This window comes from Oryctolagus cuniculus, chromosome 2 (genome assembly GCF_051225735.1).
Source record: "Oryctolagus cuniculus isolate XC-2025 breed Fujian yellow rabbit chromosome 2, ASM5122573v1, whole genome shotgun sequence".
Taxonomy (NCBI): Eukaryota; Metazoa; Chordata; class Mammalia; order Lagomorpha; family Leporidae; genus Oryctolagus; species Oryctolagus cuniculus.
The window spans coordinates 136,356,464-136,854,685 of NC_142868.1; the positions used below are offsets into that span (position 1 = coordinate 136,356,464).

The 498,222-nt window shown below is 47.6% G+C and overlaps 4 protein-coding genes, 1 long non-coding RNA gene and 3 pseudogenes across 73 annotated transcripts; 3 read left to right on the forward strand and 5 right to left on the reverse strand.

Moving 5' to 3' along the window:
- Positions 1 to 460: 460 nt before the first annotated feature.
- On the reverse strand, positions 461 to 190,207 carry DYSF (dysferlin). Of its 27 annotated transcripts, XM_089327561.1 has the most exons (59): positions 189,979 to 190,117; positions 189,672 to 189,803; positions 166,998 to 167,053; positions 165,595 to 165,686; positions 154,575 to 154,680; positions 147,079 to 147,193; positions 145,974 to 146,066; positions 145,403 to 145,614; positions 142,933 to 143,061; positions 142,531 to 142,593; positions 141,856 to 141,906; positions 141,431 to 141,461; positions 140,806 to 140,921; positions 136,101 to 136,227; positions 134,128 to 134,231; positions 124,458 to 124,526; positions 124,234 to 124,277; positions 120,808 to 120,890; positions 113,231 to 113,272; positions 111,443 to 111,558; positions 110,964 to 111,077; positions 109,691 to 109,868; positions 109,161 to 109,285; positions 107,372 to 107,478; positions 102,403 to 102,595; positions 100,453 to 100,608; positions 97,824 to 97,955; positions 97,571 to 97,737; positions 97,142 to 97,186; positions 96,685 to 96,799; positions 96,347 to 96,452; positions 96,046 to 96,188; positions 94,452 to 94,625; positions 82,306 to 82,399; positions 81,766 to 81,843; positions 74,536 to 74,717; positions 72,109 to 72,249; positions 71,444 to 71,473; positions 70,357 to 70,386; positions 62,279 to 62,380; positions 62,010 to 62,171; positions 60,929 to 61,094; positions 60,664 to 60,740; positions 54,511 to 54,573; positions 34,235 to 34,333; positions 27,846 to 27,974; positions 27,412 to 27,567; positions 25,930 to 26,021; positions 23,467 to 23,637; positions 22,723 to 22,865; positions 20,745 to 20,884; positions 19,723 to 19,811; positions 19,397 to 19,492; positions 18,944 to 19,085; positions 14,917 to 15,016; positions 7,037 to 7,215; positions 5,356 to 5,465; positions 4,021 to 4,168; positions 461 to 710 (listed from the first exon to the last, which is right to left on the reverse strand). In XM_089327561.1, the coding sequence occupies exons 2-59, from the start codon at positions 189,757 to 189,759 to the stop codon at positions 672 to 674; spliced, it is 6,450 nt and encodes a 2,149-aa protein (XP_089183687.1). In that variant the 5' UTR covers positions 189,760 to 189,803; positions 189,979 to 190,117; the 3' UTR covers positions 461 to 671. The 27 variants fall into 27 exon arrangements, with proteins under 27 accessions (XP_089183687.1, XP_051698729.2, XP_089183686.1 ...); XM_051842769.3 differs by lacking the exon at positions 97,142 to 97,186 and adding an exon at positions 64,675 to 64,716 and having other exon boundaries at positions 189,672 to 190,207; XM_089327560.1 differs by having other exon boundaries at positions 189,672 to 190,207.
- Positions 189,230 to 199,967, forward strand: LOC149128065 (uncharacterized). 3 transcript variants are annotated; one of them, XR_016230296.1, is made up of 4 exons: positions 189,230 to 189,365; positions 190,230 to 190,428; positions 196,899 to 196,996; positions 197,589 to 199,967. It is a non-coding gene; the product is annotated as an uncharacterized LOC149128065 (long non-coding RNA). The 3 variants fall into 3 exon arrangements; XR_016230297.1 differs by lacking the exon at positions 196,899 to 196,996; XR_016230295.1 differs by lacking the exons at positions 196,899 to 196,996; positions 197,589 to 199,967 and adding an exon at positions 192,134 to 192,367.
- Positions 199,968 to 202,828: 2,861 nt separating this feature from the next.
- On the reverse strand, positions 202,829 to 203,810 carry LOC103347658 (nucleophosmin pseudogene; annotated as a pseudogene). The gene has a single exon (XR_016229847.1). The product of XR_016229847.1 is annotated as a nucleophosmin pseudogene (transcript).
- An 8,080-nt stretch (positions 203,811 to 211,890) lies between these two features.
- ZNF638 (zinc finger protein 638) lies at positions 211,891 to 378,109 on the reverse strand. Of its 30 annotated transcripts, none has more exons than XM_051842789.3 (29): positions 326,778 to 326,912; positions 302,794 to 302,892; positions 301,046 to 302,564; positions 296,065 to 296,126; positions 287,053 to 287,091; positions 285,619 to 285,917; positions 282,880 to 283,154; positions 279,913 to 280,059; positions 277,825 to 277,950; positions 271,152 to 271,210; positions 270,700 to 270,752; positions 258,900 to 258,950; positions 254,025 to 254,093; positions 253,180 to 253,266; positions 252,883 to 252,951; positions 252,157 to 252,197; positions 250,704 to 250,835; positions 247,945 to 248,073; positions 246,732 to 246,773; positions 245,404 to 245,538; positions 242,802 to 242,927; positions 229,503 to 229,540; positions 223,386 to 224,604; positions 222,712 to 222,777; positions 220,646 to 221,597; positions 218,506 to 218,610; positions 214,620 to 214,721; positions 213,621 to 213,739; positions 211,891 to 212,209 (listed from the first exon to the last, which is right to left on the reverse strand). In XM_051842789.3, exons 3-29 carry the CDS (start codon positions 302,360 to 302,362, stop codon positions 212,144 to 212,146), a joined length of 5,925 nt encoding a protein of 1,974 aa, XP_051698749.3. In that variant the 5' UTR covers positions 302,363 to 302,564; positions 302,794 to 302,892; positions 326,778 to 326,912; the 3' UTR covers positions 211,891 to 212,143. The 30 variants fall into 30 exon arrangements, 27 of the variants coding, with proteins under 27 accessions (XP_051698749.3, XP_069925049.2, XP_051698743.3 ...); XM_070068948.2 differs by having other exon boundaries at positions 326,788 to 326,901; XM_051842783.3 differs by lacking the exons at positions 302,794 to 302,892; positions 326,778 to 326,912 and adding an exon at positions 377,911 to 378,109 and having other exon boundaries at positions 252,157 to 252,194.
- Positions 378,110 to 378,213: 104 nt separating this feature from the next.
- On the forward strand, positions 378,214 to 465,157 carry PAIP2B (poly(A) binding protein interacting protein 2B). 5 transcript variants are annotated; one of them, XM_051842796.3, is made up of 6 exons: positions 378,214 to 378,419; positions 417,839 to 418,659; positions 419,273 to 419,349; positions 453,205 to 453,328; positions 458,079 to 458,255; positions 459,753 to 465,157. In XM_051842796.3, the coding sequence occupies exons 4-6, from the start codon at positions 453,206 to 453,208 to the stop codon at positions 459,807 to 459,809; spliced, it is 357 nt and encodes a 118-aa protein (XP_051698756.1). In that variant the 5' UTR covers positions 378,214 to 378,419; positions 417,839 to 418,659; positions 419,273 to 419,349; position 453,205; the 3' UTR covers positions 459,810 to 465,157. The 5 variants fall into 5 exon arrangements, with proteins under 5 accessions (XP_051698756.1, XP_069925124.1, XP_089183702.1 ...); XM_070069023.2 differs by lacking the exon at positions 378,214 to 378,419 and having other exon boundaries at positions 418,477 to 418,659; positions 419,273 to 419,372; XM_089327576.1 differs by lacking the exon at positions 378,214 to 378,419 and having other exon boundaries at positions 418,477 to 418,649; positions 419,273 to 419,372.
- Positions 407,913 to 409,556, reverse strand: LOC138848736 (large ribosomal subunit protein uL23 pseudogene; annotated as a pseudogene). The gene has a single exon (XR_016230294.1). The product of XR_016230294.1 is annotated as a large ribosomal subunit protein uL23 pseudogene (transcript).
- Positions 410,997 to 411,733, forward strand: LOC149128066 (iron-sulfur cluster co-chaperone protein HscB pseudogene; annotated as a pseudogene).
- Positions 465,158 to 468,051: 2,894 nt separating the features above from the next.
- NAGK (N-acetylglucosamine kinase) lies at positions 468,052 to 477,045 on the reverse strand. 6 transcript variants are annotated; one of them, XM_070068988.2, is made up of 11 exons: positions 476,611 to 476,678; positions 476,226 to 476,316; positions 474,778 to 474,862; positions 474,529 to 474,627; positions 473,598 to 473,739; positions 472,742 to 472,852; positions 471,964 to 472,076; positions 470,447 to 470,534; positions 469,511 to 469,608; positions 468,972 to 469,050; positions 468,052 to 468,364 (listed from the first exon to the last, which is right to left on the reverse strand). In XM_070068988.2, exons 4-11 carry the CDS (start codon positions 474,586 to 474,588, stop codon positions 468,174 to 468,176), a joined length of 882 nt encoding a protein of 293 aa, XP_069925089.1. In that variant the 5' UTR covers positions 474,589 to 474,627; positions 474,778 to 474,862; positions 476,226 to 476,316; positions 476,611 to 476,678; the 3' UTR covers positions 468,052 to 468,173. The 6 variants fall into 6 exon arrangements, with proteins under 6 accessions (XP_069925089.1, XP_017196171.1, XP_002709838.1 ...); XM_017340682.4 differs by lacking the exons at positions 476,226 to 476,316; positions 476,611 to 476,678 and adding an exon at positions 476,894 to 477,041; XM_002709792.6 differs by lacking the exon at positions 476,226 to 476,316.
- Between the last annotated feature and the right edge of the window lie 21,177 nt (positions 477,046 to 498,222).

A 498,222-nucleotide genomic window follows, 5' to 3' on the forward strand; every position in this document is an offset into this window, starting at 1 on the left:
GCAGCAGCGAAGGCTAAGCTCAGGCCACAAGAGGAAAAGGTGGCTTTGTCCGGACCAGCTCTTTAAAGCAGAGGGAAGGAATCCTAAGAGGCCCCAGGAGCGTGGGGGACAAGGTCGAAGCCAGGGTCCAGCAGCCCTCCCTGCCTGGGAGTTTCTGGCCTGACCCCTTCCCCACAGGGCAAAGGAACCTGGAGGCAGAGGCGAGTGCCTCCTGAGAAGGGCAGCTGGGGAGGAAGGGGAGACGCCCGAGTGAGGAGGGGACAGAGGGGACAAGGGAAAAGCCCTGGGGAAAGGGCAGACACTCCTGGCCACCAGGCAGGCCACGCACTGAGCCCCGCCCGCTCCCCAATTCACCTTACTGTCAAGGAAACACCCCGTCAGGCCCTGACACACTGTCCCCAGAGGACAGGCCTACAGTCGCCCCAACTCAGGCACAGGAGAGACACACAGCCACAGCACATCGAGGTTCTGTCTGTTTTATACTGAAATGTGTGCGAGCCGATCCAAAGGAGGGGAGGGCCGGAGGAGACAGCGATGATGAAAGGCGGTGACCCCAGGGCTCGACGCCTGCCGCTCTGGGAGCACTCGTCAGTCCTTCCGCGCATCCGCCCACCCTGGCAGGACGGTCCGGCCTCAGAGGTCTGCAGGAGCTGGATGGGGTGGGGGCGCCCTCAGCTGAAGGGCTTCACCAGCTTCATGGCAGCGTAGTTCTGCAGGGAAGGAGGCAGGACACGTGGTGACCCCGAGGGGCAGGCACAGAGCTGGCCTGACAGGGGCCGGGAAGGGAGGCCACGGCTCCTCATTCAGACACTTGCATGCACCTGGCCCTCACCACCCACCTTCCCACGCTGACGCTCAGCTCAACACCTGACCCCACCTGGGGCTGTCGCCAATCAAGCCAACCCACACCCACACCCACCAGAGACTCCCTCAGCCCTCCTGCCTGGGGGCCCAGACTGCATGATGGGCACTCCTCTCTCCCACCAGCCCAAGGCCTGCTCCAGCCCAGGTTCCCGTGGTGGTCCAGGGGAGGCCTGCCCTGGCCTTTCCCACCTGACAGATGCTGAAGCAGGGCTATGGTCCCCACCCTGCCCCTACTACACCTTCACTCACTCACTCACTCGCCCACATGGGAACCCAGAGCTCATCCGTCGCCGCACTCCTGCCCAGAAAGCAGGGAGAGAGGGGGAGAGTTGGGGTGTGAGGTGTTTGGGGGTGATCTACCACTCAGGCTAGCGCCAGGACCCTGCCTGCTGCAGGACTGACAAGGGCCTCCCCACCCAGTCCTCCGTGAGCACACGCAGCACAGGGCTCTAATTGGGACAGCATGTTCCCCAGGGCCGCCCAGGAAAGCCGGCACTGGAAACAAAAGGCCGTCCTCGGTCCCCGCCAGACCGCCTCCCCACACTGGCCCCGCTCCCAGCTCGCTCCCATCAGACAGACTGGCCCCCATGGCCTCCTCCCCGGGGAATTTCCAAGGGGCGGGGGGATTGGGTCATCGGCAGAAGGACAGCCTTGACCTTCTCCCGGGACCCTGGGCAGCTGAGAGCCAGGTGAGGGTCACCAGGACACAGCCCTCATAGGGGTGGGACTGGCCAGGTGATTAAGGGATTTGGGTGAAGACAAGCAGGTAGCCCGGCTTGCAGTAAAGGCCTACAGGCAAAACCAGCCTTTAGCCCAGTCCTGGACACAGACTCCCCCAGGCCCCCACCCCTGCCCCCAGGCCAGCCTTGTAAAGAGGACAACTCCGGGCTTAGGGAGACAGGGCAGGGGCTCTGACCAGGAAGGACCATGGGCTGCATGACAGGAGAGCTTCCCTTTCTCTCCTAGCTCGGCAGCAGGGTCTCCTGCCCCAGGCTTCCAGGGGCCACGGGTGGGGCAGACAGGACGTGGGGCATGGTCCACCCAGACTCTGCAGGACAAGTCACAGGGAAGGGGAAGGACCCGCCCCGACAGTCACAGAGGTCAGAGCTGTAACGGGGATGGGCCAAGGTCTCACAGGCAGAGCTAGTCCTCCAGACTCCGAGTGCAGAGCCCTGTCCTGCACGACAGCAGTTCTCCAACCTCAGTGTGCCCAGGGGCAGCTTGGCCCTCAGCAGAACCAGGGCCGGCCCAGGACTCTGCCTGTCTGGCCCACACCCCAGCCTGTTGAGGCCACTGGCCACTGACCATATGTGGAGATACGAGGGTCCGCACCAGCTCCCCAATTCGCTGGAACACCCTCCGGCCTGGGCCCCACGCTGGAACATCTGACTACACACCATGGCTCTCCCCCGTGGTCCGGACCTCCTCACCTCCTCCCTTAGGCCCACAGCAGCCCCTCACCACCCTGACACAGCTGAGTGGCAGCCAAGGACACTCCCAGTCAGAGGAGATACACTGAGGCAGGCCAGGAGAGGGGCCCACGCCCCCCCAGGCTCAGCAGCCTGGGCCTGCAGAAGTCCCGGCTGTCCCCAGATTCCAGGTGGCCCTGGCAGCAGCAAAAGCGCTGACACCACACCTGCACGTGCCCTTCCGTGCTGTCTCTAATCTTGCTTTTGTGGTCTCACCTGCCTCTGCTTAATGAGGCCTCCTGGAATTGTACAGACCTCAGGCACCCACCACTCAGATCCACCCTCGACCCCCGTCATGCTTTGCTAATCAACTGTTAACTCTTCTTGCGGGGTCTCAGGAAATGCCTCCCCCATGTGGCGCCGTGGGCAGCCAAGGCCAGCCTAGGGGGCCTGGCCTGCAGCTGCACCCACAGGCCCTCCTGCTTCCAGACCCTCCTTTGTTACTAAAGGGTAGTCACAGCCTGGCCATGAACACCAGATGTCCCCTCTGCCACTCCTCCTGGCGGATGACGCCGGGGACTGCAGGGGGTGGTTTCCGGTTTAACCTCTCCCTTCCAGGAGCTGCACTCTGTGGACACCAGACCCGGCCAGCTGACAGCTCTCAGAGAGAGAGAGAGAGAGAGAGAGAGAATCTCCATCACTCTACACCTCCTGGAGGGTCTACAAGCCAGGAGCTCACCTAGGAGTGATTCCTGAGAAGCCTGCCTGCTGTGGGGACGGCGCCCTGGGCTGCTGGCCTGGTGCTGCCCAGTATTGAGGCCTTCAGTGGGAACCACAGCGAGCCCTGTGCTAGGAACTATGCACGTGTTGCGTGTTGCTGCACACCCCCGGCCAGTCCCTTCTCTGTGGAAGTTTGTGTCTCTGCCATGAAAATCTGGCCATGGAGAGAGAAAGAGAGGAGAGACACCTCTCTACTTCTACGAGTTTGGAATTTCCACATTAAAAAGTTTTTAAGAACGTTTTAAAAAATCAGGTGTCTGCCTGAGAACACTGCAATCCCTCAAGGTTTGGAGCATCTTTGGGGGTCCCTGAGGAGCTGTGAGAGCCAGCAAAGGACAGGCTGAGAACACAGCCCTGGAGCCTCCCCCTGGGCGGGGCGCTGCGGAGCTGGGGGCACAGCCGCTGTCTCTAGGTCACGCCGGTGAGCTTTTTGCCAGGTGCCAGCTGGCTTCTTAGAAGGGCGCCGCAAGCGTGCTTCATGCTAAGTGAGGGCTCCTGGGCCAGCCCCCTTCCCCATGCCCACCAGACAGCAGCGGGCAGGACCCCTCCTGGCCCTAGTGCCTCCTCTCCCAGGATTTAGCCTCAAGCCTGAGGGCTTTCTCCACCCTGCCACCCACACCTCACCCTCTCTTCCCCACTTGACCCGGATCCATACCCATTCTGGCAGGTTCTCCCGCCCACCAGCCCAAGGGGCCTCATCTTCTCCAAATCTCCTGATTGACAGCCATGTCTCCCCACCAAGCACATGAACTCAATTTACCCCCACTGGGCTAAGAGCTCCCGACAGGTAGGACTGGGCCTCCCCCACCTGACTGGGGACTCCCTGGGTGGGGACAGTGTCTCCTTTATCAGGCCAGGAGTCCCACCCCTGCCAGGACACGGGGGAGCTCTCACACAGATGGACACCCCCGTTAGACCCGAAGCTTCTCCAACACGGCGTGTGTGCCTCCCCCATCAGGCCGCTCACCGGGAAGGCATAGACGAAGATGCCCAAGAACAGCAGGAGGATGAAGAGGATGATGAAGAGGATGATGGCACACCGGAAGCGCCGCCACAGGATGAATTTCATCGTCTTGTACGGGGAGGTGAACCACAGGAAGGAGGTGTCCGGGCGCCTGGAAGGTGGGTCCCAGAGCTCAGCAAGGCGTCCTCTCCCTGGAGTGCTCTCTCCAAACCCTGCTCTCAGCTGGTGACATCCCAGCCAACACCCCGGCCCCCGTAGACCCCAGCCTTGCTCCTAAACTCAGCCCTTCACACCTGCAGTCCCTCTCCCCCCACATCCTGTGGGCCTCCAGCTCCTGGCTCTGAGGTCCAGTTCCTGGCCATCCTCTCCGCCCCACCCACTTCTCTCCCGACCAGGACTTGATCGTGGACCACAGATGCGGGAGCTGGGCAGTCTTGAGAGGCTGCTGCCCGAAGTGAGTGTGGGCCCAGCGAGCCCCAGGTAACCGAGCCACATGCCCAGCAAGCAGCACGTGGTTGGTGCGTGCTCAGGGGAGGCCGGCAGGAAGAGCACCCAGAACGCTGATCTTCTCTTCCTTGCATCCAAGGCCCTCAGAACCCTCCCCAGTCAGCCCCAGGACTCAGAGAAGATGCAGGATTCCGTCTGCTGCTGTGGCTCTGTTCATCTGACTGCACAGCCTGGCTCTCTCTTGTCTCTCTACCCAGCTCCCAGCATCCTGGGGAGCTCTGCCAGTCCCATGGCACCTGGAGAGCACCACGATAAAGTGAGCTGCCCACGCCAGGTCCACCCTGGACCAGGCAGGCAGCGGGGAGGGACCCAGCAAACAGCCGGAACCCTCACCACCATCTCGTGTGGTGTCTGTCCAAGAGGCCTGCGGCCGAGGGAAGACGGGCTGGTCTCCCTGACTCACAGATGGGAAAAGCAAGGTGAGAAGACCCTCCGAAAGCTGCCCTAACCCCGCGGGAGAGCTGTGGGAGGCGGCTTGGCAAGGGGAAAGACCTGACGGGGCTGCGGTGGAGCCGGCGAGCCTCCGCTCCACTGCTTTCTTGGACGGAATGACCCCGTGGAACCGTGCTGGGGCGGTTTGCTCAGCCGTGAGACGAAGATGAAACCGCCGCACGGCAGCAAGGTCCGCAGCCCGATGTGGACACGCGCGAGGCCGGCGTGCCTGCTCACCACAGACAGGCGCCCAGAGTGCCTGCTTCCTGAGTCAGCCCGGCGCCCTCGGCAGCAGCTAGGTCACCTGCCCCTCACTCACGGCGCGGCCTCTCTCTGGGCCGGTGGGCCTGTGACTTCCTGCGACCCTTGGGCATCAGGAGTTGGGGGCTGGGCACTAACCTCGGGTCTTCCAGTTTGGGGTTCATGTTGGGCTCATCTCGACCCTGGCCAGCGGGCCGCTCCTCATGCTCACTCTCTGCTACAATCTCCAGGGTCATTTCCAGCTTGCCCTAAGGGGACAGAGAGACCCTGGTCAGGGGCACAGAGACTCTGCTCAGTGGTTGGAGAGCAGCCAGCCAGGACAAACAAAATACACATCATTGTCATCATCATTATTATTATTCAGACGAAGAGTTGTTTTGTTCCTCGTAGAACATTTAGAAAGCTCAGAAATGTACAAAGAACATCACCATACCTCCAGTGTGCATCACTGCTGTTTTTCTCTGGAGGTTTAGGAGAAACCACAGTGTGTGTGTGTGTGTGTGTGTGTGTGTGATATTCTACAGCTTTTTTCACTTCAGAATATATTTCACTATATAATTGTACATCCATTAAAGTTTGGCTTTTAATGACTGTAAAATATTCTATAGATGTTTAACCATAATTTATGTAGTAAACTACTTATTTTGGTTCATGTAAGTTATTTCCAGCTCTTTGACATTGTAAATAATGCTGCAACAAACACCCCAGAGCCAAATGTCTAATTTTATCTGATCATTTCTTACGGAGAGAGTCTTAGAAGTGGGATGACAGAGTTGGAGGCATAAATACTGTTAAATTTCTGCCCATACATTACCAACTTGCAGCCCCACACACTAAAACCAACAGCAAAAAGTTGGTTCTGTCTCTCCGGATCCTCACCACCAGGGAGCATTTCTGCTTTTTAAACTGTTAGTAGACACAGATATTGGGGCCAGCGCTATGGTGTAGTAGGCTAAGCCTCAGCCTGTGGCACCGGCATCCCATATGGGTGCCAGTTCGTGTCCCCACTGCTCCTCTTCTAATATAGCTCTCTGCTAGTGCCCAGGAAAGCAGTAGAGGATGGCCTAGATGCTTGGGCCCCTGCACCCATGTGGGAGACCCAGAAGCAGCTCCTGGCTCCAGGCCTCAGATAGGCCCAGCTTCAGGCCTTGTGGCCATTTGTGGAGTGAACCAGCAGATAGAAGACCTTTCTTTCAATCTCTCCCTCTCTGTAATGCTGACTCTCAAATAAATAAAATTGTTAAAAAAAAAAAAAAATAGACACAAGCATCACATTTAAAATATTATCTGATTTAATCACTAGAGGGGATAAATTGCTTTCCTGTTTAATGGACACTTGTATGTCATTCGTGAGTTATCTTGTGTGTCCCTTGCTCATTCTTCCTTTAGAGTATTAGCATGCCTCACTAATGGCTACAGTTCTTTATATAACAAGGGTATTGTATTTCAAGGGCCACTTCAGCAGCTGGCCAGCTGCCTGCTGCTACTAAGTGAAACATCAGGGCTGCTCTGGGCACAGGGGAAGGGTGACTCCCCTTGGCCTTCCAGCATCCCGAGCAGGCCTTCCGGCAAGGTGCACACAACCAGAATAGTCCCATGCAGGGTCCTGCTCACAGGGAGGCCACAGGGCCAGGATAAACAGGTGACACTGCACCTCAAAGAGGCTTCCCCCCGGGACGTGAGCCTCGAGGGAGAGGAGAGCTGGGAACTGGGAGGGAAGAAGCGGGCTGCTTTGTTAAACAGAGGGGGCAGGCCAGGAAGCCTGCGTGTGCTCCCTAACCATGGAAGCATCCTCAGCCAAAAGAGGAAGTAGACTCACCGCCAGGATCTTCTTTTCGCCCTCATCTGCCACACAGGGCCACCAGCCCTTCACCGTCTTCTGCTCAAAGAGGGACACAAACCGTTCTGGGTGGAAGACTTCATCCAGCTGCTCCAGGGAGCACTTCTCAGCTGTCTTAGCTGGCTTGGGCATGTGGTTGAGATCCAGCTGCAGGGCGCCTGTGACACAGAGGTGGTCTTTGGCTGAGGGGTTCTCCATCACTGCCAGCCAAGGCTACCCTGGTACAGGGCAGGTCAAGAAAGCAGTCACCTCCTCAGCTCCTATCCAGGGTTCTCCATGGGTCAAAGTCCCAAACTCTCGAAACACACACACACACACACACACACGCACAACCTCTCTGCCCATCTACACCACAGCTTCCTACCCATTCACTCACGCTCCCACCCACTCGTACCCAGTCACCCTTAACAAAGCTACCTACTTCTCCCATAATGCATCTTGCTATGGACAAATCCATTGTATACCATTACCTACATCCATCCATCCACCAATTGTTTACAAGCTTTTTTATTGTAGTAAAGTACATACAGCCTCACATCCGTCATGCTGCTTTTTTAGTGAATTACAGTCACAAAACTTTTTCGCTCCCTAGACAGAAAACTCTGTACCCATTAGGCAGTGACGCCCCATTCCCTCAGCCCCCAGCAGCCTCTACTCACTGCCTCTACAGATTTGCCTGCTCAGGATATCTAAGTGGAATCGTGTGTGTGCTTTCTGTCTGGCTGATTCTGCTTAGCATCATGTTTTCAAGGTTCATCCACACTGTAGTTTACGTAGGCACGCCAACCTTCCCTGTGGTGGAATACTACTCCACTACCTGCCTACGCTAGCTTGTATTTACCCATCCACCTGTTGACAGAAACTTCAGCAGTTTCCACCTCTTGGGTACCGTGAACAATGCTTCATGAACACTGAAGTACCAGTGCCTGCATGCCTACTTTCAGTTCTCCTGGGCACACATCATGGAGTAGCATTGCTGGGTTTTATGGCGATTCTGTGTTCAACTTTTCAGGGAATCACCAAATTGGTTTCCACCATGGGTGCTTTGCTTAATATTCACGCCAGCATCACACAAGGGCTCCGGTTTTCCACATCCTCACCAACACTTCTTTTCTGTTACTGCTGCTGCTGCTGTTAGTGCCCCCAGTAGGTGGGAAGCGGTATCTTACTGTGAGCATCCATCACCCCTTTCCATCCTGGCTACCCAGCTAGCCATGTTTCCGTACTGGTTCATCTACTCATCTATTTTATCCACCATCTTCCTGTGTAGCTCCATCAATTAGGCTGAATCCCATGAAAATGTTCATATTCAACTCTCTTTGACCTAAAAATAAAAAGGTAATTTCTTGTGCTTTCACCTGCTCTAATCACAGAGTCAAGAAACTGTTTCCTGAAGCCAAATGAAAGAAGTTCTTGAATGCCATGCCAGAGATTAGACAATTCAGCATGGGGTGCTTACACAGCTAAACACCAGATCTAGTTTTCCAGTTTTCCTTTCCACTCGTTCACTTTTCCATCTGTCCTTCCATCCATACTAGCTATAGCCCTCCATAGCTACCACTTGTTGAGTGCCGTACCTACCCTCACTAGCTATAGCCCTCCATAGCTACCACTTGTTGAGTGCCGTACCTACCCCCCTGTCTACCCATCTACCTACTCATCCAGCTCCAGATCAGCATTCCTCTGCCCAGTCCCCCGTCCACACAGCTCTCTACCCCTCAATGCAGATGAGTGCTCATTTCCACTTTAAAATACAGTCCTAATGGAATATTTTTTTTTTGATAGGCAGAGTGGACATGAGAGACAGAGACAGAGAGAAAGGTCTTCCTTTTTGCCATTGGTTCATCCTTCAATGGCCGCCACAGCCGGCGCACTGCGCTGATCTGAAGCCAGGAGCCAGGTGCTTCTCCTGGTCTCCCATGCGGGTGCAGGGCCCAAGCACTTGGACCATCCTCCACTGCACTCCCTGGCCACAGCAGAGAGCTGGCCTGGAAGAGGGGCAACCAGGACAGAATCCGGCACCCCCACCAGGACTAGAACCCGGTGTGCCGGCGCCGCAAGGCAGAGGATTAGTCTAGTGAGCCGCGGCACCGGCCGCCTAATGGAATATTAATATCAGAATATTGAACCCCCATACACACACACACATCCCAACATTATCTACACCAAAGACTGTAAGGAAACATAGGATTACCTCGGGATAATAAGATTATAGGCACTTAACTATTACCTTTAAAATTAAAAAATATTCGAAAGACATAAAATATGTAATTATAAACTACAGTATGATGGTAGAGAAGAGAGAGCTCATGGAGTTAAAAGGTACTATTTGTTTTTAAGTTTTAGTTTTAGGAACAAAAGATGAGCCTGATTACTTTGCACACTGTTTTTTCTGTTAATTTGTAAAATTTGAGAAAGAATGCATTCCATCTACTGGTCTACCCCCTCCAATGCCAGCAACAGAAAGCCAGGAGCCAGAAACTCAGTCCAGGTCTCCCAGGTGGGTGGCAGGCCCAGCTAGCTGAGCCATCACGGCTGCCTCAGAGTCTGCAGTAGCAGGGAACTGGAATCAGGAGTGGAGCCAGGTATCCAATCCCTGTACTCTGGTAACGTGGGCATCTCAAACAGCACCTTAACCACTAGGCCAAAGCCTGCCCCCTTTGTGTTTTTTTTTTAACTTTTATTTAATGAATATAAATTTCCAAAGTACAGTTTATGGATTACAATGGCTTTTCCCCCCCATAACTTCCCTCCCACCCGCAACTCTCCCATCTCCGGCTCCCTCTCCCATTCCATTCGCATCAAGATTCATTTTCAATTCTCTTTATATACAGAAGATCAATTTAGTATATATTAAGTAAAGATTTCAACAGTTTGCACCCACACAGAAACACAAAGTGTAAAATACTGTTTGAGTATTAGTTATAGCATTAAATCACAATGTACAGCACATTAAGGACAGAGATCCTACATGGGGAGTAAGTGCCCAGTGACTCCTGTTGTTGACTCAACAAATTGACACTCTTGTTTATGACGTCAGTAATCACCCTAGGCTCTTGTCATGAGTTGCCAAGGCTATGGAAGCATTTTGAGTTCGCCAGCTCCGATCTTATTTAGACAAGGTCATAGTCAAAGTGGAAGTTCTCTCCTCCCTTCAGAGAAAAGTACCTCCTTCTTTGATGGCCCATTCTTTCTACTGGGATCTCACTCGCAGAGATCTTTCATTTAGGTTTTTTGTTTTTTTGTTTGTTTGTTTGTTTTTGCCAGAGTGTCTTGGCTTTCCATGCCTAAAATACTCTCATGGGCTCTTCAGCCAGGTCCGAATGCCTTAAGGGCTAATTCTGAGGCCAGAGTGCTGTTTAGGACATCTGCCATTCTATGAGTCTGCTGTGTATCCTGCTTCCCATGTCAGATCATTCTCTCCTTCTTAATTATATCAGTATTCTTGTTTATGTGATCTATTTGACTCTTAGACCCATCATTATGATCAATTGTAAACTGAAATTGATCACTTGGACTAGTGAGATGGCATTGGTACATGCCATGCCACCTTGATGGGACTGAATTGGAATCCCCTGGCACGTTTCTAACTCTACCATTTGACTGCCCCTTTGTTTTTAAAATTCGTTTTCTAAAGCCTCACCCGATAAGGGAAAGATTGACAGATAACATTAAAAAAGATTTCAAGTCTGTAAGCAAAAAGACTATGAAAATATTAACAAGAAAAATTTTTAAATAAGAAACTTGAAATAATTCCTTAATATATTAAAATCCTCTGGAAACAAAAAAAAATGAACAGCCCAAAACTATGAAAAAGAAAATACCACCAATAATATGGACAACAAACATTTTTAAAATTCTCCCTTACAATTTAAAATGCAAATAAAACTATTATATTGGAAAATTTTTTTTAAATGTAACAGTCATAGCAGAAGTTTACGGAAAATGGCATCCTGCAAAAAAGGACACAGGTGGAAGTGCAAATAAGGAAAAACTTCTCTAGATGGCAACCAAATAAAATATTCCCAAAAGCACTGAGCTGCACAAAGTTGCCAACAAATTGTTTCTTAGAGTTAGGGAAACAGACTCTCAAAGGCCCCTAAGATGCATGCCTGGGCTGTCACTCACACTAGAAAGCCTGAAGATGGCCAGATCCCTACTAGAGGGGACAACTTCAACAAACCACACACCATCAGACAGGCACCAAGTGCGACAGCACAGATACAAACACAGACACCTGGGGACCAGCAAGAATGTTCTGGAAACATTAAGTTTCCCAAGGATCAAGACATAAAATGGTATCTGCAATATTAATTCATTCATAAGGGGGATTAAAAGACAAGCTTATTAAATTTTGACATGCAAGTATACCAGGAGTCTTCAAAAAGTTCATGCAAAACATGTATTTGGGAAAAACTGTAAGAATTTATCTTTTGAACTAAAATAAACTTGTCTTTCAATTCTACCACAAACTTTCTGAAGTAATTTGATACACGTACATGGGTGTACACACACACACACACACAGATGTCACACGTGTATTTATGAGGTGATCTCAAAAAGTTCACGGGAAATGTGCATTAGGAAAACACGCATGGATTTCACAACTTGCTGCAACAAAATAAACTCATACTAACTTGGAACTCATCTGGCTCAGATCCAATTTGAGGCACTAAGAAGGGTTAGTAGTGAGTTTGCAGAGCCCCTGTGAGAGCAACATGAATTCTGCTACAGCTGAAGAAGCGACACTGCACTGAGCGTAAAAAGCTCGGGTGACGAACAGCGAAGTCGTCGGTGCTTCCCGAGAACTCTGAGGACAGTGCCCCAGAGAAATCAGCAGCTTGCAAGTGCACAGCTCATGTTAAGAAAGGATCAGACCACGTGGAGGGTGGAGGATGCAGCCTGCAGCAGCGGCCCATCCACGTCAACTTATGAGGAAAAAAATGAATCTTCTGGGCGCCCTCGTGGAGGACCCACAGTTCACAGCAAGGAACGACGGCCAACCACACAGACGTCCGACTGGACGGGAAAATCACAGCCGAGGCAACGTTCTGCTCAGGGGGCCACAGCCGAGTGACACCTGGACAACAGCAGAGTCGCCCGTGGAAGTTCTCCGCAAGTGGGATCAAGAACTTGAAGCAGGTCTTGGAAGGACTGTACCGAGATCCCACGCGGCTTTCCCAGGACAGCTGTGGGCAAAGCACACTCAAAGCAGTGGCACCCAAGAGGTCACGGCAAGAGCAGGGCAGTCCGGAGCGGAGGTCACAGCTCCGGTGTTTCCGGCCGTTCGAGGCATTTTGCTCGCTGACTCCCTGGGGCTCCAGCGACAGCATCCGCTTGTGGGGAGAGTGTTCCGAAGAAGTTAGCCGCAGGATTGGAAGAAACACCTGGGAAAGCTTCGCAGATGAGCTCCTGCTCACCCCACTCACCAGGCAAGGGCAATTTTGTGGGGATTTAAATGGGAAGTCACTGAGTGGGCACCCCCCTTACAGTCCTGATTGGGCTCCATGTCACTTCTTTTCATCCTCTGGTCTTAAAAACTCCTTAGAGGGCACCCACCTTTCTTCCGTTGACGACATAAGGAAGACCGCACCGGCATGTTAGCGTCCCAGGACCGGCAGTCCTTAGGGATGGCCTACATGGCTGCCGTCACCACTTACAAAAGGGTCCTGACCTTGAAGGAGCTCACATTCAGAAACAACGTCTGTAGTTTTTATTTTTATATTTTAACTAATTCCATGTCTCGATGAACTTGTTGAGGTCTCCTCGTGCATACAGATGGTCCCCAACTTAGGAGGGTTAACAATGATTTTTCGACTTTATAATGGTGTGAGAGTGACCAGCATTCAGTCAGGACTATACTGCAAACTTTGAATACTGCTGTATTTCTGGGCTAGCAATACAAGGCACAAAACTCTCGCAGTGCTAGGCAGCAGCAGTGACCCTCAGCTCCCAGTCAGGCACACAACCACAAAAGCACACACACAAAGCTCTGCTGTGTACCGTGTGGCCAGAGTCTTCTGGATGAGGGTATTCAATAAATTGCATGAACTCTTTAATACATTATATACACACACTAGGCTTTGTGCTGGGTGATTGTGCCCAACTGTAGACTACTGTAGGTGTTCTGAGCAGTGTAAGGGAGGCCAGGCTAAGGTAAAATGCTCAGTATGCTAGTTAAATGCATTTTGCACTTAACGATAGGTTTATCAGGCTATGATCCCATTGTAAGTCAAGGAGCACCTGTGTATATGAAATTCACATATGACATACATTTGCATATCTGAAACAGTATGTGATATAATAATATAAGCCAAAATGAGACTAAGCAAGGGAAGAGGTACTGTTCATTTGTGTTTCCTAATTTTTCTGCAGGAATTATATGGAGATTAAGTAAGCAGCTCTTGGGGCTCTGTGTACAAATGGCCAGGGGTGCGGGGCTTGGGGACAGGAAGAGCAGCAGATGGCCAGGCAGCCCTCCCCCTGCTATAGGCTGCTCATCAGAACTTCACCTGGGGAAAGCAGCCAAAACCAGCCCCCGTGGCAGGCCTGGATGGGGTTCCTGGCTCCTGGCTTCAGCTAGCCTCAGCCATTGGATTGCAGCATTTGGGAAATGGACCAGCAGACAGAAGATACTACCCACCCACCCACCATCAGTCTGCCTTTCAAATAACTAATCTTAAAGAAAATCCACTGCAGGGCCTAGGGCTCAGCCAAGACCAACTCACCTCCCTGCAGTCAGGGGCCACCCAAGGAGGTGTTCAGTGCTCTGTCCAGGGCCACCCTGTCCCCAAGGAGCAGAACAGAACTAGCAGCAGGGGCTCCTGACCTCCCAGCTGCCTTTGTCATGGCTTTCCTTTTTTGTATTAATTGAAGTAAATTTACTTCAATTAAAAATCCACCACTTTAACTCTTTTAAAGTATACCAACCAGTGGCTTTTAATATATTTGGAGGTTTGCAACTGTCACTACCACCTAATTCCAGAGCACTCTCATTACCCCAGAAAGAAACCCCACACCCATCAGCGGTCACTGGCCATTCCGCCCTCCCAGTGCTGGCCACCATGAGCGTCCTCTCTGCCCCTGTGGGTTTGTCTCTTGTGGCCGTTTCACATACACGGAGACACTCACTGTCTGCCTTCCCGGGCTTGGCACGTTGTCCAGGTTCCTCTGTGCTGCAGGATGGATCAGTTCGCTTCCCTTTACGGCTGAGGCATACCCCACTGTGCGGACAGGCTGCATCTTCCAGGGTTAGCCTTTACAGCCATGACCAGGCTCAGACTCATTCATCTCATGGCTCAGCCCACTGGCTTTCCCGCCACGTCTTCCTCCTCCTCTCCACATTCCACCCTGCAGGGGCATTGTCTCCACCCACCCTCCAGCTCAGTGCCTCCAGCTCCCCGGCTCGACCTCAGCACAGCCCTTCCCACCAGAACCCTGTCTTGGGGGCTGGAGTTGGAGCCCACAGTTGCTCATTGAGTCTGTCCCTTGCACATAGAGATGGAGAGTGACTTGCCCCCCACCTCGCCACCCCTGGCTCACTGACAGGGTGAGGGCAACAGCCCCAACACACTTGCACCAGCTTCAGCCTGCACTCCCTTCTCTTCCTTACCATCTGAGCTGCCATCCAACACAGCCCCATGTTCACTGCCACCTCCGTGGAAAGCCCACCTGCAGCCGCTCTCAGTCACAGACCTCACTCAGTGCTGGGGACCCAGTGGCCCCAGGCTCCCTGAGGGCAGAGAGTAGGACTGCTTCCCCTGCCAGCTTCCCATGGGTGCCAGAGTGCTCCCTCCACACACACACACACAGGACGGCCCCCGACGTGAAGCATGGGGCTGACCAGAGACGAGGCTTACCCAGGAAGTCATCAAAGGAGAACTTGTCGTTGTCCCAGATCTGGAAGACCACTCGCGCTGGGATTTTGCTCTCGGTCTTATCCAGGCTCCAGAAGGCGTCCTGACCCAGAGGGAGAGCAGAGAAGGAAGCAGCCGAGCAAGGTCAGAGCGAGGCAGGGTTCCCTTCCACCAGCAGTGGGGTGGGGTGTCCCTGAGGGCCTTGCCAGAGGCAGGTCCAGGTGGGACCACTTGGGAAGGCAGACCCCAGAAGGCCATATACGGGGTCTGAAAGGTGCCAGACAGGCCCACTTCACACAAGAGGGCTCCTCAGTCCTCCCAATCCTGTAAGTCCAGGTTATCGTGCCCGTCTCACAGAGGATGAAACAGAGGCCTGGAGGAATCTGCCAGACATAGGACAGCGCACGCTGATGCTGCTGAACCTCACCCTTTGTGTGCATCAGCCCCCCTCTGTGATGGCCTCATCTCACCTCCCAACAACCTATGAAGGAGACAGTCTTTACAGCTGAGAAAACCAAAGCCAGTAACTTGTCTGACCCAAGTGGCCAGCTGGGATTCTAACCCAGTAAGTCGGGCTCCAGGGTCCTGCTCTCAACCCTAAACCCTGTTCTGCACATGTGATCTTGGGGTCAGGGTGGGCTTGCTGAGAAACTGAAGGTCCCTCCTACCCTGGATATCAGTAGAAGGCTCCTCCAGCTGTAGGAGCTGGCACTGGAACCAAGAATCCAGGTCCCCCTTCCTACCCCCATCCCACCCTACACTCACGTCCAGGAGGTTGCCTAGGCAAAGTCAAGGCTAAGGAAGTTCCCAGTCCCCCATGGGAAGGAGAAGGGGGCCCTCCCTTGCCAGCCCCAGCCCCTCACCCCAGCTCTGCCTGGGGACAGGGTCTGCTTGGGTTTCTTCCCAAGAGGCCTCAGGGAGCCTCAGGTGTGGGCCTGAGCCTGTCCTGGGTACAGCCACACTCAACCCACAGGATCATCTCGAGCTTTCCCACAGAGGTTCTCTATTGTCTCCCCTGCTTGACCTGAGCAGGGAGTGGGGGCCAGGTCACAGCAGGGGCCTTGGGAGGAAGGCTCTGTGAGGAATGGGGGGACCCCACTGCTGACCACAGCAGGGTTAGTCTGGCCCTGTGCTGCCCAGCCCAGGCCTTAGCGGCCAGTCACACAGAACCCGCCAAGGCCCCTAATCAAAGACGTGACCCCTGCCCTCTGGGGAATGTCACTGTGCAAAGCACCCAGCCATGGCCTGGACTGCTGCCTCAGGTCCCCAGCTGGCCCCTTGGCCCCAGCCTCCGTCTGGTGCCTCCCCCCTTTCGGGGCCCCAGCTCTCCTGCAGGTGCCTGCCTCCTCTGGCGAGCTTTTATGGGCAGCTCCACAGACTCGCCTGCACGGGCCGCCAGCATCCTCCACTCCTCTGGCCAGCCTGGTTTATGGGCTCAGTAATGAGCCAGAGGTTCAAACAGCCCCTGGTGGGAGCAGCTGGGCCAGGGCTCCAGCCTGGGGAACGAGCCCCCAGGTCCCAGGCGCTCATTACACTCCCTGCCTGGGCCCTTTTACTAGCTGTTTATTTGCAGGGTGGGTGCCTGACGCGCAGGCAGGCCCTGGTGGGTGTGCTGGGCTCCAGGTGGGGAGCCGGCCGGGACAACCAGCGATGGTTCAAAGCAGCCGGATGAAAGGAGACCTTGTGTTTTACGACAGTCTCGTCTGGTTAATGGGGTCCCTGGAGGGCCTGCCTGCCAGAGGCCCTGAACCCCACAGCAGAGGACTGGCTCTGTGGCAGGCGCAGGGAGCCCAGAGGTGGTGCGCTGACCTCCCCACCCCACCCCCATCTGGGTCCTGTAGCCCAGGCCAGATAACTGGTGCCCCGCTATGCACACACATGGCTCCACCTGCGTCCCAGGGTCCCTTCCCCACAGAGCACCCTCCTGGTTCACTTCAGAACCACCTGGGCTCTTACTGTTTCTCCACCGCCTGGCTAGTCTTCATAGCTCTACCCTCACCACACTCTCCCCAGAGCCTGGAACAGTGAGGAACTTCCTGTCCCTTCCTGCCCACCCCTGCAGTGTGCCTCTCCTCCCCTCCCTCACTGCCCTCCTTCCCCCAGGCCCAGTCAGGCCAACTAGCTCCTTCCAGAGCCCTTTGGCCCACTGCAAGTCCCCAAGCCCTCACCCCCAGGTCAGCCCAGCTCTCCTCTCTGCCTCATGCAGAGATGAAACCTCCCAATGCCAGAATGGAATGACCCCAAATGCTTAGCCGGGGACCCCAGCCGGCCTCCAGAAGCACTGGGTAGCATTTCTCTGAGCCACCATTGGCTCTTCCTCCTCTGCCCTCTGTCTCTCCATCCTCCCACCCTCTCTCCAAATAACTGCTATTCCCAGCCATTTCACTGATCTCAAATCACCTGCCATAGCTCCAGATTCTCTCCTCTTACCTACACACCCTCCTCCCGCGGCTCCTTGCCACAGCCCACCTGAACAGCCAGACCCGCATCTCGGCCTGGCTTCCCCACCCACGATGAGCTCCCCACAGGGTGATAACACACAGGAAGCCTCACCCTCCCTCCTCCATCCCCGGCCCCACCCTCTCCAGGCACAGCAAAGGCAGCGAGGGGTGCCCGTACGACATGCAGCTCCCCGACAGGTGCAGCGCTGGCTCTGTCATGGCAACAGGCTTGCGGCACACAGACACGGTTGACGCTACGAATGGGCTGGCTCTGCTCAGCATCGCAGGACACCTTGCTCAGTTCTGCCATCTGGGAGGTCCCCGGCAGCAATCCCCGGGTGAAAGAATCAGGTTAGCCTTGTTTAATCCACGCGTTCTTTCATCTCACAGCTTCTGAAGGTTCTGTAGAGCCTTCTGGGTTCTCCAAGTGCACACAATCCTGTGTGTGTGTAGGGTGGGGGGTGGGCTGGGAAGATCAGGCAGAGAGGATGTGCTGGGGGAAGGGCAGCCATGGAAAGTGAGGCAGCCCAAGGACATTGTGTATTTCCCAGCTGGAGCCACTCCGCCAGCCAGGAGCGAGGGAGGAGTCGTAGATAGAAACTTGCATATCTGAACCCGTGAGCTGCCTTTGGAGGGAGCAGCAGGAGCTAACTATCAGAGAGCCACATGCCCTCTTGAGTAGGGGAGCCCCACAAGGTGGGCATACCAGGGCCAAAGGGGCTGCGAAGTTCCAGCAAGGCCTCTGCCTGCAGTCAGCTTGGCCGGCCTCCCAGCCCCGGGATCTTTTCCCAAACGGCAGGCCCTATACCATCAGCTCTGCCCTCACGGAGAGGGTCTACAGCCCAGGAAAGAGCTGCCCCAGGAGATACTGCCACCACAGACCCCAGTCCCCAAATCCACCTCACCCCGACACTACCAGGTCTCCCCAGGCGCCTTCAGCCTGGGCAGAGAGAAGAGGGCAATTGATGGCTTCAGGCCTCATGGGGCAGGGTCACTCCCAGTGACTTCCAGCTTGCATGGCAAACACAGGCACCAAAGAATCAGGAAACATGGCAGAGGAGGGCCTCAGCCACCCGACCCCCAATCTGTGGACAGCCTAATCTGCGCACCAGGCCCATCCTCCTGGGAAGCTCCCCCAGCCCCGGTGTTGGCCAGGCTGGGTTCCCATTCTGCCCGATGGGACTACAAGCCCCGCCCTGCTGTTTGTCTTGAACAGAAAAGCAACGGACTCAGTGGCTTACGATGGTTGTGGCCCTGGTGGGTCTGGCACAGCCACAGTGCAGCTGGTGGCAAAGACGGGGGAAGAGGCGAGAAGAGTGTGCGTACAGAGATGGTGGTGGCAGCAGGGATGGGAGTGTGAGCACATCGAGAAAGATGGGGCAGTGTGGTGGTGACGGTGGCAGTGATGGGACAGCATGGTGGTGGCAGCAGCAGTGTGGTGATGACAGCGGTACTGGCATGATGCTGCATGGCAGCGGGGTACCAGTGAATTGTGACAGTGGCCAGGCGGTGACTGTGGGGGTGGGACCACGTTGGCTGATGTCAGAGATCCTCGGGGCAGGTGACCTCAGAGGCAGGACGCCACTCACCTTCTTGGTGACGGTGCAGACCTGCTCAGCCGGCAGGTAGTCGAAGGGGAAGACGAACCTCCAATTGAAGTTGCCCTCTCCGCCCAGCGAGCGGTAGTGCACGTCCGTCTTCTGCCTGTGCTCCTCCAGGCCCACCATCCAGCTGCAGACAGGGGTGCAGAGGCCGTAGCTCAGAACCGATCCCACCCCACGCGCACCCTCAGGTCAGGGTGGTGGGAATGCAGAAGGCAAACAAACGCAGTGAGTAATGTCACCAGTCTTGCCCCTAGGGGACCTCCCCAGGATACAAAAGGCACCATGAACATGACAATATTCTAACTTCTCAGCCACGCCTGGGGGCTTCCTCCCAGCCAGTCAGGATAAGAAGGCAGAAGAAATCCATCAGTAGGAGTCATCCCCCAAGCGAAGACCACCCTCTAGGCCTCCTCTGGGGCGCAGGACGACTCCCCCTACCCTTTCACGTAAATGTCGCTCATCTTCTCCCCCGTGATGCTGAGGTCGTCCAGGATCACATCTTTGGTGTTCCAGATAATGCAGCGCAGGAAAAACCTGCAGAGCACAAGAAGCACCCACACTGCTCAGATCTGGCAGAAGGCACAAAGGCCTTGGCCAGCTCGTCCAAGATGGCTGGACGCTCGGCCAGGCCCAGCCCAGAGCTGTGTGGACTCTCAGGCCATGGCGGCCCAAAGCCCCACCCCACCCAGAGCTGGCTGCAGCGGCCCCCACACCCCCCCCTCCGCCCCACCCCGGCTCAGCTTGGCGCCTGTGGCTGAGGTCACCTCCTGGCTCTCCGTGGGGTGATGTTGAAGGGGGGTCCAGGTCGCCCCAAGGCCTTCGGGAACAGGTCTATCCACATCTGCAGCTTCCCCTGGGGAAACACGCACCATTCCCTCGTACCCATTCCACCCGTCCGGCCGTCACCAAGGGCCTTCTCTGGGCCAGAGGCTTGGGGTGTGGGACAGAGACCAGGCCCCACAGCCCCAGGCAGGGAGTCACAGGGCTGGTGTGGAGGTGAGTCCCACTGTCCTAGGGGAGCCCACCCCACTGCAAGCCAAGTGCAGTTCTTGTGCCTATCTTAGAGAAGGAGCAGCGGTCGAAGTGACTCCTGCACGGTCACAGACACAGAGGACAAAAGAGATGAAGTTGCAAAGCCGTGCAACAGTGGGGTGGCTGGAAGTCAGACCCTGAGGGCCAGGGCACACTTAGCTCCAAACAACCGGGCTGACGTCCCCTGACCATTCAGAGAGACGGCTCTCCTGGGCCTTCTCTTGGCCTGTAACCTCTGTTCTCCTCCTCCTCCAAAAACCCAGCTCTGTGCTCCCTCCTCCACGAGGCCTCCCGAGCTGCTGTCTGCACTCGCCTACCCTACACAGGAGGATTCTCTTGCTCCCTCCCGACAGCCGCTCTCTGTGGTTCCCCGGCCATTTCCTCCCAGCCACCCTATCTGAACACCTCGCCATGGACCAGTACAGGCCTGGCCCACTGAGGCTGACTGGTGGCAGTGGGACAGGGAGCCCCTGGGTCCAGGGTGGAACAGCAAGGCCTCATGTGATGGCGGAGGGGGCTGGAGGCCCCTACAAGGGGATGAAGACAGCTCATAGACTTGGTCGCGGGTCCTGGAAGCAGCCAGGGAGACCAGGCCCTGGAGACCTCTCCCGGGTACACAGTGACCACCCAGACTGAAACAACAGGCCACGGGGGGCATGGCCGGACCCTAAGCTCCCCGCTGGCTTCCATGCTGTCCTCAGGGTGGGGCTCACTGGGGTTCAAGGACTATGGGGTCATGGGGTCGAGATCCGACCTGCTCGATGTTGGGCTGCAGGGGGCTGTAGAGGGGCCGCGACTCCACGTGCTCTGGAACCAGGCCCTGCTGCTGGAGGACGTGCAGAGCCAGGCGCTCCTGCACTGGACCCAGGTGGGGGTTCGGGATTCTGCCAGCCTCTGCCCAAGGAGAAAACAAAAGGTTGCAGGAGCCGAAGGGTAAGAGACAGTGGGGCTGCCTGGGGGCCACAGGAAGCCCTCGCTCCCCAGCCTGGCCACACCCATTTGCTCTTCATGTCTAGCTTTCCATAGGGAGCCTTGTTGTCCGTGGGCTCCTGGCTTAAGATCAGAGACTCCCTACTGCAATCACTTCCACCAAGCCTCTTCTGGAAAGTTCTTCCTTGTTTCCACCAATACCAATCCTTCCTGTCCCACGAGGCCCACCCATCCCGATTGCTTGCAGCCGGAAGCCTCAGCGACCTCTGCCCCAGGCTGGCATCTCAGAGGGGTCACGCCTGTAAGTTGCTCTGTTGGCAGCAGCAGCAGCAGCGACAGCAGCAGCAGCGACAGCACACACTTCTAGAGCAGGGCTGTGTGTGTACAGGCACTGCTCCACATCGACACCTGCCACTCCCGTTAGGCCCCGGAAGCTAAGGGAGGGCTCTCACCATCCCCATCTTACATGCTGGGAACTCTGGAGCATAGCAGCGCCTCCCAGCCCGCCACGGGCCCCCACTGCTCTCTTAGGAAAGGCGACACATGGCACGGCTGCCCCTTTCTCTTTTGTTTCCCAACACAGCACCTGGATCGAGGATGGGGCCCTCAGGTGGGGAGAGGACCCGGGGTGCTCCTCACCCTGAGAAGCCTGGATGGCTGTTTAGCAACATGAACTCAGAGCGCCCTGTGACAGAAGACCTGATGGCGGTGGGGGTTCACGTGCAGCTACACACACACACACACAGGCACGCATACCTCAGCTGTGCCCTTGTGCACCAGCATCCACACCCGTCCCCCAGCATGCCTGCTCTGCCACCTGAACAGGGGCCCCAGAGGGAGAGGCATGGCTGCCTGAGCAGTCCGGCCCTGCTCGTAGCTAGCTGGCTGACTCTGGACAGGCTGTGAATCACTGGTAGCCTTCAGGGACTCACCTGCCCGGGCAGACAGACGTGGGACTGCTCTGCCCTTAGCTCTCTGTTTCCTATGGATTCACGATCCTGAGCCCTGGCCCCTGTGCTAAAGCTGCCCACAGAAGGAAATGAAACTACTCCCCCAAAACAGACACACACCGTGTGGGAGAGAACGGCTGTGAGTCAGGTGGAGGGAAGGGATGCTAATGGCCAAGTCTGGCTCAGCCGTGACCTGGAAGGATTAGGAAAACAGAAGGGGGTGGGAGGAACCTGGGGTTGGGGGCATCAAAGCCATCGTTTCCCCTTCATAACCTCGGCTCCAGCTCCAACATCAAACATCTTTGAAACAGGAGGCGAGGGGCCACCTGGGCCTGTAAACACCTGCAGGGAGTCTGGGCAGCTCTGGGTGGGCGAGGCCAGCCTGTGGCACCCCCGGCACTCAGAGAACATGTGGCAGGACCCACAGCACTGCGTAGCCGGGGGCCCCACAGGCCTGCTTAGGTGCGTGGCTGTGCACCCGAGGAGCCCAGAAGGTGCATCAGTGACAAGCTGGTGCCCTGGGGCGGACAGAAAACTGTTCCTCAGAGGTAGCCCACACCCCGGCTCCAGCTAGGAGGAGACAGATCCTAGCTCTGGCCCTGACAGCCCTTTACTTGCCCAGATGGTCCTGAACCTGGCCTTGGACTGACCCCTGAGCCTGACCCTTCAGACTCCTGATTTCCACAGCAGCATCCCAGGGGAGCGAGCTTAGCCCATGCATGCTGCCCCAGAAAGATCCAGGGCAACCCTGCTGACGTGGAGTGTGTCCGTGTGGCCCTCTGTGACGTGGGCAGGCCTGCAAGAGAAGAGGAGGGAGAGCCCTCCATGGCACGGGGCCGTGTGCCAGCTCACCTATGTCCTCAATGGTGTACTCTTTACCCTGGAAGGTCACATGGTCTGTCCAGTACACGGGGGCCTTGACTCGGTGCTGCTGGCAGAAGAGGTGGAGGAGCTGGGAGGGGCGGAGCTGGTCCCTCCACTGGTTTGGTCCAGAGCTGAAGTCCAAGCACACAACAAAGATGAAGCACTCCAAGGGTGCTGAGCAGGGCAGAGGGGCGCACAGTGACCTGGACCCCCCACACCCCCGCCCCATGCACAGCCTCACCCACCCTTCACAACGCCAACAGTCACGTGCCATGACTGGGTATTCCCATTTCACGGATGAAGAAACTGAGGCCCAGAGAGCTAAGGACTGGTCTGCATGCATACAGGATTGGAAGTTAAATGTTTCCAATTTCCAAAGCAGAGACTTAGACCCAAACAGACCCCAGATGGCAGAAGGGGGCACTGTCCACACCTCTTCCTCCAACAGACTGTCACGCATCTCCCCTTACAGCCCCGTCAGCACCCATGTGTCCCACTGTGTGTCTCCCTTCCTCCTTTCCCTCCCTCTCCAGGCCTCAGTGATACATGAAGGGAAGCTAAATTATAACCTGAGGGGAAGCCAGGTTCTTAGAGTCACAGCTTCCTCATCTGTGGAGTGGGGACAAAACCCTCAACGGGCTGAGTGCAAGAACGCCCGAGAAGGGCTAAGCCCTGGGAATGGCCCACGGCAAGCGCTCAGGGTGCATGGGAGAAGTCAGCTCACACACGTACATGCAATAGGTCTGTGGGAGGCCACAGCGAGCCCCAAACTTGGACAGCAGCCTGTTCTCCAGGTCGATGACCGTCTCCCCGATTTTCTCATCCTTGGAGAGGAGGTCATAGTCATAGAGAGCGACCCTCAGGTCCTTCTCCAGGGGCAGGGTGCAGGTGAGCTCGAACATCCTGCAGGAGGAGCCACGGTCAGCACGCCCCCAGCTCCCGCACGTCCTCAGACACGGCGGGAACTCAAGCAAGTGGCGGGGCCAGGACAGGCCCCAAGAGCCATCCCAGCAGGTCCACTTCCTCAGCCGTCCTGCGGCCCTCAGAGCAACCACCCTGGGCTTTGCTGAGTGTGTGCGAGGTTTCCCGTACACCGGGCTGATGCCTGACGGGCCACAGCAGGAAAGCAGGAGTTGGAGCAGAACCTTAAAGCCGAAGTGCTCCCCGTGTCACCGGGAGACACGAGATGTGACACTGCAGAGCCATGCATCAGAGCTCTGGAACTCACACCAAGGGAGTGGCCTGGAACCCACTTTCTGGACTCTTGGGGCTTCACGTCTGCTTCCAGGGTGGGGTGTGAAAAAGATGTCTTTGAAGAGAGCCCCCCTGCTGCGTCTGAGACCCTCACCTTCCATGGGGGCAGAAGTAGGGGCATTATTTCCTCTCTCCTTGAGATGAGCTGCCTGTAGGTGGGAGACCCAAGGCCGGTGCCTGACTCCCACTCAAGACAGCTAACGTGGTTTGTGGCAAAGAGGAGGAAGGAGGGGCCCAGTTCATGGCTGGGCAAGGACACGGGCTTCACATGCAGGAGAAAGGCCACCGTGAGGCCAGACTCGAGCTGTTCTGGCTTCTGGCCAGAGGGAGCTCCACGAGTTCCAACAGCCAGAGACTCTGAAGTAGACCACCCAACGGCCAGGAGCTGTGGGGCGTCCAGCTAAGGGCAGGCGGCATCCACCATAGCCCAGGAGGTGCAGAGGGAGGGCTCCGAGGGGCTCTGAGCGGAAGCTCCAGAAAGCACCCACAAGATGATGAATCAGCTTGAAGCACCCGACATCCAGAGTGCACAGACAACAGGGCAGTCGGCAGACGAAATGCGCCCCTTCCTCAGGGTGAGCTTCCTGGCCCAGGCCGCACAGCAGTCACAGATGTCGGCGGCTGGCTCAGTCTCCTTCCGTCCACGCACTCACCCCTTGACAAAGGACCTGGCTAGGGAAGGGGAAAGGGAAAATTCTCTCCTGCAAAGTCACCTGGGTGCTTGCGGATGCACGTGAATGGGCACTGGCTTCAGCCCTGAGAAGGTGGGTCTGTGACTCAAAGTGGCTGAGGGGCAAGAGAGAACAGCTGCCCACTGGCCCCAGCATCCCCTTGGGCAGAAGGGCAGGTCACCCGCCACCCCACCCCCCGCCAGGAGTGAATGTTTACAGGGTCCTGGCAAAGTGACCACAAAGTCGGGTTTTGATTCTGTCTCATGAGCTGTGTTTGTTCAACCCAGGGACTGGAGAATGAGCCTCCGCTGTGAGGGGAGGGAGGCTCAAGCATGGCCACGCTTCGGGGTGATGGGAAACAGGCACGAGAGGGGCTTTTCTGCACGCACGCCCTCACCTGCCCAGCCCTGACATCATGCAACAGCCTGCCTTCCACCCCTCCCCAGTGCACTGCCCCATTTCCATGAGCCCTTGGTGCTCACTGAACAGAGTTCCTGTCTCCCACCTGCTGAATTCCCTCCAGCTCCAGGGCGGTGGTGGCCCATCACCGGCCAGGATTGGTGCCCCTTCAAGAATGACATTTCTCCAGGCTGACAGGCCCTGGGTGCAGGGCTGAGTGACCACAAGGAAGTCCACAGACACTGGCCGTGAATTCTCTATGTTACTTCATGATACGGCAAAGCCAGGTGCGGTCTCCCACTACTCTCCCTGGGAGCCTACCCTGCCCTGTTCTGAGCTTGCAGAATCATCGTACTATCCTGGCTCCACATGCTTCCTTAGCTCTCCACTATGGACACACAAGGAACTCTAAAAGAAATACTGACTAAATGCAATGTGGTACCCTGGGTGGCATCCTGGAACAATAAAAAGACATACGTTGGATCCTGATAAAAGCCTGCAGTTTGGTTAGCGGTAATGCACCAATGTCATTTTCTTCATGTTGACAAATGTGCCATGGTTAGGCAAGATACTAATGGTGGAGGAAATGGGGCAAAGGCTGTGCCATCTCTGTAACTTTTCTGTAAATGTAAAATAATTCCAAAGAAAAAGTTCATCCAAAAAACAAGGCAGAATTAGCAAATGCCTCCTCTGAGCGTCCATGGAGACTCCTGACTTAGACGTAACCTTGTGTGCTTACCTAGGAGCTTCCGCCAGAACTCGAGCCTTTAGCACAAGGAGAAGTGGCTGAGGCGGCCACATCTCCCCCACTCGACTGTGGCCTGTCCGCATAGGATCCTCCCTCCCAAGACCCAAGCTGTCCCCAAATTACTTTCCAAACACAGGCTCCAGGGTGCAGGGGATGTAGTTGTCCTGGTCGCTCACTGATTCCTTCCCTACGGAGATCTTGATGTAAGGATCACACTGGGGGAGGAGACAGAAAACGTGTAAGTGAAACCCCTCTCCCAACACATCCCTAGGACTTCTGAAGGCCATCGGGAAGCTGCCACGTGCACTGTGTCCTGCCAGCCAGGAGCCTTGCCCTGCATACCACACCACATGGCCCTGGCGTGGGCTTCTAAGCTCAGCCGCAACAGTGGGAATGGGGTGCCTAAGGGTGGGTGGGACAGGCTCCACCCTCAGAAGCACCAGTCTGTATGATTTACATGGGCAGGCCAGACTGGGCCCTCTCTGACGCTGCTGCTTAAGCAGGTAGAGAGGGAGAGAGCTGGTCAGACTGTGCCCACCTAGGCCAGCCCAGAATGTTCTCCCTGGAAGCTTTCAGCCAGCTTCCAGGAGCAGCTGAGATGGGAAAGGAAGAAGGGCTGGCCCAGCATTGAAAAGACCAAATGGTTACAAACCAACTCGTTGGTCTGAAATGTGAACCAACATACTGGCCACAAATTCTTCCCAGAAGCTATCGGTGGGCCGGGGCTGAGGATTGCTCTATTTAACTTTGAAATTCAGCACTATAGATGCATCGCCAGCCTCTATCCATCACCTCAAGGACACATACTGTGTCTAAAATGTTAAGATATGTACCCTAGTTTTGTGCCTCCAAATTCCAGTGGTCCACACCCCTGCCTTTCCTCTCTCTCTCTCTTCCCCCTGCCCTCTCTCCCTCTCCCCTTCCATTCTATCCCTGCCACTCCCTATGCCTCCAGACTCCTTCCCTCCTTCAATCCTTCTCTCCCATACTGGGCCAGAACTAGGGAAACAAGAGCTGAGGCCCAAGCCTCAGGCACAAAATTTGAGAGCCAAAAAACTCAGCAATCAAGACAATGTTTCAATGAAATATTTTAAAAATGTAAACCAATGCTAATAGTCTGTGATGAACTAAATATCAGAACTGTGAATAAAGACAGAGTGAGTAATACTGGACTTTCCTCTTGCCTCTGGCTTAGGAGTTTCTAATCCTGCTCCCTCCCTTCTGTGCATCTGTGCCAGTGAAAGCCCTCCACAATCCAGTCCCAACCTGAACCTTCAGCCTGACTTACGCCCCATCCTTGTTCTACATACACAGGACACAATCTTCCAAATCTTTGCCTATGCTTCGACTCTTCTGAAAATGATAATTTTTTTTAATCCTTAAGAGTTATTTGGGAAACCTCCTGCATCTGTCCAAAGTCCTTCAGCCTTCTCCAAACTCCTAGAGAACTTGGTCCTTGATGGAACTCCGTCCTGCCCCATCTGGTTTGTCTGGTTTCCCCAGTTTGCTGTGAACTCACTGGGGTGGAGACTGTGGCCAGATGCCACAGGCCATCTGTTCCTACACCCCCTATTCTGGTGAAGGTAAGGGTTCTAGACATGTTACCTTCCCGTTGGGGTCCTTGGGCTGCAGGCCAAAGGCACGGACGATGTAGATACGGACCAAGCACTCCTGTGGCCCCTGGGCAGCCAGCTGGTGGAACTGTCTGGGGGGCATGGGGATAGCTGGGTCTTCTGGGAGTGGATAAATTTTGAAGAGGCCCTGAAAACAATGAGGGGTTCACTTTTTATTTTGCCATCACTGTCACCGACACAATCACCGTTATGACCATCACACTCATCTCTATGAGAGTCATTGCTACAGCGATCACCCAGCCCATCGCCGCTCCACCACCGTCAGATTCTGCAGCAGCGGCAGCACTGCCGCCAGCATCAGCACCACGTGACCAGTGTCGTTGCCACGCCTCTCCCTTCCCCACCTAGTGCTGTAACAACAGTCCCAGGGCTGCCTGGGTTAGGGATGCTTCCTCGAGGACTTACCTTGAATTCCCCAATGACAGACGGATCTTCCACCTCTTCCTGAGTCTTGCCCCGGTAGAGCTTGAAGGTGTTACAAAAGTCAGACAGGCCCTCGAAGGCCTCCACATTCTCCAGCTGGGTGTCATAGACCTGCCACATGGTGGGGATGAGGGATGAGGACAGGAGAGGAAGTAGAGAGGCAGCAGAGGAAGAGGGAATGGTAAAGGAGGTGAAGGGTGACAGCATGAGAGGGAAGGAGAGGACACAAAACAGAGGAGGAGAAAATGAGGAAAGAAAACAAAGCACAAAGGAATGGAGGCCAGGAGCATGGGGTTGGGGAGGTCAAGAGGTGAGAGAGAAAGTCAAATAAGGAGCAGTGGCACCAGTCAAAGACAGGCTTCTCTGGTCAATCAAATACCCTGGATATGGGAGAGCTGTCGCATCCATGCGTGTTACAGTTTTAGGGGACCAAGATCCCAAACAAATGAAAAGTTGACTGTATTTTAATTTGAAGACAGAGATACAGCTCTGAAAAATTAACAGGTCAGCATTTCAAGCAAAAATGCTCACTGTTCAGTATGTCCAATGACAATGGTATCAAATATCAGGTCTGGTATATGTTCTGAGAAATACTTTATAGCCAGTCATTTTTATTTATTAGGGCAGTGTTTTGGAATTGCTTAGGCTTAAGTGAATCCAGTTTTTTTTTTTATTTTAGATAATATAATGTACCCAATAAATATTAATATTAAATTGGTTAATATACACGCTGACTCTCTCACCTTTATAATATTATTTCTCATTTAGACCCGGTTTAAGTTCTACCTCTCCTGTGAGGCCCAAGGTCCACCTCTTTTAAGAAATATTTTATTGTGCAAGTGATATAGGATATCAAAAATTAGAAAATCTAATCAAATATAAAGAAAGAATGAATGCTGACAAATTCTGATTCCACAAAATAACTAGTTATTTAGCATTTGGTAAGTGTCCCTTTGAACAGTGTACACAGACACACACACACACACACACACACACAAGGACTTCAAAAATTTCATGGAAAATGGAATTCAAAGTAGCATTTTTGATGCAAAAAAGTTCAAATTCACATATTGCTTTTAGAGTATAAATTTTCTATGAACTTGCTGGAGACCCTTCATATATATAATTTCAAAGTTTTTTGCACCAAAATAAGCTTATCCTTTAATTCCATTTTTCCGTGAACTTTTAAAGTATCAGACTTCAGGCCGGCGCCGCGGCTCACTAGGCTAATCCTCCGCCTAGCGGCGCCGGCACACCGGGTTCTAGTCCCGGTTGGGGCACCGGATTCTGTCCCGGTTGCCCCTCTTCCAGGCCAGCCCTCTGCTGTGGCCCGGGAGTGCAGTGGAGGATGGCCCAGGTGCTTGGGCCCTGCACCCCATGGGAGACCAGGAAAAGCACCTGGCTCCTGGCTCCTGCCATCGGATCAGCGCGGTGCGCCGGCCGCGGCGGCCATTGGAGGGTGAACCAACGGCAAAGGAAGACCTTTCTCTCTGTCTCTCTCTCTCACTGTCCACTCTGCCTGTCAAAAAAAAATAAAAATAAAAAAAAATAAATAAATAAAGTATCAGACTTCAAAACATTCATAGAAAAATGTAATTAAAAGATGGGAATTTAAAAAAATAAGCTCCCTTTCTCAACAGAAGCTCCATCAAGTTCAAGACACTTTTGTAAGGCAGGATACAAGCCATTCAGGGCACTGCTGAAGAGGTGAGGGTCCTGGGCGTTTAACCAAGTTCTGCAGTACTTTTCACAAGTCTGCCTATTTAAGTAGCCATTCATCTATGTTCAGTAAGCCCGTGTATGTTTATCTGCTTTATCTCACTTTTTAGTTGTCTTCGCAGAGACTCCAATTGTGCAGATGTTGGGTCTCCTCCCCGCTGACTTTCCCATAGATCATTTACTCTTCACTCCTCTACAACTTCCCCTTTGCTTCCATCTCATGTTGCTTTCTACTTTCTGTCCTCCAGGCCCCTCCTTATACTTCCTACATGGCCACTCTGCCCAGAAATGCTTCCAGTTTCACATCTGCTTCTCTTTCCCAAGTCCCACACTTCATACTTCTTGTGGCCACTCATCTAATCATTCTGTAAGCATTCTTTTATTTCTGCTTGCCTTCTGACTGCCCAGTTTTAAAAAGTTCACAGCTAAACATTTTCCCTCTTCTGTTCTTTGGTAATTTTTTTCTGGTGCATATATATCTTTTTTCTAGTAAATTTTCACTTGTACTTTGTGTGTGTGCATGTGCAGGATGTTTAAATTACCACTGTGCCGTTTCTGACTTCTTGTCACAATTCCCTCTATTCCCACCACGAAGACAGACTGCTTCCTTCAAACATGGCTCATCTGTGTGATGCTTGTGTAGCTCCACCATCTCTGCTTCTCTGGGTCAACCTAGGTCTAGGAGATGTCTGTCGTCTCCTGAACCTGCTCCAAAGTTCTCAGATCCACTGTTCTAAATAAGGAAGCTAATACCAATGTTTCATGGTGAAACCTCAATTTTGGGAGCTATATTTTAAAATCTTATTATGAATATTCTCAGGCACTCACAAAAGAAAAGAGAACAAGAAAATAAACCCCCATGGGCTCCTCATCTGTATGAAAGAACCATCGATATTCTTCTATCAGGAAGCCTAGCGTTTGTGGGGCTTTCTGAAACCAGCTGCCTCAAGGGCCTTCCATCATTCTCATGCATCTTCTCTCCGTTTACTGTTGAGTGGCCTCTACCCAATCCCGCCTGTCTTTGGGCAGCCCTTACATATATTTTGGAGTCTGTGGCTTTCATTTGTTTCCAACTTTTCTGAAAAATGAATTTTGTGGGTTTGAATGATTTCCAACAGAAAAGGGGAAAAATGCTGACTTATGCAGCCATGTTCATACTGGAAGTCCCAATAAAATACTTTATAATTTCCAAGTGGTTGGACTTTTTGTTTAAACTTTGATTATTAATTTCTCATTTTATTGCATTTTAATCTGTCTTGTATGATTTCTGATTTTGGTAACATTACTAAACTAATATGTGATCAAATTTTGAAAGTGTTCTCTGAGCATTAGGAAAAAATGTACTCTATTTTTTATTTTCTCAATTTCAAAGCTAGAATTTTAGCTTCATGTAAAGTGACAATTTTAACTTGACATAGCTTACAAAAACATTTACCTTGTTATTCAGATCTTCTATTTCTTTATTTATTTATTGCCTGCTTACTTGGTCAAGGAGGAATGTGCATCAAAATCACCCCTGCAACTTTCATTTCTGTCATGATGTTCTTTTAATTCTGTGAGCTACTGGTTTATATATTTCTCTCTAATTTTGGTGTTAGAATTTCTAAGCTTTGGGGGACTTTTCATTGATATGGATATCTTTCATTTAAATCAAATGCTATTTTGTTTCCTTTGCTTTAAGTTAAATTCTATCCACTTCCCTTTTGTTTGCCCAAGTATTTATTTTTCAGCCATCCTATGCTGTGTTGTTCTAGATGTGCCTTTTAAGGACAACATGACTCTGGCTCTTGATGTAATCTGAGAGTTCTTATCACTTAATGGAGAAGGTTAACCTACTTTCATCTATTAAGAAAGCAAGGGTTTTGTTCCTTTTCTATTGCGTTTGTGCATGCGTCCTTGCTACCTCTTGTATCTCCAACACTTTGCCGTTTGGATTATGAGTTGTTCTTTCTCACACTTGTAACTTCTAAACTGTGTTCTCTCCTCCACCCACCACGTGCCTGATTCTCTCCATCATGCTGCTGGCTGTTTCTCAAAGACCTGTGCTGGTGGTGGTGGTGTTCTCCCACTTCCTTGTCCTTAAAGAACCAACGTCCCTTCTAGGCCTAGTTTCGCCCCAGCACCATCTGAATGCATTTTGCTCTCTTGAGCCTATTCTCACTTGGATGCTGTCAGAGGCCACCTCAGAGAGGTCAGGCCGGAGGGCCGGGTGCCAGCTACACATCCGGTATCTGGGGAGGAGAGAGAGAGGCCAGGGCCAGGGCCATGGGGCCACCATGGCAGGAATCATCATTCTTGCTTGTTTTTTTTCATATTTTTGGCAAGGCCACAGTACCACATGCCAGACCTAATGTGTCGGACCTTCTTCCTGGTACACAAATAGTTCTGTCTCTGTGCCCGACCTCACATGCCCAACTCCCGAGGCAATGAAGAACATGTTGCTTGAGGCTTGCCCTTGCTGCCTGTGGCCTAGTCTCTGAGCAGCCAGGTGTCCAGCAACAACTCACCAGACAGCCTCCAGCGCAGGAGAGCCAACAATGCCCACCCAGGGAGATCGCCCGGTACAGTCCCCGAGGGCTCTCGGCCAGCAGCATCAGCGAGAGCCCAGGCCCAGCTCGCCTCACCTCTCACTCATCCAGTCCCCTACGGGGCTCCAGGGGGCTTCCCAAGGGTCTAACATCCTGGGCTCACCACCCGTTCTCTCTTCCCCATGCCTGGGCAGTAACCGTGGGGTTCAGAGTCTCCCCCACTTGTGTTTCCAGAAACACCAAGTGAAAATACAGAGCATCCAGTTATACAAGGGACTCTTCAGAGAAATTTCATAGAAAATGCCCGTTAGGAGTTCTGTGCATAGAGTTCAAAAAACCTTTGCACCCAAATAAACAGCTTCCAATTTCATTTTTCTACAAAGCTTTTTAAATACCCTCATATTTGAATTTCACCTAAAATTATGAGGAATAATTTTAGATAAGTATGTCCTACCTAATGTTTGAAGCACATTTATACCAAAAATGTATTCATTATTTACCTGAAACTCAGTGTAACTGGGCATTCTAAATTTTGTCTGGCAACCCTATTCTGGAGATTATACAACTCTTTGGGAAGAATTTTTGAGTCACTTCTGGCTATCTTTTTAAAAACTAGTTCACTTTCAAAATATTGAATTGTACTGTAGAATTTCCTTAAAATATTAGAATTTGGGTGGTTCAATTCTGATTCTTTTTACAGAAACAGAGTTTATCATAGTTTTATATTTGCTAGGTAAGTTCTGCCCCAATTTTAGGGGCTGGGCGGGAGAAGGGGGAGGTCAGAGGTACAGTCTCAACTGACTTTCCTTTTCAATATAAATTTCCCATTATAGCAAATTTCAAATAATATTGAAAGAGAACAGTGAGGGGCCGGTGCTGTGGCGTAGCAGGTAAAGCTGCCGCCTGCAGTGCCAGCATCCCACATGGTCACCAGTTTGAGTCCTGGCTGCTCCACTTCCCATCCAGCTCTCTTGCTGTGGCCTGGGAAAGCAGTAAAAACTGGCCCAAGTCCTTGGGCCCCTGCACCTACGTGGGAGACCCGGAGGAAGCTCCTGGCTCCTGGCTTTGGGTCAGCGCAGCTCTGGCCGTTGTGGCCAATTGAGGAGTGAACCATCGGATGGAAGACCTCTCTCTCTTTCTTTGCCTCTCCTGTCTCTGTGTAACTCTTTAAAATAAATAAATAAATAAATCTTTAAAAAATAAAAAAAGAAAGAGAACAGTGAAACAAATCTCCAAGCTTTATCAATTTCCACTGTTTTGCAACTTTAAACCTTTCAATCATTTGAAAATCTGTCAGTGGGTTGCTCACACCAATCTGTCTTCCTAGTTCCTTGTTCAGGGGACAGTGAGTGCTTCTTAGGGGGCAGGGAGGATTTTGATCCCAGGTATAATTTCAGATTTTTTTTAGCACTTTCCAGAAATACTTTCTTGGTTATCACAACCCACACCAACTTCTTGCTCTAAATTGATGGCGTAGCCTTTCTCACCCCAATTAGATCATCAGAACTCGTCACCCTTGGGCACCAAATGACATCGATATATGTATGGGTATGTTTACATATATGTGTAAATTTGTACGCACAAACATGAGTATACCACAAATACACATATGTGTTATGTGTGTATATATGAATATACCATATACATGAGTGTATCACACAGGCCTATGCATATACATGCAATACAAGCATATATCATACATACATGAGTATCAGACAGAGACAAACATGATTATACTATACATATACGTGAGTATACTACATTTACATACATACATGAGTATCTTACATACATATATACATGAGTATACGATGTATATCCATGAGTATACTAAATACCTACACATACATGAGGATATGCATAAAAACAACACACGAGCATATCACATTTATACTATATACACATGTACATGGAGAATAGCATGTATTCACACAAGCACACCGTATTTGTACGTGAGCACACACAAGAGTACAGCATTATCCACATGGAACACATGAGCACACAACAGTTATATACGCCCATACCATATACATACATACACAGGAGTCTAGCACGTGTTTACCTGGAACACACAAGCGCACACAGTTGCACATACGGACACATTCCCCTCCTGTGGGGCCTCACCTTTAGTGTGTCAAAATCCTTCTCCAAGTAGGAGCCACACTTCTCCCTCTCCCCTGTGGAGGCAAAGAATTTGCTCCACCAATCGATGAACTCTTCTTCCTGAGTGCAGAGACAGAGATGGCTTAGGAGACAACCTGCAAGTAGGGCCCTTCTGAGTAAGAGTCCCCAGAACCACTGGCCGGCCTGCACTCCAATGCCGGCCTGCTGGGGGAGCTCTGGGGCAGGGAGCAGACTCCTCAGGGGAGGTTTTAACACCCAGTGGGCCTGGGAGGCATGGGCTCTGCCCCCATTTGCTGTGTGCTTCTGTTAAGCTCTCAGGCCTCCTTCTTCTGTTCCGTGAAGTGGGCATCACCATCACGGTACCCCCTATATCCCAGGGACACGCTGAAGCTAAAACCAGAGGATACGCAGGGTAACTCTAGGGGAAGAACCGATCATGTGGCTTTTAATGAATAAAATGCAGCAGATCCAGCGATGCCCAGACCCAAACGAGCCATCTAGACCTGCTGCCCTGGCAAGAAAGGAAGCCCTGGGAATCAGAACTCAGCTTCCCGCAAGGCCAGTCCAGGCAGAGACCCTGAAAATCCACAAATACCAACTGCCCTTTATTCAAAGCCGCTGCCAGATGGGGGGAATTCGGAGAGATGAAAGGGCGTCTGTGACAGCACGCTCTGCCCCTGCCTTCCTCCAGTCACTCGTATCTGCAGGAAGATGTGGCCAGGCCCATCGTGGCAAACACTGGCTCCCCACCTCTCAGCTCCTGCTCATGGTATTTCCGTGGGTCTTCTCAGTTTTGGGGCCTACACCCTCCTTCAGCCGTGTCCTGTCATCCGGACATTCAGCAAGCTCCCTGAAGGTGGGATGCTCACTCCTCCCACAGCTGCCCTGGAACCGCCCCCACCACGCCCCCCGGTAAGGCTGGGCACTGGCTCTGTGTCCACACCACTGCAGCTGCTCTGGTTCAGTGGGAAGGCACAGGGTGTCAGGAGAGCCCCTCTGAACTCGCTTTCCTCCTCTGTGAGAGGCTGGGCTACCGCATCCCCCAGGAGTCTGCTCTAATTCTGTGAAATGAGCTGGATGCCTGCTGCTGCATTTCTGAAAATGCTGGCGGCCCCCTTTGAGCCAAGGTGAGTCCTAGTTCCCACAGATGAAGGACAGGCACAAGCTGGAGCCAGGCCCAGGGCACTGGAACAGGCACCAGGGAGAGGGCAGGATGAGGATCCCAACATCCTTGTGTGGTCCCAACATCCTCATGTGGCCACCAGACGCAGAGCAGCACGGGAGCACCAGATTGGGGCAGTCACCCTCTGACCACTTACCAGGAAGGTCTTCTGCAGCAGAGCAGGGAGGAGCGGGGAGGAGCGGAGAGGAGAGGGTTAGAGGGGTTAAGATGCAGGCAAACAGAGCTTCCCGATTCCTACACTCCCGAAAGAGCCAGCTTAGAGCAAGGCAGCTCCAGGCCCTGACATCAGAAGTTCAATTTCAAGGAAAAGATGCTAGGGATGAACACACATGTACAGACACACATACCAGACTCACATAATGACCAGCACACAGAGGAAGACACATATACAGTCACGCCCAAGGGAGGTGAGTTTGCTGAAACTCTCTCTCTCTCTCTCTCTCTCTCTCTCTCACACACACACACACACACACACAGGCTAGATGTGCACCTGGGTAGACATGGAATTCAGTTTAGCTGTTAGGTTCCTCCTAAACATTTATTTTCCTTAAGCTGCGTAAAGATTTGAGTTTGTAACTTAGGCTCAGAGGCAGACACAAACACAACCACTGTATTCTGTGAAAAGGACAGACACACACGCAACAATTGCTGAAAGGTATTATACTCCTCTCAGTCTTGAAAAACCAAGTAACTTTTTAAAAAGCAGTAGGTGACGGAGGATGTAAATAATACCATTAACAGTAACAACTAAGTAGACAAAGATGAGAGAAACTAAAAACAGAAAATATACCTTCTTTTCCAGTACCCTTGGAGAACTGAGAAGAAAATAAAAAGCCACAAAGCAAATCTCAGTAAAGTTCCAGAAATAAAATCCCTATCAGTCACATTCTCTGACTGTACTGCAATACAACTAGAAATCAATGAGAAATGTTAAAAATTAAAATCTGTACCTTTTGGAAATTTAAAAGCACACTCTTACTACTCTTCTAGAACAAGGTGAAAACCAAAACCAAGATCACAGGTACCAAGAAAATACCAACCATGAGAGGCAGAGGCCCCAAAACATACGAGCTGTAGCCGTATCTACACCAGCAGAATATTCAGCCTTAAGTGTTCTCACTTTTGTATACAAAGAATGAAAATAAGTAACCTGATAATTCAAGACACTGGAAAGAGCAGAAAGATCAAAGAAGGCTGTAAGAAACTAACATTTTATAAAGGAGAAGAATATAGCAATGATAATTAAATCCCAGAGCAAGCTTTCAAAGACCACTAAAATAAACACTCATCAAAACTAATTTTTAAAAATAGGTATAATATTAGGAATGTGACAGATCAAAAACAAAATATGCTATGGTGAGAATAAAAATACTCATAAATGCATAATGTATAATATTAGTATTCTATATTAATATTTACTGGGGGAAATCAATAACAAAATCATGTAAACTCTAGATGAGGTGATTTTCTAGAAAAATATAAATTGATAACAGTGATTCAAAAGGAGCCAATTTTGAAATGATTTATAAACCTGATAAAAAGTGGAAGAGATCCCAAAGAAAGACTTCCAAGAAAGATATCGGGTCGAGCTAAGGGAAAGTTCTATCAGTGTTTTCAAAGACGAAGTCACTCTGTTCTACAACATCGACAAAGAAGAAAATGTTCCCCACTCATTTTATGAGACAACACCTGAAAAAGAATGACACACACACACGATTTATCTCTTTCCTGGGTAGAGATATAAAGACCCTAAATAAAATATTAAACAGATTGCACAGTAGACCTGGCATGATCGCGCTGACTTATTCCTGAATGCAAAAGTGGCTCAATATTGATGAGCAACGACAGAAACCCCACAAGATCATGGTCAACAGAGGTTGGAAAACTCCAGCCCACTGGCTGGCCATGTAGCTTTACAATTTAAACACCAGTGCCGTCCGTGGCTGCTTTTCAGGGATGAGATCAGAGTGGAATGATGGCAACAGAGACCTGTGTCCTCCAAGCCTAAAATATTTACTATCTGGCCTGTAAGAGAGAGTTTGCCAACCCCAGGTTTATAAGATGCAAAACAAAAATAAAAACAAAAGCAAAAATTAGCGGAGGGAGGGGTAGAATGTCTGGTTTATTCCTAAAGGAAACTCTCCGTGGATTGAGAGGAATAGGAAGCGGTCCTAGCTCTGAGAGCCCACGCCAGCACTGTCCTGCATAACACCAGGCTTCCTCCCTTCCTGGACTCTGTGCCTTTGGCGGCCTCTCCTGATCATCTGCACATGACCCAGAGAAACCACCAAAGCGGAGCTGTCAGGAGCCTGACTGCCAGAGTTCAAATCTCACCACTCCAGCCACGTGATCTTGGACAACTACCTAACTTCTCTATTCTGCAATTAGCGAATCTGTAAAATAGAAAAATAACAGTTCCAATCTGATAGAGTTATTCAGAGGAATAAATGTATAATGTGCTCAAAACGGCACCCAGCACATAAAAGCAACCTAAGTGTTATTACTATTACTGATAAATGTGCTGCTGCTGCTGTCATGCAGATCACGTTAGCTTCTTGGCCAAGGACTCACATTCCCACAAACTGCCGGCAGGAGCAATGCTGGCCACACATTTTCCAGAAAGTCAATCAGCTGCATGTTTCCATAGCCTTAAAAATGTGCCTACACTTTGACCCAGCAAATCTATTCTAGAAATCTACCCAAAGAAAGTACATGGATATGCTTAAATATTTAAGTTCATTTAAAACACTGAAAAACTGGAAACTGAAGTGCCCAACTGTGAGGAGCTGTCTGGGAAAACCATACATTCATGATTAAAGTGACGCTATAGAAATGCATTTACTGACATGGGAAGTCATGCAGAGCTGGTGATACTTATAAAGGGTTAAATTCTGTATCTCACTTTAATAAAAGGCCTAAACCCCAATGTTCACAGTGATTACATCTAAATAGTGATGTTACTAATGTTTTATTTATTCCTTTTATCAAAAATTTAGACTTTTCATTGTGTACAAGTATTCCCTGTAAGGTTTAAAGCTTTTTAAAAAGTTTTTAATTTCTATTTTTTATTTACTTGAAAAGCAGAGTTACAGAGAGAGGAGGAGAGATGGGGAGGCGGTGAGAGGGGGAGAGAGAGAGAGAGATCTTCAATCCACTGGTTCACTTGCCAAATGGCTGCAATAGCCAGGCTGCGCCAGGCAGAAGCTAGGAGCCCAGAGCTTCTTCTGGGTCTCCCATGTGGATGCAGGGTCCCAAGCACTTGGACCATCTTTCACTGCTTTTCCCAGGCACATTAGCAGGATAGAAGTGGAACAGCCAGGTCTTGAACAGGTACACATATGGGACACTGGCGTCTCAAATGGAGGCTTAACCTGCTATGGTACAACACCTACCCCAGAAATTAAAAACTTTGAAAATAAAGAAGAGTAGCAGGATGCCTCAAAAGACAACACACAGAATCAAAGGCATTTTAAATCATACATCTAACAAGGGATTTTTATCTAGAATATACAGAGAACTCACACAATTCAGTAACAACAACAAAACTCTGATCTCAAAATAGGCAATGAATTTAAAAAGACCTTCCTCCAAAGAAGAAACACAAGTGGCCAATAAGCACATGGGAAGATGCTCAACATCACTGGCCATGAGAGAAATGCAAAGCAAAGCCACGATTAAAAAAAAAATAAAGTCACTCATGAGGACAGCTATACTGAAGAAGTCAGATGACAGTGAGTGTACTGTCGCACGTTTTGGTGTAAAGCTGTGCAGGTGCTCTGGACAACAGTCTGGCCGTACCTCCAATGGTCAGTTTCCTAATAACCCGGCAATTCCACTCCTGGATATACGTCTAGCACAAAAACATGTGCACAACTGTTCAAAGCAGAATTATTCATAATAGCCCAAAAGTCTAAAGGATTCAAATGTCCATCAACTGATGAATGGATAAAGGCATAGTATTTGGTAACAAAAAAGAATGCAGAACATATTACAAAAGAGAATGACACATATTACAACATGAGTGGAACTTGAAAACATTATGCCTAGTGGAAAAAGCTCATCAGCAAAGAGCACATGTTATATGGGTCCATTAACATGAAATGTTCAGGACAGGCCAATCAAGAGAAACAAAAAGTAGAGTGGAGGTTGCCGTGGGGCAGGGTTGGGAAGAAATGAGAGATGACTGCTATTGAGTAGAGGGTCTCTTTGTGGAGAGATTAAAATATCCTAAAATTGGTTACAGTGATGGTTGCACAACTCTGTTAAATACTAAAAAACACTGCATTACATACTTTACATGGGGGCTTAAGTAGATTATCTCAATAAAACTATTAAAGTAAAAATGATCAAATGCAAACATGTAACTTCAAACAAAAGAACAGAAGGAGCAATCCCAAGTGTTTATTCTATAGGAAGAGTCAAACAGGTATTTTGACAGAATAAGCAACAGGCCACCGCAGAATCTATACCTTACCATGCTCAGTTTTCACGGAGGACCCACCCTGCCTATACCTTCCTCACCCCTCAAAGCTCCAGGGCAGACACAGAGCTGGCAAGGAGACTTCATAACTTCTGGTCACACCAGCTGGTCTACTGCTCAGTGACTTTGGTCCCCATTTTGATCCTGAGTCCTACAGGTAAACTTCCCTCTAATCGTTCGCCATCATCTTTGACAGGAATCATGCAGGTGGCGAAAATCATAACTCTCATATGAATTAATTTGTTTTCAGCCCTGCAATCTTTTATTTGTCCCCTTGGTCCTCCTCAGCTTCTGAACTCCCCTCCCTCTCTCTTGCTTCATTGTGCTTCTGCCCAACCCGCCCTTGGTTTAAAACCTGCTCTTCCCTCTCCGTCCATCAGCCCCCACAACTAAATGTGGCTGGAAGGGGCATCAAACCAGCTGCCTGGTCCCACTCTGAGTTCATGTCACAGCTTCAAGGGGGCCCAGTGCCATCCACTTTCCTGATCTACTTTTCCTGGCCCTTGGAGAATTCAGTTAATGTTTGATGGATACATGAATGCCTAAGTGGGGGAGAGGGGCAGCCATAGGGAAATGGTTGTTTATCAAGTTTACAATTCTGCGACGTTAATAAGATAGGCTTAAATGAATGCTTTGTCCAGCCAGATTCCCCCATCATGGACAGAGGGGAAGGGGAGAAAAGAGTGAGAAGTGGACACTTGTGGTTTCTGATAAGGCATCCCACTTCTCGCCCCTGGATGCACACTTGTGGGGATCAGAAAGCAGCGCCACCCAGAGGTCGCCAGGGGAACTGGGGCATTGGACACCTGACAGAAGGTGGCTGCGCTGGTATCACAGCAAGCGCGCCACAGAGAAGACATTTCCTGTGAACCCCAGTTGTCACAGGAGAGCTGCCCACCTCTTCCACTCCCAGAAAGGGCTTGCAAAGCTAACAGAGAGGGAAAGAGGAAGGAGACCTTGAAGGACCTTGGGGCTATGATGAGATGGTGAGCAGACGCAACACAGATGTCAGAGTGGACGCACGACCAAGGATCCCCTTCCATGGAGCTCATGACATTATGGAAGCCCAGCCCAGAGTCTGGATGAGGGGAGGAGGGGAGGGTGAGGGAGATAAAAGAAAGCCCAAACTGATGAAATTTAACCCTAAAATGCTGAAGATTACCAGGACTTTCCTGTCATCAGGAAAAAATGTGGGCTCCAAGGAGAGATCAAGTTGACTTACTGAAAAAAAATAGTTCTATCTTTAACACACTTAAGGATGAAAATATTATTCCTGCTAATACACTAATCTGACTTCTGATGGAGTTGTTTCGAGTCTACTTCTTCCTTCTCTCCACCAGAAAGTCCAAGAATAAGTTAGCATACCCACAAGCACAGCCCCCCAACCCCGAGAAACAGGGCTGCTCTTCCATATCCTAACCCAGATGTGTCAAAGCCAACTACCCTTCTGACATGAGTGGAGTCTCATACTCCACAGCTCCGAAAGGCAAATGGCCTATGTTCTCCAATTCCGAGTTTGTTCTTGACCTCATTCTGCAAGAGCTAGGCATCTAGTCTTTGAACATGGCAAGGAGGGGAAGAAATGCAAAAGGCTTGATTTTTGACGTGTCATCCCAGGCTTCAATAAGAAGGCTGGCCATTACAACATTATCCTCCTATGCCCATGCTCCAAGACCCTTCATCACCCAGTCAGCCAACCAAGCCAACCAAGCCAGACTGGAAGCCTCTGCAATTTCAGCTAATAGCCAACATTCAGTTCCTCAGCAACCAGGGCCAGGTAACAAAGACTTGTTTCTCTCAGCTTGATCCAGGCTAATGGGCACCCTAATCCCTCCAAAGACTCAAATCAGCAGGGCACATTCCAAACATTTACTCTCCCATCATCATTCAGTGGGCCTAACACATTTCAGGAACAGGGAGAGCAACATTGTCAGCAACAATCCTAACTCTGAAGTCAAGACGGGGGCAGGAGCAGGGGCAGAATTGATATCCTCTCCCAGGATGACCACTTGAATCAAAGAGAAAAGTTTCTGGTCAAATTCATTGATGCCTATGCTTATGTTGTTAAACTCTGGGTCACTACATGGAACTCTACAGCTGCGTATAAAGCAGGAGTCTCTGGTTATTTTTTTTTTTTTTTTATGATTTTAAGCAGGCCTTCATTGCCTATGTCAATCGAGAAGTAAATATTCCAGACAGGGTTGAAAGTAAAGTAATTTCTCTCTTAGTATAAATCATGATCATCAAGATAATAATAACGATCCAACACTGGAATTATTGTGAAGCTCTGAGTTGGTATCTGTGAGGGTATTCTATGACCTGTCAAGCTGTCATGATAAATGTTCTTGTTGATGCTGCTAGCATCATCAGTTTGAGTCCCAATACTTCCACTCCAAGCACAACAGCTGTGTTGACTGGAATAACAATAGGATTATTCCTCAAATTCTTTAATAGCCCAAGGTTTGAGAAACAGACTATCTGCTCACACATACATAAGTACAAACACATATGTAATGTCCAAGTACTCATGCCTACACGTAGATCAAACCCTCAGATATGCAAGTACCCTGACTTCAGACCTACCCCACCCCAAGCCTACAAACCGCTTGCGCCCCCTGAAACCACACAGACATATGCCCACGGTCAGCTACCATGTTGATTCAGCAGAACTCTACACACTCATAACAGAAAGTGCTTAATTACTTCCACAAGTGGAACACTGGGCTTTCACCCTCTTGTTGACACTCGCTGTTGTCCAGCCTTGTTGTCTGTTGAGGGTATTATAACTCTGCAGGCTCTGGCTCCAAGCTTGATCGGCAGAGACGGGAAGGGAAGATCTTTAACCAAGGCGCCCCACTGCTTCCACAGGCCTGGCGAGTGTGCCCAACCCAGCAGTCAAGCAGATGCTGAGAGTCCTGATCCTCTCACTCGGCCCATCCCAGGGGGAGGATTCACATGGGGTGGGGGCCCTGTGGGGAGTCCTGGCTCACTAACTTTTCCCAGAATCAGGAGCCCAAGATAGACACTTGGCCCCTGACTTGATCCTCATGAGGGCCGCATGACCACATACACCCACGCAGAAAGCCTGGAGGATCAGATTCTATTCAAGAGGTTGAGTGAAAGAAGATCCCATCAGATCCTTCAAATCTATGGAGAAAGCAATGAAACACCACTCATTCAGAATCTGTGATGATTCCAGTCGGGCCTGGGCGAAAGCTTACCCTGCCTTCATTCTGCTTGCGCAGACAGTTTCGCTTCACAAGAGTTCCAACAAACTACTTAAGAGAAAAACTATTTTTGAAGGACGTCCCAGGACTGCAGAAACATTCATCAAACTACAGACACTAATATTAGCGATCTTAAATTCAATTTTGAAAGGATTTGGGGGGAGCCCACCATGTGCCAAAGTCAATTGCCTTTCTAGTTACTACATGCATTTTCATACGCAAAATCACATTGCTTTTCAAATATTTGCTATGTTGAACTGGCTACTAATTCACCCTGATTTCCTCTGCCTCAGTTAGTGTCGAGGGGTGTTGAAGACACGGGCTAGGTTCATAATCTTCCTCGAGTCCCCTCAGAATAGGCTGCACTCAGCAGTGAGCTCACCAGCTTCCAAGTGCTGGCTGGACCCAGTCTAGAGGGGAGACAGGACCAATGGCAATAGGAAGGCATCACCATAGACCCTGGAGAGGACTTCCTGTCCAGAGACTATCAAAGAAATTGGAGAATGTCCCTGTAGGAAGATGAACCTTTGCTCTCTAAAGCCACTTGGGGAAGGGGTCCTGGCAGGATTGGGGTAGAGGTGGAGGCGGAGGCAGGGAGGGCTGCTCGGAGGGAGCTGGGGCCTCCTCCTCCCTGATGGGGCCCTGGAGTTTGCCAGACAAGTTTCACCCCGGGCTGTCCCCCCTGCAGTGAGCATGGGGGGGAGGGGAGGGGTGCACCCCCAAGGAGACCACAGGAATGCCAAGCAGGGGAAAGGCGCCCGGAGCCAAGGGCTCCAGCAACAAGGATCCAATATCGGCGGGTGACTCCAGCCCCCGTAACAGGAGAGACCGTAAAGTATGTGCTCTGCTTCCCAACCAGCAAACACAGCAAATAACCAATTACTCCAAATAGCTAACAGATTGCAGCTCTGATTTCCCTCCCTCGCCTCCCCTGTGCCTTCACTTGTCATTTGATGGGCGATTTGTATTTGCTCTGAGAAAATGAGAGAAAGAATGAGTCACAAAGGAAGGTCCAGATTCCACCGGTGACGGGCATCAAACCTCCCTCATCAGAACTAGCGGGCCTGGGGGTAGGCGGGCTTCACCGGCAACACATCTAAACCAGAGACGTTCGTAAGGGAGCAGAGGTCTGGGACGCTCGAGCACATACCGTCATTCCCACTCACCCAACGTGGCCCAATACACGTCCCCAGGAAACCCACAGGAGGAGAACCCGAGCATCTTCCCAATTAGCACACTTGACACGTGCACAAGTGCAGGTAACAGCATGAATGCTGAGAGACTCCTCCAGAGGTGCAACCATGAAGTTCAGAGCCAGCTGCCCCGGATGCCTTCTGGAAACGCTTCCTCACTTGGGAGCCACACCCTGTAATTGATGCCTTGGCTCAGAAAAGCTCTGCTTCAAAGTCTTGGGGTAAATTGTCAGTACTCAGGAGTCGCAATGAGGCATTTCCCCCTACCCACCCAAAAAAAGACTTGGCATTAAGGGCAATGGGGCTGCCCTTGGAGAATCTGACCATGAAATAAATGCAGAGCAGGTCAGAGCAAGGAGAGACGACATCATCTCAACAGGGAAAAATGCCTTCTCCACTAAGCCTTAACCGGAAGTGGGACGAGTGCCTGCCTACATCTAGAGAAAGAACAGGTCAGTGAGGAAGGAACAGACAGGTCCAGAAAGAGCAGTGAGGGTTGAACGAGGACAGTTGTCCAGAGCAGCGCCTCGGCGGACAGGAAGCCTAGGCCAGGGACCAACACTGCCTCTGGAAACGGATGATCAGTCACAGAGACTCTTCGGCTCACTCTGGCTTCTGTCTGGTCTCCAGCAATCCGTCTTCCCAATTGCGGAGCCCATAGAGAAAGCAAGGGCTGGCCAGCGTCCAGGGTCACATGCCCCGGGCAGACCTCCTGCTTACTGTGAACTCGTAAACTCGTAGCCTCGGCTGAGAAGTTTAAACAACGTGCCTCCAACCCTGAAAAAAACCCGCCCAGCAAGTGTCTGAACCCACCAGGTTAAGAATGCGCTCAGCCAAGACTACAGAAATTTCCCGAAAGGGACACTGCTGGGCCGTGGGTCTGCTGGGAGCGACTCTCCTTACTTTTAAACTCCCACAGAGGCGCCCACAGCACTCTGGATAACACCTGACCACCACCACAAATGCAGCAAACAAACTGCAGCCCAGGGGGAAAGCCCCAGGGGAGGGTCCGACTCCTCTTCCCTCTCCCACCCTCCTGGACTTCTGACTGGCAAAGAAACACTACAGCAAATCTAAACTATTTCCTTCTCCCTTTTATCTGAGTGTGGCATTAGAAGGGGCCATGTGTTAACGGACAGAATCTAGCTATTGTCCCAGCACTTGACAAGCAAGGACTTCCCTCCCCGAGGCCAACCAAAACACAGAGAGAACATCTTCTGGTGCAAAATAAAAGCATAAGCTGAGAAACAAGACAAATGCTATGCTGAAGAGCTGAATGAGAACCAGAAGCAAACAAGCTGTTGATTTCTGTTCACAAATGCGGCCCTGAAGGACAGAAAACCTGCTTGATGAGCAACACGACTGTCCAACTTAAAACTACAGCAAAGGCTTTGATTTCCAGCAAAATGACAACCCAGACAACCAGAGAAACCCTCCAAGAAAGAAGACCTAAATTAACATATATCTTTAAAATCCACTTTAAATGCATGACTGAGTTAATGGGAATGTAAAGAAAATCCTTAAGGGCAGATGAGAAAGGAAAAATCCCAAAGAACTAAGGAGCCAGAATGCATACTAAGGGACCCAAAAGCCACAAGCTGAACATTTAGTTGTAAGTGAATCTGGGTTTGTAGTGTCTCCAGGCATGTGGTGAAAGTAAACACACACACTCTTTGGAAGAATGTGACTTCCATCCAGGCCTCAAGGAATTCTGAGACAAAGTTCCAAGGAACATGAGTTCACAATCAAAAAATAGAAAAACACATAAGGAGCGAGACACCATGAGCAAGAGCCAGCTCGAGCCAACCGAGGCAAAACTCAAACCTGCCAGGACGACAGGGATCAGAATGGTCAGAAGTGGGGCTTTGGGGGTGGGAGAGGGGAATATTTAAAGAAATAAAAGGCATTAAAAATACAGAAAAAGGGACAAGGGACCTTTGAAGAGAAACAAGAAGATGGGGGGAGGTGGACTTTGAGAAATAAAAATAGTTGAAACCAAAAGATGGAGTTAAATAGAACACTAGAAATAGCTAAAAATACTTGTTGAACTAGAAGATATATCTTCAGAAATTAGCCACAGTGCAACAAAAAGAAGCAGGTAATATGAAAGAAAGCTTAACTGACTTGGAGAATAGAGATGGTCATGCAGAGAGAATGGGGGATCTGTAATATCTGAAGAGAGAATGATTGAGAACTCCCCAGAAGTCATGCATTAACAAAAAGTCCTCAGATTTAGGAAGAGAATAGCACCATGACAGCCAGAAGACAGAGGTGACAGAAAGTAACTGACAGTGAAACTAGCGTCTTCCAGAGTAAGAGTGAGACAAAAACATCTCCAGGCAATTAAAAAGTGAAAGCATGTGTAACGGAGGGGCCTCACTGCAGGAAGCTAAACGGGCTCTGCTTCAGGAAGACGGAAATGGTCCCAGGAGGAGGAAGGCTGACACACACACACAAACAGTAAACACGGCACAGCTAAAAGTAGATTCCTTTAAAAGTAATTTGAGGGTGGCGGTCGTGGTGCAGGTTAAACTGCTACCTGGGAGACCTGCATCCCGTATCAGAGTGCCCAGGGTACAGTCCCACCTCCATTTCCAATCCAGCTTCCTGCTAGTGTGCACCCCCGGAGGCAGCAGACGATGGTTCAACTACTTGGGCCCCTGCCACCCACATAGGAGTTCCAGGTTCCTGGCTTCAACCTGGCCCAGCTACAGCTATAGCAGGCATTTGGGGAGCGAACCAGCAGATGAAAGATCTCTCTCTCCTTCCCTCCCTCTCTCCGTCCCCTGTCACTCTTTCAAATAAATGAAAATTTGAAAAATGATAATTTTAATATGAATAGGGTTATGTAGAAGAACCTATTGAGGATAATTAGAATATATTTTGGCATATTTTAATAAGTTTGCACTGTATGCATGTGTTGAAATCACCCACTATATCCCATGAAGATGTATTACATATGAATCAAAAATGCCTAATTAAAAATATTTCCAGCTGAATATTTTTTAAAAGTAATAATGCTTTTAAAATTTAGCTTTTGAATTTGGAATGAAAATATCAAGCACATGTTTGTACATTGGTAGGTGATTAGAGGGCAAGCAGTCTAAGTTCCTTGTAACAGTCTAGAAACAGCTACAAGCACCAATTAAAACTAGGCTTTTCTACATCAAACATGCATGTTAAAATGTCTGTACTATCACCAAGGGAATAGGAACAAGGTAAGTTCTGAAGCTAAAAACGGAAGGGGGAATGAAAAAAGAGAAAGGGATTTTTCAATCCAAAAAGGAAGAAAAAATGAAGGGAGAAAAAAAGGAAAGGGCTGATACAAAATAAGGCAGCAGAAATAAACCCACACAAGTCAGCAATGATTTTCAGAAAGTACTTCTAAAAAGCGGACTTCATGTACTTGCTGTCAGAGGAGACAACATCGAAAACAAACTCACGGAAAAGCTGAAGGCACGAAGATCAACTAGAAAACCAGGACTACTGCTGGGACCCATGTGGGAAACAGCAGGTTATGCCACGCCTACAATGCTGGCATCCCCACGTCCATGCCAGTTAGTCTTGGCTGCTGCACTTCTGGTCCAGCACCCTGCTAATGCACCTAGGAAAAGAGTGGAAGATGGCCCAAGTACTTGGACTCCTGTCACTCACATGGGAGACCTGGGTGGAGTTCCAGACTGCTGGCTTTAGCCAGGACCAGCCTCAGCCACTGTAGCCATCTGGGGAGTAAACCAGCAGATAGAAAAACTCTAACTCTGCCTTTCAAATAAACAAACATGTCCTTTAAAGACAGAGAGCATCCTGGTGCAACACATTAATGTGAGTGAAACATAACTTTAAGAAAAACTTTCTAGCACAGATTTTAAAAGGAAGCAGGGCAAAGCTACTACACGTTATTAAAAGATCCAATGATCCAGGAAACTAAGGATTCTAACTTGTTTGTGCCCAATAACCAATCACAAACTAGATAAAAGAAAAGTAGACAGCATTACAAGGAAAAACTGACAAATGTCACATCAAAGCAGGATGTTTTAATACACCTCTCTCAGAAACTGATAAATCACATGTACATAAAAATCAAAAGGAGCATAGATTTGAACAACACAATTAGGAGCCTTCATTGTGGCACTGCCACTTGCAATCTCAGCATCCCATATGAGCGTGGGTTCAAGTCCCAGTTGCTCCATATCCAATCCAGCTCCCTGCTAATGTACTTGGGAAAGCAGAAGATGGACCAAGTGCTTGGGTTCCTACCACTCACATGGGAGACCCAGAGAGAGTCCCAGGCTCCTGGCTTCGGCCTGGTCCCAGCCCTGGTCATTGCAGCCATTTGGGAAGTGACCAGAAGATGGAAGATCTTTCTCTCCCCCTCTCTGTCACTCTTCCAAATAAGTAAAATAAACATTTTTTTTAAAAGATAACACAACTGGGGCTGACACTGTGGCGCAGTGGGTTAAAGCCCCAGCCTGCAGAGCCAGCATCCCATATGGGTGCCAGTTCGAGCACCGGCTGCTCCTCTTCCAATCCAGCTCTCTGCTATGACCTGGGATAGCAGCAGAAGATGGCCCAAGTCCTTGGGCCCCTGCACCCAAGTGGGAGACCTGGAAGAAGCTACTGGCTCCTGGCTTCGGGTCAGCTCAGCTCTGGCCATTGTGGTCATTTTTAGTGAACCAGTGGAATGGAAGACCTCTCTCTCTCTGGCTCTACCTCTCTCTGTAGCTGTCTTTCAAATAAATAAAATAATTCTCTTTAAAAAAAAGAAAGATAACACAACTAATAAGTCCCATTATAAATGAACACATTCTATGTATTTGGAGAATACACATTCTTTCCAAGCATAAACAGGACAGTAATAAAAGTTGACCAATTATTAGGCCATAAAGCAGGTATCATGTCATTTCTAAGTATCACTATACTAGGACTATATACTCTGGACCACAGTACACATTAGCAAGAAAACATCAAAAAGATAACTTAAATAAAAGGACTTCCAAAATGTATTTTGAGACAACTCAGGTGTCAAAATGAAATAACAGAAATTGGGGGGGGGGGGACAAAATAGAAAATAAAATAGTATTTGTCAAAAATTGTGGGACAGCAGTACTTAGAGGGAATTTTATAGCCCTAAATGTTTACACAGAGTTTAAAAGAAAAAGGATGGAAATGAAAAGAAATTAGGAAAGTAGAAAGTTAGGAAACAATAAAGAAAAACTAAAAATTGAGTTCTTGAAAAGAATCTGATGGGGCCGCTGCCTTGGCTCATTTGGTTGATTCTCCGCCTGCAGCACCGGCATCCCATATGGGCACCAGGTTCTAGTCCCGGTTGCTCCTCTTCCAGTCCAGCTCTCTGTTGTGGCCCAGGAAGGCAATGGAGATGGCCCAGGTACTTGGGCTGCTGCACCCGCATGGGAGACCAGAAGGAGGCACCTGGCTCCTGGCTTCGGATCAGCATAGTGCCAGCCGTAGCAGCCATTTAGGGGGTGAACCAATGGAAGGAAGACCTTTCTCTCTCTCTCTCTCTCACTTCTAACTCTATCTGTCAAATAAAAAAAAAAACCAACTTATTAAAAAAAAAAAAAAGAATCTGACAAAGTCTGACCAGAGTAAAAATAAAATCTTAGGAATGAAAAGAGGTATAACTAGATGGAGAATAATTTTTTTGAAATTTAAGAGGTTATTATGAAAAATTTTATGCCAATATTTTAGAATGAAATGGATAAACATCTATAAAATATAAATCACCCAAAGTAAATCACACAGTAACAGAAAATCTCAAGGGTCCTCTAAATATTGATAAAATGACATTAGCAGTTTAAAGTATCCCCAAGAAGATTATTGAGTCTAGACAGTTTTACAAGTGAAATCCACAAACATTTAAACACAGATAATGGCCATCTTATGTCATTCTTTGAGAGACTAGAAAAAGCATATGTACCCCAAATCACTTTATAGGATTACTATTACCTAGATACCAAAACCTGAAGAAACAGTATGAAAAAGAGAAATTTCAAGCCATTCTCATCCATAAAAATTGATGCAGAAAAAATCTTATTTATTTGCAAACTAAACCCAGCAATGCAGAAAGGTCATACTTTATGACCAAATTAGGTTGTTCTAGAAATGCAAAGTAGTTTAGGCACTTAAAAAAAAAAACTATTAATTAATCACATTAACAGCTCAAAGAAAGAAGGAGGTCATGTAATTACTCAATAGAAACATTTAACAAAATCAATGGAATTTTACAATATTCATTATAACGATTCACCAGATAAATTTCACATTCAGTGGCGAAACACAAAAACTTACTCACTTTCAAGTTGGGGCAGAAAAGAATGTGCTCTATAATTAGCTACATGAAACATCCAACTAGAAGTCCTATCCAGTGCAATAAGACAAGAACAGGATACAACAAAAAGGAAAAAGAACTAACACGTACACAGAAGAATCAAAATTGTGATTAATCACAAATTACCACTGGTTACACAGAAAAGCCAAGATAAGCCACAAATTAACAGAATTAATAAGAATTCAGCAAAGTTTCTGGATATAAGATCAGCATATGAGAATCAATTTCATTTATACATGAGCAAAAGCTAATTGAAAATCCTAAAGTTTTGCTTTTCACATTTCAGTACTTATTTCATGTGGAACTGATGTGTGGGGGTGTGTGTACACATGTGTACTGTGAGGTAGAGCTTAGATTTTACTTTTTCCCACATAGGTAACCATTGAATTCCCATCATCGTAAACTGGCCCGTCCTTTCTTGTTGACCTAAAAATGTAGACAAATATTTTGTCTAAACGAGAGGGTTGAAGTGATAACCCAAGATATCTAAAATCTATGTGACAGGAATTTCAGAGCAAGAGAGTTCAAAACCCAGTCTAGAAATTAAAGAAACTGGGACTGGCGTTGTGGCGTGTGGGGGAGTGAACCAACGGACGGAAGACCTTTCTCTCTCTCTCTCTCTCTCTCTCTCTCTCTCACTGTCTAACACTATCTCTCAAATAAATAAATAAAAATCTTTTTAAAAAAATTTTTTAAAAGTTATATAAGATATGCATTCCTAACAATTGTATATGATTCAAACCTCACACAATATAAAATCAGTCAAGAAAATATGATGGGGATTCCATTAATCAGCTAAACCACATATATAATTCACTTGATCACTACCTTTTAGGCTACATTTTTAATTTGTGTAGATTCATACTATTCCACATCTTGTATGTAAAGCAAGACTATTAAAATGTTTATAGCATGCAACTTCCTACTACAGAAGTCAGACTCCTAAAGAGCGGCTCTGGTGCAGATTTAAGACTTCAAGAAACCATCCTTTTCATGCCATAGTGACTGTTCAAGAGCACAGAGTCACCTGAAAAATAATTCATGGAACTGAAACGTTGAGACCAACGGGTAACAGACAGCTTGAAAGGAATTCTTATTAATAGGAATGCAAAAACCTAAGTAACAGCAAGCATGGCTCAGTCATATATAGTAGCTGTCCTTTCAAACTTCCCTGTAACTGGGATTAATAAACGCTTTCCTTACATTGTGTCTGGCAGCAATGTGACCACAGTTAGGAGCCCAGCGTGTCCACTGCAGCCCCAGCAGGTGAGTTGTGGTTTGCCAACGCTCAAAAGTGTTTGTTCCCAAACATGTTCAGACCAGATATACTAACAAGGTAACTAGATAAATAAGTTACATACTGCAAAAAACTAAATCTGAATTTAAGTAGAAAAGAGATTTTATAGATACTCATTTCATACTTTTTCAAGAGATGAAAGTGCCAGGGGTATCAAACTTTAAGAGGATTCTACACTTGGGCTTTGTTTGTTTGTTTGGCACATATCACTAAGTTCCCATCAAACTTTAATAAACCTAAAGCGGGGCTGGTGCTGTGGTGTAGTGGGTAAAGCCACCATCTACAGTGCTGTCATCCCATATGGGGGCCAGTTCGAGTCCTGGATGCTGCACTTCCAATCCTGCTTTCTGGATTGGAAAGTATATAGAAGCTGGCCCAAGTGCTTGGGCCTCTGCACCCATGTGGGACACCCAGAAGAAGTTCCTGGCTCCTGCCTTCAGACTGGCCCAGCTCTAGCCTGTGTAGAGACCCAGAAGAAGCTCCTGGCTTCAGATCAGCTCAGCTCTGGTCATTGCAGCCATTTGCAGAGTGAACCAGTGGATGGAAGACCTCTCTCTCTCTCTCTCGTTCTACTTCTCTGCAACTCTTTCAAATAAATAAGTAAAATCTTAAATAAATAAGTAAACCTAAAGCTACAAATCACAGTCATGCATTTTAGGTGTGGTTTATTCCCCAAGGATAACATGACAAATCAACATACCAAATTAAAAAAAAAGGGGGGGGGGGCTTAAAACATGCTTGTGGTATGGATATGTGACTTTTAATGGGTCCCTGCTTAAGTTTTTCAACCAGCCAATAAACTACCTGTCTTGATTGCATTAAGTAACAGATTTTCCTTCACAGTGAACTGTAATCCATGACCAAGCGACCAACTGGGTTTACTCCAGGAATACAAGACAACTACACATTATATTAACAGGGCAAGAGAAGACAAAATGATCATCTTAATAAATACCAAACCACATTTGATAAAAACAAACTCCTCATACGTATTTTAAAGCTATGTTTAAACCAACAATACAGGACACAACCTCAACAAAATAAAAAACATCTATCTCACGTTATCATTCATTACCATGATCAATGGGAAAATGGTAGAGATATTCTCTAGAATCATGACTCAATAAGTTTGCTCACTAACATCTCAATTATCAAACTGGAAATTATTCTGGAATATTTTCAGCTATTCTGGAAAAAGGGATAAGGTATAAATATTAGAGAGAAAGTGACATTTATTATTATTTGGAAAAAAAATCTTACCTACCTGGAAAACCCAACAGAATCAATTAACAACTCTCAGAATGAAGGAAGGAATTTAATTTTTCAAAGTAAATAAACAGAAATTTGTTTTCTTATATTCCTAGCAGTAGTCAGAGTCATAAGGGGGGAAAAAGAGATTCTATTTAGAATAGCAGCAAAAGCTATAAAATCCCTAGGAATAAATTTTAACAAGAAATGGGCTGAGCCTATAAAAAGGAAACTGAAATAGTTCCTCCAAGGAACATAAGACAATAGTGGAAATTAACAAATTAAATGTCCAATGATAGGGAGTAGTTAAAATTTTATGAACGTCCATATGACATGCAGTCCTATTTTTAAAAGAACATAAAAATACAGAAAAACATTCACAATATACTTTTAAGTTAAAATGCTGATTATAAAAAGTACAATATGATTCCAATTTTGCAAAAGAAAAAGGTATGCACACGTGCACAAAATAATTTAAAATGTAGGTACATCAAAATCTTAACAGTGCTTATCTTTTAACTTTCTGCCTTACACATTTTTGTGTTTTTCCATGTTTCCTATGATAAACCAGAAAAATTATATGTAAAATTATACATATATGTAATATATATATATCTCCTCCTGCTAGCAACCTGTGTGATACCCACTCCAGCAATGCCACTCCTGGGCACCACAAGTGGGATTTAATTCACCGCCTTTTGTCAGATCCTATCACTGTGCCTCCCCACCCCCAGCAGGTCAGGGACTCCCCCCGCCATGAGCGTGGGATTCCATGAGTGTACACCGAGAACTAGACACCCTAGGCCCAGGGAGGACCTACAACCCACACAGATGACACCTGGGAAATCAGCTTGGGTAGGCTGGGAAATGCAGGAGCTGATCATGGCTCAACCAGCCCTCTCCGAGTCTGCCTGGAGCCAGCTGGAGCCCCTCAGTCACACCTACCCTTCATTGCAGCTGGAAGGAACAGAAAAAATCAGCCTGCCTTGCCCACCCAGGTCCCAGGAGTCAGAAGCAACTTGGATACTCTCTGCTTCCACTGGTCCATGCTGCCCCACCTAGCACCTTCCCAGGACTGGGGCAAATCTCGGATGCACCAGGAGACAACACAGGGCTGTCCTTTGTGGAGACCTACCCACCGTTCCGTTACTACACAGGGCAAAGGGAGCTATTTGCTGCTAGAGCTCAGAAAATACCACCTTGATTCCCCCTCCCCTGTCCCCCTGCAGGCCGACCCCTCCCCCGACCCAGCCCCCCAAGGGAAATTAAGGAGCCCGAAGAGCGGCACCTGATACATACATGAGGACTGGATGGAGAAGACGCCGTGTTAGTGGGGACCAAGCTCGACAGCCCATCTGCAAGCTACAAATTAAACACGCTGGTTAGCAGCAGCAGGTTTGGGGAATCCACGCCAGGGACAGCTCCTAGGACACAGAACTCTCCCGTGCAGGCATCCTCGACTCCTTCTCCAGGAAGACAGCACACGGCGTGGAAGAACACATACTTCCAAATGGAACAAGCCCAGCTCATCCCAGCACCAGCTGGATGACCCTGGGTAAGCCCCCAACCTCTCTGAATTGGCATCCTCATCTGGGAAATGGGCACAATACCCACCTCCCAGGGCCACAGTGCATATGAATGCAATGAAGACCAGGCAAGCCCATTACCAGGTGAAGCCCACGGAACAGCCTCAGCCAGTGCCGGGCTCCGGCCCGCTTCCTCACTGTCCTCGGACCATTGGCTTGGCCGCCTCACCACAGAGCCCTCCCTGCCTTTCCAGTCTGTCTCAGGGAGGCTCCCATTCCCTATCCTGCCTGGCACTTTCCTCTAAGAGCTGAGCCACACCACCCCTGCTTGTGCAAGTACCTGTTTCTGTCTCCTGGAGGACAAGAGCCGGGGCATCCCATGCTGCCCCCAAAGCCTTGGTCTTTGGACTTTAGGAGCTGTGTAAGTGCAGTGAGCCACGCTTTACTGCAAGTAAGCTTCGGCACCAGTTCCTGGCCTGCACGCAGTCTTCCTGCACTGCTAATCATCGTTTTATGGGCCGAGGGCCGAGCGCACCTCCGGGGCTCAGGACTGGAGGCTGGGGACTTTTCAGAGGCCACGACACTAGTCCAGGGGATGGGGAGGCGCGCCAGGTGGAGGAGGACCAGTCTCACAGGTGGACAGGCAAGGAGATGCACGCTGGGCAGAGTGCCAGCAGCTGCTGGTGTAGAGGGAGGGAGAAGCATGGGACAAATGGGCCAGAAGGCAGGCGCGGGAGCAGCCACCAGCAGGGCCCGAGCTGCCAGGGCAAGATGCTGAGTTCTCGGCCTGGAGCAGGAAGCCCAGCGAGGGATCCCTAAGAGCCAAACCCCAGGCTGTCCTCCCGCCACTGGCAGTGAAACCCTAGGGCCCCTCCTGAGGGTGGGGGATGGAGCTCTGCAAGGGGACTTGAGACCCACAGGCCAGACCCATCCTGTGCTGAGGAGGGGCATCACCGAGTGCTCCCTCGGGGCCACTCAGAGCCAGGAGCATGGGCCACAGGGAGGAACGGCCCACAGTACTCAACCAGGGCCTTTGGAAGATCCCAGCAGGCAAAACCCACGCTGGGCATCGTGGGACCCCCAGAAGAGACCGGCCCCACCAGGCAGCAGCACTGCCCCTCCCATCCCCATCCTGAACCCCGCGGAAGCCTTACTGTTATTTTTAATGTGGTTCTTTTTTAGAAAGGTGAGAGAGAAGCCAGCAGTTCACCAGAGCACAGGGGAGAAAATATAAAGCTAAACATAGCGCGGCAAAGATCGGGTCCGGCTGCAGAAATTACACGTTCCCCTTTGGGACTCGGCCATAATTGGCCACTCTGCTGCTGGGGCGCGTTCCCACCTTCACGGTGTCCCAGAGACTATAACTGGAGCAGCAGGCTCAAAATTAGCTTGAGCCCGGGGGCACGGGAGCACGCCAGCCCCACAGCACCCAGGCCGCAGGGTGCAGAACAGGTCTGCACCACCCTTGGATGCCTCCTCCACACAAGTCTGCCAGGCCTGGCTCCTCCTCAACCCCCCTCCCCCGGCCCCTACCTCCACACACGCCGCTACCATATACCCACACACACACCCCCAATCATACCACATACGGGCTATGGGCTCAGACACATACATCTACTACACACACACACACACACACACAAACACATACACACACCCGTCTCTACCACATACACAGATATGTTTCCTACCTATATCCACCAAACACACAGTCCCACTTCCAAGTCCCTGCTCAGGCTCTCTTGGCTGCCAGGCGAGCCCTCCTCCCTCCGCAGCTCTGAGCCCCTGGGCCCAGAGGATGTCCCCAGGCACCCCTCCCTGACGCTCAGCACACGCTGACCCATGGACCGGAGCAGTCCAGGATGCTGGCAGCTGCATCAGTGAGGCACCTCAGCGGTGCCGTGCAATCGCCTGCGTGTGAGACCTGCCACACCCCTCTCGGCTCCCAGCCCGTGCCTTCCCTTTACCCCTGCACAGTACACTGGGTCCAGAAATCCAGGAGACCCCTGTCCCACAGCGGCCTCCGAGAGACCCTAGGGTCTCACTGCCAATGAAGACAGGATGGTCTGGGGCTTGCTCCTCGGGACGCCATCCCAGGCTCTCTGCTCCAGGCTCAGACGAGCAGCCTTGCCCTGGCAGCCCCCGTCCCGCTGGCCCCTCAGCTCTCCAGCGCCCCGCTCTAGCACCCACTTCCTGGCCCTTCGCCCTTTCTCCAGCGTGCCGTGCTTCTTCCCTCCACCTTCGCAGCTGCTGGGGCCCCGCCCAGAGCATGTCACCTGGCTTTGTCCACCTGTGAGCCTGGTCCTCCTTCACCCGCAGCCCTGCAAGCTTTCTTAGCACCAAAGGTGAACGATATGGGGGCAAGAGAGGACACAGAGGTCATCATCTCTCCTCTGGGCCCCAGACCTTCTGGGGGTAGGGAGGGGTGGGTGACGGGCTCTGTTCTCCTTTACGGTTCTCTTCCCATCTTCCTAATCACAGCATCAAGAATGAGTTTAATGAGACAGACAGGTTACTAAGCAAAGGCCTCAGATTTGTTTTAAAGATGGCCATGGAGTCCAAATCAGAGAGACTGAGGGAGCCGGAAAGGGGAGCCCAGAGGCGAGATGCTGGTGGCACTCACAGTGCACGTCTGGTTGGACGCAATGCCCATTTGTTTATTCTCGATATTTTCTGAACTCATGCATAATGAGTGTGTATCATATTTATTTATCAGGAGAAAAAAAGAGAATGTATTCTTTGTTTAAACCAGAGAACCACATGGGCTGAAGTACTTCCGAGGACACACTCATGCCTGCCCCTAGAAAGCTAAAAGTCAAGGCCAGGATTCCTGCCACGCCACCACCAAGCTAGGGACGTTTTGCTGGTAGCCTCAGAAGCATGCACACACCTGCCCCCTTCCTCTCCCACCTCTCACGCAGAGGCAGAGCTCTGTGTGTGCACTCCACACACACTCGTCCCAGCCCACCCCTGGGCTGCCAACCTGAAGTGTATAGGTGGGACAGCAGCCGGACCAAGGGCAAACAGTGGAGTTCAAGTGCATGCGCAGAGGCATCTCTCAGTCAGTCTCAGCAGCACGGAGCTCAGAGGCCAGCCTCCCACACAGCACCCTCTCCATCCCCAGAAGCGCTCCTGACCCACAAGCCATGGGAGGCCAAGGGGACAGATCTACATTCTGCACATACTGTGAGTTGGCCCCGGCACAGGCCATCTTGACACGGACCAAAACATGTCCCAGGTCCTCAGGAGCACTCTGTCCTGAGGGCCAGCTGGGGACCTGAGCACCAGGGAAGGTTGGCAGGAGGCATTCTCCGAGTGTGGTGGGCTTATCCCAGGACCTAGGCAGATGACAGCGAGGGGCATCAAGAGCCGAGAGAAGGGAGTAAGTGGGGGGGGATGACAGCCAGGGCCCAAGACAGACGCCCGACCTGGCAAGAGCAGGTGTGAGCTGGAGGAGGAGCCCCTGGCTGGGTGGACAGCCAGGACTGGGTGAGCCAGCAAAGGGGCTGCATCGGCTGTGAGGTTGAAATAGGCTGCAAGAAGCACAGTGGGAAAAACAGTAGCCAGGCCAAACCAACTCCTGCCAGACTTTCTGTCCTTCCAGTCTCTAGAAGTCCAGGGCCTCTCTATCTGCACTAGGGGCAGGAAGAGAGCAGGAGAACACGGCCAAAATGAACTGACAAACCCCAGGAACCAGACCCCAGCAGCTCCAGGGTCAACCTGGGAGCGCCTTGGCCTCCCAGTGTCAGTGGCTGTGGATGAGAGCAGTCTGTGCAAACGCCCTGCATCAGCCAGGTTGGACAAACAGATCTTAGAGCCAAAACACAACACAAAGTCAGACCCTGAGCTAGGGGCTCCTCCAGGGCCAGGGCTCCCTCTGGACTCGGGGCTCATCTCCTCCATCAGACAGGGGGCTCAGTGAGGGCAGAGTCCCAGTCTCCTCCATCAGAACAGTCTGGTCTTCCTTCCTCCTCCTTCCTGCCCTCCACGTTCAGGTGAGGGGAGGCCCCGCCGCTCCCCATGTGGACAGACCTCTAGGAGCCCATATTCTGGTGCCCCATTCCTCTGCCTGGCCAGCAGCTCCCGCCAGAGTGGCCAGGGGCCTCCCACAAGGAGCACAGGCCTGGCTCTGGCTCAGACGCCATCTCCAGTTCCCTCATGTCAACACTGGGAGGACGGCCAGACGGGGCCTCCTCCTCCTCGGCCTCTGGCTGTGCTTGTAGCCAGCAGGGCCCAAAATAATCCCCTCCCCATCCAAATCTGTAGACATTTTGAGGGCAGCACATGCAGAACGGAAATCCTGCTGGGCAAGCCCCTGATTTTTCCTGCACAGTCCCAGACAGAGCCATTGAGGAGGCCAGAAAACAGGGGCCAGGATCAGGAAAGCCCAGAGTTAGGGGGCAAATTATCTGCCTGCTTCAGCCACAAACACTCAACCAGGCACCAGTGTGGAGTTCAGATCAGTTTCACGAAGGGCTCTTTGAAATGTCCGTAGGGGTTTCCCCAGTCCTGCAGACAGTGGGCAGGTAATCAGTCCGGCCCCTAGTCGCTGCCTGCCCATGGACTTCCACGGAAACCTCTGCAGAGGCAGATCTGTGGATGCTGGGCATTTGAGAGAGGAGCCCCAACTGCCAGCCTCAGTCTACCGTGGAGAAGATGCTGACACATACAGAGACAGGCAGGACCTGGGACAGTGCTACAACCGAGACACAGACCAGCCTGGCAGGAGAAGTGAGGGAGCCAGGGAAGACACCTTGAAAGAGGTGACCGCATCCAAGCTGAGGCTTTGAGAGTGACAAAGAGCTGGCTAAGTGAGCCAGGACAGAAGGTCTCCCAGCAGACAGGACGATGGGACAGAGCCCTGGGGGGCTGGAAAGGAGGAGAGCTCAGGGCTTCAGGAGACTTCTTAGCACAGAGCAAGACCTCCCGTGTCAGCAGCAGCAACAAGGCCCAGAGCCAGACACCACGGTGGGGGCGGAAAGATGAACGTGGGAGAAAGCAGCAGCAAGCAGTGCTCGGTGCAGAGGGAAGAGTGGCAAACACAGCTGCAGGGCGGCTTCAAGGCAGGGGCTGCCGGACTGCCGAGCTCGGCACCCAGGCTGACATGTGATCACCAGTTTAAGGAATGGGAGCCATCTTCAAGTGCCACCCTGTCCCTGCATACATACGCAGGCTGTGGGCCCGAGACACAGGCGTCGTCTACAGTATGGGCACAAAGGCTCAAGGCAGCCTGGCAGTTCGGGGAGCCCCAGCATGCCAGGGGCCTGGCCCACGTCACAGGAAGCCTGGAGAGGAAGGTGACCACTTGGAGCAGACCTCAAGTTCAAGGCCAGGTGCTCACAGTGAGGTCTTTCTCCATCTCCACCTTAGGAGGGACTGGATTGCAGCCCTCCAGGATCCGGGGCCCAAGGTGGAGTGAGTGCTTCCAAGAGGCCATAGGCATCCAGCCATGCTCTTTGCATAGGCTCTGGGCCACTAGCTGGCCCTACTGGGCTGAGTACACAGCAAAAGGATGACTCCTTCCCCCCATGAGATCGGAGATCCTCAGAGTACTGTCCCAGTCCTGCCCCTCTTCCCCTCCTTTCCTGGAGGCAGGGACACAGGGCCATCGGTAGGGACACAGCCTCCTGTTTCTGAGCTGCCCCAAGCACAGATGTGGAAGAACCCGCCCTCGAAGAAGGGGCCTGCCAGGGCTCCAGAGACTGCCCCACCCACCTTGATTGCCTGGCTGGGGATCTCCAGGAGGAAGCCCCAGTGCAGCCCCCAAGGTCAGGGGTAGCTGTTTTTCTCACATGCTTCCAGGAACAAATCAATTGGGTGTCACAGGGAAGACCACATCCCACCCCCTGGACCAGATAGGAAGCTTCCACCTCCATTCCTCCCTCAGTGACAGGGCAAGGGGAGGGGGCCTTGGGGCCGCCCCTACCTGGGTGGGGATGAGCGGCTCCTTGTCATCGATGTCAATGAGCACGTCCTCCCCAGGGCTGAGCAGGCTCACGTCATCTGCATGGGGGCGGAGGAGGAGGCTTGTCTCTCAGCCACAAGGAGCAGAGGCAAGACCCCTCGTTCTCCATGCCAGGACCCATCTCTTCTTCCCACCCAACTCTCCCCTCTCCCAGGTCTCCTCCACCTTCAGGTGCAGCCGAGCCTCCCCTGGGAACTTCCGTCCAGCTCCAGGGGCCCTCCCCTACCTGGGCCTCCCTGTGGCGATGGACTCTCAGCTGAGTAGGGGTCACACAGGAAGCTCTCCAGGGAGCGGATGGTGCACTGGCCCACCACAGGCCGGCGGCCAAACTGGCGGTTATCAATGACCTTGACCACAATGGGCGGGCAGTAGAGCTCCTCCCGGGGCAGCATCTGGGGGAGGAGAAGTGAGGCTCCAGATGCCAGCCTGAGCCCACGTCTGGAACACCCAGGAGAGGCTGGGGAAGCAGAGTACGGCTGTAACCGCAGGGAATCCCCAAGAGCCAGACCCAGAAGCCACTCACCTGCTCTGCCCACTTTTTGGGTGTTGTCCAAATGCCAGCCTTTCCCCCGCTTCCCTACCTTCCAGAGCCACCGGCTTCGCAGCAAGCGAACGCCCAGTCTCCCTTCCCTGAGCCCTCACCAGCCAGGGAGCAGCGAGGGCGGCTGGGCCGGGGCTCAACACCTCTTGCAGACAGTGCCCCCCAAGTGGATACTCAAGAGTCGGCTTCCAGATCCAGCTGCTCCCCCCACTGCCGCCGCCCCGAACACACTTTGAACACAACTTGAAATAATTTATGTGCTCTCCTCCAGTGGCGGCTCTGGCCCAGCCAAGAGGAGGCTCCTGTTGACAGCCACTGGGCCTGGAGTTTCTACAGCGCTTTCATCTCGCAAACCTCTTTCCTTTCCTCAGACTTGCCTTTCTGCAGCCACGAGGCGAGGCCCAGCAGCCCCGGGGAGCTGGAGAGTGCTGGGCTCCCGGGGCCGGGGGACCGGGCTGGGGAGGCCCCGGGTGGACAGAGCCTGAAGGCATCTCTGGAAGTCAGAGCCATGGCGGGCGCCTGTAACAACTCAAAGAGGCTATAACCAAGCTCTCTCCTGGGACTGCTGACCCTGGTGGGGTGGGCAAGAGCAAGTCGGCCGGCCAGTGCTGCTCACAGCACCGGATGCTTTTCCTCCCCATTTCCACTTCAGAGGGAGAGTTTCTGAGAGAGAGCTCCCTGGGATCCCACAGGGAGCCAGAGCCACAACCCCAGGTAGCCTGAGGCCATGAGGGCAGCGCAGGTGGCGGCAGGGAGAGGGGCTCACCACTTCCATGAAAAGAGTGCAGACGTCAAAGTTGGGGTTCTTGCGGAGGTTCCTGATGACGCAGGACTGCACAGCCTGGCCCCCGCACTCCACCACGAGGCTGGGGGAGGAGATGCTGGCCAGCTGGTAGCTCTTCATGTTGCGCAGGCCCCAGGCCAGGATCTGGGGAGCCCAGGAGGAGGATGGTGTCTGGAAAGGTTCCGAGCACTAGGAGAGGCCAGGGCCAGGATGGGAGAAGGGCCAGGCTGCTGCGCCCAGGTGGGCCTCACCTCTATGGCTGTCCGCTGCAGAACAGGCTTGATGTTCTGGGGAACCATGTAGACGTTGGCCTCCCTCTGGGGTGGTGGGTAGGGCAGGTCCGTGTCATCCGACTGCAGGGGGCACCAGGCAGGATGGATGGAGACCAAGGTGGGAGTGAGACCAAGCAAAGAAACAAGAAAGGAGAGACAGGACAGAAAGAAATGACAGGCAGACACACACAGATGCAGACACAGGTGGGCAGATGGTCAGCGGCTCGGGCAGCTCATACCAGGCACCGTCCTCTCGTAGGTCACAGGTCAAGCACCTGCAGCAGGGTAGAGGCTGCCCCTTTTCCCACAGCGCAGGCTCCAGCACACCACTGAGCTGCTCAGGGTCTCCCCCTCCCTGACGGTGCTCACACTGTTCACCCGTCCTGGCACAGCCATGCCAATCTCCCCCTAGAGCCTGGTTCTCCTGCTCCTTCCCAGGGACCACCTGCCCTGGTGCTCCACACCTCCATGTCCCACACCTGCTCCCTGCAAGGACAGAACACCTGTACTGCAAACCACAAACAACATAGCAAATGCCCAGCGGGAGAAGGGATGTGAATGCCCGCAGGCACTGCTGGGGTGGCTTCCTCACTCCTGCAGGCCAGAGAACAGCCAGGCCTGTGTCTCCCTGGGCCTCCTAGAAGTTTGCTAAAGAGACTGGGTCAGGGATCCCCAGCGATCTCTAAGAACTATGGGAGAGGCAGGGTTGGGCCAGGGAGACCTCCCACCTTAGACTAGTTGACTACTAGCTAACTACTAGTTAATGTGTTTGACCACTTATGAAGCTAATGAGCTATTTCACTTTGCTTATAGCTCAACTTTTTCATCTACAAAGTGGTTAGTGGACATTATCAATCTCTAAAGGTTAGTGCAAGGGTACAGGAAATGAATACCTGTCCAACACTCAGAAGAGTGCCTGGTTCGCTAAACTCTCACTAGGACTCCTGACCTACCTAGCACCTTTGTGACCACGAGAGAAAGATGTCCCTTTCTTAAAACTCTACTTCCCATATCAGAAAACAGGCATGGTCTTCATTATTAGTACAAGACACTTTACTGCCACCTACTGGAAACTGTTCTAACAAATACAAATAGATGAGGTCTGTGCCAGAAATTATCCCTCCCTTGACACAGTGCCCTTGTGCAGTGCCTAACCTGCACATCCATACGTGGAGGACCTCCCATTTAGGAAATACTGGTTATACTTTAAAGGGCTGTGCTGGATACTTTATGGAGCTTGCCTCATGTAATCTTCATTTAGTAAACAAAGGAGTCACTGGATACATTCTCCAAGTGACCTGGTTTCTTCTGAAAAGGTCGTACACCTATCCACAGATGCTCTGATGTAGATGGTGGGAGATCTGAGGCGGAGAAAATGCCAGCTTCCTCCTGCCTCCCTGAATCGCTTCACAGCCCAGCCGCCCATCACTCTTGCCCAGCGACACCTTGACCTGCAGTGGGAAGCAGCTCAGTTCTGGAGTCAGACGGGCCTGGCCCCTACTTTCAGCTGTGCCCCTCCCCTGTGTGCCCAGGGACAACAGCCCCTTCTGAAGCTGCTCTGAGAACAGCAGGACAGCACAGCTACACAGAGCATCTGTCATACACGATGCGCTCTCCACGTGGCTGTGACCACAGCAACGGCTCCAACTGTGGCTGGGACCATTGTCTGCACCAACGGTGCTGGTGTTGATCTTCCAGGGATGACTTGAGGACAGCTCGGTCCCTGGGAGCACCTCTGAGTGAGACATTGGCCTCGCCACGTCCCCATGTCACCATAGCACAGTGCCGGAACCCTGTAGTCCCCTCCATGCCCGACACTCCACATGGGAAGCTCCTACTCTTTTTTGATTGAGAGGGAGGGTGTCAGACAGGGCTGGCCCAGCACACACCTCCAGGGGGTGCTGTGCATGTCATATTCCACACAGAAGGGATCCCTGGAAAATGGAGTTGGGGCCTCCACAGCCGCAGCGGTGGCCTGGCTGCTGAGAGGACCCCAAGTTTGGTGTGTACCCAGGGCACCCTGAGGCCACCACCAGCAGGTGGCTATGCAGAAGTGACCTGCTCGTGGCCCACTCATGGTCTCTCCTGGCTAGTGTCCAGCCCTATATGGGCCCAGGGCCAAAAGCCCAAGACAAAAGGGGGCAAAAAGAAGGGGCCAGGGAGGGCTCAGCCTCAAGCTCTCCTGAGAGGGGAAGCAGAAAGATCAGTCTTCCTCACACAGCTGCGAGGTTCTCCCAAAATCCCCCTGGGGAAGCACTTCCTATGTGGCCCCAAATCCTGGGCAGCCTTTCCCGGAGCCCCCCTTCCTCGCCCGGCACCAAGGAGCGTCCCCATCTGCAGGCCCCCATGCCCCTGGAGAAGGCTGGGCACTATACCGTTTGCAGAAGGCCCTGCAGGAGGAGGGCGGGTGCACACAGCTGTGGAGCGCCAGGCCCAGCGCAGGCAGGAGGAGAGACAAGCACAGACAGAGGTTAGAGGAGGGCTCAGGCAGCTTCCTCAGCACGGGGCTGCCAGCCCTGTCCACCCTGCCATCGGCTGCAGCCTCTCACGGATCCCTGCCTCTGTGGCTCTGCCCAGCCTGCACGCTGCCGCCACAGCCCTTGGTGCCGTGTGCCCGTCTCGGTGCCCACGGCGCTGCTACTGCGTGGCTGCTCTTAAATGCTCTCCGCCTTCTCACCCCGTCCTTCCCAGCTGCTCATGCTCTCTCCTGGGTCTTTTCCTTCCCCAGTTAAAGACACTCCATGTCCAAACCCCTCCCACGCCCTCCTCTATGCCCCCTCCAGCCCTCTTCCCTCTTCTCTTCCCATTTCCTCCCTGGTGTCCAGTGCTCTCTGCATCCCTCATTCTCCAAGGTCAACAGTCACCTGCCAGCACCCAACCCAAGGCACACACATGGCCGTTGTCTTCCTCATCACGCCTCGGCAGCCTCTGGGCGGCGGACCCCAGCTCCTTCTCTGGGCCCCGCGGCCTGCTCACTGCCGTCTGCTGCAGTCGGCTCAGCAGTGCCTCCTTCGTCCACCAGGAGCTTTCTGCTCCCAGCGTCTCTCCTAACCCCGGCCCCTCATGTGCCCCCAGCCTCTCTCACTGAACTTTTCTACAACTAGATTCTCCATCTTCCACCTCAACACATGCTCCCTGCAGCAGGCAGGGGGCTCCTTGCTTGGCAGGCCATCATCCCACATGGTTTGCATCCAGGCCCCTCTGCTTCTGAGGCAGCTCCCTGCTAACACACCCGGGAGGCAGTAGGTGATGCCCACAAGGGAGACCCAGATGCATTCCTGGCTCCTGGCTGCTCTCTGGCCCAGCCCTGGCTGTTGAGGGCATTTGAGGAGTGAACCAGAAGAAGGAAGCCATCTCCCTGTCTCTGTCACTCTGCCTTCCAAATAGATAAAAACAAACATTTAAAAATATCTGCTCCCTTCCAATGCCCTCTCAGAAAGTGGCCCCACCTACCCCCAGGTGTCTCTGGCTCCTTTACCTCCATATTACCCTGCCTGGTGAGCCACCAGGCACGGATGATTCTGTCTTCCAGGAACTCCTCACGCCCTCCTGACTCCTTTTCCTGGTTCAGGCCATCACCCTTCTCCCTGGATTCACCAGCATCCCTGCCCGGTCTCCTCACATGCAGTTTTGCACACTCCCTCCTAACAACCAGCAGGTGCTGCCCTCTGCAGCCAGGGCGAGCCTTCCAACAACTCCCTCACTGCTCAGTGTCCTGCAGGAGGCAGTGCAAGCTCTCTGAGGCGGCCCCCAGGACCCCTCGTCACCTAGCTCCTGCTGACTTCTCCGGGCACATCTCTTACCAGGTAACTCTCTCCACCCCGACCGCCCAGAGCTCCAAATAGCAAGGAGCAACCTCCCAGACACGGTCAACTCCTGCCCTTCAAACCCTAGCAGGTTGCAAGAGGTGCTGTGGTCTCTGTAGCCTTGAGGCTTGGAGCTCATGGGTCCCTCTAATTGAAATGCACTCTGTCCCCACTTCCTCTGGCCACCTCTGCTGGGACTTTAGATATCCACTGAAATCTTCCCTGGCGCCCTGGGCCTAGGCACTTCCGTGGCTTCCCTAGCAACTCAGCCCCACTGACAGACGCTGTCTCTCACCCTGCACTGTCTCTGTGTGCACTGGACTTTGTTCCCAGAGACGCCAGCAATCCTATACACCCACAGCACAGCCGGATCCCCATCCAGTAAGTAAACCATCCTAATCGGACAGTTGGAGGGAGAAAGAGAAGGTGGACAGGCAGATGAACAGGTGGGTGAACAGGTGGATCAAGGAATGACTCCAACATGTGCTCTCTCTCTAATGCCCTTGTCTGCCCCAGCCTGTTCCTGGGCCCTCACCACACCCAACCCCATGCCTGCTCATTGCTCCCTCTGTCTGAATGGGTTTCCTTGGCTGCCTTCCTGGACGGAGCACATCTCTCTGGGTCCACTTCAAGCTCTCTATCCTCCAGAAAACTCCCCCAGAAGCCTCTCATAACCCTAGTCCCTGACTTCCCATAATCCTCTGCGACCCTACATCCACTGCAGCCTCTGCACCACCCCCAGAATCCTAGCAGCTTCTAACCACCGCACACGTGGAAGCCCTGAGGCCTCAGGATCAGCTCCTGCGCCTGTTTCTCAACTTCTTTCTGGTCCAGGCCACCTGAGGGCTATATGACCTCCTCCCCTCAGGGACAGCAGCTGTCAGCGTGAGAGCCAGGACCCTCATTAGAACTAGGAGTACAGGTCGGCGTTGCCAGGCAGGGGGCGGAGGTGGAATGGAAGTGCACTGGACACTCGGATTCACCATCCCATGAGTGACAGCCCTCGAGGGAAGCCAGAACGAGGCTGGGTGAGGAAGCCACATGGGAGCTGCCCCTCCCTTGCCCAGCAGTGAGTGGAGAGCCGCCCTAGGTGGCCACACGTCTACAGGTATGCATGGTGTTCATCAAGCCCACTCACACAAAAAGGACCCTGAGGACAAGCAAGGACCCCATCAGAGCAGAAGCCACTTTTGGGTGTCCTCCAGTATGTGTGTCCTGCCAACCGGTCCAACACAGGTGGCTGAGCCCTGAGTCATGGCGGCGGGAGGGGAGGGTCTCCCAACCCAAGCCCTAGGAGACACCGCACTAGACAGATGCTCACTCCCAGGCCAGAGGAAGTGTCCACATACCTCTCTAGCCACCTAAGCCCGCAGACCCCCTTCTCACCCAGCCAGGGACAGTCAGGGGACCCTCACAGAAACTCTCACGCTGGTTCCTCGGGGAGTCCCAGGCAGGGGGCAGCCAGGCAGGCTGGGAGGGCTCCACTGTGTGCTGGCCCCACCCAGCTCGTTAGGAACAACATGCTGCTCTAATTACACTTCCCAGGAAAAACAGTGTTTTACATTAAAGCCTTGGGGGAGGACGAGGGGGATGGGAGACCACTGGGTTTATTTTCCTGATTGCAAAACACCAAATTTTTCCTTCCAGCGGGTTTGGGGGCAGAGGCGAGTACCTCGGTACCTCTGCATGAAGCCTGTGGCCGGGGTTCGGAAGGGAAGGGTGGGTGAAGTGACATCTGGCCCAGCCTGGAGCCCGCCATGAGAACAGCCATGGAACAGGCATCTTCTCTTATGAGGGCGGAGCAGGAGAGACGAAGCCGAACCAGGCGGCACTCCTGAGACAGTCAGGACCGCACACCCCATGGGGCCGTCCTCCATGCGCGGTGCAGGGCCCCTGTTCTGAAGGCAGGCGCTCACATGCCTTCTGCTACGTGTGCGCACGAGCGTGTGAGTTCCCGGGTGTGCACACTCACACACGTGCACGCACCACTCTCCAGTTCTCAGGAAATCTAAAATTGCCGTTGCTTTGAACTCATTCCCCCTGGCAGCGTGGCCCGCCTTTGTTCTCCAGACAAAAAAGGAAAAGAAACGAGACGGAGGGCTCAGAAAAGGCGGGAGAAGGGGGGAGATGGGGCCAAGGAGCAGGCAAAGGAAGGAGAAACACAGAGGGAGAGTGGGGAAGAGGCAGAGAGAGAGAGAGAGAGGAGAATGCAAAGGACCCCTCTCTGCCTGCGCCTGTCATCCGTCCACTGCCAGTGTGCCGCCAGCATGAGTGACAATGGTCCCGCCTCCCCACTACCACCGCGCAGGGACCTTCAGACAGGCACAGAGCCTGCACTAGGGAGATCTTGTTGCCCACCATACTGGCCCCAGGCACTGCTCCTGTAGCACCCTCCTTCACCGTTTCTGCCAATCCCTGTCTGCCCTGGGAGCCCTCAGCCCAGGCAGACAGTCTCATCACATTCACAGCATGCTGGCTTCCACACGGGAGTCTCCGTGCCCAGCTGGACTGGCCAATGGCACTCCCCAGGGGACAGGCCACCCTTTAGCCATGCTTCGGGGTCAGCAGCCCCACCTTGTCCAGGTCCCCATTATCCCGACAGTCTCCAAAGCCTCCTGGTTGGTGTTCCCCTAGTTCCCTCCCTGCAGGAAGACTTTCAAAGCCCTCCCATAGCCAGTGGTCCAGGAGCTGAGCCCTTAGTGTGCCTTCCACAGCCCTGCAGGAAGACTGGCCCACAGCTCAGGCTGGGAGCCCGGGAGGGACTGCACGGAGGACACCAGGCAGGGGCTGGGCCACAGGAAGAAGACAGAAAATCCTGCTGAGGCATCAGGTTTCCTGCAGGACCAACCTGCTTGCAATCAGCTCCTGGGGACTCTTAAGACCAAGTGGGACCCAGCATCTTGGCACGAGGCTTCCCCTTCAAGTGGGCTGAGCTACGTCCCCCAGCGCCAGGCACAAGGTCATCCTCCAGAGTGGTTCCCCAGACCAGCTGATACTGCACACACCCAGCTGGGTCTCAGAGGCCGAGCCGCTGGCTCAGCCCAGCCCGACGGCCGGCAGACCCCCAGGACGCACTGGCCCCTGGCCCTGCTGACCCACACGCGGCCTCAGCCTGTGGCCTGGCCGGCCCTGCAGCAGGACACTTGGCCCTCGTCAGGGTCTGGCCCAAAAGCTGCCGTTTTGATTCGTTTCCTGACAAGGCGACCACAGCCAGATCCCTGCTGTCGGAATCTGAGCCCTCGCTGTTACACATGACAAATCCAGTTATTAGGGACCTAAACTTTTTTTTTTTAATAACTCATCCCTGGGCTGGGTCCTCTTCAGCGCAGGCTGTGGGTTTTGGCCACAGAATGCTCTCAATCAAGAGCGAGGGCTCCGTGCTGCCTCCCTGGACGGGGCCCTGCCTCCCGTTCCAAACCGGCAGTCTTTCGCAACTGCAGCCAGGAGCAGGAGGCGGCCTGTCGGGCGCGATCACGGCCAGCTCCCTTGGCGGACCCCACCTCGGTCTGGGAGCGACAGGAAGTGAGGTAAGGGGCGCGGGACCTGCGGATCCCACATCCTGACCCTGCACTTTGAGTCCAAGTTACACCGAAAATGTCAAACGGTGGCCGCTCCCAGCCTGGGGATTCCCTGATGGCAGGAAGCAGCCGCTCTCTTCCCCGGAGCCTCAGCCCCAGGCTCACTCTCGGCCACCGGTTCACCGGCATCCAGGAGGCCGTTAAGAGTGTGCTTCTCACCACCCTCCCCCAAGGACATGTCCTGGCTTCTTCTAGATGCAAACCCCAAACGCCTGCCAGTCCCCACAAATCCCCAGTCCACCCCATTTCTGAAGCCAGCCCTGGAGCCAAAGGTGTGTTCCCTCCTTTCTCCTAAGCCTGCAACTTCTGGCTGCCTCCCGCACAAAGTCGTCTTTGGCTGCTCTGGTCCCCTCTTAACATTGTATTCTTGAAAATGTGCCACTTGATAAGACTGGGCATTGCTGTCCGTATAGTCATCTGGCCTCCAAACAGGACAGCTGGCCCTCCTTCTGAGGCTAGACTCACCCCCAGGACACAGCCTCGGCAACCCTGATCCACACAGAGCATGAGAATAAAATCCAGACAGACCTCTAGGCGACAGGTGACCACAGGGAGCCAGGAACCTGGATGGCTCTGAAGCAAGTGCTTAGAGGCCGCTGGCCTTCCCTCCTCCCCCCACCCCATCCCCGCCCCTGGCCCTGCCACCAGCCACAGCCTCGAGGGTCCAGCTCACCTCATCCAGTATGCCTGAGCTGTCCGGCACCTGCACCACACCCGTGGGATGTTCCATATCCAGGAGATGGGTGGGGGGAGAGGGGAAGAGACAAGTTCTCCATTAGTAACAGGAGCACTAGGCTGGGCCACAGAGGAGCACAGCAGAAACCTGCTCATCTGATCCAGAATGGCCGCTTCCTGATCACACCCCCGGCCCAGGATGGCCACCTGAGAAGGAAGAGGTGGACATGGATGCAGAGGGAGAGGTGAGAAGGGCTGAAGCCTAGTCGCAGACAGAGTCCAGGCAGCTCTGGGAAGGGAGCCTGTGCAGCAGCCCCAAGGAGATGACAGGTGCAGCCTGCCAGGGCACAGGGACGTGGGGAGCTGGGAACAAACCTGGCATCCCCCAGGGCTGTAAGAACCAAGAGCTGCAGCTTGGATAGGACAGGGAGAGAAGAGGAGGAGGAGGAGGAGGGGAGAACAGCAAGGGTGGGTGGCATGGGGGTGGCTGAGTGGGGCTTGTAGGGTAAGAACTGTCTGGAAATGCCGGGGCTTCCTGTGAAGGGGAGATAAGCACTCTAACAGCTGCTGCTGTGTCTGGCCTGCACTGGCACAGTGAATCCAATCAGCCTGGGCCCCAGGCCGAGGTTTACATTGTCTGCTCTGACCCCAGGAGGAAGAAAGCAGGAGGCAAGAAGGGAGGAAAGCACCCATGGCAGATAAGAGGACATGGCATTAGGGTGGGAACAGGGGTCAGCAAAGACCGTCTCAGCCATAGCTTCTGCATGTCACTCGTGCACGGGCAGTCCCTGCCCAGAGTCTACATAAGGGGACCCCAGGAACTAGCTGAGGTGCTGCGGAGCCCTAGCCCAGGCCACACCTCCAGAGGTAGTGTTTGTGGTGGGGGTGGGGCGAGGACACGACAGACTTCCCCAGGAAGAAGGCCAGGCAAGGCCAGGGCTGGGTGGCGAACCCCTCCCACCCCGCCCTGGGGCTCCACACACAAGGTGGGCTGTGTCTGCCCATCTGCCTGTGTTGCCCCGAGGAGCTGCCAGTGCAGGGGCAGGCAGTCAGCTTCAAGAAGGAACGGCAAGGGCGAGACTCACCTCGAAACCGGGGATGTGGTGGACGGCCGGCTAGGGTGAAGAAAAAGCATGGTGGTCACGTGGCTGTCACCCCAGGCCCCCAGCCCCTCACTTCTGCCCTGGCCAGGCAATCACATCTTCAGCCCCCAGCGACACCCGCGGAAAAGGTCGGTGACCAGAGAGGCAAGGGCGCGCTAACCCCATCCCTTGGGAAGAAGGGGAAGCTGAGGACCGTGGTCCCCTCCAGACACTTCATTCAGGGCAGCCTCCCCTATCCGGGGCACATTTTTGGGCTCACACGTACCAAGAGCAGAGCTCTAACCCAAACCTCTTGTTTCACAGTGGGGACATGGCTGACCTAGGGCCATGCATCTGGGCCATGGCAGAGCCGCCGTGGAATGGGGATGCTGCCTTGCCATGGCCCAGCCGCCCCCATCACTGCTGTCCAGACCCCTCCCCCAGCCAGACCACAGAGGTCTTCATCCCAGAGCCACATCGGGAGATGACCAGGCGAGAACTGGGGGGAGGGGGCAGGGCACAAGGACACTGCAGAACCTAACACTGTGCCATGCTCAATCGTGTCCTAATTAGGGGTTCAGGAAAGATGGGAGAAGAGGGCCTCAGAAGGAGGAGGAGTGGGAAGGGTCCCAGCAGCCCTCCCAGGTCTGGACATGGACCAGCCTCACCTTCTCTCTCTGGATGAGCTCAAAGGAGGCCAGCAGCTCGCCGGCCGGCTGGCTGCCCCTCAGCAGTGGGAACCAGGCCAGCCGGGGCATCCGCTCCAGACTCGGCTGACAGATGCAGCGGCCCATAAACTCGTCGGCACCCTGCACAGGGCATGGAGGATAAGGAGCCTCAGAGAGAGGAGCAGACCCACACCCGGGACCAGACAGGGCCTCGGAGTCAGGGCAGCCTCTGTGGAGGATGGTAGCCCTGCTCTCCTCAGAGGGAGGCACGGACCAGGAGGGACGCAGCCGGGCTCTGACCACCAACACCTGGCCTGCATTGCTGGCTCAGTCAGAAGTCCTTCTGCAGGTCTAACTCTGTTGACCCTGCTTTTACTTAACCCAGCTCTGTGTCCTTTGGAGACCATAGAACCAACGCCCTCAGCAGCAGAGGGGCTGTTCTGCATTCATTTCACTCTTCAACACCCCTCTTTGCAAATGGGGAAATGGTGATCGCACACATCAAGTAAGCCTTGTGAAAATGCTGTTTTCACCTCACACTGCTTTGCCAGGCACCTTCCTTGGCTCCTACTGTCGAGAGGACAGGGGCCAAGTCCCGGGCTGGCACCACAAGCCCTCCCCATAGCCCTGTTCCCCCCCTCCCCATGCTCACTCCAGCCCACAGCCTCAGCCGGCCTCTCCCTCCTCGAGCCAGCATGGCATGGTCAGTGCTGCTGTCCCCCCTCCCTCACAGCCCTGCCAAGATGAGCCCTCTGTATCTTGGCCTGCCTATGGCCTCCAGGCATGTGGATGGCTTCTCCAAGGGCAGGGGCATGGAGCCAGATGGTGCAGCGGCCCACACAAGCCAGCATCTGGAGAGCCCCCAAGCAGAAGGTCGTGCACTGCAGGGGGCCATCCTGGGGTAGCCAGCAGCCCCTGCAGCAATGCCCACCACGGCGGGAGACAGCCTGGCTCCAACCACTCAGAGTGGGCCTCCTCCCCCGGCTGCTTGTTGCCCTGTGGCATCGGTCTTTCCTTTGGAGAGCACCCAGGAGGGCTCCCCAGCCCAGGCCTGTGTTGTCCACCACTGGCTGGCCCCCATCCAAACAGCATAGTCCTCCCACACCCCCTGGGCGGCTCAACCTCCCAGGGCACCCAACATTTGGTCATGGCAACTCTGGAAACATCTTCCAAATCCTGCCTCCTCCCTTCTCATCCCCCTAGGACCTACAAAACCCTAGCCAGGCCTCTCTGCCACGTGCCTGGTGGGCCAACACAGCCGTGCTCTTCCAGTACTACCCAACCCTGTGTTCTTCAAACAGCTGACTCTGTCAATCCTGTGCTCTCCTCCTTCCCGGGCTGCCTTCCCCTGACATCATAGTCTCCCACTCACAGCTCTGCCCCAACACCCCAATCCCACATTTCCCCGCCATCCTGCCACAGTTCACTGTCCCTCCAGGAAACTTCAAGACCTGCGCTGTCCAATGCAGGAGCACTGGCCACTGGTGCCTACTTAAACCTACATTGTAGTGCATTAAAACTAAAGAGGGGGCACCTGGCTCAATGGCCAAGCCACCGCTTGGGATGTCCACATCCCACACCATAATCCTCTAGGTTCAAGTCCCCACTCCACTTCCAATTCAGCTTCCTGCTAATGCACACCCTGGGTACTTGGGTCCCTGCCACCATGCAGGAGACTTGAATTGAGTTCTGGGTTCCTAGCTTCAAGCTTGCCCAGCCCCAGCTACTGAAGGCATTTGGGGAAGTGAATGGAAGAGACCGGTTTCTCCCTCTCAAATAAAATGAAAAATTTAAAAATGTTTTAAACTAAAGAAGGCTTGAAATTCCACTTCTCAGGCTAGCCCCATTGCCAATACTCCTATGCTGGTGATAGCACAACCATGGGTCATTTCCACCAACTCGGGAAGTCCCAGTGGATAGCTCTGCCTGTGCCACAGAGTTTGGGGGGACCTGGGGACACACCTTCTCCTGCAGGGGAGTCTCTGCTCTACTGGTGAGTCTTAGCTCCCAGCTACAGGGGGGATGCCAGGCAAGGGGCCCCTCCTCCCAGGAAAGCCAGCGCCTGAGAAATGTTTGTGCAATCCGCAGAGCTCGGTGATGGCAGCAGGGACCACACAGGATCTCCTAAGCGAGAAGGAGGAGCCCAGCCTCTGCTCCACCGCGGCCACCTCTGCGGCGCTTCACTAGCCGTGTCTGCCCTGGCACACGTGTGCTAACCAGCCAGTCTCAATTACTCTCAAAAAGCTTTAACTGCTGCATAGCCTGCAGGGTGCAGGGAGAAGCCACCAGTCCCAGCCGCGGGGAGCACCCATCTGGTGGGAAACCAAGAGTCCACGGAGACTCAAACTTCAACCTCACCGGCCGTCTCTCCCTGGAGCCTCCAGGGGGTGGGCAGTGAGGGGCAGGGGAGGGAGGCGGGTGACTCACGTAGGTGTCATGATCGTACAGCTCCACCACGATGCTGGGCGGCTGCTCGGCAATGCTGGCTGGCTCGCCGAAGATCTCGATCTCATAGAAGATGAGCGTCTGGTCCCAGGTGGGGTTCAAGGTATTCTTCGCCACCACGGTCTTCTGGCTCTGGTGCAGGAAGGACACGATGGCGTAGGGGTCTGCATGGGCGGGGGAGAGGGAGACAGGACACAGAGCAGGCTCGGTGACAGCCACCTGCTTGGGGACAGCAACGCCCAGGCTGGAACCCACTGTCCCAGGGGCAATTCCCGGCTCGTCTGGGAGGAGGGCTGGGAGCCAGGTCCTGACAACGAACATGAGATGCACGGAACCTCCCCCTCTGGAAGGCCACAGGAATGAAGTCCAGCTGGAAGAAGTAAGTCCCTGAACGGTCTGCTCATTCATTCACTAATCCGATAAGCAATTGTTAAGTGCCTCTGTATGTCAGGATAGGAGCTAGGTGCTGGGGGCTGAGACTACAATTTGAAGGAAAATGTAAAATACACAAATGCAAAATGACAATTTGGATCAGACAACCACACAGCACAGCAAAGTGTGTCAGGGAAACACTTGCTCCCAAGGAAGGAAGGACAACGCAGCGAGGTTGGTCCCTGAGCTCCAGGACGCCAACAGGCTCACGTGGCCAGGTCTGCGCTTCCAGCTCACTCTGGCTGCCCCAGGGAGAACAAACTGGAGGGGGCGGAGGGCTTTGCAGGAAGCCAGTTAGAGGCTACTACAAAGGTCTCGGCAGAGATGGTGAGGGCTTAGCTGGGAGTGGGTTGCTAGAGAGCACACAGACCCAAGAGCTGTTTGGCTATTGGGGGGTAGGAGAGGAATCAGAAGGCCCCCACTGATCCCCGCTGTCACCAAATCCCTTTCCAGCCTGCCAGCCCCAGCCACAAGTCATTCTGCCTAGTAACAAAGACAGGCTGTGCCACTGGAGCAGAGTTTAGGGAAGTGGGGCACACAGATGCAGATTCAGCAGACGGCCTGAGAACCTGCCTTTCTAACAAGCTCCCAGGTGATGCTGGGGCTGCCCTCTAAGGCCACACAGTGGAAACCAGTGTAACACAAAGTCTAAGGGGACCCAGCTGGGAGAGGAGCTGAGGGCTTGGAGGGGAGGGCCCTCCAAACAGGAGTTCAGCTTAGGGCCAGGGTTCCATTTGTCACCATCTTGTAAGACTAGAAGTGGCAGAGGTGGAGGGCACTTGGACAGGAAAGTCTGGGCACGCAGGAGGCTGGATGTGTAAGAGGGCCAAGTCCATGCAGCTGGCATCCTGCTCCCTCCTGCCCTGCCCCGGCACTGCCGCTAACTCCCCATATGACCTCAAGAGGCCTCAGTGACCTGACAGGCAACCACCTCCAACTCAGAAGCCTCAGAAGGAGTGGGGATGGGCTGGGATGAGGAGAGAACAAGCCAGGCTGATGGCCACAAGGACGCCAAGGGACAAGCAACGGCCATTGCACAGGAGGTGCAGAGGGAGGGGCTGCAGGGAGTGACCAAGGAAGAGGTAGGAAGAGTGGGTGGGCAGTGGCAGGACTCCCATTAAGGGATGCAGGAAGCAGGATCCAAATGGTGGCTGTCACCCACAGGGCAGATTTTAAGGGTGAAGGGCATCTACATTAAAAGACAGAAGCTATGGGCAGCCACAGGCTGAACAATGCTGGATTTGGCTAATAAGATGCAGCCGCCAACCTGGACCCATCAGGCACAAAACACAGCAGGGGCAATCCCAGAGGGCTTCCTGCAGGAAGTTGGTATGAACCTGATTCTGGGAGAAGGGGGCAACGGGAGGCCCTTGGCACAGGAAGGGTAGATGAGAGATGCCCAGCATGTCTCACCCCCTCCACACACACCTGGCGGGAGCACCCCTGGCATGGGGCTCCCTGCTCCCTGCACAGGCCCTGGCAGGGCTGGCCACGAGCCCTTTGCCTGCTGCCCCTGGCAGGGCCCAGCGGCGTCTGTGCATTTAATGAAACCGTCTGGCTGTGATACCATCAGCTGCAGGCTCGGCAGAGAACCTCTCCCAGTTCCAGTAAGGGAAGTAGGGCGCGTTCCGATAAATAAAACCGTATTAGAGGCCGCGACAAAGCCCCTTTCGTTCCCGCCCCCCGTGCTTCCCAGCGCTTTATTTTTATAAGCGTGCGGGCCCCAGCCGGCCGCGTTTACACAGCCATCACAATTGGGCATTGTAGCGCCATGCACGCTGTATTGGTGTTGGCAGCACCCCCACGCTGGCCCCTGAGCGGGTCGACTCCCTCCAGCAGCCTTCCCTCCACCCCCCAGCTCAGGCAATGAGCTCAGCCCCCGGGGCTGGGGCTGGGGGTGGGGGTGGGCTTTCAAACAAAACTCACCCAGACCCACACTTGTGCCCCACCCGCCCACGGGAGGAAAACACACAACAAAGGCATTGTAAAGAGCAGGCCTGGAGGCCTGGGGCCTCAGACACTGCGCTACTGTGTGCCGGGCCTGGCCTCTCCCCTACGGGGCCCAGCCCCTCCCTGCCAAGCTGAAGGGGATGGGGGTGTTTGCTACAGCAAGGTGTGCAGATGAAGGAAAGCCAGATGGACCTGCAGAACCTGCCCCTCCTGGTGGGACTGGGGCTCACCAGTTCCAGCTGAGCACCCCCCAAGGCGGGGGCAAGAACCTCTGCATGAGCAGTCTCCCAGGACCCCAAGCTACAGGGAGAGGCTCCAGCCACAGACACGCGGGGATTCTGCTGGACACCGCCGTTGCCACCAGCGAGCAAGGGAGTGGGCAGCACGTCCCAGGCAGGCGGCTCTAAGCTGGGTCCAGAGCCCAGCACCGGGCTGTGGGGGCTGGGCGCTGCTGCTCAGCCCTTCCTGGAGCTCCAGGGAGGGACCTCTGCATTCCCAGTACACCAGGCTTTCCTGGAGGGCCTCCTGCCACACAGCTTCCAACCCCAGGGCTGGGGACAGGGCAGATGGTGTCACCTCATTTGTCAGCCTGGCCCCAGAAGACGAACTGGCTGGCCCAGGGCCAGACCCCCCAACTCCTAGTCCAGTGTTCCTCCTGCCACGTCGCCCTCATAGAAGGTACCCGCAAGGGAGGGTGGGGCGGAGCGCCAGGAATCAAGGAAATTCACATTAAAACTATACTAGAGCAATATTTTCCCTATAAAATTAAGAACAATCACTTAAAGTTATAAAACCCAGCGCTAGCAAAACCTAGACAAAGGGTGCGCTCCTTCACCGCCGGCAGCATGTCAGTAGCTTTCAAAAGAGCAACCTGGCAGCGCGCCCTGAAGAACGTGAACCTGATCCTGTCCCTTTCCTTGCATTCCCGAGAACCATCCCAACAACCCCAAAAGCTGCATGTGCAAAGATGCTCGCTCTGGCACTAATGACACCGCATCATTCATTCACCAGAGTGGCCACCACGGGGTAGGGTTGCATGGTGCTAGCAGCATGAAGAAGACCCGGACCCAGCCCAAGCTCTCAGGCACGTGACGACAAGCAGGAGGTGAGATGCAGCTTCCTAGTGGTGGGTTCGGGTGCCAGGGACGGGGAGTGCCCAACTGCAGCCTGGTCGCATCGAGTCTCCAGGACAAGTCTCCTCCCTGGAGTCTCAGAAAGCAGGCGGCAGCCAGCGCGGACCAAGCCAAAGGGGACCTTGCAGGCAGCCAGCATGGTGCAGCCAGGGACCCCAAGAACAGCACAGGCACTGGGGGCACAGCAAGACCTTGTCCTGGCACAGGGGAGAAAGGGCGCACCCGGGGCAGGTCATGGACGGCCCTGGACCCGTGCTGAGCAGCTTGGGCTGTATCCTGCAGATCAACGTTTCCCAAAACATGTGTTCAAGTGGCGCGCTCTCTAGGGAGCTACCGAACGCTTCAACTGGTTAAACAGGCTCCTGCCTGCCCAGGCCTCAGAGCTTCTCTGTGCTCCTGTGCCCCATAAATCTCCAGGCGCACAGGGCTTCCCAGCCTCTCCCACTAAGGAACCCTTTGCAAGTGAAGCATTTCACAAGCCTCCAATGCACTTTGGAAAACACCTTCCTGAGCTCCTTGCGCGGATTGCCCAGGCCAGCGCCAACCTTAACAAAAGGCTCTGCTTAGAGGAGGAGAGGGAGGGTGCGGGACCAGAGCACAGATGGGGAAGGAAGCCCCAAAGCAATCTCCACCGCCAGCCAGGACAGAGCCCAGATTGGGGCCAAACGCAGGCACTGGTCACCACGAGGTGGCCCCAGCTGTGTGGCTGCCACATCCCATCAGAAGCACTGCGGTCCAGTCTGTTGGGAACACCCCCAGGACCATCCAACTGGAGCACAGGTGTCATGAGGGGCCACAAGGCTGGCAAAGGGAGCACAGAGCTTTAGCTTCCCGGACAGGCCGTCCGGCCCCTATTGAGAGATGAATAACAGCACCTGACCAGCTCACCATCTCCCACACTTGGTTGGCCAAATCAGGCCCCCATGTCCACTGCCCAGCAACGCTCAAGGAATGCAAGTGCTGGAAGGTCCCCCGTCGGGGGCGGGGGCAGCTCTGTGAGCAGAGCCGAGGCTCCCTGCAAGCATGCGGCAGTTTCAGCTGGGGAGGGGCAAAGCAGACAGCTGCCCCCATACCCACTTGTCTTTGAGGAACAGCAATCTAGGGCAGTCACCCCTTCCAACCCACAGGGGTGGCAGGATGGAGGGAGGCAGGATGGAGGCAGAGCACCACATCCTTTCGAGCCCAGCTTCTCAGTTCCCAGGAAAGCCAGCGCATGCAGCAGACACTCACAAGGCAGGGACAGCCCTGGGCCAGCAACACAGAGTAGCTGGCTGTGTCGCACAGTGTCCTCCACGTTTTCACTTCATCGAAATGCTATGGTGGCCACATTCTCTCTCTCTCCCTCCCTTCCCCCCCCCCCACACACACACACAGGCACGTGCCATGAACATCTTCCCTTTGGTTCAGGGGACTGAAGCAGATGGCCCCACCCAGATGCAAGCCTCAGGTCACCCGCACAGCAACATCGGTACAAGCACCTTCCTCTCCCAAGTTCAGTGTTACTCAACAGGTGCTGCTGCGACGCTCCCAGCATCCACTCCAATCCTTAGCCAACGAGAAGGCACAGACACAGCCTGGCCTCCAGGCAGCCCCGAGGCCTGCCAAACAGGGGACCACAGGACAGCTCCATCCCATCCCGAGGCGGCCAGCGGCTAGAAGGTGCCACCAGCAACACACTGTGCCCAACCCTCCTGGCTCAGACATTCCAAGTCGCACACAAGCTTCCTCCGAGAGGCCAGCCGGTGGCCCTGCACAGCCGCCGGCCGCCAGCCGCCCCAGGTCAGTTCCCAGGGAGAAATTGCTTTGGTTTAGGGTTGGGAGGGAAAATAAACACTCTGGGTTTTACAGGTTCCCCACGCGGCTGCTGTTTTCCTTTGCAGCAGCTGCTCAATCGGCCCTTTCATTCAGAAACCAGTGCCTCCGCGGAAGCCCGAGGCAGTGCCCTCAAAGCTCAAGGGAGGTTTATCTGGGGGAGGGGTGGGGCCGGGATGGAAAGAGTGATGTGGCCCACGGGCCTGCCCCAGACGTGAGCACCGGCTCCTCTCACTGGTTCCCTGCAGGAGTTCCCTCCCCGTGGGGTCCTCGGCCAGCTGGACCACAGAAGACAAGGAGCCTGGGCCCCATCTGGCTGCCCGCCCTGCACGACCCTGCCACCTACACCCTCACCTCTCACGCCGTCCCTGGAAGGGCGAGGAAGAGAGCTAGCTTGTGAATTTTGCCCATATCTTTTTTTCCTCTGGGTACGTTCCGATCGTCAGAATCCTGGGTAAGTTTCCCAGGACGTTGTCACCACACGCACGTAGCTATCTGTCCCTGGCCTCCAATTCTAACTTGCTGGTTTTGAATACGCTTTAGGGACAGGCACGCTCAGGATGAGAAATGAATGCAGCCACCATGAGCCTGGCTGCATGGGGCAACAGGGGAGGTAAGGGACCTGGGAACCACAGCTGCTGGGGAGGGCGAGCATGCGCAGTCCCCACATCGGGGTGAAAAACACAGGCCAGGCAGGAGGACAGGCAGATCGGGGGAAGCTGTAGGGTGTTCCATGATGAGGATGTCACTCTCTCAGCACTGAGTCCTGCCCCAGCAAACAGCAGGCCTCTGGAGGCTGACTGCCCTGGGTCACTTGTCTGTTACTTTTTAGCCTCCACCCCCATCTTTTAAGACAGGGCTGCAGCAAGGGTTACACTGTCAGTAAGCACCTGGCCCACCCTGAGCTCTTGGGGCTGCTTGCAAGGTCAATTCCAGCACTCCAGGTTCAAGGACCCCTTCCTGCGGGAACTCATGCTCAACGTGGGAAGGTAGTGGCAAAGGATTGCAATCAGTCTGTGCAGTAAGCATGAGGGCTCCCAGCAAGGCGCTGGCCTAGGGCTGAGAAAGGAGCAACCAAGTCGGCTCCGAGAAGAGTTGCAAGGCATCTGAGCAGGGTCCTGAAGCATGGCGAGGAGTTCTCTGGGCTACGAGGAGGGGAATGCATTCTTGGCAGAGAACAGTCACGCACGTGGAGAAGCTTGGCAAACACAAGGACTGGTGGCATGGAGCTGGCAGAGGCAGAGGAACAAGCCAAATTTGAAATAGGCAAGGTCCACAGAGCTGGCCTCCCAGGACCTGGCTGCTGTGCTGAGGAGCTGGGGGCTTGTCCATCAGCATCTGTTCATGAAAGCAGTGAGCAGCTGCCCAGGTGTGTCAGGGGTAGCGTGGAAGGCAGCAGGGAAGCCAGGGAAGAAACAAATGGCCTAGAGAAGGGGCGAGGCCAGTGAGAGATGGCAGCATGAGACTGAAGAGGGGGGAACAGATAGGAGGGCAATTCCAGGGCCAGTATCCACAGGACTGGGTCAGAAATGGCTGCCGGCCCCAGGATCAAGGCAAGAGGTGCAAAAGAGGCAGGGTGGCCAGGAGTCAGCTTTGGACAGAGCAGATGCATCGATCAATTGCAGTCTGTGCAATGGAGCAGGTGGGGGTGGCAGAAGCAGCAGGAGACCTGGGGCAGAGTGGCAGCCTGGGAGCCACGGCCAGAGGGGCTCTCAGGGAGGAGGGGCAGTCGGCCACACAGAACCCTGCAGGGGAATTGAGCAGGCCATGGACGGGTGACTGCTACACCAGCTGATCCAGGCGACAGTACTGGGCACAGCCAGGCCCCCACTGGCAAGAAGTCCCCTGAGGCCACAGTCCCTGGTGCCCCCCCTCCCCCACCTACCAGAAAATGAGTCCTTGTCCATCGCAGGCAGGTCCCGGGCCTGGTACATGTAGCAGCGTAGGTGGTAGCGGTTCCCATCTTCCCAAGGAAGAAACAGAGACAGCAGCGTGAAGGGCTGGGTGACTAAGAGCTGGAGCTGGAGGGGAGGTGGGGTCTCTCCACGGTAAGGGCAGCAGACTGGGGGGCTGAACAACAGAAATGACTCGGGCACCAGGTTGGGACGAACAGACCACCACTCAAAGGCAGACAGGGGCTTGATGCGTCCTTGGCCCAGGCTAGAGCTGATGGGGAGAGGGAAGGGGGAAGAGCCAAATACACAACAGGGCAGCCAGAGCTTTGGATGTCCGAGCTCAAACTTGAGACTGTGTGCACATGCGCACATCAACACACATCTAGACACGCACGTAAACCCCAAGACACTGAGCCATGAAAAAGCAGACTGCATTCTCCAATGACCCCGCATACGAGCCTGCCCACAGAACCCCACACAGACAGAAGTGTAAGGTCACACCCCCATCGGCACCCCCAGGCAACACTTACAGTCAAAGATGCAGGAAATCGTGGGTCTGTTCACGCCAAAGCTCAAGGTGGAGACCGACATGGAATCCTCACTCCTGTCATCCACCACGCCGCCCTGGGGACAAAGCCAGTCATGGGGGATGCTGACCCCAGTGTTAGGTCCCCAGGGCCAAGAGGCCTCAAGATCACTCTGGGCCCTCAGGACTCCAATCTCACCCTGGGGTGCGCCCCCTCTAAAGCATCAAACTCCAATGTCATGTCCACAAACGGCTATGGGGAATCCTCCCTTCCCCATGGAGACTACACAGCCTTCCTTGTGCAATCTGGGGGTGTTCCAGCCACAGAAGCCAGAATATGGTGGAAGGAAGGATCCTAGAGGGCCTTCCAGGGGACACCCACCAGGGGACCTGCCCCCGAGGGACAGGTCTAGCGGGTCCCCAGCCCAGGGTGTTTAGAGGCAGTGCCAGCACAGCAGGTCCAAGCTCCGGGGAGGGGCTCTACTGCACCCCCCATCTCTCACCAGTTCTCATAGCACTGAGGGTGAGGAGGACCAAGGCTGAGGCAGGATGGGAGGCAGGGTGGGTCTACAGCAGACTCAGAAGCCAATCTGTCAGTCTGCTGCGCATGAAACCAAGCTGGTCAGCCCTGTCACCATGTCCTCATAGCTCTGGGCCCCAACCCACTGAGCCATGAGTGGCTTTTGAGGACAATGAGAGCAGACCCCTCCCGAAGAGACCATGCTGGCCAGGACGTCACAGGCGGAGCTCAGTGGCAGGCCCACTGCAGGCACTGGCCTTGAGGGTGACTTCCTTCAGGGAGAGGAGCCACTGCAAGGGCCCCCATGCTGCCCGGGCTCTGGGCCTGTGCTGCCTCTGCCCAGCCTCCACCCGACCTGCCATCCACAGGTAAGGACCTGCCTCCTGCCGTCAGCTCACAGCGACAGTGATTGTTGGGAAGACGTGTATCTGGGCAGGCAGGGCAACTACACAGCTACAGCCGAGCTAAGGGACAGCTGCCAATTTAGGACCCTTCCAGCTGCCCTAGTTCCTACCCGTGCAGCTGTCGACATCTGTATAGCTCTGGCCCTCCTGACCTTCCTGGAGGACCTGGGCTCTCCACACAGCCCCATTAGGCCCAGGAGAGACCCTTGCCAGCCCCTAACCTCTGAAATGCATCTTCAGCAGCCTGGACGCACCCGGCCACCTCTCCATGCTCAAACCAGGGAACGTGCCTTTCCCGGACTCACACACGCCATCACACGTACACACTCAACACGTCTCCACGTACCTCCCACATGCTCACACAGCCTCACACAATCCTCAGTCACGCCACACAGCCTCATACACACCTTGCACCCCCACGCAGCGCTCCCAACCCTGCCCCGCGGCTCCGCCCTTCCTCACAGCCTGGGCTGCCGCAGACGCTGGGTGCGCCCACCTTCTCCCTCACGTGGCATGGGCTCCCAGCACGAAGAGGCCCTGGTTGAGACTGGTCAGTGAGCACAACCCAAGGGGAGCCCCGCCCCCTCACCGCCCCGCTCCTCGCGTGGCCAGCCTTGACAAGGAAGGAAAGGAACCTTCCTGGAGCACAGCCTGACTGGAAGGAAGAGCCGCTGGAGCAGCAACCTGGAGCACGGCAGGACGGACACGGGCTCGCCCCACACTGCCCATCGCCTCAGCTACACGGTACTCAGCGCCGTCACGGAGCGACCACTCCCGCCTTTGTTTCAGAGCCGGACAACGGTGTGCGAACTCACCACGGCACCACAGCGCACCTGCTCTGCCCGCCAGCATCTGTGCACAGAGTAGAAAACCCAGGCGCTAAGAGCATGGCACACGGCCTGGGGCTCTGCCGAGGAGCACCACCCGGCACGCAGCTCAGGGACTCCACAGCAAGTACTCAGACGGCAGGAACAAGAGGCAGTAGCCTGGGGGTCCCAGTGTGGGTCTCAGGGAGGGGCGGCTGCCATCACAGCCACACCGAGTTACAGCCACCAAAGATGCTTCCAGGCAGTGGCACAGTGAAATGACACACCCACCGCCCTCGGCAGGCACCTGGTACTCAGCAGCAGGTCTAGTGGCATCAGTTTATCTCTCTCATCACTCCAGGCTCACACTAAACAATGCTGTCACGCTCCTCTCTCACCTTCTTTACATTTCTTGAGCTCATCTTCTTCCCTCTGCCACAGGGCCTTTGCACAGGGACTCCTCCTCTCCATCAAACTAACCTGAGCTCTTCCTTCAGCTCCATCATCGCTGGGACCTGGACACCCTGACTGTCTGGCTTGAATCAGCAGCGCCTTTCCAGCCTCTCCTAGTCTTTCTCCTGCACTCATGCTCTGTGCGTGAAATCAAGGAGATCTGGTCCTTTATCACCAGCACCCAGCCCAGCAAGTGGCACCTCAGAGTCACCCCGTGAAGACTCATCACCTGCCGCGTGTCACCAGCATGGCTTTGCCCTCTGCCACACGTGTGGCACACAGGCCCAAGGACCCATGGCGAGGGACAGGAAAGGGTGCACCACACAGCAGTCTCCCCCTTTAGGAAGCTCTGGGCACGAAGCTGTTACTACAAAAAAGACCCACCAGCAGCGACTCACACCCCAGGATGGCACCATCTGTGGGGTGCGATGCAACCGGAGGGCTTAGAAGGTTCCATCCAGGAAGACTTCCTGAAGGAAGAGGAGAGGCGGGGTGGCAGCTAAGGAGAGCAGGGAGTGCCCACACCAGAGCCCTGTGAGCCCAGTGCAGGGCCTGCCTGCAGGAAAGGCTGCTACTCTGGTTTCTGCCTACCCACCCCTCATCCCGCTTACACACACACACACACACACACACACACACACTCCTGCCCAGCCCCAGGCCAGACCCAGGGCATTGAGTTTCCCACAATCACATTCCTACCTCCATAGCTCATGCAACTCCCAGGCCGAGCCTGGCAGCCACCCGGGCTGCGGCCACGCACTCCATGCCGGGGCCGGCTGTGTAAGGGATCCCACTGCCCGCCCAGGGGACTGGGCCCCCTCCAACCCACCGCTGCCCAGCTGGAGCCACAGCTCCCCAAGGGGCTTGAGCAATGCTCTGCCTCCGGAATGCCGCAGGGCTCCCCTGGGGAGGGCCCAGAGCCAGCAGCCAAATCACCTGAGTCTGCTGAGGGCTGACATCCAGAGACCCCCAAAGCCTACAAGAACGCCTCCACCCACCTGACTGGGTCAAGGCCAAGATGGAGACCATCGAGACTCCTTCTGTGCCATGCACAATCTCCCTGTAGCAACGGTGCCATGCCCGAAACGGGACCTAGGGCTCCGGTTGAGCACCTACAGAGTGGAGGCTGGAGGGCAGAGGTGGACGTATGCAAACGGCACAAGCTGAGCACTCAGAGGACAGCGCCACAGCAGCTGCACCCACAGAGGCATCTCAGGGTCGTAGCGTCCTTCCCTGTCTCGGTTGGATCTAACAGACCAGCATGGGTGGCTGCCTCTCACTCACTTTAGAGAACACTAGCTCTGCTACTGCACAGCAGGGGCCCCGAGAGCACTGGCCACAGGCCTGGCAGAAAGGCCGCTGCAGCTAGGGGCCACAGCCTCCTCTTTACTCCATGCAGACAGGACCCATGGAGCCCTGAGGGCAGCAGGTGCTAGAGCCGGCTCACAGGGCTTGGGGCAGCAGATGAGATCAAGCGTTTTGCCACACAGCCATCAGGGAGAACTAAATCATACGAACCCACAACCAAAGTGACGGTATGAAAAAATAAAAATTGGCAAATACTCACACTCACCCCAATTCTCTTCCTACTGTTCACTACTACCTGTGATCTAGGGGTTACCTGCATCTAACGTCCCCGGGATGGCAGTACATCAACCAGGGCGCCACCGCCTGCCCCTTCCCGGCTCCACATGCAGAGGCACCACGTCCCTAGCTTGAGATCAGCCATGGTGGGGGTATTTATGCCACAGAAATCAGCACATGCTACGACCCAGGGTTGGCGCCACCATTTTGGCTTGGTTCACTTTTCTTTTTTTTTTTTTTATTTTTTTTATTTTTTGACAGGCAGAGTGGACAGTGAGAGAGAGAGACAGAGAGAAAGGTCTTCCTTTGCCGTTGGTTCACCCTCAAATGGCCGCCGCGTCCGGCGCGCTGCGTCCGGCGTACCGCGCTGATCCGGTGGCAGGAGCCAGGAGCCAGGTGCTTTTCCTGGTCTCCCATGGGGTGCAGGGCCCAAGCACCTGGGCCATCCTCCACTGCACTCCCTGGCCACAGCAGAGGGCTGGCCTTGAAGAAGGGCAACCGGGACAGAATCCGGCGCCCCGACCGGGACTAGAACCCGGTGTGCCGACGCCGCTAGGCGGAGGATTAGCCTAGTGAGCCGCGGCGCCGGCCTTGGTTCACTTTTCTTATAGAGCTGATTATAAAACACCGACCGGCACAGCCCTGGGGCAACCCTGCAGGTCCTCACTTCTTATCTTTTCAACATCAACTTTGCCGGGCCATCCAAAGAACTCGACAACATAGCACAGATCACCTTTGGTCTGACACCACCTGGCCATCACCTGCAAGATTTGTGACAATGCCTCGATTATCACTTCTCCGTGCCTCAGTTTGCTTACCCATAAAGTAAGAATATTAGAACTGATCCCCTAGTACCATGAGAACAGTTAAATGAGATGATAGGCAAACAGAGCAGAGGTAACATATAATATGAGAGGGCTTCAAGGCATTCATGGAAATCTTGTATTATTTTTAATTCTGGTTTTCCGTGGTTGTTTGTTTGTTTGTTTGTTTTTTACGGGCAGAGTGGACAGTGAGAGAGAGAGAGAGACAGAGAGAAAGGTCTTCCTTTGCTGTTGGTTCACCCTCCAATGGCCGCTGCGGCTGGCGCGCTGCGGCCGGCGCACCACGCTGATCTGATGGCAGGAGCCAGGTACTTCTCCTGGTCTCCCATGGAGTGCAGGGCCCAAGCACTTGGGCCATCCTCCACTGCACTCCCTGGCCACAGCAGAGAGCTGGCCTGGAAGAGGGGCAACCGGGACAGAATCCGGCGCCCCAACCAGGACTAGAACCCGGTGTGCCAGCGCCGCAAGGCGGAGGATTAGCCTAGTGAGCCGCGGCACCGGCCCCGTGTGTTTTTTTTTTAAAGGTTTATTTGAAAAAGTTGGACAGAGAATCATCCATCCACTGGTTCACTCCCCAAATGGCCACAATGGCCAGGCCAAAGCCAGGAGGTTCATCTGGGTCTCCAACATGAGTGCAAGAGCCAAAGCATTTAGGCCCTCTTCTTCTGCTGCTTTCCCAGGCACATTGGCAGGGAGCTGGATCAGAAGTGGAACAGCTAGGACTTGAACCAGTGCCCATACAGGTTTCCAGCACCACAGTGCCAGCCCCTCCACAAATTTTTTGAATGCACCTCTTTCATCTGTGCCCTAGATTGGGGCTGAACAAATTTTGTGTATAACTTACCAAGCAGTAAACACTTTCACCTTTCTGGCCCTTATGGTCTCTGTTGCAACTATGCAGCTGCTGTTACGCACAGAAGCAGCCAGAGACAACACAGATGAATAAGCATTGGCTGTGTCAATAAAGCTTTATTTACAAAAACAAGGGGTGGGGGCAGCACTGTGGCATAGCAGGTAAAGCTGCCACCTGCAGTGCCAGCATCCCATATGGCGCCAGTTCAAGACCCAGCTGCTCCACTTCCAATCCAGCTCTTTGCTATGGCCTTGGAAAGCAGTAGGAGATGGCCCAAGTGCTTGGACCCCTGCACCCATGTGGAAGACCTGGAGAAAACCCCTAGCTTTGGATCTGCCCAACACCAACCATTTGGGTAGTGAACCAGAGGATGGAAAACTTCTGTTTCTGCCTCTCTGTAACTCTGCCTTTCAAATAAATAAAAAGAAAAATGGAATTTAAAAAAAGTATTTTTTGAACAAAACAAAACAAAAAAAAAACAGGTGGGGGGCCAGATTTGCTGAGCCCAGCTCCCCTTCAAAGGGAGGTTATCACTCTTGCTAGGGTCTTCTCACCCCATCTGATTGAGAACACCAGGGCTCAGAGTGACTAACTTCCTCCCCAGGGGAATGTGGAGTTCCCCGCCCACCTGCAGGACTTCCCAGACACCTGCTTCCTCGGTGCCTGAGCAGGGCTCTGGAGCTACAGCGGGGGTCAGGGCTGTGGGGAGCCTGGGCCCACTTCAAGCCCCTAGCTGCCACAGCTTTTGCTTGCAGAAAAGTCCTACACAGACCAGCAGACCAGCCCAGGAGACGAGAACCCTTTAAAAGGGGATGGAACACAGAAATTCACAGCCTAATCAGGGCCGGTTGCAACGTTAAGCGGAATTGCAGGCGAGGGTGCAACCCCATTTAATTTACAGCTGGAGCCAGGGCTTGGAAGCAGCTGTTAAACTCCTTGCAAAACTACTGGCTGGCCCCTGGGGATCTGGGAGTGGAATCAGGAAACCTGGAGAATCCCCAATGCCACGTGTGGGCTGGCGCGGGTGTGTGTGCGTGTGTCTCTCTAGGGTTTCCACATCTCCACATGCCGAGGCTGCAAAGATGGCTCGAGCAGGTCTGATGGCATGCCAGAGTGCCGCCGTAATTAGGACAACGCTATGTCCCGGCTCGCCTGGCACAGTCCTACAGGGGCCTGCTTTCCCAGCAAGATTATCACTCGCAGCGCAGACCAGCGATAGACTGTGCACTCTGGCGAAGGTGGACGAGCACCCTCGTGGATGCATGATCACACACACATCCCTGGACTGAAAGCATGCTGGCATTTTGTCTGAGGCGCACAGGTGCCCTAAATTTCAGCACCCAAATCCTGAGCCAGACAGACCGAGGGTGTGTTCATTGAGAGGAGTTCCCCAAGCTGTCCTTGCACGTGGGTGAGCAGGTTGAGCCAGGAGGCCCCTGAGAGGGGGGCCAGCCTCCAGCTGCCCCAGAATGCCAGGCACAGAACAGGTACTATACACTCAAGCAGCAAGTCTGGGCCCAGCCTCGGCCCCAGCCATGGGCCTCGGTTACCAGCAAGGCAAACTCCTCACACCTCCCAGGCGCTGCCCTCGTTCAAAGTGCCAGCTCCGGGAACCATGCCCGGGTGCCCTGCACACAGCCAGCTTCATCCAGGCCCTCACCGTCCCACCCACATCTGAACTCCTTCTCAGCCAGCTCAAATGCCAGATCACTCCCGTCTGGCACCAGCCTCTCCCTGACCCCCTTCCCAGCACTTCCGACTCCCAGCTGCCCTGCCCTGCCTGCGATCCAGGCCTGGCGGTGCCTCTCTGTCCAATCCTTCTGGACCTCAGCTGAGGACTAGAGGCCTCCACCAGTCAACTGCAGGCTCCTGGGGTCAGGGCCTGGCTGCCCACATCGGACCCTCCCTTCCGGGGAACCCCACCCCCAAAGGTCCTCTCTATGGGAAGAGGGACATCCTGCCCCAACCCAAGTGGGGAAGGAAAGACCCAGAGGTCTGGCCCCTGGCCGGGAGTCACGTGGAGGGGAGCGAGGAGTTGTGCGGGTCCTGGGTGTAGGGCCACCTCAGTCCCCGTGTCTCCTGGGGTCACGTTAGGGACTCAGGGTTGTTCTAGCACAGTGCTGTCCGGCAGAACTTTCTGCGGTAAACAGACTATTCTGGAGCTGCACTGGCCAGTGCGGGAGCCAGCCACTGGCCAGGCGAGCCCTGTTGGGCAGCAGCTCCATTTTCTTACTCTATTTTCAATAGCCATGTGTGTCTTGTACTGAATAAAGGCAGTTCCAGTGTCTCAATCTCCTCGACTGTAAAATGGGGTTAATCACAGAATCCGCTTCCCGAGGTCAGCGCGAGGATAAAATGAGATGACGTGAAGCTCTCAGGCTGAGACGGCTGAGAAAATGGGAAAATCAACTTCCGCCATTCCTATGCTCTTGGTGGAGCTGGGTAAAGCCACGGCATCACACACATGCACTCAGACTACACACGCATGCATACACGCGTGTTCACTCAGACCACTTACATATGCACACACCTGCATTCAGACCACTGAGTGTGTTCAGACCACACACGTGCATGCCTCATACTCACAGACCACATATGCACATGCACACACTCATACACTCACAGATCATACATGTACATGTACACACACACACACACACACACACACTCTATCCATTTCAAGCGGCTCCCACACCCAAGGCAGGTTAGCAAGCACTTAGGACATCAAAGTTCCCTCCAGCCCTTCAACTCCCCCAGGCTGCAAGCACACATGGCTCCCTCCCCGCCAGGTTCAGGCATCTCAGAACACCCTCCTGGACATCCTGAGCCAAGCAGAGGGGCGGGGCTTGGAAAAATCCTCGCCACGAAGGGCAGGCCCAGGGCAGGGGCGACAGGATGGATTCCGTGAGCTCATCCCGGCCGCCGTCACCCGAGTTCCCAGAGAGCCCGGTGGCGTCGGGAGGGAATCGCTGGGTGGGGGCCGGCAGTGGTGGCTGTGGCGGCAGCGAGGGGTGTGGGGCGAGGAGAGGGAGGCGGATGGAACACGCTATAATAGCGGCTTTGTGCTCCGCTTCCCAGCTCCCTGGGAACGCCAGGAAGATTATGAAAGCCGGTGTCTCTGGGAATGCCAGGATATTAGCTGGAAAAAGAATAATACGAAAATAAAATAATGCTCGGGATGGAGACAGCAGACGATTAGCAGACGGAGCCAGGGCCTCCCGCTCCGTGGAGGGAGCCAGGCTTGGCCCCTGCAGAAGGCTTCAGGGAAAGGCTAATGAGCAGACGGGGCCTGCCTTCCAAGGAGACGTCTTCCAGAGCAGAGCTGGCATCAGGGCCCGCCGGCGGACCGCGGGCCAGGGAAGGGGTGGCAGGAGGCAAGGGGCTCCCTGGGCCTGGTCCTTGGGCCCAGGCACCCGAGGTTGTCCAGTTGTCAGGAAGGCCACCTGGCTGCCATCCCAGTCCTTCCTGGTCTGCCTCCCAATGTCCTCCAAGATCGCCCCCTCCTCCCCCCACCGGGTACTGTCACTGAGGAACGACACGTGTCCCACCTCCCACACATGTAACACACAAGTGCTCTTGGGAGTCTCTGCACTCACGTGTGGACATACTCTTCCTTATCACACCAAGTTGCCGTTAGATCACTCCTCTTCCACCAAGAAGCAGGGAAACACATCCTCCTCTCTGGGATTCTGGCCTCACACCTTTCGCCAGGTACAGGTGCACCCTGCCCTTCACGGTCCACAATGTGCTGTGCATTTCACATCCTCACTGCACCACCTGTCGGCTACGACTCCCAGGCGAGAGTCTGCAGCACAAGGGCCATGGGCAGTGTCCACACTCATTAAGCCTAAGAAGCGCGTGTTTGCGTGTGTCATCCTCACACCGTACACTGATCCTAGGCCCTGGCGACTTCCAGGAGGGAGGGAACAGAACCCCTGTAGGCATGACTGATCCATCTACAGCTGGTGGGCAGAGGAAGCACTAGCCAAACCACACCTGCACCACCCAGAAGCTCACTCATCCCACCTGCCCTCCTCAAGTCAGCCACGGGCAGGTATGGACGGGCACTGGGTCCTGGCACCCAGGAAACACGGCCATGTCTCCACAAGGGAGCACAGTGCATGTGAGTCCAGAGCCTTGCTGGGGCCTCAGGACATCCTGGAGGAGGACTATGGACTTGGGACGCGGGCTCAGACTCCCCTCTGCCCTGGTGGGAAGGACACGGAGGCGACCACGGGAGCAACGTGTGGGAGTGTGGGGTGGGAGCTGACGGAGCCTCAATTCCCACAGGCACGGAGCAGGCACGGAGCAAGCCAGACAGCTGCCGTCAAATGTGCCTGCGGCTCTGTCCAAATGCAGAAGACACCTGAAGGCTTTCCAAAGTCCTGTGGTCCTCCGACTCCAGGTTTGTGGGATCCACCCTCCCAAACCACTGTCTCCCTCCGGCTCTCGCGTCAGCCAAGTCCTCCTGGGACTCAGAGGGCCACGCTGTGCTGCTCTCTCCTGCCAATCACATCTGAATCACAAGCAGTCACCGACTCCACACTCGGCTCCAGCGATCCCCCCCCACACACACACACCCTCTCCTGAAGGACCAACCGCTGGTGCCTGCTTCTGGGAAGGGCTGCCCCCACCCTCCAGGCCCCTGGAAGCCTGGCTGTGGCTCGCAGCCCTGCTCACCTGCCTGCAGGTCCCAAGCCAGCCACAGCACCCGTGCACACTCCTGTCCGTGCGTCTCCGGGCACCTCTGGTCCCCAGGCCTCCCAGACTCCCTGCCCCAGGCCCCCTGACAGGCAGCCGCCAGCTCCATCCTCCACTGTGTGTGTGTGTGTGTGTTGCTTGCCAGGGCCGGCGGTGAACTCATCGCAGCCCTGAGCCTGCCCACCTCCCCTCCACCAGTCAAGTCCCTGAGGCCCCTGTGACCCTTCCCTCTCCAAATCCCAAATCCTACCACTCCTCTTCCCCTCCAGCCCCGACTCCCTCCCCCCAGGCATGATCCACAAGGATTTGATTGATGATCCTGAAGCCCAGCTCCGACCAGCGTGCTGCTCTGCTCCACAACCTACGCTGGCTCCCTGCTGCCCACCGGGCAGAGTCCTGCTGTCGCCATCTGGAGCTCTGCCCAGCACTGTGTCCGCTGATTTGTTTGCTCGGCTCCCTTTTCGGAAGCTGTTCTCCCCAACCTGGTGGTGCCATCAGTCACAGGGATTGATTGGTCCAGGGTAGCCAATCAGAGGCCTCTCCATCCCTCGCCCCCAAGCTCCCGCACAAGGTCAGGTGGAGTCAAATCACTGGGACAGGAGACTTCTGGTGTGCATGAGGAAGTAGCGCCCTGGGGTCTCCAGCTGCGGGGGGACCGAGCGCAGCTGGTGGGCTGTGCCAGTTCACCTAGCGGCTGCTGCTGGCTGTCAGGAAGCCATCGGCCTTTCATCACCAGCACCATCTTTGCTGCCATGGAGCAGGCCAGAGTGCTATGAGGCCAAGTCAGGGGCTGGGCCTGGGACGCATGTGAATCTCTTTTCCTGCCAGAGACTAATTCCCCACGAGCCTCGTGGGCTCAGCCCAGGCCCCTTATTCTCTTGAATATTCTCTTGGGTTTCTCTCCCTGGCTGCTCCTGCCCCGACCACCAGGCTCTATCTTCCCAGCCTCCCACCAGATGGCTCCAGGGCAGAGGGGCTCCTGGGACAGTCCCAGCCTCCTAAGGGTTTCCTCTCCTGTGTCACACAGTGGGCCCAGCCACCTGGAGGCCAACAGAACCTCCCGGCCCTCCCATGACCTCCAAGAGCCACAGCTGGTTTCGATGCCCTTCACTGTTCGCCCCATCAGACCCAGAGCCCACCCTGTACACCCCCAACCCCAGCCCTTGCAGCTGGGCTGCCCCACAAGTCTATACCCAGCCTTGGCCCCAACCCAATACACAAATGTGCATACTCAGCCAGCCACTCACGGGCAGCCTCAGACCCCCTCAGCACCCCTCAGCCATGGAACCTGCTCCCCAGGGTCACGGTCAAGGTCCCCATGGCAGGGGGCAGGGAATAAAGCCCTGGCTGGATCTCAGAGCGGTATCCCATGCAGGGCCACTCGCATCCCAGAGACGCCCAGACTACAGGGAGACAGTCTGCACGTGAGCCCAAGTGTCCCCACCTGTTCAGCCCTTTGTGGAGCCAGCTCACCGGCTACACCCTAGGGCACGAAGCCCTCTGGGGCTCAGCTTCTAAGGCACCTCTAGGGACATCCACGAGGTGGCCCCTGTCTCAGGAGCATGCCTGACCAACCAAGGATACTGTAGGGTCACCAGACCTCTCTGGGTATTACAGGGGTGAGGTCAAAGCCTTGCCACCCATCCCCATGCCATTCAGCCTCTTCCACAAGACCTGGGCCCTGAGCTCCAGCCCCGATCACAGGGGAGAAGGCCAAGGTCAGCTCCTTCTCTGTGCCCAACTTGGCTGCTCAAAGCAGCAGCAGCGGCGGTGATGGCAGCGGGTCGTCCAGTGCCAAGAAAGCCGCTGTTTTGTTTTCAGAGGACACCCAGCCTGGTGCTCACTGTCCCCATACACAACCCCGCAGGAGCCGAAGCCAGGCTGGCCAGCCAACGCTCCACCCAAAGCCCCAGCGCGGGCTTCCTGCGCCTCTCCCATGTCCGCCGGGCACAGCTCCGGGAGACAAGCACCCCACCCGGCCCACAACAGGCGCACACCCACGTACCAGGGCCCCCTCGAGGGCAAACACAGCCGCAGGCCCCGTCTTCTCCAGTGGCTCCATGCGGCGGCGCCAGCGCCGGCGGCGAAAGGCGTCAGTCTTGCGGTACTCGAGGTGGAACTTCCAGCCAAAGAGCGAGGCATACTCCCAGCCCTCGCCCTCCGCCTCCGCCTGCCTGTGCTGCACAGGGAGAGAGGGGCAGACTCAGAGGCTGGCTGGCAGGCCCGTGGGGACGCCTGGGCTCACCTCCAGCTGTGCCCGCCTGCCCTCCCCGTGAGGAAACCTGGGAGGGCCACCTGGAGGAGGTGCCTCTAAGCAGCTTCTGCAAGACCCCAGGTCAGAAGATGGAGAGGGGAGAGGAGTCTCCATGGGCTGTGGGGAAAAAGGACGAGCCAGGAAGGGAAGGCCGCCTGGAGCAGTGATGAACACACTGGGCTTCGGTTTGCTTGTTTATTTGAATTATGGGTAGACTGCATGAATCCAAGGTTCTCTTCTTCACATCCCAGCCCATAAAAATGGAAGAGTGCCCACAGTTCAGAGGCCAAATGAAGATCCCGTTTCCCAGCACCAGGAGGCTGGACCTGGGTCAGCCGTGGAAGGATCCCCTGCAGTATCTACAAGGGGACCCTGCTTGGAGCCTGGAAGCTCTTGTCCCCCAGCTCCTGGGGCAGACAGCCTGGGACTGTCCCTCCACACCTCCTCACCTGGGCCACACCCACAGCGACAAGAGCTGGTCCTGGAGCCCAGCCACACCCCCTCCAGGAAGGCCCTCGTGCCTGCCTGGGCTTCCCCTCCTGCCGAGTGCCCGTTAGCCTGTCTGGTGCGAGGCACCTGGAATGGCTGGTTGTCCATAACCCCCGCCTCTCCCAGACCCAGAAATGCTCCGCTCCAGCAGCTCTGTGCTGAGAGAAGGAACCCAGGGCTGGCCAGGGCTGGCCGTGGAGCCAAAATTCCAACATGCTCTTGGTAAAGAAGGACACTGGGCAAGAGAGTCCAAGGGAGGCTGGATCTGAGGCTGCGCGTAGCGTGGGCATCCGTGTGACCCCGGGGCAGAACGTGACACACGCATACCGTGGGCTGACGGTTCCTGGCGGGACCAGCACATGACCATGGCTGTGTGTCCTCAAGGAAACCCTGCGGAGCCCAGCCCAGGCCCTGCACACCACACTGCACGCAGCGGCCGTGTGACCCAGGGAACTGCCGGCTGCCAAGGGGAACACTTCACTGGGAGGCGTGGACCCCAGCAGCTCTCGGCCAATGGCAGCCAACAGGCCACACGCCCCAGGGTGCTCCCCACCCAGGTGGCGTTTCTTTTGTGGCTCTCCAGGGCCCCGCCCTCTGCAGGCCACACCCACGCTGCGAACCCTCAGGAACAGGTCCTCAGAAACTCTCCCGCCTCTGCAGCTAGGAAAGCGGGCCTCCGCACACCTGCCGTGCTCGCGAGCGCTCTCGGGCAGTCTCGGGCATCTGGGTGTGTTGTCCCTGTGTGTGCTGGGTGTGGCCAGGCGCCCATGCACGGCACGCGCACACACACACACACACACCCGTGCCCAGCAGTCTCCTCTCCACCCTCCCCCACCCCCACCCCCCGCCTGCTCACCTTCTTCAGGGCTTCCATCTGGCTGAGGTCCCTCCTGCGCAGGCGCACCCAGCGCCGCCTGCGGTGTGTGTAGTACATCTTCTCTGCCGGCACCCAGTGCCGGGGCTTCCGGTCGGCGGGGAGGGTGATGCTGTACTCCCAGCCTGGGGGAGGGGCACCTGTCACTCACCGCTCAGCTGCGTCCCTCTCCCCTGGGGCCCCGCTCATGAACTCTGGCGAGGCCAGGGACTCTCAGCCCTCCAAGGAGTCCTGGCACTCGGATGCCCCCCCACCCCCGCCCCCGCCAAGCCCTGCCGCCCACCTTGCTCATCAACAGCCCTGTTGAGGTCGGTGGACCACTCTTCATCTTCCCACTTCCAACCCAGGGGGCACTCGATGTCGTCCTTGGGAAGCACCTTCTCCCCATTCTAGGGACAAAACAAGACAGGCGAGAGTGAGGAGACACAGATGCACCTTAGCAGGGAAGCAGGAAAACCACCCGCCCCCCGCCGAGGGAAGGGCAGAACCGCTGGGGACCTGTGTGACTCAGGGTCCATATCCTGCTCCCACCGGCTCCCACAGTAGTCCTGAAGCGGGGATCCCCTGCCTCTGAGCCACAGCTCCCGCGGGACCGCCCGACCGCCTGGACTGCTGCCTTACCACGTCCGTGTAGTTGTCACTCATGTAAATCCACTGGCCTCCAGGGAGCCGGGTCTGGTTCTCAAACACCTCCTCCACGAAGCTCAAGTGGCCAGCATCCGTGTCATGGAGCAGACTTTGGGGTAGGGGGAGCACTCGGTATCTCTGCAGGAGAGACCCCCCACCCTCTCACCCCCTCCGGGACAGCACTCAGGCTCTGGCCAACCCACACACGTCAGCCTTGCTACAAGAGGGATGGAGGTGAGGGTGCAGAAAAACCGGGTCAGAGCATGAAAAGGAGAGCCAGGGACACCTCGAGATAGAGGCGAAAGACCACATCACCCCAATCAAACAGAGGGAGCAAGGCCAGTCAAGGGCACCGCTGGGCAGTGAGTGACAGGAGCCCCTCCCCCAGGCCAGGAGTACAGCATCTCTCAATAGAGAGCCGTGGAAACAGGGAACCCATGAGGCTGCACACCTAAGACTTGAGTCCTTGGCTGTGTAACATACGCTGCGCTTTGATCTTAAGTAAAAATAAAAGAACGCTCTGTCAATCAAACAAGAAAGGGAAGAGGAGAAAGAGGCAGAGATGGTCACACAGACACTGAAGGACAAAAAGAGAAAGGACGGGTGAGCAGCCCCAGACATGAGAGGGGCTCACGTACAGAGGCACCAAGGGGCTCGCAATAGGACAGGGTCATGCCAATGGGTGCGAAGCTGAACCGAGGCCGAATCCAAAGGCCCATTCTGATTGTCAGAGCCCTCCACAAAGGAATCCTGCCCCTGTGCTGGGAGAGGCTCGGGTGGCAGGAGCAGGTGCACTGGCCAACAGGGCCGTGGCTGGGCAGATGGAGTGGTCGCAGTGGGCAGTGTGGCCTTCCCCAAGCCTTCCCTGCCTAGGACTCACGTCTTCTCCGGACACACGAACCAGTCTCCAGCCCAGGCCCAGCCAGTGGAGGGGCGGAAGCTGTCCTTGGGTAGCTTGATCTTGCCCGTCACGTCGGAAAACTTGGGGTAGGTGAGGCCCGTGGTACCCCAGTTCCCGACTAGAGCCAGCTTGGTCTGGTTCTCGTACTGGAGGGTGAGGGAGGAGGAGGAGTGAGCAGGGGGAGGTGGGCGGCAGCTCGGAGAGAGGCAGGGCCAAGCCGGTTGGCACTCACGGTTTCAGCGAAGACGGACAGCTTCCCCTCAGCGAACTGGTTGAACTCTTTCTCATCCACAGACAGCCCGAACCAGAGCTTGACCCGAATCTGCACTGGCATCCGGGCTCCAGGCACCCTCTCCATGGGATACTGAGAACCAGAGGACAGGACCCTACAGGTTGGTCTGGAGGTGGAGGGTGTCCTCTAGCTCTGGGATTTCAGCCTGGCACAGCCCCCACCCCTACCCCATTAGCTGTGTGCCCTGTAGGAGGAGGCACTAGAATTCCTTGGAAGAAGAGTACATAATTAAGAACTTTCTCTACTTCCCGCAAGAAGTCCCTCCCATCAAAGAGAACCGTAGCACCCCCAACCCCAGGAGCCCTCTGCAGAGAGAAGCCACACCCAGGCCAGGATCCAGAGGTCTCCCCTGCTCCCTCCACATTCCCCCCACCTCGCTCCCTTACTCCTCTAGATTGGCACTGTGCAGTGAATCCCCTCCTAAGAGGGAACTGGTTTATATCTACACCATCCAGTATGGTAGCCACCACCCCATGTGCTGATGAGCCTGTGAAACATGGTTAGTGCGGCTGAGGAACCGAGCGTTGGGTCCCATTTCCCTTTAATTCACTCAACATCCATATGCGGCTGTCACGGAGGACAGCAGCGGTTTAGACTCCATCTCCAGAGGCGACACAGCGATAGAGATCTGCGAGGGGAAGTGATCCAAACCTCCCTGTTTGTTTTCAGGATTAGGGGTGGGCGCTGGACATTAGCATCACCAATACCCTTACGCTTCCAAGAGCTTATCAGCCTGCTAACCACAACTTGCTGCTCTTCTACTGCTTTTTATCCCAAAGCTTTCAGAAGCACTGCCAAAATGGAATAACCACAACATCCCAATGCTAAAAAAAAAAAGTATTCTCCACAATTACTTCATCATTTGGTTGAAACCAAAGGTCAGCTATGGCCCAAGGAGCAGAAATTCCTCTCTTAAAATAACACGTGGTCCCCTAGACAAGGCGACACGCTGAGCCCCCTGGGCCTCGTGTGCACCGGCTCAGAGGGAGTCACTTCTCCAGGACAGGGAGCCGAGCAACAGGGCAGGCAGGGCTGGGGTGGGTTCTCAGGAGGAGAGGGAGACCGAGGCAAGAGCACGCGAGCTGGTGCAGGAGCAGCCTGGGGCAGGTGGACAGCTTGGGCAGGGCACTGGACATGCCGAGGCAATGACCATCTCATGCCGCCCAGCCCCTCCGTTTGGTTCATGCTCGGCGAAGCCCCTGATCCCACGTGTCACCCCCTCCCTGACACTTCCCCAGGGCTGTTGGCTTCAGCTATCCTCTCCCCAGGGGTGGTTAGCGGCCTGCTCCCCTCCAAACCACCAGCCCCTGGGAGAGGGCAGGAATGCCTGACCCCCCCTTCCCCCATCCACCCCCAGCTCTCTCCCCTGCCCTCCCCCAGACAGGGCCAGCCTGCTGGACCCAAAATAGCAACAGCAAATAAAGAAATGTCTAGTTTGGGGCTCCTCTCCTCTCTGCTGGTGCTCATTTTTTCCAACTTTGGTTTAAGTTAAGAAACACCAATGTTTTCTTGGTCTCTGCTCACTGCCAACATTTTTGTAGAGCTTGCTCAGGAGCTACTGGCGGGCTCATAAACTCAGCAGGGAAGACTTCGAGAAAAATTCTACGTCTTTTTTTTTCCTTTCCTTGGAATCAGGGAAAATTTTCAGTTTGTGTTTCCCTAAGGCTACGGGGCCAAAAGGTCAGAACCCAGAGCCCACCCTGCTCCAGCAAGCAAGCCCATCAGGTGCACGCAGAGCCCTCCACAGCCAGCCCCACGTGGGCAGGGCTGCTCCCCTCCTGCCCTACGGGGTGAAGAGCTGGCTTAGAAGGGCGGTTCTCGGGGGTTGGGGTCAATCACTTGAGGAATGTGCCCGAGGTGGAGTGGCAGCCCTCTCTCTCTCTCTCTCTCTCTCTCTCTCACACACACACACACACACACACACACACACCCCTGCTTCCTTCCCCGCTGCACAGGGCTGGCCTCCCCTCTGAGGCACCAGTGCCCACTCCTGGCTTTGGCGTGCATCCAGTCATGGTGCTTGTGAAGCTAAGGTGCTCCCCAAAGGAAAAGGGGAGAGGAGGGGAGAGAAGCCAGCATCCACGAGCCCCCGTTCCAGCAAGACCCAGTATCTGTGCTGCCTAGTTGGCCCCTTACAACCTGTGAAGTGGGCAGCCCTTGTCCTCCTCTGACAGGCAAGAAGACAGCCGGCAGTCAGAGAGGACAGGCAAGCTGCCCGAGGCCATGGGGAGTTCCAGGCCTGGAAAGCTGTCCACATGCCCTGTGCTGCTCTGAGGCTGTCCTTTCTACCTGCCCTCAGGGATCAGCGTCCCATGCAGCCTGAGGCCTCGCACGCCGCCTCCCCACGTCCAGTCCATCCCGCAAGCCCTCTAGACTACATGCACAGCGCCTCATGAGGGACAGAGGGAAGGGAGCATTGTTTTACACAAAGACCACCGCTTCTGAGACCACAGCCCAAGGACGCCAACATGGATCCAGAATACAAGCGGGAAACGGAAGGGGCGGGAGAAAGGCCTTGCATGGAGAAGGCACCATCAGGACCACCGAGACTGAGAAAAGGAGAACTCACTTTCAGAAAGATGGTCTGCAGCTTCCCGCAGTTCTTGCCGCAGAAGCTGGCCCCCCGCCGGGAGAAGAGGACCTGGTGGGCGGGCACCCGCTGGTAGGCCACACGCTTGTCTCCCTGCAGCATCCAGATGATGATGTCCGGCAGGCTGTTCTGGGGCTGCGGGGCAGGAGGGTAGTGAGACACCAGGGCCTGCACCCCACGGCTACCGCGAGAGTTAACCTCCACCTCAGAAGCCCCTCCCCAGCTGCTGTCCACACGCTGCCCCCCTAGCCTTCCCAGGCTGGCCAGGCACCTGCCTGCAGTGGCTGTGAGCCCCCAGATAGCAGCCCTGCTCCTGGCTTGCACAGGAGCCTGCTGAAAATCCCCCCAAGTGAACACCCCTGTCTGGCAGGAGAGGCCCTTGCCGGAGCTCAGCAATGTTGTCCTTAGGGCCCTCTGAGGCTGGGGACTCCCGGGGGTACATACGCGTTGCAGGATCAGGCTGGGTCAGAGCTGACCTCGCACTTCAGACAGCAGCCTCCTTCCTGGCCCTGAGAGCATCCCAAGTGCACAGAAGGTGCCCCCAGAGGGCACTGGCTGCTCTGCCCTCTCACAGAAGCCTGGCCCAGAACAGAACTGCAAGGCTACTACTTCCTGCTGCTCGGAGAAGTGTCCTTCGGCTTCCAGAACGGTAAGCCAAGAGGGGGGTGGGGGGACCCACTGGGCAGTGCTCCTGGGGTGCTCACTGAGCGTGTCACAAGGACTGCTTCCCTTAATCCCTCCAGCGGGCCCAGGAGGCAGGCCAGGCACCTCCACCTGACACACGAGGAAATGCAGCCTGAGGGATTAGGGCTCCAGATCCGTGTCCCTGACCCCTGACTGGCACGGCGCTCCCACGCTGGGACCCCTGAAGCCACAGCAGCAGCTCCTTGCAACAACTTGTCAGAAATGCAGACTCTCAGACTTTACCTGGACCTGGGGCCAGGACCCCTGCAGGTGGGCTTCAACACCTGTTTGCACAAGCCCCTGGGGGATTCCAACGTGTGTGTACAAACACACACACACACACACACACACAGATTCTAGCCCTCACTTAGCATTACCCAACTGCAGGCTTATTGCCATCCGTATTCAGGCTATGGAGTCAGAGGTAGCTGGTGTCCACCTGAGGGGCTGGTCCTCACTGGGCAGCGCAGCATGCCCCAGGGAGCTGCCGCACTCCCTGCCTGTACTCCTTGCCCTGAGAAATATCCAGGGACCCTCGTGCCCTCCCGAGCAGCATCTCTACCTGCTCCTCCAAAAGTCCCTCTCAGCACCCTTCTCCCCAGACTGCTTCCAAGAGCCCCTCCCTAAGCACCCTACCTCTTCCCTTAGGATCCGTGTGGCCCTGGGCAGAGTGGGCAGCAGCTGCATCTGCCCATGGTTTGGGAGGAGACTTTTCTCATTCTGAACAAACCCAGAATGAGTTGCCTGTGTGCCAGGACTTGTGTGGGTGCTTGTGGCCTCACAGACCTGGGCTGGGGTTATAAAGGTAGGGAAAGGGACCCCCAAAGGCACGCTGGAGCCAGTTCTCTCTGGTTAGGTCCAACCCAACATGGAGGCATGGTGGAGGCACCCAGGAGGGCTCCAGACACAATGCCCAGGAGAGGCACATTTGAGGCCAGATACAGACCAAGCACAGGCTGGCAGGAAGCAGCCCCCAGCGCTGGCCCTACAGCCAGTCTGGTCTCGGCTCTGTCTCCGACATACTTTGGGAGGCAGAGAGCATTTATTAATCACCTACAGTGTTCCAGGCTCCACGCTGGCCCCCAATACCTGTTATATCTTCCCTCCTGTCATAAACGGGGACACGAGACTAGGGAAAGGTAAGCCACCTGACCAAGGTCACCCAGCACCAGTCCACACAGTCCCCATGTCCCTCCCCTTCCTGGGGTTCCAGGCAGAGGGAGGAAGGCACCCTGGGGTCTGTACCTCCTCAGCCAGGGCACGGAGACGCAGCAGCCAGTCCTCCGCCTGCTCCAGGACAGCAGGGAGCTCGCTGTGGCCGAGCTTCAGCGCCAGGGCAGCCTCTGCAATCTGGCTCAGGTGGCGGCTGCGCAGCTGGTACAGGTACTGGTCCAGGTGGGTGGCAGAGGGCGTCTCACGGACATCGTGCAGGGGCTGACTGTGAGGATAGGTGTGACATCACGTGACCAGCAGGAGAAGCAGGCACTTCTCCAGGTACAGGTGAACACAGGCGTGCATACATACACACATGCACAGGCTAACAGGCCCTATACCCTCAGCCTACCTGCCAGGTGCCTTCTCCAACCTGATCCACTCATCACCACATTTAAAGGGCTCCATCCTCACCACCTCCAGGAAGCCTTCCCAACCACATCGGCTCACTCACCTCCCACAACAAAGCTCCCTGACCTTTACTCTGGGGCAGGCTGTTTAGAAGTCACCCCCCTACCTCCAGCCTGGTGAGTTCTTTCACACAGGAGCGCCCCTCCCCACAACTTATGTGGCCATCCCTTCTGGGCGAGGTGTACTTTAAAAAAGGAAATGCAGGGAGCCCTGAGGGCCTCCACAGACAGCAGGGAGGCCAGCGGCTGGGGGCAGCCCCACAACACCCACCCAGACCCCCCCCCCCCCCCGGCCTGGGGAAACCTCTGGACAGGACTGGGTCTCACACAGTCTCAGAAACACAGCCCTGAGCACAAAGGTCGAGTTTAAGCCCAATGCTGTTGGGAGGCAAAGACCTCCGCCCACCTCCCAGCCTCCCACGGGGGCACCTCCCGGCCCTTGGGCGAGCCTGTGGGGTCCTGTACTCCCGCACAGGACATTAGTCAACCCCGCCAGCTCCGCTCCCACCGCCCTCTCCCCTCCCCGCCGCGTCTGGGCTCCCGGCTCCCGGCTGATTTATTTTTCTGCCAATTTCCCCGAGCTATGCAGAACCAATTACCGGCGGAGCGCAGCGGCACCGCCGCGCCAGATCCACCACTCTGGCAGGCCCTCGGCGTGCTGCATTTTTCCTGTTATTTTTTTTAATTGAATTTTTAGGGTGGGGGGAGCAGCACGCAAACTCCATCTCGGGAAACTTAAGCCCCGGGGCCTGTCTCAGGTCACGTACTGCACACCCTGTAGTAATATAATATTTACTGCCCGAGGGTGCCGTGGCTGGGACTGCCCCAGCCGGTGGCTGCAGCGCAGGGGCACGCTCCGGGTGCAGGGGGCCCTGACCAAGCTGGGCCTGGGCACAGGAGTTTGCCCAGCCTGTGTCGGCAGCCAGGAGGGACAGCAACCCCGACCACCAAAGGGACATTTCCATGGAGGCCAGGAGCCCAGCCAGGACCAGGCCACTAACAGCGTATCTCAGCTCTCTGCTGCGCAGGAGAGCCCAAGGCAGCAGGCATAGAGAGGGGTCACAGAAGACAACACCGGTGGCCCTGCACCCCCAACCCTAGCGTAGTCAGCCCTCCTGACTCAGGGAGTACGGGCAGTTGCAGAGCCGGCTGCTCACAAAGTCACTGCCACAGCTGGCCTGCTGTCACTCCTCAGAAGCCACAGCTCCCTTGGGCCCAGGCTGGACCAGAATCAGACCTAGCCCTGCTCTCTGAGAGCCCCCCAAGAATGGAGAGGCAAGCCATCCACAATTCCTATTCCTGCAGCCTCAAAGTCAGGAGTCCTTCCTGGAAGAAGTGGCCCAAAGCTAGTCAGGCCCAGGAAAGCAGGAAGAGCAGTGTGACCGGTAGAACAGCACACACATGAGCAAAGGCACAGGGGCAAGGGAGTGCACGGTACGGTGGGGAGGGGTGGGGAGGGCTGCACAGACCAGCAGAGAGGCTCACAGGGCCTGAGGTCCCGCTGTGGTGGCAGGTGGTGGGGGCAGAGTCCTGCTCACCAGGACAAGAGCTGGACTCTGTCCTGTGGGGCTGAAGTCTGCTGTGTCACCATTTTAGGAAGATCATGGGGACGCTGACGCAAGGAGGGCTGGTGAAGATGGCTGTGCGACAGGGGCACCCGCAGGGCAGGAGAGGTAGGGAAGACAACGCCAGCTCTGGGGACGATGGATCCAGGAGAAGACACAGCGGGGAAAGGTGACAGAATCGTCTGGGGTACCTGTGGCCCCAGACATGGCGTGGTGCACAGCAGGACACCCCACTGGGAGGCCAGCACACAGGTCAACCTATGGCTACAGGAACAGAGTGGACAGCGTTGGCCCAGCAGGGTGAGTGGCGTTCCCTGGGAGATGGACCGAGAAAAGGGCACCATGTGGATGAGCGGCACTGACACTGTCAACGTGGCCAGAGGCGATCTGGGGACCCCACGGGCCACAGGGGCATCAGCCGTCATGGAGGAGACCCTCCTGCCCTGGCCGGGGGCTGCTCACAGCCTCAGGTGGTACCTGGAAGTCCACCTGAGAGCCACCGTACGTCCTACAGAGGAAGGAGCTCGGCTCCCTTCCCAAGCTCCCCAGGACACCCAGACACCCTCCGACTCACGAGGGCAGGCTGGAAGTACTTCTGTGGGGAGGACGTGGAGGGCAGCACAGGTCACAGGTCCTCCTGGCTCAGGGTGCCAGCACCTCAGCCCCATGAGGCATGAGCGAGACTACTTACAGAAGCAGAGCCTTGGCCCCTGACCCGACCCCAAGGCTGTGCCACTCGGGCAGTGCCTGCCACTCTGCAGGGATGGCGCAGGGTACTTGAGAATGCCCTGGTGAGCCCCCCATGAGCCCCACATGGGCTGACCACGCCCCTGTGTGTCCCTCCAGCCCCAATCCATTCTCCCATGTCCAGACCACAGCACCAGCTTGCCTCCAGTCACCATCCCTGTCCTAAATGCCTCATCCAACTCACACTGCTGCCGACCCCACAGAGAGCGGCCGCAGCCAGGAGGTCACTCTGGGCCTGCCTTTGGCCAAGCCCCCTTCATGACCCATCCACGACAGAAGAGACAGGGCAGGTTAGTCAGCCTGTGCCTCAGTTTCCTGGTCTGTCACTTTGATGGGACATTCATACATGTGCGATTCTTAGGGCAGCACCTGGCACAGTAGGTGGCTGTCACCGCAACACCTCTGGAAGAGCCCAGGCTGACCTCTTCCTCCCTCAGCAGCCTTTCCTCCTGGTGTCCCTGCCTCTGCTAAGGCTTTGTCACAACGCAGCCATAGCCGCCCCCCCACCGGTCCACCCCTCACACTGCAGCCCCAGTAGGCAGCTGAGCCACAGGGGGTCCCCTTGTCTTCTGTGGCTCCCAGGACTGATCTCTCCTTACCAGACCCCTGAGGCCAAAACCCCCCTTATGCCTACCCCCAGATCCCTGAGGCCAAACCCCCCCTTACCCCTACCCTGAGCAGCAGGAAGTCCCCTTTTCAGAGGCCAACTATTACCCTTCCCTACCAAGTCCACAGGTATTCCTCTTCCAGGAAGCTCCCCCTAGTTGGACTTGTTGGACCTAGGTGTACCTGATCTAAGCTCTATAGCCCCAACACTGGTTCCTTCATTAGCTTAGTTTTATGTCGTCACCCCCAGAGGACAGAAGGTGCACCCTCATCAGTACATTCTGGAAGCCTGGTCCTGAGCCTGCCAGGCTGTAGGAAGGTTTGGGGGACTGGTCTGGAATTCTACCACTGGGGGAGGGCATTTCTTTGGGGGTAACATTTTTCCAAAGGATATTTATTTGAAAGGCAGAATTACAGCAAGAGAGGGAAAGAGAAAATGAGAATATGAATCTCTTCTATCCACTGGTTCACTCCCCAAAAGGCTGCAACAGTCAGAGCTGGACCAAGCTGAAGCCAAGAGCCCGAAGCTCCATCCAGGTCTCCTAAGTGGGCGTACAGGCCCAAGCACTTGGGCCATCCTCTGCTGCTTTCCCAGCCTCATGAGCAGGGAGCTGGATCAGAAGGGAGCAGCCAGGACTTGAACGGAATATGGGATGCTGGTACTGCAGGCAGCAGCTTAACCCTCCCCAAGCCACAGCGCCGGCCCCTGGGAAAGATCTTGATAGATACACTTCCTTCCTAGGAAACAAAGGACTGGAACAGGCACCGCAGCAGGTGGCCGTGGGGACCCATTTCTCAGCATGAAGGCACTAAGACATTTTTCACAGGGGCTCCACAGCCAGGCGAGGTGATGAGACGCTGAGGGGCACACTGTCATACACTCACACTCAGCCCCAAACAGCAGAGGAGAACAACCATTCGTTATAAGTCCATCGGACCCACTGAGAAAACTGAGCCCAGTGAGGTGAAGCTGCCCAAAGCCAGTGAACAGACAAGTGCCCGAGTCTCCCGACATTTTCTTCTTAATGACTAGAGCCACCGGTTCTTAAGTCCTTCTGCTCCAGGCACTTTGTTTATGAAATATCATAAAGGAGCTATTCTTCATAACAGCTTGAAGTTCAAGGCTGTCTTAGCCACGGTTCCTCAAAACCAGAAGGGGAGATGCAGAGCCCCTTCTGGACGGCCGCTGCACCCCCATTCTCCATCACCCCAATCTCCCTCTTCCTGAAGCTGACAGTCGGCCGTGTCAACAGAAGGCTAACCAGAAACCATGCTCCCGCCACGGCCCTGGGAGAGGAGCCGCGTCTCACACACACGCACACACACACACACACACACACACGCACATGCACACACATGGCCAGCTTCTCCTGGAGATTCCATCAGGGAAATAAGGGGTCGGGGATCAGAGACACAATGCTCTCCATTCAGGTGGCCGGGCCGCCCTGGGCCCACAGCTGCCGCCGCTGCAGGGAGATTTATGGCCTGCTCTAAATGTCACCTTTTCAACTCCCTGCGCTGGCTCCTCCACCTTTGCACTCAGCACGGGCCGGACTGCTGGCCAAGCGTGGCTGGGAGACGCGCCCTGCTCACCGCCACACACGAACACTCTCAGGGAAACGGGCCTAACCCAGCCAGCGGAGGAGGGTGCTGGGGGCGCCAGGTACCTCCTACCTGCAGTCTGCAATGAGCTCATCCATCAGCTGAGCCCCCAGGGTGTCGGCGTCCTCGGCAGAGCACTGCGCCTTCAGGGCCAGGTGGACCTGCGCCAGACCAGCTTCCTGTAGAACAGGCAGGCCGGGGTCAGGATGCCACCAGGGTGCATAACGTCCAGACGGGACCCAACCCCCTGGCCCTGTCACAGCTCAGCCCCTAAACCAAGAATGGGTGAACGTGTAGGACAGGGAAGGCAGAGCCCAGACCCAACTATTCAGGATCTGCTCCAGCTCCAGAACATTCCAGGGGTCCCCATGCTCAGTCACACCCAAATCCCTAAGCCCGGATGCCAACCTCACAGGTGGTCTCCAGGAGTTCAGATGCTACCTACAGACTTTCACAGCATCTGAATGCATCCCACGCCTCACCCGCCGCTTCAAGCCAAGTCTGACTCCCCATGACTCCCCACAGCTAAGCAGCCCATTCTGAGCCTGCTCCAGGCCCCTGCCTGGAACCCCCTCTCTCCTTTCCAGATGTTACCACCTGGCTAGGTTCACACCAAGCTTGCCTTCCTCAGGGGGCAGCCCACCTCCAGGCACAGTGAGTTCCCGCTTCAACCTCCCTGGCCTGACGCTGCCTCCCGGGCTAAGCTCCCTTCCAAGCCTCCCTGTGGGCCGCAGCCCTGAGATGGGGGCAGAGACCCTTCTTGGAATGAATGGGTCTATCGGTCCCCCATGCACCTTGCTCCCCACTCATCAGCCATCTCAAGCACGGGACATGTGCTCCAGGCTGCCACCACCAGTCCAGGACAGATCCCGGAACGAGATAGTGGCTGATCCAAAGGCAGTACAGACTCGCCATTCTCCCCATCTCAGTGTTTGCTGGTTTCTTCCTTCCTCTAGAGTTGCCGGCCTCCAGGGAGGTGTGGCCCACCATGCCCCACTAACCCTGGTCCAGTCTGGACGCCCCAGATCCACTGCCTCCCTTCACCCTCCATCTTTTGAACTGTGCTCACCTCCTCACCCCAGGTCCCTCCACCTGCCACTCCTCTCTTGTTCCAACAACATGGCTGCACCTGCCTCTCCCACCTTTCCACAGGTTACACACCTCACCTGTGAGTCCCACACTCCAGCCACACCCTTCCTGCCCTGCCTTCTTCCTTCCCTCATCCTCTCCACCTCTGTCCACATTTGGATCTCTACCGCCCTGGCCAAGCTCCCAGCAGTTGTCCATAACTCCCTAAAAGGCCCCTTCCCCACCTCCAAACCAGAACTCACCACCCACTCTCTTTCTCTGCTCCCTGCCTGCCCAGTCCTAGGCCCCAGGATCACTTCTCATAGTCCTTCCTCACCCCCAAATCCAACAGGCCACCCAGGCCTTGTAGCTAACACCCCACAGCTTCCCCCAGAAGTCACCTCCTCCCCTGGGCCCCCCCATCTTCACAGCTGAGCTGAGCTCCTGCCCCACAACCCATCTCCCTCCAAGGAGTCCATTCTCTGTCACTAAACTGATTCTCTGAAGGCAGGGGTAGCTCCTGGTTTGCTCCTGGCTTCTGGTTTGTAGCTAGAAGTTGCCTACAGGAGTCCTTGTGTGTGGGGAGAGCCCAAGGGCACCCAAGGCGGGGAGTGAACAGTTCAGACTAAGACCGTTGCCCCCTGCCTGGTGTCATCCCCTATATCAGACAGTCCCCGGGACTGTCCCCCCTGCCAAGTCTCTTCCCAACCTGCAGGGCAGGACTGCAAACCCCCAGGCCAAGAGGGTCTGAAGACACTCCAACCCCCTCAGGTCTGGGGTGGCTTCTGCTCACCAGCCGGTCGGCGATCCCAAGCAGGTGATTCTGTGTCTCGACCCTGTGGCTGATGTCCTCCCAGTAGGAGGACAGCACCACCACAGGCTTCACGTTGCCCCAGGGCAGGTAGTAGTAGTGGCAGCCTGGGAGAGGAGAAGGACCTGAGGCCTGCGCCAGAGGCAGAGGCCAGGGCTCAGACCTCCTCCTGGACAGAGGACCCACCCCCTTCCCACCTCAGATGTCCCTTGGACACATGCGGACAACCTGTACTCCCCGGCGCGTGCAAACAAGCTGCCTGTTACACAGCCAGCCGCTGCTCTCATCAGAGCCCCTTAGCATCTGGGTCAAGATCCACCCCGGCCACAGATGGTGTTTCAGGGGTCCCAGCTGCAGGCTCCACGCGGAGGAGCATGGGGCAGTGGCACGGGGCGCAGAGCCAAGGGCAGACCCCTCAGCAGCTGCCTTCCCTGGGAGGTAACAGCTAGGGTTTGGCCCCCGCCCTGTGGTTTGTGCACCCCCAGGAGCGCGAGCGCGGGTGCAGGCCTCACCGTCAAAGACAGCCCTGCTGTACTGCGTGGTGGAGGCCAGCGGCAGGCAGGTGGTGTCGAATTTGTTCCCATAGTTCCCGATGCTGACTTCGAACTGGATGGCATCGTCCACGTCCTGCAGCATGGAGGCCGAGTAGAAGGCAGCAAACAGGGAGTACTTGCGCCTCCGCAGGTACTTCTGAGGGCAGAGTAGCAGCCACAGGTCACCGCAAGGAGCAGAGGAAGGCGTGGCGGGGAGGGCTCAGGGGCCCAGCGGCCCTGGCCATGACCACACCCCCAAGGCCCCCGGCTGGACCGACGGGCAGCACACAGAGCCCAGGTCAGCAGACGGCGCAGATGTAGTAACGGAGCCGAAGGTTCCAGGGCTGCGCGCCTGGCCGCACCTCCCCAGCAAGATCTGCTCTTCCAGGGCCAGGCTGCTCGGAAATCCACGCCGCCGGCACCACCACGCCAGCGGAGCAGGGTCCCCCACGGTGCCCTACAGGCTCGAGTTTGCACTCAGAGGGGGACTGCAAAGCTCCAACCACCACAGCCCCCACCCCAAGCCTCCAGGCACCCCTGAGACAAGCACCAGCGCCACCGCATGGGCTGGGGGTGGGGGCACAAGGCTGAGTACGCAGGAGGCAGCCAGCCTTGGTCCCGGTGTTTTCCACAGTGAGGGCAGAGGGCAGAGGGTCAGAAGAGTTGGGCATGAGGATGTAAACAATGAGAGTTGATGCTTCCTGAGTGCCTCGTGCGTACACATATTCGTTCACTTAACTCTCCTCACCGTCCCAGGAGGGAAGGGTAATTGTCACCCTGACAGTGCAGACTGGGAGCGGGAGAGCCAGGCTCCGCCCAGGGCCATCTGACCACAGAGTCTGCAGGTCGAGACCTCCTGGCCCAAGGTCTGAGCTCTGCTGTCTGTTGAGCCTCCGCTTCCACATCTGTGAGATGGGGTGATCGCCGCTGGGAAGATCGGATGGCTGCAGGGGCACCCCAGCAGCGTCTGCCGCACGGCGAGAGTCAACCTGACTTCCGGGTTAGCGGTTCTGACAGCACTATGATAAAACAGCGTCGGGTTCTGCTGTGCGCTCCAGACTTCTAGAATCCTCTCTCTTCTCTGGGCATCCCTCAGGAGGCAGGACGGGTGCTGATCACACCCGTTCTGCAGCCGAGACGCTGAGGCCAGGGAGGTGAAGGCAGAGCGAGTGTGGGGCCGAGCCCTCCCTCCTCCTGACTATGTGGCCGCACCCAGCGGGGATCCAGCTCTGGCCCAGGAGGTGCCCCTCACCTCCACCCGCAGGATGTCGTCCGCAGGGAGGTCCTCCACCTTCTGCTCGCTGTGCTCCACCAGCTTGGTCTCTAGAGAGAGCAGGAGCCGGCCTCGGTAGGCCACACCTTCCCCCTGCCGGGAGGGAAGGCACAAGGTGGCCCTGAGGCCGCACATCTTCAGGGAACCCAGGAGGTGCCTGCACCAACCCTCTCATCCGGAGCTGAGTGAGGCATGGCCCAGCAGAGCCTGAGCAAGGAGAAGCCACACTGGCCCTGCAGAAGAAGGAGGGTCAAGGGGAACAGGAGGGGCAGAGGAGGGGCAGGGGCTGGGCCGGGCTGGGCCGGGCAGGAGGAGGATGCTCTGGGGGGGTGGCTGCCTGGCCCCGGGCCAGCCCCATCGGGTCCCTGGAACATATGCCAGGCCCAGGTGCTGCCCAGACCATTCAGGGACGGGCCCACGTGCAGGCCCCAGGCACCCGGCATCCCACCCTGGCTCACCTTGCCCATGTTGAGCTCCACGAAGGGGTCTGGGAAGCCCGTGAACTCCCTGGGGCTGCCATAGAGATTGACATAGCAGGGCCCAAAAGTGGGGAGGAAGCCCAGATGGTCATCCACTGCAAGACACAAGCAGGGATCAGAGGGGTGGGCTCAACCCCGCCCCCTGTTCCTCCAGCATGTGCCAGAGGCAGCCCTTGTAAGCATATGCACGACCATGACCTCAGCGAGCGTTCTCACCCTCTCCCCTAAGTCCCTCAGATCCTTATCCTGAGACACGGGGGTATTTGTATTGCTGAGGCTCAGAGATGCAAAGGAACATACAGCTGCAAAGTAGCAGGACCCTAAACGGTGCAGCCTCAAGCACACGCACTCAGCCAGCAGCAAAGCTAGGGCTCAGGCCCCCGGGATCCTACAACCATCTCCATCCTCACTTCCTCAGCACCCAGCCCCTCCAGCCAGTGGAGAGGCACAAAGGAGGTCCCCAGGCCCAGTGACCAGAGTGTCCACCTGCCAGGGGATATGAGAGGGGTCTGGCTGGACGTCCCTTCCAAACAGTACAACCCCCCGCTCAGGCCCCTACGTCCACTGGCCCGACTTAGCCTCAGATCCCTTACTTACACACACACACACACACACACACAGCCAAGTTTCCCGGGATGGGATTTGACTGGGCATACTCAGAAAACCCCACAAAGCTAGGTGTCCGTCTCGGAGGAAAGGGGAAGAGAACATTTCAAGGGGGCCAGCGTTGTGGGGCAGTGGATTAAGCTGCTGTTTGCAACGCTAACTTATCAGAGAGCTGATTCAAGTCCTGGCTGCTCTGCTTCTGATTCAGCCTAAGAAGGCAGCAGAAGACTCCTCCCCAAGTACTTGAGTCCCTGTCACCCACGTGGGAGATTGATGTGGGAGTTCCTGACTCCCAGCTTCAGCCTGGCCCAGCCCCTGCCATTGCAGCCACTGGGGGAGTGAACCAGTGGATGGAGGATCTCTGTCCCTCCTTCTGTCGCTCTGCCTTGCAAATAAACTTTGAGAGAGAGAGAGAGAGAGAGAGAGAGAGAGAGAGAGAGAGAGAATGTTTCCAGAAGGATGCCAAAGGTAGGAAGTAGGGCCAGGTGCAAGAGCCACCTGGGTGACCCAACCTACCCAAGGACACACCAAGGGAAGGCCAAGTTCAGTGGCCTCAGCCAAAAGTGCTTGGGCCAGAGCTATGGTCATGCAACGAATGCCTCATCCCTGCTGAAAACCTGGGGGTGAGGGAGGGACAGAAGGGACCAGAAGGCCAGAACTGTGCCTGTCCCATTGCCAGGGGTCACCCTGCATTGTTCACACTCTCCCTCTTCCAAACGCCAGCACAGACAGGGCTCTGGTTCTGCGGACAGAGGGAGGAACGGCCAAGCGAAGCGCACGCTGATCACCATTTGTGTGGATCACCTTGGTCATGACTCATCCTGTTTATCTCAACCTCCAGAATTTTCAATCCCATCCTCCTCTGCCCTTGCTGGCTCCTGACTTCCTCCTGGTCTCTCAGACACCTTGCATCGCCACTCCCACCCCGCCCTCCCGACAAGAGCATCAGCCGAAGCCCAGCAGGTTGAAAGGGGTCAGGGAAGGTGGGAAGAAACTGCCCTCAAAGCCTTCCGAGTGGTTTGCACCCGTGACAGCACAGGTTGGTAAGCTCAGAGGCTGCCGGCAAACCTCAATCCCAACTCAAGCACAAAACTCCCCCGGCTCCAGCACCCTCTCCCCACCAAGCAAACACCCACAGCTCCAAAGGTAACGGCAACGTACGGTCTGTGGCTGGTGGAGGCTTGACCACACCTGCGGGCTCCTCTGAAGCGTAAAGAAATGGGAATGGGTTAGGATGGGAGGAATGGTTACGTGAACAGCGCGTGTGGATGCAGACAGACGGCTGGAGAGACAGCTCCCCGCTGGGAAACAGATGTGGCCTGGGCCCCACCCCCAGCCCAGCTGAGATCTTATCACAAGCTCAGTCCCAGCCAGGTGCAGCCTGCAGCCCCACGAGGAGCCCCGGGGGCCCTTCCCGACCATCCACCTGTACATCGCAACATGTTCGGCCTGCCAGAGTGGACGGAACGGGATTCGATATATTCAGGAGTGACACAAAAATGGGCTCTTCCTTCCTGGAGCCAGGTACATGAGAAGACAACACACAGACACAAAGAAAGGACAGGGAAGACACAGAGCAGCCAGGCACACCCCATGCTCCAACCCCAGTGGGCCCCTTGGACACTTGGACCAAGAACTCTAACAGCACTTCCAGGCACAACATCTCCACCTAGTGCTCATTTGCAGTACTGCCAGTGGAGGCACCAGGTTGCGTTTTCACAACAGGCGCTGCGACCCTGCTTCTAACACCTGCTGCTTCCAGTGAAGCAGTGATGGGCACTGTCCATTAGCTGAAGTCTCTAAATGACAGCCATGTCCTTAAATACGGTACTGGGTATCTACAAATAAGGACGGAAGGGAGGAAGTGCTGCGGCGTGCTCTGGGCTCCTGGAATCATTCTTCAGTTCTGGGCAGGAACAAGGTGGTCCGAGGGGCAGGCACTCTCCTTCTCCCTCCACTGGCTGCCTCCTCCACACTCTGACCTTCCCTCCCTCCTCCAATCATCAAAGGGTAACCAAGTTCAAGACCATGACCAAGCCTGCAGACATGGTTGGTGAACTTGCTATTTTATTCATTGTTCACCTTTACCTACTACCTTTCTCCAAAAGAAAAAAATCCCTGTTGCTCTTTTCCATAGCTGTATAACTGCAGTTGGGAGCCAAGAGTTGAGCAGAACCGCTGTGAAGGAAGAATGAACAGAGCCACCGAGAGAGGGTGGAGATGAGAGAACAAGGGGATGCGGAAGATTGGAGACGAGAATGGGGCCGGGCGAATGAGGGCAGAGGCAGCAAGGAGGGTGCAGCCCCAGGCCAGCTCTCGGCTCTCTACAGCCAGCCTCGGCAGCCACTGCTGGCCAGCGGAAGTCAGGGCTGCAGAAATCATAGTTCACGGCCATTCTCACATCCATGGGGATAGATTTTCACAAGTGAGGGAACCAGGCATCTGGCTATCAGGTTGCTTCTGGCAAAAGCCAGAGGACCCACATGGGCACAGCTGCCACCCCCAAGGAAAGGAATGGCCGGGGACCACAAGAAGGACAAAAACTCTGCTTCCAGCTCTCTCCAAAGGATTACTAACAGGCCCGACCAGCTTCCTCAGGCTGATGAGGCCAAGGTCACAATTCTAAGCCCAGTGAGCTTCTCAGAGAGGCAACCTTGGTTCCCACCCACAGCCCGACTCCAAAGCCTGGCTGCAGACGGGCCCAGCCCAGACTGAGTGCCACCCCAGTCCCACCAGCATCTGACCAGCATCCAGCCCGGAGGGGTCTGGCAGTAGGGTGGTATAGCAGCCTGTCTCCCAACCACGCCTTTTCATTTGCTCTTGTTTGTTCATTTGTTCATTCAACAAGCTTAACTGGGCATGGGGACTGGAGTCACACACGTGGCCCAGGTGTCATCTTAGGCCAGGGGGTTCCAACGTGGGGCAGGTTACGGGTCTCTGGGTGCCGAGGCCCAGCCCAGGTTCTCTCCCCTGTGTCTGCAGACAGCTCGTAAAGTAAAGGGCAGAGTGACCAGCACAGCCACCCAAGACAAAGCCTCTATTTAGTCCTCATCACCCTTCTGCCAAGCACAAGTGTTTTGGTGTGTTTTCCCCAAGCCCAGGAAACCAGGGTTGTGGAAGTCCCAAAACGCAGACAAATCCTCCCAGTTTTGTGGCCTGAGCAGCCCCCTCACCTGGGGGAAGCTGAAGGAGACAGGGCAGAGGCTCCCAGCCCAGTCAGCCACAGGTCACAGCCCTGCAGACAGTCCCCGGGGACACACGTGTCTCCTGGAGAAGCCAAGGCCATTACCTGCGGCCAGCTCGCTCCTCTCGGCACGCCCCCAAGCCCATGGCATTTGGCCGTCCGAAGCCAGCCCGCGCCAGACAGGAGGAGTCACAGAGCCCTGCTGGGAAACGGTCATCATCTGCCTTCCAAAGACAAAAAGAAACCAACTCTGGAGCTCTTAGCCATGGAAAAAACTGTAAGGGAATGAGCGCTCCTTGTGAGCGAGAGTTTCATGAGTACACAGTTATCCAAGAATCTGCTCAGGTTTCACAGGTCTCCTGTGCCCACTACCTTTGGAAAGGAGGACAGCTTCTAAGGAAAGCACTCCTTTAAAGAAAAAAAAAAAAAAGGCAAGCCAATCTTGGTCCTCGGGTGCACAGGGTCCCAGGAACCCTGCACTGTGCCCAGGCAGACCTGAGGGCAGGAGTGCGCCTGGATTGGTATCAGCTCTTCTCCTTGCTGGAAACACACAAAGCAAAAATGGCAGGTGGGGCCCAAAAACCCGGGAGGTGGGAGACTGCAGAGAAAGCCCTGGTTTGTTCAAGTTCAGTTTCACTTGAGTTTTGAGGACAATGAGGAAAGAGGCTGTTGTAGGTCCCCACACACCCCAGCATGGGGACAAAACACGGCAGAGCCCAGGGGCGAGTGGGAGCGGCAGGTTCCGAGGGGGCCTCGGCAGTGGGAGCAGCATGGGGGGGAGCAAGGCCAGTGCCTGCCACTGGGGCCGGAGAAAGGCTCAGGCCCCCTCTGCAGACAGACACCGGAGAGTCTGGGTGGCCGCTTGACCTATGAACTTGACTCTTCTTGCTCAAGCTATTTAACTTGGACAAAACCAGTTAACCGATTGTGAGAAGATTCTGATTTCCAGAACAATCTGCGGGAAATGTGGTCCTGCCTCTGACTGCCTCCAGGACACACACGGGAATGCCCGTGACCTGAGCGCCATCTAGTGGCCAGTAACCATCTTCATCCCTCCCCCCAACCACTTCCAGTGACACAAAGAGAAAAGGCTAACCTGACCACCAGGGAAGCCTGATGAGGAGGGGTTCTTGGGGGGTCCACACTCCCTATCAGGGGGCTATGGGCAGGCACAGTGGGAGCCTCGTGAAACAGCAGGTGTCGGAAAACATAAACGTCCCATTCGGCCCCTCAATTCTGAGATGGGGACCAGTCAGTTCCTTCCTTACCAAGAACTGTGATGGTGAGGTGGCCACCACGCCCTCTGTATTCCCCCCCGCCCTGTCCCCTACATCCTACCACCACACAGGACAGCCTTGTCGGAAACCCTAGGAAGAGCATCCCCACAGGCACTGCAAGCTGGAACGGCAGTTCCCAGGTGGGAGGGGCGGAGCAGGGGCGCCCCAAGGGCAGTGCCGTCTGGAAGGCCATTTCTGCGTATGGCACCAGTGCAAAGTCTCAGCAATGGAATCAGAATGGCAGAGGGCAGCTAGGTGTGGTAGTTTGAGTTGAGGGTACTTGGGAATTCACTGGAAAACTCTCCACCTCACTGGATTTGGAGTTTCCTAAATTAAAAGGGTGGGCTTTTTTGTTTGTTTGTTTGTTTGTTTCAGAGAACCTGAAAGAAGGGATTGGAGAAGATACTAATTTCAAGAGCACCAGGTGGAGTCTGCCAGGAGCACGCCCCTGTGCCCCTGCTGCAGACCTAAGGAGCTGCGAGGACAGAGACCCGGCCAACACCCAACAGATCTCCTGGAGGGGGCCGCAGAGCACCCTCCACGATGCAGAGGCAGCATCCGCGCCATTCAGGAGGGCACCCATGTGAATTTTTCAGGAACCGATTTGGAAGCCTCGAGGGAGTGAAGAGAAGGCCTTGGTGGACCCAGGCCCCCTTCTGGGAGGGAGCAGACATGGCAGGAGGAGCAACAGAGGGGAGCGAAGCCTTGAGAAGAAACTAACAAGCAATCACCAATTTTCAACCACACGGTACAGGGGGAAAAAATCAAATTCATGATGCAGCAAGCTAGTTACCGAGCTAACACATAGGAAGCGTGACTTGGGGGTGAGTGAATTTATCATCTCATTCCATCCCCACAACCACCTCACGGGGTCGGGACGCCCCAGAGCCTCACTGGACACAAGGGGACTGGGGCAAACCACTGGTTACAAAGCAGCAGAGCCAATGGGGCCGCAGGCTGGCCGGCCGGGACTACAGCACGTCCTGCCACTGCTGCCCAGCCGGCCTTCAGCCGGTCACAGCAACACATTCGAATTTCTCTTTAATTATTCTTCAATTCGGATTTAAGAACTCACCGTGCCTCACACATAGCTCAGTGAAAGAGAGCCCTGTGAGCGATGGATAGAGTCATTTTCTCAGCTAGAAGGAAAAGGACAAATTCCTACAAGCAGCATCTAGTCAGAAGAAAAACATAGGCTACCTACAAAAAATAAAAATCAAACCGCACTCAGAAAACACACCAATAAATTCAAAACAGGGTAAACAGTCAAATGTGAAAACAAAAATGAAAAATAGTGTTGAATATAACCTTGGTTAGCTGAAGACCTTTTAAGCATGACATATGAAGCAGAACCCTTATGGTATCATTTAAATAAGACATTCTGAAAGTAAACGCAAGGTGTTGGAAAGTTTAGAAAGGAAGGAAGTCCGTGAGTGGATGCTTAGGCAGGATGCCTGCAGCCCTGAGCAGAGCACAGAGGTTCAAGCCCCGGCTCCATCTTAGTTCCAGCTTCCTGCTAACGCACGCCCTGGCAGGCAACAGGTGCTGCCTCAAGGAGTCGAGTTCCTTGCACCAGTGGAGACCTGCGTCGAGTTCCCGGCTCCCGGTTCAGCCTCAGCCAAGGGCCCTTGCAGGCTTCTGGGGGAGCGACCCAACAGTTACACCAGCAGATCTCTCTCTCCCCTGCTTCTCCCTCTTCCTCTAATGAGTTAACTTTTAAAATAAAGAGTTAAAACATACAATGAAAAGTCAAATAAGTTTTTTTTTTAAATTAGCAAGCTTAAGAAAAAAGAAAACATAATAGAACTAAGAATTAGGAAAACATGGCAGATAGAAAGAATTGTTTAACTCCTAAAAGGAAGCTTTGCAGGACACTATATAAATAAAAAGACCTCAATGTAATGGATGCTAGGAAAATTCAAATTAACAAAATTGACTAGAACAAAAGTAACAAACTAAAACTAACAAGGAGCACCGAAGAAACTGGAAGGTTTCTGAGGCACTATTACTACACCCACTGAAGAAGGGCACCCAGCCCAGTTGGTTTTATGGGTGAATTATTTCAAACCCTCACAAGACTATATTCTTATGCTATATAAACTGTTCCAGATGTTAGCGAAGACTTTAAATCTTTCCAATTAATTTTACAGAGCCAGCATAACCCAGATACCAAAACCAGAGAAATAATAAGCACACATACCAATTGAAAATAATAGGAAAAAAATTTCAAGAAAACAGACCCAAGAACACATTGAGAAACTTGGTGGGTGATAAAGGTGGCATTTCAAAACATAGGGAAAAGATTACTCAAAACATAGCATTGTTTATACCAAAGAACAATGCTTCAGAGTGAAGTTAAATCCCTGCCTTATTCACCAAACAAAAGATTGAGAGACTTGTCTGTGTACAAATGTTAAATATCTGTAAGTCAAAAACTACTGTTTGGTAAGATAAAACTGGCAAAAATGATTTACCACACATATGACAGGGCAAAGGTTAATAGCCATATACATACAGAACTCTCACAAAACAATGACAGACAGACATACCAGAAGAAATTTGGACCAAGAGCACAACTGGGAATTTATAATATATAGTATATGATTTTACAGAATGTATGTACCATAGCATATATGCTTATTAATGAATATGAAACTATTTATTTGTGATTTTTCATGATTAAAGTATTTTCAAATTTGCATTGGTCAACTTCACAAGGTATCAATGAAGTGAAAATTAAGGCAATAGGAGGTACTATCTTCACTCAAATTAACATTTTTTCAATATTATTATTTTACCCTGTGTTTAAAAAGATGCAGCAAAATAAGCTCATGAACGATTAGGGATTGGAGATTAGTCTAGCCTTTTCAAGGGTAGTTTCAATGTAGACTGTAAGCTTTAAAAATGTTAAAGTCCTTTGACATGATAATTTCAAATATTTATCCCTGAATTGCACAAAGAACTAGCTACAAAAACATTCATTGCAAAGTAAGTTGTTCATGATGTAGAAAAATTAGAATATATGCAGGGGCCTGAGCTGTGGTGCAGCAGGTTAACGCCCTGGCCTGAAGCACCAGCATCCCATATGGGTGCTGATTCTAGTCCCAGCTGCTCCTCTTCCGATCCAGCTCTCTGCTGTGGCCTGGGAAAGCAGTAGAAGATGGCCCAAGTCCTTGGGCCCCTGCACCCGCATGGGAGACCCAGAAGAAGCTCCTGGCTTCGGATCTGTGCAGCTCTGGCTGATGTGGCCAACTGGGGAGTGAACCAGAGGATGGAAGACCTCTCTCTTTCTCTGCCTCTCCTCTCTCTGTGTAATTCTGACTTTCAAATAAATAAATAAATCTTTTTAAAAAAAAAGAAATACGTACATTTTCACCATTAACTAGTTGTATAGAAGAAGCATATTTAATAACGTGAAATTATATCTATGTTACATTGTCAAGGGGCAGAAAGCAACTTTCAGAATAATTTTTTTTTTTTGACAGGCAGAGTTAGACAGTGAGAGAGAGAGAGAGAAAGGTCTTCCTTTCCGTTGGTTCACCCCCCAAATGGCCACAACAGCCGGCGTGCTGCAGCCGGAGCACTGCGCTGATCTGAAGCCAGGAGCCAGGTGCTTCCTCCTGGTCTCCCATGCGGGTGCAGGGCCCAAGCACTTGGGCCATCCTCCACTGCACTCCCGGGTCACAGCAGAGAGCTGGACTGGAAGAGGAGCAACCGGGACAGAATCCGGCGCCCCAACCGGGACTAGAACCCAGGGTGCCGGCACTGCAGGCAGAGGATTAGCCAAGTGAGCTGCGGCGTCAGCCTGAATAATTTGTTTTTAACGTATATGTGTGTACATAGCCCCACATGTGCACATGCGTGCCTGTATATACACACACGTACACATGTGTATAAAGAAAGGGCTCATGTACATTCTTGTCTGAAGGAATGGGCATGGGGTAACTTCATGAGTAAATTACGTATTCTATTTTCACATTATTGAAAATTTTATAAAACAGCAATGGATTACTTTTTAATAGGCCAACAAAGTCAGTTTCAAAATAAAAACTTCTAGAGCTTGGTCGCTGAACATGAAACTCAGGGGACGGCGTGGCCATGGCCACCAGCGTTACCCAAAGGAGAGAATTAAGCTCTTACAGCCGCTCAACGGGTATCCCGCCTCCCGAGGGAGGGCCTTTACCCATGGAAATGGTCTCCCCTCTTCAGAGGGGCGAGGCAGATGGAGGCTGGACAAAAGACAGCACAGGGCTCGGGGGTGGAACCGTGGAACATACCTTCAATTTCTCCTCCAGGCGCAGAGACCTTCGACATACTCAGGTAGGTGGTGGCCACGATGTCATTGTGAGTGAGGCGGTCCCTAGAGCAAGGGGGCAGAGGGGGCCTGAACACGGACAGGAACCACAGGCCACAGCCCACCCAGGAAGGAAGTGGCCTCGGCATCACACTTCGGGTGCACTACCAAGGCCTGCTAACCCCAGAGATGAGAGAGACCGGCAGAAAGCTTGCTCACGACCCCCTGTTGCCTCTCACCAACCCCGAGCATCCCACCAGCCAACCAGCAGTGGGCCACTGACGCAGGCCTGTGAGCACAGCTGCAGGAGGTCGGGCAGGCACCCAGAGGCAGGCGGCAAGGGCAGGGGAGCCAGATTCCCAGTCCTGGGGAGAACCAAGGCCAGGAGCTGAAGCCATACCCACATCAAGGGGAAAACCTCACAACCAAGGAGAAACCACCTCCAAGGCCAAGGTCTTCAACTGAGCAAACGCACACTCGCTTTCTGTGTCTGGCTTGACCGTGACAAAGTACTCTTCACCTACTTTTACCTAGAAAAGGCTCTCATGCTGCCTTAAGAAAAAAGCACTTTTCTCTCCCCATCGTCTCTGTTGAGGACACTGAGGCTCCAAGCTGTTAAGGTCCCTGCCCGGGCCCAGCCACCGGGGGAGGTGCAGAGCTGGGGCCTGAAGCCCTGGTGTGCGGAATCCCACACTTGCACCACAGCCCCAGGGCACAACACGGCCTATCTTGCTTCCCCTCCCTAACCAGCCCAGAGGACGATGGGCAGGAGCCCAAGGAGACCAACTGCCAGGTTAACCCACCGGCCAGCAGCGTCTCAGGCAGAACCCCCCACACCCACACAGCTGCCTCCTCCAACAACGGCAACAGTGACTATTCACCGAGTGCCTACTAAGAGCCAAGCAGGACCCTGAAATCAAGTGACAGCTGGCTTAATCCTCACATCAGCTCCATCAGGTAGGAACTGCAGTGAGCCCCGATTTCAGACGGGGAAGGTTCTCGGGTGCCTTTCCCTCTGCTCAACTCCCGTGAGGCCCTCTCCCTACTCTCCCCCTGCTCGGAACACCTGGCCACAGGCAGCCTCAGGTACTAGTGCACTCAGCCCCCCGGAAACATCACGCCTGGGCATGGGGACTTGATTCTTCTAAATCCTAACCCAAGAGTTACCCTAACCTGTTCTGCTCCCTCACTTCCTCTTTTCTCAGAGACTCAGAGAAGTGATTAAGCTTAGATTTTAAAGCTTTCCTTCAGGGGCTCCGTGCTGTGGTGTAGCAGGTAACACCACTGCCTGTCATGCAAGCACCCCATATGGACATCGGTTCGAGTCCTGGCTGCTCCGGTTCCCATCCAGCTCCCTGCTAATGGCCTAGGAAAAGGAGCGGAAAATGGCCCAAGTGTTTGGGCCCCTGCACCCACGTGGGAGACCTACATGAAGTTCCTGGCTTCAGCCTGGTCTAGGGCTGGCCACTGTGGCCACCTGGTGAGTGAACCAGCAGACGGGAAGCTCACTCTGTTGCTGTAACTCTTTTAATATAAATAAGTCTTTTTTTAAAAAAAAGTTTTCTTTTAGGACAGGGGCTACAAAAAGTGAATCGTCAGCTCAGATCTTCATCTTGTGTCCTAGGGAACAATGTTAGTTAAGAACTGGAAAGTAAAAATTCCCAGGAACATCTCACAATGAGGTGATCAACCCCAGACACCAGATAGATGCTGGCATGTTCACCCTGCCTTCACGTCCAATCCATAGGGGAAAAACCACGGCTGGTTCTGACCTCTGACCTTCTCTGAATCAGAGGGAAGCCGGGAGAACGGGAAGGCAGAGGTTTTGTTTCTGTGGGGGGAGGGATGGTTTGGGGATTCTGTCTGTCTGTCTTCCAGGGAAAGAGGAATTTTGCTAAAGAATTAAGCGGAGATGAAGTTACAGGGAAAGGCCCTGTGGATCAGATGGCATCCAGTGGCGTCCCGGGGGCCCAGGTGACAACACGAGTGCACCTGGGCTTTTTGGAGAGAGGGCTCCTCTGCACAGGAGCACACGATGACAGCATGCTCTCTAGCCACAAGCTGGGTTTTTGGGGCTTGGGGTTGCTTTTGGAAAATACAGCAAGTCTGAAAATAGACTCACAATAAAAACACCACTTCAACCCAAACCCCAGACGCAGCCCCCAGATTCCGTAATGTGTTTGGATTGTACAGTATGCCCGTGCCTCTGCCACGGCTCACAGAGACTTGCGCCAGGCACAACCGCAACACACAGGCCAATCGTACCCACACGCGTCCACGTGCACAGGCACGCATGGCCGAGCGCCCCCAGGCCACACCACACGCACGCCACAAGCTGCCACGAGGAGATCGTCCCAGGGACAGCAAGTCCATCCTGCCCCCCCTTCCCCCCAAAACCGCTTCCCCGCGGCACAGAGCCGTGGTCATGGCCCTCGAGCCTCCCCCGCGCTGGCCTCCTGGCTGCGCCCTTCCCTCCTAATTCTCACAAGCTGTTTGCTTTAGGCCTGGGGAACTGGCACACACTTTGCTGGCTCTGTGGTCTGGGGGTTTTTCCCTCGTCTCTCATTATCCTCCTGGCTGGGGGTGCCACGGGCCTGGGCCCAAAGGAGAACACGCTGGGGAACTGCACGGCCAAGACTCTTCGGGGGCAGAGAAAGGACAGCGTCGCTTTCTGGAATGCCTGGTGCCTGAGGATCGCACTGTGGACCCCTAACACCCCCCAACACCAAGGGTGGCAGAGAGACACCCCACGCAGCAGATATGAGCACAGCTTTCAGAGCCATAGGCCTGGGTTCAAGTCTGGTCTGGAAAGCCCTTCAGCCACCACCCAGTCACTTCCTCTCTCCTGAGCCACTTCCACCTCCGTGGAGCAGTAGCATCAGGCCCCCGCGTCTCGGGTCAGATGTGTTCGTACTCGTAAAGAGCTTGCTGTACACGGGGCCTGGCACGCAGTGCTGCTCGGCAGGTGTTAGCTACCATTATGTTTCTAATAGGCCATCTTCCTCACCTGCTGTCCCCTACTTGGGCAGGCTGGTAGATCTCCCCAGACTGGGGACCCGTATGTCCCCTTACCAGCCCCAGGGCAAGCATAGCCACACTCCCAGAAGCTCTGCTCCTTGCAGCCTCCTTCCATGGGCCTCCAATCCTCTACTCGCCCCAACCTCCTCCAGGAAGCCTGCCCAGCCCCTCCCAGCTTCAGAGATGGATTCCTCACGAGCCCACCGGACCACGCACTCCCCACCTGCCTTTAGCACAGACCCTACCTCCTAGCGCAGGGCAGTGAGCAAGCCTCCTAGGAACCATCTCCTCAGCCCCACCTCCTCTGAAGCCTCCTCTCACCACCAGCAGACTGAGAAGAACCACACTGAGCAAGCCAGCCCCTCGGAAGACCCCTGGACACATGACTCACCAGTCCATGACGCGAATCCTCATTTTCTCACACATGGAGGGAAACTGAGGGAAGAGAAGCGAGTTACAGCAGAGCCCTTTCAACAAAGGCAGCACCCCCTCCTCTAAGCAGGAGTCCAGGACATAGGTGGGGTGCTGGGGAGCCAGGCAACCCTAAACCTTGCAAAGCCCAGCGCCTCAGGGCCTCCTGGGGTGGGGGCAGGGCAGGGGCAGGGCAAGGCTCACCATGGCAGGCAGCGTGATGCTCTGGTTCCACTGAGGGTTGGCTGTCTTCTCCAGGATCTTGCTGCAGAGCTAGGAGGCGCAGAGGACGGGGGATGGAGGCTCTTGGGGGTCTCTGGGCTCCCTCAGGAACATCCAAACCAGCCAGTGGCCACTCTGCCATGCTGGTTGCCCTTACAGCTAGGGCCTGGGAGCCCCATGCAGTAGGCTGGGGCACAGCAGAGACAACGCTCAATGGAAGGTCGGACCCAGGGCCAAGGGGCGAGCAGGGCTGGGGAGAGTTGTCCAAACACCTGAGGCCTTCTGCCCTGAAAGCACAGCTCTGGCTGGATGTTCCTGGCTCCAACCCCCACTGTGGCTGTGACCCTAAGCAGCGGCCTGGGGCCTGACTGGCTTTCCCAAAGGCCCAGACCTCAGACCTCAGGAGATCAGAGACAGGGAAGGGGAGAACAGAGGGCCAGGCCACACACCTGCATCTGAGAGTCAAAGAGAATTCAGTGAAGATGCAAACCCCATAAGCACAGACTGTCTCAGACCAGCACTGCCCTAAACACTGGGCTTCTCACAAACAAATGACCCAGCAGGAGTGGAAACCAGACCTAAGGCAGTGACTCATGGGCCAACACTGCCCTTGGAGTTGGGGGGAGGGGGCCCCAGGATCCACACATGGGGTGGCAGGGAAAGGCCACGTTTCAGATATATGGATCCTGGTGGGTTTCATGTTCCTCACAAAACAGTAACAGCTTTTTCAGAGCATTTGCTGTGGACCTCGCACCATGCTAAGTACTTCATGTGTGTTAAACGACTTACTTCAGGAATCTCAGGCCCATCCCCACCCACCCAGTGCTGGCCCCTGCCCCCACTGCTGTAGAAAAGGAGCACAGGCAAAAGTGCATGTACCTGGGGCCAGGGCCAGGTGCCAGGATTTGGCTCTTGTGCTCGCAACGTGAAGAGGAAAGGAGAGAAAGATCAATCACCCCTTGGAGCAATGGCAAAGACTAGAACAGAGTATTCATGGGATGGAGACACGACAGGGTGTGAAGCATATAAAATGATGCTCAACCTCAGTCAATAAATGAAACACAAGTAAAACTAATGGGAGACCATTCCTTATAAAGTAGATTCATAAAATTCTCTAAAGTCCGACAACTCATTGTCAGCGAGGCCATTGGAAGTAGGAACTTTGGTATTTCACTAGTAGGAAAAATAGTTTGACCCTCCAGGAGACAAACAACCACTAGTCATTGACAATGCACATTCCCTTAGACCTACTGCTTCTCTCTAGACACTTCGCCTGCAGAAATACCTATACGTGCGCAGGATGGCCTACATGTGAGGTTATTCAGTGCAGCATGGCTTGAACTAGCAAGGATCCAACAATAGAGAAAGAGCCACCAGGGGTCCAACAATAGAGAAAAGTTAGACAAATGGTGATCCAGTCACACAGTGGAATTCTCTGCAGCTTTAAAGAAGAATGAGGATCACTCTGCACACAGATATGAAGCAATCTCTAAGTTCTATTATCAAGTAGAAATAATAAGATACAGAGTGAGTATACTATGCAACCATTTGTGTTAAAAGGGTAAAAGAGAATCTATAGCCATAATTGCTTGCATGTGTGTAGTGAAAAATGATACACATTAACTGCAGTGGTCTTCTTTGCAAAGGAGGAAGTGATTCTGGCCACTCCACTTCCAATCCAGCTTTTCTGGTAGCAACATGCATTTCTGCCACCCTCATGTCACCCATGGACATGAACCCTGGACTGAGTTCCAATCTCCCTGCTTTGGCCTGTCCCAGGCTTGGTTGTTACAGGCATCTGGGAAGTGAATTCCAAGTGGAAAAAAATCAATCTCTTATTTTCATCGAATATGTATGTGTATATATATAATATGTATATATATGTGTGTGTGTGTGTGTTTGTACACACACACACATGCTGGGGAACACCAGAGCTCAGCAGGGAACCTGCTGGGACTGCAGCAGACAGGGAGGAACAAAGCCAGCCAACAGCTGAGATGTAGGCCCAGTGACTGGGTGCAGGGGCGATCTGCACTGCAGGGGAAAGGGGGGCACACGGGCACGCCTCTGCAGAGCCCATCTGTGCGGGTGCCCAATGAGAGCAGTCCTTGCTACAGGAGAAGTCCATACTCCTGTAAGGAGAGCTCCCTGGGGAGCTTGCAGACAGTGGCAGTGATTCAGAGAAGGAACCCACAGCAAGTTCCCCCAGAGCACAGACCCCAGAGCACAGGCTGCGGCAGGTGGCACCATCCTGAAAAAGGACTTGCTGCCCCAGAGGACAGGGGCCCCTGAATAGACCCACCCACTTCCACTACACTAGACAAAAAAGTAAGCAAGACAACTGTAACTTCACAGATCCAGCTAGACCTAGCTAGCCACGGAGCTCACAAGGGACAGGTTGTCATCCTCCCCCAGCCACCCTGGAAGTCCCTGGCTGTCCCTGGGACCATGCACACCAGGACTCCCAGCCAGGGTTCCTGTGATCCCAGTACAGTCTGCCCACTGCTCCTGGAAGCTGTGCAAGCCGTCGGGACCATCCTCAGTATTGTGTGAGAATCTGCCTGCCGGCAGCCCCGGTGCTACCTAGGTGATGTCAGGCAGCAACCTGGAGCCTGCATGCCCCACGTACCTTGGCACCAGCCCAGGTTCGCAGCCCTCACACACAGTCCAAGGGTTTGCACAAAACTGGGAAATTAATGCATGATATGGATGAGAATTTCAGCAAAGAAGGATCTTGAAAAGAACCAAACCAAACTGGATCAAGCAAAAGAAAGAACATCTGAACTTCAAGCAGTCAGACAAAAGAGGGGGAAAAAAGAATAAGAGAATGAAGACAGCAACTGTGATCTGTGGGGCACATGGAAATTCCTGAGGGAAAGAGGAATAAAGGCAAAAACAAAAACAAAACAAAAAGAAACCCATTCAATGAAATAGTTGGAAACTTCACATATGGAGAAAAATGTGGACATTAGCACCCCAAATGACCAGAAGAGATCATGGCATCAGGCATGACTAGTAAAGATCTCCACCATTCTCAGAAGCACAGCACAGAGAATTCTAAAATCTGTAAGAGAAACGCACCCTTGGGGCTGGCACTGTGCCATAGTGGGTAAATCCTCCATCTGCAGTGCTGGCATCCCTTATGGGCACTGGTTTGAATGCTGGCTGCTCCACTTCCGATCCAGCTCCCTACTATGGCCTGGAAAATCAGTGGAAGATGGCCCAAGTCCTTGGATCCCTATACCTGTATGGGAGACCTGGAAGAAGCTCCTGGCTTCAGATCAGCCCAGCTCCAGTGGTTGCAGCCATTTGGGGAGTGAGCCAGCAGACAGATCTCTTTCTCTGCCTCTCCCTCTCTGTGACTCTGCCTTTCAATTAAACAGATAAATCTTTAGAGAGAGAAAGAGAGAAGCACTCAGTAACTTTTAAGGAAACTCCCATTAGATTAACAAATTTTTCTTCAGAAATCTTACAGGCCAGGAGGAAATGGAATAATACATTCCAAGTTCTGAAAGAAAACCATGAAGTTATCACTCAGAAATTAAGGAGAAATAAAGTCCTTACAAGACATGAAAAACACTCAAGGAATCAATACCAGACAAGACTTTAAAAAGATGCCTAAGTGTGTCCTACATAAACAAAGAAAAAGAGTTATACCATGAAAATGTATGAAACTATAAAGCCCACTACAAAAAATGATATTCAAAACAAACTAAAGGGGGCCAGCATTGTAGCACAGTCAGTCAAGCTGTCTGTGTCCGAGTGCCAGTCCAAGTCCCATCTGCCCCACTTCTGATCCAGCTCCCTGCTGACATGCCTCGGAAAGCAGTGGATGCTGGGCCAAGGATTTGGGTCCCTGCCACCCATGTGGGAGACCTTGATTGGAATTCCCAGCTCCTGGCTTCAGCCTGGCCCAGCTCAAGCTGTTACAGCAGTTGGAAGATCTGTCTCTCTGCCTTTCAAATCAATACATCTTTAAAAAGGGCAAGGGGGGATTAAAAAGTTCCTTGGAACTAACAACAATGGAAACATAACATAGCAAAATTTATGGGATATAGAAAAAACAGTGCTAAGAGGGAAATTTATGACAATAAGAATCCACATCAAAAAAGTTAGGTATCAAATAAACAATCTAACAATGTATCTCAAGCACATAGGAAAAACAAGAACAAACTAAACCCATAGTCAGAAGGAAATAAAAATCAGAACTAAATTGAAACTAAGAAAAGCCAAGGGTTAATAAAATATTTTTAAGAATTAACAAAATGTATAAGGCTTCAGCTAGACTGAAAGAGAGTGAGAGACCAAATTAATAAAATAAGAGAGGAGAGGCTGGCATCACAGCACAGCATTGTAAGCTACTTCTTGGGACGTCCACACCCCATACTGAGTTCTGGCTCTTCCATTTCCTATCTAACTCCCTACAAATATGCCTGGAAGGGGGCTGGCACTGTGGCACAGTGGGTTAAGCCACCACCTGCAGACTGGCATCCCATACGGGTTCCAGTTCGAGTCTGGGCTGCTCCGCTTCTGATCCAGCTCTCTGCTAGTGACCTGGGAAAGCAGATGGCCCAAGTACTTGGGCCCCTGCACCCATGTGGGAGACCTAGAAGAAACTCCTGGCTCCAGCCTGGCCCAGCCCCAGCCATTGCAGCCATTTGGGGAGTGAACCAGTAAATTGAAAAATCTGTGCCTCTCCAACTCTGCCTCTCATATAAACAAATCTATTTCTTAAAAAAAAGAAAAAAATACAAATGGCCAACCAATCTATGAAAAAGTGCCAAATATCATTAGCCATCAGGGAAATGCAAATCAAAACCACAATGAAGTATCATCTTACTCCAATGGAATGGCTATTCTCAGACAAAATAAAGAGAAAAAAGCTGGTCAGGATACGGACAAAGGGACTCTTGGCAGGAATGCAAATTAGTACAGTCATTGAGGAGAATATGGGAGTTCCTCAACCAAACCAACCAGGGGAAGGTGTTCAGTGCAGCAGTTACAAGGCCCACATCCCATATCAGAGTGCTCCTCCACTTCTGACCCAGCTTCCTGCTAACGGCTACTCTGGGAGGCCCCAGGGGATGGCTCAGGTGGTTAAGTCAACCACCTGGAAGAAACCTGGATGGGGTTCCAGGCTCCTGGCTTTGGCCTGGGCCAGCCCTGGCTCCTACAGGCATCTAGGGGAGTGAACCAGCAGATGGAAGCTCCGCCTTTCAAATAAAATGATAAATATTCTGTAAAACACAAAGAACAGACATACCATATGACCCAGCTATCCCACTGCTGGGTACCTATCCAAAGAAAATGAGCTCAGCAGAAGGAAGAGATCCCTGTACTCCCATGTTCTTTGCAGCATTGTCCCCAACATCCAAGAGACAGTCAGCCTATGTATCCATCAATGAACAGATAAAAAGAAAATGCAGTGTATACAGACGATGGAACATTATCCAAACAATAAAAAAGGAAGTCCTGCCATTTGCAGCAAAGCGGATGGAACTAGAGAAGATTTTATTAAGAGAAATGAGCCAGCAGATGGCTCATAGACCACACGTTCTCTCTCGTGTGGAAGTGAAGTCTTGAACACACATACACATTTATGTGGTAGAGACTTGCACATTCCAGCATTTGGCAGCACAGGGGGTGCCTATGGCTCCAATTGATGTATTACATTCTATATAACAAACTAGAACAGAAGAGCAGGTTGGCTCCAAACACAAAGAAAAGATAAGGAAACAGAAAGGCTGGTAGAGTTGACCTATGCTGTGAATATATAAAAATATCCCATAATACCCCTCAAAATGTGCAAGTATTACATTTTAATCCAAATTTTAAAAACAACCTCTAAATAACCTAAGAAAATACTAGACAACAGAGGCATTTACCAAACGGCACAGAGTCGATTCCCACTACTCATGGGAGCTGTGATCTATAGTTACTGTGAGGGCTGACTTAGTGGATGCCAAGTCACTGTGCCTGCAAAACAAAGGGCTGAATTCCTGCCAGCCTCCGCCACGACACTTTTGCCAACTTATCAATGCCCAGCCTCACTCTATCGGCTTCTGTCGAGGGGCAGCTTGATTACGTAGAGTTGTCCATGAACCCGGGACCTGCCAGCAGCACTGTGACTCACACCCGGACCACACACACACACACACACACCTGTTCTCTCCCCACGGTGCCTACAAACATCAGACACCTCAGCACTATGCCTGCGATACATTTTAAGCAGAGAAGTCACCACAAAGAGGCACAAACATTAGAAAAATGAGGCACTAAATAGACAGAGAAAAGGACACTTACTCGCAGCACAAGATCTGAGGCAAGGAGGCAGGGTATCATCTCGCCAGGCAACACGCCCGGCAGGGCACTCAGCTCACCCCCCACTCTGCATGTGCCCACAGACGACCAGGAGAGTGACGCCAGTGCAGACTCACAAAATACAAACAAATCTGACCAAGCAGGCACACTCCAAACACCAAGTCTGGGGATAACGAAGATCAACTGTATTCGGAATCCAATTTTTTTTTTCAGGGGATGGGGAAAGGAGAGCTGGGGGAATGTCAGGGATAGAGAAGACATTCTTGAAGCAAATATACATGAGTGTTAATAACTGTTCACAGTTGTCTCCGAGATGGTGTGGGATACAGAAATATCATGAGGCTTTTTCCTTTTGTTCAAAGAAAAAGAATTTTTTTTACAGTCAATGGGTTTTTTATAGAACTCTGAAAAAGTGTGCATACCTCCTGCCCTGTTCAACAAGAACCTTCCCTTATCTTCCCCAATAACTTGAAGTTTGTGCACGTGCACCCATACACCCTCCCAGTTCCTTAGGAGCTCAGCCACACCAAGTACAGTTGACATCTAGGATAACAGCACCACCAAGTGTCCACAAGAGGAAAGGCAGACGATCAGGCTGGGGTGGATGCAGATGAGGTGGCGCAGGGAGGTGGCTCAGGGCAGGGCCCACACACCAATAGAGGAAGCTGACCAGGCTGAAGCCACCAGGGGGGAGGGTTCAGCTGCGCCTTCACTACCAACTCATTCTTCAACTACCCTCCACCACCTTGGAGAGGGACCACGGGGGGGTGGGGCTTCTGGCTTGATGTCAGCTGCCAGTCAGCTATGTCCAATCCTTTTACTCTCCTAGGTCCCTCCCTAAACAGCTTCCTGGGAAAACACCTGGGGCCAGCCCAGAGCACCGAGAGGACCCAGGGATCCCAAAGGTGCTGGCCAGAGCCCCGGGGGAGCAGCAGGGCCCCCATGGCTCTGAGACTTCCCACCAAGGAAGCAGTGACCGTGAAGGAAGTCGGCCTGCGGTCCAGCCACCATCAGAGCGTCCTGACGGGCTGGGAATGAGGAATGAGACCAACCTCAGGACCTGGCTTCCCCTACCTGCCCACTGGGAACATCGACCTCTGTCCTCAGACCAGGAACTGCCCAACCCACTGCTTCGTGTCCACATGCATCCTGCCTGGCCCCTCCCGAGGCCAGGAACAGGGCATCGACCCTGACCCAACCCAAACGTACACTTGGGTGAGGGTCTGCCAGGAGCATTTACACCTAGCAGGAGTGAGCTTCAACTCCCGCACTAGACCATGTGCTCAGGACAGAGGAGCCGGTCAGCTACAAGACGATCCTGACATCACACACACAATGACCGATCTTGATGCACTACACTGATAGAAACTGAGGTCCCGAGGACTACTCAGAGGGGGACCAAGCTCTTAAGAAAAATGCCAGCTACTCAAGAGAGAAGGAATGATGGTGAGGAAAAAAAAAATCACCATTTTGTATCTCCAAGTAAATGACTGATTCGGGCGAGGAGGGCTGACTAGGCAAGAGGTTCCTGAGAAGCAGGGTATCTACACTGTGCCAGGCGTCTCCCACAGGTTTCCTGCTCGTTACAACGGGGTGGACGCTCCCCGGGCAGGGATCTGGGGACAGCGCCTTGGCCAGCTGCGCAGATGACTGTCGCCAGTGACGGGACCGCCTGGCGCCTGACTGGAGTGCTTCCTGTCAGCTGCAGTATCACACGCAGAACCTCGCCTGTGCTGCGTCCTTGTAACTCTGCCTTTCCTTTTTGTTTTGAGAGAGGAGACAGAGAAGGGAGACAGATAAACCGACACAGAGACAGATCCATCTGCTGGTTCACTCCCTAAATGGCTCCGACAGCCAGGAGCCTGGAACTCCATCTGGGTCTCCTACATGGGTTCAGGGACTCAAGCACTTGGGCCACCTTCCACTGCCTTCGCAGTCACACCAACAGGGAGCCAAACTGGAAGTGGAGCAGCCAGGACTTGAACCTGGCTCATATAGGATGCTGGTGTCACAGGCAGCTGCTTAACCAGCCACGCCACAACACCAGCTGCACATGTGTTATACATTCTTACCCAAATCCTTCACCTGAATCTAATCAAGTCTCTAGCCCTGAATTCCAGAGTATAAGAAATACAGAAGCCTGAGGAAAAAAAAAAAAACACACCACCAGAAGGAAACACTCAGAAAAGAGCAGCACTTGGACAAGCAGGCTGAACTCTTCAAAAGCGTGATGCCAAGGAGAGAGAAAAATGGAGGCTGGGGGAGGGGCGGGTGTTGCGTGGGCTCAGAGGGGAGGCATGGGCCTTCGAACGTTTGATGTGGGGAGGGAGAGAGGGAGGGGTCAAGGCAGCCTCTGATGGGGACTCCTGGGGAAGAAGGGCAGCTGAGGCAGGGAAAAGGACTCCTTCAGAGGCAGAGAGGCCGTAGGTGGGGCTGCTCAGAGGGCTGGGGTCAAAGGGAGGGGTCAAGGCTAAGGTGAGCTGCGGGGAGTCCTTGGCAGAGAGGCGATGGCCACAGCCTGGGAGAGCCCATGGGGCAGACACAGATGCTGGGGGCTCCCGCCTGCATGCAGAGGGGCTGGGGCAGAAGCTGGGCTCTCAGGAAGAGGGGGCTGTCCCAGTGAGCGACCCCGAGGGGGCCTGCTAGAACGGTCCTTCTCGGCCCAACTCCTGCCACAGCTTCTCAAAACCCCATCACTGTGGGACAGGCATTTGGCACAGTGGTGAAGATGCCACTTGGGACACCCGCATATTGCAGTGCTTGGGTTTAAGTCCTGGCACTGCTTCCGATTCCAGCTTCACTTCAATGCACACCCTGGGAGGCAGCAGGTACTGGGGTCCCTGACACCCACATGGGAAACCTGGATCAAGTTCCAGGCTCCGGGCCTTAGGCCTGGCCAAGTCCTGGCCATTGCAGACATTTGGGGAATGAACCAGTGGATGAACAACCTTTCTTTTGCCTTTGAAATAAACAATAAATGTTTAAAATCATCATCATCATGTGTTTAATCATACTATGTGAGGGGAGTGTTCCTTTCTTTATGCCTTCACAACTGGCTTCCATGCGACTCCTCAGTTTTCCCTGAATATCCCTCCATCTGCTCACTGTGGGTGTCTGTCCCCTCCGAGTCACTGCATGGCCGTGTCAGGGCACCTCAGGCTGATCTACCCACGCTCATGTGCATGGCAGCCCCAGAGCACAGGCCTGATGGCGTATCCCATGCATGTACACGGATCAGCGTGGGCACATGTGTCCCTGCCGGGGGTGGGGGCGAGCCTGACACCCGTCCCTGGGGGCCCCCGGCCATCCCCTCCCACCCCTCACTCCTTACCATTTTCCCTGCAAAGCTGATCTCCATGAAGGGGTCCACCAAGTTCTTCTTGTTACTGTCAAAGCCGAAGATCTGCTTCACGTTGTCCAGCACGGCGTCGTCCACTGGGGAGGAGACGCCAGTCACTGCCTGCCTGCTGTGCCATCTCCGAACCCCAGCCGTGCCCTCAGCGGCTCCCCTCCTATGCGGGCTCAGCCCAGCAGCCCGAGCACCGCACCGGCAGCTTCCTTCCCCGGCCCGCAGGCGGCTTGCTCTTCCGTTCACTCTGCTCGGAGCCTCTCAGAAAGGCCCTCCGGTTGACCGACTGGAAGCCTGCACTGCTGAGCGCAGGGAACGACCCAGGCAGGGCCAGAGGTTGTGATAATGCCTCATTACTGAGGCCTGGCCCACAGGTTCCTCTGTAGCCATGAGCTCAGTGGCTTCCTTAAGATTAACCAACAAGTCAATTCTGTTTTGTAAACAAAGTTTCTAGTCTGTGCTGCTCCAGACCAATTACTTTACTGAATCAGCCCATTATTTACATATAACTGCATAGGGACAGGTGTTTGTAGGCGCCCTTGTGTTATGTTTACACAGATGCGAGACAGGAGGGGGACAGTTAAGGATTCTGTGCCCGCTGATGTTGACATGAACATAATAGCTAACAAGTGGCAAATACTTCAGTTCTGTTCACCCAACTATTTTGTTTTTATTTATATTTAAATAATATTGCAGAGAATAAAACGCAAAGTTCCTTCTCCTAAGGAGGAGCTGGTACTTGTATCTCCCCACGGCCCTCTGGGAGAGCGCCAGCCTCTCTTCTACACAGTTGTAATCAATAAACACAGGGCATTTTCAAGCACAAACTTGAATAGCTGTTTACTACCCAATCCGTGTGTGAAGGTTCCCCCCGACCCCACCCCGATTTTGGTCCAAGTAAGCTTGTAAGAAAGAGCCCACCTCACTGTGGACAGCAGCGCCACTGCGGACGCCCTCAAGTGACCAGCTTCCTGAAAAGCTAGACAGGGACACTGTCACAAGCGTTCTGGCAAGGACGTGGACAGTGGCGGGCTTGTTTATGCTAAGAAGGGTTTTAAAACAGCAGCTCAGGAGGGGCCCTCACAGAATCACCTGGAGGCTTTAACATTCAGGCTGAGCCCTACCCACCCAAGTCAATCTGAAAGGCTGGAGGCGGGGCCTAGGGGACTGCAATGTGTGGCCTGACAGCCGGCCACCTAGAATATTTAGTAAACCCCCGACCCCAGTCCAGGATTCACTAAGCACAAGGGTCTCGTTTGGCTAGTCACGATGCAAAACCAGGCAGTGGCCACTGCGGCCTTCTTGGGAGGGGTGGGGGTGGGGATGTCACCAGTAGGGTGACCCACTGTCCTAGTCTACAGGGACAAAAGGTTTCCTGGAACAGGGTCTTCTCAGTCCCAGGCACACGGCAGGTGCATCACCTGTTGGATGGGTGTTGACCTGTGCAGAAAAGGAGCCCCAGGAGCCCTTCAGGCAGGCCCTTCCAACATCAGAGCCGCTGCTCCCCAGCCTCCAGGGCTTGCTCGCAGAGGGAAGAAAGCAGCGAGACGCAGCCCTGGGAGCTGAGCACCTCCAGTGCTGCAGGCTCCCTGTGAGAGCGGGAAAGCGGGTCCACACAGCGGCTGAAGAGGCCCAGGCAACACTGGAGAGTTCCTGCATCCTGCGGACTCCACTAGCATCGACTTTCCGTTAAATTCTGGTTGCTTTTCAGCTATTAAGAGCAGAAGCAGCCCAGGGGAAACCCAGAGACGGCTTGGGGCATGCCCACGCTGTGTGGTCGGTCCCAGCCTCCAACAGACCCTCAGGTGAGGAAGCCAGGCCAAAGGCAGAACGGATGGAGGGTCAGGGGAGAGGGAGGCTGAGCAAGGACCCAGGGTCCCACAAACTGGAGGCCTCGGTGCTGCCCGTGGTCCACCCTCGCAGGGGCGGGCCTCTGCCCAGGGTGTCACACTCACTCTGCGGCAGGTCCTCGGCCCGGAAGACCTTCAGGCAGAAGTGGGCTCCTCGCAGGGCCACGCCTGTGGGCCGCAGCAGGTTGCCTTCAATGTCCTCCTTGTCTTCAGAGGGGTCTTTTCTCTCCAGCTACAAAGTAAACCAAATGGGATTCCTTAATGTGCTGTTGGACACAGCGTGCTCTCCCCTGGCTGCCACTTGACCTCAGGCAAGGTACTCGGCCAAGAACTTGCTTCCTTGTGGAGACAGTAATAATACCAATCTCTGTCCCCGACTGCTGGGGAGGCGTCTTTAACAGCCACGTAACTGCACGTGGCCCACGCAGGCCTCCAGCCCACCTCAGTCTCCCTCCTACTACTGCCAGTCAAAAACACATCATGGCTGCACCTACTTTTACCTGGCTCCACTTACTGTGCCTCACACATGTTGTCTGTTTTACAAATTGAAGGCTAAGGTCAACCCTGCACAGAGCAAGTCTATTTTCCCAACTGCTCAGATGACCACTGGCATTTTGTAGCAATCAAGTCTTTTTAAGAAGGTGTGTGTTTTTGGACACAGCACTTCACAGGCCACAGTAGATGGTGAGCAAAACATGACATGCACTGGTAAACTGAAAGCAATTCCTGCACCTCGCTTCCCCGCCATGGTCTGGGACGAAACCCACGATATCTCGGAGATCTGAGCTGGCCACTCTGTCTTCAGCAACATCTGCCCATTCACTCAACAAGTATTTGCCAAGTCGTGACCGTGGCCCTGAAGGGCAAGGGTCGCTGGGATGAATAAGGCACGGGGGGTGGGAGGGCCTGCCCACAGTGGAACTCACCATCTTGCAAGGAAAACAGGACCTTTTGAGCAAACGAAGGCAAGAGCGTGAGCTGCCTATGATGACGAGGACAGGGATAACACAACCCAGCAGTCACCCAGTGTCCTGCACGGTCTCATGCAATTCTCCAGCTTCCCCCGGAACAGCTGGCTGCACATCAGCAACACCTGGGGAGCCCGGGCCACAGCAGAATTCTGGGGGAGAAGAGCTACACCTCCGTGGCTTTAAGGCTTCCTAGGTGATGCCAATGTGCAACATGGGGCGAGAGTCTGTGTCTTCCAGACCATCCGTACATGCCAATTCAAACGGAGGTTCGAGTTCAGCAGTTCTGAGGTAGGGCCTCCAAGGGATGCCCATGCTGCTGGTCCCCAGGTTACACTCCGGGTGCAAGGCCCTAGCATGTTCCCATTTTAGGGATGAGAAGGATGAGGCTTCGCTCAGGTTAGAAGCACAACCTACATGCTGGGAGAGCACGGGGCAGAGGACTTGTTATTAGGTCTCTCGGGAGGACGGAAGGGGGCACTGGTGCTCAGAAAGGCCTTCCGGCTTCAGGCCTGGGTGGCGAGCACCAAGCAGGGGAGGCAGCTCAGGCAGAGGCCCTTGCAGAAGACAGCAGATCTGGAGAACAGCGCCTGGGCGGGCAGGCAGGCGTGGAAGGGCCAGTAGAGTGTAAGCCAGCATATGCCTCGCAGCCCAGCCTTGCCACACTAGACAACAAGCACTGATTGAGCACCTACTGTGTATAAAACCTGCCCGAGGCAAGAGGGGAGACAGAAGAGGTCATAGTTGCTGTATTGTCCGCACCATGAAGAAACTGAATCTCGGGTGTGGAGTTAGACTTATCACCTAATGAGACCAACAGAGGGCTGAGTGTGGCCCCAAGGGGAGACCCTGGAGGACAGGGCAGGCTTCCTGGAGGAAGCAGCATCTGAGCTGGGCCTAGGCAAGAGAGGGAAAGCCTTCCAATGGATGAAAGGGCAGGGGGGGTCCCGGGAGGGTCACAGCACCTGGTGTGGCAGCACAGGGTCTGTGGGGGACATCGTGGGCAGAGAGACTGGGGAAGCAGATGGAGACGGAATTGTCAAGGGCCTGCAGTGCCACACTAAGGACTCTGCACTTGATCCTGAAGGCAAAGGGGCTGTCCCTGGAGGCTGCTAAAGAGGAGACGCGTGTGACTCTATCTGGGTTCAAACAAGATGGCCTTGGTGCTGCCGTGGGACTGGCTAAAGAGGCACACGGGACAGAAGAGGTAGCTCGGAGGACTCGGAGGACATGGAGGAGGAAGTGGCAGGATTGGTTCGTTCTGCCGCCAAATCCATTATGGCTTGTTTCCTCTGAAGAACCTCCCACTCTTAGCGGGGCAGGCTGCTGTTAGGATGCACCTGATTTCCCAGGCCCTCCAGCAGTCGGGTGCGGCCACGTGACTAAGCCTGGCCAGTGGAGCCTGCGCACAGACATGGACAGCTCCGGGGTGGTGCCTTACAAGGAAGACATGGGCCTCCTTCCTCTTCTCCCTCTCCACTGGCTGGAGTGCAGGCGCAAGCAGGGGAAGTGCATGACCTTGCTGGCCACGAGACAGGAGCTGCATGATGAAGATGGTGGCACAAAGACCAGGAGCCTGGGTCTCCAGGCACTGCAGAAGCACCAGGCCAAGGCTGGCCCACCTGCCCAGGCACTTCCGAGACACAGAAAGCCAAGTCTCTCTCCCGTAACGCCTAAGACTTGAGGCATCTTTCTTTTGAAGACAGGCAACGAACTGGGGACCAGGGGCGCTTCAGGACCTCACTGTGGTGCAGCTGTGTCCCTCCCAGGGCAGCTGCACCTGGGGCTCAGGAGAGGAGACAGCCAGGCGGACAGTAGGATAAGGGGAGGATGCTGACAGCATCCGGGGCCCTGCTGAGGTCGGGAAACAGACCCCCAGACCCACCTCCAGGTGACTTTTGCCACCAAAATGGACCAAGGACACCGTGTGGTAAGAAGAATGGGGACAGGAGGTATGGGGGGACCCAGGGCACACAACAAGAATCACAATCAAGGATGGGGTCCAGCTGGGCCATCAGGTGGCAGAAAGGAAGAGAAAGCCCGGGGGGCCAGGGGCTATAACCTGGGGAGGAAGTCATTCAGCAAGGGCCGGGGGCCGGGTAGGAGGGAGCCATTTCCCACCTCAGGTTCTTAGAAGAAATCAGGACAGCTGTCGAGGACCTTCCTGGACCTCAGGACGCAGAAGAACGGCCAAGATCGGGGAGGAGACGCAGAATGTGCAGGCGAGGCCCCTCCTGAGTCTGCCTGCGCCCAGGTGGGTACCGGCCCAGGGGAGTGGAAGCGTAAAGCAGTCTCCAGAGGAGGAGGTGGCGCGGCCGTCGGGAGGGGCTGCAGTGCCCCACAGCTGCGGAGGAAACCCAGGGCGGCTGCGCCTCCTGGCTCGGCCCCCAGTGGAGGCAGGCACAGAAAATAGGGGCTCCCCCTGGGCCGCTTCAAGGGAAATGGCTCCGTGCAGGAAACGCAAGGATGCAAGAAAGAGGAAGCAGTGTTTTAGAAAAATGGGCTCAGAGATGCCACATGAAATCAACAAGCAGGGGAGCCGTCTGGAGAGACGGGCTACAGAGGGACAGGGCTGGACTCTGCGGGTGAGAGGCAGGGACAGGCGCCCCGGGCCCCTGCACAGCCCCGGGCACCCCCGCCCCGCACCCTTTCCACTGCGGCTTCCTACGTGGCCGTCCCCCTTGACTTGCCCTTGGAACTTGGCTTCCCCCGGGACAATCCACCCTTGCAATCCGCTCCCTAGTGTCCCATGCTGCCCCCTGATTCTCCTCCTCCTCCTGACCATCACAGCGAGAGGAGAACCCAGCCCCTAGCTCTCTCCCAGCTGCCCCCATGCTCCACCAGCACTCCGCCATCTTTCCTCTCTGAAGCCCACATGCTCACACACACATACACCACTCTCCTCCATCCCCTTGCTAGCACCCACCAAGCCTCGACACCTGCTCACCTTCCCTTCCCTTCGGACACCTGTTTCATAATTCGCCTGTTTGATTTCCAATTCTCTCGTAAAACACAGCATCCCTGCCAACACCCATGTAGATGATCCGCTAACCAACACATCTCCTCATTCTCGCTAGAGCCACAGCCACATCTCAAGCCTCCAGCCACTCAGAACCAATCCTCTAGCAACCCTGGACAGCTGAGTCTCCTTCTCGGGGACAGCTTCCCACCCATTCACCCCCCAGCACCCTCCTGCCTCTCCTAGAGCCAGGGACACCGCAGGCGCTCACTACACACGCATTCCCCAGCCCTTTCCCAGTCTTTGTCTCCCTCTTCCACTGCATCACACGGGGTTCTCCCTCCCCCAGCCCATCCTCCTGCGCCCCTCTCACCTCTGCCCTGGACCCCACCTGCCTCCAGCAGCCCCCAGCCTCTCTCTGCCTTCTGCTGCTGAGCCTTCTAAGGCAAGGGCCTCTACCACAAACGAAATCTCCAACCCAGAGAGGGCGCTCTGCGTCTGCTCAGAAACCCTTCATTTAGCTCTGAGTGTCCTACACACCTCCGCCTTTCCTCCTCTTGGCAAACATGCAGAGACACTTTTCTCATTCTGGCCATGGCCAGCTGACAGCTGTCCTTACTGACATGTGAGAGGAGCCGCATACAATCTTGGGCAACTGACACAGACCACCTCACTTTGGCAAAACGGAAAACTACACGTGGATTCCTTCTGGAAGGGTATGCAGTAGGATGTTAATAATGGCTCCCTCCACCTGGGAGGATTACGAGTGATTCATTTGTTACTTATACTTTCCCACATGCTCTGTATGTCTCATGATTACCCTGTGTTCTTTTAAATCGGGGAAGTATCGAGTTTGGGCCTGCATCCTGGGGAATGCACTCACGGGCGCTTCGTCTCCTGGTCCCAGCACACACATGCTGGCTTTCAGGTAGCCCCTGGCGCCAGCAGAGAAGTCGTCAGGGTCGGAGAGCAGCAGCCACTTCCTGAGATAGGCGTGCCCTAAAAGAGACAGTGTCCACTGGTGACCCCAAGGCCGCAGCCACACTCAGGAGCCCAGAGGGACCACACGGGGCGGGGGTGGGGGGAACTCATCTACCAGGCATGGGCGGGGCAGAGCTTAGGCTTGGGGAGCTATATCTGTGTGGGTGTCACACCTGTTAGAGGTGCGAAAGCCAAGCCCGAAGCCCCTCCCCACCACCCAGGAAGTGCCCAGACTGGAGTGGGAACCTGAACTCATCACCCAAATGACCCATCCCTGCCTCAGCAACGCTTGCTGGAACCTTCTAGATTATCACCCCTGAATGGGCCGAGACGCAGATGAGGGGCTGATCTTCCCGAGGGCCTGTTTTAGGGGGAGGATGAAAACCTGCTTTCTCTTCCAAAATCAAACTCCACCTCCAACTCCTAAATCCCACCCCAGGGAGCAAGAACGAGGGTCCCAAATGGATGTCCTCAAGCAGCCTCCAGGATCAAAATGCAAGGATAGGGCCAGGGCGGTGAGAACTCACGGGGCTCTCTGTAAACGGTGCCCACGTCCATCTGAAAGCAAAGAGAGGAAACAAAGGTTCGACCCCTGGCACTGAGGGGCTGAGCACACAGGGCAAAAGGTGAGAGTCCCTGAAAGAACACTCGGAGACAGAGGGCAGCGGGGTCATCTGGCTCCCTGTGCAAAGTCAGCACAACACTTTCTGGCCGTGGTCCGGGGACATCTCTGTGTCCTCGCCCACCCTGCCCCTGAGTGTTACTGCTCCACCCCCTGGCGCCCAGGCTCTTTGGGCTGGGAGGAGACTGGGCGGGGCGGGGGGGTTGTTGCAAGGACACTCCCAGCACAGACAAGATACTGCTGTTCTGAGAGCCGCTTCCTGCCACCGCCCCAGAGTGGCAGCTAACACAGGGAGGTGAGAAGGGCCCGCATCGCAGCGGAGAAACTCACCCGGAACTCTCCGATGAGCGCATCTGTCCTGAGGGAGCGGGAGTCCACCACCTGCACGGACAGATCAGTCACAGGCCCAGACAGGGCCGCCCCCAGATCTTCCCTCCCGAGTCACAGCGGCCGACCTCAGGGCTCGCTCAGCCAGGTTTGACCCTCCCAGGAACGTCGGGCTCACCCCCACTTGACAGGTGCAGAAGTAGAGGCAGAGAGCGACTGCCGGACTTGTACAGAATCGCACAGTCCCCACTTGGCACAGGCAACACAGGAGTCCAGACTGGCCAGCTCCAGAGCCCACACACTAACTAGGTGGCACTGCCTTTTGGGGCCAGGAGCAGGAATGGCTGAGGCCCAGAGAAAGAAAACCTTGGCCAGAGACAGGCAGGTGGACAAACGGAAAAAAAAAAATGAAAACCGAAGCAGCTGCTGCAGGACCCTGAGCCGAGGCACGTGCGAATGCTGAGCAGTGGGGGGTCTCCCAGGGGAGCTGCCAGACAGGCTGTGACCCACAGAGCCTACCGGGGTTTGCTCCACACCCACCAGGCACAGGGCTGCAGCCCCGGTCTTTCACACACACACACTCACATGGACATGCACTCACACACGCGTAAAGCCCTGCATGTGCCCATGTGTACACGGACACGTATGTGCCTGCACATGGCCGGCAGAAGGACTTACTGTGATGAAGATGGGCTCATTGAACAGCTCTGCGGGAGAGTCAAACACGTTGAAGAAAAGAGTCTGTGGGACGAGAGCCAGAGTGGGGGTAAACTCAGCGCTTGCAGCCCATGGGTCAGAGAGATGGGGGTCAACCACCACCACCCAGGAGCTGCCAGGACGGCAGTCAGGCCAACGCTGAGCTCAGAAAATCTGCCCAGTTCCAGGCTGTCCAGCCCTGACCTCACAGAGGTTGTCACCTCAGGGCCAGGTGCCTGGGGACGTGGAGCAGCAGGAGCCCAGGGCAGGAATCGGGGCTGCAGCCCTGTCTCCGTGCCTAGATAACCAACTTAAGACCAGGCACATCTCAAGCCACCAGTAGCTGGAGGGCCCACCCAGCCCCCAACGCCCCGCGGCTCCCACCTCATTAAAGAGAGGACTGTTGCCCTTGTGAATCCGCGTCCGCTTGGTCTGCCCGGCAGCCGTGACCTTGACCACCGGCTTGATGTTCACCCCCGGCAGCTGGCGTCCTTCGATCACCTGGACCCTGATCTGAAAGCCAGGAGGGACATGAGCAAAAGGAAGGTCAGGGGTTGGGCGGGCAGGGAGGAAGGGACCACCCACCACTCCCTCACGGGAGTGAGGGCACAGTCTCACTGCTGGCTTCGAAAGGGATTAGGAAAAGCGTGAAAGGGCCAATCACGTTTCCCGCCAGGGTCCTTTCTGTCTGTGTGTTCTGTAGTTCCAGCGAAAGGCTGCCAGACTGCTCCAGGGAAGTGACTCGCAGAGAAGCCCAGGGCGGCTGGGTCCCTCCCTCCCGCGCTCAGTTCCTGCAGCCACTGGCATAAGCCCCACATGACAAGCCACTGACACGGACACGTGCAGTGGCTTGGACATTCTTTTTTTTTTTTTTTTTTTTTGGACAGGCAAAGTGGACAGTGAGAGAGAGAGACAGAGAGAAAGAAGGTCTTTCTTTTCCGTTGGTTCACCCTCCAATGGCCACTGCGGCCAGCGCACCGCACTGATCCGAAGCCAGAAGCCAGGTGCTTCTCCTGGTCTCCCATGACGGTGCAGGGCCCAAGCACTTAGGCCATCCTCCACTGCACTCCCTGGCCACAGCAGAGAGCTGACCTGGAAGAGGGGCAACCAGGACAGAATCCGGCACCCTGACCGGGACTAGAGCACGGTGTGCCAGCGCTGCAGGCAGAGGATTAGCCTAGTGAGCCGCAGGCGGTGCCAGCCTTGGGCATTCTTAAGGACAACCCCCTCAGAGGGCAGCCGCGAAGCTAGAGGGCCCATCTTTAGGAGATGCAATACTTTCTCACACGCTGAGAGGGAAGGAGGGCGCATTTTCATAACTGAACTTCCAGTCAATGAAGACGTCAAGGTCTGTGCTTCCTGTTACTAGGTGACGAATTTTAAAACACGAAACCCAAAACCATCCCAGCAATTCTCACAGGAAAATAACACCATTACTGTTCTCCTCATCAGTGAATGCATTCATTAACCAACTATTGCTTCAAAGACAGCAGGCTATGAGGAACAACGCTGCGAAGGGGACGACTGATTTCTATTCTCTTCATTTTGCCGTGCAAAATATTAAAAATGCATTACAAAGGGCCGGCGCCGCGGCTCACTAGGCTAATTAATCCTCCACCTAGCGGCGCCGGCACACCGGGTTCTAGTCCCGGTCGGGGCGCCGGATTCTGTCCCGGTTGCCTCTCTTCCAGGCCAGCTCTCTGCTATGGCCCAGGAGTGCAGAGAGGATGGCCCATGTGCTTGGGCCCTGCACCCCATGGGAGACCAGGAGAAGCACCTGGCTCCTGGCTCCTGCCTTCGTATAGGCACAATGCGCCGGCCACAGCGCTCCGGCCGCGGCAGCCATTGGAGGGTGAACCAACGGCAAAGGAAGACCTTTCTCTCTCTCTCTCTCTCTCTCTCTCTCTCTCACTGTCCACTCTGCCTGTTAAAAAAAAAAATGCATTACAAAAATAAATATATATTACTTTTAAAGAAAACAACCTGTGTGGGAAATGATGGTGTGGAAAATAAAATTCAGTCTCCTGGGGCAGCTATAACAGGTACAGCTAGGACTTCCGCTTAAAATACCTTAATCTAGAACAGAGATATATTTTTCTGATTTGCTGCACTTAATGAATAGGGACTTAAGTTTCCCGTGTTTAACATTAAAAGGAATTCTAACGAGTTAAATATCAGGCAGGCGTTGGGCACAGTGGTTGTCGCTGCTGGGACACCCATGCCCCACATTGAGGTGCCTGGCTTGAGTCCCAACTACTCCACTTCCTATTCAGCTTTCTGCTAATGGCTGAAGTAGTTAGATCCCTGCCAGTCACATGGAGACCCGGATGGACTTCCAGGTTCCTGACTTAGGCCAGACCCAGACATGGCTGTTGCAAGCATTTGAGCATTTGGGGAGTAAACAAGCAGTTGGAAGCACTCTTGCTTTCTCTCTCAGTCTCAGTCTTTGTCGCTCTGCCTTTCAAATAAATAAAAATAAACAGATTGTTTTCAATTGTGGATCCTGATACAGCAGGTCTGGATGGGGCCAGAAAGTCTACATTTCTCAGGAGGCCGCGACCACACTTTGTGTAGCCAGGGAGATTCACCCCGGACAGGAAAGCAGAGGACAGAAGGCCAGAATCTCTGCTGGGACTTTTCTTTTTTTGTGAAAAGCAAACCCTTGGGGCTGGGTGGAGGTTTGTCCTGAGACGACAGTGCCAGCTCAGCCCTGCCGGGGCTGCAGGGAAGCACAGTGCCTCAGGGTCGCAGGCCCGTCCTTCCGAGCGGTGGGCAGGTCAGGGGGCGGCCGGCACTGGCAGCCGCTGCTGGGCTGCAGGAGGGGCCGGGATCAGGGCAGCACCCTGGTCATCACCTGGAAGTCCTGCGGTTTGTCCGACAGCAGCTTTCTGGGGGCCGGCGCGCTTCTTGGTCTCCTGCTCCCAGGGTGGTAGGGCGGAGGGTGGGATGGCGGCTTCTTTGGGGTGGGGGGTGCCCCAGGGCCCGGAGCACCGCTCGGGTCTAGGAATGGCTCTGCCTCATCGCCCGTGAGCCCCTGGTCTTCCGTGTCTTCCTCTCCTCCTGTGTCTGGGAGGACAGGACACAATGAGCCCCAGGGCCCGTGGGACCCAGCCCAGTGCACCGCGATCCACAGGGCACGGGCACTAACCCAGCACCCATCTCCCTCGTCCCCACCCTTCTCCATCAGGGGCCAGGATGGATGAGGCAGAAATACAGGGAGCTTCCAGCTGCTGAAACTTGAGGGCAGTCAGTCCGTTAGTGAACAGGAAGAAGAGAGAATGGCCCCAGCCCTCCCCAGCCCCTGCGTCCTGCGGGGTGAGCCCTCTGGCCCCCTCACCCCACCCCCGTGAACTGGCGGTGACAGCAAGTAAGACAGTTACAGGTGGCAAGATGTGGGGCTGGGACCACCCCAGCCCGTGTCTCACCCGCGGGGGCCAGCCACTTCTTTCCAGAGTATCTCGTGTCCACGGTGCTGTCACTGAGCAGGGACCAAGTCTCGGCCCGGCTCTGTCCCCCACCTGCCACGTGGTTAGGGCACAGCCCCAGGAGGGACGGGAAGAACTGGGGTGAGGGCGCCAACCTGGGTACTCCAAACCCATCCCGGCTCTCACCACCCTTGGCAGCTGGGCACAAAGCTCAGACAGGGCTGCCAGGTCTCGGGGGACTGTCCCTTCTCGCCACCTCGCAGGCAGGGCTGGGAGTCCCCAGACTGGCCTGCCAGACCCACCTCCGTATGTTCCCAGAGCACTGGGGACTCCGCCCTCCCCACCCTCAATCCCCAGGATCCAGCCCAGCTCTTGTGCAGCCTGCGGTCGTGTAGGTTCCCGAGTGCTCAGCAAACTCAGGTCTCTACGCTGGGACGGTGCTGGGCCCCAAGACGGTGCTCTCCGCCCCTCTCGCCACTGAGCCCCCACACAGGGCTGGGTCCCAGGGGACGGGCTCAGGGCATGGCCAGACATCTGCCGTGATTGTGCCCGGCTGCCTTGACCACCAGAGAAACTCCAGAATCTCTGCCACAGGCAGGTGTCCAGGAGCCAACCCGTGAGGCATTGCACCCTCCCAGGGGCCACTGCTGCAGGCCAGCCACCCTCGCTGGGGTCCTCGCTCAACAGGCCAGGCAGAGGCAAAGAAAGAGAGCTGAGGCGTGCACAGGACTCGGCGAACTCCGTCTGCTCACTCACAGATGATGGAGCCTTTACGGGCCCAGAGAGGGAGAGTGACTGGCTCCAGGTCACACAGTGACTACTTAGTGTCAACTAAGACAAGAGCTCATGTCCCCTAACTTCAACCCAGGGCTCGCTCTCTCGCTCTCTCTCTCTCCCTCTCTCTCGGAACACTAACTCTTGCGTCACTAAGGCCCTGCTGGGCGTGGGGACAGAGAAGCACTGGACTCTGGGGCGAGGCCTCGGCGATGGCGTGGGGCAGACCCTGCACAGCACAGCCGGGAGCCACGCAGGGCAGGGCGTCCGGCCCGGCATCCTCACTCCCCCCCAGAGCGCCCTCCTGCGTGGCCAGGGCTGGGCCCCTCACCAGCCAGTGCATCCGAGTCCAGCAGGATTGGGGTGGGGTCCAGCGGCGTGGCGGGCGGGTACAGGGGCACAGCTCCAGGCAGCGGCGTGTAGGATACCTGCAGGACCAGCGAGGCCTGGAAGACACAGAGGTGGGCAGCAGGTGAGCACACTGGCTCTGGCCACTGCCACCCCGCAGCCTTCCTGTCCGCGAGGACTGTGCCTCTGACAAGGCTTGGGTTTGTAGAAGGCTGTGGCAAAGCCCTTTCTCCCCCACCAGGGGCCCATGAGCACTGCCGGCTGGTAAAGAGCACAGAATCTGGGATGGGGCTCCACCACCAGGAGCCTTGTGATCTGGGCAAGAGCGGTACCGCCCTATACCTCAGTGTCCTTGCCTGTAAAATGGGCACAGCAGTGGCCATGGCCCCTTCCTCACAGGGCCGGGTGAGAACTAAGTCAGCTGGTGGAGCACATCCTATAAACAAAGCAGGGATCCACTCCCTCCTGCAAGATTCTTCGCTCCCAGCCTAGGCCCGACTCCAGCACAAAGGCCAGTGGCCCCTCTGCCTAGCCCGAGCTCTTCCTCCCCTGCCTGTCTGCAGACAGCTTCTTTGCTCTGCTCTGCACGGGGCCAAGCAGCACTGAGGAGGCCTTGACATCCCTCACCCTGCTGAGTCCCCTTGCTGAATAGCAGCATCCCCAGCCAAGAGGTCCGTGCCAGGTCACCCCCTTCAGGTGCAGGGGGAAGGTGCCCAGCTTTCACCCCACCCCCACCCTGAGCCCCAGGGAGAAGGCGCAGGCCAGCAGCTCCCTAGCCTGGCCTTCCTGGGCCAGCAGGCCTGCTGCAACCCCGCAAGCCTCCTGTGAGAGCCATTTTGTCTTTCTTTTAAATATAAGTAATACGTACTTAAGAAAGCTTGGGGAGTCCAAAAACCTTGTTAAAGAAAAATAATTCAAAATCAAGCAAAATGGCCCAGAATTCCCTCACTCTTCACACTTTAGGGTCATGCTTACCAATCTTTTTTTTTTTTTTTTAAGATTTATTTACTTGAAAGTCATAGTTACACAGAGAGAGGAGAGGCAGAGGGAAAGAAAGAGGTCTTTCATCGCTGGTTCCCTCCCCCAGATGGCCACAACAGCCAGAGCTGCGCTTATCCGAAGCCAGGAGCTTCTTCTGGGTCTCCCACGTGGGTGCAGGGGCCCAAGGACCTGGGCCATCTTCTACTGCTTTCCCAGGCCATAGCAGAGAGCTGGATCGGAAAAGGAGCAGCTGGGACTAGAACCGGTGCCCATATAGGATGCCGGTGCTTCAGGCCAGGGCTTTCACCCGCTGCGCCTCAGCACCGGCCCCTGCGCTTACCAATCTTTTTAAAGAAACAGCGCCCAGCTGTGCTGCCTGTTTGTCTTTTGCTTCATGCTTGAAGGTCAGGCCACCCTCCCCGCGGGTCTGGGCAACCAACAGTCAAGCACGCATCATCTTCCACCCTGTGCTCCAGCAATGCGCACCGGGCGTCGCCACCGAGACCCTGGAGCAAACCCTGTCCCTGCACTGCAGAACCTGCGGGCCTTGGAAGCATCCAGCTCTCAGGCTCCAGCCCTCCCGATCTGTGCCTGGACGGGGGCAGCCTGCTAAGCGAGGGCAGAGCCAGGACAACAGGGCTCAGAACCCTGAGAAAGGACCGGAAGCAACCAGGATCCAGTAAGCCCCAGATCCAAGCCAGGGCCACAACCAGCCCTGTAGGGTTCTCAGCCACCACCAGGTGTCGCCACTCGTGCAGCAAACCCAGGCGGGAAATGCCCAGCCTCCGCAGAACCCCCAAGGGGCTGCCCCTGCTCCTGCAGACGCCGGCTCAGGGAGCCTGGGTAGGTCTCTCCACTCCAAGGCAAGTTAGGCTCTCTGGAGAAATAACTAAATCCAGGGCTAGGGCAGGGGAAATACAAGATGAGCCTGAGCTATTTCTTTGGGACAGAAAGCAAAGAAGTGCTTAATGAAAAGAACATACACATCAGCTCTCAGGGGCTCCACCGGCCAAATCAGGAAATGTTGAGCACAAGACGAATAACAAAATAACAATAGTAACAGGTTAATCACTGAATAAAACAGAAATGCATGATCCATATTGAGACGGATGATAGGTAGATGGTAGACGGAGAGATATATGATTGATAGATGAGAGACAGATGAATAATAAATTAATGGATAGATAATTGGTAGATGGAAAAATGAGATATATGATAGATGGTAGATGGAGAGAAATGTGATTGATAATGAATAATAAATTAATGGGCAAGTATATAGGTAGATGATTTGTAGATGGATTAAGTGATAGATTAGATATAAATAGATGGCTGATAGATGGATAGATAGATATGAAGGAGACAAGAAGAGACAGTTTCTCTTTGGGGTGGAATGCAAACTGATTAGTGTGAAAAATAACTCATTTATAATATCACCAATTAGCAGCTGTCAAAATAATCAATTTGGGGCTGGCACTGTAGCAGAGCGGGTAAAGTAGTCACCTGCAGTGCCAGCATCCCATATGGGCGCCAGGTCAAGTCCCGGCTGCTCCACTTCCAATCCAGCTCTCTGTTGTGGCCTGGGAAAGCAGTGGAAGATGACCCAAGTCCTTGGGTCCCTGCACCCATGTGGGAGACCAGGAAGAAGCTCCTGGCTCCTGGCTTCGGATCAGCACAGCTCTGGCCATTGCAGCCAACTGGAGAGTGAACCAGCGGATGGAAGACCTCTCTCTCTCTCTCTCTCTGCCTTTCCTTCTCTCTGTATGCTCACTCTTTCAATTAAATAGATAAATCTTTTAAAAATAATCAATTTAACCATAAAAAAAAATAGATGTTACAACTCCTAGTCAACAGTGGGTTAGGAACAGGATCTTTCAGATGTGAAGAATTCCCATGGAATTTCTCCTTGCTGGAAAGGGGAGCAGAGGAATGATTGGTGCACATCCAGTAAGTGCTAGTTCAATCAAATGATGAGGGTGACAGTGAAGCAAGGAAGCCACTCCAAGTCTCACCACTGGACAGGGTACACAGATGTCATCACCTGTGTCACATTCTCACCAACAATGCACAGCCTACATCTAGTTCCAAGGAAACACCAGACAACCCATGTTGAGGGCCATTCTACAAAATAACTGGTCTGTGCTTCCAGAAGCACCACGGCCACAAGGCCATAAAAGTCAAGGGAAGACTGGGAAATTAGCCCAGGCACAGGAACATTAAAGAGCCAAAGCAGCTAAACACAACACACGATCCTTTGCTGGCTCCTTTCGCTGCAAAGACATTGTTGAAACAGCAGACAGCCAGGAGAGGTCCCTGGCTCAGATGAATATACTGCATCCCAGATGTAGTGGGCTAAGCCTCCGCCTGTGGCACTGGCATCCCACGTGGGCACCGGTTCATGTCCTGATTGCTCCTCTTCCAATCCAGCTCTCAGCTATGGCCTGGGAAAGCAGTAGAAGACGGCCCAAGTGCTTGGGTTCCTGTACCTGCGTGGGAGACTCAGAAGAAGCTCCTGGTTCCTGGCTTTGGATCAACCAAGCTCCAGCCATTGCAGTCATTTGAGGAGTGAATCAGCAGATGGAAGACCTCTCTCTCTCTCTCTCTCTCTCTCTCTCCCCCTCTCTCTGTCTATAACTCTACCTTTCAAATAAATAAATAAAATGTTTTTAAAAAAAAAAAAAGATACTGCATCAGTGGCCATCTCCTCGTTTGGAGGACTGTGCATCTGTAAGGGGATGTCCTTACTCAGAGAAATACACCCAACACCTGGGAAGATGGACCAGGGGGTTGGCAACTTGGTCCCAATGGTATAGGACAGAATACTCTTCATACCATTCTTGGCGAATTTTCTCTAAATCTTAAATTACACATATAAAAGGTTTTTTTTTTAAGATTTTATTTTTACTTATTTGAAGTTACAGAGAGGGGTAGAGCCAGAGAGAGAGAGAAAAGTCTTCCATCTGCTGGTTCACTCCCCAAATGGCTGCAACAGCCAGAGCTAAACTGATCCAAAACCAGGAGCCAGGAACTTCTTCCAGGTCTCCCACACAGGTGCAGGGGCCCAAGGACTTGGGCCATCTTCTGCTGCTTTCCCAGGCCATAGCAGAGAGCTGGATCAGAAGTGGAGTAGCCGGGACTCAAACCAGTGCCCACATGGGATGCTGACACTGTGGGCATGGGCTTTAACCCACTGCACCACAGCACCAGCCCCAACAAAAGGTTTTAAAAATCTGAGAAACCTGCTTCTGCTGTAACCGTAAGAATCTTGCCTAGTGGAGACAAACGAAGCCCTCACGCAGGGTCCAGGAGCTGGACACAGTTAGGACCCACTATGAAACTCACAGCCCAGTGCCAAAAAGAAAATAGGAGTCCCTTATTCAGAAACTGTTAAGTTCAAGATGGCAACAGCAGAGGATAAAGCCGAGCGTGGCGACAGCCCAAGGGCCAGCCTGTGGGGGTCCTGGTTTTGCGGGCAGGTGACAGTGAAGGACTGGGAGCCTGCCAGATGTGTCTGGCCTCACACACACACACACACACACACACACACCGCTCCTGAGCCCTTCACAATCACATTTACACATCCGGCACCTGCTAGGGCCAACTACCGTTCATGACACTGGGGATAATTCTATGAACAAAACAAAGGCCGTGTTCCCGTGACGCTAATGTCTTGGCAGAAGAGACTGACCAAAAATAACAAGCAAAATAAATAAGTAAAAATAAAATACAGGGGCCAGCGTTGTGGTACAGTGGGTTAAGCCACCGCCTGTGACACCACATCCCATATGAGTGCTGCTTCCAGTCCTGGCTGCAGCTCTTCTGATCCAGCTCCCTGCTAATGTGCCTAGGAAAGCAGTGGAGGATGGCCCGAGTGCTTGGGCCCTTGCCACTTGTGTGGGAGACCTGCATGAAGTTCCAGGCTCCTGGCTTTGGCCTGGTCCAGCCCTGGGCTATTGAGGCCATTTGGGGAGTGAACCAGTAGAAGGAAGATCTCTCTCTCTCTCTCCCTCTCTCCCTCCCTCCCTCCCTCCCTCCCTCTCTAACTCTGCCTTTCAAGTAAATAAATGAATCTTTGTTATAGATCCTCACCAAGGATCTATAGGGATACGGGACTTGCCCATGGTTCCCACCAGGGTCGGGATGCCCTAGCTTCACCATGACAGCAAAACTCAGCCCCTCAGGGCCGGCGCTGTGGCCGAGCAAGTAAAGCTGCCACTTGTGCTGGTGGCATCCCATATGGGCGCTGGTTTGAGTCCCAGTTCCTCCATTTCCAATCCAACTCCCTGCTAATGCACCTGGGAAAGCAGCAGGGGATGGCCCAAGTGCTTGGGCCCCTGCACCCACATGGGAGATCCAGATGAAGTTCTTGGCTCCTGGCTTCAGCCTGGCTCAGCCCCAGCCATTGTGGCCATCTGGGGAGTGAACCAGTGGAGGGAAGATCTCTCTGTCTCTGTAACTCTGCTTTTCAAATAAATAAATGTTTAAATACACACACACACACACACACACACACACACACACAACCCCAGTCCCCTTCTCCTGACAACTAGAATTGAGGTTCCCCTCCTACAGCATGAGTGTGAGCCCTGTGCATTCCCAGACCACACACTCTCTGGCTCAGGCCCCTAATGGGACCCTCCACAGCAAGGGCCCCACCCGAGAGCCCACTCCCCGGGTCTTGAGCCATAGCATCACTGTAGGTTACCACACCACACGGCCACATCAATCACATGTCCAAAACATGGCACCCCCGGATGGTGTAGCCTCCGCCACCCATATATGTCAGCTTGGGGTCCACCGTCAACAAGATCCACAGAACCCGGGCTCCTGCCTGCCCTCCACACTCAGAGGGCTCAGGAAACCACAGGCCACCAGGCAGACTCTCCCAGGCCGGGTGCTGGGGTCCTCTGCCCAGCTCCTTTTTCTCACAGGCTGTCTGCATGGAGATGTCCATCTCTGAGCTCTGCAAGACCAAGCCCTAGACCAGCTCCTGCCCCTCCCTCTGACACACACTGAGCAGTGGGCAGGCAAGGCCTGGTGTGCCTGGGCCTGCCTTGCTCTTCCCACAGGCCCCGCAGAAGCTGGGGCGCGGCTGGCTGTGGACGTTCGCGACGCCAGAAGAAAGCCCAGGGACTCATCAGAGTGTGGCCCTAGCTCACTGCCAGTCTCTGCTCCCAGTGGTTGGACACTCTGGGCCTAGTGCACAGTGAAGTAGGCGGCCCCCTCCTGAGATGCAGGGGAGAGCACCAGCAGAACGGCCGACCCAGAGTGCCTCCCTCACCAGCTGCCTTGAGGTCTAGAATTGCTCCATGAGTGCTCCGCGCCTGTCCGGCTGGGTTTGGACCTGGCCGGGATCCCGGGAGGGGTAGCTCCAGAGGCCCAGGAAGTCCTTGGCTCTGGGCAGTGTGAGCAGATGGAAGGGCTCCAAGGGAGGACAGGCTCAGTGGACACGGCACTGAACCAGAATGTTCTACCAGCAGGCCTGGTCTGAAAGGGGGAGGGGGGGGAGGGTTCTCCTAGGAAGTGGCCTCTCCCCATCCAGGAAGCAACGCAGCATCACAGGCCTCAGTGACCTTGGGAGCAAGTCAGACCGGAGTGCAGCGAGCCAGGAGTCCGTTCCAGTCCCTTCCGCCACGGGCAGTTCAGGAGATGCGCTCTGGGGCACGTCCCTGTTCACCAAGTCACTGTGCAGTCCTCTTTTCCCTGGGTCTCAATGCTCAGTGAGGTTCCATTGAGCTTGGTCCAGACTGGTCACTTCCTCACTCGCCCACCCAGGCCACCAAGGGCCCCAGTGTCCACACACACACACACACACACACACCATAGGACTCTGCAGCTCCATCCTATTACAGATGACTCAGGATCCAGAACCCCCAGGTCTCGTCAGCAGGAAGTGACTTCCAGATCAATGGTTCCCGGGGCATCCTGGGAGGTGGGGCTGACCCAGAGGGAAGGTCACGAATCTCAGGGACCAGGAAGAATGAGCCCTGAGGGCTATATTTAGCTCACTAAAAATAACAGGAGCCAGAGATGAGGCCGGGAATTGTCTGCCTGACCTGGGAGAGCCCTGGGAAGCTGGGGGCTGGGGCAGGCAGGACAATGCAGGAAACGGAAGGGGGTCCAGCAGGTCCTGGGAGCAGGGGAGTGGGCTGTCTGTCCCCCTTTCCTTGTGATCTGTGACCCAGGTGACTCAGAGAGTGTACTGTCCGGTGAGGACAGAGTTCTGCCAGGGAGCCTGGGGAAGCCACCGAGCGACTGTGTAGCTTGGCCTAGGCAGGTGAGCGAGACCCGGGGCAGGCCGAGCTGATATGAGGCCAGGGCTTCCCTCGCCCCTCCCACCTCTCCCAGTCCAGTGTCCCTCCTGGCCCCCCGAGCTCTGTCAGGGAAGGAGAGGCCTGGCCCCTGAGAGCTGGAGTCTGACACAGCTCTGGCATCCAAAAGGCCAGGCGTTGAGAGGGAGCCACCAGGCCAGGCCACAGAGCAGGGCCACCAGGCACTTACCCCCGTGGGCTGCTGCTTGGCGTCCAAGAGCGGGGCATTGAAGCTGGCGGACAGGCTGGGTGTGGCGAGGACCTCCCGCAGCGGGACCTTGGCCTCCCCCAGGAACCTGACGAGAGACAGAAGTTGAATGGAGAAACTTCACCCAGTGCACCCTGGCTCTTCCCTGGAACCTTCGCCACCACCATGCCAGGTGGAGCTGCCTGGCCCAGTAGGACGTGCACCCCCTGACCCTGACCCTGCACTCCTACTGCCAGTCACTGCCAGTCAAGCCCCTGGGGAGACATCTAGACATGTCCCCTTCCCAGGGTCGGGCTTGACCCCTTTCTGACCCTCCCTGGGGCCCAGCCACGCCCCTCCCCAACCCAGCTGAGGACTGGCTCCACATCAGACCCCACAGTCCTCCTGGAACACCTCACCTGCGCTGCTTCTGCCCTGCAGCAGCCCCCATGGCCCACGTCTACAGGGCACCTCTCCTGGTTTCCCAGGACCTGACCCACAGTGATTCCAAAAGAAACGTTTGCATCTTCGGGACAGGGCCATGGGAGACAGGCACCCACAGACACCTGAGGGGAGGGAGCCCGCTCCTGGGCAGGCTCTCAGCATGAGGGTGAAGGGAGTCTCAAAAGGGCCCTGGGTGGGGCTGGCGTGTGGCACAGTGGGCTAAGCCTCCACCTGTGGCACCAGCATCCCATATGGGTGCTGGTTCGAGTCCCAGCTGCTCCTCTTCCAATCCAGTTCTCCGCTATGGCCTGGGAAGGCAGTAGAAGATGCCCCAAGTGCTTGGGTCCCTGCACTCATGTGGGAGACCCAGAAGAAGCTCCTGGCTCCTGGCTTCAGATCAGCTAGCAGCCCACTGGGCCTCTCCCTCTCTCTGTGGCCCTACCTTGAAACTGTTAGGTAGGGAATTAGAAATTAGCCTGTGAATGTGAGAGAGAGGCCTGAGGAAAACAAAGCCTCTGCAGTATCTCACCGTGAAGCAGCCTGGGATTTTACACTACAAAGTCCTGCCCAGACCCCTATAACTTCACGGTGGTCTCAGCCTTGCCCCCCAGAAGAATCCTCTCTCCTTGCACCAAATGGGTTACCTGCCCTGAGGACATTGACGATAAAACCTTCACACCTTCCTCCAGGGCAGGCTCCACTGCCCAGGGCCAGGTGGGCTCCACAGTCTGACAGCACTGAGTAGTGAAACCTTGGGAGGAATTTCACCTAATGCACACTCAGCAAGCCCTTTGTTCTGGAGGAGGAGGAGGAGGAGGAGGAGGAGGAGGAGGAGAAGGAAAAACTGGACCCCTCTCCCTTATAAGCCCCAGGTGCATTCTCTCCATTGACCGTGTAAGCTTGCTTTCCCGGTGTGAGTGACTGGGCGCTCTCTCTCGGATTCTGTCGCATCCATTCTGACGGACGTCCCACCCCATTAAACCTTGCTACCTTGCTTACCACTACTCTCCGTCTCACGTCTGAATTCTTTCTTTCACGAAGACAGGAAACTATCCCACTAGTCATTGCTAACAAAATAAATAAAATATTTAAAAAGAAAAAAAGAAAAAGAAAGGGGCCCGAGGGAAAGGGGCTGTTCCTTCGCCAAGAGTCGAGCATGCTGCGCGCTCTGCACCTCGTTGGCGGCAGCGCCAACAGAGCAAAGCCTGTCCCCCTGGGGTCTGCTCCCTGGGCGTGAGGCCCGCCCCACCCCACACTGCGAGGCAGGAAGCCCCGCCGGGCCAATGAGCAGCCGCAGCTGCACTCCTGGATGCATAAGGAGTACATGATTTGTTCCCTGGGATCAGCAATTTGAACATGGGGTCTTCACCACCCCATGAGATAAACCTGCACCCTTGGTTACAATGAGGTACCTGTCCCATGCAGTAGGATGACATTTATAAACACACACACACCAGAAAATAAGAAGAGCTGGCCAGGATGCGGGAAAACTGGAAGTCTTGTGCACTGCTGGTAGGGACGGGGAAGGGTGCAGTCACCATGGGAAATAGCATGGCAGGGTGCCAGTTCAAGTCCCGGCTGCTCCACTTCTGATCCAGCTCTCTGCTATGGTCTGGTAAAGCAGTAGAAGATGGCCCAAGTCCTTGAGCCCCTGCACCCACATGGGAGACCCGGAAGAAGCTCCTGGCTCCTGGCTTTGGATTGACCCAGCTCTGGCCATTGCGGCCATCTGGGGAGAAAACCAGTGGATGGAAGATCTCTTTCTCTCTCTCTCTCTCTCTCTCTCTCTTTCTCTGCCTCTGCCTCTCTTTAACGCTGCCTTTCAAATAAATAAATAAGTCTTAAAAAAAAGAGCACGGCAGGTCTTCAGAGGGTTCAACAGGGAGTTACCGTGGGACCTCTCACCCCACTACTGAGCATGTGCTGGAAAGAGCCGAAGTCAGCGAGTGGAGCAGACGTCTGCACACCCGCTTTCCTAACAGCACCACTCACATCATTCACAGAGCAACCAAGTCTCTAGGGAGGACGAATGGCCCAGCAAAGCGTGATAAATACAGACTATGGAAGATCATTCAGTCTTAAAGAGGAAGGGAATTCTGACACACGCTACGACATTGATGAACCTTGTGGACATTATACTGAGTGAAATGGGCCTGGAGGAAAAGGGGAGATGCTGTTTGATAGTACTTACGCGAGGTAGTGACCGAATGTATAAGGCAGGATGCAGAACGTGGCCGCCAGGGCTGGGCAGGGGGCAGCAGGGGATGTGACTGCTCAGGGGGCGCAGCCATTCAGTTTGGGAAGAGGAAAGTTGGGAGATGGAGGGTGGTGATGGCTGCACAACACTCTGAACACACCTAAAGCTACTGAGCTGTACCAGGGGTCTTCAAAAATCCATGGAAAACACAGATTATGGGGAAAAAAAAAAAAGGCATGGGTTTCAAAATCTTTGGCCAAAAGTGAACTTCTCGTTCGATGTTTCCATGAATTTTTGAAGTACACTTAAAAAAAATTGTTTAAAATGAGTGGGCACTGGGTGCAGTGGATAAAAATCTCTGGGCTTGAGGGTCAGCTCTTCTGAGCCTGCTTTTCTGCTGAGGCACACCCCAGGAGGCAGTGGGTGACGGCCCTACTACTTGGGTCCCTGCCACCCACAGGGGAGACCCAGAGTGCGTTCCAAGCTCCCGGCTTCAGCCCGGTCCAGCCCTGGAGGTTTCGGGCATTTGAGGAGTGAACTAACAGTTGGAAGATCTCTATATATCTGTCTCTATCTCTCTCTCCCTCGGGCATTTGAGGAGTGAACTAACAGTTGGAAGATCTCTATATATCTGTCTCTATCTCTCTCTCCCTCTGTTTCTGTGCCTCTCAAATAAATAATAAACAAAAATGTAAATACCCAATAACTGCAGAATACATATTCTTTCAAAAAAAAAAAAACTGGCTAAGACGGCAGATTCTGCTGCGGATATTTTACCACGCACACAAAATATTGCGCTGGCTGCTTATACGGGTTTCTCGCCAAGAAGATCCGCCTCTCGTGGACCAGCAGCCTGTCACCTTACAGGTGCCCTTGCAAGCAAGACAACTTTTCTGATGTTCTTTATAGGAGGCCGTTCAGTGCTACCTATTCGGGGGTCTAAAACCCCTCGTTTTCTAAAACGTGAGCTGCTTGGATTGAGATGCCTTTGAAGACGTAGATTCCGTGCATCACAGTTCACTGAGCTCTGGCTCCTGAAGCACGCCGTGCCAGAGGCCTCTGCTGCCAGAACGTGTCCAAGATCAAAAAGCCCAGCCTGCAGGTGGAGGGGACCCATGAGTTCACAGGACACCAGCAGGCAGAGTCGCCCCATCCTCCAGGGGAAAACTGGGGCGCACAAGGGGACCTTGCGGCCTGGCCCTAGGCCTCGCGTCTGCAGATTCGCTGGGCAGCGTGGAGCTTTCTGGCCTGGGAGGTGGGTGGGGATGGAGGCTGGAGCTTCAGCTGGGGAGCCCTGGAGACTGCAGGCAGAGTGGAGCACCGACCAGGGCAGGCCTCCCCTACCGCCTGGGCCGGGAGAATTCCCGGAAGTGGGGCGCCGAACAATGGGAGGAAATGCAGAAGGCCATGCTGGCCCCACCCCTGCCAGCCAGGGCACCTCCGGGCTGCGGCCAGCAGTAACCCTTGTTATTTCCTCCTTGTATCTCTCCCTCACCAGAGGTCCTGGGGCCAGCCCCTCCCCCAAGGGAAAGCAAAGGCTTGGGGCTGGCTGCCAGAGGCTCCATAAGAGACAGTCTGTGGGATGGAATTCGGATAAGACAGGAGGCCAAGGGCAGCACAGAGCCTTCAGTGCAGAGGTGCGAAGGCCCTGGGGCTCCTCCGCAGTGGTCTGCCCACTTCACAGAGGATGGAGGAGATGCCCTCTAGAAATGATGGGCACCACCCAGTGGCTGGCCACAGGATTCAATGGGGGCCAAATAAGAGGAGGGGAGGCCTGGGGGCCCCACACAGGGCCCTAGCTACCAAGAGCCTGGCCAGGGGGAAGGAAACCCAGGGTGGACCCTGGCCCCCAGCCTCCCCAGACCTGGCCGTCTCTTGGTTCTCTTTTGTGCTGGAGTCACTGGGATCTGGGGGCTGAGAGTCGCTGCCACACAGAGGAAAGAGAGGTCAGCAGTGGGCACAGGGGAGGGGAGCAGCTGGTGTGGGCTGTTTTTAAAGTTTACTCTTTTTAAAGTCTATTACTAGGGCCGGCGCTGTGGCGTAGCAGGTAAAGCTTTGCCTGCCACACAGGCATCCCATATGGGCACCAGTTTGAATCCCAGCTGCTCCACTTCTGATCCAGCTCCCTGCTAATGCACTTGGGAAGACAGCAGAAGATGGCCCAAGTGCTTGAACCCCTGCACCCATGTAGGAGACCTGGAAGAAGATCCTGGCTCCTGGTTTTAGACTGGCTCAGCTCTGGGGGTTGCTGCCGTTTGGGGAATGAACCAGCGGATGGAAGATTCATTCTCTCTCCTTTCTCTCTGTAACTCTGCCTTTCAAATAAATAAATAAATCTTTTTAAAAAAATAAGCATTTTGCACAGCAGTTTAAAACACCAGTTGGGGTGCCCACATCCCATATCCGAGTGCCTGGTTTGAGTCCTGGCTCCTCTGCTTCCAATCCAGTTTCCCACTAATGCGCACCCTGGGAGGCAGCAGGTGACGGCTCAGGTTGTTGGATCTCTGCCAGTCACATGGGAGACCTGGCTTCTGGCTCCTGGCATGGAGCTAGTGCAGCCCTGGCTGTTACGGACATTTGAGGAGTGAAACAGAAGATGGGAGATCTCTGTCTCTCTCATCTTTCTTTCAAATAAATAAGAAATAAATTAATTTTTCAATGTAAGGTTATTAAATTATTCAAAAATGTAAACTGTCATACAAGACAGACTATGGAAATGTTCCACATTAAAGGAGGCCATGGAAGTCTGAGGACTAAATTCAATGTGGGACCCTACAGGTATGCTGAGGGCAGAGGGAAGGGGGGAATATTATAAAAAAAAATGATTGGGTCCATTGACGGGACTGGAACACAAACCATAGATTTAAAGTATGAAAGCCGCTTAAATTTACTCAAGTTAATAACTGTACTGTGGTCATGTGAAAGAATATTCCTATTCTTAAGAAAGACACTCTGAGTATTTAGGGGTAAGAGGCCATGATGAATAGAACTTATCCTCAAATTGGGGGGCAGAGAGACAAAGAAGAAGAGAGGAGGAGGAAGAAGGGAAGGGAGAGGAAAGAGGGGAAGAAGAATAATAAAACAAATGGAGTAAAATGTTAGCGACAAGTGTATCTCAGGGAAGGGTCCATGGAGGTTTTTTGAACTATTTTTGCAACTTTCTATAAGTCTGAAATTATTCCTTAAATGCTGCAGTAGGGGCACCATGTGTCAGTTGCTCATTCTTTATCTTTGAAACCAAGAGAGCAATGTGTGGACTAGAACTCTGAGAGTGCGTGCTACAGCTCAGCTCAGCGCAGCTCAGGGCAGGGCCCCTCCTTAGATTCCCTGGGTCAGGAAATGAGCACACACACAGGGGAGCCCCGCCTGCCCCAGCTGTGCGTGCCTGGCACTGAGGGCCAGGAAGTGAGGGACACCAGCACATTCCATCCCCTGAGCCCTCCGGCCTCTGGCAGCCTTCCTGCCAGGATCTCATTCCCCAGGGGGCTGCCCAGGGGGACTCAAAATAGTTTTCCACTTCAGTCCTGAGGAAGACAAAAGAAAAATCCCTCTGAAATCCAGGGATGTCCTGGATAGAATCCAGGGCAAAATATAGTTATTAAAAAAAAATCCTTGAAAATAAGGATATGGCTGATGCTTTTGAGCCTGCTGAGAACAATGGGATGGAGAACTGAAAATATTCTCATCCACAACAGTCTGCTAGGGCTCCAGAAAGGGGGCGGCAACTCAGCCATGCCTACTTGACCAACTTTAACAATGGCAAATCATGGCTCTGCCTTTGTGACTGTGTGCCCATTCACACACTGGGTGCTCATGCCCCTGGGAGGGTGCACTGGGACAGAGCAACTGACAGGTGATAGGAAGAAAAATATTCCCCGGATATAAAGCAGACCAAGGGTTAATATTCCTCATAGGCCAACGCCGCAGCTCACTAGTCTAATCCTCCACCTTGCGGCGCCAGCACACCGGGTTCTAGTCCCAGTCGGGGCGCCGGATTCTGTCCCAGTTGCCCCTCTTCCAGGCCAGCTTTCTGCTGTGGCCAGGGAGTGCAGTGGAGGATGGCCCAGGTGCTTGGGCCCTGCACCCCATGGGAGACCAGGATAAGTACCTGGCTCCTGCCATCGGATCAGCGCGGTGCACCGGCCGCAGCGCGCCAGCTGTGGCGGCCATTGGAAGGTGAACCAACGGCAAAGGAAGACCTTTCTCTCTGTCTCTCTCTCTCACTGTCCACTCTGCCTGTCAAAAAAAAAAAAATATTCCTCATAAAGTCCCAAATATGCTCAGATTCCTCTAACTGACAAGAAAAAGATGAACAACTCAAACATAAGGATGAGTTGTTAGCAGAGAGAGCACACATGGGCCACAAGCGTGAGGAAAGATGCCCACCTCAGGGAAACACAAAGTGCAGGAAACCTTTCTGTTGTTTTTGACACTGATGGGTAGCTTAAACCAGGACATTTTTAAAAAGCAACTTGGCAGAACCAACCAAGAGTTTATAGGCTTACACCCAGTAACCCCGTTCCTAAGGCTGCATCTGAAAGCCAGCACAGCATAAGGGACCAGCGTTGTGGCACAGCAGGTGAAGCCCTGATTAGGAAATAGGTTCAGAGAGACCCAGGTCACAGGCAGTGGCAGGATAGGACCCTCAATCGCATGCCACTGTCCAGCCCCAGCCCAGCACTGGTAGACGCCTCGGGGGGACTTAGAGCACCTGCCCCTCCCAGGACAGAACCCCCCAAGTCGCATCAGCACACTCTAGGTGTGGGTGATGGGCACCAACCAGCCAGCTCCCCACGCCCCCCACAGCACCCCTCCAGGTAGCGCTGCTGCCCTGCAGGACTGGAGGCAGGCTCCTCCTCCCAGGAAAGCGCCACCTGCCCTCAACAGATGAGGCTCACCACCATGGCAGGCACCAGGCCACCCTCACTTCCACCCTGAGGCACCAAAGCCTATCCAGGAGGCAGCCCCTAAGTCAGAGGCTCCCCTCCTCACGGTGTCCCCGGCAGCCTGTGTGGCTGCCCTTGTCTTCTCAGCAGAGTCTGGGCCATCCAGCAGCATCCACTAAGCCATAGGCTGCCCGTAGTAACTGAGGTCTCACCCCTTTTCAAGCCTTAGCTGGTGAGAGGGTCAGCAGGACTGGAAGTGCCTGGGCAGCACAGGGGGACAAGGGAAAGGGACAGGGCAGGCAGAACTCGCATGAGCACCGTGCTGTGGCAAGTTCCTTCCATGTGCTTTTGCACTTGACTTAATACTCCCTAAGAATGGAAGAAACAGAGGCTGGGGATGCTGGGGAACCGCCCACAGCTACACGCCTGTTGTGCCTACACCCAGCTCTTCTCGAGGTCCACACTCATAACACTGGACCAGCCCATCACTCAGTGCGGGATGGGAGCGGGAGCCACTGAAGGAAGGAGGAGAAGGTGTGTTGGCGCTCAGGGAGCTCCTGAGCTGCCGCCTGGGCCCCCCGCCAGGTGCAGGTGCCACGACTGACCCTGAGACCATGCGAAAGATGAAGGCAGGCAAGTGTCTGTGTGTAGGTGAGAGGCCCCTTCATGCCCCACTGGATAAAGTCAACAGGTTGCTAAAAGGGAGTGAGTGGATCCCACTATGTCAAAGCAAAGGCTACTGCCAATACCTAGAGAGAAGCTCTCTTAAAAGTAACCATGTGCCTCCTAGTGAGGCTAGGGATATCCCAGGTGTCCTTATACTGCTTGATTAAAGCAAGGGGGCGAGGGGTGGGCCATTGTTACAGCACAGCTGGTTAACATCCCGCCTGCAGTGCCGGCATCCCATATTAGATCACTGGTTTGAATCCCAGATGCTCCACTTCTGATCCAGCTCCCTGCTAATGCATCTGAGAAAACAGCAGAAGATGATCCAAGGGCTTGGGCTCATGCACCCACGTGGGAGACCTAGAAGAAGCTCCTGGCTCCTGGCTTCAACAGTTGTAACCATTTGGAGAGTGAATCAGCTGATAGAAAAGTCTCTCCTCTCTCTCTCTGCTGTTTGTTTCATTGGTTAGGTTGACAGCATTATCAGAGATTCCATTTAAAACTGCCACGGAACTGAATTCATTTAATGCTTTTCCTTTTCTTTCAAAATTTAAAATGTCACGTAGTCACTCTTGTCACCCCGGGTATGATTCCAATGTTCACGGTTTTAGGGTTTTAATGTTTCTAGTCTCTGGTGCTTTTTCTCCCTTTTCGTGCATAGAGAGGAAGCAGTGGGAGTTCTGGGGTGGAGCCCTTACAGAATTGCCTTGCAGGGCCCCTGCCCCACCTCTGCATCTTCCAACAGGCTGCTGTCCAGGCTGCAGCCTCATCCGCTGCTGGAGCCACACCCTGGTCCTGTCACTTCCTCACCTGCTGGTGCTGCCTTGACTGCCTCTCATATTCTTTTTTTTTTTTTTTTTTTTTTTTTTTTTTTGACAGGCAGAGTGGATAGTGAGAGAGAGAGAGAGACAGAGAGAAAGGTCTTCCTTTTTGCCGTTGGTTCACCCTCCAATGGCCACCACGGCTGGCGCGCTGTGGCCAGCGCACCACGCTGATCCAAAGCCAGGAGCCAGGTGCTTCTCCTGGTCTCCCATGGGGTGCAGGGCCCAAGCACTTGGGCCATCCTCCACTGCCTTCCCGGGCCACAGCAGAAAGCTGGCCTGGAAGAGGAGCAACCAGGACAGAATCCAGCGCCCCGACCGGGACTAGAACCTGGTGTGCCGGCGCCGCTAGGTGGAGGATTAGCCTAGTGAGCCGCGGCGCCGGCCTGCCTCTCATATTCTTCAGATACAGATCTAAGTTTAAATTTCAATTCAGTTTAATCACAATCTAATTTTTTATTTTATTTTAAAGATTTATTTATTTACTTGAGAGGCAGAGTTACAAAACAGAGACAGAGGGAGAGACAGAGAGAGCGGTCTTCCTTCTGCTGATTCACTCCCCAAATGGCCCCAGTGGCCAGAGCTGGGCCGATCTGAAGCCAGGAAGGAGTCAGGGGCTTCCTTCGGGTCTTGTGGGTGCAGGGGCCCAAGGACTTGGGCCATCTTCTACTGCTTTCTACTGCAGGCCATAGCAGAGAGCTGGATGGGAAGAGGAGCAGCCGGGACTAGGTCAGTGCCCATATGGGATGCTGGCACCACAGGCGGTGGATTAACCCATTGCACCAGTGAGCCAGCCCCCACAATTTAATTTTTAATCAGTAGAAATGCAAAACTGCAAAAGTGTTTGAGAAAATAAAAAGAAATTACACTGAGGAGCAGGCATCTGGCACAGCAGCTAAGACACTGCTGGGAACACATCCAGTCCATATAGCAGTGCCTGCGTTTGAGTCCCAGCTCCGCTGCTGACTCCAGCTTCCTGCTAATGTGCACTTTGGGAGGCAGCAGGCAAAGGAGCAAGAACTTGGCTTCCTGTCACCCACATGAGGGGCCAGGATTGAGTCCTAAGCTCCTGGCTTCAGCCTGACCCAGCCTGGCTACTTCAGGTATTTGAGAGTAAGCCAATGGATGAGATTCTTTCTCTCCCCTCCCCGCCTCTCAAATAAATAATTTTTTAAAAACCCGAAATGCATACCTTGTTGAAAACATTACTCTGAGGTAGTTATAAAACAGAAATTTCTGGTAAATTGGAAAGATCCGTGAATTAGCTTTTCTGCAAATTGACGTTTGAAGAACTGACATGTAGCCCACTGGCTGTGCAACGAACTAGTCATGCTGGGAACTGGTTCTCAGGTAGCTGGCTGCCTGCAGGAGCTGCAGGGCACCCTCAGAGGCCAACAGGAGGGCCCCAAAGTTCAACGCACACACACACACACACACACACCAGCCTCCAGCCCCTGGGCGGCCCTGCCCTAGCATCCCCCCGAGGCCGGTGGGCTGTGAATGATTAATGTGCCCCAGCCTCTGCTCTCACGCGATCTGTGCATGGGGCTGCACCACTGCTGAGTGCGGTCCAGGAAGTGAACATGCGTGTCCTCTTCCAGGTGCCCTGCAGTGGCCAGACTCACCTGCTCTGCTCCTTCGGTTCTCTCAAAGGCCGCAGCAGCAGGAGAGCTGAACTCTGCAGGACTCAGTACCCCTGGGACTCCCAGGGGGCTCGGGGACATCAAGCAGGACACCGGGACCTGCCCTCCAATCACAGCTGCGCCATCGCTTACTTGAGGAAGCTGCTCAGTCCCCTGGAGCCCCAGATTCCCCGTGAGCGCAACAGCAGCCCATCCCCTCTTCCTGCAGCACAGGCAGCGCTCAGCTTTACCCATGGCCAAGGTCCTGAGGCCACAGCCAGGCTTTCCCTCAGCACCGCCTGGGCCAGGCCCAGATTCTGGAACCCACACCCACCACAACCCTACCTGCACCTTCGAGCCATGGAGTCGCCCTCTGGCCCCCCTCACCTGTTCCTCCCCATCTTCTCATGGTCTTTGACCACCACATGAAGCTCAGAGGTCTGGTCCAGGGGAGTGCCCTTGAGGTCCCACTCGAAGCCCTTGAAAGAAAACAGAAAAAGCATCTTAACCTGTGGCCCTCGAGGAGAAGAGACCGTGTTTCGGCCACTCTCATGCCTCTAGGCCTCAGAGCAAACCCTGGGTGCATGAGAGAGATTAGTGAATACTAATCATTCACCCCTGTCCATGAAAGAGTCTAATGGGGGGGGGCCGACACTGTGGCGCAATAGGTTAATCCTCCACCTGTGGCGCGGGCATCCCATATGGACACCAGCTCGAGTCCTGACTGCTCCTCTTCCAATCCAGCTCTCTGCTGTGGCCTGGGAAAGCAGCAGAAGATGGCCCAAGTACTTGGGTCCCTGCACCTGCATAGGAGACCCGGAAGAAGCTCCTGGCTTCAGATTGGCACAGCTCTGGCTGTTGCAGCCATCTGGGAAGTGATCCAGTGGATAGAAGACTCTCTCTCTCTCTCTCTCTCTTTCTCTCTCTCTGTCTCTTCCTCTCAATGTCTGTAACTCTACCCCTCAAATAAATAAATAAATCTTTTTTTTTTAAAGAGTCTGTTGGATGGATGGATGGATAAATGGATGGATGTAAGGGAGGGAGGGAGAGAGGGATAGAGAGAAGGGAAGGAGCAAGGGAGGGATGGATGGGATAGGATGGAAAGGCAGAAGAGAGGGAGGGGGGCAGGGAGGGAGGAGGGGATGGAGGGAGGATGGATTGGAGTTCCAGAGCTTTAGGGGAGATGATGAGAGATGACAGCAGAGGAAGACAGAAGAAGGCAAAATTTTCACTGCCCCCTCTCTCAAGTCAATTCTAATCCATCCCCAAGAAGCCAGGCCAGGTGAGTCTTCAGGGTCCTCAGGGACCAAGTCACCGCGTTCTTCCTGAAGTCAAGGCTCTGGCGGGCAGCACGGGTTAGGCCCAGCCCGAGGCCCCACGACACTCGTCAGAGCGAGGCTCCTGTGCATCCCCCAACCCCACGTGAGGCAGCCAGGGCTTCCGAAGGACCCCACAGGAGCCACGTGTGCAAGCTGATGAAGGGTACAGAGAGCCCTTGGCAGCCAGGGAGGGCTTCAGGAGGAGGTGGACTTTGGACAGGGAGAAGGGGCTGTGTGAGGGAAAGGGACAAGAGAGCCCAAACACCCTCTGCCTGGCCGGCCAGAGCCAAGGGAAACAGACAAAGGTTCCCCGCTCCACTCCCGGTCACACCCACACACACAGGACATGTCCCCATTGTCCCTGTGGCCCAGGCCCCAGTGCAGGGGGATTGGGGGGCACTGGGCACTGAGAAAGCCAACTGCTCTGAGAGCCCCCAGCCTGTCCTGCAGGGGGCAGGGTGGCTCCCATACCTCATTCCACACAGGGTTCACGCTGTTCTTGATGACCTTGGTTCTCTTCTTCACCCCTACGAGAGAGACACAGGGAAGTGAGGACACGCGGCCCACCCAGTACCTCCCACCAGGCAGCTTCCATCTGAGATCTGTACTTTTGCTCAGCGGGTTTGCCTGAGAATCCCATCAGTCTACGACTAAGGCCCAGTGCCCAGCACACGGCTCCTCCCTTCCTCTCCCTCACCTGCATCTCCCTCCCCCTCTCTCTCCCTCCTCCTTCTCCCTCTCCCTCTCTCCCTCTCCCTCTACCTCCCTCCCTCCCTCAGCCCTAGGACCACAGAACAGCAGCTTCATCAGAAGCATTCATTGAAAAGGAAACCCGTCGTTTGCATCTTCTTAATGAGCTTGCTATTGCCATTTTTGACCTTCTAGAAAAAGGGTTTTTCTGCTAAGTGTTCTGATTCTAAAAATGAAGTCTTCTGAGAAAATACTTCTTTTATTTTTTAAAAAATATTCACCAGCTCAAGTAGCTGGGTTCCTGTCACCCACGCAGGAGATGCAGATTGGGTTCCAGGGCCCTGGCTTGTGCCTGGCCCCAGCGATTGTGGGCATTTGCAGAATAAACCAGTGGATAGAAGATCTCTCTCTCTCTCTCTCTCTCTCTCTCTCTCTCTCTCTCTCTCTTTCTCTCTCTCTCAAAAGAAATGTAAAAAGGAAACAACCATCTCCATAAATTGTCTGGTTCCACTTGTACAAAATGCCCAGAGTGTGGCCCCTGGTGACAGAAAGCAGAACAGTGGTTTCCTGGGGTTGGAGGACCACAGGGAAGCACAGGGATGGGAGTGAGTAAGGAGTGGGTGAAGGGTTCTGTCTGGGGAGATGACAATGCCCCAGAACTAGAGTGGTGATGGGCACACAGCACTGCCACCTGAAGCCACCTACACTGTACACTGCTAGTTAGAACAGTGAGCTCCCTGTGAATTGCACTTGCACTCAAACAAACCCTGCCCCACCCTGGGGCTGGTGTTGTCACACAGCGGGTTAGGCCATCGCCAGAATCTCAGCTGTAGGCCATAGCCAGAATCTCAGCTGCTCCACTTCTGATCCAGCTCCCTGCTAATGCACCTGGGAAAGCAGCAGGGGATGGCCCAAGTGCTTGGGGCCCTGCACCCACGTGAGGACACCCAGAGAGAGTTCCAGGCTCCTGGCTGCAGCCTGGCCAAGCTCTAGCCATTGAGGCCATATGGGGAGTAAATCAGTGGATGGAAGATCTCTCTCTCTCTCTCTCTCTCTCCCCCCCCCTCTCTTTCTCTCTGTCTCCTCCCCTCTCTCTAACTCTGCTTTCAAATAAAATGAATAAATATTTTTGGTTAATAGAATTTTTTAAACTTTTTTTTAATAAATATAAATTTTGAAAGTACAACTTTTGGATTATAGCGGTTTTTCCCCCCATAACCACCCTCCCACCCACAAACCATCCCATCTCCTACTCCCTTTCCCATCCCATTCTTCATTAAGATTCATTTTTAATTATCTTTATATACAGAAGATCAACTTAGTATATACTAAGTAAAGATTTCAACAGTTTGCACCCACACAGACACAAAAGTATAAAGAAATGTTTGAATACTAGTTTTACCACTAATTCTCATAGTACAACACATTAAGGACAGAGATCCTACTTGGGGAGTAAGTGCACAGTGACTCCCATTGTTGATTTAACAACTGACACTCTTATTTATGACGTCAGTAATCACCCGAGGCTCTTGTCATGAACTGCCAAGGCTATGGAAGTCCACAAAATCCGACATTATTTAGACAAGGCCATAATCAAAGTGGAAGTTCTCTCCTCCCTTCAGAGAAAGGTACTTCCTTCTTTGATGGCCCGTTAAAAATAAATAAATTTTTAAAAACAAAACAAAACCCCCTCTCTGCCCAAGGCCTTGAAGAGGCTCTGAGAGGTACAAACTCCTGTGGGAGGGTGGGAGGGGCAGGTCAAGGGGGCAGGCAAGGGGTGTGGATGCATTTGGAGGAGAGAAACAGCAGAGAGAGCACAGAGGAAAATCCTGGGAAAGGAACGTTTGAGGGAGCGAGACAGAGAGGACTCGGTAGATTCCGTGGCAGCCACTTGAAAACAGGTGTTCAGCCTACTCCAGTCTCCCCAGACATGTTAAGGCAGGGCCAAAGAGAGATCTTCTACCTGCTACTTCACTCCTCAAATGCCTGCAACAGCCAAGGCTGGGCCAGGCCAAAGGCAGGTGCTCTGAACTCAGTCCAGGTCTCCCACATGGGTGGCAGGGACCCAAGTACTTGAGCCATCACCTGCTGCTTCCCAGGGTGCATATGAGCAGGAAGCAGGATTGGAAGCAGGAGTAGGACTGAAACGCAGGCATTCCAACATGGGGCGTGGGTGTCCCAGGCAGCGGGCTAACCACAGTGCCAAACCCCTGCCCTTACCCAAGACCCTCCTGGGAGCAGGGGAACTCGCTCCCATGCCCCTCCCTCTTGTGGTTACAAACCACTGATACAGAGACCGTGGCTTTGGGGATGACACTGACCCCGTGGACACTCAGGGCCACAGTTCTCAAACTTCTCAGTCACAGGGCTGCAGTCTCAAAAGGCACCCCCAGGAGCCTGTATTGGGGAGGCTGTGTCTTTTGATCTTGACCGCATGCAAAATGAAAATGGAGGCATTTTAAAGTATTTAGTCATTAGTTTAAATAATAAGCCTGACATATGTTAACATGAATGATATATTTCTATAAAAAGTAAAGAGTTTCCAAAACAAAGGGAAACAAGAGGAGGCACTGCCTTGCATTTTTGTGACACTCTCTACTGCCTGGCTGGGTTCTGATGTCTACCTCTGCATTCAGTCCACTGCGATGTCTCACTCTGGTTGTCTCTGAGGAAAACCCAGCCAGATCTAGAGCTGGAAGTGGAGGCGTATTTTAATGCACTTTCAAATCATTGCAAAGATCTGTGGCACTATGTCTAAATTCAACATGTAGTAGTCCTCATCTTCCTTAGAGGTAAATCACAATGTAAAATCTGAAACTAAGCCCATAAATACGCCGTGGCCTGTGACATTAAAACCCATCACTGTCCTACTTGTACTTTGGACAGATTTTCATCCATGTGTGATTCTGCGTCACCTACAATCGGGCATTTGGATCATTTTTGTGCAGTGAGTTATGAGGATCTCCCAAGAGTTCACACATTTATTTTACAATACCAAAAACTCAGCTTCACTAATCTCACCATTAATCTTATCACAAAATATCTTTAATTGCTGGGAAGCTGGAAGCTGGTGTTGTGGTGAGTGGGTTAAGCCACCACCTGTGACTCAGGCATCCCACCCTGGAGCACCAGTTCGAGTCCCAGCTACTGTACTTCGGATCAAGCTCCCTGCTCACATGCCTGGGAAAGCAGTGGGAGATGGCCCCAGTGCTCAGAAGCCTGCCTCCTACCTGGGAAACCCTGATGGAGTTTCAGGCTCCCGACTGGACCAGCCCTAGTTGTTGCCACCATTTGGACAGTGAACCACTGAACAGAAGATATCTCTCTGTCTCTGTCTCCTCCCCCACTCCCCACCCCCAATCACTCCACCTTTCAAATAAATCTTTGAAAAAGTACTGGGAAGGTAGAAGACACAAACTTTCTAAAATTCCAGTTTTGCTTGAAAGTTCAAATTTTATCATTGGCAACCAGTGGTGGATGGCAGCTATATTCTTTGGAGTGACAGACTCCCTTATTCATGTGCACGAAAATACCTGCTACATGCCCAGTGAATAGTCAAAAATACTCATTCTTGCAAGCAAAAAGAGCAGCCCATGCCCTCCCCAGGCACGCGGCCAGTTCAGCTTGTGACTCAAGCAGCCACACATGTGCTTCTCCTAGCAGCACGGTCCTCAGAGTCGTTACAGGTAGAACTCTGCAGGCGGAAGACATGAAAGGAGATGGCCTGGAAGGGCACCAGCTCCACGCCTGCCTGGCTAAGCTGCGCGGACGCCTCCCGCAACCTCGGGGAAAGCTTATCCCCCTCCCGTGCCTCTGCTCCCTCGGCAGCAAACTGATGAGAAGCGCCCACTGCATAGGTTTCAGGGACACATCTAGGCTCCCCTCCCCTGCCAGGAGTCACATGGAAAATTCCATCTGCAGCCTCTGTTGAGGTGTCCACGAGGAAACTCATTTCCTAGTGCTCCCAGCTAGCATTCCCAGAGCAGGATCTGGGTGTCAACTCCAGGTCCAGTGTCCACCTCCTGCCTTCCCAAGTCCTGCTTAGAGGGGCCCACTCTGGCACGCCCTGGATGCCCTTAAGGGAGGTGTCACCAAGGGGCTCGCCTGCCCCACAGAGGAACAGGAGTAAAAGCAAACAGAACCCAGCACAACCAAACGATTTACAGACGCCATGGAAAGGGAAGACATAATCGTTAATCAGGAAACAGTTTCTTTGTATCCTGGATTTAGACCTGTCCTGACCCTGAGGACTAAGTGGTCTTGAGAGAGGGGGCTTCACTGGTGTTGTGTAACAAATACCACAGTTCCAGGTGGAGGGGAGCCCGAGGCTCACATTAGGGGGAGGGAGAGGACCGTGTCCTCCCTCTAGCCCTCTCAGCAGAACTGGGGACCCACAGGCATCCTTGAGAACCATGCGGAAGCCCTGGGGTGCTCCTCCAGGCTGAACGCACATCTTAAGCAGATGGGCGATTTTCCCATGATATGGATTTCAGCAGAAAGGTTAAAAGGCCTGGGGGGGGGGGGAGATTGTGAGGACACAGGTGGCGGTGCTGAAGTCTACTGGCCAGTGTGGGGGTGGGGTGTGCAGAAGGGGAAGGGGCAGGGAGGTCTCCCAGGTCCTGGCCCAGTGCCCCAGTGCCTGCTTGATACCATCCACCTGGAGAGGGAGCAGAGCCAGAGTGTTTCAGACTCCCAAGAAAGAGAGAGGAAGGGAGGGAGGGAGGGAGGGAGAGAGAGAGAGAGAGAGCGCGCGCCCTGCTTCTGCCCTGAGTCAGGAGACAGGATTTAGGCTCAGATGCTGCAGGGTGGGGGGGCTTGTGCAGCTTTGCATTTCTGCCACAAGTGTATACTGAAGGTTTGCTGTGCACAGAGCTAAGCCCCACTGGAATACTCATAGGAGAAAGACAGTGATAGGAACCCACAGGCTCAGCAGACAACCCAAGGGCAGCAGCAACTGAAAGGAAAAAAGGACAGCCTGGCTTCTGCTGCACTGCTCGGCACAGAGAGGCTCCCGGCAAGAAGGGCAGGCAACGCTGCTCATCCTGGTACCTGCCCCACCATCCGCGGGCGCAAGCTGCTGCATTAGTCAGTTTTCCGGACCTGAACATCACTTGGGAGAAGCTACTTAAGAAGGAAGGATGTTTATTTCAGCCCACAGCTCAAGGATTCCCAGTCTAAGACTGGGCAGCCCCTCCGGTTCAGGGGTGCTGAGGGTGAGGGTGGACGGTCACATGGCGAGCCCGGAAGCAGACACAGGGAGGTGCACTTCCTCCACATCCACGAATCTCCCTCCATAGAGTCACAATGATTCAAGCACAGGGATGCCACCCCGACCACCTAACCCAACCTGATCACCTCCCAAGGCCTCGGCTTCAGACACCATAATCTGATTCAGTTCCATCCCTAATCCATTATCCTAAGACTGGAGAGCAAGACTTTAACACATGGGACTCTGGAAGATGCCCAAATTACTTTGAAAGTCGTGCACCTGTGCTCCCCAAGACCTGGGCAGCCTCGCTGCCCTCCTCATTCTCAAGTACCTCACCCATCCCCATCTTCCTTTTGTTGTTGTTGTTGTTGTTGTTGTTTGGCAGGCAGAGTGGATAGTATGAGAGAGAGAGACAGAGAGAAAGGTCTTCCTTTTGCCGTTGGTTCACCCTCCGATGGCTGTTGCTGCCGGCGCGCTGATCCGAAGGCAGGAGCCAGGTGCTTCTCCTGGTCTCCCATGGGGTGCAGGGCCCAAGCACTTTGGCCATCCTCCACTGCACTCCCTGGCCACAGCAGAGAGCTGGCCTGGAAGAGGGGCAACCGGGACAGAATCCAGCGCCCTGACTGGGACTAGAACCCGGTGTGCCGGCGCCGCAAGGCGGAGGATTAGCCTAGTGAGCCGCGGCGCCAGCCCATCCCCATGTTCCTAAACCCTGCAGCAGCCAGGGAGGGTTACCCTGCCCTCATGGGATCCACCATGAGATGGGCAGCCTCTAAATTCAGCAGGCCAATTGGCACTGGGGAAGGTATTTATCTACAACTTGTATTTGTCAATTAAAAACCAAACAAGCAAAAAGAAAACCTAGGGAAGATGTTGGAAACACCTATGGCAAAATGTTAATATTATTTTTTATGATTTAAAATGTTCATTTTATCTTACTAGAGAGGCAAGAAGACACAGAGGGAGAGATCTTCCATCTGTGGGTTCATTCTCCAAATGGCCTCAATGGCAGGGCTGGGCCAGGCTGTCAGGAGCCTGGAACTCCACCTCCCACATGGAGGCAGGGGCCCAAGCACGTGGGCCATCTTCCACTGGCGCCTTAGTGGTGCCTTAGTAGGAAGCCAGATGGGAAGTGGAGCAGCCAGGGCTTGAACTGGTGCTCCAGTGTGGGATCCCAGCTTCCCAAGGGGTGGCTTGACCCACTGTACCACAACACTACCCCCCCCCCCCCCGTTTAAAATTAATTCCAGGCCAGCGCCACGGCTCACTAGGCTAATCCTCCGCCTTGTGGCGCTGCACACCGGGTTCTAGTCCCGGTCGGGGCACCAGATTCTGTCCCGGTTGCCCCTCTTCCAGGCCAGCTCTCTGCTGTGTCCCAGGAGTGCAGTGGAGGATGGCCCAAGTGCTTGGGCCCTGCACCCCATGGGAGACCAGGAGAAGCACCTGGCTCCTGGCTTCGGATCTGCGCGGTGCGCCGGCCGCAGCGCGCCGGTAGCAGTGGCCATTGGAGGGTGAACCAACGGCAAAAAGGAAGACCTTTCTCTCTGTCTCTCTCTCTCACTGTCCACTCTGCCTGTCAAAAAAAAAAAAAAAAATTAATTCCAGAAGCAGAATTGCTGTCAGAGGTTGTAGATATACTGTGGGCTCTGCTGCATTTCCCAAATTGGAAATGGCCTCTTCTGGCCTCCTAGCAGCCAAGAAAGAGGGCATATTTTCTTATCATCCTGCTAAAACAAAGCATTATTATGCAAACTTTTGACATTTCCTGTGGCTTAAGCAGTATTTGTAATATTTCAATGCTATTTTCTACTCACTTATTTCTTAATGAATGAGTTTGAAATTTTTCCAATGTTTTAGGGGGCAGTGTTTGTCCTTTTATTAATGTAATCATCCCTCAATATTAATGGGGAATGGTTCCAGGACCTGCCCACCCACCCCAAAATGTTCAAATCCCTTATACAAGGTAACTTCAAAAGCTGTGTGGGCCGGCGCCGCGGCTCACTAGGCTAATCCTCTGCCTGCAGCACCGGCACCCTGGGTCCTAGTCCCGGTTGGGGCGCCGGTTCTGTCCCGGTTGCTCCTCTTCCAGTCCAGCTCTCTGCTGTGGCCCAGGAAGGCAGTGGAGGATGGCCCAAGTGCTTAGGCCCTGCACTCGCATGGGAGACCAGGAAGAAACACCTGGCTCCTGGCTTCAGATCAGCGCAGCGCGCCGGCCATAGCAGCCATTTGGGGAGTGAACCAAAGGAAGGAAGACCTTTCTCTCTGTCTCTCTCACTGTCTAACTCTGCCTATCAAAAAAAAAAAAAAAAGCTGTGTGGAAAATGGAATTAAAAGGTAAGTTTCTTTTGATGCAAACAATGTTGAAATCCATAATACCCATTTCCCATGCACTTTTTTTTTAAGATTCATGCATTTATTTGAAAGTCAATTGCAGAGAGAGAGGAAACAAGAGAGTGTCCCTCTGCAGGTTCACTCTCCAAAAGGCTACAACAGCCAGGTTGGGCCAGGTCAAAGCCAGGAGTGTGGAACTCCAAGTTTCCCATGTGGGTGCAGGGGTTCAAGTACTTGGGCATCTTTTGCTTTCCTAGATGTATTAGCAGGGACCTGGATGGGAAGTGGAGCAGATGGGACTTGAACCAGTGGCCATACAGGATGTCAGTGTCACAGGCAGTGGCTTAACCTACTACACAACAATGCTGGCCCCTACTTGCACTTTTTGAAATATCATCATATAAAATGATGTCATCTTTTCATATAACCCAAGTGTATCCTCCTGCATTCTCTAAGTATCCTAAGTAATGTAAAGATTTAATACAAAGTAAATGGTATGCACACATTTTTTATAATGTATTATTCTGGGAATAATAACAATAAAAACATTCCTGTATGTGTTTACTACAGGTGTGTTTCCCCCTAATATTTTCCATCAGATACGGAGGCATCTGAAGGGGCAAGTATGCATTAAGACTACTCTGGGGTGGAGCCGGCACTGTAGGTTAAGCATCTGCCTGTGGCACTGGCTTCCCACATGAGTGCTGGTTTGTGTCCCAGCTGCTCCACTTTCAAACTAGCTCCCTGCCAATGGCCTAGGAAAGCAGTAGAAGATGGCCTAAGTGCTTGTGCCCCTGCACCCACGTGGGACACCCAGAAGAAGCTCCTGGCTCCTGCCTTCAGATCAGCCCAGCTCTAGCCTTTGTGGCCATTTGGGGAGTGAACCAGCAGATGGAAGACCTCTCTCTCTCTCTATCTCTCTCTCTATCTCTATCTGTAACTCTGCCTCTCAAAAGAAAATCTTAAAAAAAAAAAAAAAGACTATTAATGGGGCTGACATTGTGGTATATTGGGTAAAGCTGCTACCTGCAATCCTAGCAACCCATATGGGTATCAGTTAAAGTCCTGGCTGCCCTGCTTCCAATCCAGCTCCCTACTGATGTGCCTAGGAAAAATAGTAGAAGATGGTCCAAGTACTTGGGTCCCTGCCACCCATCTGGGAGACCTGGAAGAAGCTCCTGGCTTCTGGATTTGGACTAGCGCAGTCCCAGCCATTGTGGCCATCCAAGGAGTGAACCAGCAGATGGAAGATCTCTCTCTGTCTCTCCCTCTCTCTGTATAACTCTGATTTTTAAGTAAATAAATAAATCTACAAAATAATTTAAAAACTCTACCCAGGTGGGTGTATGGTTTATTGTATAAGACCCTGCTTAGGGTACCTTCATCCAATATCAGAGCATCTTCGAGTCCCAGTTCTGCTCCCAATTCCACTTCCTGCCTGGGAGGCAGCAGGTAATGGCTCAAGTAGTTAAGTTCCTGCCACTCACCCACATGGGAGACCTGCAGTCTGTTCCTCCCTCTCTGTTGCTATACCTTTTGAATAAATAAATAAATAATAAATACTTCTTTAAAAATTACACATGGGGAGGCAAAAAATTTGGTCTCCAAGACATTCCTCTAAGTGACAATATGTATTTTTAAGATGTGATCTAACCTAAGTATTCATCAACAGGGGGTTGAGTAATTTAATTATGGTGTACCCACATAATAAAATAATATGCAGACATTTTAAGAAAGGTGATGTAGAAGAATATTTACTGAAACCTGTCCCTAGTGCTTTTCAGCAAATATGCAAACATTTAGGGCAGGGGACCTGGGATGAGGTTACCTCTGCGGAGAGCGGCAGGGGTGTGGAGAGCTGGCAATTCTGCCCCCTGACCTGGGTGACATCACAGGCATGTTCTCTTCAGCATTAATCTACGAATGCATGCCTTCCCAAGCCCAGAGCCAAATTCGCCTGCATTGTGGGTATCGTGGGGCCTGCTCTGAGCATTTCAGGCTGTTGACAGCATCTCTGGCTGCTACCCACAAGCGGCCAGCGGCACCCACCTCTCCCTATACTGCCCTAAGTTCCCACAGGAATGAAACCGCTCCCAGCTGAGAGCCACCCCATTAAATCATACATTCATATGTTATGTATTTTTCCTCTGGTTAAATTTCATAACTAAAGCTGCTTTTTAAAAATAGGGTATGGGGCCGGCGCTCTCTGCTATGGCCTGGGAAAGCAGTAGAGGATGGCCTAAATCTTTGGGCCCCTGCACCCGCGTGGGAGACCCAGAAGAAGCTCCTGGCTCCTGGCTTCAGATCAGCTCAGCTCTGGCCATTGCAGCCATTTGGGGAGCGAACCAGCAGAATGGAAGACCTCTCTCTCTCTCTCTGGCTCTACCTCTCTCTGTAATTCTCTTTCAAAGAAATAAGAAATAATTCTTTAAAAAAAATAAAAATAGGGGAAAGGAATCTAGGAGGAGACAGTCAAATGCTAACAAGTGCATTCCCATTGGTGGGATTCAAGCCCATTCTTAAATTTTGTTTTATGTCTTCCCAAAATTTGTCATTTTCTATAATGAGTACCTACACCGTTTATAAAATGGACACAGAAAGTTATTTTCTGTTCTGAATCACTTTTAATGTTTAAAAGGCCAGGTTCAGAGTCCAGGGTCCCATGGTCCACCCTCCTTATACACAGACGAGCAGGGAGCTTTTCCTAAGGACAGGAAACCACCTTAATATGGTTCTGCAAGACGCCCTCCCCCTCCCCAGGCTCTAGGGGACAGGATGAGGCTGGAGAGCCCTGGGGAGAAGGAACGACCTGACACTGGCCACTGCTGGCCGGTGGAGGGAGAAGCAAGGTGAGAGAGGACTCCTGGCTTCCTGGTTGGTGAGCAGGGCAGAAATTTACATCCAGCCTTCAAGGAAATGAAGACATCCGAGCTCCAAAGCAACGAAGGTCCGTTCTTGCTCTTGGATGCATCCCCGGCACTGGGATGTTCAATAGATAAATGTGTTCAAAGGATAAATGCTTAGTGACTAACTGCACGAACAAAGGGATAAAAATAATCACATTCAAAGATGGAAAATGGGCGGGGAAGCAAAGTATTAGCGATTACTAAATGTTACAGGGAAGGAAGCTGCTTATCTCCACCAATGATGGACTGAGAATGTCTACAATGGCCCAGGTCCTCGTGATGCTTTTAGCTAACTCACAAATTAATCAATCAATACAAGGATGAAAGCATGACCAGTATTCACAACAGCCTCTGCCCCCTCAGACGGGAGCCAAAACAGCGCCCTCAGAGTCCAATCTCTGAGAGCTCACACTCTATTTTGGGAAGCAGGTCCTGAAATTACATCCGAGGCTGGAATGCCCAGGGCACAACTGCAAGGAACAGGGGGCCAGTGCCGGCCCATATGTTACAGGCTGCATGGTGGAGGCGGCACAGGGGCAGCTAGGCGCCTCCTGAGCAGCGCCACCGTCCCCTCTGCCATGACAAGGCCGGGTCCTAGGGCTTCCTGACCATGGGCATGCAAAACCCTTGGGGATTTGTCAGCAGCACCCATGCCCAGGCACCACTGGGCATGTAATTTCTCAAGAGAAGGGGACAAGTGGCAAGCCAGGGCCAGTTCTAAACCTTGGCAGGCAGTTCTGTGTGCAGCCAGGCTGGCATGCCACAGGCCTGGACGCTCTGTAAGTGTTGGGGCTGGTTCCACAGGCTTCCCTCCCTACGCTTTAGCTCAGTCCTGCCCTGCATTGGGAATGCCCCCCCCGGGGGGGGGGGGGCCGGGCAAAGGAATTCCACCCACATACCTTCCATCCCCGATGGATGAAAATCTCCATGCAGGAGACCCAGGAATCTGTTCTCAAACACCCTCTCCAGGTAAGGACCCCACCCTAGACTCGGTGAGGCTGCCAGACACATCCAGAAGGTGGCTGGAGGCAGGGCCAAAGACACAGACTTTACAGAGCTCCTGCATCTGCCCCATGCTGGGACATGCCAGAGAATAAGCAGACCAGGTGGCCGTTCCCAAGGAGGCCTGATGTCCTGGGTATGGGGCTGAGTACTAAGCACGCACTGGCTGGGGTGAGCACACCAGCAGACTTCACAAAATGCCATTCTACCTGGAGAGGAGACACCTGTGACAGGGCAGCCCTGGGGGCCTTCCTGGTGAAGGCAACATTGCAGCTGGACTTTGAAAGACGCATAGACTTGGAACAGCTGGAGCGGTTACATTCTACTACATTCCAATTTGCCCAGGGGCCCCTCAGTGCACACAAATAGGAAGGATGGATAAAGGGTAGGGCGTACAGAGGTGAGGAGAGCACAGCAGCCATCCACGCTCGGGCTATCAGGGCCAGCGCGGTAGCCAGGAGGGACCTCTGACCCAAGGGCAGTGCCACCATTGACCTGAACACATCATTGAACTTCCCTGGGTTTCCACATCCTTATTCCCAGAACAGGGATGTTAGCAGGCACAATGGGGCTGTTACAGAACCAGGGAAGGCGCAATGGGCTTCTGTGTGCCCCGGAGCTCAGTGTCCCCAGCGGGATTTCTCTCCCCACAATTTCTACATAGCCAAGGCTCCCACAGCACAAGGGCAACAGGGAGAACTGAGGACCTTGCCTTGAAGTTGCTCTGGCAGACTGAACACGCAGGTATGTCACCAGTACATGAAAATCACAAAACTGTCCAAAATGACATAAATCACACTATATGTAGGTCTCCCTCGGCCACACTGTGTGTGTCTCTGCCCTGTTGCTATTATGTGGAGGGTGCCGAGGGACATGATGGGGCTTATGGTCAGAGCTAAAGAACTGCTTGGGAGCCCCCCTTTCAAATCTCATGCAAACCCCTGTCTCTTTCCCTCCCCATCTGACCACACTTGTGAGCCACGCACACATTTCTAACTACACAAAGGCGCGGAGCAGGAGTCCTGGCAAAGAGGAAGCCCTCTCTCGTCTCCTCACTTCTGCTTCCCTGCCACACTGAGTGTCTGACTCATAACTATTGTTCTTCCTCTTCATTTTGACAGATCTTTCCTCTTCCCTTCCCCTTCTGAGACTCCCCCTCCCGTGGGAACCTCTGCCCTGGAGTGAGAGCTGGGGATGCCTGGTGAGAGGGTGGGGGGGCACTCTGCTTCCTCCCAACAGAGCAGACCTCTCTGGGGATGCCTGGTGGGGGTGGGACTCTGCTTCCCCCCAACACAGCAGACCCTCTCTGGTCTAGCACCACCCATAGGGGCTGAAGCTTCTTGACTCTGGAAAAAACATTCTGAATTTCTTGTCTTAAGGCCGTACCCATCCTATTCTGCTCCCAGTTCTTTCCCGAGAGACACCACAGATTCAACCTGGCCAGCATTCAACAAAGATGGGGGGCGGGGGCAGCGGCGAATGAATGAATGAAACAAAGACACAACAGCAAACCGCACCATCTGCTGCTCAGTTTTCGATGGGTCCCATACCCATCTGCCAACCCACCCCCATCCCCACTACCCGGTTAGGGCTGGGACTCATTCGTGTCCCTTCGGGGGCAGCTCTTGGAAGAGCGATGGCCCAGGACAAAGCGTGGCACTCGGGTTTCCAAAGCCCCACAGCCCGAAGGCATCTCCTGTGCTATTTCTTCCCCATCGCTGGCAGCACAAGTCAGGGCTGAGGTCTCTGTCCTCACTGGCAGAGGAATAACTGGCGCGGACTGGGGTCAGGGCGGGGGTCAGAGCCGCGGACCCGGGGCTCTCACCTCGGAAAGTCAGGCTGGCCACAGGGTCGCTGCGCCGGTCCTTCTTCACGCTGGGGAGGTTGCTGGCCCTCACCAGCAGGCAGCACAGCATGGCTCGGCGGTCCTGGGCGCCCAGAGGAGCGCCGGCAGCTCTGGAGTGCGAGCACCGGGCCCAGGCACCCACCTCCCAGGCTCCCGCGCCAAAAGGGAGCCGTCACCTTCACTGTGCTTCCACAGAGAAGTGGCCGATGCCTGGGGGAGGCCCCTGGGATGACACCGGACACCCGTGGGGCGGACCCTCCCTCTGGTCCCTACCCAGATCCGCCCTGCCTGAGGCGGGCGGGGAGGAGCAGAGGTTGGACCGGAGCCCTGCGGGTGCTGGTCCTGGGCTTCGCGGGTCCCCGCCTCCAGCCGGGAATGGAAGCGCAGCTGACGCGGGCCACCGTGTGTTCTCCTACCGCGGACGCGGAGCCGCCGAGCCTGCCCCACGCGGGACCCTCTAGTGACCCCAGCTCACGCTGCGGGCCGCCGTGCGCCCATAGCGAATGGGGAGTAGGGGGCAGAGGAGAGCGAGTCCCTGGCCACTTAGAGCTCTGAGGAGTGTGCGGGGGACAGGAACGCCCAGTTCGGACCAAGCCCCGCCTCTGAGCGGTACCTGCACTGGAGAGCCAGGCCCCTCAGCTCGCGCTGGCTGCCCAGATCAGAAACCAGAGTCAGGAAGACACCGAAGTCCCGGTGCCCGAGACCCCGCCTCTGCGCCTTCTCTAGGGCTGTCTAGGGTCTCTGGTCTCCAGAGGCAGAGGTCTGTGTTCATACTGCCTTCTTTGTAGCTCCGGGGGTCCAGCCGCTGCTTATTCCATCTCCTACACGGTCCCTCCAACCCAGGGATCCCTACACACCTGATTCCCATCCCCCTACTGTGGGGACAGCTGCTTGTGGCTGAGCCCATGTCTGGTCCTTTCCAGCTTAGGAACCCCTTGACCACCGGAGCCATGGATTGTCACTTCTGTAACTCCAACAGTCCAGCACCTGGCAACAGCCAGGGCACTGTCCCTCCCTTCCTCCCACTACCACCAGGCGTACTCAGCCTAAATTCAGTGCCCGGTTACTCTCACCATTCTGCACAAACCTCAACTCCCTTCCCCCTCTCTCCCTCTGGGGCTGAACCGGCTGCTCTGCCTCCTAGACACCCAGTCACCACCCTAGGTGCTACAGAAGGGTCATCCAGCCCACCTGACCAGGGTCACATGACAGTTCTGACGCCCAACCCGAGCAGCCCCTTACTAACTCTCCTGGTTAATGATTTCATACTGTTCCCCATCCCCAAACCTCCAGCACCCCCCACCCACCCGCCCTCCATTTATGTCCCATTTACAGAGCAGAGAGCATCCCAGGCTCCCGGGCTCCTGCTGATCCCCTTGCATCTGTGCTGCCCTCCTCTGCCTTCCCTCCTGTGCTCATGGAGGAATCATCGCGCTCCTAAAACCAACAGGACACTGGGGCATAAGGCTCACCCCCCCTTTCCTCTCCTTGACAAGGTCCCAGTAACCCACCCCCCTCCACACACACACACACAATGCCGTGTTTCCCTGTCTCCTGGATTATTCCATCTGCACACTACTGTCTGGCCATAAACAGCCTCTGCACCCCTCACCCCTCCAGCCACCACTCAGTTCTCTTCACAGCATTACTCTTTGAAAGCACTGTCCCTACTTTCTGTCTCCAATCTCTCCCTTCCATTCTCTCTTGAACCCACCTATGTCGCCAAGCCTGCAAATCCTATCAGTTCTCCTTCAAAATATGTTCAGGGGCCGGTGCTATGGCGTAGCTGGTAAAGCGGTGCTAGCATCAGTCTGGGCACTGGTTCTGGTTCTGGCTGCTCCACTTCCGATCCTGGGAAGACAGCAGGAGATGGCCCAGGTGCAGGTCCTTGGGCCCCTGCACCCATATGAGAGACCCGGAAGAAGCTCCTGGCTCCTGGCTTCAGTCTGGCTCAGCTCCGGCCATTGCAGCCATTTAGGGAGTGAACCAATGGATGGAAGATCTCTCTCTGTGTCTCTCCCTCTCTCTCTAATTCTGCCTTTACATAAATAAATATTTTCAAAAAATATCCAGAATCCCACCATTCCCCACTACCTCCATGGTAACCCTGGCTGAAGCCACCGTCAGCACTTGCCTGTGTGGTGGCCACAGACGCCCCAGCGGCTCCTGCTCCTACCCGTCAGTGTGACCCGCTGGCATCCTGTACTCTAGCCCCTTGAAAGGCTCCCACTTCACTAAACTCCAAGTCCCTGTGTGACCTCCTTGACCTTCTCTCCTGCCCCTCCCTGGGGGAGGTGGGAGTGGCGGGGGTGGGGAGATAACATCCTTCTTCAAGTATGTGAGCCTTCCAGCTGTCTCAGGCAGGTCAGGCCGGCACCCTCAGGGCCTTTGCTTGCTGCTTCCCCTGACTGTATGTTCATCAACCTTCCTTCAGCCCTCCTCTCAAAGGGGACTACCTCTGGGCACCCCATTTAAAGCCGCATCCCCTTCCCCCCGCCTTCTATGCCCAGGCTCCAGCAGGGATCACCTGTGTCTTTTTCCTCTTCCCTATGAGAATATCTCCTCCAAGAAGGCAGGGCACTGCCCCCTAGGGGAAAGTTCAGATATTATGAGGCTCCGTTTTCCTCTGTGCTGCAGTACTTCCTGGCTTTTTGCTTTCTCCCAGCCACATGCATCCTTCCCTACCCCTGTGCCAATCTGTCAGAGTCGGTACAGGAAATCTGTTGTGGGAATATCTAAGCTTTCCACAAGAACATAGCTTTTACAAACCCTCGGCTTGTGTCCAAGGAACCGGGGCTCCACACACCTGTTCTGCAAACCAGAAAAGCAATAGCCAGTGCCCTGAGCCCTGCACACATCCTCTCTCCCACCTTACCTTCCAACTTCCTGCCCAGAGCCTCTGTTCACTGTTCGGGACATCTCCCCAAAGAGAGCTGTTTCCTTGCACACTTCCTATGGGGGTGCCATGAACGGCGTTTCCTTCCGAGCAGACACCCATCAGGAATGAAGCCCTAACAGACAGCGTGGCTGAAACCTCACCTCCCCCCAACACACATATGTCCCCCTTTTCCGTAGACAGAGTTTTTCCAGACCACATGCCACCCAAATAGGAAGATTACATTTCCCAGCCCACCCTGCAGCTAGATGTGGCCATGAAAGAGCGCTGGCCAATGGGATCTGAGCAGATGTGGCTCTGTCATTGGGGGAAGGAAGGCACTGGCACCTGCTCTCTGGAGAGCCCAGGCCCTCAGCCTCCAGGATGAGACAAAACCCTGTGTATCAGAGGCTGTCACTAGTGTCCCCTGGGACACATCCAACCTACACACAGAGGTACTGCCTTTGACGATACAATGTCTTATAACAAAATTAGGCCTTAATTAAGCATTAGGTTTTCCATACCAATCTTGATTTACAGCTTCTCTTTAAAAATCAGAGAAACTGGGGCCGGCACTGTAACATAGAGGGTTAAGCCACCACCTGTGACGCCAGCATCCCATATGGGTGCCACTTTGAGTCCCGGCTGCTACACTTCTGATCCAGCTCTCTGCTAATGTGCCTAGGAAGCAGCAGAAGATTCCCCCAACTGCTTGGGCCCCTGCCATTCATGTGAGAGGCCAATATGGAGTTCCAGACTCCTAGCATTGGCCTGGTCCAGTCCCACCTGTTGCAGTCATTTGGGGAGTGAACCAGCAGATGGAAGAGCTCTCTCTGTCTCTCTCTCTCTTTTTTTTTTCTCTGAAACTCTGCCTTTCAAATAAATCTTTAAAAAAAAAAAATCAGAGAAACTGAGCCGGCACCGTGGCTCACTTGGTTAATCCTCTGCCTGCTGCACCGGCATCCCATATGGGCGCTGGGTTCTAGTCCCGGTTGCTATCTTCCAGTCCAGCTCTCTGCTGTGGCCTGGGAAGGCAGTGGAGGATGGCCCAAGTGCTTGGGGCCTGCACCTGCATGGAAGACCAGGAAGAAGCACCTGGCTCCTGGCTTCAGGTCGGCACAGCGGCCGTAGTGGCCATTTAGGGGGTGAACCAACAGAAGGAAGACCTTTCTCTCTGTCACTCTCTCTCACTGTCTGACTCTATCTATCAAATAAAAAAAAAAGTTAAAACAATCAGAGAAACTGGTACCTGGACCCCCCCAATTCTCCACCCAAAACTGACATCTGGGCCCTGAAGAAAGGGACTTGGGGAAGGGGGCTGCTCACTTGCCACCAGTGGCCTAATCTTGGGTCACCTGCCAGCCTCCCTCCACAGGCACGCGTCTGTGAGTTCTCCTGTCACCTATCTGCGGTCCATGTCCCTGATCATCAAGGCAGTTTCCTCAAAGCACGCCCCTCCTTGCTCTGGGAGTTTTCCTGGTGTTGTCCAGGGCTTTGTTTTTCCCCAGGGCCTGAACATGAGGTATCCAGGAAGCAAAAAGGCCCGGGAATTGGCACTGAGAGCAACACTGCACATGAGTTCATGCACACGAGTCCTGCAGGGCACATTTGTCAATGTCCAAAACCTTCCGGAAGCGTGGATGAGCCAACCCATCCTTCCCCCCCTCACCCCTTGCATTCATTTAAGAATCTGTGCCCCATGGATCTTGCCATCCAATCAGCCAGGCTTGACAGCACCTGTGTGTTCCCAGAGTGTAGAATGCAGGTGCAGTCCTGATACTGGCTGCAGCCTCTGTCACGTGACTGCCATGGAAGCACCCACCCACAGTGGGAACAAGCAGATGGTCCTGGGCTTGTGTCCCAGGCCACGTTTTCTTCTTGCCAGGTGACCTGAGGCCTGGGGACCTCTCAGAGTCCTTCACAGAGGTGTTGAGAGGACTAAACCAAACAGCAGTGCCTCCAGCACAGCACGTGGCCCAAGGTAGCCCTTCACACGCCCCTTGCTGACATCCCACGCTAATGAACACATGTGGAAAGAATGCAGATTGTAGAGAAATGAGTGTGGCCTGGGGAGAGGGGTGGGAGCACAGTCAGTCATCAGGCAGGCAAATCAATACCCTCAGCTAAGAAGGGCAGCTCTAGGAAGGACATCCAGAGGAGATAGGACCAGAGTCCCTGGGGGCATACGGGATGGTCACCGGCCACCTTGTGCCTAGCCTGGCAGGACAGTGGCTGAACAAACAGCTGATTACAGAATTTACCATGCCAAAAAGATATAAAAAGTCTTCTTAGATGTGCATGACCAAGTATCTGCCACACCCACCACAGGCTGCCCGCCTCCATCGCTCTGGCCTCAGCTCATCCCAAGCAGAGGAGCCAGGACTTGAACAGGCATTCATATGGGATGTAGGCATCCCAAGTAGCAGCATGATCTACTTCTTACTAATGCACCTGGGAGACAGCAGATGATGGCTCAAGTGCTTGGGCCCCTGCCACCCATATGGGTAACCAGATGGAATCCCTGGCTTCTGGCTTGGCCTGGCTCTGCCCTAGCTGTTTGCAGAGTTTCTGGCTCCTACCTTTGGCCTGGCCCAGACCTGGCTGTTGCAGCCATTTGTGGAGTGAACTAGCAGGTGGAAAATTCTCTCTCTCTCTCTCCTTCTCTCTCTTTCAGCCTTTCAAATAAAGAAATAATAATAATAATAATAATAAAGACATGGGTTCAAACCCCGTTCCCTGGTAAATCAGATCTTTTTAAAATATTTATTTATTTAGTATTGAAAGGCAGAGTGACAGAGAGAGCCAGATCTTCAACCTTCCATTCACTGGTTCACTCCTCAAATGGCCACAACAGCCAAGGCTTACCCAGGCTGTGGCCAGGAGACAGCAATTCCATCACGTCTCCCAGTGTGGGTGGCAGGAACTCAAGTACCTGAGCCATCATCTGCTGCTGCCCAGGCACATTAGCAGAAAGCTGGATTAGCCAGGACTTGAACCTGGGATGCTAGTTCCAGAAGGGTAGGGGAGAGGGCCTTACCTGCTATGTCAGTCCTGGTCCCCATAAAACAGAGGTAGGTACCAGAGTGGCTGAAGACAAGGTGGGAGCAGGAGGACTCTGCAACCAGACTGCTTGAATCCCAACTCCACCAAAATCTTAGGCAAGTCACTTACCCTCTTTGTGCCTCAGTCTCCTCCTCTGTAAAAGGGGGTGGTGATAGTTGCTAACATATCTGCTTCTAGGAAGATTAATTGAGGCCTACGTGTGTAAAGTGCCTGATATCAATTACAACTGGGCCAGCGTGTAGCTCATCTTAAATGTTCTCTGAAAAAGGTGGGGTACATAACAAGCACTGTGTCTGTTAAATAGCTCTCTTTATAACACTGTGGCAGGGTTTTAAAGAGACAGCATCTCAAAATGGCACATTATTTGTGCTGAACGAGCTGCCGTTCCCTAACTGTGAGATAAATACACATTTGACAAATAGGAATCTTCCATCATTTGGTCATCTGCCTCACCGTGCGCTGCCTGAGGCCTGTCGCTCCCCTACTTTAATCCAGCCCCCTGCAGGGTACCCCCCCCATACACACACACACACCTCCCTGTTCCCACTCAGGCCTTGCCCTGGGTGTGCTGAGTGTGGGCAGCGCGGGGTACGCGTCCCAGAGCACTTTCCTCTTCAGGAGCCCAGGATGCTGATAATAACAGAGAGCACAGACGATGGGGGAGGGGTGTGCTGTGGCCAGTGTGTGACTGTGGCCAGGCCCTGGCCTCCTCTGGGCCCACAGCCTCATCTGTCAAGAGGGGATAATATTAATGTTCTTGCCCTTCGGCCTGGCAGAGCTGCTGTGAGCACGAGGTTAATCTACACCTGCACAGAGGAACTGCAGGTGTCCTTATGGGGTATATAATCAGATAGCCAAAGGAGGGGCTTCAGGGGAAAAACCAGAGGCCTGGAAGTCAGCTCCAGGCCAGACAGGGAGGGGGAGTCTTCCCAGAAGGGTGTTTTGCCCTGAGCCCAGAGCCTTCCGTGTAACCGTTCACCAGCTGGGCCTGGACTGGGAGAAGGGGAGTGAGTAGGGCTGAAAGCCGCGGGGAGGCCAAATTTGGACATGGCCTAGGAGCCTGGCAAATGCAGGGGGTGGAATGTGGCCAGTGGCTGGGGGAGGGGGGACTGCATTCCCCTTGACTGCCTGGTAGTGACAGTGAAGACTGAGAGTGGGGGTTCCAGCCGGCCTCCTCCCCCGGCTCAGAGGCTCTTGATCGGAGCAAACAATATATTTTCTTTCTCTGCAGCCAGGCCTGAGAGCCAGGAAGGGGGAGCCCGGCCAGAGAAGCCTGGCAGTGGGCAAAGGGCAGGCCTGGGGCCCGACACCTGGCAGGTGCAGACCAAGGGAGAGGCTGGGGACAGAGGAGGGGGAGCCTGCCCCACAGACAGGCCCTGGGGGCCAAAATAAAGACAGAGTAGAAGCCACACCAGGACCACTTCCTGTTGGGGAAAGCTCTTCTGGGTTAGAAAGTGCTTGCCATTCATTATTCATTATTTCCTTTCTGCACTGCTGCTCTGAGTCTGCCGGGGTGGAAGTAGGTACTCCACTGCCTGAGGCAGAAGGCAAGTGTGGCCCAGGCATCCGGGAGGGGGTGTGATGGGGAAGGTGGAGGAAAATGTGGCTCCAGGCAGGCAGACAGCAGAGACAAGCCCCCCTCCCCCAGAACAGGAGCTGCGGCCCACCTTGGGGGGGGGTGTGCATTTGTACCACTGCAGGGGGCACCACTCACAAAGCCAACTCAGTGCTCAGGGGAGAGACTGAGAAGGCAGCTGGAGGCAGAGGCACTGCTGCAAGGGGGCTGCTTAATGCACAAGTGCCTGTGCTCCCCGCCCCCACCAAGGGGCATTTACAGTGCAAATGGTGAACGCTGCCCCCTGCAGTTGTGCTACAAGGAACCCAGGGCCCTCAGCCAGGCCCTGCCTGCCCTGCCCAGAGCTGAGGATGCAGAAAGGAAACACGAGAGACCCTCACTGACCCCTGTGTCCTCCCTGCTGGAAACACCTTGAGAGAGCTCATTTCCGGAGGCCCCATGGAAACTGGTGGAGAACAGGCCAAGGCAGCACGTGAGGACAAACACACAGCTGCAGCATCGCCATCACCCGCATCACAGCTCCCGCTTCACCTGCACCAAAGCCCTGCTCTCGCTTCCAGTCAGTGCGCTAAGGCCCCAAACCTCACACCCCTAGTGGGTGCGGTGGGCGTGCACCAGGACATCGGCTCTAGGGAGCATGCGAGGGAGCCCACGGTGCTCCAAACTGTGCTCGCGCCTGTGAACAAGTGGATCCCGGAGCTCAGGAAAGGGAAAGGAACTTTTCCATGCTGGATGGCCAGGAGCCAACCAATGCTGTGCTTTCTCGAGGCCTGGGGGTGCGGATGGGGAAGATAGGTAGATCAGGAGTCCGCTCTGTCAGATAACAGGGGCTGAGTGCACAGAGCTCAAACAACGTGCTGTCCTTCTCCCCCGTGATGACTTCAAACCCAAAGACCCAGCTGCTGGAGACCCCAGCTCTGGCTTGGCCCTCACTGAGGAAAAGTGCAGGCCTAACCCTGAAAAGATCTTCCTGCTCAGGGAGACCCCATCTGATGATGGAAACCAGAAACCACGTGCGTGCACCAGTCTGGTGGGGTGAGAGAGAGGACAAAGCCCCTGAGGTTTGTTGCTGGTGACCGCTGTGTCCCAGCTGCTAACCTCCCCAGGGCCGTGCCCAGGGCAAACTCAGGATTGTTGGAGGGGTGGGCGAGCCTCCGCCCCCAGTGGCCTGCCAGCCCAGCCTCTGAGGGCGAGCAAAGGCCAGGGAGAGCCGCCAGGCGCTGGCAGGAGGGGAGAGCGGGTTATAAATAGGATGGGACCAGGCCTTTGGGGAGAGGAGCCCTGCAGTTCGGCGCTTTGCTGCCCAGCGCGGAAAAGACCTCTTCTCAGAGAAAGGGAGAGGTGAGAGCAGAGATGCGGATCCTGCCTTCCTGGCCTCCCTCGGGCCGACGCGGGCTCAGCTTCCAGCCCTAGAAGCGCCATTCTGCGCTCGCTCTCGCTCGCTCGCTCTGTCTCGCTCTCCGGCGCGCGCTCTCTCGCTCTCTACCTCAGTTTCCCTCTGAGTCGCTCCAACCGAGGACGCGTATCTTTGCAACACTCAGGCTCGGTCGAAGCGGAGCTGGGGAGCCTTGTCTCCCACCTCGGGGCGCTCTCAGGGGTGGAGAGCCCGGGTGTTCCCTCCCTGACCCTTCCGCGAGCCCCTCCTACCTGCGAACACCGCGGAGCAGTAGGCATCGCTGATGTCGGAGTCCGGGGTGTGGACGTTCTCCGCGTAGAGGAAGAAGACCCTCAGCATGTCTGGCGCGAGCAGAGCTCCGTGCGCCCAGGGCGCCTGGAGGGCTGGGGAAGGTCGCAGACGGCAGAGGGGCAGCTAGTGGGTCCTCTCCCGGGGAGGGCAGGCTCGGCTTTCGGCTCCGAGCTTCTTCTCTTAAAAGCGAACAGACCCCACCCCCGGGCTGCTCCACTGGGCAAGGCTCGGACCCTGCCTCGGCTGCGCTGCCCGGGCTGTGCTCACCTGGCCGCTCAGCGGGCCTTCCGAGAACAGGGGCTTCTGCTCTGCTTCCGCGCCCGCCGCCCTAGCGGGGCTCCATTGAGCTGTAATTCAATGCTCCGGCCGCGGGCTCTCCAGATGACAAGGCATTTTGCACCTGGCCATGGAACAGCGGGCTGGGCGGTGGCCGCGAGGGCCGGGGGCTGGACCAGGGTTTCAGGCACCCAGCCTAGCACAGAGCTCGCTCAGCCCCTCCCCTGCCTTTCCACCCCCAGCGGAGCGCCACGCCAAGCCGGTCGGTCGTCTCCTCCTCCTCCTCCGGCTGCGGGGATTCCAGCACTCTCCAGAAACCTGGGACGAGAGATTCTCCCGGAAGGGCTGCTCAGCGGCCTCTTTCCCTGTGAGAAACCCGGAGCTAAGAATTCCATGGACCGGCAGTACCGACTCCGCACACAACGTTGCCGGTCTTTTCAGGTTGTAAAAGCAACACACACTAATTTCAACACAAGAAGCATAAAGAAAGAAAAATCTCTGGTTCTAAAAATAAATAAATAACAGTACTAACATATGGGCATTTACCAATTCAGATTTTCCCTGTCAATATGAATATGCATGTAAATGACCGTATTTATAATACACCTGAGATCGGAGTGTATATTCAATCTGTTATTTTGCAACATAACGTTTTCCTGCATTGTTAAAAACTCTTCATAGAATTCTTCTCAATGATTGCTACCTAACTGCCTACCATAGGAATGGACCAGATTTACCAAAGCACGACTATCATAGTGAGAAATATTTTAAAGAGTTAAAACTGGGTTGGTTATAAGTGTGTCTTGAGCCCATCCCCACCCACACCCCACCAGTTGCCTCAGGCTCTAACCTTAGAATTAGAAAGTTGCAAGACACCACTGTTTTTAGGTTCCCGTACCTATGGCTAAACTGCATTCCCAGAGCTACGCAGGTCCACACTCCCAGCAGCCCATGACTCACCTTCTAAAGAGGGACAGTTGCCTGGGTGTGCAGCTGTTAGCAAAACTTACCGGCTGCAGCCCATGGGGGCAGCAGACACACCCAGGGCAGCAAGGGTCAGCTGCTGAAGGGGCTGGTTTTGTCCTGTCCTGAGGTGGGAGGAGGGAGCCACACTTCCCTAAAAGTCTGTAATTTCAAAATCAGCATCACAAACACTTCTTGTGGTCACGTTTGATCCTTATGCAGCAATTGTGGCCTCTCTTCCTTTTCGTGGGGGAGGGATGGAGCTGAAATCCAGTCATTACAGGTGCTGATCAAGTCCTACAAAAACCCAGGCACTGTCTGTCCAGATTCCGGTGAGAGGGACACAATGGTGAGCCAGAAGGGAAGTGCCGGTTAGGGGCTGAATTCTGTGCCTCTGAAATTCACTCACTGAAGCCCTGGAATGTGACTATGGAGACAGCTGTGAGAAAGTGGCGATGAAGTTAAAATGAGGCCAATAGTGGCCCCAGGGAGGGCTGCTTGAGGGAAGATCTGAAGGCCATTTAGTAGTTTTTGCACAAGACTGAGGTGTAGATGAGGCAGAGCGTTCCAGAGAGGAGGAAGGGAGTGGGGCAAGGCCGTGGGGGAGAAGGGAGAGAAGAGAACACCTTGTCTGGAGTGGAGATAAGGGGGGAGGCCAGTCTGGAGAGGCTGCCCCAAATCCAGGGAAGCTGCAGGATCTGATCGGCTTCTCACAAGCTCCCTCTGGCTGCTCTTTGGAGAATGGGGTCCAAGCAGCCAGTGTAACAAGACGCAGCAGAGGGTTGCGCCAGGAGATGATGGTGAGGAGGAACAAGGCTGTGGAAATGGAGAGCATGAAATAAGGCAACACTGAGAGGAAGGAGGACACCCTGCAGTGCAGGTGAAGTAATCAAGTCTCTTACTGCAGAACCCGGCCCTCATGTGTTGCTGAAGAAAGCCCCTTTGGCTCCGGTGAAGTGACTCGCTGACTGGTAGATCCAGTGGCTCAGTTAACCACATTTACAGGTGCTTTGTATGTGGCAGGCATTTGCCAGATGCAGGTTTTAGAGACGGGAGCAAAATAGGGAGCTGAAATATAATTGCAGGGGCTGGCATTGTGGCGTAGCGGGTAAAGCCACTGCCTGCAGTGCCAGCATCCCATGTGGTGCTGGTTTGAGTCCCGGGTGCTCCATTTCCAATCCAGCTCTCTGCTGATGGCCTGGGAAAGCAGTGGAAGATGGCCCAAGTCCTTGGGCCCCTGCACCTGCATGGGAGACTGGAAGAAGCTCCTGGCTCCTGGCTTCTGATCAGTGCAGCTCCTGCCATTGTGGCCATCTGGGGAGTGAACCAGTGGATGGAAGACCCCTCCCACACCCTGCACCTCTCCATTCTCTCTGTATAACTCTAACTTTCAAATAAATAAATATTTTTACAAAAATATATAATTTCACTGGGACATGGAATAAGAGTCCCTGCTGGTACAGGGAAACCCAAATTATCATCTATTTTTAAAGAAGTTACAGTCTGGCTCTATCCAAATGCAGAGTAACATGAACCTGTGGCATGGCAGAGCAAAAATAGGATCTAAGGAAGCACCCAGCTGCTGGTAGAGATGCCGTGACTGCAGTTATTTGAAAAGAACTGGGCTTTTTTGTTATTTCCTTTGTTGGAGAGAAGGGGTCTTCACGTTCCTTCTGCACAGCCCAGTCTCAGCACATACACACCCACATTTTATTCTTCAACAGAGTGAGTAGGACATGTTTAGGGTACCGGCTCCATTTAAAAGAACCATAGTCACTGAACCCACACAAGCTGAACTAATCAGATTGTGTCCCCAAGAACTGGAATTGGGATGGCAAGAGACTGGCCTGTGTGTGTGGTTGAAGCTGAGATGAGTAGAATGAGAGGCCCAGGGACAGGCATCCGGCCAAGGGGTTAAGACACCGTCAAGCTACCTGGGTCCCACATTGGAGTCCTGAGTTTGATCTCCCCACTCCAGCTCCTGACTCTAGCTTCCTGCCAGTGGAGACCTTGGGAGGCAGCAGGTGATGGCTTAGGTGGCTGGGTCCTTCCCACCCACGTGGATGACCTGGACTGAATTTCCAGCTCCTGGCTTTAGCTTGACCCAGTCTTGATTGTTGTGGCTTTGGGCGAGGGGGAACCAGCAAAGGGGAGCTCCTATGTATGTCTCTGTCTCTTTACCTCTTGAAAAAAATTTTTTAAAAAAAGGAGGCTCATGCCTACAGTGAGAGGAACAGAGCTAGAGATCAGAATAAGGTGGGATGGGGGAACAGGAGGCAGAGACCCTCCTGGGGGCAGTTGTAGCTGGGTCCCACTGCTCAGACGCCTCCGTGCCCAAGGCTGCCGAGATAGCCCTTACGGTGGAATTTTGCCATCTGTGGCTCTCAGTTTTGAAGCTGCCCTACCTAAAACAGGCTCTCCCCACTCACTGGGTGCTCCAGGGAGATGAAAACGCTGCCTCTCTTCTGGAAACTCCAGAGCCAGGGCCTCCCTCTCCCTGTCACCGCACAGGGTGGCCTAAGGCTCAGCCATGCCATGCTGTGTCCCAGCACTGAGGTCATTCCTGCAGGAGCTCCAGGAAGCCGGATGTGGCAGCTGCAGTGACGGCAGGTCAGCACCCTTGTCCTGCTCTCGGTTGGAGGATCACAGCTGTGGCACCTGCTGCCTCAGTCCTGTCCATCTGCCAAGCCATGGCCTCCAACTTGCCTCTGTTCTGGGAACTCCCACAGCTCTCCCAGGATGCCCATGCTTGGCTGCTCAGTGCAGCCAGCAATGCTGGCTGACATACCCTGTGTCTTGGTGGTGAGTCCCTCCATGTTTGACCCAGGGTAACTTGAAGCACAGTTTCGCTTCTTGCTACAAAAGAACCCTGGCTATGGTAGCCAAGGCATATAAAGCACCCCCAGTGTCTTGTATTTCTACCTTCTCTTCTCCTCTGGAATTAAGATAGGAGAGTGGAGAACATGAGAAATTAGAGCATTGATGTATTCCAGAACACTGCTCAGAGGACAAGGTGAGGCCTAGGGGTATGTGTGTGTGTGTGTGTGTGTGTGTATGTGTGTGTGTATTATCATCAAGGGCTTTTTTGTGGGGCATCACGAGTAAATCACCATCCTGAGTAGGACAAGGTTGGGTATCATCTCTAATCAAAAGAACTATTTTCTCTGAGGCCACCCAAGCTGAACTAATCAGATTGTTCTCTTCCAAGAACTGGAGCTGGGACTGAGAGAGGCTGGCCTGTGTGTGTGGCTGGAGCTGAGATGAACACAATGGGAGGCTTAGGGCTTCCTGTACTGCTGCAGAGGTGATGCATCAATCACACTCTGTGGCTCTCCCAGGCCGAGCACTGTGAAGCTAGGCAAGACGGTGATCCTTCCCGCGCATCGTAAAGTCACGACCAACGCCTCTCCACCAAAAGACAGGCTAACAAGAACAACACAAATGTATTTGGTCACAGTTTTACATGACATGGGAGCCTTCAGCTTGAAGACCCATGGAGCTATCCGTTCATGCCTAGGTCTGATGAAGCGTGGATGGTCCTGTACACACGGGACTGCACATGACCCGATGTTAATAAACTGGGTGGGGAAACTCAGCAAGGCCCGTCTGTGCAGATTCTTCTCAGCCTGCTTGGCCAGCCTTCCTGCCTCCTGCCTCTTCTGAAATGGGGGTCTTATGATTGACTGTGGGATATAGAAGATCCTTAAGATCCACTAAGACAGAAAGAAAAAGGGGAGTTAGGGGAATACATTTTAAAAGATTTATTTATTAGTTGAAAGGCAGAGTGAGAGAGAGAGAGAGAAAGAAAGAGAGAGACCTTCCATCTGCTGATTTACTCCCCAAATGGCTGCAATGGCCAGGCCAAAGCCAGGAACCTGGAACTCCAAATGGGTCTCCCATGTGGGTGGCAGGCATCCAATTACTTGGGCCATCATCCACTGCTCTCTCAGGCATGTTAGCAGGGAGCTGAATCAGAAGCAGAGCAGCCTGGACTCAAACAATTACTCTGATACGGGATGCCAGTGTTATAGGCAACAGTTTAACCCACTGCACCCACCGCCAGCCCCTAGAGTAACATTTTTAGGTCTTATGGATGTCTTTGGGGAAATAGGATCCTGGTTTCTAGGGGGCCAGGAATTCTCATTTCTATGATTGCTCTGGGGAAGAATAAGGGGTAAGGGACAGGGGTAGGAGAAGGTGAGAAGGCTGCTAAGTCCCCTGCCTGCCCGCTGCAGTGAAACGAATTCTACCCTGTAGCCAGCCTGGCTAAGCAGCAGAAGTCACACATATTTACACTTTTTAAAAAATTGTTCAATATTTCTTTCTGCACAGAAAGAATGTGTGGAGTTTATGGGGGTGGGAGGCTACTTTTTTTTTTTTTTTGACAGGCAGAGTTAGACAGTGAGAGAGAGAGAGAGACAGAGAGAAAGGTCTTCCTTTTTCCGTTGGCTCACCCCTCAAGTGGCCACTACGGCCAGTGCATTGCACCCAGCCACTGCGCCAATCCGAAGCCAGGAGCCAGGTGCTTCTTCCTGGTCTCCCATTCGGGTGCAGGGCCCAAGGACCTGGGCCATCCTCCACTGCACTCCTGGGCCACAGCAGTGAGCTGGACTGGAAGAGGAGCAACTGGGACAAAATCTGGCACCCCAACCGGGACTAGAACCCGGGGTGCTGGCGCTGCAGGCAGAGGATTAGCTTAGTGAGCCATGGCGCCAGTCTTTTTTTTTTTTTTTAAGATTTTTTTATTTGTTTCACTTGAGTCAGTTACACAGAGAAAGGAGAGGCAGAGAGAGGGAGAGGTCTTCCATCCGCTGGCTCACTCTCCAGATGGCTGCAATGGCCGGAGCTGCGTCGATCCAAAGCCAGGAGCCAGGAGCTTCTTCCGGGTCTCTCACACGGGTACAGGAGCCCAAGGACTTGGGCCATCTTCCGCTGCTTTCCCAGGCCATAGCAGAGAGCTGGATCGAAAGTGGAGCAGCCAGGTCTAGAACCAGCGCCCATATGGGATGCCAGAGCTTCAGGCCAGGGAGTTAACCCGCTGCACCACAGTGCTGGCCCCACATATTTACACTGAAGTTTATCAATTCTTTCCCTTGTGACTTCTACCTTTATTGTTTCAATAAGTAAACTCTGCTCAACTTGAGGTTATATAAGGATTTATGTGTATTTGCCCAGATGCAGCTATATTTACCAGTTGGATCTGTTCAATTCTTAAAATTCTCCCTGGAGTTACAGTTTGGTTTCTCCTCTGGGAAAGAATTAACAAGCAGAGCCCTTCCCAACTTGAGCAGTTCAGGGAAAAATTATTTGAAACCTCGAGGTCAGCGCAGTTTTGCTACAGGTCTTCTGGGATCACATGCCGTGATGGAGACAGTGAATCTGGTCGGTCAGGGGAAGTGGCAATGGAGGGCTAGAGCCCAGGGACCTCACAGCCACTGCCAGATCTGCTTTCCTTGAGTCTTAGTTTCCTCATCTGTAAGGTGGGTATAATCATATTTTGTGGTGAAGGTAATGGGAATAAAAGGTGTGGAAAGCATACTTTAGGTCTTCCAAAATTTGAGGTGTCTCTCTTTTTAACCTAGATGGGGATTTTTATTATTTTTTATCTTAGTAGGTAAGAAGTTACCTGAAACACTGAGGTTGGTCAAAAAGATTTCCTTTATCCTCTATATCCTATCAAATGCAAACATGTCCTGTGTGTTTCTGCCCTTTTCTTCCAAGGGGGTGGGTTTAATTTGCCTCCTCTCTGGGGGCTGACCACAGAGGATGCCTACGTGCCACAGCCAAGCATGGCAGGCAGTAACAACGCCTGGGCAAAGCTACATTCACTTCCTAATCCCAGAACCTGTAAATGTTGCTTTACCTGCAAAAGATGTAATCAAATTAAGGCTAGGGAGTCAATCTTGAGTTACCCCAGTGGGCCCTAAAACACATGTGCCTTTTTATAGGAAAGGTAAGAGGAGACCAGCCAAGTGCACACAGAGAAGGTGATGTGAAGATGGAGGCAGAGTGGAGTAAGACGGCCGCAAGCCAAGGAATACATGGGGTGGGTGCTTGGTGCAGCAGCTTGGGTCACTGCTTGGATGCTTATGTCCCTCTGTCAAAGGCCTAGCTGCGCTTCCAGTCCAGCTTCCTGCCAATGCACATCCTCAGAGGCAGTGGATGATGGCTTGGGAGCTTGGATCCCAGCCACTCACATGGGGGACCTGGATGGAGTCCTAGCTCCCGGTTTCAGCTTGGCCCAGCCCTGGCTGTTGCAGTCATTTGGGGAGTGAACCAGAGGATGGAAGGACTTTCTCTGTCTCTCTGCCTTTGAAGTAATAACAATAATAATAATACACAGTCCGAGCAGCCAGATGAGGCAAGGAATCCAGTCTCCTGCAAGTCCTGATGACACTTCAACCTTGGACTTTTGGTCCCCAGAATTCAGAGAGTTAAGTGTGCTGCTTTAAGCCTCCATGGTTTGCGCAGCCACAGGAAGCACTGAGCCTTTGACAACCAGGCTATTGTTGGAAAGGGCTGGGGCTCAGAAGCCTCCACTCCTGGCTGCTTCAGAGCGGAGGTGGGGGTGGGGAGGAGGCCGGCTCTCCCATCTCGCGGAGAAACTAAGGGACACTTTTGATACTATTTTCTACTAGAAAGACAAAAAGAAGAAGAGGAAGTGTGAAAACGCTGTCTCCCGAGGCCACGCGGCTGCCCCTGGCGGAGGGTTTCCATTTCCCACGAAATGGGCTCTGCTGAGAATCTGCCGACAGAAACACGAGGAGGCACTCAGGACACAGAACTGACTTTCTCCGGTGTGTTCAGGCATGGCTGCGACGGTGCAAGGGAGCGCAGCGCAGGGCCGGGGGAGGCGCAGGCCTCTGGTCTGAAACGCCAGGAACGCCCAGGCCCGCGGCCCGCCCGAGGGGCAAGTCCGCCCGGCCTTCCTTCCGAAGGCGTTCCGGAGGGTGAGGCGGCTCCAGGCAGGACGGAGGGCAAACAGCACGCGCTGGGACGGGCAGGCTCCGCGTCAGTTTGGGGTCAAGGAGGCAGAGAGAGCTGGCGAGCGTGACTGCTCCGTGTCTCCGTGAGGGCATTTCAGGAAAGGGTTGGTGCGGAGATCCGGAGGCTCAGGAAAGAGCTGCCCTCCCCGGCGTGGGCCGCAGCAGCCAATCTGTCGAGGCCGGGACGCTCAAGTCTCAGTTCCCTCGCACTTAGGAGCCGAGCTGCTGGTTCCAGGCCCCTCTGTGGCTCCTCCTCAGGCCTTCAGACTCCGCGGGCTTGCCCGGGTCTCCGGTTCGCACATGCGCAGTGTGGAGCCTCTTGGCCTCCGTTACCGCATGAACCCACCCTGTACTCTGATTCACCGGGAGATTGTACCAGCGGGCAGCACACTGGTGACTCTGTCATTGTCTCTCCCTGAAGGCCAGGACTTTGGAAAGGAAAGAAGAATGAGCATTTGATTTACCAGTGCCTCGCAAAGTGTGGTGGGGAAGAAGGCCTCCCTCATCAGGCTCCTCCTACGAACAATGGACACAGCTGGGGCCCTTCCACTCCCAGACCATGGGAACCGACATTTCTGAGAATGGCCTAGGAATCTGGCTCGCAGAATGTCTCATTTGTTCTCATGCAGAAAACAAAGCGGGCACCACTGACGTGGGTGGTGTCAAAGAATGGGCTTTGGCTACTTGGACCATAACCGAAACACCAGATCAATGTGCTCTTTGCGCATGAGGACAGAGCAGACGGCTACAGGTGACTTTTAGTGGTGGGGGTGGGGGGCAAAAAGCTGAGGTAGATAAGATTCAGCCAAAAACTGTAAAACCAGTAGGACAAGAAAAGAACAATGATAGCAGTGTAAAAGGATGAAGCTGAAGCCACACTGCCTGGATTCAAAATTTAGATCTACTCACCGTATTGCCTTGGGCAAGTTATCTTCCTAAGCATCAGTTTCCTTGTCTGTAAAACTGAGAATATAAGAATACCTGTCCCATAGGATAACATTATAGCGCACAGTGAGCATCTGATAAATATTAGCTGTTATTATTGAGACTTGTATTTCATGGGATTAAAACTTTAGATGAGTCTAGAAATAATGTTTATGAAGATGACTCTAGTGCTTGGGCCTCTGCCACCCACATAGGAGGCCCAGATAAAAAGCCTGGCTTCAGCCTGGTCCAGCCTTGGCCCTTGTGGCCATTTTGGGAATGAACCAACAGATGGAAGATCTTTCTCTCCTTCCTTCCCTCTTATTTATTTACAAACAAATAAATCTTAAAAAAAAAAGCTGGAAGTATTTTTTTTACCAATAGAGGTATTTATAGAAACCAACAGGAGTGAGACCTACACCTTGTTCAGAGTCAGTCTTGCAGATCAAGACAGTGTATCCTTGCACAGAAACTCTCACACTCGCAGAAGGCACTAGGTGAGTGTGAGAGAAGGGAAACTGGAGACCAGAATGAACAGACATGATTCTAGTCCAAGGGCAAGCCAGGCAGGTGACAGAGACTGCTACTCTGTGGGCATTTGGGCAAGTCACAGTGGCTCAAAGTATCTGGTCATGTCTTATCTTAGGGACAACTCTATCTCTACAAGATGAACCGATGAGAGAAGGGACCTGCTGCATGCAACCTAATGGAGACCAACAAGAGGTGTTGTGCTGCAGCAGGTTAAGCTGTCCCTTGGGATGCTTGCATCCCATATTGGGGTGCCTGTTCTGAGTCCTGGCTACTCTGCTTCTGATCCAGTGCCCAGCTAATGCACCTGGGAAGCTGTAAATGATGGCTCAAGTACTTGAGTCCCTGCCACCCACATGGGACACCCAGATGGAGTTCCTAGCTCCTGGCTTCAGCCTGGTTCAGCCCTGACCACTGTGGCCATTTGGGGAGTGACCCAGCAGATGAATCTGCTGTGCTATTCACTATTCCCTTCCTAATATTTGTGGCTTATGTCTGTCTTACCTTGGTCAACTTTTTTTTGAAGAACCAGATTTCTGTTACATAAATTTTTATGTTGTTCACCTGTTTTCAAATTCACTCGTGTTTGCTCTTTTATCGTTTCCTTCATTCTTCCTGCTTTGAGTTTCGTTTGCTAAATTTTTTCCAGTTTCTTGTGTTAGGAACTTACTGATTCGATATTTTTTCGTTTGTGATTTTAGCATAATGCTATAAATCTCCCTCTCAGCACTTCATTAACTGTATCCCAAGATACTGATTTTTGTTTAAAAAATCTTTGAAACTTTATGATCCATGGATTCTAAGTGTGCTGTCTGCTTTATTTCCACACATTTGGTGATTTTATTAAATTTCTAATGTGATTCCATTATGCCCACAGGGCATATTCTGTATTATTTGAGTTATTCTGAGTTTGTTAAAGAGTTTCTTTTATAGTCCAGCATATGGTTTATTTTGGTGTATATTCCATGGACACTTGAAGAGAACATGTATTTTGTTATTGGGTAGTGTTCTATAAATGAGTTAAATATGTTGACTGATGATCAAGTTCAGTCTTTCCATACCCTTACTAATTTTCTCTACAAGTTTTATCAATTGTTGAGAGTGGGTACTGAAGTTCCCAACTATAATTGGATTTGTCTATTCCTCTTCTTAGCTGTTTTTACTTCACTGATTTCAAACTTGGTTTGAAATCGCTGTATTGTTCTTATTGCTGTATCTTTTTGATGGATCTTTGTCTCTCATCGTCTCTAGTTATACCCTTTACTCTGAAGTCCAATTTATCTGTTATTAATATAACTAGTCATTTTTGTTTGCCCAGAATCCAGTTTTGAGGGTCAGTTTCCTACAGCCAGCTTCCCATTAACAATTATTTGATCAGTCTGGGTCCAACTAGAAATACAAGGGTACTTCCAAAAGTTCATGAAAATTTTGAATTAAAAGACAAGTTATTTTGGTACTTTATCATATGCATTTTTCTTGAACTTCAGAAGACCCCTCATAGATGGATACTGACATTCCGTTAAACTGAGTAAAAGCCAATAATAAAGAAATGACTTACAAAAGTGTGGACAGGCTATTAAGGAAGCACAAAGGCCTGTAGGGTGCCCTAAAACTAACCATAGTAGTTACTTGTTATTGGAAGCAGGAGAGTCCTATAAATAATGCTATATTAAGAGGTACAGTGATTTCTGGTTGAATGACACAGCCAGAAAGAGGTGATCTTGAAGGGAGAGAGCTGAGAGAAAAAAATACAATAGTGCTTCCTCTGTCCAATCCCCTGCCATTGTTCCTCACTGGTTGAAAGCCACCAAAAAAAGTAGGAGCCTATGTGTCAGCCTCCTGGAGCAGAACACAGGGTAAAGAAGGGTGGTGAGAGATCGGTGGGACAAGTGGAAAAACACTCAAAGTTCCTGATCAGCAGTGTTGAGCTAGTAACTTTTCTCTTGGATTACAGGTTTTTAAGATCTGAATTCTAGGGGGAAGATAAGAATTAGAACTACCTAAAAATAAAACTGGCCATAGCATGAGAAGTCAGGACTTAGAAAAACTCCATCTACCAGCAGCCAATGATAGGAATGCCATGGAGAATCTTCAAGTGTCTGAAGTTCCTAGCCTGAAATGAGATTCTGCTGAGTAGTTAACAAAGCAGCCTAAACATTCTGGAAACCCTAAGTCATATGGAGGTTCTAACCACTGGCACTGGGAGTCCAGTGGGGGTGCAGAGGGAGATTGCTGTTCTCTATGGGTCAGGACAGAGGCACACCGAGTGTGGATGTCAGGGGCAAGGTTGGGAAATAAACAAGAACAGGAGCCTACTGGACATCACTCATACAAACAAGAAAAGCAACAATATTACATAAGACAAAGGATGAGATTAAACAGGGTTCTTTTACATCACTGAAGTAGAGGACATTTAAATGTGATTGTTAAATGTGGGACACTTTGATCTCAAAAGGCTCTGAAAAAATTCTGACAATTGGATAAAGGTCGAACTCTCTTACTCAAAGAGGAACCCAGAAAAAAATGACTTGTAACATTTATAAGGTAACATTAGCTCTAAGGACTTAAGTCCAGAGATAGGGTAGATTGCATGCTGTTTGATGCAGTAGCTCAAGGATGTAATCCTGGGACCAAGTGTTTACTATTTCTCTGCTTCACTGGCTTCAGCACAGGTTTCTTCCAAAGCCTGGAGACCCCTGTGGTTATAGGCTGGCAGCCAGAAGCGCTCAGGGTTTGCCAAGTTAGAGGCACAATTTCTACTGCACTTTTCCAAAGGAGCTCCCTTCTTTGTCAGCAGGACTGGGCAAACTTCCCCTTAGGTTTCATTGGCTCAAACTGGAAATTCACCAGGGCAAAGTGCATTGGATTCCTCTGACTAGCTCAAACTAGGGCAGTCGCCTTGTCAGTGACTCCCAGGCACACAAGGAGAGAGGTGAATACTTGAAAGCAAGTCACAGCACCCGCATGTAGAGGCCTGCTGGGGCACCTGTCTGCATTTTCCAACCTCTTCTCCACAACCTTAACACGAGACTTAACACAGGCCCTGAAGCTGCATTAGATGCCTATTTAATTAGCATGCTTGGCAGTAAGAGATCAGAAGACACAGATGTTTAGGAACTAAGCTATTCCACTCGATAAGGCCTGGGGTGAACATAAGAAAGGGGACGTGATTTCGCCTTCCTTCTAGCAGTTCTCAAGTTGCAAGTGACCTTTTAGCACATGCAGCCTTCCCTACTGTGACTTGAAGTTTAAGGTCAAAGAATGCATTTCTTAAGTGAGGACTGAAACACAAGTCAATTACTCAATCTGGAGTTTATATGAGAAAAAGGATAGTGACGACTCAACACTGTTCTGTTTAGTTTCCTTATGGTTTAAGTGTTTGTCAAATTTCTCATCTGAAACAGAGCTTTAAACATTTACTTAGGAAAACTCTAACTGGGTTTGTTTTTTTTTTTTTTTTACTTTATTAAAATACTGAGTTTATTTCACATGTATATTTGTCTCCCCACCATTTCCACATCTGACCACTGCTACTACTGTGTCCTATCATAACATTCCATACATACTTAAAACCAAGCAAAACCTTTTTTTAAAAACTAAACAGGCATTTTGGACAACACATTCTTGGCAATGGAACCTGGACAACATTTATCAAACACGGTAAGGAAAGTCCTCACTCTGCATTATAAAAAGGACAGCTAGATATCAACTGTTACAGAAATGAAATAAGACGCAAAATTTTAACAAACTGTTTAAACTATTTTCTTAAAGAGACTTCCTCCACTGCCATAGATCTTGAATAGCCTCCTGGCCAGTCATCCGGAAGCAATTCTTCACATAATTGATGAATTTGGCTTCCACTTTGGGAAGAGAACCACCTTTTTCTATACTTGCTTGCATTTTTGCTTTAATGTCTTCTACGGAAGTAGGTCCTTTTGGTGTTTTAGGAGTTTTTTCCTGTTTTTTGAAGGATTCTTGACCTTTTGATCTTGGTGTTGATGGTTTTGAGTCTTTCCCATTCTGGTTTGATATCTGTGCATTTTTGGCTAGGGTATCTCATATAGATTTCTTCACTGGAGCTTTTTCTTCAGTTTCCTCATCATCAAAATCATCATCATCGTCGTCATCTTCATCTTCTTCAGCAGCAAGCTTTACTTTTTTCTGTGGCACCTTGCTGCCACCTCCAGGGGCAGATCGTTTTCCAGATATTCTTAATAGCTTCACATCCTCTTCCTCTTCGTCTTCTGACTCTGCATCTTCCTCCACAGCTACTAAGTGCTGTCCGCTACTATGCACAGGCCCTGAACCACACTTCCACCTTAAGACCGCAGGTGGTGTTATTTCAGAGCCCCCAAGGGAAACCGTTGGCTGTACAGACATTTTCAACGTTGCCAGTGTGACTGTAATCGGGCTAACTGGGTTTTAATAAGAGCTCACAGCAATGTGTGGGGCCACTTCAATAACTGCAGGATAAATGTACATCAGTGTGGAAGTTAAAACCTTATCTTTACAACTTCCCTGAGGCCTTTTGGCCAACTCTGCTCCCTGGTTGGGAAAGCACCCACAGGGAAAGGAAGTGGCAGCAGGCCTCTTGGGAGTTGGGAAGGCTGAACACGAGGAAGTTTCTAGCCAGTCACTGCAATCCCTGTAAATGGCTATGTGAAACCAGGAGCCATTTCTCTGGCCTGTGACACTTTAGTAGCCTTAGCTCGGGGGCCTACAAAAAGCAGGGACATGTTGGCTTCACCCAAGCTCAACAAGCAGTGGTGCCTTAGTTATACTTCCACCCAACCCTCTGGTGAGCCTTCATAAAAGGAGCCAGCAAGCTCCTGCCCACCCATGAGTTTTTTCTGCTATGTCAGGAAAAGTTTAGAAGGCTCTGGTTGTTCCGCAGGGCTGAAGGAAATGCTCCAATATGGGGCAGGACTGCCCAACTCCCACTGCCAGGGATGTAATAAAATGCAGGACAACAGGTACAGCCCACTCCAAGGTGGCACACAGCGAGTGCAGTATAGAACCTAAAAACAAAACTGACATTTTCTTTGTTACTGCCACATGCCATAGTAATCCCTATTTTAAAAGATGGGGCTTATCAAGTAAAGAGGCTGCCTGCAATGCCCACATCCCATATGGGCGCTGGTTTGAGTCCTGGCTGCTCCACTTCTGATCCAGCTCCCTGCTAATGTGCCTGGGAAAGCAGCAGGAAGATGGTTTAAATGCTTGGGCCCCTGCACCCATGTGGGAGAGCTGGATGAAGCTCCAGGCTCCTGGCTTCAGTCCGGCCCCGCCCAGTCATTGCAGCCAATTAAACAGTGAATCAGTGGATTGAGGAACTCTCTCTCAGTCTCTCCGTCTAACTATGTCTTTCAAGTGAATAAAATAAATCTTTTAAAAAAAGTTAATTTAAAGGGCAGAGGGTCACACACACACACACACACAGATAGAGAACCTTCCATTCACTGGTTCACTCCACAAATGCTCACCAACAACTGGGACTGGATCACGCTGAAGCCAAGAACCCAGAATTCAATCCAAGTCTCCTACGTGGGTGGCAGGGACCCAAGTACTCAAGCCATTACCTACTGCCTCCCAGGGTGTACATTTACAGGATGCTAGGATCAGGAACCAAACTGGGACTCAAACTCAGACACTGTGGTAAGGGATGTTCTCAAGTGGCATCTTAACAGCTGTGACACGCACCATGTCCACAGGTAATTCTAAACAAATATTAGTGACAAAATACCCCATTTAACCAATGACTCAAGAGCATTCCTATCAATGAGTTAAGTTTTCCACTTTATCCGTGACCACTTCAGTAGGTAGGTAAAGCACTCCACACTGATACAAAGAAGGCCAACCTTCCTTCCTGGGATTCCCAGTCCTGCCAATGCAGTGATACTGCTGTGTTACTCATGGACTTTTCTTCCTGACCAGCTGAGACAAAAACAACTGGGTTTCTAGTCCCAATTCTATCATTTACTGCTGTGTAACCATGGGCAAGTAACCATCCTATGCTGCCTCTTAAGTAAAAAGAGAATCAGAATATTATCTTTCCCCTAGGATTATTTTGAAGATTGAGGATGCTATAAAATGTTTATCACACTGGCAAACATAGGAGTCATATTTTCACTATTATGTTCTGAGAATTAGCACCTATTAGCACACAGGCTACCAACAGTTTATTTTTGCTCCTAATCTGTGTGTCTAGTTTGAGAACTGAGCTCATCCTATATAAATGAGAATGTCTGTTACACAAATCATTTGCATAAGCTGTGACCATTTTTTAAATAGGATTACCTGCATTACTTTTTCTGTAAGACTTAAAATTTGAAAAAGCAAAACATTTATTCCCAGGATTTAGGGTCCTCTTAGAATACAAAGAATACACTACGCCAATTAACTCCAGTTCATGCCTGAAGTACTCAGAACACCTTAATTGAAATGTATGTAGTCTAGCCACATGTAATATAATTAGCTATACAGTTAAGTCTCCAAAGTTTTCTTTTTGTCTACTTTATTCTTTATTTTTTAAGTATTTCTTTGCTAGTATTTAAGTATTTATTTGCCAGCTACACGGGAAGCCCAGATTGAGTTCAGAGCTCCTGGCCATGGCCTTGCCCTATCCTTGCCATTGTGGTCATCTGGGGAGTAAACCAGCAAATGGAAGATCTCTTTGTGCCTTTCAAAAAAAAAAAAAAAAATCCAACAATATAATTCCATTTTACTCTCTAAGCCTCTCCCTACTTCCTTGCACGCTGACCTCTCATATCTCAGTGAGATAGTTAGCACAGGCTGCACTATCAAATATCCTCTCGTGCTCATGTTCTCATGTACACCTTGAGGAGGACAGGAACATGATTAATATACCTTTGTTCACATACACTTTTAAGTTCAGCACCTTACCTCAGAAGCCTATATCCATTGATGTGAAAAATTATAAATATCAGAATAAAGTGGTAAAGAGTCAGTCATAGCACATCATTTTCATGGACTCTCAAGACATTTTTAAAAAAAATATTTATTTATTTGAAAGAGTTACACAGAGACAGAAGAGGCAGAGAGAGAGAAAAAGAGGTTTTCCATCCTATGGTTCACTCCCCAAATGGCCGCAACAGCTGGAGCTGCGCTGACCCGAAGCCAGGAGCTTCTTCTGGGTCTCCCATACGAGTGCAGGGGCCCAAGAACCTGGGCCATCTCTACTGCTTTCCCAGGCCATAGCAGAGAGATGGATTGGAAGTGGAGAAGCCGGCAGAAGTGGGATTTCGACACTTCAGGCTAGGGTGTTAGCCCATTGCACCACAGCACCGGCCCCAAAACATTGTTTTTCTCATCTTTTTCAATATTTTAAAAACGTATTCTTAGAAAAACCAACCTTTTTAAAAACTAAAATTTTAGCAAAAAGTAGATTTCCTTTCACCTCATAGAACTTAATTTCTGCACACTGAAAGGTTCAGCATCTGGTGATTTCCAACCTCTTAGGTTACACAGAATTCAAGTATTCTCTGGCTCTCTTCTAGCTTCAACTTCTGTTCTTGCTGGTCTCACTTTTTTTTTTTTTTTTAGGTAAGTGATCATTAGAAGGCACTAGATATTAAAATTGATAACCCCATGTATACAAATGTTTATGACTTGATTTTTTAAAAAAATAATACATCACAAAATTAGCATAAAGTTAGTTACCTGTATCCGGAAGGGAAGGAATATAGAATGGAATGAGACAAAGGCTAGATTTTTTTGAATACATCTTGTTTTATGACCCTGAATTCAGAACACATTTCAAGTCCTTGTAACATGAAGTATCAAAGCTAAAAAATATGTAATCCATAAAACTCATAAAGCAACAGCCAGCGCTGGGATAGGCAGAAGCCAGGAGCTTCATCTGGGTCTCACCTGTGGGTGGTAAGGACAAAACATTTGGGTTGTTCTATGCTGCTTTTCCCAGGCCACTAGCAGGGAGCTGGTCAAAAGCGGAGCAGCCAGAACATGAACTGGCACCCAAATGGGATTATCAGTGTCGCCTAGTGGCAGCTTCACCTGCTACACCATAACATCAGCCCCCAAAACATGTATTTCTAAGTTCCATCCACTGAAAAGCAAACCCAGAAGCCATGACCATGAGAAATAACTGACCTTGGGTCTAAGGCAGGAAGTACACAAAGGATCTTCTGCATATATATTTCAATTTTTTTGCACCAAAATGAATTGATCATTTAACCTCATTTTCCAATGAACTTTATGGAGTACTATTCTACAAGATAAGCCTGGAACATCTTAACATATACATAAAGTTAAGAAGAGTTGAAAAAAATAAAAAATGAAGGGGGGGGACAATTTGAGCAACAAGGCTAATACTGCAAGGACTGAAACACATGTATGTTAAAATTCACATTAATATTTTTAAAAGGAATTTATCACAGTTGGCAGATGCCAATGAAATGACTTATTCTGAAAAACAAAGAAAACCTGGTAAATTAAGGAAAAGCATCAAACATTTATCATGTGCTTCGTGTACAAATTATACCAGTGAGCAGCAAAAGAGCAGATAAATTTCTCTCTTCAGGGAAGTATTTCAGCTTTCAAGCAAAGAAGGAATACAGAATTAAAATGTCACAATTTTGCAACCCCTATTTAATAAATGGATCAAAATCAACCAGTAACAGCTAGTAAAATCCCACCAGAACATATTCGCCTCCAGATTAGAATGACCACTGCTGCCTTAACTAGTCTTGCCAAAAAGCAAAAAAAGAACCCAACTCTAATAAAGTGTTCACATTCAACTACAGATTATAAGTTATACAGAAGACAAAAAACTACAACGTTGCAATAAAAAAAAACATCCAGCCTGTGGGAAACCTGTAAGCACTGCTTCTCAAACTATGTGCTGGATCAATTTTTTTCCCCCTAGTTTAATTCACTGAAGACTAATACTTTTATAAAAGCCAAAGTTAAAAAAAAATCCCATTTTTTTATTGTTACATCTAACAGACATAGAATCACAGTCAAAAACGTTTCTAAACACTCAATTTCCATACTTATGTCATCACAAACTGATACCAAACACTTTATGGATCAATATTGGATCCAATTCTTTATCAAATAAATTATGAGAGGGGGCCGATGCTGTGACACAGGTTAATCCTCCACCTGCGGTGCCAGCAACCTATATGGGCATCGGTTCTAGTCCTGGCTGCTCCTCTTCCCATGCAGCTCTCCGTGACGGCCTGGGAAAGCAAAGGAAGATGGCCCAAGTGCTTGGGCTCCTGTAACCACATGAGAGACCAGGAGGAAGCTCCTGGCTTTGATTGGCCCAGCTCCAGCTGTTTTGGCCATCTGGGGAGTGAACCAGTAGATGGAAGACTTTTCTGTCTCACCTCTAACTGTCTGTAACTCCACCTCTCACATAAATAAACAAAAATCTTTAAAACAAATTGAGAGACAACAACCTGTATTTTAAAAAATATAAAGATTGGGGGCCAGCGCTGTGGCATAGCGGGTAAAGCTGCTGCCTGCTAGTGCCGGCATCCCGTATGGGCACTAGTTCAAGTCCTGGTTGCTCCACTTCCAATCCAGCTCTCTGCTATGACCTGGGAAGGCAGTAGAAGATGGCCCGAGTCCTAGGGTCCCTGCACCCAAGTGGGAGACCTGGAAGAAGCTCCTGGCTCCTGCCTTTGGATCAGCACAAGTTCTGGCCATTATGGCCAACTGGAGAGTGAACCAGCAGATGGAAGCTCGCTCTCTCTTTGCCTCTCCTTCTCTCTCTGTAACTCTTTCAAGTAAATAAATAAATCTTTAAAAATATATAAAGATCTATCACAGAATCACAAAGTATAGACTTTACTTAGATCTGGATTCAGACATGATAAAATTTTAAAAATTATGATACAGTTGAAAAGCTCACCTGGGCTTTTATAAGTAGATGATTTAAAATAATATTGGTTATGTTAAAAAGAATCTGTATCTTTTAGATAATATGAAATGAAACATGGGTAAAATAACATACAGAGATTTACTTTTCTTTTTTTAAGATTTATTTTATTTATTTGAAAGACAGAGTTAGAGAGAGAGAGGCAGAGCCAGAGAGAAAGAGAGAGTCTTCCATTCTGCTGGTTCACACCCCAACTGGCCGTAATGGCTGGATCTGCGCCAATTCGAAGCCAGGAGCCAGGAGCTTCCTCCAGGTTTCCTACACTGGTGCAAGGGCCCAACAACTTGTGTCATCTTCCACTGCTTTCCCAGGCCATAGCAGAGGGCTGGATCAGAAGAGAAGCAGTTGGTACTCGAACCAGTCCCCATATGGGATGCCAGTGCTGCAGGCTGGGGCTTTAACCGGCTGCACCAGAGCGTCGGCCCCCAGAGATTTACTTTTGAAAAAACAAATTCACTTATTTATTTGAAAGGCAGAGTGTCAGAAAGACACGAGGGGAGTTAGAGAGGTCTTCCATCTGCTGCTTTGCTCCCCAAATGGTTGCAACAGCCTGGGCTGGACCAGGCTGAAGCCAGGAGCCAGGAACTCCATCCTGATCTCCCACATGGGTAGCAGGGGCTCAAGAACTTGGGACAGCTGTCACTGCTTCCCTAGACACACTACCAAAAAGCTGGATCAGAAGCAAAGTAGCCAGGACTCAACCAGTGCTCCAATATGGCATGCTGGCACTGCAAGAGGAGGTTTAACAAGCTGTGTGAAAACACCAGCCCCTGAGATTTCCTTTAAAGTAAGAGGGTTAGTAGTGGAAATATATGTATTTCAATCATAGGTATATGACTGCCCTTGAGTTCATTAACTGTTGAAAACTAGGAATCAGTGTATGAGGGTGTATTATCCTAGTTTGATATTCTAGTATGCTTGACATGCTCCATAATCAAACATCAAAACAAAACTTGTAAGCTTTAAAAAAAACTGTCCCATATATTAAAGGGGAAAAAAATCCCAAAAGACCAGTTTTAGAGAGGCAAATTTCCACAGCATTCTGTGTCAAAAGGTTAATAAAATCTAAGAATTTTTATAGAAGTTGTATTGAATGCAGTCTATTTTTGCTTTGGCATCTAGGTGATGAAATGACAGAAACTTAACATAAGCTGCAATTCAAATTATATTCCTCAACCAACAAATGTTACATTGTGTAGCTGACTAAAGGAGGGAGATTACTTCAAGATTTTTTAAGAACATCTAACATTACACACAAAGAACACATTCATTTTTAGAAAACCTCACAAAAATCTTTTGTATTTAGAGCCCTGTGACAAAAATTACTAGTGTTAAGTGCAAAAAGCACCAGAAAGAAACATTATTTAGGATGTAGTTACCTGTCAACATTGATTACTGGATAAAACACAATAATCACCCTTCCAATTTCATGCTTTCATAGTTTATTCCCTTGGATCCCAATTCTAAAAGTAAAATAGTGGTTTTCTGGATAATTAGAAATAAGTTTCACACTTAGATCCTAAAGACTTCAAGGCTGATTGAAACAAGTTTCAGAATTTATAATTTCCCTGGTCATAAATGTCCCAGAAGCAAGCTCATTAGTAAAAGAAGATTCTTAAAAAAAAAAGAGGACTCTTATTTACTCTGACCGTGTTGCTTCAGCTTCCTGGCACCTGATTCTGACCTTGGAATAGCTCTTATCCCTCTCATTACCTCATTCACCCATATGGTTTTAATTCCAGGACTTTTGGCACCCAAAAGCCACTTACCTCCCCACTCCACTCCCTAATAATGTGTGGCATGTAGCATTCTGTCATTGTGCTTAGGTTGTGGCTAAGTCTAAACTGAGTGTGTGGTGAGTTTGTGACAAGGAAGTACTGACTTTTTTTTTTCCTATTTCTTGTCAACTATGAAGTAACCTGTGCTTGTAAGCTAAGAAATACTCACAAAGCTGGGTTTTTTGTTGCTGTTGTTTCCCCTTCATTCACCTTCTATTACCAACTGGTACACTCTACTCTTAGAAGAGACTGCGGAATCAAATACTAAAACAATTCAAAGTCAACAGACTTTCATTTGAAGTATAGTCCTATAGGGCTATGTTCTACTAACAGTTCACTGAATTACTTTTTTGTATATTTACAAATTACATAAGAATTCAAATGGTTTAAAAAGTAACATTTGATGGTCCCCTGAAAGTAAAGGTTGCTCTGTAGATTCAAACTAATACTAAATGACTTGTTAGAAGCTATTTTAAATAGGTTCTGGCAGAAATAACAGGTGTTATCAGAAACAGAAGACATTATCTCCCCACAACACTTAAAAGATCAAGCAATGCTGTACTCAAATCTATTTCATCAAAAATGATGTAATATAATGTTATCCTGAAAAACTTGAGTTTTAGGAAACCTCTGATCTGTACATAAACGGTCAAAGCAAATTAAAACACTGTTATGCTATATGACTTCTAGTAATACATGAAAAACCCCTGTATGTCCCAAATCACAGGGGTTGTAGAGAACCTTGTCTGCAATCAGAGACAAGCAAGTCTTCAATAAATCAGTCACAAACAAGACGATATTTTAAATATACAGTAGGAACATTTATTTTAACACTTCTAAAAGATATTTCTCCATGCCTGATGATTTGATATAAAAATCAAACCCATCATACTTTCCCCATCAGTCTCTCTACATCAAGGGTAATCAGAAATTTGTACAACATGAATATTTGTTTCTTAAACAAAAATTACAAATTAAGTGATAACAAAAATACACAAATCAACTGTACCCTAAACAAATTTCTAATGAATATTTTCCCTTTTCTGCCTCCATCACCTAGAGCTTCTTTCTTCAGCCTCATTCTGCTCCTTTTCCTTTCTTTGCTTGGCCATGAATTTCTGTTAAAAGCAATTTACAATATAAAATACTTATTAGATGTTTTCCTGTGTGTGCAAACCTATCTTATGTACTTCCATATATTTACCATTTAAAGGGTAATCCCACAAAATAAAAATTAGAAACATAGTATATTAAGTAATTGCTTCCTTTAATTCATCAATCATCTAATATTTATGATATACCAAGCATTACACCTGGTCCTTGAGGATGTAGCTGGTCAGCAAGATAAGGTAAGGCCCTTTATACCACGGAGCTTATATTCTATTTGGGAAGAAAAAACAAACAAGATAATTCTGGGTGGTAGTAAGCACTCTAAAATTATAAGGTAATTGATCAAGCATGATCTCCTCATAGGGTAGGAGGGGGTGTTCCACTCTAGCTACGTCTTTTGAGCATAGGCCTTTCTAAGGAGCTGACATTTGCGTTGAAATCAAAGAGAAGAATTGGCCATGCAAGTGGGACTGGGAGAGGGCAAAGGAATAGCAATATAAAGTTAGCAAGAGGCCTTTCATGTATGAAAAAATGAACAAAGAGAACCTGAAAAGCTAGAATGTAGTGAGAAACAAAAAACTGAGTTCAGAGAAGTAGGAAAATAATCAATTAGATCATGCAGAGATTTACAGATCCAAAATGAAAAGACTGGATACTAGTCTAAGTGCAGTATGAAGGTGCTGAAGATTTTAAATGGAAAAATGGTAAGATATATTAATTACATATATATACATATACATATATATATTAAAGAGTACAGGTAGCATAGCAAAGTGTGTGAGGGTTTGAGCCTAGAATAAAAGAGTTGGGTTCAAACACCAGGTTTAATGCTAACTAGGAATGTGACCTTGTGTTTAGATAGTCGACCATCTTAAGTCTGTTCCTTCATCTTTAATCAGAAGACAGCATCTACCTCCTAAAGTTGATGAGGACATTAAATAAGCTTCCAGCAAACAACAGCTCAGTTACTGTTATATGACTGGCTAAGGATGAGCCTCCAGAGTAGCACTTTCTAAAGACATGTACAGGAATTTTTGGTGGTTTTGGAAAGTGGGCTAAATATAAACAACCAGAAAACTAGACAATTTCCAAACTTTACTACGGTAATATGTACATGACTTCATAAGAGGGCATCAGAATACAGTTTCTCACACTTTAACAGAGTGTCATTTGAGATCACCAATCTGCTGAATCCACTCTGGCAAATGTTATCCAAGGAAAAGGAACAAGGACTAGAAATTACTGGCAAGGTACAGTTAAAGGAAAAAATAGGATTTTGGACTTGAGAAAAAAACTGGCATAAATATTCAAAAATTCTCCCAATGGGTAAAAAGGTATCTTTTGGGTAGACACTTAAACAGTTAAATTACAAGACAACAGAACCTGAAAATTTTATATATTAAGAATAAAAAAAATTACCTCTGTATTTTGCTTATGACGTGTACTCTTGCAGTGATTTGTCATTGCTTTTTCACCTGAGTAGAAAAGAGAACAAATTGGACAGAAGAATCCAGCCTTCGGTACAAGAAAGTCTAAATCTAGAAGACAGAAATTGAGATGGAAGAAAAAGGAGAAAAAATGGTTAACTGTTGTTAATCAATTTGTCCAAACATGAAAAACCTGCTAACTATAGTGTATGCTTACATACAAGCATAATATAACTGCTATGCATTTAGAGATCAAAAGCAGTATCACAAAACACAGGTCATTATATTTTAACAAACTCTACAATATTCCAGAACCTCCAGGGAATTCCAGAATGCCAGTACAATGACATATTGCAAGTTAACTAGATTAGATAACACAGAACTCCTCAGTTATGCTTCAGAACAATTCACTGGATAAGAATGTGGCAGTCTGAAATAAACCTCTTGGGAACCCCAGCTGAAATAAAACAGGGAGAAGCAGCATTATGATGGGCAGCTGTCTACTTGAGGAGTATGCAAATAAACAAATAAGGTCCTGGGCCAGTGCTGTGGCTCACTTGGTTAATCCTCTGCCTGTGGTGCCAGCATCCCACATGGGCACCGGGTTCTAATCCCGGTTGCTCCTCTTCCAGTTTAGCTTTCTGCTGTGGATGGCCCAAGTGCTTGGGCCCCTGCACCTGCATGGGAGACTAGGAAGAAGCATCTGGCTCCTGGCTTCGGATCAGCGCAGTGCCCGCCATAGGGGCCATTTGGGGAGTGAACGAACAGAAGCAAAACCTTTCTTTCTGTCTCTGTGTCTGCAATACAAATACCCTTGACCGAAAAATCAACCTAATAAAATGTCCTCATAACCACCGATGTGTAAAACTTGCTAGTTTCCACTTTAGAGCAGCACTTTAAGTGTCAATTATTTAATCAACAAAAACATTAACTATGATCTGGAATTTTTATTTCATAGGAGTAAGGAAAAAAAAATGTCATTTTACTTTACCTTCAGGAGTATCAGGTGCCCCCAGTTTGCCTAAAGAAGAGTCTTCAGTTTTCTTGCGTTTTCGCTCTGGTTCTGAATCCTTTAATCCAGGGTCTTCATCAACTAAAGCCATTACATTTTTTAAGGAGGGGGAAAAAAGCTATTATAGACTTTGTGAAGTTAACATTGGATATTCCCTACTTTCAAAGACTAACTTAAAATTCAAAGGAAACATTTTCCTTGGTTAATCCCACCTGACCACTCATCAATATTCTCTAAGATTCTCTGATGTAAGAAATAAATGAGTAAATTCAGAATTATTAAATGGATCTGGGGTGTAGGATGAAGGCTAATATAAATTTTAATTTATATATTGTTCCAGAAATAATTTAGAGGGATAAGGGAAGAAGTCCAATTTCTATAGTTACTGGCAAGAGTTAACTTATGTATGCAAGATGCTGAGTTGAGAAGAGAGTGAAGATTAGGAGAAAAGGATACCAGCAGAGATAATTTTGATGCCTTGTATTGTGGTGCTTCAAACCTAAACAACTTAACATAAACTGACAGCTTAAGATCCTTGTTAAGCAGAATCACCAGTGAAATGACATACATTCAAGCCTACTCTGTGCTAGCAGATCCCGCATTAACATGGTCTTGGGGCAGACATAAAAATGGAAACTGGTTTCAAGAGATTCTAGTTACCTTCAGTAACTGAAACACCCTACTGTTGCACAGTACTAAACAAACTCCTTTTACATTATTCATTTAGCTTTCATCCCACATGAGATAAGATTAATTATTAAATATTTCTTCATAGATGGAGAAAACAAGATTAAAAGAGGTAATAATCTATTATGATTCCAGTGCATAGCCAGCAGGTGACAGAAGCTAAACCAAGACTTGTGACTTTAAGTTCAGTGCTCCTCACTCCACACATTTGGGCTACACTTTACCAAATCTGAGGGTACAGCTACAAATTTTGAAATCAATACTCCTTCTTCTCTTAATCTTCATATTTTACTGGTTAGGAAGTCCTAGTCTATTTAAAAGTAGGGGAGAAAAAAAAGCTATCTTCTTTGCTTGAGTTGATGGTTAAAACAGCTTAATCTCCCTGCCTCTAATCTCTTCCTAAAATACTTTAACTCCTTACCCAGCTAAGGAACTTTCTCAAAACACATCTGGCTCCTGCCACTCTGAAGGCACACTTCATTTACGTTTAAAATGTTTGGGGTAATGTCTTTCTAAAGTTAGGTCCTTTTGTCAAACATACTGTCCATTAACTGAAATACACTATTACTAAGTAGTAAATAAGATAATTCTTTCTATATTATTCAAGAAATCCTAAAGGGGAAAACTACTAATCAGATTATTAAGCTACTACCTAAAGCTTGACATCATGGATTGTTTATGGAAGAGACCAGACAAGGAAGGAGGAATACCTATTGACCATGAGAAAGATCTTCAAAAAAGAGGTAGTGATCAATAGCAACAATGATGGAGAAAACTAAAATGAGACTAAATTAAGAGGAAACACAATTAAAAAATCATGTTTGACAACCCAATGGGGTTTATCAACATCAGTTTATAGAAGGTGGTAGAGAATGAAGCCAAAGAAAAAGTAAATGGGTGATTCGGGGCCGGTGCCGCGGCTCAACAGGCTAATCCTCCACCTTGCGGCGCCGGCACACCGGGTTCTAGTCCCGGTTGGGGCGCCGGATTCTGTCCCGGTTGCCCCTCTTCCAGGCCAGCTCTCTGCTGTGGCCAGGGAGTGCAGTGGAGGATGGCCCAAGTGCTTGGGCCCTGCACCCCATGGGAGACCAGGAGAAGCACTTGGCTACTGCCTTCGGATCGGCGCGGTGTGCCGGCCGCAGCGGCCATTGGAGAGTGAACCAACGGCAAAGGAAGACCTTTCTCTCTGTTTCTCTCTCTCCCTGTCCACTCTGCCTGTCAAAAAAAAAAAAAAAAAAAAAAAAAAAGGGTGATTCTGGGGTCAGTGTTGTGGCACAGCAGGTAAAGCCAGTACCTACAATGCTGGCATCCCATATGGTTTGGATTCCGACTGCTCTGTTTCCAATCCAGCTCTCTGCTAATGGCTTAGGAAAAGGAGAAGACGGCCTAAGTAACTGACCCCTGTCACCCACCTGGGTGACCTGAATGAAGCTCCTGGCTCAGCCCTGGATGTTGCAGCCATTTGGGGAGTGAACCAGTGGATGGAAGTGCTAACTCTTAGCTTTCAAATAAACAAGGAAATCTTTTTTTTTTTTTTCAAAAAGGGTGATTGCTTTTAGGTGCTTTGTTCTGAAAGGAAGGAGAAAGGAGCCACAGGGATCCCAAGCTTAAAAAGAGTTTTTAAAAAATGATTTGAAATATATAGTGAGTGTCTGTGTTGGGGGCAAGGGGAACAGAGACAGCACACATGCACACACTTCCATCCACTGATTCACTCCCCAAATAGCCACAATGGCCTAAGCTGGGGTAGGCAGAAGCCAGGAACCAACAACTCCATCTGGGTCTCCCATCTGGGTGGCAGGGACTCATGCATCTGGGCTATCTTCTACTGCCTTCCCAAGTGCATTAGAAGAAGGCTGGATGGGAAGTGGACAGTTGGCACTTGAACCAATGCTCCAATATGGGACGCTGGCACTGAAAATGGTATTCTAACCTCCAGCACCACAATGCTAGCCCTGGGGGAAAAAAAATTTGGTAGGACTTGATCATATAAAGCAGCCAACATAAGTAAAATTCAATTTGACAGACAAGAGAGATTCTGCATTTGCTCTGGCAGGTCATCCAGTAAGGAATGGGCTAGATGACGCAAATGGGGTAAAAAGTTATTTATACTGATCAGGAAACTGGAAAGGCAGGAGATCTCTGATAGATTGTGGAGCAGCACTGAGGGCCCAGCTGAGATTTCCAGTCCCAGCTGCTCCACTTCCAATCCAGCTCCCTGCTATGGCCTGGGCAAGCAGTGGAAGATGGCCTAAGTCCTGGGCTCATGCATCCACGTGGGAGACCCAAAATAGCTCATGGTTCCTGGCTTCAGATTGGTCCAGTTACGGCAGTTGCAGCCATTTGGAGTGGACCAATGGATGGAAGAACTCTCTCTCTGCCTCTGACTCGCTGTAACTCTGCCTTTCAAATAAATAAATAAATCTCTTAAAAAAACCAACCAAACAAAAAAAAAAAGACAACAGAAGGGGTTGGTGTACATCATAGCAGATGAAGCTGCCACCTGCAATGCCAGCCAAAATATGGGCACCAGTTCATATCCCAGCTGCTCCACTTCTGATTCAGCTCCCTGCTAATGGCTTTGGAAAAGCAGCAGAGTATGAGCCAGATACTGGGGCCCCTGCCATCCACATGGGAGACCGTAATGAAGCTCTTGGCTTTGGCTTGGCCCAGCCCTGGCCATTGTGACCATCTGAAGAGTAAATTAGCAGATGGAAAACCTCTCTGTCTCTCCTCTCTCTATAATTCTGACCTTCAAATGGGTAAAGCTTAAAAAAAAAAATGACAGGAAAGGTGCTTCAAAGAGAATGATAAGAGAGATACTCTTCGAGTGTTTTGAGGCACGCTAGTGGTTAATTTTTGCTTTACCTTTGTCTCACCCTGTCTCACCTTGTCTGTAACACCCTCAAATAAAAAAATAAAATATTAAAAAAAAACCTTTCATACATCATGTCCACAAATATGTCACATTCCAAATACTGATGCTTCATTATCTAAATACAGTTTTATTCATGTGAGACATCTGGAGAGAAAGACAGAAGATCTCTTTCAAATAAAACTAAAAAAAAATTAATTATTGCCTTTTTCCATTCCTGCTCTATTTCACCATTCTTCTATTTTTCTTCTCAGATGGCAGATCTTTGAATCGTTTCCCCCAACACTCCCAGTCTTGGTTTACCTTCCTCAATGTGGAAGGCCTCTTCACCTCTGCCTGCTTCTGTTCCAGCAGCTTTGTCTGATGGTGGTACTTTCCCAATTCTAGTTCTTTTGGTTGGTGTCTTAGCTTTAAAAACAAAGTCTCCTTTAGTGCTACAGTAGCCATATTTAAACTGCTTTAAACACATTAAATTATCTGAATATTAACACCTTACATTTTTGCAAATACTACCCAAGAGGCAGGTGTCTGGCACAGAGGTTAAGCTTGAGATGCTGACATCCCAAATTAGAGTGCTGGGCTTGAGTCCCAGCTCTGCTTCAGATCCAGCTTCCAGATAATGCACAACCTCGGAAGCAGCAGGTGATGGCTGAAGTTCTTGGGTCCCTGCCAAGAACATGGGCGACCCAGATGGGAGTTCCAGGTTAATGGCTTCGGTCTGGCCCAGCCCCAGCTGTTGGGGGCATTTCGGGAGTAAACCAACAGATGGAAGATCTTTCTTTCAAATAAATTAAATAAAAAATTTTAAAAATATCACTTTAGGGCAGCATTTGGCCTACTGTTTTAAGATGCCCACATCAGAGTACTTGGGTGGTTACTTAGCCCAGTGTCAGTTGTTGTGGACATTTGGGGGTATGAACCAGAAGATGAGTGCTCTCTCCATCTGGCACCGTCTCTCAAGTAAAATAAATGAAGGAAAATATATTTTTTATGAATTACGCTAAATCTTAAATGTAAACAAAAACTGGAAGACAATCTGGTGTGAACATCCTTTTGCTTATTAAAAAAAAAAAAAAAACACGTTTGAAGCTGGCGCCGCGGCTCACTAGGCTAATCCTCCGCCTTGCGGCACCAGCACACCGGGTTCTAGTCCCGGTGGGGGCGCCGGATTCTGTCTCGGTTGCCCCTCTTCCAGGCCAGCTCTCTGCTGTGGCCAGGGAATGCAGTGGAGGATGGCCCATGTGCTTGAGCCCTACACCCCATGGGAGACCAGGATAAGTACCTGGCTCCTGCCATTGGATCAGCGCGGTGCGCCGGCCACAGCGCACCAATCGTGGCGGCCATTGGAGGGTGAACCAACGGCAAAAGGAAGACCTTTCTGTCTCTCTCTCTCACTGTCCACTCTGCCTGTCAAAGAAAAAAAAAGTATGAAATCCATGCGGTTTTCTCTAATACATATTTTCTATGATTTTTTTGAAAATTCCTTATATGTATGGATTTTAAAAATCTTCTGCAATAAAATCAACTTATAATTCAATTTTTCATGAACTTCCTAAAGTTCTCACTTTTTTAAAGATTTATTTATTTGAAAGTCAGAGTTACACAGAGAGAGCAGGGGGAGGGGAGGGGAGGGGAGGGGAGGGGGAAAGTGTGTCTTCCATCCAATGGTTCACTCCCCAGATGGCTACAATGGCCAGAGCTGTGCCAATCCGAAGCCAGGAGCTTCTTCCAGGTCTCCCAAGCAGTGCAGGGGCCCAAGGACTCGGGCCATCTTCTACTGCTTTCCCAGGCCATAGCAGAGAGCTGGATCGGAAGTAGAGCAGCTGAATCTCGAACCGGCTCCCATACAGGATGCCGGCACTTCAGGCCAGGGCATTAACCTGCTGCACCACAGCACCGCCCCCCCCCCCTTTTTTTTTTTTTGAAGTTCTCTTTTATTAATGGTTAGTATAATCTTTTGGCTTGGAACATTAATAAAGGGTGAATTAATGGTAATGCCACAATATAAATTTATTTTTAAAACACTCATTTGTTTTCATCTACTTAAAATGCAGAATGACAGAGTGACAGGGAAGGAGAAAGAGACACAGAGAGAGAAACAGATCAATCTTTCATCCACTGATTCACCACCCTAAATGCCTGTAAATACCTAGGCTGGGCCAGGTCAAAGCCAGGAGCCAAGAACAACATCTGGGTCTCCCAAATGCGTGTCAGGGATGCAGGCACTTGAGTTGTTATCTGCTGCCCAGGCACATTATCAGGAAGCTGGATATGAGGTGGAGGAGCTGGGACTTGAACTGACACTCTAATACAGGATGTGGGGATCCTAACCAGTGGCTTAATGTGCTGTGCCAAACACCTACCTCTACAACATATATTTTTAAATTAATTTTAAATGTAATCCTCTTATAAAATAGAAAAGCTACCACCTCCAAGTATCTACCTGCTAAGTGTCTTTCAATCATTGTTTTCAGATCTTCTCCCATAATATTCTCATTTACTGGACCCCCTTGAGACAAGGCTTCAAGTTTTGTCTTCTTTGTGTCCACAGCTCTTCTCTTCCTATCCCCCTTTTTATCTGTGGGACGGTCACTTTTGCTTTGTGCTAACTCTACTTTTAAATCGCTATCTCCATCTTCTTCCTCTCCAACTTCGTCAACAGTAACAAAATTCAGCTCTTCTTTAAGGTTGTTAAAATCAGCCAGAGAGTCTTCATCCTCTTCAGTTACTTCATCCAAAGTCACTAAATGCAAATCACTACTATCGTCTTGTATTTCATCAACAGTGACCAAAGCAGAAGGGTCTTCAGGCATCTGAGAAGAAATGAACCCCATGGATTCCCTTACATTATTTCCTTCATCTCCTTTAGTATTTAAAGTAGCAAAAGTTATATCTGCTGATTCATTTAAAGGTAGTTCTTCTACTTCTCCAATTTCATCCACAGTTACCAAGCGTTCCTGTTTGAGCAGATCTTGTTCTTCAGCCACTGACAGAACAGTAACATCTTTAGGTTCACTATGGGAAATGCAGTCATCTTGGTCAATTAATTCATCTAATGTAAGAAGTGAATTTGAATTTTTTACCATTTCTTCCATATTTAGTTCTTCTTCATCAATTACTTCATCTACAGTAACTAGAGCTTGTGCTAGGTGTGCAGCTGCATCTTCTTCTTCCCCAATCTCATCCAATGTTACAAAAGATAATTCTCCCTCAACACCACGAGGGGCAGAAGTCTTTCCCTTCTTCTTCTTTAAATTAAGTTCAGAAGGAGTATTTTTGAGAGCTTCTTTCCTTTTTCCCTTTAATGGATTCTGCTTGGCTTGAGAAGGATTCACTTCTTCTATAACCTCATCCACAGTAACGAATTCATCCAAATTAAATGGAAATAATGGTTCCTGTTGGAGAGTTAAGAATCAGTGTTGTGAACAACTATTAACCAACTGGCCGAGTTCCCATAAGTCACAATAAATGTGGTGTATGTCTTTCGAGGGAATTTTAGTACAAAGAAGTTTCCTAAAGGTCAAAATTCATTTTTTTTAAAAGCACCACAAATGAATCAACTATTAAAAGTAATGCCAAAAATCCTAACAATATCAATCTTCTATTTTTACCTAATTTCAATTAAGATTACAATTACTTCATAAATGATATTTTGAACTATAAATGCAAAAATGCTTCATTTAAAGGATCTGTCAAACAATATAAACAAATAATTTACTGTTCTGTACATGAAATATCTACCAAGTGTTCTTGGAGACTTACTGGACTTCTAACAGCACCCCAAAAAAGATACACAGTACCAGCTAGAAAGTTTATATATTAAGAAAGTTATATGAAAAAATTAAGACTCAATATGTAGGCCGGCGCCGCGGCTCACTAGGCTAATCCTCCGCCTAGCAGCGCCGGCACACCGGGTTCTAGTCCCGGTCGGGGCGCCGGATTCTGTCCCGGTTGCCCCTCTTCCAGGCCAGCTCTCTGCTGTGGCCAGGGAGTGCAGTGGAGGATGGCCCAGGTGCTTGGGCCCCGCACCCCATGGGAGACCAGGAAAAGCACCTGGCTCCTGGCTCCTGCCATCGGATCAGCACGGTGCGCCGACCGCGGCGGCCATTGGAGGGTGAACCAACGGCAAAGGAAGACCTTTCTCTCTGTCTCTCTCTCTCCCTGTCCACTCTGCCTGTCAAAAAAAAAGACTAAATATGTAATATAACTGTAAATGAAAAAATATCTGTGATTTGAAATATTGTGCCTGAAGAAAATAAATTTCCATGGGATTTCTATACATTTAGTTTGCTATTAGTGATAAACTATTTAGCCTAGCTCAAGGTAAAAAAGTGAAGAATTCATGGTACAGTTAAAAAAAAAAAAAAAAAAGGACATTTCATTCTTGTCCCTTGTTGAATAGCTCTCACTCATTAAACATCAGTAAGCAGGTATGAGTTATAAGATAGACAAACTCTGCCATGGAAGGGTGAAATGAAAGGTTAATGTTACTGGATTTTTTTTTTTTACCTCCTTAGCTTTGGAACTTCTACCAGTGGTGCTTTTAGAACTCTTAGTGTTTTGCCCAGCCAAAGTCTGAAATATTAAATAACACAAGAACCAGAATTTACACAGGTTATTAATATCAATATTCAAAAAAAGGAATTTAAACATAAAACATTATTCAACTATAATCAATTATGCAAGTATAATTATCTAACAAGCACACAAAACTAAGTCAACAGTCACTGAATGGTATAAACAACTCTCAAAGTTGGAATTAAATTCGGTCTTTCTGATCATTTCTTCCTTAGATCCACAATGTCTAATTTGGGCAATTAGAAACCTGACAAAGCATCAGTGTAAGAGAGGAAATCACCTCCCATTCAGAAGCAAAGTGCTGAATCAGCTAAGGAGATTCACTGCACACTTTTTCTTTAAACTACATAGGTTTATTTCTGATCAACTTCTATACACAAATGCTTTTCAAACCTGTTAATAAATTATGAACTCGAGTTTCACACTCTAAAATGCTATTGGCTTCAATCAATGAAACTGTTTAAGGAAGGGACATGGGAGCTTAGGGTGAGCTGAAAGTAAGCAGGTGCAAACATGAAATAAGATTACATCTTCTACTCCACAGCTACAGCAACAGAGCTAAACACGTCAAAGACACAGTGAGCCATTCTTTCTACTCTCCTCACCTTATTGTTGCTGTCATCCCGCTTCATGATGGAAGATCTAGCCTCTGTTTCCTGAGACTGTTTTGTTATGTCCTTGTGATCCAGTTTAGAATCTTTGCCTTGCAAAGCTGAGATCCTTCCACTGCCTCCTTTGGTAACACCACTCTGAGTGGTTTTGAATTTACTGCTGTTTTCCGCCAAGCCTGACCTGGCACTTGCAGGTTTAAGTAGACCAAATTCCTTGGTTGAAAGTTTCTTTTCTGCATTTATTTGATCTCTGAGCACAGATTTCAGAAAACTTTTCTGATTTTCAGTTTTCGAAGCAGTAGCTTTTGCCTTAGGAGTAGAGATCATTGTAGTCTTGATGCTTGATTTACTGTTAGATACATGCGATACAGCCAACACACTGGTTTTACTAGTTTCATCAGGCTTAATAGTCTGTCCCACTCCTTTATTTGGGTATGCCTTAATTACAGCGTTTTCTGCAGGTTTCTCTTTCACTGCTGCCATAATCTTTTCCAATTTTTCTGCAACCATCCTAGCTTCATTCTTTTCAGCCTCCTCTGCTCCTATCTGTATATCTACTCTGGTTTCCTTAGCAGCAAATTCATTCTTCTCATGTTCATCAATGTTACTTTGTTCAGAAACATCTTTTTTGCTCACTGCCTTCTCATCGCTAGAGGAAACTCCTGGTACTAAAGTTACAACACAAGCAGCTGGCATTATTTCTGAAACAGCTTCATGTTTGTCCACTTCAGTTACCGCTTCTACCACAGACTGTGTAATTCCAGAAAGGAAATCTGCTTCAGATGGAGATTCTTCTAGAATTTCTTTGATGTTCCTTTCTTTTATAAATGCACTGTCAGATGTTGACAATTCTGTTTCAGCATTAATTTCTGCCTCTTCCTTCTCAAAGTCATTAGAAAATACTTGTTGATTTAAAGCAGATTCCTCTATATTTTCAGTGAATAGCTCAATACTGGTAGGAGTGGGTGCTAAAAGAGGAATTTCTACTTTGACCTCCTCTTCTTGATTTTCAACTTGCAATGTTTCAATAGTAAAACCAGAGTTACATAGTCCTTTTTCAGGTTCTTCCTCACAAGGCTCTTCTTGCTGTACCAAAGTTTCTGTTTGTAGGCTAGGAGTAATTTCTTCTTCAATCTCATTAGGTTGAACAGAGGGACTATCAGTTGCTGTCTGTACCTCACTTTCATCAACTGGATTGTTTTTCAAACCAGGGCTAAAAGTATTTTAAAACAAAAACAACAACAAAAAAAGAACACAAACCAAAATCAAACTATGATGAGGATTCAACCATTATAATTAATCCTACGGATGCTACTTGCAAAGATTTCCTGATGTATCATAAATAAGCTTTGGAAAATCCAGCCAATTAACAGTAAAAACGGTTAAGAAGTTTTTGGAAATATGTAAACAATACAAAAATTTAAAAGATACTCCATCTCAATGAAGCTTTCTCTTTAATTTGAAGGAAACAATGGCAAAACTACAAGCATTGATATGCTCCTTTTACTCATCGGAGTTAAAAACCAATTTTGCTCCCTACTATGTCAACTTGAGATCCTCAAATTATATAATCCTAACCTCCCAACAGTTTTTAAAACAGTAAAATGTTGGTACTGTACTATAATGAAATTGATGAGTGATGCACTGAAATTTAAAGTGAATTTTTTTAAAAACAAAAAAGGTAGTAGGAAAAGGCTATACTCCTAACCATATCATTTTTTTAAAAAGATGTGATAGCTTTTACATTTTCAAGAACTGCACTGATTAACTGATCTTACCTCATCTAGTCTTTCCAAATCAAAAGAAAATGAATGTGATTTTGTAATTTCATTACTTTCAAGGAAGCAAAGACAGAATGAACTATCTTTATATTAATGTTCCATAGGTCAAAGATTATTCTGAATAAGGAAAATCTTAGCTTCTGAAGACAATGTCTATCATTCTACCAACACAAATTAAAGTTAACACATTCACAAAATTACATTAGAAGCAGGTTAGAGACAGACATCAGAAAGTGATCAAACCATATCAATACCTCACAATAAAGAATAACAACATTTTTCTCCCTTTTTCAAAGAAGGAGGCATACAACCAATTCCCTTTAACAAGCTTCTTAAAGGGTGGCTAAACATCCTTTAGTTAACAATGCAACACAGTGTTTTGTGTCCTGAGATGATGTCAATCATATTTCAGAAGTTTAGAAAAAGTGCTATAACATCAGGATAGTCAATGAACTGAAAAATCCCTCACTTCCAACAAAGATTTAAGTTTAAGGTTCCGAAGGAGAAAACTTTTCTATGAGATCAGATAAATAACTCTTGATCAAAAGCTGCAAATGCGGGGCCGGCGCTGTGGCGTAGCAGGTAAAGCCACTGCCTGCAGTGCCAGCATCCCTTATAGGCACCCATTCAAGTCCCAGCTGCTTCTCTTCTGATCCAGCTCTCTGCTATAGCCTGGGAAAGCAGCATAAGATGGCCCAAGTCCTTGAGCCTCTGCACTGATGTGGGAGACCTAGAAGAAGCTCCTGGTTCCTGGTTCCTGGCTCTGGATTGGTGCAGCTCTGGCCACTGCGGCCAACTGGGTAGTGAATCAGCAGATGGAAGACCTCTTTCTCTGAATCTCCTCCTCTCTCTGTGTAACTCTGACTTAAAATAAATAAATCTCTCTTTTTAAAAAAAAATGTTGCAAATGCCACAGTGCTTGCATAATTTAAGTATTTAAGTTGAAAAGCCAATAATCATAGACCTTAGTCAACACAGATTCTATTATTCATAAGCTGAAAAAGTCATTTGAAACAATTCACATCTTTATTAGTCAAATATCAATGACTAACTTTAGTGTTCCAAATTCTTAGGATTATGTAAAATACAAATTGTTGCTCAGCATAAACGACAAAGACACAGCTGTGACATTCACTGTTACAACAGTTGTGTAAAGATTATTTCTAAAAATATAAACTTTGGTTTTTTAATTTCAAAATTCACTTCCCATAATGAAAATCACATTCATTACTGAGCTGAGTATTAACCCTAAATTAGGGCTATAAAAATATTCAATGGTATAGAAAGATAATAGTGGAAATTTTGGTTCCCAGCTCAAGCTCATAGAGAGAGTTCTCCCTTACTACCAAAAAAAGTTACTATTTTTACACAAAATGAATCACTAAGTAGTGCCACCCTCACACAGAGAAAGACCACCTATGTGGAAAAATGGTTTAATTCCATATATGTCTCGTGTGCTGGTCTTTAAAAAAAGTTTTCTTCACAGAAATCATTTACCACATATTAGTATCATTAGTATCTATTTGCTAAAATAGGCAAAGGCTTCACTAGTGAGCAAGGTAGCTTACAAAGCCAGTCTGAGATGTCAAATAAATGACATTGTTAATATCAGAGTTAAACAAGTCTTTTTAAAGATTAAAGCAAAACAAAAATCATTCTGGGAAAGGCACAGAAAAGGATCTCAGGAAGGCATCTGATTTCGCATTCTCCATCTCATCTGCATTAATGCCCGAATTTTAAGACCTTCAGAAAATGCATACAATAAAAGCTGGGCATTTTGAACAAAGGTTAACACTGTAAGACACACATCCCAAGAAACTAGATTTGGACTTCACAATCCTGGAGATCAGTGTTTATTTCAGAGCTCCAATACTAATGAATCATCTAGCATCCTTATTTGGAGCTTTAAATATGTGAAATGAACCCTGTTTATCCAGTAGAGGGTGAGTACAGGCATCATGGATTACTATTAAATTATAAAAACATATCCATGTGAGATCTTCTCTAAATAGGAAATCTACTTAAATAAAGTTTCATCATAAACAAAAAGATCACATTCTGATGAGCTGGCAACCATTAAGTACTTTAAAAAATACCACTACAACTCTTTTCTCAGCATCAGTTTACTCCAAAAGAAATGTATAGTGTTCTGGTCATATCCCACATCTTTTTCTCTAATAAATAAAAGAGGGAAAAAACTGATGGCAAAAGAAAATTTTAGGTGCAGGTGGTATTTGGTGCAACAATTAAGACACACTTTGGAACTCTACATCCCATTATCAGAGTGTCTGGGTTTGAGTCCTGCCTGCACTTTTATTCTAGCTTCCTGCTAATGGGCATCCCAGGAGGCAGCAAGTGATGGCTGAAGTATTGGATTCCTGCTATCCATGTGGGAGACCCAGACTGCATTCCAGGCTTCTGGTTTTGGTCTGGCTCTGCCCTAGCTGTTGCAAACATTTCTGGAGTGAATTGTTAGATGGAAGATCTCTCTTGATTTTCAAATAAATGAAAATAAATAAGAATTTTTAAAAACCACAGTGGGTATTTAGCCTAGTGATTAAGTCACCTACATCTCATATCAAGTGCCTGAGTTGGATACCTGCCACTGGCTCCTGACGCCAAACAGGCTCTGGAAGCAGTGCTTCAACTAATTGGGTTCCTGCTGCCCACACGGGGGATCTGGACTGTATCTCAGCTCCTGGCTTCAGTTGGGCCTTGGCTGTTGTAGGAATTTGGGGAGTGAACTGATCAGTGGACTGGGAGCTCTGTTTCTGTTTCTGTCTCTCTGCCTCTCAAACAGACAACAGTTTTTCTTGCAGACCTCAAATGAAATAGATAAAATGAATTTTGGGAAGAACATACTTACTTAGCAGCAACAGTTATTATAGCCAAATTGTAGGTCTATCTGTACTACTCCATGAAGTACTGTTATTTATGAAGCTCTTTGTAAGCTGTTATAACAAACATGACAGGTGGTATTATGCTTTAGGGAAATGAATGTAATTGGTATGATGAAGTCAACAACTACAAAAAGTGTGTTGACCAATACACCAAGCCTGTTTCGCTTGAAGTTACCAATGTACTGACAATCACCTTTATCTAAACCATGATTTTGTAAGAAATATTTACTGAGAAGAAAAATCCAGTAAGACATTTTGTTTCGTAGGCATCTCAAAACAGTACATCAAAAAACAAACACTACACTTTAAAACAGAATGAAAATGCGATTTCAAACTTACATGCTTATACAACATGGGCTAGCAAACACTAGTGATTCAGTTAGTATACAGGAAGGAAAATAAATATCCCAAATCAGTGATTTAAAATGTAAAACAGGGGCCAGCACTGTGGCACAGCAGGTTAAAGCCCAAGCCTGCAGCGCCAGTATCCCGAAATGGGCACCGGTTCAAGCCCCAGCTGCTCCTCTTCCAATCCAATTCTCTGCTGTGGCCTGGGAAAGCAGCAGAGGATGACCCAAGTCCTTGGGTCCCTGCACCAGTGTAGCAGACCGGGAAGAAACTCCTGGCTCCTGGCTTCGGATCAGCTCAGCTCTGGCCTTTATGGTCATTTGGGAAGTGAATCAGCAGAATGGAAGACTGCTCTCTTTCTGGCTCTACCTCTCTCTGTAACTGTCTTTCAAATAAATAAAATAAATTTTTAAATATAATGTAAAACAGTGAGAGGCAGGTTAATAATTGGTGGGACAACAGCGGTGACAAGGAAGGTATCCATCAGAATAAAAAAGTAACTAAGGGGAAGGTGTCTTTTATGCAGCCCAAACAAGGTTATAAGTCTCTACTTCGTAGACTTTGAAAACTAAGCTTTCATCCTCTGAAAATAAAAAGCAGTGTATTTAACTTTGACAAAAATCCCTTCTTCAAACTATAGTTGCTTTTAAGAACTACCAAAACACACATGAAAGCTACCTTTTTGTTTTAAGTTAATGCAATTTAGATAGTTCAAACATTATTATTGTGTTTAATTATTCTAGGACAGAAAAAGTAACAACAATATATAATATTGCTTAGAGTTTAGTTAACAGCCTTCTGAAAACATTTTATAAAGAAGTCATATTTGTACATTTAATTCAATCTATGTTTGTACACTCAACTTCTCTAAATAATCAAGAAATACCTTAATGAGACAGAGAAAGCAACAAACCCCTAGTTCAAACAACTATGAAAGAACCCACAACAAGCCCACATTTGCATTAAAAAACCTTCTAAGACAGGAACTTTTTGCTATGAGTAATTACTTAAAATGCAGAAATGAAACTCAAAAGAAAAAAAAACCTCTTCAAAAATGTTAGAAAACTTAAAAAGCAACATACCTTTCTTTTCCTAGTTCTGGGTCATTCTCAGTTTGCGCCTGTAATATAATTGACATTTTATTAGAGGCAATTCTACTGGACTTTAAGTATATTTAACCTATCAATGAAGTGCATTCAGTGAAAATACAAAAAGCAATACCTCTTAGGGGCCACCACTGTGGCATACTGGGTTAAGCTGCCACCTGTGATGCCAGCATCCCATATGGGCACTGTTTTGAGACCCAACTGTTCTACTTCTACTCCAGCTCCCTGTTAATGCACTGGGGAAAGCAGCAGAGGATGGCCTAAGTGCTTGGGCTTCTGCACACATGTGGGAGACCTGGAGGAAACTCCTGGCTCCAGACTAGTCCAGCTCTGGTCAACGTGGTCATTCAGGGAGTGAACCAGCAACAAAAGAGCTTTCTGTATCTCTCCCTCTCTTTCTGTAACTCTGCTTTTCAGATAAATAAATTTTCAAAAAACAAAAAGAAATGAGCTACAAACTAAGAGAAAATTTTGCTTACTGGACTATGCATACTGATCCTCCCTGGAAATTTCTACATTAATAAGTATGTTCCTCAGGCCTTCACCCTTATTTTTCTAAAAACTTCTCCTTGATATGTATGTGTAGAGCTTCTCTCTTCCTTCAGATATCGCTAGTAACTGTTCTGTAGGGGGCTAATACTGACCATTCTAAGAAATACAACTTCTTACTGATCACTCTTTTTTTTCCCCCCGATTGTTTCATTAACAGTTTTAACTTGTTGACATTTATGCAGGCACACAGACAACAAATTTGTGTTATCTGTTTATCATCTATTTACTCCATTCAAATACAATTTTTGTAGGATTGGGACATGGGATAGTGACCCTGCTATTCACCAATGTATTTCAACATGTCTAAAAGTGATGGCACAGAAAAGAATTAAATATTAGTTTAATGAATAAGCCCTAAACATTATCAAAGATACAGAATACCTACAGGTATGGTAAGAATTGGTCTTCCCAACAGTACTAGCTGCTGAAAATCAAAGGCAAAATAATGTGAGCACCAAATTCTCTACCTAGAAAAACTACTGATAAAGTATCTAGGAGGAAAGTAATAAAATAGTTCTTTTCTTTTTTTCTCTTTTTTCTTTTTTGACAGAGTGGACAGTGAGAGAGAGACAGAGAGAAAGGTCTTCCTTTACCGTTGGTTCACCCTCCAATGGCCGCTGTGGCCGGCGCACCGCGCTGATCCAAAGCCAGGAGCCAGGTGCTTCTCCTGGTCTCCCATGTGGGTGCAGGGCCCCAAGGACTTGGGCCATCCTCTCTGCACTCCTGGGACACAGCAGAGAGCTGGACTGGAAGAGGGGCAACTGGGACAGAATCCGGCGCCCTGACCAGGACTAGGACCCGGTGTAATGGCGCCACAGGCGGAGGATTAGCCTATTGAGCCCCGGCACCGGCTAAAATAATTTTCAAATATGAAAGGACTCAGAAAATTTACCTCCCATATTTTCTGGGGTAAAACATTATTTGAAGATGTACTCTAGCAAACTTTATTTCTCACTTTATGGATTGCTCTACAAAGTCTAAGAAGTAGCAGAAATAACTCAGAATAACAATGAAAAGAAAACAAAGGATTGGTTTACAAAGCACACAAATAGCCATCATTTAGAATAGGAAGCCAGAGAATACCTCTAAGAGAATAGATTCTATTCAACAGAAGTATTAAACTACATAATCTGAGTTACATAATGAAGATATTTTCTTTCCCCTTTCAAAAACAAAATGCAAGAAATTCATCTCTGAGTGCACAAGTGTGTATATATATATTTCCTTTTTTAAAGAACCACTCTCATTATTACTTAATTTATAATCAAGATATTAAAAATGCTAATATTGCTTTTCAATACTTAGAATTGAGTACTATAGATTTTGTATGCATATTATCTATAATTAAAGAAGGCTGGGGCCAGCACTGTGGATTAAGCCACTGTCTGCAATGTCGGCATCCCACATGGGTGCTGGTTTGAGACCTGGCTGTTTCACTTCCAATCTAGCTCTCGGCTGATGGCCCAGGAAAGCAGTGGAAGATGGCCCAAGTGCTTGGGCCCCTGCACCTATACAGGAGACCCACAGGAAGCTCCTGGCTCCTGACTTGGGCCCAGCTCCAGCCACTGACTGCGGCCATCTGGGGAGTCAACTAAAAGGCTGGAAGATCTGTCTCTTCCTCTCTCTCTATAATTCTTTCAAATAAAATAAATCTTAAAAAGTAAAAAGAGAAAACATTAAAAAATAACTAAAGGCTATAATGTTCTATACAATGAAGTAACCTTTACAACTAACGAAAGTGGGGAGGTACTGAGACAGCAATATAGACATAATTAACTTATTTTAAGTAGCAGTAACTCATTTTAAGTAGTAAAAACTGTAGTGACAAAAATCTGAGGGTGAAATGAAGCATTCACATTAAGCCAAATGTACTTTCCAACTTAATAAAATAGAATGAACAAGGGTTTGGGAAGTAAAGTACCCATCAAGACAAATTTTATAAACTTTCGCTTCTTTCATTAAAGAATTTGGGTACTATATAGCTGGAAGAATTCTTATATAGCCATTGTGTAATATGAACTTAATTGAAAAAAAACTTGAAAATCATGAATGACATAACTTAACAAAATGCAATTTTAGTGGCTGGCACTATGGCAAAGCAGGTTAAACCACTGACTGTACGGTTAGCATCCTAAGATGAAACTCCTGTTGAAGTCCTGAGTGCTCCATTTTGGATTTGCTAATCGGCCTGAGAAAGCAGATTCATGGGCCCTTGCCACCCATATGAGCAAACTGGAGTTCCTGGCTACTGCTACTGCTTCAGCCTGGACCAGCCCCAGCAATTACAGTCATTTGGGGAGTAAACCGGCAAATAGAAAATCGGTTACTCTATCTCTCTTTCTCTCCCCTTACCGCTCCCCCTGTCTGTGTCTCCTTGAGACTTTGCCTTTCAAATAAATAATAGGTAATCTAGGAGAATTTCCAAGATGGCAGAATAGGGAGGGAGCTTACTGCTCTAGTCTAAGGGGAAGATAGTAAGAAAAAAAAAAAAAAAAGTGGAGAGAAGCAGTCTCAGGGGAGAGTCAGAGAGCAAACTCCACACAAATTATAGAGGGACACTGTGGATCTATGTGGAGGGTGTGGATGCACACAAATCAGGACCCCAGCAGCCAAGAATTTCAGCACCAGCTTTGGAGAGTGAGGTGAGACCAGAATGCAGTAGCCCAAGCTATCAGTGATAAAGCAGTGTGAGTCTGGCTTGGAGCTCTGTGGAGGACAGTATTCCTGCCAACCTAGAGGGGAAAAAAGGGGGACACGCTTCTTTCTCCCCAACCACTTGGCAATGGCATTCTGTTACTAGCCGAGAGAGGGAAGGTGCCATTTTGGACATACATAACAGCTGCACCAGCTCCTGTCCACAGGCCTGGCAGCCGGTTGAGAGGAGACACCTGAGTCTGGCTGGGTGCTCGTGACTGTGGGAGTCTTATGTGCTGGGACTGTGAAAACACTGTGGCTGTGAGAGAGGGCACAGGGTGTGCCTGGGACTTTGGGCAGTCACTGTGGATGGATGCACATGCTTGGAGATCCCTGATTTCTGGGTGAGGGTCACTGCTGTAGGATCCATGCTCACACTGACGACTGAACAGATTCTTTCTGTGGTTCTTGTGGCAGTGCAGACAATATTATACTCACTAGGGCAAGCACCAAGGCACTGGTCTCCTTGGAGTAGAGAAGGTGAAAAAGGAAACAAAAGGGAAGGGAAAGGGAAAGGAAAAGAGATTTACCACTCCCAACTTGGGTGTCACCTTGGACACTCCTCTCACTCTGGAGCACTGACAAAGCTCACTGACCATACCCAGCACATGTCTCTGGGTGTTCACTGAAAGAGCAGACACTAAGCCACAAAGGCATAGTCCAAAGATAAAAAGCCATTACAGGGGAAAAAAAAAACAAACCAGCAAGTATCTCCAAAAATGCCTAATAATAAAGCAGCAATTCAAGAAACAAGAATAAGGTAGACAACATGATGCCCCCCCAAAAGCACAACACTTCAAGATTAGAATATGAAGATGAAGAGATTGAAGAAATACCAGAAACAGAATTCAAAAAATTGATCATAAGGTTATTTAGAAGTAATCAAAAGCAAATCCACAAACTAAAGAAATCCATACATGACCACATGAAAAGTTTTCCCATGAAATTGAGATTTTAAAGAGAAATCAAAATAAGATACTGGAAATAAAGAATTCAACAGAACAAATAAAAAATGTGGTAGAAACCCTAAACAACAGACTGGGTGAGGCAGAAGAAAGAATATGAGTTAGAAGACAAATCACTAGAAATTTTACAGTCAGACTAAAAAAAAAAATCAGAAAACTAAAAAACAGTGTTGGAAATTTATGGGATACTATCAAACAACCCAACCTATGGGTCTTGGGAGCTCCTGAAGGCATGGACAGAGAAAATGGATTAGAAGGCCTTTTTAAGGAAATAATTACAGAAAACTTTCCTAATATGGAGATTGGGATATCCGAGTCTAGGAAGCACATAGAACTCTTAAAAGACATGATCAGAAAAGGTCTTCACTACAACACATTGTAGTCAAACTCTCCACAGTAAAACATAAAGAAAAGATTCTAAAATGTGTATGAGAACTTTCAGAGCATCTCCAATTAGATTCAACAACTGACTTCTCATCAGAAACCCTACAGGCTAGGAAAAAATGATGAGATATATTCCAAGTCGTGAGAGAAAGAAACTGTTAACCCAGAATACTGTACTCTGCAAAGCTCTCATTCATGAATGAAGGTGAAACAAAGACCCTCCATTACATAAACCGAAAGAATTTGTTACCACTTTCCCAGCCTTACAAAGGATGTTTAAAGATGTGCTTTACACAGAAACATGGTCACCACTACGAAAAAAAGGTGGAGGCAGAAAAATCTCCCAGTGAAAGTACAAAAGAAATCTAAAGTAAACAATAGGAATATTTATGGATAAATGGCAGGCCAAGTCCTTATCAATATCACCTTGAATGTAAATGGCCTCAACTCCAATTAAAAGATACAGACTGGCTAAATGGATTAAAAAAAAAGACCCTCTCTTTGCTGCCTACAAGAAACATATCTCACCAACAAAGATATATGCACACTGAAAACAAAAGGATGGAAAAAGATACTCCATGCTAACAGGAACAAAAAAGAGCTGGTGTAGCCATCCTATTATCAGACAAAATAGACTTTAACACAAAAACTGTTAAAAGAGAGGAAAAAAGGCACTATGCAATGATTAAGGTATTAATTCAACAGAAAGATGTGACTATTATAAATGTATATGCACCTAATTACAGGGCACCTCGTTATTTAAAAGAAATGTTAAAGGATCTAAAGGGAGACAGACTTCAATACAATAGTAATAAGGGACTTCAACACCCCACTTTCAGCAATGGACAGATCAACCAGACAGAAAATCAGCAAGGAAACAACAGAGTTAATTGACACAAATGGACCTAACCGATATCTACAGAACCTTTCACCCCACAGTGGCAGAATACACATTCTTCTCATCACATACTAGGCCATAGAGCAAGTCTCAGCAAATTAAAAAAAAAAAAAAAAAAAAAAAAAATCAAGGGGCTGGCACTGTGGCATAGCCAGTAAAGCTGCTGCCTGCAGTGCTGGCATCCCATATGGGTGCTGGTTGGAGTCCTGGCTGCTCCACGTCCAATCCACATATCTGCTATGACCTGGGAAAGCACTGCCTTTCAAATAAATAAATAAAGACTACAATGGAATGAAGCTGGAAATCAACAACTCAAGGATCTCTAGAACATATGCAAACACATGGAGATTGAAAAACATGCTCCTGAATGAAGAAATCATAGAATAAATCAAAAGAGAAATCAAAAAATTTCTGAAAATGAATGAAAATGACAATACAACATTTCAAAACTGATGGGATACAGCAAAAGCAGTGTTAAGAGGAAAGTTTATAGCAACTAGTGCCTATATCAAATAATTGGAAAGATACCAATAAATAAGTCAGCAATAAATCTGAAGGTCCAAGAGAAACAACTGCAAACCAAACTCAAAACTGGTAGGAGAAAAGAAATCATTTAAATTAGAGAACAAACAAAATTGAAAAAAAAAAATACAAAAGCTCATCAAAACAAAATTGACACAATGGCCCAACTAACCAAAAAAAAAAAAAGACCTAAATCAATAAAATTGAAAATAAAAAAGGAAATGCAACAGATACCATAAAAATAAAAAAAAAATAGTCAGAAATTACTACAAAGAAATGTATTCCAAGAAATGAAGAAACCTAAAAGAAATGAACAGATTCCTGGGCATACAGAACCAACCTAAATTGAGCCAGAAGACAAAGAAATCATAAAAAGACCCATAACCAAGACAGAAATTGAATGAGTGATAAAGACCCTCCCAGAAAAGAAAAGCCCAGGACTGGATGGCTTCACTGCTAAATTCTAGCTGGAAGAACTAACTCCAATTGTTCTCAAGCTATTTCCTCCCAAACTCCTTCTATGAAGCCAGCATCGCTTTAATTCCTAAACCTGAAAAAGATACAACAGAGAAAGAGAACTGCAGAACAATTTCCTTGATGAACATAGATGCAAAAATTCTCAACAAAATACTACCCAATCGAATCCAACAACACATCAGAAAGATCATTCACCTGGACCAATTGGGATTTATCCCTAGTATGCAGGGATGGTTCAACTTTCACAAAATCAACGTGATACATCACATTAACAAATTGAAGTACAAAAACCCTATGATCGGGGCTGGCACTGTGGCTCACTTGGTTAATCCTCCGCCTGCAGTGCCGGCATCCCATATGGGCACAGGGTTCTAGTCCCGGTTGCTCCTCTTCCAGTCCAGCTCTCTGCTGTGGCCTGGGAGGGCAGTGGAGGATGACCCAAGTGTTTGGGCTCCTGCACCTGCACGGGAGACCAGGAAGAAGCACCTGGCTCCTGGCTATGGATCGGCGCAGCACCAGCCGTAGCAGTCATTTGGGGTGTGAACCAATGGAAGGAAGACCTTTCTCTCTGTCTCTCTCTCTCACTATCTGTAACTCTACCTGTCATTAAAACAACAACAACAACAACATATGATTATCTCAATAGATGCAAAGAGAAGCCAGCGCTGTGGTAGCAGGTAAACACACTGCCCGCAGTGCAGGCATCCCATATAGGTGCCAGTTCGAGTCCCAGGTGCTCTACTTCTGTTCCAGCTCTCTGCTATGGCTTGGGAAAGCAGCAGAAGATGGGCCAAGTCCTTGGGCTCCTGCACCAATGGGGGAGACTGGGAGGAGCTCCTGGCTCCTGGTTTGAGATTGACAAAGCTCTGGCTGGCCGTTCCAGCCAACTGGGAGTGAACAAGAGAATGGAAGACATCTCTCTATGCCTCTGCCTCTCTGTAACTCTGCCTTTCAAGTACATAAATAAATCTTAAAAAAAAAAAAAATAGATGCAGAGAAAGCATCTGATAAAATACAACACCTTTTCATGATGAAAACTCTAAGTAAATTGGGTATAGAAGGAACATTTCTCAACAAGGTCCCTCAACAGGAAGAGGGGGGTGGGGGAAATGTGCCTGGGTCCCTGCGGCCTGCCAGCCGTCAGGTCATATGTGGGGGTCTCAGTGTGCTGAGCCCTTGACCAGGGTTTTTCCAGGGGCCCTCTTAACCTCCTGCATGGGCTAGGCAGGCAGTCTCCCAGTCAGGCACAGGATCACCCACATCTCCCCCACAGTTTTAGGGTGGACTATACTATGGCCAAAATCTCAGCCAGCAGAGCAGCCTTTCGCTTGACAGATGTGACTCTGCTTAGTGTGGCATGGAAAAACCAGATCAATAAGCTACAATCCACAATAACCATGACTGCAATAATCAACGTATAGGGATGGAACCAAAATTTCAAGAGTCCCCACCAGTAATCAACCAGTCCCTGTGTCAAGGTGGTAACCACCATGATAGAAATGTGAGTGGCATTAAGTTCTGGGTTAAATTGAAGGGCACCTGAGAAAACTCCTCATCCTAAGGGCCCCTGATATAGGCTGCCAAGTTACAATATCCAGTTTCCCAGTCTAAGACAGGCACATTGGTGACACAAACAGTTGTGAAGTGAACACACTGGGGGTGCACAGTTGGACGAGGGAAACTGTGGCGACCGCCACACCGGCTACCACAGTGACAATGAATATAACGGCAGAGATGATCAGTCCAAGGGCCCTCTTAGTTTGTTCTACCACTTGCCTGACCACGTCCTTGAAGGACTGGTCCTAGGGTCCGGTCCAGTTACTGTGTATTTGGGTAGGAAGTCAAATTGCCAGGGCCATCCTGGGACCTAGCCTGGTCACGGGCAGCCTGAGAGTTTGACATCAGTGCTGCACAGATCAGCACCACCAGCATCAAGCCAGTTGGATTGGGAGTTGGGAGGGCACAAGCTTCCTCCTCTTCCAGGGTCTTTTCATTGGTGGCTCGTTTAGGGAAAGGTGCTGAAGTTGGCTTATTTTTGGAGATTGGGGTCCAGGGTTTGACATTTCCGGTGGGTATCCACACAGGCTATGGAGCGATATCTGGAAAGACACAAGCAAAACCTCTTCCCATTGTTATAAGGGGATCAGGTCCCTTCCACTGTTGGGTAGTCAGGTTCCCCCATCAGACCAGGGGCAACTGGGTTGGGCCTGTGAGAGGTCTCTAGTGTCTCACTGCTGGTGGTTCTCCAGAGGGTGAGACTTATAAGAAATTTAAGGTGAGAAGAGCAAAGTTAACACTCTTTTGGGGGGTACCATACTCCCTCCCCGTTTTTCAAGCTTAGGGTCCTAACATCTCCTTTCTACAATGCCTTGGCCTTGGGGGTCACAGGGTATGCCTGTGATATGACAAATGGCACATTTAACACAAAAGGAGGTAAACACTTTGGATGTATAAGCATGGCGATTATCAGTTTTTATGGAAAGTGGGAGTTCAATAACAAGAAAGCAAGACAGGAAGTGAGCAATAACCTTAGGGGCATTTTCACCCGTTGAAGGAGTTGCCATTATAAATCCTGAATAGGTGTCCACTGTAACATGGAGGAATTCAGGGTCCTGAACCTGTACCACAGAAGTCAGAGCCTGGGAAAGTATCTCTGTCTAGGCATTAAGTGCCTGGGTGAGCTTCTCAGTTTGGGAAGAGTGCACCCCAATATCCTGACATGTGAGAATCCACTCATCTAGCGACTTCATACGCACTGGGGCAATCGCAGCACAGTGTTCCTTATTTAAGCCTTCCCATATCAGGTCACAGATCAGGGCCCTCTTGGCCCCCTCATGAGTGACCTTGCTGTGTACAGCCTGTTCCATTCTGGTAAGGAAGTTTAAGATCCTCAGAGGCTTTTCGATGCAGCCTTGGAGATTGAGTGGGGCCCCTCCTTCAGGCAAGCATGGAGGGCACAAAGCTTTACCTGGTCAAACAACTGGGGAGGGGGCAGGTATGTTGGTGTTTACCTCCTGCCGACGGGCGGCTTATGAATCTTCTCCCAGACGGATGGATCATAAATGTGTACTGCTTCAAGCCACGGACACATGCCCACAGAGGTTTCGCAAAATCATTTGGCTTCCTCCCATTTTAGTTTAAGGCCATGAGTTTCCAACAAAGCCTGCAAGAGCTTAGGCCTGGGGTCCTTACTCGGGATCTGGCCCATAGTGAAGGGCAAAAGTAGGTAACAATCAGGAAAGCGAAAGAATGAACTACAAACAGACCAGTCCAATGGAGCGGTAACAAGGAGTCCCAGAGAGAGAACAAGGGTACCAAGAAAATTATCATAGGTGAACAATAGAAGATCCACATGGGGAGCTGATGATCACAGCGGGGAAACCCTAGAAAGGGATGGAGGCACCCTCTCACCTAGCAGAGAGGAGTTGGAGCCAACGATCACAGTGAGGGCCTCTAGAAAGGGACAGAGGTACCCTCTCACCTAGCACAGAGAGATTGGAGCTGATGAACAGGGTGGGGGGTCCCTAGAAAGGGACGGAGGTACCCTCTCACCTAGCAGAGAGGGAATGGGGGCCTGACTAATGGGTGATGCCTCCTTACCTAGCAGGGAGGGCTCCACCCTTGCCTACCTTACAAGTTCAGTTCCCTGTCTGAGCGCCAGTTGTGGGCTCGTCCTGTGAGGCCCACACTGTCAGGATGGTGCGGAGATGGTGTTCTTTGACAAGCACCGGAGACAGTTTCAGTGAATGTGTTCATTTATTAACAGTTGGGCACAGTTTTTTTTTTTTTTTTTTTTTTTTTTTTAAATAGGGCAGGCAAAGGGGAGTAGCTAGCTCAGGGTAGCAACACTAATTCTATAGGATAAAGCAGATACTGGAGCCTCTACGATTCTCCAATCAGCTTGAAGGTCATGTAGCCTACATAGCCTTCCAGGTGGTCTTAGGGGTCTGGGCCACAACCCGGAGCTGTTTACCTAGTTGACAATTACAAGGCCCCTCAACAGGAAGTGGAGGTGGGAGAAATGTGCCTGGGTTCTGCTGCCTGCCAGCAGTCATAACATATTTGGGGATCTCAGTGTGCTGAGCCCTTGACCAGTGCTTTTCCTGGGGGGCATGGTATGCCATGCCCTCTTAACCTCCTGCATGAGCTAGGAAACATTATAACTACACCTATAAATATGGAGGCAGCTCTGGCATTGGTTTCTAACAGATTGGAAGAGTGCTAAACAGCAGGCTAGAAAAGGTCTAGACTGTTTTAAGCAAAGCCTTATCAGTAATTCTGGGATAGGCTGAGAAGATGAGAGAAGAGCTAGAATGGCTAAGTAGTTGTAACCAGAATGTGAATAGGAATATAGATAGTAAAGGCCATGCTAACAATATCTCAGATGCAAATGGAAGACTATTCTATGGAAAACTGGAGTAAAGACCTCCTTTGTCACACCATCATAAGGAACTTAGATGAACTGTGTTCAAAAGTGACTAGCAAGGAAATCTGGTAGAGGAAGCATCTAAATAACAAAGCATTTGGAAAGGTGGGCATTTGGCTCAGTCACTAGGTTAAGACACCACAGGGAAGTCTGCATCTCATATCAGAGCACCTGGTTCAAGTCACTGCTGTTCCACTCCAATCTAGATTCCTGCTGACACATATCCTGGCAGGCAGCATATGATGGCTCAAATACTTGGCCACTCATGTGGGAGACCCAGATGGAGTTTTAGGTCTCTGGCTGAGGCCTGGTCCGGCACTGTCTGTTGCAAGCGTTTGGGGAGTGAACCAGCATATAGACAGATTTTTCTCTCTGTTTCAGTTCCTCTGCCTTTCAAATAAAAGGAAAACATTGAAAATTTCTAAATGTTCACAGAATAATAGGATTAAAAGAAAAGCTATTTCAAAAGGAAAGAAAGCAAGCATCAAGTTAATGTTTGGTTACTTTTAACTGCACACAGTATCTGAAAGCAGTAGCTTGATTTAAGGCAAAATATACAATTTAAAGAGGGAAATTCTGCTGTCTGTCCAGGCACAGAGTGAAAAAAAGTACAAATCAGTAAGGCTGAGGAACCCCCTGAAAAATATTATTGAATGCTTCACATTAGCACAACAGCAAACTTGTCTTGAGGATATCCCAGAAATCTTTCCAGCCCCACCTTGCATCATATGCTCCAAGCATAGAAAACCAGAATTATTTTAAGGAAACAACTCCTACCCCTGTCCATAAGTATCCCCAAGACCATCTCACAATTCATGCATCAAAGTACTCCAAAGCTGCAGGCACAGCTCCTGCAGGAAGCAAAACTTGATGGAGTCCACATGATGATGGGTTGTTATGTACAGGATTTAAGAGTTTTGAGTTCATGGCAGCTTCCACCAAGAATTCAAAGAAAGACTGGGAGGTGAGGCAGAAGTCTGCCACAGGGTCAGAGGCTCAGGGGTCAGAGGAGCTTCCAATGAGGTGATGTCTAGTAAAGCTGTGTCAATAAAATTAAAGACCCCAGAAAGGTAGAGAAAATAGCAATATGGAGTATGGGAGGTTATCAAGACCTCAGAACTATGGAGCTACCAACATGCAACAGAAGATGGTAAGAACTGAAGCATGGGCTGTGCCCAAAGCCTTGGGGATTTGGGAGATTCAGGATTCAACATCTGCCCTGGGTTTCAGTCTGTTTGGGGCCAATTAATATGTTTTACTTATCTATTTCCCCCTCTGGAATCAGAATGTATAAGGGCCTGTGCCTATCCCACTACTGTTTTGGAAGCATGCCACCTGGATTTCTATAGGCTCACAGCTGAAGCACTTTGCTCTGAGTCTTAGATGAGACTTTGGATTTTTGAATTCATGCCGGACTTGGTGAAGACTTTGGAACTGCTGGAGATGCAACCACTGTATGCTGTATGTATAAAGAATCCAACTTTTGGGGGAGAAGGAGTGGAATTCTATGGTTTGAATATTTGTTCTCCCTAACACATGAGCTTTAGTCCCTAAAGTCTTAATCTGTCTATGGTGTTTAAGAGTAGGACCTTTGGGGTGTGATTATATTAGGGGGACATGTCTCACTCTCCATGATTCAATTATGGTAGCTTTAAAATGAGAGAGACTGAAGCGGATGGGGAGAGACTGACCAGATACTGACAGTTCTGTGTGTTTTGTGTCTTTTGCCATGAACTGCGTTGTCCTACCTAAGGACTATGCCAGCAAGAATGTTATCACCAAATGAACCGATGGGACTCTTCCAATCCTGGATTGTAACTTTCCAAAACCAAGAAGAGAGGGGGAGGGGAGGGAGGAGAAAAAAAGAACATCTAAACTCAGAACCAGTTTGACTATTGCCCAAGAAAAATTCTTCAAATCATCTTCAGAATGTAACTTCTGGGAGAAAGAACTTTATGCTTTCTCCATTTTCTAAAAGCACAAATGGAGGAATGGCCTTGTAGAATGGGTTAAGCTGCCATCTCTAAACCCGACATCTCATATGAGCGCCGATTCAAGTTGCGGCTGCTCCACTTCCAATCCAGCTCTCAGCCAATGTACCTGGTAAAGTAGCAGAAGGTGACTCAAGTGCTTGGCCCCTGCCACCCACATGGGAGACCCAGATAATGTTCTAGGCTCCTGGCCTCAGCCTGCCAGGCCACTACAGACACCTGGGGAGTGAATCAATGAATAGAGGATCATTCTCTGTCTCTCCTCTGTAACTGTGTCTTTCAAATAAATAATTAATTCTTAAAAAAAAAAAAAAAAAAACTAAAAGCACAAAAGATAATACAAAAACAAAAACAAAAACCACTTACCTCTGAAGACTCTATATTTGGAGATAAGTTGCAGGTTAACACATGGTCCCCTATGTTCTGTGGATTTTCCTTCAGAAAGCTGTACATTGACTGAGCAGACTCAGGACTATCTAATTGAAGAATTGCCTTTGGAGAAGATAAATAAATAAAAAAAAAAGCATGAATACTTCCTAAAAAATTAAAAGTTTAAAATTATTATATGATCCAGCAATTCTATTTCTCAGTATATACCCAAAAAAAAAAAAAAAAAAAAGCAGGGACTTGAACATATATTTGTATACCCATTTCATAAAAGCATTATTCACAGTAGCCAAAAAACAAACAAACAAAAAAAACCCGCAACCTAGTAGTCCATGAACAGGTAAGTGGATAAATATGCATGCAACAGAGTATTTAATAGCCCTAAGAAGAGAGGAAAATTCTGACACGAATAAATCTTGAAGATATGGTAAATGAAATAAGTCAGTCAGAATTCCACAAATACAAGGTACCTAAGTAGTCATATTCATAAACAGAATATTGATTAACACTGGCTAGGGGGTTACTGTTTAGTGGACAGGAAGCTTCAGTTTAAGAAATGGAAAATGTTCTGGATACGGATGGAGGTGATGGTTGTACAACATGAATGTACTTAATGCCTTTGATCTGACAATTAAACGCAATCAAAACCACAGATTTATGTTTTACAAATATGAAATTTGCATATTTTAATCACATAAAAGTTTCTTAAGATTATTTTAGAAAACTGAATGTGTTTTTATTTCAGGCTCTAGACACATGATTGCAAAGGTAAGGTCAATCTCTGTGTAAAATAAACCAAAGAAACAATTTTTAGAATGTTGCAAAGGCAAGGCAAAATTTAAGAGGATGCTGTATGCTTTTCAGTGAAGGATTAAGATTGTAATTATAAAGCAAATTCAAAGTATGTCATTGTAAAAATTAAAATAAAAATAAGAAAAGGAGGAGAGAGGGTAGGAGTGAGGGAGGGAGGGTAGGGTAGGAAGAATCACTATGCTCTTTTTTTTTTTTTTTTTGACAGGTAGAGTGGAGTGTGAGAGAGAGAGACAGGGAGACAGGTCTTCCTCTTTTGCCGTTGGTTCACCCTCCAATGGCCACCACGGCTGGCGCGCTGCGGCCGGCGCACCACGCTGATTCCAAGCCAGGAGCCAGGTGCTTCTCCTGGTCTCCCATGGGGTGCAGGGCCCAAGCACTTGGGCCATCCTCCACTGCCTTCCTGGGCCACAGCAGAGAGCTGGACTGGAAGAGGAGCAACTGGGAAAGAATCCAGCGCCCCGACCAGGACTAGAACCTGGTGTGCCGGTGCCGCAAGGTGGAGGATTAGCCTATTGAGCCGCGGCACCAGCCAATCATTACGCTCTTAGAACTGTATTTATGAAATCTGGTTTTTTTATAAATAAAAATTTTTGTTTAAAATAAACAATAAAGGATCTATAAAGCAAAGGTTCAAAATTCTTTTAAGCCTTCTGTCCTCACATTCCATCCTATATGAAGCTATTTCTACAGTACAAAACATGCTCTATTTATCAGTTAGGAACATGTGAAATAAATAAAAAATTATTGCTCAATTATATAACTTTTTAAATGAAATACTATATATTTTGGAATAAAATCTTGCCTTTTTGGGTAATATGTAGCTGATCAAAATTTAATTTTAATGGACAGCTGAAATACATGTTAAATACAAATGTGAACAGATGACACAGTTTTTGGTGTTCTTTTAAGGAAGGAAGTTCAGTCATGATGGTAAAGAATAATTATTTTATTTATACTTCTTTCCACAGAAATAAACAGACCTAATTCTACATGTCTTTTTTTTTTTTATTTTTTTTTTTGTTGACAGGCAGAGTGGTCAGTGAGAGAGAGAGAGACAGAGAGAAAGGTCTTCCTTTGCCATTGGTGCACCCTCCAATGGCCGCTGCGGCCAGCGCACTACGGCCGGCGCACTGCGCTGATCCGATGGCAGGAGCCAGGTACTTATCCTGGTCTCCCATGGGGTGCAGGGCCCAAGCACTTGGGCCATCCTCCACTGCCTTCCCGGGGCACAGCAGAGAGCTGGACTGGAAGAGTGGCAACTGGGACAGAATCCGGCGCCCCGACCGGGACTAGAACCCGGTGTGCCGGCGCCGCAAGGTGGAGGATTAGCCTAGTGAGGCGCGGCACCGGCCTCTACGTGTCTTTTGACTGTAAGTTACTAAAGAAAATATCTGGTAATAATCCTTAACTTTACAAATAAGCATCAACTAAGCCAAAGTAAAATAGTTAAGGGCAGAACAAACTAAACATTCCACTAAAATAATGCTCTGTGTACTATATATATTACCTTTTCCCCTTGTGTCTTATCTTCCTTAAAGACTAAGAGCTCTAAAGAGAGAGAGAGATAACCTCTTCTGTCTTGTCACAGTCCAGAAGAAAATATCCTAACCTAGCACATTTCTGGTAAGTATATATTCTGGTAAGCAGTTACATAATGATTAGAAGTACTTCAGTTCAGAAGTTGAATTATAAGATGCAGATCATAATATAGGGTTCCAGCTACATAATCTCACAGACTATATAACTATGTTAAGAGGGAAACTGTTACCTTGCTTTTATTACTCATGAATACATGGTGATCTACTTTTCCAAATTGAAGTCCAATACAAAGTACACATTGAAGTCCATCTTCTGGTAAATTATCAAGATGTACAAATCGATTGTAAATTTTATCTATATTTGCCTATTTTTTAAAAAAAGAGACAGCATAAAAAACAAAATGCTGTAGCATCACACTATACACACAGATTAACAATAATTTAACATTATAGGTGATGGGAATTTAGCATAGCCATTAGGATGCAGCCTGGGACAACTGTATCCAGTATCAGTGTGCATGGGCTCAAGTCTTGGTTCTGCAGCCAATTCCAGTTTCCTGCCAAGCCACATCCTGGGAGATAGCAGGTAATGAATGGCTCAAGTACTTGGATCCCTGCCACCCATGTGGGAGACCTCAAATGAGTTCCCAGATCCTGGCATTGGCCTGGCCCAGCATTAGCTATTGCTAATGTTTTATTTGGGGAATAAAACATTGATGGGAGATGTCTCTCTCTTCATCTGTCTCTTTCTGCTTATCAAGTAAAATACATAAATAAATATAAATAAAAATATTACAGACTCCAGAAATGTCCTTTCTTAAGAGTGAGAAAATGATATATGATGATAGTGAAGTCTATTTGTTTGAGTAATTAGTAAAACAATATACTAAAACAAGAAATAGAGTACTTCTACTATCAATATGTTTACCCAAAACATCCTCTGTCAGGCTACTGCCCTATAGGGCCACTTACTATATACTCCAATATATGGGGAATTTAATTCATATCAAGGATTACCATGACCCTTTATTTCTTATTTTAACAAGAAGACAACCCATCTGACATCTCCATTACCACCAGAATGTTAAAAAAAAAAAAAAAGATTTATTTATTGATTTGAAAGGCAGAATTAACAGAGGTGTCTTCCATTTGCTGATTCACTCCCCAAATGGCCACAAGTACTGGAGCTGGGCCAATCTGAAGCCAGGAGCCAAGAGCTTCCTGTGGGTTTCCAATGTGGGTTTCCAATGTGGGTGCAAGGGTCCAAGCATCTGGGCCATCCTCTGCTGCTTTCTCAGGCACACCAACAGGGAGCTAGATTGGAAGTGGAGCAGCCAGGACTTGAACCAGCACCCACATGGGATGCCAGCACCACCAATAGCAGTTTTTACCTGCGATGCCAGGGCTCTTACCTGCTATACAACAGTGCTGGCCCCACCCTCAATATCTTAAAATTATTACTATGTTTTTCTCTATTTACTCAAAGGTGAATAAATAAAACACTCAAGGTTTCTATCAATTAAATATGGGTAAAAAAGAAATCAAAGGCAAAACTTACCTCTGGGTCATTTTCTTTAATCAAGGCTATAAACATAGCTTCCTAAAAAGTCAAATTATACAAAGGTTCAAAGTGTAAGTTCTTTGTCATTCACATATTCAGTCAAGATGTGTAATATAATAATCTATGCAAATATACATTACACAGCATTTCATAAAATGAAGTAGCAAAACTTCTGTTCCTTTCAAAAATCTTTCCCTCAAAACAAGTTATCAAAGTCCTACCTTCCCATTACAATTTAACTCTTCCTATTCCCCTAAATATAGTTAGAATGAACACACAAGTTCAAATACAAGGAATAAAAGACTTAATTCAGATTACAGGAAGATAATCAAATTATAAAGAAAAATTAAGCAAATCAAAATAGAAAAAATAGAAATGCAGACAAAACAGAAAATAGCACAGTGTGTAAGTATGAAGTGATCTGCTGCTGCTGCATTATAATCAGGCCAAGAATGCCATGAGCCTACAATGTCAGAGCTGGCAGAGGGTAACAAACATTAGACTATGGTTCTTAAACTTTTTTTCTTTTTACTGACATGTATAAAACACCACCACCAATTCAATCAAATGAGAGTGATTCTGATGAAAGTTTTCCTCAAATTACATGTATTTTATATCCATCTTACTCTGGAGATTTCCCCATCTTTATCTCTTGCCTCTTAACAGTTGATGGTCAATGTTTACAGGCCACAGAGACATTAAAGCTAAATTGGGACAGATTTGAATTGTAAGTCAGTCAGAGGGCCTTGTGGAGAAAAGACTTGAGGGAAACAAAACTGAAGGTAGAAGGTACAAAGATCAACTACTCTAGTGGTCCAGCAGAAGTTTTTAAGAAACGAAATAATAGAAGATGGTCTGAGATAAAGAAACAACCTTTATACAACATCTATTAATAAACCAAATATAAGGAATGAGAGAAAAAAAATTAAAGAAAGTCCAGGGATTCCAGTTTGAACGACAGATAATGGCACTGAGTTAGGAATGCTGAGGTGATAACTGTTTTCAAGATCAATACACATGAAGGACAGGATTGTTTCACTAAGAAAATAACTCAAACAGTGTAGTGAACTATTATAAAGACAGGAAGTACTTTTCTCAATGCCTGAGAGAAAACGTGAACTCAAAGAAAATTACAAAACGTAACAGATTAAAATAAATCTGATAAGAAATTTAATAAAATTTAGTAAACATGATGTTAAGTCTCATTTACCTCGTCTTTTATATTCACGATTTCAGGAGCCATACTTATTAAGAGTTGATTTCCATCCATGGATATTGGAAAACAAGTATAAAATTTTACCATAGAATCAGCAGATTTTCTATTTATTTCTATATATGCCTTTTAAAATAGAAATTACAAGAATGAAAACATAAGTCTTAAGTTACTCTTTCTTGGAAAGATTTAATACTTGAATCAAATGAATTGAACACTTAGTAAGCACTTTTAAAATTAAAAAATACAGTCTTCAGAAATTGAGTCCCACAGACTAATGTTAAAAACCATAAGCAAGAAAAAATGACTGAACTCAGAAGTCAATACTAAAGACAGAAACAAGGACATTTTAGTAACCAACATTAACAAAAGTCCTCTTATTCATCACTGTATCCTTAGTATATAGAAGAATATTTCTTAAGCAAATAAATCCAACAATTGATAAAATGAGAAATATGAACTAAAAATATATGACTGAATGTATAAGGACTGTCAAGTTATTTTTCATTTTGCTGTTTTCATAAGTGTAAAATTGGAGCTCCAAATATTTTGGTTTTAATTTTCATACCTAAATAAAGAAGTTGAACCAAAACTAATAAGGTATAAATAGTCTATATGTTTAGTTATAAGTCCATAATTTAATGAATTATCTGCCATTTGCCAATGTACTAAAGTTCTAATATATCATAATAAAATGTGGATATGAATTTTGTTTCCCAGTTTACACAAATTTTTTTTCATGTTGCTTTATGTTAATTTTAAGTTACAAATGTTTGCATTATATAGAATCCTTCCCTCCAATCTGGTTTCATTTTCCACAGTTTCAGTTACCCAAAATCAAGCATAGTCTGAAAATAGTAAATGATAAATTCCAGAAATAAACAACAAGTTTTAAACTATGAGCTATTCTCCATAATGTAATGAAATCTCATTCTGACTGGCCAGCACATAAATGAATCTTTTGTCTAGGTATACACACTGTATGTGCCAACTGGTCAATTATCAGCCATTTCTGTTATCAGATAGATGGTCTCCATATCCCACTGTTTAAGCACCCTTTATTTTCCTTAATAATGCACAAAGCACAAGAGTAAAGCTGTTGGAAATTCAGAGATGGCAAAGAGAAGCTATAAAGTACTACTTTTAAATGAAGAGGTTAAGTTTTCTACTTAAAACAGAACAAACCAAACAATTATGTTGAGATTACATAAGAACAAATTCTAAAAGTGTGAGGTTGTAAAAAAGGAAAAAGAAACACATGCTAGTTTTGCTACAGTACCTCCAAATACAAACATAATGGCCCCAGTGTACTACAAGTACTTATCTAAAAATGGAAAAGGCTTAACTTTATGTACATATGCATATGAAAAGAATAGCATCATAAAATAGGGTTCAGTAATATCCCTAGTTTTAGGCATCCAGCAGAGCCCAAACACTTCCCTGAGAGGAAAATGGAGGACTAGTGTAAATTGAACCAGGTATTTTCTATATAATATCTTGGAAATGTTCAATAATCACAGAATATTTAAATTTCATCAAAATTGGGCAGATAATAATTAAGATATTTGGGTTTGGAACATACACTTTATTACCTGTTTACACATATACTTTGGTATAATATGCACTTTGACATGTGACGTAAAATATCAATTTAAATTGGTTGTAAACACACATTTCCCCTATCTCAATGTATTAAGAAACTCATTTAAAAAATTCACATTACTTCTGTATATAAAGATAATTAAAAATGAATCTTCATGAAGAATGGGATGGGAGAAGGAACAGGAGGTGGAATGGGAGTGGGGGTGGGAGTACAGGTATGGGGGGAAGAACCGCTGTATTCCTAAAGCTGTACCTATGAGATTTGTATTTATTAAATAAAAGCTTTCAAAAGAAAAAACTCACATTAAAAACATGTTCATTTTTGTTATGTTTTTAAAACATAATAATAGACTTTTAAATAAACTACTGAAATATAATTTTCATAAAAAGTTCAATCATTTAAGAATATACACTTTACAAAGTAGTGTAATTATTCAAATAATCTATATGTAACATAATGTCAAGCTATATACAACTCAACCGCATTCTGTCTCCTCTCCTGTTTTCTCAAGCACACTGATTCTGATTATCACCAAACACAAACTCTATTCTCAAAGAACTCACCAACACCTTTCTATTGTAAAAACAATATTCTTTGGCACTACAATGATGTCAGTTCCACTATTTAAACTCATTTTTGGAATCCTATTTCATACAAAATACTTCCCACAAGTTGTTAACAATAAATTTGTTTTAAAATGCAAAAGCAATGTAAACTGATAGAAAACTCAGAGCCTAGATCATTCTAAGTACTGATGCCATTATTAGTTTGAGTCTCAAAAAGGTTACTTCCCATTTGAATATCATTAGTAAAACAGCCTAAAGAAATACTAGTGAAAATGATCTACAAAATGCTAAGTGTCATTTGAAAATTCTTTGTTAAACAGATTACAGACGTATAACATTTTTATTAAACAAATTTTTTGGCAAAACTTCTGAAATTATTAGTAAGCCATTTTCCCCCCAGCATCAAAATTATGCCTGCTTAGAATTCAAACATAAAGGAATCTTTCTGTTTTACATTTTAAAATGTCTTTAGCTTGAAATGGTTGGATTACTTTAAGATGGTGTTTTTAAACTTTTTCTTCCCATGTTATGAATTTAACACTTCAAAATGTGCTGTCAGACAGTATGAATACCTATTATTAACTTACCTTTTTGTGAGATGATAAAATCAAAATATCCTTTAAACCACCGAACGGTTTTGCTAAGTTGCAAATTTCTTCTATAGAATATCCTTTATTAGGCAAATTAGAAATACGTATCACACACATTTCCTCTGTTTCCTTCAAAATAAATTTAAAAATTGATATTAAAGTTTAACAGGTTTTAGATTAGTCAAGTTTATACTACACACTATATGTCAGTATGTATACTGCATTTAATATTTGAGCAAGTCTGATCAATTCAGTAGGCTGATCTGAACTTCAAATTAAAAACAACACTCCCTCCCTATTTTGCAAATTTATGTTCTTCAAATATATGAAATTAATAGAGGTACTATCCATCATCTAATTTAGTTCTATAGGTCTCTTTTTCACCTGGTGCTTTAAAATTTGAGAAATATCTTTGACTACAATGCCATTCAAGTACTGTTGTCACTCCTGTGCTTTATGGGCACAAACTCCAAACTCCAAATCAGTGGGTATCCTTTTACCTTCTTGAAAGGATCATCCCTTTCTGGCAGTATTTCCTTAGACTCCTTACCACACAACTCAATCGCCACTGCAAGTTAAGCACTATTTTCCTACTAAACATCCTTTCACATCGATTTTATTCTTCAAGATGGCTCTCTTATCAATGACAGTTTTTTCTTTGAAAATTTTGGGGAAATTCTTAAAAATGAGCCATAGTACAATGTTTTACTTTTGTTTTATAAAAAAAAAAAAAACTATAAATTTTTATGATTTCCATAAATCAACTGTTAGTGATTTTTAACTACCATGTCAACTATATTAATAAATGGCTCCTTCCCTGAAGTCCTTTATGTTAAAGGACTATTGGTGCTTTAAAATATTATCCCTGTAAGATGTATTATTTAATTACCACTTGAAGAATGGAGTTACTACATAAAAATAAACTTGTGCTTAGCAACTAAATGATGGCAAAATCTAAACTGGTAAATTCTAAATTAAAGATATTTTAATATATTCATAATAACAGATATCATAAGAAAACAATAAGGTGAAGTTTATATCCTTCAAACAGAACTGAAAACACTATTTGTTCCTTCCAAAACACAAAGAAACAACTGGAATTCCAAATATTAACATATCTCACGTTTGCCTCCTAGGGGAGAAAAAGCTATCAGAAAATTCCCCTGGTTCTAATTTGATAACCTGTTGTGTACCAAAAAGACTCATTTTGGCTAATATGTCATTCCCAATGAAAAAGTGATTTTCAAAAATATGTACATTTATTAATAATGTATTAATAAATCTTCCATTTACTGAGCTACTCAAAGTTTTTGAACTCAAGACATACTCAAAGAATCAAAAGTGACTGGAGTTTTTCAAAGTCCCAAAGACCATAATAACTTTTACTTCAATTTTGTAAAAAACTTTTTTTGTCAAATTTTTTTAAGGTTTAAAGGAATAAAAAACTGACCTTGTTAACTGGTTCATTTTCTGCAGTTTCCAAAGCAGCTTCTTAACACAAAACAAAAGAAAAAAATAAATAGATATACTTTATCAAGATCTCACTTTATTCCACAATGGATTAAACAGGAGCTATTTGAAAGCGTACACAGCTCACAAAAGAGTTAGAGAACCAGAGGGGAACAGCTACAAAAGTGACACTGGCTTTTAAATAATACATTTTTATTTCTTCTGATAGCATTAATCACATTTAAAAGGGTGAAAATCTAAATCAAAAAATTATTTTTTCTTTTCCTTTTTTTTTTTTTTTTGGTGAAAGGCAGAGTGACAGAAAGAGATCTTCCATTTACTGGTTTACTTCCCAAACGGCTAATGGTCAGAGCTGGGCCAGGCCAAAGCCAAGAGCCAGGAACTCCATCCAGGTCTCCAATGTGGGTGGCAGAGGTCCAAGCACTTGGGCCATCTTCTACTGTCTTCCCAGCCACATTAGCAGGGAGCTGGATAGGAATCAAAGCAGCCAGTGCTCCAATAAGGAATGCTGGAATTGAGCCATGATGCTGACCCTTTGAATCATAATATTCTTAATTTTATTTAGGTATGACCTTTATTTCAGGATGGAGGAAAAAATGTGTGTAGGTACGTATTCAAGTAATACAACAAAATTAAGTACCTCTGCTCTTAAAATTTCGATTCTCCTCCACCTTTATAAAACAAAATAAAATTTCTATTGACCTACCTGAAGTAGTTTCTTTAGCAGAGTTCTCTGTAGCTTTCGCTTCTATGTCAGTCTTTATTTCAGAGGTTTCTGCATGAAATAGTCTGCTTTAGCAGTGTAGAAAAGCACTAATATAATTCAACTAGTGAAAAGGAACTTAAGCTTATTGGTCAGTCTAGGTCTCCTTAGGCTGATCCGACTTAATTTAAAAACAAGCCCTTTGAAGATTTTTAAGCAAAATTACAAGATATACACTGAGTATAACACCAAGAGGGTCTAAGATAATAAACTACTGAAATAACAACATTTCAAACTTACCTAGTACAGTCACAGGTTTACTGGAGTCTTTGTTTTTGATATTCCCAGCCTTTTTTGATTCCAGAGACTTCTTCCCAGTAGATTTTGCTTTTAAAGGTAGAATTGATCCATTATTTTAAGGGTCTGCTCAACCATGCAACATGTCTTATGCTAATATCTTAGTGAATAAGTAGTGGTTTATTATAAAAGCAGTTCTTTCCGAACATTCACTTTTTCTATTTATATTCATTATCTGCTTTACTAAGCTGAGATGCCATTTTTGGATGATATCCTAAAGTGAGTTACAAGTTCAAACCTCAAGTGATAGAAGCACATCATTAAGAACACATTACAAAACTCGTATTTTGCTAATTCTGCAAAAGTTCTGTAAGACTAGGCTACTGGAAAATGTATTACTAAAAAGATACTGGTAGTTTCAACGTGCTATATTTATTTTCAATAGTATTCCACTTATTTATGGAGAAAAAGCATTCTTCTAACATGGAAAGAAGTAATCTTTTTAAAAGTAACAAACATCAGAGGAAATGTACAAGCAGAAGAAGGTAATATGAGTCACCATTCAAAAACAAAGAGGAAAATAATGATTAAACCACTTATAGAGAGGAAGTGACAGACCAGCATGTGATTATGCACCTGTGAAAAATGTACAGTCAAAAAGTTGTGTATATGTAGTGTGTATATAGTACCATATAGGTGTGTAGTATCTATTAACTTCTTCAAATGTTATAAGATGCTAAAATCTATTTTAGGAATTTGAAACTTGCTTTTGATATTACACTTATTATATTCTTTAAAGGAGAATTAAGAATAAACTTAATAACACATTGCTTCTCCAACAGTCTTACCTGTTTTGACTGAAGCTTTACCTTTCGCAGCTACTGTTACCACAGATTTTACAGAACTTGCTGATTTCCCTAAATCACAAAAGCTACAGTCAAAGTTGGTTTACTTAACTAGTATGAATAATCTCCAAAGAACCTCACAGGAAAAGAATAGAAGAACAACAGATTAGAATTTTGTTCAAAATGTAAAATGCTATCATCTTTGGGGGCACAAGACATTTTCTAATTCTAGCAATTACGGTAATTTTCAGGAAACAATACATCACTGAACAAACATTTCACTTCCCTGATGGGGTACAGCATTCAGGCAGGTTAAGTGAACTTGTGAATGTGTCCAACAACCAGAAGGAAAATTACCAATTTCAAGGATAGGAGGGAAAAAAAAAGCAAAAAACCATGCTTTTAATAGTTACAAAAGCAGTTAAAGCTAGAGCTTTTCAACCCATGCTTACTTGCTTTGCTCCCAGTTGGTTAAAAAGCATTCAGTAACATCTAAATTGTGGTGAGGTCACATAAAGTTTGCTTTGATTCACTGCTAGAATGTTCTTGCTGTACAGGACTATTTAAATTGCTCAGGACTACTAAAATCTCTCCAAACATTCTTTGTCACCTAGCTATTACTGTTGCTTATTTTCCAAGATGTTGCTATTTATGGACTACGATCAAAGTTGCAGTACAGATGTTGAACAGGGAGTAAAACCATCTTTAACAGAGCAAGAGACTTAGCTCTGAAAATCAGGATTCATAAGAACAAAGTATGAGGAAAAATCCAGGATGAGAAATCATAGCTCTAAATTGAACTCCCAAGATAAACTGAGAAGCCTTGGGGCAGTCACAAGATTTCTTTTTTTAAAAATGTATTTTTTATTATTTATTTGACAGGTAGAGTTATAGACAGTGAGAGAGAGAGACAAAGAGAAAGGTCTTCCTTTCATTGGTTCACTCCCCAAATGGCCGCAACAGCCGGTCCTGCGCCGATGTGAAGCCAGGAGCCAGGTGCTTCCTCCTGGTCTCCCACATGGGTACAGGGGCCCAAGGACTTGGGCCATCCTCCACTGCCCTCCCAGGCTACAGCAGAGAGCTGGACTGAAAGAGAAGCAACCGGGACTAGAACTGGAGCCAATATGGGATGCCGGCGCCAAAGGCAGAGGATTAACCAAGTGAGCCACAGGGCATTCACAAGACTCCTATGTGGACTATTCCATATATAAACAAGGGTGGTGACTGCTACAACTACCTAACAGGAAGAAACCCTGTGAGGGAACACTATTATACTTATTATTATACTTTAAAAAAAAGAGACAATCACTGACATCCACAAAAATCAACTGAAAGTGTTTATAAACCCACCCTTTATATTCAAAGATAGACCATAATTTTAGTCCAAAAAGGCAGCACAAATAGTCCTCCCTTATCTGCAGTTTAGGCGTCCATGGTTTCAGATATCCACAGTTAACCATGGTCTGTAAGTACAAAATGGAAAACTCTACAAATAAACAGCTCATTAGATTTTAAATTGTACGCTGTTCTCAAGTAGCATGATGAAATCGCAAGCTGTTCCATGTGTGATCCCTTTGTCCAGTGAATCCATACTGTATATGAGACTTCAAAGTATTTGTGGAAAACTGCAATTTACCAGTAAGTTTACTTTGGTGCAAAAAATTTTTGTAGTTCATGTATAGTTTTCTCATAACACCTATTCACTAAGAACTTTAAAGACAGCTTACACAAATGGGTTTTAAGATTATTTTCTCTTGGCCAGCGCTGTGGCTCACTAGGCTAATCCTCTGCCTTGCGGCGCCGGCACACAGGGTTCTAGTCCCGGTCGGGGCGCCAGATTCTGTCCCGGTTGCCCCTCTTCCAGGCCAGCTCTCTGCTGTGGCCCAGGAGTTCAGTGGAGGATGGCCCAAGTCCTTGGGCCCTGCACCCCATGGGAGACCAGGATAAGCACCTGGCTCCTGCCTTCGGATCAGCGCGGTGCGCCGGCCGCAGCGCACCAGCCGCGGTGGCCATTGGAGGGTGAACCAATGGCAAAGGAAGACCTTTCTCTCTGTTTCTCTCTCTCCCTGTCCACTCTGCCTGTCAAAAAAAAAAAAAAAAAAAAAAAAAAAAAAAAAAAGATTATTTTCTTTTTACCAAAATAAACATATTTTAATCTTACTTGCCACAAACTTTCTGAGCCATTTGTTACATAGTAGCATCTCTGCTGTTAGACTGGTTATCTCAGTGTCCCAGTTAAACAGAAGTGTAATTTCATAACAGCCCCAAAGCACAAGAGTAGTAATGCTGGCAATTTGATAGTCAAAGAAAAACAGCAGAGCGCTTCCTAAGTGAATAGTGAAAGTATTATAAAATATTTTGAGGGGAAAGGAAGAGCCCACATTCACACACTATGTTCTATTATTGTTATTATAGCTCTTCTTGTGTCAAATTCATAAAGTTTTTATCACAGGAATATATGGAAAAATACATAGTTTATAAAAGGTTCTGTACCAGCCACAGTTCAGGCATCCATTGGAGGTCTTGAAATATATTGTCCCAAGTAAGGCAGGACCACGGTACCAACCCTTACAGCTTGTTATCTAAATTAATCAATTCTTAGTTGTTCACAAGTTCCTCTACACTAGTTAGGTAAGGCCACAGACTTTTCTTTCACTATCCTTATATTACTATCACAAGTTAATTCATTTTACTAATACCGCCAAAGAACTAGAATTTCAGGAAAAATAGCATTGATTTTCCTTTTCTTTTTTTTTTTTTTTTTTTATTTCTGACAGGCAGAATGGACAGTTAGAGAGAGAAAGGTCTTCCTTTTGCCGTTGGTTCACCCTCCAATGGCCGCCGCGGCCAGTGTGCTGCTGCCTGTGCATTGCGCTGATCCGAAGGCAGGAGCCAGGTGCTTCTCCTGGTCTCCCACGCGGGTGCAGGGCCCAAGCACTTGGGCCATCCTCCACTGAACTCCCGGGCAGAGCTGGCCTGGAAGAGGGGCAACCGGGACAGAATCCGGCGCCCCAACCGGGACTAGAACCCCATGTGCCGGCACCGCAAGGCAGAGGATTAGCCTAGTGAGCCGCGGCACTGGCCAGCATTGATTTTCCATAGCTATGGGAAGGCTAGTGCAATTCCACTATGAGTATCACACAATTATTATCAAAGTAATAATTTAATTTCGCAAAAATAAATGCATCTTCAAGACAAGTTTCTTAGCAACTCATAATTCCATTCAGATTACTTTTTTTAAAAGATTTATTTATTTATTTGAAAGTCAGAGTTACACAGGGAGAGGAAAGGCTGAGAGAGTGAGAGAGTGAGAGAGAGAGAGGTCTTCCATCTGATGGTTCACTCCCCAATTGGCTGCAACGGCTAGAGCTGCGCCGATCCAAAGCCAGGAGCCAGGAGCTTCCTCCAGGTCTCCCACATGGGTGCAGGGGCCCAAAGACTTGGGCCATCTTCCACTGCTTTCCCAGGCCATAGCAGAGAGCTGGATTGGAAGTGGAGCAGGCAGGTCTCGAATCGACGCCCATATGGGATGCTGGCACTTCAGGCCAGGGAGTTAACCCACTGCGCCACAGTGCCTGCCCCCAGATTACTCCTTCTAAGATATGACAATATGAAAACTCTCTGCCACTAACAGTGGGACTTCCCAGCTTAACAGTTTCCTTTCTTTTTCAACATTATGGGGAAGAAAATTTAATACATTGACCTCTATTAAAAGAGATGATCCTGAATTAACCTGCATTTAGTAGAGACGGTAGGGAAAAACAGAAAGGAGGATTATGCCAAAGGAGGAAGGAGAATAATAATTACTTAAAAACCAATTATAGGGGCCGGTGCTGTGGCACAGTGGGTTAACGTCCTGGCCTGAAGCACCAGCATCCCATATGGGCACCACTTCGAGACCCGACTGATCCACTTCCAATCCAGCTCTCTGCTATGGCCTGGGAAAGCAGTAAAAGATGGCCCAAGTCCTTGGGCCCCTGCACCCATGTGAGAGACCTGGAAGAAGCTCCAGGCTCCTGGCTTCGGATCAGCCCAGCTCTGGCCGTTGCCGCCATTTGGGGAGTAAACCAGTAACTGAAGACCTCTATCTCTCTGCCTTTTCCTCTGTAACTCTGCCTTTCAAATAAATAAATCTTTAAAAAAAAAAAAAAGGAAACAGAGAAGACTCCAATATATGCATTATGAGAAATATGAAAGGCTTTCAAAAAGCCTCATAGAAAATAAATAGCATGAGAACATTATGTGTGGGTTTCAAAATTTTCTGCATCAAAATAAACTTTTATTTAATTCTACTTTTTCATAAACTTTTTAGTATACTCTAGTACTTTCTCCAGAAAAAAAAATTTTTTTAAAGATTTATCACTTCTTGGTCTTTGGATAAGATCAAGTGAAGATTTATTTATTTAATTTGAAGTCAGAGTTAGAGAGAGAGAGAGAGAGCTGCTCCATCTGTTAGTTCACTTTTCAGATGGCTGCCAATGGCTAGGGCTGGGCTGGGCCAGACTGAAGGCAAGAGCCAGGAGCTTCATCCAGGGCTCCCTCTTGGGTGACAGGGGCCCAAGCACTTTGGCCATTCTCCACTGCCTCTTCCAGACCATCAGCAGGGAGCTGGATTGGAAGTGGAGCAGCTGGGACACGAACTGGTACCTATATGGGATCCAGCATCACAGGCGGTAGCTTAACCCACTGAGCCATAATGACAATCCAGAATTTTATTTTCATAAAAAAATCATCCTGTTTATGAAAACTTCTTGTGACTATATAAATCTCAAAGATTAGTATATATTCAATACATGTCATATAAAATCCAAGACAACTATTAAATACTTCTTAAATAATTTAAAATTAGTATAGCTAGAATCCTAATCAAAAACATACCTGCAGATTTGTTTACTTTGGATGCAGATGTCTTGGCTTGTCCAGTTCTGGCTAAAATAACAAGAAATTATTTTAATAACACATCACAAATAACATCATATGGATTTAGATAACAATAATCTGGCAATAATTTTGATAGACTACTATAAACAACACTCCTATACTTATCTCTGTATGTCCATGGAATCATGGGGACTGATCTTAATACATGGACTTCATATGTTAAAAGGCATATAAATTTAAATTTTAATGATTATCATTAAACTGTTCTCCTGGAAGGATGTACCAATTAATATTCCCATTAATAGCACAAGAGTGAAACTTCTCTATTCATTTCTATAATATGCTATCAAGTCAAAAGTCTAACTTGGTAAGAAAAGTTACCAACCTTTCAAATATGAGATGGAAACTGGTGTGATTTAATTTTTGCTTCTTTACTTTTGAATAAAGTTGTATCAATTTCCATATGTTTAAAAGTCATCTCTACTGTGTCTATAACATACCTATCCATATTATTTTGGCAATTTATCTTTTGGATTGTTGAGTTTTTTTGTTATTTATGAGAACTTCTTATATATTAATTAGTCTGTATCACATAGATAATAATTGTTTTAAAAAGTTATGCAAAATACTTATGCAAAATACTTTTAATGTAGTCAAACGTCTTCCTGATTGGGAAGGATTTCCTCACTCTGAAATTTAAAGAAAAAATATCGTCCATATTTTTAAATGTCTTTACCATTCTATGTATCACTCTTTACTTTTGATAAAGTAAAGCATTTATACCAAAACAAATTACAGGTGGACCAAAGATGTAATGTAATAATTTTTAAAAATTCTTACTGATAATTTTTACAAAGTTCAAAATATTTCTGTATTACAACAAACAGGCATTTTATAGTGGAAAGGCTGTCCACCCAAGGGTGAGTTCTGTCTTTTAAGCCATATTTTATGCCTGTTAGTAATATTTTCAAAGATCTGGAGTGGCCATTTGGTCGACAGTTTAAGATGACTTGTGGGAATGGCTATATCACCTATCAAAGTGCCTGAAATTAAGACCCAGCCCTGCTCTAGATTCCAGCTTCCTGCTAATGTGTACCCTGGGAGGTAGCAGACAATGGCTGGAGTGGTTGGTACCTGTGACCCATGAGAAAGACCAGGACTGAATTCCTGACTCCTGCCCTAGCTGTTACAGGCATTTGGGGAATGAACCAGTAGACGGACAATCTCTTATCCCTCTGCCTCTCAGGAAAAAAATACTTTTTTAATTCAAATTTTTTAAAGTTCTCACCATTTTTATTATTTTAAACAGAATACTTTATTAGATTACATATTGTTTATATATAATGAATCAATTAACACGTACCGACTTAAGAGAATTAAGATGAGTAATTATAGTTCAATTTACTAGCTTTTTTTAAAACTTTTTTTTTGTTTTGTTTTGTTTTGTTTTTTGACTCATTTGAGAGATAGTTACAGACAGAAACAGTGGGGACAGAGAAAGAGGTCTTCCATCCACTGGTTCACTCCCCAAATGACTGCAATGGCCAGAGCTAGGCTGATCCGAAGCCAGGAAGCCAGAAGCTTTCTCCAGGTCTCCCACATGGGTGCAGGAGCACAAGAACTTGGGCCATCTTCTACTGTTTATCCAGGCCACAGCAGAGAGCTGGATCGGACAAGGAACAGTTGGGACTAGAACCAGCGCCCATATGGGATGCCAGTGCTGCATGCAGAGGCTTTAGCCCATTATGTTGCAGTACTGGCCCCAATTTACTGGCATTTTAACTAATTTCTTTTGAGTTTTTCATATTATTTTATTTGCAAATAAAAAAGTTGCATCTTACTTTCCAATTTTCATGCTTTTTGATTTGTGTTGCACTGGCTAGAAAAGCATTTATTGGGGCCGGCACTGTAGTGTAGCGGGTAAAGCCACCGCCTGCAGAGCCAGCATCTCATATGGGTACCAGTTCGAGTCCCAGCTGCTCCACTTCCAATCCAGCTCTCTGCTATGACCTGGGAAAGCAGCAGAAGATGGCCCAAGTCCTTGGGCCCCTGCACCCACATAGGAGACCTGGAAGAAGCTCCTAGCTCCTAACTTCGGATCAGTGCAGCTCCAACCATTGCAGCCAACTGGGGAGTGAACCAGTGAATGGAAGACCCCTCTGTCTCTCTCTGCCTCTCCCTCTCTCTCTCTCTCTTTCAAATAAATAAATCTTTTTTTTAAAAAAAGCATTTATGTTAACTCAAAGGGGTAATGATGAGTATACTGTTTAGTTCCCAACCTTGATGGAAATGCATCTGATGTTTTACCATTAAGCATATGCTGGCTTTTAAGTCGACACACGTGTACCTGTGTACATACGTGTGCACATAAATAAAGCACATGTACATAAACAATCATACTTAAGTAGCTGTCTACTTTGACAATTTCTTTTGAATGCAAGAAATGAATGTTAAACTTCATCAAATATCTCTAGAAAAAAAAAAAAACCATGATATTTTAAAGTATGGTAAATAGAATCAAAAGATTTCCTCATTTTGAAACATTTTTACACTTCCAGTAAGACCCTCTCCTGTGTACAGTACATCATTCACAGTGCTTCCAGATACTTCAAGGATACTTCAAAAAAATGGAAAAATGGAATTAAAAGGTATACTTATTTTGTTGTAAAATTATTTTAAAGATTTATTTCTTTGAAAGTCAGTTACGGGCCGGCGCCGCGGCTCACTAGGCTAATCCTCCGCCTAGCGGCGCCGGCACACCGGGTTCTAGTCCCAGTCGGGGCGCCGGATTCTGTCCCGGTTGCCCCTCTTCCAGGCCAGCCCTCTGCTGTGGCCAGGGAGTGCAGTGGAGGATGGCCCAGGTGCTTGGGCCCTGCACCCCATGGGAGACCAGGAAAAGCACCTGGCTCCTGGCTCCTGGCTCCTGCCATCGGATCAGCGCGGTGCGCCGGCCGCAGCGCGCCAGCCGCGGCGGCCATTGGAGGGTGAACCAACGGCAAAAGGAAGAACTTTCTCTCTGTCTCTCTCTCTCACTGTCCACTCTGCCTGTCAAAAAAAATATATAAATAAATAAATAAATAAAAAATAAAAAAAATTTAAAAAAATGAAAGTCAGTTACATGGGGGAAGGGGAGCAGAAGAGGGGAGATTGATCATCCATCCGCTGGTTCATTCCCGAATGGCTGCAACAGTCAGTGCAGGGCCAGACCAAAGCCAGCAGCCAGGAGCTTATCCAGGTCCCACACACGGGTGGCAGAGGTCCAAGGACTCGGGTCGTCTTCTGCTGCTTTCCCAGACCAATAGCAGGGAGCTGGATTGCAAATGGAGCAGCTGGGATTTCAAACAGTACCCAAATGGGATGCTGGCACAGCAGGCAGCAGCTTTACCTGCTCTGCCACAATGCTGGCCCTGTTGTAAAAATTTTTTAAATCCATATACAATCTTTTCATAATATAAATTTTCCATGAACTTTTAAAAGACTCCTTGTATACTAGTTTTATATCTATATTTGGGGGGAGGGGAATTTTTATTTTTATTTTACTTTTTTTTTAATTTTTATTTTTGACAGCAGAGTGGACAGTGAGAGAGAGACAGACAGAGAGAAAGGTCTTCCTTTTGCCGTTGGTTCACCCTCCAATGGCTGCCAGCGCACCACGCTGATCCGAAGCCAGAAGCCAGGTGCTTCTCCTGGTCTCCCATGCGGGTGCAGGGCCCAAGGACCTGGGCCATCCTCCACTGCACTCCCGGGCCACAGCAGAGAGCTGGCCTGGAAGAGGGGCAACCGGGACAGAATCCGGCGCCCCGACCGGGACTAGAACCCGGTGTGCCGGTGCCACGGCGCCGGCCTTTATTTTCATTTTATTTAAAAGGCAGAGACAGAGAGGTATCTTCCACCTAATGGCTCATTCCCTAAATGCCTGCTACAGTCAGGGCTGGACTAGGCTGAAGCCGGAAGCCTGGGAAAGTCAATATGAGTCTCCTCTGGGAGTGGCAGAGATCTCAGTATTTAAACCATCACCTCTGCTTCCCAGGATGCACATTAACAAGAAGCCAGATTTGGAAGTGGAGCTGAGATTCAAGGCCAGGCAGTTCAATACAGGAAACAGGCATCATCCCAACCAGGATTTCAACTATTGCACCAAATGCCCACCCTCTACATCTATAATTAAATTCCTAAGTTAAATCACCCTACATTTGTAACTTATTATGAACCCTTTATCAGTAAATAAATACTTTAAAATTTTCATTCAGTAACCAGATAATTGTACACTGACTGACATGGTGTTCTAAGAAGTTAACAGGGAGAGATTCCATATATCCTTCACTCAGTTTGACTCCAACAGTAAAATGTTGTGTAACTATAGCATAATATACTGCTACAAATCTACTAACATAAAATTTTACTAGTTTTACAATCCAGAGTATATATTCAATTCTGTAAAATTTACAGGACATAAACCTGTGCATATTAGTCTAACCACCACCACTGAAGATACAAAACATTCCTTCTCAAGGATCTTTTGTTTTTTTTTGACAGGCAGAGTGGACAGTGAGAGAGAGAGACAGAGAGAAAGGTCTTCCTTTGCCATTAGTTCACGCTCCAATGGCCGCCGTGGCTGGCGCACTGCGCTGATCCAATGGCAGGAGCCAGGTACTTCTCCTGGTCTCCCATGGGGTGCAGGGCCCAAGGACTTGGGCCATCATCCACTGCACTCCCTGGCCACAGCAGAGAGCTGGCCTGGAAGAGGGGCAACCGGACAGAATCTGGCGCCCCGACCGAGACTAGAACCCGGTGTGCCGGTGCCACAAGGCGGAGGATTAGCCTAGTGAGCTGCGGGGCAGGCTTATCAAGGATCTCTACTATGGCCACTTATACCAAGTGGCACCTCCTCCCCTCCCCAAACTTCTGACAATCACTCATCTATAGAGACTCCAGAACTATTATTTCAAGAGTGTGACACAAATTGAATCCTATAATGTAAAAAACTTAACATTTTTTTTTCCAATCAACACAATTCCTCTGCAATATATCTGAGTGGCTTACATATAAATAGTTGATTCCTTTCTTTTCACTGAGTAGTAATCTATGCTAAGGATATACCTGTTTGTCTCACATCTATCCACTGAATGACATTTGAGTTGTTTATAATCTCTTTTATTATGAATGAAATAGCTATAGTATTCATGTATAAGTATTTGAGTGGACATAAGTTTTCTTTCCTCTAGGACAAATGTGCGGTCATGTAGTAAGCACATAGGTGGAGTTGTTAAGAAAGTGCCATATGCTTTTCCAGAATGGCTGTACCATTTTACATTCCCATCAGCAACATATGAGTTTTTCTATATCCTCATCAGTATTTGGTATTATTATTATTATTATCTTAGCCATTCTGACAAGTGTACATGTCTCTGATGGCAGCATTTAGCTTGTTTTTTTCTCATGTCCCCTGTCTCTATTCTTTTCTCCACCTCCCCATTCCTTTTTAAAGGAAGCTTTCCTTTCTTCTGAATGCTATGGAATAGCTGGAATATGACTACAGTTACTGTTTTCCACATGGTGGAATTCACATGTGGAAAACTTATCAGCAGAGTGTTTTAATTGAGGAAAAAATTATGTTGGGGAAATAACTGACTTAACAGAGGCAGTATCTAGATAGTGGGAATCACTTTAAACATCTGAAAAATGGAATTTTAACAATAAACATTTATTACTTTGATAAATATATTTTAATTTAATTCATTTTCATCTGGGAACTGAAAAGGCAAAGATACTTTTTTTAAAAAGGAAAGCAAAAAAGGCTTATAGATGACAAACAAGGTTTTGTGCCTCCCCCTCCCCTCTCTGTGTAACTCTTTCAAATAAATAAATAAATCTTAAAAAAAAAAAAAAAAGGGTCTTTGCTGTGGCGCGGCAGGTTAACGCCTTGGCCTAAAGTGCCGGCATCCCATATGGGTGCCGGTTCTAGTCCTGGCTGCTCCTCTTCCATTCCAGCTCTCTGCTGTGGCCTGGGAAAGCAGTAGAAGATGGCCCAAGTCCTTGGGCCCCTGCACCTGCGTGGGAGACCTGGAAGAAGCTCCTGACTCCTGGCTTTGGATCGGCACAGTTCCAGCCGTTGCAGCCAATTGGGGAGTGAACCATCAGATGGAAGACCTCTCTCTCTCTCTCTCTCTGCCTGTCTTCTCTCTGTGTAACTCTGACTTTCAAATAAATAAATCTTTAAAAAAAAAAAAAAAGGTTTTGTATACTTTTCCCATGTATTCAATCACAATGTAAATATAAACCTTGGTTAATTATACCTGTACTGTTTCTCCTACAAATATTTATTCATTAAGCCCTTATAGTATAACTAGAGATTAAAGAATGAAAACATATAAATATTACCTCAACTGTCCAGTAAAGTAGACATTTATTAACAAACTGCTAATACTACTTGACTTAATGTACAAATTATTACCAAAAGAGAGCTGGAAGCTTCTAGGACCTAGGAGTCAGGGAAGGTATCATAATGTTTCACCTGAGATGGTCCTTAAAGGATAACTTAGGATTTGTCTCACCTCACCTCCCAAAAGGAGTCTCAATTGATTTTGTATCTTTAGTATCTTGCTTGACACCTATTAAATAGGTACTTACTAAGTTCACTGGCTGTTAAGACAACTATTCCATGCATACAGGCTGCACAGATGAAGAACAAGGAATGAAACAGCAAGGCACAGATGGAAAATAAACTGTTCTGAGTTGTTGGAATATAATATTAAATTGTATATTAAGAGAATGAAAAAAGTACTATGAGGCTAAAGGGTAATTTATACAAAACTGAAGGACTTGGACTTCATTCTATGGGTCACAAGGAGTGAAATGATCACATGTGCTTTAAAGAGGCAACAGAATGACTAATGGAGCAGAGAATGGAACAAAACTACCAATCAGGAAGCTATTTTCAAAAGCTTAAATTTAAGAGAATGAACTGAAAGAGTTACAAGAGTGAAGAAACAAAGGCAAAAGCATCTGAGAGCTGAAGAGGAGTCAAGAGAACTAAAATGAATCAGTCACTGATGAGATGAAAGGAGTGTTACTTAAATTTAATTGGGTAGGACAGAAGAAAATGAAAGATAGGTTTATGCACTACTCATGAGTTTCTACACTGGATGACTAGTGTAGAATGTTAAATGAGAGGAATAAACTTGAGAGGATACAGGGATTTATGTGTGTATAGCAGATGGCACTGGTCCTTAAAGACATGGAAAGGGAAGAAAAACAAAAACTGCCCAGAAAGGACATGAAAAGAATAAACTTTTTGGAAACTATTAAGGGAGAATAAAAGAACGGTGATCATATAAAATTAGAGATACATTTTCGGGCTAGTGGTGTGGCACAGTGGGTTAATGCCCTGGCCTTAAGCGCCAGCATCCCATATGGGTGCCAGTTCGAGACCCAGCTGCTCCACTTCTGATCAGCTCTCTGCTATGGCCTGGGAAAACAGTAGAAGATGGCCCAAGTCCTTAGGCCCCTGCACCTGCATGGGAGACCCAGAAGAAGCTCCTGGCTCCTGGCTTTCGATCGGCACAGCTCTGACCGTTGCAGCCAAGTGGGGAGTGAACCATCGGATGGAAGACCCCTCTCTCTCCTCTCTGTGTTAACTCTGGCTTTCAAATAAATAAATAAATCTTATAAACAAACAAAAAAAACCACATTTTCACTATCTATCTGTCTGTCTCTTGATCTCTCTCTCTCTGTATCTCTTACACTCTCCTTCTCCCTCTTTTTCTTCTTCATTCCATCCCTGCAGTCTGTCGGGTTTCCCCCAACAAACTCTTTCCCTTAAAAAAAAATAAAAAAGAAAGAAACACATTTTCAGTCTAAAAGAGGTAATTTAATAGAGGCTAAAAGCTTTGGAATTCTAATTTTGATTTTGATACCTAATTCGTTCATGTGACCTTAAGTTATTTAACCTCTCCAAATCTGTTTCTTCACCTATAAAATGAACAAAGTGTAACTTACAGAACTTACAGGATCAAGTAACGTAAACATACTGGGTCAATTTCATCAATTTTGGTGAAATTAAGTCGCTACATGGGACAACTACATCCCTTATCAGAGTGTCTGATTTGAATCCCAGTTCCTCAGCTTCAGGCCAAGCTTCCTGCAAGCACCCTTGGAGGCAACAGGTAATGGCTCAAATACCTGGGTTCCTGCCACTTGCATGGGAGACTGGCATGGAGTTCCAGACTCCTAGCTTCTGCCTGGTCCAACCCTCCTGCTGAGGACATCTAGGAAGTGAACCAGCAGATGGAAAGTCTCTGTCTCATCTCTGCTCTGTCTTACTACCTTTAACATAAAATGAAACTAAATTAAAAATACAATGTGCTGGCCGGCGCCGCGGCTCACTAGGCTAATCCTCTGCCTGCGGCGCCTGCACCCCAGGTTCTAGTTCTGGTCGGGGCGCCAGATTCTGTCCCGGTTGCTCCTCTTCCAGTCCAGCTCTCTGCTGTGGCCCAGGAAGGCAGTGGAGGATGGCCCAAGTCCAAGTCCTTGGGCCCTGCACCCACATGGGAGACCAGGAGGAAGCACCTGGATTGGCGCAGTGCGCCAGCCGTAGCGGCCATTTGAGGGGTGAACCAAGGGAAAAGGAAGACCTTTCTCTAACTCTGCCTGTCCAAAAAAAATAAATAAATAAAAAAAAATAAACCAATGTGCCTAGTCTGCATAACAACCACAAAGCAGATCCTTGAAATTTAAATTTCTTCCTTTTATTTTCTCCCTGATGGCACAGATTATGTTAGTAGACTGCTTTAATAAAATTATTACTGCCTTTTTCTGTGCATTAAAATTCAAACTTTAAATCAACTCATCCTGGATCACCTTTACCCTGTCTACTTTCCCTTTTTGTCATGCCTCTTCTTTCTAAAATACACATCATTTAATGTTTGTCACCTCAAGTTAAATGTAAGCTACTTGGGGACAGGAATGCAATTTGGTTTACTACTGTATCCTAAGCCTCTAGAACATGCTTCCTATAATTGACACACAGTAGGTACTCAAACATTTTTTCAAAATCACACTGTATAAGAATTCTAATATTTCCCTTTATTATCAAATTATGCTTTTGTGTTCTTCTTTAGACTTCCCCTTTCTTTTCTCAAAAATTTGTTTTGTTTGCTTGAAAGGCAGAATGACAAAGACAGAGGGACCTTCCATAACTTGTTCACTCTCCATATGGCCACCAAAAGCCACTGCTGGGCCAGGGGGAAACCAGGAGCCAGGACTCCATCCTGGTCTCCCACATGAGTGCAGGGGCCCAAGTACTTGGGCAGTCTTCCACTGCCTTCCCAGGCACATTAGCAAGGAGCTGGAGGGGAAGTCCACTATGGGATGTTGTGACAAGCTGCAGCTTAACCTGCTGCACCCTAGCACCAGCCCCATTCCCCTTCCTTTTTTATTTGTGCTTATAGTCAAAATTATCTTTAAACCATCCTAACTTTTCCTATCATCCTTAATCTGATACAGCTGACCTCAGAAAGACATCATGCACCCTTATCTTTCTGACATGTACTTGCTTGATTTATAAGTTCTTCTCTTTCTTTGCACATGTATGCACTTACCCCCTTATATTCATTACTTTTATTATAAGGTCATTTCCAAAATCTACACCTTGAACAACAGTTTCTCAGGCACCTGCATTCTACTTTCGAAGCCATGTAACTGTCAAAATAAAAGATATCTCTAACAGATATTCTTTGATAGCTGAACTTTTGAAATGTTCAAATCTAAGTTAACAGTTTGCCCCAAATATAAAAAAAAGTATTAAGTTTTCCAATTATAATAAAAAGTACCACACTACTCTAATAGAATTCATCTTGTATGAAACCTGGAAAAAAGTTTTTCTTTTAACTTTTATATTATATCCACTAAAATATTCCAGATAATAAAATTTAAATTTTACCTTTCTACACCATTTTAACTAACCTTTTCATATGAGGTCCTGATTACCCCAAATTATCTGAACCAAAACATCTTCTAGGAATTAGTCTCACACAACATGTTTTGAGAAATGCTATTAATGGGGTCAAATGCATGATCTTCAAAGTCTTCTTTAGAATGAGTATTTAGTTTTGTTACCTTTGTTATGTCACCCACCCGCATAAAGTCATTTTCTGCTTCTCTATCAGGTAACTTCCAAAAGTTCATGGAAAATGGTATTAAAGTATGATTTTTTTCCACGAATTTTTTGAAGCCCTCTTGTATATTTGTTCACACACAACACCTAATTTAAAATCCTAGTGAAAATACATTGCATTCCAGAAGCTATCCATAATACAATATTTCAGGTACTCAATCCAACTAAACATTAGGAGAAAGGAGATTTTTATACAATCTAACTTTCCAGTCACCTGATTGCTTTAGAACTTCAACTCTCAGGAGGCCGGCACCGTGGCTCACTTGGTTAATCCTCTGCCTGTAGCGCCAGCATCCCATATGAGCACCAGGTTCTAGTCCTGGCTGCTCCTCTTCCAGTCCAGCTCTCTGCTGTGGCCCAGGAAGGCAGTGGAGGATGGCCCAAGTGCTTGGGCCCTGTACCCACATGGGAGACCAGGAAGAAGCACCTGGCTCCTGGCTTCAGATCAGTGCAGTGCCGGCTGTAGCGGCCATTTGGGGGCTGAACCAAAGAAAAGAAGACCTTTATGTCTGTCTATCTCTCTCACTGTCTAACTCTGTCAAATAAATAAATAAATAAAAAGAAAAAAAATAGCGTTATTAAAAAAAAAGAACAACTCTTATTCTATTCTGAACAGGAATCCAAAATATATTATATACCTGCCTTCCCCCAAGCAGAACATACAAAACACAATTTAACTTTCTGAATTTCTTTAAGTCTGCTTGATTTCAGGTTTTCTGTCTTGTTCCTCACTATCAAATTGTTTATTTTCACTCATCTCAAGAGTGCTATTTTGGCAGCAATTTCTCTCTCCATCCAGTTTTAAAAAGTTATGTAAAATTAAGGCCGCTGGCAGTGCTGGCATCCCATATGGGTACCGATTTGAGTCCCAGCTGCTCTCTTCTGATCCAGGTCTCTGCTATGGCCTTGGAAAGAAGTAGAAGATGGCCCAAGTCCTTGGGCCCCTGCACCTGCGTGGGAGACCTGAAAGAAGCTCCCGGCTACTGGCTTTGGATTGGCCCAGCTCTGGCTATTGCGGCCATTTGGGAAGTGAACCAGCAGATGGAAGACCCCTCTTTGTGTCTCTACCTCTCTGTTAACCTGCCTTTCTAATAAATAATAAATAAATATTTTTAAAAATTAGGTAAAATTCATTTAGCTAAATTTAAACACATGAAATGTTTTTATGACTGTAAAGGTACAATTTTTAGAACATGTATATATATATATGATAGCATATATTTTTGTTTAGTGTTTTTCAGCTACCTTTCAAAATAAAAGGGGATCAGATAAGCTATTTTAACATATATTTCTTTACGTTTTGTCTTGTGAGTTTATGATGAGGGGATGGAGGAAAGTATTTCAAAACTACCTAAACATATAAAAAACAACCATTAACTACAAAACTATGATAGGCATTTCACAAATATTGTCTCATAGGGTTCTTAGATTTATTTCAGAAGAGAGAATGTAATTATCTAGCACTTACACATTAACCAATTGCTTAATACAAGTGCCAATTAAAGGATGCAATATGGGTACCTTCTATCAAAGCACAATAAATAATATCTTTCTAGAATCATCTTTAAAAAGTTCTAGTAAACTGACAACATACACTTATCTGGAGAAAAAGGAACGACTTACCAGTAAAAGTTGAAGTAACAGTTTCAACAGTTTTGGAAGGATCTGCATCTTTCCTATTTAAAAGAAGAAATGAGAAGTTCTAAATCTTAAAAAAATTCCAAAAATGAATTATTTAAATCTAAAAAAGTTTAAAGCAACTCAACTGGAACTATGTCCCATTCAGTTTGTCCTTACGGTGATGAAATTACATGGGTACTTCAAAAGGTTCATACAAAATAGAATTAAAACATAATTTCGGTGCAAAAGATTTTGAAATCCACATATACCAGGGATATTCAAAAAGTTTGTGGAAAATGTGTATTATCAAAAAACTACACATTGAATTCTAAAATTTTGCCCGAAAATAACTTTATATTTTATTTTGGTGTCCTCATATTAAAATGTTTTACAAATTAATTATTTCTTAACTCATACACACATTCTTCAGTCAATGAAATCATGGAATTACTTACTTTAATGCAGATGCAGACACTTTCTTTGAATCTAAAGTCTTTTTCTTTACTTCTTTGTTCTATGAACAAAAAGTATTTAAGAAAAATATTTAGTTTTCTCCCATTTATAAAAAGCAATTCAGAAGATATAAAAAAGGATAAAGGGAATCCAACAAAAAAAATCTAAAAATCTTCCTACTCCAAAGTTAAATATTTACTTTTTACTATTGCATTAACTGCAGCTCAAATCAGCATCCATATGGGATGCCGACATGACAGGTGGCGGCTTTACATGCCATGCCACAATGATTGCCCCCAATTTGTGATCTTGCAGCACAGTTTTACATGCCCATCATTTACCACTCATCTATATTTTTCTTAACATTAACTACTTTTCAATAAGAAGACTTATTACAGCACTGTGACGTTTCAAATGTCTAACTGCTATCACCCTGGTGTAATTTACCAGAGTAGATTATTGTGATATTATGCTAACTACAAAACCCTCATAAAGATCTCTCTGCTTCTGCCCTTGACTTTCCACCAACCCACACTCTCATGACAACATGAAACTAGATTTAAAAGGCCATTCCTAGACTCAAAAATTTTCATTACACTCAGAAAAAGTCAGTAGTTTCTCTTTATCCACAGGGCATACATACCAATATCACTAGTGGTGATCTGAAACACAGATAGTACCAAACCCCATACATTCTGGTTTTTTTTTTTTCCTATACCATATCTGTGACAAAGCATATCTAAGACTAAAAACATCAGAAGATGTTCAACTTGTTTTCATTCTGAAAGACACCTTCAATTTTAAAAGAACTTGAAATTACTTATTTCCTCCCTGTAAGCTAAAATCCTGGCCCTTATTCTTTGGTTATATTCCAATTTTTGATGATATTCTTTAGATCAAAATGATGATCTTGTGGGCCAGTGGTGTGGCACAGCAGGTAATGCTGCCATCTGCAGTGCCAGCGTCACATACAGGCACTGGTTTGAGTCTCAACTCAACTCCACTTCCGATCCAGCAATAGTCTGGGAAAGCAGAAGACGACAGTCCAAGTCCTTGGGACCCTGCACCCACGTGAGAGACCCGTAAGAAGCTCCTGGCTACTGGCTTCGGATTGGCTCAGCTCTGGCTGCTGCGGCCAACTGGAGAATGAACCAGTGGATGGAAGATCTCTCCCTCTCTCTTCTCTCTCTCCTACTCTGCCTCTGCCCCCTGCTTTTCAAATAAATAACTAGGCCGGCGCCGCGGCTCACTTGGCTAATCCTCTGCCTGTGGCACTGGCACCCCAGGTTCTAGACCCGGTTTGGGTGTCGGATTCTGTCTCAGTTGCTCCTTTTCCAGTCCAGCTCTCTGCTGTGGCCGGGGAAGGCAGTGGAGGATGGCCCAATTGCTTAGGCCCTGTACCTGCATGGGAGACCAGGAGGAGACACCTGGCTCCTGGCTTCAGATCAGCGCAGCGCACTGGCCGCAGCGCGCTGGCCGCAGCACGCCGGCTGTAGCAGCCATTTGGGGAGTAAACCAACAGAGGAAAGACCTTTCTCTCTGTCTCTCTCACTAACTCTGCCTGTCAAAAAATAAATAAATAAATGTCTTTGCAACTGATGCCATTTTATGATTATTAAGATTTTATTCTGTAAATAGTTTCATGGGTTGTTACCAAACACTTTATATTACAACTTCTCCATTTCTTTTTTTCTTTTTTTTTAAATGTATTTATTTATCTGAAAAGCAGAGCTACTGAAAGAGATCTTCCATCTGCTGGTTCACTCCCCAAATGGCTGCACAGCTTGAATTGGGCTGGTCTGAAACCAGGAGCTTCTTCTGGGTCTCCTATGTGGGTGGCAGAGGCCCAAGCACCTGGGCCATCCTCTGCTGCTTTCCCAGGCATATAAGCAGGGAGCTGGAGTGGAAGGCAGAGGCTTTACCACCACAATGCTGGCCTCTTCGTTTCTGAAGTTCTTCATTTTATGCCAACATTTTGGTAAAGATATATAATTCCTGTCCGTGCACATCTGAAAACACTGTCCTAAGATACATTAGTATTTCACTTGAAATGGATGTACTAAATTACAGTGAGTCACAATCTTTTTCCATGCAACCCTGAAAATTTATTGTTCTGCTATCCAGTATTAGACTATTTCTTTGTGTAATTATACTATTTCTGTCTGGATCACTTTTAAATTGTCTCTCTGTAACAAGGGAACTTTAAATCTTCAAAAGTATTTAAGTGATATGCTCTTTGTGGAGTTCTAGTTACATACAGACTGGATGTGCCTAGCATTTCATAATTTTTGTCTCTTTAACCTTCACTAACAGACTGTAAGGACCTACTGCATCTTCTGCAAATACTATGTCAGATGCTTCTTAAGTTTCTGAATTAAAATGAAGTTAATTTCATCTGAATACTGACTACATCTTTGGTTTTATTTTCTTGTTAACTCATTGGATTTTCTATAATACTAAATTTTTTACAGCCTCCCAGAACTATTTTTCATTGCCTTTCAAACTATATGGATTTTACCTGAGTTGCTCTGGTAGAAAAAAGTTAATGTCTTTCACTTACTATGGTAATGAGCCCAAAAGACTCTACATACCTCTTTTTCTTTTTTAAAGGTTCATTTATTTATTTGAAAGGGAGAGATATAGTGAGAGAAGGAGAGACACAGAGACAGATCTTCTGTCTGCTGGTTCATTTCCCAAATTGCTGATATAGTCGAGGCTGGGCCGGGCCAAAGCCAGGAGCTTCTTCAGGGTCTCCCCAGTAGGTGCAGGAGCCCAAGTATCTGAGCCATCTTCCACTGCTTTCCCAAGTGCATTAGCAGATAGCTAGATCAGACATAGACCAGCCAGGACTGAACTGGCAGCAAATAGAATGCCAGCACTGCAGGCAAGGGCTTAACCTTCTACCCCATGATGCCTGTCCCATCTACATACTTCTAATATGAAGAAGGTATAATCAGAATTCTTACCGGAGTTCCCTCCCATAAATCCCTGGGCAACTTGCCCTTTCACAGCACAAGAGTCCTAAGTTAGCCTTCCAAGTCTCATTCAACTCAGCATAACTCAAACCATACTTAAAGAATATCAATGTTTCTTAGACGCAGATGGCATATTTTATGAAAAATCTTGATAGTAAATATGGTTTGTGCTCTTGGACTTCTGTTGTTACCTTACCAGCCTCATCAGAAAGTCATCCAAAAGAATCCTGATCTGTTTAACACAGTCTAATTCCTTAAATGTCTCCTGAATCTATTTTCCAGATTAAACGTCTTAGAACTTAAGACTGGCCTTCTCATTTCTCTAAATGTAACAATCAGCTAGGTCTCACTTGCCAGTCACTTGTATATGCTACTTTTCCTTCCTATTTTCAAGGCTACTAGACCACCCAAAAACATTTCCATCATCACAACAGATGATTTATCTGACTGGAATTCAGTACTCTTGTCTCTTCTCCACTTTAATCCATCTGCTAGGCTTTCTCTGCATTCAGTCTCATTTGCTGGACTAACTCATTCTCTTGGCCACTTACAGAACACTCTTTTTAATCAATACATTCTAAGTGTCACATCCCTTGTTTAAAAATCTTGAGTAAAATTTACTTGTGTATAAGCTGAAGTTCTTACACTACACATCCAATTCTTGATTCTCCTTAACCTCCTCTGCAACAAGATAACCATGTGTGATTGTTCTGGTAAATCAAATAGAACAAATGTTGCTAGGAAATTCAGTCACTCAAACTCCATTTGTTCATGAATTTTATTCATTTTTTTTCCTGTTTAGAAGATAGAAATGATGCCAGGAGATATAGTCATCATCTTACAACTGAGGATGAGAGCCACATGCTAGATTGTGGAGCAGAAAGACAGGTTGGGGTCCTCAAAGTATTACAGAGCTGACATCAGCCCTGGACAACACATCTGAACATTTCCTGTTACTATGCAAACATACTTCCTACATGTTTAATAAATCACCAGTGAAGTTTTCCACTAGTTGAAACAAAAGACCCTTTTTCTTATAGCATATAAATATTTTATCTGTGTGTATATACATGTATATATAAAAAATAAACTAAATTCCCCTCCCCAATGTAGAACTTCAAGGGAAAAAATATAAAACTTGCTAAAGGACATGAAATGAAACCTAAATAAATGGAGAGATAACTAAGTTTTTGGATAGAAAAACTTATTACTGGAAAAACATCAATATACATTCAATATTATATCAGTTAAATCCCAGTGAGATTTCTTTAGAAACCTAAACTGGGGCTGCTGCTGTGGCATAGCAGGTTAAGCCACTGCCTGCATTGCTGGCATCCCACATGGGTGCCGCTTCGAGTTCCGGCTGCTCCACTTCTAATCCAGCTCTCTGCTATGGCCTGGAAAAGCAGTAGAAGACGGTCCAAGTCCTTGGGCCCCTAAACCCATGTGAGAGACCTGGAGGAAGCTCCTGGCTTCGGATTGGCACAGGTCAATGGGGAGTGAACCAGCAGATGGAAGACCCCTCTCTATCTCTGCCTCTCCTTCTCTCTCTCTGTAACTCTGCCTTTCAAATAAATAGATAAATCTTAAAAAAAAAAAAAAAAAAAAACCTGAATTGTTTCTGAAACCACTATGCCTGAATAAATGCTCAAGATTCCACAAAAAATTTAAGAGCAAAGAAAAATAACTACCAGGAATATGAAAATATTAAAAGATTATTAATTAAAATCACACAGTACCATAAAAATAATCAGACTGATTCAACAGAATAGTCTGAAACAATCTAGATATACAGGGTAATTCATATATAAAAAGGTTTTTTTTCCCCCAGTCAACACAGATTAATCATAAATGGTGTTGTGCTAATTTGCTATCCATTTTAGAAACAGGTATAGATTCCTAATCACACATTACAAAAAGCAGATTAAGAAAATAATGGAAGCATTTCTTTTTGACATTAGTAGAGAGAAGGCCATCTAAAACAAGCCACAAGGAAAAAAGCAAAGCCACTGAAGAACACACCAATAAAACTGTAGACAGGGAAATTACAAAATTTATATATGTGTATATATAAGCAAAAAACTGCATAAAATGCAAATTAAAACTAGATACTATTTTTAAAATACTGGATTTTTATAATTAAAGAAATTAAGATACTGATAATACAGAAACATTTGTACTCTCAAAAATTAACAGTGTAAACTATCGCAGCAACTGAAGGGACAATCTGATATGATCTATTACTACCCTATAACCTGACAATTTCATTGATAGGCATCAACTTAAAAATGCAAAAGGATGGCCTGTGAGAAGCATACACCAAATTACAAAAAAACTTGTGTATAATAATGAAAAACTAGAATTATCCTTAAAATCAATCAATAAAGAACTGGTAAAATAACTGGTATAGTCATTAAAAGTAACACTACAGAGAAGTTAAAAGCAATGAAGAAAACTAACATGATCAGACTGAAAAATCAAATTGAAAAATGTATGCAACAGAATCTCAAAGCAGGCATTCTGTAGCAAATAAAAAATTAAAAATTAAACCTACTGGATATTTTACAGTAATTCTGTAGATATTATTTTTGGACATATAAACAAAATAGAAAATAATCTACAAAGACCAAACTAACATTGATACTTCTAAGGTTAAAGCAAAAGAGGTTTTTCTCAGTATATTCTCTAAGTTCAAAATAGACGAAACTATGGAATTAGAAACCAAGTTGTATAGCAATTAAGACTCTAGGCTTAGGGGCCAGTATTGTGGCATAGTGAATGAAGCGGCTGCCTGTGATGCTAGCGTTCCATATGGGTGCCAGTTCGAAACCCAAGAGCTGGCTGCTCCACTTCCAATCCAGCCCCTGACTAACATGCCTGGGAAAGCAGCAGAGGATGGCCCAGGGGACTTGAGCCCCTGCACCTAAGTGGGAGACCTGGAAGAAGCTCCTGGCTCCCAGCTTTGGCCTGGGCCAACCCCAGCCATTGCAGCCATTTGAGGAGTGAACCAGTGGATGGAAGATCTCTCTTTCTCTCTGTCTCTTCCTCTTTCTGTGTAACTCTTTCAGGTGGATAAATAAATCTTAAAACACACACACACACTCTCTCTCTGGGTTTGAATGTCAGCATCCCATATCCAAGTACCTAGAAAGACAGGTGACAGATACAGCTTAAGTACCCAGATCTCTGCCATCCTTGTAAGAGACCCAGACTGGGTTCCTGGCTCCTGCTCTCGGTCTGGCTCAGCCTCAGCTTTCCAGGCCTTTGGGGAGTTAACTAGCATAGATACAGCATACATATAGCATATATACCTGTCTGTCTCTGAAATAAAATTAATCAAGCTAAAGGCTACCTGTAGAAAGAATGAAGGGTTTTGAGGATTGGAAAGGAGTAGTTCAGAGGCTTCCAAGATGCTGGCAGATGTACTATTTTATTCACTTTAGGTAGCAGTTTCACAGACATTTACTAATTTTGTTTTACATCTGATATCTTCCACCACTCTGTTGTCATTTAATATTGTTTACAGTACTATACATATGTATATATTCAGAAGCTTTATATTTCAGTATATTTAAATTTGCAAACATGTTATCTGTTCAGCTAAAATGTTTATTTTACTTTTTTTGCACACATGTCATACCTTAAAAAAAATTCAGCTCATCAACAATGATAAACTATGTAGGACCTAACTTCAGTTTACCTGTACTTTTTTCTTCCCTGCTGGAATACGTATTTTCACATCTTTTCCTTTTATTAGAAGAGGTGTTGTTTCAATGTACTTCATTACTGCAGTAATGGCCTCTTTAAATTCCATTTCCAAATAAGCCTAAAATGAAATTTATTCCTTTTTTAGTCAGAAATTTACTTTTAAAAGCCTGGGCATCTTATAGAAAACGTGAAACTTTTCTGGGAAGCATTAAACCATGAAACTACTTTCAAGTACTAGTTGATTTTTTCTCTTTGTTTTCGCTAGAGTATTTTGATGTTTTTCACACATGAAATAGATATCTAACCTTACAGAATTTCTAGGCCACTACCAACAAACAGCATGGCAGGCTCATTGAATAGAATGAAACAGGAAGGCATGGCTCACTGAACAGGAGTGAAAGCAGGATTTGACCTAGTTTAAAATCTGACATTTTTAAGGATTTTTGCAACAAAGATGACACTAGCAGTACATTGCTGTCTTAACTCATATAACTTTATGTTCTGTTTAGTCTAAGAAAGGTTGTTCACAGTTTATGTATTACATGAATATAACCCACATGAAAATAGTTCTTACATAAAAATATTATTTATTTATGTTACTAGTGTCCTAAAGCAATTATTAGTGAACTATGGCATACCACCTATTTTTTTAAAACAGTTTTCTGGGAGGCCTGGTGTTGTGGCATAGTGGATAAAGCCCGCTGCCTGTGATGCTGGAATCTCATATGGGCACTTGTTCAAGTCTCGGGTGCTCCATTTCCAATATAGCTCCTTGCTAATGACCAGGAAAAAGCAGCAGAGGATGTTCCAAGTATTTGGGCTCCTGTCACCCACTTGTGACACCAAGGTGAAGCTCAAGGCTCTCATTTCGACCTGGTCCAGGGATGGCCTTTCCAGCCATCTGGTGAGTAAATCAGTGAATGAAACATCTCACTCATCCCTAACTTTGAGTACAAAATGAATAAATAAATCTTTTTTTTTTTTTTTTTTTTTTGACAGGCAGAGTGGACAGTGAGAGAGAGAGACAGAGAGAAAGGTCTTCCTTTGCCGTTGGTTCACCCTCCAATGGCCGCCGCGGCCGGCGCGTTGCGGCCGGCGCACCGCGCTGATCCGATGGCAGGAGCCAGGAGCCAGGTGCTTTTCCTGGTCTCCCATGGGGTGCAGGGCCCAAGCACCTGGGCCATCCTCCACTGCACTCCCTGGCCACAGCAGAGAGCTGGCCTGGAAGAGGGGCAACCGGGACAGAATCCGGCGCCCCAACCGGGACTAGAACCCGGTGTGCCGGTGCCGCTAGGTGGAGGATTAGCCTAGTGAGCCGCGGCGCTGGCCCCAAGAAACTATTTTTTTTAAAGATTTATTTATTGGCCGGCGCCGCGGCTCACTAGGCTAATCCTCCGCCTAGCGGCGCCGGCACACCGGGTTCTAGTCCCGGTTGCCCCTCTTCCAGGCCAGCTCTCTGCTGTGGCCTGGGAGTGCAGTGGAGGATGGCCCAAGTCCTTGGGCCCTGCACCCCATGGGAGACCAGGAGAAGCACCTGGCTCCTGCCTTCGGATCAGCGCGGTGCGCCGGCCGCAGCGCACCAGCCGTGGCGGCCATTGGAGGGTGAACCAATGGCAAAGGAAGACCTTTCTCTCTGTCTCTCTCTCACTATCCACTCTGCCTGGCCAAAAAAAAAAAAAAAAAAAAAAACTTTTTTGGAAGATATCCATGCTCACTCACGTATTATATACAGCTGCTTTTGTATCACAATGCCAAAGTAGTTGTGATCCTTTGGCCAGACAATAAAATCACAGATACTTATCATCTGGCCCTTTATAAAAATATTGTGCCAACCCTTATTATAAAGGATATAGAACAGTATTTGGGAGTTCATTCATATTCCAATATTTACTTAACTAATGAACAATTATATATATATGGGATCTTTAAAAGGTTCATGGAAAATGTGCATTATCTTTTTATTCCATTTTCCACAAACACTTTGTAGTACTCTCCTGTGTAATACAAGCAGCTAAAAGACACAACAATAATTTATAGAACTATTAACTTTTGAGTTCTTTGAACAGACTAAATGACTCACCTCCTTTCTATATGGAACAACCAGAACATCATTAACTTTTCCAAATGGTTGAAATACTTTTCTAATATCTTCTTCAGTACAGCCATCTTCTGGTAACTCAGATATAAGAAGAACTGAGCCACAATGCAAAGACTGCTCTTTCCGAAGCTATTTTTTGAAATAAAAAAAAATTAAGCATAAATAAACCATGAAGTACAGTAATAATTCCTTATATAGTTTTTCTTCTACCACTAATCTCGTTTCTTTAAAGAATTTTTTCTAAATAGTTTTAACAAAATTTTTAAAAAACATGTTTTTAAAGATTTATTTATTTGAAAGTCAGAGTTACACGGAGAGAGCGAAAAAGAGGTCTTCTATCTGCTGGTTCACTCCCCAATTGGCTGCAACAGCCAAAGCTGCACCAATCCAGAGCCAGGAGCTTCTTTGGGGACTTCCATGTAGGTGCAGGAGCCCAAGGACTTGAGCCATCCTCTACTACTTTCCTAGGCCATATAGAGAGCTGGATCAGAAGTGGAGCAGCCAGGTCTCGAACCAGCACACATATGGCATGCTGGCACTGCAGGTGGCAGCTTTACCTTCTATGCCACAGTGCTGGCCCCTAAAAAATTTTAAATGTGGGGCCGGTGCTGTGGCTTAGTAGGTAAAGCTGCCACCTGCAGTGCTGGGTTGGAGTCCCAGCAGCTCAATTTCCAATCAAGCTCTCTGTTATGGACTGGGAAAGCAGTAGAAGATGTTCCAAGTGCTTGTGGCCCCCTGCACCCACATAGGAGACTCGGAAGAAGCTCCTGGCTCCAGGCTTGGATCATCTCAGCTTCACCCAACGCGGCCATTTGGGGAGAGAACCAGCATCTGGAAGACCCCTCTCTCTCTCTGCCTCTGCCTTTCAAATAAATCAATCAATCTTTTTAAAAAAATTTGTAATGCTAAAGACAAAATGTTTTCTATTTTAAAACCCAACAGAGGGGGCCGACGCCATGGTGCTGTAGGTTAACCCTCTGCCTGTGGGCCAGCATCCCATATGGGCGCTGGTTCTATTCCTGGCTGCTCCTCTTCCAATCCAGTTCTCTGCTATGGCCTGGTGAAGCAGTAGAAGATGGCCCAAGTCCTTGGGCCCATGCACCCGCATGGGAGACCCGAAGAAGCTCCTGGCTCCTAACTTCGGATCAGCGCAGTTCCGGCCACTGTAGCCATTTGGGGAGTGAACGAGCGGTTGGAAGACCTCTCTCTGTCTCTCCCTCTCAGTAACTCTACCTCTCAAATAAATAAATAAAATCTTTAAAAGAAAAAAAAAAAAACACTAAACATCTGATAACCAGCTCCATCAGCAATAACTCTAAAGAGTAATTTAATTAACAAATACAGAATATCCAGTATTATAACTTGCAAATTAAGTAGAAATACACCAATAAACCAGAAAAAACTATTCTATACTGTCCAAAAAAAGTTCTATTTCCCATAAAAACTCTACTTACATAAAAAGTTTACAACAGATTGAAAGTGGTCAACTCCCAAGAAAGTCTGCTGCTGGCAATTAGATTTGTTTCACCAGACAGCAAAATTGACCACAATGATCTACTCTTAAAATTAGCTAACACCACCCAACTTTTAAAATGCTCTAATACATCAAATGCTAAGCCTATGGCATTACTAAATTACAAGACTGAATTATTGGACTCTGTGTTTTGTTTTGTTTTGTTTTGACAGGCAGAGTTAGAGAGAGAGACAGAGAGAAAGGTCTTCCTTCTGTTGGTTCACCCCCTAAATGGCTGCCACAGCCGGCACACTGCGCCGATCTGAAGCCAGGAGCCAGGTGCCTCCTCCTGGTCTCCCATGCGGGTGCAGGGCCCAAGCACCTGGGCCATCCTCCACTGCCCTTCCGGGCCACAGCAGAGAGCTGGGCCAGAAGAGGAGCAACCGGGACAGAATCCGGCACCCCAACCAGGACCAGAACCTGGGGTGCTGGCACCACACGCAGAGGATTAGCCAAGTGAGCCACAGCGCCGGCCAGACTCTGTGTTCTTAAGAGAAACAAATAAAATTCCCATCAATGTAATTTACCAACTTGTGATTTCAAATATATCACAAAAATGGAATAAAAAATTCATAGAATTTTGTTATTTATCATTAAACTAATGTATGGGGAAATGAAATCACTGTGTCAGAGACACCTGTACTCCCATGATTACGCAACACTATTCACAATAGCCCAGGGATGTAAACAACCAACATGTCCATCAACATGTGAACAGATAAAGAAAACGTGATGTGGACTTCTGGTGCAGTCATTCAGATGCCTCTTGGTACACCATACCAGCATCTCACATTGGAGTGCCTGGTTCATGTCCAGCTCTCTGGCTTCCACTCCAGCTATCTGCTAGACACACCCTGGGCGGCAGCAGATAATGTCTAAAGTACTTGAGTCCCTGTCACCCACATGAAAGACCTGGACTGAGTCTTAGAAGAAAGATTTTTAAAGCTTTCACATAATAAAACATAAAATGGTTGAGGAGACAGGTATGTTTTCTCCTCCTTGAGCATTACACAGTGTACATATTTATAGAAGCACCAGCTCTCTGCTGTGCCCAGGAGTGCAGTGGAGGATGGCCCAAGTGCTTGGGCCCCGTACCCGCATGAGAGACCAGGAGAAGCACCTGGCTCCTGGCTTCGGATCAGCGTGGTGCACTGGCCGCAGTGCGCAGGCCGCAGCGGCCACTGGAGGGTGAACAAACGGCAAAGGGAGACTTTTCTGTCTCTGTCCACTATGCCTGTCCAAAAAAAAATTAATTAAAAAAATTTTTAAAAATTAAAAAAACATTTATAGAAGCATCATATGGTACCCTATGAAAATGTACAACTTTTTATGTTAGTGAAAACTAAAATTTAAAAAAAAAATGAAAAAAACATATACCATGCAAAACACTACAAGAAAAAATGTACATATACTTGTAGTAACAAAGAAATACTGACCTTACGCTGGAGAGAAACAGCTTTATCAGGCACCTGCTTACATTCTGCTGAGGTGTCATCTTCTAGATTCTTTAATTTACGAGCTGAATGTCCTCCTGAATTGGGATCACTCTTTGCAGAGCTTGTAGCTTTAATTAATGGCTTTGTTGCACTGCCAATTTTAGGTTTCTGTGCTGGTGAGTGTCCTTTATCAACTGCTTCAAGATGCTTCTGTTTATTAAATTCTGTCCCATGCCCAGATCGTTGTACTACATCTTCTAAAGCTTTTTTTCTATCTATTAAAAAGGACATCAACATGATTTCAATTGAAAAGAACTTAAAGAACCATTTCGTTACATAGTGAAAGAAACATTATTTATCACATACAGCCATTCTCAAGATAAATAGTGAGCAAATACACAGAAAAAATTATTTTTTAAAGATTTATTAATTTATCTTAAAAGAATTACAGAGAGAAAGGGAGAGGGAGAGACAGATTTTCTACCCACTGGCTCACTCCCCAGTTGGCCACAACAGCCAGCACTAGGCCAGGCCGAAGCCAGGAGCTAGGAGCTTCATGTGAATCTCTCATGTGGGTGGCAGAGGCCCAAACACTTGGGCAATCCTCTGCTGCTATTCCAAGACTATTAGCAGGGAGCTATATCAGAAGCAGAGCAGCTGGGACACAAACCGCCACATGGGATGCCAGCATCGCAGGCAGCAGCTTCACCTGGCAAGCCACAACGCTGGACCCCCCCAAAAGATAGTTAAGTCTTTAATTGTTCAAAAAGCTTTTATAAGAAGCTCCTTTATTCAGTGGTCCTCACACAATTTCAGAATTCCTTTATACTCCCACTGAAAACTCCAAGGTATTTTGTGTTATTGTCATTTAATGTGTATTCATTTAAGTGTATGTCATCTAAGTGTATTCATATTTAACATGTTAAAAATAAAACAGAATATTAATTCAGTGAATACTATCTGTTAATATAAAGAACACTTATTTTAAAAAAAAGTGTAATTCTCAAAACAGAAATAATGAGATTAGTAGCATCACTGTGCATTTTTGCAAACACTTTAATGCTGGATTTAAAAGATACCTTTAAATTATATCTACTTCTGTAGTGAATCTGTTGATAGTGTTTTGGTTCAATGTATACAAAGAAAATCTATCCTCACATAAGAGACGAAACTGAAAAAACAAAGATTTTATAAAACTCTGAAAAGAACATGAGGTTCCAAGAGTCCTTGGACCACACACTGAGAATGGCTGCTTTATCCATTCAGAAATATTTCCAGGGGCAGGTATTTATTTAGCCCAGCCACTTAGAATACCCATATCCCACCATGAAATACAACGAAGTACCAGGGTTCCATGCCTTGCTCCAGCTCCTGAATCCAGCTTCCTGCTTAATACAGACCCTGGATAGCAGCAGTAACAGCTCAAGTAACTGGGTTCCTGTTCCTGACGTAAGAGATCTGGATTTAGTGGCACTCAGCTTCAGCCCCAATGATTGAGGGCATTTGAGGAGTAAAAAAGCAAATGGGAGCTCTGTCTCTCTCTGAAGTAAATTTTAAAAGTAATAATAAATTTAAAAGTATTCCCAATTGCAGCCAATCTATTGGTATACTGAATATAGTAAAAGACCTACTCAAAGTACTTCCTAAACATTTACAGTAATTTCTCATTATAGAAGGCTATTTTGGAAAGGTCATTAAACTGGTATTAAGACATAAGGTAGGCCAGCGCCGCAGCTCACTAGGCTAATCCTCCGCCTTGCGGCACCAGCACACCGGGTTCTAGTCCCAGTCGGGGCGCCGGATTCTGTCCCGGTTGCCCCTCTTCCAGGCCAGCTCTCTGCTGTGGCCCGGGAGTGCAGTGGAGAATGGCCCAAGTGCTTGGGCCCTGCACCCCATGGGAGACCAGGATAAGTACCTGGCTCCTGCCATCGGATCAGCGCGGTGTGCTGGCCGCAGCATGCAGGCCGCGGTGGCCATTGGAGGGTGAACCAGCGGCAAAGGAAGACCTTTCTCTCTGTCTCTCTCTCTCACTGTCCACTCTGCCTGTCAAAAAAAAAAAAAAAAAAAAAAGACATAAGGTAGGGGCCAGTGCTGTGGCGCTGTGGCATAGTGGGTAAAGCTGCTGCCTGCAGTGCCGGCATCCCAAATGGGCACCAGTTCGAGTCCTGCCTGCTCCACCTCTGATCCAGCTCTCTATATGGCCTGGGAAAGCAGTAGAGGATGGCCCAAGTCCTTGGGCCCTTGCACCTACATGGAAGACCCCAAAAAAGCTCCTGGCTCTGGATCGGTACAACTCTGGCCATTGCAGCCAACTGGGGAGTGAACCAGTGGATGGAAGACCTCTCTCTCGCTCTCTCTCTGCCTCTTCTTCTCTCTGCATAACTCTTTCAAATAAATAAATTAATTTAAAAAAGGACATAAATTAACAATATGAATAATTTCATGTTAAGTTTTAAATGAATTCATAAAGCTCTATATAAGTAATTCTCAAGAAAAAAATCAGATGTTTTTACATCCTGTTTTTAAATTTGATGTTGGTAAACAGATACACTCTCTCAGACTTCTGCACACAATGTTTCTAGAGGGAATAATGGACTGTATGGGATGTGAATCAGATTTCATGTAGCAATTCTAAAATTTACCATATACAACATTTCATTTCTTAAAATCCAAACATAAAAAAACTGAAAAGGTTTAGTCAAAATAAGTAGATTGATTATTTCACAGCTATTAGAGTACCTGATGATCTCACTGATCTCCGTGACATCCTTTCAGGGCTAACTGATCGATAGCATTTTGGACTACCTCTAAATGGATTTCTAATTCGATATGGTGAACGAGATCTGGATCTTGATCTGTATCTAGAAACGAAACGATGGCAAATTCTTGGACTTCGACTTCTTGGTCTGTATATGTAACGCATTGGGCTTCGAGATCGACGGAACCTGTGACTAGAGCTTGATCTTCTGGATCGCCTGGGGCTGGGTGAATGAGACCGCCTTCTTGGAGTTTCATTTTCTTTTCTATTGCACTCATTTCTACAAAGGAGTAAGAGAAAACAAGCCAAGAGTCAGCAATTTAATGTAAGCTCAAATGATATTAAATGACAACAACACTTCACTAAAAAGAGACTTTTGGCAGTATCAAGCATTAGTAATACTTAAAACAAAAATAAACACCTGTTATGATGTAATTCAGCCTTGTAGGGTAAGGAAGAAAAAATGAGAACAGATGATAAGCCCTCCAATTGCTGTGCTATCTCGTTTACAGAAAAGTATCATCATAAATGTCCTGGGTTTTTCCTGTACCAATATTATAATTAATAGTTTGAAAGAGATATGCAAAGAATTTAGAAAGTGATTTACATAAACATTTTTCAAAAGTTTTTCCCTGAAAGATTGTTATTGCTAAGGTTTGAATGTGTTTTTTTCCCCTGCCAAAGGACTCATGTGTTGGTGATAACAAGAGTTGGTGGGACCTTTAAGAGAAGGGGTCTAGTGGGACATCCTCAGGTCACTAGAGGCTCTGCCTGAGAAGGGAAGGTAGCTCTTGGACAACTCAGAGTTAGTTCTCATGAGAGCGAGTTGTTGTAGAAGAATCCTTCTTTGAATCTGGCTTCCTTCCTTGTTCTCTCTCCCGCCCAGACCCTACCACTGTGATACCATTCCCTGTGAGACCTTCACCAGAGCCAAGCACAGCTGGCACTACACTCTTAAAACTTCCAGAGCTGTGAGCCAAATAAACCTCTTTTCTTTACAAATTACTCAACTTCAGGTACTTTGTTACAGTAACAGAAAAATGAACAAAGCCATCTACAAATATTTCTGTGAATATAAACACAAATTGAGTACAGACCCCTAGAGGCTATAGATCTTAGAAAGACCACTCTCAGCCTTTAAGGCATTTACAATAGAAGATCCCACAAACATAAAATAATCAGAACAAGTATTTTCAGAAAAGATTAAAGAAAACAGAAGTTCAGTGAGGGAAAGTATTGCATTTAAGCTGGAATAAGTGAAGGAAGATTCACAGATTTTTGCATTTGTCTTCTGTTAAAAAGCAAAAATGGTGAAAGTAGGCTTCAATTCAAAAGAATAACTTTTTTAACAAGTAACTGTTTACTCTCAAAAGAAAATCAAGTTTCAATAATAATACTATTTTTTAAAAAATTACCTTCTTGATGGAAGGATTTCAGGATTCCAATCAGGATACCTATTTTGAGAATAAACAATATTAATAAACAGCTAAACTAAAACTATAAGGCTCAAGTAATCTTTACCTTCAATATATTAGGAGAACTATTCAAAACCTTAGTTTACATAGTGATTTATTAAATAGGGTTATTTCAAAAAGTTCATGGAAAAATACAGGTAAAAATAGTATGTGTTTTCCACAAACTTTTTGAAGTGCCTTTGTAGGTTAAAATATGAAATTTTTCTTGGAAATAAAATATTGAGAGTCTAACTCAATAAATAATTAAACTACTATGCTAGTAGGTGTAACAGAGAAACACATTTTAAAGGCCTAAAAATTTAAGTATAATAGGCAATACACACACAAAAAAGTGTTTAAAAGCACAGAAGAGGTACAAGATACAAGTATTGAAAGGGGTTAAAAAGACAGAAGACAGTTCATCCACTAAGCAGAACTCCAGGGGGACATGATTCTTATCATATTTTAGAGTACTTCCATAGGCTACAATATGAGTGGTGCTCCTTAAGTGATACCATGTGGTCTCTGGAAAGATACATCTAAGTGAGAGCAATCAGAAGATAGTTCAAAGACAACACTGCTTTTCAAGTAGCCCTTAAAAAAACCCATCAGCTGGAATGGGTTAGTTTAGATTTCAAGCATGAAAATATATAAAACGAAGGACCAGTGGCAAAATATTGGTATTCTGTTCCAGAAACTGGTCTGCAACAGCACGGAAATGATGAAAAAGAACTGTGAAAGTACTTGGAAAGGCTGTCTCAGGTAAAGACAAAATTATGAACAACCTTAAAATCACATAATGTGGCTTCACACAAGAGAAAGCAATGAGGGATTCACTGACCATTTCTGAAGCAAAGATAACATAAGAATGTTTTCAGAACATTTATAAATGAACATCTGAAACTAGGAAAAGGCGGCTGAGATATTTAGAAAGAAGTCACAGCTATATTCTGAAGAGTGAGACTAACATAGGAGGGAGTTACAGAAAAAAGAGGGTTGAGGACAGAAATCTTATGCACAAGAACATTTAAAACAAAAAAGGAATAATCACAGAAAGAAAAAGGAGGAACAACAGTATCACAGAAGACAGACATCTCCACCTTCAACTTTTCTAAAGGACTTGAGCTAACTAGACATGGTGAACATACTAAATCATTAAATTGCTAGTACTCAAGAATATATTTTCCATAGTAAGATGAAAGCCAGGTAAGGAAATGGAGACAGCACTTTCAACAAGTCATCAATAAAAAGTTAGGTCATAAACTCAGTGAAAGTAAAGTGGTTTTTTGGTGTTGCTCTTTGCCTCAGATGCTGTTAATGAACTAACTCAACAGCAATTCTCAACAGTTTTTCCTTGCCTGCCTCTGTAACAAAAGCTAAAAAAGCTAAATATTTTCTCCCCAGCCTAGCTTCTTTAGAAGACAGCTAGTGGTAGGTTCTAACCAAACAAAGGAGCAAGACCGCTGACAAATTCTGAGAAATCTCCTGTTGCTTTCTTCCTGCTTTGAGAGTAGACAAGTTACCCATGGTATTTTGTGATTATGTGATGATAAACTATGAAGACAGGGCAGGTGTTTAGCCTAGCAGTTAAGATGATGGTTAAAAGCTCGTATCTCATATTGGAGTAGCTGGATTCAGCACCTGGCCCCAGATCCTAACAGCAGCTTATTGCCAATGCAGACCCTGAAAGGCAGTAGATGATGGCTCAAGTATTTGGATCCCTGCCACTATGTGGGAGACCCAGATTGAGTTCCCAGCTCTCAGCCTTGCTCTAGCCCAGCCCTGACCCTTGCAGCCATTTAGGGGATAAATCAGATGGTAGTGTTCACTCAAATTAAAAAGAAAAAATTTAAATTGATAAAAAAATTAGCTTTGAAGCCAGCATTGTGGCACAGTGGTTAAGCTACTGCCTGCAACATTGGGATCCTATATGGGTCCTGGTTCCAATCCAGCTCCCTACTAATGGCCTGGGAAAAGCAGCAAAAGATGGCATAACTGCTTACATAAAATGAGTGCCACTCCCTGCCACTCACATGGGAGACCAGGAAGAAACTCCTGGCTCCTGGCTTTAGCCTGGCCAGCCCTGGCTATTGAGGCCACCTGGGGAGTGAACCAGCAGATGGAAAATCTCCCTCCCTCCTTCCAACTCGTTTAAATAAATAATCTTTTTTAAAAATAAATTAACCTTAATCCAAGGTATTCCTCACTTGTCAATAAATTCCAGTAAGTGGATAATTTTGTTTCCATCCCCTCTAATACTTTTTAAAACTTGCATTACTATTAACTTTTTAAATACTTTTTAAAACTTGTATTACTGTGTTACTCTATTACTATCTAGGAAGATGAACTCCTGCCTCATCTTATAACTCAGTGTTTAAAAGAAAGAACTCATAGCCGGCGCCGCAGCTCACTAGGCTAATCCTCCGCCTTGCAGCACCGGCACACCGGGTTCTAGTCCCGATCGGGGCGCCGGATTCTGTCCCGGTTGCCCCTCTTCTAGGCCAGCTCTCTGCTGTGGCCTGGGAGGACAGTGCTTGGGTCCTGCACCCCATGGGAGACCAGGATAAGTACCTGGCTCCTGCCATCGGCAGCGCAGTGCACCGGCCGTGGCAGCCATTGGAAGGTGAACCAACGGCAAAGGAAGACCTTTCTCTCTCTCTCACTGTCCACTCTGTCAAAAATAAATAAATAAAAATAAAATAAAATAAATAAATAAATAAACTCTGCAGGGGCCAGCGCCGTGGCTCACTTGGTTAATCCTCCAGCATCCCATATGGGCGCCAAGCTCTAGTCCCCGTTGCTCCTCTTCCAGTCCAGCTCTCTGCTGTGGCCCGGGAAGGCAGTGGAGGATGGCCCAATTGCTTGGGCCCCTGCACCCGCATGGGATACCGGGAGAAGCACCTGGCTCCTGGCTTCGGATCAGCATAGCTCTGGCCGTGGTGGCCATTTGGGGGGTGAACCAACAGAAGGAAGACCTTTCTCTCTGTTTCTCTCTCTCAATGTCTAACTCTGTCCAAAAAAAAAAAAAAATAATAATCTGCAGAGGCAGGCACCTGGCTTAGCAGTTAAAGACCCCCGAGATGGGATGATCTCACATAGTGGAGTGCCTGGGTTCAAGTTCTAGCTCAGGTCCTAATTCTAGCTTCCAGCTAACATGCACTCTAAAAGGCAGGAGATGATGGCTCAAGTACTTGGGTCCGTCCCTGTCACCCTTGTGGAAGACCTAGATTAGTTCCTGGCTCTCAGCTTTGCCCTGGCCCAATCCAGGCTGTTGCAGGTATTGGGGGACTCAAACAGCCTATCAGAGCTGTCTCTACTTCTCATACAAATTAAAAAAAAAATTGTTTATTTGAGAGGTTGAGTTACAGAGACAGACAGGGAGAGATAGAAAAGAATTCCATCTGCCGGTTCACTCCAGCTGCAACAGCTGGAGCTGTGCCAATCCAAAGCCAGGAGTTTCTTCTGGGTCTCCCATGCAGGGTGAAGGGGTCCAAGTTCTTGGACTATCTTCCACTGATTTCCTAAGCCATAGAAGAGAGCTGGATCAGAAGAGTAGTGGAAACATGAACTGGCACTACCGGCAGAACCTTAGCCGACTAAGCCACAGTGCTGGCCCCCTCAAATTTTTTTAAAGTTGATGGGAAAACGGAATTACAGATTTATCTATAAATAAATAAATAAATGGGTGGGTGTTTGGCTTAGTGATTAAGACACTGCTTGGAATATTCATATCACGTATCACAGAGCCTGAGTTCAAGCTCCAGCTCTATTCCCAATGCTAACTAGCCTCCTGCTAATCTGCATCCTGAATGAGCAAAGCACATTCTCTTACTCTCTCTCTCTTTCTCAAATAAAAACAAAGACCTTTGGAATCAAACAAAACTGGGCTTAAGCACAGGGGTTATATAAATTAAAGCCCACTTTCCAGTATGTGTAGGTTTCAGCTTTCTGACATGTATAATGCGGGCAATTCAGGGGGGGTCATCAAACGGTCATCAATACATTAAAGATTATTCCTAATTTTCCAGAGCTCTCCAGTTAGGGTTCAGAAGAGAGAAGGAAAGACAGAAAAAGGTCTTCCATCTGTTGGTTCACTCCCCAAATGACCGCAAGGGTTGGAGCTAAGCTAATCCAAAGCCAGGAGTCAGGAGCTTCTTCCAGGCAAGGGGCCTAAGCACTTGCACCATTTTCCACTGCTTTCTCAGGCCATAGCAGAGAGCAGGATCAGAAGTAGAGCAGTGGGGACTTGAACCGGTGCTCTTAATGGATACCAGTGCAGTGGGCAGAGGCTTAGCTTACCATGCCACAGCGCTGGCTCCAATGTCTTAGACTTTCAAAGTTTGTCTGCTAACACAATGCTTTCATCTCATACCTGCTGCCCAGGGCAGAAGATAAAGCATCTATAGTATTTTGCCTAGTCAAAAATTTTGTTTCCAAAGCATGATATTACTAATGGAGGTAGAATAATGGAAATGATTAGGAGCAAGGATCTAGGTAATGGACATTATCTGTGCCTTAATGTGATACAATTCACACATCACTTATGAAGTAAATGTGACAAATACATTTAACTTGAATTTAATGAGGAAAACAAACAGCAAAATACATAATGTGTGACATTCTACAAGATAACTTTCCAAAAAAAAAAAAAAAGGCAACAGGAGTGGGTGTTTAGCCTAGCCATTAAGATGCCCATATCCCATGTTGGAGTCCCTGGGTTCAATACTTGGCTCTGGTTCCTGATTCCAGCTTCCTGTTAATGCAGACCCTGGCAAACAGTGATGATGGCTCAAGTAATTGGATTCCTCCTACCAGTGTGAAAGACCTGGGCTCCACCCCCATCTTCCAGCATCAGTCCTGGCTGCTACAGACATCTTGGAAGTGAACCATTCTCCCTCCCTCCCTCCCTCCCTCCCTCCCTCCCTCCCTCTCTCTCTCTCTCTGTGTGTGTGTGTGTGTGTGTGTGTGTGTGTCTGTGTATAAGCATGTGTGAGTATTTTGTCTCTAGGCCACTCACATAAATAATGTTTTGTAAGTCAACATCATGAAAACACCCTCCTCAAACATAAACAAGAAAGAAAAGTATAGTGTGGAGTACTCTAAATTCAGAAATATAATGCATGAATCTTGATTGAATCCCTAAATTTAAATGGGGTCATGCATGGTTAGGGCTAGTTACAAAAGGCATTTTGGAAATAAGTGACAAAATTTGAATTTGGCCTATATAAATTAGTAGATAATATGAAATTAATGTTAATCTTCTGATATGTGCTTTGCTCTCATTATACAGAAAAAATTATTAGGAAATAGTGAATTTAGGAATGAAGTCTCATAATATTTGCAATTTATTTCCTGAAATTTCAAAAAAAAAGTATATATAAAGATAAAATAAATGTATCAAATGCTAACAATTGGTGAATACAGATGAAGACAGTTCAACTTCCTATGGCTTTGAAATTCTTCAGAATAAAATGTTGAGGGGGAAAAGGGAGGAAAAAAAAATCCTTGAACCAGATAAACTAGTGTGATTATTTCTTTTTTTTTTTTTTATTTAACAGACAGAGCCAGACAGTGAGAGAAGAGACAGAAAGAAAGATCTTCCTTCCATTGGTTCACTCCCCAAATGGCCGCAATGGCCAGCACTGTGCCGATTTGAAGCCAGGAGCCAGGTGCTTCTTCCTGGTTTCCCATGTGGGTGCAGGGCCCAAGTACTTGGGCCATCCTCCACTGTCCTCCCGGGCCACAGCAGAGAGCTAGACTGGAAGAAGAGAAACCGGGACTAGAACCCAGCGCCCATATGGGATGCCGACGCCGCAGGCAGAAGATTAACCAAGTAAGCCATGGCGCGTGTTATTTATTTCTTATAAGATAGTAGGCAAATTACCTGTCTGCGCCTCAATTTCCTCAGAGGTGGTTTCAAAGATCAAATCAAATTGATTAAATTGAACATGTCAGTATTTAGAATAATGCCCAGTAAATACACAAAGTAAAATTCTGTATTTTTAAATACACTTTAAAAATTTTTTTAAGTTTTATTTATTTATTTGAAGAGTGATACAGAGGAGAGGAGAGACACAGAGAAATATTCCATCTGTTGGTTCACTTCTAAATGACCGCAATGGCCACAACTAGGCCAGGCGAAAGTCAAGAGCTTTGCCTGGGTCTCCCAAGTGGGTGCAGGGGCCTAAATACTTGGGCCACTTCCACTGCTTTTCAAGCTCATTAGCAGGGAGCTGGATTGGAAATGGAGAGCAGCTGGGACTCAAACTAGCACGCATATAGGATGCCTGCATCACACACAGCAGCTTTATCCTGCTATACCACAACACCAGCCCCTAAAAAGTTATTTATTGGGGCCAGTGTCATGCCTCAGCAAGTTAAGTTTCTGCCTGTGATGCTGGCATCCCATACGAGTGTGTATTCAAGTCCTAGCTGCTCCACTTCCAATCCAGATCCCTGGTAATACTTGTGGGAAAGCAGCAAGAAGATGGTTCAAGTGCTTGGGCCCCTGCCACCCACTTGGGAGACCAAATGGAGTTCCAGGCTTCTAGCTTTGGCCTACCCTAGTCCTAGCCACTGTAGTCATTTAGGGAGTAAACCAGTAGTTAGAAAATCTGTCAATCTGCATTTCAAGTAAATAAAATAAAGTATTTTTAAAAATCTATTTATTTGAGAGACAGAAAACTTCTATCTGCTGTTCCATTCCCTAAATGCCTGCAACACCAGATTTTAGGAACTCAATTCAGGTTTCCCACGTGGGTGGCAGGAAATGAACAACTTGAGCCATCACCTGCTGCCTCCCAGGATCTGCATAAGCTGGAAGCTGGAACTAGGAGTAGATTTGGGTCCTTGAATACAATGTGGGCTAGATCAAAGCCCACTACAAATCTTTAATACTAAAATTCTGACGCACTGTATCTCTTCTCAAGCTAACCACCCATATGTTATATTCCAGAAAGAGCCAACAAAGATAGAAGACAATAAGCTATTAAGAAAAGAAGAATTTAAATATTTATCAATATAGGAATTAGTAAATGGATTAAGAATTCTACATAATGGAACACAATGCACCTTTAAAAGGACACAGAATCAGGATCTATAGCAGCCAATTCAAACTAATTTATTTGCTAAAATGTTTTTTGCTGGGAAAAAAAGCCATGAAGTAATTAATCAAGTATATGATATCAGTAAGGTAAAAAAGTAGGCTAGAGCACTGAACTGGCAGGCATGGAAATGACACACTTTAAAATTAAGTCCCATCTGCATGAAAAATATAAGCTTATCTACAAAAAAGATTTTAATAGGCATACCATGCTCTTTTCTCTAGTAAATGGCAGTACATGCAGCTAGAATCCTCTTATCATCATGAGTGAATATCTACAGCAAATAACTCACTTCTGCAAAGCCCTCATCCTCATAAAAACTAGACATCTCACTGTGTATCTGTGGGAATATGTGACTTAGGGGAAGGTTTCCATTTATAGGCATATCTAATTCAAGTAATATATTATCTCCCAGAGATGACCTATGTTTGTCTGTATAGTTTCTAGTAACTGGATAAACAACCCCAATTACTTGTTCTATGATTCGAGTACCAGTTACCCCACTCTCAATACCAGAAATATGCACAATGACACCAAAAAAAGTTGAGCACTGTATTCCTTCAGCTACTATAAAGATGGAGAACAAAACCAAAGTGGTCCCAAAGAGTCAAACCTAGGACCTTTGCAGGAGTTACAGGCAAAGAAGTACTTTAAGAGAACAAAACATAAAACGCTTAAGAGGCAGGCATTGTGGTAAGCCACCACTTGGGACACCTGTATCCCACATTGGGAGTGATGGACCGAGTCACAGCTTCTGACACAGCTTCCTGCTAATACACCTAGGAGGCAGTGGGTCTCTATCACACATGGGAAAGAATGAGAAAGAGTTCCTGGCTCCTGGCTTTGTCAGAGGGGACCTACAGCAATTTGGGGAGTGAACTAGCAAATTTGAGATCTCTTTTTCTCTCTTTGCCTTTCAAATAAATAAATCTTAAACAAAACTGTCTTGGAGATAAGTAAACAGATAACTTAAGTCCAGAACTATGAGAGTGGAAGAAGTACGCCCGAGATCATATAAGGCCTACACAGAAGAGAATGGCCAAGAAATGGAAATATTTCCGATACTCTGTGATTAAATTAAACTGTTTCTGAAATTAGAGCTAGAGCTACCCCTGAAGCTTCCCAGTTAAATGAGTTAATAAATTTCTTTCCCTTAAAAACTATTTCTAGTTGGGTTAATCACATGCAACGGGAAGAGTCCTGAATAATAACCTCAAAATATATTTGCCCAAGTCTGGTGACTAGAAATTTTTTAAAGGGAAGGGGAACACCTAATTTATTTTTGTTATTACAAAGGACACTGGAGAATACAGCTATAATCACACTTCTCGTCTCTAAGGCTAGTAGGAGAAATATTCACAGGTGCCTTGTCTTAAAGAAAAATATGGAAGAGCTGAAGAAGTAATTGTGAGGAACAAAGACTAGCTTGTTCATCCCTTACTTAAGGTTTATTCTGAAAACAAGTTCTAAGACAAAGCAGAGCTGTAGGCTTAAAGTTAAATACTGGTGTGCTGTATCCATTAGTTTTTAGTTAAATATAACTGCTGGGGGAAAGCAGAAGAGAATGGAATGATATCTGCTCTGAAATAGATAAACTATTTCAGGGAAGGCAAGCCAGCAAAGAAAAAACCAATGATATTAAAAAATTCACCTACTGGAAATTGAGTTAAGAAGGAATCCAAGGCAAGGATCATATTGAATTCTCCCCTTCTGGAATAATCTTAAACATACATCTACAAAAATAATATTTTAAATAGGCAAGAGCTTTCTAAAATATTTTTCTACAAAGCATCACACTAAAGGTATTTAAGTCATAACTGAACATTAACTATTTTGTAAATTTGTTACATATAAAAAAGAATATTCTTACTGTTGACGTAGCTGTCGACAGCTCTCAATATGAGTTGATGTATTTTGATGTTGAATCCAATCCTATTGTAAGACAAAAGTGTTGAAATTAGAATATTCCTCATGTTGAGTAATAAACAGGATGTCTTAAATGACAAGATACATCTTTTCAAAAATTAAACTAGGTATAAATTGCATTTGTCACAGTAAAATTTTCACAAAAATTAAGACCTCCAAACAAATGCACTTAATACCATACCTTTCTGATCCCTTTTAAAACTATTTTATATGGAAAACATTTTAAAAGTCATACCCATAGATTAACACTTGAAATCAACAAATATTTAAAATTGGATAAAAGCACGGTCAGAAAGTAATTTCTCTCCAATATGAAAACAACATCTAAGAACATAAAAAATTCTGTAAGTAAAAGGGTATCTGTAAGACAGCATCTTCAAAATACACTATCTTATTGACTTATTCCTCCAATATTCAAGTTAACACCACCAACAATCAAAAAATACTATCTCATAGGCCAGAATCATTCCAAACAAGGTACTCACTATATTGACAAATGATTAGTAAAAATATGAAAAACTGTTGCTGATCAAATCTAATTTATTTTCAAAATTTAAGAGAAAATAACATCATTTGAAAGACACAAAATCCCTTACATATAGATGTTTACAATTAACAAAATGCTTTCTTATACATTTCTTCATTTACAATTAATCTGCCATAAAATTACAATATGTAACCATCAGTTCCTGGGTGATACATCTCCTTTAGGAAAAAAAAAAGCCAATACAGTTTTCAAAGATACAGACTCCAAAATAAAGCAAATACATAAAAGCAACATGTGTATTACTCAATGTTTTATTGTTCCTCCAGCATTTGGAAAGGCAGAAAACTTACTAAGCAGTTCTGTATTTTGCAACTTTCCTTGAGGAAAACATTTGTTTCCATTTCAAAATATTTTAGTTTAGGTCATTGCTAAAGATAAACCAGAAGTATCACAGAGCACCACTTGACATTAATTTTGGATTCTGCCTTGGCAAGAACTATCTGAAAGTACCTGCAATATTCAACAAGTTATGACAAACCCTGAATTATTTCATTAAGCCATGGAACTGACTATAGACTGCAAAAGGGGGGAAAAACAGTTTCATATTCTGCTCAGTGATACAATGAGAAAGCTAGATAAGATTGGCAGTTAAAGAGTCTCTAGTGGTGCTACAGCCATGTCTTTGATAATAATTGGACACTGTTTACATCAAACAGACACAATGGCGGGAAGGAGGTTGAGCATGATTTATTTGGAGCACACGGTGTTTACTTAAATTGCCAACATTTAAAAACCCATAGATTTCATCCCCAAATCCAGATGTCCAGCTTTTCTTGGAAGAAATATGAAGATATCTAATATTGGATATGCATTCTTACTGCAGTAATCAGCTGAAGGTGACAGCTGCTCTATCTAAGGTATAGTCACTCCAGTGCAACACACACTCTACCATCTTTTTAACATGCTTCTAAGCTCAGTAAATAGATGTATGCCACCCCAATTTCTTTTTATAATCATATTTTTATTATATTATTTATTTGAAAGGCAGAGTTACATGGGGGTTGGGGGGGGAGACAAAGAGAGAGATCTTCCATCTGCTGGTTCATTCACCAAATGGCCCCAAGGGCCAGAGCTGGGTTGGTACAAAGCAAGGAGCTAGGAGCTTCTTCCAGGTCTTCCACATGGGTGCAGGGACCCAGGAACCAGGGCCATCTTCTGCTGCTTTCCCAGGTGCATTAGCAGAGAGCTGGATTGGAAGAGGAGGAGCCAGAACTCGAACCAGTGCCCATGTGGAAAGCCAGCAACATAGGCAGAGACTTTACTTGCTTCGCCACAGTGCCAGCCCCTGACACCCCAATTTCTAGACTCTGAAGTAACAGTACAAGATTAGATAATGTTCCAAAAGCAGCAAGGCCTCTCCATAGAAAAAGTACTAATTAACACTAAGCAGGTGATGCTACAGGACAGTACATTTGGGCAGGCTAAGAATGAAACTACTGGGTGGGTGTTGCAGTGCAGTGGGTTCAGCTGCTTGGGACAACTGCATCCAATTATCAGAGTGTTCAATGGAGTCCTGCCTCCTCCACTTCCAATACCTCCCTGGCTAATGCACCTGGGAAGGGAGATGATGGCTCAAGCATTTAAGTCCCTGCCACCCAAATGGGATACCCAGGTGGAATTCTGGGCTCCTGGGTTTGGCCTGACCCAGCCCCAGCTGTTGTAGGCATTTGAAGACTGAACCAGAAGATGGAAGATCCTCCACCTCCACCCCATCACTCTGCTTGTCAAATAAGTAAATCTTAAGAAAATTACCTACCCAGATCAGAGCTCACTCTCTATTCTCCAAATACTTCAAAAACCTTTTTGGAATTCATTTTTTGAATCAGAAATAAATAGTGTTTTTAAACCAAGAAAAGCTCCTCCTCTACATTCTGAATTCCAATTTAAAAAGGAAATACATTTCACATTCTGTTGCATTCTCAAAGTATATCTTAAGGCTACAGTGTTAAAGACTTAAAAGTGAGGAACACAGACACTGTTAGATTTTGTATAACTTTTGTTCATCAGCTACCTATTTAAAATGTATATATACACACTTGAGGAAGCAAAATGTATCATAGTAATGAGAGGTAGTATTTGCCTTCTAAAGCCATGTTCACAAACCCCTATCATTTGAACATTCAGTAATGAAGAATCATTACTTAAACACCATTCTGTTGTATTGTCCATGAAGAGGTGTCTTTAACTGGCAATCTCCTAAGAGCTCTAATGATCACTAAATTACTTTCCCTCTTCTGAAATGTTTACTTTTACCATATTAACCCAGATTTTCACCCTCTCACACATGAATATGTAAGAAGGCACCAATTAGGTGCCTTTTCCCATCTCTTCTTATTCCTATTTACCATGAATGCTTCAGTCAGATCTCTCCTAAAGCACACTTTGAACACATCACTTCATGTATCAAGAAACTTAGCTTCCTAACGTCTCATACCTAACGTTCAAACTTCTTACACTAGATTTTCAAGGCCCTTTGTACTTATTTTTAATATGTTCATCACTCTTTCTTAATAGCCTCTGACCACAAGGCAATGTAGTCCTTTCTCAGGACCTCTGCCTCTGTATGTTATTCATCTCTCCCCCTTTAGGTAGGCATATCTAAAGCCCACTCTTTAGACCCATCTTCAACCTCCTTCATTACATCTTCCCTTTCAGACCATTCTAGTCCAGACAGACTTAGTGCATAAGTAACTACCACTATATTAAGTTACACTAGCAAAGTCTTTTGATCTCAGGAAGTAGAATATATTTTTTAAATCACATACTGCTAGACACACACGAGTTGTTGGTAAATTGATAATGCTGACTGGTACAAGTCTAAAATGAAGACAAATATTATGTCACCTCCCCCTCAACAGCATACCCAAACAAGTTCAATAAATAAATCTCCATTTGTTGCCCTCTAATGTTTTTAATTCCTTCATTGTGTAATTCTTCTGAGACTGTATAAACACCTCAAAAACATCTACATTTTAAATATTCATTTCTACCCTATCATCAAAAAGTCATACAAAAAAACTGTTATAAAAAACATGCTGAATAAATGTGTTCCTTTTCTACACTGCAGAATAAAACTTAAAGCTTAAAGGTCTCTAAGATATTTTGTTTGATTCATAGTGACTAATTAAAATAAATGCAAAAAATGATGTGCTTCATCCAGAGAGCCTAATACACAATTTAGTACTTGGGCCAGAGCTACCTAGAAATTACAACTAACTGCTGGGAATTACTCTGAGATTTTTCTTTTTCAAGGTAAGGCTTTGCTATCCCTTTTGATGGAATAAGACAATTATTATTTTTAATAGAATTCAGGAAATTTGGCTAAGATTGGGTAAAACACTGCCTTTTTTCTTGCTATAGTTAACCTTAATACAATGGCATCAGATCTATGTATCAGATTCTTGCTGACTGAAATTTGGTAAGCAGAAGAGAAAAACGGGGAGAAGGGAAGTACCAGAAGGAGAAGAAACAAGGGAATTAGCACCTATGGATTTTCAAGCCTGTTCAAAGTAGACTATGATTTTGAATGAGTTTCTTCCAATGGGAAGTAAACTCCTTCCTGACCACTTCCAGTCTAATCTAAAAATCACATTAGTAAATAGAAGAACCAGTGGTTTCCAAATACCTATACATAAATAAAACAGGAATCTCTGCTCAGGTCTACCAATGATTACTATCAAATAGTAAGTACATTTTCATTATTCTACTTTTCAGCACCTCTGCAAGACACTTCTTTCCAACTATACTAACCATGGAAATATTTAAAGCTTATTTTACAAACATTTTTCTCTTCAAATCTCTATTATTTTACACTATTTTCTGAGCCCATAGCTGGCCCCATAATTAATACATCTTGACTAATTTTGCGGTGAAGTTGTTTTAGGAAGCTCTTTTTCAAGAAACCACTAGTCCATATAAAGTTAAAAAATATTTAAATCAATATTAACTGTCGTTAGCCTAAGACAGGTGGGTACAATCAAGGTAAAAATACACTGTTTTTTAAAATTGTGCTGTACAAATGAGTTATACCAATTCTTTATATTTTTACACCAACAGATTCTCTTATTTAGACAAAGGTGATTCATGTGACAGTCTTTTTAAGTACAGTTCATTATATAAATTTTGTAAGTGGGATAATTAAAAGTTCAAAATAAATCGGCAAACTATGTGGTGTATCCAGTTATAGGAATGCTTTAGAAAGTCTAACACTCAATTCAGTACTAAGGCCAGAGCTACTTAAGATTACAACTAAACGTTGACACCGAATTCAAAATTTCTGCCATTTCCTAAAGGCCTAGTTAATACCAGCACACACAGGAGAATTTAGAGAAAATTGGGTGCTGAGCATCATTATACAGGGATCTTGAAAAACACTCACCTTCAAATGACTACATTCTACGTTACACAGAGAACACAAATGTGGAAATATTCTTGGAGATGCTGCATAATAATCATTCATCATAGAAGGAGTTGGAAGTCTCTTCATCTTCTGGGCATCAGCATGTGAAAACTTTGGTAACCATGATGCTTTCACAATCCCAAATGGAGACTGAATGGGAATATCAGCCTCTGACTGGTAATTCTTTTTACTTCCTCTTGAGCCAACATGTACATTAGATGAATTAATCACAGGTTTATGTGGGATCCGCTCTTGTTGGCTTACAGCTGAAATTAATTCAGATGAAAAAGGCTGCTGGTTCATAGAAGGAGGAATCAGAGACTGACTCATTGTCTGGCTAACTGTTTGGCTAATAGATTGACTGATGGATTTTACAGGTTCAAGGACTGACTGTCCTCCTGAAATGTGTAAGCCTGACATCTTGGTTCCACTCTCAACTGGGAAAAAAGACTGATTATTGGAGGACTCACCAGGGAAGTCCATCTGACGAAACACATCTTCAACAGGAAACATAGAATTACATATTACGTTTGGAGTGGGAACAGATGCAGAAATGTTCTGCTGTGATGGAAATTCATTCTTGACCTCATCAGTTGGAATTTCGGGATCATAAATACGTACTTCAAGGGGATCTTCTGTGTAGCCATATTTGCTTGCATGCCCATAATCAATCACATTACTTGAAACTGCTTCACTACCAAGCGTTTCTTTATTTCTGCTTTGAGAAGGTAAATTAGGTAATCGGCGCCCCATTTTTCGCATTCTTATATCCCTCAAAATTAATGGCATATTTTCAGGAGTTAGCTGTTCATCAGGATAACGACTAAGTTCTTCTAGATCTTCATTAGATAATCCGAAACTTGCTAAGATACTTGAGGCACTCTCTTTTGTGTAGCGGCTCTGTACTTTAGGACTCTGCTCTGTAACCTGTGTTAAAGAACTCTGTTTCACTCCTACCGATGCAGATATGTGAGGCTCATCATCCCACCGGCTACCATGAGGCTTCCCCTTCTTTTGTTGTGCTTCATGAAAATCCAATTTTTCTTTGGTCAATCTTGGATCAGTTCGGTGTTGAGTTACCTGAACATTCATTCTCTGTGGTCCCATGTTCTGATAAGATTCATGGCCAGCAAATCTGTGTGGAATTCCACGGGCTCTCCCTGCTGGGTAAAATCTTGGAAGACCCATAGATCCAGGCCTCATAAATGGTCCTGGAGGCCTCATCCCAGAAGGGTTAGGTGCTCGTGGCCTTTGAAGTGGAAAGTTTCCTCGAGGATTAAACCTGGGTCTCGACATGGCTATTTTCAAGAAAGCCTGATTTAATAAAGTATAAGGTGGTACTGAACCATGTGAGGCAACGGCATTCAGCTGCTGAAGCGCCAACTGAGTCTTAATCTGAGCAAAGTGCAAAGGAGATGGGCCCAACAGAAGTGGATTTGCAATGCCCAGGTTCAAGGAATTCACAAGTGGTGCGAAATTTTCCAAGAATAACACAAAGCTGAAAGTTAAAACACAAATATTAGATCATTTTAACTCAAACTACTTCATGAAGTGGGTTCTACAGCCAGTGTAAAACATTTTGAAATAAAGCCATAAAACTGCCCTGCATTTCATATACTTTTAGAGCAGGAACTCAGAAGGATCTTAAACTTCCCCCAGAACTTTCTCTTCTTTCCTTTCCCGAATCCAGAAAATATACCCCAAACCTTAAGCCAGAGTTCATGTACATTGTGTTGTGGTGGGTGCTGTCCTAGGTGCTGAGCAGTAATTACAACTCCTTTTAAATAATCTTGAAAAACAATGAGGATTTATTTCATGCTTTAATACTGGAAAAAAAGATGAAGGCATTAAAATACTCAGAAATGCGCACACTTTGTTAAGTATATTACCAGACATAAAAACAATGAAAATAATAACTGTAACCCTAAAGCTTTGTATGACTCATTTCTGTAAGACACATTCTTCCCTGGACTCAGCCTTCACATCTAATAAATTCCATGTGACAATTAAACTACACTTATGTTCCTGTTATTAAATAGTTGTTTCCTGTAACATAAAAATTTTTTGCCAATAACTTGACTACAGTCTGACAAAGGAGTATGTAACAGCATGAAATTGGTAGTAAGACACAACATACTTTAACAAAGCCAGTCACCAGTCTCTTGAATTTCCACCACAGTGGAATACAAACAAATTGTATATTTGGAAAACAACAATTAACTTTACAGAGCACTGTTCATATATCAGCTACCTTCTAAACACTTTACACAGATTATATCATTTAGTTTTCACAACTCTGAGACACTTAGTTTTATAGAGTATATTAAGAGACAGGTTAAGAAACAGAGACAAGTAGCAGTGCCAGGATTTGCACTTAAAGTAATCTGGCCCCATAAACCATGCTCTTAACCACTCACAGATGTAAAAATATCTTGCAGTTCCCGCTATGTTAGTCAAAGCTGGCTGCTGAACAGCCCACCGGAGAGCAGCACTACCCACTCCAAACCACTTCTTAGCAAAATAGTACCGTTATCATTCAGGACCAAGGTCAGCAGCCACAACCTGCCTATCCTCTCCCAGTTTGTAACAAGAACATATACTGAGACTAAACTTGACCACCAAGGCCCAAAGAGGGTCTTCCAACAACCTTTCTTACTTATTGCTTCCAACAGTTTTGGACTCATGCTTTTCATGGTCCTGTTTCTGTGCGCATATGCATGGTCTTTTTCTTCAACAATTTAGTGTCAACTTATTTTGTTCACTGTTAAGTCTTTTTTTTTTTTTTACTTGAAAGTCAGAATTACACAGAAAGAGAAGGAGAGGAGGGAAGAGTGGATGGGGGAGGGGGCGTCTTCCATCCACTGGTTCAGACTCCAGTGGGCTGCAACAGCCAGAGCAGTGCCAATCCAAACCAGGAGCTAGGAGATTTTTCTGGGTCTCCCACGTGGGTGCAGGGGCCCAAGGACTTAGGCCATCTTCCACTGCCTTCCCAGGCCACAGCAGAGAGGTGGATTGGAAGTGGAACAGCTGGGACTTGAACCGACACCCATATGGAATACCAGCACTGCAGGCGGTGGCTTTACCCAATACACCACAGTGCTGGTCCCTCACTGTTAAGTCTTATCTCTCAAGCATCTAAATCATACTTACTCAAAAGATCCTCAAATATTTGTTAAATCTGAACAACTATATCCAAAATCCTCATCGTTAACACAAGTAAATTTTCAAACTAAAATGAAACACAAAAAATGCAGCAAAAATTGCACAGGCTTGATTCACCAAACAGCAGCAGAAACAAACTTACTGAAATAATACCCAAATTCTCCCCAAAAAAAGTTCATTTATAACAAACTTATGATTTTTTTTGACAGGCAGAGTGGACAGTGAGAGAGAGAGACAGAGAGAAAGGTCTTCCTTTGCCGCTGGTTCACCCTCCAATGGCCGCCGCAGCTGGTGCGCTGCAGCCGGTGCACCGCGCTGATCCGATGGCAGGAGCCAGGTGCTTCTCCTGGTCTCCCATGGGGTGCAGGGCCCAAGCACTTGGGCCATCCTCCACTGTACTCCCAGGCCACAGCAGAGAGCTGGCCTGGAAGAGGGGCAACCGGCACAGAATCCGGCGCCCCAACCGGGACTAGAACCCAGTGTGCTGGTGCCGCAAGGCGGAGGATTAGCCTAGTGAGCCGCGGCGCCGGCAACTTATGATCTTTTTAAACATTCCTATGAAACCATGCCTATCTTCTACATAATAAAATTACTTTCAAGAACAACATTTGTTTACCCCAATCCTTAAAAACAATCATTGCTTATATAAGCAGTTTTTCGTCTATTCAAATTCTTTCTGCACCATTTTCCCCCATCTGGTGAAAACTCCTCTTACAACTTAAGGAACACAAGCTCTTTCAGATTTTGTTTCTCTCCAAAACAAAACAGAAAAGGAACAGCTTTCAATCAGCCATGTAATTACTACATCTAATTATGAACAATCATCAGCTTCAAGTATCTGCATTTTACGTTCTTTAAAGGCAAAAACCTACCTATGTAATTTCTAATTTGTCTAGCACTGCCTTACATGACAGAAGTATATATTTATAGAATGTTAGTGAGCTTCGCAATTCTATTCTGTTCTATTCTATGAAGATTAGCTTTCTACAAAGGAGTTTCTTGGTCAAGACAGTTTGAAAAGCGCTATACTTGCTACTATTCTTAGAGGGGCACAATTCCTATTAGCATATTAAGGGTTCTGAACCCTCTTATCAAAAACTTTCTTATTTTGCAGTTTCCAAAGTTGAGCTTTTCCTTATGCATACCCAGAGGTGATGTCTGAAATATCTAGTAACTGGTAAAGAACAATCAAAACACATTTGTCTTACAATACACAAAACAGAATCCTGAATCCCTCCTTCCTCCATCATCCTTAAGATTTCAGATGCTTGCAGCAGGAGGAGGTAGTGTGATAAGGCAGCCCTAAGGGAAGGACAATCTTATAGCAGTAGCTACTTACCAAGCAAGAGCAGGAATATTTCTGTAGTTTAACAGCTAGTCGGCTGGCACCGCAGCTCAATAGGCTAATCCTCCGCCTGCGGCGCCGGCACACCGGGTTCTAGTCCCAGTCAGGGCGCCGGATTCTGTCCCGGTTGCCCCTCTTCCAGGTCAGCTCTCTACTGTGACCAGGGAGTTCAGTGGAGGATGGCCCAAGTGCTTGGGCCCTGCACCCGCATGGGAGACCAGGAGAAGCACCTGGCTCCTAGCTTCGGATCAGCGTGGTGTGTTGCGGCTGCCATTGGAGGGTGAACCAACGGCAAAAGGAAGACCTTTCTCTGTCTCTCTCTCCTACTGTCCACTCTGTCAGGAAAAAAAAAAAAAAAAAAAATTGGCCGGCGCCGCGGCTCACTAGGCTAATCCTCCGCCTTGCGGCGCCGGCACACCCGGTTCTAGTCCCGGTCGGGGCGCCGGATTCTGTGCCGGTTGCCCCTCTTCCAGGCCAGCCCTCTGCTGTGGCCAGGGAGTGCAGTGGAGGATGGCCCAAGTGCTTGGGCCCTGCACCCCATGGGAGACCAGGAAAAGCACCTGGCTCCTGGCTCCTGCCATCGGATCAGCGCGGTGCGCCGGCCACAGTGCGCCGGCCGCAGCGGCCATTGGAGGGTGAACCAACGGCAAAGGAAGACCTTTCTCTCTGTCTGTCTCTCTCACTGTCCACTCTGCCTGTCAAAAAAAAAAAAAAAAAAAAAAAAACCCACAAAAACAAAAACAACAGCTAGTACAGCTAGCTTTATCAGTGTGCAGTCACTGAATATCAGTCCAGAAAAGACACCAGACAGTCTAGAATACACATGAAAAGTAAAGGTCTTTTCCAGGTTGAGGAATTTTCAACTATCAACAGCAGGTTTGGCTTTTTCCATTTTTTAGAAACTTAAAACTAAACCTTTCAAATGGCTAGCCTCATAAAATCCAATCTAGTAAGAATAGAGTCGTAAGTTAACAACCCTAACTCTCCCTAAGAGATCTCTCTCCTTTCATTGTTGGGAAGACAAGTTAGAGGACTGCTCAGCCATCATTATTTATTAATAAGTCCTCTGGACCCAGGACCTATTGGCTACAATCAGTACTTTTCTCTTGACATCCTTGTCCTTTACTGGGTCATTTCTGAAAACTTCCTTTCTGAGAAGTTCCCTTAATCCTGAGCTTTAAGACAATACTTCTAACTTATCCTAAGATTTCTTATACATTTTATACTTCTAAGTTTAGTATATTTTATATAATTTTAGCTTATATTTAGTAATACTTTCAGACTAATATAAAACTACTGAACATCTTCTGGAGCTATTATATTATTCTAATCCTGGTAGAGAAGTTTCTGACAACCAGTTTATCAATGAATCATCATAAAAAAGAGAAATCATGTGATTACTTCAAAAAGTTGGTGGAAAAATAGAACTGAAAGGCAAATTTGTTTTGGTGGAAGCACTTTATAAAAGGACACTTGTATTTGTATTGCAAACTTTGTATTCATAAGGTATTATAAACCTGAATTCTGCAATTATATAATTCTGAAGCCTTTTTTTCAAATGTAACTTTAATTTTTTTTTTTTTAACAGGTAGAGTGGACAATGAGAGAGAGAGACAGAAAGAAAGGTCTTCCTTTTACCATTGGTTCACCCTCCAATGGCCGCTGCAGCCAGTGAACTGTGCTGATTCTAAGCCAGGAGCCAGGTGCTTCTCCTGGTCTCCCATGCAGCTGCAGGGCCCAAGCACTTGGGCCATCCTCCACTGAACTCCCGGGCCACAGCAGAGAGCTGGCCTGGAAGAGGGGCAACCGGGAAAGAATCCAGCGCCCTGACCGGGACTAGAACCTGGGGTGCCGGCACTACAGGCGGAGGATTAGCCTACTGAGCCGCGGCACCGGCCCAAATGTAACTTACACACAGGCAAGCCTGACCATCAGCACCTTTCTCTGTTTTGTCACTTAACTTTTACATCCTTCTCAATCAAGCCAAGGAAATAAAAACCCAAAAATAATTATTAGGTCATTCAGTGTATCTTTTTAAAAAGCTAAGTACCCCTAAAATATTTAGAAAACTATCTCCCTAGCTATAAAAATATATTAAATAGTAAGAAATTCAGCTGTTTTATCATATAAATAGTTACATCACTGTTCTAGGTGGGCAAGAACCAAAGTTATAAAGCCAGAAAGATGCTTTCCTTCAGAGATAGCTCATAAGAATTATAACAAATAACAAAATATATAGTTAGGAGTCTCTTTAAGGTTTCCTTTTTCATGCCTTTGCAATTAAGGCAGCTCCTAGAGACTGGAAACTATTTGAATAAACTACAGTATATCCATATTTTACAGCTATGAAAGTATCATACACTCCTGGTAGGATATATCTTAAAATGTACTAGCAAATAAAAACAAACAAAAACTCCTTAAATCCCTAAGTTGTTTTCATGTTTTAAATTAGCCTCTGGACAAAACTATCAATAAAATACTGGTTAAAGAATCAGCCATCCAACAGCATTATGAATGTTAAGTATGTGAAGAGTATTACTATAACCTATCTGAAGTCAAAGTGGTCTCTAATCCCAAAACATGAAATGTGGTCGGCGCCATGGCTCACTAGGTTAATCCTCTGCCTTGCGGCGCCGGCACACCGAGTTATAGTCCCCGTCGGGGCGCCGGATTCTATCCCGGGTACCCCTCTTCCAGGCCAGCTCTCTGCTGTGGCCAGAGAGTGCAGTGGAGGATGGCCCAAGTCCTTGGGCCCTGCACCCCATGGGAGACCAGGATAAGTACCTGGCTCCTGCCATTGGATTAGCATGGTGCGCTGGCCGCAGCGCGCCAGCCGCGGCGGCCATTGGAGGGTGAACCAGCGGCAAAGGAAGACCTTTCTCTCTGTCTCTCTCTCTTACTGTCCACTCTGCCTGTCAAAAAAAACAAACAAACAAACAAACAAACAAAAAAAAAAAAAAAAAAAAAACCATGAAATATAATAGAGGCCCAGATGTTTCAAATCTGTTATTACATTTAAAGAAATCTAAGGAATTCCACCAAAAATGGCATTTATTGATTAGATAATACTGTCATCCATATCCAGGACAAATGTTTGATAAGGTAGCTATAGCCATTAGCAAATAAGCCATTTTCCAGATAACTGAGTTCCCCAACAGTTGAGAATGTAGCCCTTTACTTTTTGTTTACAATTTATTTATATATTAGAAAAGCAGAGTTACAGAGAGGGAGAGACAAAGAGATCTTCCAACCATGGGTTCAATCCCCAAATGGCCCCAACAGGTGGGGATGGGCTGGGCTGAAGCCAGGAGCATCTTCCTGGTCTCCCACTTGGGTATAGGGGCCCAAGCACTTGGGCCATCTTCCACTGCTTTCCCAGGTGCATTAGCAGTAAGATGGATCAGAAGTGGAGCAGCTGGGACTCAAACCAGCACCTACATAGGATGCCCATGCCAAAGGTAACCACTACACCACAATGCTGGACCATTACATTTAACTTTTTAAAATGAATACTTCCTGACATGTACTTTGGTATAGAAATTTTGAGTTTTTCATTTTTCTTATTCTGTCTACACTGAGTATGGAGCATCCACTGCTCAAGGGAGAAATAAAGCTTAAAATAAAAAAATAATCAATTGGGGTTCTACAAGAACTTTTGAATACATCCAGAGGACAAGCTATGGTACAGAATGGCTTTTAATGGCCAGAGTTAGTAACTAACCACACAGAAAAGATATGACAATCCCCTCTGGGTTGGAAGGAAACTTTAGAATTTGAAGACAAAAATTAGAGGGCAAGTTGTTAATGCTGAAAACAGAAAGTACAGCAAGACAAGAAATGTGTTTGGGGTTGGGGGTGGGAGGCAGGCAGAATTAAATCCAAACTGAGACTGATTTAATTTTCAAAAAGGCCTATGACCCAAAATCGTTAAGAAACCCTGTTTAGAGGTTTTGGAATGTAGGCCTTCAATGCTTAGATTAAACCATGTAACCAAGACAACTCCCTAGCTACCACTCCACTCTCTCATCCAGTTTTTAGCTACTGCCTTCCTATACAACAACATGTCTGATGCTTGCTGCTATCATCATTTTTTTACATTCAGCTGTGTTTTTGATTGATTTTGACAAGGAGGAACATTTAATAGGCAATGTAGTTTAGAAAGCTCTTCCTGTAAGGTTCCAAACCTGTACACATGCCACTAGAAGATGAAGTGGGGAGATAAATAATCATGGGTTCCTCCTTTCCCCCTTCTTTTTGGCTTTAGTGGAAAGGAATGAGCTCAGAATTACTCTTTCAGCTTATTAAACATTTTTTGAGAGCCTAACAAAACAGTCACTATTTTAGTTCCTAAATTTTCAAAGATAAATAAAACATGATCCCTACAAAGTGTTAGTAATCTAACAGGAAAAACAAAGTATATGAACTACAGTATAGTTTGTCAATATAGCAATGCTAACCTATCAGAAAAGGATTTCTGGGAGAGGCAATGAACGCTTCAGTTGTGTACGATAATATCTTTTACAGGAACTAGGAAAAAATTAGTTTTCAGAAAACAAGGTCTTAATAAACATGTTTATCAAATTTTAGGAAAGTTAGAATACTGTGAAAATAGTTTCTGAATACCTTAGGATGAGACAACTGTGCTGCAATGATACAAATTATAAGTAAATTTTTAAACTGCCTATGTTTGTCTTGACAAAACCATGACATTCTAGTCCAAAATAAAGCATCAGTTAAAATGCTCAAATCTACTGTAACATCAAGACCATCTTATGAAATAATCTATGAAGAAAATTTTTGTTAGAAACCCATCTACTACTGCTTTTGTCAGCTTTTAAACTGTCTCCAAAAACAATCATTTCTCAATCCTCCTCTTCTCTGTCTCTACACCAGTTCCTTTTAGTTATCCAAGTTCAGCAAAATTTTATTCTCCATTTTTACCTATTTATAAAATTCTATGCATTGCTGTCAATACTTCTCATATGTACTTTTTCTCCTTACCACCACCCTTTTAAAAGCTTTCATGACTAAACCTGGCATCCATCTCAATTCATTCTGCAACTAACAGCTTTTGCTTGGCTATTATGAGCTTTAATCTACACGTATCTAGATACAGCCACTGGCATTAACATGTCATGTTACAGATTCAGATGCTTAACAAGTGGAATAAGGCGTGTTAGATATTTTCTTTTTTGTAATCTATAGAGCATCTGGAGGTGGATAAGAAAAGTTTAATAAGGAACTAATAAAAATGAGTTCTGGGCTGGCACCGCGGCTCACCAGGCTAATCCTCCACCTTGTGGCGCCGGCACACCGGGTTCTAGTCCCGGTTGCCCCTCTTCCAGGCCCTCTCTGCTGTGGCCCGGGAGTGCAGTGGAGGATGGCCCAAGTGCTTGGGCCCTGCACCCCATGGGAGACCAGGAGAAGTACCTGGCTCCTGACATTGGATCAGCGCAGTGCGCTGGCCACGGCGGCCATTGGAGGGTGAACCAACGGAAAAGGAAGACCTTTCTCTCTGTCTCTCTCTCTCACTGTCCACTCTCCCTGTCAAAAAATAAAAATAAAAATAAAAAAAAATAAAAATAAATGAGTTCTGGAAGCTGAGTGATGGGTCCATAAGATTACTCTTCCTTTGCTTTTTTCTGTGTTTGAAAAATTTCAGTGTTAAATAAAAACTTTAAGTGTTAAATATTAGGCATGACTGTTTTAACAGATAACAAAAACTGAGGGGCAGTATAAAACAATCAATATTGGCTATTGAAAATGACTTTATGATTCTCAACCTAACATATCACACCAAGGTCTAACAAAAACCAGAATCAGCTAATTTTGTGTGATTAACAACAATGTGTACACAGTAAATTCAGATCTGAGTCTAAAATCAAATTTTGATTATTTCTCATACCTTTCTCTGCTACCTGACATTTTATCAAGTATTAAGTAGTTCAATATTTCACTATCTTTGTTTCATTCTATCTTTCGATGGAAAAATATTTTTTGTGTGAAATGAACAAAGTAAAAGAAGAGAAACAAGCAAAAGATTCTCAATAAGAAACCTCTGATTAAGAATTGGGTCATGTCATACTGAAGAAAATAAACTCAGAGCTGGCACTGTGGCATAGTAGGTAAGGCCACCACCTACGATGCTGGCATCCCCTATGTGTACCAGTCCCTGTTCCATTTCTGATCCAGCTTCCTCTTAATGCCCTGGGGAGAGCAGCAAGAGATAACCCAAGTACTTGGGCTACTGCCACACACAAGGGAAACCTGGATGAAGCTCCTGGCTTTGGTTTGGCTATAGTGGCATCTGGGGAGTGAATCAGCAAACGCAAAGATCGATATCAATACCGATATCAATCTCTCTCTCTCCTGTCCTTAACTCTGATTTTCAAATAAATAAATCTTTAAAAGCAAAGAAAGTAAAAAAGGAAGAAAATAAATTTTTTGCCTTTAGAGAATCATTATGGTAAAACCTGAAACAATCTGACCAAAGATAATAAACAAAAATACAATGGTGAACTTGGCATAACACCTAGAAAACAACAAAACAAGTTAAGACAGTTATTATAAAACCCCTTTTAATTTAACCAAGGAGTTCTGATCATATTCAGCTTTGTTCATTCAGAGGAATTTATAGACAGTGAACTCAGGGAATTACTAAACTAACCTGGAAAAGCCTGAGTTGAGCTCTTAGTTTTTAACCCTCAATTTTAGAAAAAAGCTGCAATTAAATAAAGGGTTTAAAATAGAATCGTATTCCTAATTAAATAAGATACTTACAGAAATCAATAAAAATGGACTGGCATTGGGCACAGTGGGTTAATCTGCCACCTGTGATACTAGTGTCCCATATAGGCACTGGTTTGAGTCCCAGCTTCTCCATTTCTGATCCAGCTCCCTGTTAAATGTGCCTGGAAAAGCTGTAGAAGATGATCCAAGTGCTTGGTCCCCTGCCACCCATGTGGAAGACTCTGAGGGAGTTCCAAGCTCTTGGCTTAAGCCTGGCCCAGCCCCAGCTCTTGTGGTCATTTGAGTAGCAAATAGTAGATTGAACTTAGCTCGCTCTTAAATGCTGCCTTTCAAATAAATATAATAAAACTTAAAAAAAAAACATACAGCCAATAAAATACTTAAAGCGATCACTGAGCACAAACTCATGTTCTGGAACAGTTTCTTCTATTCCTGTGCAAGAAAGTGTGATGGGGGGCAAAATCAAACACTGGTTAGAATCATAACTATATTATCTGCTATTTCAAGTGACATTTCATTTTTGAGTATTTAATATTTTTCAAAAACAGGGTATTTATTTAATCGTCACAAAACATTTTGTGGCCGGCGCCGTGGCTCACTAGGCTAATCCTCCGCCTTGCGGCGCCGGCACACCAGCTTCTAGTCCCGGTCGGGGCGCCGGATTCTATCCCGGTTGCCCCTCTTCCAGGCCAGCTCTCTGCTGTGGCCAGGGAGTGCAGTGGAGGATGGCTCAAGTACTTGGGCCCTGCACCCCATGGGAGACCAGGAGAAGTACCTGGCTCCTGGTTCAGATCAGTGTGGTGCACCGGCCGCAGCACGCCTGCAGTGGCGGCCATTGGAGGGTGAACCAACGGCAAAGGAAGACCTTTCTCGCTGTCGCTTATGAAAAAATTGTACTGTTTTTCTACTAGCCATGTATCTCCTGAAATCACTTTGTTATGTTTACGATGACATACCTTATCAGTAACAAATTATCAGTTTGATGTTTAACAAAAGTGCCTTTAGTAAATTATTTTGCAACCAAAAAAAAAAAAAAAAAAAGGAAGACCTTTCTCTCTGTCTCTCTCTCACTGTCCACTCTGCCTGTCAAAAATAAATAAATAAATAAATAAAACATTTTGCACCTATGAACTATTTTGACAATTAACAGTTTAAATTCCCCCACCCCAGGGCGGGGATGGTGCATATGTAGTAGCTCAGATGGTTAAGCTGCCACTTGAACACTTGCATCTCTCTCTGCCTTGAAAATGAATGAACATAAATCAATCTTAAACAACAAAAAGACACCTCTGGGGATGCCCACATCCCATATTGCAGTGCTTAGATTCATGTCCCAAATTCACTCCCAATTCCAGCTTCCTACTAATGTAATCCTGAGAGGCAATAAATAAGAGCTCAAGTAATTAGGTCCCTGCCACCCATCTGGGAGACTCAGGTCCCAGCTTTGACCAGGTCCAGCCCCAATGATGGTAAGCATTTGGGAAGTGAACCAACAGATGGAAGATCTGTTTTTGTCTCTCCCCCTATTTTTCAAATATTTAAAGTCCCAAAAGAATTCTCTTCTGTGTCCTTTTAAGAACCAAAAATTGTCACTCTACAAGAAATATTCAATGACAATCATAAAAATTTTATAAGCACACAACAGAAATAGGCAGGCATGAAGAAATGGCTTAAAAGATTAAAAAGCTATCACTACTAGATCCCATGAAGTATTTGAGATGTCCACTATCAAAGAAAATCAAGAACTGCCTATTATTTTGATGCAGTCTTCTGGAAGGGAGTCTTTAGTTCTTTAGATGTTGACAGACCTAAGATTTCAGAATCTAGAAACACCATCAATAAATTAGCCAGATCATAATGGCTCCACTAGACTCATAATAAAGAGATTTGTATCACTTGGACTTTATTGTACTTCATGGTTTACAAAGCATTTTAACATTATCTCACTTGAGCTTTACAAAAACCCGGAGAGCAAAAGAATCCCAGTTTACAGATTAAGTAAAACCCCGGAAAGCAGTTAGCAAGCAAGATCACAAAAGTACATACATCTTCCGGGGCTGGTGCTGTGGCGTAGTGGGGAAAGCCACGGCCTGCAGTGCCGGCATCCCATATGGACGCCAGTTCAAGTCCTAGCTGCTACACTTCTGATCTAGCTCTCTGCTATGGCCTGGGAAAGCAATGGAAGATGGCCAAGTCCTTGGGCCTCTGCACCCATGTGGGAGACCCAGAAGAAGCTCCTGGCTCTTGGCACAGCTCTGGCCGTTGCAGCCGATTGGGGAGTGAACCAGCAGATGGAAGACCTTTCTCTCTCTCTCTGCCTCTCCTCTCTCTGTGTAACTCTTTCAAATAAATAAATAAAATCTAAAAACAATCAATCTTCCCTCAATATTCCTTCCATGCTGTATTCCAGCTACACAGAATGTAAGTTTTACAGCTTTTCTCTAAAAAAAAAAATAATAATAATAATGCATCCATTACTCACAACCCCCAAAAGAAAAAATGGCCCTTATGACATGTGGAAAAGAATAAAAAGTTTTACATAATCTTACTACAAAGGGAAAACTACCATTAACATTTTTCTAGGTATTACATTCATATACCTCATTTGGTGCTACTTTGTTAGAGCACTGCTTGTCGTATAGTACATAAATCCACTTTGGCACTTAAGAATGCTATTATTACAATGGCCAGTTAACACAGGAATCCAATTGTTCATCAATCAAGAACCTAACATGTCATTCTGTGTTTTTCTTCAGTTTAACTGTCCATCCATCTGTTAATCTCTCCCACTATGGAAACAGACCACATATCCACTCTGCCAACTCTTTTCTACCTCGAGTTTCACACAACTCATAATTCCAGAAGTGCTACAACTGTGGGTAGAGTACCCTCTTAGAAATTAAAATGCCAAAATGTGGTGCCTCAAGAAAATGGCCAGGGACCAGAGCTGTGGTATATCGGGTAAAAGCCGCCCCTGCAGTGCCGGCATCCCATATGCACAGGTGATGACTCAAATATTTGGCAAATAAAATGGCCAAAGAAACAGAAAGCTAACAGGCAGACAATTACAACGTTTATTTAGCATCTTGAAGGGCATCACAAACTTTACTGCTACCTCAAAGGATGGACAAACACCATGAACTTCTTTCTGAAAAAAAAGTAACTTCTATTAATGTACAATGCTGGAACAAATCACTTTAAGAACCAGATAGTAACAACTCCATAAGGCAATGAATTTCCAGGAAAACAATAAATGGGTTGAGTATAATCAGATACACCTTTTTATTTTTAGGAGCATATCACTTCAAATATAAAATGGATTTCTTTTTTTTTTTTTTAAATAGGGTGGGTTTTATTTATTTACAGACTTTATTTATTCTAGAGGTAGAGTTACAGACAGACGGAGAGACAGAGAGAAAGGTCTTCCACCTGCTGGTTCACTCCCCAAAAGCCACAATGGCCGGAGCTGAGCTGATCTGAAACCAGGAACCAGGAGCTTCTTCCATGCCTCCCACAAAGGTGCAGGCGCCCAAGCACCTGGGCCATCTTCCTCTGCTTTCCCAGGCCATACACAGAGAGCTGGATCGGAACAGGAACAGCTGGGACACTAACTGGTGCACATATGGGACACCAGAGCCACAGGGGGAGGCCTAACCTACTAAGCCACAGCACCAGTCCTTTTAAGAATTTCTGAAGTACAGTATTGTATTCATTGTAAATGATGCTCCCCTAAAGATATGCACTGGTGATTCTGCCTACATTACCACCCCTAATAAATATAATAGATTAGTTCAAGAGCCAAGTTGAAATAAAGAAGTGCTCTCCGGTATCTTTTTAAACTATAAATTAGAAGATATGCGGAAATTTATAAAACTCAAGTAGTGTTCACAGCCAGATTTACTGCCTTACTGAGAAAGCACAGCACTGAAACAAAATAAACCATTATATGAAAGTTAAGTAGGTCCAAGAGGTAAACACAATATTGAAGGCATTCAATACCCAGTTCCAACTGTTTTTGAGGCCTAACTGCATCTTTGCCTTCTTTGTCATTTTTAGTTTCATTCATGGAGGCATGAGCCAAAAAAAAGTCCCATCTGCCTAAAGTGGACTCCAGAATCTTCAAGTAAGCATATTTAAACTACCCAACTAAATGCTTTTAAAAACTCCAAAAATGGGGACCCACATTGTGACATAGTAGGTAATGCTGCTGCCTGCACTCAGGCCCCTGTATCCATGTAGAAGACCAGGAAGAAGCTCCTGGCTTTTACTCGGCTCAGCCCTAGCCATGGCAGACATCTGGGGAGTGTACCAGCATATGGAAGATCTCCCTGTCTCTCCCTTTCTCTATGTAATTCTGCCTTCCAAATAAATAAATAAATTTTACTTTAAAAATGCCCAAAAGCAATCTTTACAAAATAGAAAAGAACATACATGGTAAACTATATTTTGTGTAAAAAGGAAATATTAAAACACACATACACAAGTATATGCTCATGATTATAAGAAACACAGGAAGAATAATAAAAATGATGAAGTTAGACCTCCCCCACTGCCCACATGGCTAGCAGGGGTCCAGGCAGTTAGTTTATCTTCTGCTGCCTTCCCAGGCACATCAGGAAACCAAACGGGAGACTCAAACAAGCATTCCGATACGGGATGTTGATGTTGCAAACAGTGGCTTAATCTGTGGTGCCCCTTACTGTTTTAACCTTTGGAACTGTGTTAACAATCTACAATCCTCCCCCTTCACACACACACACACCCCATCTGTTCTACTGTTGTGCAGCAGAATGCCCAACACAGGACATAATTATAGTGGCAGATTCTTGGTCTAGTAGTTAAGATACCACTTGGGATACCCATAGTCCATATCAGAGTACCTGGATTCAAGCCCCCCCACCACTCTGATTCAAGCTTCCTGCTCATGGATACCCTGGGAGGCAGCAGGTGATGACTCAAATATTTGAGTTCCCACCACCCATGTGGAAGACCTGAACTGAGTTCCCAGCTTTAATCATTTGAAAGTGAATCAGTGTATGGGAGATGTGTGTCTGTTTTTAAGAGAACAAATAGAAATGCTTAAAAAATTAAATCAGTAAGGATAAAGAAACACCCAAAACTGAAAGCAAATTAATTCAATCATATTTCCACTAAATACCACAACCCACTGATTGGGAAAAGAAAACTAATCCAGGGGCCGTGCTGTGGCTCAGCAGGTTAACACCCTGGTCTGAAGTGCCAGCATCCCATATGGGTGCCGGTTTGAGACCCGGCTGCTCCACTTCCCATCCAGCTCTCTGCTAATGGCCTAAAAAAAGCAGTGTAAGATGGCTCAAGTCTTTGGGCCCCTGCACCCACATGGGAGACCCAGAAGAAGCTCCTAGCTCCGGATTGGCGCAGCTCCAGCCACTGCGGCCAATTGGGGAGTGAACCATCAGATGGAAGACTCTCTCTCTCTCTGCTTCTCTGTATAACTCTTTCAAATAAAATAAATCTTTAAAAAAAAAAAGGAAACTAATCCAAGTGATTTATGAAACCACTATTCAATCTATACACCTTCATTTTTAGTGAAGCAGGAGGAAAGGATAAACAACAAATTTCCATTCTTAGCTATTGTTTTGGGTAGTGAGATGGATGAAGAAATAGTGAAACTACTTTAATGTATTATGGTAAGACTCAGCAAGTAAGTAAATGCTTTAGGAACTAAGGCCCTCACCGTGGAAGACAACACAGATATGAAGTGGGGAAAAAGCAAGAACGTAACAGTAATAAAGACTCATAAATCCAGGAGTCCCTAAGTCCATACCGAAGAATCAATCAGTAGAAAAGAGAAAGGTTCTTACTGAATTCTCAGTTCCTGTCTGTAAATGTAGAGGAAAAGATGGAGTTGGAAAATTATCATTTTGGAACCATCCAATAAAAAATGTTTCAAGTAAGGATTATGAATAGATGTTATATCCAGAGGGAAATCTTAAAATGTCTCTCCACAGCACACATTTTAACTAAACACATGACCAAACAATATTATCATTCATGGAGGAGTGATACTCTGGGGACCTATCATCACTTATGTAACAGGAATGCATAATTTGAATGTATTCAAGAAGAAACATTAGCAAACCCAAATGAGAAATGTTATATTAAAAATAGCAAAATGTATTGAAGTCAACCTCACAAAACAGAAGAAGCAAGCTATCAAAACATTCCAGCCTAGGGGTCAGTGCTGTGGTGGTGCTGGCATCCCACGTGGGCACTGGTTCAAGTCCTGGCTGCTCTACTTCTGATCCAGCTCTCTGCTATGGCCTGAGAAAGCAGTAAGGATGGCCCAAGTCCTTGGGCCCCCTACACCCATGTGGGAGACCCAGAGGAGGCTCCTGGCACAGCTCCAGCTATTGCAGCCTTCTGGGGAGTGGGCCAGCAGATAGAGGACCCTTCCCCCCTTCCCTCCTTCCCTCTCTCTGCCTCTGCTCTCTGTAACTCTGCCTTTCAAACAAATAAATCAATCTTTTTAAAAAAAAAATCCCAGCTGGGGCCAGCACTGTGGTGCAGTGGGTTAACGCCTTGGCCTGAAGCACCAGCATCCCATATGGGCCCCGGTTTGAGATCCGGCTGCTCCATCTCCCACCAGCTCTCTGCTATGGCCTGGGATAGCAGCAGAAGATGGCCCAAGTCCTTGGGCCCCTGCACCCACGTGGGAGACCCAGAGGAAGCTCCTGGCTCCTGGCTTCAGATCAGCGCAGGTCCAGCCATTGCGGCCAACTGGGGAGTAAACCATCGGATAGGAGACCTCTCACTGCCTCTCCCCTCTCTGTGTGTAATTCTGACTTTCAAATAAATAAATATTTTTTAAAAATTCCAGCATAAAGAAAACTAAAGAAATCTAACAATTAAATACAGTATTTGATCCTAGAATAATCCTGCTGGGGTGGGGTGGGGGGAATGCTACAATGAACACCACTCAGTCAACTGACAAAACTGAAATAAAAATAGTAGATGGAAGAATTTTATGTTAAATTTACTGAAGCAGGTCTTTGTACTATGACTATGAATGCAAATACCCCATTTTTAGAAATGCACATTATTCGGGCCGGCGCCTCGGCTCACTAGGCTAATCCTCCGCCTTGCGGCGCCGGCACACCGGGTTCTAGTCCCGGTTGCCCCTCTTCCAGGCCAGCTCTCTGCTGTGGCCTGGGAGTGCAGAGAGGATGGCCCAAGTCCTTGGGCCCTGCACCCCATGGGAGACCAGGAGAAGTACCTGGCTCCTGACATTGGATCAGCGTGGTGCTGATCACTTGGAGGGTGAACCAACGGCAAAGGAAGACCTTTCTCTCTGTCTCTCTCTCTCACTGTCCACTCTGCATGTCAAAAAAAAAAAAAAAAAGAAAAGACAGACAGACACAGACACATTATTCAGGGATAAAGGACCACAACATATGCAACTTACAAGTACTATAAAATAATTTAGGAAAGGGGGTGCAAAAAGGAATTACCCTATCACCTGGAGCTAATTTTCATTAAAAATATGTTAATGACCGAATTTTTTTAGATATACTGACTTTTGAACCTTGTTAATATATTATTTTTTAAAAGAATTATTTTATTTCTATGAAAGACAGAGTTACAGAGAGAGGTAGAGCCAGAGAAAGAGAGGTCTTCCATTCCACTGGTTCACTCCCCAAATGACTGCAACGGCCAAAGCTAAGCTGATGTGAAGCCAGGAGCCAGGAGCCTCTTCCAGGTCTCCCACGCAGGTGCAGGGGCCAAGGACTTGGGCCATCTTCACTGCTTTCTCAGGCCATAGCAGAGAGCTGGATTGGAAAGTGGATCAGCTGGGACTTGAATCAGTGCCCATATGGGATGCTGGCGCTGCAGGCTAGGGCTTTAACCCACTGCGCCACAGTGCCGGCCCAGTGAACAAACATTTTATGACCATGTAACTTCTTAACTGTACACAAAGTCAAAAATACTATAAATGGAGCTGGCATTGTGGCATAGCAGGTAAAGGTGCTGCCTGCAATGCAGGTATCACAGATAGACATGGGTTCAATTCCCGGCTGTTCCACTTCTGATCCAGCTCCCTGCTAATGTGCCCAGGGGAAAACAGCAGATGACCCAACTGCTTGGGCCTCTGCTATTCATGTGGGAGACCTGAATGAAGCTCCCGGCTCCTGCCTCCAGCCTGGCCCAGCCCTGGCCACTTCAGCTATTTGGGGAATGAACCAGCAGAAGGAAGCGCGCTCTCTCTCTCTCTCTCGCTCGCTCGCTCTCTGTCTGTGTCTGTGTCTCTGTCTCTCCCTTTAACTGCCTTTCAAATAAATAAATCTTAAAAAAAAAAAAAAAAGAATACACACAAGCATGGCAAGAGGCAGACAATCTGCAACATAACAAAGAACATCAGCTCCAAACACACTTTTGGATTTGGTCCTTCTTATGTTGCCTCCCTATTGACTACTTTTTTTTTTTTTTTTTGGACAGGCAGAGTTAGTGAGAGAGAGAGAGAGAAAGAGAAAGGTCTTCCTTTTCCGTTGGTTCACCCCCCAAAATGGCCGACACGACCGGCACACTGTGCTGATCCGAAGCCAGGAGCCAAGTGCTTCCTCCTGGTCTCCCATGCAGGTGCAGGGCCCAAGCACTTGAGCCATCCTCCACTGCCTTCCCGGGCCACAGTAGAGAGCTGGCCTGGAAGAGGGGCAACCGGGACAGAATCCGGCGCCCCGACCAGGACTAGAGCCCGGGTGCAGGCGCCGCAGGCGGAGGATTAGCCAAGTGAGCCGCGGCGCTGGCCTCCCTATTGACTATTATTCAGTCCATTATGCAATTCCTAATAATTTGATCTTTGGGGAAATTTCCACTAATCTGAAGATACCCACCCTGCTAGGAGGGGTGCCAGCAAATGACTTCATGCAAAATTGGTTTACTCCCGTAAGTAAAATTTATCACTATTAATTCGGCTTTAGAGAAACAGTACGGTATAGTGATTTTTGAAATGCAGGTCCTTCATCTGCATTTTAATTCTGGTCTTCCTGTTTGCTAACAGTGTGACCATGAGCCAACTGATTAACCCAAACTTCAATCCAACAAGTGAACATGGAAATATAAACAGTACTCATTTAGAATGTTGTGAAGTAAGCCAAGAATTTGGAGATACAGCTTGGGATGCCCATACACCCTATTAGAGTACCTGGGTTCAGGGCCAGTAACTGAATAGTTCAAAGAACTATCTTAATAGTTTCAACAAAAGAGCATTCAAAAATATCTGAATATCGGGGCCATGCTGTGGCATAGCAGGTTAGGCTACCGCCTGCAATGCTGGCATCCCATATGGGTACCAGTTCGAGTCCCAGCTGCTCCACTTCTGATTCAGCTCCTTGCTAATGAGCCTAGGAAAGCAACAGAAGATGGTCCAAGTGCTTGAGTCCTTGTACCAATGTGGAGGACCTGAAGAAGCTCCTAGCTCCTGGTTCCTGGCTTCAGCCTAGCCCAGCCTTGGACAGCCGCTGCAGCCATCTGAGGAGATAGAAGATTCTCTCTCTCTCTCTCCCTCTTAACTCTCTGCCTTTCAAATAAATAAAATAAATCTTGAAAGAAAAATAAAACGAAAGGGTGCTTGGGTTCCAGTCCCGAATTTGCTTCCAATTCCAGCTTCTGCTAATGCACACCCTGGGAGTCAGCAGGTGATGACTGAAGTAGTTGGATCCCTGTCACTCCAATGAAAACCCAGCTTCAGCCTGGCTCAGCTCCAGCCACTTGGGGAAGTAAACTGATGAATGGATGATCTCTGTCTCTACCTTTCAAATAAATAACAAATTAATTTTTTTAAATGTTGTGAGGATTACTTGAAATTATATCTCCTGACAGACAATAGGTACTCAAAAAACATAAAACAAAATGCTTTACTTAACGAGGTGGGTGTTTGTTCCTTTAAGACGTGGGCAAATCTGAAAATCACAATATACTAGATAAGGAAATTAACTGCTCACTTTCACTTGTCTTCAGTGTATCCTAAATTGAGGTCTAGCAGAACACACTTGTTAATTAAAAAATTCTAACTACTGAATACATTTTTTAAAGTCCTATTGAAACTGATGGATTCAGATGCTGATGAAACAAAATATTATTTATAAATCAATATATAAAAAGCAAAGTTTTCTTCAACACACACAAGGTGGGGAGCTTATAAATAGTCTTAGGAGCTATATTTACCAATTATCAACAAGTTGCTTTCATTGTACACCTTACACAGAGCCTGACCTCAACAAATTTTATGGAAATTTTGTGTTTCTACATGGTGGATGAGATACAGCTGGGGAAATCTGAATACTATCTGAATATATGATATTAAAGATTTATTATTAGGGCCCGGCGCTGTGGCTCACTTGATTAATCCTCCGCCTGCGGCGCCAACATCCCATATGGGCACCGGGTTCTAGTCCTGGTTCCTCCTCTTTCAGTCCATCTCTCTCCTGTGGCCTGGGAAGGCAGTGGAGGATGGCCCAAGTGCTTGGGCCCCTGCACCCACATGGGAGACCAGGAAGAAACACCTAGCTCTTGGCTTCGGATCGGCATAGCTCCAGCCATTGTGGCCGTTTGGGGAGTGAACCAATGGAGAGAAGACCTTTCTCTCTGCCTGCCTCTCTCTGTCTCTGTCTCTCTCTCTCTCTCTCACTGTCTGTAACTCTACCTGTCAAATAAATAAAAGTAAATACAAAAATTTTTAAAAAGATTTATTATTAAGATGCATGCATTTGGTCTAGCAGTTAAGATGGTCACATCCCACACTGGAGTGTTTGGGTTAATACCTGCCTCTAGTTCCTGACTCCGGCTTTCTGCTAATATAGACTTTGTCTGATATACAAAGCAGTGATGGTTCAGGTACCTGGGTCTCTGACTCTCAATTAGGAGACCTAGACTGAGATTCCAACTCCCCAGCTCCACCCTAAATCTTAGCCCCGGCCCTAGCCCCAGCCAGGGTCCACAGAGGGAATTTGGGATGTGAACTAGAGATGGGACTTATACTTCTGACTCCCAAATAAGTAACAACAACAACAAAAAAAATCCATGCAATTATTGAGTTATTGTTAGCAATTAGTTATTTTAGATCTGACTAACATGTTTCTCCTAAGTATTTTAGAAAAAATTTTACACTACATTGATGAAATGTATACAATTTGCTTAAAAATAAGGTGAGAGGCAGAGACAGATATTAACTATTAGCTTTTAATTACTGAAGTTGATAGGTAGCATGAGTGAACCACTACATAATTCTACTTTTGTGCATGTTTAAAATTTTCTGTAACAAAATTTTTTGTAAAAAGTTCAATAGAAAAGAAAGTCAGCAAGTTACACCCAGAAAAACACTAGAAAATTTATTTGAAAGTTCAATAAGAAGACTTATGGAAACAAGACAGTTAAAAGTATAAACACTTAATAAAAACTGGGATAATCAATATATTTTGGATTAAATATCAGAAAGTTCAAAAAGAACTGAAAAATAATCTAAAATCGATGGATCCCAAGGTAACCACTATGAAAATATTTGTATCTTAAAGCTATTTCTCCTATGCTTCTGGCTCTTTATTTTCAATTCAAAACCCTTGTTATGCTTGACTTTCATTGTTACAGCTGTGTTTTATTTCTATACCCTGCCTTTTCCTCACCATTGTTTCTTCCCATTGTTCTCATCCATCATTTACTTATTTTTCTTTCATTTTTATCCAAAAATTTCAGTACAAAACAACGCTGAAAGAGTAAAAAAGTTAGAAATATTAGGGCAGGCATTATGGCACAGCAGGTAAAGCTGTGCACTGGCATCTCATGCGGTTGCCAGTTCTTGTCCCAGCTGCTCCACTTCCAATCCAGCTCCCTGCTAACAGACTGGGAAAGCAGCAAAAGATGGCCCAAATACGTGGGCCCCTGTCACCCATAAAGGAGACCCAAATGGTTTCGGCCTGGCCCAACCCTGGCCATTGCAGCCATCTCTCTCTCTCTCTCTCTCTCTCTAACTCTTTCAAATAAGTAAATAAATCTTAAAAAAAAAAAAAAAGTTAGATATAGATGTGGGCTTACTGGTGTTAGCTAAACAGTTGTTTTCAATTTGGAGGCTCTCTAAACCACATTTCCCCATCCATTGGCTCCTGTATAGGGTACTCAAAGCACTGTTTCCTAGTATATAAAGCATTTCATTATTAAGGTGGACAAGTTTATTCAATCTTTGATGGGTACACATTAAGTAATGGTAGAAAAAGTCCAGGCAATGGCAAACTACCAGCTAAGTTCATTTACTTAACATCTGAGCATCTAATATACACCAGACACAGAGGCTGATACAACAATTTTTAACAATTGTGTAAGTAAATGGATACAAAATATTTTGATAAGGACTGCAAGAGGGAAATGTTTCACATCTATAGAAGCACAGAATATTTTAATGAAAGTTAAATTAGATGATCTTTCGTATTAAGTGTATCCACAGGTTGCAATTTTCTACCAAAATACACTACCTCAACACTTTAAAATTTAAGAGAAAATGGCTAATATATATTAAGAACCCAGTGTACACCATGGAATGGGAGTTTTTCCGTGGGTTGTCTCACTTAACAGTGCAAAAAGTCCCAAACAGGAAGTATTATCATCACCATTTCACAGATAAAGAAACAAAAGTTCAAAAGACTGAAATAAAATTAAGTCTCATAAGCACACTAAAACAGGGATTTGAATCCAGATACTCTGATTCCCAAAGCGTACTGGCTTTCCACTAAACCATTTGTCTCTAATTTTCTTCCATTACATAAAAACAAAATTTACAGAAATCACCTTCTTAAAAGCACCCAAGAGAAAAATTTTAAGGCAGCCATGAAGTATAGAGAGACGATTATGAGTCTTTTCAAAACTACAGTTTCCGCTGTACAAACCCTCTGTAATAAAATGCAAAAAATTTACAAATATAACCAATACATAAGGCAATAGGTATGTACAGCATGAACAAATGCATTCTAAAACCTAGTTAGAAAAACGAATGCAATTTTCTGATTTCTTCCAACGGTTTTATATCTACCCTTAGCTTGGTTCTAACACAAATGACCAAGGAGGGAATGGCCTGGCAAATTTTGATGTATGTACACGTTGTATACCACAAAATTACCTGGAAGTACCCATTACAGAATATGAGAATATAAAATAAAATGTATACGAAATGCTGTCAAAAAATTTTTAAAAACGCCACACGAGCCCAGCGAGTCTCAAACTACTAAATCAGTAACAAAATTGAAAGCAATTCTGAAGTGATGTTATTTATGCATTTATTTTTCTGCGTAAATTTCCTTAAATACATCTTTTCTGGCAAATTTATTTTTCCAGGGTGCCATTTTTGATTCCAAATCTGCATCCGCAAACAAAACAATCTTGAAAACTGAGTTAACCCTTTGCAACAAATGAGGGGAAAAGGTTTTTTTTGTTTTTGTTTTTGTTTTTTTTTTTGTACACAACTCCAAAGCTGGTTAGAGAATGAATTACATCAACACAAGCAGCTGGTGACAAGTTTGACTTCAGAACTCCTTTCCCGTCCCCTATCTAGAAACGCCGCCTGAGAACGAATTTCAAGATTTTTAAGAAAAACCAGATTGAAGCAGCCTCCCCAGTCCAGCCCAATTCAAGATGCTGTTAACACTGTGGGTTCCCTCTTTTGCAATTACCTCCAACAACAAAAGATCTGTCACAGACGTCGTCGAGTTCTCCAGGACGTGGGACACACTTTCCCCACGGGAAAAGAACCGGGCGCGAACTCGCAATGCCACAAAAACCCATCGCTCACGCCCCGCGTCCACGACTCCGGGCCCGCAGCCGCGCCGCGCACACGGGTGACACCTGTGCTGCTCCCACTCCCACGCCGGGCAGGCTCAGGCCACCCCGGCCCGCAGAAGCCGCTCGCTCGAAACCTCCCCCTTTCAAGGCCAGCCCCGAAACACGCTCTTCTCCGATCGCTTCTTGCACCACGTCGCGGGCCAAAGGGCTCGGCTCAAACTCCACCGCTCTTCGTGCCCGACAGCCACGGCTCCTCCCTCCTCGGGGCTCCCGCGGCTGTCAGGCTACGCGCGGCCGCCGCAGGCCTCGCGCCGCTGGGGAGGGGGCCGCCCGGCCTCGCCAGAGGTCTCTTCTCGCTCCTCGGCGCACCGGCGCCGGGCGGCTCTTCCCAGGGCAGGGGCCCGCGCGAGGGCCCGGCCCGGCCCGCCCGGGCGGTGAGCGCAGCACCTCGGGCGCGGGGCCGCCCAGCTCCCCTCCCCATCCCGGGGGTCCCCCGGCCTCCTCCCGCCCCCGCCGCTTGCCCGCCGCCATTTTGTGCGCAGTCGCTGCGACACAGATACAATAGTCGGCCCGGAGCTCCCGGAGCGGCTCCGGACCCCCGCGCCACGGCCCGCGTGTGCCAGCCCCCTGCTCCCCTCAAAACAGCGGTCCTACCTATGCCTACCGACTAACAGCCGGATCCCATTCGCGCCTCAGTTTAGCCCTCAGCCTCCAGTCCCGACGCCGAACAAGCTACCGCCTCCACAGAGCTACACGCATGCGCCCCTCCAGCCTCTGCGAGCCCCAGGGCGCCGGCGCCTGCGTACCGAGGGTGGGAACGCGGCCGGCTCCCGCAAGGGGGCGCTCCCGCGAACCCAAGAGCCCTCTCGACCTGCCTCCGCACTTACCCTTAACACCTGCACTGCCTCGCCGCCTCCGTGAAGTCTCCCCTGATCACTTCTGCCTTCGATGACAGCACTAAACCCGATAACCTTTACCTGGCACTTAATATCCTCATGCTTTGTATGGTTTGAAGATTCTGCGTGCCTGTCCCCTCGCACCTTGTACCCTTTTGTCGGCCCTGTAGGAATGACATGCTGTATACCGTAGCCACTCAAAATGTCAGGAAATTAGAATTCAACTAAGGCTTATTGAGCTAAAAGTTTAAGCCTCTGAAAATCCTTTTATAGGTCATTTCAAAATAAAAAGACCTGTGTGATAGACACTTTTAATACTCATTTTACCCGTGAAAAATACTGGGTTGAGAGAAGTTAGATTGTTTTCCCCAATGCTTTAATCTGCTGAACAGAGTCCTACTACACTAACGAAAACTCAATCATATGGGCGCCGGTTCCAGCTCCCTTCTGTGGCCTGCGAAAGCAGCGGAGGATGGCCCAGGTGCTGGGCGCTGCACCCGTGTGAGAGACCGGGAAGAAGCTCCTGGCTCCTGGCTTTGCATAGGCGCAGCTCCAGCCACGTGGGCCATTTGGGGAGTGAACCAGTGGATAGAAGACCTCTCTCTCTCTCTCTCATCTCTCCCTGTAACTCTGCCTTTCAAATAAATAAATAAATCTTAAAAAAAAAAAAAACTCATCAGACAAAATCCGGAAAGAAAAACTCAGCAAGCTCTGCCTTTTGGATAGTACACTAATCACACCACCCACCTTGAGCCTCCCACAGTTCTACCTAGCACCCAAGTTTCCTTAAAATAAGCACAGGACCACCTAAGAAAAGTCTTTTTTTAAAGATACCTACTGATTTTCATTTCAAACTAAAAATCCTGCTAGAGGCAACAAGCCAAAAATAACAGAAAAAGCCAACAAGCTCCTCCATACATTTCTTTATATTTACTTAAACATGCACAAAAATGTAATCTGCACATAACAGGAAAAGTTTTTTCCCAAAAAATATACATGTTAACCAGCCATTTCTTTACTTCCCAACAATCCTTCCAGTAAATCATATATATCATATTTTTTAATGTTCATTTATTTTTATCTATTTGAAAGGCAGTGAAAGAATCTCTCCCATCTCCTGTGTGGAGCTGTCAGCGTCTTCTCCATCTACTAGCCTAGTGCATTTCTTCACTAAAAACAACTCCTTTTTACACTCTTTGCTTCTGTTTCTGGTAAGCTGACTTTTTCTTACCAGGAGGCATTTCTTATTATAGGAAAAAATGCAGACCCTTTGTCAAATGGTGCCTTTGGTTTTCCCCACTGGTATTTTGTTCTTGAGGGTCTTTGCCATTATAAACTTAAATGTTTCACATAATAAATCTATCCCTCTCCTTATGACTTATGAGTTTTTGTTTGTTTTGGAAGCCTCGTTCCATCCCCTGGAAATATACACACCCAGAAATTATATGACATTTTCCTAAGTTGCCTAAACTTTTCTTTATAACTTCACAATTTTATTTTCTTACATTTTGATGTTTAATCAATCTAACATTTAATATTTTATGATGTGAGGTAGAGATCAAGCTTTGTTTTCTTCCCAATGAGTAAAGCCAATCATAGGCCAGCACCGCGGCTCACTAGGCTAATCCTCCGCCTGAGTCGCTGGCACACCGGGTTCTAGTCTAGATCAGCGCGGTGCTGCGGTGCAGTGGAGGATGGCCCAAGTGCTTGGGCCCTACACCCCATGGGAGACCAGGAGAAGCACCTGGCTCCTTCCTTTGGATCAGTGCGGTGCAACGGCCACAGCGCGCCTGCCGCGGCGGCCATTGGATGGTGAACCAACGGAAAAGGAAGACCTTTCTCTCTCTCTCTCTCTCACTGTCCACTCTGCTGTCAAAAAAAAAAAAAAAAAAAAAAAGGCCAATCATAAAGGTTCCAGATACTAAGTAAATCATCCTTTCCCCCTTAATTGAAATGTGTCTTACCTTCTAAAAAGCAAACAACACAAACTACTTGATTCCCATATATAAATATGGGCTTGTGAACCCAGAGGTCTGGCTTAACAATCTATTTGTCAACCCATGGGTCAGCATCATTTGGATAACTAACCCAATAAATACGGATTGTTTGTTTGTAGTTTCTGTACCTTATGGTGTCTGACATCTTACAACCTTTCTGGCTGGGGGAGAAACTGCCCCTCCTGGGATTGGCCAATTCTCCAAGACAGCAAGGGGCTCAGCAGGAGTAAACTAAGGGAATCCAAGTCTCTGCCTGCCCTATACACCCCAGGGGGCAACCCCATAGTTTGGAACTTAAAATTCCTCAAAAGAGCCAGTCCTTTTTATCTTCTGCTCCCTCCCTGACCTTGCCTTTCCCTTGGAAACAGTAGAGGCCTTGACCGGAGCTCTCTCTGCTAGAGGCCCTCCTGACTCCTGACTCCTGCCTGACCTGGGTGTTTCCAGGACCTGGGTGTTACTCTGAGCCTCTCCCAGTGTCCTCTTGTCTGCTCACCTGACTGACCATCACATATAAGAACAGCGAACAAGAAACTCCTTGAGGGCCCACTCTGCCATCTGAGGCAGTAACAGAAGCTGCAGTCTTGTTAGGTAGCAAGTCAGAAATTTAGCCTGTGTGTGTGTGAGAGAAAGGCCTGAAGACCAGCACCCACTGCGGAAGCCCCAGAAGCCCAGCATCTTGCACTTCAAAGTCCTGCTCAGGCCCTGATAGCTTTCCAGGCGGCCCCAGCCCTTCCCCCAGGGAAAGCTCCCAGGAGAATTCTCTCTCAGGACCAAGTGAGTTACCCAACCTAATAACGGGTCAATAAAACTTTCTCAGATGCCCTAAGGAAAGCCCCCTTACTCTTCCCCAGGCACTAGCAAATCTGGAGAGAAATCTAATTTTCACTCAACAAACCCTTCTCCATCCTTTGTCCTAGAGGAGAGGAGGAGGGGGGTAAACAGACTCCCTTAAAAACCTAGAGAATCCAAACAGACCGCTAGCTCAGCCCTCTGCTCTCTGCTGAGCCGCCCACCTGGCCTGCCCAGGTGTATTCTGTCCACTCAACCATGTAACCCCGCTCTCCCCAGACTGAGTGACTGGGCACTCTCTCTGTGCCTTCCATTCTGACGGATGCCCTATCCCCAATAAAGCCTTATCACTCTGCTCTCTGTCTCATGCCTGAATTCTTTCTTGCGTGAAGACAAGAACCCCATGGCCTTCCCGCTTCCCCCCGGTGACAATCTGATTTAAGGTGGTGAAGAAAGGCATCACTAAGAAGGCGGTGTTTAAGCAGAAACCTGACTGAAGTGTGAACACACAGGATAGACATCTGGGAGGTAGAGCATTCTAGATAGAGTGAACATAAAATATAAAAGCTCCAAGGTGAAAGCCAGCTTGGAATACTTGAGAAACACCAAGGAAGCCACAGAGGCTACCGTCACACGGAGAAGGGGGAGGGCAGCAGGGACCACTGAGAGGCTATGTTAGTTTGCTGGGGCTGCCATGACAAAATACCAAGCCTAGGTGGCTTGAGCAACAGACTTCTACTTTCTCGGTTCTGGAGGCTTCAAGTCCAAGATAAAAGTGTGGACAGGTTTGGTTTCTCCCGAGTCCTGTCTGTGGCTTGCAGTTGGCCACCTTCTCACTATGTCCTCACATGGCATTCCCCCTGAGCACAGGCATCGCAGTGTCTGCCTCTTCTTGGGAGGACACCACTCATTTTTGAATTAGGCCCCACTGCCATGATCTCATTTAACTTTAAACAACTCTTGAAAAGTCTCCAAATACAGCCACATGTTGAGGTGCACTGGGGAGGTAGGCCTTCAACATATGAATTTGTTGGGAAACTCTATTCAGTCTGTAACTTTTGAGAGTTTTAGTTTTTACTGTGAATGAGAAAGGTAGGTTTGGAGCATAGGAGTAGCATAATATTGACTCACGTTACACTGGATACTTACTCTATGCCAGTATTCTAAACATTAGAAGATACAACAGGGAACAAAATTCAAGTACCTCTCCTCATAGAATTTACATTTTAGTGGAAACAAACAATAGCCAAGTAAATCTATAACGTGGTAATATGAAATAAAAGCCATGCAACAGGTAAGGGAAAATGTGAGGCAGGGGCTGGGAGATGTTTTAGCCAGGGTATTCAGGGAAGTTATCTCATAACTGCTAAGCAGAGATGGAAAGAAGGCAGGGAAAGCCAAACAGATACCTGAAGAAGAGCTCCCAAGCCCGAGGAAACATCAGGAGTCAGGGTCCTGGGGCAGGGAGCTGAGGGAGAGTGATGGAGAGGAAGGAAGAGGATGGACAAGCAGCCAGGGATTAGATCGTGAAAAGCCTTACGCTGAATAGAACACTGGCTTGGCAATCACAATCTCTGCTTGGACATTAACCTTACAGGGTTTCAGTTTTCTCACATGTAAAAGGGGGACAGGAGGAGACTAGAGTAGATTTTAGCTTATCTTCTCGAGTTGCTTCTATAAGTCCTCCATCCCATCTGTATGACTCAGCTTTTCATTACTTTAAAATACCTATGAGGCGCTTCTTAGGAAGGAAGAAGGTTTATTTCAGCTTCCAGTGTAGAGGTTCCCAGTCCAGGAGTGGGAGGCCCATTGGTTAGGCATCTGCCGAGGCCAGAGGGTGCTGGGGGATCGGTCACATGGGCAAGGCAGCAAAAAGAGAGAGAGAGAGCAGATTCCTCCCTACCCTCTGTGAGGCTTCTCCTAATGCCATCATGAGCCAATCACAGGGCTCCACGCTAGCCTCTAAATCCAATCCAGTCACTTCCCAAAGGCCACACCTTCAAACCCCATTGTTGGATCAAACCTCCACTGGAGCCCATCAACAGTTAATTAACTGTTAACACAAGACCTTAAGATTGAATGTCTGCAAGAGTGGAGGAGTCAAAAATTCTCAGTCCACAACACCACCTAAAAACATCAATACTCTTGCCAGGAAAAGAAAAGCTATCTTAGCCCACAAGGTCTTCTTACTACCACTCTACTCCACAATTCCCCACCCTCTTCTTTTATCCTCTCTTATTGCTGATCGGCCAGTACTGAGCAGCTCTTTGCAGAGCTCAGCCTCTGCCAGCTCAGCACAGTCACAGCTCAATGCCTGCTCAATGCAAAAAAGGGCAGTCATCACAACCTTTCTCCTGTGATCTGTTTGTGTAAATGGGCTTTGTGTCATGACCCAGAGAATCCCATCACCATTTCAGCTCTAGCGAAAGTGGCCTAATACATAGGATGTCAAGACAACTACTGCCCTTCTTCTGTCTTCAGAATCCAGAGCTAAGTATTGGGATAAACACAGGACCTTAATGAAAAGTTAGAGAAATCCCAGTCGTTTACTGTCTTGTGTGCATAGCCAAGACTACAACCTCTAAGGAACAAGGACAGAGGTTGCACATTGCAAGAGGAATAAACTTCCCTACAACAGTTCAGTTCAGTCACCAAACAAATAAACAAGCAAACAACAATAAAGGCCAAAAATCTCAAGGGAAGGGGAGACTCTAAAATGTCCTGTTTTCAACTCCTAAATCACAAGACATGCAAAGAAATAAGAAAGTGTTACCTAAACAGAAAATAATGATAGGCAATAGAAGCTGCAAGTGAAAGGTCCAGATGTTGGATTTAACAAAGACTTCATAGTACCTATAATAAATATACTGAAGAACTACAGGAAAATGCAATAAAAATTGCTAAGTATGATAATAATGTTGTAATAAGTAGACAGTATCAATAAAAAGGACAAAATCATTTTTAAGAGGAACAAAATGGACACTATGGAAGTAAAATATAAGTATAAGTATAAGTATAAGTAAAATATAAGTATAATAACTAAAATAAAAAGTTCACTAGGCTGGCGCCACGCGGCTCAATAGGCTAATCCTTCGCCTGCGGTGCCGGCACACCGGGTTCTAGTCCCGGTCGGGGCACCAAATTCTGTCCTGGTTGCCCCTCTTCCAGGCCAGCTCTCTGTTGTGGCCAGGGAGTGCAGTGGAGGATGGCCCAAGTGCTTGGGCCCTGGACCCCATGGGAGACCAGGAGAGGAACCTGGCTCCTGGCTTCCGATCAGCACGGTGCGCCGGCCGCAGTGCACCAGCCACGGCAGCCATTGGAGGGTGAACCAACAGAAAAGGAAGACCTTTCTCTCTGTCTCTCTCTCTCACTGTCCACTCTGCCTGTCAAAAAAAAATTTTTTTTTTCACCAGAAGAATTCAGCAACAGAATTGAATTTTCAGAAGAATCAGCAAACTTGAAGATAGGCAATCAGCAAACTTGAAAATTGTACAATCCAAAGAATATATGAAAAAAAAGTGTAGGCAAAAATGAAGAGATCCTCAGAAAAATATGGGACACTTTTAAGTGTACCAACAAATACATAAATGGGATTACCAGAAGAAAAGGAGACAGAAAGGAACAAAAAAAAAATTTGAAGAAATAACAGCTGGACACTTCCCAATTTTAATGGCAAACAGTAATATATACATCCAAGAAGTTTGACCTCAAGTAGTATAAATAGTGAGATCCACAAACAAACATATAGTAAAACTTCTAAAAGACAAAGTATTGCAAAAGCAGCAAGAGAAAAAAAAAAAAGACTCATCACAAACTGATTCTAATCAGAAACAATGAAAGCCAGAAGACAGTGGAAGGACATTTTCAAAGAAAAAAGGAAAAAGAAATGTCAACCAAGAAACTTATTCAATGTATCTATTTTTCAAAAATTAAAGTTAAATAAACACATCTCATATTTTTTAAAATGGAGAGGACTTCTAGAAATTCCATCTTACAAGAAAAGCTAAAGAAACATGTTGGGGTGGAAAGCAAGAGACCTCAGACATTAACTCAAATCCTAACAAAAACACAGGAAAGGTAATATGTAATTATGAAAGTCCGTTACTTGGGAGACACACCATACCCAAATCATAGCAAATACTAAAAGTGCCTACATTAGTAAATATATAAAAACCAGTATTGCACATTAGGATTTCAACTCTTCTGCTTTGGTGGTTTTTTCCTATATGATTTTTTATTTTTATTTATTTATTTTTTTTTTTTGACAGGCAGAGCGGACAGTGACAGAGAGAGACAGAGAGAAAGGTCTTCCTTTTCCGTTGGTTCACCCTCCAATGGCCGCCGCGGCCGGCACACCACGCTGATCTGACTCCAGTAGCCAGGTGCCTCCCCTGGTCTCCCATGCGGGTGCAGGGCCCAAGCACTTGGGCCATCCTCCACTGCACTCCCTGGCCACAGCAGAGAGCTGGCTTGGAAGAGGGGCAACCGGGACAGAATCTGGCACCCCGATGGGGACTAGAACCCGGTGTACCGGCACCACAGGTGGAGGATTAGCCTAGTGAGCCACAGCGCCAGCCCTCTATATGATTTTAAAGGATGAATCCATAAAGATGCAGTTTGTGACCATCACAACAGGAAGGATAATACAGCTGTGAGGAAGCAAGAGGTTTTTTTAAAATGAGCTTATCTTTTATTTTTAAAATATTTATGTATTTATTTGAGAGACAGAGTTACAGAGAAAGAGAGGGAGAGACAAAGAGGTCTTCCAGGCACTGGTGCTATGGTGTAGTAGGTTAGGCATCTGCCTGCAGTGCCAGCATCCCATATGGGCCCTTGTTGGAGTCCCAGCTGCTCCACTTCTGATCCAACTCCCTGCTGATGGCCTGGGAAAGCAATATGCTTGGGCCCCTGCAGCCACATAAAAGACCTGGAAGAAGCTCCTGGCTCCTGGCTTCAGATCGGCCCAGCTCCAGCCCTTAATGCCATTTGGGGAGTGAACCAGTGGATGGAAGACTCTCTCTCTCTCTCTCTCTCTCTCTCTCCCCCTCTTAAGTAAATAAATAAATAAATGTAAAAAAAAAAAAAAAAAAGAGGTTTTCCATCCACTGGTTCACTCCCCAAATGGCAACAAGTGCTGATCTGAAGCCAGGAACCAGGAGCTAGGAGCTTCTTCCAGGTTCCCCATGTGGGTGCAGGGGCCCAAGCACTTAATACATCTTCAGCTGCTTTTCCAGACCATTAGCAAGGAACTAGATTGGAAGTGGAGCAGCTGGGACTTGAACTGTTGCCCATATGGGATGCCAGTGCCACAGGTGGAGGCTTAACCTACTACACCACAGCACCGGCCCCTCTTTTTCTTTCTTTTTTTTTTTTTATTACTAACACTAATTGAGATGAAGTCTATTTTGTCTAATGTTCAAATTGAACATCCTTAACCCAGTACAATATATGAAATGCTCTACATTCCAAAACATTTTTTTAAAAAAATTATTTATTTATTTATTTGAAAGTCAGAGTTACACAGAGAGAGGAGGAGAGGCAGAGAGAGAGGTCTTCCATTCCACTGGTTCACTCCCCGACTGGCCGCAATGGCCAGAGCTGTGCCCATCTGAAGCCAGGAGCCAGGAGCTTCTTCCAGGTCTCCCATGTGGGTGCAGGGGCCCAAGAACTTGGGGCATCTTCTGCTTTTCCAGGCCATAGCAGAGAGCTGGATTGGAAGTGGAGCAGCCAGGACTTCAATTGGCACTCATATGCTGGCACTGCAGGCGGCAGCTTTACCTGCTACATCACTGCACCAGCCCCCCAAAACTTTTAAGCACTGACATGATGCACAAGTGGAAAATTCTACCCCGTTACCTGTGATGGGTCACAGTCAAAACACAGGCACAATAAAAATATTGTGTAAAATTATTTTCAGTCTCTCTATGTAAGGTATATTTGACACAAAAATGAATTTTTTCTTTATATTTAGGCCTCATCCCCAAGGTATCTCATTATGTATATTCAGATATCCCAAAGATTTAAAAAAATCCAGATCTAAAACACTCTGGTCCCAATTATTTTGGAGATGAGTCATTGAACCTGTATGGCCTCCTCAGCTTTCTGTTTTTGCTACTCATTTATCTGCTTTCTCATCCTTTTATTTTCAATTTATTTGTACCTTTGAATCTAAAGTGTATTCTCTAGAGAATATATTTTTGTACACATGTTTTTACAGGTGTGACAATCCCATTTATTGGCTGGATTACTTAATCCATTCACATTTAATGTTATTGATTATGTCTGCCATTTTCTTTTTCATTCTCTACTACTCTTATGCCTTTATTTCCTCTATTCCTCCTTTACTGGTTTCTTTCTCATATGAATATATTCTATTGTAATATCCTAATTATTATAGCAATTTTTTTCATTATTTACATATGTTAAAATCTGTTTTCTTAGTTGTGACTCTAGGGTTTACCCATATACACCTTAACTTTCAGAATCTATGTCAGATTTATACTTAATTTCAGTGATATTTATATAAAGTTTATTTTTAAATATATTTTTACTTTAATTGATACATTTCAATTATACATGTTTATTACTTATTCTATTCACTTGAAAGGCAGAGAGATGCAGAACAGGAGTTTGGGGGAGGTCTTCCATTTGCTAATTCATTCCCAAAATGTCTGCAATAGCTGGGGCTTGGACAGGCTGAAGCCGGGATCCTAAAAGTCAATCTAAGTCTCCCACGTGGGTGGCATTGACCCAGCTACTTGAGTTATCGCATGCTGCCCCGGGGTATGCATTATCAGGAAGAGGGAATCAGAAGCAGAGTCTGGATTCAAGCCCAGGCACTCTGATAAGGGGTGTGGGTGTCCCAGTGGCCTCTTAACCAGTGCCCCAAATGCCCACCCCCTCCAGTGATATTCAACAAGCTTCCTGTTTTGTGACTGTGATCTATCCTCACATGACACTTTTTTTTTTTAATATTTATTTACTTATTTGAAAGTCAGAGTTGGGGGGGGGCGGTGGCGGGGAAAGAGAAATTCCTTCCACTGGTTCACTCTCCAGATGGTGCAACAGCCAGGCCTGGGCCAGTGGAAGCCAGGAGCCAGGACTTCATCTGGGTCTCTCACGTGGTTGGCAGGGGCCCATATATCATATCATCCTGAAAGATGTCTTCAGCACTTTGTATGGGGCTGGTTGACTAATGGTAAACTTCATCAGTCTTTGTTTATCTGCGAGTATATTAATTTGTCCTTCATTTTTGAAAGATAGTTTTATCAGATATAGAATTTTTGGTTGGTGATTTTTATAAAGATTTACTTACTTACTTACTTACTTATTTATTTGAAAGGCAGAAGTAGTGTGTGTATGAGAGAGAGAGAGAGAATGAAAATGAATCTTCCATCTGCTGGTTCACTCCACAAATGGCAGCAACACCCAGAGCTGGGCCAATCTAAAGCCAGGAACCAGGAGCTTCTTCCAGGTCTCCTACATGGGTGCAGGGGTTCAAGTACTTGGGCCATCTTCTGCTGTTTTCCCAAGCGCTAAGCTGATCTAAAGCCAGGAGCCAGGAGCTTCCTCCAGGTCTCCCACATGGGTGCAGGGGCCCAGGGACTTGGGCCATCTTCTACTGCTTTCCCAGGCCATAGCAGAGAGCTGGATCAGAAGTGGAACAGCCAGGATTCAAATCAGTGCCCATATGGGATGCTGGCACTGCAGGCAGCGGCTTTACCTGCTACGCCACAGCGCTGGCCTCCTGGTTCGTGATTTTTTTTTTCCAGCACTTTAAATATGTCATCCCACTGCCATCTAAGGAGCAATCAGCTATCAATGTGATTGTGGATTCCTTGTAGATGACAAGTCACTTCTCTCCTGCTGCCTTCTGTCTTCTCTCCTTATCTTCATCTTCTAACAGTTTGACTACATTATATCTCCATATAGATATTACATTACATATTATATATTACATTATATATATTATATTACATTATATCTCCATATAGAATTCAGCCTGCTTGGAGTTCATTGGATTTTTTGGATGTTTTCATGTTTTTCATCAGATTTGGAAAGATTTGGGCCATGATTTCTTTGGGGAGTCTTTCCGTTCCATTTTCTCTCTCCTATTCTGTTGGTGCTTCCATTATGCATACAGGGTTATGTGTGATGGTGTCCTACAGGTAGGTGTCTTAGGCTCTATTCATTTGTCTTCACTCTTGTTCTCTTTCTGTTCAGCAGACTGGATAATCTCAATTAGCTATTTTCCAGGGTGCTGATTCTTCTTCTGCCTGCTGCTCTATTGCTGAGCCTCTTGTTTTAACTGCCTCTCATTTACCCCATTCATGAAGGGGAGACTCCTATCCCAGGATTACAGGGACAGTGAAACACATACCATCTGACCCTTGAAAAGTGAGGCTGACAGAGCTCACTGTTACATATACTCACAGCCAGGGTGAGGATATCACAGGGCCACATGGGAGCTGTATTCCAGACCAGAATGAGCAAGCAGGGTCTGTGGAAGAAAGCCATTGCAATTTCAGGAAGGCGGGGTGGTGGTGGTGGGGGTCCCTGGTTCCCACAGGAGGATGTTACTGGATAGTTTGAATAACTACACAGGCTAGCAAGGAACTCCCTAGTCCCCATGATAGGAGAGGTAATTGGGCTAGTGGTACAGAGTTTCCTGTTGAAATGACTAAAATTTTCTAATATAGATTGTGGTGATAGCTGTATAATTCTATGAATATACCAAAAACCATTGAATAGTATCCTTTCAATGATAATTATATGATACGAGTTACATCTCAATAAAATTTTTATCTTAAAGCTTCCTTCCCTAACTGATGAGAGTTATTTTAAGGCTACATAGAAAAGAAAAACAGCACAAGTCTCCAGCTCGCTGCCCAAGGGTCAGTTTTCACAGAGCAATGGAATATGATCTCGTCACCATTCCTGACCCAGCCCCAGATCCGCTGGCTCCCTCATCTAGGCGTTCCCTCTGAAGTAGGCAGCTGTTGTTCCCTGCTTTGGTGAGTCTATCACACAAGTGACTCAGTATTTCTAGATTCTTCCTCACATAAATATTGGCTCTGTTTTTTGTTTATTAGGGTCTCAAATTCAAATTTGCTTGGGTCCCATTGTCCTTTATGGGGGGAATTATTTTCCTACTAATTCACTCATAAGTCACTTGCTAGATATAGCTCTTATTCCTACTTTAATTATTCTATGGTAAAGGCAGTAATTTAATATGATGCAAAGCTTAAAACTTTGTAAGGGGAAACATCTTGGAGCCTTTTCCTCATCTGAAGGAGTATGTGAAAAGCAATCAGAGTCTAAAAGAATCTTTTCCAAGACATCCTTTGCTTCATTGTTATGGTTCTCAAGACAAGCTCTTTGCTTCATTGTTACCATTCTCAAGACTTCTCTTTGTACTTATTTTGTATCTTTATTTTTGTACTTCCCAACAAGCAATTTAAAAGGGCAGAAGACTCCGGGAACTATGGAGGCCAAAATGAAGTGACACACCCTTTCTAAAGTGCCTAGAGAATGTTAGTGCAGCATTTTATAACCAATGAAAATATCCTTTAGGAGTGAATGTGACATGAAGACACTCTCAGATGAAAGAGCATGAGTAGTGTTTATAAACAGAACTACTCTAAAATAATTGCTAAAGGAAGTTCTTCAGACCACAAGGTAATGACACCATACAGAAATTTGGAACATCAAGTATATAAAGGAGGCACAAAAAAACTTTTAAGAAAATACCTTGGGGCCAGCGCCGTGACTCACTAGGCTAATCCTCTGCCTGCGGTGCCGGTACCCCAGGTTCTAGTCCTGGTTGGGGTGCCGGATTCTGTCCCGGTTGCTCCTCTTCCAGTCCAGCTCTCTGCTGTGGCCCGGGAAGGCAGTGGTGGATGGCCTAATTGCTTGGGCCCCTACACCCGCATGGGAGACCGGGAGGAAGAACCTGGCTCCTGGCTTCGGATCAGCATAGCTCCAGCCGTGGTGGCCATTTGCAGGGTGAACCAACGGTAAAGGAAGACCTTTCTCTCTGTCTTTCTCTCTCACTCACTGTCTAACTCTGCCTCTCTGCCTGTCAAAAAAAAAAAAAAAAAAAAAAAAAAAAAAAAAAGAAGAATGAAAGAAAAAGAAAAAAAGAAAGAAAATACCTTGGTAAAAAGGTTTTTCTCCTTTTTCATTCCTTAAATATGTTTGATATTTTAATTTATTTATTGCTATTTATTTAAGAGACAGGAGGCAGTGTGGGACGAGACAAAGATATCCTTCATCCTCCAGTTCTCTCCCCAAATGCCTGCAAGAGCCAGGGCTGAGGAAGTCCAGGAACCCAATCCAAGTCTCTCACATGGGTGGAGGGCCCCAACTATTCAAGCCATCACCTTCTGCCTCCTCGCATGTGCTTAAGCAAGAAGCTGAAACTGGGAGCAGAGCTAGGATGCAAACCCAGGTATTCCAATATGGGATATTCCAATACGGGATGAGGGTGGCCCAAGCAGGGACTGATTACTACACCAAAACCTTGCTCTTATATTTGTTGTTTGAAACCAACAATAATTGTCTGCTGGGGTTTTGACATATTTAGGTACAATATAAAGGAAAACTGTAGCATGTACAGGAAAGGACAAGCAGACCTATGTGGTAGTCATGTTACCAAATTCAAACAAAAATGGTAAAACAGGGACCCTAGGAAGATTGTGAGGTGCCAAATACAGCTAAAGAAGTCACTATACAGACAGAAACCAAAGTACACTCTATAAATATACTGTCAAAAATCACAATAAAAAAACTAAAAATACTAAACAATGTTAAAATATCCCAAAAGAAGGCAATGAAGATGAAACATGAGTCAAAAAGCAGAGAGAACCAAGGGAAAATAACAAGATAGTTTTTCTAATTCCAAACATACCAATAATTAAGTATAAATGGTCCAAACAAACCAACTAAAAGTAGAGATTGTCAAAATACATAGAAATACAGAACTCAGATACATGTTGTTTATAAGCAATTCATTTCAAATGCCAATGACATTGCTAGGCTAAAAGTAAAAGGGTGAAACAATTACATACCATACAGATACTAATCACAAAATGCTGAGTGGCCATATTAAGTGAATAAAAGTAGACATAAGAGATAAGAAAATTAGCAAGGATAAAGTTAACAGGGATACATTCACCAAAAAGATATAACAATCCTAAGTATGTCTACACCTAACAATAGAATACAAATTGCATTAAGCAAAACCTGTCAAAACTGAAAGGAAAGATATATAAATTCATTCACAAATACAAATTCCTATCACAGTTGGAAATTTAAACACTCCTTTCTCAGTTACAAATAGAACTGGCAGACAGAAAAGCAGCAAGAATATTATGGGACTGAATAACATAATAAACAAAATAAATCCAATTGTTATTTATAAACCACTCCATTCATCAACAGAAATTACATGCTTTTCAGGTAAACAAGGAATAGTCACAAGAAGGGTAAATATTTGGCTTAGTGGTTAAGATTCCATTTGGGATAACTACATCCCCTATCCCAGCACCTGGGTTTGGATTCTGCCTCTACTCCCATTTCCACCTTCCTGCTGATGCACGTCCTGAGAGGCAGGGGGATCCACTCATGGAGGAAACCTGGATTCTAGGTTCCTGTCTGGTCTAGCCCAGTGCTGGCTGTTGTGTAATAAATCAGCAGATGATAATCTCTCTTAGTCTGTATGTCTATCTCTCGTTAAAATAAATAAATAAGTGCAAATTTAAAAATTTAAAAGATTACCATTTAGGCTAGAGCAAAGTAAAAAATATAAAAGAATTGAATTATATAATGAATGTTCTCAGACCATAATGGAATTAAACTAAAAATCAATAACAGAAAAATCCCTAAATAATAGGAAATTTAACTACATACTTATTTAAAGAGTCACAGAGCTAAAAAAAATCTCAAAATAAATATGAAAATATTTTAACTGAATTAAGTGAAAATGCCATATCAAAATTTAGAGAGAAAAAGAAAAAATAAAAAGATAAAAAACTAAAAAAATTTAAAAAGAAAAAGAAAAACAGCCGGCGCCGCGGCTCACTAGGCTAATCCTCCGCCTAGCGGCGCCGGCACACCGGGTTCTAGTCCCGGTCGGGGCGCCGGATTCTGTCCCGGTTGCCCCTCTTCCAGGCCAGCCCTCTGCTGTGGCCAGGGAGTGCAGTGGAGGATGGCCCAGGTGCTTGGGCCCTGCACCCCATGGGAGACCAGGAAAAGCACCTGGCTCCTGGCTCCTGCCATCGGATCAGCGCGGTGCGCCGGCCACATCGCGCTGGCCGCGGCGGCCATTGGAGGGTGAACCAACGGCAAAGGAAGACCTTTCTCTCTGTCTCTCTCTCTCACTGTCCACTCTGCCTGTCAAAAAAAAATAAAATAAAATAAAAATAAAAAAAATAAAAAAATAAATAAAAAAAATAATAAAAAAAGAAAAAGAAAAAATTGAAAGAGAAATGTTTAGCATTATGTGTTTATATTAAATGAAGAAAGGTATCAAATCAATAACTTAATAATCTTTCATCTTAAAAAAAACTATAAAAGAAGAGCAAAATAAATCCAAATTGTGTGGAAAGAAGGAAATAATAAAATGAAGGGCATCATAAATCATGGAGTAGAAAACAGAAAAATTACAGAACTAGTCAATGAAAAACAAAAGCTGGCTCTTAAAAGGATCAATAAAATAAAAGGGGTTGGCATCATTGGACTGCAGATTTTGGGCCCCTGCCAGCCAAGTTGGAGACCCACATGGAGTTCCTGGCTCCTGGTTTCAGCCTGGCCCAGACCTAGCTATTGCAGCCATTTGGGGAATGAACCAGCAGATGGAAGATCTCTCTCTCTCTCTCTTTCTTTTTCTCTCTCTCACTGTCTCTCCCGCTCCTCTCCCTGTCTGTTGCTCTGCCTTTCAAATGAATAAAGAAATATTTGAAAAATAAATAAATAAAATTGATAAACCTCTAGATAAACCAAAAAGAATAAAGATGCAAAATTTTCAATACTCAAAATGAAACAGCTGACAGCAGTACAAATGTTATAATATTGAAAAAATAAAAGATTATAAACCTTATGCCAATAAATTCAACAATTTTCATGAAATGGACAATTTTTTAAAAATTACAAACTACCAAAACTAACCCAACATGAAATAAGTAATATGAATGTTCTTATAGCTACTTAACAAATTGAATTTATAATTAAAACTTTCTAAGAAAGAACTCTCCAGGTCTGATGTTATACAAGTGAATTCTGCCCACCATTAAACAAAGAAATAACACCAATTCTATATAGTGTCTTCTAGAAAATATAAAAAAAGGAATCTTGATGTGGATCGTAAATCTAAATGTGAAGCATAAAACTACAAATCTGTCAGAAAAAAACAGAGGGGGAAAATTTTCTTGACCTTAGGGATTCTCTAAAATGAGGAACTCTTAGACAAGACATCAAAACTATAATCTATAAAAGAAAAAAGTGTTCAACTACACTTTATCAATATAAATATTTTGGTTCTATAAAAGACACTGAAACAGACTGGGAGAAAATATTTGTAAATCACACAAAGGACTTGTGTTGACAATATAAGAATTCTTAAATGCAACAACACAACAAATCCAATTAAAATATCAGCAATGGACTTGGACAGATACTTCAACAATGAGGATATAAGGATAACAAATACGAACCCAGAAATGTTATTAGATCATTAGGGAATGCATATTAAAAGCCATATGATACTACTAGACATTTACTAGAATGGCTAAGTCTTTAAAAAATACAGACTTGGGATTTTAATTAATGCATTTATTTATTTGAAAGACAGAGAAACAGAGAGAAATCTTCCATCCATGAGTTCATGTCCCAAAAGCCTGTAATAGTTGGGACTGGGCCAGGCTGATGTCAGAAAATCAATTAAGGCCTCCTATGTGGGTAGCGGGAACCCAAGTACTTGTATCATCAACTGCTGCCTCCCAGGGTGCATACTAGTAAGAAGCTGGAATTGGAAGTAGACCGGAGACTTGAATCCACACACTCTGTTATGGAATGTGGCCATCCCAATTGTTGTGTTAACCTCTGCACCAAATTCTCATCCCATAGAATGGTTAAATCTTGGTGATATCAAGTATTGACAAGACAAATGGAGCATAAGATACTGTCACATATTGCTGGTGGAAATATAAAATGATGCAGTCACCCTAGAAAATGGTTTGGCATTTTCTTCTAAAGTTAGGCATTTATTATATGACTCAAGAACCTCACTCCTAAGATTTTTCTATTCCCTAAATAAATAAAAACTTCTGTTCACACAAAATCCAGGACATGAATGTCCATATCAGATTTATCTGTAGCAGACTCAAACTTGGAAACAACACAAATTTCCCCAAATGGATGAATGCATACACAAACTTTGGTCTGTCTACACAACAGAACACTATTTGGCAAAAACAAGAATGAACTACTAATAAATACAAGAACTTGGGCTGCATATCAAGACATTTTGCTAAGTGAAAGAATCCAATTTCAAGAGGTTACTTACTAAATGATTCCATTCATAAGACATTCCTGAAAACACAGACTATTGTGATGGAGACAAGATGAGTAGTTGCCAAGAGGTACAATATAGTTCATTGTGACTATAAAGGGTTAAAACAGAGATTTTGTTTTTTCTTTCTTTTTTGTTTTTTGTTTGTTTGTTTTTAGCAACGGAATTGGTCTTTGTCCTGATTATGGTGGTGGTTACACAAACCTATACATGCATTAAAGTGCAAAGTACTGTATACCAAAAGAAAAATATCAATTTTGTTGTGTCTAAAAAATGGAAAGAAACTGGCTCAGGATATTGAAAAACAACTTACAGAAAAATAAATGCAAATTGTATAGAAAAGACCTTCACATTTTTTGGCCATAAAAGATGCACAATTTTATAATAGAAACAAGATATGGTTCACTCATTAGATTGGCAAAAATCAGAGAGACTATGATGGTGATATCTAGCAGTGGTGAGGATGTGGGGAACTACGTAGCCTCCTCTGCTGGTGGTGAATGTAAACTAGTAGAGTCACTTCAGAGGGCATTCTGATGGTGTCAGAAAGAATCTGCACCTATCCTTTAAGCCACAGGACCTACCACAGCACCTGGTACATAAGCAATTAATAAATACGTCCCAGATGAATGACAGAAGAAGGCAACTGGGGTAGACGTACATCCATGAAGTCAGAGCCCATCAGGTAAGGGTTTCCTGGAAGAGAGGGGGTTGATTTGAACCTCCAAGGATGGTTAGGGTTTGAATCAGTGAAGAGAAAAGGAAAAGCTGAAGTACCATGGCTTAACTGGCAGAAGAGAAACAGTAAACTGGCACCAGTCAGGCTTCAGTGTCAGTGAAGAATGGGTAGCCAGAGAGTAATAAATGGAAATGTACTCAAAAGATGAAGTCCATCTCCTCTAGGGTCCAAATTAGATTCCACCTCTCCTTTACACAGAGTGCAATGCTTGCTCTATTGCATTTCCATGGTCACTAAGGGAGACCTCATTTAGTTTTATACATTTATTTTCATTTATTTGAAAGGCGAGAAAGAGATCTTCCATCTGCTGATTCACTCCCCAAGCAGGACTGGATCAGGCAGAATCCAGGAGCTCAGAATGTAATTTGGGTCTCCCATGTGGGTGGCAGGTGCTCAATTAACTGAGCCATCATCTGCTGTGAGGGGAGACTCTATCATGGTTCTCAAAGTTTATCCTGCATCAGACTCATATGGAGGGTTTATCAAAACAAGGTTTCTGGTTCCACCTCCAGGATTTCTGATGCAGTACATCTGGGGAGCACAATTTGAGAATTAATGTCTAGACAACTTGGCTTCCTTTGAATTGTTAAATATTATTATAATGAGTTTCTGCGATTTTGCTTTAGTCCAGTATTCATCCCTCCTTTTCCCCAAAACCAAGCCCTTTTCCAGAGGGGAGTCCCTGGAAAACCTCCAAGTGGCTTAGGTGTGGCTGGACTGCTTCTTTCGCCCACAGGAGACACAGGACCCAAGCCTGTCCAATCAGAACATTCCATTCCCATGACCACAGTAATTGACTCAGAAATGGAAATGTAGCCAATCAAAATCCTCCCTGGGACCTTTCTGCCACAGCAGTGGGAGAAGATGCTCTCCTTCCACCAGGGCTGCTGAGCTGGCAAGAGGGGTATCTCGGGCTTCTGGTGGTCCTCATGACTACATCACAGAACATGTTAGAGAGAAAAGGGGCCTGGGTGATGTCACTTGAGCCTCACCTCCAGCCATGCCGAAAGCCAGACTACCCTACAGCCTTTCCTGATCCTGTAGCAATAGATGCCCCATTTTGCTTAAGCCAGTTTCAGTTCAGTATTTGTCATCTGCAAACCAGGATCCTGGCTGATACACCCATGGATAACATAAAGGAGAAGGGATGGCAATAACAGATCTCAATACATGGCATGCCACGAGGATCCCACTAACCCTAGCTGGGAAGTAACTGTCCTTATTCTGTGGCTAAAAGGAGCTGATTAACCTGAAAAACTCAGAGCACTGTTTGTGCTTGTCAAACCTAAAGCTTTAGAGGCCTTTAGTCATATTAACACATGACTTAAATTAGTTCAAATACACTAAGGAAAAAGGCATTATTTTGTTATAGGGGAGAGCCCCTTCCTTCCTCTATCCCAAGCCATTACCAAGAAGTTTCTATCCTCTATCACTGGTGGCAGACACCTTGTAACAGGAGGCCAACTTTGGGATAAAGTCTCTGCTGAGAATAGCAGAATGAAGACAGGAATGAAGCTGGGTCCATAATAATAAAACAGCCATTGCTGAGTGTTGCGACTTTGAAGCCACTTTACCCTTAGACTTTTGGTTATGGAAGATGATAGCATTAGGGTTTTCTACAGTTTGCAGTAAAAAAGTATCCTAACTCAAATAACTGTCTACTTCTGACATCTAATGCTTGTGAGAAACAAGCTTCTATTTGGGTTGTTCCCTCTGAAAGCAAACAGGAAAGACCATAGAGCCTTGCAAACAGGCACCTACAGTGCCTACAGACATTTGTCCCAAAAATGGCTGTGAGTCAGATAATCACCAGCTTTGTTTGGTTGCAGAAGCTAAAATTTCTGCCAAACCAAGTTAAGCAAGATACTATAGAAGGTATGGTCAGGATTCAGGGAGACCCAAAGAACTGGGACAGCACAAAGGGGCCATGATCTCTTCTCTGGGATCAACCTCAGCAACGCCCTGAGGCAGAGGTCAAGACTGAAGCAAATTGCTTGAAGCAAGTGAAACCAAGAAAGAGGTCTATTCCTAAGGAACAGAACTGAGCACTCACATGTAATACTGTTGGGAAAGCAATCTTTCTGGAAGGCAAGTTAGGTTCACAAGAACATTTTAAGGATGTCTGTATCCTACATATAGCAGGTAAACATCCAGGAACAGAGCCTAACAAAATGAAGGTTTAACTACACATATGCTCAGGTGATACTGAAATGGTCAATTACTGATGGCATCAAGATGGCTGAATAGTGAGAAGCCACACTGACCTCAGCCACAGAAAGATATCACAAGAACAAAGGAAGGACCATGTTCCCAGGAGACAGATTGAGAGAAATGTTCAGTAGAGAATGAACAGAACAGAACAGAGACCTCATGGGGCAGTGAGGAAAGGAGACGGGCCTCTGCCAGCCACACCACCAGCTACTCCTGCATCTACAGTCAGCTCCCATCTGCAAAGGAGAGGGGAGGCTGCCACAGCACCTGCCACTAGCAGCCTTGATCCAGGGAGAATTCCATGGTGATGGTCCCCATCGACTTTAGGTTGTGCCTGGGGAGCCAATGAGGCTATGGGTAATGACTTTGCTTAGCTGAAGGGAGGCCATACCTCCCTCCCTTCCCTCCCACCCACCAAAGCCCTAGCTCAATTTGCTGTGGTGGAGTTGCAACTGAACTTTATCCTGACTCTGGGAAGAGTGGGCAGTCCTGCTGCTACTGGAGGCCACTGGGCCAGTGATAGGGCAGCCTGCAGGGTGGAGAACAGACCCCTGTACCATGTGACTGTGGGAGCTTCTGGGCATAGGTCTCGGAGCTGAGGGGGTCGTGAGCTGTGGCTGAGTTCCTGTGCACCCACCTGGTCTGACTGCAGACTCAGCTCCCCGCATGCTGGGGACAGATCTTGTGAGGGGGTTGGGTGACACACTACAGAGTGGATCAGTGCTCTGCACAGTGTTCACCCACCAACTGCACCCAGAGGTGCTCCACCACACCCATCTTGGGTGTCACTCTGGAATCTTGCCCAACCCATAAATGATGGCCAGAGCTCCCTAACCCCACCCAGCACACACTCCTGGAACTCAAGTATAAATCATAGGTATTCCACTGAGCCCCAGAAGCACACTTCCAGGAATAAAGTCTTCAATTAAAAGAAAAAAAATCCTCCAGAGGAGATTGCACAAAAGATCCCACAGATGTACAAAAACCAACATAGAAACAAAAAAAAATTGAAGTAGGAAAGCAATAGGACTCCCACAAAGGAACATAATAAAATATTGACATTGGACTGTGAAGAAGGATAGATGGATGAAATGCCTAAAAAATAGTTCAAAAGAATGATGGTAAGGCTACTTAAAAACATAGGGAAATAGTGAAATGAGATATTAGATAGATAGATAAACAGGGGCCAGTGTTATGTTGTAGTGGATAAAGCTGCTACCTTCGATGCCAGTACCCCATATGGGTGCTGGTTTGAGTCCCAGCTGCTCCAATTTCAATCTAGCTCACTGCTAATGCTCTTGGGAAAGCAGATGAGGATGGATCAAGTCCTTGGGCCTCAGCATCCATGTGGAAGACCCGGATGAAGCTCCTGACTCCTGGCTTTGGTCTGGCCCAACCCTGGCCACGGTGGACATTTGGGGAGTGAATGGGTGATTTCTCTCCCTGTCTCTCCCTCTCTTGGTAACTCTGCTTTTCAAATAAACAAATAAAAAATAAACAAAAATTTTAAAAACACAGAAATATTAGAAATGAAGTATTCCATAAATCAAACAGAAATACAGCAGGAAGCCTCAACAACAGACTTGGTGAGGCAGAAGAAAGAATATCCTGCAGAGAAGATAGGTCTTTAGAAATATCTCAGGAGGAGGAGAAGGAAGAAGGGGAAGAAAGAAAGAGGAAGAGGAGGAAGAGGACATGAAGGAGGAAGAAGTGGAAGAGGAAGAGGAGAAGAAGAAACCAAAAACAGTATTCAGGTTTTATGAGATATCATCAAACTATCAAATATATGACTGTTATGGAGTTTTGAAGGTATGGGGGAAAAGAATGGCTTAGAAAACTTATTCAGTGAAATAACTGCAGAAATTTCCCAATTTGGAGAAAGATGTGTTCATCCAAATACAGGATGTACATAGAATCCCAAATAGGCATGATCAGAAAAGAGCCTCATCATAACAATTTTTTTAAAAAATGTATTTATTTATTTGAAAGACAGAGTTACAGAGAGAGGCCTTCCATCCACTGATTCACTCTCCAAATGGTCATAATGGCCAGGGCTGGGCCAGGCTGAAGCCAGGAGCTTCTTCTAGTCTCCCACGTCAGTGCAGGGGCCCCAAAACTTGGGCCATCCTCTGCTGCTTCCCTAGGCACATTACAGGGAGCTGGATCAGAAGTGGAGCAGCTGGGACTCACTGGTGCCACAAGGGATGCCGGTGCTGCAAGCACCAGCCTAAAGTGTTGATTTTTCGAAAAGCTAAACAAAATTTTAAACCATTGACTCAAATAACAAAAAAAAAATGGAGAATACCCAAATTAATAAAATCAGAGATGAAAAAGGAGATATTATTACAGTGGCAAATTGGAAAATCTAGAAGAAACAGATAGAGTTATATAGATTATAATTTATTAAAATGGAGGCACTAAGGTACAGAAAACTTGAATAAGCCAAGACTGAGTTTGAATCAATAATAAAGAGTCTTCCCAACAAACAAAAGTCCAGGACCAGATGGATTCACCGCAGAATTCTACCATAAGGAAGGACTAATACAAATTCTTCTTAAACTATTCCAAATGATTGAAAGGGAGGGAACCCTTCCAAACTCATTCTGAGGCCATCACTTTCTTTCTTTTTTTTTTTTTTTAAGATTTTATTTGTTTATTTGAGAGGTAGAGTTACAGACAGTGAGACGGAGAAACAGAGAGAAAGGTCTTCCTTCCGTTGGTTCACTCCACAAATGACCACAATGACTGGAGCTGCGCCAATCCGAAGCCAGGAGCCAGGAGTTTCTTCCAGGTCTCCCACACGGGTGCAGGGGCCCAAGAACTTGGGCTGTCTTCTACTGCTTTCCCAGGCCATAGCAGAGAGCTGGATTGGAAGTGGAGCAGCCAGGACTAGAACTGGCACCCATATGGGATGCCGGCGCTTCAGACCAGGGCGTAAACCCACTGCGCCACATTGCCAGCCCCTCATGTCATTTTCAAACATGTAAATCTACACAATATGTTATGAGTATGTCCACAAGTGCTAAGGTATTTTTTTATATAACAGAATAAGAAAAAGTTCATATTGGGGGAAGTTCAGGGAAGGACACAGGGTCACTAGGAGTAATAGACTTTAGAAATATTGTTGATTCATGGTGCGTATTTAGCCTAGTGGTGAAGATGTTGGTTAGGTCAGCCATGTCTTGTATGAGAAGACCTAGGTTCAACACCCGGCTCTTGGGCCTGACTCTAGCTTCTTTCCGAGGCAGACCCTGGGTGGCAGCAGTGATGGGTCCAGTAATTGGGTTCTTGCCACCCATGTGGGAGACCTGGATTGAGTTCTCAGCCCTTGGCTGAAGCCTGGTCCATCCAGGGCTATTGCAAGCATTTGGAGAGTGAGCCAGTGGATGGTAGCTCTTTCTCCCTTTCTCCATCTCTCTCTCTGCATCAGGAGGAAGAAAGGGAGGAATAGAAGAGAAAGAGAGAAGAGAGAGAAAGAAGGAGAAATAGCAATGTTCTATTTTTTCAACTGAGTGGTAAGTACATGCATTAATTTTATTTTTTTAAAGATTCATTTACTTATTTGAAAGGCAGACAGAGTCAATCTTCCATCTGCTGGTTTACTCCCCAAATGGCCGCAACAGCCAGGGCTGAGCCAGGCTGAAGCCAGGAGTCAAAAGCTTCATCTGGATCTCTTATGTGAGTGGCAGGGATCCAAACACTTGGGCCATCTTCTGCTGCTTTTCCAAGGCCATTAGCATAGAGCTGGATCGGAAGTGGAACAACCGGGTCTCAAACTGGTGCTCCTGTGGGATGCTGGTATTGCAGGTGGAGGCTTAACCTTCTACACCACAGCACTGGCCCTGCATTAATTTTATTTTTACAATCTTACCATACAACTATCTCATATTTTCTTTTGAGTACTTGAAGTTTTTATTTATTTATTTATTTTGAAGTTTTTATTTAAAGATTTTTTTCTAAAGAGTGTATTCTCATATTTTAATATTATTAGAATATATTTTAATATGATCTTAAAATGGTTATTAACGTACAGCAGCCTCTAAAAAAATTTCGATTACTAAAACAATCTTTATTCTGCACATACAGAAAAGATCTAAAGAACAGAAAGCTATTCTGCTTCCGTACGTCTTCTTTTGTGTGTGTGTGTGTGTGTCACTTCCTGAGAACCAAACTCCATACTGTTTAATGAAGACTCTTCCTATGAAGAAGCAAAATCCCTGCTCTCTTCCTTGACACACTAAGGGTGGGAAATAGGTGGAAATGACTGACAGAGAAAAAAAGGTTGGTGAATGCTAACCCCCACCCCCACCCCAAAAAAAAAGCAATGAAATAACTATATACTAAATTTAATTTGGAAGGTGTTGTCTTGTTTTTGCTTTTTTTTTTTTTTTAAGAATTATTTTATTTATTTGAAAGACAGAGTTACAGAGAGAGGTAGAGACAGAGACAGAGAGGTCTTCCATTCGGCTGATTCACTCCCCAAATGTCTGCAATGGCCAGAGCTGAGCTGATCTGAAGCCAGCAGCCAGGAGCTTTTTCCAGGTCTCCCTCATGGGTGTAGGGGCTCAAGGACTTGGGCCATCTTCTACTGCTTTCCCAGGCCACAGCAGAGAGCTGAATTGGAAGAGGAGCAGCCAGTACCGGAACTGGAGCCCATATGAGATGCCAGCACTGCAGGTGGTAGCTTTACCTGCTATGCCACAGTGCTGGCCCTTGTTTTTGTTTTTTGTAAGACAGAATCCTCAAGTTCACTGATCTGGTTAATAAATTAAAGCAAAGTAACTCCATAAATGAACAGAAAATGTTTTAAACACTAATTTCATAAAATTCTAGTATTTTCAGGGCCGGCGTTGTAGTACGGTGGGTTAAGACACCACCTGCAATGCCAGTATCCCATATGGGCACTGGTATGAGTCCCAGCTGCTACATTTCCAATCCAGCTCCCTGCTAATGCACCTGGGAGCGCAGCAGAAGACAGCTCAAGTGCTTGGGACCCTGCACTCATGTGGGAGACCCAGATGAATCTCCTTTGTTAACCTGGCCCACTCCTGGATGTTGCAGCCATTTGGGAAGTGAACCAGCAATTGGAAAATCAATCAATCTCTCTCTGTAACTCTGCCTTTAAGATGAAATTAATAAATCTTTAAAATAAATTTAGTATTTTATATGCTAGGAATTGTTCTATATGCTTTTTTAAAAACAAGATTTTTCTTATCTACATGTTTAATTTTTAAAATTTATTTATTTATTTGAAAGACAGAGTTAGAGAGGCAGAGAGAGAGAGAGAGAGAGAGAGGTCTTCCATCTACTGGTTCACTTCCCAGGTGGCCGCAAGGGCTGGAGCTGAGGTGATCCAAAGCCAGGAGCCAGGAGCTTCTTCCAGGTCTCTCATGTGGGTGCAGGGTCCCAAGGACTTGGACCATCTTCTACTGCTTTCCCAGGCCACAGCAGAGAGCTGGATCAGAAGTGGAGCAGCCTGAAACCAAACCTGTGCCCAAATGGGATGCCAGCACTGCAGGTGGAGGCTTTACCTGCTATGCCACAGTGCTGGCCCCAGTTATTGTTTTAATCTCTTACTGTGCCTATCAAACCTTATCAAACATAAGCATGAGTATGTATATATAGGAAAAAATAGTTTATATAGTGTTTGGTGCTATCTGCGGTTTCAGGCTACCCCTGGGGGTCTTGAATATACACTGTGGATAAGGGAAACTCCTGTATCTGCTGAGAGGGAGACTTTGTTCAGCTGTTATTGTCTAACTGGCCGAGGTTGTGGTTGCAACAAGGCCGGCTCCCACTTGCTAGGCCAGCATTCCATATCTGAGTACTAATTCAAGTTCAGGCTGCTCTGCTTTTGATCCAGCTTCCTGCTAGTGTGCCTGGGAAGTGCTTAAGTCCTTGCCACCCATAGAGGAGATCTTAATGGAGTTCCTGGCTCCTGGCTTCAGCCTGGCCTGCCCTGGCTGTTGTGGGAATTTGGGGAGTGAACCAGAAGATGGAGGATCTTTCTTGCATTCTTGCTCTCTTTCCCTCTGATACTATGACTTTTGAATAAATAAATAAATCTTAAAAAAAAAAGTTGGAATTAGAAATGGAGTAAGGGCTCAAATCCAGGCACTCAGGTATAGTTGTGGGCATCCAAAGCAGCATCTTAATCAGTGGGCCAAATGCCCGTCCTACTCTAAGTGCCTTTCTACCTATCAAGTCATTTAAGCCTGAGAATCCAAGGAAGTGGGAGCTGTTATTTCCATTTTACAGAAAAAAGAACCAAGACACAAAGTTAAGTGATTTGCTGTCACAGTTATGCAGTGGTATCTCTATTTGAACTCAAGCAATACGCCCTCCAGAGTTCATGCTCTGAACCACTGCCTCCTACTGCCTTCTTCACATAGTCTTGAATGAAGGACAGAGAAACAGAGAAAGAACAGAGAGGGAAGGAGGCAATAGTGACCTGCGCTTGAGTCTGAGAGACAAATATCCCACTCGTGTACCAATATTGCTCTTTAATAGGTATGGAATCATTCACCAGAACAATGAGCAAGAGTTACAAAACTTGCCAGAGCAAGTATTCTAATCACCTTTAAATTGTAAAATACAGCACTCTTAAGCTTTCTTTTTTTAATCAATCAATTAATTTTTAAGGAATACAAATTTCATAAGTACAAATTTAGGAATATAGTTATTTTTCCACTTTACTTACCCTTCCAGGCATACTCCTCCTCCTTCCTCTCCCCTTTCCAGACCCATTCTCCATTAAGACTCATTTTCAATTAACTTTGAACACAGAAGACCAACTCTATATGGTAAGGATTTCAACAATTTGCACGTACACGCACACACACACACTCACAAAAACTGTTTGAGAACTAGTTTTACAGTTAACTCTCATAATACAACTTATTGAAGACAGAGATCCTGCATGGGAAGTTAGTGCACAATGACTCCAGTTGTTAAACTTTTCCTCATTCCCATCAGGGAACACTTGTTTGCTTCATAACCCAACGTTTAAAAAAAAAAATAAAACAAAACTTGGAGCTCTCTTGCCACCTTGTGGTACTTTACAGTATTGCTACTAAACACTTAGGAGTCTGGGCTGTGCTCCAGGGAAAGTGCCAGTGTGAATCCTAGGGCTATTTTGCCTGCTTTTGATGATTTGAGTCACCTGCTATGGGCTCCTGATCTTAGGTAGGTAGGGAGGTAGACAGACAGACAGACAGACGGTTAAAGCATGATGACCAACATTGGCACAATCCAAAGCAGAATGAAGCACCAGATGGAGGCTGGCCATACACAGACCTCTCTCAGGAAAGCTGTCCCACCCAGCCGCTGTGGAGGACAAGTCGGTGTGACTTTCCTCAGTTGTAACAGTATCAAGGCAGTTCTTCATGCAGAACGCACCCTGAGTTTCCACAGGCTAACCCAGGTTTTACATTAAATAATATCATAATTCTTCAGTTAGCCACCACCCTGTTCCCTCAACTCAGGGCTGGTCTCCCTGCCCTCACCACCTATGAGGGTAAAATAAAATCAGTTGTGTTTCTATATGCTATCAATGAGCAATCTGAGGAAATTAGGAAAATAATTCCATTTATAATAGTATAAAAAGTAAAATACTTAGTAGGAATAAATTTAACCAAGGAAGCAAAAGACTTTTGAACTGAAAATTATAACACATTGATGAAAGATATACAGGTGACCAATAAGCATAGGAAAAGATGTTCAATATCATTAATAATTAGGAAAATGCAAATAATAACAACAGTGAGATACCACTGCACACTCATTAGGATGGCTATATTACTTTTTAAATCCAAAAATAGGACCCAAGTGTTGGTGATGATGCGGAGAAACTGGAACTCTTAGGCATTGCCAGAGGTAACATAAAATGAAACAGCCACCATGGAAAACAGGATGGAGGTTCCTGAAATATCTAATGTGGCCATCTGACCTATTCATCCCATTTCTAAGTATATAATCAGTAGAATTGGCAGCAGGAATGTGAACAAATATTTTTATACCAATGTTCACAGCAGCAACACAATAGCCAGAAGGTAAAAACAACCCAAATATCCATTGATGGATGAATGGATGAACAAAACATTGATCCATACATACAGTGGAATATTAACAACCTTTAAAAAAATAAAATTCTGGAGGCCAGCACTGTAGTGAAGCAGGTGCTGCCTGAGACTCCAGCTTCTCATATTGGAGCACTGGTTTAAGTCCCCACTGTTCCATCTCCAATCCAGCTCCCTAATAACGTGCCTAGGAAAGCAGTGGAGGATGGCCCAGGTACTTGGGCCCCAGCTACCCACAGTGGAGACCCATATGAGTTCCAGGCTCCTGGATTTAGATTGCCCAGCCCCAGCCATTGTTGCCATTTGGGGAGTGAACCAGCAAATAGAAGGTTTCTCTGTCTCTCCCCCAACTCTCTCTGTCACTCTGCCTTAAAAATAAGAAAAAAAAAACTTTTTAAAAAAACATAAATAAGATTCTGATACATGCTATAGTTTGAATGAATCATGAAAGCATTACGTGACATGAAATAAGCCAGACACACACACACACACACACACACACACAAATAAATACTGGGGCCAGATTATGGTGTAGTGGGTTAAACTGCCTGCAATACCAGTATCCCATTTGAGTGCAGGTTCAAATCCCAGCTGCTCTACTTCTGATTCAGCTCCCTTCTAACAAGCCTGGGAAAGCAGTGGAAGATGACCCAAGAACTTGGGTCTCTGCACCCATATGGGAGAACCAGATGGAGTTCTAGGCTCCTGGCTTCAGCCCAGCCCAGCCCAGCACTGGCCATTTGTGGCCATTTGGGGAGTGAACCAGCAGACAGAAGATCTCTCTCTCTCTCTCTCTCTCTCTCTCTGTAACTCTGCCTTTCAGTGAATAAATTTTTTAAATGATTGGAACAGTACATTCTATCACAATTTTAAATATTAAATCTAAATGGCTGGGGCCAGAGCCGTGGCGCAGTGGGTTAAAGCTCTGGCCTGCAGTGCCAGCATCCCATATGGGCGCTGATTTGAGTCCCAGCTGCTCCTCTTCCTATCCAGCTCTCTGCTATGGCCTGGGAAAGCACTAGAAGATGGCCCAAGTCCTTGAGCCCCTGCACCCATGTGGGAGACCTGGAATAAGCTCCTGGCTCCTGGCTTCATATCAGCGCAGCTCTGGCCATTGCAGTCATTTAGGGAGTGAACCAGCGGAATGGAAGACCTCTCTCTCTGTCTCTACCTCTCTCTGTAACTCTTTCAAATAAATACAATAAATCTTTAAAAAAATCTAAATGGCATATAATCAAACTTTTTTCTCTAGATTACTTACATTAATTTATCAATATGAGAATAATTGTTATTGGCCATGTCTCAAAACTTAAGTTCTCTGATCAACAACCTGGACATCAGAGCTAACTGACTTTTCTGGAAGTGCTCAAGGCATCTATCTCTGTGCCACCCATTACCTCATCAATTAGTTATTTTCTTTTTTTTTTTTTAAAGATTTATTTGAAAGTCAGACTTACACACAGAGAGAAGGAGAGGCAGAGACAGAAAGAGAAAGGGGTCTTCCATCCACTGATTCACTCCCCAGTTGGCCGCAATGGCCGGAGCTGCGCTGATCCGAAGCCAGGAGCCAGGAGCTTCTTTTGGGTCTCCCACATGGGTGCAGGGACCCAAGGACTTGAGCCATCTTCTACTGCCTTCCCAGGCCATAGCAGAGAGCTAGAGGGGAAGTGGAGCAGCCGGGTCTCAAACCAGCGCCCATATGGGATGCCAGCACTGCAGGCAGCGGCTTTACCCGCTACGCCACAGTGCCAGCCTCCAATTAGTTCTCTTTCAAGGCATTCAACTGACTTTAGCTATCACAAACTCCCAGCCAGCTGGGGTCAGGCTCACAGTTCACCACACAGTATACTTTATCCCAGACCCCAAAGCAACGGAAGCAAAGCAGGAAGCTGCTGAACGAGTTTGGGAACTCTTGCAGACTGTCACGTACAAATCCAAAGTAAGTATAATTCAGGTTATAACAGAGCAGTGTACATCAAAATCACCTGACGGTCTGTTAAAACTCAGACTGCCACCCACCCTATTCCCCAACTGGAATGAGGCCCAAGGTTTTGCCATTTCCACAAGTTCCAGGTGATGCTAAGAGTTGCTGGCCCAGGAACCACACCTTAAGAACCACTGAAGAGAGTATTCAGACAAATAACTCCACCACACCTCCCTGATCCCAAAGAAGGATGAAAAGGGGGTAGTATCTACAAATTATTTAAGATTTAGGGAAAAAATTCCATTGTCTTCCTCTTTTTAGGGTTTGTTGTTGTTGGTGGTGGTTTTTTGGGGGGAGGGATGTGGGAGTCTAGTTTTAGAACTTTGGAAAGTTTTGACTACTTTCCTGTGGTCAAAGCTCTACTAGAGTCTTCGACGTCTATCACTCCATGAAAAGGCATCACACAGCCAGCAATAGAGAGGGCAGAACTGGAGCTGCATCTGAGCCAGGGTGAAGACAGCACTGCCAGCAAGAGGGAGCACAAGGTAGCTTCTCACAAGCTGCAGACACCTGGTTCAAACCCAAGGAATCAGTGATGCAACAACAGAAACTCGGGAGTTACTGCAAAACACAACACATGCAGATCCTCCCCAAACTCTTCCTGTCTAGATAGCCTGGGTGGAGACTCAGATTCTATCAAATCCATGGGTGTTATTTTAACTGGTTTGCCCTGAAACTGTCATGGGAAATTCTCATGGAAGATTCTGCAAGGGGATGAGAAAAGGGTGAAGGGGAGAAATCTTACTACATGATACTGGGCTGTCAAATATGTATTTACAATGTGGAAATTAATAAATAACAATTTTCCAAGCTCAGTTCCCAAAACTGCCACCATGAAACAAACCACCAAATATATTTAGTGCAAAAGTAAGAAAAAGTGGAAGTAGCATAAACTCAATGAGAATGATGGCATCACAGGCATGGAGCCTGGGACTATAGCCGAGATTTTACCTCCCACCTATGACAAGGGGTACAACCTCAAATCTCTACAGGGACCAAGTCGGCAACATAAATAACTAAGGTGGTCAAAGTAAAAGATAATTCAGAAGCCAGAAATAGAACCAAATATTATTCTTAATGAACCATTATTTGGACATAAAAATTACAGAGCAGTGATGATATTAGAGCTTATAAATTTTGAAAAAGATTTATTTATCTAGGGGCTGGCACTGTGGCATGGGAGTTTAAGCATCCACCTGCAGTGTCGACATCCCATATGGGTGTCAGTTGTTCGACTTCTGATCCATCTCCCTGCTGATGGTCTAGGAAAGCAGTAGAAGATGGTCCAAATTCTTGGGCCCCCATATCCACATAGGAGACCCAGAAGAAGCTCCTTGCTCCTGGCTTCAGGTCAGCCCTGCTCCAGCTGTTGTGATCATTTGAGGAGTGAATCAGAGGATGGAAGACTTCTTTGTCCAGCCCTCTCTGTCTGTAACTCTGCCTCTCAAGTAAATAAATAAAGCTTTAAAATAAAAGATTTATTTATCTATTTGAAAGTCAGAGTTACAGAGAGATGGGGAGAGACAGAGAGAGAGTGAGAGATTTCCATCTGCTGGCTTACTCCCCAGACAGCTGAAATAAATGCGGGTATCCCATATGGGCAATGGTTCGTGTCCTGGCTGCTCCACTTCCCATCCAGCTCTCTGCTATGGTCTGGGAAAGCAGCAGAAAGCAGCCCAAGTCCTTGGGTCCCTCCGACCTGCGTGGGAGATCCAGGAGAAACTTCAGGCTCCTGGCTTCAGTTCGGCCCAGCTCTGATGTTGAGGCTATTTGGGGAATGAACCAGTGGATGGAAGACCTCTCTCTCTCTCTACCTTTCAAATAAATAAATTAATTAATACACAAATCATTAAAAAAATTGTGGCATAGCAGATAAAGCCACTGCCTGTGACTCTGGCATCCCATGTGGGAACCAGTTTGTATCCCAGGTGCTCCACTTCTGATTCAGCTCTCTGCTAATAGCCTGGGAAAAGTAGTAGAATATGGCCCAAGTGTTTGCGTCCCTGCCACCTATGTGGGAGAATTGGATGAAGCATTTGACTCCTGACTTCAGCCTGGCCAGTGCTGACTGTTGCAGCCATCTGAAGAATGAACTAACAAATGTAGGATCGATCTCTCTCTCTCTCTCTCTCTCTCTCTCCCTTTCTCTCTGTAATGCGACTTTCAAATAAATAAATCTTTTTTAAAAATGTAAATACTTGGCCGGCGCCGCGGCTCACTAGGCTAATCCTCCACCTTGCGGCGCCTGCACACCGGGTTCTAGTCCCGGTCGGGGCGCCGGATTCTGTCCCGGTTGCCCCTCTTCCAGGCCAGATCTCTGCTGTGGCCAGGGAGTGCGGTGGAGATGGCCCAAGTACTTGGGCCTTGCACCCCATGGGAGACCAGGATAAGTACCTGGCTCCTGCCATCGGATCGGCGTGGTGCCCCGGCCGCAGCGCGCCGGCCGCGGCGACCATTGGAGGGTGAATCAACGGCAAAGGAAGACCTTTCTCTCTGTCTCTCTCTCTCTCTCTCTCTCTCTCTCTCTCTCACTGTCCACTCCGCCTGTAAAAAAAAAAACAAAAAACAAACAAAAAAAAAAGTAAATACTTAATCATTAATTTTTTCTCGTAGCTCATAGCACCTTTGTTCTAAAACCCAAAAAGTGACACTGTTTTCCCTGTACGAAGATGACAATGGGAGTTGTATAGAGTTGCATGCAAATGATTGACAGCCCATCAGGTTAGGACATCTCCTGAACCCCTCCTCCCCACTCTCATCATGAGATTGAAGTCCTACCAATATCCATCTATATTCTTAGTGACACTAGCAAAGCAAATAACAAAGCCTTTTCATACAAGAGGCCTCCCCTCTTTGGTTGGGGTTTAACAGCCTTCCACCAAGCGTAGTTAACTGTGCAGAACACCCAGTTGCTTCTAAAAAGTCTAGGAATTTTGGGTTTTGCTTTTGCTTTTTAAATGTCTTCCTCTCCTAATTTTTTGTCACTCAAACTACCTTTGTTCTGGTGAAACAGAGCTAAACTCTTTTCTTTAGTTCTAAATTAAACCTGTAGAGGATAAAACAATAATAAAGGAAAAAAATTTCCTCAACCGGTGCTGTGGTGTAGCGGGTAAAGCTGCCGCCTGCAGTGCGGCATCCCATATGGGCGCCAGTTAGAGTCCTGGCTGCTCCACTTCTGATCCAGCTCTCTGCTATGGCCTGGGGAAGCAGTAGAAGATGGCCCAAGTCCTGCACCCACATGAGAGACCCAGAGGAAGCTCCTGGCTTCTAACTTCGGAAAGGCTGTTGTGGCCATTTGGGGAGTGAACCAGCAGATGGAAGACCTCTCTCTCTCTCTCTGCCTCTCCTTCTCTCTGTGTGTAACTCTGACTTTCAAATAAACAAATAAATCTTAAAAAAAAAAAGAAAATTCCCGAGATGAGAAATTATTGCTATGCAGCTGTAAATGGTTCATGACCTAACACTTAAATACACGGCATATATTCTGTCTACCTGAGAAGAAATTATTAGTGCCTTCCTTCCTTATGAAAAGTGAAAAACTTACAAAACAAAACACTCAATCATCTTTATATTTATAACCAATTTTATATTTTGAATAAACAGATCAGCTGACATTAGGAGGCAGTGGTGATGGTTCAAGTAACTGGATTCCTGACACATACTTGGGAAACCTGGATTGAGTTTCTATTTCCTGGCATCAGCCCTAGCTATTGCAGGCATTTGGGGAGTGAACCACAGGACAGAAGTTCTCACTCTCTGTCTCTCAAAAAGTAAATAAACAAAATTTTTAAAAAATTAAAAAATTTAAAGTAGGAATTTTTTATGCATGTTCTGTCATTCACTAAAATTCCAAATAATAAATATTACATTTTTAAAAAATCATAGGTAATTGGAAATTAACAAACATACTAGTACATGAAGAAACCAGACTGAAATTACAAACCATTTATAAAGTGATAAAAAGGAGAAAACTTTAGATCAATAGGACATGGCCCCTTGGAGTTAAAGCAGCCCTCAGAGGACACTGTAGAGCATCAGATGCCTTCAGTATGATTTAAAAACTTGAGAAGGGGGCCAGTACTGTGGCATGTGGGTAAAGCCACTGCCTGGAGGGCAGGCATCCTATATGGGCACTGCCTGCAGTACAGGCATCCCATATGGGCTCCAGTTTGAGTCCTGGCTGCTCCACTTCCGATTCAGCTCTCTGCTATGGCCTGGGAAAGTAGTAGAAGGTGGCCCAAGTCCTTGGGCCCTTGCACCCATGTGGGAGACCTGGAGGAAGCTCCTGGCTCCTGGCTTTGGATCAGCGCAGCTCCAGCTGTTGCGTCCAATTGGGGAGTGAATCAGCGGATGGAAAACCTCTCTCTCTCTCTCTCTCTTTCTCTGCCTCTCCTTCTCTTTCTGTAACTCTGACTTTCAAATAAATAAACAAATCTTTAATAAAAAGAAAAAACATGGGAAGGAGTTATTATTCAAAGGACAGAAGACAAAAACTATGAGATAATAAGAAGAAGGAATTAACGAGGATAAACATGAGTATACGTTTAAAAAAACTGACCAGAATATATTTATCTAAAAGCATATTCTTTGAAAGGATGATAAACAGACAAAACTCTGATTTTTGCAGAATGGGGGAGGAAAGGAAGAGCTGAACAAAAATACAAGGATCAGAAATAATTTGAAAAGAGATGTCAAAAATACTAAATAAACTGTAAGTAAACATACCTCCAATACTATGGCAGCAAATTTTAAAAACCAAAAGAAAATGATTTTTAAATAAAATATAAATTTTAAAAATGTATAATTTTAATACAAGTTTTATAAAATCATTTTTTTAAAAAAAGGAACAGAAAACTTGATTAGATGACTTACTATAAAACTCATATGTGCTATATCTAAATATGATTATATGAGCATGAAGTATAGAAGTGTGTATATACACACTGCACACACATAATACATATTATACTGCTAAGAACAAGAAAGGAATAAGAAACAAAAATGCTACTATTAAATGTGCCAGGGCAGAGGGGTGGCCATCAGGCACTGTGGTACAGTGGGTTAAGCCACATCCCATATGGGAGTACCAGTTTGAGTCTTTGATACTCTGTACTTCTGATCCAACTTCCTGTTTATGTGCATGGGAGGCAGTGGATGATGGCCCGGGTACTTGGGCCCCTGCAACCACATGGGAACCCTGGATGGAGTTCCAGTTTCCTGGCTTCAGTCTGGCCTAACTCCAGCTATCATTTGTATTTGGGGAGTGAAACTAGCAGATGGAAGATCTCTCTCTCTCTCTCTCTCTCTCTCTCCCTCTCTCTGCCTTTCAAATAAAGTAAATCTTAAAAATAAAAGCATTGGGCAAGCATTTAGCATAGCAGTTTGGATGCCTACATCCCACTGGAGTATCCTGCTCTGCTTCCTGACAATGCAGTCCCTGAGAGGCAGGGGTGATAGCTCAGGTCATTAGGTTTTTCCACCCATGTGGGAGACTTGGATTGCATTCCCAGCTTCAGTCCCGGTGCAGCCCTTGTCATTGCAGGCACTTGGGGACTGAACCAGCAAACAGAAGCTCTGTCTCTCAAATAGTGTTTTAAAAAAACTTCAAGTGGCAATATGATCTCACATGTATAAAATTAAGTAAATGTATGTGTATATACATAAAGAGAAGTATGAAAAGAAGACAACTATTATGTCAATAGTGGTTACTCCAAGATGATGAGGCACCTTACTTCAGATTCACATCTTTAAACTCATACTTATGTATTTAGTTATTTAGTTATTTATTTGAAAGTCAGAGTTACACAGAGAGAGAAGGAGAGGCAGAGAGAGAGGTCTTCCATCTGCTGATTCACTCCCTAATTGGCTGCAACAGCCGGAGCTGCACTGATCCAAAGCTAGGAGCCAGGAGCTTCTTCAGGGTCTCCCACACGGGTGCAGGGGCCCAAGGACTTGAGCCATCTTCTATTGCTTTCCCAGGTCATAGCAGAGCGCTGGATGGGAAGTGGAGCAGCTCTCTTATATGGGACGCTGGCACAGCAGGTGGCAGCTTTACCTGCCACACCACAGCGCCAGCCCCCCAGATTCACATCTCATTCCCACCTTCCTCAGCACTTGATGCCTACAAATCCTGAGTGAGGCGGGGCAGGGGCAGTTGGAGGGAAGGCAGTGTTGGTAAACTCACTTACTTTCAGGGAATCTCCACCCTAAGGAAGCACCGCTGAAACATGAATACACATCCACTTCAGAATCATAAGAAACCCAGTGGGGGCAGGGCAGAAGGGGTAAGACATTTGGCATAACAGTTAAGTCGCCATGTGGGACACCTGTATCCTGTATCAGAGTGAGTGCCTGGGTGCCAGTCCTGGTTCTTTGCTTCCAATTCAGCTTCCTGCTGAGGAAGCAGATGATGGCTTAAGTACTTGGGTCCCTTCTACATGGGAGATTGAGTTCTGTGCTTTTAGCTTCAGCTTGGTTCTGCTGGTGGCTATTGTGGGTGTTTGTGGAATGAATCAGTGGATGGAAGATCTGTGTGTGTGTGTGTGTGTGTGTGTCCCTCTGTAAATTCTGCCTTTTCAAATAAACAATCTTTTACAATTTTGGAAAAAAAGACTGTGTCTGTATTGAACATGTATAGACATTTTCATCATTATCCCCTAAGCGATAAAACAACTGTATACACAGCATTGACAATGTATAAGATATTGTAAATAATCTGGAGATGATTTAAATTATATGGGAGGATATGTACAGTTTAGACAAACACCATGCCATTTTATATAAGGGACTTGAGAACTGATGTATTTTGGCATCTGAAGGGTGCCCTGGGACCAACCTTCCGTCCCCACATGTGTATTAAGGAACAATTTTAATGACCTTTTTTATTTTTAAAATTTTAGAATTTTTAAAAAGATTTATTTTATTTATTTGAAAGACAGAGAGAGAGGTAGAGACAGAGACAGTGAGAGGTCTTCCACCTGCTGGGTCACTCCCCAGATGGCCACAATGGCCAGAGCTGGGCTGATCTGAAGCCAGCAGCCAGGAGTTTCCTCCAGGTCTCCCATGTGGGTGAAGGGACCTGAATACTTGGGCTGTGCCCTGCTGTTTTCCCAGGTGAATTAGTAAGGAGCTGGATCAGAAGTGGAGCAGCTGGGACTCAAACTAGTGCTCATATGGGATACCGACACTGTAGGCCATGGCTTTAAAGTGCTGTGCCACAGCACTGGCCCCTGTAAAAACCATTTAGTGGTAGTACAAACTATGCAATGTGTTCAGTCATTTACAAGCCTTACCTCACTTAATCCTCATCAAAACCTATGAGTAGGTACTTTTATCAGGCCAATTTTACAGATGAGGGAACTGAGAAGATCATTTGTGTACTCTTAGAATACTCTACTGCTTCAGCACTAGTGGTGGGGCCAGTGCTGTGATAGTGGGTAAAGGCACCACCTGCAGTATCAGCATCCCATATGGGTGCCAGTTCAAGTCCTGGCTACTCTACTTCCAATCCAGCTCCCTGCTAATGAGCCTGGGGAGGCAGTGGAGGATGGTCCAAATCCTTGGGCCCCTGCATCCCTATGGGAAACCTAGAAGAAGCTCCTGGCTCTTGGCTTCAGCCTGGCCAAACCCTGGCCATTGCAGCCATTTGGGGAGTAAACCAGCAGATGGAAGATCTCTTTCTCCCTCTCTCTCTGCCTCTGCCACTCCTCTATAACTCTGACTTTCAAATAAATAAATCTTAAAAAAAAAAACCTAGTAGCTTAAACAAATTTTAAAAATGACTGTAATGCAAACTAGCAATAATGAATGAGATAAAGCACAGTGGCAATTTGGTTAATTATGAAGTATCACTCAAAGATGCTAAAAATTTTATATCAAATAACACAAATATTTATACAACTTGCAGCACCAGTAATCATAAGGCACCTGTAGATAATGAAAGAGTAAATGACAATCCTGCTTCCTTGGTAAACAGACCTGGGTGACATGGAACCAACAGAAGAGAAGTGCTGCAGAAATGGGGTACATATTTGTTAGGATACAGCAAAGTTACAACAAAGTCCCTGAAATAAAACCACTGTGCGCCGGCCACAGCGCGCCAGCCGCGGCGGCCTTTGGAGGGTGAACCAAAGGCAAAGGAAGACCTTTCCCTCTGTCTCTCTCTCTCACTGTCCACTCTGCCTGTCAAAAAATAAAAAAAAAAAAAAACCACTTAAATAAGATCCAAGCTTCTTTCTTTCCCAATTAACTGTCTAGACACAGGCTAGCAGCTTTATTCTGTGGCACTAGTCCCTAGGTTCCTTCTATCTTGTTGCTCACATTCCCCGGGTCTGCAGGAGTGAGGTTAGCTAATCACATAAGGCTGCTTTCACACAAAGGGAGAAACAGAAGGAGGGAGAACATTCTCAGTCTCTAAACCATACATCATCAAACCAAACATATTGTCCCCAAGGGGGCAAAGGCAGGCTCTTGAGGATGGGTGGGTAGGGCGATAAAGAAGCAAAAAAATTTTGCTGTTTTTATGGATGAAGTACAGATATACACTTACATTGCATAAATACATAAACTGTATATCTGTGGTATTAAAATTTCATAGGAGGAATTACGGAAAAATAGTCTAAAAAGGCTCTTTATGGAAGTGATACTGAAAAACAGATTGAGAAATGTTTTTGGAAGGCAAGTACCAGAAGTTGAACACATGGCATCTGCTTCCAAGAACTTAGTCATAAAGACAAACCGAGGGGCCAGCACTGTGTCACAGTGAGTTAAGTCACCGCTTGGGATGCCCACATCCCATATGGGAGTGCTAGTTCCAGTCCCAGCTGCTCTGCTTATAATCCATCTCCCCGTAATATGCCTGGGAAGATGTCTGGGCCCATGCTGCACACAGGGGAGACCAGGATGGAGTTCCTGGCTCTGGCTTCAGCCTGGACCAGCATTAGTCATTGCAGTCATTTGGGGAGTGAACCAGTGGATGGAAGATATTCTCTCTCTCTTTCTCTCTCTCTGCCTTTCAAATAAATAATAGGTAATCTATGTAATTTGGGTTTTGATAGTGGAATTTTGGTTTGTTTTTTTTTTTTTTTTTTTTTAGATACTGTAAGCCATTTGGGGAATGAGCCAGCAAATGGAAGATTCCTGTGACTTGGACTTGCAAATGAAGAAATAAATCTTAAGGACAAAAAAAAAAAAAAAAAAAAAAAAAAGATAAACCTAACTGCCAGGGAAGCTGGGAAATACAATCTCTAGCTGGGTGGCCATTTGCTCCAATTCTACTCAGTTTCTCCCCACAGAAACCTCTTCAGGGCCTGCTTGAGCGTTCCCATGACATGACAGTTGGTTCTCTCAAAGCAGGCAAGCCAAGAGACCATGATGGAAACAGCAACGTCTATAATGGGTCAGTCTTGAAAGCTACACAGTGCCACTGCTGCCACTGTTAAACAGGCATGCAGACCAATCCCAGAGCATCCATTGTGAGGCTGTGAATACAAGGAGGCTGGGTCTGGGGATTGGTTTTCTACTTGAAAGAATACACAGAGGTCCTACATTTGTGTAAATGGAGAAATCATTCTGGTTAAGTTCTACTGCCTCTGATCCTCTGACAAAATGTTCATTTCCACGTCAAATTTAATTGCTCATTCTTTTCTGATTCTGCCTCACACTCTTCCCACTTCTGGCAAAGTGCCTATTGCATCATTGTATGATGGTTCACTATGTACCATGCTGTCTTCCTAGTGAGAATATAGGACTGGAAGCTTACTTATTTTGATGTTCTCCAAGCCCACTGCTGAACTTAAGAAAACTCACCATTCTCTGTCAATTATTGGTAGGAAAACCAATCTGGGACCCAAATGAGAAGCCTTATTAATTATCTATTTAGTTTATCACTGATTTGCTGTGTGAACCTAAACAACTTGCTTAACTTCTGCACATGGTTATTGCTTGGTAATAACCATGTGCAGAAGCATGAAGCAAGACCCCTACCTCTCACCTTACACAAAAATCCACTCAACATGGATTAAAGACTTAAAACTATGACTTGACACCATCAAATTATTAGAGAACATTGGAAAAACCCTGCAAGATATAGGTATCAGCAAAGACTTCTTGGAAAAGACCCCGGAAGCACAGGCAGTCAAAGCCAAAATTAACATTTGGGATTGCATCAAATTGAGAAGTTTCTGTACTGCAAAAGAAACAGTCAGGAAAGTGAAGAGGCTACCGACAGAATGGGAAAAAATATTTGCAAACTATGCCACAGATAAAGGGTTAATAACCAGAATCTACAAAGAGATCAAGAAACTCCACAACAACAAAACAAACAACCCACTTAGGAGATGGGCCAAGGACCTCAATAGACATTTTTCAAAAGAGGAAATCCAAATGGCCAACAGGCACATGAAAAAATGTTCAAAATCACTAGCAATCAGGGAAATGCAATTCAAAACCACAATGAGGTTTCACCTCACCCCAGTTAGAATGGCTCACATTCAGAAATCTACCAACAACAGATGCCGGTGAGGATGTGGGGAAAAAGGACACTAATCCACTGTTGGTGTGACTGCAAACTGGTAAAGCCACTATGGAAGTCAGTCTGGAGATTCCTCTTCAACCTGAATATAACCCTACCATACAACCCAGCCATCCCACTCCTTGGAATTTACCCAAAGGAATTTAAATTAGCAAACAAAAAAGCAGTCTGCACCCTAATGTTTATTGCAGCTCAATTCACAATAGCTAAGACCTGGAATCAACCTAAATGCCCATCAACAGTAAACTGGATAAAGAAATTATGGGACATGTACTCTATAGAATACTATACAGCAGTCAAAAACAATGAAATCCGGTCATTTGCAACAAGATGGAGGAATCTGGAAAACATTATGCTGAGTGAATTAAGCCAGTCCCAAAGGGACAAATATCATATGTTCTCCCTGATCGGCGACAACTAACCAAGCACCAAAAAGGAAATCTGTTGAAGTGAAATGAACACTATGAGAAACAGTGACTTGATCAGCCCTTGTCCTGACTGTTGATGTACAATTTAATACTTTATCTATTTTAGTATTTTTTTTGTCCTAGTTAATACTATTGGTTGAACTCTATAATTAACACACAATTATTCTTAGGTGTTTAAATTTTAACTGAAAAGTTATCCCTGTTAAATATAAGAGTGGGAATAAGAGAGGGAGGAGATGTACAGTTTGGGACATGCTCAATCGGACTTGCCCCAAATGGTGGAGTTAGAAATGTGCCAGGGGATTCCAATACAATACCATCAATGTTGCATGTACCAATGCCATCTCACTAGTCCAAGTGATCAATTTCAGTTCACAATTGATCACACTGATAGGTCTAAGAGTCAAAGGGATCACACAAACAAAACTAGTGTCTGCTAATACTAACTGATAGAATAAAAAAGGGAGAGAACGATCCAACATGGGAAGCGGGATACACAGCAGACTCATAGAATGGCAGATGTCCTAAATAGCACTCTGGCCTCAGAACCAGCCCTTAAGGCATTCGGATATGGCTCAAGAGCCCATGAGAGTATTTTAGGCATGGAAAGCCAAGACACTCTGGGAGAAAAAAAAAAGGACCTAAATGAAAGATCTCAGCGAGTGAGATCCCAGTGGAAAGAACGGGGCCATCAAAGAAGGAGGTAACTTTCTCTGAAGGGAGGAGAGAACCTCCACTGTAACTATGACCTTGTCTGAATAAGATCGAAGTCAGCAAACTCAAAAGGCTTCCATAGCCTTGGCAACTCATGACTAGAGCCTAGGGAGATTACTGACGCCATAAACAAGAGTGTCAAATTGTTAACAACAGGAGTCACTGTGTACTTACTCCTCATGTGGGATCTCTGTCCTTAATGTGTTGCTCAATGTGAATTAATGCTATAACTAGTACTGAAACAGTATTTTATACTTTATGTTCTGTGTGGGTGCAAACTGATGAAATCTTTACTTAATATATACTAAATCGATCTTCTGTATATAAAGATAATTGAAAATGAATCTTGATGTGAATGGAATGGGAGAGGTAGCAGGAGATGGGAGGGGTGCGAGTGGGAGGGAAGTTATCAGGGGGAAAAGCCATTGTAATCCATAAACTGTTCTTTGGAAATTCACATTTACTAAATAAAAGTTAAAAAAACAACCTAGCAAATGAACTCAAGATACAAATTGTGATATATATATATATATATAAATTGTGATATATATATATATATAAAATTTCCCTGTCAACCAGAATTTTTGTGTAGATAATTTTACATTGAAAGGAAATTCAAAATCCACATTTTGGTAAATAACTATTGTAGGGGAAATCATGCTTCAGTGGAAAAAATGCTTTGTGTAGATCACAACCTTCCAGATATCTGGTTCTAGCCTTTCTCTGCTGTTGAGCAATTCTACCTTATTGGTTTCTACTGAAGACAACTGCTAACAAGGGGAAATAACTTTTGTCTCCAGGCATACCAATTCTGTCTTGCAGAGGCTCAACTGACTTTTCTCCTCCAATGTGTAAGACGGCAGTTCTGTTCTCATTTGTGTATTCATTCCAATATTCCTGATCTATAAATACATCCATTCTTTGGATTCTAAACTGGTTTCTAAACATCTTACTGGTTTTACTGGTTTCTTCATTTAATTAATGAGTTAAATAAAATCGTTGGGTCAGGCATTGTGGTGTTGCAGGTTAAGCCACCACAGCATCAGCAATGCCATATGGGCGTCAGTTTGAGTCCTGGCTGCTACACTTCTGATCCAACTCCCTGCTTATGCACCTGGGAAAGCAGTGGAAGATGGCCCAAGGGCTTGGACCCCTGCCACACACATGGGAGACCCAAAGGAAGCTCCTGACCCAGTCATAGCTGTTGTGCCCATTTGGGAAGTGAACCAGCAGATGGAAGATTTTTCTATCTCTCTTCTAACTCTTGCCTTTTAAATAACGATTAAATCTTTAGGAAAACAATTTTAAAGATCATTAAGACTTTTTCATCTGTTTGTGTGTATGAGATTCATGACATTACCTATTTTTTAAAATTATTCTCTAACAGTATATACAACATGAGAGACTAGCCAATCTTAATCAAAATGAGGAAGCAGACTGTAAAATCACATAAGCCTGAATTTAAGCCCTGGCTCTTTGATTTACCTGGGTCCACTGTGCTGCCCAGCCTCAGGGGTGCACTTGCCTTGCAGTGCTGTGAATGGTGCTTCCCTGAAGAGCACTTGACACAGTCTGCATGGCCACGCGTGCATTGCCACCTGAGACACTTTACACTGGTCTGGAAGCTTGGGTACCAGGAAAGCTCCTACCTTTCCCTAACGTGTAGTGGCTCACTGTTCCTAAAAAGGGAGAATACACACATTGTGGTTTATGCTGAGCATCTGCCTTACTTCTGGGAATCTGGAATTTTGGTACATGCCATGCCCCCAATAAAAAACTTTGGCACTAAGTCTCTAATGAGCTTCCCTGGGAGACAGCATTTCCACATCCTGTGGAACTCCACAGGGAGAGACCCTGGAAGCATGTGCCCAGATCCCTCTAGACGTCACCCTATGCACCTTTTCTCTTTGTCAATTTTGTTTTGTATCCTTTCATTGGAATAAATAGATGTGAGTACAACTATATGTTGAACCTTGTGAATTCTCCTAGGGAATCGCTGAACCTGGGGTGGCTTGGGGGCTATTGATGCATTCCCCGTCACTGGCCCTGCTCCCAAGATTATGTCCTATACCACTAAGAACTCGAGGCTTCTCATGGTGGAAACTGAAAAGCCAGAGAGAGAGAGAGAGAGAGAGAGAGAAGGACTTCAAAGGGTAAAAACAATTAAGAGAGTGAAAGAAAACTACAACACAGAAACTATAATTAATATCTTTGAAAAGATAAGAAAAGATCTCCGCGAGTGAGATCCCAGTGGAAAGAACAGGTCATCAAAGAAGGATGTACCTTTCTCTGAAGGGAGGAGAGAACTTCCACTTTGACCATGGCCTTGTCTAAATATGATCAGAGTCGGTGAACTCAGGGGGCTTCCATAGCCTTGGCAGCTCATGACAACAGCCTAGGGTGATTACTGATGCCATAAACAAGAGTGTCAATTTGTTAAGTCAACAACAGGAGTCACTGTGCACTTACTCCTCATGTAGGATCTCTGTCCTTAGTGTGCTGTACATTGAGATTTAATGCTATAACTAGTACTCAAACAGTATTTTTCACTTTGTTTCTGTGTGGGAGAAAACTGTTGAAATCTTTACTTAATGTATGCTAAACTGATCTTCTGTATATAAAGAGAATCGAAAATGAATCTTGATGTGAATGGAAGGGGAGAGGGAGTGGGAAAGGGGAGCGTTGCAGGTGGGAGGGACGTTATGGGGGGGAAGCCATTGTAATCCATAAGCTGTACTTTGAAAATTTATATTCATTAAATAAAAGTTAAAAAAAGATAAGAAAATACATATTATAAAGAACAGGATATTAGGAAAAGAAGCAATCATAGAACAAGAAAAGGCTCCACAAGTTAAAAATATAATGATCAGAATGAAATAGAGTAGATGAACTGAAAGATAAGAGTAGCAAAGATTATCCAAGAAGCTTAAAAAAGTGAGAGGTAATAAATAGAAGAAAGATAAGAAAATTAAAGAACTGATTTAGGAGGTCCATAATCCAAATGAAGAGAACAGAATAAAAAAGCAGAAGGCAAGAAATTATTAAATTTCACCAAACAAGGGAGAAAATGGGGGTTCTAAGGCTGAAAATGTCCACCAGGTATAGCACACAATCCCACCATGAGCGTATCCTCATAAAATTCCAGAATAACAGATAAAAGTACTCAAAGAATTCAGAAAGGAAAAATCACCCATATTTAAAGGAGCAGGAAATGTCATGGTATCAGATTTCTTAACAGCAATACTGACTAACAGCAAACACACTAGAATTAAATCTTAAAAATTCAGAGGGAATATCTAGACTTCATAATCATCTAAACCACAATTCAAGCGGAAGGTAACATTTTTAAGACATACAAAATCTTAGAAAACTTGTCATTTCTTAGAAAGTGACTGAAGTAAATTCTCAGGAAAATGAGTTCAGCAAACCAGGATCTGAATAACAAGATCTAAAGCAGGAGGGAAATGAGGGAAAGACCCAGGAAGCCAGCCATGCACCAAACCTAAGCTGTACTTTCTAGTCCTTTTATTCAGAATTCTATTTTCACTATAATATTTTGAATTTCTTATTTATTTATTTATGACAGGCAGAGTTAGAGAGAGAGAGAGAGAGACAGAGAGAAAGGTCTTCCTTTTTCCGTTGGTTCACCCCCCAAATGGCAGCCACAGCCGGTGCACTGCAGCCGGTGCGCTGCACCCATCCGAAGCCAGGAGCCAGGCGCTTCCTCCTGGTCTCCCATGTGGGTGCAGGGCCCAAGAACTTGGGCCATCCTCCACTGCCTTCCTGGGCCACAGCAGAGAGCTGGACTGGAAGAGAAGCAACTGGGACAGAATCCGGCACCCCAACTGGGACTAGAACCCAGAGTGCCAGCGCCGCAGGCGGAGGATTAACCAAGTGAGCTGTGGCGGCGGCCATATTTTGAATTTCATACAGCTCTTTCCCAATCTCTGGTGGTTTCTTTCCATAGCACCTTATTCATATTTTATGGGTGCAATATTTCCTACCTCTTTAAAGAATAGCTTTAGCTTTGGTGCAAACTTAGAGCCAGATCAGATTGGCAATATGAAGAATAGGAGCTATATGAAGAAGTCTTAAGGAAAAAATAAAAATGAGAGATCCTTGGCATTTGTTGGCTCATTTGATGGAGCACTGAGAAAAATTAGCCACAGTATGATAGAAAATTAGGTAGACAAAAGACATAATCCAAGTTTGTTATTTGGATCAAACACTAATCATGTTTGCCTACACACAGTAATGTGCTATGGTGCCCCCGAAGGGAAAGGTCCATTGTACTCGGAGGTTTGGTCCCCAAGGTGGCAGCATTAAGTGCTACGGACCTTTTAAGAGGTAAGGTCTAGTTAGAGGTTGTTGAGTCAATTGGGGTGGGCCCTGAAAAGGGACTGTGGGACCCAGCTCTCTGCTTCCTGGCTTGAGATGTTACCACATGCCCTGACATGCACTGCTGTCACTGTCATTTACCTTGGTCCTCACCAGAACTGAGCCAATGCAGGCACCATGCCCTTGAATATCTAGAACTGTTGGGCTAAATAAGCCTTCTCTTCGTAAGTAGCCTGTGTCCTGTATTTCATTACAGTGAGGCAAAGTTGATATATAAATATAATATAAAATCTATATATATTATATATGTATATATAATATATAGATTATATTGTATATATAATATAATTAACAAAATTCAATTGGAAAGATGAAAGAAGTGGAAATAGACTAGAAGAAGTGTAAAGATTAAATCCTCACCTTGTTATCAATTATCAATTTATCAAAAAAGTTAGTAAATAGGACAGGCATTTAGCTTAGTGATTGGCACCTGCATCTCCTATGGGAGTACCTATGTTTGATGCCTGGCTCCTAACTCCAACTTCCTGCTGCAGATAGTGGTGATGGTTCAAGTGATTGGGTCCCTGTCACCCACATGGGAGACTTAGATTGAGTTCCCAGGTCCTGGCTTCAGCTCAGCTCAGTTCCAGCCATTAATGGGCATTTGAGGAGTCATCCTGTGGGTGAGAGCTCCCTCTATCTCTCTGCCTCTCAAATAATTTTTTTAAAGTCAACAAATAGGAGCAGACGTTTAGTGCAGTAAAGATGCCATGCAGGATGCCCACATCCCCTATCAGAGTGTGTAGGTGTGAGTTCCAGCTTCCCTTCTGATCCAGCTTCTTGCTAATGCACACCCTTGGAGGCAGCAGGTGATGGCTCAAGTACTTGGGTCCCTGCCACCTACATGGGAGACCCAGACGGAGTTCTCAGATCCCAGCCTTTGTCTGGCCTGCCCAGCCCCAGCTGTTGCGGGCATTTGAGATGTGACCCAGTAAATGGTAGTACTTGTGTATGCCTGCTCTCTCCACCCCCCCACCTCTCTCTCCCTCTCCCTCACTCACCTGCCTCTCTATCAAATAATAATTTTTTAAGCTGTAAGTTTATTTTGATGCAAAAAATTATGAAATCCATGTATAGGTTTTTCATTATACACATTTTTTCATGAACTTTCTGAAGACTCCTAGTACAGTGCAGTCATATCACCCATGTTCAACTTGCACTCTTAGATGCTGTCTTGAGAACCTAACTTCCAGTCTTTTGATCTCACAACATGAAATTAATCTATATTGAGATTATATAAAATCTCAAATAAAATAGAAAGAAATAAACTCTGAATAAGCAGGGTCACCTGAAAACTTCACATCTATCTCCAGGATTAGCCAATTATTTCAATGACAAAATGGTTTCAACGCCTAAATATGTAAATATAGCCTTTCCTTTTAGATTTTTTTTCTTTGTTTCTTTTTTTTTTTTTTTTTTTTTTTTTTTTGACAGGCAGAGTGGACAGTGAGAGAGAGACAGAGAGAAAGGTCTTCCTTTGCCATTGGTTCACCCTCCAATGGCCGCGGCCGGCGCACTGGGGCTGGCGCATGGCGCTGATCCGAAGCCAGGAGCCAAGTGCTTCTCCTGGTCTCCCATGGGGTGCAGGGCCCAAGCACTTGGGCCATCCTCCACTGCACTCCCTGGCCACAGCAGAGAGCTGGCCTGGAAGAGGGGCAACCGTGACAGAATTCGGCACCCTGACCGGGACTAGAACCCGGTGTGCCAACGCCGCAAGGCGGAGGATTAGCCTAGTGAGCCGCAGCGCCGGCCAAATTTAGTGTTTTCAAAGTTCCATCATCATAAACACTGCAACAAACATTCCAGTACTCAGTCCTATGTATATATCCATTATTGATTTTCTCAGAATAATTCCTAGAAGTGGAATTGCTGGATCAAAATGTGTCTAAAGATTCAAGGATTTTAATAGAGATGGGCAAAATGCCCTCCAAACCACAAATCAACTATTAATAGGAAATCAAATACAAGGTATTTAAGGAAACAACAGGGTACTTCATTGATTCCATCTGTGAGCCCTCAGCTACGCAAATAAATCTTGACAAAATTTTGCACACGTAAGTAAAAAAAAAGAGTGTTACACCTTGATACCACATCAACAGCTCTTCTAGGAATGCTGCAAGGAAAATATTTGGACTTTGGAGAGGAGGGAAAATAACCTGTTGGCAATTAAACATCACTACAAGATGACAGAATGACTCAGGCTCTCAAAGATTTCTAATTCAAAACCATTTTTAAAAAATCATAGCATTTAATCTTGGTGGTTATAATACTCAAAATTACAAAGCATTTTATCATCAGATCCTTCTCTTGAAGTAGAAAACACCATAATAGCCTCTGATGGTGCTGAAATTTCAATGGGGGGAAAATTAAAATTTCAACAGACCCTATAAACTCTTCTACCTAGCCATCACCAAAACTATATACTCAACAACATGAACCCTATTCCAAATCTGGAACCCAGAAATGCATTTGTGAGTGAAAATAAGCCTAAGCAAATTGGAAAAAATAAATCCTTCAAAATTGATGAATGAACAATACTAGGTATGGTTTTAAATTTGTTCTGTATTTTGCAAATTTTCTTTAATGAGTGGTGATATATGCCATAAGAGCTCAAAACTTAGTATTTAGGAAACAAAAGTGTCATTACTACATTCACATGATTATCCTGATACTGAAAATTACTTTTGTTGAGACACAGCATACTGTACAATTCTTCAAATAATAGTAAACACAATGCACATTGAAAAAAAAGCAATCCCCAACAAATTCTTTAAACTATTCTGTCACAGACCAGTACTAAATCCATTTTCCTTGTCATTACAAAATGTCCCCAGATGCAAAAGGTAATGAAATACATTTTGCAGCTCTCTTTCCTAAAATACACTTTCTAAATAGGAAGACATTAAGAATCCTGACAACCAGGAACAACAGAAGCATACCGATGTCCTTTAAGTTATGCATAAAAGATCTACAGAAAAGATAAATTAGGGGTACTTTTTGATTCTGCAAGAGTATTCATAGCAGCATTGGCAATTTTAAATAGTGCATTTAAAGTACTTATACTTTTTCTAATCACTGAATTAAAATAGAGCAGCATTTGTATTTTCCAACCCAGAAAGAACAGTAATTACAGTATTCTACAATCTCCAATATGCACTCATTTAAAAAAAAAACCCATAATCTTCTGATCCTCACAAGGCAGCAAACCGAATTACAGCACCTTTTCTTAAACCAGCAATCCCTGTCTCTAGTTCTTACCGGATAAGAAATGGCCTCTCCTTTTTGACTCATCCTAAGCCAGGAGCCTGAGAAAGGGCAAAGCAGGTCCAGTGTCACCACAACTTGGACCCAGCAACAATGCCAAGAATGACATAACACCAAAGCCTTCTGCATTTGCAGAATGTCCATCATTCTCCACTCCCAGCTCCTATCAACACAGACGCCACAAAGATTGGAGAGGAGCAATACAATACTGGTATTCAGTTGTGTTAAGAAAGAGCAATTAAGTTGCTCCAAGCCTGCTCAGTCCAGAGGACAGCAGGAAACCACAGCCAAAAGGGTGAAAAGAGGGAGCTGATGCTGCTACGAAGTGCCCCCACACGGGGACGTGAGCAGTGTCCCTTGTGACTTTGGGCACATCCAAATCGCTGCAACGAACAGCCGGCCCATCAGGACAGCCCTGAGCCCGCAGCCCAGCGAGGCTCCCAGGTGCGGGACTCCCCTTCGTTAAGTGGCACGAGGGCGGGGGCGCTATTTTCCCCTGGGCGAAAGCAGGTCTAGGCAAGTGGAGAAGCAAAAATACCCCCTCGGGACCGAGTCCAAACAGTACGCACAGCTCCTTGGCTTTCCGTGTCCTGGACTTTGAGAAATTTCTCTAGTGTAAAATCTATTACTATGAAATTGGAAAGCTCGAAACTGATTGAAGGAAAAAGAAAAAGTGTCGATGCTGCCTTCCAAAGACTGCCCTGACATCGAAAACTATTTGGGGACGAGTCAGGTCATAGTACGCAATCTGCAATGTAAGTTTTTAAAATAAGCTGGAGCTCGCCCGGGCCATTTCGCCCACAGAGCCGCGATCTTGGCGACTGCACGGCCCAGCCCTCGCAGACAGCCTATGACGCGAAGGGTCCTCGCCTCCCGGCGCTCGCCACCGGCCCCGGCCCGCGGCGCCGCGCGCACAGAGCCCACCGAGCCGGTCCAGACGCGCAGCGGCGGATGTCAGGCCGAGGCCAAGTGCGCCGGCCCGGCTAGGCGTTCGGCGGCTGTTGGCTGACCGACCAGCACATGGGCGTGCGCAACTTGCTAGGCGCTGAAGCCAGACTAGCTGGGAAGCGGCAGCCACCGGGGGCACCTGGCCCCGACCCCGCGACGGCCCGTCCTGCTGCCCACCCCTGCCAACTGCCGCTAAGCACCAGCGAGGGCGGGCAGCACCGGGGGCAAAGGAGGCGCTCACCGCTTCAGCGGGTCCGAAGCCGGCCGCGCGCCGGCGGTCGAGGCCACAGGGCTCGGCTCCGCGGCCCGGGCTGCGGCCCGGGGGGCACTTTCGGCAGGAACGTGGTCCCGGGACATCGCGGGCGGTGCTCGCAGCACCCACGCAGGCTCCCGGAGCGCCCCGCACACCGCCCCTCAGGCCCCGGGGGGCGGGGCTCTGCGCAGCGGGGCCCGCCCACCCCCGGGGCAGCCAATGGGCGCGGAGCGCGGGAAGCCGGGGCGGGGCGGCGCTGGTCCTGCAGCCCCCTGCTCCCCGCTACCCTGCGACGCCAGCTGTCCCGGAGCGGTCCGCAAGAGGGGAAGTGCTCGTCAAAGAAAGGATCTGCGACCGCCTAAGACGTTCGGGACAAACTTCGGATTGTGCATGGCTTTCCGTTTTTATTATGGTCCGCTGTCTGCGGAACACCTGTGACTACCAGCTACAGTGCTTGGGGACCCGCGGAGTCGGCGAGGAGGAGGAACGGAAAACCGGTAACCGTGGCGCCACGTTCTCGTCTGGTGGGGCGGGCTTGTGGCACAGCAGATGAAGCTGAAGCTCTGGACGCTGGCATCCCAAATTGCAGAGCCGGGGGAGTTCCGGCAGCTCTGCTTCCGAACCAGCTCCTTGCTAATGCACCTGGGAGGTAGCAGGTGATGGCCAAGTGTTTGGGCCCCTGCCACCCACGTGGGAGATCCCAATGGAGTAACTGGGTCCTGGCTTGTGCCTGGCCTGGCCCTGGCTGTTGCAGGCAATTGGGCAGTGAACCATAGAAGGGAAGATCTCTGTCTCTGTATGTGTGTCTCTCAGCGTGTCACCCTGCTAAATGAATGAATAAATCTGTTTTTTTAAAAATTGAAAAGGGCTGGGGTAGGGATGGGGCCGAGGCTTGTTACTCTGGGGGTCCTGTGGCTGTCATTTGTGTGAAAAATCCTCATGTCATTTTTTTCTTTTCTTGTAGACAACTAAGAAATATGTGTAACATGGTCAAAAATGCGTTCAATGAAAAAGCTCCCATCCTCCACTAATCCTCTCCACACACCCCCCAAGAACTCTAGTTTTCTTTCTTTGCAGGCTACTACTGTTAACCAATTTCTTGCGTATACTTTCAAAGATATTCTATGCATTAAAAACAAAGCCAAAACAACAAATATATGTATGTATATATGAACTTTTTATTTTTTTAATTAATTAATTTATTTGTAAGACTGAGTTACAGAGAGGCAGACGCACAGAGAGAGAGAGAGAGAGAGAGAGAGAGAGAGAGGTCTTCCATCTGCTGGTTCACTCCCCAGATGGCTGCAATGGTGGGAACTGTGCCGATCAGAAACCAGGAGCTTCTTCATGATATCTCACGTGGGTGCAGGTGCCCAAGCACTTGGACCATCTTCTGCTTTCCTGGGAAATAGCAGAGCTGGATGGGAAGTGGAGCAGCCAGGATTCAAACAGGTACCCATAGGGGATGCCACACTGCAGGTGGCAGCTTTACCCACTACACTATAGCACTGGCCCCAGTATATGAACTTTTTAAAAGTTCATGGAAAAAGTAGAATTAAGATATGTTGAATTTTCACTAACCTTTTGAAGTTGCTTTGTGTACACACACCAGCTCTTTGGCTAATGACACACACATGCACAAGTGATCCACTACACACTTTTGCTACTTTGCTTTTTCTTCTGTTACCATTGTATGTCAGACAGCTTTCATTCTTTATTATGATTTCATAGTATTCCATCAAATTGTCCATTTAAGTTGTTTTTATTCTTTTGCTATTACAATGCTACAGTCAGTATTCTTATTTATAGCACTTGGCGTGTAAGCAAATGTATGTCTGTGCTTAAAAACTGAGTGTTGAATGCTGAATCATAAGTAGGAATTTAAAAAATCTGGTAAATGTTGCCAGGTTGCTCTCCAGTTTCATTTATACTTCCCTAGTAATACATCAACTTATCTATTTTAGTGCATCTCAATAAACAGAATATTATCAGACTTGATTTTTAAATTTCCCTTTCTGTAAACAGCTTATAATATTTTGTCCAGTTTTCTACTCATGATTTTTTTTAATTGTAGAATATCTGTTTGTTCTGGCTCTCAAAAACAAGATGATGGAGGGAATATACTTGTTTTGAAAGTGTCACAGACTGTGCTGCTGCCGTGGCTCTAAAGCCTACCACCTTCAGAAATCAACCTGTGGCAGTTTTTGTTACCCTACTGAGCACACAAGGATGTATAATTGGAGTGCCAAGGCTAAAAGACAAAATACCAGTGGGACTGATCCAGTGAGGCACATTAAAATTGTGTACTGCAGAGTCAGGGATGGATTCCATCTAGGAACAACACCTAAACCCAACATTCAGTTAAAAAACTTGAGAATTTCAGTGACTAAACAGGCAGCAAGTGTTCTGCTTTTAAAATACAGAAACATTGTAGAATACATACATATATCGTACAATGAAATTGGTACGTTGTTAATAAGGTAATTAGCTTTGTAAAAAGATTTATTTATTCGAAAGCATTACACAGAGAGAGAGAGAGAGAGAGGAGAAACAAAGAGATCTTTCATCCACTGGTTCACTCCTCAAATGGCTGCAACAGCCTCAAAGCCAGGAGCTAGGAGCTTCTTCTGGGCCTCCCATGTGGGTGCAGGGGCCTGAGGACTTAGACCATCTTCTTCTGCTTTCCCAGGCCATTAGCAGGGGGCTGTATAAGAAGCAGAGCAACTGGGACTCAAACTGGCATCCATATGGGATGCCAGCACTGCAGACGCTGTTTAACCCACTGCACCACAGTGCCATCCTCAGAGCACTATCTTTCATCCACTTTATTTGGGTTTTGTTTACTGTATTTTTTCCATTAATTCTTTGTTATTTTCATATAGATATATTAATTTATTTGTAAATGTTTCTACTTTAAAATTTTTATTTATCACTCCCCAAATGCCTGCAAAGGCTGATTCTAGACCCAAGCTGCCACCCAATCCAGGTGTCTTGTATGGGTGGCAGGAACCCAATTATTTGAGCCATCACTGTTACTTCTCAGGATCAGCATTTGCTGGAACTGGAATCAGCAGCTGGAGCCAGATAGCAAACCCAGATACTTTAATATGGCTGTCTTAACCGGCATCTTAACCGCAAGGCCAAATGCCTGCCCCTCAAGGTTCTTTTTGTTGTTATTGTTGCTGTTCTTAATCTTCCGTAGAAAGACTGTCACTAATTTAGAATTAGAATGAAATTAGAACAGAATTTAGAGAAATTCTCCCAAAGTTGCTTCTGGTACATCTGATAACTATACAGTTAATACATTATGCAGATAACCTACAATAGGAATAATATATGCCATGATGAAGAAATAAATCTGGGTAAAGGATATGAACAGAGAGTTCTCCAAAGAAGATAAAAATGCCAATGAGCACATGAGAAGATGCTCAACATTAGTAGCCATCAAGGAAATGAAAATCAAGACCATAGTGAGATACCACTTAACATCCCTATGATGGCAATAATGGAAGAATCAGATAATAGCAAGTGTTGACAAGTGTTTGGACTGAATTATAGTACTGTAAAAATAATGTTAAATCTCTAACCTCCAATGTGAGTGTATTTGAAAACAGGTCTTTGAAAGATTAAGATTAAATGAGGCCGGCGCTGTGGCTCACTAGGCTAATCCTCCGCCTTGCGGCGCCGGCACTCCGGGTTCTAGTCCTGGTCGGGGCGCCGGATTCTGTCCCGGTTGCCCCTCTTCCAGGCCAGCTCTCTGCTGTGGCCCGGGAGTGCAGTGGAGGATGGCCCAAGTCCTTGGGCCCTGCACCTGCATGGGAGACCAGGAGGAAGCACCTGGCTCCTGGCTTCGGATCAGCACAGTGTGCCAGTCGCAGCAGGCCAGCCGCGGCGGCCATGGGCGGGTGAACCAATGGCAAAGGAAGACCTTTCTCTCTGTCTCTCTCTCTCACTGTCCACTGTGCCTGTCAAAACAAACAAACAAAAACCAACCAAACAAACAAAAGATTAAATGAGGATGTAAAGTAGAGCCCTAATCTGATATGACCGGTTTCTTAAGGAGGCAGAGATACCAGGGATGTGTATGCACTGAACAAAGGCCTTAAGAAGGTGGCCATCTGTATGCCAAGGAGAGAGATCTTTGAAGAAGCCAGTCTTCCTGACACCTTGATCCAGGACTTCTAGTTTCCAGAACTGTTAGAAAATAAATTTCTGATGTTTAAGCCACCGAGTCTGTGGTGTTTTGTTTTGACAGCCCTAACAAACTGATTCAGTAGGGATATGGAGAAATTGGAACACTCATACACTGCTGGTTGGGATGCAAAATGGTGCAGCCTGTTTGGAAAACAGTTTAGTAGTTACTCTAATAAATCAAGTTACCATAAGACCCAACAACGGCACTCTTGTATATATATACAAGAGAAGTAGAACACATGTCTACAAGAACATTTCTTCATGAATTTTCATAGCAGCATTGTTCAGAATGGACAAAACATGGAGACAACCCACATGCCCATCAACTGATAAAAGAATAAAGCAATGGAGGCTGGCACCATGGCGCAGTAGGTTAACTCTGCCTGCGGCGCCAGCATCCCATGTGGGCACTGGTTCTAGCCCTGGCTGCACTTCTTCCGATGCAGCTCTCTGCTGTGGCCTGGGAAAGCAGTCCCCTGCACCCACTTAGGAGTCCAGGAGGAAGCACCTGGCTTTGGATCGGCGCAGCTCTGGCCGTTGTGGCCATTTGGGGAATGAACCAGCGGAGAAAGGCTTTTCTCTCTGTCTCTCCCTCTCACTGTCTGTAACTCTGCCTCTCAAATAAATAAATAAATAAATAAAGCAAGCAAGCAAGCAAGCAAGCAATGGATATATCCATATAATGGAATACTATTCAGCAATAAAAAGGAATGAGTTTATTTATATGTGCTACAATATGGATGAACCTTGGAAATACTACATTATGTGAAAGAAGTCAGTCAGTAAAACCACCATTATTTCAGTAAATGAAATAATGTTGTATTATTTCATTTATATGAAACATCCAAAATGGGCAAATCCACAGAAACAAAGTAGATGAGTGGTTGCTCAGAGCTGGGGGTGGGATGAAGGAGCTAGGGAAAGGATAAAGGCTGGAGGAGAAAGGTTTCTTTCTGAAACATTCTAAAATTTATTGCAGTGATATTTGTACAACTCTGTAAAGATACTAAAGCTCACTGAATTATATACTTCCAAAGGAGAAATTATATGGTATGTGAATTATTTATCAATAAAAGCATAAAACAAAATCAATTCCCAGACTTACTGCATAAGATTCAAAATATATGACCAAATAGTTTATACATGAAAACAGAGAAGTCAGTCTTGGGAGAAATTATTAGCTTTGCTGCAATGCTAACTGAAAACTACAAAAGAATATTGATGGAGCTAAGAAAAATGGCTAAATTCATAAGTTGATAAAGTTATTCATTAGAACAACAGTTTTCAAGAGTACTGGGACAAAGCATAAAAATCTGTGAAATTATTTTCACCCAAGAGTCTACATTTGGGAACACATTCCCTCAAAATAATCCAAATGAGAAAATCAATTTTCACACAGTGTTTACAGCAGCACTATTTGAAATGCAAAACAAAGTAAAATTGTAACTAACAACTGGGATGATTAATGGTTGGGAGGGTGCTTATTAAAGTAGCCAACTTTTGCTTCTTTAATAAGTGAGAAAGTGTATACAAAGTAATGAGTAAAGTAGAAGACACTAGATCCCAGTCAGGCCCCTGTCATGGCAAAATCCAGTTGGAAGTGATGTTCAAATGCACCCTGGAAGATGACCAAGGGAAATGGAGATGAGTAAGAAGGAAAAGTTCATATTCACTTTTTCTTAGTAGTAAGATTTTAAAGAGTTTAGTTGGGCCATCCAAATTTAGGAAACTAGTGCTAATGTGTTCTATATTCAAGAGTTATTACAGCAAAATTATGATCAAATGTCCAAGAAGACTGATCTGTTGAAAAGTTCAAAAGAATGATGTGTCAGTGGCACTCTCATCATTCTGAAGTTCTCTGTTGCCCAATTCCAGAATTCATGACCCACCAGCTTGGTCACAGGGTTACTAACCATCTGTAATTTACAGATGGCAGGTCTGTGGCACAAAGCCTAGAAGTGATTTTCCCAAGGTTATAGAGCAAGCCAAAGGGCAAGCTGAAAATAGAACTGTACCTCATACTCCCTTGCAGGCTATATGATAACTTGTGTACTGTCAGCAGAGACTTGAGGAATGAATGTCCTGGAGAGGTTAGCATAGTTTTATGGCTAAAGGAGTCTTGCTCAACAATTTCAAATGCTACTTGACAACAGCAAATGACCTACCTAATCCTATGATGGTAATATTCTGAATACTTAAGCAAAATTTTCAGTAAAAAAAAATTCTCTTTGACAATTGAAAAATATTTTAAATGCACATCTCCACTGTTAGGAAGCTGTGCAATGCTTTAACTTACAGAGATGGCCACCTTTGACCTTCCTCCTGTAAAGACTAAACTTCCAAATAGTGAATCCTCAATACTCTAATACCAGCAGACTTACAGGATCTGGTGGATGTGTCTAAATGTCCTTTCCTTTCCTTTCCTTTCCTTTCCTTTCCTTTCCTTTCCTTTCCTTTCCTTTCCTTTCCTCTTCTTTTTTTCCGACAGGCAGAGTTAGACAGTGAGAGAGAAAGGTCTTCCTTTTCCATTGGTTCACTCCGCAAAAGGCTGCTATGGATTGGTGCAGCACCAAAGCCAGGAGCCGGGTGCTTCCTCCTGGTCTCCCATGTGGGTGCAGGGCCCAAGCACCTGGGCCATACACCACTGCCTTCCTGGGACACAGCAGAGAGCTGGACTGGAAGAGGAGCAACCAGGACAGAATCTGGCCCCCCAGCTGGGGCTAGAACCTGGGGTACTGGCCCCACAGGCGGAGGATTAGCCAAGTGAGCCGCGGCACTGGCCCTAAATGTTTTTTCTAAGTGTAGGATTTTCTGGAGAATTAGACCCTCACAGATAACCTTCTATAAGTTTCCCGACTGAATTAACAATCACTGAATTTATGCATGTAGTTCCCCAGACCATAGAGGGATTGCTCAGCTAGCTGTTGTGCTTATACCTCAGGATATTTTAAGAAAACAACAAAAGCTACACCATTGTTAGGTGACTGTTCTCTAGGGTGGATTCAGATGTTCTCCCCCTACATTTCCCAGCCTCTAGTAATCACTATTTTTTTTAGATGTATTTATTTATTTGAAAGTCAGAATTACAGAGAGAGAGGAATCTTCTATCCTGGTTCATTTCCCAAATGGCCACAACATCTGAGCCAGAAGCTTCTTCCAGGTCTCCCACATGGGTGCAGGGAGCCAGGGACTCGGGCCATCTTCTACTGCTTTTCCAGACCATTAGCAGAGAGCTGGATCAGAAGTGGAGCAGCTGGGACTCAAACCAGCGCCCATATGGGATGCTGGCACTGCATGCAGTGGCTTAACTTGCTGCACCACAGCGCCGGCCTCATAGTAATCAGTATTACAAGTTCAGATTGATCTTTTTGACTTTCACGTATAAAACAGACCATTCAGTATTTGTCTTTCTCTGTTGGCTTATTTCACTTAACATAATCACCTCTAGTTTCCATTTCACTGAAAGTATATTCTTCATATGCTGTTTTCATTTCTTTTAGATATATACCCAAAAATGGGATAGCTAGCTCATAGGAAAGACCCATTTTTAGTTTTTTGAGGAACTTCCATTCTGCTCTCCCCAATGGCTCTACTAATTTGCATTCCCACTAACAGTGTTTAAGGGCTCCCTTTTTCCACATCCTCATCAGCATTTTTTTAAGGATAATCACAGGCAGAGATGAAACTTTATTTTCTTGGAGATGTCTCGAACTGTCCTTTTAATTCCTTTTAAAAAATTTATTTATTTATTTGAAAGGCAGAGCAACAGAAAAGGAGAGGCAAAGATGGAGAGGGAAATCTTCCATTCACTGGTTCACTCCCCAGATGGCCCCAATGGCCAGAGCTGGGCCAATCTGAAGCCAGGAGCTGTGGGCTTCCTTCTGGTCTCCCACGTGGGTACAGGGGCCCAAGGACTTGGACCATCTTCCACTGCTTTCTCAGGCCAGAGCAGAAAGCTAGATCAGAAGCAGAGCAGCTGAAACTCAAACTGGCTCCCATATGGGATGCCAGCACTGCAGGTGGTGGCCCTACCTGCTACAACACAGCGCTGGCCTATTTTTTGATGGTAACCAACCATTCTAACTAGAGTGAGATAGTATGTCATTGTGGTTTTGATTTGTGTTTCTCTGAAGACTATTGATATTGAGCATTTTTTTTTTTTTTTTGACAGGCAGAGTGGACAGTGAGAGAGAGAGACAGAGAGAAAGGTCTTCCTTTGCCGTTGGTTCACCCTCCAATGGCCGCCGCGGCTGGCGCGCTGCGGCCGGCGCACCGCGCTGATCCGATGGCAGGAGCCAGGAGCCAGGTGCTTTTCCTGGTCTCCCATGGGGTGCAGGGCCCAAGCACCTGGGCCATCCTCCACTGCACTCCCTGGCCACAGCAGAGAGCTGGCCTGGAAGAGGGGCAACCGGGACAGAATCCTGCGCCCGGACCGGGACTAGAACCCGGTATGCCAGCACCGCTAGGTGGAGGATTAGCCTAGTGAGCCGCGGCACCGGCCGAGCATTTTTTTTTTTCAAATATTTATTGACTGTTTGTGTTTCTTCTTTTGAGATATGTCTGTTAGAATGTTTGCCCATTCTTAACTGGATTGTTTTGTAGCTGTTGAGTTTTTTGAGTTCTTTATTTATTCTGGGTATTAATCCCTTGTCAGATGAATAATTAACAAATATTTTCTATTTTCTCCTATTCTGTCTGTTCTCTTCACTCTTGATTGTTTCCTTTGCTATGCAGAAGTTTTTTAGATTAATATTATCCCATTTGTCTAGTTTTGCTTTTGTTACTTTTGTTTTTGGAAGCTTACTCAAAAAAAACATTGCCTATGCCAATGTCTTGAAGTATTTCACCTATATTTTCTTGTTTTGTTTTGTTTTGTTTTTTGACAGGCAGAGTGGACAGTGAGAGAGAGAGACAGAGAGAAAGGTCTACTTTTTGCCATTGGTTCACCCTCCAATGGCTGCCGCGGCTGATCTGAAGGCAGGAGCCAGGTGCTTCTCCTGGTCTCCCATGGGGTGCAGGGCCCAAGGACTCAGGCCATCTTCCATTGCACTCCCGGGCCACAGCAGAGAGCTGGCCTGGAAGAGGGGAAACCGGGACAGAATGTTGGATTTTATCAGTACATTTTATTTCTGCATCTCTTGAGATGCTCATGTGGTTTTTTCATCCTTCATTCTATTTATGTGCTGTATCATGTTTATTAAGTATATTGAACTATTCTTGTGTCCCTGGAATGAATTCCACTTGATCATGGTGAATGATCGTTTTTTTGTTTATTTTTTTTGTTTGTTTGTTTTAAAGATTTATTTATCTGAAGGACAGAGTTACAGAGAGAGACAGAGACAGAGACAGAGCGAGATCTTCCATCCGCTGGTTCATTTCCCAAATGGCCACAACTGCCAGGGCTGGGCCAGGCCAAAGCCAGGAGCCAGGAGCTTCTTCCATGTACAGGGGCAGAAGCACTTAGGCCATCTTCTGCTTCTTTCCCAGGCTGTTAGCAGGGAGCCGGATCAAAAGTGGAACAACCAGGACATGAACTGGCACCCATATGGGATGCTGCCACTGTGTCCGCTACGCCACAGCGCTGTTCCCAAATGATCATTTTGATGTGCAGTTGGAGTTAATTTATAAGCATTTTTTAAAGTACTTTTGCATCTATATCCTTGAGGGATATTGGCCTATAGTCTCCTTTTGTTGTTGTTGTGTCCTTGACTAGTTTTGGTATCAGCGTAATGCTTTCCTCATAGAATGAGTTTAGAAGGAATAATTTGAGAATAACTGGTGTTAGTTATTCCTTAGAAGTTTGGTAGAATTCAGCAGTGAAGCCATCTTGTTCTGGGCTTTTCTTTGTTGGGAAATTTTTTATTATTGATTCGATCTCATTACTCATTATTGGTCCATTCAGGTTTTCTGTGTCTTCATGGTTCAGTTTTGGTAAGTTACTTGTGTCCAGAAATTTATCCATTTCTTCTAGATTTTCTAGTTTGTTGGCATACACTTGCTCATAACAGTCCCTAATGATCCTTTGTATTTCTGTGGTACCAGTTGTAATATCTCCTTTTTCATCTCCGATTTTATTAATTTGAGAGCCTCTCTCTTTCTTTCTCTCTCTCTCCCTCTCACACACACCCTCACACACACTTTCCTTCTTTCTCATTTGTCTACAGGTTTCTCTTTTTTGTTTATCCTTTCAAAAAAATCAACTCTTCATTTCATTATCTTTTGTATTATTTTAGTCTCCATTTCATTTATTTTTGCTCTGATCTTTGTGATTTCTTTCCTTCTATTAATTTTGGATTTGTTTTATTCTTGCTTTTCTTGGTCATTGACGTGCATAGTTATGTGTTTTATTTGAGATCATTCTTTTTTTAAATAGGCACTTACAGCCACAAATTTGACTATTTTGCTAGTTTCCTCCCCTTAATATAAGGGGCTGAACTATCACTGCTTCTTCTTGATTCTTCAGAGTTGTGCTTTCTACAAGACATTGAACAGAAATAAAATCTAAACATATAAGAGAAAGAAGAAATGGATGGATCCTGCAACCACTTCTTGGCCAACCTCACTTACCTGGTAAAAGCGGGGAAGTCAATGCTCTGCATAGCTTAACACCATATCTGAAAGCATCTGTCAGAGTTCCTACAAAAAGCAGGAACTGCAGAACTACCTGGGCAAAAATGTATGTCAAATATATCCATACCTGATTAATAAAATCAGGTTTATTAGAAATGCTGCCTTTTAAAAAATATTTATTTTATTTATTTAAAAGAGTTACAGAAAGAAAGGGAGAGAGAGAAAGAGAGAGAGAGAGAGAGAGAGAGAGAGATCGATCTTCCATCCCCTAATTCACTCCCCAAATGGCCACAATGGCCAGGGCTGGGCCTAGGTCAAAGCCAGGATCCAAGAGCTTCTTCCAGGTATGGGGGTACAAGCACTTGGGCCATCCTCCACTGCTTTCCCAGGCAAATTAGCAGGGAGCTGGATTGGAAGTGAAGCAGCTGGGTTTTGAACCCTGGTACCCGTATGGGACACTGGTGCACCAGGCAGCAGCTTAACCTGCTACGCCAAAATGCTGGCCCCAAAATGCTGCCTTTTAAAGGCAATATTTTGTAAATAATATGAATAACCCAAGATTTCAAGATAAAGGAATAATACAAATTTGTATGGAATATTTGCTCCTTATATCTCTACTAGTATAAATATTTTGGTCACAGTAACATAGGTTAGGACTCTCTAAGTTATCTGTAAATACACAGGCTAACACATTTTGGATGGGGCATGGATATAACTCTATTTAGATTGCCTAATGAGCGTTCTTGTCCATTCCACTCTCCGTATTCTGACAATATTGTGCCTGTCAAACACACACACACACACACACACACACACACACACACACCAGGAAACCATGTTTTATGCAAGAAAAATAAATTGAAGACCTCCATGGGGCCAGCAGGTATCTGGGTTGCCCCTTTGCTCCCTTCTCTTACTTCAACCTATGCTCTGTTTTATTAAGGTCCTGGATTTTTATTTTGAACCCCTGTATAGCAATTTCTGTTGCATAGTTATAACATATGGACTATTTTTAACTGATGCATATATTCCTCTGTCTATTCACCAACATTTTTGCTGGTGACATAAGCTCCCCTACCTTTGATAAGGCTGCAGTTGAATGAGGCAGATGCCCACAGTGACAAACACAATATAAGAATTAGGAAATAATTACTAAAGGTAACCCCAAAAATCAGACCCCAAAGTCATAAAGACTTAAACTGAAATTCGGTGCTGCTATTTATTGAATGATTGAACTACTGAATTACTGAAACACACTGAGTATCAGGAAAATGAGGTGGCAGGTATCTTTCAAAATGACCCTGAGTGATCCAGGTAGCCATGCCTTTGTGTGAATCCTCTTGCCTTGTATGAGAGCTGGACTCAGTGACTCACTTATGACAAAATGAATACTTACAAGTGATGAGATGTCACTTCCACAATAAGGATATGAAAGACTGACTTCCATCTTTTGGATTTACCCTGCTACCCTCTTAGATTATACTCTTTGTTGAAGCAAGCTGCCATTTAGAAAGCCCCCCTTTCAGAAGGAACTGAGGAAGGTCCCAGCCAATAGCCAGGGAGGAACTGAATCCCGCCGATAACCACATGCATGGTCTGGGAAGCAAATCCTTCCCCTGTTGAGGCTTGAAATGATGGTCATGGTTGACACCTTCACTGCAGCCTGTGAGAGCCCCTGAAGTGAAAGACCTGTCGAAGCCAGCCCAGATTCCCAACCCACAGAAACTATGAGATAAATGTTGTTTAAAGCCACCGAGTCTGGGGAGTTAATCTGCTCACAGCATCAACTACTATTAAGTAACTAATACAATGGGATAACATGTTCCTTGCAGAAGTTATGGTAGGGATCAGAATGTATATATGGAGGAGAAGGAGGAGGGGGACAACAGGGAACCCCAGCTATGCTTAAACTGGCAGAAGAGCTACCACTGTGAAGAAAATATGTTTACTTCCTGAACTCTGAGAAATACAAGAGATGAAGGTATGGGGAGCAAGGTCTTATGTGCCTCATTCAGGCTGGACTGTGTCTAACTGCTGGAATAGGGGCTTTTAAGCAAAAACTAAAGCAGTAGATTTGTGAGACTCAATAAATAAGAAATGTTGCTTGGAGGCCAAGGTGACAAATTTCAACAGAGAATTGGGGAGAGGATTGCTCTCACTTCTGCTCAGACTGGAGCATAGCTGTCACCATTTTTTTTTCTTAAGATTTATTTTATTTATTGGAAAGTCAGAGCTATATTGAGAGAGTGAGACATCTTTCATCCACTGGTTCACTCCCCAAATGGCTGCAACAGCCAGGGTTAGGTCGAGCCAAAGCCAGAAGCCTGAAACTCCATTTGGGTCTCCCACATGGGTGGCAGGGATCCAAGAACTTGGGCATCCTCGCTGCTTTCCCAGGCACATTAGAAGGGAGCTGGATCGGTAATGAAGCAGCCAGGATTTGAACCAGTGCTCATATGGGATGCTGGCATCCCACTCGGAGGATTAACTGCTATGGCACATGTAGGCCTCGTGGCTATCACTATGGTGGTTGGTAAACAGTAAGAAAGACCGTGCGTGGGGAAGGAGCATAAAGGTACTTGATGCTAGGAAACCTCTGAGAAGGAACACTGAGCACCTACATCACCGTAAGCCAATGCCATTGAGAGTCTGGGTGTCTTAAAAGATGTTCAGAGTTTTGACAGGTGAAGAAAAGTAAGCAGACATTCTAAACTGGGCAACAGCACAGCAAACATTCAGAACTGTGAATGAAGATGGTTTCCTTAGGGAAAAGCAAGTGGTATTGTGTGGCAGAGAAAGGATACAAACTGGTTAAGGCTTTCTATTCTGATTCAGATTCAGCCCTAGAGCAGTGATTCTCAAACTTTTTGGTGTTAGTTTCCCTTTGCACTCTTAAAGTTATTGACAGCCTCTGAGAGCTTTTGTTTATGTTTTTGAATATTTACCATATCAGAAATCAAGATTGATAAATTTTTAAAATATTTAATTTGCATTTATCTACAATAACAGAAATAGGCCTATTATACTTTAACATAAATAACACATTTTTATGGAAAATATAGTTCCCAAAACACAACAAAATATGTGAGAAGAGTGACATTCTTTTACATTTTTGAAAATCTCTTTTATGTCTGGGTTAATGAAAGACAGCTGTATTTTTGTATTTGTTTCTGCACCAATTTGATGCAGTTTCACATATCACATTGCCTCTGGAAAACTGTGCTATAAACTCACACACTTGTGAGAAAATGGAAGTGAAAAAGGCTAATCATGTCTTTGCGTTATGAAAGTAGTTTTGGATCTCCCAGACCCCCTGAAAGAGCCTTGGGAGCTCCCACAGGTCCCTGGATCATACTTTGAAAACCGCTGCCCTGGAGCAAGAGCAGTAGGTATTACCAAAAGAAAAGCCAGAGTTCACAAGTGTGGTGATGATGATGATGATGGTAATAATAATAGTGATAGTCAGCATTCATCTGGTGCGTATTACATGCCCTATGCCTCAGTTATTACTGAAGTAAGAACTGTCTTTACCGATGAGGAAACTAAGGACAAGATGTTAAGTAACCTGCTCAAGTTTCCACAGCTAGCGAGAGGTGGTGAAGCCTGACACAAATACAGGCAGCCACTGCCCCACCCTGCCTCTCTGACAGACAAGGGCCTGCAGTGTGGCTGACAAAGGCCCCAGTTATCCCACTCACCCTCCCCTTCTCCCTCCTCTCTCTGCCATTGTAGATGTCAATGCTCTTTTCTCTTTCCTTTTGCTCTGCAGTAAGTCCTTGTCCACAGCCCATTGTTCATTATTCCACCACTCCACAGGAACCACTCTCCCAAAGGCGCCGGTGACCTTATAATTACCAGACTCAGTGGCTACTTTTCAGTCCTCATCTTCCTTGCTCTTTGAGATATGGAATATTATTGACCACTACCTTCTATTAAAATTTCCTCCTGGGCTGGCGTCGTGGCACAGCGGTTAAGCCGCAGCATGGCGTGACTGCATCCCATATTGAAGTACCTGGTTACTCCACTTCCAATCCAGCTTCCTGCTAAGGCACCTGGGAGGCAATGGGTCATGGAACAAGTGCTTGAGTTCCTGCTACCCAGGTGGGAGACCTAGATGGAGTTCCAGATCCCTGCTTCAACCTGTCCTAACCCTAGCTATTGCAGGCATTTGGGGGAGTGAACTAGTGGATGGAAGAGATCTCTTTGTCAAAAAAAACAAAAAACCTCTCCTTTCATGGCTATTCTGACACCAGACTCTTCTGTTTCTTTTATCCCCTTTTCAATCATTTATTTTCAGAAAATCCTTTATGGGGTCCTCTTCCTTGTCCTGTTCCAGAAACATCTTCATTACCAGTGTTTAGTCCTTGGCCCTTCTTCTTGTTCTAAATCTTCTCCAACTGTCATATTCATTTCCACAGCTTTAATTCCTGAACATATGTTGTTGATACCCAAAGGTATTATTTACAGCCCAGCCTTCTTCCATATGTCCATATAATGCTTAGATATTTCCTCAGGTACCACAAAATCAATACATCCGTATCCTTACTCATTATTTCCCTCTTCAGACTGATTCCTCCTGCTGTGGTCTCTGACTCGGGAAATTATACCACCATCCTCTGTGAGCCAGACACTTGGGAGTCATTCCAGACTTCTCCTGTCTGTCTCCTTGTTCTACCTGATCTAAAACACATCTTTTCTCTATTTCTACTGCTACTTCCTTAGCTCAGGCCCGTCTCTTCTCCCACCTGGATTTCATTAGCTTCATTAGTAGTTCATTTGCTTCTAGTTCTGGCTACTGGCAGTTTGTTCATCCGCAGCAGCGGAGTTGCCACTCCGCACAACTCTTGGGACCATCATTACATTGTCTGCTTTATTATTGGTGCCTCCTGAAGTTGTACAACCCCAAGGCTTTGTACTACATGATGGTTGAGCCCAAAATCTGTGGTTCTAATATTTATGACAGTGTAATAAACTACTCTTAAATTTAGTGGTGTAAACAGTAATTGTTTTATTAGACTTGTGGATTTTGTGGATCAGAAATTTGGAAAGGGTATAGCAGTAATGTCCTTGATGACTAGGGCCTTACCTGGGGATTCAGCAAATGATGAATGGAATCATCTGAAGGTTCATTTACTCCAGTGCCTAGTGCCTGAACCGAATGGAGAAGATTAGCAGTGCTGACCAGAGCCCCTGGGTGTACCCTTTCCTTGTGACTTGATTTCTTTGAAGCTTGATGTCCTCAAGGCAGAAACATTTCTTCTTTTTTTTTAAAGATTTATTTTCTGGGGCTGGGCTGTGACATAGCGGGCAAAACCACTGCCTGTGATGCAGGCATCCCATATGGGCACCGGTTCGTGTCCCGGCTGCTTCACTTCTGATCCAGCTCCCTCCCAATGTGCCTGGGAAAGCAACAAAGGATGGCCCAAGTGCTTGGACCCCTACACCTATGTGGAAGACCCAGAGGAAGCTCCTGGTTCCTTGCTTCAGATCAGCCCATTTCCAGCTGATATAGCCATTCAGGGAGTGAACCAGCAGATACAATATCTCTCTCTCCCTCTCTCTCTCTCTCTCTCTCTGACTCTGCCTTTCAAATAAGTAAATATTACTTACAAGATTTATAAATAATATTAATTAATTTGAAAGACAGAGTTACAGAAAGAGGAGAAGAAAGGCGGAAGGAGAGAGAGAGAGGAAATCTTCCATCCACTGGTTCACTCCCCAAATTGCCACAATGGCTAGGGCTGAGCCAGGCCAAAGCCAGGAGCCAGGAGCTTCATCCAGGCCTCCCACGTGGGAGCAGGGGCTCAAACACTTGGGTCATCTTTCATTGCTTTCCAAGGCACATTAGGAGGGAGCTGGCACAAAAGTGGAGCAGCCAAGACTCAAACCGTCACCTGTATGGGATACCAGGGTCGCAGGAGGCAGCTTAACCCACTACGCTACAACATCAGCCCCAGAAAGATTTCTTACATGGAATTTCAAAGCTCACCATTTATGACAGCCTCTGAATTCACACAATGTCACTTCTGCTACTTTCTGTTGGTTACAAGCAAACTTGTCCAGATGCAAGGGGAGGGGACATAGATTTTATGTTTCAGTTGAAAGAATATCAGGTCATGTTGTAGGTGAGCAAGTGAGAGGAGAAGTGTTGTTGTGGCTATCTGTGGAAAATGCAGTCTACCATACAAACCATACCAAAAACTCCCTAGGACCCCAGCCTCCCCACCTGCCAGCTGCCCCTGACCTTAGTGCTCCATCACACGATCTCCTGGCTGCTCCCTTCTACACCTATTGTTTCCTCTACCTGCACCCTCCTACACCTTTGTTGTCTTTGTTTTTAAAGATTTATTTCTTTTGGGGCTGTTGCCATGGCTCACTTGGTTAATCCTCCGCCTGCGGCGCTGGCATACCGTATGGGCTCTGGGTTCTAGTCCCAGTTGTCCCTCTTCCAGTCCAGCTCTCTGCTGTGGCCCGGGAGGGCAGTGGAGGATGGCCCAAGTGCTTGGGCACCTGCATCTGCGTGGGAGACCAGGAAGAAGCACCTGGTTCCTGGCTTTGGATAGGTGCAGCGCCAGCTGTAGCAGCCATTTGGGGGGTTAACCAACAAAAGGAAGATCTTTCTCTCTGTCTCTCTCTCTCACTGTCTATAACTCTACCTGTCAAAATTTAAAAAAAAAAAAGATTTATTTATTTATTTGAAAGGCAGAGAGAGAAGGGAGGAGAGAGATAGCTTCCATCTGCTGGTTCACTCCCCAGATGTTGGCCTCCTTTTAAGAGTCAACTGATGGGGCCGGCACTGTGGCATAGTGGGTAAAGCTGCTGTTAAACTGGGGTTCGGCACAGTGGCACAGTAAGCTAAGCCTCTGCTTAAGGCACTGGCATCCCATATGGGTGCTGGTTCGTGTCCTAGCTGCTCCTCTTCTGATCCAGCCCTCTTCTGTGGCCTGGGAAAGTAGTAGAAGCTGGCCCAAGTGCTTGGGCCCCTTCACCTGCATAGGAGACCTGGGAGAAGCTCCTGGCTCCTGGCTTCAGATAGGCCCAGCTCCAGCTGTTGTGGCCATTTGGGGAGTGAACCAGCGGATGGAAGACCTTTCCCTCTGTCTCTCCTTCTCTCTCTGTCTAAAACTCTACCTCTCAAATAAATAAATAAAATCTTAAAAAAAAAAAAGGAGTTAAACTGTATATGTGGAATGGCAAAAAATAGAAAAAAAATCACTCAAATAGAATTATACACAAGGATATACTAGAATTTAATGTTTGGCAGATGGATGGTTTTCAAATCAGAGAAGGTAAAGATGTATATGCAGACACACATCTAAGAGTCAGCTGCATCTAGTGGACACTGGAAGAGTAGAAGTTTTCAGACATCCTCTTTTTTTTTTTTTTTGACAGGCAGAGTGGACAGTGAGAGAGACAGAGAGAAAGGTCTTCCTTTGCTGTTGGTTCATCCTCCAGTGGCCGCCACAGCCATCGCATGGCGCTGATCTGAAGGCAGGAGCCAGGTGCTTCTCCTGGTCTCCCATGGGGTGCAGGGCCCAAGTACTTTGGGCCATCCTCCACTGCACTCCCTGGCCACAGCAGAGAGCTGGCCTGGAAGAGGGGCAACCGGGACAGAATCCGGCGCCCCAACTGGGACTAGAACCCGGTGTGCCGGCGCCGCAGGCGGAGGATTAGCCTAGTGAGCCGCGGCGCCAGCCCCAGACATCCTCTTGTTTCACCCTGAGCTGTCTGCTCTACATGTGCTCCTCCCAGCTCCAATCTCTCTCCCCCTCTCCCATGGTACTTTGTGGTTAATCTCTGCCTGAGGCTCCTGGATGTGCCCTCCCCCAGATTCTACTCCTTTGGGGTCCACACCAGCACTATACCAGGCTGCCTAGATGTGCAGTAATCAAGTCAACAAAAGGATTGGGAAAATTAAGGGAAATATTTACAGTGTAGGAAAGAACAGCTAAGTCAAAATATGATTTTCCCCCCAGAAAACACCTGTGATAGTCAGTGAACATGTGAAAAATATTCATTTAGTGTTCAGTACCCAGGAGTACAAGAGGTTAGAATAGTATAGCAGATAGTGCTAGGGCCCCCATCCATGTACCTTCGCACACCAATTCTGTCTACGTCTCTTTGCCTGTTGACTCTCTTCAGCAGCCAGAATATATGTCTGTGGGCAAGTGGGCTCATCAGGCCAGAAGTACACAAGAATTAATACACCCAAGAAACGGCCATCTTTAGTTACTGAAAGGAGTTGACACCATAGTCCTCCTTTATCTATAGGGGAAATGTTCCAAGACCACCAGTGGATGCCTGAAGCTACAGATAGTATACAATATATTGTAAAATGTGCATTACACACACATACACATACACACATGGGTTCTTCAAAAAGTTCACAGAAAATGGAATTAAAAGAAAAGTTTATTTTGGTGTAAATTTTTTAAGCCAATGCATCGTGCTTTGGTAACATACATGTTTCATGAATCTTTGAAGACATACCTATGATGAAATTTATTTTATAAGCTAGACACAGTAAGAAATTAAAAACATCAATATTAAAATAGAACAATTATAACAATACAGTGTAATAAAATTGCCAGCATGATTTCTCTTTCACTTTGGGGCAAAGTGCAAGTAAAGTAAAATAAATGCTACTTGAGCACAAGCTTTGTGTTACCACAGCAGTCTATCTGAAAACCAAAGCAGCTACTCTGAGAGTAATGGGCAGGTAGTATATGTAGTGTGGCTACTGGACAGGGGGATCATTCACAAATTGGGCAGGAGAGAGCAGGATTTCATGCTACTCAGACCAGCTCACAATGTAAAACTCGCACATTGTTTATCTCTAGGATATTCTATTTAATATTTTTGCAGCAGAGTTGACATGGGTAATTAAACCATAGAAAGTGAAACTGCAGATTGAAGGGTGAGGAGCTGCTCTTTACTGATATCAGCCATATACTCATGGCGTATTCTGGGAGGCCCAGAACTTCCCTGCAAGGTTGAGCTCCAGTTATCAGTTGGTAACTTGCATGATAGCATATCCTTTACTGACTGCATTTTCATCTCTGTCTTACTTCTCTAAACTCTTTCTGGTATTTTCTGAGACCACATCTGCATAAACAATTGCATTCAGATTCTTATCTCGAATCCACTCTTGGGAAAACCCAAACTAAGATATATGGTTGCAAAAAAAATTTTTAGAAGATTTATTTATTTAGGGGCCAGCACCGTGGCATAGCAGGTAAAGCCACTGCCTGCAGTGCTGGCATCCCATGTGGTGTTGGCCCTCTTGGGTCCCTTCTTTCCACATTTGCTGCTGCCACCTTGGTTCCAGCTACCATCATCTCTTGCCTTCCTAGTCTCACTGGCTCCTCCAACAGTTTTTTCCCACCCAGATGAAGAAATTCTTTAATAAATGAAGTCAAAGGGCTGGTGCTGTGGTGTAGCGGGTAAAGCCGCCGCCTGCAGTGCCGGCATCCCATATGGGCGCTGGTTCAAGACCGGCTGCTCCACTTCCGATCCAGCTCTCTGCTATGGCCTGGGAAAGCAGTAGAAGATGGCTCAAGTCCTTGGGCCCCTGCACCTGTGTGGGAGACCTGGAGGAAACTCCTGGTTCCTGGCTTCAGATTGGTGCAGGTCTGGCTGTTGCGGCCATCTGGGGAGTGAACCAGTGCATGGAAGATCTCTCACTCTGTCTCTACCTCTGCCTTTCTGTAACTCTGCCTTTCAAATAAATAAATAAATCATTTTTAAAAAATGAAGTCAAATCATCTCATAAGGAGTAAAAGCCAAGTTCTTAAATGGCCTATAAGTCACTACACTGCCTGTGTTCCCACTTAATATTCTCACGCATTGCCTATCACTTTCTCTCTGGCTCACTTCCATTACAGTCATAAGAACTTTGTTTCGCTTTTCTTCAAATATGCGAGGTGTACTCCTATTTTAGGGTGTTTACACTGCTCTTCTCTTTCCCTGGGATGCTCCTCCTCCAGCTAGCCAAAGGGCTGCCTCTTCCACCTGCTTCCCATGATTTGAACAAATGTCACCTTCAAAACAATTTCCTCCCTGCCCAGGGCCACTGGGCCAGGCACCTGTCCAAATGGGTCCTAAAATCCAGCCCAAGTACACAACACATAGTAGACACTCAGATATATTTGTTGAATAAATAAATGAACAGAAATCCAAACTATTAAATCAGACACACATGACTCTTAATTTAAAAAACGTTAAGAGGAAAAGACTCGCTGGCGCCACGGCTCAATAGGCTAATCCTCCGCCTTGTGGCGCCGGCACACCAGGTTCTAGTCCCGGTCGGGGTGCCGGATTCTGTCCCAGTTGCCCCTCTTCCAGGCCAGCTCTCTGCTGTGGCCAGGGAGTGCAGTGGAGGATGGCCCAAGTGCTTGGGCCCTGCACCCCATGGGAGACCAGGATAAGCACCTGGCTCCTGCCTTCGGATCAGCACCATGCAATGGCTGCGGCAGCCATTGGAGGGTGAACCAACGGCAAAGGAAGACCTTTCTCTCTGTCTCTCTCTCTCACTGTCCACTCTGCCTGTCCAAAAAAAAAAAAAAGAGGAAAAGACATTTCTCTTTTATTAAAAAATGATTTGCTTATTTATTTCAAAGTCAGAGTTACACAGACAGAAAAAGAGAGGGAGGGAGAGAGGGAGAGAGGGAGAGAATCTTCTATCCACTGGTTCACTCCCCAGATGACCTCATCAGTCCAGGCTGGGCCAGGCCAAAGCCAGAAGCTTCCTCCTGGACTCCCACATGGGTGCAGGGGCCCAAGTACCTGGGCCATCTTTCACTGCTTTTCCCAGGCATTATCAGGGAGCTGGATAGAAAGTGGAACAGCAGGGACTGGACCTGCCATGCTTAGGGGATGCCAGAGTCACAGGCGACAGCTTGCTATGCTGGCCCTGAAAGGCATTTCTTAACTTCTTCATCTAAGTGCCCTCACACTGGTGTCAGAGCTTTGAAGTACTATGCGGAGCACCTGAGTCCCTTTCACCTTCCCAGCTTGTAGATGGGGCTCATTGTCACTTGCTGGGAAGAAGAAGCCTCTTGGATGGGACCCTCCTTGAGGGGCTGAGGCTGTGGCGGTTACTGCAGTGTTCTTTTTGTTTGTTTGTTTGTTTTTGACAGGCAGAGTGGACAGTGAGAGAGAGAGAGACAGACAGAGAGAAAGGTCTTCCTTTTGCCGTTGGTTCACCCTCCAATGGCCGCCTTGGCCGGCGCACCGCACTGATCCGATGGCAGGAGCCAGGTGCTTCTCCTGGTCTCCCATGGGGTGCAGGGCCCAAGAACTTGGGCCATCCTCCACTGCACTCCCTGGCCACAGCAGAGAGCTGGCCTGGAAGAGGAGCAACTGGGACAGAATCCGGAGCCCCGACCACAACTAGAACCCTGTGTGCCGGCGCCGCAAGGCGGAGGATTAGCCTAGTGAGCCGCGGCGCCGGCCTGCAGTGTTCTTAATGACTGGGTTATAATCTTTACCCAGCTCTATGTCTTCCTTCATTTCCACATGGGAGCAAAAAAACGGGGCATATTTTCCTTCGTAATAAGCAGGGCAACCGGTAAGCCACCGGGGGAGGAAATTTAGTTGGATTCTCACCTCGATTCCTAAATCAAATGGATAAATTCCAGATTATTTTTGCACTTCAGTATAAAAAAATGAAACTGATGCTAAAGGAAACTGTTTTTTTTTTTTTTTTTTTTGGACAGGCAAAGTGGACAGTGAGAGAGAGAGACAGAGAGAAAGGTCTTCCTTTACCGTTGGTTCACCCCCAGTGGCCGCTGCGGCCGACGCACTGCGCTGATCCGAAGGCAGGAGCCAGGTGCTTATCCTGGTCTCCCATGGGGTGCAGGGCCCAAGCACTTGGGCCATCCTCCACTGCCCTCCCTGGCCACAGCAGAGAGCTGGCCTGGAAGAGGAACAACTGGGACAGAATCCAGTGCCCCGACCGGGTTTAGATGAGACAGACATTTCTAAGCATAAAACAAAAGTCATGACTTGTAAAGGGAAACAAATAAGTTTTTTCTACATAAGAATTTAAAAGTAACTTCTATGTAGACATTTTTAAGTAAATATGGATGTGGTAAATTACAAAGAAAAACTAGAGAATGATTAGCACAAAATTCCATATAGTGGTTACATTTTTGTGGGGGAAGGTGACCCAGCAATTTTACATCCATAAACTATTTTGTGGGATAAACAATGCAAATTTCTAAAGACAAATTTGCAAGAATATTAGCCCCATATTTTTATATTGGAAATAACACAAAAGTTCATTAATATGGTATTGGTTAAATAGATTTTGGTATATATGAATAATCAATGGAATCATACAGCTGTATTAAAAATGATAATTTGGAAATATTGGCATGTTAAAAAAACACTGTCAATATTTTTTCAAGTGGAAAAATTGACTGAAGAACATCATGTGTACAACAGTCCCAGCTGTGTGTGTGGTTAAACAAAGAAATAGGTATGTGGAAGGAAACCCTAACAGAGATTAGTTGATAATTATATTCCTGAACATATTTGCCATTCTGCTCATATTTTGCTGTATCATTGGATGTTTATTCCTATAAAGTAATATCATATCCTTCTATAAACTGGACTGTGGTGAATGGGAGAGAAGAGAAAGCCCAAAGAATATTCTACTAAATTTCAAGATTTTATTACATGACTAAAGAAATACCACTAAGATAACTGAAAGATGATTATGTAATAAATGTTATTGTGGTAACTGGCTCGTAGCCCAAAGTAATTTCCAGGTATATAATAGAGATAAATATAAAAGGTAATAAAATAAATTTAAAAGTAATGAAATAAAACAGAATTTATTATCAGGTCCTTAAAGGAACATACTTCTAGGCATCAATGCAATAGGATAAATCAAGCTGGGTAATGAACTCTGAAAATTAAAAATTTTCACTCAACCCAAAATGATGTTACTAAATTGCTATCCTTGAAATGTATGTAGCAAATGTGACTAATATGGAATTGGTATATATTAAACTCATATGAAAACCTTGATACATCTATAGATGAATATTTGAAAAGTATACATAGTAAGAAATATGGAAGAAATTTTTTTTTGTCTACCATCCGATGGTTCACTGTGATGGTTTGCTCCTCAGTTGGCATTGCGGCCAGAGCTACGACAATCCAAAGCCAGGAGCCAGGCCAGAAGTGGAATAGCAGGGCCTAGAACTGGTACCCAGGTGCCCATATGGGATGCTGGCGCTTCAGGCCAGGGCGTTAATTCACTGTGCCACAATGCCGGCCCCTGGAAGAAATATTTTTATGATCATAATATAGAGAAGGTCTTTCCAAGGAGTCCATGAAATCCAATATGGCTAAAGGAAAACATTGGCAAACTTAACTAAATGCAATTTTTTCAGATATCAAACAGCAAAATAAATACAAATACAAACGAGAAGCAAATATTTGAAACAAAGTATTATAATTTAATCAAGGACATTAAAGGTCTCTACAATGAGAATTACAAAACATTAAAGAAAGAAATAGAAGAAGACAAAAAAAAACTGGAAAAATATTCCATATTCATGGATTGGAAGAACCAATATCATCAAAATGTCCATACTACTAAAAGCAATTTACAGATTCAATGCAATACTAATCAAAATACCAATGACAGTCTTCTCAGATATAGAAAAAAGGATACTGAAATTCATATGGAAACACAAGAGACCCCGAATAGCTAAAGCAATCTTATACAACAAAAACAAAGCTGGAGACATCACAATACCAGATTCCAAGACATGCTACAATGCAGTTGTAATCAAAACAGCTTGGTACTGGCACAAAAACAGATGAATAGCCAAGGGAACAGAATAGAAACTCCAGAAATCAACCCATGCAACCAACTTATCTTTGACAAAGGAGCTAAAATCAATCCCTGGAGCAAGAACAGTCTCTTCAACCAATGGTACTTGGAAAACTGAATCTCCACATGCAGAAGTATGAAGCAAAACCCCTACCTTACACCTTACACAAAAATCCACTCAAAATGTATCAAAGACCTAAACCTATGACCAGATACCATCACATTATTAGAAAACATTGGGGAAACCCTGCAAGACATTGACGTCAGCAAAAACTTCTTGGAAAAAAATCCAGAGGCACAGGCAATCAAAGCTAAAATTGACAAATGAGATTACATCAATGAGAAGCTTCTGCACTGCAAAAGAAACACTCAGCAAAGTGAAGAGGCCACTAACAGAATGGGAGAAATTATTTGCAAACTATGCAACTTATAAGGGATTAATATCCAGAATACTTAAAGAGCTCAAGAAACTCAACAACAAAACAAACAACCTAGTTAAGAAATGGTCAAAGAACTTAAACAGGCATTTTTCAAAAGAAGAAATCCAAAAGGCCAACAGACACATGAAAAAATGCTCAGGGATATTTACCATCAGAGAAATGCAAATCAAAACCACAACGAGGTTTCACCTCACCCCCATTACAACGGCTTTCATACAGAAATCAACAAGCAACAAATGCTGGCGAGGATGTAGGGAGAAAGGTACCCTAATCCACTGTTGGTGGAAATGTAAACTAGTACAGCCACTGTGAAAGACTGTATAAAGTACCTCAGAAATTTGAATATAGACCTACCATAATGACCCAGCCATCTCACTCCTGGGAATTTACCCATTGGAAATGAAATCAGCATATGACAGAGTTATCTGTACCCCCACATTTATTGCAGCTCAATTCACAATAGCTAAGATATGCAATCAACCCAACTGTTCATCACTGAAGACTGGATAGAAATTATGGGATAGGTACACCATAGACTACTACACAGTGGTAAAAAATGAAATCCTGTCACTTGCAACAAAATACATGCAACTGGAAAACATTATACTTAGTGAAATAAGCCAATCCCAACAGGTATTTGTTCAACAGGACAAATACCATATGTTCTCCCTGATTTATGGTAACTAATAGAGCACTGAAAAGGTAATATATAGAAGTGAAATTGACACTTTGAGAAGCAATGACTTTGACCAGCCCTTGTCTTGAGTGTTGAGAAACAGGCTTTTTTTTTCATACTATTTGTTAAACTCTTTACATAGTATAGAATTACTCTTATGTATAAAAGTTAATTGAAAATAGATCTTAGTAAACAATAAGAATGGGACTAGGAGAGGGAGGAGGAATGGTGGGAGTGCAGGTGGGAGGGCTAATAGGGTAGGAAGAATCACTATGTTCCTAAAGTTGTATTTATGAAATGCATGAAGTTTATATAACTTAAATAAAAGGTTTCTGGGTAAAAAATATAACTGAAATATAAACAGCTCTATAGATATATGAGGTATTATAAGGGAGAAAATGAGTAAGGGTATCAAGAGAACTCCCAGAGAAAAATACACATGGTCCAGAAGCATATTTTAGAGTACTTCAAATTTTCATCAGCCTAGCAGTTAAGACACCCATGTGCACATCAGAGTACCTGGGCTGGATCCTTGGCTCTGGCTCCTGACTCCAACTTCCTGCTAATGCAGACCCTCGGGTGCAGCAGTGAGGACTCAAATGACTGGATTTTTTTTTTTTTTTTTTGACAGGCAGAGTGGACAGTGAGAGAGAGAGAGAGAGACAGAGAGAAAGGTCTTCCTTTTTGCCGTTGGTTCACCCTCCAATGGCCACCACGGTCAGCGCATCGCGCTGATCCGAAGGCAGAAGCCAGGTGCTTCTCTTGGTCTCCCATGCAGGTGCAGGGCCCAAGGACCTGGGCCATCCTCCACTGCACTCCCGGGCCATAGCAGAGAGCTGGCCTGGAAGAGGGGCAACCGGGACAGAATCCGGTGCCCCGACCGGGACTAGAACCCTGTGTGCCGGCGCTGCTAGGTGGAGGCTTAGCCTATTGAGCCGCGGCGCCGGCCTCAAATGACTGGATTTTGCCACCCACATGGGAGACCTGGTTGGAGTTGCTGGTTCCCAGCTTCAGCCCTAGCCTAGCCTTGGCCACAGCAGTCATCTGGGGGGAGGTGGTGAACCAGCAGATGGAATTAACTGATCAATCTCTTGCTCTCTCTCTGTCTCTGCCTTTCCAAAAAATAAAAATAAAAAAGGTTCATAGAAAAATAAACTTATCTTTTAATTACATTTTTCCTCAAACTTTTTGAAATACTCTCACATATGATTCTTAACCTGATTGGTAACAAAGACAGGGAAAATTTAAATAATTTTGTTTGACTATCAAATGGGCAACATTTTAAAAGATTAAAACTATTCAATGTATTAATTAGGATGGTGTCTAAGTTGCTTGTGTCAGCTAGTCTCCAGGGATGACATACAACAACAACATCCCCCTCCTGCCTCCATATGCATGCTGCTCCTTACATCAGGAGTTGAAGTTTATTTCCCCTTCTTTTGAATCTGCACTGGCTCTGTGATTGCTTTTACCAATAGAATGAGGTGGATTGATGTCCTGGGACTTCTGAGCCCAGCCATAAGGGATTTGTAACCTCAGACTCCTTTTTCTTGGAGTACTTAGTGGTGCTGGCCATAATCCCCAAAGATACTGTCCCCAATGCCATAATTCTGAATGTTGAAATCCCAAAAGACCAAAATCCCTAAAGTCTGAAATCCCAAAATCACAATCCTGAAAGATTAAGGTCCTGAATGGTGAAATCCTGAAGACAAAATCCCCAAAACCACGGTTAATTTCCATTTAAAAAGAAAGAAAAAAAACCATATTAAATGGGTAGTGGTAACACATGAGTCGTACTTTGGAAATTTATATTCATTAAATAAAAGATAAAAAAAAAAATGGGTAGTGGCTGGGCCTGTCATAGGGCAGTGATGAAAACATCCATTCATTCAAAAATGCATCATTTGTCTGCATTGGCATTCCTTCCAGATGATGAAATTCTGGAAGCTTTTAATGAATTAAAGCCACATTTGCTTGAAGAAGCCAGCAAAGTTACTGACTGGTTGGAAAATAATTATGTGCCTGTTAGATTAAGAAGGCACTTACGCTGGGGCAGGCATTTGGCTCAGCAGTTAAAACCCTGCTCTGGACACCTTCATCCCATATCAGAGTGCCAGCTCCAGTTCAAGTACCAGCTCCAGTCTCATGCTAATGACCAACTTGGAAAGCAGCAGACGAAGGTTCAAGCACTTAGTCCCTGCCACCACATAAGAGACCCAGACTGAGAGTACAGCTCCCAGCTTCAGTCTGGCCCAGACCCACCTGTTACAGGCATTTGGACAGTGGATGGGAGATTCTCTCTCTCTCTCTGTCTCTCTCTCTCTCTCAAATAGAAAATAAATAAAATTTTTTAAAAAGTAAAGTACAGGGTAATCACAATCAAGGAACTTATCTTTTTTTAAAATTTTAAAAGATTCATTTACTTATTACTTGAAAGGCAGGGTTACAGAGAGGCAGAGGCAGAGAGAGACAGAGATCTTCCGTCCATTGGTTCATTCCCCAGATGGCCACAATTGCTGGAGCTGCGCCAATCGGAAGCCAGGAGCCAAGAACCTCCTCTGGGAATTCTCATGTGACCGCAGGGGCCCAAGAACTTGAGCCATCATCTACTGTTCTCCCAGGCCACAGCAGAGAGCTGGATTGGCCTTGGAGCAGGTGGATCATGAACTGGAGCCCATATGGGATGCTGGTACTGTAGTCAGTGCCTTTACTCCCTATCCCATAGCACCAGTCCCAAGGTACTTATCTTGAGATGCAATATTTATATACATGGAACACCTAAAATAGCTACCATAGGCTCAGCATGTCTTACAGGCAAAATATAATGTACAAGGTGGAATATACCATAAAAATCTGAAGCATTTCAAGATTTCCTGGTCAGATGATGGAAAGCCTCAAAGCAGCAGCTTGGGAAGAATCAGCACATTGAAATGGTTAGGGAATTTGGCTCCTTTGGGAAAAGGGCAGGTAGAAACTATGGAGACCCACCCCTTTCCTAATTGTATATGCTCCTCATGCCCCGCAGAGTCTGAAACCCTTTGTGGCTATTGTCTATATTTTAGTCTTTCCCACTCACTGGGTACCCTTTAAGGGTGAGAACCACGTCATCCGCACCAGTCATTACACAGCACCAAGCTTGGCAGCTAGTATAGAAAAGATCGTCGTTAGGTGGATGGTGAATGAGTGATGGGTGGATGAGGCAGCATCACTTGGGTCCAAGTCCTTGGAGACCCACAGACAGACCATTCCTGTTCTTACTTCTTTCTCATACTTCCCACACAACTTTCCTGTCCACCAAATAGGTGAGATTAGTATAGCTGTCATTTGCCAGGATACATGATGTAAATAAGCAAGTGCTGGGGAAATGACAAATTAGAGCCACTGGCCTACCTGTTCCCTCAGGCCCTGAAGTCCTGGTTGTGCCAAGGGCTTCCTGCCCAGGGACAGATGCTACTCCCCCTGTCTTTCCAGCTTGCTGTGCTGACAGCTCTAATTGCTAAATGAACAGTCTGTGTTTCTAGTGGGGAGAGAGAATCTCAAGAGTGTTTAGGCTTCTGCATCCCTGGAAAGGGAACACGTTGTTGTGCAATCAGAAACCACCATCTCAGCAGGAGAGGTCAGCACTGGATTTTCCATTACAGGAGGGTTAAATTTGGAACCTAAAGGTATTCTTAGAATTTTGGTTCCCAGAGAATAATGGGGCTTTTCAGATCCTTGTAAATTTGTGTCTGAGCTTTGCTTTCAAAGCAAAAGAAGCTACTGTAGAAAAATAATAGTTTGCAAAGGATAACTTTGATAGTAGTAGTGGGGTTTATGGCCTTGGCAAATGTATTCATGACATGAATCTTTAAAGTTCATCCATAAACAAATATGTGTTAGGTATGTACATGTAGGGTAGAAAAATCAAGAATTCTGAAAAATTATACAGAGGTGGCAGCTTTACTGGTGAATAAATCAGATAGTCATGCAGTCATGAAGACATAACTAGAAGTGTGACAAAAAATTATGAAGGCCACATAACAGATACAAGTACTTGAAAGAAAAAATAATCACCCCAATGCCTTTTATTATTATTACTTTTTTTTTTTTTTTTTTTTGTCTTTCCAATGAGGTGGTTTAATTCCAGGTGATAGAAAGTTGGAGAGCAAAGCCCAAAGAGCAGACTCTGGAAGGATTCTCAGCTGAGTTTATTTTAAATTCACAGCTGAGAATGGCTGAGTGAAAACAACTGAGAGACAGTGAGCTACTGTACAGTGGGGTTTTCCCCCTTTTTACTGAAGCTTATTTGTAAAAGTACAACAGGCTCCAAGATAACACTTAACTCTAAACACTTCATTCTAACTACGGGTGGTAGAAGATGTTATGGCTGGGAATCGGGATGGTTAGCTAGGAATGCCATCAAGGGATCATCACTTCAGACACAGGAACAGCTTACTTTTCACCAGATTTCTTAATTCCACCTGTGGCCAGGAGGGCTCTTCCCCCCACCTTCGCTTTTAGCTCCTCTTTGTTTTTCTTTTTTTTTTTCTTTTTTTTGACAGGCAGAGTGGACAGTGAGAGAGAGAGAGAGAGAGACAGAGAGAAAAGTCTTCCTTTGCCGTTGGTTCACCCTCCAATGGCCGCCGCGGCTGGCGCGCTGCGGCCGGCGCACTGCGCTGATCCGATGGCAGGAGCCAGGTACTTCTCCTGGTCTCCCATGCGGGTGCAGGGCCCAAGCACTTGGGCCATCCTCCACTGCACTCCCTGGCCACAGCAGAGAGCTGGTCTGGAAGGGGGGCAACCGGGACAGAATCCGGCGCCCCAACCGGGACTAGAACCTGGTGTGCCGGCGCCGCAAGGCAGAGGATTAGCCTAGTGAGCCGTGGCACCAGACTACTGTCTTTCAAAAAAATAAAAATGAGTCTTTATAAAAAAAAAATTTGATGTTCCATTAAATCGATGCAGTGATATTTAAAGAATATGTTCAATATTTCTTTTCTGTTTGTTTTTGAGAAACAAATACCGAGGCTGAGTTCTCATCTGCTGGTTCACTTCCCAAATGACTGTAACAGCTGCAGCCGGACCAGGCTGAAGATGAGAGGGGGAATTCAATCCAGGCAGAGACCTAACTACTTGAGCCATTACCTACTGCCTCCCAGGATGTGCATTAGCAGGAAGCTGGTACTAGAACCCAAGCACTCCAGTATGGAATGCTGGCATCTTAACAGCTAGGCCAAACACTCACCTACTGTATTTCTTTTTTTTTTTTATGGTGAAAAAACATATATTTAGAATTAGCCAGCTGGACTCCGTTCAGATGATCCCAATTTTGTTGGCAACGTCCAGAGCATCATAGTCCGGAGCCGCCGCACACACGCCTTCTTCTCTCCGTCAGGGCTGATCAGGGTGTTGACTTTGGCCACATCAATGTCATAGAGTTTCTTCACAGCTTGTTTGATCTGGTGCTTGTTGGCCTTGACATCCACAATGAACACCAGTGTGTTGTTGTCTTCTATCTTCTTCACGGCCGACTCCGTGGTCAGGGGGAACTTGATGATGGCATAGTGGTCAAGCTTGTTTCTCCTGGGGGCGCTCTTCCGAGGGTATTTGGGCTGCCGTCGGAGGCGTAGTGTCTTGGGCCGCCGGAAGGTGGGGGACGTGCGGATCTTCTTGTGTCTGCGGATGCCTTTCAGCACTGCCTTCTTGGCCTTCAAGGCCTTCCTTTTGGCTTCGACTTTAGGAGGGGCAGGAGCTTCCTTCTTCGCCTTCGGCGCCATCTTGGTGAAAAGCCCACCTACTGTATTTCTTTAAAGGAAGAGTGAAGCACTGTGTGGAGATGGATGTAGAAGGACTATAGATCCTTGCATACTCAACTTAGCAATACAAAGCCTGTGGTTATCTGGACCTACTTTCCTTAAAAAAAAAAAAAAAAGTTTGAGAAGAAAAAACAATTTTGCTGAGATTGAAATGGTGGGAATAGGCAGCAGTAAAGGAGGAAGTAACTAGGAAGACCACTTATTTCAGCTGTTGTGGAGGCAGTGATCCAGTACTAGTTTATCAGTCACATGTTGCCCACACTGTCTGAGGGCCTTGGTCTCTCTTACCTAGAGGCCAATACCAAAACATTTGCTGAAGGATGCATACCTACCTCCTATCAGCCTTATTTTGGCCCCAGGGTATCAACTCCCTAGCATTCCAGTGCCTGGGGTTCCAGACACACACCACTTACACAGAGTTGAGGGGTTATCCCATCATAACTCTTCTTTAAAAAAAATATATATATATACTTTATTTATTTAAAAGAGTTACAGAGAGAAGTAGAGACAGAGGTCTTCCATCCGCTGGTTCACTCCCCAGATGGCCGCATCGGCCAGAACTGTGCCGATCTGAAGCCAGGAGCCAGGAGCTTCTTCTGGGTCTCCCACGTGGGTGCAGGGGCCCAAGGACTTGGGCCAGCTTCTACTGCTTTCTTAGGCCATAGCAGAGAGCAGGATCGGAAGTGGAGCAGCCAGGACTAGAACCGGCACCCATATGAGATGCCAATGCTTCAGGCCAGGGCTTTACTCCACTGCGCCACACTGCCAGCCCTTCATCATAATTCTTCTTCCTCGTACAAGTGTCCACCTGGACTTGTGCCCAGCCTGAGATCCAGCCAAGACACTAGACTGCCTGTTCTGAAGCCGAGATGCCTCTCACAAACCATAACACCAATTCCCCAGCCAGACCCCAGTGACCTTTTAAAGTAAAGTGTTCCTGTGAGTACTGCCAAGGCATCAACAGAGTTCGTCATCATATTTGGGGAGCAACGGATGTAACCAGTGGCTCATTCACTCGTTTTCAGCCATGACCACACCATTAGCTGACTCATTTAGAAAGCAAGGTGATTTGTTAGGTCCCCAGAAGTTGCTCTATAACCTAGAGCTGCAGGCTTTGTTTCTCTCTGCCCTGATCCTGTCTGAGGCCATCTGACATTTTATATTCTCTGGACTCTTAGCTTATAGAAAAGCTATGGGGGCAACTATATCCCAGAAAGACTTCAGGTCTGTTAACAGAACGCCCGTGTCAATTTCTCACAGAAGCTGACCTTTGTTGAAGTCAACTGTTATCCCAGAGAATGGAAATTCCAGCTTCGAGGCTCTGTTTCCTGAGGCCTGGTACCTGAGGCTAGGACACACAACCCATCCTAGCCTGTAACAACTGCCACGTTCCGAGCAACTCGATCACACCAGGCAGGCTGCCTCTTTAATGTTCTGAGAGTTCAATTTCATATACTCTCAGCAGCGGAAACTCTCAAGGGAAACGCTTTCCTTAAAACCCAGGGGACATGTATACAAGTCGGTGCTCTGTCACCATGCTGTCTGACCGTTCTATCTACCTTGAATATGGTCACCAAAGGTCAGAATCAAAAATTACTTCCTGGCTTTTTCCCACGGGCCAGATGTGGAGCTGGAGGTCCCGGGAGTTGTGGCCGGCAGGGGTCCCCGGAAGAGGACTGTTAAGCTGCAATGCCGCATCGTAGGGGAGAAGTAATTCGCCCGGTTATTGGAACTGCGGCGTCCGGGGGCGCCCTGGGCTGGGGGACGGGTTCTTCTGCCCACAGTACCGCACGCTGCAGCCACCTGACCGAGCTTGAGACTACGTTCAGCCTCATGGATTGCAACCGCTCCTTCAGAGTTGATACCACGGAGCTCCAGCGCAGGGATCAGGAGCTACAGCATCTTGTCCACCCAGATTTCTTCAGCCAGAGGTCTCAGCTAAAGCTCCATGGAGTAGAGATTCCTGAAGGGGCAGATTATGACATGGACAAGCAATTCCTCATGGAAATAATGGAAATCAATGAAAAACTCGCAGAAGCTCAAAGTGAAGCTGCCATGAAAGAGATTGAATCCATTGTCAGAGATGACTTTGAAAAGGCCAAGGAAAGTTTAACAAAGATGAGATACTTTTCAAATGTAGAAAAAAAGCTCAAGTTAAAGAAGATTCCCCTCTAACTGTTGCTAATTTAAAGTTTTAAAAATAAAGTTCTTGTATATTTAAAAAAAAAATACTTCCTTGTACATTACTGCTACCTGAGACTTCCACACCAGATGAGTGCCTGGAAAGTCTAAGGAAACCATGCATCATTATCAACTCTCAGTGTTGCTTTGAATGTTTCTGACCCAATCTTCTAATAAGGACAGTTTCCATATTAGCCCCCACCCACATCTCCACAGCCAATTTAGTAATCAGATCTTTCTCCATGGAAAATTCAGTCATTTGACATCTTGCCTGTTCCCAAGTTTTCCTTCCAGGTGAGGAAGCCACTTCCTTGCCCAACTGAATACTGCCCACCACACACAGTGATGACCAAATGCTGCATCTCACCCAAAAGTTCAGTGAGAATTTGTCACTGACATACATCATTGTGTCTTTGTAGCACTCCTCACCATTGCAGGTTATGTGTTCAGCAGTTTGCTCCCTCTCAAATCAGAGCGCCTTACGTATGTTCCTACATCTCCCTATACTACCAACCTGAAGCTCTACAAACTCTGTAGTAATGATGCCTCAATGCTTTTGTGCCCCTGTGACATTGAACCTTCAAGCCCAGCAGACCAGCCTGTGGACTGGGACTGAGAGAATAAGAAGGATAAATGTTGCTCACTTTAACTTGGTTCCTTTCCTAGGAATTAATTAGCCTTCTTTGAGTTTTACCTCCAAACTGTTCTCACACGAATCCGGTTTTTCTTGGCTCTTGACTTTTGTCCTTGCTATCATTTGATGCTCTATTCCTGCATTTTGGATTCTTGAGTGGAATTTGGTTTTTGTGTCTTGAATCCTTGAGGGCTTTGCCTTATGTTCATTGCTCTGATGCTTTGTGAACTGTATCAGGCATTGTAGACTAGGGCCCAAGATCTCTGGGTCTTAATACAATAGCGTGGCACTCTTTTCATATGTATGTTCAACTTGGGTCAGCAGGGGTTCTACTCATTGTAGTTACTTAGGAGACTCAGGCAGATAAACGCTCCATCTCACTCCTGCAACGTGATTGCTATGATAGGAAAAAGGTGTGGCATATAGTATGTAAGCTTTTGAAAATACCTATCCAGAAATGACACAAACTTCTATCCACAATTCATCAGCAGAAACATATCATATTTGCATGCCTAACTTCAAAAGGAACAAGAGTGCCACCCACCATGAATCCAGAAAAAATAATGGAGGATTTGTTAATGGTCTTTTTTTTTTTAGATTTATTTATTTATTTGAAAGCTAGAGTTACACAGAGAGAAGAGAGGCAGAGAGAGAGGTCTTCCATCCCTGGTTCACTCCCCAATTGGCCGCAACGGCCAGAGCTGAGCTGATCCGAAGCCAGGAGCCAGGAACTTCTTCTGGGTCTCCCACGTGGGTGCCGGGGCCTAAGGACTTGGGCCATCTTTACTGCTTTCCCAGGCCACAGCAGAGAGCTGGATTGGATGTGGAACAACCGGGTCTCGCACCGGCGCCTATATGGGATGCCGGCGCTTCAGGCCATGGCATTAACCCACTGCGCCACAGCGCTGGCCCCTTGTTAATGGTCTTAATGACAGGACCAGGACCCAAACCTTAGTATGGCCCATCCAGTATCACCCCACCAAGGCCCATCCCAGTGCCATCTGCCACCTCTTATTCCTGGAGTTTTCCCTTTCCACTCATCCCACGTTGCCTCTACCACCTGACTCCTCTCTCTGCATTCCCCCTTAGTGTAACTGCCTGGTATATTATCTACATTTTTGCTTTTGATTCTGATCTCTGCCTTTGAATTTCAGGCCACATAAATGTGGGAAAGAGTGCTTTGCCCATAAACTATGCTTCAAACCTAACAAAGCCAGTTAAGTTCTGTCTAGCTCCCTTTTGACAGTGGAGCCACCCAGAGTCCCAGGACTTGCACTTGGGGGAAACATACTAAATCTTTGTCCAAGGAAGGGTGTTAAAGCCCTGGTAACTGAGCCAAACCTAGCCATCATGCAGGGAGCCAGAGGCAAGTAACAGGATCCTAAAACAAGGTCAGGGAGCTGGAAACATGAGAGTGAATACCAGCAGGGAGAACGCTGCAAACACAAACACCATAAACAGGGTCATACCATAGTCACATCTTGGAGTTCTCTAATTAAATGTGTTTCACTAAAGTAATACCTACATGTGGTTTATAAAATCAGTAGATTTCATAAGACTGATAATGCAAATTGCATCCCAGGTGGACACTGGTTCAAGTCCCAGCTATTCCACTTCTGATCCAGCTCTCTGCTAATGGCCTGGGAAAAGCAGTAGAAGATGCCCCAAGTCTTTGGGCCCCTGCCACCCACATGGAAGACCCTAGTGAAGCTCCTGGGTTCAGCCTGACTCTGCTCTGGGCATTACAGCCATCTGGGGAGTGAACCAGTGGATGGAAGATCTCTCTCTCTCTCTCTATCTCTCTGTGTGTGTCTCTCTCTCGTTCTCTGTAACTCTTTCAAATAAACGAATAAATCTTAAAAAACAGTTCATGGAAAGAGTGGATTATTAAAAAAACTATGCATGGATTTCAAAGTTTTTTTTTTTTTAATTTTTTTTTTTTTAATTTTTTTGACAGGCAGAGTGGACAGTGAGAGAGAGAGACAGAGAGAAAGGTCTTCCTTTTGCCGTTGGTTCACCCTCCAATGGCCGCCGCGGCCGGCGCGCTGCGGCCGGCGCACTGCGCTGATCCGATGGCAGGAGCCAGGAGCCAGGTGCTTTTCCTGGTCTCCCATGGGGTGCAGGGCCCAAGCACCTGGGCCATCCTCCACTGCACTCCCTGGCCACAGCAGAGGGCTGGCCTGGAAGAGGGGCAACCGGGACAGAATCCGGCGCCCCGACCGGGACTAGAACCCGGTGTGCCGGCGCCGCTAGGCGGAGGATTAGCCTAGTGAGCCGCGGCGCCGGCCGGATTTCAAAGTTTTTTGATCAAAATAAACATATTTTAATTTCATTTTCCATGAACTTTTTGAAGGATCCTCCTATAGGTGGCATCACTTACATTTTTCCTGGAGGACATCACTGCCAAAGCCCTCTGAGTTCTCCCCTCCACTGCAGACAGATTGTTCGCTAGGCCTGCCACCCAGGTCTTATCCTTTCATTCTCTCTTTTTGAGCTTCCTCCTTGCGTTAATTATATACCTTTCGTGTCTTGATTTACTTTCTCATGGTGACAGTTGATTTGTGTTTCTGTGAGACAGTCAGTCAGGTGCGGCCACAAGAGGAGACTCAGGAGAGGATCAGAAAAACAAAGTTGATCACACTCAGGGGTCCTGGAGAAGGGGGTCACCACATGCCACTCAGGGTCACAGGGGAAATGCCACATGTTAGCCAAGTGGCAGCAAACAGGAACCAGGGAAAGTCTACAAGCCTAACTGGGGCTTTCGGGAAAGGCAGGACAGGGCAAGCAGTTCAGATAACTGTGGGTAAAGCTGAATGACTTTGAGAAGGCTACAGGCTGTGGAGGTGGCCTCTAGTTACCTGGTTCGTGGCCCTAGGATGATTGAAGCAGGAGACCTGCGTCTCTCCTGTAGGTCAGGTAGAGAAAGTACAGCCACAGACTGATTACTCCACACAGGAAAGGCCTGCTCCCAGCTGAGCCCTCTTCAATCTCTTACGAATTTGCTGGCTCCTGGAGGGGGGAGTTTTCCCCCAGCCAGGCATTTAAGATGTGACACATATTCGTATACAGAAAGTTCAAAACATATACTCCACCTCATGTGATGCACATTCTCTAGGAGTTCCTGATAAAGGGTACCTGAGAGGAAAATTTCTTGAGACCTTTCTTGTAGGAAAGTGCTTTATTCCACCCTCAGACTTAATTGATAGTGTGGCTGGATGTGGATGTCTGGTTTTGAAATAATTACCCCTCAGAATTTTGAAGGTGTTATTACGTTGGTTTGAGTCTTAAGTTGTCTATAGAGAGTCTGATTTTCTTCTGATCCCTGATTTGTTTTGACAAAGGAATTTAAAGCCAGATAAGATTCAGGCTCTCTAAAAATCACTAGCCTGGGGGAAAATGAGATCTGATACCTTAGTCACACAAGACCCTGAAGTATTGGTTAATCTTGCTGACTAGCTGACACCGTTTGGGCAGTAAATAAGTGAAGCACACATTCCCTTCAATAACTCAAGAAAAGCACATGATCTCCTTATTGCTATTTCTGCCAAATGCATCACAGGATGCAGACAAGAACCACTCAGCAGCTAGTGCTGTCCTTTGTTAACTTGTAATTGTAACTTGTTCCTCCTTTTTCTGTTTGTGCATTCCAATCGCTTGGCTGCATTTTGGAGCACCTATCCTGGGCAAACAGAATAGTGTTTGCTGGGGGCCTTCCCCAGTTTGACTCAGATGAACTCCTTCATTCTCACACTCAGTGGGCCTCAACTTGCTTTCCAGGTTGCTGGTGTGTATGTGACCTATTTCTCTCTGGAAACTTTTAGGATCTTCCCTTTCTCGCTCCTGCTTTGCAAATGCTTTAGATGAATTGAAACTTGTGTCATCGAGAGCCCAATTCCATTTTTTATAGGTATTTGATGACAGCTTTCCATCCCCACTGTCCCTCTTCCCCTTTTGCCTCACATATAGACAAGCCAGTAAGAAAAGCTGGTGAGCCTTCCCTGGGAAAGTTCAGACCCTGAAAGTCCTGGTGTGTCCCCGAAAACCCTTACCCCAGTGTCGCTCCCTGCCCCTGTCTGTCCCCTTCCACCCACTGACCACATTTAAAGCCAAAGCCAGTCACCTCTGCAGCTGCTCTCGAGACAATTTTTTTGACCTGCTTGGGAGCCTCAGGTATGGACATCCTGATTATGTATGTATTATATCTCTCATCCCTTCTTCCTTGTAGTGGCATCAGTGTAGACATCCAAGTCTGTTCCCCCTTTGCAGGAACATAAAGCATCACCACGTAGTAGCTGACTGATCCATCTCTATCTGTTTGCAAAAAGGGAATAATAAGAGTACTCATATTGTTGCCTCTTAGATTCATTTCAGTTAGGGCTAATGAGGATGCATTGTGGAGATGATTGGGCAACAGTGTGAATTACCTAATATTACTGAATTGCATACTTTCAACAGTTAAGATGGTACATTTGATGTGTACAGAGGACTGACTTAAGAGACTCAAACATCTCTGGGGTTTAATATCCTAGAGTTGTCCCAGAAACAATCACCACTGGATACCAAAGAACGATTTGTAATCAAATAAAGCTTTAAAACAGAGTAGGCAGTCTTAAATGGATGTAACCTGACAAAGAACTTGCAAGTCCATGGAGCAATGTGGATGGAGAGTCTGGAGGTGTGCAGTGCCCTGCTGACCACCTGCCCTCTTCCCACTGCTCACATCTCTGTTCAGTGCTGTCCTCAAACAGCCCTTACTCTTACCATTTTACTTAAAATCGCCATTCCCCAAGCCATTCCATAACTCCGTTTTATTTTTCTCTGTAGCCTTTAGTGACAACATGGCATTTTATTATTCGTTGGTCACTCTTCCTTGTCAGTCTCCCCTACTAGAGAACAAGCATCTTCATTGTTGATTTTCATCACATATGCCCAGAGCCTAGATCACAGTCTGGGTCATCCTATCAGATGTTCCATTGTATTTTTTGAGTGAATGAATGATTTATGTATTTACTTATTATTTAATATATAAAGTATATACTTAATACTATTATTTCATTGAGTTTAATTCTCTTCATTTTTTAATGTTTATTTTCATCTACATAAAAGGCAGAGTGACAGGCAGAGAGAGATAAACAGAGGTCCTCCAACTGCTGGTTTGCTACCTAAATGCCCCCACTGGCTGAAACCAGGAGGCTGGAACTCCATGCAGGTCTCCCACGTGGGTGGCAGAAACCACCCGCAGCCTCCAGGGTGCTTTAGCGGGAAGGTGAGCAGCCAGGACTTCATCCAGCACTCCAGTATGGGATGCGTGAGTCCCAAGCGGCAGTTTACCCGCTGTGCCACAAAGCCCACCCCCATTTTCATCATTTACTTCCCCATCCTGAAATCACTTCCTACGCCTTTACTTCGTGTCACGTATATTGCTAGCTGGGTAAGCTGGGGGAGTTCGATAAAGAAACCCCCACTTTCTAAAGAATAAAATTCAAAGTCCTTAGCAAGCAAAGACTGGACATCTTAAATCCAAGGGAGTAAGGTTTTAATTGTATTAAGCGCTCAGGAAGTTAATTTTGTTTCTAGAACTCTGGGAGCGTCCCTTGACTTCCTTCCAAGCCTCTCAAAGACCCAACTTCTTAATTTTCTGCGACCGAGCTTAGCGCCAAGTTGAGACCATCGTTGCTTTCGGCGACCGAGTTGAGCGACAAGTTCAGGCCAGCTCGGCTCACAGCTCCTCCCTTGGTAATTGACAGTTGGGGGAAATCCTGCTGAGGCCTGCCCCCGCCCGCCTCCTGTCTAAACTGAGTGGCAAGAACCGGTGGGAATGGCTGCCAGCTCAGCCAATGGACGAAGCCAGAGCTAGAGCCTGTGTAAACAAACCCTGAGGTACTGCGCCTCGGGTTCCTCCCCCACGTGGGCCAGACGCGTCGGTAGCCCAATGCAGATCCAGAACGAGCGTATCGTCCTTTGAGCCAATCAGAGGCAATGTCTCCCGCAAGGAGGCGTTCCATCCTGAAGGAAAGAACAGAGGAGGCTGAAAGACAGACGTTAAAACCAATCGGAAGCTGGAACTTCTAAGGGCGTGGGCGGGCACTGTTTAACATTTAGACGAATACAAACCACATAAGCCCTTCTAGATGACTGAGCGGCATGCTATTCTGTCCAATAAACGAATGGGGCGGTGCCCGGCAACCAATGGGTTGGGTTCGGGGGCGGGGTGAGGAGCCAGTGTGCACTAAAGAGGCAACCAAGCGAGTGGTACTGGCTGTTCTCTGGTGCTGTGGCTCACGTTTTGGTACAAGAGGCCGAGACTGTCGGAGCGACTGTGACCTCTGCGGCGGCGGCTTAGGTTCTCGGAGGAGTGGCAGAGTACGATCTGAAGGAAGGACTTCTGGTGAGCCCAGGTGGGTTCGGGCTGCCGGGGAAGGGACCCGCGAGAAGCGCAGCTTTCCCAGCTCCGGGAGCACCCCGCGCCTCCTTTTCGGCCGCGCTCGGGGCTGCGGGGTGTCGCGCTGCCGCCCGAGCCCCTGTGGGAGGGAAACCTCGCGGGGTCCCTCGTCGTGGCCGTCGGTGATGAGGTGACCCGTGCCTCTCGGGGACCCTAGGGGACCGTGGTCCCGTTCCCCTCCCCGCACAGGTGCTCTGCCCCCCTTCACCCAAGTGCCTGAGTCCCCTCAGCCGCCTCCTCCCCTGAGATCCCCGGGCTCCGAGCCCTCTTACTACACCCTCAACGCTCTGAGGCAAATCCCCCGGAGCTGCGTCGCCGCGCCCCGCGCCTGCGGGAGGAGTTTGCGTGTGCCCCTCCCCCACGGGCGGCCCCCGCGCGTGATCTGCGTTTCTTAGCCTCCCTCTCCCCCAGCCCTTACTCTGGGTAGGCTAATTGGACTTGGAGACCTCGGCCCCGGGTCTTCTGCCTTGCCTTTTGCGACTGAATCCCTCACCCGCTTCCACCCTCTAAATTTCATCCTCATCTCTCTTGGAAACTAACGACTCCCCCCCCCCCCCCCCCCTTTCCAGGTAGCCCAGAGGTGAACGCCAGGGAAGCAGAAGAACTTGAGAGAGGCAGAATCCACTGAACTTGGGAGCTTTGCAAGGTTGGGGAACTTTCATCGGCTCTGTTAAGTTTTAAACTGTTGTTGGCTTCCTTAAGACGGCATTTGCCATTATCTAGAATCCGTGTCCCAGTACGGTTCTTTTGGTGATGATTGCTGAAAAAGCAGGTGAAACGGTTTTCCTGGCAGCAAGCCATTTAAAATGTATGACTATCGTGGTTATTATTTTAAGTAGATGGAATTGGATTGTACTTTAAACAGCCTAACTGAAGTGGCTGAGGGTGTGAAGTCTAAGTAAGGACCTGCCTCCCTACTTAGTCATAAAGCATCGGATGTTCTGCGGCTGTACAGCACAGCGTAATTTGGTCGCACTTAACCTATGAATGGGTAATAACAGCCCTGAATCTGTAAAAACAACTTTTCCTTTCCTCCTTTCACTAAGAATGTGCCTTCACCTTCATAGTATGAATGTATCTGGTTTCCCGTAGTGTTGGTTCTTGCCATATGTTTCTAGACAATAGCCCAAACTATGTTGTGCCTAAATAAAATTATGCCAAGAGTTTTGCGAGGAAAACTAACTCACCACTCTTAGTTTTGATTGAGGTTTTAGAGGTTTGAAAATATTTAGATAGTAGACAATAAGGGTTTTGTTTTAGAGATTGGAGGAAATTGAAATATTGAAATAAGATTGATAGGCTCCTTAGGCTGTGTGTGGGAGTGCAGAGGGGGGAATGAACATGTGTGTAAAACCTTGTAAATTCTTACAATGCTTAATTTTGTGACTTTACATAAACTGGAATGACTTTTCCTAGTTGTTAGTGGAGAAATGTAAGCTGTGAGTTTAACATGTTCATTGTGTTTGGGCCACAATTTTGCAAGCTTTTATGAAAAAGTTTTACTGTTTTCTTTATCCTATTTCTCACATACGTACACTATGCTTCCCTGTATCTAACTATAGAGAGATTTATCTTGTGTATAGAGAAATAAGCCTGTTAGAGTGGATTCAGGGAATGTTTACTCTGAGGTAGCAACATCGTCTGATGAACCATATGTTTGAGCCTTATTGATGAATCACACTAAAAAGAACAAGATCTTAAGACCATCCTAACAAATACCTGGGTATTTAGAACAATAAAAAGAAGTGATAACAGATTTTTAACAACTATCAAGGAAAATCCCAGAACAAATTACAAATCTGTGAATTGTTCACACTGTGAATTAGTATAGGCTGTAGTTGAAAACCAAAGTTACTTTTGTACAGTCTTTTCAGGTATATTTGTGCTTGGTAATTATTCGTTTACAGACTTACAGGATTATAGGTATCATTTCTCCCTAAAGACCTTGACCTTTCAACCAAGAATTAAATGCAGACAAAGAGTGCTGTAGTTGCATGTGTGTGTGGGATGCCTAGAAACACTGAGACCCTGTGGTCTGGTCTCATCTCCTGCTCTCGCCTTGCCCAGCTGCTGTTTCCTGAACCTGTTTTCCTCTGTACATCTGGGCGGCTTTCTGTAGGTGCTGTTCGCTCTCCTTGAAAGCCTTTTCCATACCTTATGTGCCTGGTGAAGTTAGGTTTCTTCAGAATCTTTTTGAAGACTGCCTCTACCTCATTCAAATAATTATATTTTTCTAACTTGGTTATTACATTATAAATAATTATAGTTTATTTTCATTATTCACAGTAGTATGGTCTGTAAAGTTGCCTAAAATACCTAATTACAAATAATAAACCATTGCTCCTAAGGAAAGTATGTACATATATACATATATGTACGTACATACATTAGGTCCTAAAAACCCTGGATCTTTATTTTACAGGAGGAAATGAGGTGCAGAAGTGTTAAGGGACTTGCCTGAGGTTGCCCCACTAAGAGGTGCTAGAGTTAGTAGTCAAGACCTGTCCAGTTGGCCCCAGCTTCTTGCACTACAGTGCAACGCCCCCTACTGTCTCTTCTCTCTCGTGTTCTGTGTGAGAACTGGAATAAGAAGGTTCAGCATTGTCTTGTTCGACCTTAGTTTGCGACATGTACAGAGAATGACAAGCTTTTCATTTCTGTGTGCATGTCCATGGATGACCGCTAAAGCTCCATGAGTGTTCATTTTGGGGTTACAAATAAATTTTAGTGAGGAGGCAAATTTACAACTATGAGATCTGCAAATAAGAGAATCTAGAGACCATTTCCTGGTTGCCATCTTCTGTGGAATGTTTCTTTAATTTCTTTGATAACTTGTTCACATATTTATTCAACAGATATTTTTAACCACTCATTATAGTCATATTCTGCTTCAGATTATTAAAACAAGCCAGAGATTAAGGTACTGCCCTATGGGCCTTATGTTTGAGTAGGAAAGACAGATTGCTAAGTCTGCTCAGGAGAGAGGTCCAGGTTGGAATTATAAATTAAACTGACAAGATAAACCTGGTGTGCCCTCTCCCATTTCACATCTCCAAGCATACTTTCAGAACATTGTGTTCCCTTGTGCTTTAACTCTTCACTTTGAGTTTCTGCTTTGACCTATGTTAACCTCTACCTATCATGTGTTGATTTTGAGGCCACTTACCCATGTAACTGGCAGAATATTGTAGAACAGTCATACTGACGTGGTCTTTGAATTCTGGCTCTACCATCTACCAACAGAGCTTGGTCAAGCTCTTGGACTTTTGAACTTATTTCCCAATTTCAAAAGTGGTGGTATGATGTGTTAGATCCTTGTGGGTTGCAAGGAGAGGCACACACATGTTACCTTTGGTGATGGAGGTTAACTATACACCTGAATGAGAAATCATCTCAGCAGCCATATTTTCTCATAGCTCTAGAGCTTCCAGACCGTTATAGAACATGAACATAGCAGGATAGAATTTGAGCTCTGGACAACTGCCTCTTTCACTTTGTTCACGGTAATTTGTATTTCCCCAGAGGGAGTAGCTGGTTGGATTGATCTATCACCTTCTATAATGGAGCCATCCCTATTGGGCAGAATTTTGAGCCAAGCCAAAATTGATTTTGATCTCCCCCAAGTTCAACTTGTGTGTTGTCTTTGAGGCACTGAGCCTTGATGTAGTTGCTTGTGACCAAAGAAGTAGGACTGGTTTTACTCATAGACAGAAAATGCTATGCTATAGCATATACAATAAGAAGTCTTTGGAGACAGTTTTTCTTTCTATTTTTCCAGAAGAATATGAGGGTATAGCAGTCCTAGAGTTTCACGGCCTTTGTCCAGTTCACATACCTATGTAACACAGTCATAGATAATGTTTAATAAAGCATCTAGCAAGATAATTGACACATGCCAACTGTTCAGTACATCTTCCATTTGGTTTTGCACTAGCAGATGGGTTCATCATAGGTATTCTGTTTAGTCACTTTATTTTCATTTATATTCATTTAGTCACTTTATTTTTATGAGGTAAATCCCCTACGAGTACAGTTACTTTGCCCTAGGAAGTGATTTGCTACATGTTGTTCTGCATAATGAGAACTGGAAGGAGGGCTGACTTTTCAACCTAGTGAATACGTGATGTTGTGATGCTTTAGTCTCCTGAACCACTTTCAGAAATGAAGTTGGCATACATAAGTGGTTCTGTCTTTATTATGCATTATTGTTTGCAATAGCATGAACAGGAATGACTTAGGTATCCATCAACAAAGGATTGCTTATGTAAACTGGTACACCCAAACCATGGAATAGTGTACAGTTGGAAAGAGGAATGAGGAAGAGCTATATCCTGTTGTAGAGAACTCTAAGGAACAAGGTACAGTGTAGTAGTATAGTATGCTACTTTCTGGGAAAGAAAGTGTAGGATAAAATAGTCACATAACATGTGTACTTGCAAAAGGATATTCTGACATAATATATAAGAAAGCAATTAAAGTGTTTATCTGCAGAACAGGAGTGTGAGTGGGACTTTACCATATTCCTCCACATATCTGAATCATTAAATAAGTTTTTTGAATTATGTGTTGGTATTATCTTTTAGAAATTAGTCAATGGATGAATTAAATGAGATTATGATAAAGGAATTTTAAAAACAGAAGATTTTGAGGAGCTGTCATCCTTTTTTTATTATTATTTTTTGACAGGCAGAGTGGACAGTGAGAGAGAGAGAGACAGAGAGAAAGGTCTTCCTTTGCCGTTGATTCACCCTCCAATGACCGCCACGGCCGGCGCGCTGTGGCCTGTGCACCACGCTGATCCGATGGCAGGAGCCAGGTGCTTCTCCTGGTCTCCCATGGGGTGCAGGCCCCAAGCACTTGGGCCATCCTCCACTGCACTCCCTGGCCACAGTAGAGAGCTGGCCTGGAAGAGGGGCAACCGGGACTAGAACCTGGTGTGCCGGCGCTGCAGGCGGAGGATTAGCCTAGTGAGCCGCGACACCGGCCACCTAATTTGTTTTTCTCCATGGTGCTATAGGAAGACTCTTTAAAAGAATAAAGGTAGGGCAACTTTGTGTAGTACACGTGTCAGAAGTGGGCTGATCAAGCTTGCAAGCCTACGTATGACACATGTGAAAACATGTGTTTAATTTTAAAGTTTATATATTTCATTTACTTGAAAGGCAGAGAAACAAAGAGACAGAGACAGGTGGACAGAGATGTCCCATCTGTTGATTCAGTCCTCAAAAGCTCACAACAGCTAGGGCTGGGGCTGAGCCGGGCTGAAGCCAGGAGCTAGGAACTCAGTCTGGGTCCCTACCTGAGCTGTCACATGCTGCTTCCCAGGTATACACTGGGAGGAAGCTAGAATCAGGACTGGAGCCAGGACTCAACTCCAGGCACTCTGATATGGGATGTGGCATCCCAAACAGTGTCTTATCTGCCTGCCCCCAGAAAAGAGATGAAAATGAAATAAGATTTCTCCCTGATTATAAAGGAAACCATACTCTTTGTGATATTTCAGAAGACAAAATATAAAGATAAATGATCTTTAGTTTTACAACACAAAACATTCTGGTTTTGTGCTTTTTAGACTTTTTTTTATGCATACAGCATTTTAAAAGGTAGAATCATAATATATAGTCTTTTTTTCACTTAAATATTTTGGGCATATTTCTTTGGCTGTAAATATATCCTGACATCCATCACCCTTTTATTTTATGTCATTTAATTTTAATTTTACTTATTTATTTGAGAGGCAGAGATAGAGACAGACAGAGCTCCTGTCCACTGGTTTACTCTCCAAATACCCATAATGTCCAAGGCCAGGCCAGAACTGAAGTCAGGAGCCGGGATTGTAGTTCTTATCTCCTATATGGTATCTGGAACCCAATCACTTGGGCCATCATTTGCTGCCTCCCAGGATCTGCAATAATAGATCAAGAAGCTGGAGTCAGGCACCAGAGCTGGGAATTTAACCCAGGCACTTCAGTGTGGGACTGGGGTATCCCAGCCACTAGGCTAAACATCTGCTCCTCCTCATCATTTTAATGGGTAAATGTAAGTTAACCATTGCTACCCCATGGTGATTCTCCTTGTGCACACATTTTGACAGACGTTAGCAGTTATTTTTGGGCTGAGTTTCTGGTAGAATTTCTGGATGAAAAGAGTAGAAAAAAATCTTGGGGCTCTTAATATAAAATTTCAAATTATACTGCAGAAACATTGAGTTTATACACCCAGTATAGAAGTGAAGGCGCCAGTTTCCCCGCTACATTTGTCACCTTTGCTGGTCTTTGAGCAGAAAATCTCATTGTTTCAGTTTACATTTATTTGATTCCTAATTCCTTTGAAATTAGTTATTTATTTGAGAGACCAAGAAAGCTTCCATCTGCTGGTTCAGTCTGCAGATTCCCACGATAGCTGGGTCTGGGCTGGGAGCTGGGAACGAAATCCAGGTCTTCCGTGTTGGTGGCAGGAACTCAGTTACTTGTGCTGTCACTGCTGCCTTGCAGGGTCTGCACTGCTAGGAAGCTGGAGTCGGTAGCTGAAGCTGGAAAGTGAACCCAGGTCCGCAGAGTGGGACGTGGGAGTCTCCCTAACACTGAGCTAAACCCCACTTTCTGGTCGCTTTCATTGTTATGCTGATTGCTTGCTTCTCTATTGTCCATTTTCTATTAGAGCATTTATCTTTCTTAGTAATTTTTTATAATTTTTTGTAGACTGAGGACACAACCTTTTATCTGTCATCAAGGTTGTAAATACTTTCTCACAGTATTTTGTCATTTCACTTTATTTTTTATCTTGAGTAAAAGCAGGGTTTTTTTCTTTGCTGTCCTCTATCCATTTTTTCACTTTGGTGTCTTCTTAGGAAATATACAACCCTACTCTGCGCTTAAAAATATTATTTTATTGTTCTTTTTACCAAAACAATCATTTTAAACTTTTCTCTATATTTAATGTTGTGTGAAGGGGAACCGTCTGTTTTTGTTTGTCCTTGGATCCTCTGCTTTGAATGGCTAACTAGTTCCAACATTAGTTTAAAATCATGTATACTTTCTCTCTCTTCTATTTGAAACACAGCTTTTAAATTAATCAGATTATTTCCAGACTCTCTCTTCCATTGGTATTTTTATTTCTATGCTTTTACATTATTTTAATTCATTTCATATTTTCCTCTTTAAAGAATTCTAATGATTGTCATTCAATTATTACCCCACCTAAAACAAGAATCAACTTCTTGAGTTTTCAAAACGTTGTTTTTTAGATGTTGCATTAGAATTTAACTGAATCTTTAGATTAGCTTAGGAAGAATAAACATTACCATCCCTTTATTCTAGTAATTTTAAATACCTCTCAATAAATTGTTTTATGTTCTATACATTTATTAGATTTATTCCCAAGAACTTCAGAGTGGGGGGAGACAGAGCCATCTTCCATCTGCCTCTTCACTTCCCAAATGACCACAGCAATGAGGGGGCTGGGCCAGGCAAAAGCCAAGAACCAAAAATTCCCTCTGGGTCTCTCACTTGGGTGGCAGAGAACCAAGTACTTGGGCCATCATCAGTTGCTTTCCCAGGTGCATTAGCAGGAAGCTAGATCAGAAAAGGAGTAGTGGGGACTTGAACCAGCAATCCAATAGCGATGCTGGTATTACAAGTGGCCACTTAACCTGCTGCGCCACAACTGTTGACCCTTCTTTTATCTTTTCTAACTGCTATTGGTTTATACAAATGCTGTTGATTTTTGTGTTTATTTTATAGTCATTCTCATTTAGCTCTGGATATTTTGTTTTCAAAAACTTTGAGGAACACAGACACAGGCAGAGCTCCTATCCACTGGTTTACTCCCCACATGTCTGCAACAGCTGGGGTTGGGCTGGGCTGGGTGGAAGCCAGAGCCAGGAATTCAATCCAGGTCTCCCACATGGATGACCAGGGACCCAACTACTCTGAGCCATCACCTGCCACCTCTCAGAAAGCTGAAATTGTGAATGGGAAGTGGACTTGAACCCAGACACTCCAACATGCGATGTCATTGTTCCAACCTAAGATCTTAAGTTTCTTTTTCTTTCTTTCTTTTTTTTTTTTTTTTTGACAGGCAGAGTGGACAGTGAGAGAGAGAGACAGAGAGAAAGGTCTTCCTTTGCCATTGGTTCACCCTCCAATGGCCACCGTGGCTGGCGCACCGCGCTGATCCGATGGCAGGAGCCAGGTACTTATCCTGGTCTCCCATGGGGTGCAGGGCCCAAGTACTTTGGGCCATCCTCCACTGCACTCCCTGGCCACAGCAGAGAGCTGACCTGGAAGAGGGGCAACCGGAACAGAGTCTGGTGCCCCGACCGGGACTAGAACCCGGTGTGCTGGCACCGCAAGGGGGAGGATTAGCCTAGTGAGCCACAGCGCCGGCCTAACAGTTTCTAATAGTTTTTTTTTTTTCCCAAGACTGTATTTATTTGAAAGGCAGAGTGAGAGAGAGAGAAATATCTTCCATCTGCTGGTTTGTTCCCTAAATGACCACAAAGGTAGGGACTGGGCCAGCGGACTGGGTCAGGCCAAAGCCAGGAGCTTCACCTTGGTCTTCTACATGGTTGCTAGGACCCAAGCGCCTGGGCTATCTTTGCTGCTTTCTTAGGCACATTAGCCCGGAGTTGGATTGGAAGTGCAGCAGCCAGGACATAACCCACTACACCACTACACCACACCAGCCTGGGGAAGGCCTGGGTTCGAGTTCCAGCTTTGCCTCCAGTTGCAACTGCTGGTGCCCATCTGCGATGCAGGTGTTGTAAGCCACACTTAACCTGCTCTGCCACAACACCAACCACTCTAACAGTTTTCAGTTGATTCTTAGTCTTGTGAAAAATGAAATCCTTGTATTTGCAAGTCAGAATAATCTTGCCTCCTCCTTTCCAATAATTAGTATACCTCTTGTGTTCTTAACTAATTACATTGGATAGGAGCATTCAAACAAACTGAAATACTGGTTGTAATAGTTAATATTTCTATTTTTTTTGCCCTATCTTTAATGGGAACGCATTAAAAGGTTGAGAGTGATGATTTTGTGAGTATGTTCAGTATACTAAAGGAGCTTGATTTTATTCCTTTTTTAAAATGTTTTTTCCTATTTAAAATTAGATTTAGTAAAAATGGGTATTACACTTTATCAAACATCTTTCTGGCAACTATAGAGGTGATCATGGTGGCTTTTTTTTTATATTAAACTCTGAATTTCTAGGCTGAATCCAACTTGAGCAAAGTGGTTTTGTTTCATTTTTAAGTAAATTGCTTGATTTTATTTTCCTGTTTTATTTGAAATTATATTTATGGTATGGAAATTGGTTTGTGGTTTTCCTTTGTGCTAATTTTGTTTAGTTTAATGTGTTTAGCTACTTGTACACAAATAATTACAATGCTCTCTGCATTTAATTGTGCTTTGAAATAGTTGAATGAGAATTACCTGCTTTTGGTAAGTAGGTGCTTCATGGACTATAGACTTATTTTGGGCACTCTTTAAAATTAAGTGGCCTCAGGAAAATTAAGTTTTTTTCTTTTCTTTAAGATTTGTTTATTTATTTGAAAGAGTTATAGAGAGAAAAAGAAAGATGGGGAGATCTTCCATCTGCTGGTTCCATTTTCCAGATGGCCACAATGGCCAGAGCTACGCTGATCCAAAGCCATGAGCCAGGAGCTTCTTCCAGGTCTCCCACATGGGTGCAGGGGCCCAAGGACCTGGCCATCTTCTAATGCTTTCCCAGGCCATAGCAGAGAGCTGGACCTGAAGTGGAGCAGCTGGGATTCGAACCCACGCCCATATGGATGCTGACACTATAGGCTATGCCACAGTGCTGGCCCCAAAATGAAGTTTTAATATACTGATTTTTAGCATAAACAGAAGAAGAAGAGAATGTAATCATCTAATAAGAGTTTACTTTTGTTTGCTAATGTTGTTATTGGTGTCATTAATCTAGGCTTTGGTGCTACTGCTGGGGTATTACTAAGCTCACCATCTGTGTGTTCAGGGGGCCTTTGCTTTCATATCGAACAAGTTTTGTTCTGCAGCCTTGCAGATATACAAAGTGTGCACACCAGGACAGAAAGAAGTAATGCAGTAAAACTTTGGCTGGAAGCTTTTGTAGAATGGGGTATTCTGGTTTTGTTTTATTAACTTGGAAGTATAAAGGTGAAGAACTTCTAACTTCCTGTTGAATGCAATTCTGAAATATAGCAAGTGATTCTACTTTTCTTTAGTAAGCTTGGTTTGTTCAGACCTACTTGATATTTCATTATAGAATTTCCAGAGTGCTTGAGGCTGACAGTGCCAAGATCCTTTTTGAGAATTTGAGTTAGAAGAGAAGGTAAACAGTGTTGTATGAGATCATGCTATCTGGGACTGATACTCATGAGTATACTTTTGACGTGAAATCTCTGACTGTGACTTGTCTTCTTATTTAATCCACACATACACACACACACACACACACACACACAACATAAAACGCATTGGAGACAGAATGATAATACTAAGAAGATTATGTCTTTTAATCTGATGTTTTTATTTCATTTAAGATGGAATATACAGAATCCTTCACTTTAGAAACACATTTTTCTCCCTGCTGCATACCTGGGTGTGATTCAGAATCCCCTGGAGGGCTTATTACAACACAAATTGCCAGGCCCCACCCTGGAGTTTCAGGTCTTGGGTGGGGCCTGAGAATTTGCTTTTCTAACAAGTTCTCAGGTGATGCTGCGGGTCCAGACATTTTTAAGAGCCACTGCAGTCTACTAAATATAGATTCTAGACATCTGGTTCCAGGAGAAAGCTTTGTTTGATCTTGGAGTATAAGAAACACACATTATGAAGCGAATCATGAAAGATTCAGCCCTCACTGCCAGAATAGTGTTAAGCTCAGTTTAGGAAGACAGAGGATTCCAATCAAGGAGGATTTAGTGATTAGCCCCATGAGAACAGGAGTTATTTCCATCCCTTTTTTCTCCCTAACCCTAACCCTGATGCCCCTCCCCATCACTTAGCAGTTTGCTTTGGAACGGCCTAGTATTAAAAAAATAATAATAATAAAAAAAAAGATAAATGGCTTTGTTTATTCGATTGAAAGCTTTATGTGTGTTTTAAAGGTATTAGTTATGTTTATCATTAAAGTTTTGGGTTTTTAAAGAAAATAATTGAAAGAATAAAAGGAACTTTTGCAAAATGAGAAATCACTAGAACTATTGTATCTCATTAAAATGTTGGAGAACATAGTCTGTTTCATATAACATTAAATGTGCTATGGACTCTGTTTTTTAAGGCAAAAATCATAGACCTGGCATACACATTTTTCTGGGGCCAGCATTGTGAAACAATGGATTAAGCCACTGCCTGCAAAGCTGGCATCCCATTTGGGTGCCAGTTCTAGTCCTGGCTGTTCCACTTCCGATCCAGCTGTCTGCTAATGTGCCTGGGAAAGCATGCCAAGATGGCCCAAGTCGTTGGACTCCTGCCACCCACGTGAAGATCTGGATAGAGTTCCTGGCTCGTGGCCCAGCCCTGGCTATTGTGGCCATTTAGGGAGAGAAACAGTGAATGGAAGATATCCCTTTCTCTCTGTAACTCTGCCTTTCAAAGAATGAATGTATTTTTAAAGTACATATTTTTGGCTAAAGACAAGGATACCTGTGCTGAACTTCAACATCAAATGCAGAATTTGGGGATTGAAGAGAAGGGAAACTCTGGGAGCCACCCCTTTTCATAGAAGAGGTTTGCTGTGACAAGTTTTTCTTGCTTGTCAGCTGTCTGATTTCTGCTGTTGCACTGTTAATAGCCTCAGTTTCTGAGCTGACCAACTGATCCTGCCTAGACTGTTTAGAAGACTAACTGTATGACAAACAATGACAAACAATGGGTTGGGCAGATTCCCTGCTTAGAAATTCTCAAGTCTTGCTGCCCTTGTCCCCTAGAAAGCCCTTAGAAAAGAGTTTGGATAGGAACAGGAAGGTAGAATTAAGTCCTGTGGACTCACCAGTGGCTGTGAAGCTTGACTGCACATCCTGAACAGCCCAGGAGTTTCCTTTAAAAAAAAAAAAAAGATTTGGAAGCCCCACCCTCAAACCATTCAAATCATAATCTAACAAGGGAGCCTGAGCATCTGCATTTTTAGCAATTCCTTCAAGTAGCCAGCTGGGCTCTATGCCTCAGATCAGAGCAGCCCTAGTCCCTGGTGAATTTCACCAGCCTGTGAAATAAGAAAAAAAGATCACATAATGGTTTCATAACATTAAATTTATTCAATTCAAAGAATTGTCCTTTGCGTGGAGTTAAGGCTTTTCTGCACTTTTGGTGATAAAATTTACTTTTCTTTTTTCTTCTTCTTCTTCTTTTTTTTTTTTTTTTTTGACAGGCAGAGTAGACAGTGAGAGAGAGAGAGACAGAGAGAAAGGTCTTCCTTTCCATTGGTTCACCCCCCCAAATGGCCGCTATGGTCGGCGCGCTGTGCCTATCCGAAGCCAGGAGCCAGGTGCTTCCTCCCATGCGGGTGCAGGGCCCAAGCACTTGGGCCATCCTCCACTGTACTCCCGGGCCACAGCAGAGAACTGGACTGGAAGAAGAGCAACCAGGACAGAATCGCGCCCCAACTGGGACTAGAACCCAGGGTGCCAGCGCCAAACGCAGAGGATTAGCCTAGTGAGCCGTGGTGCTGGCCAAATTTACTTTTCTAAAAGGATGTTGATAATTTTTTTTTTTGTAACCATCCTTACTTGCTTTTAGAAAAAAATTCACCCTATGTTGTCCTCAAAATATTTTTAGAAATTTACTGGCTTATGAAATCCTGAAGACTGAGTATCTCTGATCTTATCATATTTTTTTTTTAAGATTTATTTTATTTATTTGAAAGTCAGAGTTACACAGAGAGGAGAGAAGAAGGGAGAGGAGGGGAAGGAAGGAGAGGAGAAGAAAGGCAGAGAGAGAGAGGTCTTCCATCCACTGGTTCACTCCCCAGATGGCTGCAACGGCCGGAGTTGTGCCGAGACAGGAGCTTCTTCTGGGTCTCCCATGTGGGTGCAGGGGTCTAAGGACTTGGGCCATCTTCCACTGCTTTCCCAGGCCATAGCAGAGAGCTGGATTGGAAGTGGATCAGCGGGACTAGAACCGGCGCCCATATGGGATGCTGGCACTTCAGGCCAGGGCCTTAACCCACTGCGCCACAGTGCCGGCCCCTGATCTTTTCATTCTTAGAAACTATTTTTGAATTGCTTTGGAAAATAAGCCAATAGAAGGCCTAGAACCTTTGGGCTAGATGAGATTCAGAATTCTGAGTTTTTCAGGTTTCGGAAAGATATTTTTACAATATGTAATGCATTCGTGGGTCTGATACAGCACCCTTATTCACACAAATGAACATTTCTGAACAAAACGGGGGTATTCACACTAAGTGGAATAAAGAAAGGCAATATATAGCTCACATCAGGTCAAGCCAAGTTTTGCTGTCAGCTGTCTTGACGTGAAGTATGTGAAATGATTTTAGAGCTCTTGGGTATTGGACTTGTGCATAAGGGATGCAGACCTATTTGTGGTCTGCTTTCTCATCCTGAAAGTGCTAGCAAGCTTCAAATTAAATAGAGCTTTGTATGATTATGGTGAGGAATAAAGTCTATTGTGATTTAAATACTTTAGCATCAGCTGTGACCTTGTATTTTCCTTCTGAAGACTTCTGACTTCAGTCCTTTTGTTGAATAACATTTGCTTCAGCCTTGTTGCCCCAACTCCATTTGCAATATTTGGGAAAAATGATAGCCTATCTGGAATTAAAATGGGAAGTGTGAGAGTATAGGGAAGTGGATAAGAGCAAAGGCTTTGGGGTCAGAAAGACCTAAGCTTAAATTCAAATTTTAGCACAAATTTTAGCATTAAGGTTAATCCTTCGGAAGGGTATTTATTGAGTCTTTGAATGGCAAAGAATTCATTGGGAAACCCAAGATAGTAGCAAACATTGACTCATTGTTAGTGAAGTCCTTAGAACTGCTGTTTCATTCTTACCCTTTCTGCTGGTTTTTAGATAGATTACATGTTTTTCCTCCATATACGACATGGCCTTTTTTTTTCCCCTTAGAGGTCTGGGGACACTTAGCTTAAATGTTTTCTCATGTTTACTACTTTAGTTCCACCCTTGGAACTTTTACATAAAATCCTGCCTCTTGGACCAGGTGTTTGGCCTGGTGGGTAAGCTGCCGGTTGGGGCACCTTCATCCTATATTGGGGTGGCTGGGTTTAAGTCTTGATTTCAGCTTCTTGCTAATGTGCGCCCTGGGGGACAGCTGGTGATGGCTCAAGTTGTTGGGTCCCTGCTCTCATGTGGGAGACCTGACTGGAGTTCCTGGCTTCCAGCTTCTGCCTGGCCCAGCTGCAACTGTAGCAGGCCTTTAGGGAGTGATCAGTGGATGGGAGAGCTGTTTCTCTCCATTAAAAAAAAAAAAAAAAAAAAAAAAAAGCCCATTTCTTCAGTGGTTTCCACACACACAAAAACAACAAGCTCCTGAGTTTTATGTGGCCCTAGTAGTTTTACTGAAAACTGGAAGGTCTCCAGGTATAGACCGTGTTGCACAGTCCAGAGCCTTTCCTACTTAGCAGTTCTGCCCTTGACTGTGATCGCTCGTGGACGGCTCGTCTCCCCCAGGTTAACTTTCAGGAAGTTTCTCCTATCCCAGGTAGTGCCCTTTCTGAAAAGATTGCTAGTGAATACAGTTTTCTCTGCCTTATTACATATATGTTTAGGCTATTTGGCTCCCTTCTCCCCACTCAGCTATTTTAAACAATCCCCCCCCCTTTTTTTTTTACAAAAACACATCAAATAAAATGAAAAGTTGTTTATTTGGTGACCTTTGTTGGGATCCATGGCATGGGTTTCTTCCAGTTTAGATAATTCCACTGTGGCAAGCTTTTGTCATGGAGGAAACTGTTAAAGCCATCTGGCGTTAAGTGCTAAGACAGTAAACAGAAACGCATGGAAAATTTCCTCGAAGTGGGAATTTTTCCCCTTGAGTAACTTAACCTGTCAAAAACAGATTCTGGAACCATGCTGTCAGCAACTATGAGGAGTAACTGTTCCTACTCAATGAAGAATGCTCAGCCTCAACTCTTAGTTCTTAAGGGCATGGTCTCCCTGCCTAAGAAATGAGGTTTAAAATACAGCATTCTAGGGGTAGATGTTGTAGTGCAGCAGGTTTAAGCTACCACTGACACAGCCTTGCCCCATACAGGAGTGCTGGTTCAAGTCCTGGCTGTCCTGCTTCTGATCCAGCGTCCTGCTGATCCACCCTGGGAAGCAGTGGATAATGCCCCAATGTGGGAGACCCAGATGGAGGTCTTGGCTCCTGGCTTCAGCCTGATCCAGCCCTGGCTGTTGCAGGCATTTAGAAGGTGAACTAATGGATGGAAGACAACCTCCTTCTCTTGCTCTCACTCTGCCTTTTGAGTGGATGAAAATAAACTTTTTTTTTTTTTTTGACAGGCAGAGTGGACAGTGAGAGAGAGAGAGACAGACAGAGAGAAAGGTCTTCCTTTTGCCATTGGTTCACCTTCCAATGGCCACTGCGGCCAGCACATGGCGCTAATCCGAAGCCAGGAGCCAGGTGCTTCTCCTGGTCTCCCATGCGGGTGCAGGGCCCAAGGACTTGGGCCATCCTCCACTGCACTCCCTGGCCACAGCAGAGAGCTGGCCTGGAAGAAGGGCAACCGGGACAGAATCCGGCGCCCTGACCGGAACTTGAACCTGGTGTGCTAGCACTGCAGGCGGAGGATTAGCCTATTGAGCCACAGCGCCGGCCAGATGAAAATAAACATTTTTTTTTTTAAATGATAAAAGTACCTTAAAGGGGCATCATTTAAAAAAATAAAATTCAGCATTCTAGAAATGGTAGTTACTCAACGTAATACTAATTGAAGACCTGATAGATGCACAGAGGTTTCCTAGAAGCTATGAAAGACATTCTTTCCCTTGGGAGACTTCCAAAGTTACATAGACTATACCCAAAACAGTGAGTGATATTCAAACATACTTTTGATCAAATATGAAGTGGAGGGAAGATGTTAGGCAGAGATTGTATTCGGGCATGTGTAGTGGTATTTTTGATTTATTGATGCATTTAAAAAGTGGGCAGGTGGGCTTCTGACCTAGTGGTTAAGATGCTAGCTGGGTCACCCCCATCCAAAATCAGACTGCCTGAATTTGAGTTTCAGTGTGCCCCTGATCACAGTCTCCTCTAATGTGCACCATGGGAGGCCCCAGTGATGCCACGCATGTGGGAGGCCTGGGTTAGGTTCATGGCTTATGGCTTCACCATGGCCCAGCCTCAGTTATTGGGGGCCTTTGGGGAGTGAACCAGCATATGGAATCTCATTCTATGTCTGTCTGTCTCTCAAATAAATAATAAAGTAAATTGCTTTGTCATCAGCTCTGAGACATTTAGAGGCTTTTGTTTTTTGGGGGTTGGGAAGTTAAATGTATTTTAAATATAACAATTTGCCCTTGGGAATGTTTTTGATTAGTGTTATCTGTTTAGGACCTCAGTTCACAGTATTGTCCCTGTTAATAGGATGTATTATTTTTTGGAACTGGATTTGGAGAAATCAGGGTTCCTGTGCTGACTGCCATTTAATATTATCCTGGGAGGATGACATTGCCTTTAACTGGGGGGAGTGGGACTTGAGGGTGGATCTGAGAACAGAGATCTTGCCCTTGATGGTTGGCAAATCTGATTCTGCCTTTGGAAATGCATGTTAATGCTTGAGAGAGTCCATTTATTTGATGACTATTTTGTACATTTCCAATAGGATAATAGAAACATCATAGAACACCCTTGGAACATCATTTCTAAAAGTCAGTGTTGATAAGGTTCCAGTTAAAAATGTGACAGATAGACGTCTTAGTCCATTTGGGCTGCTATAACAAAATGCCTGAGACTGGGTAATTTAGAAAGGATGGAAGTTGATTTTCACACAGTTCTGAAGACTGAGAAATCCAAGACCAAGGCACCTGCAGATCAGATTGTCTGATGAATGCTGTTGTTTACTTTTGTGGCGGTGCCTCATTATTGCATCCTGCAGAGGGGAGGACACTGTGTCCTTGTAAGGCAGAAGAGCAAGAGAGCTGAAGACTAGGTGAGGCTGCTTTTATTCAGGCCTTGATTCATTCAGAAGGGAACAGCCCTTGTTGTCCGATTATTTCCTAAAGGCCCTGCTTTTTATATTGGCATGTTGGCTATTAAGTTTCTTTTTTTTTTTTTAAGATTTATTTATTTACTTGAAAGTAAATAAAGTAACTTGAGAGTTACACAAAGAGAGAAGGAGAAGCAGAGAGACAGAGGTCTTCCATCTGCTGGTTCACTCCCCAGATGGCCACAATGGCCAGAGCTGCACCGATCCGAAGCCAGGAGCCAGGAGCTTCTTCCGGGTCTCCCACATGAGTACAGGGACCGAAGGACTTGGGCCATCTTCTACTGCTTTTCCAGGCCATTGCAGAGAGAGCTGGATTGGAAGTGGAACAGCTGGGATTCGAACCAGCGCCCATTGGGATCCTGGCACTGCAGGTGGCGGCTTTATCCACTAGGCCACAGTGTCGGCCCCAAGCTATTAAGTTTCAACCCCTGAACTCTACAGGAGACACATTCAAATCAGAGCAATGGCGGGCATGGTTGTCAGGCTAGTGGTTAGTCTTCACTTCGGATGCCTGCGTCCCATATTGGAGTGCCCATTTCAAGTCCAGACCCTTCTGCTTCCTATTCAAGTTTCCTGCCAAAGCACACCCTGTGAGGCAGCAGATGATGGCTCAAGTGCTTGGAAGACCCAGATGAAGTTCCTGGCTCTGGGCTTTGGCTTAGCTCAGCCCAGCCCAGCTATTGCAGACATTTGAGAAGAGAACAGCAAATGGAAGATCTCTATTTGCCTCTCTGTCTCTGTCTCTCTCTCTCTCAGATAAAATAAAAATAATAAGTAAATTTTAAAAAGAAAGCTGTTTAAATGTGTATATGCATTCCTCTTGGGACTCAAGTTCAAGAATCCCTACACTAAATTTGGATCTGATTTTTAAAAGAAAGAAACCATTCATAGGTAATAAAAATGTAATAAAAGAGATTAATTCATTTGGGAAATGCGTAGTAAATAAATCAAAAAGGACTTCTTAGAACAATGAATTTACATGGCCAATGATGCTTTTTTCTAAGGCCATTCACAAGATCAGTGTTTGTAGAACACCCATTTGGGAACTGCTGTTGCAGGAATTAGGGTTACTAGGATTTGTACTATTCCACAGAGAGTTTGCCACTATGTTGGGAGAACTGTCCTTAGTCTTTCTATGTATTAGAAATACCAATAGCAAATTAACAAGCAAAAATACAAATATTAGGCCTTGCTTCAGGCTTAACAAAGCAGAGTATCTGAAAGAATAAGAATAAAGAATAAGAAATTAGAATAAAGACTAAGAAAAAGCTTCCCAGTGATTCTGAATACTCCTGAGACTGAATTAGAATATGCCTTCCCTCCACTTGATAAATGCATTCTTGATCTATCTGAGTATGCTTCTGTCTTGTTTGTTCTGTGGACTGTGGGCCAGGGACTGAACTGTTGCCTTAATTAAGTTCAGTGTTGTCTTTCTTCCCAACATGTCTGTATCCAGATTTTCAGATTCTATTTCATCAATGCAAAAGATTTATAGGTCAGTTTAGGGCACATCTTACACAATAAAAATATAAAATTATTCTCTGAATATTTATATTTTCTTATTTATCTGGCACTTGAATTTAATTTAGAAGATGCCTCTATTTGTAATTTACCTTTGCTTTAAGTATATCTTACTCTTAGGGATCATATAAGTTATATTCCTCTTTTCCTTGAATTTTTTTCAACTAAGAAGTTTTTGAAAACTTAAAATTTCTAATTGCACGTAAATTCAGCTTTTTGTGTGCTTTAACAAATCCATTGACATTCTATCTGTAGGCACTGTTCTTGCATCAGATGAAAGATAGCTGTTGGAGCATTTGTGCACTGAGGTCAATATAGGAAAGCTTAGCAGGGCAATTACTTGTTTTCTCACTCTCTCTCTTTTTTTTAATATTTATCACATGGCTGAAAGGGCCAGGCATCACTTCTGCTATTGGCTTCATTTTTCTTTTAAGATTTTTTATTTATTTATTTGAGAGGTAGAGTTACAGACAGTGAGAAGGAGAGACAGAGAGAAAGATCTTCCGTCTGCTGGTTCACTCCCCAAATGGCTGCAACAGCTGGAGCTGCATCTGTCTGAAACCAGGAACCAAGAGCTTCTTCCAGGTCTCCCATGTGGGTGCAGGGGCTCAAGGACCTGGGCCATCTTCTTGCTGCTTTCCCAGGCCATAGCAGAGGGCTGGATGGGAAGAGGAGCAGCCGGGACTCAAACCGCTGCCATATGGAATTCTGGCGCCACAGGTGGAGGGTTAACCTACTGCACCACAGCGCTGGTCCCACTTGTTTTCTCTTAAAGTTCAGGCAGCTTCTCCATAAACAATTGAAATCGAAATACAAAGAATAAAATAATCCTAATTAGAGGTTTATCTGGAACTAATTTTTTTAAGATTTATTTATTTATTTGAGAGGTAGAGTTATAGACAGTGAGAGGGAGAGGCAGAGAGAGAGAAGTCTTCCATTCACTGGTTTACTCCCTAGATGGCCGCAAGAGCTGGAGCTGCACCGATCCAAAGTGAGGGGCCAGGAGGCTTCTTCTGGATCTCTCATGCGGATACAGGGCCCAAGTACTTAGCCCATCTTCCACTGCTTTTCCAGGCCATAGCAGAGAGCCGGATCAGAAGTGGAGCAGCCGGAACTCGAACAGGCACCCATATGGGATGCCGGCACTGGAGGTGGCGGCTTTACCCGCTATGCCACAGTACAGATCCCTGGAACTAATTTTTAATTCTTAGAAATCTACTGGGGACAGGAAAATAAGAGGGGCCAGCACTGTGAGTAAAGCTACTGCCTGCAGTGCTGGCATCTCATATGGGTGCCAGTTTGAGTTTCAGCTGCTCCACTTCTGATCCCGCTCTCTACTATGGTCTGGGAAAGCAGTAAGAAGATGGCCCAAGACCTTGGGCCCCTGCACTGATGTGGGAGACCCAGAAGAAGCTCCCAGCTCTTGGCTTTGGATTGGCGCAGCTCCAGCAGTTACAGTCATCTGGGGAGTGAACCAGTGGATGGAAGACCTCTCTCCCTCTCTGCCTCTCTCTCTGCTTCTCTGTAACTTTGTCTTTCAAATAAATTAATTTTTTTTTAAAAAAAGGAATATCAGAGAGAGATATATCCTAACCGGCTGGTTTGGCTGGAGCCAAAGCCTAAAGCCAGCAACCAGGAATACTTTCCAAGTTTCCCACATGGGTAGCAAGAACTCAGTCGCTTGAGATGCACCACTGCTTCCTAGGGTCTGCATTGGTGAGAAGCTGGAAATTGGAGTGGAGCCATAAACTGAACCCAGACATGGGGGTCTTAACTGCTAGGCTGAATGTCCACTCTTTTGTTACCCTTTATCTCAACTTTTCCATGAACTTCTTGAAGTCCTCTCATGGTGTGTGTGTGTGTGTGTGTGTATGTGTGTGTGTGTGTGTGTGTGTTTAAAGACCCAGCAAAAAGAAGAGGAAACAAACCTAGGAAATCAGAGAGTTGGAGTTTGGGTAAATCCAGCAGCTTTCCAGATGAGGAGACTTAGATTTGGAGAACATAAGCATTCCTGCCAGCAGGGAAGTTAAACCTCCTGACGTGAGGTAAGAATGTTTCACATGGCTTTGTATGGATAAGATCCCTCTGCTGAAGCTCTTCCCACTGCCGAAATTTCACGCTCACTGTGCAGTCATCTATAACTAATTAGGATTTTAAATCATAGCAATGTGCTTGCTATTTAAAGAAAAGGCAGATATCCCTCCTGCCTCCCCAGGACCTACCGCGTAAATTGTTCCTTCTCTCCCCTGTATTGGCAGCCTGCTGTCTCTGTCTCTGTCTCTCTCTCCTCAAGGCTTTCTGTGAACACTTGAATCTGCCCTAGACTTTCCAGATTTTAAAGTCATTTCCATGGACTCCGCACCCCTCCAGTCTCTGCCACTCCTATCCCTCCCTTCCCTTGGCAGCTAGACCCCTTGAATGAGGTACTTGCTATCACCTACAATTCATCCCAGCTTCGTTTGGCTTTCACCCTCATTTCTGTCTCTGGAAACTGCTCTCATTAAGGTCCACAGAGAGCACCCTGAATCAGTGGATGCTCCTCCACCTTCCTCTTACTTGTCCTCCCAGCGCCTTCATTGCTTTACTGGGAGTGTATTAGTTTCCGGCGGCTGCTGTTAATAAATTTTTGGCTTAAAACAACACAGTTTGGCCGGCGCCGCAACTCACTAGGCTAATCCTCCGCCTTGTGGCACCGGCACACCGGGTTTTAGTCCCAGTTGGGGCGCCAGATTCTGTCCCGGTTGCCTCTCTTCCAGGCCAGCTCTCTGCTATGGCCAGGGAGTGCAGTGGAGGATGGCCCAAGTGCTTGGGCCCTGCACCCCATGGGAGACCAGGATAAGCACCTGGCTCCTACCATCGGATCAGCGCGGTGCGCCGGCCGCAGCGCGGCAGCTATTGGAGGGTGAACCAAAGGAAGACCTTTCTCTCTGTCTCTCTCTCTCACTGTCCATTCTGCCTGTAAACACACACACACACACACACACACACACACACAGAGTTTGTCTTTTCACAGTTCTGGAGGCCAGAAGTCCGAAGTTAAGGTGTTGGCAGGGCTGCCTTCCCTCTGGAGGCTCCGGGGAAAATCTGTTCTTTGCCTCATCCAACTTTTGGTGGCTGTAGGCATGCCTTGACTTGTGGGAGCATCCCTCTAATGTCTCTCTCCCTCTCTCTGTTTCTGTATCTATCTCTTTCTATCTCCCTTTTAAAGATATATTTATTTACTTGAAAGACGGAAATACAGAAAGGGAGAGACACAGAGTCAGAGACAGAGAAGTTTTCGGCCACTGGTTCACTCCCCAAATGGCCGCAATGGCCAGGGTTGGGCTGGACAGAAGCCAGGAACCAGGAGCTTCATCTTGGTCTCCCACATGAGTACAGGAGCCCAAAGACTTGGGCCACCTTCCACTGCCTTCCCAGGCTTCTTCTCACCTCACTTTGCTCTTTGTGCCTAGGCAGCATCTTCTAGTCCCAGTTACGTAAATGCTTCACCTTTCTGTAGTTAGCCAGACTCCTCCTCTTGATGCATGAAGCCAGCCTACTTTATGTCACCATTTGAGTGTTGCCGGGGCATTGCAGATTCAACATGTCCAAAATAGAACCCATCACCCTTCTTACCCTCACTTCTCTCTCACCACCAAACAAGTTTGCCCTTCCCACAAAGTTCCTTAGCTCAGTGAATGACATAACCATTCACCCAGCTCCTTGTACCAAAATTATCCTCAGTATTTTCCTCGCCCTGACTCCCCACATCCAATGTATCACCAGAACCTCCTAAAACAGTTTTGAAGTCTACCTACTTCTCTTTTTTTTTTTTCCAAAGCATTTATTTTATTTATCCTAAAGGCAGAGTTACAGAGAAAGAGGGGGAGAGACAGAGAGTTAACCCCCCCAAATGGCCACAACAGTCAGGGCTGATTTAAGGACCATAATTTATACAACCTCACTTTAAAAAAAAAAAAAAAAAAAAGAGCATATGGGGTGGGCATTTGATGTAGTAGTGGTTAAGATGCCGGTTGGGCACCCACATCCCATGTCAGAGTGCCTGGTTTCAAGTCCAAGCTCTGTTCCTAATTCCAGCTTCTTGCTGATGTGGACTCTGGGAGGCAGCAAGTGATGTCTCAAGTAGTTCTGCCAGCTCGTCCAGCGAGGGACGGATGGGTGACAGTGTTCTTCAGTGTTTTTCAGCAAGAAGCACCAGAAACAAGTTTCAGTGAACATGTCCATTTATTAATGATCAAGCATAAGCTTTTTTTTTTTGGACAGGCAGAGTGTACAGTGAGAGAGAGAGACAGAGAAAAGTCATCCTTTTTCCGTTGGTTCACCCCGCAATGGCCGCTGCGGCCTGCGCACCACGCTGATCCGAAGCCAGGAGCCAGGTGCTTCTCCTGGTCTCCCATGCGGGTGCAGGGCCCAAGGACTTGGGCCATCCTCCACTGCACTCCCAGGCCACAGCAGAGAGCTGGCCTGGAAGAGGAGCAACCGGGACAGAATCCAGCGCCCCGACAGGGACTAGAACCCGGGGTGCCGGCACTGCAGGTGGAGGATTAGCCGGCCAAGCATAAGCTTTTAAAGAGCAGGCAGAAGGGGCGTAGCTAATTCAAGGCAACACTAATTCTGTACAATAAAGCTGAAATTGGTGTTGCTATGCTTCTCCAATCAGCTTGAAGGTCACGTAGCCTACTAGGCTTCCTGATGGGCCTGGGTCACACCTGGGAGCAGTTTACCTGATTGGCAATTACAAGGCTGTTCAACAGAAGGTGGGGGTGGGGGTGGGGGAATGTGCCTGGGGCTCCTGCCACCTGCCAGCAGTCAGGTTAACCTCCTGCATGGGCTAGGCAGGCAGTCTCCCAGCCAGGCACAGGATCACCCACATGGTTGGATCCCTGACACCCACGTGGGAGACTTGAATTGAGTTTCCAACTCTCAATTTCTGCCTGTCCCAGTCTAGGCTGTTTAGGACATTTAGGAAGGGAACCAAACAGATGAGCGCTCTGGCTCTCAAAAATTAAAAAAAGAAAATCCTCATAGAGTGCCATAGTAAGAAGACAGAAGGTACCATACTCAGGGGTTAAGCAACCTTTCTGTGTTGCTGGGTTAGTTCAAGGACAACCCTGATTTGTGGGTCTACTGTGTGAGGGTGATCTGGAGCTTAATGTGCCACCCTCAACTTCAGCACCTGGGTAGAAATAAGCAGATTGTGCTGGAGACTGGTAATTCCTAGGGAAGGCATTTGGGTGTTTCTAAAATGGGGAAAACACTAGCAAGATAGGGTGGTCATCCTCTCCTCCTCTGACTTTCCTGCTCCCAGTTTCCTGTGACTGTTTTCTTTCTACTTCCAAGTAGACAGCCAGTCCATCATGCTTGAACAGTGTTTCTCTAGCCCTTCTTGTTACCATATCATAGTCATTATTTCACTTGATTATGACCCATGTCAAGGCACATCACTGTGAAAGTCTGGTGCAGTGGGGACAAAGAAAATAAGCCCAGAGTGCTCGGAGGTGGGAGAAATGCTTGGCTACATAAAGGACTAAGAATCAGAAGCCTGCTGTGTTGTGAGCTACACTACAGAGAGGCCCATGTGATGAGGAAATGAACAACCATTTGTATAAGCTGAAAAGTGTGTCTCCCCCAGCCAAGTCTTCAGATGAGACAGCAGCTCCCCAAGACAGTCCGACTGCAACTTCAGCAGAGACTCTAAGGCTGAGGCACTTAGCTAAGCTGCTCCCAGATTCCTGGCCCACACAAACTATAAGATAATAAATGTTGTTTTAACCATCTATGTTTTGGGGTAAGTTGTTACCTAGTAATAAATAACTTACATAGGTGTTCAGTACCCGCTGACAATCAACTCTGCCACATAAATTATCACCTGTCATGGGATCTTTCTCTCTACCAAGGAGCCAAGTGCACACTCTGAAGGAGGTCTCTGCTTGGAAAGCAGTTCTTGAATTAGGCCTCAAGAGCAGATAAAGAGTTTGTCTCATGTGTATCTACACTGCATTATGAAATCTAAGAACAATTTGAAACTTATTCCTCCTCTACTTTACCTGTCCTGTTATGTACAGGGCAAAACATGCTGGAGATGAGAAATAACAGTTGTCACTTTAGCTAAAGATGATAGCACGCAGCCCTGCTCATGGTCAATAGAAGTGTGCTATGGCCCACCAAGCACTTGATTTAGCACTTTACCACAGCCAAAGGTTGCATCTAAAACACCAGGCTAGAAATAGGGGGCTATAGTTCCTAGCCATTAAGAACTTCAGGACTTTTCATGCATCAGGGATATTTCAACAATACATGCATTAGTTCAACACACTGAACACCCACACTTTTCATGTCTAACAGGCACATATCCAAACTGTGCTTTGAACCTAAGTGAAATTTTTCAGAAGCTGTGACTTTGTATCATGCCATGATAACAGTTTGACAGTGAAGAATACTTACGAAGACTTTTGACTGAATTACTTAGAAAAAGTGTATTGGACAATATATATAAAACTAGTCCCAGCTACTCTGTTTTCTACAGTTTCATTACTTCACTCAGTCTGCTTAAAGCTATTTTAAAAATTAACTATCATGGGTAACAGTTTTAAATTTGATGTTACTGCAAGCATGCTGCCTCTGGATATAGGTGTTGCCCTTTCTCCTAAGACTAATTATGATCCATGCTGTAAAAGAAGAAGTAAAAGGGATTACCAGAAAACAGCATGGGGACTCCATCTAGTCCAGGAGTGGAGGACAGTTAGGAAAGGGTTTCCTGGGCAAGCCATATTTTCACTGATACCTGAAGAGTACAGATTAGCTAGTAAGAGGGAAAAACATGTGCAGACTCAGAGACAGGAAAGAACTTTGGGAACTAAAAGAAGTAGGAAGGCTTATAACTGGAGAATGACAAGGAAGAGAAACGGGTTGGAGAGGCAAATGGGGCCAGATCATATAGAACCTTGGAAATCACTTGAAAAGATTTTGGATTTTATTTTTAAACAAAAGGAAGTCATTATAAGGAATTCTTGGTAGCATAATGACATGATTCTGTTTACATTTTGAGATCACTTGGGCTGCTGTATAGAAAATGGACTGGAAAAACTGAGAGCAGAGGGAGCAGTAAAGCATCCAGATGAAAAAAATGGCGGCTTATTGGACTAAGAGGATGGCAGTAAGAAGAGAAGTGGGAGAGCCGCTGTTGTGGAGCAATAGGCTAACCTGCTGCCTGCAGTGCCGGCATCCCATATGGGTGCTGGTTCAAGTCCTGGCTGCACCACTTCTGATCCAGCTCCCTGTTAATGCACCTGGGAAAGCAGCAGAAGATGAGCCAAGTGCTTGGGCCCCTGCACTCGTGTGGGAGACCCGGATGAAGCTCCTGGGTTCATGGATGTGAAAGTACTTTATTAACTTTTAAACACTATACAAATTAAGTTGGATGGTTGCTGCTTGGAGAAACCAAATTTTTCAGTTGTATGAAAAACATAAGTTGAATATAAAATACAAATCAACACTGGCTAACCTACTGTGAGTGAACCACTTTCCCAGTGTTTACAGTACTGTGGCAGTGCTTATATCTTGTATTGACATATTTACATTAAGTTCAGTACTGTGATTGTATTGAAGGAAAACAAACTCAGTTTCTCCTACTATATGCTCACAACATAGATCACTTCTGTGGTCCCACAATGTGTAGGACTTTCTCACAACCAGCAGTCAGCCTTGTGGTAGACACCAGATAGGTGTCCCCTAATTTAGTAACAACTCTGTTTACCTGGGGTAGCATGAGATCCCACAAACTGAGGGCTGAGCCCCACCAGACTGCCCCTCACTTCAGATGCCAATCACACATCTGGGCTTCTGTAACTTCTGTTCAACTGAGCAGCTACCAGCTGGGGTTCCCACAACCCCTTCCTTGGGTTTGGTTCATTTGCTACAAGGGCTCACAGAACTTGGGGAAACATGTGCTGGTGTTTACTAATAGGTTATAAAGGATATTTTAAAGGAAGCAAATACACACCCAGGTGAAGAGCTACATAGGGAGGGGTCTGGAAGGGTCCCAGGCACAAGACTTCCATCTGCATGGAGCTGTGGCGCACCACCCTCCTGTGAGCCAACACCTGCTCAGCTGTCCAGAAGCTCTCTAGACCCCCAGCCTTTTGGGTCTTGATGGAGATTTCACTACATAGGCATGATTGAAGCATAGACAACTGTAGAAATGTGGGTGGGGTACACACATTTGGCACAGCCATTAAGATGCTGCTTGGGTGGCCGGCGCTGTGGCATAGTGGGAAAAGCCACCGCCTGAAGTGCCGGCATCCCATGTGGGTACCAGTTGGAGTCCCAGCTGCTCCACTTCTGATCCAGCTCTCTGCTGTGGCCTGGGAAAGCAGTGGAAGATGGCCCAAGTCGTTGGGCCCCTGTACCCACATCGGAAACCCAGAAGAGGCTCCTGGCTTCAGATCAGCCCAGCTCAAGCCATTGTGGCCATTTGGAAAGTGAAACAGCAGATGGAAGATTCTCACTCTCACTCTCACTCTCACTCTCACTCTCACTCTCCCTGCCTCTCTGTAATTCTGCCTTTCAAATAAATAAATAAATCTTTAAAAAAAAAATGCTGCTTGGAGGAGCCAGTGTTATGGCATAGTGGTTCAAGCTGCCACCTGTGACAGCAGTATTTCATACGGGCACCAGTTCACGTCCCAGCTGTTCTACTTCCAATCCAACTACCTGATAATGCACTGGGAAAGCAGCAGAGGATGGCCCAGGTCCTTGGGGCCTTGTACCCCCATGTGAAACTGGATAAAGCTCCTGGCTTCATCTTGGCTCAGTCCTGGCAGTTGTGGCCACTTGGGGAATGAGCCAGTGGAGAGAAGATATCTCCCTCTCCCTCTCTATAACTCTGACTTTCATATAAATAAATCTCTTTAAAAAAAAAAATGCTGCTTGGGATGCCTGCATCCCATATTAGTGCCTGGGTTTGAGTCCCAGTTTCATTCTCCATTCCAGCTTCCTGCTAATGTGTATACCGGGAGGCAGCAGATGGTGGCTCAAGTACCTGGGTCCCTGCCACCCATGTGGGAGAACTAGTTTAATTCCCAACCCAGGCTTCTTCCTGACCTAGCCCTAGCTGTGGAGGTGAATCAGCAAGTGAGAACTCTCCCTCCCCACTACCTCCCCCATCCCTGTGTGTCTTTCAAATAAATTTAATGTTTTTTGAAGATTTACTTATTTGAAAGACAAAGTGACAGAGATCTTCAATCCACTGATTTTCCCAAATGGCCATAACAGCCAGTGGTGGGCCAGGCTGAAGCCAGGAGCCCAGAACTCCATCCAGGTCTCCCATATGAGTCTCCTATGTGGGGACCCAAGGACTTGGGCTATCTTCCACTGATTTTCCAGATACATTAGCAGGGAGCCGGATCAGAAGTGGAGCAGCTTGGACTCAAACCAGCATTCCAGTATGGGATGCTGGTATTGCAGGAAGCAGCGTAATCCACTGAGCCACAACCCTGGCCCCTAAAATTAAAAAAAGGGAGGGAGGAAGGAAGGAAGTTGAATGGGCAAAAATCAATTAGAGTGGATCTAATGCTGCTAGACTGGGAAAACCTAGCACATCCTGTCTTGTGCAGATTCTTCTTAGCCACCTCTATGTGCAATATCTCTTCCTTCCCCGGATGGGGCAGGGCCCCTTGTGAAACAGGGGTCTTTCAATCTACTGTCAGACAAGGTCAAAGAATTTCTGTCTCTGAGACAGAGACAGAGGAAGATGACACTTTTTGGAGTTATGACCTGTCTGGGGACGAGAACTTCTAGTTTTATGGCCTGCTGTGAGAAGAAAAGGGAGCAGGTGAAAGGAAGACAGGGGCCAGTGCCGTGGCATAGTAGGCTAAGCCCCCACCTGTGGTGCCAGCATCCCATTTGGACACCGGTTCATGTCCCAGCAGCTCCTCTTCCAATCCAGCTCTCCAGTTATGGCCTGGGAATACGGTGGAAGATGGTCCAAGTGTGTGGGCCGCTGCACCCATGCAGGAGACCCAGAAGAAGCTCCTGGCTTCGGATCTGCTCAGTTCTAGCCATTGAGGCCATTTGGGGAGTGAACTAGCAGATGGAAGACCTTTTTGTCTCTCCCTCTGTCTGTAACTCTGCCTCTCAAATAAATAAATAAAATCTTAAAAAAAAAAAAAAAAAGGAAGAAAGAGAAGGTCAGAAAGAAATTGGCTTTTTGAGTCCTACTTCTGAGGCCTCTATAACTCAACATTGTAACAAAAGAAAAAGATCGTTTTTTGACCTTTTTTGCTCTGAGGCCATTCCAAAGTAACAAGTGCTATGAGAGTTATAGACCAGGAGTCGTGAATAAAAGCATGTGTGTGTGTGTGCGTACATATATACATGTATGTTTGTGTGTTTTACATAAATATGTAAAACACCCCCATGTTGAGTTTATGGCGTTTTGCCGTTCCCTTTCTCATGAAAAGTGCATCCTGCAATTTGTTCTGCATTTCACCTCGCTGTTGGATTAGAAGTTATTCTGCTTTCTCTTCCTCTGCTTTCCCTTACGGTCATATGCATCCAGGATTTACGTTTTGGGCAGAGGCAGATGTTTTTAGAGATCCGAACTCTGATTCTCTGTGGATGATTTCCACATTGATAGGGAGAAATCACCATGCTGATTGTCAACAACTGCCAAATAAGCCTTTGGAAAGAGAATACAATAAAATTTACTCTCCAGCAAGGTTCAGAACCTTTAAGAGTCTCTGTTTTTTGGCGTACCCTGCTTACTTATGCAGTTGCCCTGGCATTCAGAGCAGACTTGCTTCTGTCATTGCACTGCAGATGGGAGTCGCAAAAATAATAACCAGTTTCCTTCCTTCCGTAGCTTTGTGAAATTATTATCATTATGGATCTGTATTTCAGACGTTGATTTATTTTGTCCCTATCTAAAATATCTTAGAAAGATTTCATACTAGGTGCCCTATTTTAAACCTATGGTAAATTAAATGGGTTCTGTTTTAAATGAAATTCTTTCAGAACTATCAGTGAGTTGTTTTCCATCTGCTCTCTACTCTTCACAATTTTACCTTATCTTTTTAGATTAAATATCTGATGTCCATGAGAGGTTAGGAAACTTCAGGAACTTTATAAAAAATTAAGCATAAATTTGTTAGTTTACCCAGAATCAAAGAAGTAAGGAATGTTGCCAAGATGGAGATGAATGGGGAACTAATTTGTTCAAGGAAGCTTAAGGAAGCCCCAGGGAGGCAGGGAGTGGGCATGGAGTCCAAGTGGAAGGGCGCTGTGATAGAGAAGGGAGTGTTGCCTCAGCACAATTAGGCCACAGCTGTTTATGGATTTCCTAATAATGTGGTGAGTTACAGAATGCTTAAGCCTCAATTTTGTTTTTTAGGAGTCGACAGTCTAATTAGGTGGAGAAAGATTGTTCATATGAAACCAAACAACTAAATATTTCTGAACACCATATTCACTGAGTACAATAGCTTAGAGAAGGGGAAGAAATCAGTAAGGACTGGAATGATTTTTGAAGAATGATTAAGATTTTGTTTAAAAAAAAAAAGTCTTTATTTTACTTATTTGAGAGACAGGAAAAGAGATAGATCTTCCATCCACTGTTTCATTGCCCTGATGTCTGCAAAGGACCAGGGATGGCAGGTGTCCTAGCTGGGAGCCAGGAACTCAGTGTAGGTCTCCCACAAGGATGGCATGAACCAACTGAGACCGTTTTGCTTACCAGTATTTCCCAATATTAATAAGCTGTGTGGGTTCTTGCCATTAATTCAGATAATCCTGAATACTTGCTCAAATAGACCAGGCAGCATGGTAAGTTTTTAAGCTTTTGTATTTAGTGAGAGAAATGCATAGGGGAATGAGGGCTTTAAAGGAGAAAGAAAAGTCCGGAAATTCAGTTGGGGTCCATACTGAGCAGACAGCCAACCAAGAGTCACGTGCAACAAGTGTTGGGTTATGAGCAGCCACAAGCAGCTTAGCAGAAGCAGTGAAGTGAAGGTAAAGAGAGCCCAGGCTGCCTGAAGGCCACGCACACCGACAAGGTCAACAAAGGTCCATAATGGTGAAAAGGGATGGGCCCACCGTGTTTCAGACCTTTTAGCCACTTCCAAAGGGATGTGGTCACATAGCCTGATTGGTAGGTGGGCAATGCAGGTGGGATCAAATAGGGGGATGAGTTCACACATGGGCGTGGTGAAGGCATGGTCTTCCAGCTCACAAATCTGATCAGTTTTATCCTATCTGCCTGCCTGCATTCCAGCCATTTGAGCCATCACCTGCTCCCTCCCAGGGTGCGCATTAGCAGGAGCTGGAATTCGGAGTGGAGCTGGGGCTCTAACCCAGGCACTCCAATGTGGGATTCAGGCATCCCAAATGGCATCTTAAATGCTGTGCCAAATGTCCACCCTAGGAATGATGGAAAAAGGCTAGTACATAATGACCCAAGTACTTGGGCCCCTGCTGCTCTTGTGGGAGACCAGGTGAAGCTCCTGGTTTGTGGCTACAGCCAGACCCAGACCTGGCTATTGCCGCCATCTGGGGAGTGAACCAGCAGATGGAAGATAATCTCTCTGTGTGTCACTCTGCTGTTCAAATAAATAAATAAATCTTGGGGGAAAAAAATTAAGGCCAGCAAAAATGGACTCCAAAAAAGCAAATACAATGGATAAAATATTTGTGTTAGTTACAAATTTATTTGTGCATTATAAAAAAATAAAAATTTTGACAAATATAAAAGTTCTTCCAAAAGATAAAGGATATATCCCCTAATAGAAAAATGAGCAAATTACTTTAGCAGGAAAGCTATTGAATAAGAAATATAAATGCCCAGTAGACAGATTAAGCCTACTTAAAATTAGCATCATTAAAATCAAAGAAATGTAAATAATAAAATACAGATTTTCTCTTATGAGGTTGGCAGTAGTTTTAAATATATTCATGATTATGGGGTTCAGGCACTTAACACACTACTGATGGAACTTTAAATTGTTTTTTAGAATATTTTATTATTTTTATTTATTTAGAAGACAGAGAAAACATACAGAGATAAGATCCTCCATCTGCTAGTTCATTCCCCCAAATGCGTGCAACAGCTGGGGCTGGGATGAGTGGGCCAAAACTATTAAGCTGGAGCTCAGTCTGGGTCTCCCATGTGAGTGGCAGGGACTCAGCTGCCTGAGCCATTACCTGCTGCCTCCCAGGGTGCGCATTGTCAGGGAGCTGGAGTAGGAAGCAGAGCCAGGACTTGAACCCAGGTACTTATATGGGAAGTGAGCTTCCCAAGCAGGAATGTAACCATCGCACCAAATGTCTACCCCAAATGTAAATTCTCATCCCAGCATGGTAATCAATAGTCTTAGAAAAAAGAAAGAACATACTCTCCAGTATGGTTCTATTTCTAGAAGGTGTCCTAAGGAAGTCATTAGAAAAAGGTGAACACAGAAATTTACCCAACCTTTATAATACCGAAACATTAGAAACACTCTGAAGAGAGTATGGCTATATTAACATAGAAATGAGAACAGGCAAGTGATGGCACATCATGTACCCCAGGGTTCTGTTACACTGAGAATGGGCACTTGGGGAATGCATATATGTGTTTTTATTTGCACTGGGAGCACCAGGAAATTTTTGTGCACCACATTATTAATCATTCTTAATTCTGAATGGTTGGACACCAGTGAGTTTCACTTTCTCTTTGTCCTTATGAATGCAATGAACATGTATTATGTTTTGAAATGTATTTTAAAGAAAAATAGAACTTAAGAATAAGGAGCGGGTACTTATATTGTTCATTAAGTCTACACTTTCACGGCTGGCACTGTGGCACAGTGGGTAAAGCCACCACTTGCAGTGCCAGCATCCCATAGGGGCGCTGGTTTGAATCCCAGCTGCTCCTCTTCCGATCCAGCTCTCTGGTATAGCCTGGTAAAGCAGTAGAAGGTGGCCCAAGTCCTTGGGCTGCTGCACCCACGTGGAGACCCAAAGAATCTCTTGGCTCCTGGCTTTGGATCAGCCCAGCTGCAGCCATTGTGGCCATCTGGGGAGTGAACCAGCGGATGGAAGACCTCTCTCTCTCTCTCTGCCTCTCCTTTACTCTGTAACTCTTTCAAATAAATAAATCTTTTGTTAAAAAAAAAAAAAAAACAAAGTCTGTACTTTCTTAGATCTAACACAGGGTCAATATAGTCTAGAACAATTTATTATACATTTCAAAATAACTATAGAAGAGCTTGATGGTTCCCAACTCATGGAAATGATAATATTTAAGGAGATGGAAATGCTAATTATCCTCATTTGGTCATTATACATTGTATCCATGTATTGAATTTATAATAATTAACCCAATTAATAAATGCAAATATTATGTTAATTTTAAAAATAATTTTTCTGTATTTAAACATAAAGGAAGCTAGAGTGATTGTTTTTATTTATCTGAGAGACAGAGAGCTCCTATCCTCTGGTTCACTTCCCAGATTGCAACAGCTGGGCCTGGACTGGTGGTACTGGGTCTGGTTCAAGCCAAAGAGCTGAGAGCTGGGAACTGAATCTAGGCCTCCCATGTGGGTGACAAGAGATCCAACTACTTGAGCCATCAGCTACTGCCTCTCAGGAGATGTATTAACAAGAAGCTGGAATCAGGAACAGAGCTAGGACGCGAGCCCAGGCACTCCAATATGGGATATGGCCTTCCCAGCTAGTGTCTTTTTTTTTTTTTTTGTAAGATTTATTTATTTGAAAATCAGAGTTACACAGAGAGAGAAGGATAGGCAGAGAGAGAGAGAGAGAGAGGTCTTCCATCTGCTGGTTCACTCCCCAACCAGCAGCAATGGTCAGAGCTGTGCTGATCTGAAGCCAGGAACCGAGCCTCCTCCGGGTCTCCCACATGGATGCAGGGGCCCAAGGACTTGGGCCATCTTCCACTGCTTTCCCAGCCACAGCAGAGAGATGGATCGGAAATGGAGCTGCCGGGACTTGAACCAGCACCCATATGGGATGCCTGCACTGCAGGCCATGGGTTTACCCACTGTGCCACAGCGCCAGCCCCCAGCCAGCTAGTGTCTTAAGCACTAGGCTAGATGCTTTGCTTATAATGATCTTGATTATATGTTCTAGGGGTTTTTGGAATTTGGTATGGGAAAAGTAGTACCCTCCCTCCTACATGCCACTCCACTTGTCTAGAAAGACTGAGCCTAGATTTTTTTTTAACTCCAAAAGAATTGTACATCTAGGAAGTGGGCATTTGGCACAGTGGTTAAGTAAGCCACTGCTTGGGACACCCACATCTCATACTGGAGTGCCTGGTTGGTTTGAGTCTCAGCTCTACTTCTGATTCCAGCTTCCTACTAACTTGCATGCTGGGAAGCAGCAGATGATGGCTGAAGTACTTGGATCCCTGCCGCCCAAGTAGGAGACCTTAATTCAGTTCTACACTCCTGGCTCCAGCCCAGCCCAGCCCAGCTGCAAGAGGCATTTAGGGAATGAATCAGCAGTTGGGAGAGCTCTCTGTCTCTCATGTTCTCTCTGTCTTTCAAATAAATAAGTAATTTTTAAAAAAGAAGAGTTGCACATCTATCTATATAGTTTTTAACTGAAGGATATGGTTGATTTGATAACTATTATAGACTAATAGTTTCTGTTTTTGTCTAGTAAAAATCTTTGACTCAGAACTTTAGAAGCTTCTGTAAGAATCTGGATGTTACAAGTTCACATTTTCTTTTTCTTTATATTCACTTTATTCTTTCTTTTGCTTCTGTTTGGGCTCTGTCATGATGAATGGATCCAGTATGGCAAATACATCACCCAATGTAAAATCCAAAGAGGACCAGGGGTTAAATGGCCATGATGAGAAGGAAAACCCATTTGCAGAGTACATGTGGATGGAGAATGAAGAAGATTTCAACAGACAGGTAAGGAATGAAGTAGAAGACTAATGATGCATGTAACTTAACAGCTTTAATATTTTACACTCAGTTACAAAAGAAAAGGGTACAGTTGGATTTAGAATAATGTAAAAATACATAGAGGCTTCATCTGGAATGACTAAAGTATTTTTAAAAAAAAAAAAAGATTATTTATTTATTTGAGAGGTAGAGTTACAGACAGAAAAACGCAGAAACAGAGAGAAAGGTCTTCCATCCACTGATTCACTCCCCAAATGGCCACAACAGCTGGAGCTGGGCCAATCCGAAGCCAGGAGTCTCCTCCATATCTCCCACGCTATGCAGGGGTCCAGGTGCTCGGGCCATCTTCTACTGCTTTCCCAGGCCAAAGCAGAGAGCTGGATTGGAAGAGGAGCAACCGGGATTAGAATCGGAGCCCATATGGGATGCTGGCACTGCAGATGGAAGATTAATCTACACCACAGCGCCGGCCCCACTAAGAAGTATTTTCAGCTGTAAAGAAACCAGAGTGGACATACTTTGGGAGAAGATTTGTTAACTTATTATCGTGCTGATTAAAAGAGGCTACAAGGGCTGGTATTGTGGCATCATGGGTTAAGCCACCCTGTGACAACGGCATCCCATATGAGTACCTGTTTAAGTCTCAGCTGCTCCACTTCCAATCCAGCTCTCTGCTGTGGTCTGGAGGAGCAGTGGAAGATGGCCCAACCCCTGCACCCACATGGGAGTCCTGGAGGAGACTGCTGGCTCCTAGCTTCAGATTTGGCTCAGCTCTGGCCGTTGTGGCCATCCAGGGGGTGAAGGACTTCTCTCTCTCTCTCTGCCTCTGCCTCTGCTTCTCTGTAACTCTGCCTTTCAGATAGAGGAATAAATCTTAAAAAAAAAAAAAAAAAAAAAAAACTCAGGATACAAGGATATTCAAAATATTGTGGGAAAATGGAATTGAAAATATGGGTTTAAATGCAAAAAAAATCAGTACAGAAATATTTTTTCACATGCATGGAAAACACATATTGTAAAAAACTATGCATGGATTTCAACAATTTTTTTGCACCAAAATAAACTCATAATCGTAATGCCACTTTTCCACAGACATTTTGAAGACCTTTGTATGACTCAGGAAAGAAGGAAGAGGTAACATAGTAGATAATTGTGATTGGTTTATGTTTCCTCATACCTACATGTACACAAAATTTCCAAGAAGAGGAAGATTTGGTTGGGTTAAGGCGGGGTGGGGGGGGAGGCAAAATCTAATTACATATAATTTGCTCTCTTTGGCTAGCCACATTGTGGAAACAGGGAGAAATGTGAATTTTTTGTGAATTTTATAAATTTTGGGATACTTTGCATACACATTTCTAATGAGGGGATTTCTGTAAGCCTCCATCATTTTCCCTTGGGTGACTTGTAAGTAAAAGTCAGCATAGATGTATTAAAAAATGTCTGTGTCGAGATTAAAGGTGACTTTTTTTTTAAAGATTTACTTATTTATTTGAAAGGCAGAGCCACAGAAAGGCAGAGGCAAAGGGAAAGAGAGAGAGAGGTTTTCCGTCCGCTGGTTCACTCCCCAAATGGCCACGATGGCCATAGCTGTGCCAATCCGAAGCTAGAAGCCAGAAGCTTCCTCTGGGTCTCCCACGAAGGTACAGGGACCCAAGGACCTGGGCCATCTTATGCTGCTTTCCCAGGCCATAGCAGAGAGCTGGATCGGAAGAGGAACAGCCAGGTCTCAAACTGGCACCCATATGGGATGCCAGTACTGCAGATGGTGGCTTTACCTACTTCGCCACAGTGCCGACCACAAGGGTGACTATTTTGGTTTTCTTGGTTCTGATTTCCCAACTCTTACACGTACAAAGAAAATGGATTACTTCTAGGGTAAGGGAAACAGGCTCACATGTATATACTCTAAGAGAAAAATATCATAAGTAAAAGGGAACACGTGCCGGCGCCGCTGCTCACTAGGCTAATCCTCCGCCTAGCGGCGCCGGCACACCGGGTTCTAGTCCTGGTTGGGGTCTGGATTCTGTCCCGGTTGCCCCTCTTGCAGGCCAGCTCTCTGCTGTGGCCAGGGAGTGCAGTGGAGGATGGCCCAGGTGCTTGGGCCCTGCACCCCATGGGAGACCAGGAAAAGCACCTGGCTCCTGGCTCCTGCCATCGGATCAGCGCGGTGCGCTGGCCGCAGCGCGCCGGCCACGGCGGCCATTGGAGGGTGAACCAACGGCAAAGGAAGACCTTTCTCTCTGTCTCTCTCTCACTGTCCATTCTGCCTGTCAAAAAAAAAAAAAAAAAAAAAAAAGAAAGAAAGAAAAAAGAAAGGGAACACGTGAAAGAATGGAGAGAGAAAACACCAGGAAATGTTAAACATCAAATCGTGTTCAGTCCCATGTCTTGAAAGTGTTTTGTTATTGTTATTTTGCATACTTCATAACTATCTAATTTACTTGAGATCCAAAAAGGGCGACTAATTGTGATGTTGAAATGCTGTTCTTAAATCCTGTTACCAGTGTCTTCTCAATTCATGGGGTAACTACAGGCTCTTCTGAGTGATTATTTTTTGCTTGACCACCTTTCTGGTGGTGGCGCTAGTGAGCTGTGTGTCACCAGGCAGCCAGCAGGCAAGGAATGCCAGGGTGTGAAGCAGGGGCCCGTCAAAGCCACACTAGAGCCATACTTTTTTGTTTTAATTTTCCAGATGTGTATTTATGAGGGCTTTTTTAAAAAAAGATTTATTTATGTGTTTGAAAAGCAGAGTTACAGAGGAGAAGGAGAGACAAGCAGAGAGAGAGAGAGAGAGATCTTCTATCCACTGGTTCACTCCCTAAATGGCTGCAACAGCCAGGGCAAAGCCAGGAGCAAGGAGTTTCTTCTGGGTCTCCCGCACAGGTGCAGTGCCCCAAGCATGCAGGTCATCTTCCACTGCTATCGCAGGCCAATAGCAGGGAGCTGGATCAGAAGTGGAGCTGCCAGGACTTGGATCTGGCTCCCATATGGGCTGCCAGCATTGCAGACAGCGGCTTTACCTGCTTAGCCACAGCACCGGCCCCAGAACCATAGTCTTTTTTCTTTTTTTAAAGAATTATTTTATTTATTTGAAAGACATAGTTACAGAGAGAAGTAGAGCCAAAGAGAGAGGTCTTCCATTCCACTGGTTCACTCCCCAAATGACCGCAACAGACAGAGCTGAGCTGATCCGAAGCCAGGAGCTTCTTCCGGATCTCTTATGTGGGTGCAGGAGGCCAAGGACTTGGGCCAACAACTTCTTCTTTCCCAGGCCATAGCAGAGAGCTGGATAGGAAGTAGAGCAGCCAGGACTCGAACCCGTGCCCATACGGGATGTCGGCACTACAGGCTGGGTCTTTAACCCGCTGCGCCACAGCGCCAGGCCTGAACCATACTCTTTATTCAGAGTTAACAGCGTCTGCAAAGAAGTGTAAAATATCCTGGGTACATACTGTTTTAATTTAGGACAGTGTTTAAGAAATATGGAATTCTCTCATATTCATGTATTTCTTCTTATTTGAACAGAATATTGCATTGATGACATAAGTTTCTAGTGGTATGCCAAAAATGTGTTCTTTATATATTTCTCAGGTTGGGGGTCTCAATACCAGAGAAGTGAGCCAGAAGCTTAAAGTTTCTTTTGATTTAATTTCTACTATCCAGATCATAGGTGGTTACACACTTCCTGTCCCTTTTTCATGCTTCTTATATATGGGAAATTTAAGATGGATTCGTGGATTGGGCATTGTGGGACAGCAAGTTAAGCCACACTTGGGACACCTCCATCCCATACTGGAGTGCCTGGATTGAGTCCAGCTACTGTTTCCAAAGCAGTCTCCTGCTAATGTATCTTTGGAGGCAGCAGATCATGGCTCAAGGACTAGGGCACCCACCTACCATCCAAATAGGAGCCCCGGACGGAGTCCAGGCTCCTGGCTTCAGCTTGGCCAAGACCTGACTGTTGCAGGCATTTGGGGAGTGAACCAGCAGATGAAAGATCTCTGTGTGCCTGCATGTGTCTGTCTGTCTCTCTCTTTCTCTGTTATTCTGCCTCTTCAGTGATAACAGCAATAATTTTTTTAAAGAATTCCTTTGTAGCAGAATTGAGAAAAGAATATCAGGGTCTAAAAATTATTTTCCATAAGTTTCATAAACATAGAAAATACCTGTGTCACATTATTAAAGGTCTTGGAAGGCATGTAAAGACCTGGGATTTCTGCTACTTTAAATAATTATTTCACAGTCTTCACTGTTGATAGAATTTGGTCAAAAAATTTGTTTTGTAGCCAGGCATTGAAGCATCTTAATTATTAGGTGTCAGGTCATTCTTTTTTTTTTAAGATTTATTTTATTTATTTGAAAGAATTACAGAGAGAGGTAAAGACAAAGAGAGAGGTCGTCCATCTGCTGGTTCACTCCCCAGATGGCTGCAGTGGCCAGAGCTGCACTGATCCAAAGCCAGGAGCTTCTTCCGGGTCTCCCACGTGGGTTCAGGAGCCCAAGGACTTGGGCCATCCTCTACTGCTATCCCAGGCCATAGCAGAGAGCTGGATCGGAAGAGGAGCAGCCGGGACGAGACTGGTGCCCATATGGGATGCCTGCGCTTCAAGCCAGGGCTTTAACCCACTGCGCCACAGCGCCGGCCCCAGTCCAGGTCATTCTTAACTGCAGAGTACTAAACTGGGAAGAAGTCGGGGAAACACTGGTAGATCCCCAGGGCCTATAAGTCTGAGCTGCTGCCCTTGCTTGCTAGGTGGAAGAGGAACTGCAGGAACAAGACTTCTTGGATCGCTGCTTCCAGGAGATGCTGGATGAAGAAGACCAAGACTGGTTCATTCCATCACGAGACCTGCCCCAGGCTGTTGGACAGTTGCAACAGCAGCTCAACGGATTGTCAGTCAGCGATGACTGTGATTCTGAAGATATTTTGGTAAGATCCACATAGCATTTCACATGTGACATCATGAAAAGTTTCCAGGGTTTGGAGTCAGGACTCCCTTTCTAGCCTCATCATTCATGCCAGGGGCTTTGATAAGAGCGTGCACTGAAGACATGTGGCTCCTCCTGAAATACCATGAAAACATTGCTGCTGGCTTCTCAAAGTAGACTTGGGATTAAAGATGAAAGTGTGAACACTGAAGAAGTTTATTTTCAATTTCTCCTGTCTTGTTTTACTGTTTCCCAAATCCATATTTAATATATTGTAGTTCAGAATAATTCTGTTTAAAAGTTGTTCAGAGAGAGGGCTTTTGGGTTAGCAGTTGCACGTCCCACACTGGAGTGCCTGGATTCGGTTCTCAGCTCTTGCTCATAACTCCAGCTTCCCACCAGTATATACTCTTGGGAGGCAATGGTGGTGACCTCTGCCACCCATATAGGAGACCTAGCTTGTATTCCTAGCCCTTGGCTCCAGCCCCAGCCCCAGCCCTAGCCATTCCAGGCATTTGAGGAGTAGCGAGTAGAGGAGATCTCGCTCTTTCTCTGTTCCCCCTCCCCCACCTCTAAAATAAATAACAACAACAGAAATGTTATGGCCTGTTTGTTTTGGAAGAAATGTTTTTCTAAAGATTTGTTCATTTATTTGAAAGGCAGAATGACAGAGAGAGAGAAAGACAGAGATCTTCCATCCACTGGTTCAGTTCTCAAATGCCTGCAACAGCCATGTCTGAAGCCAGGAGCCAAAAACTCCATCTTGGCCTCTTACATGGGTGGCAGGGGCCCATGTACTTGGGCCATCTTCCACTGCCTTTCCAGGTGCATTATCAGGGAGCTGGATCAGAAGTGAAGCAGCCAGGACTCAAACCAGCGCTCTCATATGAGGTGTGGCATCCTAAGCCGGGGTTTAACCGGCTGCACCACAATGCCAGCCCCAGGAATGTATTTCTGAGAGGCCGTTTTCCCCTTATAATTAAAAGGCCAGATAAATTCATTCCCTGCAATCCGTCTTTATGTAATACCTCAGTGCCAAGAGTCGTGCCGACTTACTTGTGAATGATTTGAATGATTGTGCCCTAATAGTCTGCCGAGGTTTGGGATACTCACAAGAGGGTAGGTAACCACAGGGACTAAAGAATGGTGAAGAAAAAGATTCTGGTAACCAGACAGCTTCGATGGGATATCCTGATTTTCAAGGTACTCAATGAATTGGAAAGCTCTTGGAGTGGAACTTGAAGGTCTCTGATGAGACTTTGGAAAGCACCACCAATGGAGCAGGAATCTAAAGAAGGAAGGAGCACATGAGCTAATCGGGGCTTTGAGTATCAGGAGCTCTTGCGAACAGCCCAGAGTAATAGCTTGTGTTCCAGGGAACTTTATTTCTCCCCTTAAGGCTGAGGGGAAGGTACTGGTAATAATGGAAATGGGGGAAAAAACGAGTCTTAAAGTGCAGCTTGCTTTGGGATTGATTATCTCTCGCCTCTTATTTCAGAGCAAAAGCAACCTGAATCCAGATGCCAAGGAGTTTATTCCAGGAGTGAAGTACTGAGGCGGCAGAATGCTTTGAGGAGGACTTATCTGTCCCCACATCTGGGGACAGTGATGCACAAAACGGCAGTGCTGAAGAGGGGGTGGGGCGGGCAAGGGGTGCACGGCGGGGAAGGGGAAGGGTTAATGCGGTACTGTGCCTCTGAGTAACTAATGTGCTCAGTCTTACTCTACACGCCTCTGAGTATTTCTCTTTTGTTGTGCTGACTTTCATTTGGAGCAGTTTCCTGGGTCTTCTAGGGTTTTTTTTGTTTGTTTTTTGTTTTTTGTTTTTTTAGTGAGCTTGTTTGTATTAAGGAAACTTCCTTCATCAGGAATGGTCTGCTGTGTGTGTTTAGGCAAAATAAGTTGATCAAGAAAAGCTGGGTGTTTAAGAAATGCCCTTCCCACACTGCTGTACACACCCCGGGGCAGGGGGTGCCTGTGGCGTCTGATCAACAGGATGCAAAGAAGGGCAAGCGGACGAGTCAGGTGGTGCAGACCAGGACACAAGGCTCAGCGCCCTGGGCCCTGGAATTTCCTACGATGAGCTGGGATTACCACTGGCCCACCTAGCCTGTGTCGCCCTGCCCTGCACACCACTCACAAAAACCCAGACTTCAGATAGTTGGTTTATAGGAGCTCTTCCGATGGTTGATGAGAGGCCGTAAGTCAGAGGGAGGCGGCTGTGGTGGTGATGGTCAGTGAAGTCCTGTTATTGTTGGCTCTTTCCTGAAGCCTCTGTTCACTGCTGTCGTCAAGCTCATCACTTGCAAGGGACGAGAGCAGTAGGTTCATTTGCTGCCTCATCCCTCATGTGTCTATTCCTACCTCCTTCCCACCCCAGCCGCACCCTGCCTTTAAGATGTTACCGAAGACATAGGAGAAGTTTGCTGTGCTTGAACCTGGAGAAGTCATCCTGGAGTTCTGTTAGCTGTATTTTCAGTGTATTTGGACAGTGATTTTTTCTAATCCATCAGCACTTGGTCCTCCTGGTATCTTAATTCCCTTTGTAAGGTTTATGCACTTTTTTCAAGGAAATGTGTTTTTTCAGGACACTAGTAAGCAGCTCCGTTCTGTTTGGATGCTTCTCTGCACCCCACGGAACTACACAAGAGGAACTCAAGAGCAACCTAGGGGAGTGAGTCCTGCTTGACCCGATGACCATGTGCCTGGCCCTCTGTGGTGTTTCCACCTGTTAGAAACTGTTGTTGTTCCCTGTATGTGAGTTTTCCAGGGGATCCTGTCTGCCTTTCCCACCTGGGGCATCTTGCTGGTACTCCCGAGGCACCAGGAGCTGCCTGCGTGTGTAGAGGTACAGGTGGCAGTGTTGTGTGTGAAAGAGCATGTCCGGTCGTGGCCATGCTGCCAAGATGAGGACGTGCAGGAGCCCGAGGATGGGAGTGCTTTCTGTGCGACTGCTGCTGTGCTGTGCATGAGGCTGGAAAGAAAAGGTTGTGTAACTTGAAGTTGGTATAAATTCAGTATGTGGATGTGGGACCGAGGTTGCAAGGAAAGGACTTAAGGGTCTGGAAAGCTGAAGAAATTCCTGCGAGCTCCGTCGTTGACCATGTGACCAGCCACAAGCTAGCACAAGATTAATGTACAAACCCACATCTTTTTCCTCCTTTGAGTCTATAGGATGGCAGCATTTCATGGATGGTCACATGTCACGGGAGAGTATGTAGCTTGGGGAACTTGGATGATCAGACACGCACGATTCCCCAAGCCTCTGCCTCTGGGGATTGAAAGTGTTAGTTTGTCCAGGGAGGACCATGAGTAAAGAATCAGCTGGCTTTGTTGACTCTGGAAGGACACAGTGTTGGAAGTGCGTAAGCAGAGCCGACCGCTCTCTTCCGGGACTGCTCTTTCTCTTCAGTCTCCCCTCGCCTGGCGGTGTTCACAGTGCCTAGGCAGTTGGAAATGTGTGGGGAGCATAGGAAGTGTCTGTGACAAGAAGTACCATGGACTTGTGTTCAGCTGCCCGTTAGGAAAGTACTGCCAGGATCCACTTCTGCATCCTCAATGTTTGTTCTTGTGATTCCTGGGTAGGCTTAGCTGCCAGGTGCCACCCAAGAGGCTTGTCTTTCCTTCTGCAGCGCTGGTCCATTTTGGGTGTCAGTCTTTGGCATGTTCACAGGGTGTGTTGGGTTGGGACTAAGAAAGCACAGAATCTGAAGGCTGGAACTTCTGCCCAGACCCAGAGAGTGCTGATTCCAGGGTCAGGAAGCAGCTAGCAAGGTGATCCTTTTTTGTTAACATGCAGGACTTGTGCTTCTAACAGTTCCTCTTGTCGCCGCCTATTTTATGTTGCAAGGTGGGAGCACTGCTGTCACCGGGTCACAGGTCTGGTTATGGTTTTACCGACTTCTTAGCAGAAAAGGTGTATGGGTCTTCCTGGACCTTCCCTGGGGAAAGGCTGGGAGCCTCTGTCTGTCTTGGACTTTTCCTCACAGGACAGGCTCTGGGTGCGAGCCAGGCTGAATGCCTTTACCATTTAATGGTGAGCCTTGTATTTGTAAGTGATACTTTTGATGTTGAGGTTAAGTCACTACTTGGATCAAACTTTTTTCCTTTTTGGCAACTAGAAGTTTGAGAATGTGTATAGAAATGGAGCATGTATTTTTAACAGTTGCCAGTCTGGCTGGTCCCAGTGTTAGTGGTGATTGACTTCTGTTTTCGTTATTGTGATTATTTATTTGACTCTGAAACTCCAAGATGAAGATAACCTATGTCCTTATCTTCAAGGGGGAAAAAAAAAGTAGAGGAATGTCTTTTCCATTTTTCTAGGCCTTTGAACTGTGGCAGAAAATCTGAGGATATTGCCTGGACCTGGGCCCATTTCTAACTGTAATAGTTAGCTTTTGGGACTCATAAGGTCAAACCCAAAGATGACAAGGCACAGGCTGGACCTTTGCAGCCTCTTTAGTTTCCAAAGTCAGAACAGCTGGGCTCTCTTTAGTTATAATATGGCAGTGGCTTAAAAATAAATATTTTTAGTGAAATATTAAGCCGCATTTTCCAAAGGTTGGTTGCTGTCATGTCAAAGTTTTGCCTTGACTTTGGAGAGGCTGGAAGGTAGGGAAGGCAGAGGAACACTCAGGCACTTCCCATGCCAGAGAGGAAAGCTTTGTAAACAGGCAACCCCAGTACACAGCCTGCAGCTTTCCCCCTTGCCTTCAGGCTGCTGTGAGCCCAGTGTAGACAGATGGCTGTTTATATTCCCGAGTGCACCTACTGCACCTGGAGAGAGCAGGCTACCTTCAGTAAGGGCCCTTGGGTGGTACTGAGGTGTGGGAACTGGTGGTGGAGAAGTGACAAACCTGCCCACGATTTGGAGGCATCCGCCTGATGGGAAATACCATGTCTCCGACCACTCTCCTCTGGGATACCGTGAATGTCATTAGTGTGGGGAGCCCCCTGGAAGGCTCAGCATTGACCTGGATGTGGTGTGTAGTAGGGACCTTGACCTCCTGCCTTTGCCTGCAAGTCCCTGTGTGAATCACTTCACACCTCACTGCCCCTGGAGATCATTAGCTGTGTGGGTCTGGGTGGCATGCAATGGACCTCCTGCAGCCTCTGCTGTGCTGCCTTGTGAATTTCATCCTTGGACTTGGTTGGCCGTAGTTGGGAGTCTGTTTTTTTTCCTCTTTTGTTTTGATCTCCTTTATTGAAGTTGCTATTGGTACGGAGACAGGGGAGCAGGAAGCCTACCTAAGGAAACACTCAAGTTTCCTGGGTGCTACTTTGCGTTGTGCCCCCACTGCCCAACCTCTTCCTGTGCTGCCCCATCAGTCTTTATTTTCAGGGGAGGGGGGTCATGGGAATAGGACAGCTGGATACGGGTCTCTACAGGGTGTCAGCCAAGCGCGTCACACTCCCAAGAGATCTGTGGATGGACAGACGAATGCATCATCTTTTATTAGAATCTCACCTCTGAGATTTGCTGAATTTTCACCCCAATCCTACCTTCTTACTGGCTGCCTTTTTTGAAAAATAATAAAGAAAGTCTAGCTATTTAATACTACAAAAATACTACTGCAGCAATAAAGTCGTTAAATGATATTTTACAGTTACTAAAATGTATTTGCTAAAACAGTGAAACGTTTCACTCTGTAAATCAGCACTAAGTGATGCTCCTGTCCTGCTTCCTGTGAGCCTTCAAACACGTTTAACTGATGCACGAAGGGTGCTTTGAGAGACAAGGAGTGCTGTTTTTAAACAACTTTAATGAGGCATGTTTTACATATATCATAAAATTCACCCACTTCAGGTATACGAGTCAGTGATTTCAGTAACCTTCTCCAGTGGTGCAGCCACAGCCCTCTCAGTAAGGCCCTTCGTGCTCAGTTACAATTCATCCCTGTTCCCTCCTCCAGACCCAGGCTCCCACGAGGAGCTTTCTATCCCTATATGTCTGCCTTTTCCGGACATTTCATCCAGTCTGTGATCTCCTCACGTGGCTCGGTATCTCTGTGGTTCACCCATGACCTGCGAGATGTCTGGGTAGTTTGTCCCATTTCTTGCTGAGCAGCATTCCACCGAGGGGCCACATCTGGTCAGCCGACAGCCTTCTAAACTTGGATTTCAACTTCCTGTGACCTAAATGGAACCCTCTGGGCATAGGAACAGAGGACTTGTCGGGGAGACTGCAATGCACGCCAGAGAGCTCTGCTTATCAGAACCAGCTTTGTCATCAGAAGCCACACAGGAACCTGAACTGCTGCAGAAATCTTTATAATTTTGCAACCGTTTTATAAAGAGCTTTTGTGCTGTCTACAACACAAGGACTTTCAAAGCATCTGCTAACTCCACTTAATGAGTCTGGGCATGTGTCTTGAGTGGACATGAAAGTGAAACCATCAGTGCCATACAGGATGTCTTTCCTTGCCCAGACTGGATGGGGAAATCTGTGAACTTTCTAAATAACTCATGCAGTACCGTGTCCCTATTTATAAAGCTGAGTATGTATTAAACATCACGCTGCTTGGTCGGACACGTGTCAGGCTGACAGCAGAGGCAGATGGGGAGACACGCCTGGGGCCTGTGGTGGCAGCAGCCCCCAGGGCCCGTGCATGGTGCTTGACGTGCTGACACTGTCATGGGGCAGCCTGGCACCTCCAGAAGGAGGGTCTAGACTTTGAACCTTGACCCGTTTCACAAGTGTTTATAAGCTGTTTTTGCTCTTTTTTTCCCTAAGTGAACATGACATGGTAGTTATTAATACTTCTTTGGGGGAGGGACAGGGCTTTCATTGAAAAAAATAATTTTCATAAAAATATCAAAAATGAAAAAGTTACTTTAAATTTTTTTGCTATACAAACCAAATGGCAGCTGTTGAAAATCTCAATAAAATGAGAATAAAATGCATTTACTGGCAGTGGTACCTTTTTTCCTAAAGTTGGGTTACTCCGTACCCGCATACCATGGGGTGTGTATGCTGTGGTATGTGTGTGACAGACTTGCAAGATGAATCATAGTTTTAGTTGCACAAAGTAGCAAGATCATGGACTTGGAAGTCACCGGACTGAGTGAGTCCCGCCTTTACCACTTCCTCTGTGCCTTTGGCCTGAACCTCAATTTATTTGTGAAGGTGTGTGTGACACATCCCTGCTCAGGCTATTAGAAAACTGTGCAGAATTTAATTTTAAAATGTTGCCTGGCACATCAAAGGCTTTTAATACCCAGGACCAGTGGTGGCAGTCATTTGTACAGCCTGAACACGGGGTGGTGACAGGCTCTTTAAGTCTAAAGAGAAGCTGGAGTTTCCAGTGTCTGCACAGAACTAATGCCTGCCTGGGACGTTAATGAAGGATTCTGTGCCTGCTATCTTCCAAGTATTGCCTCAAGCGGACACAATCCCTGCTCTTGAAGGAATGATGATTTGGTGATTTGGACTTATTTTCAGCTTACCCAGCTGGAATCTCCCCACTGATTTTTTGAGGGATTTTATCATATGGTAGAAACATCTTGGGAGTTTTGAGTACTACTATTTCTTGATCTCCTTCCTAAAACCAGGGAGAAGTGGTGGGGATCTGAACTGACTTGCCTATTTATATATAGCTTTATGAGACACTGTGGTTAGGTAGATATATATGGCTGACCTGTTGGAGTGTAAAATTGTTGAAGATGTAAATAATATGTCCATTTTTAAAAATGCCATTAACTGAAGCTTGTTATAGCCAAGTACAGATAGCATAAATGAACAGTTACATGAATTTTCACTGAAAAAAGGTACAATCATTTTTAATCCTTTGAGCACTAGTCACACCTGGAAGACATTCTGAAACGTTTGTGGAATGAGTGGCATGGATGTGGCTGTGCCGTCCATCAGAGCAAACAGATAGATAAAAGCAGTGCTGGCCTTACTGGAGCCCAGTGCTTCTGCTAAGTCCTCCTGCCTGGAAGCAGATACCCATGAGGCACTCCTGTTCTCTTGTTGGGGAAGAGATGTGAGTTTAAAGAGAGGAGAAACTCATCAAAACCACTCCAGCGTTGTGGCACAGCGAGCTAAGCTGCCACCCTGAGATGCCAGCATCCCATTTTGGAGTGTTGTTTCAAGTCCTGGCTGCTCCATCTCTGATTCCGCTCCCTGCTGATGAGCCCGGGAAAGCAGCAGAGGGTGCCCAAGTGCTTGGGCCCCTGCCACTCCCATGGGAGGCCGGATGGAGTTCCTAGGCCCTGGCTTCAGCCTGGCCCAGCACCAGCCACAGCATTCACTTGGGAAGTGAACCAGCAGATGGAAGATACCTCCCTGTCATTCTGCCCTTCAAATAATTAACAACAAATCAGTGATGTCCAGCTGTATAAGCTGTGTAAGACAGCTTTAGTAACTGGAGAGTAAACAGCCTCATCACATCTAAATGTGTTAACTAGTAACATAACTGACCTTGTGCAGTTAACAGTACCTTTTTATTTAACTAACACTTGGCCCTTACCCACTGTGACTGAACGGCCAACTATGGTGTGCTCCCTGCTCTGCTCTCAAATTTCCACTGTCCGACTGGAGCTGCAGTCAAGACAATGCAAAGGCAGCGATGGCTGCACCACACCTCACGTGAAGTGCCTAACGCAGGCCTCAGTGTTTATACTCGCCTCACCAGAACTCCACGGACCCTCATCCCGCGGGCATGGCAGGGAACCCCCCGAGCTCACTACTCATCAAAACAGGTAAAACTGAGACCTGCAGGACAGGGCACAGGCATCCCTGTTGTGTGCTGTTCTCTGCAAGCTTTGTCTCAGGTGAGGACTGGAGACTCCTGACTGCAGGAGTGTAAAGGTTTGGTCACGGGTGGATGTAAAAATGGCTGACTGTGTATCCCTTGGAAGGGACCTGGCCTGAGTTGCCACCCAGCGCTCAGCTCACTCACTGCACTGGGCCAGAGCTGAAGGGATGAGAGCTGCTGCCATCCTGTTCAGTCTGAGTGCTGCGCGTGAAGGAACACTGGCATCGGACTTAGGCAGGTGATCAGCTAGTGGGCAAGACCCCTTGGGGGGCCTAAACTGAACATCTGTAGCAGAAATTACCCAAGGGACACGGTAGAAATGACAATGTCCCATCATCCCTGGGGCTGGGGGTAGAAGACAGAACTGGGAAATTGGATTTTCAAACTGTAGACGGATTGGGTGTGAGTTTGAGAGCTTGAGGTCTAGGACATGCTCCATTTCCTGTAATAGTTCACGCTCCCAATGCCTGGGAGGCAGCCAGCGGGGATCAAGACTGTTCAGGCTCCACCAGGCAGCAGGGGCAGGTGGCTTCAGGCTTGCCTTCACCCACCACACCTGGCTCTCCTACTCATGGGCGCTCATTCTCGGCCGTACAACACACACAAGCGTCACACTGGACCCAGAGCCACCTACTTAACTGTGCCTAGCTAGCTGCCTTCTTGGATTTCCCCGATCCTCATCATCTCCCAGGAACTCATTCATATGAAAAGCTGCAAAGTGTGCTGCCGCCCTGCACGTACCAAACCCACGGAGGCACACGTTGTCCCAGCCCAGACCTGCACCCTGGGGGGTGACACGCCTGTGCTCTCTCTGGTCACGTTTTGCAAGGAGAGCATTTAGTAGGGCAGGACTTATTACCCACTCTGACATGACGAAACAAGTCACAGGTTAAACACCGCCACACAGCATGTCCGTCTGTCAGGTGTGGCTGGGGGAGGGGTGGCATACAGCTCTCATCTGCATGTGAGTGAACACTCCTGAGCCCGCTGGGATGCCGGCTGGCAGGCGGTGTGCTTCAGAACACAATCCAATTGGGGAAGTGGGTAAAGTGCGTTTATTTTCTTCTATGTGTTTAAAAAAGAAAAAAAAAAAAAAGACTCCTCCCCTCCAGCACCCAATATCCACTGGGCTTGGAGGGGGTGGAGCCAGAAGCAGCCCCCTAGGAGAAGGTATAGGAGTAGAAGGCAATGGCATTGACGTTGTAGTCCATGGGTAGAAGGTGGCCAATGTGCCTGGCCCCTAGGCTGGCCCCGCCCAGGGCGGAGGAGTGTCTCAGCTTCATCAGCGTGAAGCTGGAGAAGGAGTTCTGAGCCTGGATCTCCCGGCCCTGGGTCAGCGCCAAAAGGAAACCTGGAGGGCAGAAGGCCAGGACAGAGGTGAGAGGAGACCAGCTACTCGGAGGAAGCCAGGGTCGAGGGAGGGACAAAGGTGCCCAGGCCCTGAGGCAATCCTTTAGAGGTGTGGAGGGCGCACCAGGGCACATGGGCCCAGTGACAGCTGTGGGCACTGGAGCCAGCAGCCTGAGGGGCACCTGGTTCCAGAGACTCCGTGGTAGCAATGGAGGCCCTCGGCTCCTTTAAACTCCTAGTGGAAGCCACCTGGCTAGCTGGGATAAAGCTACAAAGCTCAGCGGTCCCCCTCCTCTCCTCCCGGCTAGGGTTGTGCTGACCGGGGAGGTGGCCACAGGAGAGGCTGCTCAGAGCACGGGGTTTAAGTCAGAGTTGTCTTTAATGTTTAAACCATGGTTCCATCATAAATCACCTGGCACGCACACATCTGTTCAAGCATTCCAGGCTGCTGGGTGGGATGCTACAAAAGGGCTCAAGACATCGTGAGGCCTGAGGCATCAGCGGCCCGTGTGGGCCTCAGGCCAGGGGCCACATCTTCCCTGGGCCACATCCTCTCTAGCCCCATCCTCTGCCCTTGCCCCTGGCCTCCAGCTCCACCTGAGACTCACCTTCCTTCAGCAGCTCCCAGCTCTTCCACACGGAGCCCACACACAGGATGGGGAGGCCAATCTCCCCCTGGAACAGGACCTGGGTGGAGAGCAGGAGACAGACGCTGGGGGCCATCCACACCTCTCCAGTGCTGAAGGGGGGGCTCCTTCTTAGGACCTCCCAGCGCCCTCCCGTCCAACCCAGTGACTCTCCCTCTAGCCAAGAAACAGAAGGGGATTCACACAGGTGAGAGAGAGAGAAGAGGAAGAAGGGTTAAGCAGCAGCAGAGAGGAAGGAAAGAGAGAGAGGGGAATGAACGGAAACATGGCTGAAAGAAACAGACATTAGCTCATTTACCGCACACACATACACACTGTGGACTAGCCAAGGAGGGAGACCAAAGGGTTTCTTTATGTTACAGACACTTTGCAGAGTTTTGCATGCCCCACCAGTTCTCCTACAAGTGTCCAGTTCACACAGGGTTTATGGCACAACCCCCTAGTCCCACCCGCAATGGGTAAGAGCCAGATCCGGCCCAGCAGTTCCCACCTCAACTCACCGGGTCAATCTCAGGCAACACGGCCACAACATGTCTGCCCAGCATCTCCCCTGCCTTCCTGAAGATGTAACGTGACAGGGGGTCTCCCTGCTGAGCACCTGGGGGAGGCAGGAGGGAAGATGGGAGCTGCTAGGGAGCTGCCGGGCCTGGGGTGTTCTCGCTGCTGCAAGGCAGCAGGTGCAGGAGCACCCGGAACTAGCTAGAGTCTGGCTGGCTGGCTGGCTGCCCACCTCCTGGCATGCACGCAGCCGTTCTCAGTGCCTCCTCTCACGCCCACCCTTCACACACACCAGCTCCTTCCCCAGCTGGAGGAAGGGTAAGCCCACCAGAGCAGCACACTGGCGCCTGGTGTATACCTGGCTTACCCCAAGTTACTGTGGGTCTGTCCCTATTGAGTCTGTCAGCTCTAGGGACCCCAGACCCTGGCTGGGCAGCTGGCTGGGCAGTGCCCCTCTCCCCCCGCTGTGTTCTCAGTCCAGTGGAAGCTAAGAGAGCCGTACAAGCCCCGAGATGAAGGGCATCTGAAGCTTACAGTGGACCACGAGCACCTTGTCCACACGTGGCCTATGGTCAGCTTTCCAACACCCCACAAATACGCCCAAGCTCTCCATAATCCTCAAGTTCCTTGGATATAAATTTTTCTTTTAAATATGGATTTGTTCAAAGGACAGCTGATTCATATAATTTCTCAGAAACAGGCACAGAGCCTGCACCAGCTACGACTGCACAGGGAATACAAACCAACTGTCAATACAACCGTGCACCCTTCCACTTCCCCCCCAGATCTCACCACCACCAAACACTGTGGAGGCACAGCATCCAGCTCCCTTGGTGAGGGGGAAACTGGCATCCAGCCCATCTATAGCCTACTCCTCCCACCAACAGGGGAAGTCTCTGGGGAACAAAGCCAGAAAAACCCTGCCCCACCTCCAGTACCTTCTGCAATTTTCCGGCAAAACCCAGCAAACCTGCATTTATCAAAGTCCCTATACAGGTGGGTGAGGATTCCTAGCCGGTCTGGCACCTGGGAGAGAGAAAGGGCACAAGGTGGTTATTGGAAGCAAAGGAAAATCCCAGTCCACCCACCCAGATGGACCTTCCTCATGTCGCTACAATTGGACAAGCTGGAATAGTTTTGCTTGTTTGAGGGTTTGGGTTTTTTTGTTTGTTTGTTTGTTTTGTTTTGTTTTGTTTTTAGCTCTAGAAAGTACAAGAATTTAAGATTTCTCATTTAAGAAAAGTTGTTTTCCCAAACACAGACTTCACTGCTTGTTACAGATTAGCTTGAAAGCAGCACTGTGTTCTCCAAGTGGTCTCTGTGGTTCCTGGACATACTCCTCAAAAGAGATCTAAAGAATATTGCACACTGCTACGCTTCCTTGCAGAGTCACACTGCACGTTAGCAGATTACAGCCTCTGAGAACTCCTGCAACCAATACATTGGGTTCTCCCAACTTTCTTGATTACAGAAGGTCCTTTTTCCACACCAACACACGCACACTCCCTTAGCTCCTCTCAGGCGTCAGTGATTCCACACAGAACACGTTTTTTAGTCAACAGAAGGGGGGGGGGGGGCTAAAATCTGAGCACCTAAAGCAATGTGCAAAGTATTTATACACTATCCCACTTCATCTCTGCAGCAAGGTTACAGAGATAGAAGGAGCAACAGACTCACTAGTGGGGTTCAGAAGCAACTGAGTCAGGACAGCTTAACTCCACTTTCAGGAGCAACCTCCAGAGAAGTGAATGCTGCTGCTGATCCCTCCCTAGTCCTCACCCTGGCCTGGGGCCAGAGTTGCTCTTCAATCACCAACCCCTACTTTGCAGCACCTCTAATCTCCTCCCTTGGCCTCAGTCCCAGTTTGCCTAAGTGGCTGGACAGACTCTAGCCATCACACACAAACAAATCAATCTACCAAGCAAACTTATCTTCCCTCCCCTCTCCCATCTTTCACCTCTGGATCTGCTAAAGGCAGCTGTTTCCTAACCCATGACAAATGAGCGCAGCACTGAGTCAAGCCCTAATGCCCTAAGCAGGCTATACCTCCCCTGAACCCTCCCTGCCCACCTGTTCACCTGCTCTGCAGGCCAGCAGCAGTTCGGCAGCCAATGCACTCAATCAGACGCTACCTGCTCTCTCTGCTCCTGACCTCACTCTGCACTTTCCATCCGAGCTTAGAACGCTGCCTTCACCGCCCAGCAAGCTCCAGCAGCACAAGCACAGAGTCTGGCTCACTACCTGCTAACAAACCACCCCTTCCTCAGGGCTGACACCTCCTGGAACCCACTGCCTACCTCGCTCGGAATCCTGCCCTCACCGATGACTTCGCTCTTCTACAGCTGACCCACACTCACCCTGCTCTCTCCCTCTGGCCCACCTGTCCCTCTCCTGCATCCAGTCTCCCCATGCCCTCTCCCAGGCACACATTTGTTTCTTGGGGGCAAGGGAGTACCTGGAAATAGTTGAACATGGCCTGCTTGACGTAGCCAATGTCATGAGGAGCCGCCTCTAGGTTGTCAATGGAGTCAAACACTATTTTCACTGCTTGGTGTGCAATCCAGTAGGCTGCAGAGAGCAGAGAGGACTAAGAGGATGGGGCAGTCTTCCTGAGCTCAGGGAGAAGGAACTCAGACCCACATGGGATGAATGATCTGCTAGAGTTTTATAGCAAACTAGGCTTCCTCATCCCCAGCCTGGAGAGCCTCTATACTATGTTTGATTGTCCCAGATAGGGAAAGCTGGCTGGGGACCAGGTGAAGCTGTGTCACAGGAGCTCCTACCCAAACACAAGACTAGGTCAGTCATTACAAACACCACTGGAGTCACTGCCCTGAGCTGGGCCCCAAGGGCCCGTATGAAAATATACACACACTACCTCTAAGGAGGTGGGGCTGGGGAGCTTCTGCACCCCTCTCCCACCAGCGGTCTGATACAACACCTCCTGGCATCTATGGCCTCAGCCTTCACACTGTCAACTCCTCCCTAAGGACTCCAAGAGTCAACCCTGGTAGCCAACAACCATTATTATGCTGAGGCGAGCATCTGAATCCTGGGTGCAAGTCACAGCTGAAGAGCAAGGTCAGCAGTTAGCCCAGCATTTGCATCCATGATGTCCCAGTCCTGATCTTGTCTTTACATGGTCAAGTTCAGGAGATAGCCCCAGAGATCCCCCAAGGGGCGGGCAAGGGAGAGGAAGACGGGGAGCTGCAGAAAGGGAAGGGTCCACTCACCTGAGCCCTCGTCTCCCATCATGTGGCCCCAGCCACCGCAGCCACTCTCAGAGCCGTCGGGGTTGATGAGCCTGCAGTTGGAGCCTGTGCCAGAGATGAGCACGATCCCACCTGGGGAGAAGGCGTGGAGGCTCAGTGTGGCTGCGCCAACTCCCGCCGGGCAGAAGGACAGAAAGCAGCCCCAGGCCAACTGGCCACCACCACTGCCCCAGCTGTTTCCTGCCTGAGGCTGCATCTCAGAGAAATTCCAATCACAGAGCCCTTCTCTGGGCGACACGGAGCAACACAGGTCTGCACAGCCCTCAGGGAAGGTGGCTCCTTGCCAGCCAGTCCTCGAAAGTGTCTACCTGCTGTGCGGCCCACTGTGCCGGGGATGGGGCAGGTCAGTGACACCCTAAACCACAGGGTGAATACAATTACTCTCATCCTGTAGATGCAGAAACTGAAACTCAAGGGGTTCTGTAACTTCCCCAAGATGGTAGTTAGCAAAACAGGAGCTAGGATTCAAACACTGAGCCCACGATGCCAACGTCACCCTATCACAGAGCTCCTGCTGCTGTCTCGGGGTCCTCTGGGCTTTCCTCAGCCTGCCTTCAGCACTGCACTCCCCCACGGTGCTCGCTCTTCTGTGCTGGGGTCTTATGTTTGATCCCACTGCTCACTTCCCATCAGGATACCCTTCCTGCCCTCCCTCCTCGGGACAGTCTGTCCCCACTCCGGCTGGAGTGTGCACTAATGAAACGAGACAGGGCTGACCTGCCAGGGATCTGTGAGATGAGTTTTGCCAGTTTTTCTATTTAAGGGGCTTTCCCAAGAAGACCGTGCCTCAACCTCCACCCTCCCTCCACGTCCTCACCATCCGGCGTAGCGGTGGCGATGGAGCCAGCGGCATCAGTGGTGATTAAGTAGCTTTCACTCAGGTAGGGAAATCGGTCCCTCAGCTCCTCCATCAGGATCCTCACCGCGTCCTCCTGCTCCCCACCGCTCAGGGACAGGCCCTAGGCCGGGCAGGAGGTGAACAAGTGAGCAGAGCCCCAGACCAAGTTCCTCTCAACCCCCTCCCCTCCTGATGCCTGCCTCCTACTCTCTCCATCAGGCCATACCCTGCCCATCCAGCCCCCACCCTCCTTCCACCTAACACAGGTGAAGAACCTGGGGCCAGAAATGTACAGAGGAACAAGGGGATTCAACAATGCTAGGTGTGGGACTTGGGGGGGCAGCTTCACAGGGGAGTCAGGTGCAGGGGGGTGGTGGGTGGGGGAGGCACAGGCAGATGGAGGTAGGCTTGGTTTGGAACACACGGGGTTTGGCTGTGTCTGCACAACGCCTCACTCGCATGTCCAGGGAGCAGTGAGACCTACAGCAGGAAAAAGATCTGAGCTTCGAATAACAGCTCACGGTTGATGAGCAGCGGCCATGCTCTATGCTAACCACTGTAGGATGCCTCATGTCACTTTACTTTCGCAACAGCTCTGAGGTGGCTACTGCTATTCCCGTTTCCCAAGTGAGGAAACTGAGACTTGGCAAGAGCAGTCTGCCCTGCTCTCAGTCACACAGATGCTGAGTGGCAAGCCAAGGTTTCAATGACTCTCCAACATGTAATGCTCTTCCAATACACTTGTGGCTTCTAAGTGGCAACTGAAGCCACAAGAACGGGTGAACTCTAAAAGGACACAGGTCCTGAGCCCTGAAGACCCTTGCTCCTACAGCCATCAAACTCATCTAGTCCAAACTTGCTCCCTGTCTGGTGCAGACAGCTTACTACCCAGGCTCCATCCCAGACTCACCAAGCTTCGCAGAGGTACCAGAGGGTCCACCCCTGCTTTCCGCTTGGCCCTGTTCACCATCTCGTTGATCCTCTCCACACACTTGTCTGTCCCGATCAGCTGGCCCCAATCAAGGGAAGGCGGGGTTACAAAACATTGCAGGACCCATGTTGCCCCTACAGGCTGCTCTATGAGCCCCGGCCACCACCTCAACAGGAGTTAGAACAAAATCAGAACCAACCCCTCGGGTCCCCTCAGTGTGGCTTTTACCCAGTGATTTGTGCTCAGTCCATCTGCTTCTGCCAGGATCTGCCCATCCTCCGAGAGCAAAAGGACCTTGGATCGTGTGCCTCCCCTACAGAACACAAGAGGGCACTCAGTCCTGCTCAGGAAAACATGCAGACAGAGCGAACTTGTACACTTCTCGTCCCAGGCAGAGCCCCACGAGATGGAGGAGACAGCTTCAGCAAACCCAGCTACCACTCCCAAACCCATCTCTGGTTGGTGTGTTCTTGCTTGGAACCACAGTTTTCACTCATCCCCTTGGGGAGACCTTCTTATCCCGTGTGACCCTTACCTACAGCACCAGGTCCGTGAAACCTTCGACGTGTGGCCCAGCTCACACACTTGCCAAAGCTCCATGAGTGAAGCCTTCCCGGTGCCCCCTACTGCTACTACAGTCCTTTCTATGAGGAGATGCTCAGGTGTTCTGTCTGCTTCTCGCTGGAGTCTGAACTCCGTTAGGTCACGTTTCGGTTCATATATTTATCCTCGTAACTAGCACTGGGCCCAATGTAGGCCCAAGAGAACAGCACATCCGTCTCTGCTTCTCTCACCATGGCTAAAGGCTGTCTTTCAGGACCAGATCTGGCTGCCGAGGTCTGTGAGAGAGCCTTGCAGGAAATGCCGAGCAGACGGCAGGGAGGACACACACATTTCCTAGGCACCTGAACCCTGGGGAAAGAGCTGTTTGGAGGGAGGCGTGTGGTGGTGCAATGTATGTTTCTTTACTGAGCCACACTCCTGGGAAGGTCTTAAAAGAGGATGCTGAAGACCTGATCAAACTCAATGACGTCCACAAGTTCCAGGGGTAGTTAATGCATGAATTGGTAGATTCAACATATAAAAGAATCTTGTGACAAACTGAAAAACACTGGTTTTTATCTTACAGATGTATATAACAGAACTAAGTGCATACTTATGTTACTGTTTAGACAAAAGGGGAGGGGGGCTACAGAGACAGGATGAGGGAGATCGACCCTAACAATTCACATGAGGACTTTGGGGTCTATGAGTCAGCAGATGTGGCTGCCGGAGACGTGAATCTCAGATCTGAAAGTACAGTACCCAGGCTGAGATGACAGCCGCCTTCCATCATGCCCTGACTGGACACACCCAGATTCACTTAATGTTGTCACTGGCAGAGGATGTGGCGATCCATCATCTGTTCATCCCTGACCTCACTTCACACTTGCAGCAACTGGAACCCAGTGAGGGCATGTGCCTTGTCCACAGTCATACTCAGGAGCAGTTATTTCAAAAAGTCCGGCAGACAAGCTTCTGAGCAGGAAGAAAAGCAGTAACAAGAGTTCGATCTAGGGTCAGGAGCCGGAAACGCCAACAGGAACGGAGGGGCTAGCACTCTGCAGGGACCCTCCGGCAAGGACTGCGGTCTCCGCCCCTTTCTCACTCCCCACCCCAGCCCACCAACTTCACACCTGACACCTGTTCGGCCAAACTCTCTCCAGGATTGGCAATGGCGAAACGAAGCTGCTTCTCCAGCGGAAGACAGCGGAATGCGAACCTTCACTGGGGGGAAAGGGGCGTGGTCCCGCCGTGAAACACAAAGGACCCCCCCGGGGTGTGGCAAGGCAAACGCGCGGCGTCCCCACAAGATACACGGCCGCGCGCGCTGGGGTGTCGGTGCGCGTGCACACACCCGCCCGTCTGCAAGGCCCCGCAGTCCAAACGCCCCAAGCGGCAGGTCCTGAGGCGCGAGACCACCACCTGCCTGCTGGTCTGGCCACGGCCCTCCGCCCCGCCCACGGGCACGGGATGGCACATGACGCCCCTCCTCGGCTCCCTCCGCCGGGCCTCACTCACCCCTCTACACCCCCGTAGAGTGCGGCCATACTGCTACCGCCGCCGCCGCTGGTCCCGCCGTTTGCTTCCCCCCAGCCTGCCGCTTCCCTCCCTTCAGCCTGCTGGGCACCGCCCCGCGTCACGTGGCTGCCCACGTAGTCCAGCTGATTCGCGGCGCGCGTGCGCGGGGCGTGGCGCCCTGAGGCGCGCAGAGCCGCCCCATGTCCCAGGTCCGACAGGCTACAGCAAGTTCCCCAGGCTGAGCGAGTGCGGTTCGAAGTGGCTCCTTCGAACCTCGGCTGGCCTCTCCTTTCCTCCGGACCCCGTTTCCGGAGCCGGATCCCAAGCGGAGGGGCCAGGAGTGCCAGTTGGACCTGTTGGACACGTCACCGCCCTGCCGGCCCTGTAGCGCCCGGAAGTTGCTGGCAGCCCGACCTGACGCGTGCGCACTGCGACGGGGGGGGGGCAGCGTCGCCTGTGACGCGCGCAGTGACGCCGCCAGATCCCCGTGGAGACCCGGGGCGAGGGAATAGTGCGCGGAGAGAGGCAGCCGTGGCGTGTTGCGGGCGTCAGCATCGTGTTCAGCGCAGTATCTGACTGGCAATGGAGAAAGCCCCACGTGCGTGACGCACACAGCAGGGTTTCCGCAGCGATTCTAGGACTTGGAGAGTTCGCCATAAAGTTTGGAGGAAATGGAATTAACGGATGCTTATTTTGGTGTTAAAAATAATGAAATCTATGCACAGTTTTCTCATAATGCATTTTCCATGACCTTTCTGAAGACCCCCTTCATTTACATGGATTTCAAAACTGGTTGTGGGCTTGCATTGGGGCGCAGCGGGGTAGGCTCAGGACCTCCGGTTCCAGTCCCGGCAGCTCCACTTCTGATCCAGCTCCCTGCTAATGGCCTGGATAAAAGCAGCAGCAGATGACCCAAGTCCTTGGGCCCCTGCACCCATGTGGGAGGCCCGGATTCCACCTGGCCCAGCCCCCTTTGAGTCCATATGGGAAGTGAACCAGTGCATTCTCTTTTCTCTCTCTCTCTCTCTCTCTCTCTCTCTCTCTCTCTCTCCCCTCCCATAACTCTGCGTTTTGAATGAATGAATCTTCGAAAAATTTTTTCTTTTTGTATCACACATTTTAAATTACGTTTTTCCACAAACGTTTTGAGGTACCCTCCTCTAGGGAGCTGGAAGGAACTAGAAGCTGGTTGGAAAAGGAGAAAAGCCCTGGAGGCAGTCCTGGCAGACCTGAGAAGGGAGCTTGCAGCTTTTACCACCCACCCACTTGAGTTATGTATGGGAGGTGTTTGAGGGGACAAGGGCTTCAGAGCCGGAAACGAGCAGATTTGGCTTTAAAGGCTTCCATACAGTGCCTCAGAAAAGGGAGTGCAGGTTGGGTGGGGGAAACCTTGCTCATCAGGGCAGCACGGGACTTCCCCTGCTAGGAGGGCGTTCAGCTGCCCTGAGTGTGGAAACTTCAGCCTAGGGATGGGTCATCCACAGAGCAGTTTTGAAGCTAGCCTGTCCTCTAACGCACTCCCCACCCTTGCCATTCCTGCCAACTTCTTGTAGAGCAGTCCTGGCCTGGGTCCTGATTCCCTCATGGCCAGCCTGGTCTGGCATGAGCATTTGCTGCACACGTGCTTTTTCTGCTAGCACACAGGACTCTGCAACTCCTACCTATTTGGGCCGCTGAAGCACTAGATCATTCACAAGGATAAAAATTGGGGTGGTACGTTAGAGAGAGAGGTAAGACTTTTATGCCCGTCTATATATTTTTTATTTAGAGCTGGTAGGTACTCAATCCAACACACGCATTTTTCGAATAATAGAGGTAATAGATTCTGGTGGTACTAAACTGGGTGAGACTTTCAGAGGAGATGGGACTGTAGGTGGATTTTGAAAGAACTGTTCCTTCTCTGCACTAGTGCAAAGAGCCTTGGGACCTGTATCACAGCCTTGAAAAAGTTAACAGTATGCACGCTATGAAAAAATATGCCTGGATTTCAATATTTTGCACCAAAGTAAACTTATCTTTATTTCCATTTCTCCACAAGGTTTTCCAAATATCATCATATGCATGAGAATAAGTTTGCCTTAGTATTGCTTGATTAGAAAAGAAAGCAAAAAGGAAAGTGCCTAGGTTTGAAAACAAGGCGTAAGTTCACTGTTGGCTAGCACGATGATCTTGGGTGAATTGTATGCAGTTGCTACTGCTTCTGATCTGTAACATGGAGATGACAGATATCCACCTTCCAGGGCCAGCAGGAACAGCCTTTGGGAAACTGTAAAGCATAGCACAGACCTTAATTATCTTTATTGACAGTACTAACGTGTGACTATTGAGCACTTGAAATGTGGCTAGTACAAAATAAGATGCATTGTCATTGCAAAATACACCAAGGATTTCAAAGATTTAGAACCAAAAAAGAACCTATGATGTCTCATTATTTAAATCCAGGATGGGGAATATCTGGCCCGTGGACTATGGAAGTCCTGCAAATCATTTGGTCTGGCCCTGCCAAGGCAACCACAGGTAGAATTTGAAATTTAATAAATCTATAGCAGGTTAATTTTTAAGCTGAGATAATTTGGTATGGCCCACAAATGATTTCATAAGTATCCAAATGGCGCTTGGCAGAAAAACTTTCAAACCCCTGTAAATGAATTACACATTGAACTAACACTTTGGATTTAATGGGTTAAAATGATATATTTTGGGGCTGGTTTTGTGGCTTTAGTGGATTAAACCACTGCCTGCAACGCTGGCATCCCATGTGGGTATGGGTTTGCGTCCCAGCTGCTCCACTTCAGATCCCGCTCCCTGCTAATGTGCCTATAAAGCAGCAGAGGATGGCCCAAGTAGTTGGGGCTGTGTACTTGTGTGGGAGACCTGGATGAAGCTCCTGGCTTCTCGCTCCTGGCTTCAGCCTGGCCCAGCCTTGGGGGATTATGGCCATTTCGGGAGTGAACCAGTGGATGGACTATCTCCCTCTGTCTCTCCCTCTTTCTCTTTAACTATGCCCTTCAAATAAATAAATCTTTTTAAAAAGATATGTTATTAAAGTTAATTTAGCCTATCTCTTCTTTATTAGTGTAGCTGGTAGAAAATTTTAAATTTCCTATGTAATTCATATTCATGACTCAGATTTTGTTAGTACAGAACTGTACTGTCTTGTTTCTTACCCAATCAGACTAGAATATTTCAGTCACTGAGTGCCTATTTATGAAATAAATAATGTCCATATGATTGATTTAAAGAACACTGCATTGAATAAAATATCAATAACAATACCATTGTATGTTACACTTCTATACGGCTCTTTCTTTATCTTGTCTAATCATCCCCAAAACCTTACAGGAGTGATAGAGATTTCTAACCATATATTACAATTGAAATCAGCCTAGGCTCACACAAATAATAGGTGTTGCTTATTAGGGGTGTGGGCAGTTACTGTAATTGTTAAGGCAGCTAGGTAGACATTAGCCTATGTGTGTCAGAGAGGCCAAAGAAAATGAGAATTTTTAAAGAAAAATGAATTTTTGTAGAACGGAATGAGGAAACAAGCCCTGAGAGCAAACCAGCAATGACACCTAAAGTCATTGCTCTTGTTCAGTAACCTGGGAGGGGATTGTCAGCCTGCTCCCTGGGGACAGCCTGGGGGCACTGCCCCTGCCCAGCACCAACAGGGCTGTTCAGCGCAGTAGCACCAGGTTGCTAAGGTCCTGGGGTGGGGGAGGGGAGCTCCACATCCAGAAAACTCTATACCCCCAATTTTCCAGAAGAGGGAGGAGTGGAGAAGAGACAGGGGACTCAGACTCATGTCCATGAAAACTCCAGTCTGCACAGACTAGGCTGCCAGTCCTTTTCTGCAGGACCGCCTGTTCTGTCAGGTGCACTTGTCTTCTTTAAGCGTTGCTGCCTCGCTTACCACTCCTGTCTGTCTCACTTCTGAATTCCTTCTCGTGTGAAGGCCAGAACCTCTGAGCAGACATCTCCGGCAGCATACATGAGAAGGAAACAAATGATGCTGGGATGCGTTAGCGTCCATATAACTTTGCAAAAGCTTGCTGTCCCTTTGCACTGGACTTGCAGCGTCCCAGCAGGGGTTCCTGTGATGCTCCCAAGCTTGCTGAAGTCTCCTACAAGCCACAGTCCTGCTTCCTGTCTCCTTTATGTTGTCCCTGTGACCCCAGAGGTGCTACAGTCGCAGGGGGGTGGGGTGGCAGGAGGGACAGTGAGAAATCCCTCTCCTGCTAATTCCAGTTATGATCTGAGAGCAGAGAACTAACCTAATGATTATGTTGACTTAGCTCATGAAGTACAGCCATATCTTTTTAACTCACCACTGAATTTCCAGTTCTAACCTTAGTGCCAGGCAGTCTGGGGAGTGCTTATAAACTAGAAATCACTGTGCCACACACATTAGGGGTAGTAAATGTGCCATTGCATACTAAAGGGGGGAGATAGCAAATTCCACAGCAGAGACAAATTGCAGAACATACTGGGGAAAGAAAGAGGGGTGTGGGGTGTAAGAGAAGTGAAAATGTGAACTGGGGAAGTAGGACTGGGACTGTGGTCAGGGGGCCTCAGAGTGATGGAGCCCTAACCTGTCTTACTCTAGGAAGCTGCCAGTAACGTGTGACCTCAACACTGTGCTTTAGAATAATTGATCTGGCAGGTGGACAAATGGGAGGAGAGAGCTTGGAGCAGGGAGACAATTAGATGGCAAGGCAATGACCAGGCAGGAGATAAAGAAGTGCTAAAGGGACAGGGCAGAGCAGGAGCCCAGGGGAGGGATGCAAGCAAAGAGCGTGCTATAATCCCCTGTGGGTGATCTGAGATGAGGAAGGGGACAGCAGCCAGAGCTGACTTTCCCACAGTGAAAGAGAGGGGTGAGGGGCTGCCTGTGCAGGGGTGGAGGTGGTGTTCAGGCTGGTCGCTGCATAGCAGGGGAAGGGCTCTTCACGACTAACCCAGAAGGGGGTTCCTGGGGCCCCCAGAGTGCAGAGAGCACAGCAGGTATAGATAGCTGTCGTGAATGCTCTGTCTTTCAAGATGTTCCAGCCACAGTGCAGTTGGTACAGCAATTAGGACCCTTGGGACTCCCACATCCTATTTCGGAGGGGGTCAAGTCTCAGTTCTCTCTTTTCTAACTTCCTGCTAATGTGTACCCTGTGTGGCAGCAGGTGATGGCTCAAGTAGTTGGGTCCCTGCCATCCACCATCCACATGGGATGTGTGAGAGCTTTTTCAATGTGTGAGAGCTTTTTCTCTCTGTCTCTGATTCTGCCCCTCAAAAGTAATTAATTAATTGTAATTTTCACTGAGACAATTGTAGACTCACATGCAGTTGTAACAAACACTTGTACTTCTGAGAGATCTGTTTCCCCCAATGTAACATCTGGCACAACTACAAGACAAGGTTATGACTGGATATTGACACAGGTCCAGTCCTCCATTTTTCTGATTTCTGCAGATCTGTCTATCTCTGTTGTTGTGTGTGTATCACATGTGTAGGTCCATGTACCCCTCTACCACCACCATGACACAGAACATTCCCATCTCTACCAGATGCCTCCTGCTGCCCTTTTATACCCACACTCCCATTCTTTCTTTCAAGATTTATTTATTTATTTATTTGAAAGAGTTACACAGAGAGGGGAAAGGGGGAGAGAGAGAGAGAGGTCTTCCATCTGCTGGTTTACTCCCCAACTGGCTGCAACGGCTGGAGCTGCTCCAATCCGAAGCCAGGAGCCAGGTGCTTCTCCTGGTCTCCCATGCGGGTGCAGGGCCCAAAGACCTGGGCCGTCCTCCACTGCCTTCCCGGGCCATAGAGAGCTGGACTGGAAGAGCAGCAACTGGGACAGAATCCGGCGCCCCGACCAGGACTAGAACCCAGGGTGCCGGCGCCGCAGGCAGAGGATTAACCTAGTGAACCACAGCGCCGGCCAGCATATTTCTTTTTATTGAACTATATAGACAAAAACCCATGTACTGTAAATAAGGGCTATAAAGTCATAGCTTCTTATCTAAGATCCTTGAGCTTCCCAGAAGGACCTGGGAAATGAGAAAGTTTGCGTTTTGCAATCAACTTTTCAGCCCCCATGAATGAGCCATCTGTCATCAGGCACAGAGGGGCTGCCTCCCGGGAGTGTGGGTGTGGGCACCTCCGCATGACCAGAAGAGGTAGAGACCAGAGCTTGACCAGGACCAGAGCACGTCTGGGTGCTCAGACCTCTGAGGGGGAGGGCCTGGGCAGAAATACCCTTCTCGGGGTTGGTCACCACCTCTGGCAGCACCAGCTGCTGTCCAGGGATGAGGGCAAGTGCAGTAGCAGTCATACAACCACATGGGCCTCTGCCAGGAAGTCTCCCTGGAAGAAGTGGGAAGGCAGGACAGAGGGCCTCTCTGGGGCCATCTCCTCAGCTCCTGGAACTAAGTCTGGCAAGGATGGCCCAGTGGATGCCAAGTCTGGAACTGAGCCAGGGCCTCCAGGGAAGGAAGGGACTGTGTGGGGAGTAGAAACGTTGGGGCTTGGCAGAGCAAGTTGGGAGAGTGAAGGCAAGCAGAGGCTGGGGTACGTGTTCTGGGGCAGGCGGCTGCCCTGACTGGCTGTGCCACTCCCTGCCAGCTGCTGGGAGGGCTCAGCTTCCAGCCTGAGCTCCCTCCAGAGGACTCACACTCTCCGCTCCAGCTGATCAGTTCCGCTGTCCGCCAGTGCCTCTGCAAGTGTGGTGGGGAAGCCTGCTGCCATCTACCTGATGCCCTCAGGACCTGTCTAAGGACGGGCCCCTGACCCAGGGTCTCTGGAGTGGGGGTCAGAGACAGGGGCTGGGAGCGTCAACAGCACTCAGACCTCTGAGCTCCTCCCTCATGCCCGGTCCGGCGTTTGACCAGGCTGTGGGTACGCAGTCTTGGGGTCTCCAGAATGGCTGGGGAGGAAAGGTGTGAACTCCTGACAAGTTAAAGAAGCAAGAGAAAGTCACAAGGAAGCTATGAGTGAGCCCAAGGAGGACCAGGAACAAACAGGAGGCCAGAGAAGAAAGGGGTTGGAATGAACTGCAGCAACTGGGAAGGCTCCCTGGATGGTACTGGGTCTCCAAAGACTGTAGGGAGCCAGATAGGCAGAGGGAGGGGGCAGGAGGGTGCTTCGAGTGAAGCAGGGAGAGTGGGGGAAGGCTGGTGCCAGAGGCAGGGGACAGGCGGGGCAGGGGTCCTCAGGGAACCCTCAGTGTCTTGCATGGCAGGTGGGAGGTCAGGCCAGGTGGCTTCCCTCCCTTTCTTACCTGCCCAAGGGACAGGCAGGAGACAGGACAGAAGGAAGAGGAAGGGCTGGCCGGTAGCTTCATCAGTGGAAAGTTTCCTTGTAGGGGCCATATGGGTCTCAGATTGCAGCCTGGCCTCCTCGCAGCCTATCCTGTTCCAAGACCTGCAAAAGAACAGCAAGACCAACAGTCCGGTTTTCTTGGGACTGAAGGAGTTCCTGGGACACGAGACTTTCAGTTTTAGAAATGAGAGGGGTTGCACACCGTGAAGAAATCCCTTCCGGAGAGGGGTGCTAGAGCAATCAAGGGAGTGACCCCGGGGATCCATGCTGTGCGTGTTTTCAGGAGTGCTCAGTTCTCAGTTTTACAGAACTGTCTTCCAAAGCTGAGGAGAGCAGGATTTACACACACGACCATAGCAGAACAGTGTGGTCTGCAGACGGAGTCAGCAGGGTTCCCCAAGTCATGTTCCCTTGGGAGATGTTAACTGGTGCTTCTAGAACAAAGGTTTCTTGTGATCCCTGGAACATGGAGTCCTTGAAAGTCCCCCGGCCTCACCCCTATTTTGAGTCATAGTGCCCATCCATACAGTAAGGGCCAGAAACCCTAAACAGATAACCTTGTTTTGTCCTCCTTAACGGCTGAAAGTCAAGGTTATGTGCACAGTGATAGTCTTGTATTTCAGGGGGTATTAAATTTCCAATACATTTTCCCTAAATATTCCACATGTTTTGTCTTCATTCCAGTTTGGAAAACTCTGGAAAAGAATATAGATTTACAGGATCACAGCTTTATGATCCTGGAAGCTCAATAATAACTCAGTAATCCCATAGGGAGATTTTAAGGATAATCCAGCTAGAAGCATGATTTTTCTTTAAAGATTAATTTATTCTATTTGAAAGAGTTACACGGAAAAGGAGAGGCAGAGAGAGAGAGAGAAAGGGAAAACACTTGCCTTTGTTTGTCTTTTAAGTTGATTAATTAATTTTAAAAAAATATTTATTTATTTACTTATTTGAAAGTCAGAGTTACACAGAGAGAGAAGGAGAGCCAGAGAGAGCGAGCGAAAAAGAGGTCTTCCATCTGCTGGTTCACTCCTCAGATGGCTGCAATGGCTGGAGCTGTGCGGATCCAAACCCAGGAGCCAGGAGCTTCTTCTGGGTCTCCCACGTGGGTGCAGGGCCCCAAGGACTTGAGCCATCCTCTACTGCTATCCCAGGCCATAGCAGAGAGTTGGATCAGAAGAGGAGCAGCCTGGGTTCAAACCGGCGCCCGTATGGGATGCTGGCACTGCAGGCAGCAGCTTTACCTACTACGCCACAGTGCCAGCCCCCATGATTTATTTTTAAAAATTAGGGGCTGATGCTGTGGCACAGCGGATTAACATCCTGGCCTGAAGCACCGGCATCCCATATGGGCGCCGGTTTGAGTCCTGGCTGCTCCTCTTCTGATCCAGCTGTCTGCTATGGCCTGGGATAGCAGTGGTAGGTGGCCCAAATCCTTGGGCCCCTGCACCCACGTGGGAGACCCGGAAGAAGCTCCTGGCTCCTGGCTTCGGATTGGCACAGCTCTGGCCATTGCAGCCACCTGAGGAGTGAACCAGCAGATGGAAGACCTCTCTCTCTCTACCTCTCTCTGTAACTCTGTCTTTCAAAATAAATAAAATAAATCTTTTTTAAAAAATTAGTTAATCAGGGGCTGGTACTGTGGTATAGTGGGTAAAGCCTCCGCCTGCAGTGCCAGCATCCCATATGGGCGCCGGTTTGAGTCCTTGGCTGCTCCATTTCCAATCCAACTCCCTGTTATGGCCTGGGAAAGCAGTAGAAGATGGCTCAAGTCCTTGGGGCCCTGCACCTGCATGGGAAGACCCAGAGGAAGCTCCTGGCTCCTGGCTTTGGATCCGCACAGCTCCAGCCATTGCAGCCATCTGAGGAGTGAACCAGCAGATGGAAGACCTCTTTCTCGTTCGCTCTCTCTGGCTCTCCTTCTCTCTCTGTGTAACTCTGACTTTCAAATAAGTAAATAAATAAATATTTTTTTTAAAATTAATTAATCAACTTAAAAAACAAACAAAGGCAAGTGTGTGTGTGTGTGTGTGTGAGAGAGAGAGAGAGTGAATCTTCCATCCACTGGTTCACTCCCCAGATATCTTCCAACATCGAGGGCTGCACCAGGCAGAAGCCAGGAGCCAGGAACTCCATGTGGTATTCCATGTGGGTGCCAGGGACCCAAGTACTTGCGGCATCACCCGCTGCCTCCTGATATGGGATAGGCAAGTAGCTGGTTAGGTCTGCTGAGCTGGAAGTCACAAGCCCTCACTCCATGTGTAATATTATCCTTCTAATTGCCAATCAGAACATCCCCCCCCTCACGTCCCCCCCCCCGGGATGTATCATCCAGGATCTGGGGGAGAGGGTGCCATGGAAATATGTATATTAAGATCCACGAGGAATTTGATGGCAGTATCATAAAACTCGCAGGTGTCTTTATGCCCACGGAGATACACCCTCCCGCCTCATGAAAGAGGCCAACAACTGGGGAGAGCCCCCTCTCCCACTGGAGACCACGACTGAAGGGGGTTCTGGGGTGCTCGTTCTCCTTCCCTTCCACCACCCCTTTTGTTTTGGGGTCCACTGCCCACTCATGACGGGTATTTCTCTGTGTGGGGCAATCCATGCTCACCTGTGTGTGCATGTGTTCGCTTTCTCACCCTCTGAATAAAATTTACTTTATTTATGACAGCACTAAGAACTCCTGTCTTTGTGCATGGCAAGGCCCTGGAATAGACATATTAAGACCCCAGCCCCCCACAACACTGCAGGGGAACACATTCGCCGGAAGCACAGCGGGACTTGAAACCTAGGTATTCAGATATGGGATATGGGTGTCCCAGGCAATGTATTCACCACTGTGCCAAACATCCTTTGCCTAAAAGTATAGTTTCTATTCTTGGTCAGTTTCTTTTCTTTTTTATAAATGTTATATCCTATTCAAAGGCTGCAGGATTTCTCAGCTCCCCAGGAGCCTCACTCAATGTCCCAGGCCTGGGCTTTACTTCCCTTGGGGTGGAAACACCAGCAGCTGGGGGCCCAGCTCCCCCCTGCAGGACACCTGAAGCTGAGAAAGGTGAACCAAGTGGAGCTCTGGCTCCCTTCCCCCTCCTTCCTCTTCCCTTTCCCCAGAGGCAGCCCAGAGTCTCTCCCAGGCTTTGTTTCAGTGAGACCTTGACCTACCCCGGCCTTTTCTGGCCCCTGCAGAGGAACAGCGAGGTGGCCTTCAATGCTCCAGACCAGAACAGGGACCAGGCCAACGTCAGAGCTGCTCTGGAGCTGGGTGCAACAACCTGTGGTGCGTGAGGGGTCCCATCCCAAGGCAGGCCCTTGAGGTTGCTGCCCTGGGAAGGGGGGTGTTCTCAGTGATGACGCCCACCTGGGGCTCTGGAGGAAGAAGGACAGGAGACACACGCCCCCACAAACTCTGCCCTGAGCTCTGCAGCCCCCTGATGGGGGCAGATGGGCAAGGATGGAACCACGGGTTACAAGGCTAGGAAAGCCATGCAGTGACAGAGACCTCCTGGAGGAGGCAGGATTTCAGGATGGCTTGGAGATGGGGGAGGGTATTTCTGTGTCAAACTAGGAGGATGTGTGGGCCATTAAAACACCTGGATCTGGCAAGATTGTAAAGGGGTACCAGTTGGGCTCTGGAGGTGGTAACAGAGTAGATGGGCACCCTGCAGGGAGCCAGGTCTTTTTTTTTTTTTTTTTTTTTTTTTGACAGGCAGAGTGGACAGTGAGAGAGAGACAAAGAGAAAGGTCTTCCTTTGCCATTGGTTCACCCTCCAATGGCCGCCGCGGCCGGCACACTGCGGCCGGCGCACCGCGCTGATCCGATGGCAGGAGCCAGGTACTTATCCTGGTCTCCCATGGGGTGCAGGGCCCAAGCACTTGGGCCATCCTCCACTGCACTCCCTGGCCACAGCAGAGAGCTGGCCTGGAAGAGGGGCAACCAGGACAGAATCCGGCGCCCCAACTGGGACTAGAACCCGGTGTGCCGGCGCAGCAAGGTGGAGGATTAGCCTAGTAAGCCGCGGCGCCGGGTCTTTTTTTTTTTAAGATTTACGTATTTATTTGAAAGTCAGAATTATACAGAGAGAGAAGGAGAGGCAGAGAGAGAGAGAGAGGTCTTCCATCTGCTGGTTCACTCCCCAATTGGCTGCAATGGCCGGAGCTGTACCAATCTGAAGCCAGGAGCCAGGAGCTTCTTCCAGGTCTCCCACGTGGGTGCAGGGGCCCAAGGACTTGGGCCACCTTCCATTGCTATCCCTGGATAGCTGGATTGGAAGTGGAGCAGCCAGGACTCAAACCAGCGCCCATATGGAATGCTGGCATTGCAGGTGGAGACTTTACCTGCTATGCCACAGCGCCGGCCCCAGGAAGCCAAGTCTTGAGGTTTCTCCCGGTCCAGGTACTGCCCCCTTCTGTGCCCTCAACCCCACTGGGAGGAAGGTCAGGGACGCCAGTCCCCACGGAAGGTCCCAGCCTGGGCTGAGGGCAAGCCGCCTCACCTTCCCCGGGGCCACAGAGCCGCAGAGCCGCAGCTGCTCTCTGACAGCAGCCGGAGTCCCTGGAAACAGGGTGGGGGGGCCTAGCAGCTCAGAGACCAGACTCGCAGGCTCAGGGGAGGGTCCAGGATGGGATGCCAGTTAGCGGCTTTCCTGTCCCACCCTTCAGAACACGGCCCTGCCCCCTGCCCCCCAGTTAGGGGCTGTGCACTCTCAGAGAACCCCCGAGGGAGAGCCAGGATTGACCTAGAAGATGTCCTGTCCATGGAGGCACATCAGACCCCTGGACAGGCTCTTCCTCATCCTCCAGTTGTCACCCACGCCCCTCGGATGGCCACCCGCCCCGAGGCCAGGCCTGCCCAATGAGCTCTCTCTGAAGAGGGCGTGCAGTGGGGGCTGCCATCAGAGTCCCACATGGCCAGGCATGTGCGGTTCAGTAGCCGGCTGAGGCCTGAGTGGAGGGGACAGCAGTGCCTTTCCTGAGACAAGTGGGAAGACGGTATCAGCCATGGCTGACCGAGCGGTGACCCAAGGCCCATCACAGAGCCAATTAGCAGCCACAGCAATGGTGGTGGGCTCTCAGCTGCTTCCACTAGAGGCCTCATGTGCAACCGGCGTGTCAGGCCGTGTTAGCACCAGGAGGGCTGAGTGGAGCCCGGCTGGAGGCTGCCTGGATGGCAGAACGTGGGTGATGACACTTCCCCCGGGCTCCAGGGAGCCAAGCCACGTGAGACACGCGTGGAAGCCTGCCCCTGCTCCTGAGCACACGTGTGGCTGTGCATGTGTGTGCTGTGTGGATGCTCGTGCACATGTATGTCACTTGGAACAGTGTGTCAGTTGTAGCATACTTACTGCATGCCTACTTTGTGTGCACTGAGAATTCTGGGACTAACCAGGCCTGAGTCTCTCCCTCGTGGAGCTTCGCTTCTAGTGGGAGACACAGAAAATATACAGCATAGGGAAGGGACCACCAGGGTGGGTAAAGCCACTGCCTGTGACACCGACACCCCATATGGGCACTGATTTGTGTCCCAGCTGCTCCACTTTCAGTCCAACTGCCTGCTAAAGGCCTGGGAAAAAGCAGAAGAAAATGGCCCAAGTTCTTGGGCCCCACCACCCATGTGGGAGACCCCGGTGAGGCTCCTGGCTCAGAGCTGACCTTTGTGACCATCTAGGCAGTGAACCAGTAGATGGAAAATCCATGTCTCCCTCTTTGTAAGTCTGACCTTCAAAATAAAATAAATAAATCTTTAAAAGAAGAGAAGAAAATACATGACATTGATTCTGTTGTTGTGTCATAGTATCTGCAATGAGGAAGGTAAAACAGGAAATGGGATGGGGGCTCCGTGTGCTGCTGCAAACAAGGGGGGCCCTCAGAGGAAGTGATCTGGGCTGAACGACAAGGAAGCAGTCTGCTGCGCATCTGGAGGAGGGGGGCTGTAGACTGAAGGCCAAGAGGAGTGCCGGAGTCAGAGCAGCTGGCACTCTACTCTGCTGCTGGTGTGGGTGGCCCATGTAGGAGGCAACGTGAGACAGTGTGGCTGGGGTGGCATCGGCAGCCAGGAGGGGGGAAGCAAGAAGCTTCTCGACCAGCTTGCCTCTGACCTCCAGCCGAACTCCAGTCCTGCTGCTTAGCACCCTGGGGGCTTGCCTGGCTCAAGCAGACAGCACCTGGGACTGTCCCCAGGGGATACCCCTAGTCATACAGATCCAACTGTGTCCATGTGGGAGGGCAGGGCCAGGGAGAGCATTCAGGGCTCACACAACCAGGCTGGGCCAGGGGACCAGAGCCTGAGACTGCTCCTGAAGCTGTGTCCAGGGGCCAGCAGTGAGGCTGTCAGAGTGTGCTCCGATGCCTGGGACCTGTGGGCAGGGTGTGGGACAGTCCTGCACAAGAAGGACGCTGGAACCCCCAGAGCAGGCTGGCTCAGCCCAGACTTTCCCTCGGGAGTCCAAAGCCTGACTCAGTGCCCAGCCTGCGCAAGGGCAGCAACCAGGGCTGGGCCTTGGGAAAACCTGGAGGCTCTGCCCCAGCCATGCCCCTTCTGTGGAAGGGGTGGGCTCAAGACCCCGCAAAGGTGTGGAAAGCCAGATTCCAGCTTTGACCTCCGTCTCCCAAAGCCCACGGCCCTGACCATCTCTTAGGCCCAGGGGAGCAGATGCTGAGCCAGCCTCCCCTCGGGTGGCCTCAAACAAGGTTGAGTGGATACAAGGAAGGGAGGTGATGGGTGGGGAAAGCAGTTGGCACCATGCCAAGCCAGCCAAAGGCTTTGTTCCACCTGGGGAGGGGGATTGATCTGGGTGTCTCCAGAGGACGTCAGGTGTGAAGGCAGTGGGTCTGGCCCACGTGTGTTGGTCTGGCACCCTCCTGATGGCTCCCACATCTGGGGTGAGTGCCAGGGGCCTCTGCACCTGGGTCTACCCGTGCACCGCCTGCAGCCTTACTCTGCCAGCTGCATGGGGACTACTCTGTGTATGTGCCTTTCTGGGTGTGAGCATGTGAGGACATGTGAATGGCTCAGGGCTTGTCACCTGTCAGCCTCTGAAGCCTGTAACACCCGTTCTCTGGCCTGCCCCTGAGGCTCCCACGGGAGAGGCTGCCTGCTCCACTCTTGTCAAGGCTGCCAACAGCGGAGGCAAGGAGCCACGAGCAGCCCTGGAGAGAGGCCACTCTGCTGCTATTGGTCAACAGAGATCTGCACTTAGCATCACCTTCACCTTCACCCTCAGTACACACACGCACACACATGTGCACACATACATGTGTGCACACACGCTGCTGCCATGCCACTAGCCAGGCCAGGGCCCTGACCCCAGCCACACATTGATCCCGGCCTCTTACGGACCTCTGGCTGGGGTTTCAGACTCACATCCATGCCATGCCCTGAGTGTGATGGGGAGAAACGGCAAGCAAGGCAGCGTGGAGGCAGCTCATCAGGTGTGCTGGGCTCAGAGATTTCAGACTTGGGAGGACATTAAGCAAAACCCAGCACCACTCCCAGCCCAACTTATCTATTCCATTGGCCACAGCCACCTCTCTGTGCGTGGGGACAGGAGGAGAACCTGCTCCTGTCCCACCCACTAATGAACTCAGGACCTGTCTAAGGATGGGCCCTTGACCCGGGGTCTCTGGAGTGGGGGTGAGAAACAGAGGCTGGGAGCATCAACAGCACACAGACTTCTGGGCTCCTCCCTCCTCTCCAGCTTGGCGTTTGACCAGGCTGTGGGTGCGCAGACACAGAGCCTCCCAGACTGGCTGGGGAGGAAAGGTGCGAACTCCTGGCAAGTTAAAGAAGGGGCCAGCACTGCGGCGCAGCTGGTTGAAGTGCTTCCTGCAACATCGGCATCCCATTTGGGCACTGGTTCGAGTCCCGGCTGCTCCACTTCCAATCCAGCTTCCTGCTAATGCATCTGGGAAAAGTAGTGGGAGATGGCCCAAATCCTTGGGCCCCTGCACCCACATGGGAGACCTGGAAGAAGCTCCTGGCTTCAGTCTGGCCTGGCCCAGACGTTGAGGCCATTTGGGGAGTAAAGCAGTGGATGAAAGATCTCTTTCTCTTTCTCTCTGTCTCTTCCTCTCTCTCTGTTTTAACTTAAAAAAAGCAAGAGAAAGTCACAAGGATGCTGTGAGTGAGCCCAAGGAGGACCAGGAACAACAGGTGCAAACAGGAGGCCAGAGAAGAAAGGGGTTGGAATGGACTGGAGCAATCGAGAAGGCTCCCTGTATGGTACCTGGGTCTTGAAGGTGGAAGGAACTAGATAGGGAGAGAAAGGGCAAGAATGGTGCTCTGAGGCTGGGTGCTGTGCTGGGCCCAGGGACACGGGGAGGAGTGTCCTCCCATGGGCTGCTCAGGAAGGATTTGGGCTGGGTGTTAAAGAATGAATAGGAGTTTTCTGTGTGGAATGGCAGGCAGGGTAGCGTGAATGAGGCAAGAACAGCAGAGAAAGAGAAGAGACTGCCCAGCTCTCTCTTCTCTGATGGGGGGAGAGGGACAGTGCCAAGGCCAGGGGGATCCTGGAGGACTAGCCTTGGTCCATATGGCCTTAGTCTTCTGCTTCCCACTGCCCCTAAATCAGATTTTCCTGCTCCACTGGCTCGGTGGAGGCTGACTGCCTCTCTAAGCAAAAGAGGGGTTCTGTTAGGAAGGAAGAAAGGGCAAGAGGAGGCAGGGCAGTAAACCCTCACGGTCTATACAGACTCACTCCCCTCCAGTGGAAGCACCAGGCACACCTTGGAGGTGCTTCCCAAGGAGGCCATGGGTGTGCTTACCAGGGAAGAGGCTGGCAAAGTGGGTCTCACATGGGCCATGGTGAGAAGGTGAGAAGACTTGGGAGGAGTGTGTGTGAAAGGCCAGCATTGTGGTGTAGCGGGTTAAGCTGCCACGTGCAATGTCATCATTCCATATCGGGGCTGGTTCAAGCCCTGGCTGCTCTGCTTCTGATTCAGCTCCCTGCTAATGTGCCTGAGAAAGCAGCAGAAGATGACCCAAGTCCTTGGGCCCCTTTACCCATGTGGGAGACCCAAATGAAGCTCCTGGCTTCTGGCTTCAGCCTGGCCCAGCCCTGGACATTGCAGTCATTTGGGGAGTGAACCATAAGATGGCAGATTTCTCTGTTTCTCTCTCCTTCTCTGTAATTATGCTTTTAAAATAACTAACATAAATCTTAAAAAGAAAAGGAAAGGGGGGACAGCACTGTGGCTTAGCAGGTAAGGCCACTGCCTGCAGTGCCAGCATCCCATATGGGTGCTGGTTCATGTCCTGGGTGCTCCACTTCTGATCTGGCTCTCTGCTGATGGCCTGCGGGGAAAGCAGTTGAAGATGGCCCAAGGATTTGGGCCCCTGCACCCATGTGGGAGACCTGGAAGAAGCTCCTGGCTCCTGGCTTCATATCAACGCAGCTCTGGTCCTTGAGGTCATCTGGGAAGTGAACCAGCAGATGGAAGATCCCTCTCTCTCTCTCTCTCTCTCTCTCTTTGTAAATCTGCCTTTCAAATAAATAAATAAATCTTTTACCAAAAAAAGGAAGAAATAAATAAAGACAAAGAAAAACGGGCTTCTGAAGAGGGGATATTCTGAGGTCGTGTACCTCGGTGGTTACGCATGTGAGTGCCAGTGCTAGGAAGACTGGGGGTTGGGTGACCTGCCCCAGTTTGCCCACAGCTTTCTTAGTTTCATTGTCCTGCACATAACAGTTCAGTTGGTCACCCTACCTGAGACTCACTGGCTGTGACCTAAATTCTCTATGCCTCTGGTTCCTGTGTAAAATAGATATGAAATTTGAGAAAGGAATTTAGAACCAGATAAGAAGGACAGGTGTTGCGGTGCAAGGGGTTAAACGCCTGCCTGGGATGTGTGCATCCCACATCAGAGCTCTGGGTGGAGTCCTGGCCACTCTTCAGCCAATCCAGCTTCCTGCTAGTGCATCCTGGGAGGCACTGGATAATGGTTCGGGTGCCTACCTTTACCATCCACATGGAAGACCTAGATGGAGCTCCTGGCTCCTGGTTTCAGTCTGGCCTAGTCCTGGCTGCTGCAGTCATTTGGGGAGTGAACCAGTAGATGGAAAAATCTCTCTGTCTCTCTTGTCACTATGCCCTTCAAGTGGATGCATATAAATAAAAAAATGCCAGAGAATTTGAGGATCATGAAAAACCAGTAGCCCGGGGAAAAATGAGATGGTGCCCGGGCCACACAAGGCCTTGACGCATTGGTTATCCTGGGGGACTCGCTGATGCCATCCGGACAGCAAGTAACTCAGGAAAAAGCATATATCCCCTTAAACAACTCAAGCAAATCACACAAGCCCCTTATTGCTATTTCTTCCAAATGTGTGTAGCCCAAGGTCACCAAAAGCCAGTGGGCAGCCTGTGCTATTCTTGGTAACCAGTGTAATTGCAACAAGCAATTTGTGGTAACCCACTGTTTCTCTCTCTCTCTCTCTCTCTCTCTCTCTCTCTCTCCCTCGTGCGCGGGCGCGTGTGCACACATGCAGTTTTGGTCTCTGTATGCTGTTACAGAGCCTCTGTCCTGGGGCAGACACAATCCGTGTTTCCTGGGCTTGGCTTTCCTCACTTTGTCTCCATTTTCACACTTTGGTGTGTCTCAACTTGCTTTAGGTTGACAATAATATCTACTTTATGGAATTATTATGTTAAACAAGAGAGTTTGTAGCAAGGACTTGGTTCAACAAACATTAACTAGCTGCGTGGGCTTTTTCTGAAAAGTCCCCAGGGGAAGCCAGAGCAGCCCAGCAGGAGACACTTCCTCCCAGACGGCAGGGCAGGCAGCTGCGGGGCCCTCAGACCCTGGATGGCGACGGAGAAGGCAGATCTAGCTTCCTCCCTGGCCCGGAGGCGCCCGAGTTCCGTGACACACTCCGCCTTTCCCTCTCCTGTTCTCCCTGCGGGGGGGTGCTGGCTTGTGGAAGAGACTGCCTGTTCCTTCTCGTCAGGAAGTCCTGTGGTGGGAGACCACTGCAGCAGCTTAATAAAGGCAGGGAGAGCCTGCAGCGCACGGGGGCGTGGGGCGAGGCCCCATCAGCCAGCTCGTCCCCTACCCCTCCCACCCCTGCAGGTTGCAGAACTGGGACAAGGGCTCTGCTGCAAGTGTGCATGCTTGGGGTGGGAGGGGGGGGTGGGCCATGCATGCGAGGGTCTTCTGTGACACGTGCATTGAAAGCCCCAAGTTGCTCCCCTCCCTCATCCTGTCCCTTCCCGTCATCCCCACGCCCACCCCTCCACACAGGAACACCTCCCGGGCCTAGTAGCTTAGCTGAAGACAATGCTGAGGCGACTAATAGAGCTCTCTGAGGACTTGTCACTAGAAAGCTCTCTACCAGCCACCTTGGTAGCCCCTGGCATGGGCAAGGGTGGGAGGAGGGTGCAAGGGCCATGGGGCAGCTGTGGTGTGGAGACAGGCTGGGGAAGCCTGGGTTCCTGGGCCTGCACACAGATGGTGTGGACGAAGCAGTGGCACTGTTTCCTACTGTCTGGCTAACCTGCTCCAGAACCAGGAGCCGAGAGGCAGGATAACACACAGCAAACCTGCTGGCCACACAGGCCATCACAGGCTGTGGGCCCTCGGGCCGGGGTGCCTCATAGGAGACCATGCAGGAGGAAGAGGGGCTTGGGGGAGAGGGGGAGCTGACATCCTGGTGTCTCTCACACAAGCACCACTGTCACAGCCAGGCCCAGCCGGTCAGCAGAGGCCCTGGAAACTGAGGTGGACCCTGTCCCCTACCGCGTGCAGGTGTGTGCGTATGATGGATGTGACGTGGGTGTTTGTGTGTGTGTGTGTGTTTGTGTGTTCTCAGGACCTGCCCCCGCTCTAGGACTCCCACGAGGGAGTCCTCTTAAAACTTTCAGGAGGCCTGCGCCCCAGCGCTCTGGGCTTGGCCAGCGCCTCGGGTCGCCACTAGAGGGCAGCAAGCGACACGCCCGGCAGGAGGCGCAGGGGCTGCAGACTTCCCGCTCCCCCCCCCCCCCCGCCCCGCCCCGGGTTTATTCCACGCAGCATGTGCGGGCCCCAGCAGGCTGAGCCAGAGAGGTCACAGAGCCAACTAAACTCCTGCCCCGCGTCTTGGGCACAATGAATGTGTAGTCTGTGACCCTGTGAGAAGGAGAGTTAGTGACAGCACTGAAAGGGATCAGAGTTGAGCAGATACTCGAGAGCGCCAAAGCCGGTCCCTGTGGGAGTGGGTTCATGAGTTACTGCGAGGCTGTAGGGAGAGGGAGAGGGAGAGGGAGAAAGAGAAGGCAAAGAGCCCAGGGGACCAGGCGGTCGCCAGGGAGTTAAGGCAGGACCCATCTGAGGGGCAAACGTGGCAGGATAGGTCGACAGAGGAGGCCGGGGACAGGGCGTGGGTTTTGCTGCAGCCTGCCCACAGGAAACCCCAGGTCCTCCAAGCGTGAGCTGTGTGGCTTTGGAAAGTGTTGAACTTTCTGCGCCTCATCTCCCTACCTGTGAGGGAGGCGGCACAGTGCGGTCTGCAGCAGAGATGAGCCGAAATGGACTCTGAGGGGCGAATGGCTGCGGGGGTGCTGGACACACAGGAAGAACGCTGTCATGGCCGGCGGTACCATTGTCTGCCCTTGTTCTGCGCCCAGAGGCCAAGAAGCCGCACAGTGACCATTTTCTGAGAAAGATCCATATGACGTTCAAACAGCTGGCTTTCCCTCCTGAATCAGCTGGGAATTGGCTCCCGGCTGTGTGGCCATTAAGTTGTAACACTTGGGGGCGTGCATTTGGCACATAGGTTAAATAGCCACTTGGGATTCTGCCTCCCATATGGAGCTCCAGGTTCTAGTTCTGGCTCCTTTATTTCTGATACAGCTTCCTAATAATGCGCACTCTGGGGGGCGGGGGCAGCAAGTAATGGCTCAAGTACTTTGGTACATCTCTCTCAAAATGAAAATAAACAGGTGCAAGTGTTGTAGTACAGTGGGTTAACCTGCTGCTTGGGACACTTGCATCCTATCTCAGAGAGCCTGGTTTGGGTCCTGCCATCTCTGCTTACAATGCAGTTCCCTGCTAATGCACCTGAGAAGGCAACAGGTGATGGCTCAAGGACTTGAGTTCCTGCCACTCACGTGGGAGACTCACATGGAGTTCTCAGTTCCTGGCTTCCATCTGGCTCAGTCCTGGCTGATGCGGGCATTTGGGGACTGAATCACTAAATGGAAGGTCTCCCCTCTCCTCTCCACCCTCCCCTGTCACTCAGCCCTTCAAATAAGTAAATAAATAAATACAAATTGAAAAATAAATTGTAACACATGAATGTGTGATTAGTAAAATTTAAGGAATGTGTGTAGTTACTGAAGTCTGTCAATATTTAAATCAACAATTTATTTGTTCTCTCACATTTGAGTCTACAAAGCCTTTTGCTCTTTTCTCTTTTTCTTTCTTTTTTTCTTTTTCTTTCTTTCTTTCTTTTTTTTTTTTTTTTTTTTTGACAGGCAGAATGGACAGTGAGAGAGAGAGAGAGAGACAGAGAGAAATGTCTTCCTTTTTGCCATTGGTTCACCCTCCAATGGCCGCCACGGCTGGTGCGCTGCAGCCGGCGCACCGCGCTGATCCGAAGGCCGAAGCCAGGTGCTTCTCCTGGTCTCCCATGGGGTGCAGGGCCCAAGCACTTGGGCCATCCTCCACTGCACTCCCGGGCCATAGCAGAGGGCTGGACTGGAAGAGGGGCAACTGGGACAGAATCCGGCACCCTGACCAGGACTAGAACCCGGTGTGCTGGCGTCGCAGGCAGAGGATTAGCCTAGTGAGCCGCGGAGACAGCTGCTCTTTTATTTTTTTTAAAGATTTATTTATTTACTTGAAAGGGAGAGAAAGAGAGAGAGCTTCCATCCACTGGCTGAAATGCTGGAGCTGAGCCAATCCAATAGCTGGAGCCGGGCCAATCTAAAGCCAGGAGCTTGGAGTTTCTTCCAGGTCTCCCATGTGGGTGCAGGGGCCCAAGCACTTGGGCCATCTTCCACTGCCTTCCCAGACTGCAGCAGAGAGCTGGATTGGAAGTGGAGCAGCCAGGACTAGAAACGACACTGCAAGTGGCGGCTTTACCCGCTAGGCAGATCGCCGGCTCCAACCTTTTGCTCTTGAAATGATTCCCTTGAATTGAGTGTGGGGAGACCCTCTGTTCCCTCCTATCCCCTCTTCACGAGATGTCTGGGTTGCTCCCCACTTTTCGTGTCTCCCTGCCTGAGCGTGGTCCCAAGGAGCCTGCCTGGCCCTGTCCTGTTGAGTTAGTGGAGCAGACGGAGCCAGTGCCTCTCACTTTTCACTGCTTGCTTCTCCCT

Coding starts and splice junctions, on each gene's coding strand:
- DYSF (XM_089327559.1), bottom strand. CDS start 180,580: ATGCTGTGCTGCCTGCTGGTGAGGGCCAGCAACCTCCCCAGCGTGAAG. Junction 97,956..100,452: donor TGCAGACCATCTTTCTGAAA/GTGAGTTCTCCT, acceptor TCTGGTTCTCAG/TATCCCATGGAGAGGGTGCC. Junction 60,741..60,928: donor ATCGCCACAGGGAGGCCCAG/GTAGGGGAGGGC, acceptor GCCCCCATGCAG/ATGACGTGAGCCTGCTCAGC.
- ZNF638 (XM_008254265.5), bottom strand. CDS start 378,026: ATGTCCCGGGACCACGTTCCTGCCGAAAGTGCCCCCCGGGCCGCAGCC. Junction 287,092..296,064: donor TGTCGACAGCTACGTCAACA/GTAAGAATATTC, acceptor TTCTCAAAATAG/GTATCCTGATTGGAATCCTG. Junction 254,094..258,899: donor CAAAGTAAACAAATCTGCAG/GTATGTTTTTGA, acceptor TTTGTGATTTAG/GGAAATCAGCAAGTTCTGTA.
- PAIP2B (XM_002709790.5), top strand. CDS start 453,188: ATGATGAATGGATCCAGTATGGCAAATACATCACCCAATGTAAAATCC. Junction 453,329..458,078: donor AAGAAGATTTCAACAGACAG/GTAAGGAATGAA, acceptor CTTGCTTGCTAG/GTGGAAGAGGAACTGCAGGA. Junction 458,256..459,752: donor GTGATTCTGAAGATATTTTG/GTAAGATCCACA, acceptor CTCTTATTTCAG/AGCAAAAGCAACCTGAATCC.
- NAGK (XM_008254259.5), bottom strand. CDS start 475,149: ATGGAGCTTTGGCAAGTGTGTGAGCTGGGCCACACGTCGAAGGTTTCA. Junction 474,628..474,777: donor GACTGAGCACAAATCACTGG/GTAAAAGCCACA, acceptor GATTGGGGCCAG/CTGATCGGGACAGACAAGTG. Junction 472,853..473,597: donor CGCCACCGCTACGCCGGATG/GTGAGGACGTGG, acceptor CCTTCTCCCCAG/GTGGGATCGTGCTCATCTCT.